The sequence below is a fragment of the Podarcis tiliguerta genome, assembly GCF_965153285.1.
Source record: "Podarcis tiliguerta genome assembly, chromosome: 3".
Lineage (NCBI taxonomy): Eukaryota > Metazoa > Chordata > Lepidosauria > Squamata > Lacertidae > Podarcis > Podarcis tiliguerta.
In genome coordinates, this window is record NC_139536.1 from 81688599 (window position 1) to 82176185 (window position 487587).

Consider the following 487587-nt stretch of genomic DNA (forward strand, 5'->3'; position numbering starts at 1 on the left):
CACCATCGTCCTGAACCAGGAGCAGCCCATGCAGTAGGTTCACTTTCCAGACTGTCATGCAGCAACATAATGGACACATAAGCACCACCATATTTCAGAAACTTAGTAACTGCTGCACGTACTAATATGTTTCCCACGCAACACACAACATAAAATCTGTTGTCTACAGCCAAGCCCTGAGATCCAACCACATCTGCTCTGAGTCATCAGACAGCAATTCACAACTTAGGGATTTACCACAGACATTTCTTAGACCACAGTACTCACTCAATGACATTGAAAAGCAGAACAACAAGGCCAGACTGCTTCCCAAAATTCATCTAATCTGCTACAGGATGGGTCTGGAAGAGTAAGTGACATAACACAACTTCTTGTCACTGACTCCCAACTAAAACCACTCAATTATCTACAATCCATCCTGGATGGTAGCACTTCCTTCTGACTGACCTTGGGTGGTAGGCCTCTGCAAGCTTACAGGCAGTCCGCCAGCCCAAAACAGATGCTCACCAACAGGTCACAGACACAGACATACAGACACAAGACCCTGAAACAGCTCTGCCAGTGTGGTGTAGTGGTTAAGAGCGGTAGACTCGTAATCTGGTGAACTGGGTTTGCGTCCCCACTCCTCCACATGCAGCTGCTGGGTGACCTTGGGCTAGTCACACTTCTCTGAAGTCTCTCAACCTCATTCACCTCACAGTGTTTGTTGGGGGGGGGAGAAGGGAAAGGAGATTATTAGTCACTTTGAGACTCCTTAGGGTAGTGATAAAGTGGGATATCAAATGCAAACTCTTCTTCTTCTTCTTCCTCTGCCAGCTCAAACTCTACTTGTTTGACACTATTACAGAGGCTTAATGCTGTCGGCTGCATCAAGGCTGCATTCACCTCTTCATTTTCCAGTGTAGTATAAAACAGGCCTCCAGTTAGCACGTTGCTGTGCTTACCAGGAGGGGAAGGGATGAGGTGGTCAGTGCAGTGCAGGGGCAGGCCAAGGAGCACTGAATTGGCACTGCAACTGCATTCAGGATATACAAGACTCTCTGCTGCTTGGGTTGCAACAAAGCAGCGCAGCTACCCTTCATACTCTTCATAAGCACCTGTTCCTAGGGGCCAAAGCACTTTCTTCCCACCCCCATGTGTTTTTTTGAGGGAGCCGGGCCCCCTCAGTGTTCAGAGGGTGTTTGGCTCCACCTCCTGGCTCCTCATGATGTCACGTGTGTGAGGTCAGAATGCCATGTGACGTCAGAACATTGCGTTCTTTGGTACCCATTCATGTGGTTGACTTCAAGCATAGTAAGTCAGAAAGTGAAGAGATTGCTCAAAGGACAGGGCTGAATAAGTCACAAATTCACTAGGTGAAAAATTATAAGAATCAGTTGGGGCAGACAAAAAAAATATATACCTGCATTAAACTTATATTTTCCCTTACTATCCATAACAACTGCTATGCAGAAAAACATTGCAATGTGTACATGCAGACAAGCACACGTGTATTAGCTGAGGTAGGTCTTGTCTCCATGGAGCAAAGAAAAATAAACAAGACATGAAGTAAATAACCAATACTTAGCAAATTTGCCATAACTGTCTTATAAACTGTGGAACTTATCCTCTTTAGGATATGGGGGGTGGGTTTAGGTTCCTGGGATTGTTTATCATAAATTGCACTTTCAAGGACATTTGGATGGCCTCAAAAAGTTTCCTTGTACAATAAAATCACAGCACAGTTGATCTTATCAGGCTGTGTTTTAAAACAGAGAAACAAACCAAATGTTTGTTCTCAGTGACACTAGTGCAAAGCAAGAGTAAGTGGGCTAACCAAGGACCTCAGCGTGATGTCACTCTTTCCTGGTAACAACTCTCTTCACAGGAAGGCAAATGTATAATCCTTAGCAGATAGGTCTGACATAATTATGTCAGCAACTCAAATGCAACACACACACACGCTTTTATATCTGGAAATAGTTTGCGGACATCACTTCAGAGCTCCAAAACCAAGTCAAAAAGTACAGTCAAACCAATGTTCAATTTAGGCTGCATACACACTATATCTTTAAAGCACGTTTGAAGCACATTTCACTCTTTCAAGCAATTCTGGGTACTGTACTTCATTAATGATTAGTGGGAATTATACCACTGTGACTGGTAAACTGCAGGACCCAGAATTGTTGGAGGGAAAGAATGTGCTTCAAATATGCTTTAAAGGTATAGCATGCCTGCAGCAAAATCAGGAGGTGCAAAGGTTCTCCACACCAGACCTATACTGTTGCCAGCCATTTTGAAACTATTATTCTTAAGTTTATTATTACTCATGATTTCAAAATAATAGAGAAAGAGAAAGAAGAGTGGGAGAGGCAAGGTTAAGAAGAGATGAACTTGAATAAAATCAGTTGCAGGTACTTAAACCAGTGTTTCCCAACCTTGGGTCTCCAGCTGTTTTTGGACTACAGTTCCCATGATCCCTGACCACTGGTCTTGCTAGCTAGGGATGATGGGAGTTGTAGCCCAAAAACAGCTCGAGACCCAAGGTTGGGAAACACTGACTTAGACTTCAATTTGGTTGGATTAAATTGGTATATGGCTAAAATCTGAGAGCATCAACACTTGGTGACATTTTAAATGACCACACCCTGGAGGTCCATCAAAAGCTCAAGTTTTCTTGACTGGAGAAAATCTTAGGTCTCAACACATCTGGATGGAGAGGCTAGCTTGAATTCACATTGTCTCGCTCAGATTGATTTGTAGAAAGATGGTTCCCGTTTCAACTATATGCAGAAAATAATTTTCTGTCAGAAAAGCTGCTAGCCCACCTGTTTTGGTCAAAGGCACTTGCCACAAAAAGCCTGCAATTTCTTTTCAACAAGTAATCAGTTGTGACTCCCTTGTTCACTCACCTTTCTAAATGCTGTGCAAATAGTCATTTGAAACCATCTAGGTTCTTTTTTTATTATTCCATTGGGAAATTTTAAAAATTAACAAAAGAGAAAATAAAGTATGGACATCAAGCCTAAGGTTGGGCTGAAACTAGAATGCTTCATTTAAAGGGAAAGGAAGAGAAATGGTCATAAATATGACAAGTGGTATTTCTGCCTTCTATGGGCTTCCCCAAAGCCATCCCTAATCTGAATAATGATTCCCATGTGGGGTTTAAACTATTTCCTCACAAATAAAGGACTTCTGGAGAGTTTAACTTATTGAACTAGAATGGGGGTGGATGACCTTTTCCTCATCGTGGACCACATTCCCTCAGAGGTCACCAGGGAATGAGTGTCAGCATTGAAGAGTGAGTTAGAGCCAGCACTGGACTGGGCTGGAGTCAAAACACACACACACACACACTTTATCTCTTAAAATAACTGCTATTCCCCTCACAGAGCTACAAATCCCAGAGTGGTTTAACAGTCAATCCTTCTTCCTAGGGAACTATAGCTCTGTGGAGAGAATAGAGGATTCCTAACCTAGCAGTTCAAAAGCACATCAAAGTGCAAGTAGATAAATAGGTACTGCTCCGGCGGGAAGGTAAACAGCGTTTCCGTGCACTGTTCTGGATCACCAGAAGCAGCTTAGTCATGCTGGCCACATGACCCGGAAGCTGTACGCCGGCTCCCTCGGCCAGTAGAGCAAGATGAGCGCTGCAACCTCAGAGTCATCCACGACTGGAGCTAACAGTCAGGGGTCCCTTTACCTTTACCTTTTTAACAGATCTAAGCACTGTTAACAAACTTCAGCCCCCATAATTATTTGGGGGAATGTCAAAGTGCTTTAAATGTATGGCATGGATGTGACTAGAGAGAAGACTGAGGGGTAGTGATGGTCTCCTTGTTTCCCCCAGCCACTCTTGCCACCAGCATGAAATTGGGGCAAGGACTGCATGCAGCTCGGAGGCCACAGGCTCTCCCCCCCCCCCCCAAACTTGTCTGGCATTCAATATACTTCCCTATTTAGTTCTCAGAGAGCTCCGTTGAGCTACTTTTATGAATGGGTTTACTGACCACAAACATCCCAAACAACTAGCCCAGCTGCTTAATGTCACTGGTGACCTCTTGGTCGTGTTGTATACATTCTGGAACCCAAAATGTTGTAGGCCATGGAATGTCCTTTTCTCAAAAGTTTAGGAAACTTCAGCTGTGTGCATGACATTCCGATCTATTTGAGCTACATGACTAAGCACATGAACAGCAGCCCATCAAGTGACTCCTAAAGTCTTCCACTATCCACTTAAAAAAAACATTTTGGTTTTATGAGGGGAACCAAAAAGAGAATAATTGCCAAGCATGCTCCAAGATCTCTCCCAGCTGTAAGGCTCCAACATACTGCCAGATAACAAATAATTTAAAATCAGAGATTATGGACTAAAGCTCACTCCTCATGATTTAATCATTGGACAGACATTCTGAATAATGCTCTTCATTAAGGGGAATTTGAGTCAAAAGAGCTACTGTTGAAAAACATGGCTTCACAACTCCTGCAAAGCTGGCATAAATTAGACTCCCCAGGCCAAATTAGACTCCCCAGAGGTCCTAATTTGGCTTGTGAAGCTATCTTTTCCCTAGCCACTCCCAAGAGCCCCATATCTGCCATCATAGGACATCAGGTATAGGGGAGATAAAGGCATAGTTGCAAAGGATCAGCTAAGAGATTTAGATATTTTTCCTTTGCAAGCAGGGTTGAATTTGGCAGCAGCTCTTAAATTTGGTACTAAATGCAAGCCCTGATGCTCCCAGTCGGCACTCCTTAGTGGAGCAAATCCCTGCCAAAAGTATTTTAATATACAGTTACTGATTTACAAGTGCATGCATGAATGGATTAACCTGAGATCAAGTTACCAGTGTGGGTGTGGCTTAGCAGGCTCTCAGCAGCCTTTTTTCTCTTTGTGCTTCCTGGAAAAAGCAAGGAGCCATGTGGCCAATGGGTCCTAGCTGCAAGTAAAAACTAAGTTAACATCTTTCCAATATTTTATAGACTACATCTTTGCTAACCCAAAGACTGTGTCATCCTTTAGTAAGGCAACAAAGTACTTTTCTTTTTAAGTAATTTTGAATTTTTTTCATCTTAATTTTACTTCCAACAGATGGAGACTTGTTTACTGTAACTTCTGAAAACTGTGAGTGAAATATCCACTTATTTGGAAAGCTATCTGTCTGTGATTTATTCTAGCCTAAGTATTTTTGTAGGGAATGTTTGTTTAACGGTGGATGAGGGCAGATGTAAATCTAACCAAGTTTTTAAGTGCTTGGAGCAGTCACCATTGTGCTTATCTCTCTTTTCCAAACCTCTCTCTCCAACAGAAAGCCCCACTGAGATCAGAGCTCCCATGTGGAGTTGATCCCTGCCAACAATTTGGCCTGCCTTTGGCACTTAAATGTAAGTTCTGCTTTCAGCAGGAATCTTTGCAGCTGAAGCCTTCATTTAAGCCAATGCTGGGGGGGGGAGGAATAATTCACAGCACACTTGTGATGACATCAAGTGACTGATAGGTAAGTGGCCCCAGACACCTATCAAAAGTGATTCATGGAGGATAGGCCAGTTCCAACATCCCACCACTGCCATAAAGGGGTGTGGGGAGTGAAGCTAACCTACTAAATTGTTGCAGCAATGTAAAGGAAAGCCTGTACTTCTATTGATGTTTATGGGTTGTATCCAATACTAGTCTTACTAGAGTAGACCCAATGAAGTTAATGGGCCTAACTTAGATTCATTCATTTGAATTCGTCCACTCTGAATAGGACTAGCATTGGATGCAACCCTAAATCCCATTTTGATCTACGTATATAACCAAGGATGCCTCTTTCCAGTCCTCTTTGATCCTGATCTAATTCCATCGGCACAACTTGCCACACACAACTGGCCCCAAATGGAGACAAACACATCTTTATTTAATCAACATATGCATCCATCTAGTTTAGTGAGTTCATGTTTTGTTTTTTGTTTTGTACTGTATAAAGTTTAAAAAAACCACACCCAAAAGCACAGACAAAAGGGGTGTTCAGTAAAATAATGAGTGCAAATATACAAGGCATATCACAACCTTCTAAACCAGGTGAAGGTAGCCAATGGATCTCAAAATCTCAATGAGTTAGGCACATGTTTATCCCCTGCAAGTGAATCCAGGCTCCAGCAGATTGAGACAAATTGTGGGTCCAGTGGTCAATAACGTGGTTTCTGCATGTGCTCTTGAGGAAATGAGGGGCAGATGGGGCTCCTTAACCTGGGAAGGTTTACCATACATCTTCAAGAGAAGAAAAGACCAAAGATTGTCGGGTTTACAGAGTCCTTTAAAGGTCATGGAAAGGATATGACAACTTTATGTAATGCTATTCAAGCGTTGCTATATTACATTAAATAAACAACAGCTGTTTAATTAGCTTTGAATTATGCGTGTTTGCTCCCCATACAGGTTACACACTAGCTTTTCAAAGATGTGAGTTTAGCTGCAAATTCCTCATTTTCCCTTCTTAACATCACCATCTGTTTGTTTCTATGTTCCCTAAAGTGTGTATACATGGCCCTGTGTGCAGTACCTGTACACAGTGGACCCGTCACTCACTGTTCAATTCCACTGAAGTTTCGCCAGGCAAACTAGGTTGGAAGGGTAGCTGAACCGAGGGTGATTTGGTTGATGAAGCCCTTGGAGATTTACATTGGAACTTGGCCTTTCCATAGTAATCAGAATATTAAAATCAGTTTTGGCCTTCAAATCATCCCCCTTGCTATCTTGTTCTGATTTTACCCATTCATAAGCCTGTTTTCAATTGCAGTAAAATATTTTGCTCCTTTGAAGCTTTCAATAAACTTTAAAAAATAAAAGCTGGTGTTTCCTTTCAAAAACAAAATCAGTGCGCAGCATCTGAGTTCCTAACTGTTTATCAAATGCAGACCCAGCGGAAAGGCAAAAATATTAGGGCTTCCTTGTGCAATATATTGATAATTTCTATGGCACGAGAGGACTTCAACAACAAATTCTATTGACTGCACAGTAATTATAACATAGCAGTATTATAAACTGTGGCAAACCTTAATTCCTGTATCATCATATGATTGTCTTAATATTTGCTTATTGTCCTGCTTACCTCCATGCTGTTTAACATATGGGATCATCTTAACAGATGGTCCTGGCTGCGGGCAGGCTCTCTACCTGGTTCCCCCCACCCGGGCGTGGGTGGAGCTATTGCACTCACGCCAGGGTGGCACCACAATTACCCAGGGCTATTGCCCAATCATGTCAAAGGGTGATAGTGGGGGAAAGTATAAAAGCAACAGCGCGATGTGTGCCAGGCTCCTGCTTCGCGCTGCTGAACATCACCTGCCCCTCCAGTTTCAAGGGTATTCCATTAAAGGAAGCCGGGGCCTAGTTCCTGTCTGAAGTCCGCTTGAAGGGTGAGGGCCATGCCAGGCCTCCGGGAACACCAGGGGAGATGCAGGCGGGTTCCCCCGAAGCAATTTCCCTTTGGGTGGTTTACCCATACAGACCTCCTGCAAAGGGGACAGGAGTCAGATATAGTCTTGCCAATACCTAAGCCAATACTGCTCTCATTCCTGTAATCAATAAAGTTGTGGCCAATTTCCCCCAAAAAAATCTTAGACAAAATATCCATGTCTGTGTGAATTTATTTATCCTAATGGAGGGTCAGCTTGAGGGTCTTGCCACGCAACTACATGAAACTGCTGATGGTGGTCATCAGGAGTTTTGGAATGCACTGTCAGCAATATGCTGATGATGTATAGCTCTATTTCTCCTTTGTATTTGCAGTAGTGGCACTGGATATACTTGACTAATGTCTGGCCTCAGTTGTGGACTGGATGAGAGCCAATGAACTGAAGCTGAATTCAGAAAAGACTGAGGTACCAATAGTGGGTAGTTCTCTAGATTGCATAAGTGGGACATGGGACTTGGCTACATTAGTAAAGAAAAAGTGTTTTCTATGTGTTATAACACTGTGACACCAGGTGGCACTGTGGAGTCCCGTCTTTCACCAACGTGATTTCCCACGGTGAGGTTTACAACGCATTTTCCTGAAACGCTTTTTTGATGTGTCTAGATCCAGCCATGGTCTGTTTTGGATGGGCTTACACTTATTCTGAAAGAGCAGGTATGTAGCCTGAGGTTTCTTCTGAAGTCACTTAAGTCACTATTACTGTCACTTAAGGTGCAAGTAAAATAATGTCAAAAAGTTAACACACGATCACAATATCAAGCTATAAAGCAACCATCTAAAACAGTATACATAAACTGATCTAATCCAGCATCTTTTAACTATATACGTTACTCAGTTTTTAGGAGATTCAACAACGCTCTTCAACACTTTCATGTTATAACACATTCATACTTCATGAATACTATTTCTCCAAAATTCCTAGTTCTTGTTACAGCATGTCAAATGAAAACCTTCTATCACTTGAACATCCCACATCTGAAGACATAGGAAGGCCAAATAGACACCCCCCCATTCTATGTTAAAAGGTAAAGGGACCTCTGACCATTAGGTCCAGTCATGACCAACTCTGGGGTTGTGGCGCTCATCTCGCTTTACTGGCTGAGGGAGCCGGCGTACAGCTTCCGGGTCATGTGGCCAGCATGACTAAGCCCCTTCTGGGGAACTAGAGCAGCGCATGGAAACGCCGTTTACCTTCCCACCGGAGTGGTACCTATTTATCTACTTTCACTATTCTCTTCCACATGATTATAGTTATGGGGGGGAGTGGGGCTGCACCCACTTACCCCACACCTGCATTTCCTCCCCCACTGCCCATTTGTTGGAAGGAGCATCTATAAAGGAAGCCTGATGTACGTACAGAGACAGGGTTGATATACAACATAATTGGACCTTTCCTCCAACTTGCTAAAGGTGATAAACATGCTTCTCTCCATCCCCATTTATCCTCACAACAACCCTGTGAAGTAAGTTAGGCTGAGAGACAGTGACTGGCCCAAGATCACTCAGTGAGCCTCAACAACTAAGTGGGGTTTTGAACCCTGGTCTCTCAGGACCTAGTCCAGGGGCAGTGGCAGAGCTTCATGCTCCGGCACCAAGGAGGCAGAGAGCAGCCGGGGGTGGGGCGCACCACCTGCAGGGGCATGGCACCCAGCGCAGTTGGGGGGGCAGCCATAATGGCACCCTGCCAGTATCACGCTGCCGGGGACGGTGCATTCCCCCCGCACTCCTCTTCCTCTGCCAGTGTCCAGGGGTTGCCAGCCTGGTATTTGCAGGTGCTGTGGTGCCCATGAAGGCCTTCTTTGACACCCCAGAATGAACCATAATTCACAGATTGAGGGCCACATTTGGCTCCTGGCATCTTCATCCCTGTTTCAGTTTCCTGATTGTCCAAGATATCCCAACAGTCTCTTGTATAGAAGAAATAGTCCTTCAAAATCTCACAACCCACCTACCAACCTTTGTGCTATTCCTACGCAAATGACAACATTCTGTTTGTTTGCCCAAACTACTCTGGTTGTAAGGATTTGAAGCCAGACTGTACACATGTGAACAATTGCTGAGAAAAGAGGGTGCTGCCTGTGTTCCTCCTGGCACTGGATATAAGTTAGGTTTGCTCCCTTTCGTTTTTGAGAGCTGACCAGGACAGTTGACATAATGCCAATTACTTAGAGGAACAGCTAAACATTCCAAAACTGCTCTGTGCTAAGACAGGGGAAATTGTTTACAAAAGGCCAGAAGAGCTACTATATTACACAGTTCAGCCTGTATCCAGTCACATAGTGCAAAGGAAACATTGGTAGGCATCATGGGGACAAATTTTGTGCTGTAATGAGCATGGGAGGAAATGTGCCTTCCTCTCGCAGTAAAGAATTGTGTTTGGCAACGCTCCAGAAACCAAACCCACTCATTGCACTTCAAGCACACCTGCCACCCCACAGTACAGAATGTGTGCATGTTTCTTGAGAGACAAGTTCTAATTATCAGCATCACACATTGCAGATGCTGCCGGACTGTACCACTCCAGATTGGGGGTGGAGGATTGTGTGTGTATGTGTGTGTGTGTGTGTTTCCTGCAGTATAACATATAATATTAAAATAGTTCTTCCAAAGAAGGGGGAAAGTCACCTAAAACAGCACAAAATATCCACTCCCTCCTCACAGGATGAATACCGACATTCACCAAAAGTCTAGCTATCAATGCTGTCCAAATGCCCAAGGGAATAAAAAAGACTTTGCATGGTGCCAGAAAAATGACAACCTCAGCACTTGCTAAGTCTCCCTGGGAGACTATCAAGAGCTGCCAGATCTCAAACTCAGAAACCTTCTGTCTGTGCAGCTACGATACATAGTGAGCCATTGAACTTCTCATTACATCATCTACCTAGGCAGCTTAGTATCCTCAGATTCTGGACTGACCTGGCCAAACTGGGATTCTCCTTGCCAGAAAAGGAACAGCCGAATGAGCTGTACATTTAAATAAACAAAAAGAGGACTTGCCTGTCCCAGTTAAGCATTGCACAAGCAAAAAAGGTTTTCTGAAATGTTAGGTTGTTTCTGTACCCTTTGGTCCTGACTCCGCTATAAGAACATGAGAAAGCCCGACTTGGGTCAGGCCAAGGGCCCATCTAGTCCAGTATCCTGTTCTCACACTGGCCAAACAGATGCCTATGGGAAGATTGCAAGCAGGACCTCAGTGCAAACAAATGCTTTCCCCATTTGTGGTTCCCAGCAACTGGCATTCAGAGGCATGCTGCCTCCAACACGGGAGGCAGAACACAGACGTTGTGTTTGGTAGCCATTGATAGCCTTATCCTCCATGGATATGTCCAATCCTCTTTTGAAGCCATCCAGGTTGGTGGCCATTGCTACATCTTGCTCTTTAGTCTTGACTTCTGCCTCCAGCTTTGTCCTTCCATTCCCATTTGCTCTTTGGTCCTCACTATTGGCTTCCATGATCACTGCAGATGGTGACAGCAGTCACGAAATTAAAAGACGCCTGCTCCTTGGGAGAAAGGCGATGGCAAATCTAGATAGCATCTTAAAAAGCAGAGACATCACCTTGCCAACAAAGGTCCATATAGTTAAAGCCATGGTTTTCCCAGTAGTGATGTATGGAAGTGAAAGCTGGACCATCAAGAAGGCTGATCGCCGAAGAATTGATGCTTTTGAGTTATGGTGCTGGAGGAGACTCTTGAGAGTCCCATGGACTGCAAGAAGATCAAACGCATCCATTCTTAAGGAAATTAGCCCTGAGTGCTCACTGGAAGGACAGATCGTGAAGCTGAGGCTCCAATACTTTGGCCACCTCTTCCACCTTTGGAAGAGAAGACTCCCTGGAAAAGACCCTGATGTTGGGAAAGATGGAGGGCACAAGGAGAAGGGGTCGACAGAGGACGAGATGGTTGGACAGTGTTCTCGAAGCTACAAACATGAGTCTGACCAAACTGCAGGAGACAGTGGAAGACAGAAGTGCCTGGCGTGCTCTGGTCCAAGGGGTCAAGAAGAGTCGGACACGACTAAACGACTAAACAACAACAATTGGCTTCTCAGGTTAACTCAAACTGCTGAACACAGCCCAGCCCCAACATAAACACACCACAGGGCTGCAAAACAGTCAGTGCTCCTTTGCATCACAGCTTTCTCTTTCAGGAGGGGGTTCAGAAATATATCAGTCTTTTCTTATGTTATTTGTTCCTTGACACTCCAGTGTCGACACTGCAATAACTATAATGTCCATTGCACATAATTTCATATCTTGATAATCTTAAAACTTTGCCTAGCTTAGAAAAGCTACCCATACCACTTTGGAAAATCATTTAACTTGCTCCAGTCAAACCACATTTTATGACATCATCCATAAACCTATTTCTAGACAGTAAGCAATTCCAAGACAAGGTAGTACAACTAATCTGTTCAGCACACGAGGCCCGCACACTTGCTTGAATCCACAGCTCCAGATAGCTTTCATGTGTCTGAAGATATGTGTGGAAATTTCTACAGTACTTGCCAGAGAGAAGAGAAGAGGAATACAGCACCAGGACAATTTTTTTAAAACCTGAATATATTTGTTGGTTTTACATCCAGCATTCTTTTTAGCCAGAAAGCAGTTTATTATTTTTCTCTTACTCACCTTCAGAATAATTGTATTGTGCATCACCAGTATTTCCAAACCTGGAAATAAGGAGACTACATTTTGCCTTGTCCAAAGCCACTCCATGATTCATGAATTCAAAGACACAACAACATCAGGTCCACACAAATACACTGTCGTCGATAGAGTCATTTTTTTCTTCTTCTGTCATATTCCCCAAACATCTCAAGTTCCACAGACATATCAATGTTCTAATGAAAACCTAATGGCAGTAGTAGGGTGACAATAGTACCATGCCGCAATGGCCATCGTATTTAGAAACTACCAGCCCTATTTGTGTGTTAATGCTTCCACATTCATCCAGATCACAGTGGGACTGTGCCATGAAGCCACATCCCTCGTCTTTGTCCAAAGAGCACAACTGCCTGGAGCCTTCCCTCTTTTAACTGTATGCACATAGGCAGGCATGCATGCAGACCAGAATTTGTGTCCTTAGTTGTGAGAAAGCCTGAGCATACAAACTGTATGCACCCCGGCTCTTTCACTTCATGTGAAGACTAGGAGGCAGGACTGCATGGCATGTCCCTGCTGCTTGCTCCTGAGTTGGTGGACATGAGAGCACTGATGCCCAAATTGAGTTCTTCATACATAGGTTTCCTGTAAGAGTCATTTTAAGGTAAAAGTAGGGATCCGAGTGACCCTGTGGTCTAAATCACTGAGCCTCTTGGGCTTGCTAAATGGAAGGTTGGTGGTTTGAAACCCCGTGAAGGGGATGAGCTCCCGTTGCTCTGTCCCAGCTCCTGCCAACCTAGCAGTTCAAAAGCATACCAGTGGAAATAGATAAATAGGTACAGCTGTGGTGGGAAGCTAAATGGCATTTCCATGCGCTCTGGCTTCCATCACAGTGTTCTGTCACACCAGAAGCATTTTAGTCATGCTGGCCACATGACCCAGAAAGCTGTCTGTGGACAAACACTGACTCCCTCAGCCTGAAAAGTGAGATGAGCGCTGCACCCCATAGTCACCTTTGACTGGACTCAACCATCCAGGGATCCTTTACCTTTATCTTAAGAGTCATCTTCAAGATCTTGAAATTGAGTAGTGCTTTTTTAAAAAAGTCATGAAACAAAAGAGGATTCTGGAATTGTAAAACAAAGCACATCTGTGCACTTAGGAATGACAGAGAATCCAGAGATAGCGATGCCACAACTCTGCTGAAGAATACTCTATTGACTATGCACATCATTTGGTTAAAGTTCACAGGTGCCAAGCTACAACTAGAGGCACTATTGTCTACTCTCTTCAGTTACAAGCACTGTCCATTTCCTCTATGTGGTATGAAGAGCACACCTTGAACTGTGCCACCTAGGTAGCTGCCTGCTCCATCAAGCTGATCAAGTCAACATTGCTTCAGCTAATAGGACAGTTAGCAAACCATAACATTATTAAAGAGTGAGAACTGAGATTGTTAATATAAAACATGTTGGGGGAACCTGTGGCGCTTCAGTTGCTGAACTAAGAGTCCCATCTTCCATGTCCATTGACCATGTTTCCTAAGGCTGATGGGAATTGTAGTTCAGCAATGTATGGAAGGCCAAAGGTTCCTCAAGCCTGATATGTATAAAACATCTAGCTGCGTGAACAGTTCAGTCTGTAAGAAATCATTTTTATTTTTAAAAAAATACCTTAAACCCATTAATCATGCTTTGCATCTCCTTTTACACAAAACTATTCTTCAAGCATATTCTTTCCTTTCAGACTGAAATAGCTCAACAAAGAATTAAATTAAAAGGCAATTCAAAAGCATTTCTGTCACGGGCTACGTTAATTCTAGACAACAATTAAATATTTGAGCAGATACCACAGGAGGCAGCTGTATTTCTTTTAATGTAAGAACAAATGATAAAAAGAAACACCACATGCAGTTTTAAAAGCCCTCCACATCTGTCAGACTCTTCAGTCCAGATGTCTCACACTATATATATCAGACTCTTTGTGGTGTATTTTGCCCAGTGAGTGAGGGGAAAGTCACTGAATCAGCAGTTTTACTCCTTTTTCCATAGCAGGAATGAGAACATATATAGAGACAGGGTATTGTACTCATTTGGCTTTTTATGGACCACAGACCTCTTATGTTTCACCACATCCCCCTTTTCCTCCGTGTGTTACATAATTTGTCACAGTCCTTACATAATATAAGGGAGAGCATGACTTGAAATGAATATACAGCTAATTACAGCTAAATGGCAAGGAACTTTAACTGCTGACGGTTCAGAAGTGTAGCACAATGAGCTTAACTGTTGCTCAGTTACCCATGGAGAAACCTATGGCCACAATTTGGGGCTAGACTAAATGTTACAGCTACCATATATGGCCCATTAAGAAAACAACTCTTGCATGACTAGTGCTAATCGTGATCACTAAACATTTTAGAGCAGGGGCGGTCCACGAGGTGCCCTCCAGATGTTGTGGACTCAGATCCCATCAGCTTCAGCCAATGTGGCCAAGGGTCCTGAGAGCTGAAATCCAACAACATATGGTATATGACAGGCATAGGCAAACTCGGCCCTCCAGATGTTTTGGGACTACAATTCCTATCATCCATGACCACTGGTCCCATTAGCTAGGGAGGATGGGAGTTGTAGTCCCAAAACATCTGGAGGGCCAAGTTTGCCTATGCCTGGTATATGATATATTCCTAATTTAGAGCAACTTTCCTCATCAATTTCTAATTTCATTTATATTCAGATTGGCATATATGATTCTCCCTCTCCTCTGCTTCAGCCTCACAATAACCTTGTGAGGTAGGATTAGGTTGAGGGCCCAAACTCACTTAGTATGTGTCAAGCTAGGTGGGGATTTCAACCTGGGGGTTTTTTGTTTGGGGTTTTTTTGGGTTTGTTTTTGGTCCCTTCAGCCACTGCATCATGCTTGCTCTTTGTGTTCGTTCCCAGGAATGGCAGTCATTCCTGGAAGTAGCTCCGAGAGATATGAAAGCTTTCTATATCATGGGGCAGTTTGTAGACATAAGTTGTTTCAGAAGAAGAAGAGAAGAGTTTGGATTTGATATCCCGCCCTTTCAGGAGTCTCAAAGCAGCTAATATTCTCCTTTCCCTTCCTCCCCCACAACAAACACTCTGTGAGGTGAGTGGGGCTGAGAGACTTCAAAGAAGTGTGACTGGCCCAAGGTCACCCAGCAGCTGCATGTGGAGGAGCGGAGACGCGAACCCGGTTCCCCAGATTACAAATCTACCGCTTTTAACCACTACACCACACTGGCTCTCAGGACTTTCAGGAGATTCAAATTTCAGTTGGAGCATATGTAGACCACACTAACAATAGTCCAATTCAGACGCAATAACAAACCATTATTTATTTAACTTGTATAGCACTTTATACCATATTTCAACAAACCATGGCTTGTAGTTGTGGGAATGAGCAGGAGAGTTTGCTTAGATTCCATTTTGGTATCATGGTTTGTGAACAAAATATGGTTTCTGAAAACCACTGCATTCCAGTTAAAGGGAATGGCAGCTTCTTGTCCCCTTCCCTCCTGCATGAAGGAGCAAGGAAGGGGATGACCATGTGAACCCAAGACTTTCACCTTCTCTTTCTTCTAATGACATACTATGGTTTGGTTTTTATGCCTGATAGATTCATACCGATTCACACAGATGATGTTAGCATTCCTGTAATGGTTACTGGCTATTTACTTAGCCATTTTTGAATGAGTGGGGACAAGGTTACATGTAAGAGGCAGGATGCTAATGGATGGCACTTGCTGAGCTGCATCTGTACAAAAGATGCTTATATACCGAAGGCCTTCCTGGAGGCATCTGGCTAGCAACTGTTGCAAACAGGAAACTGGAATGAATGGACCTTTGGTCTGATAAAGCAAAAAAAAAAATTCTGTGTCCTTCTTAAGGCATGATAAGCAAGCTTCCCAGTCAGTCTTCCTCCCTCCCCCTCCCCAATATGTCCCCAGTGCCCTAGATCCATATACATTAATTCCTGGGTGTCAAATAACCCTTTCCTCCACAACTTCATTCATCTAGTCTACTCATTCCCATTCTGCAAAGATGGTGACAATGATTTCTTACCATAAGGTCCCAGGGTGGGTTGCAGTAGGTGGCAAATGCTACAGCATAATCTTACTTACCCATCCCTCATCATGGATTGAAGACATGTGGGCAAGAGAGTATGTACTTAGTAGAAAAGAAGAGCCTACAGAGTTCCAATATTTCTGCCAGCACACTCACACTGTGACCCAATGCCCATCTTCTCCTTTACATTTGGAACAAGTCTTGGTTTTTAATCACCAGGACAGCAACCAAGTAAAAAAAGAGGAGGAAAATCATGGAGGGGATGTTGCTTGTGACTTTGATTGCTGTATTTCCAATTCTGCGTGTCCTTGTTATGCAGTGAAATAAAGCCAACTTTGTTGGGGGCAACAACCTCAGAAGGATTCCCTTAAGAATCCATACCTGCAGCCTCTTGGACCATCACCAGTTGTGGCTGGCCACCTGATACGCCACATAAATGGTCAGGGTCTTGCCTGGAAGTTCACTATATTTGACAGCAATTCTTAGGTAGCTTACAAGGTGGGTAACAAAAGGTGGAATGTTTATCACTGCAGCATTCAATTCGGGACTAAACCCAGGAATACCATATTTACAACAGTCTGTCTGTCTGTCTGTCTGTCTGTCTTGCTGTGTGTGAGTGTGTGAGTGTGTGTGTGTGTGTGTGTGTGTGGTGTGTGTTGGTTAGTTAACATCAGAAGACACTTCTCCATATGTTTTGGCACAGTAGAACTTGGAGTGCTATAGTTTTGCTATTGTTTAACTTAGTGCTCTTGGGAAAGAGCAGGCTCCGTTCATTTGACTAAAACTGGAGTAATTTTGTAAACCCAGCATTCTGCCAAACTTCATATGGAAAGACTGATAGTATGTACATATGTCTAAGTCAGACAAAAATGAACCTTGAAGGAGAAATATATTCTCTGCTGCCAGAGAACATCTGCTTTGGCTGTTGAAAATTGAGTCAACAGTGGCACCTACTGGCTGCGTAATGAAGAGTTTTGTAGAGGAGATCTGGACCATTTTTTCATTAAAAGATCCACAGTCCATGCCCTTGCTGTGATTTGCCACAAGGAACCATTTCTTTTTCAAAGGTGACCTTCCACAGTTGTTGTACCACACACACCCAAGAAACCAGAAGCGTTTCCTAGTCCATGGAAGAACTTTGCACTTGATATTATGATCTATTTTGCAAACTTCAACAAACATGTGACTTTTTTAACCTGTAAACTGTGAAACTAAAGAAAAAAGAACGCTCCATACACTGATCCAGTGATTCCTTGTGGGAGTTCCAATGTGCACACATGCAACCCTATCCATTGAGAAAATAGTTATATTTGTATCACATGGTGATGGGAACTTAAAAATCTCGGCCCAGACAATGCTTGGGGAAGGGTATTCACAGCTGGGATCCCTCTTCTCAGAGAAAAGCAGCACAGGAAAAAATGTGCTAGTGCTTTTTTACTTCTGATGTTAGGAACCTTTTTCATTTTATTTTGGTTCTTGCAATATAGCAAGTAGTGCACATACATTATTTCACACAGTGCCTTAATTCTTATGTTACGCATCCAACTTTGTAGATAGCTTTTATAAATTACACTTGATGAACAGTGCCATAAAAAGTAATGTTATGTACAGCTAAAGAAACATTACACATCATAGCTAGCATTGCAGTGCTTTCCAACAGACTGGAGAGGCCTGGGGTCCTTATTATGAGTAACAGAATGGCTAAAATTCCCTGTGATGTGTGGAAGCCAAAGCCAACAATAACATGATTGATTCCTCATGTAGTGTTCACATGTTAAATTTCCAGCACCACAGGACACACATGACTGCATGGAGAAAGTATGTGTTGCTTGTTTGTGTGAATCAGACCTAAGCCAAAGCCCCCTTGGCACAAAACAGCTTAATTGTGCAAATGACGTCCAGCAAAAAGGTAGCTCATTGACAATGCATCTACATTTTCCCCTTCTCTGCGTGTCCTTTTGCCTGCCCTAGAATTGGAATTATCTCCAGACTTCTCGAGTTGTAATCCACCAAGCTAAACAAAAGCCACCAGCCAGGTGCTTGGGTCTTTTAATGAGCTGAGTTGAATTATGGGTTTTGGTGCCTGCTTCCATCTGCAAAACCAGGAATGTACCTTACGTGGCTCATGGGCTTTATTTGGCTTACCTTCGTCTGTGAGACAGCAGGAAAAGATGGGTGACAAAAGGCAGCCAGTGGGTGCTACTGCACAAAGACTAATACTGCAGCCAAAGGTGTTTTTTGCCTGTTGCAAACAATCTGCCAGCAGCATCCATGCTAGGAAGACATCAGCAAGGGCATATTTTGCTGGGAACTGCTCAGCCTGGTCACTGTGAGACACAGGGGAGAAGGAGAATAACAGCAGGTGGCTGCTTAACTCTTTCCCTTCCATCTATTGTTCTGCTCAAAATCACACCCTCAGCTGCTCGTTCCTTCAGATCCAGACACCTGAATCTCTCCCTGCCATGTATACAAAAGCAGTATGAGGGAGATTCTGTGGGGGAAATGCTTGAGTAGTCTCTCCCCCCAGATGACCTGTTTGATGAGATGAGAGGATGTCAGCTATTTAGTGAGCATTCATCCTGATTTGTTTGTGGGGAGATTAGATGATTATCACTATCCCACACTGTCCAGTGGATTTCCCTCAACCGCTTTTGTTATTGCAAGACGGCTGAAATTTTGGGAAAGCAGGTTTGTTTCATAGCAGCAATAAATCAACTTTTGCTGCTGTGCCTGAATTCGCTGATATGTATTGAATCCCAGCTGAGCATAGTGAGAGTTTGGAAGCACCCAGCACATCTTTAAAGAAAAGGGGGGTGGAGAGATTTCAAGATATTGTTATATGTGCCTGCTGTGGAAAGTCCTGTTTCTCCCTTACGATTTTATTAACATTTCCTTTTTTGTGTGATGGGGAAAATATAGGATTCCCCCCCCCCCCAAGCTAAGCTGTGACTTCCAGCTGGAATTACAAGCTAATTGCCCACACAGCACACACATGGAGGGCCCAGAGAAATTCCCAGCTAGTGACAAGTCCACTTAAGGGAGTAACAATCTACTTTTGACATGATTGGTCACTTTGAATTGCAGTATGTGAATGGGACCTCAAGTAACAAGAGCCTTGAAAGTCCTCCTCAGTCTGCAAGCTTCAATAGTGGGAGAGTAAAAGCTTAATGAGGTTACTCTTTTAAATCATGCCTGCTAAGCAATTCTACACAGGAAATACATTCTTTCCACGCACCATTTTGACAAACATATTCAAGCACAATTGTAAAAGCTTTTTTAGACTAGGCTGTGACTCTCCCCACCCCCCACCCCATTCTCCACTGAAGAGCCAAGCCCGTTAAAAATGATTTAGATGGTAGCAATGTATTTTTGGCTGGAGGAGACAGCCCCTGCACTTATGTCAAGGAAGTCGTATCCCAGCGGACTGCGCTTTCAAGGCCTAACCTGGCTGGCTAAAAGGAAACTTGCCTTCCAGATGTCATAGAAACTTCTCGGGCCAAATTTCCTAGGCCAAAAAAAGTCTTCACTTTATTGAAGACCGATCCCCTAGGTAAAAACGGCAAAAGCATACTGTTTCTCCTTTGGGCAAGTGATCAGGCAACAGCAGATAGCTCCAAATATACCTTCGGGTTGCGTTCCCTGACCTCAGAAGAACACACTGCAAGCTTCCTGATCATTCCACTGGGGGTGCAGCAGACAGATGAACATTCCTGGGACTATTAACTAACAACACTGAATCCCTGCATGTGGCTTTCTTACAATCCATGTGTCGAGAGGCATGTGGGGAAGGGAATGAGCAGATGGGGGGGGGGAGGGATGACTGGAGATGGATATTTCTGTTTTGTGTGTTTTGGTTTAAACATTAATTGTTTTATTAGAATAAATTGAAAGAAAGCTAATTTACAGTCATGGCTCTTTCTCTCTGCTTTTCCAGCATGCAGCTTTCCTCAAACTCAGGATTTGTCCTTCTAACTATCTAAGAATTGGAAGAGGAACCCCCACCTGTTCATCATCTGGCACAGAACCCCCTTTCCTTTGTGACCTTAATGGCCCTTCACCCAGGCGATTACCTCCTCAGGAAGCTAGCCTGGCTTGATTAGCTTTTATTACTTGCTAGGATTATAGGGGTCTGGTGCCCACAAACTCAAAGCAATACCTTCCACCGGCTTCTCAAGTGTTTGGCCTCAAAGAGCAAATTTCTCTAGTTGCTTTTGTTCTCCACATACCTATGAGGCAGAAACACAAAAAAGCAAAGACGAAATGCGTCTGGAATTGGCGTTCGTGCCTACAAGACATATGCTTGGCTCAGCTTTTTCCACCAAGCCATTTCTGCAGCTTCTTTTGCGATTCTTTTTCAAAAACATCCTGAGTTTTCATTGCGAAAAAAGCTTCTTGGCAATCACTTGCAGATTTACACAGGAAAGTTCCTCTTTTAGGGACTGGCTTGGTGGCGGGGAATTGTAGGGCCTGCCTCCTTTAACATCCTTTCTCCTGTGCCAATGGAGCAGCTTAAAGACTGCACCAAGAACTCAAAGCCGTTTGTTTGTTTGTTTGTTTGTCCGTGTGGCCTTCGATAATTCTAACCCACCTATATTCCTGGATGACTGGAGAAAAACTGTTCCCTGTAGCCTGCACACTCCTTTTCCCAGAATCATTGCTACAGTGAATAGCGTCTCAATGCCTGGTGATTGAAGGACCAGACACTCGCTCCCCTTCCAGACCTGGATAGATGTTTTAAACATTAGGCCATGCCTTGGGGATTTCACAAGCCTTTGTGCTGGTTAAAACCATTCAGCCCAGTTCTCCAGTGCTGCAACGATTCCAGATAGCACTCTATTCCTTCAGATGCAACAGAGTTCCATTTATTTATTTGAAATATTTATATAACACCCTTATTTTTTTTTTAAATGGATTCCATGACTTCAGAATAATAGGGAAAAAATAAAAATCTGAAATTAACATGCAGCCACTGAAGTTCTTTTAAAAAACTAGTTTCAAATGAGCAGTACCAGTTCAAATTCTGGCACTGGTATTCTGCACTAACTGAAGATTTCAAACAGTTTACAAGGCAGCCACACATGTGACACACTTCAGTAGCCCAAGGCAGGAAGTTATTAGGATGTGGATAAATTTTGTCTATGGATAATCCCTGTCTAGGAGGGGGTCACAGGTGGCAGTGCTAGAGAACAGCAGGTTCCTTGCCTCGCCGTGACTCCCTCACGATTCCTCTTTAAGCACATCTTCTCACATACAGAAGGCCCCACACAACCAGTGCTATTTTTCTAGAAAAAGAGGTGCCGGAACTCACCATGAACGCCTCCCTCGTTCTCTGAGAATGGCAATGGTGCCCACCTGAGAGGTTCCGGAAAGTTCTGACTGGAAAAAAGCCCTGCACACAACTAGTATGGTTTAAAAGTGGGAAATATGCCTTTCCCCGCCTATTCAAAGAATGTACTGTGGTAAAGGTAAAGGGACCCTTGACCATTAGGTTCTCTCATGACCGACTCTGGGGTTGCGGCGCTCATCTTGCTCTACTGGCCGAGGGAGCCGGCGTACAGCTTCCGGGTCATGTGGCCAGTATGACTAAGCCACTTCTGGCGAACCAGAGCAGTGCACGGAAACACCGTTTACCTTCCCGCTGGAGCGGTACCTATTTATCTACTTGCACTTCGTGTTTTCAAACTGCTAGGTTGGCAGGAGCAGGGACCGAGCAACAGGAGTTCACCCCGTCGAGGGGATTCGAACCACCGACCTTCTGATCGGCAAGTCCTAGGCTCTGTGGTTTAACCCACAGCGCCACCCGTGTCCCATCAAAGAAGCCAAACGTAGGCCCAAATGAGGTTTAACATACCTTTGTGTTTTCTTTCTTAAAGTTTTGTTCCATAAATTAGAATTTGCAATCCTTCAACCCTTTTCTGTACATCAGGGCACTTTTAACTGATTTGCAAAAGAAAGAAAGAAAGAAAGAAAGAAAGAAAGAAAGAAAGACCCCAGTAGATCACTTATGCATTGTTCAATTTTTCGTGAGAATGAAGGTCAGTCTAAGGTTATGTGTAGTAGTAGAAAAATATCTGGCTGGCACATTCCATGGAATGTATTTGCAATGTCTTTGAAAATTTCTTGAAACCTAAAGCCTAAGGATTTTATAGAAATTAAGGAGCTACTGCCAGCATCTGGAACTGAAGACAGCTCAGTGGAAATATCTCCATTCTCAAAAACTTGTGAAAGTTTTGTTGTTGATTTGGATTCTGTGGCAATATACTGACATCTAGTGGACAAGGAAAAGGAAAGGAGAAAGCAATTAAGTCTTGGTGTTTTGTGCTCTCCCTTCCAAGAAATGTGAAATGTGTCCAGAACTTGTACGCATTTATTTTCCTTTTGGAAGAGTTTGAGCACTGGAAACTGTGGGTGCCTTAATGCTAACATGTATATTCACATTTATACAGAAAAGGCAGACATTCTAATGATGCAGAGTCAGCAAAAGGCAATGTCAAATTCACAACATCAGCACTCCGCAAAACCTCCCAGCTTCTCTCCAGAAATCTCTTAGCAATTCATTCCAGCTACCTGCCAAAGAGCTTCCCGCAAATTTATGCTTTGTACAGAGCGAGAGAGAGAGCAAGAGCAAATCAGCATTCTAGCTTCTCACTTCATGTAGATATGAAGAAACCAAGCAAATGGATGCAATGATTTGCCAAAATGACCAAGGGGTGGAACAACTCCCCCTGTTTAGGTACGGTTGCAACATTTGGGACCTTTTAGTTTAGAAAAACAGTAAGCGGGGACATAACAGAGGCATATAAAATTGGGCATGGCGTAGAGAAAGTGGATAAACAGAGGTGTTCCTCCCTCTATCAAAGTGCTAGAACTTGAGATCATCCAATGAAGATGAAAGTTAGAAGCAGTGCTATTTTTCTAGAAAAATAGGTGCTGGATCTCACCATGAACACCCCCCTTGTTCTCTTAGAATGGCAATGATGCCACCTGAGAGATGCGGGAACTGAGTTCTGGTGAGTTTCAGCTGGAAAAAAATAAGATAGTACTTTTATACATTGTTAAAATATGAAATTTGTTACCTTGGATGACCATTATCTTGAATGGCTCTAAAGGGGGATTAGACAAATTCATGGAGGATAAGCCTTTCAATGGCTTCTAGTCATGGTGGCTAGGTGCTGTCTCTGAATTCCCTAAGTTGGGAGAGCACTGTTGTACTCAGGTCCTGCTTCCCAGCTTCCCACAGGCATCTGGCTGGCAAGAACACGGTGCTGGACTAGATGGGCCTTTGATCTCATCCAGCAACGCTGTTCTTATGACTTTATATCAACAAACCTCATCTTCTCTGTTCTGTGCCAGAAGTAACTATTAAAGTGAAAAATGGACACCTGAATGACAAAGGACTGAAGTCTGGGGTCACACTGTCCAGAATCCAGTGCAAGCCTACCCGTTACAAAACTGGGAGGCTTCTTAATTCAACATGCCTTCTTTTTACATTCAGTGTATTGGTATTCCATCCCAGGGTACGAATGCTACAAGTGGTGCTTACAGCAGTATGGAACAGGAACAGGGTTTCTATCATCCTGTTACAACTGTACGCTTTGTCAACCAGGAACAGAAGGGTTTCAGCATCCTTATCTGGCACATCTTCTCCAAAGAAGTCTTCTTGCAGCCACTAGAGTCACGTTTTTTATAGGGGCGTTTCTCTTTCAGGAAAATGTAAGCCCGTCCAAGGTAAAGAAGCGCTCTAATGGCCCTGGAGAGCAGAAGGGAGGATTCTAGCAGCTGTGGCTTATCATGCAAGTTACACCCATGGATATCTCTTCTTCTGCACAACTATTAGAGGTGTGGGAGCTCAGTCCTCTTTTACATTAGAAGGGCATCCCTGTCTAGGACACGTCAGCTGGTGTGATGCCCCACAGAGCTACAAAGGGAAAGGTGAGTTGAGCAGGAAGAAAGCTGAACCAAAGGCTCGCCTAGAAAATGTCAGCCCATCACAAGCAACAGGACACTAACATCCTTGAGCTTGAGATGTATATTTTTAGGACCTACCTAACTTTAATATTTTGTGATACTGTGTTTTAGTACTGGTGTTGGGTACTAAGGGACCTTAGGGTGAAAGTCAGATAATAAATTGTAACAACAACAACAACAATGAGATTGTTCCTGGTGCAATAGCTTCCTTTTATAGGCATTCCCAGATGAACATTAAAAAGTCTAGCAGGGTTCCAAGCTGCAGTGTTTATTTCATTTTGCTAGTGCTAGCTTGGATTTGACTGGTTTAATGCTTCGTGCAGATCTCCTCCAAAACATTTCCTCCTGTGGCTGCTGCTATAAACTAGGCCGATAAAGGGTCCTTGCCCATCCCTACCCATAAGTGGAAAGATATTTGCAAGGATGAGCATTTCATGCATTTAGCAGAGTCTGAAAATAGACCTAGAGCTTTCAGATCTTCTCAACATTGCTTGAAACAGCTCATATAGCGGCCTTTACTCCTTAGGCCCAACCACCTATTGCTCCCTTCATGGAAACTGTTGAGATACAAATGTAGTGCTGACAACTCTCTTCATTTATTTATTTATTTCCTTCCTTCCCTCCTTCCTTCCTTCCTTCTCCAAAATGCAGCCCTTCTGTGTTGTCCTTGGCTCATCCCTTCAGAGCCAAACGAAATGTAATGGGGAAGATTCAGCATCAGTTCTCCTCACATCTTTTTTCAAGCAACCACGGAAGGAAGCAAATTGGATCAGGCAAATGGGATTGGAGAACTAGTGTGGTGTAGTGGTTAGAGTGTTGGACTACGGCCCAGGAGACCAAGGTTCAAATCTCCACTCAGCCATGAAGCTCACTGGGTGACCTTGGGCCAGTCACTCTCAGCCTAACCAACCTGTACCTCAGAGTGTTGCTGTGGAGATACCATGGGGAGGAGGGGCACATGAACTCCTTGGAAGAAAAAGTGGTATAGAAACATAATAAATAAACAATGATCCCAGAACAGAAACTCCTAGAAGTTGCTTCGACTAATGTCATTTTGGCTAATGGAGGGAACCACTGTGACGAGAGTGGTCTTTGTGGGATCTGTTCCAAAGCACGGGAATAAAGGGAAACAAGTCTGGAATGGGGATCAGAAACATACAGCAGGTGATGAGAGATGCTGTGTGAGGTATCTGTGGAGGGACAATTTGGTTGTGGCTTGTTCTTCTGACACAGAAATATAATGTCTTCCCAGTTAAAGTTCAACATAGACACAAGCAATCTATAGTACCTAGTACTATGGGGCCACAGCAGATTATCCTATGTGGCCCATGGTTTCATTATGGCTACTAGAGAGCTCTGTAGCAAAAATGAGGGACATATGGCCCTCCAGATGTTGTTGGACTACAACTCCCATCCTCCCTTGACTATTGATGATGAGGCTGGGGCTAAGGGAGGTGGAATCCCGCAATATCTGGATGGCCACAGGTTCCCCATCCCTGCTCAGCAGCAATTGTCTTTAGGACTGTTCCATTATTACCATCAGCCTGGTTGACTGCACTCTTGAACTTGCACTAGAGTCAGTACACCTCAGTGCTGGAGGAGAAAGCAAAAACACATTGGAAAACATCCGTTTAACAGGATAACTGACTAATAGTTTGATCTTTTGTACCAGAAATTCAGTTCTAGGTCAAAAAAACACTGCAATGTCTGGATGCACCCATTAGTAATTCTTTGGCTGCCTTTGGCGCTGGGCTTTTAAAATTTCAGTTGTTTACTTCTCCCGTTGTCTTCCGCACTTGCATTCTTCCATATCTTTATTGGTCAGTCAAAGGTTGTTGCAATGCTTTTAGACAAATAAAATTTCCGTTTCCGAGGTCAAATTTCTACAAAGCTGACTTTACAGTCAATATAGAAACTTGTTGGTTACAGCAAATGGAACCCTTTAACATTCCTCAGTGACTATCCATCTCAGTTTTGGGGCTCTTGCGGAATTATTTGTATTTATTCTCTTGGTGGTTCAAAGGAAAAATATCTCAGTTTCATCAGGTCATTCATTACTCAGCAGTTCAGGGAAATATTTCCCCTTGGCAGTTCATAGACGGGATTATAAACACAAAACTTTTCAATTATTTTTATTATTCCATATAATTCATGGTGCTATTTGAAATTCAGATTGCCGGTATTTCAGCTAGCTCTGCTGCTAGGAAAACAGGAAGCGGCCTTATAATGAATGAGACCATTGGTTTGCCTTGCTTAATAGTGTCTATATTGAACTGCAGCTGCTCTCCAGCGTTGCAGGCAAGCGACATTCCCAGCCCTACCTGGACTTGCCAAGGAAAGAACCTGGGAGTCCCTACATGCAGATTAGATGCTCTGCTACTGAGCTATGGCTCTTCTCTCCAGGCCAGCATTAAGAAGTGCCAGGCATAGTGGCACTGACTGATGGGGGCTCCCTTCACCACATACCCTGTCTGGGCTGCCATCACTATAACCAAGCATTCTCACCAGAACCAGCAGCAATTTTGAGATCGCAAACATGAAATACCCCTTCACCTAGATAGGGCCATTGCTAGTTGATGGGAGTCAAGTGTCACAGGCACGTTATATCTCCCAGAATGTAGTGCCCAGATCTATAGATATCAGGCATCAGACACTGTGCCATAGGAAATAGAATATGGCAGGCAACTAGTGTCAGCTGCAGTCAGGCAGTCACTGGGCTGCCACTTGGCAAGCCTGTCAAGGAGTAGGGGAATGACTGATGGCTGAAGAAGCACTAGCATCAGTGCCAGGATCAGGCAGGGTACAAATCATGATGGCAACAATGCCCAAAGAACCCAAGCTGGGTAGGCATCAACCCCGGGGAGTCTCAGCAGTTCCCCGGGTATGATGGATGTTGACCCTGGGCTTGTCTGTACTGTGAATTTGGGCCAAACTACAGGTTACATATTTCAAATTTTATTTTAAAGTGGCTGCTTCTAGTTTTTTGTTTTTTTTAAGGCAGCTGTGGGACCCCAGTCCAGACCAGAGGCCCACACCAGTTCCCTGCTGAAAAAGCCCTTCTCCCCAGGCTGCTACTTGCAGAAAATAACATATTTGAGAACAAATAATATCCAGAAGGATATCTTCAGCAGGAAACTGGTGTGGGACTTTGATCCAGTTTTAAGCATGCTTTCTTTACAAGTGTGACTAACATAACATGCAGTTTGCCCCTTTAAGAATAATTTGACAGAAGCAGGTAGCAAGTCATAGCACCTCCCTATGGTGAAAAGCTTCACCTCCTAATTTGTCCATGTGGAATTACTGTTGAAGGAATAACTGCAAATGCTGATGGAAAAACTCACAATTCAGCTTCACTGGGGATTAAATGCCGGCTTTCTTCACTTTTCTCCTCTGATCAGAAGGCCTGGCTCTCCCATATTCCCTTCCCACTCAAGATGCTGCTTTTGAAAAGGACACTCCAAACTATTCCTTTCTACTCATTGCAACATCCAATTTAAAAAGTGTTCAAGATGTCCAGTCTGGCAGCCATAAGACCTCTCATATCCATTTACTGCCCCCATGCCACTTCAGTCATTCTTTTAATCCCTCTTACAAAAAAAGTGAACCAAACATTCCCATCTCCTCTTCCTTCTTCCTACACAGCTGCACAGTTCCTTCCCAAGCATTTTCTTTCCCCTTTGAGCAATGATTTAATATATCCATTCATAATTAAAGGCATCTTTCTCTTTTTGCTCTGCCCTATGAAAGGCTACAGATTCCCATCACTGGGTGTGATTTAATACATCTGCTCAACAAAGCACTGGTCCCAGCTGCAACTTCCCTATTCAGGCAATTGGAAACAAAAACAAAATCCAGCGATTCACTCCATCGCTTTAATGCCAGACCACAACCAAACTCCCAAGAATGATGTCAGCAAGGTCTTGCTACTCCAGCTTACAGCTAATGGCCGCATGTAGGTGACTCCATATATTTGAAATTCAAGTGTCTCAGGTTCCCTAGTACAAGGGTAGGTATGGTTTAGTTCTAATGATCACAGAGCTGAGCAAAGAGGTTTGAACTTCTCCCTGGAGCTCAGTGTCACTATAGGGAGGAATCTTGCATCCTATCCAGTCTTCAGATCCATCATCTAAAGACTGGAGAGGACATAATTTGCCTCCTCATCACAGCATTGGGCTGACTGAAGAAGTTTAAACTTATTTGCCCAAGCTGGCGTCATGATGGGGAGGAAAATGCCCTCCTTCCTCTCTGCTGATCTGTATGAGTGGCATTACCACAGAGGTAATGCCACTCTTGTGCCAAAAAAGGGCTTCTCACTAGCCCAGATGATCATGAGAACTACATTACAAAGCAGACACAAGAGACACAAAAGAGCCTCTCTGTCAGGCTATTACTGTAAAAGGAGGCCCATAGGTTATTAGTGTAACTTGTAGCCTGACCCTCTGTATAGTGGAAGTCAGTCCCAAGTCAGTTCACATGGGACTGGCGTGTTATTTTAATTGAGTAATTAACTAAAAGTTTGCAATCGGACAGTGTTTGTGTGGCATGTGTTTATGCACAAGAGATTTTCCCCCCTAACATTTTTCTTCAAAAAGTCCCCCAAATACCAGTTGTTATTGCTGCTTAAAGCTGCCTGCATTTGCCAACTGACAAATCCAGTGTTGTGAAGGGGGTGGGAGAGGATGTCCTTTCCTTGCTATACCTCCCACCTTTTCTCTTGCATAAACATCTTGTGTGCCTGAAACTGATCATTCCAAACTGGAAAAGTCCTCTGGGCCTCCAGGCCACCCGCGGCCTTAGGCATTGGATTAGCACTTGAATTGTCAGCTAAGGAATGTCACTGAGGCCTACAGAGTGGGGAGACTGATGCATTGAAAGACATTTTGTCTGCAATGCTTGGCTGCAGCACCTACAAAAGCAGAACTTCCTAATTATTCCTGCAGATACTTTTTCTGCAGCCAACAGCCTGATTAGAAACCGACGCAGAAGACAGGCGGTTGCGCAGGTTGGGTTAAGATGCTCTCTTGGCTCCATTTTATTTTCTATTGCAGTGGAAGCTTGGCATTCTTTTTGTTTTGTTTCGTTTTAGGTCTGCTGTCCAAAGGCGTTTTTGCTCCAAGGGCAAACTGCGTTATAGTGTTGTCTTCAAAGATTTACAGATCAGGAGCCTAAGATGGTTGTCGCAACAGATCATGTACAACAGATTAGCTGCTTGTCAAAACAGCTTTCAATTAGCCTTTTAACACATATGATTAAAGTGGTTTGAGGTAAAATAAAAAAGAAAGAACAGGTGCTTCCTGATACTCCTCTAAAGATGCTGCAATCCCAAACATGCTTGCTAGGAAATATATCCCACTGAACTCAACCAGAATGACAATGAGCAGTAAGGATCAGTAGCAAGGAAGCATACTTAAAATAATGCAACTTTTGTTTTTTGCGACATCTTAACTTTTTTGGAATCGATTGGTGATAATCTATTGGCTGCTTCAAATGCATGCTTAGCTGCTACCATTGTCACGACAGACAACAAAGAGCTAGCCTGGATTTATATTTGCACCAGGCAAGTATCCAGGTGCCAGAATGTCAAACTTGGGTGCACACACCGATATAATGTACTTGGCATACATTGTAGATGGGCAGGATTTAAGAGCTAGTGGTTAGAATGTTAGACTAAGCTAAGGCAATGAGTCTCTAAAACCCTGCTCAACTATGAAGCTCACCAGGAAACCTTGGACCAGCAATATCACTCCCCTTAAATCTTTCCACACAGGAAACCTTTAGTTACTTGAAAGAAGAGTGGGATGAAAATGTCAGGAAACAAAACATATAAATGATGAGTAGGTATAAGATTTGTATAACAAGTTCTGATAGTACAAGCCTATGCATCCTTATTTAGAAATAAGACTCCGACTGTACCTCTTGGCTATAACTGCTAATATTCAATTTCAAAGGTACTTCAGATTACTGGAGGGTAGCAGCAGTGAGTGGCTAGATTTTGCTCCAGCTGTGACCTTCACAAGGTAGTGGGCATCTTGGAGACAGAGCATTGGATTAAACAATCCCTGGTCATGATCCAGCATAGGCTGTCTTGTGACTAAAAAAATACTTTAAAGGGACTTAGAAGCAGCAACCAGTGCATAATGTAGCAAATTGACATATGACATATGATAGGAAGAACTCATATTACACCAGTTCTGAGAGAATTGCACTTTTTGATTCTGAGCTCAGTGACTTGAGTCCCGTATACCTGAAAAATTGTACTACCACCCCACATTTGTAAACCAGCCTGGGAATTAGATTTGATTTTGTTGGTGATTCTGCTACCCTCAGAGGTCTCTGATACAGCAGCATGTGATGAGAGCGCCTTCTCAGTGGTGGCTCTGAGACTATGGAATTTCCTGCCACTGGATGTGCACCCAGCTTCAACTTTGGGTTATTCAGAAGACATGCAAAGGTGGCCCTTTTTGCCCTTTGGGAAACATTTAATTACTCTTCACCTTTTGATAATTATTTGACTTATTTTTTTAGTCATTCATTATTCATCTGTTGTGCTTTACTGTTTTATTATGATGTAATGCACCCTGGGACTTTTGTTGAAGGGTGGGTAACATATGTATCTAATAAAATAATATATATATATATACACATAAGAATAATGAAGAATAAGTTTTGGTTCATTCTTAATGTGTGCTTGAGAACATACAGCCATGTTATTTCACTCTGACTGCAATCATTTTAATATCTTTATATTCATGAACTTATTAAATAGAGAAGGCAAAGTATTTTATCCCACAGAGTCATCCCAAAGTAAATTTCATGGCTTTCGTCCACATTAGTGATGCTGAAAATATTACAGGGGGAAATCTGAAATTACCAGGAGTAATTGTCTTTCTTCTCAATACATTTCAGTCTCTGGATTTTCCAGGGGCAGGGGGAACGAATCTCGACTGCAATAATGCAGTTGGAACAGCTCACTCACTTGAGAGAAATTGTCCGTCTTCTACTTCTAGATTCTTACCAAGTCAGGGCAGCACAATCACTCAGAGAGGTCACAGAGCCATTCTCTAACTTAACGCTCTGTGATCCTGGTTCCTGGGGGGGAACGTCAACTATTGAATTATCTCGTGGGATGCCATTGTTAGGGATCCAGCCCATGACACGTAACACGTACACAACAATGTTCCTTTGGGGGAGGCTGTAGCTTCTACCTTGCATGCAGAAAATCCCAGGTAGAATCCCCAGCATCTCCAAGCAGGGCTGGAAATGTGCTTGAAACCCTGGAGAGACACCACCAATCAGTGTTGACTATACTGTGCTAAATGAACCAATAGCCTGACTTGATATAAAGCAGTTGCCTATATAACTACATAAATGAAAACATTTTAAAAACATTTTATCTACCATATCCCAATCAGGGAGTGTAAACAAAAACATTGGTGCACATTAACTGGAGCCCAGGAACTAACATTCTGGAAGAAGCAAGGCCTCAGCTTTTTAACTCAAGTCTAGGAACATCATTCACAACCATTCATGCCCTCCCAGCTGCCCCAAAGACACCAGGATCGTCACGAAAACACTTAAGCTATTGCGGCTTCTCACGTTTTCAAGGGGGCCTTCACTTCAGTACAGCATTTCAACATGGAAGTTCAGATCCATGCATCCCTCTAACACATGTCTTAGATCCATAGCTGTCAACGTTTTCCTTTTTTAAGGGAAATTCCCTTATTCCGAATAGGATTCCTCACAAGAAAAGGGAAAAGTTGACAGCTATGCTTAGATCTATGCCTCCTGCTCGCTTCCCGCCACTCAATAGGACGCCCCTTCCTGTTTTTATGAAAACAAGATCCAAGTCACTTGAATGCCCCTAGAAAAGTTTTTTGCTGTTTTGCTGCACCTCAGCTGGTTGGTCTCTCATAAAGAAAGAGGTGAATGGAGGAGCGAAGGGGGTCGGTCCTGCCTGCAAGGCCGCTGCCATGGCTGAACCTTTCCCTATTTTCATCTGAGGAATGTTGGAGGCTATGCCCGTTATTATAGGCCAGAAACAGTAAATTAATATGGTGAGGTCCATTTGCAAATGTTGCAGCTGGATCAATGTGGAACTCGAGGTACTGGATGAGTGTCAACCAAAGGAAAGGGGGAAATAAGCAGAAATTGTGCCCTGAAAATCCAAAACAAAGAATAAATGCTTTTTTTATTATTTTCCACTGAATTAAATGCAGCTGCATAGCCAAAACAGGATCATATTTGTGGATGAATTCGGAGACCCAAAAATGTCTTTTAAAAACTATTTGTTCTTTATTTTGCTCAGGGCAAATCATCACAGTGTGGTTTTTCTGTTTTATACAACTGTTGGGCATCTTTCTGTATATTATGAAATCTTGTACCGCAATATAAATTATTTTTATGATGTATTTTTAATATAATGCTATTAGTGTTCAGGGCACTTTAGAGAGCATAAGAGGACAGGTTCCTATGCAGAAGGCTTTGGAAAAACCTGCTCCTGGAGAAATTCTTCCAAATTTTCAGAACTGACGTTTTTGAACTGCTCTTTGACTTGCACAGTCTCCCCGTATTTAAAACCTGCCTGGTCAATGAAGTTCTGCAAATGAAAACTTTCTCCATCACTGCACCTATGTTAAGGCAGAGCCAAATGTTCTCCTCACATACTGAAAGTAGTCTTGTCAGAAGGCACAGGAGCCCTGACAGAAAGAAAAACATGGCAACACTATCCACAAGTGGCACCTTGAGTCCAAGTATGTTTAAAGAAGGGGGATTCAGGTTTTAATTATTGTGTGGTGCAATTTGCAATGCATAGATCAGGAAATGTTACCTACAAGAACCCCATTTTCTACAGAAATAGAGTCCTGAACACTCTGCCATGCATAATTTGTTTGGCAAAGCGTGTTCTCCAATAAATGAGAGCACGTGTTGCGGTGTGGGCCACCGGGCCAGGCCTCTTGTTGCCAGGCAGGTTAATAGTTGTTGCTTGGCATTGTGATTGGATAACCGGGTTGCTGGGGCAAATTGTATGTTGCAAATTGGGTGGGTGGGACCATAGTCTTTAAATATTGGTGCACTCTGGTTTCTCTTTCTCTTTGCAGAGTGCATCGGACCACACTGCTGGCCCTTCTCCTGACATCATGCAACCAAGCTAACCACACCACCATAAGTCCATAGGCGCCAACTCCTAAGGGCCGTGGGGTCTTTGTCGTTCCCCCCAGTAAAATATTTGAGGCGGCCAGGGGCCCTAAATGTTGGTGGGCATGGCCACTCAAATGGTGTGAGTGCACAGCATCATGCGATTGATTATGCAGGCTGGGGCTTACGTGGGCCCCCCAATATTTTATTCAAGCTGGCAGCCCCTGCCGATGTCCTCATGTTGAGTGCAAACATCCGAAGCGGAACTTGTGCAAGTGAGTTCATGGAGCAGTTGCTAATCTGCAGCTGCTCCAAAGGAACAGGAGGACACCCATGCCGTTGTGATCCAGAGGCCTTCTGGTGTATATTTGGGGGAGGCTAGCTCCTCCACATGATGTTGGAGGCGAGGCCAGTGGTGTGGTCTTGCTTGTGGTTCTACACATGGGCACACTTCACACAAGTAGCACATGCAGAGGGCTCTGTTCTCCGTTACATCTTGTCATCCTAGAAGTGAGTTTGGTGAAAATTATTGACTGCAACCTGAGCCCATTCCAGAGAACTTAAATAGAAAAACAGTGAGTTGGGTGGGCTGTAGCCACTCTCAAGAAATGTCTTATGGTCTCAATTTGTGGCTTATATTTCTTAATAATCATGTTTATGTAAAACATATTTTTAAAATACAAAGCACTGTTTTAACTGGGAAAAGAGTTCACTTGGTTTATTTTTAGCCTCACGTTGCAAAAGGGCTCTTGCGTTGACTGAGAAAACCCAATGGACTGGTGACCACAAAGAACAATGACAAATAAAGCAATTCATCTGCAGGCACCCCCAGTTGCTTGTTGTGAATTCCCATTGTTTGCAAATATTCTTGTTTTGGAAAAGAGAAAGTGCATTTATAGAGACCCCTGAGCCCAAGATACTCTAATCCATCAAGTTGTTTACACTACTCATGTTTCAAAAGGAAGCCTTGATATGTTCCCTGCATTTAGGTCAATTCAGGCAGTGGTCACAGGATGCCTCCTTTAAAGCTTTACTATGCAGCACTTGTAACGATTCTGCATAATGTTACACGCACATAGAATCATAGAACTGTACAGTTGAAAGAGACCACAAGGGTCATCAAGTCCAACCCCCTGCAATACAGGAATCTTTTGCCCAATGTGGGACTTGAACCCACAACTCTGAGATTGAGCTATAGGCACACGGGTGGCGCTGTGGTCTAAACCACTGAGCTTCTTGGGCTTGCCAATCAGAAGGTCAGCGGTTCGAATCCCCGCGACGGGGTGAGCTCCCGTTGCTCAGTCCCTGCTCCTGCCAACCTAGCAGTTCGAAAGCATGCCAAAAGTGCAAGAAGATAAATAGGTACCGCTCCTGCGGGAAGGTAAACAGCATTTCCGTGCGCTGCTCTGGTTTTGGTGTTCCGTTGTGCCAGAAGCAGCTTAGTCATGCTGGCCACATGACCCAGAAAAACTGTTTGCGGACAAACGCCTGCTCCTTCGGCCTGTAAAGTGAGATGAGTGCCACAACCCCAGAATTGTCTGCGACTGGACTTAACCATCAGGGGTCCTTTACCTTTTTATGCTCTCTATATGATCAGAGAGCAAGGGACGTGGGTGGCGCTGTGGGTAAAAGCCTCAGCGCCTAGGGCTTGCCGATCGAAAGGTCAGCGGTTCAAATCCCCGCGGCGGGGTGCGCTCCCGTTGCTCGGTTCCAGCGCCTGCCAACCTAGCAGTTCGAAAGCACCCCCGGGTGCAAGTAGATAAATAGGGACCGCTTACTAGCGGGAAGGTAAACGGCGTTTCCGTGTGCGGCTCTGGCTCGCCAGAGCAGTGATGTCACGCTGGCCACGTGACCCAGAAGTGTCTTCGGACAGCGCTGGCCCCCGGCCTCTTAAGTGAGATGGGCGCACAACCCTAGAGTCTTTCAAGACTGGCCAGTACGGGCAGGGGTACCCTTAAAGAATATGATCAGAGCTGGTACAATAAGACTGTACCAGCTTTTTGTACTGACCAGTACAGTGTAGCGGTTAGAGTGTCAGACTAGGACAGAGTTCAAATCTCTGCAAACAGACTACGATACCAATTATATCATTCCAAGAATCTACAAGATCATTGCTCAACCATAACTGTGCTCTCTATGTCTGATGTGGAGTGCTGATTCACCATTCAGCATAACAACCGTGAATGTGCAGTTCCTCGTATTCAAGCTGTGAGTATGCCTGATTGCAAAAAGTTCAAGAAGTGCATTCATCCGCATGCTACACAAGAAAGAATGGTTGATAAAAAGCTCTTCCGGAAAGTAGGGGGACCAAAAAAGCCATTGCAACTTCCATCAGATGCCTTCAAAGTGAAAACATGATTGGTTGAAAGAGTCCAGGAAATTCATTTATGCAAGCATTCCCAAGTAAGCAAGTGTGGAACATCTGAATCAAATTCCATTATGGTTTCCAAATGTCTGCCTCATAAGCGAGAAATATCAAGGTTTCAAGACCCCCCTCTTTCATGGAAATGACTATTTCCCCTAATTTAACAACATTTAGCCATATTTTCGGAATGAAATCATTCTCATTAAAAACATTCTATGGTGACCCAAACAAAGCAATGTCACATGTTCACAACGAATCATTCCAGTTCTATGTATGGAATAAACTCTGTAATACTTAATAAAATTATACATTGTATGACTGCCAAAGCAGCTAATGCGGGAAATCAGCGACCAGATCTGCAATCAGTGAAGCCCTAGTTCAGGGGTCTTGGGTTCAGTAGATCCCAAGTTGCTAGGCTCAGACTCAGTGGTGTCAGAGTCCAGATCCAGCACTTCTACAAGTCATGCTGTTGTGCTTTCCCTGTTGCCCTCCTTCAAAACAATAAAACAAGCAGGTCCACAGGAATACACAACTGGTCAAAAAGTGCAAAATTAAAACAGTTAAAAACAAGCTCACTGGTACGAAATAATCAACACCAATGTTAAACCACTGAAAAACCAATGAATTACATTAATAAATGGAAAAATGCAGTTAAAAAGTTGATTTTGATAAGGCAAATGATACTTGGTAGCATAATGGTAGCTGTGACCACCAGTTTTCAGAACCTTTTGCTCTACATATGTTCTCACAGAATAAAAAAGAGCGACTTTATCCCTGCCACATCTTCACCCAACCCACCGCTGAACATGGCCATTCAATGTTCACAAGCCTGTTTTCTCCAAAAATGTGTAGCAATAAAATATTATGAATTCATCTAATGGTCTGAACTCCTAGAACATACTTTTAAAATTTATGTGCTTGGGAAGAAGTGTAGATACAACCTCTGATGCTTTCTCCCACATGGAAAAATGTATTTAGAGGCTAAAAATTACATCAGAACTGGGCCTTTTTGGAGGTACATAACACAGCTGGCGGGAGAGCATTACTGTTGCCACACAGGTGCTAAGAAGAAGCTGCAGCAAATCCCTGAGAATTGGCCACCATCCATCTGCAAGCTGCAAAGCAAACTATCGGTCCCCAGTGGGCTTCTGTAATTCCTGTATTCCCAGGTTTGAGGGTGGAAAAATAGACGCTCTAATTAAGTCCAGCTTTGCTTCAAATGCCGCAGTGTAATTAAGCCAGGAATCCTCTCTTCTTTGCCCCAAATAGCTGTCTTCTGGCTCCTGTCTGTTTCTGAATGGCAAAGCAGGGCCAAATCTAAAAGTGAGCCCATTATATTTCTGAACAGCACACACAGCATTTGTTGAAAAACGAAAAGCAAGCCAACAATTGTGTTAGGTTGTTTTTAGTTTAGTTTAATTTGTGTCTCTTCCACTTGCTGCTCTCCCGGCAGAAGGTGGAGTAACCAGACAAGGAGCGGAGTGGAAAGAAATGGCTTTGTATTTTTTTTAAAAAAAAATCATAATATTTAAAGACACTGCAGATGCAGAGGCAACTCGTTACCAGCTGATTTGATTAAAGCTCGTTATTTTTTGTAATAAAGACCGAATAGGACAATGAAACAACCTCTGTGCCACATTCCTTTGCAAGCTTATTTCCATAATGACAGTTCAGTTACATTGACAAGCAATAAAACGGGGGAAAACTATAATTTTGAAATATTTCAGCTGCAAGACAACACCAAACACTTGCCATCCCGCAAACAGCTTAAAAACAGCTTCTAATCAAAAACAGATTAATAACTGATTAAAACATAATGTTTAAGGCAGATTCTAGCATCCTTGAAGAGTCTCAACTTGCAAGGTTCTTTTATAGGCAGAGCAGATGAAGGCTGGGTTCACACATGCCTATGCTCAGTACCCAGTGACTGCACCATCACATTAAGACTTGTGTTTTCTGAAGCACCTTTCTGGGTTTCTGTGGCATCAGATTGCACATTTGCGTGTCGAGGTCCCCAATACACCCCAAAGGAAAACGCAATTGACACTTAATTATTGTTTAAATTTTTTGGCATAATTTTGGCCACAACTTCATTCAAATACAGCAATGTTAGTGGTTGCTTAGGCATTGGTAGCACTAACTGCCCCCACACGGGGACAGCTCTGACATTCGCACCCCCCGCGAAGTCAGGAAGGCTTAGTCACCTGGGGAGAGAGACGGGACTGGGAACCATGCCTCACCTCTCCCCAGCATGCTCCCAGGGACTTGCGTGGCCCTAGCCCCTTGCCAGTGGGTTTCGGACAAAAGCATGGGGGAGCCCATGGTTCCTTTAACGGTAAAACCCTTCAGCAGCAGCAGCAGCATTTTGGAGGGGCAGGCACAGCCGAATCCATACCCCTCCAGCAACCAATTCCAGACCAATGCCTAACCGCAAACCTTACAAGTTGTGACGATTTGCTATGCGGTAGGCGAAAACCAAGTGGCACACACTAATCAGCCAAATGGCAAAATTCCTTCCGGGCCCTTGCCCCAAAGCAGACGACCCCATGACAGGCAATAGCAAGGTCAAGCAAACAGCCTAACATTAGGGAAGGGAGGGCAGGTGATCCGAAGCACGCAGCGACAGAGGACGTCCGTTGCTGTGTGCCTTGTATTTAACAAATAGGGCTGTCAATCACTAAATGGCAACATCTAAATTTCCCCAGTAACAGCCTGCCCCTGCTTACAGGATGGCCAAACCATCTGCCCAGAAACAGCAAGGTGTCTTGGAATCCCCAACCGCAACACGTGCTCTCAGTGATGGAGAACACACTTTGGCCACAAACCAATAACAGCTGAGTAATTGTGATAATGAGGCATCATGAGTGAATCAGAAGCTGTTGTCTCTTTCAGCTTCTTTTCCCTTGATGCTCCCTCTGTAGCATACTGTGAGTTTTCTGAACCTATACAGTGGTACCTCTGGTTACATACGCTTCAGGTTACATACGCGTCAGGTTAGAGACTCTGCTAACCCAGAAATAGTGCTTCAGGTTAAGAACTTTGCTTCAGGATGAGAACAGAAATTGTGCTCCGGTGGCGCGGCAGCAGCAGGAGACCCCATTAGCTAAAGTGGTGCTTCAGGTTAAGAACAGTTTCAGGTCAAGAACGGACCTCCGGAACGAATTAAGTACTTAACCCAAGGTACCTCTGTACATTTTTTCCTCATAACAGGTAGGTTTTTTTCAGGGGTTTTGGAGTTTGTTTTGTTAGCTTCTTGCAATATAGGCTAGTGTAGGCCAACTAGTACAGACATTTTTTTAAGGGCCTGATCTACTGTGCCTCAAAAACTTTCAAACTTGTATCTGTTAAGCAAACCCTTAGGATTTCCCTTGGAGCTCTTGGGAATTGCAGAAGACAGTGGGGCATGTTCAACAGTGCAGAGTCACTGCTCCCATAACTGAAAATCTTGTCTGCTGTAACCGAAGAGTCCATAATAAGCGTCCAAGGAACCCTGGAGTTTTAGGCCAGGGTAATAGATTATGTCCTCTGTACCAACTAAACATAAAATTATCCCCACTTAGCATAATGTCACAGGCAACCATTTACTGCCACATGCACCCTGTGTTAAACTACCATAATGTCAGTTGTCATATGTGCCATCCTAAAACTGCTATATGAATTACTGGCTGGAATGTTGCTGCCGGTGCTTTGAGCTGCATATTGTAAACTTTCCTGAAAGGCATGCATTTATATTTTAGCTTTTGTTTATACGAGTGTTTCTAAACTGCCAACTCATTAAAAATTTCATGATAGTGTAAAATAAAATCATTAGAACATCATAAATCTACAAAATCAGACAATAAGCTATATCATGAAATTAAGAAAAAAACATCGATAGGCTTTTTGAGATGGGAAAGATGTCAGCTATTAATATTACTATGTTTCCCCAAGTACTATTTTTCTTTCAAAATATACCGTTAAGAATTAAACATGAAATTATAACTAAGCGGCAATGGTTAGCGTTAGTTTTCCTATGGGAAGAAAGGCAGGATTGCTGCTAAGATATTATACAAACCACTTGAAAGAGACATTGCTTTCCCATGCTTTAACTGGTACTACCACACAACCAGGTTATCTCATTTAAAATCATGGTTCCATATCAGATAAAGACAGAACAGATGGAATTGACAATGGAGTTTTTAAAAATGCATTGTGGCATTGGACCAAAGGGACCTGAGAGCTATTCAAAGCAAAAGTCTTTTTTGAAGTCTGGCATAGAAGCAGACGTAAACTGAGCTCAAGTCTCTCATCAGTTCCTATAATTTGTTATAACGAAGAATTGAAAGAGAAAAGCTGGCTGGCAAATACCGTGAATATAAGAAGTTTGTGGTGTAATAGAATGTGTAAGATTAATGGGCAGTGACCTAAAAAAACCACCTATAATGAAATTATGAGTAAGATGGGCAACTAGAGTGTTGCAGTTCCTCAGCACCTGCAAGTTACAATTTACAGTTAACATTTACAGTTAGATACATCTTGTTAAAAGAATGTACCAGATTTGAAAGTTGATGTCTAAAAATCAAGTCAACCATAGTAAGATCTAAAGAATATTGGCATATCTGGAATCCTCCGATAATTTAGATCAAATGGGAAACTGATTTTAGAAAAGTAATCTCGCATAATCCATGGGCTGGATTGTGGGTGTATATCTTGCAATCAACTCTATTATAAGAATAAAGAAGACTGATCTTTTGATGGTATTTTGACTCTGCAAAGGCTGAGTCAAATAGTTCTCACCTGGTAAAGAGGTGCTGGAGGTATACCTCCATTAGAGATAACATATAACACATATTGATCATGCTCCGAAATTAAGCAATTTTGGGTCTCAGCTGCAAATAAAACAGTTTTAAGGGGGGGGGTCAAGAAAAAAATATTTTCCCCCCCCCAGCCCCAAAGAGCAGCGTACAGGCTGCACACAACCTCTCCCTGCCAGAGGGGTTGCGCGCAGCTATGGAACAAGCCAAAGCAGCGAGCGGGATGGATCCCGCTCACTGTTTTGCCTTCCCCCTTAGCCCCGTGCAGCTTCTACCTCCTGGGAGAGGCTCCATGGGGCTAAAGAAGCCATAGCCCCGTGCAGCCTCTCCTTGCCGGAGGGGTTGTGCGCAGCTATGGAAGAAGGCAAGGCAGCGAGTGGGATGGATCCCGCTCGCTGTTTTGCCTTCCCCTTTAGCCCCGTGCAGCCTCTCCTTGACGCTGCGCAGGGCTAAAGAAGCCATAGCCCCGTGCAGCCTCTCTGCCGGAGGGGTTGCGCGCGGCTATGGCACAAGCCTGCATTCGCTCCATAGGACGCACACACATTTCCCCTCAATTTTTGGAGGGGGAAAACTGCGTCCAATAGAGCGAAAAATACGGTAGGTCCTGCCTCAAAGTAAGCCATCACTGTAGGTGAAAATTGAGCCTCTGTGGATATGTGTGTATCAAGCTCATGGGAAAGCTACTGCAAGACATGGATGAGACATTTGCTTTTGTTACGTTGTCCACAAAACATTCCAGCATTCCAGCTTCATTTAGTCAGCTGTAAGCCATAGCGGAGAAACAGAGCCCATGAGCTGACTTGCCTCGTTTCTCGTCAGTGCTAATGTTTCCATATGTCCCAGCTTATGTAAGAATTTAACCCTGATATCCATGCTAGATAGAACCAGGAATACAGCTTTTACAGCTCAAAGCTAGAGCTGCTTCATCTGCTTGCTGGGCTCGAGGGAGTGTTGATAAAGACTCTGGAACTCAGAAGAATGCCAGGTTCTTAAGGTCAACTGACATTAGACAATTTAGGTTATGTCATAGGATACTAAAATTGTGATAGGCTTTCAAGGGTCATCACAACCCCCTGAGTCAGGAAAGATGTAGTAAAGCTCAAGATTAAATAACTGCTAAGTGACAGATGTTTATCCAACCTATTCTGTAAAATCCCAGAGGTGATGCACTCCACATCGATGTGTTTTTATGATTTCCTCCATCTCTTAGGACTAGTTCTCCCAGATAGCTGGTGCAACAGCCTCTCTTCTACAAGCAGTTCATGCATAAGGAAGACTAATCTCTTTTGCATGCAGGAGTCTACTTTGCATTGTTAATTGCACACATACTTTATGGAATGGTATGCACATCAAAATATAGGCATTCACAAGCAGGGTTTTTTTTTTCATCTGCCACTTGCAACTGTCCTATGCTATTGTTGTTGTTTTCCCTTTCCTAAATATCCTCAGGTTTAGCCTAGCAACAAACTTGAAAAATTATAATGGGTCATAGTATAATTTTAGCATCGGTACCTTTAGAGCAGTAGCTCAGCAGTGGAACGTCCTGGGATACTGCAATGTTCTCCCTCCTGGTTTCTCAGCATTGCCATTTCTGTGGTCAGCTTTCTATCCATTCATTATTTTCCATAGAATTCACCTGCTTCTCCTATGAAGGAAGCAGAAGGGAATCACTTGCAGGTGGTATAGTTCCCATTTGTAGATGAACAGGTGAATGAGTCTCTGAAGTTAAAGGTGGTGTTATTCTTTGCAATACCAGCTTTTTAAAAATAGGAGGGCCTATCCAGACATCTGGAAGTTTCATGTGTTTTATTTCTTTTTAGCTGCTGTTTTTTTGATGAGCTTTGGAATGTTTTTAAATACCTACTTTTATGTGTGTGTTTTAATGGAGAATTTTAATGTTTTGTTGTATGTTTTTGCAAACCACTTGGGAAGTTTTCTTACGATCAAGAGATAAATAGATTTTGTTAAATATGAGTAAACAAATCCTGCAACAGCTTTGCCTGGGTAGATGTAGCTACAGACATCTGGATTTGTTGCAGAGCCTGGTCCCTGTGTTGTGTTGTGTTATGTCTCTGTTGTACGGCCACTTGTTGCTGCTAGTGCACTGCTGTTTTACATTAGGGGCGGTCTGTAAGCGGGGACAGAACTACCACTCAAGACCAGAAAGGAAATATAATGGTTCAGGATCAGCTATGGATCATTGATAATACATTGGAATTGTATTCACTGAAAGTTATAGGTGACACAAGGGGTATCTTCTGTCACATCCATAGGAGATTATTCCTACATACCAGTCAGACCTTGTTGATTGTTGCCTTTTTACTTCGTTGAGTGGCATTGACATTTAAGGAATGCGTGATGAAAATCTTGCATGTGAGGCCCTGTCCAAGAAACTAGAATAAACAGTTGTATCTTAGGGTTTGGCCATAGGCAACGGCTCTTGTTATACTTTCTAGAATGCTAGAGGCATCTCAGTGTGTATATGGTGCTGATTCTATATTCATTGTGCATAAGGTGCTGCTTATCAGTCCAATGTGCAGATGCACATTGATGTCCAAAAAGTGAATTGTTGCATGGACTGGTCCAGGCTGAAGTTGGTGGTGAAGTGGTAGTTGTTGACGTCCTTCTGGAATTTCTCAAATATTTCCTAACCCTATGTTCCACGTTACTAAGATGTCATCTATAAATCTCAGGCAGAGGAAAGGGTTTGAGCAGCAGCAGAGGAAGCATTAGTCTAGCCTAACCTAACAAGAGGTGCACAGAACTGAAGTGTCTAGCAGCATAAATATGTGGAGTCTAGTGAATCACAGACTGACCATGAGTCAGTAAAGCTTCCCCCTACCCTATCCTCTTTTTAATGCATCACATTTGTGACTGCTGGGTTTTATTCATGGTGCTTAGACACAGTCCTCATAACTCAGTAAAAACATTCTGCCTTCCAAGCCTGTCCTCACAGCTGTTTCCATGTCCTTCCTGTTTGGTTGCACACATGTCAAAACACCCATTTCGCATTGGGGAATAATATGATTCAAACCGATACAAGTAAACTAGAGCAATGTTCCCATACTTCAACAAGAAACAGACATTTATTTTCTGTTGAATGAGTATAAATTGACCCAAGAGTGACAACAATGTTGTTTTGCAAGGACATGAGTTTTCTATAATAATGCTCCAAGTACCTGGAAGTTTGCTCTGGACGGGGCAGGAGAGATGCCGCTGGAAAGCTAAGAGGGAATGAAGGCAATTGGCTTTGTTTGAAGAATTTGCAATTTTCACTTGCAAGAAAGGCCCCCCAAATGCCTCTTCTCTGTAGGAACTGCTTAGGGCACAGACTGGGAACCTGTGGCCCTCTAGATGTTGTTGGGAGTCCAGTTCCCATCAGCTCCAGTCAGCACAGCCAATGATCAGAGATGATGGGAGGTGATGTTTGAGTACATTTTGGGTGGAGGTCATGCATTCCCCATCCCTCATACAGAAGACTATCACTGCTTTAGGGCAGCCAATTTAAACACGTTTAAGCCCCACTCATTTCAAAAGGTGAAAGCTGAGCATATGCTTACCTATCCCATTGAACTCAACATGTTTTTAAAAATAGATTTAGCTGAATCTTCTTGGTTGAAAAATCCAACAAGGGCAAAGCTCAGAACCATGTTTGAGACAGAGGGAGACGTTGAGGCATGTCTGCATCCACTGTTTGTTCTCACACACAACTGAAAACCCTTTGTATAATCACAACCTGAAAAAGCGTAGCCAAAAACTGGCATCACTGATGCACTGGTGACTTGATCAAGCAACAAGATGTTTTAAAGATGTCAGACAGATACCTGTGTTGAAGAACTCCATTATAAATGGAAGTAATGTGCTATTTCTTTTTTTTTATGCACATTCCGAAACTGTAGCTAAGAACACATTGTACAATCAAACCTATGAATTTAATTGACATCCTACAAAGCTGGCCACTTCTGCTGTATGTGAAAACTGCAGAACATTAATTCCACATGTGTACATAATACTATTTCCTTCCCACTTGGATCAGAATTTTTAAAAGCATTCTTCTAAGAGATAAATGCCCATTTTCTTGCATGGTGACTGATGGTCCCTCTCACATCTGGCAAGTCACAAGGGCCTCCTTTGAACACTAAAGTATGAAACCAGCTGTGTACGAGCCAGATTTTGGGGGTTGTTCCCCTTACATCTTGTTTCTAAGCTACCTGCTCTACACTCCTCCACACCACTTAATGGCCTGTCTTGGATATCGCTCCCATGTGCCAATATGACTGCCATTATCAATTTCTATGTGCATATTATCTTCACAAATGTCCTGCAATGGTGTGTTTGAGAAAGACAAACCATGAGCTGACATCTGACGTAACACTAAACCATACCATACGCCTCCTACTAATTTGATTATTTGCACCCTGCCTCTGTGGCAGGAGTAAGGTAGGAATGCAGCACCTGTGGTGTCAGCTCCTTGTATCACCAAGATGCTCATTCACATTTAACCATGATTTATTTTAACTATGGTTTAAAGTGATACGCAACCCAGACCTATCATAACAGACTAAAATAGGATTATGAGTTGTGGAGGTTAAGCTGAAAGCCTAGTGGCCCTTCTAATTCTTGGAATAGCCCGGCTAGCTTCTTGTTGAGATAATGGGTCATTAAGGGAACAAAGGAAGGTGCTCTGTGCAAGATACCAAATGGATGGGGACCTGTCCCTCAACTTGAGGTAGTTGGAAGGACAAATGCAGAGTTAGCACCCTGTTTATATTTTGCTCTGTGTGTCCTGAATTGCATGAATTGCTCCTTCAATCAGTGTAGTGCCACTTAAACACATGTGACTCCTTATTTATTGCAATGTTTTTATTTTATAAGTACATATTTTACTCACCAGTGATGTCTTTAGTTTCTCCACAATTAGGAACTTTGTGCATCATTTGTACAGCTACAATGTTTACTGGAAGCCTTCCTTTTTGCCCAGGTCTTCCTTGACCAAGATTTGGCTGTATTTTGTTCACACACAGTGTTTACTCAGTTATGTATTTGTGCTCTTACTTTGTAATTGAATTGCTATATGTTATTGTTTTCCAGAAACTGCTTAGATACCTACTTTGAAGTGATATACAAAGGGAGAATATTTTTTACTTCCTAAAGATCTATATAATTTTAAGTTTCATCCTCATGGAACAGTTGATTGTACTTCTAATCAGCTGTAAATCACACCATACCATTGGTGACAGAAGCATATCTAGGCTATTTGTTTACTTTATTATTTATACTTGTTGGTAAACGAAATAAATAACTGCCCAGATACACGTCTTGAACTTTGGAATAAAGGAGGTCTGAAACTTTATATGCACTTTCTCCTGCCATGAAGTTATGTAGCATCTCTACAATGGCTGTCTTAGAAACATCTGGGATAAATTTATTTAGTGCATTTAATTAGAATTATTTCTAACTTCTGGATCATCTTACACAAGCTTTAGTAACTCAGTTTGACAGGGCTTATCCCACTATGTTGCGTGAACTTAAGAGGAAATGAGAAACAATCTTAAAACTATTAGATTCTGGATTTCTGCAACTGCAGAATATTTACTCCTTGTACAGCTGCATAACACTTCTTAGGTCCAAGGAAGGAACAAACTTCACACCTGCACTTAATTGAAAATTTGGGGATTATTTACTTAAGCATTTATGCATAGCTCATTCTACTACTAAAAGTATGTGCTGGGCTCAAGCAGCCGGCCACTTGAATCATCTTTCTAGTATCATCTGGTATACTTAGGACCAACGTGCAAGTGCCTTAGCGGCTTGCTCATTCTCTGCAAAGCATTATAAGCAGAAGGCAATGTGAAGAGGGGGAAAGTGATGGGGTCAAGGGGATGATTAACCTTTCTCTGTCTGCTGCTTTCCCCCTAACACTAACCCTCTTCCCCAGCTGATCTTCCCCTACCTTCTGACCCCTTTCAACTCTTGGCTTCCATATAATATTTACACAATGTAATACTGATATAGCATTTATTTGCTCGTGGAGAGACAACCACAGGAAGAGCTAATTTCATGCTATATAACCATTTACCTCCATGAATTCTGTTGTATGTTCTGTCACACTCTATTACACATTTGGTGCCAGGAAAAACATATCTGGTACTAGGAAAAATATTTGTGGTCAATACTTCTGCAGCCCACACAGATAGATTACCCTTCTTGAAATCCGCACGTGCCGAGCCCTTAACCAATATATCCCACATCTGGCTGGGCTGGGGCTGGTGATCAGCTTGCTTGTAAGCTAGGTCTCCACATTATTTGATGTTAATACGGGATCACAGAATCCCCCGAAGGAGTTGCAATAGAGGTGATAGAAGAGAACTTTGCCAAGCTATGTCTGCGCAAGCAGGATTAAGGGGACGAGGTGCCCTCCAGCTGTGTTGGACCAGAACTCCCATCAGCCCCAGCTGGCATGTGCTGGAGAACCTCAAGTTGGGAAAAGCTTTTCCATACTAATCTTGAGGGGGTTTCAGCAATACCATTGATATGACTTTAACCAAGGTTCTGCGACTGCCAGTCCAAAGATGGCATTGCACAGGTTTCTCCTGCTCTATGACTTTCCCAAGAGTGACTGTTGGGAACTTCTAAGATCTACCACCCCAAAAAACATCTGTTGATACAGTGTTGTGAATTCCCACTTGTGGAAAATGTCACATTTTCATTAAGTTATGCAGTGCCCTGGGCTACTGCAGGAGGAAATATATTACTATATTATTAATGGTGACAGTAGAATTTCAGGATGGTGTGACCTTTTCATCACAGTACAAATACATTGATAAAAAATAGATACAACCCTTAAAACAACTTAGAATCTCAAGTTGAAATTTCTGAGTAAAGAAGAGTACGTGCCAGGCAAGTGTCTTTAGAGGTAAAGGTAAAGGGACCCCTGACTATTAGGTCCAGTTGCGGACGACTCTTGGGTTGTGGTGCTCATCTCGCCTTATTGGCCGACGGAGCCAGCATACAGCTTCCGGGTCATGTGGCCACATGACTAAGCCGCTTCTGGCGAACCAGAGCAGCGCACGGAAATGCCGTTTACCTTCCCGCCGGAGTGGTATCTAGTTATCTACTTGCACTTTGACGCGCTTTCAAACTGGTGGTTGGCAGGAGCAGGGACCGAGCAACGGGAGCTCACCCCATCACAGGGATTCGAACTGCCGACCTTCTGATCGGCAAGCCCTAGGCTCTGTGGTTTAACCCACCCACGTCTTTAGAGAGGGCATTCCAAAACCCACACTGCCACCTTTTTATTATTCAGTAACCTAGCTAAGATAGAGAACCTGGAAGGGCCTTGGCAGTGTTTCTTGAAGACAGCCTGATTTGCATTCTGGTGAACAATGTTCTTCTACTGTTCCAATTAATTTCAGTGGGGATTTCATTAAACTTTCCAGGGTACTGTTCCCAAACACTCATTTAATCAAATTAGGAGACTGGGTTAGCGTGATTTGTTCCTTGTACGCACACTGAAACATTTGAGTTAGGCAACGTGTACAAAATAAAATGGTTCATGACTTGGTTTAATTAGTTCTTTGATAGAGGAGTTAAACGGATTCGTAAATCAGGACTCCTCTTTTTTTATAAATCAATAAAGGTATTACCTCATGACTGGCCTTCTTTGAAGCACACCACTTTTGCATAAGTTGTTGGCTATAATTTCTTTGAAATATACTCAACAGACTTCATTCGGGATCCCATGCTAAATGTCTTCCAGCCCATTATTCCATCAGCCCCATTATTTACTTTACTGCTGACTGAAACATGAATTAAAAATAAATAAATCACAGGAGCACACGTGTCTTGGCAATGAACTAAACTCACACCCAACCAGTCGTACATGGCATTTCTAACTGCCTCTTAAAGCACACATCTTAGATGTGCATCTGTCAAATCCAGATTTTCCAAAAAGAGAATAAATAAAATAATTGGCAGTCCAAAATGCCTGCCTCCAACACCATTATCACATTGCATTTTCCTTTTAGTAGAGTGGAGCTGTTGTGAGTAAACCCCAGCCTACGCACACATTTGCCCATAAAAGACTTGTTTGCATTTTCAAAATGTTCAGTGAGCACAATAGCTGACATGAATCAATGTTCTGGTGTTTTATTCTTAAATCTGAATTCTGTCAGCGGATATACAATCCAGCAATCATGGTGTCTGCAAGGCCAGATAGAGGTTTAGTTGAGGGCACACTAAACCTACATACATAAAACTGGGTAAACAGTCATAACTATTCTTGGGAGACCCTGGGGTGAGTAGTTCTTTGGAGAAGGGTGTCTAACAGAAAACTTAGCATCTCACCAAGCTAGTTCTCCGAATCCCTTGGTGAAAACCATGGCAGTTAATGCTTCCAAGTTTGTAGATGTGACATATAGAAGTGAGTTGGAAGATAGCATAGCCTACTCAGGACATGAAAAAGAGCAGATCTCTTTTGAGCAGATCTCATGTGGATGCAGAATTTTGCCCATGCAGAAGCTTTCTGAATGTGTGTTCCATGAAAACAATGGGTAGTGCTCGTTTCAGAGAAGCACTTCCTCTCATAGAAGACAGAAACTTATTGCATCCATTCAACTTTGGCTAATATTCCGAAAAAAGCTGAGTCCTACTGCTATAGTGTAGTGTAGCCATTGCTCTCAATAGAAATACTCACTCTTCTTCAGTATAGTGTGTGTGAGAGAGTGTGAGTGTGTGTTTGTACAAGCACAGGTTTTTTTTTTTTAATTTAAAAAAACCTGAGCATACAAAAAATTAATGGGCTATTTTAATTTGATGTAAATTTGAAAACTTTATATAATTTTTCTTTTCAACACAGTGATAGTACTGCCTGGCTATTTGGCAGAACCAAATTCTGAATCCAAAATCCGCACACACAGTTCTGAATGCTGGCTTCACAGTAGCAAAAGATGAAACACAGAAGCTTGTTCCCATGCATACATTGCCTTTGCCAGATTGACAAATTGTCCCCAAATCTGTGACCTTGCTTCAATACAAACATTGCTTTTGCTGGATTATTGAAACCTCACCCGCTACTGTCCATTAGTAAATCGAGAACCATCTAATCCAAAACAGAAAAATGTTGCCATTTAATGAAGTAATTGCAATGACTTCTAGATTCAGTGGAAAGGACAGGTAGGCTATATAAGATGGCCCAGCCAGAAATTTAACACCATATGGTTGTTTTGCATTTTCACTTGAAAAGTCAGTAAAATATTTTAGAAATCCCAGCAAAGAAAACTGCAGCGATACCGCAAACGAAGAATCTTAAAATGTATACATCATTGCATAGTAGAAAAATATATAATCAAGACATTGCAAAGTTTGGACAAAACATACATGCGCAGGGAATAAGAATTAGTTATCTAAATGAAAGAGAAACGGCAGCATTAACAATTAGCAATCAGCCAAAGTTAAGCATCTGTTTAAAGCTCTCCCTTTCAAATGAGCAAAGACTTAAACACTTCATAAAACATGCGCTTACCTGTCTCGCTCAAATAGAAAGGTTTTTAAGGCTGCAACCCTATGCATTTACCTGGAAACATGCCCCAATGAACTCAATGACACTTGCTTCCATGTAAATATGCATAGGATTATTTGTCACAAAATATAATTTGAATGCTAGTTATTTTGTTGGCAAATGCTATCTAACAATTTTTGATAGTTGGTGTACAACATATTTGACATTTTTTAAATGACATGCAATGGTATTGAGTATTATATAGTTTACAACTTATCAGATTTCATAGTTGATGGCTGCCAAAGTCAAAACAACCAGTATATGCCAACAAGACTAGAGCACTTAAGTGTTGAGGTAAGATTTAACATTCAAAATGTAAATGTAAATTCAAATTTCAAGCTCAATTTCACTCTGGAAACTGGGCAAAAATTTAAATTTTAGCAAAATTGTAAATATTGGTGATATTCATCTAGGACTATGTACTAGTTGTGGTTTGTCCTATACCTTTTTGCAAATTGCAATGATTGCAATTTAGATAAGAGCCAGATTATGAAGAACACTGCTACTTTTAACCTCTCATCTGGCTTTTCTTGTCCACCCTGACCTTGAGTGAAAAAAAGGCCTACTCTAGGCTCCATCTTAGCCTATACCATGTTTCCTTCCTTTCTGAGGATATTCTCTTGCTTTGCAAGGCGTTTTTCTCTGACCAGCCACTGCAGAGGGGTTCTGTTACTGTTGCTTTAAAAACTATGGTAGCATTCCTACCACTGAGGTATTCAAATTCCTATGGGCCAGAAGAGCCCGCCATGCAATTCAACAGTTCCTAATGCCTCTTCCCCATGGCACTGTGTGGGTAAACTGATGCTTCATGCTGTCTTAAGTTGGGAGGCAGCCAATTCAGCTCCTGTTTTACTGCCCAGCAAGAAACAGGGCAAGTAATTTATTTTCTACTGTAAACTCAACATCACATTTCAGACCGAGGTGCATGAGAAAAACAGATGCCTTCAACTTTAAGATGCCTGCTTTTCACACACTTGCATTTAATAATAATAATAGCAATAACTTTTTTTCTGGTACAAGTTGTCTTGACTAAAATTTAGCATTTTTCATTTTGTGACTGCGTGAGTGTACACAACAGCCAGCTGTTTGGAAACCACCTCAGTTTGCTTTGTTTGTGCCATTCTTCAGTATTGTGTAGAAGAGGGGATTTCGGCAAGCCTAGCTTGTTGTGCCCCCTATCTGCTGGAAATTCTCCCTTCTACGCAACTGTTTAAAAGGTGCTAAAGAGAATAGGGCTCTTGCATCTGTAGCTAGGACTTGATCCCGTGCCATTAAAGTCAGCAATACTTGCAAATGAAATGTTAGAATAAAATGTGTAATAATCTAAACTGGTTTTTTGTCAATCCAGTGCTTTCCAGATGTTTTGGACCACAACTCCTACTAGTCCTAGCCAGCATGCCTGTGCCGTCTGGATCTGATGGGAATTGTAATCCACAACATCTGGAGGGCACCAGGTTGGCAAAAGCTGAACTAAAAGGAATGTAAGGCTTTAGATCATTATATATTTCCTAAAACTTTTTTTTTTTTAAAAAAAAACACATCTTATTTTTAATGTACAAATAAAGAACTATATACTTCTAATTTTTTTGCTCCAAATAAATCTGATCTCATTTAAATATTTATTTAGAAAATGAACATTAATTAACGTTTACATCTTTTAAGTTCTTAATGTTACTGAACCACATCCAGAAATTTAGCACTTATATTTGATCCTTCTGTCTCTGGATACAGAAGTCTGGACTGCAATACTATACAGACTTACCTAGAAGTAACCCCCATTGAACTCAATGGGAATTATTTCTAAGTTTACATTGATAGGAATGTGCAGTTAATCCCTGAACTTTAATGGGTGCAGGAGAACATTTGGCTCTGACCTGGAATAATCATTTCAGACAGACTCTCTGGGGAGAAGTCTGGCTCTTTCTGATAATCATTTGGAGATGGCAAGTTCCTGCAAGAGTTCTAGACCTATCAGTGTTTTTTAAAAAATAAAATAAACTGATAGCTGTCACAGGGCCCAATCTCAGTTCTCCAAATTAGAACTCATCCCCTTTTCCTATCAGGTCTCTGCCTCCAATGAGTGGAAGTGAGGAACGTCCCCATCCTGATTTCCCTTTTGTAGGATGGCGAGATCAATAATACTCTTAGAAGTGCAACATGGGTAAGATGCCCACATTAGAGCAACCAAGTATACAACAGGCTTACATGTACTATTAACAGTTCACAAGAGAGGTAAATTAGTGAAGAGCCATCCGCTGAACAAAGATCACATTCATCCTTTTCACAGAAGGTGCATGGTGACAAACTCTGCATCACTTCGGAGTTGTAGCTTCTCACTGCTCTTCTCCCTGTTGTGTGAGATTGGAGGAGTACCATTCACTACAAATCATACTTAAGACATTTTGATGAGATATATTTGCATAAAGTTGAAGAGAATGTCTGAAAAGCTACACAGCTTTCATGGAAATCAGACCACTGAAATCCACAATGTGAAGTGAATCCATTTGACTTTGTCTTGAGAAAGCCAAGGAGCCCCAAAGGATGTGTGCTCTCCAATGAAGTTCAAAATATTTTGCTATGGCACTAATTCAGACTACAGAACTAAGCAGAAGCAAAACACTGGCGTGCATCCTAAGATACGTTAACTTAAAGAAGTTCACAGAAGGAAGGTTTCCTACCCCATCCCAACCATCTGTGCCCCTCCAAATGTCCTAACCTCTGTGAGGTTAGGACTTTCCGAACAACAGCAGTCCTGGGTAAAGGTAAAGGTAAAGGTACCCCTGCCCGTACGGGCCAGTCTTGACAGACTCTAGGGTTGTGCGCCCATCTCACTCAAAGAGGCCAAGGGCCAGCGCTGTCCGAAGACACTTCCGGGTCACGTGGCCAGCGTGACATTGCTGCTCTGGCGAGCCAGAGCCGCACACGGAAACGCCGTTTACCTTCCCGCTAGTAAGCGGTCCCTATTTATCTACTTGCACCCAGGGGTGCTTTCGAACTGCTAGGTTGGCAGGCGCTGGGACCGAACAATGGGAGCGCACCCCGCCGCGGGGATTCGAACTGCCGACCTTTCGATCGGCAAGCCCTAGGCACTGAGGCTTTAACCCACAGCGCCACCCGCGTCCCTCCAGCAGTCCTGGGGGAATTGCCCAAAATTAGGCCTTGATCCAAATGTAAGTTAACTTAAGGGGGTTCATGGAAATGAAGTTTATCATCCTTTTCTCAGCAGCTCCCCATGCCCCACTGTTTTGGAGGGCCCTCCCAATAAGATTTTCAGCAGGTGCTGGGGGAGGAGGGGACAGGAAACTTTCTTCCCTTAAATTCCTAAATGATAATTTAACTAAGGAGCCAAGAGCAATTGTTCCTGCCCACCTCACCTCACAGTGTTTATCCTGTAAGAAATTCACCAAACTACATTCTGGAAGAATTCGTTTGTTCATTTTTTTCCCCCTGTGGTATTTGATACTAGGGTATTTTCCATTTAATATGGTTCTTTCCTAGCTTAAAGGAGTCAATTCTTCACTTTAACTAACTACAACTGCTTATTTCAGCACTGAATATGAGATATGTCAAAAACAATTGGCACTTACTGGGTTCATAATAATCCACCACAGTCACAGAGGCATCCTGGGTATTTGCCACTTTGAAGTCTCTCACAGCTGGAATGTCTACACAAACCTGTGTTTCATTTAACTAAAAAGTGAAAAGAAAGAAAACTTTCAAAGACTTTTTATATACTCCTAGGGTAAAGGCATGTAGCTGACCAGATGAATTAACGTCCTAACTTCTTGTTACTAAAACTGGTTCTGCTGGATCAGAATGAAGCCTCCTCTACTGCAGCATCCTGTTCCCTCAGTGGCTACAGATGAGGTTTGCATAGAAGCACTTCCTGCTTGCCTGTCCTAAACCTTCCAACATTCAGCTTCATTGGAAGACCCCAGGTTCTAGTATTATGAGAAGTGGGGGAGGGATTTCTCTCTATTCACTTTATCCAAAACACACATAATTGTATATACAACTATCATATCCCATCTTACATATCTGAACTCAAAAGCCTTTCCTCATAGCAGAATTGTTCCCATTTCATTATCATTTTGATTACACTTTTATGACCCACCCCCAGCCCTACAATACTCTTTTTAAGATGTGGCAACCAGAACTGAACTCAGAATTCCAAGAGTAAAAATATATAGTTTTATTTTCAGCCCCTTTCCTAATGATCGTCTAACATGAAATTCACTTTTTTTCAAAGCAGCCACACACTAGGTCAACATTTTTATCAAACTATCCACCATGACGCCTAGATCTCTTGCCTGACCAGTCACCTCCACATCAAACTACATAAATGTAAATGTGAAACTACAGGTTCTTTTGCCCTAATGTGCAATGCATTCCTCTTTGTACACAGAACACTTTGCATTAACCAACACATATAGCTGAACACATCCTGGCAGTGTGGATCTTTCATCCCCCAGTAGGAGTGGGCAGATTAGACTGCTAGAGCAGACTCATCTATGAACTCATATACAAACATTACTGCTAGTCCAGGAAAAAAATGTTCCATATTTGGGGGCAGAGACACACAACCCCATTAATTGCTGCTCCTTCAACACCTTGTGCAAAGAATGCACACTAGGAACACCGTATGAATCCATATTTCATGTGCTTAATACTGGTGTTTCACTGAACACTAAAAGGTCATATACAACAAACATGTCTTTAAAACAAAATAGTATTCCAAGTATACAGCTTTAACCAAAACCCTACTGTGGAGAACATAGTGCATGCCCTTTGAGAATATTGCCCTGTTTTATCAGATCCAGAAAGATAAATTTAATTTTTTTGTTAAGCTTCGTAAAAATGTGATATCTGAATTTAAAGGGTAGGGGGTAGCAAAAGAAAGAAAGAAAGAAAGAAAGAAAGAAAGAAAGAAAGAAAGAAAGAAAGAAAGAAATTAAACCCTCATCCAGTATTTTGACTTACGGAGTCCAAATATAAATGGACTTTGCCTTCCGCCTTCTCCACTTTCTTAACTGGATCATCTAGTGACACGAAACTGGGTGACAAAGAGAAGCCGCTCAGTAATCCAACCTCTATGAGGGCCATGCCACTCCTTGAAGATGAGCCAACACCCAAATACCTAACAGACAAAAAAGGGAACAGAATAGTTTACATAGAAATAAACTTACTCAAACATTCTATTGTAAATACTCCATGTAAAAGTATGGGTCACTTCATATGCTTAACTGAATAGGCAGTTCCATTTGCATGGATGGTGTATGAACCCATGAGGAATGTGACTTTTCATGCACCCCAACAATGTCTACAAGTATAATCTATCTACAATGGGACAGAACCTGCATGTGATTTGAAAGTCTTTCCACCCTTTTAAAGGGAAGGATTATGTTGATGACATGTACACACACATTATTCTGAATGGGGTTATACTCTCTCTGAAGAAGCAACGTGGGGATATTTCTGGAATCATTACTGTGGCTTGGGGCACAAGTGGCCTTGGGGCACTGGGATAGCCTAACCTCTGTTGACGAAGCTCTGGATCAAATTATTACAATGTGTTATATATGAGGCTGTCTTTAAACTGCAGCTAATGCAAAATTCAGCAGTAAGATTGCTGATCTGAGCCTATGAAACCAATTCTGGCACAATTGCATTAACTATCAATTAGTTTTCAGGCTTGAGTCAAAGTTTTGACTTCAGGACACCAATACCTCAAGCACCACCTCTCTCCAACCTACTCAAACACTGCTTGTCAGAAGAGGCTCTTCTGTGTGCTTCCTCCAAGGAAGATGCAGAAAGTGGCAACGAGCCTTCTCCGTGGTGGCTCCCTACTTATGGAATGCTTTCCCCAAGAAAGTCTGCCTGGTACCATCATTGTTGGCTTTTAGGCACCAAGCTAACACACTCCTGTTTATCCATGCCCGTGACTCTTAATTGGGAGGACAGTGAGTTCTACTTTTAGCCTGCCTTCTTCTTTTAAGGAGGTGGGTAGGATTTGTTCTTTTATAAACGTTCTTAAATGGATATGTATAGGTATTGTGTTTTATTGTTATTTTATATGGGGTTTTAATTTCTTTTATGCTCTAAGTGGCTTTTGGACATTATTTTGTGTTTGAATAGCAACCATTACATAGAATGAATGGATGAATACACACTCACAAAATAAATGTCACAACAGCGTATAGCAAATATTTGCACATCTCCACCATCTAAATAGAGAAATTCAGTTCACACAAGTGTGTGAACTAGCCCCCAATGATCTGGTAGGTGAACCAACAAAATTATGACCAAGAATTGGGCATTAAATCCCCAATGTAATCTAACTGGAAAGTTTGAAAAATGCATTTCACTTTTGGTTGTTCTAATTATCCTAACCCTTAATTAAAATCCAGGGGTGCCAATTAGGAAACACAGCATGGCAATTTACAAAAAAAATTGCTAAACACTTGTATGTAAAATTCATCTTTCTCAATTTGGAAAATATTATTAAGGACATGCATTCGTCAGTTAATTAATTTGATCCAGATAGCTCCCCAGCCACAACTTGGAAATAACTATTTCCTTTGCTGTCTGCTGCTTCTTGGAATCACCCTAAGAAGCGGGGATGTAAATGAGGAGAGGTGGAAATGGCAAGAAGATGGTTTTAAGAAGCGCATAGACCAGTAAAAGATATGATGTGGAGACAAGAACACCCTGGGAGTGAACAAGAAGGGAATCAGTTTTTTTCCAGCAAGAATTGAGAGTGCAGCAAAATACAACAAACTCCCACTAAAATAAAACATGGCAAAGTCAGTAAGTCCCATTCCTTTGCATTCAATGGGCCTAGTCACAACCTTTTGATGGATTGTGTCCACTTGGCAGTTAGAATCAAGCAGAAAAAGGTTATTGGAAAACTGACTGCTGCAAAACCGAACTAATCTAGCTCGTCTAAGCAAGCAGTAGCTGCAGAGTCTACTGACCGATGGACCCCTTCTGACACCTGAGTTCCACTTCATTCACCACAAATGTGATGGGAAAATAAAGAGCTTGCTGATTGCCTGGATGCTTTCCAACATTTTGTAGTATTACGTTTCTAGTTGATTAACCTGTTATTCAAGCATAGGTAAATCTGCTGAACGCTAAACTAGTTGATGGTCTGTAGCACCTAAAATAATTCATGGAATTATAAATAACAGCACAATTCACTACATGTCATAAGTAATCTGACTGAGTTCAATGGAGCTTATTCCCAGGTATGTAGATATAGGATTGCAGCCTATATAACTAATTTATGTAATGGAGCCTCTGGGATAATACCCCCCCTTTCTCTTTTTGCCTCCCAGAAGTGCTCATGAAAGTACCTTCATCCAGATAATCACACAATATAGTAGATGCCTGCAAGTCACATAATAATGCTAACTCTCAGCTAGGCTATGAAAACATGTTTGTGGCTTTTTATTTTATATGAGGTAACACTTAAGTACCTTTTCACGAGGGGAGTTCTTCAAATAGGTGGCAGGAGGATTTTGCTTGGCAGAGACAGTAAACCACCACTGTTCTCTTGGAAAAAGAGTGTGTCTCCAATCTGTGTTTTGAATGCCTGACAGTAGTTAAAAGTAATTTAATAAAACTGTATTTCTTTTTATATGGGGACAATTTGCAAGAGAGGAAGACTCACTTTTCAAAGCAATGCTCTCAGGCCTGGCAGCAGGGATGATTAAATACAGATATGGCTTTGAAAGAAATTCAGTACAACTGTTGGCTGAGGCTGGCTCGTGAGATTAAAAGGAAACAAAACCATCTGTGGGATGAGTCGCCAGGCCAAAGTAGCTGCTATTGAAAACAAATAACTGAATTGGAACTGGATGTAATTATGTCTGTGTTGTAACTGCAAATAGGAAGAGAGCTCTGGTCATTGCCATCAAGGTATAATTGTTTTATACAGAACTATTGTAGAAAAATAAAGTCCAAGAGGAATGCATCAGAATGCTAGCAGGAACCCCAAGGTTTAAATAAGTACAATAATTTTTTTTTAATTAAAAAAAAACTAAAGGGGGGCAAAGAATAAAACCACAAAGAGTTCGATGAAATCTGAATAGGATCAGTAGCCACAGGATGTTAAAGATCAGTTGAAAAAGAAAAGCAGAAAACTTGGGGGAGTGGAGGGTGGAATGGAGTATCCTGAAAAATGACTTGGCATGCTGGCTAGCAACCTAAGTAGGGAGACTCCATGAAGATCGCTGGGGATGCCCTTGTGGAACCAAAGCAAAAAGGGGGAGCAACCATTTAAAATCAGCTAGTTTCAATGCACAGACCTCAATGGAAGGAAAACAAGGTAATGAATTGCTATGTAAAAAAGGAAACAAATTTTACTGGCATTGTGAAGACTTGAGACCTGATACAAAGCATGTTTACTCAGAACTGTTCTGTAAAAATGATCATCTGTTCAAATCTGCTATTCCTGATATTTTTGCTTTATATACATGCAATCTTTGCTCCCTTGAGCTATTCATGTATGTGTAAAAGAATAATAATAATTGCCCTGTCCAAATATTATTAGAATTCTGTACATAAAAGGGGAGGAGTGATAGTTTCACATATATACTTACCTGGTGCAAACGTTCAGCGTTAAGTGATTTATATCTTTTTTGTCATCCTTTACGACAACATCCAAGTCAAAGGCTTCCTGACTTTGTGCAGATCTCCGCCGCCTACTGGTATGTGAATTTTTCACATTGTACATAATATTGAGCTACAAGAGTGGAAACATCAAACATGAAATTACTGGTGTGTATATAAGTGATATAATGCAAACATCTGAGATCAGACTGCAGGACTATGAAAGAGCTCTTGAAGAGAGGTAAGAATAGAGCAGTCTAGATTCTAGATCATGAAAACTTTATAGTTGTGATGCCGTTTCAGCATCAACATTCACCATAGAATAATTTGAGTCAATCCAGAACGTAATAGAAGCAAAGCTGCCAGGCTAATGCAAGCAAATTATGAAATCCCATGAGCATGCTGCCATTAACATTATGCTGCCATTAGGGACAGATAGGGATGTAACTTGTATGGATCCGAAGGCATTGCAAGATGCCGTTTCAACCATTGAAAGTGGATTAACAAAGAAAAGGTACTTCTGTACTTGGAAATATGCTAGTGATGCAAATATCATTTTATTTAATAATTAGACAGAATACTTTCTCATAAAAACACTTCTGCATGCAAAAACATAGGATCTTGACTCTTTATTTTAATTTTATTGCTAAATTTCCTATCAGCTCACCCAGACATTGAGCAAGGGTGACAGTTAGGGCAGGCAGAGGCTTATCTCCCATCTTACAACTGTGGTGCTTGACGCCATATCAGAGATCCTTTATTGCTAATCATAACACTTAGATCATAGATAGCAAATCTCTACACCTCATGACATACAGCTTCCGGTAACTGACAGGTATGTGTGGTTTGCCCGAAATGGCTTCATATGTCAAATTTAGAGAGTTTGTTGGGCCTAATTAGGCTCACAGGCTGGCTTTCCACCACTGTATTAAAGAAAAGTTGGAACTGATTTCCCAGGAATGAAACTCAGAAGAAATTCATTAAAATAATAAATTTATAATATAGCATAGGTCATATGACTACCCCCCCCCAAAAAACCTCCTTATCTCTCTCTTTTATTGCAAAACATGAAACCATCCAGAAATAAAGGTTGCTTCCAAAACACGAATCCTTCCACAGTAAAATCTTAAGTGTTATTTACTAATGTAAATACTAGTCACCTTAGGAATCAAGTGTTATTGAAGGCTTACTATATGTTACTATACATATACACAGTACATATGCTGCAAATAAAAGTATTCCATTCCATTAACCCTCTTCAGGGAAAATATCCATTACATCCATAGCAAGAGACTACAACAGATAAATATTTACTCTCCATTAGTTTCTTTTCCAAGATCATTTTCTCTACTCCCTGCTTTATATAAAAGCAACTCAGTCTTCCTTTGTTTCACCCAATGTAGAGAGATCATGTGGGTAGGAGGCAAGCAAGAGAAGCAACCAGAGAATGTGGGGTGCTTGACCAAGGGCTTAGCCACACTTCCTCTTGTCCCACTGCTTTCCCCCCCAGGCAAAATCACTCTTTAGCATTCAATCAGAGCAAACAGCAATTTGGGTTTTCTGCGGATTGACATTTGTTCGGATCTATTGCTAAACAGCTGGATTTCCTTTGGAAAGGAGATGGGCAAGGTGAAAACCCCTCGAACCCATGCTTTCTAAGCATGGCACAAGCCAAAGTGTGGAACAGCCCCTGATTAATCTATGTCTATCAGTGTCCTCTACTCATGAGGTTCAAAATGCAGGTTTGTAAAAGCATTTAGAAACCTACAGAGATAAAATTGGAGGGGAAGGGTGCTATGGAACAATGCATAGTTCCCTCTTCAAAAAACAAAATTGTTACTTGTGGCAATGCACACATTAGCATATAATATGTAGGTAGTCCCTTAGTTTATATCCTCTCAGAGTTAAGGAAACTAAATACAGAACTGCTGTAATATATAAAGACCCGCCCCCTCAAAAAAGCAAAGAAGGTAAAACACATCACTGTTTCTGACTGAAAACATCCACTCCTAAGGCCTCAAAAGAAGCCCATCAGGATCCCAAAATAATAAAAAATGTTGAACATGCTTTCTCCTTATTGGAGGCATGTTGTGAATTTGGTCAAATCAAGCTGGAAGCAAATCAGCAATTTGTCAACACCTAAAAGCTGTTGTTTTAGTATTTGCCAAGAGAAGCAAACGGGTAAGAATTTACCAGCAGCACAGGAACATCTGAAACAATATACTGATGACCCCTTAAGGACACATTTAATTGAAAGAAGCTTCATGTTTAATCTTCCATTCCTTCTTGGTACTGGACAAAGAAAAGCGCACAGAGAAAGAAAGGCTCACAGAGGAGTGACTGAATATGATTTACCTGACTACAGTATCCACTCAGGAATGGAAAAACTCCTTCCTTCTCCGCTGCATACGGTGCAAAGCAAGATTTCATACCACACGCAAAGAGCATTTACTGACTCATTTTGTAGGGCACATCTATATAGTGGTTTAGAAGACAGAGATGCATCCAGTGTACAGCCAGCCCTTCACAATTCACACACACAAGTACCCACAGCTGCCAACACTGGGGTTTGTGAGGACCGCAAAACTAATTAAGGTCTTGCAGACCTTTTCTACAATATGCGAACATTTGCTACACATTTTCTGGGAACAAACCACCTTCCCTTAAGATTGCACTTCTGTTCTAGGGCAAATGTATTTTACAAGCACTTAAATATACAATGTTTTGTATCCGGGAAAATGTGATAGTTTCTCCAGATTGTGCAGGCATTGTTTTTTGTAACTGGATGTAAGTGTGAGTGTCTGGGCATTTACTGGATAACGCTCACATCTCAATAACTGAATTCATGTCTGTACTATTTTGTGATCTTCCTAGTTAATGTTTTTATTTGTTTGAAATTATGGGACTGTTGAGTGTTTCCAGCTGCCTAACCTGAACACTGGCGTGCTCATCCTTACACTTTGCTTTAAGTGGCAAAACCCAAATTGGCCCTCCTCCCCCATTATGTAAACTTTAGGATTTGGGGTTTTTTTAATCTTTAAGGTGCAGCATAGTCTGAAGCAAAGTTCCTCATATTTTTATATACAGATGGGGACATTGCAAACTGTAGATGGATCAGGATGGCTGGGGACACTCTTTTGTTTAATTGTGTGGAAAGGCCAGCAGTCTTGCTTGGCAAAAGTCATGTTCTGGCTGTGGGGCAAAATACATTCTAGACTCCTGGATCATCTCTAGATCCACACTACTGGTTTAGCTAAAATAAAATAAAAATTGCCAAAATAAATAGGAAGCTGCTGTGGCAAAACAGCACACTGAAAGGGACTATCCAGGAACACTGACGGATAGCTGGAATTCAGTGTTTGTAACACTTAGTGTAACTAAGCTTACCAACTTCTGACCCCAAAGAGGCTCCTGTTCCTTCCACGAAGCACAGCAGCTCCTAGCACACTAATGAAATAGCAGGACAAACTGCACTCCAGCAACTACTGACAGCAACACAGCAATCTTCAACGCCAGTCACTGGCAGCCTTATTAAGTGTTTTTTTAAAAAAAAATCTGGCGGCAGTCCTTGCAATATTCCATCTGAAATGTGTCAAGTATTTGGAAAAATCTCCTACCAGTCCAGGAATCCTTTGCTTTCCTATGTTTATTCTTAAGCCTCTGATCATAGCAAACAGATGTCTGGATGGAGGTATATGCTAAAGGGTTATCTTCAGCAGGAGTTTCTTCTCCAAAGTATTTTATTTGGCTGTTAAATTGAGTGTTGAGGAAGGAAATGGAATGTTAACTAACAGCACAATCCAGCACGTGTCTACTCAAAAGTAAGACTAATGGGGCTAAGTCTCAGGTAACTGTGCATGCAGCCTAACTTGCATATAAAAACAACAAATGCAAGAACCTGTAAAAATGGGTCATAAACAACCTCATAAAACCAGATGGGTATTATCTCAAGGGAGCCCTGTCAATGTCCAGTGTGTTAAGAAGTCCAAAGTATATTTAATTTGGTTAAGCAGAGTTAAAACCCTAATTTCAGGGAGTTGCATCCAACAAGGCTGTTCTGTTAACACAAGGACTTCTGCTTGTGGAAGCACAAGTCAGCTGCAGAAGGTCGGGGGAATCCCCAGAACTGATTTGGGGGGCACATGGAGGAAAGGAGAGAAAAAGGAGAAGTTTTGCTGCACAAGCAGATGTTCTTGCATGAACTGGACAGCTTTGTTGGATACAACCCCAAATAAGCATGTCCATCTTGACTAAAACAACAAGGCCCATTAATTAAAACCAATTTGGTTCCTCACTTTGCTGCAGGTATATGCATGGAACAGATGTTAGTATCCAAAACAAAAGAAAGGGCTTCTGGAAGTCAGGCATGACATTGCCAGGGGTTTCAGCTAGATCAGCCCATTTCACAGTGAAGAGTTTAATTAAGGATGCTTTCTTCCAGCCAACAGGAAAGCTTGCTGCGTAAGTTTATCAACAGTAGACACAAAGAGCATAACAGCTATGCCTTTGATTTTGATATTTTTTTTAAAATCCAAGATAAATAAAGTTTCAAACCAGAAGGCAATAAAGATGCTGGGACACCTGGTAAGGAAAATAATAATAATACTCAGATGGATATAAGATACTTAGGAATAGATAGATCTCCTAAAAATCAGGCCTGTGTTATTAGAATTGCAAAGAGAGAGGCAATAATCAATCACCAGAAGGTCTCCACAGAACTGAATGGAGGGGGGAAACTTGTAATGGAGCCTCCCAGGTACCTCCCAACCCAGTCCCACTGTTTCTGCAGTTCCAAACAGGCACAAATCAGGGGGGGGGGGGAATTACTGATCCCTTTAACAAGTTGGCTACACATGGTTGGCAATCTGCATTTTGTTGGTGAGCAGCATCTTGTGAAGACCTTCCAACAGAGGACCTGCACCAGTTACCAAATGTGGCTGGCCACTATCGTGCTTCCTCATCAAACTCTTATTTGCTATCAGACGACTCCTTTGGTTAGCTGCTGCACAGCTGCTCAGCCTTAAGTACAAAAAAGAGTTTTTACAACCCAGAGCCTTTTAACAGGATAGAAATGTTTCCTGCATGTGGTGAGTAGGACGAAGATGTCCTCCTATTACTCATTTTGCTGTTATTTAAAGAAGAAAACTAGGCTGTGTCACGTTTAAGGGCTCTGGAAGTGAGGAGCAATCTGCAGGATGCCTCTGGAGGAGTATCGTCAAGCCCCACCCAACCTTCCACAAGCTCCTTGTGCAGAATAGCTGTGCCATGCAAGGGCACCGGCACAGAAGTGCCATTGGGAACAGCTGTGGTAGCCCTTGGCCTGAGCTTCAACAGGAGGGGACAAATTGTTCTGCCACACCAGGGTTGGGATGCGTATGCCAGAACATATGAGCTGCTGCTTTGCAGCAATGGCTCACAGGATAAGGGAATTAATATAGCAAAAAGAAAGAAAGATGGTAATAATCACATGCGATTTCATATCGCAGATGAAAAGCAGATCTAGCTTGTGGGCTGAAGTGGCGGGGGGAAATAACCCTTTGAAGGGTATCACAGTTCTTTTTCGTTCGGCAGGATTCCTGCCAAGTAAAAGGAAAGACAGGAGGTGGTTCCAGCAAACCCAAACTGTATTGGATGAAATTATTCCAGAAGTCTTTATTTCTTTTGCTCTGCCAAACTACAGACGAGAAAGTGCAGGGTCTTGGAACTGTATCATGGAAGACCCGTGCTTTAAATCTGTTTTTGCTATAGTCGTGGAAATAATGGCTTTCCAGCCATCTGCCTTGCTCTGCCCCCCAGCTACAGGAATCTCCTACTTCGTCAAAGAAACGTTAGTGCCAAGCTGTACCAGATTTCCTGAGTCTCTAATGACCTAGGGGTAAGGATAAGCCATGTAAGCCTGGAAGGGTCAGGCCCCACTAATATCATAAGGCTACCACTTGTGATGGTAGCCAATGCCACTTAAAAAGTAACAAGACAATCCTATCCACACTTAATTATGTGTAAACTCCATTCGTTCAAGTGGAAAAATCTTAAGGGGAAATATGCATAGGATAAATGTTACTGTTAGGAAACAAGTACATATGCACTTAGTAAAGGGTAAAATGACCCCTGACCATTAGGTCCAGTCGTGGCGGACTCTGGGGTTGCGGCGCTCATCTTGCTTTATTGGCCGAGGGAGCCAGCGTACAGCTTCCAGGTCGTGTGGCCAGCATGACTAAGCCAGTTCTGGCGAACCAGAGCAGTGCACGGAAACACTGTTTACTTTCCCGCCAGAGCGGTACCTATTTATCTACTTGCACTTTCGAACAGCTAGTGCTTTCGAACTGCTAGGTTGGCAGGAGCAGAGACCGAGCAACGGGAGCTCATCCCGTTGCGGGGATTCGAACCACCGACCTTCTGATCGGCAAGCCCTAGGCTCTGTGGTTTAACCCACAGCGCCACCCGCGTCCCTTATGTACTTAGTGCTTGAAGTCAATTTATTGTTGCAATAAATTTAAACCCATAACAGAATGCTTATGTTTGATTAATTCTAGATTTAAAATTAGTCTGATAGGTTCATTATTTAAAAAGAAGCTTGTGATATTTTGCATTTGTTGTTAACTTTTAGCAGTCTGACTGTTGTTGGAAACAATTCCTGCTAACTCCACTACCTTCAAATATGATGGATGAGCAAGCAATTGCCTTCTGTGATACCGACAGAATTCTTGGCCTCCACTGCTGGAACTGAAATTATTCTCAAACACATTTGAACTTTATGGTAATCAGAAACAGCATTTATGAAAATGCACACACCAGAATAATTCCAATTTACAATGCTCTGATCTCTTACTGAGATTTTACAGGAATAACATATAGTTTACTCTTCGACTTCCGCCAGTGTTGAATTACAGCTGATGAATGGCTGATTACTGTTTATCTGCTGCAGATTAGTTTGTTTGTTGCACAGAATTCAAGTCATCATGGAAAGTGATTCATGTAATTTATGCACTCAGTTTAATACCTTCTATGGGAATTAAAGACAAAAGTATGTGATAAAGGTATTGGATTTCTACGCTAACCTATATTCTGCACTCTTGCCACCTTCAAACTACAAACAACATTATCTCTTCTGGCAGCATCTACAAATGGTGGCAGATACCAAACATAAATGTAGCCAAACACAAATAAGAGGGAAGGGATGGAAAAATTCCATTGGGTGAAGGTCATCTGCCCACAGGAATTAAAAACCAAGCCATAGATTCTTTATGTTATGGACAGCCTTACTAGTTATCATATGATTGTTATAATTGAATGATAGAGCGCTTTAAGAGAGTCCAGTACAAGGAGCAGATAAAACACACTGGAAAAATCCAAGTTAATTAAGTCACAGGGACTCTAGTAAGTGGCCTAGTTCACATAATGTTGAGTCCACTTTTGAAAATGAAAATGTAATCCAACTTAAAAGTAGCCATGGTGGACTTAGGGCTTTCAAATTTCAGTGGCATCCTGTGCAATGCCAAAATCTGGCACCCCCACCCGCCTTCTGTTCTAAATCACTGTTGTGACGCCCCGTTAGCTCAGCGACCAGTGCGGGTGAGCCAATCGCACACCCCTAAATCCACCTCTGAACGTAGTTTCTAGTTCAAATAGCCTTCTGAAAAGAGAGTTCCACAAAAGCAACATCACATACCTGGAAGAGTCCCAAGCCACGGCCGCTTGCAAAAACTGTAACTCCCACTGGCTGTGTAGCTGCAACCTAAAAACAATGGTGAGTATTAGCATGTTCAAAAAAGCACAATGAACAGAATGCATGCACTGAAAACAGAAGGGCTGCTTTACTACAGTACCTCTTTGGTCTTGAGAAGTAAGCGGTTTTCATTATTAATTCTGAACACAACTGGATCGTTTTCGCTAGATGGACTGACTGTTACATCCATTTCTGTTTCAATGCCAGTAGTAAGCATTGCACAGGCACTCAAAGCCTGTAGGGCCACTATAGTGTCCTGTATAGAGAAGCAAGAACAAATTGTTTAATATGGATGCCTCTAAAGTAAGTAGGTTCCAGCCTGCCTTAACAGTTGGATTGTTTTGCTCTTTGAGCTGAGACACACAGGAGTCTCTGAACCGCTGCTCCAAACATGTAGTTTGGACCAATGCTATAGCCAGCCAGAGTTCTGTTCTAGCCTATTCATAGCTGAATGTAAGTACATAGGACCCATGGGCACAAGGAATGGGAGATGAGGCTGGCAGATGCAATCTTCCTTCTCCCTTCTTCACATATGCATTGGCACCCAGACTGAATACTTGAACAGGGTGGTGGACTTCCTTGTTCCTTCTGCTTGCTGCCCAAAGAAGCTAGGCAGAGCACCGGACAGTATCTGCCCTGATCTTTAAAAACTATAATCGTTGCATGACAAATGCTTGACAAGTCACCTTTATACAAAAGTTTAAAGTTCTAATAAGGAAAAGGGACAGGGAGGGCAAAGCCCAGCATGAGAAACTGCTGCATAAAAATAATTGCAGGAATTAGAATGCTAACACTGAACAATCATGGAACATGGAATGGGCTGTGCCAGTTTGTTGCTAATATTGATGGTTCAGTTGGTAGAGCATGAGACTCTTAATCTCAGGGTTGTAGGTTCAAGCCCCAGTTGAGTAAAAGAGGACTGGACTAGATGACCCTTATGGTCTCTTCCAACTCTACAATTCTATGATCCTAGATAAAGTAATTGGTCAAACATCATTATGGAGTACGCTCAGACCTAACCTCAGTTTGGAATTCAATCCAAATTCAGTTTTCTATCTACTATGCCACACTTGCTCACACTCATTTTTATGGAAGACTCCCAAGAGATCTGGAAGAGACCAATTGGAAAGCCTTCTAATTATCAAAGAGCAATCTGTTAAGTGTTTTCTTAGGTTTTAATGATTTGATAAATAGTTTTTCCAAGTAGCAAATACCCATCAGTAATGAATTCATTTCACTTCACTTCTATCCCACCTTTCTTTCGTCACAGAACTCAAGGTGGGATTCTCCATTCATGTGTTGGTCACATCAAACCCTACTTTGCTGCAACATTTGTCCACAGACAATGCTCTGGGCCTGTTAGCAATCAGGCTGTGGCTTTGGCATGCATTTTGTAGAAGGTACTGACAGGCTCCCTTGAAGAATCAAGCATTTCTTCCTTTCATCCTCAAAAACAAATGAACTCCTTGCCATTTAGAAACCAATTACCAAGCAGTTAATTTATCACAAGTTCAAAACAGTGCTTTTCGAAGTTTCCTGTCTAAGGTTTAAAAGAGAAACTCCATGGCTGGAGCCACAAAAAAAGACTAATATTAATTATGAAAAGACAACAACAGTAAATTTTGTAAAGATGACTCTCTAACCTGTGTAGAAGAATAGCCTCCCAGGTGGTTTCTTTGCTGGCTTAACCACTTCATAATAGGGATCCCCTCTAATAATCTCTGTTGTTTAGCATGAGACAAAACAGCATAGCCTGCAACCTCAATATCTACAGACTGAGGCTGCCAGGAATCAGACAGTTGAGAAGCTTGTGATATCCAGAATCTGAGTTCTTCTGGAAAAAGAAGAATAAACTTTTCACATAGCAGCAACAAAATAATAATAATAATAATAATAATAATAATAATCCTTTCACAACTAAGAAACTATAATAGTCTGAAGTCCACATACAGTCAACCATTTCAAATATCAATTATTTTGAAAAGAGCATGGCTGCCTAGCTAGAATCCTGAACAGGAACACTCCACATGGCAACATTTTGTTGCAGGTGCCACTTGAAAATGAGTATGATGCATGCATGGGCAAATTAATAAAAACTTATTGACTTATCAAATAAAAGAAAGGCAGTAATCCACTTTTTGTTTATTCAAGGAGAAGCCTACAAAGCTCAAATTAAGTTCCAGAAGCATTCCTAATATTCTCAAAATTAAAAACAGTGACCACCTTTATAACTAGGGTTTTGTTGGGGAGGGTTATAAATAATGCTGTATCTCAGGTTCTATAGATTTGATTGACACTTTCTTTATACTAACACAGCGTTTCTCAGACAGTGGGTTGGGATCCACCAGTGGACCACAAGCCACTTTCAGGTGGGCCTCAGCCTGGCCAGTGCCTCCTCACTTGCCTGCCTCACCCCACAATAAGTGCCATGGCTGGAAGATAGACATGTTTGGGGTAAGGGAAGGGAAGGGAGATCTCCCTCCTCTGATGGGAAAGAGGGAGAGAATGTGTTGAAGGAAATTTAAAAAGTGAGAGGAAAAAACCCATGCCAAATTCTGCTTCCATCTGCCACCATTTTGTGACTGGTTTGGCCCCTGCACCACCATTTTATGACTGGTGGACCTCAGTTATGTCATATGGATCCTGGGGCTAGAAAGTATGAGAACCCTGTACTACCATAGTGTTTGTACCATCTGCGATTGTAAATTCAGTTGTCTTACTCTACCTTGATGTTCTGATCTCTCATTCAGCAGGTCCAGAGCTCGCTTTGCTTCCGCACTCTTTGCCAGCGATAAAGCGTAAGTCACAAGGGCAAGCGTATGATTATCTGATATGCCTTCACTTAATTTAAATTCCAGAAAGTCCAGTGCTTTTCTTATAGCATAATCATACTGCAGAAAGAAAGATATGAAATAAGCTATGAACTCCCTTTAACCAAGCAAATGTTAAATTGCAATCTTCATACATTAATGTCAGGGTTGTGTATATGCTGTAATTCCACAAAAAACCAGAGAATGTTGGCTTGATCACATAAATCCAGTGGTCTGAGAATCTTAGCTTTCTTTTTAAAAACAAGTTTCTAGCCTTTATGGCTGAAAAAATGCTTGAAAGGGTGTGGGCAAGAGCTGCTGAAATCTCAGGTGATGCTTAGTGGAGATGGGGAGATTTCAGTGCCTTGTATAGCTCCTTGCCCACCTCCAGCACAGATCATGCAAACCACACAACAGAAAATATGCAATGAAAGGGGAAATGCAAATTGCATTTTGAAGATAAATGAAAATAAAAATGAAGATAACCCATTCCTGGTCTAACAGAAATATAATAGATCCTTCTTAACATGCAAGCCCAAGTTGGACAGAGTTTGGGCTTATTCACACTTACCTTTTGCCTCCAGGTGGAGTTTCTCAACAAAAGCCTCCTCTTTAAAGCTTAATTAGAGCAACATCAATTCAGGTTTTCCGCAGATTAACACTTACTCCAATTCAGCTTCAAAGAGCAGGTTTCTCAGGGAAAGCTCCAGAACAAAAAAAGGAGGTGCTCAATCTCAGAGCTATTGCGAACCGTTGCCTGGAAAGAGCAAAGGAAAAGTAAGTGTGGATAAGTCCTTTGTCTAGCTGTTCCTTTAATCAGGACTGACCAACCTTTTTTGGTCTGATGGACACATTCACCAACACCCGTCAACTTTGGGGAGGCCTGGCCCCTTCAAATATTTTATTAGGGGCGCCAAAGGAACCTCAGCTCCTAGGAGTTGGCTTCTATGATTATAACTACCTTATCTGTTTGGTACTCTAATAGTGCAGTCATAATATAAGCAGTAAGAGAGACAGAGCTGTTAGTTCCTCCTTGCAGTTCAGTATGCAGCACTCTCCCAGGCTCCTGGAATTCCCCATTGTGCTTCTGATGTCTAACAATCCAAGCAGCTGTTGTCTCCAGGATAGATGAATCAATATCTATGAATGGCTGAGCTTGAATAAAACTCCTTAACACAAAAGCTGACAGCCTAGGGAGAAGTGAAGAATAAATATGTAGGAATTAAACACATCCACAGATCTCATTCTTTAATTTAACTTGCACAATGTGTTTAAGAAAATATCACAAATATATGCACTGGAAGGCTTAAAACAAGCCTTGCATGTGCTAATTGCATACAATTGGTACAATTTGTTTATTACATATTTTCATGAACATGTCTGGCCTTGTAAACTGTCTGAATAGGAGACCATATGGGAACCATATGTAAGCTCCTCTGTGCTCTTCAGTGGAAATGCAAACTCTGAGTGCAGATAAATAAATAAAAGTATTTAGGGCATATTCTACAACATTATGAAAAAATTCTCAAGCGTGAAACATGCAAAGCAGCTCTTAAAAAGAAATACTTGGAAATAGCCAGCATCTTTTTCTATTGAGAGAGCACGGATATGCCAAATTACAATGCAAGAACTACAGTGTGAAGTCAGAACAAATGCTTCATCCTGCAAGAGTTCGTAGCAGATGGCAACCAAGCATTCCAACCTTTAAAGCCAGATCATTCACTTTCCACCCCTCTCCTGAAATTTAGTGACCTACGACACTCACCCAGACCCACATATTTGAGGGATAACCAGCCTCATATAACTCTAATTAATGCATGAAGGAGTTGATGCCACAGAGTAAGCTGTCCTGCCAGGCTTAGCTAGGTCACTTCCCTTCACCTCAGGAGGAAGGTAATCAAGCCTATTTTTGTCCCACTGTCTACCTTAGAAGCTCAACATGTGATGTCTGAACTGGCTGCTGCAGCTAACATTGCATGGCTCTAACAAGCCTTTCTTGTGTTCCTATCTCTATAATTTAGGAACTTTCACCACTGTAGCTAAGGCAATTACTGCTTGTGTTTTCTAACTAAGGAAAAGCACATGAATCTGACTTTTGGAGAGTTTGTAAGTAAAGTATTTCTATCTTACCAAACATGTGGTCTTTTTCTATGCTAGGGGAACAGGGGGGCTTTGGAAGGAACTCAACAGAGCATATTTTAAAGGTCTAACAGCCTATATTCCTATGCTTTACTTTGCTGCATAATTTTAAATCTCTGGTGGGGTTCTCTCACCAAAGATTACTTGACCCAAAACAAGAACTTGGCATCCAGAAATTCTCTATTTTTTTCCCTTGCCACCAACAACAATCAGATTGTCAAAGGAGCAGCGGTATTGCATGCAAACACCTGCAAATGCCCCTAGGTGAAAGATGGGAAGGCAGATGAATGATCTAGCTGCAAATACAGCAGCAGCAAACTTAGCACCAACATGGCCTGGAGTTGGGAGAAGAAAAGCTATACTAGCCTGTAGGTGCAGCCATTCCCATTTGCCTTAGTGACTTTGTATGTGCATTTTATGCCTAGTACTTGCTGTGCAGCTATTAAAACTTGTAATCTTCATCCTTGGGGAATCTGCAGACATCAACTACATTTTATACATTTTCTGGGTAATATGCAAGAACTGCATACAAGGACCTAGGATGTGAGTCACGGGTGTACACATCCAGTTCTAAGAATTATAATAACTTAAGACTAGTACATGACTCTGTTTTTGGCAGTTGGTTGCTGTACCAAAACATAATTGATGCATCTTGCTAACTTCAAGACTATTAAAGATGCACGTTGTTTACTGAACACTTACCACGTGCTGCCAGAGTTGTCTTTGTTTCCAAAAGCACTGAAAGAACCATCATCTCTTTGATACAGAAGCTCTCTTTGGTATCCTGGAGAAATGAAAGATGAGAACAGCATCGTATGACAGTTGGGCTAAGTTTATTCAATAGGTTTATCACCTCCCAGCTAGGCATCCACTACAGACTAATTGCTAAACCTTATAGGAACCAAACTGCTACTCATGCTTGGTTGAATAATGCATCTCAACTACAAAGTAGTGTCTTATAAAAAGCAAGATCTATGAAAAATTCCTTATTACAGCGGGTTTACAGTCTCAGATAATCAAAAAGCTGATGCACTAATTGATGTACGTAATGTAATGGGAGGCTGAATTGGAATATTATACAGAAAGAATTCAAATACTGATTTATGTTTTTTATTACATTTATATCCCACTCCACCTGCCATTTTATCCTCACAACACTCCTGTGAGGTAGGTCAGGCTGAGAGAAGGCAACTGGCCGAAGGTCAGCTAGCAAGCTTCAGGGGCAAAGTACTTAACTCCTTCATCACGAAGCCCAATTATTATTCCCACTGCTAACAAACTGATTCTGAGAAGCGCTTACCCAGGGACCTTATATGATAAAGTGAAATGTGAAATATACTTTTCTAGTTTAAAACTGTATTCAGGGAATCACACTCACATTTTACTCTTCAGCGTGCATGGGAGCAGATAAAGTGAATGACTTGTGTAATCTTACTAACAGAACCCATGTTATCTGAACCATGATAGTCCCATATATCTATCTCTCCTGAGTATTCTTGAAGTCTTGGATTTTGTTTTGTTTTTTAATCCCATATATATTATGCTAGCTCTGCTCCCAATCTGAAAGTGAAAAATCAGCAGAAGAAAGAAGTGGGCAGAAGCTTGCCAAGTAGAACAGAGCAGCTGCACTATCTAATTGGCGGGTGGGGATCACTGTCGTGTACCAGGAGAGAGAGGGGTGAGGGGGCAGGGAGATTGGTCTGGCGTAAAACACACCTGCTGAGCCAACCCAGTGCATTTCTGGAAGTGAGACAGAGGTGGAAATATTTAGGAATATTAAAATCAATCAACCCAGATAAAGGGTGCAATTCACTTAGCACCCCTTTAACAAACAGCAGGAAAATAATAAAATCAGAGGGCTGGGCTTGGAAGCATAATCTCTCCTAGTTTGCACTTTAAACTACATCATCCATACTACATATTACCACCATTATACTTCCCCAAACACACACACAGATTTAAAACAAACTGGCCAAAAGAGAACCATGTTTGTGCACTAAAGCTAAGATGTTTGTAATGCCTTTTGATTAGAGTCAATCCCTACAGTTTACAGACTGAAACCACCAACCCATATAAACACCACCTGGCAGGAACTCGTATCTCAAAATGTGTTAAAAAAAATACTTGTATGAAGTGATCAAATGACCAAATGAATTAGTCTTTAGGAATAACTCGGCTGTTAAAATAAAACCACAAGGTGGTATTCAACTGTGTTTTATTCAAAGCAGACCCACTGAAATTAATGGACCCAACTTAGTTGTGTTCATTAATTTTAAGTGGTGGGTCTGCTCTAGAGTAAAACTTAGTTGAATACAACGCATAATCTCAATGTGTGTAAATCAGTAATTTAGAGTCACTTCATATTTTACAATCAACTTGGCTAGAGATAATCTCCTATGTAGGAAAAACACAAGTTTACCTTAATGGGACTACTTTTGTGTCATGAGCACATGTTACATGCTATGACCCTACCAAAAGAAAAGTAAGAACCAATGGATCCACTGGACAGTCAAGAAGCAATTATTATAAACTACAGAGGACACACCAGAGACATTTCACAGTTTAGACAGAAAGAAGCAAACCTGGGTTAGTCAACGAACATACACCAAAAAAAATTATAATCTACTGCCAATCACTATTTCCTGATGAGTGTCCCTATACAATACCTGTCTCTGTTGCACTGACATTTCACCTTTTTAGAGCAGTTATTTCCATAAATAAAAAGCACACCTTACAAATGTAATGCATGAAATGGCCACTGAGTCATTTACGAGTATGGGTGAGAAACTGTAGTATGAACTGCAATCCCAAACACACTCATTAGGGTGCAAACACCTTCCAATACAGTGGGAGTTACTTCAGTTCAAAAGTGTGTAGGATTGAACTTTTAGGCGAGCTTTAGAAAGGAACATTGTATACTGTTTTCAAAGACGTTCCAACTTAGAAAAGTTTAAAAGGTGGTGTACTGGATGATTTTTATTGACAGTGTAGCATAACAAAAAGCTATCCATAATAATCAAGCAAAGTATAGAAAAACATTTGTAAAGGTTGTTTTGGAACCTGTACTTTTTAGGAATTCAGACATATGATATAAAGTTTATTTTATGCTACACTGGGTAGACTATGATCACAATGTATAAAAGACCATAAGAAGCAACTGTACAAAACAAAAGAAAACGAGATGGAGAGAAGTATTTTTCTATTTTAAAATCAAAGCTATTCCATGATAGCTTTTATTCTGGCTGCAAAAGACTGCAAAGAAACATTGTAAATCCCAAAGCCAAGCATGATTTAAGTTAAACAGTGTATCACTGAATGACAAATTTAACAATACAGTTATGACTCATTTAAAAATAGCTTTAATGAAACTAATGTTTGGAGAAGTTAAAAACATTATGATAGTATAAATCAATCTACAGGGAGTGACAGATTGCTTGCAAACTTCAAAGAAGTTGCTTAAAAAACAGATGTTCATTATTTTTGAAACTAACTGTGTAACTTTAGGGTGGCCAAAGTCCAGTTGTCAGGCCAAATACAACCCATGGAGTTCAGCAAAGCAAACAAAACCGTTTCTGTTGTCGGTGGCCTTTGTTCCTTCTTTGTGGGAGACTGATCTGGGATGCAAGTCCAAATTTAGTTGTAACATGACAGTACCAAAGTCAACAGTCCTACACTGGAGATTAAATCTGCCCAATTGTGTTCAAAAAGGATGCAACCTGTGTGGTGCAAGAGCAGTTTGGAAGTCAGGACTGTGTATGTCGCAACTCTACTTAAGTAAAGAAGAAACAGATAATATGGTTTTGGGTGAGAAAACTAGCTTCTTCAGATTTTTTATCTTTTTATGTTTCCAGTTGTATTAGGATTCCAAAGGTACAGTTAAACTGAGTTTATTGCAAAACTATGCTTAAACCATGTGTGTGGGCAATGTAGAATTTGAATTACCTTGTTACACACATTACAGGAGGTGTTACAGTCCTGGTCATTTCTTATTGTGACAGCTGCCACTGGCAAGCTTTCAGGGCTCACACAATTGTCTCTGTGTTTGCAATTTTCTGCCCATTCTGCCCCTCTATCTAACCATCACACATCTGAGGCGTGTATAAGGAAAAGGGAAAGCAATCCATGCAGGAGGAATGATTTCTCCCATCAAACCCTAATAGAAACCCACATTAAATGGCAGGCTCTTCTCCAAGAACAGATTCTTACCTTCTCTCATATATGACATGGCTTTTGATTTAAGTCTGGGCTTCAGGTCTCCTGCTTTGGCCAGATAGTCCAGAACATAAATATTGGGTGCAAAATTGATCATATTCTGTTCCCCACAGCCATAAGGCATCTTGATCAGTGACTCCAAACCGCTGATAGAGGGGCCGAGGATGTCTCCTGAAAGATACAGTTCACAAGACAACGTAATGGAAATGCCAGTAGAAAAATGTGGAAGGTGGAGTTAATCACTTTGCGAGTTTTCTTTGCATCACTTCTAAAGGATACCCTAATATACTCATGCACTTCAATGAAGCAGACACACAATAACTGAAATTATCATACATATGCAGTACACTTTATCACTTCTGCTGATAATGTGAGTCTAGGGAATGGGCCAAGAGTATTTGAGGCTGCAGCATTGCTGAAATTCACCAAGTGCAGACCTGATTAATCTCCTGGATATGAGACCACTAGGAGCTCAACATAAAACAAAATATAATAAATCAATGTCTTTTTAAAATTTGATGGTAATAACATATAAAACTGAAGACCAACAACAACAAAAAACCCAGAAATGTCCAGCAGGTATACAATACTCTACAGAGCTATGCTAGTATGTTAGCAGTGTTTGAAACTTCCATTGTTCTAGGCACATTTTGCAACAGGGAATTTCATTAGCCCAAGCAGTTTCTGAGCTGCAGTGTGGAAGGAAAGGAGGACTTTTTTCTGGCTCCCCACTTCCAAATACTCTCTGAAGACTGGACAAGAGACCCTGTTAAGAATATTAGGGTGATGGGCAATGAAAGGATTAGACCATGTGAAAAATGAAAATAATATTTTAGCTGCAGTTCATTCATTTTCAGCTTTGTATTATTGTTATAAAAAAGCGTGCCTAGACATTCCCATAACCTAGCTTTAAGGTGCCATTTAGCTCCTAGCTTTCATATCTCAGTTTTCAACACTGTATGTTAGCAATAAAAAAGGAGGATGAAATTAATGGGTTATATGAGAAATAGCCTGCACAGCATTTCCTTTTCACTGACGTGGAACGCTTCCACCTATTCTCATAGGCAAGGGATAATTTATCTGTTCAAAACCAGTCATGATACCATACCAGTAACAAAATAACTTGCATGCTGAATAATTCAGCAATCAATTAGAGTACACTCTTACTGATATTTCAGTTTCATATTTACTTTTTATTTGCCAGCAGGCATCAAAATGAAACAATGTAAGAGGAGTGAAATGCTTACCAATAACTGTGACTTGCACTCTTTCGCTGCCAGGTACTACATCAGAGGGAAAAGTGAAGTTCAGTCTTTTTGTTTCGAATCCTATTCTTTTGGACAGGTCCAAAAGAATTGTCTCTGAGTGAGACTGTTCTAATCCCTCAGCCTGTGAAAATATAAACAAAGACTAGATGCATGTCCAAAAGTTATTAGGTATGGTAGTTCTTTGTGCACTTCTCCCAGTATCAGGGACCTATACAGATCTCAGAGTGCAATCTTGTATCGACTTAGCTGGGATTAAGCACCGCTGAACTCAATGGAAATAATGTCTGAGTAGGCATTTGTATAGGATTGCATTGGCAGTGCCGATATTGGGAAATGAAGCAAAAATGTAACAATGCATATCCCCATGGATTTTTGCTTCACAAGAGCTGATGTGCAGTATTAATTTTGAATAACAAGTTATCAAAATTGCATCTTATGACAATATATAAACTCTTTTCAAGACTAATAAATTTCTGCCATGAAGTTTTCTGCAACAGAGTTGGGTCTTCCTAATAATTAATAGCTTAATGCGAAGGTTTTCAAGGAGCACAATTTAAGCCTATTTTTGTGCAGAAAACAACCATAAAGCTTCTTCACATTTTTATTTCAACAATTTGCAATTACATACTGCTGAACACTGTAGTTTGTAAGTGGTGCACAACTTCCATGTTAGTCTTGGTTCATGTGGAACCCAAATATACCTTAAGGGCCAGTTCAGATACTGTATAAACATGCCTGACTTCATAAACAATGATCTACTAAATTAATGCGCCACGTACTTTACAAAACAGTTCTAGTATTTGTGTATTATACCTTTATGTGCAGAAATAAGCGCTTCAAGTCTCATGGTCTGGAAGTGAACAGCAGACCTGAAGCTGTGGTGTGAGTGGCCTGGTTCAGACATATTGCTTAACTATGCTGAGAAGGGAACTTAATATTGGAAAAATGAGGAACAGAGAGAATCTAAAATTGACAGATTCTTCCATCTCAAGCTATGCTCAAATGCAAACACTGACTATCACCGGTTTTAGATATATCAGTACTAAGCAGTGCTCCATTAATGTAATTTCCTCAGAAACCAAGGAAACTTATTTCACAGCAAATGTGTTATGGCTGAGATTTAATTATGTAACCTTCAACATGAGATTTGTTAGAATCATTATTTTCCTGTAGTAATAAGTTTATCCTTCTCAATATTGCTAATCCTTTCATCAGATTCTGTCTTCCCACTTCAGTTTTGTCCTGTCCGCATAGAGACCATGTTTCTTCCGTGTTCTATGCAGAACCTAGACACAGCTCCAGAGTTAAGCACAAATTGGGTTCTTACAACACTCAGATCATCACTCCCTTTAGAAACTTCCCATAAATACTTAAAACTAATTATCAACTGTGTGCAACTTTTAAAAGTGGTTCATCCATCCGACAAACAGCTTGTGTAAATAATGATTTAAATTACCTTCACTAATACTTTCTGTAAAAGAGCATCAGAAGCAATGGGAGATATTGCCGTCACTCTGATGGGAATCTCTCCAATTTGCTTTGGCTTGATCGGAAAAATAACAGTCTTTGCAGCTTCACTTGGTACCCATACTGATCGCTGGTTTCCCATGGCATTTATATCATTAGAAACAATAAGGATTTCAAAGGTGTCACTTGTATCAAGGGTCACCGTAACCTATAAAAAAAGTGGTTAATTAACATATATTTTGTGCTACTAACAAAGACATTTAATGTGACATTTACCAGGAGGCACAGAAAGAATTTTGCATAGATGTGACTACTACCAATTATAACGTGGGTGGGCCCGCCAGGATACATCAACCTTAGAGTACCCAGCAACACTCAGGAAAACACAAACAAGAAAGAAGGGGGTGGGCAACTGGGAACTAGGAGAATGGAAAGTGAGACAAATATGACATCAGGAGATAGGACAGAGAAAAGAAGAAAGTGCAGAGTAAATGTCAAGAGCAAAATAACATGAGAAACTTGTGCAAATGGAGGCATTTTCTGCTAAGGCAAAGCCACACTTAGCTATAACGTTCTGTATTGTACCAAAAACAGTTCAATTGGCATCAAAATTCAATCTGTGCTTCTGTCCAAGCCCATCCATACAGCATGATTCTATGCATGTTTACTCAGCTGCAATTCTTACTGTGTTCAAGGTAGCTTACTCCTTAGAACATCTGCGTAGGATCACAGCCTAAGCCAAATAAAAAACCCCCGACAAAATCCGATTGCAAAATGACTCCCCACCCCACCCCCTAGGGTCAGTAACCAACAGACTTAAACAGTCTATCTCTGAATCCATGCTCCAGCAAGACCATGAACTACCCCAGCAAAGGTTAACTAAGAGCTGGCAACAACAAAGATAAGTCAACTACAAGACATCATGGGCAAAATCCAAAATTGTGTGCATGGACTTCCTCTCACACAACAGGACTTCCTCTTGCTCTCCTCACCTTACACTCCCTACACACACACAAATTTGCTCCAGAGGGTTGGGTGCATGCAGGCAAGGGTGCAGAGAACAAATGTGAATTGTTGTGTGAGAAGGCCATTCTGCTCACGTACAGACACCATTGGATTCCACCTAATATTAGAAAATGAACAAATGAATGAATGTTTACCTCAGTGCCTTCTTTCAAATAATTAAAGAGGTTTGCTTCCAAAACAATCTCTTCTCCTCTTGTAACACTAGGAGGAAGGTTTAAGGAAACAAAAAAGGGCTGGAAGACTTCTAACTGAAAAATATAAAAAGTTATACAACAGTGAACCCTTGTGGTGTATAGGTTAGTTGTTCAGCAGAATACAATTTAAATGCAGATGGTTTTTGATTAGAACTTTTCACAACAGACCTTGACCATTGGCCAGTTAGAATTTAATTGACTAAAAACAAACATCAGTATGCTAAGAAATGGGGGGGGGGTGCAACTTTCACATAGCAAATTTTGTAGGTCGTGCACTTTTTGAAGTACCTCAGCCAGCATGCTAGAAGCTGACATATAGCTGCACAGATTGAATATGGGGCTCCAAAACACAGCTGCCCCATCTCGCAACTCGCACACATACAAAGATGTGTCTCTTTCACAACTAAGGCACTCTTATATGCCCAGGACAGCATTTAGCCCCTGAACCTTGCATAGCTACGGTATGAGATAGTTCTTGGGGCGTGTCTCCTACACTTAAAAAGGAATTTACTGTTGCCTGTATTAGAATAACTTTAGGCACTGGTTCAAGAGCAAAATCTAATTTACTGAGCACATTCTGATTAAAGTAAGTTAAAGACTGTAGCTGTTGTGATACAAGTAGGGTTGCCAACCAGATATTATTTGATTGGCCTGACCAGAAGAGCTATGTTATATCAGGCAGTAAGTACTAGCATCCAAAAGGCACTGAGCTCCAAATCCTGCCAAAGTCCACCCCACCCAGATTATCCCAGGCTCCAAAGCTGATATACCATTTCTGCCCAACTTCAATCCATCTCTACCCCCATATCACTAATATTTTGAAAATAAAAGTTGGCCACCCTGTAATCCACTGGGGCTCTTTGCACATGTGTAAGGGATAGCATGAATAAAGAATGGCTTTCCCCCATATTTTCAGGCAGCAGTCCCACCGGTCAATATATTCCAAAATAGACTGTGATATGGTCAGTAGAGTGAGACAGAGGGTGGGTGAAACTGATGCTCAGAAAAAGAAGAAAAACTCACTGTATACAAAGTTCTCAATTCACACTTGTGAATTATGTTGTGCTTGCAAGGAGCACCCACTAGGAAATTATACCCATCACAGATTTTTAATTAATACCAGGTAAGGCTCATTCCTAAGCCCTGTAAGCTTATTAACACTGTATCTATAAAGCCTGTGCTCAGTTATATGTTTTTGTAAAAATATTATTTGCATGTGTCAATGTATAACATGTTTTCACCATATGGAACTTTAAATAGAAACCGAGCAATCCAACAATGTACAGGAGGGAAATTAAGTCATTGTGAGAAGTGAAGTGGAATCTTGGCTATGGATTTATTAAAGACTACTCAACTGTTGGCACGTTCAGCCAAGCGTGCACTTTCATAGAAATCACCAGGATTGATCAGTCTCTGCCAAACAACATTCAGGGAAAAAGGGAATATTGACCTTAATCTCAAATGAGCTTGAAATAAAAGTTAATATCCAGATCCAAATCCATGAATGAGGTATTCTCATAATCAAATGTTTTGTTTTCATATATAACTGCCAGATGGAAAGCCTGGACCCCAAACCTCAACCACTCTTCTTGTTTGATTATAATATCAGATTTGATCCTGAATATTGTTCAAGAGCTTCACTAGTAAGTACATTTTTATGTAATTTATTTTAGAAGAAAAAATAAACTTATATACAGTGGTACCTCGGTTTTCAAACGTCTCCGTTGATGAACGTTTTGGAACGCGAACACTGTAAGCTCAAACGTGCCTCTGAAGTCGAACCGGAAACGTGGCTTCCGTATTGAGTTTTCCATATTGAGATTTCTGTTTTGAGGCTTCCGTTTTGAGTTTTCAGTTTTCGAATGTTTCGGAACTTGAATGGTCTTCCAGAATGGATTACATTCAAAAACCGAGGTGCCACTGTACTACCTTATCCTAAAACGGGGCGAGGGAACCTCTGGTCCTCCAGATGTCGATGAGACTACACCTCCCATCCTCCCTGACCACTGGCCATGCTTTCTGGGGCTGAGAGGGATTAGAGTCCAACAACAGCTGGAAAACTGACAGAACTTGTTGGCAGATATGGCATTGGGTTGGATCCTTAGTCTTGGTGGGAGGCAGGGCTTGGGAGTCAGTCCCCTTCTATAAAAAAACAGGGTACCCTGTTAAAGGGATAGAAGTCCCCTTCTATAAAAAAACAGGGTACCCTGTTAAAGGGATCCAAAAAAACAGGGTACCCTGTTAAAGTTCAATGGGGCTTCTGTCCAGATGCCGAGATAGCAGTCCTGGTATGACTGCCTGCAACTGATGTATATCATAGGGCAACCCTTAACCCAGGGCCAACTGAACCATTATTCTACCTGCAGTCGAGCTGACTGATTTAGGGTGCATACCCACTGCCTACACCAAAGCCTACATACATCTGTAATCAATAAAGTTGTGGTCTGTTTGAACCCAATACTTTGTCCTGTATCTTTATTTGTCATCATTCACTGGGCCCTGCCAGGCACAGGCTTCCTGCACCTGGGCATGCAATACATTTGTGGGCCCTCTCTCTCCCAAAGCAGCACTTGCCAAGTCAGAAGCATAATCACCACTTCTGCACAGGGAAGATCTTCAAAAAGATAACAGTAGGCCTGGGATGCCTCTGCAATGCTTTCTTATTGAGTCTCTTTTTTTTGGGGGGGGGGGGTCATCAAGCTGGTAGGAAGGCCAAGAGAAACACTAGCAAGAAAAAATGGCAGCATTGTTCTCTGATTTCCCTCCAAGTTGGCTGGCATACCCCTTATCATTGAAGCTTCCTGGATTTCCCCTAATTTTGCCCTAGTGTGCCTGGTGGATTCTTTTGCCAGGGACCTGAAACCTCACTAGCTCTTTTAGAGGGGGGTGGCAGTAGTAATGTGAGGGTTTGCAAAAGGTTCAGCCTGTAGCCTGATTAAGCAAGATCAATACACCCAGGTTGAAGAAACTGGCCATTTCTGCTCATTCATCTTTATGGTGCAATCCTACAAAGCCTTACACAAAAGCAAGTTCAATGGGACTTTTTCTCAGAGTAGATATAGGAGCGCAGTCCTAATAATGCTTCCCAACTCCTTATCTAGTAAATACATTAAGCAGAACTGCTTTTGGGCCAAACTACATGCCAATGTTTGAGTGCCATTCCACTGCTCTGCTGCCCTGAGAGCACGAGCCAACAGCTATTACGGAGTTAGGGCTCTGAGATATCCGTCACTATTACGAAGTTAGGGTTCTGAGATATCCCATATTATTTAGGGAATAGGACACATCACTAAAGTAGCAAAAGGTTGTATTTATTTTAAAGTCTGTTTTTATAGGGATGCTTTCAACTCACCCTAACCCTATTATTCTTTTTCTTAGATCAGAGTGCCCTCTAGTGCCTAACTATTTCCTGCAGTCTTTTCCTTCGCCGGATCTTTCCTATTTCTTGAGAAAGCTTTTCTTGGGAGGCAAGGATAGGCTACAAACCCAACTTGCCACTGGGCTTATTCTCTCTAGAACAATAAGGCTCTTCTAGCCTTTTTCCTGGTGCTAATTCTCTTCTCTTGCTCTGTTCTCCTCCACAGCTTTCCTCATCCCTGTGGTTTAAATGGCAGCTGAGGCAATGTTAAAGTTCAAGGCACCAAATATCTGAAAAAGATGCCCTTCGCCTTTGGAATGCCCTCAGTTTCTGAGCTGCATCTTCTCGCCACCACATGGACATAGTATTGTTGGCAGATGAAATCACACCTCTATGCTCAGGGTCCTACAGAGGGGTGAAGTGTATTTGCATTTGAATTTGTTACCTCAATAGGCGTTTTCATCACACCCAGTCCAAGGTTTTCTGATATTATAAACGCACTAGCTACCCAGGTAGTAATGGTATCAGGAACAGTGACATTCAGTGTTGTTTCAGTCGATCTAAAAATGAAAAGAAAGCAGAAATATAATTTCAGAAGATAAACATCAACAATGGTCAGTAAATCTAGGCAGATTTTCCTGGTGGAGTAATGAATGATTTGCTAAATCAAGTTAATGGTTTGAGGAAAAATTTGCAAAGGTACAAATGAAGGCTATGCATTCAGTTTCTACATAAGGGCCATGGTTCTATTCATATTTATGAGACAAGGGTGCTTTCCACATAAAGTGGAAGACACTTTGAAGTAGTAAGCAAAAATAATATGCTTATAAGCACGCAGCAGAAAGGACACAGGCTAAAGGAGCTAAGATTGGCAGCATACCCCTAACATATGCCCACTACCTGCTGCAAATATGCACCTCTGCTTTACACTGTGCTTGATGTTTTAATTTGTTGGAAGCTGCCCAAAATGGTTGGGGAAACCCAGTCAGATGAGTGGCATATAAATAAATGCTTGTTGCTGTTAAACTTTATGGTGTTTGTCATTCAAGTATGAACCAGCTTCTAAGAGTATTTTGCCCTTTTCCTTATTTGTAACTCTAGAAAACATTGTTTATAACATTCTTCAAGAATGGGCTGTCCTGCATATTGGTGCTTGGCAAAGATGCCCATTTGATGGGAAACTCTTCAACAGAAGTATTAAACGCTACAGAGAAGTTCCTTCTGCTGGTAATACATTACATTAATTGTTCTCAAATAATAATGGATATGTAAAGAAAACCCTTTGTGTTTACCTTGTTGTGATTTCACGCCAAATCCATGTCTCTGGAAAATTTGTCCTTATATGGGGATTTTCAAAACCAACAGACTCTCTTGGGGGCTCCAGATGATGCTGAAAGTCTAAAGCTGAGCTATAATCCATAACTGGGGGCAAGAGAGAATACTGTAACATTCTCTTCATATAATTTCAGTGTTTAGAATCTACACTGCATCCTAAATTGTGTCACTCTTTTTCAACACACACACACATAATTTTATTTGCTTAATTGAAATAAACAAAAGAAAGGAATACTTGCTTTATGTTCTACATACATTGCATGAGCCAAAAACAAAGAATTATACTTGATGTTACTTTTACTTACAGCCTTCATAGTTTTCATCTTCTGGAAGGCTGGCATCAGTCAATACCCAGAGTTTGCAATTCTAAACACAATATATAAAAATAACTTTAAATTTAAAAAATATGCAACATATGAACCATTTTTGTCAACTTATATTTTATTTCTTTTTAGCATATTTTAAAGCATGCATAAATAAACAACATTTTTGGTTTAGAAAATAAAAGCTAGCTTTGTGTGGAAGAAAGTCAGTATCTACAGAGGACTGAGTTTTCTTCGCTCCAATTGCATCTGAAAACACAAGAATACTAATGAATGGAATTGCCTACTGAGTAACCCTTACTAAACTTTTATTTTCTTTAATACATCAAAACAATGGAAAAGTACATATGCATTCTAAAACTGTACCTGAAAGACACCATATGAACTTCTGGCTGCACCATAATCAAGTCCTCTATTATATAAACTTAGTTCATGATGAACCTAAAATAATAGTAATAGTACTTAGTTTTCATATGAGAAACCAAAATAAATTCAATTAATCATGATCATATAGATCTTGTTTTAACAAAGAATATTCTACTTAGCAAGAGCCTTGTCTGTAAGAATAACAAAGCAAAAATTGTAAGACACAATAATAATAAAAGTCAACAAAAACAGTTATCTGCCACTTAGTTGTTATGCTACTTTAAAATTGAGTATACACAGAATTGTTAACAAAATCCTTGCAAAAATACAATGGGAATCAATAAAAATGTTTTCTCACTTCCCCTGTATCTCTACCACTTACCACAGGTTTGTCAATAGTTTCTCACTTTTTCTACACCATGCATAATTTTATACATCTCTATCATATCCAGTGGCGTAGCGTGGGTTGTCAGCACCCGGGGCAAGGCAGGTAATTTGCGCCCCCCAACCCGTGGATTTGCGCCCCCTAACCCTAACCCCCAGATGTTGCGCCCGGTGCGGCCGGCCCCCCCTACACCACCCACGCTACGCCACTAATCATATCCCACTTCATTCACTATATTTCCAAACTAAAAAGCCTAAAATGTTGCAACCTTTCTTCATGGGGAAGTTGCTCTAGCCCCTTGATCATTTCAGGTGCCCCTTCCTGTACCTTTCCCACTTTTGAGGTGCAGGAACCAGAACGGTACAAACTTTTATTCTCTAATGCTTTTTGCCATCCCATACTATAAAAAGGCCACTCCTGGAACTTCCGACGGCTTCAGGAAACTTGGGAAGTACCACTCTTGTAATAATGTTACTTATATGCTCAGCTTCCCTGAAAACCCCCCCTACATACTAAAGGATAAAGTTGGCAAGTTGGCAAGAACCGTAGATAGGGTCAGGAGGAAGCAGGAAGCACCAGCATTGTTGTGTGTCTCTCATTCTACTTCCCACAAAAGGATTACAGTGGTACCTTGGGTTAAGTACTTAATTCGTTCCGGAGGTCTGTACTTAACCTGAAACTGTTCTTAACCTGAAGCACCACTTTAGCTAATGGGGCCTCCTGCTGCCGCTGTGCCACCACTGCACAATTTCTGTTCTCATCCTGAAGCAAAGTTCTTAACCTGAAGCGCTATTTCTGGGTTAACGGAGTCTGTAACCTGAAGCGTATGTAACCCGAGGTACCACTGTATATAATTCTCCCCAATTCTTGCTCTCAAGCTGTGAAAACGAATTCTTCCCATTCTTTGCTTCTTAGGCCCACTTCATGGAGGCATGGTTGAAACAAATAATATAAATGGCTTCCCCATCTGGGAGACATTTGTGTGACGGGGTTCACATTTGCTTCAGAAAAGACTTTAGGCACGCCAACAAACCATTCCTCGCACACAATATGGTGTGTGTGTTTTGCTGACTAGTTTAGAAGTCAGCCTGAACCATGTCGGAACCACTTTACATAAAATGCCTTCCCAATCAAGAAAGCAACCCATGCAGTTTGCATTCTAGGCAGTAGCCATGGGTGAAAGGGGAAAGACAGTGGTTGCAGAAAATGAAGCTTTGTTCTGTTAAATAATGTATAAAACATTGGAGAAAAACATTTTGAGAATTATCATACACTTCAAAGGAATGAAATCTACTGGTGTCAACTCAGTGTGGCTCGACTGTTTTACTTTAACAGTATAATGGCAAAGCTCACAATCAAATCTAATAGCTGCTCCTACACAGTTCTAAAATACACTTCAAACATTTCTTTTCTTTCAGAAACTTACAGCATCCTCTGTGATATCACTTCTTTTCCCCAGGAGCTTTGTGCTTTTGTCCACAACCAGAAGACCAATGGTTGTTTTTGGTTCCGTCACATTAATCTTGAGAGTGACTTCCTCAGAAGGCCCAGCTCTATTTTTATTCCAATACATATTGATCTAAGGGGTGGGGGGGAAGCATATTACTTTACATTATGCAGTAGATAAAGGAGAATGAACAATTATTTTACTTCAGGTGCTGACTATATATATATATATATATATATATATATATATATATATAAATGTACCCATGGGAGGGAAGTTCAGGTTACAGCCACAGTGCTGGAGAGAGAGTGTGAATCCCCTCATTAAAAAACAAAAAACAAAACATGGTGTTATCTCCAGTCATGGATGTCTTGATAACCTATCTATTTTGGCCCAAAGATGCAGGAGCCATCCTTAGAAGACAGAGAAAGAAGAATGAAGCAAGGTGAAAGTTGGGGAAAGGTCAGAAGAAAAAATAAGTCAAAGTAGCAGAGAGAGGAAACACAACGCAGGATTGAAGAGATGAACAGCACATGACCTAAAAGGGACTGGAGGTAGAAAGCTGGGGAGGGGGGCAGGTAAGCAAATTGGGCCAAACATCTTCCATTTTTATATCAAACAACTGTAGCAAAGTAAAAATAATCTTTATTTATTTTAATTATTTTAATGTAATTGTGATTTTTAATGCTACCATTTAACCATATATGCCACCCAGAGACTATGCTTATAGGATGGCTTTTAAATTAAATGCAGATATGTAAATAAACGTATGTAGTGTGTAGAATGCATACTTTTTTGCACAACATGGACATAAGGCCATGGACAGTGAAGCTGTTTGCACTAGCAGTCAATACATTTAATCCTAAGCATCCTTTGCTGGTAGGTACAGCAAGGTCTATAAATGGGCTCTAATGCAGGAAACCCAGTTTAAAATCTGAAAGATGTTAATGAGCAATTATACAGACCAACTAGTGAAACAGTTTGTAAACCATAACTCTATGCTAATGCCTATCAGTGTGTGGGCTTCAGTTACATACCATGTTTATTTGGCTTGTATTTATTTATGCTTCCCTTTTTGTGTATAGTTTCAAAACAAAACAGAACACCATTTGTGTGAGAGGAAGTCTATGCACACAAACTTACCTGATTTTTAAAGACGAGTTGAACAGGAATGCAGAGATCATCACTAATTACTTCACCATCATCACTCACATAGTAGGCAATTATGCATGCTGTAGGAGCCCAAGAATGCTCTGGTGTTAAAAAGAATTCTGCAACGTTTACTTTACCCGCAGCCACAATTTGTTCTTTAGATACCACCTATAAGAGGAGGGGGGAAAGTTAACTGATTTTCCTGTCAGCTGAGTTCCAGCTGAAATTGTCACACATCTCACAATTCAACATCTGTTATTTATAAAAGCACCTAAAGTATTGTTGCATGCCAGCCTAATCTCCAAGGGGTGCGAGATTCCAAGAGTTCCAGGAGCGCTTATCCAAGGTCTGTGTTTCCTTTTGGAAATGAGGCACAGTGGAGACTGTTGTTTCTTTGTGGCATATAGTTTATTTACACATATATACAACCTGAGTCTATGACAGAGGAGTTCGCAGCATAGTCACCCCAAGAGCCTTCTTCCATAGCCGCAGTCTTGGATCCAGACAGACATCAAACATGGTGCTCTCAAAACATTGCTCTGCCCCTCCTGCTTCCTGCTTTACTTCCAGGTCACAGAACTCCTAGCTCTAACCCCTCTAAGATCTGGCATTATCAGTTCAGGGAAAGGGGACCCACCCTCTTACCATCTCACACCAAGTTCCTCTGATGTTTGTTATCTTAAAGGCCCATTACCCAGCTTAATAACTTAATGCATGAAGCTTAGCTTAGTTTAACAGGCTTTCAACACTTGTTGATTCAAGGGGATTAGAAGCGTTTGGCATACAATTTAAAACACACAGGTCCGGCACCCAGTTTTAACACCTCCAAGCCTTAATTAAATTCTAACACCCACTGGATCCGGGGATAATAGAGGTCTGGCACCCACAAACTCATAACAGTATAATAACAACTATACAGGTGTCACGTAAATAGGTCTGGGCCCACAGGCATTTATGCCTGTGGATAAAAAAATCAATTTTTGTATGCCACACATTGCAACAAACACAGGTATACCAGTACATTTACATTCAGTAGGAAAGCTACAACCAGTCTCACCTCTCCAATTAGCATACCCAAATTATACATGGACGTACAATTGGTATTTTTAAACGCTTGCTCATAGTCCTATCTGGAAATTATAGTTATTTTTGAGTAGCAAAATCCTCCTTATTGCCTATGCTGTCTTTCCCGTGTTTGTGGTAAAATTCAACACAATACATATAAAATAATTTTTAAAATACCATATAACTGATCTCTTTCATCGGCTTGTTGCTTTGAAGATTCAGCTCAAATGGAGTCCCAACCTAGGGGGGGAAATAACACAACTTGAATGAACATGCTAATTCCCTATCATGATGTAGTGTATTATTAGTGAATTTTGAAGCTCATCAATTATTGGAAAGCAGAAGTTACCTTTACATCCTGACTTGCTTTTTTAATCTGGAGAAAAGTCATGGTGGTAGAGTAGAATGTACCATATATGATTATAGAAGTTTCGCTCTCCAGAAATTTGGCCTGTAAAAAAAAAAAAAAGGAACGGGTGGGGGGACATTCAGCACATTGTGAGGAAAATGATAAAGTTCAATTAATGTTTCACAAATTGTATAATTAGTGCCTCTCCTAATTGAAGAAACATACGTAAATAAATGAAGATATCAATCTGCCTTTAATGGTTAGAATGAAAAAAAAAGAAAAAGCTGCACTCCATCAGAATGCAAAAAGAAGGTAGAGATGGACAATCCAATAGTTCCTGAAGTAATTTTCTTAAATTATCATCTAAAATTAGTCTCAAGATAGCATCATAGAACTTTTGATTTTCTTTTTCCACTCAGAAGACGTTTCTGTGCCCAGAGATGAAACATAGCAAACACCCATGATGGAATAGACAAGCTCTCTCTTTCTCCAGTGCCAGCTAAATTGGACTGAACATCCTGCATCTGCTTAGTCAGTCTATCTACTGTCCTAGCCATGGATAGACTGAAGAGTGGCTCCATATTGTCAAAGGAAGAATCTTCTATCTATATCCAGTAAGGAAGCCAATCAGGCTGGCAAAGAACAGAGCATCTACTTTGTCAGCTCAATGTTTTGCAAAATGGGTCAGGCTATTTGAGGAGGAACAAAAAGATGAAGGGACATAGCTAGGAAAAGTACTAGGAGAGAATTCAGAGGCCTGACAGGCCAAATTAGGCCCCTCCCTAGGTTAGATGATTGCTAACAAGTTGTGGTTTTCACTAAACCACCGTTTCTCATCCCATATTAATTTGAGGAACTGTTGTTTATCTTAACTCTAGGTAGTTAACAACCCAGGATATCAAGCCACGGTTTCATCCTGGTTTGCTTTAACTAACTAGAGGCAGAATAATTTGCAGAATTTTGTGATGAGAAATAATAGTTTAGCAAAAAATCAAAATGAAAAATTTCACTCTCTTCCTCTTGTTCACATATGAGTGGAGAAGAAGCTTAACTATGGTTCATAATAGTTGCCTGAACCTACTATGAAGTCTAAAAGGATAAATTAATACACTTGAAATGAATGTCCTCCTGCATCCTGCAGGGTTTGGCAGTCCAACCAAAAGGTGAACCCTTTGGACCAGAAGTGACATTGTGGGGAGAGCACACTGAGGATGCAGCACTGCTCATCCCAACAGATGATAAAGGCAGGGTAAGAGATGCATCAGGGATAGGTCCTGGCATATCAAAATAAACAGCTAAAATAGAGAATAGTAATAAATATGCTCAGTTTTCACCAAAAGCCTAGCAGAATAGGTATGTTTTAACTGACTCCCTAAAAATCTCAACAGGGTAAGCCTAAGCCTGGAAGAACTCCCCTGGCATGGAGTTTCATAGTACTGGTATCACATCTATCTGTCAGACTCGCCACCTTTAATAGGAGAATAATAACATAGGCCTACTAGGCAGGGCTGTTGTAAGGGATATTGAGATGCATCTGAAGCACTTTGAATACTCAGGTAGGCATAAGAACAAGTTTCCATACTAAGATTCTTTTCATCTTCTGATTAAGTATTTACATATTTTGACAGGGGAAACACAGAAAAAGCATACCTTAACATGCAGCGTTGTTGTATTAACTTGAACCGGAAACTCAATCTCAATAATCCCATTTTCTGGCACATGGTAGATTAGGTTCTGAGATGCCTCATTTGCCTGTGATTCACCTCCATCACCATATGGGTAGTAAGCAGGATTCCCTATGGATGTGGCAGTGATCACAATGTCATTCCTTCGCTCATCAGACGACAGCAGACTGTTGTCAATTTTTGTTACTTTCAGCTGAAAATAGTAAAAGGCATGTCCATAAATCAAACCAAAACTTTCAAAACCATGATTTACAACAACTAAGATTTATACTCAAATCATAAATATGGAACGCCAACAGTGCTTTTAGTGCTGACAGATTGCAACCACCAATAACTAATACACCAAGAGACTCAAAAGAAATTGTAATTAATTTATTTAAAAAACAATATCTATATATACAGTATTTTTAAAAACCCAACTCTTGTCTCCATAATACTGCTTTTTTTTCTAGAATGATACTGATAATATAAAGAGTAGTAGAATAACTCACCGTAGCTATGAAGTTCAGACTAGGCTTGAGAACTGCTGGATACTCAGAAAATTCTAGTATGTAGTCATGATGCTTTGGAAATACAGTAGCACTTGCATTTTGGGAGATTCCTGTTAGAATATTTGGAGGGTTTAAAAAAAAAAAGTCACATGCATAATCATTCATTCCTAATAACACTTGCAGAGTCCGTATTTCTCATGATTCCAACTACCAACAGTTTATACTGCTGTGAAAGGCAGCTCCTTTCTCAGCATGTAGCAAGGATTTGCAGGGAGCTGGATATGCAGGGGAAAGTCTCCTCCTACAAGGCAAAAAAGGGGGCATGCCCTAGGGAGTGGCGACGGCTTGATTATGAGCCTCAAAGGCCAAAGGTACCCCATACCTGCCTTAAGGAAAACCCCATATAAAGCTGCATACCTGTAAGTGCTTCTGTAACCACAGCTGTAATTTCCACCGGCATCTGGTGATGCGCAGAATAACCCCAATTGTTGTAAGTTATATTTTCCACCTCTAGAATGTCAAATGTAAAGTTCACAGATCCATTAATCTGAAAACAACAACAAGAAGAAAAACTAATCAATTTGTTTTATCTTCTGAAAGGAATAAGCAGGCATGGGGGAGAGAGAACCAGACCATATTTGTATCACTGTGTTTCCCTTAAGGGTTAAGGTAGCATTAGCAGAGCACAGTTTGGAAATGGAAATGATAAATAAAACAAAATATTGTCAAAGCATGAACCTGCGGTGGATCTTGGAAACATCAGAAGTTGGGCTGATAGTGAGCCTAAGCAGCACCAACCACCTGCCAAAGGAGGGAACTGCAGGCAGATCAACCATACCAGTCACTACTGCCTTCTTACTCCAACAAGCAAGAGTAGGTCATGTGACATGTCCTCACCCCATGAATGTTTCTGGCTCAGGAGATCTGCTATTACTGCTTACAGATTAACCGGAACATTACTCTTTGTCTTTAGCTGACAATTCTAGGGGAGCTGGAACTGGGATATCTCTACGTTACACACTGCTTTCTTCAGTGGGGGGCTACTACGTAATGGCCACCACACAGATCATTAGAGATTTGCTTAATCATTTGGATGACAGACTGATAAGCATAAGCTACAGGGTAGCATAGGTAGGCAGCTGAGTAAAAAAAAGCTAAGGCACTGGATTGCAATTTAAAAGATTTATTATTTCCACAAAGAAATCCTTGAGGTGGCTGAAGAAGTGTTACCCCCCCCCCCGCCCAACATAAGCACATGTCAGGTGCTAACTGCAGCTCACCTCAAATGTCTTAGTGATATTTTTCTTCCTTCCATAGAACTGGGAACAATCAACAGTTACTTTTCCTTGCACAGGCTTTCCATATGTGTACCTGAAACAGTCAACAAAAAACCCATCATTTCAAAACAAGTTTCTGAAGACAGGTTGAATCAATCTCATAAGCCTACAAGTATCCACTTGAATCTGATCCTACATACCATGCATGTAACTTTAAATCTGGGGATCATACCCTTTCTGGATCTGGGCATTACACCGAATCAGTGAAATTATTGCCCATCACTAATAAAACGTATCTTTTACTTTATCAACAACAATAACTACAAGTATCCCTACTATACATACAGAGACAGAGTGGACATAAGCAACACCTCAGGTTATCTGGAAATTTATTGGAATTTTAACTCATATGAAATTCACCAGCCATAACGGTGCCACACAAGTGTTCCTGCAGTTAACACCTTCTTTCTTACAGCTTCTGCCCTAACAACTTTCTTCAAGTTCACTTGTGGGGTCAATGACATTCTTTAATTGTCCTGTTCTGGGTGCAGGGCTTAAATTACCAGTTTTCTCTTTATAGCCACAGTAATTTCTCATTTTAAAATTATTATTATTAGTTTTGTATTTTAAAATTGTACTCAGAAAAATATACTTTTAAAAAATAATGATCAACTGTTATGTCTGCAAAGAAGGAATCAATAATTGAGTTAAATCCCACCTTTGCAAGGTGAGGAACTAGCTAAGGACTAACACGGGTGTACAATGCATATAGACCTCAAATGATGTAAGATTCACTTTTTACCTACTTTGCTGTGACAGTACCAGTGAAATTCATGTCTTTCTGAGAATAAAACAGAGGTGTTGCTAGAAAGACTTCAAACTTTGGTAGCACTAAAAAAAGAAGAAGCTATAATTAATTTGATGGCCATAGCTATGTTTTTCAATACATGTTTCATTAATGTGGTTTTCTCAGTATAATGCAAACATTGTATTTATGTATCTCATCTACACTGAAATCACATATCAGTTCAGTTCTATACCATGTTAATTGTTATGGCTTCCCCCAAAGTACCCAGGGCTTTTAATTTGGTGAGGGTGCTGAAGATTCCCTCAAAATGTACAATCCTCTAAACCAGGGGTGGGAAATATAAGAAACATGGGAAATACTGAGCCACAAAATATGCCCACCCCCACAAAAAAGTCTGGTCTTAAATCAGCTGAAGTACATATGAGTTATCTGATAGAAGCAGATGGGAAAGGTCTTTAAAACAAGTGGACTGAACTTCTTCCTCTCCTGCATATTACTTCATCTCAATCCATTGCTCCATGCTCTTTATTCTCAGCTCACGTCTAGTAATAGAGGCGTAAGGGAGAAACTGCTTGGAGCAAAAGACTACAGGATCTTAAGGTACAGGATAGGAAAGTGTTTAGCACTTCTTTCCTGCACACTGCTTTTACTGTTAGACACACACATCCTCAGCTACATATGTGAATGGGGCAGACATGTGAAATACATCCCCATGACATCTAAAAAATATAATGCATCTTTAGAATAACAAATGAAGTTGAATACTCTGTTCTGTATGGGCAAATATAGGAGGTAAAAGGCTCTCATAATCCGAGTCTCCTGGTCTTCGGTGATTTGAAGGCTTTTCATTATTATGACTTTTTAAATGTAACATTCATGATTCTACTGTTGCAGGAGGACCTTTAACTTTTTGAACCCCTTCTGTCTTCCAAAAAGAAGAAAATCTGCATCCAAGTTTACATGCAAGCAGGAATCACTTACCATATTCCATCACCGTAAATGTCTGATAATGTGTCTGATCCTATAGAAAAACAAAATAAATTCTATGAAAGGTATGCTTAACTTGTATGGTGTATTATATCTAAGATAGGACTTTTCCCAAACTTATTCTAGCAAGAAAGCAAATGAATAAATAAGGTACATGCTGAACTGCCATTTTCCCAAAGACGACTTTACAATACTTAAGTGTACTGTGGCACCTTAAATACTGTTACACACCACCCCAATCTACACAGTAGTTTCCTATATTTTCACAGCTATTTAATCATTGTTTAAACAGCATCACACACAATAATGAACACTGCATAATCACACATTTCCACAAACACATCAGGAAGTAGGGCAGTGATCAAAAGGGTTGTTCTATATAGGTAGTTTCTCAGCTCGGCCTCCCTGAGAGTGTCTGTGGGAAAGCTGAGTTGTTTCCATAGAAACTAACAAGGCTGAACAGTAACAGGGAGCCAGGCAGGACAGTTTTAAATTCATTCTTCTAGCAAGCACGAACTCAAGAGTTGCAAATAATAATATCAAATCAACACATTTTTCTACCCTACTGCATTCCGAGGGGTGAGTGGGGATCACAGAAGAGAGTCAAGATGCTCTCAAACAACTTGATTTCTCCTTCCAACTTAAACCACCACCACCACCAAGGCCAAGTCAGGAAATGAATAATTAAATAATAAAGAAATCTTTAAATAGACTCATTGTTCTTTGGGACCAAGAGCTCAGCTGAAAAGGCAGCAACTAGCCAACACTAGCCAGCACGCCATCTCAAAGTGAAAACTTGCTCTCTCACAAACTGAACTCTCTTACACAACTCAAAAGTTACAACTTCCTCATACAACAACTCTCATAAGAGAGCCCTCATAAGAGAGCCCAATGGTCCATCTAGTCCAGAATCCTGTTCTCAAAGAGGCCAACCAGATGCCTATGGGGAGCCTGCAAGTAGGACCTGAACCATAACACTGTTTACAGCGGATAACAGAACATCCCTGTGCTTGTCAATTTGTCCCAAAGTCTACACAAATTCTTTCAAGGCCAACTTCTAATGTACAACATTTCTGTGCTTCCCTTTTCTTCTGATTTCCACTTCCTCAATCTGCATAGCCCTCCAAAGCAGTTAATATTGAATGCTTCAATCTCATTTGCTTCTTGGCTCGTTCCCAGTCACAATTAATGGTGTCCCAATTTGCTCTCTGTGACTGCATGTGATTGCACTTTCGCCTTTTATGTTGCTCAAGTATCTAAACCAACTCAAGAACTACTAAAAACTGTCTTTGAACTTCTTTTTTAGAATTTCAGCTTTTAAGAAAATATACTGTACAAATGTTTTGGTAATGAGTTATTAAAAGCTGTATCACATGATTTCTATATATCTTTTGAACTGAATGCTGAAGTAATGAATAGAATGCCTTCGCCACATCATACTTTTTGCACAGTAATCAGTATCTGAAGACTCAGATCTTTCTCAGTTGCTGATCTCATCCAATTTAGACAGTATACATTTCAATTAAACTGCACAACTGTAGACAGATTTAATCTCTAGCAACGATGAACTAACTCCAGTATGCAACCTAGCCCCATGAAAATCAATGGGAATTTAATTATTGATTTTACTCAGAGATACATTACATCCCTGTTAAAACAATTCATTATGTTAATACTCACTTTTACTTGAACTTTTATGGACCAGTCACCCAGGACAGGATATTTGGATATTTTAAACTGCTTGGCAATCTTGCCTAGTTTTCCATTCTGCGACAACCACTGTTGAATCAAATTGTGTCGAGGATCCTATTTTTAAAAAAATGTCAAAAGCATGTGTTTAGTAACACTCAGAACAGCACGCGGGGAAAGAGAGGGGAAATAGTTAATTCTGACAAGCTAAAGTACTTGTCCTGATAGTGCAGTGTTGAATTCCACCCAATAAAAATTAAAAATCATACAGCTTCTAGCACAGCACATTACAATTGCTACTACAGGCAGAAAAATCATTAACTTGTTTGCCAAGACTGTTAGCAATTTCCAGGTGGCCTATAAGGGAAAAGTTTGGGAACCACTGATTTATTCTAAATTAAATCCCTTGCTATTATGTGTAAGAATAGTCTTAGTGAAAATACACTGCAGATTGCATAACCATACTCTTAAAGAAAACCCTGCTTCACCAAATAATGTCAAGTTTATACTTACATGAATATATATATTCATAGGAGTATTGTACGGCTTGAGGTCAGGATACAGAGTAACAACCCGTATTTTCACATCTTGGCCTGGTTTATACATAGTCTTGTCAGTTTGGATGAATACCGATAAGCTCTTGTGCTCAAATTCAAGGGCAGTGTGGTTAGAAAATAGCAGACGACCTTCTGAATATCCTTTGACTAGTAAATCATAATCACCAGGAGTACTGCCCAAAGGGAGCTGGGGGTAAAAAACATGATTGCTTTATTTATTTCTAAAACAAATATTGGACACACAGAGCAGTAAAACAACAAATAATTAGAACTCACAAAACTAAAAAAAATTGAAGCTGCAATCCTATGCGCAGTTACCTAAGAGAAAACCCTACTAAAGATATCCAAGTAAATACGAGTAAGATTGTGACATAAAATCTACAAATAAGTTACAATGACACTCCCTAAAAGTGTTCTGTCACCTAAATTTTCATTTATTCTTTCATACTATGATCCCATTTATATATTCACCCACAGCTCTAAAAATCATGGTTTATGAAGCTAGGAATGAATACTGTGGAAGTTCACTCCTGCCTCATCCTCTTGTTTGCTTGTTGCATGCCAGCTTCAGTGTAAAGATTGTGACTTGCATTAAGCCGAAGTTCCCCATTACATCTTAACAGGACCAGCCCTACCATTAAGCAGATTGTGGCAGCTGCCTCAGGCAGCAGATGTTGGAGGTTGTGAGGTGTGGGAGGACAGAGCTATGCATCCTGTACCCCCTAAATTAGCCTACTGCAGCAACTAGCCCCTCACCAGTGCTGAAGAAAGATTCAGCTCCCATAGATTCGGCTGGCTTCTCTATGTGGAATGGGAAGGTACCATCTTGTTCTTTGCTTCAAGCAGTGAAATGTATCGGGCAGGCTAAATGGGACCAGGTTTACTGTCAATCAGTGTTCGAAACTCCCATTGTTCTTGGAGCATTTTGCAACAGGGAATTTCATTAGCGTACACAGTTTCTGAGCTCTGGGCGCAGTATTGCACCAAAGATTTCAGATTAAAACTGAGGAGTGGAAGGAAAGGAGGACCTTTTTCTGCCTCCCTACTTCCAGCTCCTCTCTGAAGACTGGAGAAGAGACCCTCTTAAGAATATTGGGGGGTGGGTAAGGGGGTGGACTAGACCATGTGAAAAATGAACATAATATTTTAGCTGGTCCATTCATTTTCAGCTTTGTATTCTAGTTATTAAAAAAGCGTGCCTAGACATTCAGTTGTTGCACCCATAACCTAGGTTTAAGGTGCCATTTAGATCCCAGTTTTCACATCTCAGTTTCTAACACTGCTGTCAATATGAGATCCTGGATCATTATCCTGGTTTCTGCGCCTGCACTACCAGGCAGACAACAATCTGTCCTCTGGCAGAACAGAATCAGGCTGCAGAAGAAAATGGTTCCCCTACGGCATTTGATCTAAATTCCCAACCATGATTTGTGTTCTGGAAAGTCTTATTCTCTGAGTTAGTCTGCAAGCACATTTCGGAGATACAAGCAAGCACAGACATGCTTCTAAGGCAGAAGCAGCAGCCATGCTTACAATTTACAAGAAAAGGGATTGTGCAGAAGAATCATGATTCATCTGCGCCTGTTCATTGGCTCTTAATTATTTTGAGGCAAGTGCTTCATGACAATGTGGTTTGCACCTAAAAATGCATGTTGATATAAATCTGTTTTAAACTCTTATCTAATATTTATGAATTTTAATACTTTTACACCCTTTGTTAGCAAACAAAACCTAGAAGAAATGCTAATCCCGCATTCTTGTTTCAATTACATCTAGACATGCCAGGAACACTAGTTTGAATGTCTGTTTTAACATCATTGTCAGATGTTGTGTCCTAAAACAAGATATGAAACGCCTGCATTTCAGTTTATATGATTCACTTGTCAGAAGGAAGCTCTTTGCTCACTAATAGTGCACTTACACTATATACAAGATTAAAATGAAATAAAGGTAAGTAAATGAAAGAGGCATGGAACTCTAGTACTTGGGGAAAATAATACTTACAGCTGGAAGGACAAGTGTACCAACCGAATCTGCATTTAAAAAAGAAAAGGGGGGATTAATCCACCTCTTGCTTCCTACATGCCATGTACTGTACCATGTACAGCAAATACATCCTTACAATGCCTTTGTTTGAATGCAGCATTCCAGCACTAGTCCGTTATATAATCTGAACCTTCTTCTTGTATTTCAGCAGGGGGATTCCAGTAGTACCTGCAGACACACTTCCTGAGGATGGAGGTTATTTCTGGAGACCTAGGAAGAGGTGTTAACGCCATGTTCTCCCAGGATCTCTCTAAGTCAACCCATCACAAAGCAATGAGGTGGGAGCCACATTCTATCTGCATGAGGAGCCCCACCTCCTAAAGCTTTCTTTAGGCATGATATGTGTGAATGGGGTCCATGCAATGACCAGGGAATAACTGCCCTGGCCATGCTACCCCATGCCGACTACCACACGAGTACACAATGAGTACAGATATCTGAAAAAGAACAACTGCACATGACACTGGGGGCTTGTTTTCAGATAGCTGTGCTCAATGCACAGGGTGGGACTAGCCCATCTGTGCAACACGGGAGCAAGGCAAACTTCAGGGGTCTACTTCCCGATCATCAGATGGAACCCCATCTAGAGTGTAACATGTGATGTGGGCTCTAGTGATCGTTATAGTAATTGCTACCTGGAAGCACACTTCCTGGAGTGGTTTGCTGCAAACCTCAGTATGGACAGCAACAGGAACACCAAGAAGCTGGGGAGGTGTTTTTAATTCATGCCGACCCCACAGGATCTCTCTTGTCCGTCCTCACCACCAAGAGGTGAGTAAACAGTTTGTATTGCATTCTTACAATATTTCAAGAGCTGCCTCAGGGATCATTTTATTGAAAGACATGGCATAAATATTTATACTAACCATCAGTGTATCAGAATTCAAATATGTGTTTCTCAGGGCAGAAGCACTGTTTCTTTTGTACACTTTAGTTGTCATGAAGTATGATTCAAATATAAAGTCAAAAAGTGATAGACTTCATTTCTGAGACCAGGATATACAGAAATGCTGCACCCATTTCTTATTTCTACTTATAGCTACTCTAGGCCCTGCTACTCAGAGGAGAGGTGGCAGCATGAATCAATATTCTTCTAGACTTCTAATATAAATCTAGAGGCTGGGGTGCAAGGATTTAGAAAGAATTTATTCCTAATTCCCAGTGGCCTCATTCCCATGCACTAATTGAATTCTAATTCCTACAGACCTGTAACAACAGGCTTTTAATGCTTAACTTGTATTGACTTTGAAATGCTACTCTTAAATTGCCTTCTGTGTATTGCGCAAAGTATCTTCAGCAAATCTGTCAGTGTCGGCAAGAAGAGGTAAGGTCAAAACCAGAGTGCTCTCATTAGAGATATCAATTATTTAATGGAATGGGAGGCCTGATTGGTATCATGATTTACATCATCATGATTGATATAGTTCCATTCTTTCTGCCCTCTCAATAAACCTACCCCATATTTACCGTGAGGCCATCACCCACAAACCACTCATGGACTGACATTCTTTATCTATTTATTTTAATTGTTTTCTTTATATGTTTATAAAGTGCACTTTCATTAAAAATATATGTAACAAGGTGGTGTACAATATAAACGCACATTACTTCAATAATAGCAGGGAAAACATCAATAACGTATCAGTGAAAACAAGCTGGTAAAAAAAAATCACATTCCAAAGCCCTGTCTGAAAAACACACATTTTAAAATGAATACCCTACTTACCCCTTTTCTATCCTTAGCAATACAAAAGAAAATGCAAAAGAAAAAGTCTGAAAACTGAAAAATGTTTATATGTGGATAGTGAGCCACATCAGCAGAACTGAACTTTTATAATAGCTGCACAATTTCCTCGGTTGTCAATGGCCTATCACAGTCATTTGGAGAGACCATTCTAGCCATTTCCTTCTCTGTTGACCATTCTCTTCTCTCTAGGAATAAATTCTATTACTTTAACCCTACCCTTTTCAAGTAACATTACCTTTATATCCATTTCCTCCTCCGGCTCCCGCCCTAAGTTGCAGAAGGGAGTGATAATCTTGATTGGGCAGTGAGGAAGGAAACCTTTTATTCCAACAATCCCAATGAAAATTGCTTCTTTACAACATGTGGATGGAGAAACAGGGAATGCCAACTTTCTTATTGCATGTTAGACTTCTGGAAGCAGTGTTGCATTCCATTTCCAGTTTAAAGTAGAACATCAATGATTGGATGCTGCTAAACTGCCATGCCTGGAAGCACCCACCATCACTGTATTTGTATTTGAAGCCTCCATTTGATATTTGCAATTAATATTGCAAAAAATATTGCAAACATCAAGAAGGTTTGTGGATTATCAGTGGAATGCACATAATTAAACTAATCAGTGATTAAAAGCCGGGTGGGATTTTCCTTTCCTGTGTCAGATAAGATTAGATCATATCTTTGGCAGTACCAATCTTTAATTATTACATTTGCCTGTAATTTCAAATAAATCAGAAGGGCTGAAATATTGCACAGTTAAATTATGACCCACAAACTGTTCAAATTGTCGTTTATGTTGGTTTTGTTCTACTGAATTGAGGCTTACTGTTGCCAAGGGAATCAAAATGTTTGGTTCAGCCCCTAAATTAAAACATACAGCTCCACAAAGAGTTCTTCGTATCCGGAGGCAATACTGAGGGCTCTTGCTGCTGTTTTGGGACCTGCCTGCAACAGCAGTTTGCCTTTAAGCTCCCACCAATGACAGATGGAAGGCCTTTCCCCCCAGGTACACACTCTGGGAAGTGAGTTGGGAAACCTGGGAAATCCACCTTTGTTAAAACATTTATTACAAATGAGGAAAGGTATGCCTTTTTTCCAGCACATAATACAAGGCTGTATTCTTTCTGGCAAAATGAACAAACACTACAGTCCTTTCCCTCCGTTGAGTCTCTTATGGTGCCACTGGGTTGCCTGGGTGTCCCTGCGAGTAAACACTCTCAAGCTGCTCCTTGGCTCTGTGGGCTGCTGAATCCCCTTGCACCATTCTGCTCCCCAATCGCTGTTTCATTTTGCCTCTATCCACCACAGAACGTGATCACAGTCTCCCCTCACCAGGCGAATTTTGCAAAGATTCTCTTCTTCCTTACTAGCCCACCATTCCTCCCCATCTCCTTCTTTCTCTCAACTAACTGCCCCAACTGTCACTTTCCCAATGTTCTAATTCCCTTGGCGACAGTTGCCAAGACTGCCCAGAGTTACCATTTTACTTTTAAAATATGTTAAAACCAAAACAGAAACACTAAACAAACATCTTGTTACAAAGGTACATGAATGTACACCTGTCCTCTGCAAATCTATCTATTTCTGTTCTCAAAGTTTCTCATTTTTCCAGTCTTAAACTCAGTTCTCCACATTTCCACAACCTGCCATTTTTTATTTTAAAAAATCCTAATGAAAATTCATCAGTATTTCAGTGAAAAATCTCATCATCATCATCATCTTTTTATTATTTATACCCCGCCCATCTGGCTGGGTTTCCCCAGCCACTCTGGGCAGTTTACAGCACATAAAAATTGTAAAACATTAGACATTAAAAATTTCCTGATACAGATGTCTTCTAAAAGTCAGATAGTTGTTTATTTCCTTGACATCTAATGGGATGATGTTCCACAGGGCAGATGCCACTACTGAGAAGGCCCTCTGCCTGTTTCCCTGTGACCTCATTTCTCACAGTGAGGGAACCGCCAGAAGGCCCTCAGAACTGGCCCTCCACCTGAATGGTGCAGGTAGATACGCTCCTTCAGGTATACTGAGCCGAGGCCATTTAGGGCTGTAAAGGTCAGCACCAACACTTTGAATTGTGTTCAAAAACGCACTGGGAGCCAATGTAGGTCTTTCAGGACTGGTGTCATATGGTCTCAGTGGCCACACCCAGTCACCAGTTTAGCTGCCACATTCTTGATTAGTTGTAGTTTCTGAGTCACCTTCAAAGGTAGCAAGACAGTCTGTGGGCAGGTAGGGTCTCAGCCTACGTACCAGATGGGAGTTGGCAGACAACTGCCCTGGACACAGAATTGACCTGCGACTCCATGGACAGCTGTGAGTCCAAAATGACCCCCAGGCTGCGCACCTGCTCCTTGAGGGGCACAGTTGCCCCATTCAGGACCAGGGAGTCCCCCACACCCATACACCCTCTGTCCCCCCAAAACAGTACTTCTGTCTTGTCAGGATTCAACCTCAATCTGTTAGCCGCCATCCATCCTCCAACCACCTCCAGACACTCACACGTGACCTTCATCGCCTTCACTGGTTCCAGTTTAAAAAAGAGGTAAAGCTGCGTATCATCCGCATACCCAGCCCAAACCCCAATGATCTCTCCCAGCAGCTTCATATAGATGTTAAAAAGCACGGAGGAGAGGACGGAATCCTGAGGCACCCCACAAGGGAGAGCCCAGGGGTCTGAACACTCATCCCCCAACACCTCTTTCTGGACACAGCACAGGAGGAAGCACTGTATAACAGGGGCCCCAGCTTCTAGCTCTAGACGGTCCAGATGGTCATGCTGGTCGATGATCTCCAGCAGGCTAGGGACAAAGGTGAAAGCTGTTTCCTAGTTCTGCTGGATCTCTCAATGGCCTTTGATACCATCCACCTCTCCTCATCAATGCCCCCCCTCCTCTCACTACCTGGTGATGGGGTCCTCCCTCATGTCCAAGAGAGCAAAGCATTCAAGGGCTAGTGCAGGGGTTGACAAGGTTTACCTTGCCTGGGCCAGTTCACTCCAGCAGAGATCCCTCCGCGGGCTGGATCACGCAAATGCATGCACACACGATTTTCGGAGTCTGTGCATGCACAGATGCGATTTCCGGCACTGCGGAAGCGAGTCGCCGTGCCACGCTGGTTTAGCACAGTGTGTGGGGACTTGCCGAGTGGGTGGCTCAGTTCGGGGGTGGCTCGTGAGCCAGTTAAACAACCCTCGTGGGCCACTTGTGGCCCATGGGCCTTAGGTTGCTGACCCCTGGGCTAGTGCCTGAAGTGGTTCCACCAGGAAATTCTTTCTAAGATCTGTTAAAAGTCATTTCCAATGCTAACTAAAAGCTTCCTGTTCAGTCCATTTTAGTGCTTCCCTTAAATTTCCTTATTAGTCAGCTTTTGTTCTCAGTGATGGTAGGCAATTGCTTTTTTCTTCCCCCACCATAGAGAAATAATGCAATAACAGACAGAAAAGAGAAGCAAAAATATGGGAAACTATCAGTGCACTAGCCCCTCTCTCTAAAGGAGACAAAACCTAACTAAAGAAAAGCCAATTCTGTATTAACCATGCTCACTAGGAAAGCCATAAAACATGTTGGACCTGCCAAAAACCTGTGTTCTTAAAGTTGAATGGCAACTCCCACATACACCACCAGTGCATTTTAATGTCACCTTTTTTATTTTAAAAGTGGTTTGTTAGATTTATCCTGTCCAATGTTGTGCTTATCTCTAGTTATTTTCTATCATTCAGGTTCTACAAGGGGGAAAATAAGCCTTCTCTAACTGTCTCACACATGCAAAAGGCTGCTGCATAGGAGCAAAACAGTATCTCAGACCCAAACAGGTGAGTGGCAATAAGAACAATTTGCTGTTCTACATGCAAGAGCAGGATACAGGCTCCTGCTAAACAAAAAAATGATCCCCAGATCAGTATCAATATCCATGCCAAAATGTTCTTAATCTTCACACATAGTTAAACACGAGTCTGGAATAAGAGTCTCCAGTTTTGTTTAGTCCCAGGCCTTCACATAAATCTGTCCTCGACTTGATTCTTTAAACACTATAGAACAAACTGCATCATAATCTATCAAAATTAAAATTCAAGTACAAAATCCTAACATCATCATGCAAAAAGATAAGCAGTTAGGTAGGTCTTAGATTTTTTTTAAAGCAACATCGTAAGAAGCTAAGAGCTTAAGAACTTGTCAAGCAGGCCAATTTTGAGGCTTTGTTTTTTAAGCTTTAATGGGTAATCTTGATCATCAAGTGAAAAATAATATTGTTCCCAAGTGAGTTTTCCCATGTCCTCATTTTTCTACTTAATAACAATGAAATCTTACCGAACATAATCAAAATTTCATCCAAAATCACCCGAAGACATGCTTAAGAAAATGTTTATTTTCCCCAGAAACTTTGCTAATAGTTGGCTGCTGAAATACACATACACACACTTTATTTAAACAATCTTTTTCAACTTCCATGTCTGGCCTTTGACACCAGAATTGTGTATTTCAGGACCCACCCTATTCATGTGATTGCAATTTGTTTTAACTGTTTTAAAACTGAATTTTAAATTGAAACCTGCCCTATGAACTGCTGGTGAAGGGCAGGAATAATAATAATAATAATAATAATAATAATAATAATAATAATAATGCATATGGAGACATTAGCACAACCCTTTTTTGTTATTTATTTGTTTAAAAAATATTTATATGCTGCTTTTTCAAGCAAAGCCCATCCAAAGCAGCTTGCAACAGTTAAAACTACAAGTATATAAAACAAAAAAAACCCCAGATCCACATGAATAATAACAGACTTTTAAAATGTATTTTATTCTGAGTTTTTTAAAACTAGAATTTTTTACAATCAAAGCCTTTTCACTGCTCTGGGAAAAGTGGAATAAAATTGTTCCCCCATTCCAGACTGTTAGCAAAATGGTACATTGTGCAAACAAAGTACAGAGAGTCATGACAGAGGGTCAAGGTAGGGTGTTACTGAATTCGTAAGCAGTATTTGGGCTGCCACACAAAAATATCACTCCTATATTTCTTCAGGAGAAATGGAGCTCACATTATTAGGAAACTAAGCATATTCAATAACACTATTAGATTTTATCCTATTCTATCTTAAGTGTTGGGAAGATTAACCCTCTGCTATTGTTTTGTACTATTGGTTTTTCTTTTGATCAACAAGGAAAACGGAATGCAAAGGTTTACTTTCATCCACTGCATGAAAGTATTTCTGGAGATGTGTTAGCTCAGAATTATGCTTCAACTTTTCCAGGACGAACCCTGGAAACTAGCAATATCTGATGAGTCACTTGGCAAAACAGAGCTTTAAGTGAAACTTAATGGCATGTTTATGTTATAATATGAGATTCATAGACTATCAAACCCTGTCCTTGCTGTGCTGCTATTTAACAACTTAGCATTCATCAGTGTTTTCTAGCTTGGCATATAAAATTGGCTCCTTTATATTGTTAAGCAAGCAGGACTCAGTTGCTGGCATGGACATTTTTCCAGTGTTTATATATGATCACAGCTTGTCTGAGCTTGAAAGCTATTTGCATAGTCTCTATCTGTTTAGTAACTTTTGGCTGGGATTTCTTTTTCCCCCAACTCCATTACTCTCAGAATCAAGATTTCTCCCTACGTTCAATTAAGCAGCAATTATATCACTTCTGAGTCTTTGAAGACTTATGCAAGTCAGCACCTTAACACTTTACTGTCACTTTAGAAAAACTTTTAAAATTTAGAAGAATCTCTTGCATCACTTATTTCATGCCCAATATATTTGCAACAGCAACTCTTCATGGCTGCTAAACAAAACTGCCTTGCCCTTTTTAAGATCACAAATTATAAGTTTCTCCTACCTCTGGGTACTATTGTATAATTATATTCTTGTTATTAGGCAATGAATGTACAACGTTGAGATAAGAGGCAAGAGGTGAAAATGTTCCAAAATAAAAACGAATTGAGCCATCAACAATATATATACCCAAGTGCCAGTTTCACCCCTTAGGACTGAATTAAATAAAGAGGATACATCTAGACTATTTCATACATTACACAGCAACAGCCCGAGGGTTGCCAGTGAGTGTATGCTACTCTTAAGACATAGCTGGGATTGTCTTTGGCTCCAAGCATACTTGCAGGATTTCTAAGTGCTTTGTTGCAATAGTACTTTACGTTTCTTGGTGCACACCTAAAATGCATCTTATATGAATGAGATTTTTGTTAAATCCTACTTTCTTATTCATCAGATGAAAAAGATATGAACCGTTGCAAGGTTTTCTAAACTTCTGCCAAGTATAATCTTGCCAGCCTGTAGCATCCTTGGCTTTTTCATTTTGAATCTCTATTACAAAGCAGCCACCAATAATGTAAGGCTGCCAACCTCTATCATGAGAACTGTTCTCATAAACTGCACAAGCAGGCCACACCAGCATAGGCTTGCATTCTGTTGGCCTCACTATGAGAGTAACACTACCAAAGTCTTTTTTCTGATCCTTGAGACCTAGTAATTGATTCAGTTAAATAGAAGCCCCAAACATGTTTTCCTTATCATTGATAATAAATTGCCCAGAGCCTGGAGCTTTTACAAAGCATAAACCAAACACTGTCTTGAATTTCAAAAAAATATGTCAACCTTTTTATAAAAATAAAAGAAAAACACTGAAAATAAAGAAGCAAGGTACTGTAGTACCAAATGCCCAGCAGCTGTTATTGTTACATGTCAATTTAGACTTTATATTATTAGTATAAACTGCAGTTTCTGGTAAAACAACATCTGATGCACACACAGGAAGAGCTCATCATTTCACATAGTATGTATTCTGTAAAGGTAAGATCTTTTATGTCAGCATTTCAGATGTGTAATATTATTAGAGGATTTGAAAGCATGATGAGCAATTCATGTATCTGCAAAAACGTTCATTACCAATGTAAAGTCTGAATGTTCAAAATTAAGTCTTAAGGTATTCATAACTGGTAATAGCTCTTGACTTCTGCATATATTTAAAATCAGATATACATATTAATGTGGTTTCTTATGGACGAGGCATGCACATAGCATTGTGTTTGCAATGCATTTTAAAAGATGATGGTGGTCGTTTTTCAGATTAACACACTAATGTTGTAAATATGCTACCAAGAAAAAAGAGATGTCATCAAAGAGTAAAAAATCTTAAGATACGTGCTGCTGAGAAGATTGCTAAAACAGAACCAGAGTGGTACATGCTAGCAAAAGTGTTCCATGTGAGCCAGAGACACTTGAGTCCAAATATCCACTATGTCATGAAACTCAGTAGGTAACTTTGGGCCTGTAATCATGTTGTTTATGTGGTAAAGTTTATGATAAGAATGCTATATCATTTCAAACAAGGTAAGGGTTAACTGTAAACAAAGCGACTACCAAAGACAGACTAGCAGGCAGCAGACTGTCATTGTAGTCTATTATCAACACGAAGATGGCTATGTTTGAGGAGGCTGCTGACTTTATATTCAGAATCAAATGCATCAAAAGGGTGGTCAGTTGTATAATTGGTCAGTTAATGGGCATTCTACTTCATCTTATTGGCTCATAATTATAGACCAATAAGGGGATCAAAAATCACCCAAATGATTATTAATAAAAAGCCTGGTGTAAATAAAAAGCCTGGTCAAGGAGAGAAGCTCTTGTCAGCTGGAGTAGAATGATTAAGGGCTTAGGAAGAGGCTTCATAAGTCTGAAGAGTGAAGAGTGCTAGGAATCGCAGCAGAGGTTGCATCTTAAGGGGAGCTGAAGATCTAGCCTAGGAGCTGATAGCATGGGGGCATATTACTGAAGGAGTTCTTCTAAGAAGGGAATAAGGCTCTGTGCCAATGTTGAACGACAAAGCTGACTGATAAATATCGTGCATAGTTTGGTTTGTGTATGATGAGGTTAGTTGCTTTTTAGATGAGCTAAAATCAAAAGTTTAGCTGAAGATCCAAATGCTTGTTGGAGAGATACTACAGAGTCTGATATGGAGGAAGAACACAATTCAATCTCTTTTCTAGAGAAGAAAGGCTTAGTAGCAATGGTTTCTGTCCTTGTGGTTTTCTCACCCGACACCTACAAGCCAAACCATATTCTACCAGAAGGTGATTTTAAGAGAACCAGGGAAATTGAAGCTGTTTGAGGGAGGTGACCAGGAAAACTAAAGAAAAAAATCATTGTAAGAAAACCTCTCAGAGGTTTACAAAAAAATAAAAACTTGACTTGCCATTCAGGATGAGAAGGCCTCAGTTCAAAATTATTTAAATAGTTCACTTCTAAAGAGAACATGTCATAAATTTACTTACTTATTTATTGCACTTATATCCCACCTACTTCTCCAAGGAGTTCAATGTGGTATGCATGGTTCTCTCCCTCATTTAATCCCCACAACAACCCTGTGAGGTAGGTTAGGTTGAGAGACAGTGACTGGCCCAAAGTCATCCAGTGAGAGTTATGGTCAAGCGGGGACTTGAACCCTGGTCTCCCGTGTGCTATCTACAAGTTATTTTCAGCATCTTAGGGTGTCTTTTCTTGGCAATCTGTATTTGAGCAATATTGCTTCAGCTTTCCAAACGAGGGATAACAGCAATGAAACAATATAGCTCCCTTGTTGCTGAAAACAGTCAAAGAAGCTAATAAAAACAGCTGAAATCTAGTCAGTATGTCTTTACTAGTTCTGAGATCATATTGAATATATGGGCGGATTCATAGAAGAGCAAGTGAATCAGTGCCATATTTCAACATTCACCTAAGGGAAAGTGTGAGCATGGTGCTCCACCAAGACTCAATGACATGACTCTACCAACTCAAGAAAGGGTGGGAAGAGAGAATATTGTACAATAGGATTTATACATGGATGGGCCTCTGAAACATCTGTCTCACATGTTAAATGCAGGTGTCTACCATGCAAAGAGGGTCACAAGTAAACATGTGAATTAATCCTTTTTTTTTTTTTTTTTTTTTCAGTACAGAGGAAACTGACTTATACAGAGTCAGACCACTGGTCCATCTAGGTCAGTTTTTTCTAAACTGACTGGCAGTGGCTGTCCTTGGAGATACTGGGGATTGAATGTAAGAACTTCTGCATGCAAAACAGATCACTGAGCTACAGCTCTTCCCTGCCCAATAAAGCTAGGAAATTAGCATGCACAAGATCTGCTTTATATCTACTTAAAAACACAGCTCCGCTATAAAGCCAACTTGATATCCAAATATATAGGATATTTCCCAGGAGAAAGTCCCAGATGGTATGCAGTTGCCTCCCATGGCCAAATGTGGCTGTGTAGAGAATGCTGCTACTAATACTAATAAGGGCCTTTCTACGTGGTTGTTAATGGTTTATTAGGAATGCACAAAATAGTTATTCATTTGTTGTCCACAGCCCCCATGCCTTTCCTCAAGAGTTGTTCTTTCATCACATTTAACCACACCAAGATGACAGCATTGTGTATCTGGAAAATGTGATACCTTCCCCAGCAAAACACATAATTGCAGAATGCTAAGTGACAGTATGAGTGACACAGACATTGATTTTACATTGCAACTAGCAATACATTCAGACACACACACTTTTCAGTGCTTTTGAGGCTTAGTGCTCTTCTGCTATGCCATTATCTAGTCTTAACACAAAAGTGGACATCCACTTTCCCTTTCAGAAATGCCCACAACTTTGTTAGCTTTATGCTTCTTCTTGCATTTACACTCTCCAGCATCGGCTTATGTCTCTAACCATGGGTAGTAATGCCCACTGGACATAACCTAATGTCCTTCTCAGTAAGCATGCATAGAATTGCACTGTAAGTGCAATTTTGTTCAGGATTTACTGAGAAAAAATAGCCTGTAGGACTCACCATTTCTTGCTTACAAGACATCCTTTCATGCTCTAGAACACACCAATGTGCACTTTTTAAGGGAAACAGCAGCACAGCTATCCCACTCCAGTCTATATACAGTGGTACCTTGGTTTACAAACTTAATCCATTCTGGAAGTCCGTTCTTAAACCAAGGCTTGCTTTCCCATAGCAGCGGGGGACTCAATTTAAAAATGGAACACACTCAATAGGAAGCGAAACATGTTCTTATTCCAAGGCAAAATTCACAAACCAAAACACCTATGGTACGTCTGGGTTTGCAGCATTCTTAATCCAAATTGTTCATAAACTAAGCCGTTCTTAAACCAAGGTACCATTGTATGTGTTTTTATATATTTCATGTGTTTTTATTTTGTAAACCACTGTGTGATCTTCAGATGAAAGGTGGTTTGGAAATGAAATTAAATAAATAAAAATATGTGGAAGACAGACACTGAAGTGTTGTTGACACAGCACCAGATTTTGACTTGAGAGACCTGGGGAAAAGGTTCTCCCAAAATTGGCTCCACGAGCCAATTGGGGGAGCAGAGGACACATGTGGTGGGAGAGGGGAGAATGAAAGTCTTTGCATGAGCTTCCACTGGTAATGCTCAATAACTGAATCCTGCCTATGGGTTTGAAATCCTTGCTTAGTTCACTAGTTTCCTTTGGGTAGTCACTATCCCTCAAGATTGTTATAAGGATAGTAATTTTCTTTCAGAACTGGCTTTTTTCAGGGAGAGAGCCTTTTCTACAATGGCCCAACATCTCTGGGGCACATTGCTACATTCACTCGTAACAAGTTCCATCACTTCAGATGCTCATGAAAGCCCTAAAGGTTCACTAGCTTTCAAATGAGTTTTCCAGAGCTACTTTATTCTATTAACTGATTTGGTTGTAGTCAGGTACTTTATTTTAACATTTTAGGGGCTGATACATTATTACATTATTACTTTTTATTCTTACTGATTTTATTTACATAGCTGTATCATGTTGCACTTTTTTGTAATTTGTTTTGAGAGAGGGTTTTTTTAAACCTTAAAGGTGTCCTTTAAAGATTGTGAATATAAAAATGGGATAACCTGAGCTTTCTGAAGCAATGACAAAACAAAATGTGATAAATATACATCATGCTACTGAAAGAAACTTGGAAAAGAACAATGCAATAGGCATGCTATGGCAGCATTTCAGATGTTTTGTGATGTTAACCCAGTGACCTGCAGGGCCCTTAAAAATGCTCCTGAAAAACACAGCAACCATTCCTGGGCTCCTACCTCAGAATAAACATAGAGCATGTGTGTGCAGACTGCGAACTCAGTTCAGTTCTGGTACTAAAACTATTTTTGAGGCTCAGAATATGCTCAGAGGCACCTTGTTATTCCATTATAATCATGTGTATTTTGCAGCTGGCTCTGACTGATAGTCTATATAATCCTGAGATTCTAGGGGGGCGGGGACCAAAGTAGATCCAACAAAAGTGAAGTCTTCCTACCACATCAGAAAGGTGAATTCTGAATCATTTATGACCAAGCTCCTCAACTCTATTTTCCGCTTCCTTGACAGAACTGGAAGAGCTCCTACCTGCTCTTAACAGTAAAACAGTACAAACTAAAACAAAACTCTTTTCATGAGTACATAGGTCTCTCCAAAGCAGAAACAGTGTAAAAATGATCTCACTCAGGATTACATTTTAAAAATGAGGTGGCAGAGGGGCAGATTCAGGGGAGAAATGGCAACCACGGTCAAAGGTGAAGTAAACATAGCACATGAATGGTTATACAGTACATTTAAACCACAGTTCAGCAAATAATCTCACATTTAAATCTATGTAGCTCATCATACTTATTCCCCCCCTGCGGAACTTCTGCATAAAGCAGATAATATATCTGTTCCGAATTCAGCTCACCAATGATAGTCTTAAATTCCCTTATTAAGGCTAAAATTCTAAACCCACTTGCTGGGAAGCAAACCCCATTTAACAGTGTTTACTTCTGTATAGCCACCCTCGGGGCTTTCTTGCAATCAAAAAGTACAACAGACAGAATATGCATCATTATTTTTAGGCCAATAAAGTTATCTCACCTCTTTTAAAGACAGCTTCCCCACGTAGTACAGTGTTATTTGCATAGACCACTTCGGCTTTTACTGTAACCTTTTGTGGGCTCTTTTTCAGCATAGCTACTCCAATAGTCAAATTTGATCCAGGCCTGATGCTCTTAAGAGCTGCCATCAGGTATGTGGGCCTAAAAGAAGGGACAAAACAGATTACACTCATGGCCTGATACTCCTTTCACTACTCCAACATCAAGGGCTGCAACTCAGTGGCAAAGCTTCTCCTTTGCATGTAGATGGTTGCTGATTCAATCTTTGACTTCTCCAGGTAGTGCGTCCCATCTGAAACTCTGTAGATCCTCTGCCAGTCAGTATGGGCTATACTGCACTAGGTGGGCCAATGGTCTGACTCCGTAGGTGCCAGCTTCCTAAATAATCTCTGGCCTGATTCATATGTGGATTCAGCCAAGTTGCAAGGTGGGGGGGGGGAGAGAATACAAGTCCTAACTGGTGGAAAATTACTGCTAAATAAAGCTCCGGAAGCCTCACAAAAAAATACTGTGCTCAAAAAGTATGGTAATATAAGAAAGGGAAAGTATGGTAATATAAGAAACTTTGCCCGCCCACCGATAAAATAGTGTAATAACCCCCTAATCATCATCTTTCTCAGACCTCTGACTCCACATGCATCCTTTCAGTTTTCATAGAAAGTGCATTCAGGCAAATTGATCTTCTGCTCTTGTAGTGACAGGCTAGAATCCAATACTAGCTTACCTAGGAGTAAGCCCCAGTGGACCCCATAAGAATTGCCCCCGCAATTATGAACTGAGGAGCTGCGGGCAAAGTAGGTGGTTTGACACCACCACCCCCTCCCCCCAAAAAAACTACTGAGTGTGCAACTGGGCTGTGGGTGATCTGCAGTCTGACACTCGGCATTCTTGCAAGATTTGCCTCGGCTCCCGATTATGAAATCCCCATGAGTGCAAAATCTGGCCTTCAGTGCAGGACAGGGCAGGAGGAGGCGAGCGGGCACTAACCGTTTCCCTTATTTCTGCAAGCCTTTCCCACCCACCCCGTCCATCTTCTCCCCACCCACTTCCAGCTCCTACCCAGCAGCTTCGGCCCACGAAGTTGCCCAGAGGAGGCACACAGTGAGCCCAACGGCGGCGGGCAGCCGAGCGCCCCTGCGAGTCGCGGGAGCGGCGTCCGGCAACCGCAGCATCCTGCGGCGGGAATGGGCCGCTTTGCCTGAAGATGCCGCTTCGCGCCTCTTTCGCCTTCTCCCTCGTCTTCTCCTCCTTCCCCGCGCAGCGTTTGCCTATCCTTTCAGCGGCGGCGGCGGCAGGGAGGAGGGCGCCTTGCTCGGACAGTGAAAGGCGCTCCTTGTGGAAAAGCGGAGGCGGCAGCTTCTCTCCCCCGAGCGTCTGGCTCCACCCCGCCCGCCCTTCACGCCCACAGGGCATCCCCACCCTCGGCCGCCGCGGGGCAGGAGCAAGGCCGCGTGCGGGCATCGCCGCACCGCAGCCGCCGCCACACCCGCGGCAGTTTGTGAGGCGTGGGTCGGTGGGTGGTAGGGTCTTTTTGTCCGCGAGCTCCCTCGGGCAACGTTTGTGGGGGGGCTATGAGGGCGACCGTTTCAGACAGGCCCACACCCTTGTCGAGCAGGCACTAGAGGGAAGGAGTTGGGCGAAGCTGTTGGGTGGGTTGCTCAGTGGAAAGAAATCCGAGGACGGCCTCAGCTGAGTCACAGGTTGGATAGGCGAGAGAAGGGTGTTTCCCTCGCAGAGGGTGATGTCTGTGGTACAGAATGTGCCAGGGAAGGCAGAAAGAGAGATGTGCTGTTCTAAATCTTACCTCAGGCTCTGGATTACATGCCCTGTCAACGGATCCCCTCCATTTTGCCAACCCCTCCCCTGGCCAAATTTACACAGTACCCCCCCCCCCTTTTTTTTTTGCAATGCACCATCATGGCAGCCTAGCCATCAAAACAAACAAAAGTTAGGTCCCATAGCCCATGTCGTATTGGGCACACAATGTGCACATGCATCAGTCACAGGTGGGTTGCCCAAATCATCTGCTTACTTTACGCATCATAAAAGTGCCAGCTCATCGCTTTTAAAAAGTTGTTAATGCCCTCTCCACAGGGGCTTGCCTGGCCACTGACTTTGGTGTTGTTTAACTGTCAGATGAATACCTTTACTGTATGTATATATATTCCCACATCTTTTAACTTTAGGTTGTAGCCTTCGAGGCTTGTGTTTTTTTATGCTGTATTGTACATTAATTTGTTTTCATTCTGGTTTGCTTTATTTCTAGTTACCTTTGGCAATTATGTTATAAGGTGCCCTATAAATACTGTTAATAAATAATGTGGAGGCTTACCCACTGTGACTGAAGAAAGAATATTTTCAAAATAATGTCTGGATTACTTTTCTAGTTGCATGATTTCAGTAGAACTTGTATACCAAAACTGAAACATGTTTCACCTCTCCGGGTATATTTTGTGAGTAACAAATGTTTTGGGGTTTTTAATGCGTATCAGTTAAAATTATTCTGCAGACTGGGAACAACTTCTAGCAGCTTACCTGCTACTTCCAGCTCCTACCAGATGGATAATGGATGCCACAGTTCCTTCCGCAATCTTGTATGAGGCATTTATCTAGTGTGAGCCTTGCAACAACCTCTTCTTCGGGCTTTTAAATACATAGATCAGACACTTTTTAAAGAGGGAGTAGCTGGGGCAACTGACTCAGGGCTCACACATGTAGAGGGGCCGCGTGAAAATTAGCACCGGTGTATTCTTGCCATTTTTACTTCAATTTTTCAGAATACTAGTAACATGAACTCCATAAACTTAATCTGGAGGGAAGGGTGTCACAAAACAAACTCCACAGTGGGGTGGCATACTGTCCTAGGTCTATAACAGCATGAGTAACTGATTGTTATTGCAGGCAGCATGAATAGCAGCTCAGCCTAATCACGATGCCCTCAGGCTCTCTGCTTCCCTCATGCACAGATTCTGATTGCTAGCAGACTCAGAAAAGAAGAAAGACAAACAGTTCAAATTGGGCACACTAAGATAAAGCAGAGGATGATGCATTACAAAGTTATCACAGTCTGTTCCCTTTGCTCACAGCATCCAATTGCACAACATAGCCTTTCCAAACTCCCTTCTCACGTTACTGAAACCTTGTTTTAAACTTCCAGTTTTCTCCACTCAGGTCAATCCCTACACTCTACTCAAACTTCCATCATTGTTTTAAACCAGCACTTTCCCCCTCACATTGTTATTCCATCCCTGCTTTATTCAAACCACTGCTGCTGTTTAAAATGGTCACTTCTTTCCACTCAATATCTTTCTGTCTCTGATTTACTCAAGGCCCCTGGGCACATGCAAATGTACTCATGCAGAACCTGTTATCAGCTTCTGCTAAAGACATGCAAGTTATGGGTGAAGCTAGCATGAAAACAGGGCTCTTGATGTTAATTGCATTTTGCAAATGTGTTTTCAACTTCTGTTCTTCAATGAGGGAGCAGATCGCAAAGCAGCTTCCTATATGCATTACAAAATAGTTGAAAATGTGCATCCCACACCACATGCTCAGTATGAGTAAGCACTGCATTGGAAACCTTATGTCTCGATGTGCATCTACACCCAACCCAATTTATGCATATAATTTTCAAAAGCACAAAGACATTGCATGCAAGAGTCTCCTCCGATGCTCAAGGTATGCTTTCTGAGTCAGGATGTAGGAATGTGGATATACTCCATGTGTAAACCATATACTCCACTGTATTCCCACTGACTTGCCCCACAATTCTAAATACATTTACTAGGCAATGAGTTTTATGGATTTCAGTGTAACTTTGTTCCATGTAAATCTGCGTAAGTTGAGAGCCTGGAGCTCAAATCATAAACACATTTCCTGTAAATTTCAGAAACATTTCAAAATTGAGGTATGAGGTATTATTACTATTACTGTATTTGTTAAATTTGTATAGTGCCCTCATTTGTAGATCTCAGGGTAGTTCACAACAAAATATTACCATATAAAAACCGCAAAGTACATAATAAAAACAAACACAAACCAATAATCCACCCTCGCACAACACATTTAAAAGGGCAGCTAATGTTAATCAGCCGAAGGACTGTAAGAGGAAAGTTTTTGGCTGATGCCCAGAGGTATATAATGAAGGCATCAGCTGAACCTCCCTCGGGGGAGCATTCCAGAAACGGGAAGCCACTGCAGAAAAGGCCTGTTTTTGTGTTTCCGACCTCTTGTGGAAGAGGCACACAAAGAACTACCGGTACCTCAGAGGATGATCTCAGGGTCTCTGAATTATTGCAGTTCTGAGCCATTGAAGGAATTAACCTCAGTCTTTTAAGCAAATTTGTCTGGAAGGAAAGGTTGTTGAAATTAGGACCTATATTCAGGTGATGTCTTTAGGACTTGAATGTTGGATTGCTAATAGTTCAGAAGTTTGTATTTCAAACATTTTCTCTTGGCGCAGGAGATTATTATTATTGTTTATCAAATAGTGCAGACTAAGTACTGTAATTTAATTTTAACTCCTTTACTTACTTAGCTCCTTTTGTTCTCTTCCAAGAAACTACAGCCCTCTGCTGGAAAGAATCAGACGTGCACCAGGCTCAAGTATCTAGCTGTGGCGATGCATAAATGAAACCTTGCCACTCAGAGCCACACACAGAACAGTGGAGAGAGATCTGAAATCAGGTCTTCCACAGTCCCGCACCCATGGTAAAAGTGGCTGGGAATGGGGCCTGAATTAGAATAGCACCATGGCTTTACAGGTCAACAATTTCCTCCTGGTAAATTTTCTCAGACTCAATTCTCCTATAGATACAAAACTACTTCAGGTGCTCATATGGTGGCAATTCAGATCAGGAAACCAGCACAAGAGAGAGAGATGGAGGAATCTCCCACAGAATCATAGCCTTGATTTGATCCCAGCAAGGGAATCTGTGAAAGATGTGATCACAGATTTTCCAATGTCACATCTAGTTGAGACAAGAAGCCATTATTACCCCATATTTAAATCAAAACATGCAACATGTAATAAATGAAATTTATACCACCACCAGTCAGAAATACATAAGGCAGAGTGAAGCAGCTGCCTGAGGCAGCTGGTTTGGGGTGTTATGAAAGGGCAACAAATTGAGTAACAACAACAATTGTATTTGTACTACCAGGGAAGGGTGTTTGGTGGACCATAGAGATGCCACTAAAAAAATAAAAGAAAGTGTAGATCAAATAAGACTAAAGGTAGCCCTCCCTTGATCTAGAACAGGTACTATAACTTCAAGGCATCCATTCTATGCGAAGTTTTGATTTGGCAACCTCTATCTGAATACAATGTCCTAAAGAAATGCAAAAGAGATGTGGAAATGGATGAGGTTATGTTATGTTATGTCTCCTTTTTCATTTGAGATCTAGGGGCTAGCAGAACAAAAACTGTGATGATGACAAACCCTGAGGCATCGAGCATGGATATAATAACTCCAGACAACTGGAAACAACATTGTAAGCACATTTTGACTTAGTCAGATTTATCATATGCTTCATTTATTCATTTTGTGTGCTGTTCTGGTGGATTCACTCTCAATGACTTTTATGACTTTTGTCTCTTCCTTGATTGGCTAATCAGATTACAGATGTACCTTGGTTTTTTAACAGCTTGGCTCCCAAACAAATCGACTCCTGAACATCGCAAACCTGGCAGCAAGTGTTCCGGTTTGTTAAAGTTTTTTGGAAGCTGAACATCCGACATGGCTTCTGCTTGATTGCAGGAAGTTCCTGCAGCCAATCAAAGCCGTGTCTTGGTTTTCAGTTTCAGGAGTCGAACAGACTCCCAGAAAGGATTAAGTTCGAGAACCAAGGGACCACTGTAAATCCTTCATGGCCAAACCACCAAACAAGATTGTGATTTCTGGACATTTATTTACTAACCATAGCGAGGAAATCACTATCCTCTGTGTGATCCCCTTCTTTTAAATTCCACATCCCTTAGATATTTTCCTAATCCTGTATCCTGCTGTTGTGTATAGTTGTCTGTAGCAATTTATACCAATCTTTGATGCTGTCAGCCCAGAATGCTGTACAAAACAATTTCCAGGGAAGGAGGTATGTTTGTCTCTGTAGCAAAAACAACAGAGTCTTGTGGCACCTTAAAGACTAACAAATTTATTATGGCATAAGCTTTCGTGAACTACAATCTACTTCATCAGATGTATGAAGTTGCAAGTATGTATATATGTGATTATTGTGGGCAGGGGCAGTATTGTAAAAAGTGAGTTCAGAAGGAACTGAAAAGCAGAATTGGTGATAATTACGTATTTAGCAGTGGCCACTCACAAAAGTACAGTTGGGTTGATAATAGAGTACAGATATTCTGTCACTGGTGAGTCAATCAGCACATGCAATGATTTTAGTGGGTTGTTCTGATTACCACTGTATAATACCTAAAATATGTTTTGTATTTCATGATAAGTATATTTGTGCAGGAGCAGCTTGCCTGGAGAGGTAAAGCCGTAGCAATAGGTTACTGGAAGGGGTGACATAGTGGCAAGAGTTAGGGGCTACGGAAGACCTAGGTCAGTCACCTGATATCACAGTGACATCAGGTGACCTAAAGTTAAAAAAAACCAATTTGCATTATCAGCTTAAATTCAAGTAAGTTATGTAAAAGATAACTGCATTTACAGCAAGCCTTGCTATAAGTGGGACTTGCTGGAAGTGTTTCAGCACTTACAGAAAGTTCTCTTTGGACTGGGATCATCAGTACTATGGAGTTCCTGACTTTGTCCTCATAATAAGCCAAACCTGTGAGGTTGGTTAATTTGAGAGACAGGGAGTGTCCTAAGGTCAGCTCCATCAGCTTCATGGCTGAGCAGGGCTAGTAGTAGTAGTAATACTTATTTATCACATTTATACCCCACCTTTCCTCCAAGGAGCTCAAGGTGGCATACATGGTTTTATTCCTTATTCCTTATTATTTCATATGATTCTCACACCAACACTGTGAGTTAGTCTGAGCAACAGTGACCTGCCCAAGGCCACGCAGTAAATACTAGTATTATTAAAAGATTTTTTTAAAAAAATACCGTTTTTATTTTTATACTGTCTGTCATTTAAAGAAGAAATATCAAGGTGGTTCACAAACAAATAAAAGCCAACGGCAAAATTAAAAGAATTAAACCAATTATAGAAACACAGCTATATCCAACACACCAGCTACTACACTATGCTAGCTTTTACTAACAATTTCAAATGTTGCACGCATTGTTCTTTCTGTGATGATAATAAGGCCTTTGTGCATTCCAGCAGAACGGGACATTCTAAACGAATTACCAACACAGCCATTAACTGGACTGGGCTACACTCCAGTTCTGCAGAGAACAATGGAGGAAGATATGAAGAGTCTCTCTCTCTCTTTCTTTTCCAATCCAAAGCTTCCTCTCAAGCCATGGTTGCTGGTGCTGTGGGCGTTCCTTTATAGAGGGGAAGGTAGTGAGGGTTTGCGATGCTTTCCATCCTTTGTGGGAAATACCCTATTTGATCTTCCTGAAAACTGTATTGGCTCCACCAGTGCTATTATGACAAAGAGTTTTGTGGCATCTTAAGGACTAACACATGTAAGGACTAAGCCTTCAGGGACTACAGTCCACTGCATCAGATGCATGAAGTGTAATTCTATATTGAAAGGGATCAACACACATGGTTGAAGTGGGGAATGGAGAGGTCAGATAATCAAAATGCAAAAAGGACAGGGAGAATTACATAATACAGAGCTGTAGGGGGGGCAGCCAGCTGGGTTTTTTACCCTGGTTGAAGCCTCCAGAGGGGTGCCGTTGAGGCTGTGCGTGCATGCATACCAAACTGGGTCTTTGACCGGGGTGAAATAAAGCCTAGTTTTGCCCCTGGATAATAGCAAAATGGTTGCAGTGGCAATTGACAAGGCAGTGTGGGTGACAACACAAACACCTTAAAATTGGTAAGTTAATTATCTCTGTGTGCACACTATAATATACATTTTTCCCCTCAAAGAATTCTGTAGTGGGCTAAGGGTGCTGGGAATTGTAACTCTATGTGAGGGATACACTTCAGGTTGCCATATTTCAAAATTCCTAACACCTGCAAAGTTGATGAACTTTTTTAAGGAAACCATATAAAATTGTTCAGCTTTTGGGGGGAAACCTCCCCCCAAAATAGTGATTTTAAAGGTTTTGTGCTACTTTTTCCATCATACATCCAGATTTTCCATGACATTTTGCCGATTTTTACACCCAAAAACCAGGACATGTCAGGAATTTCCTAACATATGGCAAACTGAGATGTGCCAGGAGGTGCCCATGAAGGTGCTGCCTCGGGAGCTTCTGCTGCCTGAGGTAGCTACTTCCCACCACTTCATGGGTGGGCTGGCCTTGACTGAGGCCATTATGGGCAAGCACACTGGTATCTGTTTAACTGTAAGCACACACAATTATTATTTTTTAGTAAGTTTATCAGTCTACCAGATTTGCACAAAACATCAGCTGTGTGTGTGTGTGTGTGTGTGTGTGTGTGTGTGCTGCTCCAAGCCAGGAAAGCAGAGATTCATGGGTATTTGTTTACATGTGCACATACAACTTCTGTGATCTACCACACTTAAACAAAAGAGCAGTCCAAAAATCAAAACAAGTGATGTCTCACTCCAACCTAGGCAAAGATTTAGAGTTGTTCAAATAAAAGTGCAGGCCTGGCCAGTGAGCAGGCTGAGCTGTGGGTCCTTGCCTGCCTTCCCTCAGAACTGACAGTTGTTAGTTCAGGAATCCTCAGATCTGGAAAGCTTAACAGCCTTAACGTGTAGCATAATAAAAAAATATGGAATTACGTTTTTGCGTACTTATCACATTTAGCATAAGTTGCATTTTACTTCCCTCTGACCTCAGTCCTTTCCTTTCGACAAACGAAGGTATAGCGGCAAGGAGGGGAGCAGAACTTAGGCTTGAGGGGTCTACATTGCTTTTTGGTAGGACCCGGAGATCCACCAATCAGACCCAGCTACTAACGATATACATACTGTACACTCAAATTCTTAACGCAGGCATTTGCATCTGAGCTCACCGTCCTTCCACACTCCCAGTCACCTTTACCGCCCGCCCGCTTTCTTCATTTCAGTAGGAAAAATCAGGGGAAAGGTATTTTACTGCTGCCATTATTAAATGATTGGGGAGTCATAAAACCTGGCTTATCTGCGGTAAGCTACCCAGAGATAAAGTCCTGATCTTCCGCCTGCACATCACGAGTCAACGCCGGGAGGAATCCAGCGGCGATTTGGCCGACGCCGTAGGGGCTTCCTTCCATTGGCTGCCTTAGGCAGCGGCATCCTCAGCCGCCGCCTTTTACGCCAGCAACCAATCAGCAGAAAGGCTTCTGCCCGCAGCAAAGATGGCCGAGGAGGAGGGCGGGGGAAGGAAAACAAACCCGTTCCATAGGCGCCGAGCCGCCGAATCATGGTAGCGGCGGCACTTCCGCCCGGCTCGAAGTCACGTGCCTGCTGCTTGCCTAGGCTTTTCTGGCAGCTGACTTTGGTGGGAAGCCGCCGACAGACGGGCTGGGTTCGTCTTGGGAGCCCTGGTTTCGCGTTTGCTTTTGCCCTGGAGGGGAGCATGCAGACCCCGGAACCCGAAGAGGCGGAGGAAGAAGAGGACCGTACCCCGCTCCTGCTGCGAGAAACCCAGCCCACTGGCAAGGCGGGTGAGAGCAGCGGCTGGAGGGACCGCTTGCCCCCCAGCGCACACCTCAGTCGTGATCCTCCCGTCCTCTTTTTGTCTCCAGCAGCCAGTTCCCCTCGCTTTGAGGAGCTGTGGGGTGTAGGCGGGTTGGCGGGAGAGGGACATTTCTGTGGGGGCGCCTCCACCGTCTCCAGTATCCTGTGGAGAGGTGTCTTAACAGTCCCGGTCCTGTGTAGGTTTGCCAGTAGCTAGCAAACGCAGCATTGTCCCCCTTTATTCGGAAGGAAGTTCCATTTCGGTGCTGACTTCCCAGGACAGCCGTCTGTCGCCATGCGTATCACCGAGTATCACGGCGACCAGCTTCAAGAGGGGTGGTCGGCGACAGCAAACGCGGGGAGAGGTCTTGTGGCACCGTGAAAGCTAACGGGTTTATTATACTTTCCTGGGCTACGTTGCATTTGTGTGAACAGTTGCCTTCACTTGCCAGCTACACACATGCATACGCAGATGTCGAGGGAGAAACCTCAAAGTGTGGGTTCAAAGAGTTTATGAAGTGTTAAGGCAATTTACAACCACACAGTAGTAGTAATAATGCATACATCTGACTGAGTTGCCCTAGCCACTGTGGGCAGCTTCCACAAAATATAAAAACATAATGAAACATAAAGTTGTTTAACAACTATTTTTTTTAAACTACAGATAGTAGCCCAGAGCAGCGATCTTGAAATTGCAGACTGATTGTTGTGAATGATTGGGCAGGCTTATCATGTACAGTGGTACCTCGGGTTAAGAACTTAATTCGTTCCGGAGGTCCATTCTTAACATGAAACTGTTCTTAACCTGAAGCACCACTTTAGCTAATGGGACCTCCTGCTGCTGCCACGCCGCCGGAGCACGATTTCTGTTCTCATCCTGAAGCAAAGTTCTTAACCCGAGGTACTATTTCTGGATTAGCGGAGTCTGTAACCTGAAGCGTATGTAACCCGAGGTACCACTGTAGTTGTCATGACCTTTTGAGTCCACTGTTTACAATTTGCCCCCTTATTCCTTTGTGTGCGTACCAAATAAGGATAATGCTTAATACATCTGATGCGAACATAAGAAGTTGCATTATATCATATTGCCCAGTATTGTCTCCAAGGTTGTAGGTCTTCTCTTATCTGCTACTTGAGTTTTTAAGCTGGAGATGCCAGAGATTGAACTCAAGTTCTTCTGCAAGAATAGCTATTGACCCTCCCCTAAATGGGATCTAATCTACAAAATTTATGCTCCATTAAATCTGTTACGATGCTGTAATAATTTCTCTCAGTTAAGCACATAACTGCTGCCTGGGGCATGTATGTAAAGTACACTGCCTAGGAAGTAGTGCAGTTGAAGTCAGTGGGTCTTCATTCTTAAGATACATGTTTTAAATACAAGCACTTGCATGTTATAGATTTCCCATATAGAAGACACGTGTCTGCACACGTGAGAAACTTTTCTCTAGGTGCTGATGAACAGCATGGTCACACACAAGCATGGTTGTTGCTTCCTTATGCTTAAACCGTGCAGCAAAGCTCCACTGGTGGTGAAAAAATATTTTTAATAAATAAATGGATTGAGCACCATCCACACATGTGCAATTGTTGCGTGTGATGTCTTTCAGCATTGTTGGTTTGTAAATACTGGTGTGGTCCCTGATTAGATAGTGTGCATGCTATCAATGCAGGAATTTTGTTCTGATTGACACTAGAGCAAGGCTTGCAAGACAAAAGGCAGTAAGTCTTGTTTTGTTTTACTAAGTTGTTGCTCTTATCAGAGCATCCTAGGGATCGCTAGAAATAGAATGGTTTGGCCAGAAAACAAAATGTATTGGCATATCAGTTAAGTGTTGTGTAGGGACTAGTTTGGGACATGGGTGGCGCGGTCAGGGGTCCCTTTACCTTAGAGACTAGTTGCTATGGAGGATTGTTTACCTCTTATGCTGTATGACAAAACTAAGGGGAGTTTCAACTGTCAATAGTAATAAGGAATTAAAAGAAAAAAGTTTTAAAAAATCAAGGCTAACACAAGCACCTTGCATGAGCCTAAGAGACTCATTAAACTCCAGTGAGTATGTTTATATCGCTATGTGCATCATTTCCAGGTTTAACCATAGTAAATAAGGAAAAGAGAAGGGTTTGACTATTTGCAGAGCACTTAATTTACTGCAAATTGGAAAGCCAAAATTCTGTAACCCCAAAATGCCAAAATACACAATTTACTGTGAGTAGGGGGGAAATGCGGCCATGTAAACCATGCAAATACTTGGTCTGATCTATCATATTTTATTTAATTGATGCAAGTTATTCATTATCAGCAGAAGAAACTAAAATGCTACCATACTAGGTTGAATACTGTGACCCAATTACAAGACAGTGCAATAGCTGAGGTGACAAAGTGATGTCTCAATGAATATGAGCAAATATTTGGTAAGTGAAGAGGAAGAATGCTGCAAGTTGTTTTAGACTGAGCATAGTCCTATACATATCTCCTCAGAAGTAAGCCCCAGTGAACTCAATAGAACTTACTTCTGAGTAGACGTGTATCAGATTGTGTTGTTACCCTGGGCACTAAAAGTCCATACTAAGCTCTCTTAATGAATTGGGGGGGGGGGGGACTTTTTCAATGATGTAAGCAACCCCTGAAAAGCTAGGACTGGTTTCTGATCCAAAGAAAAGGGGGAGGTAAACGCTTTGCAAAAAAGTTGTATAAACATTTTAACAGGCACTTCCAAGGGGGGGTGAGGAAGAGAGACCATAAGCTGTGCAGCTACAAAGTATTGGGCAAGTCCTTATCTACATGGTTGCATTTCACTACAGGGCCAATGTGTTATATCAGAGCAGGGGTCGGCAACTTAAGGGCCTTGGGCCACAAGCGGCCCACGGGAGTCGTTTAACCGGCCCCCTAGCCGCCCACTTGGCGAGTCCCCACACGCTGCGTTAAAGCGGCACAGCACGGCATGGGGACTTGCTTTCGCGGCACTGAAAATAACATCTGCACAGTAGTAAAGCAGCAAAATAGTTTGCAAAAATAATTAAATAATAAAACATCAGATTGTAATAAATGTTCTGTCTTCTATAATCTCTTTTGCATTTTGCTTGAAAAATATAATTAGTGGAGCTCATTCCCACCTCCTCCAGTGGTGTATTTAGCAAACTGTGTCTGCTTGGTTCCTTCCTACCAGCCCATGGTGGGTACAAAGCACAAACCTTGGTTTAGCATTGCATACAAACTGGGGACCTTGGTTTGTTTTGCTCAAACCACTAAGCCAGGAACAAACTACCAAAACATGCAAATACTGCCGTTGTGTCTCTCCTGCTGGCCCAACTGAGCTCATGACTTATCCAAACTCACCCAGTCCATTCTTTGAGGAGCCAGGATTGGCCCTGGAACCAAGCCGAAAGCTCTGTCCCATAGATTAAACTTCCTCTTGATGTTTATTCATTTCTGACCAGCAGTATTTATCCTGAAAAATCACCTGGAACCTTAGCGCAAGTGCTGTTTGTACAGATCTATTTACATTGATTTGAAGAGAAGGACATGTTCCTAACGATAAAACTTAGAAAACAGTACATGCAGGTACGTGAACTAGCATCTTGAGAGACAGTATACATCCAGTTACTAGATGCAAGAGAATGGCCATATCTGCTTTGTTTAATTTATAGCTGCTTTGTTTAATTTATTAAACATTTTAAACAGATAAATAAACTGAAAATTAATTGGGCAGCAAAATTTAAATATATATTCTTTTCAATACAAATTCATATAAAATCTTGTTAAAAGAGGTATTCTTCCTTTTCTCACACAAGGGGGCTGGATGCTTCTTACAAGTTGATGCCTGCTAGGAAACACATGTGCATTCTTTTTTTAAAAAAAAGCCAAACAAACAATGTTGCTTCAGAAATTCTGCAAAATTTAGTTGATTGATCATTTAACTAAAACTCATATGATTTATTGATCAGGTTGCAACGTAGTTCCTAACCTGGCTTCCTGCCTTACCTCTGTGCTCCCAGAGACATCTGGATGGAAACAGAATGCTGGACTTTGATCCAATCAAACAAGATAGCTCTTAATCCCTTTCAGTCAGCTGCCTTTGTCCATTTCTGCTTGCCACTAGATGTTCACATTGGAAATCTTAAAATTGGTTTCCTTTTGCAGTTGCGTGGACTTGTGGCATAAGTTTTGTACAATTACATAAAATACCCCTTTAAAAAAAAAAAACCTAAACAGGACAATCTGTTATTAGACAAGGAAACAGCACACAAGAAAAAAATGTAGCAAAGTGATAAGGAAGCTATCCGTATAAATAAATAATTAAAAACCATTATTGCAAGGATCTGTGATCCCACCATATGTAGCTCAGTCACAGTGGTGTTCCTTTATCCTTCCATAAAACATCGGTTAAAAAAGGCAATTAAAAGCAAGATTACAGTCCTGTCCTTTCTGGCAATGGCTGATCATGTTGAAATTTGGGGTTGTGTGTTGCTCCCTGCCCAGCTCAGCATTGTAAATTTTACTTCCCCATGTTTGGTCGGAAGTTGTCAGAGATCATGTTGAAGACCCAAATACCGGTACTTGTCACAGTGTACATCCAGACCTGGTTTTTTTTTTATGGTGAGAGATTAAAGCAGCACACCTATTCCCCCTCCCTCCAAAAACCAAGGTGGTTTTCTCAGCAGCAAGGGATTTCCTATTCTTCTCCCCTACTCTGCATCTTGTAGAGACTTTGTACAGCCCTGTTTTCATTTGCAAGGGGGACAGGGAACAAGTAAAAGTTGGTTGAACGTGGTGTTTCATAAGCAGTAAACTTGCACTAACAGCTGAGAAAGGTAAATAAATGAATTTGATGTTAAACATTCAATTCAAAAATACTGTGTGTATAGTTAAGTAAGAAATCGAATGGCAATGACTGAAATACAGAATTTGGCATTTAGTGTTTACATGGCAGTGGGGTTAGAGAGAGGCTATTGACGGAAAGCAGTGTGATGTGACGTGAATGACAAAAGGCGGGTTGCTGAGGGAAGCAGAGCTGCAGAACAGGATATTCCACATCTACCAGGCAGAGGTTGATCTGGAAGAAAGCCAGAAGTGGTTTGTGAAAGCAACAATAGCTCAAGGTGGTCTTGCAGAAAGGCAGAAGACTAAGGATGTTATTAACACCAGTGAAGGCTCCTTTGCTGTTTAACGTTGGGTACTAGAACAGCAAGATAATAAACTTGCCATGCCACGTCTACTGTGCCTCATTTGCAGTAATAAATATTCAGGGCAACTTCCTCAAACTAAAAATGTTGCAGGAGCTTTCCGTTCAGATCATGGGAGCATTTCGATGATCCAGCACAACAGTAACTAGGAAATTAGAGGGAAATGTCTTCGAAAACAAGGTTGGTTGTGAAAGAAGTAGCTCCCGGGGGTGTTAATGGTAAGAATTTAATATTGTGCCTTGTGGACCTGAAGTTGTGTTGTGGCGTGTTATATTTTTTTAAAAGATGTTGGGGGGGGGAGAGAGAATCACACAGTCTTTTCCATAGTATAATAATCATGCAGCGAAGCAAATATGAGTAATATTTTTTGTATATTTAAAGTGAGATTTTGGTGTACATGTTGTGGTTTATTTGCATTTCATGACTGGAAAGTATATGCTAAGACATGTGGACATAATACTGGGTTGTGAGTTTTGTTTCCCCTTTAGGGTTGGATTTGGGGGAGTGGGCACTCTTGAGTAGCTGCCAGAATGCACACTTTGCTTTACATGTTTGTATGTATGTTGTATCCATGAGTGAGCATGTATTGAGCGCACTTCTCCTCTTGTCATTTGCTTGAGCGTCTTACCCCACTATTTTTATTCCTTTGTACTAGGGATATGGAAACTGTGGCCCTTTAGATGTTGTTGGCCATGTTGGCTGGGACTAATGGGAGTTGGAATCTAACAACAGCTGAGAATGGGGCACTGGTAGTCAATCCTCCTCCATATATGGTTTGCTCACCACAATTTATAAAAAAATATGGCATAATTACTTATGACACGCCTTCAGGCCATACCTGCAAGCTTTTGGGGGTCGGTCATTTGAGATTCCTTAGCAGAGCTAAGAAACTATTGTGGGTAATGCACCACTAAGTCATACTCAGAGTAGAGCCATAACTTTAGTAATTTATGGTCATTGGTTTCAGTGGGTCTACTCTGAGTATGACTTAGAGGGATATCGTTTTCTGTTTCTCAGGCACATTTTGTCATACCAGATGTGTCCAATAGCTTAGAGTTTCTTGGTAAAGGCTTGAAGTGCCCAATAAGGCTACATAAATAAATCAACCCTGTGATCTTATGAAAGATTACATCCCTTTAGCAAACGGTTAAAGTTCATGTTTATTCTAACTGAAATAATTGAACAATACATAAACATATACTCTCCTGCATGTGAATTAATAGATAAGCAATGATTATTGTAATTCAGCCTTTAACAAATTTGTGCCCTCCAGTTTTGGGGGGTTGATGGGAGTTAAAGTCTAAAATGGGTGGAGACCCTTGTGACGTGCAGGCCAGTCTTGGTCCACAAGGCCATTTCCCTGTCAGTGGGTGACATCTCCTGATGGGTGGTGTTCAAATTTGCTGGGGGCTGCTTCATCAGCACAACCCCTGCAGAGAACACACTGGTGAAGCAGACCCCTGCATAAAGCAGATTGGCCCATCAACTCGTGAGCAGAGTGTTTGATCTTGCTTGGTGCTGCTTCACCAACACTTACCTGGGGGAAATGCGCTGACCAAGCTGCCGTCCACCCAGGCCAAAATGTTTCCCCATCCCTGGGCTACAGTTTCAGGAGAGCACATCCACACCATGGAGTCAATGGATCAAGCCTGCTTCTCCATGAACTCTTGAGAATTGTAGTTCTGTGAGAGGGGTTAGGAGTCTCGTCACAATTCCCAGCACCTTTAACAAATTAGAGTTCCCAGGATTCTTTGGGCCAAACCATAACTGTTACAGTGGCAGAAAACAACATAAATGTATAGTGTGGATGTGACCTGACAACTCAACATTTTGTGGCTACTGAATATTCTCAGTCCACGCTGGATGGTTTTGGTGGTGTGTCCCGCAATTAGTCCATTGCCTGCATTTTGGCTTATGTGAGAATGAGTCTGGGGGCAAAGCCAAGAATTCTGGCCCTTCTGCCTTTGTTTCACTTAAAGATAGTTGCTAGCCAGAGTTGTGGGGATTTTTTTTTACATTAACACTTTTTAATGTGCATCACTTTTTCTTTTAGCACCAATATGCTGCTCTGCTCGCCTCAGCTTAGCGGTCTGGGCCTTCTTGGGATTCTTTCTCTTATATGCACTTCGTGTCAATTTAAGTGTTGCCCTGGTGGACATGGTAGAATCAAATGTAAGCTTGACCAAAAATACTTCTTCAAATGTGTGCAAAGAACATTCTTCTACCCCAGTTGTTCCTCGTAACACTACGGTAAGTTTTACCAGATCTACTTTTGAGAATGCGAACTGTCTTAAAGGGTATGTGTATTAAATTATTATCTCTTCAAGAATCGGCGGAATGCCAGTATTGGTGGGGGTGAATAAAGGGTTGTATCCAACTAAGTTCTACTTAGAGTAAACCAAATGGATGGTGTCCACAATGAGCCCACTCTACTAATTTCAAAGAGTATGACTAACAGTGGGCACAACCTAAATACTCTTGCAGTGTAATCTGAGGCATTTACTCAGAAGTAAATCCAGGTGATTTTTAATAGGTTTTACTCCCAGTTAGGTAGGTATAGGATTTCAGCCTCACCTTGGACTAAGCCTGATTTAGTAAGACCCATTGAAATCATACTCCTACATTCTGAATAAACATGCAAAGGATTGTGCAGAATATTAAATCAGCACCCCCTTGTGAAATTATCCAAGGGATCTTTAAAAGCAGTTATGCTCAGAGGACTATATCTTATCTCTCAGCATTCTTTTGCATGATCTGTGCCTTCAAATAGCCTTTGAAGTTCTTCCTATCACAGAGATTCTGCTCAGATGATGCCACTATTTTATCTGCATCAATCAATCTGAACTCTGATTCTTTACATAGGGTTGCTATACATCCGGAATTTCCCGGAAATTGCTGGGGTTTGGCCACTGGAATCGGTGTCTGTCTGGGCGGAAATCGCTATAATGTCCAGGCATGTGGCAACCCTTGTCAGAAGTGTAGGTTTTGGTGAATTTTCTTGAAAATAGCTTAAAAACATCTCTCCCCCCCCCCCCCGCAAGGCTCAACTTTTGTGTCCAGAATTTCACTTTTCAAAATACGGCTACCCTACCTTACAGTAATTCTTGTAGGGGTGTGTTTGTTTAAGGCAAGTAACATTCAGTCCTCATCAAATCCCTTTATAGATTTTTGCTGCCTCCATTCTGCTTCCAGATTCACATGTACACTGCAGAATCACTCCCTTCCTGTGTGATGTGATGGATGCTACTGTTCTGAAAATAAAAAGATAACACCCTGGAACCTAGGATAATGCCCTGACAACCCTAGAGAACTGCTGTCAGTCAGTGTAGACGATAATGACCTAGATAGACCAATGGTTTGACTTGTCTTAAGGTGGCTTCCAGTGTTCCACATAGTACAGGCCAACCTGGACTGCACCACAATAATGTAAATGAGGTAAATATGTCACCGATATGTGTGCAGTGTTGCTGGATGGGGAGCATGCAGTCCTTTGTTGTATCTTCCTGTGATGCAAGTGATGGGGTGGAAACCAGACCTTCATGTCTTTTTCTCCCCCTCCCTTTCAGGGGAAAAAGTATCCATGGGATGCAAATACTCAAGGCTGGATCCTTGGTTCCTTCTTCTATGGCTACATCATTACACAGGTTCCTGGTGGATATCTTGCCCGCCAGTTTGGCGGAAAGAAGCTGTTGGGGTTTGGCATCCTGGGCACTGCCATTTTCACCTTGTTCACACCTTTGGCAGCAGATTTGGGAGTCGGGTACCTCATAGCTGTCAGAGCGTTGGAAGGCCTGGGTGAGGTAATCTCTCCTTCTTCGCCCCCTTTAATTGTTGTTGTTGTTATTGTTGTTGTTAAGAGTTTCAAAACAATTACTTTGTAAGAACATTAACAATCGCCTGTAATGTTGATAAATTACATTAGGTCAGCCTTTTCCAGCTTGGCATCTTCCAGATGCTTCATGTCTTCAACTCCAGTCAATCCTAGCTCTAGCCGGGCAATGCCCAGATGTGAATGGAGTCCAAAACACCTGGAAGGCACCAAGTTGGGATCAACAGCTCCGCAGGGATCTGGTTGGGGACTTTGCAAATAGGGTGCTGGACTAGATGGGACCTTCGTCTGATCTAGCTGGGCTCTGCTCATGTTCTTAATAGCACTTTTCTCACTTGGGTTTTCCATTGCTGCCGCTTCAGTTATAGTTCCACTGGCTTCTTGCGTGCTCTTATATTTTCCCCCAGCAAATAGACAGATGGGCATGAATCTGAGAATTGAGGGTTCCTTTTCTCCTTCCCAGTTTTCCTTACACCCACCTTACAATGAACATGTCTTCTATGACTTCATTGTGAGGACGAGCATATTGTTAAGATCATAGAGCACCACATTAATGGGAAATGGTATATTAAGGGCTACGGGAGAAGCTGATATGAAAGGTATGTCGTTCCTCTGTGGCTGTGGAACTGATCAAATGGCATCTGCAGAGCTTGAATAGAGGGGAAGGAAGTAGGAAGTTGTGCCAGGATGGGTGGACCTGGCACTTAACTGAAATTTGTTATGTAAAATGTCTGCTGCATGCTTCCTTAAACAGTTGTGTATAAGCTGGGTTAAAAAATAAAATCAATTTTTGCACCAAAAACCTGAATCCTGCAACTGTATAAATTATGCAAGTTGAGCAGTTTTCCCTAATTTCTCTGACTATACATCATTTACTCTGCAATTTTTGTTGTTTTTATTTCTGTCCCATCATTGTGAGAGGCAAAGAACTTCATAGGACAGCTTCATTTAAAAGGGAGGAAATGCGGAAAAGAATATTTTCAGGAAGCTGAATTTTCCACCCATTGCCACATTCTGTGCTCTTGCAGAATTGCAACATAAATCCAGCCCTTCCCTTAGCTCCCTGGGTTTAATGTGATGCTTTAATATGCTTGTGACCTCTTTGAAACTTAATTGTTCATGAACATTTTTATTCAAAGTTCACATAGTTTTGATTAGATTTCTGGTTTAATTTAGGGGAGTCTGGTTGTTGTTTCTTAACCTGGTCTGTCTGCAGAATGAGGTCTCTTCCCTGCCATGCTGTCCGGCCTCCTTTGCATGTTGGCATTTAATAATCCAAACTGAGGGAAAACCACCACTTCAAAATATTTGTGCTGCTGTTTCTATGCAGAAACCAAAAGTTCAGCATAATTGTTATGTCCACAAAGCATATTCAGCTGAAGAATTGAGGCAGGCAAGGAATTAGTTCTGCTTAATTGCCCAGGAGCTATGTGCATTTTGTTCAGAAAATAGCTTCGTACTAAGGCAACTGGTACTTTCTCCAGGCTACATTGGAGATGTTTTATTGAAGTGAATCTTGGCCAAATCATTTTACTCTTGAAAGATATGCTGTACTATAAACAAATGTGTTTTCCAGGGTGTCACCTTTCCTGCCATGCATGCCATGTGGTCCTGTTGGGCTCCTCCACTGGAACGCAGTAAACTTCTTAGTATTTCATATGCAGGTGAGATGCTTTAAAAATGCTCAAGTCTAGCCAATGAAGATGCAGCACTAATCTCTTTCAACTGTGGTATAATGGTTGGGAACAGGCCACAGGATTATGCATTCCATTTCTGCTCCCACCCCCATACTCCTGCAGCTACCCATTAAGCATGGTTCATTGATGTGCATGCCTTGCCACAAAACAATGTTTATCCCTAACCTAGGTGTATTTAAAGCCTAGCATTTTCAATCCTTGAGAAGTCTATGTACTTGGACAGACAGGGTGACTGGGACAACCCAGCCAGATGGGCGGGGTAAAAATAATGAAATGATTATTATTTTAAAATAAAACTTTAATTTCTAGGTGCACAGCTAGGAACTGTTGTGTCTCTTCCATTGTCTGGCTTGATCTGTTTTTATATGAATTGGATTTATGTGTTCTACATATTTGGTAAGTGTTTTCACTGTAAATGCCGTTCAGTTGAGTAAAGATTGTATTTTTTTTAATTATTCATTTTAAAATATACAAAACAAAATAGCAATGAGCAAACTTTCTCAACCTCCCCTCCTCATACAACTAATTGCCAGTCTTAAGGTGTGAATTGGGTTACTCTCTTTTCTCTCTCTCCATCTTTTTAATAATTATATATAACTTTTAAATATGGTTCAGGAGAATCCAGTGGTACTCCAATTTGGCATAGGTACAATTAGGATACCCCAAATCCTAAGGATGATGTGTGTTTTTAAAAAAAAAAAACAGCTGGAAGATTGTTTTTTAGTCCTGTGTCATTGTAAAGCTTTTTGTGTGTATTTCTAGAACACTTTGTGCCTGATCATTGTAAATAAATGCCTAAAATACTTCCCCAGCTATTTTGTCTGTCACACCCTGGGGAATGTCATAATCTGATGACATTTTTCTGTTAAGCTTATATATGCATGTGTGTCAAGAAATGTGATCTACAGACTGCCCACTAAGAATTTCTGTCTATGGGAGAGTTTGTTCGTTTTCAGCAACCCAATTCTCTCGCTTAAATAGTCCCATTGTGCGAAACATCTCTGATTAATTTTGTTTCGTATCACACCCACGGCCACCTCATCTATGCCTTCTTTAGCTACAGGAAGCTGACAAATCTAGAAGTTTTTATGCATTTGATGTATCCTTAGCGCAGGTGGTGCTGTGGGTTAAACCACAGAGCCTAGGACTTGCCGATCAGAAGGTCTGCGGTTCGAATCCCCGTTGCTCAGTCCCTGCTCCTGCCAACCTAGCAGTTCGAAAGCACATCAAAGTGCAAGTAGATAAATAGGCACCACTCCAGTGGGAAGGTAAACGGCATTTCCGTGTGCGGCTCTGGTTCGCCAGAAGCGGTGTAGTCATGCTGGCCACATGACCCGGAAGCTGTACGCCGGCTCCCTCGGACAGTAAAGCGAGATGAGTGCCGCAACCCCAGAGTCGGCCATGACTGGACCTAATGGTCAGGGGTCCCTTTACCTTTACCTAGCAGACAACGGCAATTGGTACACATGGCTTCACATTTAAGTGATCCTCTGGATATGCCCACACACATTTGCTATGTTGGAACGATCTCTTTCATTTACCTTTGAGGGTGGGGTTGGCTGGTTGCTACATACCTGTGGGATCCACAGGTAGCTCTGGCTTGAGAGACATTTCATGGTGATCTTCAGATGCTCTGCAATAGCAGCTGGCAAGGCACTGTGGGTGGGACAGCCCTGTTCTTCCAAGTTTCTCAGCACCAAACATCACTATAACTTGCCGAGAGGAGAGAGGGGGGTAAAGGAGTGTCAGATTGGCTCTGCCGCCATGTCCACAGTGTGCTGAGCTGCCCACTGTCTTGCCCCCTGCCCCTCTTTCTCCTGGTAAGGGGCAGTAATATGAGATATTGGGAAGCCAAGCGAGAGCAACACAGCACCACCCTGGTGGGTTGTAGCAGTGCTTGCAAATTTAAAGTCTCATGGCTGCCATTTCCTTGACCATAAGCGTTGTTGTTTTCACTTTAAGGTGCCCTAGGTGTGCTGTGGTTCATCTTCTGGATGTTGATAGTTAGCGACACACCAGAAACACACAAGAGAATTTCTCATGCAGAAAAGGAATACATCCTCTCCTCCCTTACAGATCAGGTGCGTACTTTTTGGTCAAGCCTTTGCTCATTTCTGTTGAAGTACTGGGGTAATATACATCCACTATCGTATTTAAAGGACAAAGAGGTCCTTGTAAAAATGCTTTTAAAGCTCAGTAACATTTTGTTGTTTTATAAGATTTTTTATCTGTCCTTTGCCGTAAGGTCCCAAGGCGGGATACATCAATAAAACATGCAATTATAATTAGAACCGTTGCAATTATAAGTGCATAAAACAGATGGAACAGAACTGTATAAAAGAGGTGGTTCCAGCAGACGAAAAAGCCAGCTAAAAAGAACATTTGGGTGAGAAAGGGAACAAGAATGCCCAGCAGCAGAATCCCTGAAAATTCACCACTCAGACAAATGTTTTGTCTTCCTAATGTTAAACAGAAGTTCACCCATGCTGTGCACCTACCGTGGTTAAGTGTGGGTATACCTGCATGCAGTAGGTAAGGGACTGAAGGAGGAACATGAATCTCATAGCTTGTTCCTGATCTCCTTAAGCGTCTGCATTAAGGGATCTACCATTAGGCTTAAGAGTGCAGACTGGCAGGAACAAGCTCTTTTGGAAAAATCCTCTTTGAGGTTTTAAGATGTGTGATTCAATTTTTTTTAAAAGAACATCTATGTGAATTTAATTCCTTCTCTTTAGCTTTCTACTCAGAAATCCATCCCTTGGGGAGCCATACTGACGTCGCTTCCACTCTGGGCTATCGTTGTAGCACACTTTTCTTATAACTGGACTTTCTACACACTCCTTACCCTATTGCCTACTTACATGAAGGAAATTCTGAGGTTTGATGTGCAGGAGGTAAGATACCCTGGGTTCTCCAGTTACAAAACTTACCCTGAAGTGACTTAGGCTAGATCATAAACTTGGCTTTCAGTAGGAATTACAAAGACAGTCAGAACCTAAGCACCCATTGGGGCGAAGCTACAGAAATAGCCTTCTGACCGTGAGGTATGGGCTGCACAGGGTCATTCAATTACAGCACAACCCTACATAGGTCTACTCGCATGCAAGTAATAATAATAATAATAATAATTTATTTATACCCCGCCCATCTAGCTGGGTTTCCCCAGCCACTCTGGGCGGCTTCTGTCAGGGAAGAGTTAGAAGTTTCCAGTTTATCAGAGGGAGAAAGCATTCCCCAAGGGGGGAGGGAGAGCAGTGAATCTAATAGAAGGGAGCAAGAGGAACAACAGGGAGAGACTGGCTGTTCACAGGAAAGGCAAGGGTTAAGTTCTAGCTCAGATTCGGAGGAGAGGAGATACAGGCCAGCTCTAGCCAGGAGGTTAGAAAAAAGAGCGGGAAAACGAAGGGAGAGGCGCCTTCGCCATTTTGAGGGTGGCTGGTCATGGAGAAGCAGAGCTCAGAAGGTATCTGAAATAAGTGACTCTGAGGAAGAATAGTTAAAGTTAAGAACCGTTTATAAGATTGTTTTGTTAATACGCAATAAAAAGTTTTATAAAGAACAGAAGCATTTGTGTGGTGATCCGAAGAGGACAACGACCAGTCCTGACAGCTTCCAACAGAATATTAAAATACAATAGTCCCATGGAGTCTAATGTGACTTACTTCTGAGTAGACATGCATAGGCTTTCTCTGTTAGCCTCTTGGCTGAGTGGGAATGCGATCCCAAATCGCTGGTTCATGGCTTATACCACACACTGGTATTCAGTATGCGGCCTTGAAGTCAGCTCTGTATGTGGAGTATCTGGCAGTGCTGAGAGATTTTAGGAAGAAGAATATCAAATGGCATCTTTGTCACCTGTCACAGGAACACAAGGCCACGTGTTCGTGTTTTTCCTGGGAAATCCATTCTAGTGAGAGAAGGGGAGGCTTTGGGTATCCAACACTTCCCCACCCCCCTGCAGTCCATAAATAATTCTGTTAATTTAACCAGCAATATTACTTCTGGAAGTGCAGCTCTTAAAACTCCAGCCACTTTTTAGTGAGCATAATGAAATTTGAACGTGCAACTTAAAAATCAATTTACTATCAGAGGAGAGAGAATTGTCCTTTTTTTCTGTCTCTCTCTCACATTACGGTGCCATCGCTGTTCCCTGTTTTGCATTTTAAGGTTAATGGCTTAATTAAAAATGTGCTGTTCATTCAAGAGCATTTGCTAAAATTAGGTTGAAGCAGCTGTGAAGAGCAGCCTATCCAACTCCTTTACCTTGTGCTTCAATTCTAAAGGTTGCTATGTAAATTCCTTCAGAGCAATTGCAATTTTTTGTTCTGCTGGCTGCACATTTAACAGGCTCTCTGAGAATGAACACCTGTGACAAACGAATGTGCACCAGAGGGTTCTTTTTCCCGGGAGGAAGGAATTGAAGCTGTTTCTCTGGCTCCTTGTTCCTTTTCCTCCTGGAACATTCTGCTGCTGTTCTTGGGAGAACCTTCGGATAAGTCGCCCAGTCTGCTGGGTGCTGCATCAAGCTGGGTTCCTTAACCTTGAGCAGAGTTGCAGAGTGCTTCACTTCAAGTCAGAGTCTGAATCCCCTTTGGTGGGTCTGCTGATTTATAAACATGTCCCCTCAGTGTGTGAGTGAGTGAGTGACACAGATGCTATGCAGAACATCAGTTCTTCTGATTGCCATGGGCTTTCCTACAGTGGATCTTCAACAGTAATCACACCCTTTGGGTAAAATTTTCCAGAAATTTCAGTTACAGAGTTGGCTGTTGACTCTTCTCTTCATGAACTGCCTAAAGCACGCTAGCTTTTGTCTGCAAGGTGCATAATTAAATGGAGAAATTCCTGAAGTGTGAACCAGCCCTTTAAGCATCTCCTTTTAAATCAGATTGATCTGATACCTCAGTGGAAATAGAATTGGTCTTGATATATATAACAAAGAGAGCCAACTTGGTTCCCCTCCAAATATTGGATGACAGCTCCCATCATCCTGGACCATTGGCCACACTAGCTGGGGCTGATGGGAGTTGGAGTCTACAAACATCTGTAGGCATAACATTGGCTCTGTCCTTTTGCTTACCTGAAGGGTTTCTCAGACTCTTTTTTCCAGAATAAGCCACCTTGCCTGAACATGGCTGTTGCAGTTCCTGCTCACTGTAAAAAGAATCTAAGCCAAGACGGGTGGACTGACAAGCAGTTCTAGCTGCACTCCAGCCTCAAACCAGGCAGATGTCTTCTCCTTTAACTTGTCTGTTAACCTCTGGTGTTTCTCTGAAAATAGGTGGAAAGCTGCTGTTGTTAAACCAGATACTCGTGTCTCATAACTCAGGATGTGTTTCCACTGTAGCTTGCAAGAATTTATCACTTTGCCATATCCTTAGAAAGGAAGTCAGTTTCCTTTATCATAAAATGTGTGACTTGTCGATTATGTTCACTGGTTATCTTACAGTACAGTATCCATTAAACACTACAACAAAACAGCTGTTTCAGACAGTACAAAACAGCCTCTAAATAGCTGTCCCCAACCCCATTTGTACTGCTGAAGACATTTATTATTTTTATTATTCTGTACTTAGGTATTCATCTTGAAAATAAATAAATATATGCACAAAAACGGTGTTCCCATCCCATCCTAAATCTGGTTTTCTTTTTCTGTACAGAATGGATTTTTATCTGCATTGCCTTATTTTGGCTGCTGGATTTGTATCATTCTATCTGGTCAATTTGCTGATTATTTGCGGGAAAAGCAAAACATGCCCACCGTATGTGTTCGCAAAACATTTACCCTGATAGGTAAGGAAAGAATGTGCTTGTTTTCAATTTGGCTTGTAGTTTAAATGGGGTTTTGTTGAGCTTGTACAATGTTTTTACCTGCTTTAATAAGCCCCCTCCCTCAGTTTTGAATTCTTTCCTGTTGTAAAGAAAGCTGCAATTCTTCTGCCGGATTCTTTCTGGCAGGTGCATTTTATATACACTTATATTCCCAGTAGTAACAAGAGCATTCCTGCGCAACTTGTGCTCCATAATACCAAATGCAGCTCCTCAACTCAGCCTTGTATGGTGGCCCACCAAGGACTTTATAAACACTTCACTTTTGCTGCTTTTGCTCTCAGTAAATGGTAAGCATCCCTGGCTGGGTATGCATAGTGGCTATGAAAGGGTCAGGCCCTTTCTGGCTGCTGCTCCCAGGATTTTGTGGCTAGCAAAGCCAAAGAATAATTTTGATGAGATGCTCTTCGTGTGCCCTTGGGCTTTTGGAGAAAACCGGTGCCTGGACACACTTGGGCAATGCTTCTAACAGCTGAGAGATGAAACCAGCATTGGACCAGATGTTAATAGCTTTGGACAGGGCCCTTGTTTCTTATCCCTTACTGGTTGGTTGTAGGTTCATAGGAAGGAGCCTTAACTGAGTGTAATGGAGAGTTAACTGTTATACTTCTGTTCCCGCTATAGGTGGCCCTGTGTCCAAATGAGGTAGTGAGTCATGCTGTTTTTCTTGTTTGCAATGAAGCTGCTAAGCATCCATTCTGGCTTGGTCTCTTCTCTGAAATAAACCGACACTGAGTCAGCCCTTTGTTACATCATCTAGCTCAGTATTGTCTACACTGATTGGCAGTGTCTTGCCATGTGCTTCTCAGCGCCGCCCCCCCCCCCCCGAGATGGCAGGGATCTGAACCTGGGAGAGTTGCTTTTGAAGTAGGCGTTCCACTACTGAGCTGTGCCATCTCAATCCATCCTCCATGTTCTCTCCATGTTCTCGCTTGCCCTTTCCATGTGCCAATAACTTCTGAATAAGCTCTCGAAGCAACCTGAAATGGCAATTATATAAACTGAAGCTGAGATAACTTCACAAAAAATGATGATTTAAAATGCAGATATTTTAATTAACTGTTCTTCTGCTCTGTTCTTTCTCCATCTCCACATGCCCTTCACTATTTCATCGTAATATAAAACAATAAGTCTTGATCAGAACGGGATATGTTTGATATTTCCCATATTCTTGTGACTTTTTTATTACCCAGGTGGGTTATTAAATAAGCAACTACAGTGGTGCCTCGCAAGACGAAAAGAATCCGTTCCGGGAGTCTTTTCGTCTTGCGTTTTTTTCGTCTTGCGAAGCAAGCCCATTGACAGAGTAGTGCTATTAGCGCTATTGGCTAAAAAAGGGCTAAAAACGGCTTTTTTGGGGGGGGGATTAGCGGTTTTGCTGCTAAAATGCTTTTAGCAGCTTAGCGATTCAGAATAAGGGGTTTTGGAGCAAAAAAAAAATTCGTTTTTTTTCGTCATTTTTCGTCTTGCGAAGCAAGCCCATAGGGAAATTCGTCCTGCGAAGCGCCTCTGCAGACGGAAAACCCTTTCGTCTTGCGGGTTTTCCGTCTTGCGAGGCATTCGTCTTGCGGGGCACCACTGTACAACAGGTTTGTTGGTTTTAATGAACATCTAAAGTACCAATAGCTTCAATTTTGTCATGGATAAAATAGCTCAGGCAAAAGCATGCATCTCCAAGTTGAATACAGTCATGCCTCAGGTTAAAGTCGCTTCAGGTTAAATGTTTTCAGGTTGCGTCCTGCGGCGACCCAGAAGTAACGGAACAGGTTACTTCCGGGTTTCGACGTTCATGCATGTTCAGACGCTCAGAATGACGTCACGTGTATGCGCAGACGCAGCAAATCACAACCCGCGCAGACGCGGGTTGCGTTCTGCTCGTGATGTGAACGGGGCTCCGGAACGGATCCCGTTCGCATCCAGAGGTACCACTGTAGTGATATAGTTTGTTCACTAGGTGGCAGCACAATGTAGAATAATTACTGGGCCTTTCCTCTCTTTATTTTCAGTTTTTATCAAAAAGTAATGATGGTCAGTCCATAAGACAGCAGCACAAAAGACACAGAGATTAAAACATTTCTTAGCTAGCTTGAAACTAGATTCTGCTTTAAAAGTTCCATGCAAAAGTAGTTGCTTATTTCTCACTTAGGCTGCTTACTTTCCACCCATCTTGTAACATTACAGTAGGCCAGACAAAATAATTTCATAATGTTACTCTGGGACATTTTTCAGTAATGTGGATCTTGGGACAGATTCTACGCTCTGAGTGCCACTGCAATGATCTCTTTCCCGGGGATTGAATGCATTCATTCAGTGTGTGCAATATGCTTGAGAGCAATGCTGCATGTCTTGAACCGATCCTGTATTAATCCCTATGAATGCATGAAGCTGCCTTGTATATTAGTCCATCGAGCCCAGCCTTGTCTGCTCCAGAAGAGTTCTGCTTCCAGAATTCCTTCTAACTGGAGATGTCAGGCTCTAAACATTCACATGCAGAGCATTTGCTCTTGTCACTGATCAGTTGCACTCCTTGTGTCAGTAGGAACTCCTATACCCTTACAAGTGTCTTCTTCCACCATTGTGTGCCTTCAACGTTGCACTCTACCAGGGCCACTACCTCTTTTTTCATCTATCCCTTACAGCTTCTGAGTTTCCAGATGCTCCTGCATCTCTAACCTGTTTGCTTTCCTGTGCCTTGGTGCAACAGGCTCTTTAGACGTGGTTAGGATACATCAATGGTTGACAAACTAAGGCCCGGGGGCTGGATCCAGCCCAATCGCCTTCTCAATCCGGCCCTTGGACAGTCCGGGCATCAGTGTGTTTTTACATGAGTAGAATGTGCTCTTTTATTTAAAATGCATCTCTGGGTTATTTGTGGGGCATAGAAATTCATTCATTTCCCCCCCCCCAAAAAAAATATAGTCTGGCCCCCCACAAGGTCTGAGGGACAGTGGACCAGCCCACTGCTGAAAAAGTTTGCTGACCCCTGCTTTAGGCAGTCTTGCCCAGGGATCAGCAAAGGACTGTTGTTTTGTTTATAGATCAAGAGCTGAGAACCACCAGTATTTTTTTTTAATAAAAAGTCACTGCAATATTGCACAAAGAATAAACAAAATTTGAGTTCCCATGAAGGTAAGGTTTCTGATTTGTTTTTATTAAGGAATGATTGGACCTGCGGTTTTCCTTGTAGCAGCTGGATTCATAGGCTGCGATTATGAACTGGCTGTTGCATTTGTAACCATATCCACAACACTAGGGGGTTTTTCAACATCTGGATACAGCATCAACCACCTCGATATTGCACCATCGTAAGTATTCATGATTGAGTGTGCGTTTTTTCAAACAAGATTCCCTGAAACAGTGAATTAAATAACCACAGTACTTGTCTGCATTTTTCTTCAGTCACTGATTTGGGTTAATTCAACTCCTTTGTGTGGCAGCCTTAAGTTGCAATCCTACCAATGCACTCTTAACTCTGAGAGTAAATCCTATAGAATCCTGATCTTCCAGGCTTCTAAAATGTGCAGGCAGCCTCCAGGTATACAGCACGTTCCCTGCTTCAGAAGATTGCCTGTCTCTTGTGGAGGGTAATTGGAACAGCAATGGGGGGATGGAAAGGGAGAGCAGAACTAAAATGCTCACCTCCCTGTACTAGTGTGTTTAATTAAAATGACTAGAGAATGCCTGAAGAAGGCTTCAGTGGGGCTGACCTCTGCGTAGAAATGCAGAGGGTTGCAACGTGTAATCTGCTGTTGATATTTTCTGCCTGCTTCCCCTCATCCACCCACCAGCGTTTCTGTAGCACATGATATTTGCTTGTTGAAGGCATAGTTAGAGGTACTTGCATAGGTTGACACTTAGGTAATGAGGAAGAGCTCCTGTGGGACACAGAGGTACTATAGACATCATTTTCAAAGTGCATATCAATGCTTAGATATATTTTTTTGGGGGGGGGGAGCTATACCACTAAGGGATTTATGGATCTTTATAAGATACTCATCTATCCTGTGAGGCTTTTCCTCTTTGGCATTCATCTTCATAAAGTCATTAATGTTTAAGCAGTTCCAAGTTAGCAAAGGTCATATAAATGCCAGCTTCTTTATTCAACGAGTATGTAATTAATATATGTGCAATGGTTCTTTGGGGTTTCAGTTGGGGGGTCTTCCCCAACACTACCTGGGGATGTCCTGAACTGAACTTGGAACTTGAAAAGTGTGTGTTCCACCAGGGAGCTTTGGCCTTGCCTCATGCATCCTTTCTCAGAGTATCATTTTGCCTTTCCCTCACATTACCAGACAGGGAAGTGCACGAGACACATTTTGTCATGGCATTTCTAACATGCCGGCTAGAATGAGCTCCGGTTTTCTGCCTTCCAGTTTTTTGAACTTCACACCTTTTCCAGCCTGGTTGGTGGTTTGTTAAAAATTGTGTTGTTTTACTTGTTTTTGTTTTTAATGCTTCCAGTTTGTGAATTGCTTTTTGAAAATTAAGATGCAAAAGCCAAAATAGATACAGTATGTGTTTAAATAAAATTAGAGGAAAGCAAGTTGCAAAGTTGCAGTTCCTCCCAGATTGCACTGCCCTTATGCAAAGTGTATCCACACAAGGGCTTAGAGAGCGGCCACTTGCCTGCCCACTGTGAATCCCTGTGCTAAAGCCAAGTATGAGGGTGACTTAGCACTTGGGTTTTGTTTCCCTCATAAATACTTCATTGAGAAGTTTGTGCATGTCTCCTAATCCACTCTGGACAAGTGGATGAATCATGTGCGAAATTCTTTCTGGGGTGTCTTGTTTCAGTATGTTAGGAGTGCCAAAACATTTGAGCTTGTGCTGAGAATATCTCCCCACCCCATACATGTCTAGTTTTATATAATATATGTGTGTGTGTGAATTGCAAGGGAATGAAAATCCTACCATCGTTCCTGAGTACCAGAAAGAAGTTCAAGGCCCTGTGGCATCAGGAACCAGCTGATTTTTTTCTTCTTATTTTCTTAGATATGCTGGCATCCTCCTTGGAATTACAAATTCATTTGGCACTATCCCAGGAATGGTGGGACCACTTGTTGCTAAAAGCCTAACTCATAGTGTAAGTCATTCTTGGTCTTTTCCCCCCATTTTCTTCTTTTAAAGGTTAAAGATTTGATTGTCTCGTGTGTCATTATTAGCGATGGGTTTTTTCTTGTTATTTTTAAACAAGACCAAAGAAGATTGTTTTATACTTTCTCTCTCATACCATGTTTATTGATATAAAACTGCAGCCATATGCCATGCGGCAGAGAAAATTAATCTCTTTTCTGAGACTCTCTGTACTAATATCAATTTTTATTTTAATAACCCATATGTTCTCGTCCGTTGCTTTGTGAGCTGTGCCATAGTAACCCTCCCATTCAGCAAAACAAGTTCTTTAGGCCTCTTCAAGCATATATAAAACAAAATGAGGACAACCTGGAAAGAAGGAAAGGGCGGGGAGCAAAGCTTCATGGGTCCACTATGTGAATTTAACTGGGACCCCTGAAGAAAAACATCCTAGCACAGAACAGCTGTCTTTTTAGCTCCATCAGTTTTATTAAGTTTTATTAAGTGGTAGGCACCCTTGAGTCTGACAAACTGGTGTTTCCTCAGGATTTTAAAATTGGGGTGTGTGTCAGAGTGCAGCTCAAATCTCCTCTGGCAATGGACCTCCTATAAGTTGAGGTTCTCAAGTTTTCATGTATTCACAAGACAGGTTGTTATACGGAAATGTTATTTAATAGCAAGAGTTGCAAACTTTGAGCAACTTCTCAAAGTTCTTTATACACTTTATTCCACTGCTGGTGGAAACTTGAGTGTAGTTTATACTAAACTCTTGAATGTAGTTTATACAGATTAAGAGTTACACCCTTAATTGAATCCCATTTAGCATAAGTCATACTGAGCTGAACAAAATATGCCATGTTTTGAATAAATAATTGTATTGGCTACATAGATCCAGTCTCTAAACAGTGCTCAGGTGGACCAGGAAAGAGCAGAGAGCTCAAGTGTTCTCTTTATTTCAAGCCTTAACAGAAGTCTTCTGGTTTCCTCAACCCATAGTTGGCCATGACATCTATACCAATAAACTGTGGCTTGAGCAGTCCTTGCAAACCCAATCCTCCAAACCAGGGATGGGGAACCTGAAGTTCTCCATATGTTGTTGGGCTACAGCTTCCATCACCGCTGACTTTTGGCCATGCTAGTTGAGGTCCAGCAATATCTGCAAGTCCATGGGTTCCACAACCGTAGGCAAACAATGGGTTTAAAGGATCAGGAATGCAACATCTGAACGCAGCCATATTTTTAATACAAATTATCTGCTCCACACATTCTCCTTTTCCTGCCATTCAGTTTATTCCTGATCATGGTTCTGTTACAGTAATGCACTGATTTATCTCCTTATTTCTGCCCCTTTGCCAGAATACTGTGGGAGAATGGCAGACTGTCTTCTATATCGCCGCTGCCATTAACTTATTTGGAGCCATCTTCTTTGCATTATTCAGCAGCGGAGAAGTTCAAGACTGGGCACTCAATGGCTACCACTTGCATAGGAACTGAAGGAACCCTGGGGTTAATCACCGCCACACATTGCAATCATGTGACATGGAATGCCTTTCACATGACGTCTGCAAAGCCTATTGTGACCCTTTCTTGTTGTAGCTGGAAAATATTTCACATTTCAATATGCTCATTCTGTAAGAAGAATGTGGGATCCAGTCTTACACAATCGATCGGTGTCAGATACCTGTGACACATTCTAATCAGTGTATCAACTTTTTTAAAACGTGCCTGAATTAAATATTAGTTGGAGGAGGTGTAACACAGAAAAATATGAGATTTTGTTGGTTATGGTAATTTTAGGTAAGGGTTGTTAGAATTATTGCCAATTTTAGCTGTATTTATTTATCTTGTATGATTAATCCAAAAAGTAATGGAAATTAAAAACAGGGAATTAATCCTTATGCCCTCTTAAAGTATGTATTTGTGAGCATGTGTCCACTGTGACAGGAATGGAGACCCTCTAGCTTTCCACATGTAGCTGGACTACAACTCCCATCTTCCTCCACCATTGTCTGATGGGAGCTGGAGTCCAGCAACATTGGACGGCCTACCTTTCTGCTCAGGCCTTGCTTTTGAACTTCCCATAGTCATCAGGTTGGCCACTATGAGAACAGGACGCTGGGCCTAGATGGGAAGTAGGCTGAATCCAGTAGGCTCTTCCTATGTTCCCTGTGCTGCGTGGTTTCACCAGACCTGTGGAGCACAAACACTGCTACATCATGGAGGAAAATAAGCCCAAAGTCTTTTACTATATGGAGAAATTCAGCAATGATGTTGATTTTAAGGAACGGTTTCCCTTTCCCCTCCTTTTTTCCTCTCACTGTCCTAGTACTCATTTTGAGCAACAAACCACAGTTATCCAGGCAGAATAAGACCAAGTGGCAGCAGGATCATACTAAAAGTTGGTTGCAAAAATATGTACCAATGCAATCCTGTGCTTATATACTTGGAAGTCCCCCTGGGGCTTCAGTGGGACTTATTCCCAGGTAAGTGAGTACAAGATTGCAGCCAAATTGACTATTAGGTTTCTGAATGAATAAACCTGAAGGTTAAACTAACAGTGTGTCTGCATAGGCTCTCTTCAGGGATTGGGTATGCCCATGTAACTGATTCAGAATCCTACAGCCCTCAGCCAGTCGTTGACGTCTGTCAGTTCACATTGCAGATAAGGCCTATGTCAGCTTATTTTGTCACAATGAGATCCAGAATACTAGTAAGGGGTTGGCCCACGTTGCATTGCACCTTCTTTTTCAGAAGATATCTCCCTAACTTCATATTTGATGCTAGCATACCAAACTGGAAATGGAGGGAATATCTATGCACAGAACCACCTAAGAGATACAAGAAAGAAAAGAGAGAAGAGAAGAGAAGAGAAAACTTTTTAGAATAGGTTTTGGGATTCTTCTCGTACCCGTGCTGATTTTTTTATTTAAAAAAAAACAAAAAATTATTGAAGAGCAGCATTTGGGTTTCTCCACTACTGCTGTGGTTTGGAAAGCCACGCCACACCCTGGTCAGAAGACAGCCTCCAGAAGTGGAGCTGAGGTTTCATGTCTACACACTAAGCATAAGTGCCATTGAGTCCACTCTGGGACATAATTCTGAAGAGCTTTGCCTTGTACGATGGAAATGTGAACTTCCGTAGCACTGAATGTGCAGTTGTGCGTGGGAATGACATGGTGGGCTAGGCAGCTGAGGCTTTGGCCTCAATATAGAGTACTAGGACACAACAGGATAAATGGTCCTCTTTTGGATCATTCCAGGTGTAAAGCAAGCCAAAGGGGGGACACACTTTGGTGTTCCTTCCACCAACCCAAAGGGAAACCTGATACACCTCCCACACACTGCTCCAGTGGAGCCCAGCTGACTTCATTTCTGAGAAATGACAGGTTACTTTTGTTAGCCAGTTTTACATACATTTTAATTTGCATTGAAATGTGATAATGACGTCTTGTCAGCTGTGTTGTATTTTGCAACTTTCAGTGTAATAAACAGTGCGGGCATTTTGGTTGGTGTGTTTTGTGTGCTACCATGCAACTACAGACCCTAACATGAAGGCTGACATTAGTAATAACGGTAGGTTTTGCTTTTTTGGAAGGGACACCCGTGTTGTAGCACACACTTGACTGGTGACTCTTCGTGTCTGTAATCGCTATATGCTCAGCCTTGTTCTGCTTCTGTATTCAAGACGACCGATGGTGATTCTTCGGGTGCTAGAATTCTAAAGTGAATGTGTGGCTGTTACAACAGACTTTGCATTGCATGCCACAATTGGCTTTATTGAGCATCTTTCACAATGAACCGAAAGACCAACACAAAGAACTTGCTGCATTCTTGTTTGTGGCAGATCAACAGCTCATTGTGCAGAATTTGAAAGATCTGGATCTTCAACTCTCTCTGTGGAGACAGAAGATGTGGGCAGTAGCACTAATGGAGAAACTTAACATGTTAAGCATTAAATGGTGTTCACAATTCATTTTTCTGTATAGAAGTGTGCTATCCACTCAGAACCTTTTATAATGACAGCAAAGATATCTGACACTTAACATTACACCACAGGTGAACCTGTGTATTGTGCTGACATTGTTGCTTGCTTCATTATGCAGGGGAATGGGTTCTTTCAAACTATATTTGAAAATTTATGTAAAATTTTCATTTATTTATTTTTTACATTTTAAAAATAAGTGGATAGGTGCCAACCTCTAGACTCGGAGTGGAAATGATGCTGGAAAGGGGGATTTTTAGCACCACCTTTTAGATAGCTGCTCAGTAGCAAAAAGATACTTGCCATGCATAGAAAAATAAGAGATTTCATATACAGCCTTTAGTCTGACATGCGTTTTTAATAATACTTTTCTATGGGGGACCATTCAAATATACAGTTTGTCATCCCCCAACCTAAATGCTATCTGCAATCTGAAGTGCTGTTATCCAGTAAACACTTCCCTACTCAATTCTGACAGCATTTACACATTGGCCCAAGGTGATTCTTGCAACCCAGTCCCAGTGATTTCAAGATCAGGTTATAATCTTAACCATGCTTGCTTGAAAGTACCTGTACTATGGAATGAATAAACCTTACCACCACCTAAAAGTGACTAGGCTTTAGAATGTAAGGATGAATCCAGATTCTAGGCTGTATCCCACTAAGTCATACTGAGAGGAGACCCTTTGAAATCAGTGTATATCATTAACTTACATTCATCCCAATGACTTGTGACTTGGCTACAACCCTAGGTTTCTATGCTTTCACGTTGCAAGCTAAGGTTAGAAATGGAGGAGGTGGGATGACCATTTTGTTTTACTTGCTAAATTTTTATAACGCCCTTCATCCAAGGATGACAGGGTGGTTTACAATATAAAAACAGAAAACTGTGTAACGTAAGTAACAAATGCATGGTATTCTCAGTTGAGCTCAGACAGGTCCCCTCCCTACTGAACTTTCAGTGGCTGCTGAAGACTTTTATTTCAGCAGACGTTTTAATGGAAGTTTGATTATATGGGTCTGGTACAAACTCTAGTCTGTGGTGCAAGGTTGGTTAGTTACGGTGCCCATCTACAGCTTGAATGATCAGGGTAAAGTCCCTGGTCATTGCTCTGTGTGTGTATGTGCAGCCCCTTTGAAACAACACATTCATGCCCAGGTTAGTTTTGCACCCCAAATATATATGAGCAGATGCTTCCCCCCCAAAGCTTTTACAGTGGTACCTCGGGTTACATACGCTTCAGGTTACAGACTCCGCTAGCCCAGAAATAGTACCTCGGGTTAAGAACTTTTTTTCAGGATGAGAACAGAAATCGTGCGGCAGTGGTGGGAGGCCCCATTAGCTAAAGTGGTGCTTCAGGTTAAGAACAGTTTCAAGTTAAGAATGGATCTCCAGAACAAAGTAAGTACGTAACCAGAGGTACCCCTGTATAGGGTTGAATGACATCTGCTAACTTGCTTTTTCCAACTTTTGAATTTTGCTATCATAACTTCTGTGATATGAATAGCAACGGTCGTAAAAGAACAGGAAATGCCTTGCTTTCCTTTCCCTGCTGGCATATTCTCCCCACCTCTACCCTTTCTTTAAACTAAAGCGTGTTACCTACTGCACCCAGCAGTTTAGGATCTTTCCATGGCACCTGCCAACCAATTTCTCTACTCCTTTTGGTCCTAAGTCCAGACCATTCTTAAACAAGCTAAGAAGCTTTGTGGTGCTTTGCACTGTGCTGGGGAATCTGTCAAATGCAAGTAAATATCTGATTCTGAGAGACAGATGGTAGCAGCTGGGTGTACTGGCATTTAAAACTTCAGATTCCCCACCCTTTCATGAATCATATTGGAGCTGTATTCCTTCAGGAGATTCAGCACAGACTTCGATGACTAAGCTACATTCCAGTACCCAGTTTCCTGGGGATAAGCCCCACTGAATTCAAATGGGACTTACTAATAAACAGTCAAGCACTGGATTGCACTGTGCGGATGAGCTTTCCATAAAGAGAGAGAGAGAGAGTTTTAATGTGCAAGCCCTCAAATGAGTGAGCGACTGACGATCTTTTTGCTGAGTCATGAAACACAGCTATGTAGCTGTCAATTGCTTTGTCTCAATATGCACCAAGCAAGAAAGTTACTCTTCTAAGCGGTTCTGTTCCTGGCAGAGAAGACAAAAGAGGGGGATTTAAAATGACTAAGCGCACTCTGCTGAGCTCTCGTTCATGCCTCTGGAACAATCGAGAGAGAGCAATATCCGGGCTGCAGACTAAAGGAAACTTTTTAGTATATCGCCACTGCCCTTCCCTCAATGCAGAATGGGTTTTCTATCTTACGGGGTTATAAATGGAATTCTAAACAATTTCAAAGCATTCAGGACATGTAAAACAACCAAGGTGAAAAATACCAACAGAACTACTGAGAATCTGACTAAAAATCAAGCATAATGTTTTCTATATAAAGTAATTATTAAAGCAATTTCTAGCAATTATTATTATCCCCCGCAGTATCCTTAACTATGATCACTGTTGATATATTTCCCTTTCCAAAGTCGTATAATCATACACACACACACACATACGGACGTTTTAATATAAAGCCACATAATAATTTTTTGCCTATACATTAAATATCCTTTTTCAGCCAAGAACAATTAGACTTTAATTATTTGTAATATTATATTTTACCCAAAAAGCATGTAGGGATTTACTGTGTCATCTGCCTTTTCATTCCAATATGCCATTAAAGGTAAAGGAAAAGGTAAAGGGACCCCTGACCATTCGGTCCAGTCGTGACCGACTCTGGGGTTGCAGCGCTCATCTCGCTTTATTGGCCGAGGGAGCCAGCATACAGCTTCGGGGTCATGTGGCCAGCATGACTAAGCCGCTTCTGGCAAACCAGAGCAGCGCACAGAGACGCCGTTTACCTTCCCACCGGAGCAGTACCTATTTATCTACTTGCACTTTGACATGCTTTTGAACTGCTAGGTTGGCAGGAGCAGGGACCAGCAATGAGGGCTCACCCCATCACGGGGATTTGAACTGCCGACCTTCCGATCGGCAAGTCCTAGGCTCTGTGGTTTAACCCACAGTGCCACCCGTGTCCCTTCCAATATGCCATAAACAGCTTCAATTTTCAATAAAACTGTTGTCCCTCTGTCTAGTCTGCCTTGCTGAGTTAAATTTCTTCAACACCTCAAATTCTAATCACCAAATTTCCAGTCTAGAGGATTCTTGCTCTTTTCATGCTCATGCCAAAAAAACCCTAATTCATCTCTATTGGTAAGCAGAGTCCATAACTTTCTTTCTAACACTGACTCAGAAAAGCTCCCAATGTAGTACACAATGTAACATAATAAAACCACCATAAAATACATATTAGTGCAGCCATGGGCAAATTAGAATTGAGTCCCTGTGCCTTTAGCAGCTGGGTAGACAGGGGAACGTTGTCGAACACATTTTGTGACGCAGGAGCGAGAAAAAGCTCTCTGTGTGCACTGACAATTCTCTCCTCTTCTTCACAATCAGAGGAAACAGATATTCTCTATATCAGGGGTCAGCAACCTTTTTCAGCCATGGGCCGGTCCACCATCTCTCAGACCATGTAGTGGGCCGGACTGTATTTGGGGGGCGGGAATGAAGGAATTCCTATGCCCCACAAATAACCCAGAGATGCATTTTAAATAAAAGCACACATTGTACTCATGTAAAAACAGCAGGCAGGCACCACAAATAACCTAGAGATGCATTTTTTTAAAAAGGACACATTCTACTCATATAAAAACACGCTGATTCCCGAACGGTCCGCGGGCCAGATTGAGAAGGCAATTGGGCTGCGTCTGGCGCACGGACCTTAGGTTGCCTACCCCTGCTCTATATCATGTTTGTTGCAAGCTAGCCCATCTGCCTAGCTCTGTTTCGGAGGAAGATGCCCAAAGAGGGGATTTTTGTTTGTTTGTTTCAGGACCTAGAGCAGTGACTTGCTAAAGGGCACAGACTGAGGCTTGTTGGTGACAAAGAGCTTTCCTTTCCTTAACTTGAACTATTTTTATGTCCCCTTCAGGGGCGGGGGCTGGTAAGGACCCCGTCCTCATACACAACATTCGCCATTACAGTGGTACCTCGGGTTAAGTACTTAATTCGTTCTGGAGGTCCGTTCTTAACCTGAAACTGTCCTTAACCTGAAGCACCACTTTAGCTAATGGGGCCTCCTGCTGCTGCTGTGCCGCCGCTGCACGATTTCTGTTCTCATCCTGAAGCAAAGTTCTTAACCTGAAGCACTATTTCTGGGTTAGCGGAGTCTGTAACCTGAAGTGTATGTAACCTGATGCGTATGTAACCTGAGGTACCACTGTACAACATTCGCCGTTACTAGGCCTACAACAGCAAGCCAAATCTCAGAAGTCACTGGCATGTTGAAAACTTTTGCTTCAGATGTTGTTCCAGAGGTTTCTCCTTGGCTTTGTTTGAGATAAGGAAACCCACCAGAGCTTGGTTCTTCCTTTTCAAAGCTCTGACTAAACCATGGAACAGGTGAGGAACCTGCGGCCTTCCACATGTTGTTGGACTCCAACTCTCATTAACCACAGCCAACAACAGGGCAAACCATCAGGTATGATAGGACCACAGGTTAGTTACCCCTGCCCTGGAACTGAGATGCAAATAATGAGGTGCAAATAAGAAAATATCTCTTCTTCACCATAGGAAGTGCACCCCCTCTCCTCACACTGTTTTCAAAAACAAATTTGGATGTCCTCATTATAATCTGAATGCCAATTTTAGATGCAGTGGTGTTTTACCTATCAAATCTGCAACTGAGCCTGTAGTTGCTATTTGAAGTCAAGCATTCACAAGTACATCCCCAAAAGCATCATAAAAAAATATTTGCAAAAATATTTGTGTATTTTTAGGACCTGTATGTAGGCTGTATCCTTTAACAACACGTGATGTATTGCTCATCTTCTGTGACTCTGAAGTGATCACTGAATATGGCTGGATCAACATGAAATTATGAAGAGAGAAATTAGGGGGAAGCCAAAGCATAAAGGGCAGTTGGATAATGGAAGTTCAGATAATGGGAATTTTACTATCTCTCTTGATGATACACACTTCAGATGTTATTTATGGTCCTTACAACAGAGGTAGACAGATTTCAAGTGTGTTGGATCTACTTTGTTTTTTTAGCCGGATCCCAAAACCTCCTACGCAGAAGCAGGTGCAAAAGAGCCAGTGTGGTGTAGTGGTTAAGAGCAGAGGACTTGTAATCTGGTGAACCGGGTTCGCGTCTCCGCTCCTCCACATGCAGCTGCTGGATGACCTTGGGCTATTCACACTTCTCTGAAGTCTCTCAGCCTCACTCACCTCACAGAGTGTTTGTTGTGGGGGCGGAAGGGAAAGGAGAATGTTAGCCGCTTTGAGACTCCTTAGGGTAGTGATAAAGCGGGATATCAAATCCAAACTCCTTCTTCTTCTTCGAAAGACATACAGGTAGTATTAAAGGACAAGGTGCCTCTGAGCACATTCTGAATTGAAGGATTTGATTTCATACCAGAACTGGATTGAGATCACCATCTTTTCACACAAAAATCCTCTCCTGTTTAGCTTTCTTTACCTCAGCAGCCTAATTAAGTAGGATAAGTCATTTTGTGTTGTGATTTTTGAACAACTGGGAGTCAGAAACCCTTGCCATTCTACTGTAAACCAGACAGAGATTGGTATATCCTGATTTGCCTTCTGTCCTCGCCTGCTTTACAAAATCAATTGAAGTAAATACTGGCAGATCGATCCAGGAGCTCTGGTTTTGCTTCCATACAGAGCTTCAGATTAAAGAGGAAAATCCGAATATCACAAAGATAGATTCCAAACTCCTTGCGGAATTCTATGTAATTAAGCCAGCTTTCTCTACCTGGGGCCCTCCAGATATCTTGGACTACTCTCATCTGCTTCAACTGGAGGGCACCAAGTTGGGGAACGCTGAATTAAGCCACCATACTAAAGTTACCAGTGCAGTCCCATGTACATTTCCATCATGGATCCACATTCTACAACTTATCTGTGCAGCATTTCCTATTTATATTACATTTTTAGCTGGCACTGCACAATGAGGAGTTAATCCTATGAGATTTCTCCAACGTAGGCTCTCTGATGAGCTGCCAACAAGTCTTGATTGTGTAAGCCTCACTGATTGCACGGGGGGGGGGGGGACTGTGGTGGAAACGTGGAAGGATATAAATTCACCAGAAGTTTATGCACAGATTGAGCAGGTAGCATTATTGCCAATATATAAACTGATAGTATAAAACAAAAGGATATATTTCTGAGCACTCACTTGAAAACAAGCAAAAGAAATCATGGCAAATTCAGATGTTCATAAGGGTTACATAAAACAAACAAAACAAGGCTTCATAAAATGTCAAACTGCTCTGGTCAACCTAAGGCAGATTCAGTCTTGGTTAACCTCAGACAGATGCAAAGCAAGAACCCTTCGTAATGTGTGCAACTCTTAACTTTTTAGTGATGGTACCAGATAAAAAGGGAAATTCTTATAACATTAACAGGGTGTGGTAGGACAGAGGTTCCACTATCCTTTGGACATGTTTTACTTAGTGTTGTGATGAAAAATTATTGCCAAATCTTACTGAACACTTCACAGAGCCCATGTGTAGGCCTAAGAGGTGGCACGTATGGTGGCAAAGAACTTTTCTCACTACCATCATTTATATAATTTTTTTTATTTAAATGATTTTTATTCCGCTTCTCAGGATCATAACTACCCAAAGTGGCTTACACTAAAAGAATCACAATAAAGCAATAACATTACCTCACAACTGAAGTCAATATATCAGTTAGTTACAAATTGGGGGGGGGGGGGGTTGCTGCACTTTCTGCTTTGTAATTTTTTTGTTTGATTAAAGGATTTTATTATAGATTGAATTTTGCCTTTTACTGTCTATTTAAACTGCGCGGGATGGGTGGCAACTGTGCAAAGCTTAGGAAAACTTCCAGGCACTGAGAGGTTTGCTTTCAATTTTCATTATGAGCAACAATGTTTTATGTCACTGCTATGTGTTGGCTTTAGCTTTTGTTTTGCTCTAAAATTTGGATCATCTACCACCTTGAGCACACAGAAACTATTTAAAGAATCAACATAGTTATTCCCTAGCATATAAGTATGTTTTACTGAAGGTTTAAATTCTTATAATATTCCTTTCTTTCCTCCTTTCTTATTATCTGGACTTTCTACTTTTTGTTCTTCCAACAGAGATTCTGTGCCTCTTTAACAGTTGAGACCCAGTGTGGTGTAGTGGTTAAGAGCGGTAGTCTCATAATCTGGTGAACCGGGTTCACTTCCCCGCTCCTCCACATGCAGCTGCTGGGTAACCTTGGGCCAGTCACACTTCTCTGAAGTCTCTCAGCCCCACTCACCTCACAGAGTGTTTGTTGTGGTGGAGGAAGGGAAAGGAGAATGTTAGCCGCTTTGAGACTCCTTAAAGGGATATCAAATCCAAATCCAGTTGCACAACAAGCATAAATTCAGCTGGTGCAGCTTTTCTCAGCATGGAGATGTGGAAAGCTACACGTTAACTTTCTGCATGTCAAGTAGCTGCTAAAGGCGCAATACCCCTACAGGCAGCAAGGGAGGGACGATTACATTATATGATATTCTGGAATGTTCACAGCTGACGTGACAACTTGGCAGAGTATGACAGTTCTGCATGCCATACTGAGTGCCAATGCCCTGAACTATGACTCACCAGAGAAAATGAGCCAACAAGGCTAAAGTCTACATAGAAACCTTTGAGAGGAAAGTTTTTAACCTTTGGCAGAGCTGACAAAATCACCTTCTACTACAATGAATGATATCGGTTCACAAAGGCACTATGGTCTTTTCAAAGCCTTTTTGCAGCACAATCCTATGCATGCCCAGCCAGAAGCAAGTCCTATTGCATTCAATGCCAGTCCAGTATGTACTGGATTGCAGCCTTCGTTCTTACAAGGAGCAGGTGAGATAATAAACCTGTGTCTAGAATGGATCATATCAAATTGCAGTGACGGGGACTGTCACAGGATTCAGCATTCATCAACACAAAACTATTCCCTTTCCACAGAAGAAAAAACTGATACAGATGAAGATATTTTCGTTCAGCTGTCTCCCTAACGTACTAATTTGCTACAGACAGGATAGGAATATGGTGGTGCTGATTTCATATAGGATGGGCCAGAAGAAAGAAATGGCAAGGCTCCTATACCTTTAACAATGGTCATGCAAACAACACCTGCTGGAATGTGCCCTCCTGCATGACTATTAAAGCCGCAGGAGCTCTGTCCTCTTTTGGGATTTGCCACCTTAATTCCACTGACTTAGGCATCATACAACCTAATCCCCTTCCCCAATTCACAACAGTACCAAGGATACCATCATAACGGTCTTCCAGCTTGTAAATACAGTTACCAACTGTTCAGATAAAGGTTCCGACCTTGCTCCTGTGGCTTTTATAGGTTCATTGCAGAAACTGTTAGGCGCAGATTAGTCACAGTGTGGAGGCAATTTATAAGCAATATCACCTGCAAATGTTTGTATTTCCGCTATGTTAAAAGCACAGAGAGGCAGAAGGAAGTTCAAAACAAAGCATGGCAACATTACAAGTACTCCATGCCAATGCTGTTGCCATCTTGAGATTCACACTTGCACAGAGTCAAAGATTGTGCCCTCCATATCCTGCTGTCCTCTATTCTTAGATATGTGTGGAGATTACTCCCACCTTTTGTCTGTGAGCGAAGCCTGAACTTTCATATTGCCCCATCTGAATCAATCTCCATAGTGACCTTTATTACATTTTCTTAATGAGATTCTTAACTGGTCACTTCAGTTTCTAGCTCTCCTCAGTGTTTGAGCTGCATATCAATTGGATAGTTAGACTGCAATTTAAATTCCTTCCCCCCACCCACCCACTGAGATAGTTCTATTCTCTGTAAGATCAAGTGATCTGCAAGATCACTTGAATAATCCATACTTTGATAAGAGGGGCATTTTACTGAACTTTGCTTGTCAAGTCTCTACCATCACCATAACAGACCAATTTTCATTTAACATGTCTTGGCAGTTGATGGTGATCTCCATCAAAAAACCCCTCTCCCCAAGCCACAGTGAGGCATATTTGAAAGGGAACTGTGGAGGTGAGTGAAGGAAGAGGCATCTTAGTGTGACCAGGTAGAGAAGGGGACAAGGCTAGGATGACAAATTACACTTGCTGAAACCCTCTCTTCTGTACCACTGTATCCAGGAGCACTGACCTCTTTTGCGTTTGGCCTTCTACTACAAAGGGGTTCCTCTGTAATTAATGAAGAGTAACCTGCAGTTGGTAACCATTTCTCCTGATCCGTCCCAAAGCAAATCTGTTTGGGATTCATATACCTCCCACAATTTGTACTTGAGAGAAACTAGTAGTTCCGACAGTCCAAACTAGTCTTTTCAGTTCTAATCAGTATTTCTGCAGTCTTTTGAGGGAACTTTATATAGGTAATTAATGCAAATTGCCTTTATAAGGAAGAGCAGATATTCCAAGCCCTGCAGTTTTCCAAATTCTCATTCATCAAGTTAGGGTGCCTTTCTGCACGACTTAGGTGTACTTCTTAAATGGGATCAAAAGTAAACCACTTGCTACTTTTAAACCATGCTGCTATTTGACAACTGGGGCAGGGGGAATGAGGATCTGGAATTATCACATTAATTTTTATGGGCATATGGAACCTACGGATTCATTTTCCCAAGGCTAAAGGAACTGGCTTGGCGAAAGCAACCAATACTAATGTCAGACATTAACACACTTCCTTATTATCACCATCCATAAAATCACCTAGCTTCCAGACCACCTTTTGAAGTTTAAACTGGTTTGACTGCACTGGTGGATCATCTACACAGGGAAGAAGACAGGGAGGTGTAATCCTGTTGACTCTCCTGGATCTCATAGTGGTTTTCAATATAATTGACAATGGTATGCTTCTGGGTCACCATCTAGAATAGAAATTGGGGGCATCACGCTCTAGTGGTTTTGCTTCCTACCTGACTGGCAGGTTCTAGAAAAGGGATTATTTGCTGGTCTGAATACCAAGTGGCATATGCAGTTTGTGTAATTTTATGTTATTTTCTTTTAACTGCCTTTGGCTAGTGAATGTACTGTGTTCACCTGAGGTGTTGCTAGGCTTGAGGGGGTACTTTGGGGGAGGGGGATTTCAAAATTGCAGGGCCAGCGCAGGCTGATTAAAAAAATGTTGAACAGAATCTACTCCCAGGTAAATGGGGTTAGGATTTCAGCCTTCACTGAGATGGTATATACGTTATGCCTGTATTTTACCTGTTAGAAAACAATGAGCTGTTATTGCCAAATACAAAAATCCTTGTGAGCAAGTTCCTTGTATTTGTTTAAGCAGCTGCCATTGCGGATCCCTCTCTAGCCTAGTTAACTTTCCTGCTGCAATCAGAAGGCCTACAAGTCCAAAAGGAATCTTCAGCACCCCCATTCCAGGTATGCAATGTGGGAAAGATTTCGTGAGAATCTGGGGAACTGTGAATTTTATCTACTGTGGGTCTGTAATTAGTGCGTGCCTCTTTTACTCAGTAATGATTAGTTGTCCTCTGAGAAACCTAAAGAAGGTCACCTCTAAAGTAAACAAAATAGTGAAGTCTCCAAGTACTTGAGCCCAATGTGACTTGCAGCCTTATTCTCAATAGGTTCACCAAGAAATAAATTCCATACATAGCATAATCCGTAATGCATGCATTGGAAACCCATTGTTTTTTTAATAGGACTGTTTTAAATGGGGCTAAAGTAGGTGTGTTTAGGTAGGATTGTAGCCTGAGATCAGTGGGAGGAAAATAAAGTTCAACACACATTCCATAGAGTGGAACTTACTTCTGAGTAAACATGCTCAGGATTGAAGGAACATTTTAATGGTTTGGAGAACGTTAAACAATTTATGGATTATGGTTTCCTTAAGGGGGAATTAGCAAACTGACTGACCACTTTGTTTATATTTACATCAGTGAAGCAGCTCACAGTGAATGAGCCCCGATACTATGATGATTCTGTCTGTGAATGCAAATCTTTTGGATTTCTCCCACCACCACCCCAGTGTGTCTGGAGCTATTTCAGATCACTATCTGAAAAGTAGTTTATCTGTGATTTATTTGTTACATGTCAAAAACAAGTGGCTAGTGAAAGGACAAAAGTTTTTTCAGGTTATACTTTTTGCCATTTAATAGGTTCTCAGAAGTATCTTTATGAAAGGAATAGCGACTACCTCTGTTGCACATGCTGCCAATGGCATAGAATTAAAAATAAGACAGCAAAAGACCCTGCTGAATTCTTCTTTGCAGTTTGCCCAAGTCCATGGTTAGCTTACTTCCAAGTTATGCTCAGTCTAGAGCAGTCCTGTGTGTATTTTACTGGGAAGTAAATACCAATGAATTCACCAGGGCTTGTTCCCAAGTAAGAGCAGATAGGATTATAACCATTGTACACTGAAGTTCAACTAAACTTAATGGGGCATATAAATCACATGTAACTTCAGCCTACAGCTACTCGTCATGAAGGTTGTGCTCTGTTTGCACCGTTGGAGGCAGTAATGCTTCTATACAGTTGTTGGAAACCATGGGAAGTGCTCTTGGGCTCGAATCCTGCTTGTGGGTTTCCTACAGGCATGTGGTTGGCCACTGTGAGAACAGGATGCTGCACTAGATGGGCCACTGGCTTGATCCCGCAGCCTCTTATTATGCTCTTAAACATTTGAGATTTAAGCGTAACTAACTTTAGCTGGATTGGTGACAATCGGTGTTTATGGCAGGGCTGTATCATTTCTTCAAATTTAGGGTTGCCATACAAAGCTCAACAACTGTCCGGATTTTCATTGTTTTGTAGCCTTTTTAATCCACGGGTAGGAATAATTGTTGCACCCGAGCAGAGACAAAAGGAGCCAAACGACACCAAGGGGTTAATCCAGAGAAAGAGCGTTTTATTCTGCCATCCGGAAGGGCAGAGGCACCTGTGTGATTCAGTTCACAAAAGACAGGCCGCACCGAAAACATTTTACAAGCAGGTTTTATCCTTTTTTTCAAACCCCTTTTCCCCTCTCCCCCTTCACACATTCTTACATAGAATGTTGCTTTTCGTTCCCTGCCTCTGTTCCCGGAAGTATGTTGCAAATCAATGTACCAGGACAAGGTTGCTTGGATCTGGGAACCCGAAAGGTTTTCTGTTCTCAGCTCTGGGTTTGTTACAGCGTTTTTGTTACAAAGAGGACTGCTTAGCTTGTGCTTTTTGTCTTAGAGGAAATTGCAGTTTTTAAAATGCGTACGCCGAGGCCTGGCTGGGGGGGGAATTCACAAACAGTTTTTAGGGCTTTCTGGGGTAACCCTAACTGTACCCCTTCATTCCATACCTCTCAATTTTGGACAGCCTTTTTCTCAAAAAGGCTCGTCCCAGGAAGGCACAGGCTGATATTCTCGGGTCAGAGCTATAATCTGGGGGCGAAGCATGCGAGAAATCATATTGTGTGTCATTGTATGCAAGCATTGCAGCAAGCAAGGTACAGAAAAGCAAAAAATTAGCAAAATGAAAAGTGGGCCAAGCAGCAGCAAAAACAGGCCTTTTACCCATCCTAGTTTTGGCAACCAGTCAAGCCATGACATGTCCCATCCCTCCCAAGTTTGGGTAGGAATATGGGCTACTGTTTCAAGTCCTGCTGCCAAATTGCGAATGGCCTCACCATGATCAGAGATGTTAAAGCAACAGGCCCCACCGGTGAGATTTAATGCTGCACAAAAGCCGCCATGTTGCGCCAGGAGAAAGTCCAACGCTAATCGGACTGAGAGAAACGCATTGCGTGTCTCATCCAATTGCGTGGCAATTAGCCTAAGGGCCGTGGCTGTTGTGTTAGCAACAATCTCTACCACTGCCTGGAGTCTGATTATGCGGTTCAAGTTATAGATTGGTCCCCTTGCCCCAGAGATTTTCTCTCCCCGATTCCAGGAGGCTGGAGCATAATGGGCCAGTATCCTTTCCGGAGGCCACTGATTCTGGCCCCAATCCTGGGAGCTGCCACCTGCAAGTGTTGCCAGGTCAGCCGAACGCCTCCTTCTAGGGGGTGCAGGGGGTATCTGGTCAGGAATCCACATGGGGGGTATTAAGTAGGCTGGAAAACAGACCCCATACCATCCTCTTGGGAGGGCATGATAGGCCTTTCTGCCACACACCCAGTAAACGTCCTGACCATGGGCAGATATGGTGCCTGTCAGCAAGCGGGCCAGGCATGCAGTCAATTTGGAACCAGAAAAAGTTCCTGTCTTGGACTCATGCATGTCAGTTGGGGCTGGGAAGGTACGATCACAGTGGGAAGTGCCCACATAGGTCTGAGCGTCACTGGCGTCATTTGATTTGTTGACACAAAGGCAACCAGTGATCCTGTGAACCTGGAAAGGGACGGAATGATTCCATAAAGAGGAATGGTTGCCCAGAGGCTGGAAGGCAACAAGTGGAGTTGTAACCAAGGATTCATTCCAAGGCACAGGGAGGAGTGGCATTCCTCCCAGAGCATCTACAGGGGCCAGAGTGCAAACGGCACAATTGGTCCGATTTGCAGAGAACACAACCATCTCAGCAACCTGAATCCACTTATTATATGTGTGGTGGGCCCCCCACGATTGCAGCAGTTGTCTGGTCACTGTGAGTGGTATTGGCATATCAAAGGTCAAAGGCAGCAGAAATACCAGCACGGGGACCCACAGTCGTATTTGAGCCATTGTATGCAAGTGGAGGGGCTTAGGTAAGTGCTAGAGAGTGGGCTGGGGTGTAATTACGCTGAAAGAAAAGACCCACTAGGCACCCTCCTCTGCAGGGGTGGCGTAAAGCAAATCAGGCCCAGGTACCTTCAATAAAGTTCAGTTATGCAAAAGGAAAGGAAAGAAAATGTCCCCTTTCAATCCACGCTGGTTTCTTGAGCCGTGCAGGGCTGTAGTCTGGGGGCGTCGGGGCGTCTGGTGGGCGTTGGACATCTTGGGTCTCTTCCAACAAGGCTGGAGCGATGTCTGGGTGTCTGGGGTGAGTCGAAGGGGCCAGTGCAGATCAGGTGTCACAGATGCTGGTGACTTTAACAGCTGTAGAGAAACAGGACAGCCTCTGGCCGGTTTACCTGTCAAGAGAAGAGAAAAAGAAACACACGGCAGAACGACTGTACATTGACAGATAGCATTTGCACCTAAGGTATAGGCCTAGCAAACATTAATTCAAAAGGGTATGCTTGGCAGGAAACTTCGCAAGGGGTTAACAGTTCTGTTCCTTGGGTTTAGTTTTTCCAGCTGAGATTTTTTTTTTTTTAAAGTCTCATTCGTGTGCTCTAAGTTTCAGAGCTCTCGTGGCCTGTAAGCCATGTTGCAAATTTCAGTTTTCATCTGCCTAGTTTGCTAGTGTCCAATGTGTTCCCTTGCTTCTGGCAAAATATCAAAGTTTCAAAATTCCTATGTTATGCTGCGGCTCCTTTTTCAGAATAAAATTGCACCTAAAAAGAAAAACTTGACAAAGTTCACAGAAAGCATTCACTTGCTTTTAAGAAAGTCACTTTCCTGAGGTTAGTGCTTGGGGCAAGAGGGTGGGTAACCCTTGGCCTTCTGGGTTTTTTTTTTTTTGTGGCTGAACCATAAATCCAGACAGTGTATTTTCCTCTTGGGATAGCAGCCAAGAGATAACGCTCTGAAGCTACCTCCAAGCGCCTGGCACAAGGGGAAAAAAAAAGCTGATGTCCTGTTACTTGCATGAATGAGAAACAGTTAGTTCACTCGCTTCTACAACAGTCTTTTAGCAAGAACAGAGATGAGAAGAAATCATTTTTGAGAAATCTTATTGTTCCCAGCCTGTGGGGGTGGGGTGTGTCGGGCGTGGGGCCTATGGGCATTCCATTTCCCAATGACCCTCTTGCCTGCAGATGGTGCACTGGTTCCTTCCCTAGGCGTCTTCTTTCCCTCCCGTGGACACCCTCTTGCATTTTTGGCTTTCTGGCTGCTTGAAGACAAACCCCTAATTATTTTGGCTGGGTCCTCTTCGAAAGAAGGGTCTGTGGTCCTGTACATCGGATGACTCCAGGGGGTCGTACAGTCAGTGGGGTGGGGCCAGCAAAGTGGAGTTTTAGCTGCCTCAATTGCAACATCAGTATTGTTTGCTGCCCTGAGGGCATGTATCTTGCGGGTTTCCTCAATGGTCAGTATTGTAATCCTAGGGCTTTTTGATCCCTTGGGTTTAATTGTCTCTTTTTTAACAGTTCTGTCCCATGCGGCTCTCAAAGCCTTCTGCTCTGTTTCTTTCTGTCTGCCAATTCACATCCTTACATTGTGCTGCTTCTAGAACCAAGAAGCCACATCCAGCTCACTCTTTTAAACGGTTCTACATACTGGAACACTCTGTCAGACTGCTTACTAGTCCATCTTATCTCTTTATCTAGAGTTTTTCTGAAGACATCATTATCACAATCATCATCACCTTCCTCTTCACCTTCCTTGCTTGCATCAAAAGGGGGTTGGGTAGGGACAGAGGGGGGAATCTTCTCATTTGGGTCCTCAGTCTGGGCATTGGGTGGAGAAGCAGCCCTATTTGGTTGCCTTGGCGCAGTTGCTGCATATGGTGGTGGTGGGGTAATTATCTCCTCTTCCAGGACTGGCAAAACTGGCGGCTTTTTAACTTGTAATTGTACTGAACACAGTTTGACTTGGGCAGTCACAATTCTATTTTTCCGAAGCCATGAGGGATTTTGATCCACATTGGCTTTCCAGATAGAAATATAGGGAATCTGATCTGTGTGGGCCTTGAAAATGTTACTCCATAAAATGTTGACCAAGTTTGGATCAAAGGATCCTCCAGGAGGCCATTCTGGTAAATACGAAGGCCAGTCAACTTCACATAAATGTTGGAGTCTGCTTTTTTTTTTTGAGTTTACATCCCCACTCTTCTGCTTTCGTGGCACTTTTCCAGTTTTCCAGAAAGCTCTGTAGTGGTGTCTCAAGAATTGTTTTACTGCTTTTATTTCCCATGACTCTGGGATCCTGGGGACACTGGGACACTCCCTCCTCCTAACGTAATTTCTCTCACTCAGTCACAGGCCAGACGTTGCTTTCAACGTCTCACACACTCAAAACATTCACTGGAGTGTCCCCACACGCACATTCAGAAAAAAACAAAAACCCATGCACCTCCCCCAATCCCCTTTCCCCCGAAAAAATAACCACAACTGGCAGCGTTTAGACTTCGACCGGGGCCCAAGAGCACTCTACTGCTTCTTTTGGACACAAAAAGAACCATAACCGGCAGCGCTTAGACTTCGACCGGGGCCCAAGAGCACTCTACTGCTTCTTTTGGACACAAAAAGAACCATAACCGGCAGCGCTTAGACTTCGACCGGGGCCCAAGAGCACTCTACTGCTTCTTTTGGACACAAAAAGAACCATAACCGGCAGCGCTTAGACTTCGACCGGGGCCCAAGAGCACTCTACTGCTTCTTTTGGACACAAAAAGAACCATAACCGGCAGCGCTTAGACTTCGACCGGGGCCCAAGAGCACTCTACTGCTTCTTCTGGACACAAAACTAACCATAACCGGCAGCGCTTAGACTTTGACCGGGGCCCAAGAGCACTCTACTGCTTCTTTTGGACACAAAAAGAACCATAACCGGCAGCGCTTAGACTTCGACCGGGGCCCAAGAGCACTCTACTGCTTCTTTTGGACACAAAAAGAACCATAACCGGCAGCGCTTAGACTTCGACCGGGGCCCAAGAGCACTCTACTGCTTCTTTTGGACACAAAAAGAACCATAACCGGCAGCGCTTAGACTTCGACCGGGGCCCAAGAGCACTCTACTGCTTCTTCTGGGCACAAAACCATAACCGGCAGCGCTTAGACTTCGACCGGGGCCCAAGAGCACTCTACTGCTTCTTCTGGGCACAAAAAGAACCATAACCGGCAGCGCTTAGACTTCGACCGGCGCCCTGCAGCACCCTTTTTGCTGCTTTTCTGGGCAATACCAAAACCAGTGGCACTTCTTCTACCCTGCTGGCGGAGTTGATCAGACTCTCTTATTGCTCCCACCTATCCCTGTGGAGCTTACCTTGTTCCTCGAGGTACCTTCTTTCTACACGGCCGTTGCTCTTTCTCTCCGTCACTTGTCGCGTGTCCACTCAGGAACGGGTGGCCAGTCCCTCCCACGAAGTTGGCAGGATGCGCGCTGGAACTGTTGACCCAGGATCCTGAGCTGCTCGCCTTGCAGTGACGCCCTGGACCTCTTTGTCCCTCGATCTCGGGGAACGTGGTTATTCCCGGCCGATGCACCAGAAATATGTAGCCTTTTTTAATCCACGGGTAGGAATAATTGTTGCACCCGAGCAGAGACAAAAGGAGCCAAACGACACCAAGGGGTTAATCCAGAGAAAGAGCGTTTTATTCTGCCATCCGGAAGGGCAGAGGCACCTGTGTGATTCAGTTCACAAAAGACAGGCCGCACCGAAAACATTTTACAAGCAGGTTTTATCCTTTTTTTCAAACCCCTTTTCCCCTCTCCCCCTTCACACATTCTTACATAGAATGTTGCTTTTCGTTCCCTGCCTCTGTTCCCGGAAGTATGTTGCAAATCAATGTACCAGGACAAGGTTGCTTCTATCTGGGAACCCGAAAGGTTTTCTGTTCTCAGCTCTGGGTTTGTTACAGCGTTTTTGTTACAAAGAGGACTGCTTAGCTTGTGCTTTTTGTCTTAGAGGAAATTGCAGTTTTTAAAATGCGTACGCCGAGGCCTGGCTGGGGGGGGAATTCACAAACAGTTTTTAGGGCTTTCTGGGGTAACCCTAACTGTACCCCTTCAGTTTGAAATATGGCAATATGTTTCTGTCGTTTATGAAATAAATGTAAAAGGCAGTTATAAACAATGAAAAGGCAGGGAATGCTCTTGTGTTTCCAAGCCTCGCTGATGCTCTTTGTATTCAAATTTTATGTGCATGAAAAACATTCCTTAAAATAAATTGAGGTTCTTAGGTGTTGTGGTTACAGTAGCTTTAAACGCAAATGAAACTTCAGAAGAAATCGAGGAGAAATATTGTTTATACCCCTCGTAAGACACTGCGGAGGGGTAGAGGCAAAATCTACTGCGTCTAGATAAGAGAGCGTGGTTTTTTTTGCGTGGCGTGGTACTGAGAGATGTATGAATGAGCATAACGTAAAGAGCGGACGAAGGAAGCATGCATGCTTCGGGTGCAAAGCTACGGAGATTTATGGTGTGAAGAGCAGGAAGGGAAGGACTGAAGGGAAACAAAGATGTGCTTTTGGGTGAAGACATGCCTCCCAAGACTGAATTAAAGGGAAGCGCCGAGGTGGGAAGGCGGGTGTGGAGTGTGGGGACAGAAACTAGGGAGGACTCGGCGGCGTGCATGTGTGAAAGGAGGATACGGCCGGGGGATGGGCGCTCCCTCCAGCCAGGCACTATGGGGGGGGGATGGGCTGGGACTGCTGAAAGCTGGACTGACCCGCTCAACCCAACTCTGGCATTGCAGGAGGGAAGAGGGCGTGTCTCCAAACTCTCAACGCCCTCCGCACACGAAACGCGACTTCGAGAGGGGAGAGGGACGATTCAACAGAAAGTTACGTTTCCGTGAAAGAGTGGGTGTTTTGCCCCTCTCCCTAGACGCAGTTCTCGAGGGGAGGCGTGCGGGGCGGGAGGGCGAAGGGCGGGGGAGCCGAGAAGCAGCGAATGGAACGCTGGGAGCCGTGACGTGTCCCTCAGGCCGCCGCCCTCCCGGCTCAAACTATATAAAGGGCGCCGCTCTCGGCTTCTGCCTTTTTCGCTACGGGTTTGCCGCTGCTTCAGAGGTAAGCTGGCTTTCGGGCGGGCCGCGTTCATAGGCCCAGGCCTGGGAGGGGGCGGGGACTGAGGGAAGCCCACGTGGTCATCGCACGACCGAGAGCCGTTCCTGGCGACGGGTAGGGGGGCCGAGGGAGAGAGGGACAGCGGCGGTTTGAAGCCGGGTGGGGAAGTGTGCATGCGCATGCCCGGTTGCCTTGTCCGCGACCCAAATGGGTTCCTCTGCCCCTGAGTCCGTTCCCTCAAAAAATAACTGCCGCGCTGTGTGCGGAATGGGGGGGGGTGGATTGTGTGTCTCGTGTGGGTGGGGGAGGGGAGTCAGAGAGGAGCATCCGTTCTCCTCAGTGTGCCAGTGAAGGAAGGAGGGAGGGTTCCGAAGACACGTGTCGTGTTCCCTTCGGGGCGAAACGCGGCATCTCCGGTGGGGCGGGATGGGGGCGCCGGCTGCGGTCGTGGCAGGTGTGCCCCCATAATTGTCTTTAAAAAACAGCCCCTCTTTCCCATAGCGGCCTGTTCGATTTGACTCTTGCTTTAGTTCTGGCCCCGTGACACACGACGGCCCATCCTCTTCTCTTGTTACCTACAAGGGGCCCCTTTTCTCGGCCTTTCCCCCCGCTTTCCGCTCAGAAGGAAGAGGGAAAAAATGGCCGCCGCCGCTGCTGCCGTCACAAAATGGAGGGCGGGCGGGGCGCGCGTGCCAGCCAACGAGTGGCTCAACTACCGCTCCTCACCGGACACCCCCCTCCCGCCGCCCCCCCAATACGCGAACCTTCGGCACGCTTCGCTCTTCTTTACTCATCCCCCCTCCCCGGCCCAACCCGGGCTCGTGCTCGCTTGGCTTACGACACAAAGGAGCGGGAGCCGCCCTTCTCTTCCCTCCCCCAAAAAAACCCCCTCCCTCTCTCCTTATATCCTGTAATGGCCACGACGCAGTAGGGTCTTGAGAACAGTTTGAGGGGAATTCTAGCCCAGGTTAGCCTCGTCGCGGTCGCCGTCCCCCTCTCACGCGCCCTCCCGCGGTGGGTGGAGCTGGCTTGGGCCTAGTTTCGGCCTCGATCCCTTCAATCAAAGGGAGCAGATAACCGGCCTTGGACGGCCAGCCCGCATGGCGTCTTCTACTCCTGTTGTTAACGCTCCTCTCCACTAGGGGGTTCTGCTTTAACTGCATTTTCTTTTTATAAAAACTGCTGGGTTTTTTTTTACATTCCTCTTTTCCCCCACACCTCCAAGGTGCTTTATCTGAAGAGCAAGAGAACCATCTACTAACATTCCAAAATGGGAAAGGAAAAGACCCACATCAACATCGTTGTCATCGGACACGTCGACTCTGGCAAGTCCACCACCACCGGTCACCTGATTTACAAATGTGGTGGAATTGATAAGAGGACCATTGAGAAGTTTGAGAAGGAAGCTGCTGAGGTGCGTTTGACTCTGGAAGCAGTTGTCAGTTTTCAATTTTAAATGGGTGCAGAAAGACAGCTTTATGAGATACATTTTTTTCCACTGTAAAGCTGACATTAACTTTTGAATTTATGTAGCATTTGCTATATTGGAAGGATCCCGTGAAGTTAATTCCTTTGAGGTGTGAGCAGCTTGTGTCTTATTCCTAGTTTGTGTTGAAACAACTGTTTCCATAGAACTGCTAAATTCTATTAAATTCTTGCAGAAGAAACTAGGTGATAAAAGTTTGAACAGTTCATATTGCATATATTAGGTAATGGCGGATTAGCATGTCAGTGGGTTAAGTAAGCAAAGTAGGTGTGGAATCTTTCACTGCTTCTGCCAAGTGCAATTTGCTAAACATAGCTTGTATATTATATTTCAGAGCATGGAAGTGTGCTATCTTTAGAAACAGATTCAGTTAATGTGTTCATTACTGCATGTTTAGTGCAAGAGACATTCATGCCATTTTTCTCCCCCTTTAAATAGATGGGTAAGGGCTCCTTCAAGTACGCCTGGGTGTTGGACAAGCTGAAGGCAGAACGTGAACGTGGTATCACCATTGATATTTCTCTTTGGAAGTTTGAAACAAGCAAATACTACGTCACTATCATTGATGCCCCTGGACACAGAGACTTCATCAAAAACATGATTACTGGTACCTCCCAGGTGAGCAAACAGTTTTACCATTTTGGCTATAATAAAAACTAAATACTGTATGATGATTAAAACAATAATTACATATTTTTCCTAAAGGCCGACTGTGCTGTCCTGATTGTTGCGGCTGGTGTTGGTGAATTTGAAGCAGGTATCTCCAAGAACGGGCAGACCCGTGAGCATGCTCTTCTGGCATATACACTGGGTGTAAAACAGCTCATCGTTGGTGTTAACAAAATGGATTCCACCGAGCCACCTTACAGCCAGAAGAGATACGAGGAAATTGTCAAAGAAGTCAGCACATACATCAAGAAAATTGGCTACAATCCTGATACAGTGGCTTTTGTGCCAATTTCTGGCTGGAATGGAGACAACATGTTGGAGCCCAGCTCTAATGTAAGTAATAATGCTCGTCAAGAATTGTGAGACTGCAATTCATATAATTTTGGAATTTGAAAAGAACAATAAATGTAAGGTTTTAATAGTTGCTCATCTGATTTCTGCAGCAATGAGGAAATGATGATGATAATAATAAATTATTATTTATACCTGGCCCATCTGGCTGGCAACACATGTCTAACAAAATCTACATGCTAAAGTTCGAAACTTGGGCAATATTCTTGTCAGAAAACTTTATATTCAGTTATCACCAGAAAGTAACTAAAAACTGCTTGTAGAGCTTTCGTAGAAAAGTAACATGTTGCATTTCCCCCCCTTTCTGCAGATGCCCTGGTTTAAGGGATGGAAAGTGACCCGTAAGGATGGCAACGCTAGCGGAACTACACTGCTGGAAGCTCTGGATTCTATCTTGCCACCAACTCGTCCAACTGACAAGCCACTGCGTCTGCCACTTCAGGATGTCTACAAAATTGGTGGTATGTACTATAAGAATTTTATATTGTGTTATCGGAGGGACTAGTGCCTACAAAGTAAAGCTTTCATATTAGGTAATAATTTAATTGAACTTGCATTTCAAAAATGTAAATGGCACTGGAAGTTTGTTTCATTTCTGTACGTAGCTGTGCCATCCCATCCATTTGACCTCCCCCACACGTGACACTGCTCCATTCCTGTTTCTTTCTCTGTAGGTCAAGTATACGTGTAATGCCATGATTGTAAACTTTATATTTCTTTCCTTAAGGGATTGGTACCGTTCCAGTTGGTCGTGTGGAAACTGGTATCCTGAAACCAGGCATGGTTGTAACATTTGCCCCAGTTAATGTTACAACTGAAGTAAAATCTGTGGAGATGCACCATGAAGCTCTGAGTGAAGCTCTGCCTGGTGACAATGTTGGCTTCAACGTAAAGAACGTGTCTGTTAAAGATGTCCGTCGTGGTAATGTTGCTGGTGACAGCAAAAATGATCCACCAATGGAAGCTGCTGGGTTCACAGCACAGGTATTTAGCAATTCTTAATTTGGTCAATTTCAGCTTACATACAGCTAGATGGGAATTAAACTTACTGTATGCAGGAATTAAACTTACTGTATGCAGCTAGATGTAGATTTCTCTTCTTTGAACTATTCCATAGGTTATCATTTTGAATCATCCTGGCCAAATTAGTGCTGGCTATGCCCCTGTGCTGGATTGCCACACTGCTCATATTGCCTGCAAGTTTGCTGAGCTGAAGGAGAAGATTGATCGTCGTTCTGGTAAGAAGCTGGAAGATGGTCCCAAATTCCTGAAATCTGGAGATGCTGCCATCGTTGACATGATTCCAGGGAAGCCCATGTGTGTGGAGAGCTTCTCTGACTATCCTCCTCTGGGTAAGTAGGCATTTTAGTCCTAACTTGTTTATCAGGGCAGGGTTAGTTTTGGAGTAGCTGTTACTAAATTTGTATACCGTTCTATACTCTTGGATCAGTTCCAGATAGCAATGTGATACAGCTACCTTTTTTTCTTTGAGAATATTAATAGAAAACTCATGTTAGCATCTGAGTAATTATTTTTTGCACTTTGCTCATCTTAAATGGAAGTGTTTTCATTTTATAATTGCCCATAGGATGTAGTGTCTTTCTTTGAAGGTTTCTTGGTTGTTAACTCTCTTCTTCACACCTAGGTCGCTTTGCTGTGCGTGATATGAGACAGACCGTTGCTGTTGGTGTCATCAAGGCGGTCGACAAGAAAGCAGCTGGTGCTGGCAAGGTCACAAAGTCTGCCCAGAAAGCTCAGAAGGCTAAATGAAAATTCTGTACATCTGCCACCCCAGTCTTAATCAGTGGTGGAAGCATGGTCTCAGAACTGTTTGTCTCAATTGGCCATTTAAGTTTAATAGTAAAAGACTGGTTAATGATTACAATGCATCGTAAAAGCTTCAGAAGGAAAGGAATGTTTGTGGACCATTTGTTTCGTGGCAGTTCTTAAGTTATTAGTTTTTAAAATCAGTAACCTTTTTTAAATGGAAACAACTTGACCAAAATCTGTCACAAATTTTGAGACCATTAAAACAAAGTTTAATGCAAAGTCTCTGTGTTCTTTGGGGCTAATAGTTACACTTTGGATACTTGGTAATAGACTTGGGCCTATTGCAAAGTTCAAAGGTAAAAAGGAATTACTTTATCCTTGATACTGGTATGTTAATATTTTAAAACATTGCAACACACAAAAGGCTAGGGTGAAAAAAGCCTTCTGAACTTCTTACCTTTGCCAATATTCACCCAGAATTGAGCAGGGATCAAGGAGTTGAGTAGCTAAATTTTCTGCAGTGTTTAGGCATGCTTAAGCCTACTAAATTTGTATTTAGAATTACAGGTTTAAAATCTGTCATTTTCTTATTTAAGCAAAGCACACATAGTTGGTAGCTGGTTTCTTCTGTTCGAAGATGTTAGTGTAGATGTGTTAAGCTTTGAAGTTTCAGTGACTACTTTTAACTGTTGCTGGTTTGATTAAAGCTTTGCGTTCTTACCTTACAGTTTACCACACAAGTTGGAAGCTTTGCTTCTGGTAGAATATTTGTAATGTAAATTGGAATGTTATGGATTAACATGACTGAAGTCACTAAGGTTTTCTCAATAGTATTTTGCTGCTAACTTAAGAATTGTAGTAGGCTATGAAATGAGAGGCTAGATTTTTACTTGATCCTCAGGCTAGTCATTTAAGATCATGAAATTGGTAAACCTTTTCCAAAAATAGATCATGAATTAATAATTCGTGTGAAAACAGCGTGCTCTCCACCCCTTTGTGATTCGTTGTGTAAAACCAGCTTCCAGTACATCATAGATCAACACCAACAACCAGGTTCTAGGTGCTGTGCCAAACGAGCATGATTGAGAGCCTTGCTACAAAGGGGCCAAAATTGGACATTAAAAAGTGTTCAACTAGCAGTTCTAGCTTCAGATAGCTTTAGTTTGAGTTGTCCTGTTTTCTGAGGAACACTGGACACAGTGCTAAATATTACACTACACTATACTATAGCTTATGTTGGTTGACGACAGCATTGAAGGTGATCGAATTCTATTAAAAGTAGTTCTTGTTATACAAATAACTTGTTCTTATTTTTCCCACCTCCAGTAAATTTGAGGCATGGGGTGTGGCATCCAAATTAAATTGCCTTGCTTTTCTGTAGTTAAACTTCATATTCTCTTAGCTTCAGCTCTGATGGATTGGAGTAATGGATATTTGGGTCCTTCTTTTGGTAGTTAGCACAAATACTCCAGATTTAAAATTCTACCAGCAATTTTAGGGTGCATTCTAGCAAAAATTAAGACAAGGTGTGGAAGTTGTGCCATGTGCTTTATGCCTATTGAAATCAACTGGACCTTTAAGTTCAACTAACTGGATCATTGCCCTTATTCATTTCATCTAGAGTCTGACCAAATGATATTTTACCAAGTGTAACTTTAAAAGATTTTAATGAGTTGTGGGTATTGAAAATAATGGCAAAATGTCATTAAGGCTTTTGGCTCTTGAAGGCACAAACTCTGGCCTTGCAGGAAAATTCCCTGGATGTTCATGCAAAGTGGTCTATTGGGTTTTTCCCTTTCCAGCCTCAAAACCCCTTTGCCCTAGCAGCTGAAAATTTAAGCTTGAAAAAGCAGGGTGGTACCTTGTTATGGGCATTGGAGTTGGCATTTTTAAGGACTGATGCACATGAATTTTGCCTTAAATAAGCAGATGAGAGTTAATGGGTGCCATCTCTCCAGTTACCTTTCTCTGCAATTTATAGTTTTGCCTAAAATGGGCCTTACATGGAATAGGAACACTTGAGAAATAAGGATCCTAAATTGCACATTGTAGTCAGGCAGCTACTATGTGTGCTAAAGCAATATGCTCCTATAGGACAAGAGGATAAAGATAGTAAAGGCATTCGGACAGAGGTTGCAAGAGACTCAAGGCTGAGAGTAAATTTGATTCTAAAGTGCTCAAACTGGCCATCATTACACTTTGATGTAGAGGGCTAGTTTTGCCATTGCAAAATGACCATGGGTGTTCTGTGTATTCTGTGTCTTAGAGCTAATAGCTGCCAATGCTAAACACTGCCTTTATTATTAAACCCAACGCATAGCAACGTGGACATTTTGATACATGTCTGACAATTCACTTCCAATAGGTTAGTTTTGCTTTCCAATGCATATGTGATAGTTTACTTATGTTGGGTTAATGAAAAAACTAAATTTTGTAAGCAAACACTTGGACTTTTAGTTTTTATCTTCAATAAATTTGAGTCTAGAATTACTCTACCTCTACGGCTCTTTTTTCTAGGTAGGATAGCTTTTTTGTGTAGTACAGACGTGTTTGTGTTTGTTGTATCAAAGTATATAGCATAGTTAACTATTAGGTCCAGTTGCAGACGACTCTGGGGTTGCGGCGCTCATCTCACTTTACTGACTGAGGGAGCCAGCGTACAGCTTCCGGGTCATGTGGCCAGCATAGCTAAGCCGCTTCTGGTGAACCAGAGCAGCGCACAGAAACGCTGTTTACCTTCCCACCGGAGCAGTACCCATTTATCTACTTGCACTTTTTTGGCGTGCTTTTGAACTGCAAGGTTGGCAGGAGCTGGTACCGAACTGCTGATCTGCAAGCCCTAGGCTCTGTAGTTTAACCCACAGCGCCACCTGTGTCCCAAATTGGTCTACTAATTGCCAGTAGCTGCCTTTCATAACTCTTGGGTGTCCTAGAGCCCTCTCACCACCTGCCCAAGGCTGGGTAAACAGCCCTCCACCTTGTCAGGGGCCTGGTTCCAGGCATCATGTGCTTTTTGAACTTGGAGACTCCCAAGCATCAAACCCCTCTACTTGTACTGTGCACTGCCTAAATCTTGAGAGTGCAAGCCTCTAGTTGGGTTGACCCAGAAATAATTCCCAGCTATATTGACTGGATTTATAAACCACAGACCTCAGTTCAGTGCTCCATCTATTCTGTGTGTAAGTGTGTTTTTCCACTCCATAAACAGCAGGTAAAGACTATATTCCCACCATAGCAACACCTAACAGAGCCTTATTGAGAACAAGGTCCTGATTCTAATCTACTGATACATTTTATGTCTGAAAACAAATTTGGATTTGAGCATAAGCTTAAATAAAAACCTACCTGCAAGTGTTTCAACTACTTTCAAGTAAAGGAAGCCTGTTAACATCTTTCCCGTGCTTAAGAGGAATATTTATGCACCAAGATGAGATTTTTTTCAGTACTATAGGTGGCAGCAAAGGCAGTGACTCGAGAAATTGCAAGCAGGAAACAGATTTCTCTAGTCTTTTGTTAAAAGTTTTCTTCAACACCTGATCTGACATTGCCACTTTTTCTGGGTAGTGGTGCCTTTGCAGTGTTCTGGAAGTTTTCCAGCTTTTTGGACTAACTCATTATTCACTGGATCATCCTTTGTGTGTAAGATAACATCACTCTGGTAGCTCTTGTCTATTTATTGGATAGCAATTACATACATGGTATGTGAATGACCGGATAACCACAGGCTGCAGGAACACCAACAGTTCAATGGGTTTTGCTCAGTAAGCACTGTTCACATATCAGTAGCTTGGAGCTTTCTCTGTCCCAGCAGGTTGACATCAGGGATGGGGGTAGCAATCCTACATCTCTCACTTGTTTGCTCTGCTCTTTTGTGATGGTTCTTCACAAACCTCAGTAGATTTAGAACAGCAGCAGGTGTGACTCCAGGAATGCGGCTGACAGCGCCAATCTAGAAACAGTAACGGGAAGGTGAGATTGCCTACTGTAAGAATTGTAACACCACAGTCTTCCCGCCTCCCCTTCATGTGTGTTTCATTGAAGTGATTAAAATACACACAAAGTAAACTCTTACCTGCATATCTTACCACTCGGGATCAACAGGACATCACTGAAGACTATTGATCATTCTATAAACAGTCATGTCAATGAGCAAACTCCAACAAAGTCCTACTGCCAATGCAATTATTTTCATATGTGCAACATAACTCCCTCTCATACCCTTCCTGTTCTGGGTGTGGGAGTTTTAAAAATGAGCGCTGCTAGTTTGTTTTTTAATGGCAGTCGATTATATTCCATTGTCATCAGCATTATAACAACATACAGTTCACAGCTATGGTTCAGCATTTATGCACATGTCTAAAAGAACATCATTTTGCATTTATTTGACTGCTTAAATTACTTAAATGATTACAAAGCCTGTCAGTATTACTATCCCCATAGTGTTGGTGCAGAAAGGTTTGTAGCTGTTCTGGCCACATTTGACTCAAGAATGTGTCTTACCCATTATGCCACACCCCCTCCTATGCATACAATGGTAGCCATTTTTCGTTGGTGTGCACAAAGGAATACATTTTATGACTTTGGGGGGGGGGGGGCGGAGACTGCCCTACATGTTCAAACTGGAAAAAGACACATAAGCTAGTCTGATAAGAACAACAAAACAGGTGAAATCAAAATGGCAGGCAAACTTTACCATATTATCAGCATGTTATATTATCAGCTAATTATACATAATATTTATAGATTATAAAATATTATACATAATCTATATATTTGCACAGAAATTGGCTTTAAAAATAAAGAATAAAAAGCCCCACCAAGTTAAGTGTTTTTTCTAACTCTCCCTTGATGCTTTTAATTTCCACATTTTTAATAAGGCCAGGAACACAGTGGTGAAATCTTGTGAAATGCTCCCCCCCCCCATTTTATTTCTCAACTTAGAACTGGAATTCTCTTGGCACTTTCCATGTGGTCTCTAATAGCAAACAAAGTTGGAAGATTCACTCTAAAGGCAGAGCTGTTAACCTAGCGAAGCCCCTGCTTACTCAACCTTTGGAAATGACTATAATGCTTTCAAGGTACATTTTAATAACTAACCCCCTACATATTAATGCTGGGTTGCTTGACTACAATTCCGGGCCACAATGGCTAGCGCTGGTAGGAGTTGGGCGTCTGGCAACATCTGGAAAGCCACAGGATCCCTACTGCATCCAGCAAACTCACTCTACTAGCACCTTACCGTCTGGGGACGGTGGGAGTCCAGCTTCTCTCGCACTTCCTGAGATAGTGATGCATCGATGGCAAAGTAATCCAGATCTTCTGGCAGCTGAAGAGCCTCATCCTGACGCACTTCCTCTATTTCCAACATCTGAACGGACACATGCCATTCATAAACAGCTTGTGAGAAGAACAAAGAGAATGAACAGAACAATATATATTTTGGTTCCTGAAATTCATTCTGATAAAATATAATGGATAGAATTGTACAGGATGTGTTCCTAGTGTGTGAAAAAAATCCAAGGGTCCCCATGCATGCACCTCCAGATGGTAGAGACATCAGTTGCTATCCTGGCACCGGGGCATATTCACTTGGTCACAAGGGGCTGATAGCCATGAGCAAAATGCACCTGGCAAATTTCGAATGCTGGTTCCACTGTGTTGAATGGGACTTACTCCCTAGTAAATATGCTTAGGTTTGCAACCTAAACAGAGCAGATTATGTCAGATTTACTCCTGCACCATTGGAGAGATGGAAAACGGCCACAAGCTATCTGTATAAGAATATAAAGCCTAATTGTGTTCTTGGACTCGGTGGAATTTATGTTCCGAGTTCCCCAAGAAGCAAGATCTACTGGGCACAAATGTGTCAAGTTAGGACAGGAATGGGGGCCCTCCAGATATTGCTGGACTACAACTCCCATCACTCTCCATGCTGGCTGGTACTGATGGGAGTTTTATTTAGGGCTTGCTAGTCTTCCATACCTTCTATTTTCAGCCTTTCTGCCAGTTGTCTCCATTCAGCAAACTTTTTCAGAGGCCCTGGGACAGCTCGGGACAAAATCTCCATATTGGCCCCCTGGTACTGAAGGATGTCCAGGGCACTAAGCAAAAAACCAAAACAAAGCAAAAACAATTCTTTAAACAATTCCTGTGAAATTATGTGCAAGATGCGTTGAGTGCTCTCGTCACAGAAAGGTGGGATCTAAAACAAATCTAAGCTAGTACCCATTCCCATGGAATTTCGAGGAAGTTTAGAAGACCTCAGGCTTGCTCAAAATATGGTATCACTATCCAGGAAGCCTTAACCACATTGTATTAGGGATCACACAAAAATGGCTGATTCAACTCAAGGAGCTTACAAGCCAACAATGAAGATCACAGATAAGAACTTGGAAAGAAACTATACACAATAACATGGGGACAGCATTAAAAAAAAATGACACTGTATAATACATTGAAATAAGTGATAAGGTAGGTTATGTAATGGAAGAAACACAGCATTTTAGCTCAAGGGCACCTAGAATTTCTTCTCAGTTTTTTTTAAGGCACAATGCTTTTGCAACTGCAACAAAATTAGGCTTAAGGAAGCTGGTTCAGGGCTTAAGACTGCAGTCATATACCTATTTACTTGTGCAATATTATTTTCTGAAACTGCTAAAACAAACTTTTCTGAGTCCACAGGTTTGCCAGTGTGTTTGTTTTATGTGGGCAACAAATCCCAGGCCATTTTAGCCAGAGCCTTGCTTCCTATCACAAATCATGCTGTGAAACCTGAACTCTGCTTATGTGAGGTACCAATTAGGATATGGTTAAGGGGGTTACTTAATTCAAAGATAAAAGCAAAAGCCTTAGATTTTCTAGGACTGCTTTCCTTCTTTCCACAGCTTAAAATTTTCAATTCCCCCTTGATTTTATGTGTTAATAGTGGTGGGGTACAAGGTTAACAGTTTTACATTAGGATTTGAAACTGTGAAAATACGCCCTAGCTCTAGGAGTTTCTACAGGCCATTATTATGTTGTTGTTGTTGTTGTTGCTGTTGTTGTTTAGTTGTGTCTGGCTCTTTGTGACCCCATGGACCGGAGCACACCAGGCACTCCTGTCTTCCACTGCCTCCCGCAGTTTGGTCAAACTCATTTTAGTAGCTTCGAGAACTCTGTCCAACCATCTCGTCCTCTGTCGTCCCCTTCTCCTTGTTCCCTTAATCTGTCCCAACTTCAGGGTCTTTTCCAGGGAGTCTTCTCTTCTCATGAGGTGGCCAAAGTATTGGAGCCTTAGCTTCAGGATCTGTCCTTCTAGTGAGCACTCAGGGCTGATTTCCTTCAGAATGGATACGTTTGATCTTCTTGCAGTCCATGGGACTCTCAAGAGTCTCCTCCAGCACCATAATTCAAAAGCATCAATTCTTTGGCGATCAGCCTTCTTTATGGTCCAGCTCTCACTTCCATACATCACTATTGGGAAAACCATAGCTTTAACTATATGGACCTTTGCCGGCAAGGTGATGTCTCTGCTTTTTAAGGTGCTGTCTGGGTTTGTCATTGCTTTTCTCCCAAGAAGTAGGCGTCTTTTAATTTCATGACTGCTGTCACCATCTGCTGTGATCATAGAGCCCAAGGAAGTAAAATCTCTCACTGCCTCCATTTCTTCCCCTTCTATTTGCCAGGAAGTGATGAGACCAGTGGCCATGATCTTAGTTTTTTTGATGTTGAGCTTCGGACTATATTTTGCGCTCTCCTCTTTCACTCTCATTAAGAAGTTCTTTAATTACTCCTCACTTTCTGCCATCAAGGTTGTGTCATCTGCATATCTGAAGTTGTTCATACAGTGGTACCTCGGGTTACATACACTTCAGGTTACATACGCTTCAGGTTACAGACTCTGCTAACCCAGTAATAGTGCTTCAGGTTAAGTACTTTGCTTCAGGATGAGAACAGAAATTGTGCTCCGGCGGCGTGGCAGCAGTGGGAGGCCCCATTAGCTAAAGTGGTGCTTCAGGTTAAGAACAGTTTCAGGTTAAGTACGGACCTCCGGAACGAATTAAGTACTTAACCCGAGGTACCACTGTATTTTTTCCGGCAATCTTAATTCTGGCTTGGGATTCATCCAGTCTAGTCTTTCACATTATGAAATCCCACAAATCTCACCGAGTCACCGGTGAGGGAAGACAAAATAAAGCAATGAAATCGCTTCACCCTTTCCACAGAAACACTCTTGACAGCTTTGTACATTCTCCCCCACACAAACAGCATCACAAGAAACACTCTATGAGTAGAGACAATTTAAAAGGATAGAGAGAGCGGGTAAATGTGAGGTATATGATGTTTCTGTATGAATCTGCGCTTCTCTAAAACAAGACCATGGGGGGGGGGATAAGAGAGAGACTCATACCTGCAAGGAGAGGTACGACCGGCACTTATTGTAATCTCTGGTATGAGCTGGGCCCATTTTGCATTGCTGAACTGAATAGATTTCAGCATTTCAAGTCCTTCTTCTAACACTGCTTTCATCTGAGATGCTTGCTCATACCGCTTTTGAGACACACAGCCAGCTTCATTATAGCCTTAAAGAGACCAAAAAGGTGCTCAGGAATTAGGAAAACTGTGTGCAATTGTGTGGTTTTTTTAAAAAAAGGCCTCTGGAGGAATTGACTACCTCGGAAGGTGAGTCTGCTGTCAGCGTTATCCGGCCGCAGAGACATCCGAAACTCCACTCGGCTGGTGAACATGCGGTACGGCTCGCTGGTGCCCAGAGTAGTGAGATCGTCAATCAGAACGCCAATGTACCCCTCTGTGCGACTGACAATAAATGGAGGTTTCCCAGCGACCCGCAGACTGGCATTGATTCCAGCAACCACACCCTGCCAGAGAGTAAAGAGATTATAGATCACAGAGGAAGCCACCATATATACTAGACACCAGAAGCTTAGTCTGTTCAGTAGCTCTGTGTCTACGATAAGGAGACTGCTTAAGCCGTAGATACCACATGTGGCTTTCCCACCATGTGTCCCAGTTATCCACTGGCATGCTAAAAGGTGTCTTTGCAGAATAAAATCGGCACAAGCCAATTATGACAAGGGCTCATTCCCTGGACATAAAAATGTAAGTTTCAGACATGTGTACACACACACGTTCTGAACAAATGCTCTTGAAATCGGCATTCCACAACCTGGTGCCTTCCAATGTTTTGGATCAGAATTCCCACCAGCTCCTTCCTGTAGGGTCATGCAGGCTGAAGCTGATGTAAGTTGTAGTCCAGAACGTCTGAGTTGGAAGAAGGCAGAGTCAAAAGAGCTGTGACTGCAAGCTGCTAGTTATATCATCACGTTTGATACTGCAGAAAAAATTTCACAGCCACGACCCACTTCCCTGCAGGTTCTCCTCACCTGAGCTGCAGCCTCTTCGTAGCCTGTGGTGCCATTTATCTGCCCTGCAAAGAAGAGCCGCTGGACGAGGCGAGACTCAAGGGAGGCGGTCAGCTGACGTGGGTCTAGAAAGTCATATTGCACTCCATAGCCTATTAGGACAGATATAGGTGATAAAAGGTTTATTGATTCCAGCAACCACACCCTACAACAGAGCAACAGGGTTACAGGTAGCAGGGGGAAAGGATGCATGCGGCATTGTTTCAAACCTTTCTGTAAGATAAAGCCTTACAAAACCACATGTCTGGTGATCAGAAGACATGCACAGCCATGTGCTGGTGGGCAATCAAGTAACATCCCACTTGAGATGGGATGCAGACAAACCTCGGCATCCACACACACTCCCGCATGATATGCTGCCTATATAGCTCCATCCAACTGGACTTCCTTCCCACCTCTCACCTGGCTGTACCATTTTTGCTTTTTCCAAGCCCTTAATATGGGTGATGAGCTCCTCCTGGATCTCAGATGGCAACGTCAGAGATATTCCCTGCGGGTAGATGACGTTGGAATCCAGACCCTCAGGCTCAAGCCAGACCTGATGTGTGCGATTTGGAAAACGCAGAGCTTTCGACTCTAGTGAGGGACAGTACCTGGAAGCAGGAGCAACAGCAGGCCATGTTAGGATGCTGACACGGAGAAGAGCCCAAACATGAATCTTCAAGAGACTGGATAGGTTTCCTTATTGCTGTACTCCTCACCCACAAAAGCAGGTGTGGGGAACCTTTGGCCTTCCAGATGTTGCTGAACTACATGTAGCTGAGCAACATCTGGAAGGCAAAATGTCTCCCACCCCTGAATTAAACAAACTCTAAGCCTAAACATGACTTTCCCCCCTTCTTTCTTTTCACGCTATGTACGCTATGTACACCGACAGCACTGTTCATAAAATAACATAAACAGGGGTTTACCGGGGTCCTCTTGTTGTCTCTCTGACGTGGTTGTTCAGGTGAAGGTTCTCATGGATGATTTTCTCCACTTTGGGGTTTGTGTGTGTCAGGTAACATGACAACTGATCTTCTGGCTGAAACAGAACCACTTGCATTCAGTGAGCAAACCAGGGTAGCTTTGAAGCATGCCGAACTGTTTCCACAGTCCTCTTGAGAGAGATCACTTCAGCCCGCACTCAGCCATTATCGTCATACCACCTGAGCATACCCAAGCACTGCAGCCTTAACCTTTGGCAGGAAACTATACCAATCATTGGGTTACACTCAACGAAGCACTAAGAAGATCGTTCCATTAGGCAGGCAGATATTCCTGTGGTGATGGAACCATTTCCTGCCCTCCATGCTGTTTTGGGGGTTCTTCTGACTCTCTGGAGCAGATTTGGTGAGGGTGTAGTGGGAAGAGGAGTGGGGAGGGGAATCTTGTTGTACTAGCAGGTATCCTTGTGCTGGCTTCTGCTAGTGCAACGAATTAGTTTAATATGGCCCCTAATTTCTCCATAATACTATTGGAGAAATGGAAGCACGAGTAGGCCCCAATCTAGAATGTATCTCCTGGGAAGAAATCAAAGCAATTTTACTTCTAAGCAAGCAAGCTTGAGATCAGAAGGCTTAATGATTTATCAAAGGCCACACAGAAAGCCTTTTGTGAAGTCCAGTGACCGAGATCTCCACACCAACCTAGAGCTATCCTATTAGATAGCGACTTATCCTTTGGACCTTTGAGCCCTCAAGGAAGCAGTACCACTGCTCTCAATTTATGAATGGACTCCTTTAAAAGGGCAGTGATGATTCTAAAATGGTTCACACTGTATTTCAGTAATACAGTGGTACCTCGGGTTACAGACGCTTCAGGTTACAGACTCTGCTAACCCAGAAATAGTACCTCAGGTTAAGAACTTTGCTTCAGGATGAGAACAGAAATTGTGCGGCGGCCCCATTAGCTAAAGTGGTACCTCAGGTTAAGAACAGTTTCAGGTTAAGAATGGACCCCCAGAATGAATTAAGTTCTTAAACCCAGGTACCACTGTAATTTCCTGAATAATTTCCTGACTGCTGTCACTTGTTCTTTTTTTGGCTGTAGCAGCTCAAACTGTAAGTCCGTGAGGATGTGCTAACTGTTTCTGATGGTTTTCTGCATATTGCAAACTGCTTTGAGATTTATAAATCTAAAAATGAAAACCAGTATATAACTAAAAAAAACTATTTTGAAACTTTTTGACCAATATAAGATGTCCACTGAAGAAGAAAATAGTGACCTGCAAAAATGACAGGACAGATATTTCAGGGACAAAGATTGCTGGTGAAGCAGTGTGTGTGATGGTTAAAAATTACCCTCAGTTCTTCTATGTATTTATGAGGGCTGGTATTTCAGGAATAAAACTTGACAATTTTGACGGTATACATCGTCACCGGACTGTGCCAGTATTTAGGGGAGGATTTCCATCAACTTGCATTACTCTCAGCAGCTTTTAACAGGAATAGACAAATATGTTGATGATTTAGGAGCGCACCCCCATCTGTGTAACTGGGGATAATTTCTGACACAGTCTGACAGCACTGCCAGAGTAATACATGTCACTTTAAGGAAGAGAAACAGAGACTCCCCCTCATAAACTTCAGCAGCTGATTACTTCCTCAGGACTCCTTCGCACCTTAATCCACACAGATTCACTAAGGAAGCTGAACGGCACAGGAGAGCTGTCCGCGGGATGCCTCTCGAGGACACTGAAGTCAATGGAGTCTTTCACCAGTCGGGGTGGGGTTCCTGTTTTTAACCTTCCTATGGTAAATCCAAGTTTCTCCAGAGTCTGAGCAAGGCCGACGGAGGGCTGGTCTCCCATCCGCCCGGCAGGATACATTTCCAGTCCAATTAGGATCATGCCCCTCAGAAATGTTCCCGTGGTTAGAACAACACTCCCAGCATGCACTCTCCTTCCGTCTTCTGAGGGGAAAACATGGAGTGAAACAGAGCGGAGTTTAGAATACCTGCTGCTGCCCTAATTAGAAGTAGCTTCTTTCCCAAAGAGGTTTTATCTTAAACAATAGTAAATTCAGTAAATAAAAGAGCTCACTTCTAATGCATCAGTAGTTCAGTGCTCATTTCTTCTCTTTCCAAAATAGATATTATCTTGAACAATTGCAAACGCAGTAATAAACAGTCCACTTGTGATATACTAGTGGTTCAGTGCTTGGACGTCGTTCTGGTAATCTGACGTTTCATCGCTAAAGAGCTTAGTCATCAAGCTTTGTAGTAAATAATATACAAGAGAAGACAGTTTGTAAACGACTTAAAGCAGGGGTATATATGTCCCCTTCTGCATATTTCCATCGGGAGGACCATAGAAAAGTTGTTAAAGCTCCTTTCGTTAAGGACGTAATCCTCTTTCTATACTCCTCCTGATGGAAACATGCATTTGTTTAAGATAAAATCTATTTTGGAAAGAGTGAGTATCTTTTTCCACCAGGACACAAGGAAGTTTGAAGTTCAGCACAGTCTTATTCAACGACAGAAAACATTTATTTATTTTTTGCAGTTTGATATTACATAAAACCCTAAGTTTATGTTGCTGCCACTTAAAGACAGCTGCTTATCCTTCAGTTTCACACATGTTATTACAGAGAATTAGAGAGATATGTGCTTATACTCTGTATAAAAGCAAGTCTCTTGTGATCATCCTACTTATTCTATCTGTTGTTTTCTGAATTGTAAACATCTAAGTGCCTCATACTAACTAAACTACATAGTCCAGAACAACATAACTTTCAGCAGTGGAATGACGGTGACCTAGAAAAGGCTAGATAACCTACTGAGTCAGAGGTTTTCGTTACAGGATTCCCAGTAGCCCAGTCTGCCTATCTGTAACCTAGGAAATCCTTCCAGTAGCACCTTAGAGACCAACTAAGTTTGTTATTGGTATGAGCTTTCATGTGCATGCACACTTCTTCAGATACATGCACACGAAAACTCATACCAATAACAAACTTAGTTGGTCTCTAAGGTGCTACTGGAAGGATTTTTTTATTTTGTTTCAACTACGGCAGACCTACACGGTTCTTTATTTACTGTAACTAGAACTAGGAAATCCTATTTTTTGTGTCAGGGTCGTTTCATACAGCTATTCTGAGATGGTGAAGCTACAATCAAACACCCTAAGTATCCAGCCAGCTTTTAACACCAAGCCCTGATGTTTTTACAAGTTCAAAAATGGCCATTCAATATGCATTGCAAGTGACAGTTGCAAATGTGGCTATTAGTTCATTAAGGACTAGATTAAGATCAGTTATAAATCAACTCTTTGGAAATAATGATGGGTTAGATTCCCTGGCTCACATTGCATGGGCTTAAAAAATGAGGTAAATAACTCAGCTAATTTCCCAACCGATCTGCTTTTCAAGGCAGCATCTAGGAAAAACTACTGGGTTCTTGTGCCCCTTGAGTTCTCTGCAGAGGTGAGGTCTCCCTCCTCCTTTTACCTGGAAGTAGTTTTTGCAAGCTGCTGTCATGGAAAGCAGACCCTACACAAATGGATGAAGACTGCTGCTTCAGGATGCAGCTTGCCAGAATACTGACCCAACACGACTCCACTGACGCAACATTTGCCTGGATGATCCGATTCTGGGTCTGTCAGTAGAAGATCTTCCACAGAAGCTTCACAAACTGTCAGAAGTGGGGTTTGGAGAATTTCTTTCTACTAGGGGAAAAAAAACCCTGTTAAAGGAATTTACACACACACATGATCTTTTAAGGACTCATAAGCAAAGGAGAGAACCTCCAGTAACATGGCTGCACTACTGAGTTCCTAGGTTCCCCCAGTTTACTGCAAGCCTCGCTTGCTAAGGAACAGCTGGGAGTGCACTTAAAGGTTTCCAATTGCTCCTTCGCAGCTCTGTCATCCCCTGCCCCACCTATGATATCAGCTGTGGGGCAGGTAGGAACTGTTTGGAGGGAAAATAGGGTTGTGGGTCAAATAAAGACCCCAGACCCACAGCTTTGACAGACCAACCCTATTCAAGAGTGAGCCCCTTTCCTGCCTGAAGTAAAAGAAGGCATAGCCAATGTCTTCCATAGTTGCAGTAAATATTTTGGTTCATTAAATTAGTTTTTAGCATTATTAAGTTCAAGTTTTTGAAAACAATAAATGCATTAAATAGCCACAGTCAGCTTGAGAATTATATCTAATAACACAAATAATGAAGACTAAAAAGGCTAAAAGCCATATATAGTCCACCATTGCCAAATCAAGGATGGAAGTCTGATCTGGGCACCTCCTTTTCCTCCCTCACGAGATTTTACCAAAAAGAGAAGAACTGAAACTGCACAATCATTTATGTTCTCATACAGCACTTTTCAAAGTTGTCCCACCCAAGTGCTTGTTATGTGAGTACAGAATGTCTTATTCAGAGAATGCTGAATTAACACGGTGTTTTACATTTTAAAAACAGACATTGGCTTGGTTGTAGAGAAAAGCTAGCAGAAAGGGGAAGGCAGAAGGAAACTTTCTCCCTTTCCTCTCCTCCCACAGTAGCCCTCTGAAAAGCCTTTCCTAAGAGTCAGGAGACCCTTATTTGGAGGTACCTGCTGGGAATCCGTACCTGCCTTTCCCACCCAAATCATTCACCCCACTTCAGGGTGGTTGGTGCAGTTTCTGGAAGAAGGTGAGGCAGGAAATTCACCTCCTGTCAATGTTTTTCTGGATCCACTCCATAATTTTACAGTCATGTTTTTTTAAATACAACTCTGGTGTAAAATGCAATTGTAGATTATGTTTTGCAGGGATTTTCTTCTAAGTTTCCCAATATTACGTTTGAGTCTCCATTGCTGTATATCCAATGACACTTGTTTGCTGGAATAAGGAGCCATTCCCCCCGCCCAGTTAAGTTTACATTCCAGGTTATTTAAGCATGACAGAAATAAGTTGCCTTTTCCAATCAGACTTTCGGATTTAAATGTTTCGTAAATCATTTTGGGAATCTGTTGAGTGAGAGGTAACTTGTGCATTTTAAAAACAAACCAAATTACTGGATAACACCCTCACCACCACCACCAAATGTCAATCAAGATTCCATGCTCTGATTAGGAAACATTTTGGTCATTTCCCCAATATTAATGGTAAATGAAATGTACATTTTATTATATCTGACACACACACCCGTTCACATGTTTACCTTCATCAAACTGACAGTGCACTCATAAACATGTATCCTTGAATAAACCCCACTGAGTTCCATAGGTAAGCATGCATAGGGTTGCCTCAGAAGCCTTCCTCTCCTCTCTTCCTATCCACATTCTCACCTGCATGTTCTCTTTATAGAGCTCTCTGTCAATCTGGGCTCGGAGACCCCAGACGGCTGGTCCCTTGCATTTATTTAGCACTTTGTAATGCACTCCCGACTGGTCGCAGATTCGTGCGCAGAGCCCGTCCAGTGCGTCCACTTCCCTGACCAGATGTCCTTTTCCAATTCCACCAAAGGAAGGGTTACATGACATTTGCCCTGGACAGCATAACAAATGAAAGACATCTAACTACAAGCAAACAACAGCTTTTAGCCCGACCCCATTTCCTATGCTCCAAATTGACATGAATGGCAAGCTACTTGTCAGGGTGCATTTTTTGGTGAAGAAAATACTGATTTGATGTGTAAAGATCTTTCCCATTCTAATTGACCCATGAGGTTTCTGGAAGCTTCTCTGTGTAATACAAGCTGATGCAAGCTGGAAGTTTCTAGCTGACATGCAAGTTTCTATTCTGCCTAGCAAGAGGCAGAAGGTTCCTCTTTCACTCAAGGTCATGCTGACTATAACAATAGGTCAGAAGGAGCCTAAGTTTCACTTTCTATCTCTCTTTCCTTCTGGTGTGGTGTTCTGTATACAGTGGTATCTCTGGATGCGAATGGGATCCATTCCGGAGCTCCGTTCGCATCCTGAAGTGAACTCAACCTGTGTCTCGGGACTTCCGCGCATGCGCATGACGTCATTTTGAGTGTCTGTGCATGCGGCGAAACCCGGAAGTAACGCGCTCCATTATTTCCGAGTCACCGTGGAGCACAACCTGAAAATGCTCAACCTGAAACTACTTCAACCTGAGGTATGACTGTATAGTATGCTTAGTGTTAAGATTTTAGTCTTATTAGAAATTATTGGCGGTTAAATTAAGTGTCACAACTGGATTTTCTATGGACAGTGCCATTTCTGAATGTATTGGATTTGTGACCATTATTCTCATTTGCCTTCAGTAGCAGTAAAGCTTTGCTAGATAAAATATTAATTGCCTCTGGTCTATTTTTGGGGAATTCTGCAATATGTTTAAGTTTTTACTCTACTAACTATACATTGGAACCTGCTCTGGATGAATATGAGTAGAATTCATGGCAGTACTGTACCCCTCTAGACCCAAAATCAGGGGTCAGCAAACCTTTTCCGCAGGGGGTCAGTCCACTGTCCCTCAGACCTTGTGGGGGGCCGGACTATATTTTTTGGGGGGGTGGAATCTACCCCCCCACGACTCTCCCCTCCCTTCTCCACAGCACTGGACGAGCCCCAGTGACTGCTTACCTGTGCCCTGCGAGCGGCAGGGGCTGGCGGTGGCGGCGGAACGATGAGCAGCACGAAAGGGCTGTCTCCACAGAGAGACTGCTTAAAATGGCGCTCAGCCAATCACGGCTCAACAAAGCCCGGCCCCCTTCCTTCTCTAGGCAGGGCGGGGAGAAGCCAGGAGGAGGAAGGGGGGAGGCGGCAGCACGGTGTGTGTGTGGAGGGGGGAAATGGCGCAGCCCGAATGATCAGGATCCCACGCCGATCCACATGGTGATTCCCAGACCATCCGTGGGCCGGATCCAGAAAGCAATTGGGCCGGATCCGGCCCCCGGGCCTTAGTTTGCCGACCCATGCCCAAAATTGTAAGAGAAAACCAAGATGCCTTACTTCTGCTTATTTCTAATTCTCTAATTCTAGCAATCCTAGATGCAATATACATCAAAATGTCAGGGTTTTGTATTTGTTTTAAAAATGCATTTGTTTTTATTAATCTGTCCTACAGATCCAATCACATATGGATGTCCAAAAACGGGAGGCAACTTCATTTTGCAAAAAATGAAATAAGTATACTGTCATTTATGATTATCTTATCAACCAACAACACTGCTGCTATTATGTTTCTCTGGTAGCTCCATTCATAAAATAAACATTTAGCAAATGGATTAAAGGTGATGTTGCCATGTCAGGTGTTGGGAAAAGTTCATGTCTCCTGATAAACAAACGCTTTGTTGTTGTTTAGTTGTTTAGTCGTGTCCAACTCTTCGTGACCCCATGGACCAGAGCACGCCAGGCACTCCTGTCTTCCACTGCCTCCCGCAGTTTGGTCAAACTCATGCTGGTAGCTTCGCGAACACTATCCAACCATCTCGTCCTCTATCGTCCCCTTCTCCTTGTGCCCTCCATCTTTCCCAACATCAGGGTCTTTTCCAGGGAGTCTTCCCTTCTCGTGAAGTGGCCAAAGTATTGGAGCCTTAGCTTCACGATCTGTCCTTCCAGTGAGCACTCAGGGCTGATTTCCTTAAGAATGGAGAGGTTTGATCTTCTTGCAGTCCATGGGACTCTCAAGAGTCTCCTCCAGCACCATAATTCAAAAGCATCAATTCTTTGGCGATCAGCCTTCTTTATGGTCCAGCTCTCACTTCCATACATAGCTACTGGGAAAACCATAGCCTTAACTATATGGACCTTTGTCAGCAAGGTGATGTCTCTGCTTTTGAAGATGCTGTCTAGATTTGTCGTTGCTCTAGCGTTTTCCTCTCCATGTAAGTCACCTATTATGGAGAGATAATGAGGACGTACTTGCTAACCCTGCCCTGCTGCTGTTGAATCTCCTGCCAGCTGCACCATCATGCTTTCCAAGTGTTAGGGGAAGGAACCCTGCTGAGGTCCACTGTGCTACCTGCCCTGGCAGAAACTTTGGCAACCTGCATCCCTCGGCGGGCGAACTGTGTGCCCACACCTGCCGGCTCCCACCGAGCAATCCAACCAGCTCCCTGCTTACCTATGGTGTCCACCTTGTGCGTGACGAGCAGGGTGCGGGCTCCCACCCTCGCCGCCGCCGCAGCCGCTTCAGTGCCGGCGTGGCCACCGCCGATCACGACGACGTCGTACTTGGAAACGCTGGAGGGGCCGGCGGCCGCCGAGGTCACCTCGCTCCTCGCGCTCCGCAGCCACGTCCCGGGGTCCCGGGGAGCGGCGAGGCGGCGCCAGACGCGCCTGACCGGCAACATCCCGAGGCCGGACAGAAAGAGCCGCCGAAGCTCCTTCAGGTCGGCGCGGCGGCGGGAAGGAGCGCGGAACGCGTACCGGCTACTCCGCGCCACGCAAGGGCGCCGCCATCTTGCCCCGTGACGTCGAGGCGGCCGGCTCCACCCGCTGCGCAAGGGTCGGGGCGCTTCCCGCATGCGCGCCTGCAACTGGACTGGAAGGATCGACCGGCAGAAGTCGCGGTGGGAGGCTCTTTCGAAGGGAGCGCGCCGTTCGCCGCCGGCCTTTTATTCAAAATAGGACGCTGAAAGTGCTCTCGTGAAGAGGTCTTCTTCGCTCACCGAGCGGCAGGCTGTTGCTGGCAGAGAGGGCGGCATGCATCTGTTCATGGTTTTGTTTTTTACAGCAGGGTTTCCCGGGGGGCAAGAACACAGCAACTTTTCTTTTCAGGATTGCAGCGCTTTCTGTTGCTCTTTGAACTGATGCAGCTGTCGGCATCTTTGGATGCTCCTTGATGGTGTGCCACAGTGGAGGCGGGTACATGCAGCTGTGTGGAGGCTGCAAGTTTTTCTCCTGTCACCGTGACACCCTGATGCAAAAGCTATTACTGGGGACTCTCAGTCCAACATGCAGCTACGAGTCATAGGAACTTTGCCAGAAGTGGAAACCGCATTTAAACGCATGCATATTCCATCCCTGTAAAATCAGACGCCAAAACATTGAATTGTAGGAAAGCTTTATCCAACGGGTGAGCTGCTGCAAGTAGCCAGCAAAAACTGTCAGCGTGGGTCACGTTCTCATCTAAAGCACATGGCTTCCTCCAAAGAATTATGGGAAGTGTAGTTTGCCTTCCACAGAGCCACAATTCTCAGCACTGTTAATTAATTCCTGGGATTTTTTTGCAGGAAGCCACGCAACTTAAATCTATGATGTGGGTGTGACCATGGTCATCTCTGCAAGGGAAACTGGAACAAACTACTTTAGATCTCATTAAGTGTTTCTGTTTCATCATAGGAAAAGTTCCTGATAGGCTAAAATCTACGTGCAGAGGAAGGGGGAAAGGGTTACTTAGCTCTTTCTCTGCCATCTGCCTATCCACTAAAAACTGCCTCTACCCACTTTCCAACTTGTAGGGATAAGATATGGGTGAAGGACCAAGTATGTATAGACATAAAAGGTAAATGTAAAGGGACCCCTGACCATTAGGTCCAGTCGTGGCCAACCACGGGGTTGCGTTGCTCATCCATGCAATAGTGATGTGCTCTTATTTCCTGTACTGTACTAGAAAACAACAACGCAATTGTCCTCTCTTTCCTGCACACATACATCAGAAACAGGAAGAAAATGTGCTGTCATCTTTTTTCCTATCCAGTACCTGTGTGATAGGCAGGAATTCCCCATGTGCAGATTTTTCTCTATGCAGCAATATAAAAATGGGAAGCTTGTTGAAGTTGTGCATTGTTCCTGTTCAAAGCAAATTGAAAAGTACAGAAATGCTTTTACGCACCTGGTTCAACATTCAGTAATCAGAGCGTTTCCCAGCAAGCGGATTCATTTATGAGAAAAGGGCCACCTGCATGCCATGACTAGACAAGTAAGAGTGGTAATACCAGTGTTGTTGCTTTTAGTACAAAAAAAAAAATTACATGAGCAGGTTTTCTGTTGAGTAAAAGGATGAGATGAATTGTGCAAACCAAATTATTTTTAACCCAGCCCCATGCTGTCACTGGAGAAGAATCCGTGTCAGGGAAAATGAACTTGATTTCTTTTCTTTTGAAATCTAAGTTTGACAGTGGGCAAATTCAAGCATGAACTATTGCTGCGAGTCTAGATTACCTCACTGTTGCTGGCACAGCAAGCTAAAGTTGATTGCTAGTTCCCAAATCCTTATTTGCACAAAAGCTAGAAACACACCTAAGTCAGAAATCTTAAAAAGAACCCCACATGCCCCTAAACCCGAAATGGCCTCATCTCATATGTCTCCATGATCTGGGTGGAGATTTTTCCTTCAAGAGCAGCAGTTTAAACAATCAAAACCTTTTGTTTTTGTGGGCCATTCATGAATGTACATTATCTCCAGAGGACAATTACAGAAAAAGGAACTGGGTGTGTGCAACCCACAGTACAGTTTGGGTCACCCCAAATGATAATACCCACACCTCTGGGAAAGTGCCCTCTATGAGATGGGCCTGAATTGCATTTGGTCCAGCTCTCTGAATGCAAGACACCATCAAGGGTATGTACCTATGTCAATAGCCAAAAATTCAGAGTGTTTCCCCCAGCCAGAACTTGTTGGAACTCAGTTCCGGCACACCTCTGGTGGATACCATTGCCAATCTAAGAGAACAAGGGAAGTGTTCATGTTGGATTCCAGCACCTTTTTCTAGAAAAGTAAGACTGGCCAAAATGCATAGAGAAAAAGAGGATCTGGTCTTAGCTTGCTTTGGACACAAGACACTTGGCTTTCTGCCCCACCAGTTCCAATGGGGAGCAGCTGCCACTGCTTCCTACATATTTTGGCTATTAGCATCTTGGTTAAATATTCTGCAACAAGCGTTAGGCCAGATCAGTTCAATTATCTCATCTCTTTTTTCTTTTTTTCAAATAATTTTTATTAAACGGCCAATTAAATCAAATTAAATCACATCACATAAATTCCGAATTACAAAGCCGAATTTTAAATTTTGTTGGGGGGACCCATATTTCAAGATCCGAAGGGGGATTCTGATCATCTTCTTGCTACTGCGTTAATGTCCAAATCAGTCCAAACAGAGTTCATAATTCTATCCAGTCTTATCTTGCTGTTTCCACATCACATCTTGTTCATATATTTTCTCTTTTTTCTTTATGATCTCTTCTGATAGTCTCCTTAAGCCGATAAACACCAATAATAATCCTGTGTGAATTTTTCCGTTCTTCCAATCCTCAAATCGAGATTGTTTCCATATATCATCGCCTTCATAGATAACATCGCTCTTTCCATCATTAATTACAGAACTGTCGCTCTTAAGTCCCTCTGAGGAGTTTCACCCACAATATAAAAACAGCTCTATTTCTCTATTTCTCCTCCCAGACTCAAGACCTCCGACAGAACTTCCCAGTATGGCGACGGCATTTTTAACTGCGTCATTCCAAAGCCCTTATACATTCCACGCTCTTCTTAAAACATGCTTTGGTTCGAAAGTTTATCTCCACACAGCCTTAAATCCACAGCTTAAGTCCTTAAAATGACATTTCTGACTTATGAGGGGAGGGGATTCTTGTTTAATCACATAAGGAAAGAAAGGAAAGTTTTTTTCCCCTCCCCCATCAGTCATTTGTCATACCGAGTCTTGGCGTATCTTCTCATAATCTATGCTTGTTCCTCCGACTCGTCTTATTTTATCAGAGATCTCTTCTGTTAGCAGTCTTTACTCCCCCTCCTTCCTTGAAATATGTGCATTCCTTCATCCAAATTGTTTCTTTTGAAGTTCTTGCAGCTAGTGGCGCAGATCAGGGACGGCGTCCAGGAGCGCCGAAATCCCACAGGAGGGCTTTGTGCCTAGTGCCCCCACCCTTACAAATTCGGGGGTTGTATAGGGCACAGAAGGCAAGGGCAGTCCCCACCACCATCCTGGGGGGGGGGTAGGGAGGCTAATTACTCCCATCATAACCTCCAAATTACCTTGTGTGGGTCGGAAAGATGTTATTGTCAGCCATCTTCTGATGCGCCCCCTAGTGGCCCCCCAGTTCAATTATCTCATCTCAAAGCTTGTTGTGGGCTGCAGGTCAAAGTTCTCTATCTGTAATTGTGCAAAACAGTTTTGATCAGAGATTATTTTGGAGCCTGAGGGGAACAGTTCCCCAGTCAGGGAGATATGGGTAGACCTAAGCTAATACTGTAAGGTAAAGGGGACCCCTGACCATTAGGTCCAGTCGTGACCGACTCTGGGGTTGCGGCGCTCATCTCGCTTTATTGGCTGAAGGAGCAGGCGTACAGTTTCCGGGTCATGTGGCCAGCATGACTAAGCCGCTTCTGGCAAACCAGAGTAGTGCATGTAAACACCTTCCCGTCGGAGCGGTACCTATTTATCTACTTGCACTTTGACATGCTTTCGAACTGCTAGGTTGGCAGCAGCAGGGACCGAGCAACGATAGCTCACACCGTTGTGGGGATTCAAACCGCTGACCTTCTGATTGGCAAGTGGTTTAACCCACAGTGCCACCCGATATATATATATATATATATATATATATATATATATAGTTCCTGTGCTCTCTCCCATCCTTTTGTTTCCAGCCTCTGGTATTCAGAAGCATCAAGTCTGATAGTGGCTAGTAGCCATCAGTAGCCTGCTATTCCATGAATTTCTGCCCAGGAGGGCAGCTATCCCCCCTAGATCAATACAAACATGAGGTTCTGCCCCCTCCAACAAAAGCCTGCCTCCCCTAACAAAAACCCTGGCTGCGCCCATCCACACTTTCCTTTGTGCCATGATTTCTGGCCACAGGATCAAGGGGCTTATTTTTTGTCCCACAGCTTTCACCAAGAAAACCTGCTGTTTACTGCAAATGAAAATGTGGATGGGCCATTTGCCTATTCCTCTTTTAAAGCTACTTGGGTTGGTGGCCTTCACTGGTTCCTGGGGGAAGGAATTCCATAGTTTAGCTGTGCCTTGCATGGAGATGTACTTTGTTTTGCCTGCTTTGAATGTCCCCACCTTCAACTTCATTGAATGCCTTCCAGCTCTAATGCTATGAGGGAGGCTGCAGCGGGGACTTTCCTCTAGCCACTGTCTCCGTGCCTCGCATACTTCTACTCGCCTTTTCTCTAACTGCCCTCGTACTTCCTCAAAGGAGACTTGCTCCATCCCTGACTTGACTGGGCAACCCAAAATAAGGAAGACGGGGAGGGAGGGATCAAGCTGGTTCAGACACGCTCCCCGCAGCAGATAAGTTTCGTTTCTCCTTCAGGATGCGGCCGTTCACGTGGCTAGCGGGTTCATATGTGGCGGGGCGGGCGCGGGGCGCCGACACAAGAGACGCTGAGCTCCGCAGCGAGGACATCTTTTTCTGGCGCCATGGGGCGCGGTGGAGCCGGGAGAGGCGCGAGGAAGGGCGAGGCGGCCCCGGCAGCGAAAGGGGACGGAGGCACTGCGGGATCCAAGGGGCGAGAGGAGGGCAGACGGGGCGACGAGGGAGACCGGGCATCGCAGCAGGCGGGAAAAGGAGTTGCTGCCTCAAGTGGGAAGAAAACGTCCCAGAAGAAAAAGGAGCCGGACCAAACTAAGAGCAAACTTGCTCCCGAGGAGCCTGGCTTGCGGCAGGCGCTGGGAAAGCTTGCGCTCTGCGCGGGGGAGCGCGCCGACGCCGAGGAACCCCTGCAGGCAGCGAACAGCGCTGCTGCCCAAAGTGGGAAGAAAGGCTCCCAGAAGGAGCCGCCGGATCAGGGGAAAGCCGTAGGGGGGGCCCGGAGGAAACTGAAGAGCACATTTGTTCCCGAGGAGCCTGGCGCGAACGGCATCCCAAGCCTGATGCAGGCGCTGGGAATGTGCACCATCTTGGCAGAGGAACGGCCCAAAGCCGAGGCACCAAACGGCGCTGCTGCCCCGAGTAGGAAGAAAGCTTCCCGGAAGGAAAAAGGCGCGCAAAAGGCGCGGGAAGCCGAGCAGGCTATGTGTGCTCTGGTAAAACTAGAGCCCGCCCCGCGAGGAAGCGCAGTAGTTGCCCCCAACAAGCGGGTCGCTTCCCAGAAGGCGAAGCCTCTCCCCAAAGAGGAGGAAGAAGTCGGCCAGCCAGGCAAAGAAAGTGCCTCCGCAGGGAGGAGAGATTCCCGAAAGAGAGAGCAGGAGAAGGCATATGAGCTGGCGGGGCAGGAGGCCGGCGCCCGAGGGAAGCTGCTTCCCGAGGGGCAACCCCAGCTTGAGGCAACCCCAAGGGGCAACCCCAGCTTGAGGCAGGTGCCCACAAGGGGCAACCCCAGCTTGAGGCAGGTGCTGGAGAAGCTCAGGCTAGCTAAAGAGGAGCGCTCCAGGGCCGCGCAGCTGGTTAACAAGGTCAGGGACATCCTGGTAAAAGCAATAAAGCGTGAAGCGTGCTTCTCCTGCGTCGAAGTGCTGGGCACCGGCAGTTACTACGAGCGCCTGAAGGTAATGGAAGATGCAATGCTGGAGACTGCTCGGGGCATCTGCTCGGGCTTCTTTCCTTGCACCGGTCTAAAAGCTGCCGGATCACAAACCTTAAAAACACTGTAGTCATGGATGCTGAGTTTTGGGGGTGATGTCAGCATTCTTGCCCTCCTGTTGAGGCTTCTGGAAAGTACGTCTATGTGGCGGTCCTCCATGCAGCTGGGGAGTTTGAAAGCACTTTATCCCATCGCTTTTCTCGGGAAAACCCGTTTACCACTGAATCAGAACAAATGTCAGTTTTCTGAAGATTGACGTTTGTTCCCATTCAGCAGTAAACAGCAGGTTTTCCCAGGGAAAGCATGGGGCAAAAGAAAGACTTCTCGCTGTAGCTATGGGGTGGGGGGGAGCATTTTTGCCCCAGTTGAAGCCTCCAGAGGGGTGCCATTTAGGCTGCCAGCCTGTGTGGGTGTAAGCAAATGCAATTTGGGTGTGCCAAATTGAGTCTTTGTCTCAGGTGAAATAAAGCATAGTTTTGCCCCTGTGGGCTAAAGCCCTAACACATGCTACCAAAGGTCAAACTTTTTGATCACTATTATGCACCTAGCAAGGGTATTTAAAATGACATGACTGCGCAGAAGCACTTTTCAGTGGTTGTCTCCAGAGGGCTGTCAGGATGACCTTTAGTCTGGAGTCATGAGAACACAAGTTATTAACACATTCTGGAGCATAGTAAATTGTGAGAAATGTTTTTGTCTGTCTTGCAGATTTCTCACCCAAATGAATTTGATATTATGCTCAAAGTACCAGATATGAGAGTTGAACTAGAATCCTGCGATGTTCCTGCTTCTGGTGCTTTCTACTATGTAAAATTGAAAAGAAACCCTGGAGAAAAGGCATATCTAGCTAAATTTTTAGATGACAAAATGCATCTTTCATCATCTGATATGCTGTCAGCACTGAGGAAAGTTATTGTAGAAGAAGTAAAAAAAAAAAATAAGGGTAAGTATTCATTACATTAATTTTTTTCCTTCCTCTTCAGAGATAAGCAACCCTCCTCAAATACTGTGTGCAAACAGATGAATGCTCTAGTCCCACTGAAATGTATAGGTCCAATTAGAAATAGTAATGTAGGATTTCTGCAATGGAATTGGAAAACTCAGCTGCTTGAAATGGAAGATAAGATTAGTTTGATAAGCAGAAAGTTAGTTAAACATCTAGTTTAATAGAAACATTAGTTTGATAAGCAGAAAGTAACTAGTCATGTTAATTTTAAATGCTGAACACCTGCCATTTTTGCCATAACAAAAAGTTAGTTGAACTGAAATATTTGGTTAGAAGAATGTCAATTTAAAATTGACTTTGTATTGTAAACATTTACTATACAAATTGGATATTATTTTTATTGGGAAACATTACTGTATATTTTAAGAGATAACCCAAAATATACTGCAAAGAATTCAACACCACCCTTTTCCAAATGTTCTAGGAGCACAAGCTTATCAGCTCGCCCAATGGAGCTATCTCCCCTCTCCTCCCTGTTCTGGAAGTTCTTCCACCCACCTCTGAGCCTATTTGAAGGGGGCTACTTGGGGAGCTGAAAGCAGACAAGACCTGTTGCACTGGCAGAAATCCTTGTGCAGGCTTCTACTAGCCAGGCCTGTTAGTTGAATCCAGCCTACAGTTTCCTTAATAATTGTGTTATATTCTTGTTCACCACATAGTGTTTAAATTGGAATTTAGTTTTTTGTCGCAGAGTAAGAATAGCAGAACTGTAGTGCCACTACCACATTTCCCCCCCCCCCCAAGGTCTGTGTTAGCTGCTGGCATTAAGTGCCATAACTGAAGTTGATGCTGCTTACTTGGCTATATTGTTTTAAGTACATATTCTTAACTTCCTGTTCAAATCATTGTGAGGTGGGGAAATCTTAATGAAACACAATGAAATTGGTTTGGATTGGATTGTTGCTGTTGCTGTCAACAGATCTGGATGTGAAAGTGCAAGTAGAGAAAAAGAAGCCTGGATGCCCAGCAGTAACCCTTCTCATTGAAAAGCATCCCTCCGTTATATCAGTAGATATCATTCTTGCTTTGGAATTTCGGCACCGGGCCTGGTGTGAAAGTACAAGGAATGGCCTGGATATTACAGGATGGCTAGGAAGAAAAGTAAAGAATGCCTTTTTAAATGAACCACTCTACCTCGTGCCCAAGATTGCCAAAGATGGAAAGTGCTTAATAGGTACTAAAGCTTATCTTTTGCTAAATACATAATGCACAAAGTCATGTCACTGTATCAGGTATTCTAGCTGTTGTGTGGTGGTAGACTATTTTCAAGAGACTACATTAATTGGTTATTCTTTCTATGTGCTGTAAATAACAACAAATGTTTTGAAGTACCAGGGTCCCTGTTCTGTTATTTCTTAAGAAAAGAGACTCCTTCTTTAAAAGAATATAAAAGCTGGGCAACAGTCAGCAGACCAATCCTAAAGGCACAATTGAACAGTGGGATAAGTTCTGCTTCATGGTAGCTAAACTTCCTATACAAGCAGAAAAGTGAAGAACTTGGTTGTATTCCTTTTTCCAAGGCTAAGATACCAGTTGACTTGGATTTTGCTCAGCATATCTATGCACAGTGGCAGGATTTAGGCCAGAGCCAGGATAAGGGCAAAAGTAGTGCCTTTCCACAGCTGAAAGTTTTTGCTTATGAGTTTCAGTGTTCACATAGTAGCTTAAAGGGTCACATAAACTGTCACTAATAAACAGTTAAAAAATAGCTCAATCAACATGTTCTTTAAAGAGAAATTTCCAATATTTTACATTGTTTCTTTTTTTAAAAAAAACCTTAGAAAACACTTGGCGACTCTCTTTTTCACATATTGAGAAGGCTATAATGACTAATCATGGCAACTCAAAGACCTGCTGTGAAAAAAATGGACAAAAATGCTGCAGGTTAGTATCTTTAACTACCGTTTTCCTATTTGTTTTGTCAGTTTTAGCCACTATATAAGTCCAGAAAATGCTTAAGAAACTGGGAAATTGTAAGGATTTACTGGCTACAATTATCAACTAAATGTACTGCCAAACTATAATTTAGAGGTATAAAATGGATGTAGTACCAAAATTCTGAATCTCCATAGGCTCAAATCAAGAATGATTGAATATGGTAAAACTCCCTGTGACAACAGTCTAATGCATGGGTTGGCAAACTACGGTCCCAGAAGGCAATTGGGCCAGATCTGGCCCGCAGACAGCCCGGGAATCGTCACTGATTGTTCAGCCTGCACCATTCCCCCCCCCACACACACTGCGGTGGTGCCTCCTCCCTCCCTCCTCCTGGCTTCTCCCTGCCCTGCTTAGAGCTGAGAGGAAGGGGGCGGAGCTTTGTTGGTGCCTGCAGCAGCTGCGTGAGTGCTCGAGTGGCCGTCATTTAAAGCAGCCCCTCTCCAGAGCCCTTTTGTGTGCCGCTCATCTTCCCTCTGCGCCACCTCAGCCCCTGCCACTCACAAGACACAGGTAAGCAGCTACCGGTGCTCGTCTGGTGCTGCGGAGAAGGGAGGGGAGAGTCGTGGAGGGTGGGTGGCTTACCCGAGTAGAATGTGTCCTTTTATTTAAAATGCATCTCTGGATTACAGTGGTATCTCATGTTACATACGCTTCAGGTTACAGACTCCGCTAACCCAGAAATAGTACCTCGGGTTAAGAACTTTGCTTCAGGATGAGAACAGAAATTGTGCAGCGGCGGCCACATTAGCTAAAGTGGTGCCTCTTATCTTCTCATCTCCTCTTAAGTTCTTGTTCAGGATATCCAGTACTAAAAGAGCAATGGGAGCAGGGGGGCATCCTTGCCTTGTCCCCTTCCTTATGTTACAGCTGTCTGTGATGTTGTTATTTATAATGAGTTTTGCTCTTTCCTCCATATAAATTGCCTCTATTCCTCTGCAGAAAGTAGAGAAATTCCATTAGGTTAATTTGTGTTTTCATAAAGCTCCACGAGATATTATCAAACGCCTTCTTTGTGTCTACTAGCATGAGAGCTGCTGGTTTGTCATTTCTGATTTCTAGGTACCCCAGTATATTAATAACATTTTTTATATTACTGTTCATTTGTTGTCCAGGGAGAAAGCCCGCCTGGTCTTCGTGGATTATTTCTCCCAGTGTCTTTTTTCATCTCTTTGCTAGGATGTATGCAAAAAGTTTATAGTCATTGTTGAGTAATGAGATTGGTCTGTAGCTTGAAATAAGTGTTAGGTCTGTCCTCTGTTTGGGAATTAATGTAATAAATGCTTCGGTCCATTTCTCTGGTGTTACTCCTTTGGCTAGTATATAGTTCATTACCTCTTGTAAAGGTCGTGATAGGGCTTCTTTCAGCTTCTTACAATAGTAGGCTGACAGTCCATCTGGACCCAGTGACTTCCCTGGTTTCACATTCTTGATTGCTTGTTGAATTTCCATGGCTGTAATTGGTGCATTGGAATTGCTGGAAGATTGTTACGGTATATTTTAAAAATTCTTCGATTTCTTCGCAATCAGGACCCACTTTTAACCCATTCCTTCATCTTCTGTCATGTATTTCCATGATGGTAGTGCTCAACCTACTATGGTAGCAACCTACTATTGGGTCCTATCCTACCTTTCAAGGGTCCAGTGCTATATAGTAATAGGAAATTATTTTCTGAATGCTGATCCTTACATAGCTAAAATAACTATCTCCTTTTCTTCTTTTTCATCTCTCACCGCTGCCATCCCCTCTAGCTCAGAGCCAGCACTGAACTAGAGGGGATGGCAGTGGTGAGAAATGAAATGTATATATTTAAAACTTGATGATGTGAGGAAGGCAATTTTTAGAAGCATTTATGGAACTGAAGAAGGAAACACATCCAAGTTACTCGTGGCAAAGGTTAAGCTATGCTATCTAAAAGTCCAACACACTCCATCCAATAGCACAACCTGCCCCAAGCAGGTCTGTGTATAGCAAATATCCCTGTTAAATCAATTGTTTCTAGTAGGATGTGTGTTTCAGAATAACATATTTCACAGTGTTTTTTATTATTTCCCAACAGGAAAGATTGTCTTAAGCTTCTGAAGTATTTACTGGAGCAGCTTAAAACAAAACATGAAAACAGAAATCAGTTTGAAAAATTCCATTCTTACATTGCCAAAACTGCCTTTCTTCATGCATGTAGCAAGTGGTCCCGTGATGATGAATGGCTTGCAGCAAATCTTCACGAATGTTTCAACAGACTACTGGATTATTTCGTGGGTTGTCTCAGAGCGGCCGAGTTAAAACACTTTTTTATACCCGAGTTCAACTTGCTTCAGACAGTTGAAAAGACAAAATGTAATGCACTTGCAAAAGTAATTGAAAGTGAGCAAAAGAATATGTTTCCTATATTTTTCCTGTAACTTTAAAATAAAGAGCTACGGTACTTGAATTCATGCAAAGAATTATGAATGAAATTGAAAGACACTATGGGTACTCACCTGAAAGGATTACAAGGACATCACAAAGTGGGATATCATTATGCTTCTACTTGCTTGAAAGGCAGAAAACACTTGATAATTGTGAGTTGCCCCTCCAGCAAAGTGACCGCCTTCTTGCCAAAGCATAAATCAGACTTAGTAACTCAAATACACCAAAACCAAATCAGATTAATACATCAACAGTTTGATCACCCTTCCAGTAATTATTTGTTGAAGATGTGAGTTTTACACTTGTGCCTTAGTACTATAGCAGGGGTGGCCAACTCCCAAAAGACTGTGATCTACTCACAGAGTTAAAAACTGGCAGTGATCTACCCCCTTACCTTTTGGGGGGTTCAGGTCAGTTGTTGAGCTTTCTTTAGGGAGGAGGAAAGCCCATTTTTGGGGGGTGCAGGGCAAAAATGTGATCTACCAGTGATCTACCTGTTGGACGTGCCTGCACTATAGGTATCTACCTGATAAACATTGGAAGTACAATCCAGAGAACCATTGCTGCCACACCAAAACTCCTGGTTTTAGTGGACGTAAGACCAAGTGACCGGCAACAAGTATGCAAGGTAAAGAATTTCTCCAAGAATTGACCAGACAGGGCAAAGACCTTTGCAAGGTTATCATGATCCTGGGTTGTTCAAGGCCTTGTATACTAATAGCAAAACCTTAAACCTGTCTTGGTAGTATTTAAGCAGCCAGTGCAATTCAGCACAGGTGTTTCACACTGTCAGTTGGGCACCACCTGCGGCAGCCTTGCTAAAGTATTCTGCACTAATTGCAGCAGATACAGCGTACTGGGTTACCGCAATCTGGAAGTTGACATTGCCTGAAATATTGTAGCTTTCACACCATCCTTAATTGACAGGTGTCCTAGCTAGTGAAGTCACTTTGGCCTCTGGTGACAAAGTTAGATGTACTCCGAAGCAATGTACCTGCTCTTTTAGACGGAGTGCAATCATGTTCAGAAGAGGGCAACTGACCTATTTCCCTGATCTGGAAAACCACTCACCCACAGCCTCAGTCCTACCAGGATTCAAGTTGGCCTTCTTCCAGCCCACCATTGTGCACACACACCAGTCCAGCTACTGCAGGGCCACATCTGACTGATATGGAGAAAGAGGGTTGGGTGTCAGCATACTGATGACATAATGCTCCAATTCCCCTTATGGCTGCTCCCCCAATGGCTTAATATAACTGTTGAATGGTATGGGGGATAAAACTGCCCTGAGGAATTCTCAGCATAACTACAATGGGGCTGAAGCCCATTCTCTCAGTGTTACTTTCTGGAGCCAAGTGGAGATAGGCATGGGACAACTTACTGCACCCCATGCATAGCTTAGGCTATCGCTGGTAGCTGGCAGGCAAGAAAAAGGTTGGACAGTGTTTGCTGTCCTCTCACAAGCAAGCTCACATGCACATACCCTTTTGAGAAGGCCCAGTAGGTGCTGTGAACATAACCCCATGGAGAGTAGGAAACTTGAGACTTATGTGGGTTTTAAAGTTAGTGGCCAGCAGCTATGACGTTACCTCATGGGGGTACAATAGCCACTGGTAGTGAGATATTGTCATATGCCATAAATTCCTGGCTCCAGTGGTGAACTTGGTTTCTAAGAAAACTGCTATGCTCTCACTGCTTTTAAGGGCCAGAGTCTCATGATAAAGTCAATTGCTGGTAGCAGCAATACATAGGCTCTTGCATAGTTAGGAAGTGGGCTGAGGAAAAAGAAAGTTCTGTGATCTAGTACCTCACTTTCAACTTTCTTTGAGTAAGTAGAGATAGTGTGTATAGTTTATAACACCACAATATAAAGACTGCTTTTCATTATGTGTTTTGCACTCAGTACTTTGATGCAAGTACAAATCAACAATTTACAATGCCAGTTATGGCTTGCTCTTTCAAAACATTTCCAGGCAGGCGTCAAATCACTTCCCTGCCACTGTTAAACATTTGGAAAGGAAAGCTTCGTATTTTATTTGCATGTTTCCTTTATATTGTAGGAACATTTGAGAAAGTGCACATGCATAGAGAACTGATTTGGCAAGGACAATGGGACATTTCCCCAGTTGGGTGCATATCTTCCTGTGGGAGCAAGTTACATGCAATTATGGGGGAGAAAGAGAATGTTTAATTAGGGGCACTTTTGGAGTGTGTGTGTTTGCCCTCCTGCAAATGACCAGCTTTTTTGTGTGCATTGGTATACAACAGTATTGCTAAATGTAGACCATATTTTGTTGCACAGAATTCCCCAGGATCCATTTGTAATATAAATTAAGGTAAAGGTAAAGGTACCCCTGCCCGTACGGGCCAGTCTTGCCAGACTCTAGGGTTGTGCGCTCATCTCACTCTATAGGCCGGGAGCCAGCGCTGTCCGCAGACACTTCCAGGTCACGTGGCCAGCGTGACAAGCTGCATCTGGCGAGCCAGCGCAGCACACGGAACACCGTTTTACCTTCCCGCTGGTAAGAGGTCCCTATTTATCTACTTGCACCCGGAGGTGCTTTCGAACTGCAAGGTTGGCAGGTGCTGGGACCGAACGACGGGAGCACACCCCGCCGCGGGGATTCGAACCGCCGACCATGCAATCGGCAAATCCTAGGCGCTAAGGTTTTACCCACAGCACCACCCGCATCCCTACTGTTATATAAATAGGAAATGGCTAATCCCAATCTCTGCTTCTATTTCTTGTTCATACTAGAAAATTATATTCAAGTGCAACCAAACTAGAAACTAGAAACTGAATAATCCTTCTCACACATGAAGGTGAAGTGCTTTAGTCATTGAAACAAATTATGATACAATGTTTGACTCACAATCTTATAGCAAGGCAGATTAATACCGTTTGGCAAGTTCTGGAACATGCTATATGAAAATGATACATGTTTAAAAAGCTTTTATTTAGCAAGAATAAACATAACAACTATAGATCCATGAAAACACTAATCCTTTATTCTCTTAAAACTAGTCTTTTGTGCAAGTAAAGAGAAGATTCTGGAAGCCAAATGTTAATGCATAAAGTTCTCATAAAATTACAGTATTCTACCATTGCCATTTATAGACCCACTATTAATCTACAGGTGGGACTCGCTAGGCATGCAAATATGTCAATACACTACATCTTACCAATAATAAAGATGCAGTACACAAACCCACAGAATAGGGCTAATTTTAAATTTAAGATGGAGAGGGATAGATCTGTTTGCCTCATTGTTACTTTTCCTTGTAAATAAGAACTTTTATCAACATTATTCTATGAAGTGCAGTTCTTCCATCTAACAAAACTACTATAAGCTACAAAACAAGAATGAACTTAAGTATTAAGTTATTACTCTCAACCAAAATGTATCAAAACTGAAACTTAACAAAATAATCCACCTGCTTTACTACAGCACTGCATTAGAATACATTACAGTGAATAGATAGAATTTGAAAATAATTACAAGTCAGCATAATTTCCAGTATTTCTGAACTCCATTGATCAAGATGTTGGTACTCATAAGCAGACAAAAACTTCAGTGTTGACAATTACTGCTTTATGTGCAAGGTTTCCTCCCTGAAGATGAGAAGATGTAATCAATGTACCATAAGCCAATAAAACCCCATTACATGTTAGATTAAGGCCATTATTCTCAAACTACTTCAAAGAAGTCCTATTATTATTAGTATCCACAGAGCTCCATGATTTAAAATCCCTAGGCACTAGCCAGACCCAGACTAGACCAACCAACTTCAGTATGATTACTGTTATGTATATTTAGAGCAGGTTTTGCTCAGAAGACTGCTATATATCTCATGACAGCTATATAAAAAAGTATTGTTTCAATTTTCTAATAAGCATATTTTTCAAACCTGGAAATGCACATTCCTGTAAATGGTGCAATTTCAAGACAACCAGATTTTAAAAAGTTATGTTTTAAGTGTGCATAAAGCTTGAGCAATACTACATTCTACTTAAAATTATTGCTAACATTTCAGTAGGCACTCACTGTGTTCAAGTATGGATTAAAAACCTCTTCGAGATCTCCCACGAGACCTCCCCGTATCTTTCTCTATTTCTTTTTTCAACTGAAACTGCTTGTATCTTTCAGCCATTGAAATAAGTTCTTCGGGAATTACCTGATAATTAGAAAATCATGGTAACAATATTTTCATATAGCGGACAATATTTATTGTTCCATGAATTAAATATTTTATCTAAGTACACTGAAAAAGGCTAATATTAATTCTTTGTATCATATCAAATTAGATTTCCCCCTTCCATACGTTTTATGATAACTGCTAAATACACAGTACAGTGGTACCTTGGTTTAAGAACAGTCACAAACAACTCTGGGGTTGCGACGCTCATCTAGCTTTACTGGCCGAGGGAGCCAGCATTTGTTCACAGGCAGTTTTTCCGGGTCATGCGGCCAGCATGACTAAGCCGCTTCTGGCGAAACCAGATCAGCACATGGAAATGTCGTTTACCTTCCCACCGGAGTGGTACCTATTTATCTACTTGCACTTTTTTGGCGTGCTTTCGAACTGCTAGGTTGGCAGGAACTGGGACCGAACAACAGGAGCTCACCCCTTTGCGGGGATTCGAACCGCCTACCTTCCAATCGGCAAGCCCTAGGCTCAGTGGTTTAGACCACAGCGCCACCCGACCGACTTTACCTCGGTCTAAAAACGGAATCCAAATGGTGAAAGGGCACTGGTGGCGGGAGGCCTCATTAGGGAAAGCGCGCCTCGGTTTAAGAACCGAGTTTAAGAATGGACTTCCGGAACAGATTAGGTTCGTAAACCAAGGTACCACTGTACTGGGATATTATTACAGCAAGATAGTTATAAGGGTAATGCTTAATAGGTCTTTTAGAGTAACTTCCCATTTAGTCTGCATTTCATTAAACTCTGGTATGTTGGCAGGTGATGTCTGTTTTGCATAAAGTCTACCCATCACTGCAAATTGCTTGGAATGCACCACATTTCCCCCATTCAAGCTCTTACTGATGAGAAAGGTACAAAGCACAAACTTTTGCTATGCAAAGTGCTTTAGAAAGTTAGTTTAAATTACCAGAGACCAAAGTGGTGGGTGTCATCTTATAAGAGCCATTCCTTTCACATTCACAATACAAAGACATGCACCCAGACATTAAGTATGCATGCAATTTTTTTTTACAAGATACTACCATTACATCCAGAAATAAATATATTCAAATACACAATCTGTATTATTAAAACTTAAACTACCATTATTTATTATCTCTTGATTCCATCTGGTCAGTTGTTTTTCCATACCTGTAGTTGTGATTTTTATTTCCTTTTGCTGTTTTTTATGTTTGAATGGTTTCCATAAACCAACTTGTTAACAGTGACTTTTCTGGTGCTTTTTTTGTTGTTGCATTGTAAGCCACTTGAGGCTATATGCATGAAGACATGGTACAAATCTTAAACAGCAAGTAAATATTAAGAACAAAGTTTCAATACCTTAAAAACATGTTCTTATTAAAGAGCTTTTGAGACACACCTCAAATCTGGGGGGAAAGTCAAGGAGAGGGCTAATTGCTAGTGTGGGTATGATAAACACTACCTGGTTTCCTCTTTCCAAAATGTCAATCAATTCAGAAGCATTCCGCCAGTCATTCCTAGTCACAAGGGTTACAGCTTCCCCTGTGCGGCTAAAAAAAAAGCAAGCACAAAACTGTCAAGTTAGCCAACTCAAATAAAATCAGTTTGGTGTTTTGTTTTATTGAGTTGTGCTGAGGAATAATAGTCAAAATACCCTGTTGCAACTCCTAGGCTGAAGTACTAGTGAGCAGCTTAAACCTCATTTCTTCTTCTTTGAAGCAACTTGCATCTCAACTTGCATCTCAGCAAGATAGCTGGTTTCTAATTGTTTTTGGATGTCCCCAAATGAGGAACAACAACAACAACAATCTATTATTTATACCCCACCCATCTGGTTGGGTTTCCCCAGCCACTCTGGGAGGCTTCCAACAAAATATTAAAATACAAGAGTTTGTTAAACATTAAAAGCTTCCCTAAACAGGGCTGCCTGCCTATGTAAAATGTGCTGGAGAAAACACTGGTGTTCCTCTAAGAAGTAACAATGGCGCATTCCAGAGTTCCAATTCACTATATATAGCATATTCCACTTACCCTGCACGTCCAGTACGGCCTACTCTATGAACATACTCTTCAATGTTGCGAGGGAAGTCAAAATTAAAGACATGAGTGATATCATGCACATCAAGTCCACGGGAGGCCAAGTCAGTTGCTATCAGTATGCGAACTCTGCCTAGAACAAGCACAGTGAGACATATATTGATACCTCACAAAAGGCATAAATTGGGATCTGACAAGAGTTTTTAACTAGGTAGAGAAATCAACATTTTTTTATTTTATATTTGAACTCACACTGCACATACATAAGGCTGGACATTTATTTTGGAAATGCCATCTTTTCCTCTTTGTATCAGTTTACAATATTATACAAAACAAAAACACAATATGTAAACATCCCAAATTTCCCAAAGTTTAGTGCAATATTCACAACCTTATAGTAAATGCACCTTAATAATAAAGATAGCCTTGTTTTTCAAAAAAATATGTTAAGATGGTCAGAAAGTCAGAAAACAGTTCACTGGCTGTTTCTCTGCTATCCCTATAGAAGGATGGTTGGATTGCAGCAATGGTAAACCTTTTCAATGGCCACATTTGCATGTAGCAGTAAGTCACACAATAACTTGCCATAGTTTTATGCTGCTTTAGTGATGTATTTGTTGTAACCTGCCCTGAGACTTAACGTGCAAACACAGCCAGCAAGGCTTTAGGTTTTTTAAAAATAATAATTGCTGAGTGGTATTGCATCTTCTTCCGCATATATGTTATGACTGGTTGCTTAGTGTTATACTACAACTGATTCTAATCAATTATAAGTTTACCTTTCTTGAAGTCGTCTAAAGCCTGTTCACGATCACATTGTTCTCTATTGCCATGTAAGGACTGGACAGGAATTCCCTGAAGACCAAAATCACTTGATAGGTCATCGGCACTAAACAGAAAAGTTAAAAACTAAAAAAACACATAGGATTGCTTGGTTCATACATTTGGAGATACAGTTGCATGTACCTAAAATAAGTAGTCTACACCCTATGTCAGGTACTCTGTTCCTTCCAGGTGTTCAAGGAAACTCATTTAATATCCTATTGCTAAAGGATTCATGATCAGCGAGTAAACATTGTATGCATTTACCAGACTTCCTTAAAGAAAAAAAAGAGAAAGAAATCACCAGCATAGAGATGTGGTTTCTCAAAAATCCACTTATGAAGTAGATGCAAATATTCTCACTTCACAAACAGGGAACTAATGCAGAGATGAAGGGTTGAAAAGTCACTTAAGAACTCTATGGCTGAAATGGAGTAGAATTCTGATTTCAGCAGCTAAAGAAAATGTGTCTAGATTAAATCCACTGTAATAGAATATATGCAAAAATTATGGAATTCTTTCTGTTGCAAATGTTAAATTTCAGTAATAGCATATGAAATATAACAGAATACCTAACACACCCTTTACATCTTATATCACTAGTTATCAAGTTGTAAACAGTTTTCTTTGACTGGTAGCACCATCCTATGTGTGCTTATTCCCAAGAATTGTACTGCTAGCCCCATTATGAAACATGAGTCAATCAAAAAGAGTTTGAAGAAAAAGTGTCCTGTTGAGATTATATGCTGAAACTATTCTTTTTTATATTTGAAAACAGATGAGAACCAGCATTTCCTGATATTTCTTTGCTATCAGGATAATTTGAATTCTCAGAAGTCAAGCTGCTCTATTTAGACTAGGTAAGGAATTACAGTACAGTACAAAGAAAAGTCATGGGTTGGATCCACACTAACCCATGTTAAGAGTAGAACCCTTGAAATTAATGGAACTTTCGAAAGCATGTCAAAGTGCAAGTAGATAAATAGGTACCGCTCCGGCAGGAAGGTAAGCAGCGTTTCCGTGCGCTGCTCTGGTTCGGCAGAAGCGGCTTAGCCATGCTGGCCACATGACCCGGAAGCTGTCTGTGGACAAACGCTGGGTCCCTTGGCCAGTAAAGCGAGATGAGTGCCACAACCCCAGAGTCATTCGCGACTGGACTTAACGGTCAGGAGTACCTTTACCTAAGGTTAGTCATAACTTAGTCATACTTGAAATCTGGATCCAACCAAGAAGCGTGAAGCAATATAAGAGAAGTAAATTATTGAAGAGGTGGGGCAACTTGTATATTAGGGAAGACTAAATTTGGAGCTTTTTGGTTTGGAATAAAGGCGATTAAAGGAGGACATGATTGAGGTGTATAAAATGATGTATGGTGTAGAAGAAATGGCTATAGTTTCTTCTCCCTTTTCATATATTATAAGACCCCAGGCCATCCAATGAAACTGAACAGTGGGAGATCTGGGGGACAAAAAGTAGTACTTCTTCTCACATTGCTTCTGAAATTTGCTACCAGAAGTGACTGGACAAATTCATGTCACCTCAAGCACATCTTTGGGGCCAAGACCTTTTGCAAGAAACCCATACTTTTAAGCTGTTTGGACATGCTGCACTTAGCTTTGAAAGCATCTGGCTCTACTTCTGGTTTTCTGGTCTGGGAGAGGAGACTACTTGTTTACCCAACCACTTTTTTTGACATAGAGCGCACTGTTAAGTGGCATATAGCAGAGTCATATAAACAATATGACATTTTACATAACTTCTCTTATGGGTAACTCTTACACATCCTGGTAAACAAAAGTAACATACAATTTGGTTAAATGCTGCTATGTGCAGCACCGTATCTTGATCATATAAGTATAAGGGGGGGGGGAGCGAGGAGCTTGGGATAACCCTGCCTATTGATTCAAGATTTAATTGATTCATATTTAATGATTAATAGTGAATGACAAATGTAGGCAGTAAGCCAAATATTCATGTTAGATTTCTTCTACATACGTAAGCTTCTTTCCCACAAAAATGATGACTTTATCTTCAGACTTCATAGTGTCAATGAAGTAACGTGTAAAAGCTCTTTTTTCTTCTTCTGGAATAATAACAATTTTCTGTTCCACTGTATTTACTGCCTAGAAAACCAAATTTAATCAAAGGAAACCTGAATGTAATTTGAACCTTGTCAAAGTATCAATTAAGAATTGTACATACTTTGTTATAGCTAGGGATACTGAAAGAGTTTGAGATGGAAATGTACAAGTTGGAAGGGACCCTGTAGGTCATGTAGTCCAACCCCTTGCAATGCAGGAATCTCAACATAAAATCAAAGAATTTTCATGTTGGAAGACTATTCAGGTACTATGCATGTAGACTTTGAACATGAGCTTTGACTAGAACTGGCTGTTGTGGCATGTTTATTTGAAAATAAATCCCACCTAAATCATTGGGTCCTGCTATACAGTTCTTAACACCCACAACTAAGAATCAAGTAACTCACTTTTAAAAAATCAGAGCACTACTTTAGATTGCAAACTACAAACCAGAGAATCCAGATCCAATGCCTTATGTGGGTCTCATTAGTCTCCGATTCAAATACTCTCCCTTTAAATGACTGGGCGAGAGTTAGGCACACAACCCTCTTGCTAAGGCTGTTTTCCCCTAGGAAGAATCCTGAATTCCATGGTGAAGCCTTGGAGAGATGTTGGACTTCCCAAGGTAAAGTAGCATCTCTACAAAGCTGCATGAGTCACACAGAGCAGGGAACCCTGAAGCATTTTGTGTAACCTCAGTGATCCAGATATAAAAAAAACACCACGAGGGTGGAGGAAGCACTTCACTGTGACTAACAGGTATGGTTTGTAATCAGGGGCAATGATTCTACCAGAGCTTTCCAATTCCAGTGTTTTGCGGAAGGCAGATCAGTTAATTTTGCAGGGGTCATGGTAAATTAGCCATCTTATCTGGGATTATGCACATTGCATTTGGGGTATAAATGGATATGCCTAAAACCCAACATGCATGATGCCAAATAACATGGATGATTTTACCATGACTCCTGCCTCAAAACTGAAAAATTGACCAGTTTTCGCTCACAAGCATTGGATTTTAGACATACACACTTTGTTGAAATGTTGTATCCATACATAGATGTCTGGAGGTCTCAAAGTCTTACCCAGGTCTACCCAGTGGACAGGAATGGACAATACTGCTCTTATTCTGTGCACGAGAAAGAGGAAGCTTAAATAATCTCTCTTCAGGGGGCACAGAGCCTTTCAGCTCACTGGAACTTTTGGCTCCTCCTCTCCTTGAAATCTTTCCATTCCAGCTGCTTATTAAAAGAATTATGAACTAAAATAGTGTTTTTCCTCTTTCCTCCCATCCCCTTTTCCATCATGTTTTTAGACTGCAAAGAATAAGGGCTGGGACATTTGCAAGCCATTCTGGCAGTCTTTTAGGCTGAAAAATGTGATAAAATTGTTTCAAAGAAAAAAATGTTGCAATCTGTAACTTCTTGCATTATTAAGATTTCCATTTTATAATTTTCATTTTAGCCTGGGATATTATTAGATTTTGAGTTGCTATATCTTTTATAAATACAGCCTAGTTCACACACAAATCAAGACTAGACATTGTCCAGTTTATACAGTCTCATTAAAAACAACACAGGAGTAATAAGCCTAAAACAGAAAACAACTCACCGCTAGATCAAGAGTACCAACATACACAATCATAGGATCTTTCAAATATGATTTAGCAAGACGGCGGACACCATCTGGCCATGTAGCACTGGTAGGAATGAAAAGGAAAGTCATTTTGTATTTCAACCCTATTACTGTCCTGCATTCTCATGTTTCCATCCTAAATACGAACAAGGCAGTTGCAAATAGTTTGCTACAATGAACAACAAAATAAATAAAGAATTCAGTTGCCCAAGAATAAAGTTTCTCTAAAGAAAGGTGTTGATTTAATTCCAGAATGGGGAACCTTTTTGCTTCCATGGGCCAGATCCTTATCAGGACTGGCCTTGTGGGGCAAATTTGACAGGTGGATTGGGCCACTCAACTGTCAATCACATTATACCTTTATGATTCCACTCAACTGACAGGTGAATTATCCTGTCCACCTGTCAAAATCCCTTGTACGCGAGACTGATGGGTGCTTGACAACTGCTATACAGTACAAGTGGGGTTGCTAGCCCTACACTTGGCACTTTGGAAAGTGCTGAGCACAGACAGGGTTGGCAAAGTGCTTCTTTCCTCCTAGGGCAGAGGAGAGTGGCCAGATGGAGAAAGAACCCTGTGTTTTATAGTTGTGGGTGCCTGAATTCTACCAGTCCGCTGGATTGATGAAAGTTTCCATGTGGTGTAATGGTTAGAGTGCTGGAAGATGACATGGGTTTGAATCCCCACTCAAGTCATGAAGCTTACTGGGTGACCTTGCAAGTCACACACTCTCCACTTATCCTACCTCACAGGCTTGCTGCGAGGATTAAATGTGGAGGAGAAACACGTACACCACCTTGAGCTACATGGAGGAAAAGATGGTATGCAAATGTAATAAAACAATATTTCACACTTACCTTTTTCCCCAAGGTCATTATAATAAATTGCATAAAACAACTTTGGGATGTAGCATCCAGATATCAAATTTTCCATTAAAACACATCTTCAGATGAAGCCATGAACCACTAAAAAGGCACACATACCTGGTCATAACAGTTTGCCTATCAGGGCGTATGTCTAATAAAATCTTCATTATTTGAGGCTCAAAACCCATATCTAGCATTCTATCAGCTTCATCCAACACCTGTGAAACACAATAGTTATAAACGGTTGGCTTTCTGAAACTCCATGCCAAAATCACTAAATTTCTAAACTATTAACTGCAGAGCATGTACAAGTTCATTTTACACGTATACCCTCATCGCTATGTCCTTTGGCTTTCCCAACATAATACCTCTATTTTGACTCAAAATCTACATAACTCCTTTCTGGGGCTGTTGTAGATAACATAGATAAAATATGTATCCCTAAGGAAGTTTCCAGAGCACTGTTAATAATGCAGAATTAGACATAGTAACGCTATATATGAACTAAAAGAAGTGCTTGGGAGACGTACTTATTTTAGAAGATAATGTTGCATGCTTACCATGTGACAAAGGCTGTGAGCCAAAACTGTGCCCTTGGGCACCCATTTACACAACCGTTTTCCAACTTCCCCTCCCCTCTCCCCTCCCCATATATGCAATAACTTTCTGCTCATGCACCAATGGATGGTTGTGGTAGATCCTGTTGAAGGACACCTAAAGTAACAATTATGTGATTACTTAACAAAACTTGATGTTCAAAGACATCTTCCAATTGAAAATCACCTGATCTGAAAAACATTCATTTGTATTAAATAAAAGGACCTTTATACCATCTCTTCATATTGTGACTAAAATATTACCAGACATTCTGAATTCTTCTTTAGCATTACTACTAGCCCTGTCCTTCTATTTTTTTAACACCCCTCTTCATTATATCCATAGTAAAAGGTAAAGGGGAAAGGACCCCTGGACAGTTAAGTCCAGTCAAAGGCGACTATGGGGTTGTGGCGCTCATCTTGCTTTTCACGCTGATGGAGCTGGCATTTCTTCCGGGTCAAGTGGCCAACATGACTAAACTACTAAACGGAACACCATGATGAGTGCCAGAGTGCATGGAAACACTGCTTACCTTCCTGCTGCAGCTGTACCTATTTATCTACTTGCACTGCTATGCTTTCAAACTGCTAGGTTGGCAGAAGCTGAGATAGAGCAACGGGAGCTCACCCTGTCACGTGGATTTGCATCACCGACCTTCCGATTGGGAAGCCCAAGAGGCTCAGTGGTTTAGACCACAGCACTACCCGCGTCCCTAGTGGAATGGTCTCCCTCATGAGATTGTGAACTCACAGTCCTTGGTTTTTAAGCAAAAGTTGGATGGCCATCTCCCATGGGTGCTTTAGTTGAAATTCCTGCATTGCAGGGGATTGGACTAGATGACCCTTGGAGTCCCTCTTTCAACTCTACAATTCTATGATCTTGGCCACTTGCCATGCAATGTTAACTGTTGGAGGTATGATGACAGTGATTAGCAGGAACAGAATGGAGTATTCTGGAAGAAAACATGAAAGTTCCCTATTGCAATATTTTCTTGCAGGTTATACTTGCACATTACTCCCAATTTAATACAACATTTTGACTACTTGCCAGGTATGTAATGCTCCTCAGATTTATGAAGTTGTTCATTTGGAGGTCATTCAATCTACCTGGCGTAGCTATAACAATGTCCACACCTTTGGTAACCACGCTGATCTGCCCTTTCCGGTCTCCGCCACCATATATGCAAATGCTAGAGAGAGTTTATCCAATATTTAGCTGTTTTAAATTAAAACTATATGGTCATGCTACTGTGCATTTTAAATTTTTACACTGAACACAGGTTACATGAAATACCCTGCATGATTTATTTTTTTCATGTAAATTTGGCTGCAGTCCAAATCCTCTTTGTGCTGGACTGCAGAGTTGGCTTAGGCAGAGGAACACCCTGTGCAGTCTGATGCCATCATTCCGCTGGTGCAGAGTTCCCTGATGTGCCTGCTGAATGCGAGGCTGAACGAAGTACTGCCAAGGGGATTCTCATTTGCCAAGTTTGTACAACAAAAGAAGAGTGTTCTGGGGGAGGGGTGGTCTTCTGGATCCCAACCTATTCCCCTGTGCTCTCATTTCACAACACGGAACCTCACTACTGCACCAGGTCCAGGCTGGCACAGTGATTTGCCTGCCCTCCCACTTTCCACCCCAACCACGGAGAGGAACAGGACTGGAGATGCAGCAGTGGCTCCACTGCAGCATTATTTCTTGCCATGGCCTAGCAAGGGTTTTTACTGTCTCACCAGCAGGTTGTGGGGTAGGGCGGGTAGGGCAGAGTTGCCTGTCTGTCTTTCTGATGCTGAGCGTCACTTCTGCTTACTGCGAGGGAAAGGTGCAAGGAACCCAGTGCAGATGGGTGAAGCAGCAGGAGTACTGGATTGGCTCCACTGCTGCACATGCACCAGGCCTTTTGACCCTCTTGGTAAGTGGCAGCTGTCCTCTTGATTACTGTGGGATTGTCCTGTTTTAGTAGCAGGAATAGAATTTGAACAACTCTTTAGAAATGCTGAGAAAGTTGTTTAAATATATGTCGTTATTGAACTAGAATGTTGATGTTTCTCCTAAACATCTGGAGGGACTTAGGAATGCTTATTTTAGTCAGATGTAGGAATGAAAAATTTTAAACATGATCATAAGAAAGCTAGAAGGTGGCAGTTGAAGACTGTAAAGTTTCTAGATAGAAATTATAATCTCTACTGCAGTCCATACAGTATTTGGCATACAATCGGGAATTTGTAGATGTTAAATACTAATAAATCCATCAAAAGAATATAAACATAAAAATACTACTTGAAGTGTTTCACAGTGGCGTCTTTCAGAAATATTGTGACACATTGCAGTACCACTGCCAAAGTAATAAAGATGATGTAGATATTACCTTTTAATTCCTTTATAGGAATATTTTGAGCACTCTGCCTCAACTTGAAGAGCCAGTTCTCGAGTGGGAGTGAGAACCAACATACCTGGTCCACCACGTTTTTCTCTAGGTCTGTAAGAAAATCCAACCTTGTTTAGATAGCAATTATACATAAAAAATACAAAAGGCAATATTTTAAGAAGGAAACAGAGGAAAACCTAGCAGACAGGCTAACTATGCTGTTTGGCTTGCATACAAGTATCATTTAACTTTGGTTAGAATGAATTAAGGCCACATTTCAAAGCATAATTACCTGGAAGTAAGTTCAAAAGCACACATCACTTACAAAAACACTTTATGACATTAGCTGCCTACATACTATGGCAACGCAAACCAAGTAACTTGGTTTCACGGGAGTAGGAAGAATGGATGTTTGTGCATCATGATGACCAGATGCTTGGGAAAGAATAAAGAGAAAAGGCAGGGCTGCTGGGTTAAACTGTAACTTAGAAGGTAAAGGGACCCCTGACCATTAGGTCCAGTCGTGACCAACTCTGGGGTTGTGGCACTCATCTTGCTTTATTGGCCGAGGGAGCCGGCGTACAGCTTCCGGGTCATGTGGCCAGCATGACTAAGCTGCTTCTGGCGAACCAGAGCAGCACACGGAAACGCCATTTACCTTCCCGCCGGAGCGGTACCTATTTATCTACTTGCACTTTGACGTGCTTTCGAACTGCTAGGTTGGCAGGAGCAGGGACCAAGCAACAGGAGCTCACCCCATCGCAGGGATTCGAACCGCCGACCTTCTGATCAGCAAGTCCTAGGCTCTGTGGTTTAACCCACAGCGCCACCCGCGTCCCTTAAGCTGTAACTTAGGGAGGTGTAAAATAACCTAGACTGGTTAGCACCTGCTAACTAGGCATCCCTGAGCAAGAGAAATGTACACATCACTGGGACTCCATAGGAATAGCATCATGGTGGCTATGTAAATATAGATAGTAATTCATAGCTGGGATTATGAGGTTGGAGAGTTTGCTTTTTAAATCCCATCTGAAATGTTCCATCTCTTAAGGAAATCACAGAGCTGCAGTCTGCCTCCCAATGTTGACAGAAACCTGCTTTGAGAATTAAGAGGCAAAGCAGGGGTGGGACGTCTTCCTGTGTAGAGCACAACAATGTTTATATTGACTTGTTTATGATAGCATTGATTTAAAAAAATAACAACAACCTTAACTGTTGCAAACTCCATAACCATTTAAAAGAATACATTGCTGAATCTCTTTCCAGTTTATGGACTACTGTGTGTATGCAAGAGAAAAGAATGGCAACTGACAGTGCAACATGGCTGGATGACAAAAAGCATGAAAGTAGTTTCACACACAGCTCTTGTGACCAAGATTGTGTTAAATCTTATTAACTTGATTAACAAAAACAACCCACCAGGCACAGAATAAATCAAATCTTATTCCAGTTACTTCTTACATTGGCTGCAAATCCAAGTGAATGAACCCAGGCATAAGATAAGCCAACGTCTTTCCAGTACCAGTCTGTGCTATTCCAATGAGATCAAATCCCTGAAGTATTATTGGCCAAGCCTGTGACTAAAATAAACAGTATATTATTACATAGGGCCTACTATTTAAACAGCAGTTTCTACACTATTCAGAAATAAAGAAAACTAAAATACCTGAATTGGGGTAGGCTTCTGAAAGCCAACTTTCTTTATATTTGCCATAATGTCAGGATAATGCATAAAAGCATCTTCAAATATACAAATAGGATTGGGAATGTGACGCTTTTCATTATCTTTCAGGTCATCACATGTGATATTATTATTTTCTTTTCTTTAAAAGACAACATAAAGAGATAATATTATACTGAGAACAGACAAAATGGTTTATTTATCAATTCCAGACAAAGTACTAAATATCTAGAGCAAAAAATCATGTAGTTTCCACTTTGTTATCATTTCCATAATTAGCTTATGCCAACAACTAGATAAAAGTTGCTTAACATTATTATGCACTAAACATAATCAAAGCCAGTGGCAGAGGCTGCTATTAAAAACAAAACGTGACCTTTGCCAACAGAAGCTATGATGACAACTAAGTCCCACTGCATGCAAGGAGTTTTATGATTTAGTGCAAATCATAAGCATGATTAAAGAATAATTAAGGTTCTTTCAAACTATTACATAATAGAAAGCCAAGGTTTGTAGTGAATGTACACTTGTCCAAGAGCTGCAATCAAACCAGGCTCTCTGATTATAGATGCATTTTCAAATGTATATGTTTCATTCATGTAAGACATTTTAAAGTGCATACCTCTGGAAATGTTCCATGGCTGACCTTACAAGCTATACAATGAGCTTATGTGCTTCAATCCTACCCCCAAATAAAAATGGCACGTAAGACCTATCCTGTGTGAAATATGCACACAGCCTAGTCTTATGGTGTGCATCTAAACTCAGTATTACCTACTACTTTGCAGACATTGCCTTCACCTTCTTAAAACTATAATCCATTTAAAAATCAACCCAACTTTCCAATAGGCCATACAACTTTCCAATTTAAATTCTTACCTCCACCTATCAGCTTCTTCTTGTGACATTGAAGCAACCTTTAGAGATTCTTTGTAAAAACATTTTTCAATTGGAGGCAAATCTAATAAAATTAAAGGGGAAATGGGTTATTTTAAAAAGTAACTTCTCAAACTACTAAGAATAGAAAAGAACACCATCTTCATTAAAAACAACAACCCTGAACTCTATTCCCATGCCAGCCTATTCCTCATTTTTACAGATAGTTCTATTGAGCAGACACATAATTCAACATGGCTTGCAAAGAAATGCCGATAAGAAACTACACCAAATATATTTATCACCCAAAGAAGGGCTATCAATAAGCCCTTGAACACTTTTCGTTTACTAGAAACCATACCATAAGTATGGAAATTCATTTTTCCATATTCACAAAGTTTCACTAAATTAAAAAAGAAAAGAAAAACACCCAACAACAAAAACAATTTTTGAGCTTTCTTTTTAAAAAGTTTGTACCACAGTCAGTACTGATCTGTAAACTGAGATGTGGATGATGGGCAGTCTTGTATATCAAGATACTACTTCTTCCCAGCTTTGTATTCAAGGATTAATTTTTAAATCTCTACAGGCACAGCAAAACATTTTGAATTCAGTACCCTGGTTTCACTGTTACTTCTGACTCATAGATTCCTCTGCAGTGATTCTTATAACATGAGAACAGTACATCCGTCCAGGGTCTGCCTGAGTGACCAATCACATTAGTGTGAACGACTGGTATGCCCTATAGTGCTGTAGACTTGTCCATGTATTATATGCCTAACTCTGTGGGTAAGTATGCCTATGGACCTTGGCACCCATGTTTTGTAGTGCCATTAAATTAGTTCATGAAGTGTGGTCAATATAGTATATTGCGTTAGCACAACCTTTTATATCTAATTGAAAGCCTTTTTTTATACCAAGGTGCTACCTCAGTGTGATATGACACTTAAAATACTGCACTGACACTATGGCCTTTACACCAGATCTAATCTGATTTTTGCGTTTAACCGTGATCACATACCAGGCAGTTTTTAATAAATATAACAAAATCAATAGATGATCAAATGTTCTCAGAATTTCTTACAATTTTTTACATATCAAAGTAGATGATTTTCACAGCTAATAAAGCATTTATATTGAAGGATGACCACCTACAATTCCTTTAAAAAATATGTTACACTAACCAGCCCACTTCATAGCTTCATATTTAGCTTTATTTTCTCGAAGGGAGGCCCAGTTAATGGATTGCTTTGGATTACTGTATCCCGACTTCAAAGCACCGGAACGACTTTCTTCATAACGAGTGGTTCCAAAATCTTGGTGTTTAAAGCCATCTGTTAGAACAAAATTAGGTTCTGATTTGGTTAAACATTTTATATCAGATAATGCAGCTTAAATTAGTTCTTGGGAATTCAGAGAAAATTTTTAATTATGAACCACAGAATTATTTCATTTCACTGCAATCTAAAGACAAACTATGTGAACCAATACCATGTTTTATTTCTGGATGCATCACAAGGGCAGCTTTATGAACTCCTCTGGATATTTCTACACTCGCTACTAGCTTTCAGTTTATAAATGTCTCTTCAACAGAGTGGATAACTCTAATCTGGGTTTTATACAAGCAGATCAGTCTGAAGAGAAAGCTTAAATATAAAACACATATCAAGTTTAAATTTCTTACCTTTAACATACCTTTCTCCTGCGCTGCTTTGGCTGCACCTCTCAATAAGATCATCAATCATCATTTTGGCTTTTGTTTGCTTATCATTACCACCAAATATCTTTATTTCAGCTTCATAATTGCCCTTTACAACCTAAATGTAAGGTTTTTTTTTACTTAGTAGAAGAATCAGATATTAGATTGGTGTAATATACCACTGGCGTGCTCTGGTCCATGGGGTCACGAAAAGTCGGACACGACTGAACGACTAAACAACAACAACAAAAAATATACCACTCTAAAATTGTCTTTCTGAGCACTAAAAAGTTATTTGATAAGTACAAGTAAGGTTTCCGAAACCACTTGGATATCTTGCAGTCAGAAGCAATATATCAGGTTGAAAGTTTTCCATTTCTAAATATGCCTTGCTTCATTACAATGAGAAAAAGTAACATAACAGATAGGAGTCTAGTACCTTAGGCAGTTTCAAAGTTACATTAACTTTTATCAGAAAATTAAAGCAGTCTTCTCATACTTCGTCCATACATTCTATCAAGGTGTGGGGACAGCAGGATTGTCATTACTGCCCCCACCCTTTGTGCACCAGATGGCACTAACCTCTGTGCAGTCAGCAAAAAGTGAGAACACTCTGCGGCCAGTTTACATATAGTACTAAATTATAGTGTCATATGAATGAATACACACACCCTACCACATGACTGGGATGACTTTGGTGGCATTACATTTCAGTTTCTTCTCAGATCATCTTTGCTTGTGAACCAGAGATTGTAGTTTATAGCCAAGTCTGGTTTAGTTTAACAACCAACCTACAGAAACTATCACTTCTTCTGAAGCTGCAATAACAATCCAAGATTAGGAGAAAGCAAAACTAAATGATGCCAAAGTTCAGTTCCGGCCACACAGGAAAGGAAGCAAGTTGGGGCTCACTCCAGCTTGTGCATATAGCACTAAACCACAGCTTAGTGTTATGTGTGACCAATCGATATGTGGATAGGTAGTATGTGATTAGGAACCCTGGCACAACCAGAATTTGTAATTACAAACATGTGCACACACCCACACACACCTGGATCCATGAAGAATCCACTTACTTCTTCCACAGAAGACAGGGCCAGAAGATATGGCCATGCTCTCATTGGAGTGTGCATAAGATATGAAAAAGGGCATATACCCAGAAAATATTTTATAACTCATATTCAGCCCTTTCTTTAAAATCCAAACAATATAAGGTGAGAGTGTGCTAACAATTTGTCATCTCCTAAAATGTTTTCAAATACTCTAGTAAAAAAAGCTGTGAGCTGCATCTAAGTTCTACTGAAACTAGACCCATTGAAATGTATCTAAGTTAGCTATGCCCATTAATTTCAGTGGGTCTACTTCAAACATGACTAATATAATTTTTGAACTGATATGAATAATGTATCCATCTACATTATGTTTGCTTTATTAATTTTTTCCTTAATAAATAATTTCAGTTGAAAAATCTTTAGCTGTAGGAAAAATTTCTAAGCTATTTATAGAGTATGTTAAATTAACAATTTTAATAATGTTTATTAATATATGTCTAACAAGCTGCCTGTGTAATTTGATTCAGAAGCAAGTCTCATTAAGTTTAGTGGGGCTTGCTCTCAGGGAAGCTGGTATAGAACTGTGGCCTAAATAAAAACAAAATAGATTTAGGACTCTGGTAAATTTTCCAGAAAATCTGCATCATTGGCCAATAGTCCCAGTGGTTTTCAACAGGACCTTTGTTCTTCATTGGAAGTCACTCCTTACCCATCTGCTGGCACAATCCATGTGTTTTTGATGATGCTTACCAAATGTTACACTAACATAATGTACAATCATAAATAGTACTGAGGTTTTACTTGTTTGGGGGAAATGCTTGGGGTTTAAAAGCAGTATAGCAACACCCCCCCCCCCCAATTTAAGTTCAGTTAAGCACCACTAAACTCACTCAAGTACATACAGTACTACACACTAGGCATTTTCTCCCCAATTCTTTTGCTAATTGCTTTGTGATCACAAATATACACATGACCCCACTCTTCGCAAAGAAAAGCAGTTATTTTGCAATGCAACAACCAGTCTTTTGAGTAAAGACTTTTTTTTTTAACCCTTTTTTTAAAAAAAAATTAGTGCCTCACCTGTATTTTACAACCTGATGATTCCTGGAGCTCTTTTATTTTACTTCCACTTCGACCTGTTGCAAAATTAAAATACATATGCAAAATTTGGCCACATTCTAATTTTAGCTAAATGTTTTCAAAAATAGAATGCATATTGCTACTGGCAAAATGCAAACATTATTTCTATCACAAGTAAAGGAACCAATAGCAAGAGTCTGGAGGCATCTAAAGAGGGTGCAAATTTTTAAATAAAAACACTCAGAAGTGAAGCTGAGCAATTCTTAGGTTTTCCCCAGATGAACAATTCCTATCCCTATGTTAACTAATATTTTGTTGCAAAATGACACAATGAACTTATGACATAAGAACACTAGTATAATAGTGATAACTTTCACATATTTCAGTGAACACGCTTTCCCCTATGTACAAAGCTAAACTAAGCCATTTAAAGAACACCAAAGTTTTTAAACATGATCATATAGTATTAGAGATTTGGGTGCAACTCAATTACAGAAAGGGATTTTTGCATGGGGCTAAAACAGATAGTCTTAAAAATCTGAAGGTCCCTTAAACTCTCTCTGTACCTTTGACCGCCTCCCTCTGTCAATCGTCTTTTGGGCTTTGATGCATATGCATTTCCTAGGCTTACTGTTCCATGCCCACAATGAACAGAATTCTGCTGCTGTTTTTTCTTTTTATTGGCCACCCAATTCACGAAAAGGAAAATATTAGGGCTACACCATTTTGCACAGGGAATTGCAGGCTTGAGTTTCCTTTCCATTTCTCTATCTCCAGTGACAGTTCATTCAGATTTGACATCACTTATGTTGCAAAAGTGCTAATGACTATAAAGTCAGGTCTCTTTCTCTTTTAAAGAGAAACTAAGTACACCATAGTAAAGGTAAAAGACCCCTGACAGTTCTTTTCAACACTATAAAGTTGTTATTTCTGGGCATCCTTAACAGTGCAATCCTGTTCATGTCTACTCAGACTCAAGATCCACTGAGTTCAATTACTTATTCCCAGGTATGTATGTATACATTTGCAGCCTTACAGTGCAAATCCAACAGTGGGTCTACTCAGAACCAAGTCCTACTGAATTTATGGGGCCTTTCTCCCAGGTAAGTGGGGTTAGGACTGTGGTCTTAATCACTTTTTAGCTAATAAATCCATCTTCCCTCCCTGGCCCTTTCCCCTGTCATAGTGCACAAACAACATATACCTCCACCTCTGCACTAGCAGAAAAACACTGTACAAATGTAGCAAGCAAAAGGCATACACTCATGAATCCCCAGGGTGCTCTATTGAGATGACCTTAAAAACAGCCCTGCAAGGTTAGAGGGTGCTATTTATTTTATGGGAGAGGAGCCTATTTGCTTACCCAGCCACTTTTTCTACATACAGTGTGCACTGTTAAGTGGCATATAACCGAGTCTCATAAACAATGTGGTATTATACAATTTACTATCCAGGAGACCGTCCAAATTCAACACAGTCTACTGCAATCAGCAAGGGAGTCAAGTCCAACACTGAACGACACGGGAGTCAGAAGCCACGCTTTGGGTTGTTCACAGCAATAACCTGCTTTGCCAGGGAGGCAAGGGCGCCCCCTCCCCGTTTGCGCTTTCGTGTGTGTGTGTATAGATAAATAGATAGAAAGTTTGGGGGAAGTGGGGACTTCTCTCCACCCGCCCCCCAAATACAGAGAACTCCAAGTTCCCCCTCACAGACAGCCACCGCTACCTATGAGGGTGCCCACGAGGGAGTTATCCAGGTGGAAGCACAGCGGCGGCGACCCGGCACGCTCCCTGCCCGCCCCTCGGAAGGGGCCTCGGGCCCGGTACTCCAAGGGCCCCGACTGCCACGGCTCGCGGGAAGGCGCCGGTCGCGAACCCCATTTCCTCCCGCCACCGCCTCTTTCCTCCTCGTCGTCTTTGCCCGCGGAGCCACGTTTCCCACTAGCCCTCGCCATCACCGGGCGCCACTCGGCTAGAGAGGGTTTGGCGGGTGCTTGGCAGGCCTCGTCCTCCTCACTTTCCGCCTCCCAGTCGGACATGGCGGGAGAGGGGAGCCAACAGGGACGGTACTGCCGTGAAAGGAAGGGATGGAGCCACCCGAGCAGCGGTTGTCAACGCCGCCCTCGCGCCACCAAACCGTCGCCTCGCCCCGCCTCTCCGCGTGCCCCAATAAACCGCCGGATTCAGGCGGCCGCTGGGATTGGCTGGAGCGCTTCTAAGTTCCTCGCGTGTGATTGGCGGCGCGGGCAGGCGCCCTCGTGGCTCGTGTGCGAAAGGGAGGGGCGTCGCTTAAGGCGGAGGCTTGTTAATGGGTTGCAGAGCCCGGTTCCCTCCAAAATGTCGCTGGGAGGACAGTTCCCCTCAGCTTGCCAAATGGTCCAGGAGGAGGGGAATTGTTGGAGAAACCTCTTCTTAAGTGCCTCGAAGAGAGAGTGGTCCGGCTTTTTCGTCGCGCGCGAGTTTTGCGCACACTCTTTGTAAGCAATGCTGAGGTAATTTATTTCTCCTCAGGGTAAATACTGTGGTGCTGCGTGGGTGCTGGTCAGAAATCCCGCCAACGGGATCATGTTTGAGTGGAAAGTAAATCTCGAGTAGGTGTGCTTCATAAGTCTTAAGTATTATCTAATCCTGGTGTCAGGCTATTTTGCTCTCCAGGGAAGGCTAGCTACTTGCCCCACCCCACTCCAGCCCATTGCTAATTCCAAGTTTCAAAAAGAGATGTCTTGAGGGGGGGAGAGGGGGGGAATGAAAAACGTGAAACTGCTAAATTTATTTTAAATTTGCAAGGATAAGTAATGCAACAATCTTTATTTTTTCAAATGCAAAAGAAAATGCTTTAGCACACAAATCATTGTGAACTGTGATGTTAAAAGTTAAGTCTGGTAAAAGTTTCAATTTCAGGCACATCAACACCTCACATTTCCTTTGCAACATCTGCCACCAATTCCTTTAGCTCAAGTGCTTGAAGATGTTCAGTTGGTGTAGTTGCCAAGCCCCCTTTGCAACGCTGTTCAGCACATGCAAGTTTTTATAAGGTTGATCTTTAAGAAACCACATTCACCATTTGCTACTGACACTGGCAGTGTGAGAAGATGAGTTTTTGTTGTACTATGAAGAGAAGTAATCCTTATGGCAGCATAGACTTTTGAAGTCTTCAAGTTATTCCTGTAAATTCACAGCACAGATCTTCAACATTAATATCTTTGTGTCCATTTGTGCGTCAATGGTTTTTCTAAATTATTGTAGGCCTTAAGTACATCTTCAGACTGTATATATATCATATGGGAAGCCAACTAGAGAATTAAATTGTCTCAGCTGTTGGGGCCTCTTCTTCAACAGATTGTATGGCCATGTTTAAGACAGCATAGTAGAAACCTACTTTGAATTTCTGCTTTTGATCTTGTGCTGTCTCTGGGCCTCATACTCCAGTTGGTCTTTCTTTATTCTTTTTCTAACTTGTTTTGTCTCAAAGTCTGGCAGTATTCCTAGCTCTTTTGCAATCTCACTGGCATTACACCTGCAGCCCACAAGGTAATTATTGGTCATTTGCAATTGGCTTGTAGATGAATTTAAATTGGCTTACTTATTGTGTAGTAGTTTGCCTGTAATATTGACTTCAAAAAGGGTGTTGTATCATGTAACTTTCAAATTGAAACAGCAATGGCCTTAGCTGCAATTCTAGAAGTATTGCCAGATAAACCTTTTAGGTTTGTGTCATCAAGGATCTCTCTCAAAGCGTTATACAGTGGTACCTTGGGTTACAAACGCTTCAGGTTACAGACTCCGCTAACCCAGAAATAGTACCTCGGGTTAAGAATTTTGCTTCAGGATGAGAACAGAAATTGTGCGGCGGTGGCAGCGGGAGGCCCTATTAGCTAAAGTGGTACCTCAGGTTAAGAACAGACCTCCAGAACAAATTAAGTTCCTAACCCGAGGTACCACTGTATATATTACCATGATGATATTTCATTTGTTTCAAAGCATCAGCCCGACTCTCCCACCTTGTTTCCCTCAATGGCTTAGCAGTCATGCTCGAGTCTGATACACGGCCAGCTAGAATTTGCCGGCTCTGAGTTGCTGCAGTGAAATAATTATAGATCTGTTGAACCAAACTGAAGAAAATAGTTGCTTCCAGCCGCTCTGAGCCTGGCCTTGGCTGGGGAGGGCGGGGTATAAATAAAAATTATTAGTATTATTATTATTAACAGTGAGCAGTAATTTTAATCTTAACTTTTGTATGTTTTAAGGTATGATTGTGATTTTTTTCTTTATTGTCTTTTGTTTTTGTTTACTGCTTTGAGGTTTTTTTAAAAAAATACAATCAAGCTGTGTATAAATTTTATGAAATCAATCAATCAGTCATTGACTACCAAGTTTAAACAGTGCCTTGCAGGGAACAAAAAAGACATATGAGTTTGCCTAGGACTCTATTTTGTATGTTATTTTCTTTGCCTTTCATGTTACTCCCATTGTCACAACCTTGGCCATGCAGATTCTCAAATGGTAATCCCACTTGCTAAGCTGTCCAAGAAGAGTTTCTGTCATAAAGGGGCCTGCAGCCTCTTTAGTGGAAGAAATCCTATGAAATGCTCTCTTATAACCTCAGGCTCAGACATGTTATCTGATGGTTTCATTACATCAACATAATGCACTATATTGCAATTTCTTCAGTATGACTAACATCAGTTGTGCAGTCCAGAATTATTGAGTAGTATTTGGCTCTGTTTGCATGTGCTAAAATTCTCTACTTTATAGCACCTACTAGAAGCGGTATAAGTTCATTCTGGATATCTTTTTCTAGGTAGTGAACCATTGTTTCTTAATCTTTGACGCTACACAAATGTTCATTCTCGATAGGATCAAAATGGGCTAGATATTCTACAAATTTCAAAATTAATCCATTGCTAGCACTGTACAACTTTTCAGTTGTACCAGTTTTGCATGCTAGGAACTCTGATCAAAGCAATCAAGTGTTTTAAGATTTGTTGCCAGTATTCTACTTGTTAATGTCGTCAATTGTTTTTTCTTTAGATTGGCACAATTCAAATTTTCTCCTGGTCTGATAGTTTTCTAAATGGTCAGTATTCCTCTCATGCAAAGACAAAAATTTTTCCAGTGTTCTGCCAGTCTTTTGAACCTGTTTCTTGTAGAATTGAAGCACCATTTTTTGCTGAACAATTTACAGCAAAAACAAAAGACCACATCATTAGAGGATGAATATATCAACCATTGAGGGCAGATTCCTTCACCATTTGCTAGTCTCCTCTTGCAGTGTACAGGAAAAAAATCATCTGGGTTTTTTGAGTCTTTGTGAAAAACATGTGATATAACTTGCCGTGGTCCATGTTGTATTACAAATGATCACTGCAACAGTATTCTGCAGTACTCTCTCTTTTCTTGACATCCTCTTTTTCCTCTGTGTGTTATCCAGAAAGATCTCATTTGTGAAACTTCTGTTTTGGATATGATATCATTTGTAATAATAGTAGTAGTAGTAGTAGTAATAATAATAATAATAATAATAATAATAATAATAATAATAATTTATTTATAGTAGTTGGAGTACCACATTCAACTCCATCACTGCTAGTTTCAACAAGAGTACAGTTATATTATTCTTCAATTGCTTTCTGTGTACAAAGGTATTTCAGGAAGAACCACTCTTGCTTTGCTTGCTCCTTAGCTTTTTGTCTTTCAGTTGTGGTACTGACCTCCATATGGTTGCTTTTAATCAGCCATAGCTCACTAGAAAAATGAATACATTTCTAAATAAGATTAAGGTGTAACTGTAAGGTTGAAAATTCAGTGCATTTTAAGTCTCTCTCTCTGTGTGTACACACATACACAACATAACCTTGGTCACCCTAATGGATGACATTTGCAGAGAGCGGGACAGGGGAGGGCAGCCTAACTTCTTCTTTTTGATCTGTCATTGGCATTTGATACCATCAACAATGGTATCCTCCTGGACTAGCTCTGGGGAATGGGAATTGGGAACACTGTATTACAGTGATTCCAATCCTACCTTCAGGACCAAGTGCAGAAAGTAGCATTGGGAGAGTGCCTTTTGGCACCCTAGCAACTACATTTTGGGGTGCAGCAGGGGACATATCCAGTGCTATACATGGAGCTGTTGGGAATGATCATTAGGAGTTTTGGGGTGAGCTGCCATCATTATGCTGATTACACTCAGTTCTATTTCTATATAACATCTGAATCAGAGATGTGCAGCCCCTGGGACACTACCAGGACACCATGGATAAAGAAAAACAAGCTGAGTTTGATTCCTGGCAAGACAGAGGCACTGTGGGTTAGTGGTTCCTGTGTCTGAGAAATTGGTCTGTTGCCAACCTTGAATGGGACACGGGTTGCGCTGTGGTGTAAACCATTGAGCCTTGAGCTTGCCGATCGGAAGGTCTGTGGTTTGAATCCTTGCGATGGGGTGAACTCCCATTGTTGTTCAGTCCCAGCTCCTGCCAAACTAGCAGTTTGAAAACAAGGTACTGCTCCGGCAGGAAGGTAAATGGCGTTTTTGTGCGCTGCTCTAGTTTCGCCAGAAGCGGCTTAGTCATGCTGGCCACGTGACCCGGAAAATCTGTCTGCGGACAAACGTCTCCCTCGGCCAGTAAAGCGAGATGAGCGCCGTAACCCCAGAGTCGTTCGCGACTGGACTTAACTGTCAGGGGTCCTTTACCTTTACCTTTTACAACCTTGAATGGGGTTGCACTCTCCCTGAAGGAGCAGATTTGCAGTTTGGGGTTGCTTCTGGATCCAGCTCTGTTACTGGATGCTCCGGTAGCCTCAGTGACAAGAAGTGCCTTTTACCAACTGTGGCTGGTTTGACAGCTGTGGCTATTTTGGACTGGGAAAAGCTTGCCACAGTAGTTCATATATTGGCTACTTCAAGACTGCATTACTGCAATGCACTGTATGTGGGGCTTCCCTTGCAGAAGCTGCAGTTAATGCAGAATGCTGCAGCATGATTGCTGACAGGATTGAGTCCTAGTCAGCATATAACACCTGTGCTCAGAGATCTGCACTGGTTGCCGGTTTGCTGCTGGGCCAAATTCAAGGTGTTATTGTTAGCATATTAAGCCCTTAACAATTTTGGACCAGTTTACCTGTGATCAAGCAGGTGGCTCTGCTGTACTTTTCAGCACCTGCTAAAAACATTCCTGTTTAGATAACTCGAAGGTCAATACTGTGCCCCTCTGAGTTCTGTGCTCTTGATACCTGCCTAATTGGCCTCATGATGGCACCAGCCCCAATATTACCTTATTAAGTAAGTCTTAACTACTAATTAAGTTTTTTAACTGAAATATCTAGTAAAGCATAGTTACATGCAGTACAGTGGTACCTCTGATTACAAATTGAATCCATTCCGGAGGTCCGTTCATAACCGGAAACCGCTTGTAACCTGAGGAGCCATTAGTGAAAGTGCACCTCTCGCTGCACATGCACCTCTGGGTGCATGATTTCCACTCACATCCCAGGGCAAAGTTCACAACCGGGAGCGGCTACTTCCGGGTTACTGGAGCTCATAACCCACAGCATGTGCAACCAGAGGTACCATTGTACATGTAAACTTGCTTTTCTTCTCTGCTGCCTCAGTTTCTAGAAAAGCTCTCCTCTTGGGGAGTTTATGATTGTATCACTATTTAGCTGGGAATTGTGCTGTATACACAGGGCAGTTTATTTCATGCATTCCATGTGTGCGTGCTTTTGCTTTGTCCATAGGGCATCCTCATCCAAGGCTCCATCTGTCCTATACATTAAAAGTTGTATCATACCACTTGAAACACGGCTTCCCCCAAAGAATCTTGGGACCTATAGTTTAAGGGTGCTGAGAGTTGTTTGGAGGCCCCTAGTCTCTTCACTGATGGGACCCAAGTGGCAGTCCATAATTCTCCCCATTTAATTTATTATGAGGAATTATAAGGTGAGGAAGTCATATAACTGTGGACATAAGTGCCTTAGTGCACTTACTGGTGGCCTTTTTAAAAAAATGTGTGACAATATTTTGCTGGGTGCACTATCACCCTCTACTGTTGTTAGTGAGGCACTTCTCAGTGCTGAGGCTGAGAATGGCAAAAATCATTTTTGTTTTTAAATTAGCCTGTTTTGTGCAAGTCTGGTATGTTGGAAAACTTGTATCTCAAAAATAATTTTTAATAATTGGTCAGGCACAAATGTAAACCAGTATCTGCATGCATGCCCATAATAGACCTCAGGTTTCCAGAACTTGGAGAGGGTGGGCTACGGCAGGTGGGACTGGGCACGTGTGCGCGTACGCACACACATTTTATCCCAGTTTTGTTTAAGTTTGGCAGATTGTAAAACTTGTAACTCAGAAATGGAAAAAAGGCCATAGGCAGGTAAACAAATGCTTGCACTCGTGCCTGCAATGGACCTTGGGTTCAGAAAGTACTAATTGTGGGGTGGGAAAAACAACACATATCCCATCAAGCACCGCCTGCTACTGTGGGTGACAAACACTAGGACAGAGTTTAGTTGAAAGTGCATTTGTAAGAAATATTGTTTAGTTGAAACAGGTGCATAAAGACAGTAATGTTAGCATTTCTAATATGGGTAGGTAATCTGTTACTGTGTGGGAGTATACATCTGGTGGTTTAACCGTAGCACCTGTGTCGATCTTTAGACTCATCTGATGACTAAAATATTCACATTCAATGTGCATAGTGCAATGAGGTTGCTGAGCAGCACAGAATGACTTGGGAGTCTTGAGTTCACAGGACCTCAGGGAATTAGGAGGCAATACTGAGATGATGTCAGGAGAGAGGGTATAGAACATGGAATAGGAGGAATATAAAAAGGAAGCAATGTAATAGGAAGCTTCTAAGGCCAAGGAGAACACCCCAGTACTGATTAACGGAGAATCAAATGGCATATAATACCTGCTATGCTGATTCCTTAGCTTTGACTGCATCATGGCTAACCAGAGGTTGAAGACTTAGACATAACGAACTTATGTGATGTGTTCCACTAGCATTTATTTAAGTTAAAGAAAAAAGCATATACATGATAGTTATTTTAACCTGTTTTATTAACAACAATATGGATTCAGTTTATCATGAAATTACAATTAACATTGTATTCTAATATAATGGCTTAAGCCATTTTAGCATCAGTGGAAATGTCCTTTATATTTTTCCATTACTGTCATACAACCAACCTTAAAGCACTTTCCCCTCGTATTGTAGCCAGTTTTAGTTTCTCATAACACACCCAATGGCCAAAGGTTTTGTTTGTGGAAGTATTCCATATCTGTTTGAATTACTGGAAATTTTATGAAAACCTAGGAAACAATTTAAATATTCATAGCAATTTTTGATGTTGCAGTCAATTTGAACAATATTAAAACAATTTTGTGGTAAAGAAGGGAGCTGAAGCTCAGAAAGGCAAATCTAATTATTCTGCAAATAAAGCCAATGAAGTTAACAGATTCACACCAGGTCAAAATTGGTCTTCTTATGGTTATTTATTAAGGCCCCAATTCTAAAAACAAAAACGAAACATTCTTGTGTGTGAATCTATTGATCACTGAAATGTTCATATATTTAGGATGGACTAAGGCTGTGATTCTAAGCACATTCACAACAAAATCTTATGCATTGCAACCTTATGCATTCAGAAGCAAGTAAGTCCCCACTGGCCCAGTTCGAACATAAAACTAAGCCAAACCATGGCCAAGCATGAAAGAGTGAGTGTGTAGGTATTCACAGTAAAAATCAGTTATTTCACTCCTCGGTCCTTTTGCTGCTGCTCAGGAACTAAGCCATAGTTTGGCTAAGCAATAAAGCATGTCCAAATGTGGGCTGTTGGTTTGACTCACAAACCTCAGAAGAGAAGCCAAGAACAAACCTTAGCTACAGCTCATGGTCTGCACGGGGTGAGACAAACCATGCGCCTAGGTTTTGGCATAATGCCAAGTCAACATGGCTTTGCTCTGGGTCGCACAACAGCAGGGCAATTGTGGGATGGGGGAAGCGAAATTGTTACGGTCTTTACTGTATCAGGATGCCCACACATTCATGTTTAGGCATGCTTTGGCGAATGAGTTCAACAGGGCTTATTCCAATGTAAGTGTATAAAAGATTGTAACTTTAGGGCCAAACTACACATTACATATACATTAGCCCAGTATCTCTTTTTTCGTTTCCCTCTTTAATAAGCCACCTCATGAGGGAATTATTGAGAATGTCGAAATACCAGGCAGAAAGAGTTAAGCACTGCCTCCCCGCATCACATTCATTTTTCTGCTCAATTATACATTCCAGTACATCTTGTAGAGAACAAGGGCAGCAGGCTATCATATACACCTTTGTGTGATGTAATTTGGCCCTTAATAGAAATAAGTCCTATTGAATACAGCACTTATACACCATGCTTCAGCTTGCTTTTGCTTATATATTTCATTTTTCTTTTTGCTAAATTTTACTGTGCTTTAGCATAACGCTTTTCTTTATCTGCTTTCTGTTACTATTTGTGCATTAATTTTTAGAGTCAACATGACATCTGGATTAATTTAGGGAAGTATTATTTTCCTCAGGAAATATTTGGAACAATGTCATTCACACTTTAAACGGATGCTTAGGAAAACTTGGAGCTCAAACCTGCATTTTCTTAACCTTGACAACACTTGTTGAGGTAAGCTAACAGAATTTTTGAATAGTTCAGTACATATATAAACTCATGGGCAATACAATTTTATAAAGTGTTTTGGATTGATTTGTCTGGTCAGATGGACAGAAGCAACTGCCATTGTGTTTAATGACAGCAGTCTGTTTAGGTATGAATATCTCATACACATTTACTGTGGTTAGTGTGATATACTGAATTCTAAGTTTGAACACTGTTATCTTTATTTAAATAAAACTATATCATATGAGCAAGAAGAAAATATATATTTTAGATACTATCATCAGAATTATTATTATGTTCAGTTCTTTCTTCAACTTGGAACATGTGACATACCTATCAGAATAAAATTAATCGTTTACATTGTAATCCTCAAATCGTTCGGAAGGATCAAATTATTCCCTCCTGTTTTGTTTTTACAGCTTTCATATGCTCTAATACACAGGGATATTGACAGCTCTCAGTGAATAACAATGGAGAAGTTCATTCTGTCCCTGCTCCTACACTTCATTATCATTGTGGTGAGTTCAGTAGTATTCAACATGAAAATTTGGTAATTATTTCAGCAGGAGGAAAGATGACCCACATGCTATGTTGTGCATGTAGGAACTCCCATTGATGATATATGAAATCCACACTTGAACATTCATATTAAAAATAAAAACCTTCACATAATTGTTTTTTAAAATGTACCAGTGTAATCAGTGTAACAGTAGAAAAAAGACCATGTACATTTAGAATAGCATTTGTAAATCCTGCCAGTGCAAAGGGGTGTATGTGTGTGCTGGGGATGGAGTGAGAATACGAATTGTTAGCTGTAACTTTGCAAAGGTATTCCTGATTTGTATGTATTTTGAAAGTAGCCAACTTTCAAATTATGTGCATAATTAAAACAAGGAGGACTCAAGCATGTCCTCTGATTAAGGCAAAAATAGCAATTTCTGGTAGGTGAATTATCTAAGCCAAGACAACCATAGTTGCCTTGTAGCAGCAACCCTCTCTAACCCATAGCTGAAATGGAGCTCCATTTAGATTCTGTTGTGATGGAATGATATTGCATGTTCATCTATTTAAAATGGGAAGCAGGTCTAATTATTTGTACACATGTTGCTTGCCTTGTGCCTTTGCTCTAGCTCCTTTGTTAAGCTAGATTTCACATAAAGCACAAAAAGGCACTATTAAACATTCAATACATAAAATAAAGGTCTATTGTCTGTATTCTATTTTTTTTAATAGGGAAAAATAGCTTTGGCTGGATAAACTGCAGATATCTAAATAAGGAAGTATTTAAACTCTTGTCTCGGAACTTGTTTTGACAGAAGTATATTTTATATAACAGAGGAAGGAGTGACAGGCATAAACTATATGCTCCTCTCCCTTCCCCCCATAGTTTGCAACAGATGCAACTCATCAACACACCTCTTTTTGCTCTGCTTTTGACAAGTAGATGGGCAGAAATGATCTGTTGGGAGGACAAATTTTGTTTAGGCACCTCCAGTTGCCTCCTTGTAAATATATTTTGCTTAGGTGCCTCCTTGTAAATATTCTGGAAAATCTGTTTTTGTTCACATAAACATTTTACAGCCATCAACTTTCAGCAAAAATTATACAGCAAATTGTAATGGTAAACTAGAAAATTATGTGGGAAGTGAAAGACAGCCATGTGCTTCTGTGTGCCTTCTCTTTGTATTTACCATGAGCTTTGACCAAGCAAAAGCTGCAGAACAGCATTAATCATCTGCAGGTATCATATGAATGACACAGTATAAACAATTTACAATTTGTTTGAACTTTCACATAAGATTAAGAGGAAACATCAAGAAATTTATTTTGTATAAAAGAACAATGGAGGCAGAAACTACAACAGATGTAGAGTAAACAGTTCAAATTGTTTGCAGTACAATCTGCAGCATTTAACCATGATTAAGACTCTTGTGACATTTTTATGTATAACATCATTCTCAGCAGGGCTGGCTTGTAAACGATCACATGCTCTGAGCGAGCTAGTAGTGGCATCCTTCAGTTTGTGGAATGCCTTTGGAATCACTAGAGAAGGTTGAGCACAGGACATCCTGCTCATGAGCATACACAGAATGTATATTTCAGGGGGAGGGGATATAATAAATAGAAACATTTGTTACCAATGGGAAGTGAGATTGGAATGTGCTTATAGGCTTTTAAAAGATTTCTGTGGCAAAGCTTAGGTATGACATTGTAAATATTTACTAGTATTGTTGCTTTATATTAGTCTTAATAAAATTTGGGAAGTAAAATACATTTTTTTTTGGGGGGGGGGATAAACTTCGATTTCCTGGAAGCTGTGAATCACAAACCTCTGTGGATAGAGTTTGGGGACAAAGACTGTTCTGAAACATCTATTTGAAAGTCACACCCGTTTCTAGGTTCCCTTAAAACCTCTACAGGCAGTTCTGCAAACCTTTCTTTCTTCCCAGCACACCTTCCAAGAACAAATACTTGGAGGATCTGACAGGTAGTCTTCACTGTCAGATGAGTTGTATTTCCTTAGTCTTTGTGGGGAGGACAAATGATTAACCCTTCATTCCTTCTTTCTATCTACATATTTTTTTTACCTGTGCTTGTGCATACTCTTTTCTTTTTATTTTTTTTCTTAACTCCTGAAAAATAATTATTCTATTTTCTCCCTGTTCTACTTTCCACTGTTTTTTTTTATCTCTCCAACCTCATATAGTACTTTTTCTATTCTCCCCAATCTTTGCTTGTGCTATCATTCAGCCTCAGAACTTGAGGACTGACTACATCATAAAAGGAGAAGATATTACATCTGAAGCAAGCTTCTGTTTCTCCCTTGTAGAGATTTCTGCCAAAATTCTTCAGATTCACAAGAGGACCATCAATATGTTCAGAAAGTTTGAGACAAGAGAAAAATTCACATTGAAGGTCATCCCTGATAACTTGGAATTGTGTACATTTCATAGCAAAAGGGAAAAAAGGTCAGTCCTAACCTAAAAAAAGTGCTGTGCAAAATACTTTGTCTCAGTATTATATCTCCAAAGAGATACAGACACTAAGGAAGCTTGCAACTAGCAGCCATTTCTAATCTTTTATTATGGGTGTTCCTTCATTAGCAGCTGCATATAGTAGTTTTTGTTGCAAACATAACTGGTCTAATTCAGGGCAAATATTTATTTTAACCAAAAGCAAAGTGCTTTATTATCTTGAGAATTTTACTTGCGTACTTTAGAAACATGGTTTCTACATGTTCAGATCTGTTGTTGTTTAATAAACCTCTAGCATTAGTTTTGTAGATTACTCATTTATACCTACTGTACTAAATGAAAGAACCAATGTACTGCAGATATAAATTGAATTTTTCCATCTCCTAAACATGCATTTTCATGCAGCTAAAAGATATGGACTCATACAACTGCCTTTCTTTCTGATTAATTTAATTTTTTAAAAAATCATTAAAAGGGCTTTCAAAATAGTCCATGCTCTGATATGTATGACTGAAAGGATTACTCAGCATGTGAACAAAATCCACAAAATGCTATTTAAGTTTGACATGAGGCAGGCTGAGAGCATCTGCACCATCCCCTGGCTTGCAAATGCCTTGAGATGATCTTGACATTCCAGTCCTTAGTGAATCTGTAGAGAGAGTTGTTTCCACTAATGGGTGGGAAATGCCTTCGAAAGTCTCATTTTCTCTCTCTGCTTCCAATTCTTCATCAGTTATAAATAATTTTGATTCCCTCCATCTGCTGTATAATTCTTGACTACCTCTTGAGCTACTGGTGTCACTACCAGAAATCTGTACATTCAGTTCTTCGGCTGTTGACTGTATAAGGTTTTGAACAGATAGTGATTTCCCTATATCCATTTGTACTATTGGTTTCACTGAGACCAAGGGTTCCCCTTCTGTATCAAGGCTTTTTCTCCATGAGAGATCCTTTGTCACACTGGACTGTGCAATTTGTCCATTATCATTTGAAGCAACAAGGCAAGCGGTGACATCAGAAGTATTTTCCTGTGTGCTCACGGGAATAACATGTATAGGCTCCAGCCTATTGTTATGCTTTACTGATGAAAAAGGTGGTATCTGTAACGTTGTAGGTGTTGTTGGCTTAGATGTCTGGTGTATTTGGTTTAGTGCATTATTAGCTGATAGAGTTGCAGGTCCATCATTTGGCACCTGTGTGGCTTGACTATGCATAGTTGGACTAAACGCATAGTAAGCTTGAGGGTTAAATTCATTTGGTGTCAGTATAAGCTGTAGGCCACATGGCATGTTGACACTGGCTGATCTGGATACACATCCACTGGTCTGGGCAGAGCTAGACAAATCTTTACTATCTACAGGGCTTTGATAATCAGAAGTTTGATCACATTCAAAAGTTGGCATTTGAAATGAAGCCAAAGTCAGTGCAGATACAGATCCTTTCTTCAAGACCTGTTGGTAGATATCTAGTAGTGAGTCTAATTTTGACTCTATGGATTGAACCTGGCGGTGGAAGAAGAAAATTGTCTATGAGTACCAAATATTATAAACCAAGCATACATATATAAGTAATCATAGAATATTAGAGTTGCAAGGGACCCAAGGGTCATCTACTCCAACCCCCTGCAATACAGGAAGCTCAGCTAAAAACATCCATGACAGATGGCCAACCACAATATCTGCAAAGAAAGGCTAGTTAAATTTTGGTGAAAAATGAATCCAATCAAGTAGCTCCAGTGAAATTTTACCCAAATGTATGGAACTTGTGGAGATATTTCTGTACAGCACTTATGCTATGACTACAGTTTTCTAGGCCAGTTCTATTCACTTAAAACTGGCTCAGTCCCACTGACACAACAAAGAAGAATAAAAGTACAAAATGCCACTGACACCTTAGAAGAATAATTTTGCATACAAAATGACTTTGGTGTAGATACCAGAGGAAATTATTTTACCTTCCATATATTAAAAACATGTTTTAAATTACTGAAATAGTGATCAATAAAATAAAATGGGACTCGTGATGTTTGAGAGTCATGTTACCTGTTTTTCCACCTTGACTACGCGCCCTAGCATGCTAAGGTCATCAGCTGCCTCATTCTCTGCAGTATTTTTCTCTCGACTTCTTTTATCAGACGCAATTTGTCCCCTTCCAAGAATCTGGTCAACCCTGCAAGGTAATTAAATATACAAGTGTGCAAGATCACTTCAACAGGTAAGAGTACTTTCATTTGGATCCTACAAACAGAATTTTCATGTTGGAATGCAGGTGCATTCTAAAAAAATGGGTATAGATTCTGGCCATGATGAAGGGCTTTTTTTTGTTTCTACTGCACACAGTGATTTCTCCTTTCAAACAAATGACTGTCAATTTTATCTTTTGAGTTGGCCAATTAACTGTGGGGAAAAAGGAAAGTACAGTGGTACCTCGGGTTACAGACCCTTCAGGTTACAGACTCTGCTAACCCAGAAATAGTACCTCGGGTTAAGAACTTTGCTTCAGGATGAGAACAGAAATCGTGCTCTGGCGGCAGCAGGAGGCCTCATTAGCTAAAGTGGTGCTTCAGGTTAAGAACAGTTTCAGGTTAAGAACAGTTCTCCAGAACGAATTAAGTACTTAACCTGAGGTACCACTGTAGTTGCCTAGAATCAGTTTGCTACCCGTCAGAACACTGATCAGAGTTGTCAAGAGTGACAACTATCTGTTTAGTGGTTAATGCACAAATATCTGTAGACAGTTGTCCACTGTTGTTTTTAAATCTGATTTTTTATTTCAGACACAAATGAACTTGTGGGCACAATCTGCAAAAGCTCAAGGAAAATTAGTATCAAGGAGACACAGTAGTGTTAAAACACAAAGCTTGGTTTTTGCCAAGCTAAAGATAAAAGGCAGTTTATATGAAGGAACTTATTTGTAAAAGGATTTCCATCCCTTACCTTGATTGAAGACTTTTAATTCTGCACAACATATCCAGGTGGCCTGCTGAATACTGTTCTATGACATCTTTAACATCATAGGGACGCAAAGTTTCTTTAAATTTCCTTTTGGCAACATGAAATTTCATGATTCTATACAAGAAATACGATCTAGATTAATTATCCATATGCACTTTATACATCAAAACAAGGCCATGAAAGTGGCCAATCAATAAGCTCACACAAAATAATCAGCAATTCTAGATAGGCTAAGGATGATAATATTTTTACTGAGAACTGTTTAGGAAATTAAATGTGCTTAAGAGACTCCATTCCATGGGGTAGTATTCAACTAAATATTTGTGCTAGCACAAGGATTAATGCTAGTGCAATGGAACTCACCCCCCCCCCTTTGCTTTGTACATGACCTGCACTATTTCTAAATGTATTCTGAAGTGTTGGGGAAAACCTCAGAACACATTTAGGGGACACAAGGAGGAAGGAGATGGAGAAAAATTCTTGTGCTGATGTAACACTTCCCTTAGCACTACAACCCATTATTTCTACTGTACCATGATAAATGAAAATATAAACAAGAAGTGGGGAACCTCCAGGCAGTGGGTCAAACATGGCCTTCTATCTGGCTCTCGTAACCCCCCCCCCCTTCCCAATGCCATAACCCCTTTCTTGCTACACTCCTCACTGGCCTACTTCACACCTTTAACTGCCTTTGCCTGGAACTGGGATAATGCCTCTTGCTTGCCAATATAGAGGATGCTGCATGGTATGTGGGTGTGTGCAGAAACCCCTGGCTTCTGCACGACTATAATGTGGTCAACTATTGCAAACTACTGTAAGAGTTATAGCCACTGTCTCACCCTGTTTTGACCTTGAGCCCACAAACTACAGGCATGCAGTTGCTGGAAGGTTGGCCCCAAGAAAATGTGGTTCTTGGGTTGGAGAAGATGTTGCACTCTTGATACCAACTGTCCCAATATCATGCCTATACTGAAGGATAAGCACTTTCCATAGACTGAGAGAAACTTGTGCAGCTTTAAGTGAATGTAAAAGAGAGATTGTTTTCACTAATGCCAAGAAATAACTCCATCCCAAATAACTTCATTAGATTCTGCAAATGAAGTTTTATCCTTAACACCCAAGCTATGTGACAGCAACAGACCTGTGTTTTCAGTGTACCTCTGTCACAGTTATGGCCCCAGCTGTACTGTACATTTACTATATTACACTATCATATGGAAATTGTTCCAAACATTTTCTTGTGTGTTATAAAAGGCGCTTAAATTTTCATTTTGCAAAAGGAAACTTTATTTGTGTATTCATTTTGCTTCTCGTTAATTATTAAATTGTTACTGTTTATTTGAGTTAGACCAGCAGCTTATTCATTTAATTGCTTTGGTTGTTGCTGTTTTGAAACCCAATCCTAGAACACATTTGCTGAGGGTCTACCTCCTCCACTAGAACCTTTCTTTCATAACTCCAATTCATCATTCCAATAAAAGTTGTCAAGCTTCAGCAACTTTGGGAGGCTAGATAGTTTTGATTATGATGAAATGAGGCAAGAAATAGAAATCAATTATAAAATATATGTTTTTCTCTTAGTAATCAGGGAAGAAGTACTTTGCTGCTGGTTTATTTCTAATGCTATTTTATTCTGACATATTTTCCAATACAATTTATGAAAACGCTACATAATTTGTCATCAGTGAGATGTTCAAAAGATTAAAAAGCACTTTTCTGACATAAGTATTGGTCAACTGAACTATTCCTTACAGATGGCAATTTGCAACATTTTCAATACAACATGTTGATGGGTATGTTCAGCAGAGCTTATACTTCCAAGTAATGTTAGATTTAGATAAACCGAAATTTCCTCTGTATACTTCATAACATACTATTTGGATCATAGAACTGAGAGTGGAAAAAAATCTGCTGTGGATGCCTGTGACAAAGCAGACTCTAGTCCACATAATCTTATGACACAATAAATAAATTAGTAATTAAAGATTCTTAGTTGAATTAGAATGGTACATCAGCTAGAGAGCACTAACATACTGTTGCCAGAACTATTTTATTTGCAAGAGGCAAAGCAAGCAAACCACTCAGTTTTTCAAAGCACTATTCTAGTAACCTACTTGTCTTGGACTACATGTGTTCTAATATTCAGCATTTAATCTGAGTATGGTGCAAGTTCTTTTTCATATATACTGTACATTAAGTATAGTTATGTTACAGGCACCTGCTGCTGTGAAAACCCAATAGGCAAGGTAGAAAGAAGTGGCCTAAACTTCCCTCTTCCATCTCAGTTAACAGATGACTGCGTAATCTGAAGTGCAGCTGGACTTCGATTCAATCCAAGTACAGTGTCCCTACAATTTGTTGTGATAGTATTTCTTCTAGGTACATCTGTGAAGTTTGATGTGTTTTCTCTTGTTAATGTATTTGCCACCTACCTGATAGCTCTGATTACTGTTTTAAGTGCAGGGGTGAGATCTTCTACTGAGACATCACACTGGCATCCTCTTTCATCATATACATCATCTGTAGCGATACTGGCTTCAGCTGCAAGAGAAATTCCACATAAATGATATGCATACCTATAGAGAAAATTATTCCTGATGTTTAGTTGGAATCTCCTTTTTTGTAATTTGAATCCATTGGTTTGGGTCCTAGCTTCCAGAGCAGGAGAAAACAGCAGAGCCCATCAAATGGCAAAGGATGGGGTAGCTGGACAGGGCTGGGCAAAGGGACAACTCCACTCCATCTGACCTCTCACCAGGGCTGATTAGGGCTTTGGATAGTTCTGTAAGATAGTGTAAGTTTCAGCAATATTTTTTTGTGGTTTACCTTGGCAAGAGTGGAACTATAAATGCAGCTTTCATTTTTCCCTTAGAGTGCTGTTCTTAGAGTGAGCAACAGCCAAGGTATATCTGCCTACTCAACAAAATAGAAACACTTTTATCATCCTATTTGCTTGTTTTGTGAGAACTGTCAAATGCTGGCAGTAATCAAGCATTGATCAAGGTCTAAAGTCCTCTCTTCTAAGTTCTGCTGATGTACTGAAAGAATGACCCAAGTCAAGTCCCATTTCAGCAGCTTAACTCTTTGAGGCCAAAAACAGAAGTATATTCTAAAATAGGTTTTTTGGGAGTCCTGTTTTCAGAGGTAATTTTATTAATTAGGGGGCTCAGAATTATTACAGGCAGATACATTTGCCTATTGACAGATTATTGGGTACTGGCACTTCCACTCCATCACACTGTTAGCCTTATCCTTCATGAATTTGTCTTTTAAAGCTGTCTATCAATGACCGCTAGTCATGATGGCTAAATACTACCTCTTAGGTCAGAGGCACTATGTTTCTGAATATAACTCAACTGCAGCAGGGTAAACTAGGGCTGCCAAATTTTGGCCCCATACTCAGTACCCCATATTGGATTTCTTACTAATATTTATCTGAGAATTAAATACTAATTTCTGATAGCCTTTGGCACATAAAGCTTTTTTATTTAATTAAAACAAAATCCTTCTGTTTTGAATAATTATGCAGAATTGCAAGATGTCTTAAAAGCCGTAAGAGCAATAGTTCTATGGTTAAAATGATAATCACATTTTAACTGTGACTTAATGATTCCATCATGAAACAGTAGACTATAGTCACTATACTGTGATTTTCTTTGCTTTTTCTTCCTTAACTCTGGGTAGTTTCTCATACAATGCTTTGAACTCAGGCACTATGGTTGGTTCGCCGGAGGGTACCAATCATACTTATTCCAATGTCCTGTGTACTTCACAGATCTGACTATGATGGGGAAGGGATGGTGATTGCGATGGCCACAGGATTGTTACCCCTTTTTTGCTTTTTAACTCAGAAAACACTATGTGTTATGGAGATGCAATGATGCATCAGCTGCAAAAAAGCTGGCAAGCCTAGGTAGGCAACACTCATTAAACAAACACCTGTCATTCTTAATATATGTCTTGTAAACCATGCAGATCTATCAGGAAAGTGTATTACATATGAAAATTATTCATTGTAAACCACTAAGGAACTGAATAGAGACTGACCAGAGAGCAAGACAAGTCTCATATAACAGGCTGGAAAGATTAAATGGTTTGGATACAGTTTAAATAGATTCCTTTAGGAAAAAAGCCACAAATTCAAACTGAAAAGTTTTAGAGCATGGCCTACTACCAGCATGTAACAAAAGTAGCTTTAAATGTAGGTACTGTTCACAGTAATAAAAAAGAACTAAAAGTAGGCAAAACTTTGGGGGGGGGGGGCGGTGACACCTTTCGATTTCCAGATGAGTTTGTCAAGCAGACCAAGGAGGTTTGTTTATTTTGAATTCATCCAAAAGGCCTAGAAAGTTCTATTTGGCTCAGTTTGTCAGATCTCCCTCCTAAAATATTAGGAATCTTCTGTAGTGCAAAAAGCCACACAGAATTCATCCAGCTTTTCTGCAATCTCTTTTAAGAAATACCATAACCAGCTCTGTAGTTGGCTTCCTGGTTCTGATTATTATTATTATTATTATTATTAATAATAATAATTAGGCAGAAAGGGTCTTTTTTAAAGCAATATGCTCTTTACATTTTTTTCACATTCCTTATTGTCTACTTTCATTTCTTTTGTCAAAGTTCTCTCTTCGTGTGTATGGGTAAGACTTCCATTTTCTGAAAGAAACTTCCTTGACTCTGCTTGTAAACTACTTTGGTGTCCTCTTGGACTTAGTGGCACCCTTTCCAGTTTGTAAAAGGTAAAGGACTCCTGGACAGTTAAGTCCAACCAAAGGTGACTATGGAGTGTGGCGCTCATCTCGCTTTTCAGGCCAAGGGAGCTGATGTTTGTCCACAAACAGCTTTTTTTGAGTCATGTGGCCAGCATGACTAAACCGCCTCTGTCGCAATGAGACACTATGATGAGTGCCAGAGTGTACTGTATCCCATGTAGTATGAGAAACTATCACCAGAAGGATTTCATCCCTCTGTTGTACACAGGTACGATAGGGTTTGTAGGCTGCCTGTTAATGACCAGATACAGCCCATATAATCTCTGGACTGCCCTGTATATGTACAGACACATAAAGTACCTTTAAATTAAGCAGCAGTAGGAGAAGCATGGCTTCAGCAAGATTAGGATCAAAGCACAGAACCTCCTAAATGTCTGTGTGGCTTTACTATGATGAAAGTCAAATTTGTGGTTGTAAGCTGGATGATAACTACAATGAGTAAAACACTTGATATTTAAAAAAAACAAATAAACCTTACTATCTGGCACTGGCTTGGGCTGTGAACTCTTCAAACGTAGGGAAGGTCGGAAGCGTGTTCGGTCATTGAAGCTCCAGCTCTTTTGGACTTTTGTTGGGCTGCCCTCTGCCGTAATATCAGTACTTGGTGATCTCCTGTCACCAACTGAAGCTTGCCTGCTCTTGATACTCTGTCCACGTGGGCTAGCCATCCGTACCCGTTCCTTAAAGCTCAGTTTTTGACTGTGAAAGCAGAAAATTTATTTTACTTCATACTTCATTCCAACTCACTGTAATTGTTGTACAGTGCTGAATAGATGTACATATATGTCCCAATCTACTGAACAGGGTGCACTCAGATGGTTATATGAATCTATTATATGTGTGGAGGGGGAGTCACCTTTCATTTCAAAGGAATGGCTGTGTAAAACAGCTCCCTTCACTGAAATGAATGGGAAAGCTGTTCTGGAAAGAGAGATAATTTCATGCCAGTGCATGAACCCTCCCACCTGGATCATATTGCTGGATTGGGGTAATAAGGCAAAGATCCTCAGGTGCATACTCCAGTCTTGTGGAGGGATCTCAGGAGGAGGAAGAATTGTGGCCTTCCTCCCCTTTGCAGTGGCTCTCATACGTTTTGGCGTGGCTAGCCCTTCACTCTAAAATGTTTCTGCTAGGGAACTGTATATATATATATTCTCCTCACATAAGGGACAATGGGTGCATGTACAATTCCTATTTTCTGTATTTTATTTTTAGATAAATTTTGAGATAGCTGCATTCATTTTCAGTATCCTAGGGATTATAATCATTTTGTGTTATCTACTGAATAAAAAATATATTGTTTACGTCCTATATTCTAAAAAATGAAATAAAGTAAAATAAATATAAAAGCTTATCAAATGTCATAGCAAAACTTCAGTTTTAAACCTTTAGACAGTTGTAACTATGTCTTAAAGTAGCATAGCATAAGTCAGTGCATTTCTAATAATCTAGGAATAATATTGTCAAGTGCTTTTTTGCATGCCATTTGTTAAGAGTTACAGCAAGCAAGATTATTTTTGTTATACATGCATTTCCCCCCAAAACAAGACTTTAATACTCAACAAACATTATTAGCAAACATTACATTTCAAATTCCGTATTACAACACTCATTTGGACAAGACAAAAACAAACATTAAGAAAATTAACAAAATATCTAATAAGTATTATCAATGAAATGAGTATTTCACAAGAGTGTGACATACACTGGTGAATTTCTTGCAGCTGATAGCCCCAAAGCACACTAATGAACTGGGGTTGGAAAATCAGTCAACTGTTAGCGGATCAAAGATGCTCTATAGCTTCAGATTTCACATCTAAACAAAAACATCAAAGATGCAGGCTGCTTATTTTTGAATAATTCTCTTGTTTACTTGCAAAAAAAGGGCATTTAGAAATTAAAAGTTGCAGAGTAATCTTCGTTCACATTTTCATGTGAAATATATACATTACTCTCAGCTGAACACTAGTAATGTTTGCATGGTGCAATCCTAAAAAAAAATTACTCAGAGGTATGTCTAAATTAAATAGGACACTCTAGTACGTGTGTCTAGGGTTGTAGCCAGTCACTATACATCAGTAAGACACAAATGGAGGTTCCATGTTGGAAGAGATGTGGAATGGTGCTGGGGTTCATAGATTTAGCTCTGCCATTGCTCTTTGCTTCTTGAACGGGCAGGGAGTTAGACAGAAATATTATGTTTGTATTGCAAGTGGAAAAATCTCTAGAACTGGACCAGATTTTACTGGTTTCTGCAGTAAGAACATAAAGTTCTTGTAGAAGCAAATCCTTAGGGGCCATCAAGATACATGTGGCAAAGATTATCTGCCTGTTGCTATAGCTGCTAATCAAGTTGAGGTCCTGTCTGTTCCACTTGTCATGGTCCTTGCATCTTACTGCAGCATGACAATACACAAAACATTGTAAATGGAAGTGTGTTCTAGAATTACTGAGAAACTTTACAACGTACTGTTCCCTATGCCTAGCTCCAATCTAAAAAGGAAATGTTCTGTATGAGAATATAAAATGAAATTATGAGGCACCATTGTTATGATGTTTATAGAAAATAATAAAAATTGCACATGCAATTTAGTACATCTTATCCGCAGTGCAAGCAGAGATCAGGCAGATCATATGCAACAAATCAAGCACATGCTGGACAAATGGAGGGAGTACTAAAATCATATTACCACAATTTAATATTAGAAACATTGTATTAAAAAGTTCTTAGTTGCTGAGAGAGTACCTGTTTCCAGAACTGTCTTAATCTAATCTCCCTGCTTAACCATAAAAGTGTGCATTTTTAAATCCCTTTGCTTCTTATAGCATGTCATTCCCCTTAACTATTGGGCAAGATTCAACTAAAGAATCCCATCAGCAGAAACTCTACACAAGGATATCCATTTGTTCAATGAAGCTTTCCTCCTCTCCCCCCCCCCCCCCCATATTGGCTCTGAGGCTGCCAGGAGAACCCCCAGAATTGGAAATGGGGGGAGGAATGCTCAGTGAGGGAAACCAAAATGTTTGTCTTGATGGAACAATAATAGAATTGTACAGTTGGAAGGGATCCTGCGGGTCATTAGCCTATTGTATTTTTTGTATTTATACTCTGTTTCTTCTTTTTTCCAACACTGCTGCCTACATATAGCTCAGGTTATATACTTTGTTTTATTCTCTCCCCCCCCCCCCACTGCCCCAAGGATATACTTGATAGGTATAATTATAATAAATATTGCTTGAAAGCTGGAGACTGAACTATGACTGTGGTAGAGAGTTATGCAAACAGAAATGGCAATCAGAAACACATAAATATAAGTGTTCATATGATTTAGCGTATGGAATTGTGGAGATGTGCTATGAAGGCCCACCTCCAAATCCCCCTGCCCCATTGCAATGAATGCAAGGCCAGAGCACAACTTATACTCACTATAGGAATGCCAATAGAAACAGGCAGGATAAAGCAATATTTTCACCCTCGAAATGAGAGGTGGTAAAACTACATACAGCTCCAGATGTGGAACAACCGTCTAGGCTATCTGCAAGCTATCTTCCAGGAAATTCAGATGATAAACATAAAAAAGAGCAGTGTGCAAGAAAGAAAAGTTCCATCACGTAAGCAATTGTCTCTCATACAGAAGTATTACTTAGGACCTAGTATGGTCCTCTACCTAATAGAGATAAAGATGAGGAAACTTCTGTAGATAATTTAATACTGGCCTTCATTTGGATTACATTCCTAAATGGCTGCTAAAAGTAAAAGTTACCCTTGTATTTTTTAAGGTTGAAGAGTAAACTGAAGAATTATTCTGTTTTGTTCTTACTGAGTAAAATAATAATCTAGGGAATCTGCTTATAGCTAGCTTGCAAATGACATTATTTGAAGTTCATTAAGGTTCGTAGCTGGTTTTATGAGCTCAAGTCTAAGCTATAACTACAAACCAACATAACTGGATATTTCCTACAAAAGAAGTAGGACAGTTGATAGGTCTGGCTATTACTCTGAATATTGTTTCAAGTCACTAGATGTAGCTCTTTTTCCCTTCCAAATGCCTTGATTGCTTTTTCCTTTTGTTATATTTCACTCCTGTATCTACACACTGCCATGTTTTTGTGAGTTCTGTATTTTTCTGCTTTTTCCTTTATCTGTTGGCAACACTAGAGGTCACTGTGGTATCATAGCAGAGCTACACAGGAAAACTGCCGAGATTAATTTTTTTTGTATGTGATTGTAAGCTGTTTTTAACTGTTTTAGACATATTTTAGTTGCTGTAATCCACCCTGGGACCCTAGGGTGAAGGGTGGGTAATAAATTAAAATACAACTAGTACTACTAATAATAACAATAATTTTGCTGAATTATCATCAACATTTGTGGGATAGAAGATGTAAGTAGGCTCAGACCTGATTCACACACTGAAAATGCAGCTATGTAGAAGTTGCTGTGTTGTTCCACCAACTTTTAAACACATAATCGGAAACCACAAAAACGAGGGGCTGCAATGGTGTGATGAAAACCTCCTAGAACTACATAGGGTTTTATTTACATAAACGGTTCGCTGTGCATGTGGAGCAGTATCCACAATGATGTTTTAAAGCACCTGCTCTGCCACTCATTCAGTGTATGAATTAGGCCTTAGGACCAAATCCATAAAGCAGTTATCATGCACAAAGTGCATTTCCAAGTTCTACAGAAGAATGACATTGATCAAATTTTGTTCCCAGTCATTGCCTTCTCATAGATTTATAACTGCTATAAGCAATTTGCATGTGCAAAACCAGGTGCCTTCTTTTGCCCCACTGGCAATAAAACATGTCAATTCTCAACAGCCACAGCAGGCGCTAGAACTCTCCAACAGTTTGACTTTACCCCCGAAGGCACTCTTCCATTATCTCCCAAGACAGACACATGCCAACAATCAATTCTTACTTTATTGATTTTTTTAAAAATCAAGAATCTTTTTGATTTGATATTACTTCTTGGAAACTTGATGTACTCCCCCCCCCCCTTTGGCAGGGAACAGGGGATTTCCCCCTTGAGATCCAAAAATAGTAATTACTATTTTTGGTTAAATGGCAAAGAGGTCAAGAGATTCCAGTTGGAGTAAACAACTGTTTGAACATGCAGTTCTGTACACTGTACACTGCACCTCACCTAGCACAGTCCCCACAAGCTAGGCCACAATGACTCTTCAGAAGTGCAAAACATCTACTACTGTAATTGCTTTGCAAGTGGTCTGTAGCTTATAGCTGTAGATTATAGCTGCCTAACTTTACAACCAAACAATGTGGAAACACCAAACACCACTATTGCAAAAATCATATTGGACTCAGGAAAACTTAGTTATTAGAATCATTCATAGCTGTTTCTTAGCTCAAGCATATCAGACGGAAGAGCACAAATAGTCTTAAACTAAGGCACTGCAACATCGCACTTGTCCCATTGTGTGGAGTATTTAGATTATTGCTACACAAATCATAAGAGGCAATTTCTTTGTGCGTGGCTATTTTGGTATATAATTGCAGGCAGCAAGCAACAAGGAAAATTACAAGCAATTGTAGTGGGCGACCCAGCCAAATAATGAAGAACCCTTTGAAGAGTAAAAACTGTAAAGCATTAAGAAGGGGAAATAAACTCTTCATGCACCTGATGTTAGTTGGCATTCCCAAATATCATGTGAATAGACAGGATGCTGGATACCTATGTTTCCGAGAGGTGTACATCCTGAAGAGCTTCTGTTTATTACTATAAAGCTTACTAGGAGTGAGGGGAAATAGAGGATCATATTACTAAGCATTCCATGTGAGGAAAGGGGTTAGGTTTTCCGTGTAAGGCAAGTCAGACCGCTACCGTTTTGTTTCTTAAAATTTACAAGCCAATTGTAAAATGTAATTGTGATGATAACGAAATGTATCCAGAAATGACAGTCAAAAGTCCTGAACATTCATCTAAGACAAAACTCCTGCAATGTATATCCAAAGACAGGTTCAGGATCAGAATATATTACTACAATATAACAGAATAGTAAAAGCCCATCTTCCTAATGGAGTAAAATTCATTTCTCTGTTGACAGCCCTCAGTAATTGATAACCTATTTAAGCTTTCAGCAATCTTATGTAGGTTATATGTCAAGCTATCTTTTAAGCAAAGCTTCTTGTGAACAACAAATTTTAACTGGAATGTGTAGAAATTGTGGTTTACTCATGGTCAGTACAAAATATATTGTCCTTCACCTCAATTTCCAAAAAAAGTAAACTGAAGTAAAACTGACAATGTATGTTATGCTCAATAGTTTGTGCAGTTTTTCCATTAAAAGGGAAACCTGTTTGATAGTCACAGTCATAAATATGCAACACCTAGCAAAACAGAGAAAATCTAAAATATTGTTTATTTAAAAATAGAATTTAAAACACATCAGTTAAGGGTTAACATTACTAAGGTTGTATCCATTGGTGTTGCTTGATGATAAAGCTTTTGTCAGCAGAACAGGAAGGAAGCCATTTTCAGCTGTTTCCCCTCCCCGCTGCACCACTCCCAAATCTGCTCTGGAGAGGCCCTCAATTCCCTAAAGCAGATTTAGGGGGCTGCATGGGAATCCATTGGATACAGCTCATAATATCAATATTACTGCCTTGTTACTTATTTAATATTATTATTATTATTTTGCCTGTGAAAGTTAATGCTGATTTGTTTATTAAAAGACTAAACTCTGTACATCATAGGTAAGGAACCAGAGGCATAGAAGCTGAATGTGGCCCTGCAGGTCCCCCTGTCTGGCTCTCAGGACTCTTCTCAGGGCACATCCCATTGCTAGACCATACCTGCTCTCCCCAAGCCACACCTCATCTGCCCTGCTTCATGTCTCCCTTTGAGTGTTTTTGCCTGCCTGGAATGTGTCCTTGAACTGAGGTAATGCCTCTGAATTTTGTGTGGCTGGAATGTATCCTACAAAGGTAAGAAGAGACACATACATTACTCCACTTACTTTTTTCTTGTCCCAAACACCACTGGCAGAAGGTTGTCCATGAGCAAACATGGTACCTTGGTAAAAATGGTACCTTGTCCTTGGGCATAGATATTCCTGCACACTGGCTGAGAACAGCATCTCAAGACATGGCTACTCAAGTGACACTGGCACCATTAAGTACCACAGAGCAAGTCACTTATGCTTACCATAAGAATATCCCCACTACATGATCTGCTTCCACACTCTAAATCAGGAATATTCAGCAGCTGCTCAACCCATATAAGAATTGTTAAACAGAGCAGCTGCCATGAAGAAAATTTGAACTGGGAATTTAACTTTCAGTAGGTGAAAATGCACCACAGTATGTTGCAATTATACTATCAGTTAATGCAAAGTATCAGATTATAAGTGATGTAGGCTGATGCATGTAGGCTACACTTTAAGAACAACTAGAAACTATGGGCTACTGATTAACCACAAGAAGGCATAGCTAGCCCCCACCCTCTGTGGATCACTGGTTTGGGAGCTTAAGTCCCATTATGCTTACTTTGTGGCTTTGGATGACCAACAATTCCTGAGCCTTTAACATGGGTATGTTGTCAGTTAAATGAGACAATATTGTATATTGAAATATACAGTACAGAAAATAAATCATACTCAGCCTAGGATGCCAACTGAAGAGTGTGTTTTTAAAATGCTGAAGTCATATTTACAATAGATATATAGTTGTTACATTGGTCTTAAAGCAGACGTTGGCCACCTCTGTGTCTCTTGGCCTAATTTCATGCAGGTGGCAAGAAGGGAGGAAATGGGGGTAAAATGGGTGACAGGAAAGGAAAGGAAAGGGTGGGAGCCTCACCTAACCAACTCTGGCCTCACCCATGGCGTGTGGTATGCAGTTCCTTACCCCTGAGGGACTGCAGTCTTCAACAGCAAAAAGGTTATCTACCCCTGTACCTAAAGTATGATAGCTAATACAAACTAAGAACAGTGATGCCTTTTATTAGTTAAACCTTATTTTCTTATGAACATCTCTTATCTCTGCGGTAGTCTTGTATTTCTTATTTTTCAAGTGTATATGTTTATATGAATGTGAATGAAGAAAATTAAGTTTATATGATTTGTTGAGCTGGGTCTAGTCATAGCAAAGATCAGGCTTCCTCAACCCCAGCCCTCCAGATGTTTTCAGACTACAATTCCCATCCTCCATGACCACTGGTCCTCCTAGCTAGGGATCATGGGAGTTGTAGGCCAAAAATGTCTGGAGGGCCGAGGTTGAGGAAGACTGGCAAAGATGCTTCAAGATCTTGAAATATCTTAAATATTAACTTCATGAAAGTTAGTGGGAGGTTTGTGAGTAAATTCCACAGGCCTAATATCTTAAAACACTGTTTTAGTTTTTAATAGTTATGGTAGTAACTTGAGTGTGGCAACAGTGCTGACCAAGTTTTGTTTATATATCAGTTTTACTTACTTCTAGACAATGGATTAAATGTGCATTAGCAGTCAGGCTAATTATATACATAGAATCATGTAACTGTACAGTTGGAAGTGACCCCAAGGATCAACTAAATCCATCTGCTTGCAATGCAAGAATCTCAACAAGTGTTCCCTTGTCCAACTTGAAACCATACTGAACCCTGCTAAACTTTGCAAATGTGCTAGCAGTTTTATTGCTGCGCCACTAGGAGGAGAACAATATGAAATTGGTTCTGGCAGCTGTTAGGAGAAGTGGCTCTCACCCAATCTTGAAATTTCAGACTGGGATCCAGAGTATAACAGGATTCCTGTTGCTGGTGATGGAACAACCAACTCCTACACAAAAGGAGAACATTTGCTTTCTCTAATCAGCAGTGGGAGAGCTCTGACTGCATATGCAGTTTCCCTTTGATGGTCCATAGCCTTCTTTTTAAGTAATGCATTTCACATTTGGAGTAATGTATCCAAGGCAACTTTGATCTTGTATTTGCAGTATACCTTACCAGTACATTAAGAGCCGTAGATGACTAAAATTGCTTTAAGAAATAGAGGAGGGGTGGAGACCCTATAGCCCTCAAGATGTTGTGACTACAATTCCCAATATCCCAATCATTGGCCATGTTGAAAAAAAGAGAAAAAGTGCAAGCCCAAAAGTAAAACAAAGAGGTTCTAACTTGTCTCTTATGTCTTGGAATAGAGATCTTGGGATCTCAAGGTGGATGAGGTCCATGTGAGAAGGGCCATTCACCTTCCTTATGTATTTCTGACATACAAACGTTACTAGACCAGTGTGGAATTGAATCACAGTGAAAGAGATTCCATTGTGCTTTATGAATTGCCTTATATGCTTTAAAAAAATCATACAAATTTATGTATAAAAATAGGTACATCTCTGGCTATTAAGCATGATAGTTAAATGGAACCATGTTCAGAGGCAACATACTTTTGATTACCACATGTAAGGAGCAAAAGGAATACCTTCATGCTGTGATTGTGATCTTCCAGAGATACTTGTCCAGTCACTGTTGAAAATAGGATACTGGACTAGATGGACCTTGGCCTTCGACTTTTATTATGTGGACCCTACTTACATCAGAAATCCTGCCAGTGCATAAATGCCTGCCAGTGTTTATCCTGCTTCATGTAATGGGATCCTTCAAAATTCCCTTCCCATCCTCAAAACCAGATGACTATTCTCTTATAATATAGAATAGTGGCATGTTCACCTGCAGGGAAATTTGAAATGACAGCAGCCTACCCAGCATGGTCCCACTCTCTCTAGGCAGTCAGATTGTGTGGTTGTTAGGATTGTCAAATGATGTTTGCTTCTGTGAGTTTAGACAGCAATAGGAGTGAATATGCAGAAGGTATGGATCTGGGGGTTATGACAATGACATAACTCAAAGTGTGTGAAAATATTCATCCACCATTCAGGTTTTAGTCATATACGTAGTATTTTCACTCGATCACAACTACACTATTTAGTTAAAAGTTATGTCAGTTGGTGATTTAAATTATTAAGTAATTAAATTAGTTTTGATTTTATATATAGAAGTGTCAATTTAAAAAGTTGTACTGGGGAAAACCATCATATACAAGACATCACCCTCCTTCCTCAGACTGTTTGCTTGTTTGTTTAGGTATTTCAGTTATTTATAAACCACTTAATTACTGACATTTCTAAGAGGTGTTTTCATGTGTCACAAGGGATGATTCATCTAGCCCTAATTCATTATCCTGGATAGTAAGAGACAAATGTCTTTCAAGTCTTGATCAATCATTCTGTTATCCATTGAAGTATAGTGCTAGGTTCATACTCCTGCAGAATCCATTATTAAATATGCAAATGTTGCTAGGCATCTGTGGATGATACAGAGCAGTATTCTGTTCTCACAATATTATTTTGTCTAGAAAAATTAGAATTCTGTACTTAAATCCTTCCCATTACTGGATCTGAGCATGAGTTTTTTAGTCAATACTGTGCCAATATATTTGGAGCCTGCATTCACAGAGATCTGTACCCATTCTCAAACTTTTTTTATTTTTAAAACTATATGCATAGAAACACCACAAACCTGCTAGATGCTTCCCCTTGTTCTTTCCTTCAGGTGTCAAAGAACGGAAGAGAGAAAGTTTGGGGAAGAAAGAAATTTGTTATGCTGGCAGTACCGATTATGATGTGGTTACAAACATTATAAGATAAATGCTATATCACAGCTGGCTGTGTTAATCAAATCAATACATTTAATAATAACATTTTATAAAGCAAACACAAAACATTCAAGCAGGGACTAATATAACTACCGTGACATCAGAAAAAATATTTGAACAGCACCTCAAGGCATGCTAAATGCGCTTAATACATACCATTATTGAATGAGTTGGCAAAGCACTTATTTAGGCAAAATGCAGGTGCTGATATACAGATAACAGAAAGGTGTAGGCTTATTATTAGATGCAGATATCTGTTTTAATGGAGCACATTTGACTTAATAGTTGGGACCTGAGATTTCACACAGACGACTGATGTCACATAATATTTTTCCTTGGCCAGAAGTGTACTGTAATATATTTAGTCAGACTATGACTTAACTGTTTACATAACTTAGATAACTCTTAAGTCTAAACAGTGATTGTCTAAAACACAATTAAAACCAACATTTCTGGCCTCTGAGAACAAAATATTTTTATTTTGAAGCTTTTAGGAGTTCCTGTGGAGCAATCATGAGCTTTGTGCCTGTGAATTAGATGAAATTTACAAATCAGCTTTCTGTGCCCATCCAAATGGGGAAAATGGAAGAGAAGACAAACTAGACTGAAACATAATCTCTCTCTGCCACCCTTTGTCTTTTTAAACAGTTGTATGTCTGCCCCATATTTTATTGTTGTTAGGCAAAATAGCAGTAACAATTATAGTTTAGCCACAACTAATGGGTCTTGAGAACTCCACACTACTTTCAGTTCCCTTCTAGAAGACAGGTAAAGATAAAGGGACCCCTGACCATTAGGTCCAGTTGTGACCGACTCTGGGGTTGCGGCGCTCATCTCTTTTTATTGGCCGAGGGAGCCGGCGTACAGCTTCTGGGTCATGTGGCCAGCATGACGAAGCTGCTTCTGGTGAACCAGAGCAGTGCACGGAAACGCCGTTTACCTTCCCGCCGGAGCGGTACCTATTTATCTACTTGCACTTAGACGTGCTTTCGAACTGCTAGGTTGGCAGGAGCAGGGACCGAGCAACAGGAGCTCACCCCGTCGCGGGGATTCGAACCGCCGACCTTCTGATCGGCAAGCCCTAGGCTCTGTGGTTTAACCCACAGTGCCACCCACACCAAAGTCTCAGCTCTAGAGGAGAGAGTAAGGAGTTTAGGAGTGTATAGGATTCTTGTTCAGAATCTATTTGTTTTCCATCTTCACTTATTCTTACATCTCAAAATGGTTAGGTGACAGATTTTAAAGCAAAAGAAATAACAAGAATTGCTGTGTCATATGAAAACATGCTAGAATCCATCCTAAACTTCTAGAACTTTATTCTGGAAAACACTTTCTAAGGTAGATAATACAATCATTATTTTGTTGTCATAATTCCTAGAAGGATGCCCAATTTATATTGTTGTGCGTGTGTTTGTAATTAAAAAGCATTATTTTGATTAACCTTTTAATATAGAATTTCTGCTTCAATAGGCATGTTTCTCCCAACCAAATTCTGCCCTCAAATGAATAGGGGCTGTCTCTGTGTCAACTATGATTATCTAACAAGGAATATATATGACGAAATGATATTGTTATCTGCATTTCCATTACACATAGAAGTAGGAAGCTACGCATTTCTCTCCCACTGAAAATAGATGTTTCCCAGGATTCATATCAGTATGACCCATCTAATGGGAATGAAGAACAGCCGTATCAGTTTTATTACTAACACCCTCCTACACAGGTTTCTCACAGGAAGAGGAAACATGTGGAATGTAATTGACAATAAGGATAACATGGTGACATTTAAGCTTCTGTTTATTACAAAGAAAAAGAAAAACACAGCAGCTTTATACAAAAAGCACAGTACTGCAAACTGAAAGAAGCAGCAAATTGTTTGTGGTGAATTAACCAGTTGGTTGGGTTTCATTCAGTCTTTTCCTAATCTGAATAGTACAAGACAAAACCTCTGCTGGTATAAATTAGTGTGGCCCTTTGACCTACATGCTGTTTTTACGCCTGCTTTTTCTTCTAACTCTAAGCACAATTAGATTGAGAGAAACCAATGGAAGCCAGCAGGTCTAAGCTGCTAGAAATCGACAATAAATAATGCAGGGGTAGCCAGTGTGGTGCCCTAGAGATTGGAATAATATATCACCAACCATGTGAAGTAGGATGAATTAGCATTAACTGAGTCCAATACAGGTAATATTTTGCCTAGATGCTATTAGAAGATTAACTTCCAGCAGGGTTTTGAGGACCTGGTGGCGGAAAAAAATCTTCTATGGCTTTGTTGTAATAATGGCTCAGGAGCAAGAGAAAATGGGAATCCGATTTGTCATTATGTTTGGAGGATGTGTAATTGTCCCAGTTTGCTACCTAAGTTCCTTAATGAATGGTATTAAAAGGGTGGGGGGGGGGGAGAAAAAAACAACAAGACAAAATCACACACTGATTTGTATAAGCTCAAAACAGACATCAAGTACAGCGCCAACTGCCAAATTTTTACCTACTTTGTTGGGCTGCAGGTATGCAAGGCCTTCAAATGAGGCTTCCAAGTAGCAATGGAAACGGATTTCTCATCAGCCGCATAACTACGCCATACACACTACATGCAGGATATATGATGAAGATAGGGAAATAAAGGCAAGAGGGAGCAGGGGATGGAACAAAAAAAGAAAAGAAAAGCATATTAGTATACCAATACAAGTCATGGCTTTTTTGTGTCATTCATAGCACTGATACATGCCTAAGGGATGGAAGAATACTTTCATAATATCGCCAAGTGGCTGTCAGGTTTGTTCGTCTGCAATCAGTAGCATAAAACCGCCAAGCAGCCTTGTGAAAAGGAAACAATAGAAAGCACAAAGGAGCCAACGATATATGAAACGAAAGCATCGTTATCGCTATGGAAAATCTGCATTCTGTTCAAGCTGGAACCAATACCTGTTACTTTGGCTTAAATAATTCGTTCAGTATGGTTATGCTTGCAGAGTGCAATGAAGATTTGGTTAAGTATTAAAATTCACAAGAAAACTGTACACAAGAAAGTCACAATTTCAATGGAAGGGCTCCCTTCATTTGTGGAGAAACTGGAATCCAGCAAAGGTTTCCTGCTGAAGGAAGCGAAGGGGTGGGGGCAGTTTTCACTTGATTTCCCTCCATTCCCTTGCAGCCCCCAGCCCACCTCCCATGATGTTACAGAGGGTCTCCCAACCTTTTGGAAGGTCGTGCTAGGGGCTGCCAAGCAGAGTTCTGTATCCAATCCTACAGTAGCTTGGGTTGCTCAGTAAAATAGAAGGAGTTATCTACCACAACTTTAAGAAACTATTTTGCTGCACTGTGTGTGTGTGCATTTGACATTTATCTCAAATGATTTTAATAGTGCATTATAGTCAATATCAAGTTGCATTCTCATAAACATGGAGGTATTTAGCAACAACTGTTAGTTGTTTATCCTGGTAATCAGCATTTGAAAATATTACAATAAATAAGATTAATACAATTATCTTGGAGAACATACCTTTTAGTGTGATGATAAACTTTATATGGTATTTTGCATACATTATTCTCAGTAGTACTGAGGCCATGTTGTAAATTCATGGCTGAGGTAAGATTTTGAACTAGGAAGCTCCCTGCTCAAACTTTTAACCAAGACACTATGTCTGTACACTACTAAGCATATCACAAAGCTAATAATAAATCATATGAACAGGCTATATTTCTAGGATAGTGGTTTCTAGTCCCAATTTTTCAAATTTCACATTCTTACTCCTTTTCATTTTAGTACAAATCAGGAGATTTAGATCCTGTGCAAAAAATAACGGCCTTCATCATTGGATGCCTTATGCAATTCTAAGACAAAGTTGAGCCGCAATCAATATGGCCAGGTCTTCCAGTACCATGAGGCAGAGTGAGGCTGTGTCTGGCAGTCCCTCTTCACCCCTCTGCTGCTCCTATCCTTAGGACCTGGTGCATTGGCAATCCTTGCTTTTTGGTTGGCCTGGCTCTTTCATTTAGTTGCCCTCTCCCAATATACGAGCCGGCAGCCCAGGCTACGCACTCCAGCCGGCATCAGATATATGCCATGTGTTGCTCTGCTCATGGGATGCAAGATAGTGCTACTGCATTGCAGCATTTGTTTGACTGGGTGGCACCAAGGTCTCAGGCAAGAGTAGTGAGTGATATGGTGGTGAAGTGTTGAAAGGCAGAACTCTATATGCCTTGCTCCCCCTATGTTGCCTGTTCCCCTCAGGTGTGGTGGAGTTAGTGTTGGTTTAAGATTCAGCTGCCAATCTGGTAAGTTTCAGTATGTGGGATGGGGTGGTGGTGTCTTCTTATCTTTAGGCCGTGTCTGATACCATTAAAAGCGCTTTGTGGTATTTCTGCACTGGTCCTTGGGGAGTAGAGACTTCAGGCAGAGGAGGCTGTCTGTAACTACTCTGTCTTGAGTTCATCAGGTGTGAATTCTGGGCTAAATTGACACTACTAGTTAACCCTGGCATAAAGTGAGATGGCGGCTCACAGTCACTGCTTGGGCTGCCATTCTCAAGTGTGGGGATGAATCTGCAGTTGGTAAAGTTCATATTCATGCAGGCTCTTAATTGACAGTTGCTGGCTCATAACAGTATACAGCTGCAATTCAGCAAATATAGAAAGTGAATTCCTATCTCTTCCCTCCTTCCAATATGAAAACACACACACATTTTTAAATTAACCCTGTTGAGGTTTTGACAGCAATATGCATCCCTCCCATGTTGTTACAAACCATGTGTAAAGGAGGCGCCCATGTTTGCCAGGAACTGTGCACAGCCTGGAATTTGTCCAGTGGTCATGTCAGCATAACAGTTTTGATAGGTTCCCTTTCCTCCCAGCTATCATTCTGTTTTGGGAGCGGGAATGCTCTGTGATTGCTCAGACCTCAACTTCCAAGGCAAGCATAAATGACAGGCTGAGGAAATGACTGACTGATCCCCAAAGAGACATTTGGCAGTTGTACTCTGTGGGCATGATCCAGCATAATTCAGAAATCAGTTCTGCCAAAGTCTTTCAGAGGAGATTATATTTGGTTTTCAAAGGAATAATGTCTGTGTGCGTGCGCACACACAAAGAATGGAGAATTGATTCTGGGCTCTTAAATAATAGCTCAGGCAGCATACTAGACAATCACTTTGGATATAAACTTCGATTTAACTGGGTGTGAAAAAAGCCAAGCAACACAACGTGCAGTATTCAAAACAGCAACGAAGTGAAATCTATTGCACTAAAAGAAAATGTAATTAAATGAAGCAGCTGTTTAAAACATCAAATATGCTAACATTTCAATTTACTTTGTTTGATTCCTTCTACACATCAATGCCACCACTGGGAAGGTGCCCATAATTTTAGGCCAACAGCTATTGTGATCAATCATTCAAACTCTTGTAGTGAATTGTTTGGACAGAGGTCTCTTCCTTCAAACTGAATGCATTTACCCCCTGGCACAGTGTCAGAGACCCACTACTAATAATTAATTGAATGTGGGCAATGGTGCTGTGCCATAATTTAATCTGACATTTATTTATCAGTTCTGGGTTTTTTATAGAAAACTATATTGTAAACTGTGTCATGCAAAATATAACACGGTTTGTATCTTTCTAGGTCTTCTGGAGTGATTACTTCTTGAAAACACTACATACAGTGTGTTATCCAAGCACTGAACATGAGACATGTCAAGCACAAACAGCATCTATTGACATCAACAGGAATTGTTGTTATGAATTCAGCAGTAAGTGGTGGATTATAGCCAAGAATTCAGTTTAACAGAGAACATATTAGTTGTGTGCATGTAGCCCTCTTTAAAAAAAATCTGAAATAGTGCCAATCAGCCATATAGTAGGAAGGCACATGAGGGACAGAATCTAGCCCCTACCCCTGAGCAGCAGATTGGCTTGATTTCAGGTTTTAAAAAGAAATACATGTGAAGCATCCCAGCAACTTGATGAATCAGTTTTTGTGCATGATTTCCCATCCAGATTGCATTGTGTGTGCAGAAGTCCAGTTCCATATGTGCATGGTCCCTAGCTAGATGGGAGGAAGATATTTACTGCAACATGCTGCACCATGGCAAATAATCTGGATAATGTTTGCATTTCTTTTACAACTTTGCATGGTATGGATTGTAATATCTGTGAACTTTTCAAAAAAATCTGATTCATTTGGCACTTACTTGAATTAAACTGGCAGCGGGATTCCTTCTTTTTTCAAAATGTTTCTGACGATGCTGTTCCTGTACTTTTAATGCAAATCCTGACCCAAGAATGCCCTGCAGTGCAGTACAGTATGACAAATATTCATGGTCAGGATAGTCGTTTTGGTAAGGGGTTAAGAGCATACAATCTTTAAAATCATCTAGAAGTGTTACACATACAAGTAGCACCTGCCATAGTAAGCATGGCTCCTCCACCCTTTGGATACTTGAAATAACACATTGGACACAATCTGGAGCAAATCAAGTGTGTTTAGTGGCCAGACAATACCGGGTTGTGCCCATTCTCTACAATATAGGAAACAGAGCAATTTAAAGCACAGTAGTGGTTGGTGGAAGGAAAGCTGTTGAAGCTTTCCCTTGCTCATACATTTCCCCTGAGCAACATTTCTTCAGGTTTTTCTATCTCAAAAGGGACTTCAGTCAAATGTCTTGGTGCCCAGCCAGGAGCAAAATGAGGACAGGCAGGTTTTTGGGGAAAGTGCAGGCAGAAGAGGTGTTCACTAACCCTCTCCTATCTGCAGCCTGTGTTTTGAATTGTCCCAGTCCAGTTTTAAAGCAATTCAGAAAGAATCTACCATCACCATGTTTACCATTTACACTTCACTGTTCAGTTTGGCTCTATGCCCAGAAGTGCATGCTATGTTGCCAACTTGTGTTTTCACAAGTTTTCCATTGTAAAGAAGGGATGATTTGCCAGGAAAAAATGACAGGTGAGAGGAGAGTGATTAACCCTTTTTTGCCTACTCCTTTTCTCCTACATCCCCCGCCCTAGTATGTACACCCCCCACCCCTACACGTGTTCCAGACATTTTCCAACATGTGTATGGAACAATGTAGAAAGGGTAATGGCAAATGGAAATTGCACGGTGCAAATGACGGGGAAGGGTTAAGCACCCTCCTCTCATCTGTGAGCTCTTACCTGCAAATCACTCAGCTCCAGTGCCCCTTTGTAGAAAACCAGGGGTTAGTTTAAAAATGTGAAATAGCTGAGTAAACATGTAGTCTACCCCCCCTGTGCACTTAATAGCAGCTTGAGTGGGCAATCTGTACTGGAGTCATAGTGCAGGAGGAAGGTAGGAGAAAAACTCTGCTCCATGCTGCAGCCCCAATACAAGTGCATGAAATGCTGTGACTGTTTTTACTACTACTACTACTACTAATAGTAATTTATTATTTATTATTCATATCCCACCCATCTGGCTGGGTTTCCCCAGCCACTCTGGGCAGCTTCCAACAAAACTCTAAAATACAATAATCTATTAAACATTAAAAGCTTCCCTAAACATGAAATGAAAACCATATTGGGAGCTTCAACACAACGTTTGGTTTAGCCCTAAATATCAGTGAAATAACTGAAAGAGCTCAACTGGGGTTCCTTTAAACGGGACTTAAGTATGAAGACAGGAAACCTGCAAATTCAGCAGCACTTTTGTTTACTTCCACCAAACATATGTCTTAAAGAAGCTTCACAATTATGCCACATAATGTAGTAGTATTTTTCTCACATTCCATTTGAAAGGTTGAGACTGAAAAATAGCGGCTTGCCTAAAGTTAACCTAAATCAGCATAGGGTGATTTAATAGTTAAACCAGGGACCTCTAGGTCATAGCACATGTATTTAACCACTGTGCTATATCACCTTACTCAGTGCATATCACTCTATACTTCTGAATAAAAGACTTGTATTGTGGCCCCAGGGGTGTTCGGGTTATTTATTTATAGAAGCAAACTTTTTAGAAGTGCTGTATACAATGATCATTTAAAGGGAACATGGAAAATATTCCAATACATGTTACTAAAACTCACAGCTAGGTGTCAGTGTCAGCAGGCAGGCAAGTTTATCTAGGTTCACAAGGATTTCAGCACAGATTATACAGTTTCCTTCCTTCAAGACCAGTAGTTAGCAGTTGGATCAGAAATAATATTTCTGACTTATAAACTCTAAGGTAAATGCTTCACTTTAATTATTAATATAACACAGCATGCCTGCAAGGCATGGAAACAATTTGGTTAATTATATCACCATTATTATTTTTTTGCATCTCAGCTGAAATAGGTTGAGAATATTCATAATTATACTAAGAAGCTCAAGAGGATAGAACAGTGTGTTCCCTAACCTCCTGCAAGATGAGTAAAATTTCTTCTGGATGCTTTCTGACAATCCAAAAAACATTACAATGATAATCTCATTATATTTGCAAAAAAAAAAAAAAAAAAAAAAAAAGCCCTGACTGGATCTGCATGAAAATCACAGTGATATATTAGTTATTAGATCTTCACTGCAGATCCCATAACCACACAATGACGTGTGTTTTTGGACAAGGCGGATATATTTTCCACTGGGGATATCTGTATTGATGGCAGGAAGCAGGTTCTTTAGCCACTTCAGATCCTGCCCACATCAACCATGTGGATAGATGGGGAACTAGGGTGGACTGAATCTTGTCATTTATAGATAGTGGGGGCTAAATGTCCCATTCCCAATAAGCCTCACTAACATGCCTCACATAAAAAGCTACCTACTGCTTATGGAATGATATATGGGTACAATATTACCAAAATAAATTCTGGGACTTATCAGATAGATTTTACAGTTATCACGGGACAATAAATGAGCTTTTAAAGCAGCTTCAATATTCTGCATTGTAGATTGCAGAAGTTGCAGTGCCATCCAAATAACTGTCCCAGTGTTGTTTCCCATGTATGCCAGCTTAAAGAGTTTGAAGTTTTGCAAACAGTTGTAAAGATACTCACAGCAGGCAATGCAAAGAAAGAAATGCCAAGCAGTGCAAACCCTGCAGAAAGCAGCCTTCCTAGCCAGGTGAGAGGGGTTTTATCTCCATAGCCAATTGTTGTCAATGTGATCTGAAAAGAAACAAATATAATTCACTGTGAGAAAAAAAGTGGATAGTACAGATGTCGATAACATTAAGTGGGCAATATTCACAATGGCAAAATGATAAAGAGTAACCAAAATATGAAACTTTCTTGGTCCATAAGTAGTGATTTGAATGGGGCTCGCTCACTAAAAAACCCCGCCTCATTCCTCAAATTAGTGGTGCCTGGTGTCCACTGGGACTGGTAGGATTGGGAAGGCAGGGAGACTAATGGCAAGGGAGGCCAGAGCCAACCAATTCCTATTTTGTCTTCCTTCTCATCCCTGTTGAGTTCTACAAGGGCAACACTGATCCTAAGGAGGAAGTTGACAGGCACTACCATCCCATGGACTGCTTGTAAATAAGAAGGCAGGCAGATGGGGGGCAGGCTAAGGGCAGAATGAGACTGCTGGAGCTGCCTCCATTGCTTTAATCATAGACCAGCCTCAAATGCTTCAAGCTGTTTTTGATATTTCCCCCCCTTCTCAGAAACTGGATGTAAGCCTGCCTGAAGTGGTGTAAGCCTGCCTGATGTAAGCCTGCCTGAAGTGGTGGGAAGTGGCCTGGGGGTATTGTTGGGGTGAATGAGTGGGCATAGAAAGGGTTAACTTCCCTCCTGGTGGCTGATTTTTGCTTGCAAACGCCTCCCACACTTCAGCAACTAGATCTAAGAATCCACACTTGCACATGTAGCATGCCAATTTGTTAAATAGCCGAATCGGACTCCCTTGAAGCAACTGCATATGAACCCTGAGATAACAGAGAGATTTAGTTTAGAATTAATCTGGATGTCTAAATAAGTAGATTAGTTGAAATATATTCTCAATTGAGAGACACCAGAGAAGTTAAAAAGACCAGGAAAACCCTCAATTAGGTTTTAAGAAAACACCATAAATTGTGTATACAAGACCATTCAGTGAAGTTCATTTGGAAGTTATTTTAACCATTAAACCATGCCCATCACTGTAGTTTTTAAGAATGACAACAAATTCAGAAATACATGCTAATGGAGACCCTATTATAGAGGCAGTCTAGCATAATGATTTTTTAAGAATCTTCTTTTAGAGGAGAAACAATGACTTTTTCATTGAGGGGAACTTACGTCATCAACCCTTTTATTTGCAGAACCCCTTGGGGAGGGAACTCCTCTCTCAAGCTGCAATTTGTTTTTACTCTTTAAATAACAGTAGAGCTTTCCCTGCTGTCAATACTGCTGTGTGAAACTCAACTGTATAACTATCATGGACACATATTGTGCAGATCTGTGCCACCATCACTGATGATAAGACAGAACGGTATCTTACACACCCCTTCCTCTATGCATCTGATATGGATACAGTGCCCTGATTTCATTTACCATTAACTACATCTGCTTGAATGGCCACACCTAGGCAACAAGATTGCATGCTGTTCCACATGCAAATTTGCAAAACAATGCTGCTTTGTTTGGTAAAAAAGGTCCAAGCCAGAGGGTGGACTCTATCTTGTTTCATCAGTGCGAGGACTTATGCTTGTGCAATAGAACTTTCCCCCTCCTCTGCCATTGTGCATCCAGTGCCCGTCCCCAATTTATTTCACAGGATAAAATCTGGTCTGGAGGGTTGGGGAACCCCTTGAACAGACTTAGCGGGTGAAAAGGGCAGGAAGAGGGGACTTCTATTTTGAAAGCACAAATCCTTGCACTTGCAGAAGAACTTAGTTGGATATCACCCATAGCTGTGTCCCTGAGAAAGGGCTGTCATTTTACTGTTTTGTAAACTATAATTACTATTAATAAAGTTTTATCTTTCAGTCCTGTCTGAAACCTCTTCTTTTGCTTCCGCATGCAGAATCTTTCATTGACTGCTGCTTTGCATAGGTAAAAAGGGGTCAATCCATAGCTTTGAAGTAACCCACCCCCCAAAAAATTACAACCAAGTCCCATGAATTTATCTCTTGATTGGCTTAATAAAAATAAATTATATTTCCAAAATAAATGTAGTGATAGCAAAGACCTGAAATGTTAACAGAGGACTAACAAATATCTTTCCATTCCTTGATGGCTTTGCCAGTTCCACAAAGTTCTTTCCTCAGCAAATCAGCATCAACCTGTTTTATCAGGAATGGACCTGAATAATCTGGCCTTCATCCAGGTTGCTATCACTGCCAGACACTGGAGAATAGAGAGATGTTTCCAAGCTACATTTGAAGAAAAGAAGAGGAGCTTATGAAAAGGATAGAGCCAGCTGTCATCTATCTTTAATGACACTGCTGGCTCACAGTCTCCGCAGCAGAGAGATATACCATGGGTCCTGTAGATCTTTATATAATTGCAAGCCCTTAGAAAGAAAGAACAGCAGCACTTCTCTCTCTCTCTCTCTCTCTCCCTCTCTCTCTGAAAAGCATCCAGTCTATTCTTTCACACGCTCAACAGGTTCTGAAGCCCCCTGACAAGTACATTACACCTTTTAAGTGTATCAGAGACTCCTTGCCTCCTTTGAGCCCTGCTGCAGGGTGGTTCTTGAGCGATAAAGAGATGTCACATCTTCACAAGTCTGCTTCTCAACAGCAGACTTGTTTTTGCCTCAACACTGTAATAGTGTAATTCAGAAGACATTCAGATTGTGAACTAATGTAGGTTCTAACATCCTTAGGGCAGAGGCTTTGCTTATATTTCTCTGTGAAGCACAAAGTACGCCGATGGTGCAATATAAATACAAAAAAATAGTAATGATGAAAAAATATATATTTTCCTCAACTTTGAAACAGTCTAACTAACTGGTTTTCCACAACAGCAATCTTAACTTTATATTTTAAACAGGTGTGTTTGTTGGCAGTGCATATAAACCTGGGACCAATGACAAATTGGGAGGGGGGAAATGGGCAAGAGTGATAAAGCAATTGTATCCTTAGGAGCTATGGAGAAGGGTGCAGCAGGACAGAAGGCCTGGCCCCAGGGCCTCATCTACACTGAGCAGCAGCACCAACTTGCCCTGGCTAATTGGGAAGGAGTGAATTTGCAGGCCCATGCACAGCAGGCTGGAGGCTGCCATAGGAAGAGATAAAACAGCAAAGAATGACACGACACTGACTTGAGATTGAAATGGCCACGGCATCATTGATTACAGGTGTAAGTAGGCTTTGACATAGGCACAGGTATGTATCCTGACCTAGTCAACCTGGCTGATGGCTGATATTCCATCAGGATTGATCCTGGGGTTAAGGATCCCACCATCATGCAGATCTATGGGGAGATCCCGCCAGGATGCCACCTGGGGTGTTCTACAGCCCATTGGCCTCCCATCTGGGCTTTCAGGCAGAACCCAACCCCTGGACCCTTTTACCAGGCTAGCCTGAATTTGATCCTGGAGCAGTGGAAGGGGCACCCATCCCTTGCACAAGCTAAGGATCCATACCCAATGCCTTTTCCCTGTCAAAAGTTGTGCCAGTTGCTATGAGGAAGGCAAACCCTCAGACAGGCGCAATTTGTTTGCAGGCAAAGTTCTCCCTGGCCCCGAATACAGTGACGGATTAATTCCACAGCAAGGCCATATGCATGCACTGCCTGCGTACCTCCAGGCAGGGCCAATGAATGGGTGGGACATCTGGTTTTGACTGCACTGCCCATTTGCAGCGCATTCAGCTGCAGACCTGACAGAAGCCTGGCTCTGACAGGTCTGCTGCCCGAGTGAGAGTCCTGATTGGCTGCAATCACCACTGCCGGCTGAGAATGGTAGGTGGTCTTTATAAAAGTCAATTGAGCAGAGCTGGGCAGATGGTATCACTTGCTTCAAAGAGGATGCCACTGGAGCTCTTGCTGTGAAAGCAGACACTTGTGCTGGAACTGCTGCAGCAACTGCAGGAGGGATCAGATCTGGCTGCCCATGTTTCACACCTTCATTTCTTTTCACATGTTTATCAATCAAATGCCTAAAGACTGAATGAATGATTTCTCATGCATAGCCTGTATTACTCCTGGTTGCAAATGTATAGGCATCCGTGAATGAAATGGTTATAAATAATGAATTATTATTATTATGGTTCCCAGGAAAACATTGCAGTATATGTCACAGACAATTTGAGTAACATGGCTAGAATCTAAGTAACTGTGATTAAGGCTGCATACATGCAACATTGCCAGGACACTTATGTTTGTGATTGTAAGCTGTTTTAAGCTGTTTTAAACATTTTGTTTTAGTTGCTGGAACCTGCCCTGGGACCTTAGGGTGAAGGGTGGGTAACAAATTAAAATACTACTACTACTACTACTACTACTACTACTACATTTTATCCTAGCATCTGTGTAGATTGAGTTATTCCCCCCCCCCCCCTGTGTAGCCCACATTCTATACCTATTGCATATTCTTTGCCCATGAAAAACACTTCTTGAAGAACTGGTTTCATTCTGGAAAAAAAATTCATTACAGATTGATTGCGTATAACCTCTCAGTGTATCTATTTGAAAACCGATGTGTGCAGTCATAGCAAGGAGGTGTGAGTGGGGGGTGTATCCACACCTGCTCAATGATCTTGTAAGCTGGCATATATCAAGATCAGGCCTTCCTTCTGCATTCACCTGGGGCATGCACAGAGAGGAGGCTAGGATAATCTAATCAAAGGGAGGATTTTCAAATGCACATAGTCACCCTACCCCTGTGGATGACAGAAACTAGAATCAATCAAGACTGAAAGCAACATTTGAAGTGAAGTATGTACGATTCCAGGTTGATTTGTGTGTGGGTTAGTGTGTACACAGCCTTACGTTATTGAGAACTTTGTCATTTACCTTGCTGTGCGAACAAGAGCTCATGCTTATCTTCATTTATTTCATTAAATTTATATACTGCTTGATTGTAAAAAAACCCAACCAACCTGCAAAGCAGTAAACAAAATGTACCTTAATTTTGCATAAATGCTTTCGGCAGCTATGACAAAACAATTAAAGGAATAAGCAAAACATCTCTCTCTCTCTAGCCCTAAGTTTCTATTCTAGAGAATTTAAAATTCCTTTTGTTATGATCTTCAGTAACAGACACATCTTTGAAAAGGTCTGGAACTGGTATATCCAAATTACGATAATATCAAAAGGCTCTTAATTCCCTAGGTATGTTATTTTATGCAGCAAAATTTATTTCAGTACACTACGGTTAACTGTTAATTAAGCAAACAATCCAAAAATTAATCAAATGTGGTTAAGTGATGAGTGTCTTTTTATTATAATACAGCTACTCTAATTAGTGAAATCTGAAATCTTAATTAACCATACCAAAGGGACACATCATTTTTATCCACAGATCATTCTGTCATGTGGGACTAATATGCTTCAAAGCTTCAAATACCAACACAATTCAGCTGCTGCCAATATGACTTAAGGCCTTCTTCTCTGATTATGAACTGGTTTGCATATCACGCTAAGCCAAACCATGGCTTAGGCTGCAGGTATAGGCAAACTCCAGCCCTCCAGATATTTGGGACTACAATTCCCATCCTCCCTAGCTAACAGGACCAGTGGTCAGGGATGATGGGAATTGTAGTCCCAAACATCTGGAGGGCCGGACTTTGCCTATGCTTAGCTTAGAGAGAAATCATAGGCTCCAGGAAAGGAGCTCCCTGCCCCGTTGCTCCTTCCTGGTCATTCTGCTTCTGTGCTGCACTGAGCTAAGTCACAGCTGGCCAAAGCATGATATCTGAACCTGACTTACAAAGTAATAATGAGCGGTAATCAAGATTTGTCCTATGGTTTACAACTCATGTTTGTTTGGGGGAGTTAAACCACAAGCCCTGGACTGGATGATACACCAAGCCAAACCATGACTCTGCATAGCCGCAGAATGACTGAGCAAGAGCACAATGGCCACAATCTCCTTTCCATGAGCCTGCACGGGAGCACTTTCATGCTAGGCCATGGTTTTTAAATACTGCATAGTGTAAATCATGTAGTTCAGTTGATTCTGTACTTACTGTGCCCCACCACAGAGCATCTGCATATGTAGAAAATTGAGCATTTGAATCTTTTTCAACCAGGTAGACGAGGAAAGATGAAAAAATCAATACTAAAAATCCTATGTACCAGGCGGTGATTAATTCCTATAGGATAAAAACAGAGTATTACAAACAAGTATTTTGACAACCTATCTGTACCAATACAGTGGTGCCTCGCAAGACGAAAAGAATCCGTTCCGCGAGTCTCTTTGTCTAGCGTTTTTTTCGTCTTACGAAGCAACCCTATTAGCGGATTAGCGCTATTAGCGGTTTAGCGGCTATTAAAGGCTTAAGGGATTAGTGGATTAGCTGCTAAAAGGCTATTAGCAGCTTAGTGCCTTAGAAAAAGGGGGTGGGGAGCGAAAAAAAATCGCAGGAACTCGCAAGACATTTTCGTCTTGCGAAGCAAGCCCATAGGAAATTCGTTTTGCGAAGCACCTCCAAAACGGAAAACCCTTTCGTCTAGCGGGTTTTCCGTCTTGCGAGGCATTCGTCTTGCGGGGCACCACTGTACCATTTATTGGAATATTTGTACTTGCATATTCTGTAGTTGGGACGCTGGTGGCACTGTGGGTAAAAGCCCCAGAGCCTAGGGCTTGCCGATCGAAAGGTCGGCGGTTCGAATCCCCGCGGTGGGGTGCGCTCCCGTTGTTCGGTCCCAGCGCCTGCCAACCTAGCAGTTCGAAAGCACTCCCGGGTGCAAGTAGATAAATAGGGACCGCTTACTAGCGGGAAGGTAAACAGTGTTTCCGTGTGCGGCTCTGGCTCGCCAGAGCAGCGATGTCACGCTGGCCACGTGACCCGGAAGTGTCTCCGGACAGCGCTGGCCCCTGGCCTCTTTGAGTGAGATGGGCGCACAACCCTAGAGTCTGTCAAGACTGGCCTGTACGGGCAGGGGTACCTTTACCTTTATTCTGTAGTTACTTTATTAGTTACATACAAAAAAATTCCTTGTACGCAAATTCTCCTTATACATTACAATGTATAATACTGTTTCAGGGCCAAGATGCATTTTGCTTCTTGAGATAAGCCTAAGAGGTTGGATGTGCTTGGCAGACCTCCATGTCATCACAAACTTTTTAAAAGTTCTCCTCCATCTCAAGATGCTTGCTATGCAACTTGGCTTTGCTGTTCAAGAAACAAGGGACCAAAGCCCCTTTGGAGAAGCAGAATGGGTTGCATGGTTCTTTGGATTATGACTATGTTAAAGTGATTAACAGAGCAGAGATACTGAAGTCTTAAAAGTAAAATGTTTCAGCTTCCTCTGCTCCAGTGTCAAAGGGGGCTGTAGCCAAGATGGCAACATTCAGAGGTGCGGCATCTGCTGTAGGTAAGTGATGTGAAGTATTATCTTCTAGGACGAGGGCATGGGGTGTTGTTTATATATCCATATGTTTTCTCTAATGTTTTTGGATCAGAGGGTATCTCTAATTGCAACAGCGGACAAGTCAATGCTGCCATGATTTTTTTCAGTACCGTATTTTTCGCTCTATTGGACGCACCGGACCACAGGACGCACCTAGTTTTTAGAGGGGGAAATCAAGGGAAAAAAATATTATCCCCCCCCCAGCCCCAAACAGCAATGGACAGGCTGCGTGCAGCCTGTCTGCTTCTCCCAGAGCTTCTTGGGGCTGCGGGGGAAGCCCGGGTTCCCCCACCAGCCCCAAAGAGCAAAGAAGCCAAGACAGCGCGTGGGATCCATAGCTACGCAACCTCTCCAGCCAGGAGCTAAACCTCTCCAGCGTGGCTAAAGAAGAAGACAAGGCAGTGAGCGCGATCCATCCCACTCGCTGCCCTGGCTTCCTCTTTAGCCTTGTGCAGCATCTTTAGTCTTGCGCAACAGGATGGATTGCGCCCGCTGTCCACCGGGGCTGGACTAGATGACTCCTAGGGTTCCCTTCCAACCCTGCAATTCTATGACCTCGGAAGGTGTTTGGGGTCTCCACCACTGGAGGCTTTTAAGCAGCAGTTGGGGGACCATCTGCCTGGCGTTCTTTAGCTGTGATTCCTACATTGTGAGGGGGCTGGGCTAGATGACCCTCGGGTGGCCCTCCCAACTCTATACTACAGTTCTGCAGCAGGAGATCCACAGCCACTTCACACAATGCCCACTCCCAATTTTCATCTGAGAGACATGTAGCTTCAGTGTCTAGGTAGGTACCCCCCTACCTGCCCCACTTCCCCCACCCCACTTAAGCTGAGGGAATTCCTGCCCAGAGAAGCTCCCAGGTGAGGCAAGGGTTAAGATCTACCTCTGGTAGATCTCTTGCGGCTGGAGAGGCACGCAAGTCTAAAGAGGAAGCCAGGGCAGGGAGAGCGATCCATCCCGTTCACTGCCCTGGCTCCCTCTTTAGACTTGCAAAGCCTCCCCCACCCCCCCACCTCACCTCCGCTGGAGAGGCGCGCAAGTCTAAAGAGGGAGCCAGGGCAGCGAACAGGATGGATCACGCTCCCTGCCCTGGCTTCCTCTTTAGACTTGAGAAGCCTCCCCCCCCTCCCAGAGGCGCGCAAGTCTAAAGAGGGAGCCAGGGCAGCGAACGGGATGGATCGCGCTCCCTGCCCTGGCTTCCTCTTTAGCCTTGCGAAGCCTCCCCCACCCCCCACCCCCCCTCCGCTGGAGAGGCGCGCAAGTCTAAAGAGGGAGCCAGGGCAGCGAACGGGATGGATCGCGCTCCCTGCCCTGGCTTCCTCTTTAGACTTGCGAAGCCTCCCCCACCCCCCAGAGGCGCGCAAGTCTAAAGAGGGAGCCAGGGCAGCGAATGGGATGGATTGCGCTCCCTGTCCTGGCTTCCTCTTTAGACTTGCGAAGCCTCCCCCACCCCCCAGAGGCGCGCAAGTCTAAAGAGGGAGCCAGGGCAGCAAACGGGATGGATCGCGCTCCCTGCCCTGGCTTCCTCTTTAGACTTGCGAAGCCTCCCCCACCCCCCCACCCCCCCTCCGCTGGAGAGGCGCGCAAGTCTAAAGAGGGAGCCAGGGCAGCGAACGGGATGGATCGCGCTCCCTGCCCTGGCTTCCTCTTTAGACTTGCGAAGCCTCCCCCACCCCCCAGAGGCGCGCAAGTCTAAAGAGGGAGCCAGGGCAGCGAACGGGATGGATCGCGCTCCCTGCCCTGGCTTCCTCTTTAGCCTTGCGAAGTCTCCCGCGGCTGGAGAGGTTGTGCAAGGCTTTTCTAGAGGAGGGAGAAGGGACTGACTGGCGGTGTCAGTCCCTTCTCCCTCTTGGGGAAAAGCCCGCAAGAGCCGCGCGAAGCTTGTGTGGGGCTCTTGGGGGCTTTTCCTGCCTGCCTCCCCCCTGCATTCGCTCCATAGGACGCACAGACTTTCCCCCTTAGTTTTTAAGACGGGAAAAGTGCGTCCTATGGTGCGAAAAGTACGGTAGTTTTTAATTACCTGGAGACTCGTGGAAGGTGATTCATAAATTAAGAAAATGATAATAATAAATGAGAAAAGCTTATGTCATAAGTTTGTTAGGTGCCATAAAACTCTATGTAGTTTTTGCTGCAACATACTGACACCACGATTACTGTGGAAATTGATAAATCAGAGAGGCAGTGATAAGCTGAACTGTTCGTTTTTTCTCACTGATTGGGAACACTTTGCATAGGTCAGCTATTCACACATACCAGGGTGGTGAATGTTTTCTGGTCGGGAAGTCAGATAAATATCTCTCCAACCCTTATTGCTTACTTATATTTGACTTGTATCTTTGAGTGTTAGTTGTGCAGCTATCTTGTTAGCCATACTGATGTATCACAGTTTTATATTTGCAATCACAATCAAAATGTTGCCAGGCCAAATTTGAAAGGTAGGCAGGTCCTCTCACCTGTCAGTTATCTGTTGTCAATATGGATATTGGGACTTCAAAGTGTAACATGGACTGTTAGAAAGCCCTTTTGCAAGCAGACCTATGTTGATCTTTAACCTGTCAAAAACTGAAAGTCAAAGAGCACTCCAGGGTTGCTTGCAAAACCTGACTGCTCTGATTTTCAGCTGGGCTGTCTGAAAGACCTCTTGCAAGTATTCCTGTGCTGTTCTTTAAACCCCACCCCCCAGTATAGTTTAAAGAGCCATGGATTGCTTAGTTAGCCACAGGCCTCGGGGAAGAGGATTGTTTTTGCCTGGTGCCTAAAGATATGTAATGAAGGCACCAGGTGTGCATCCTTGGGGATAGCATTCCACAAGAGGGTGGCTACCACAGAAAAGGCTTGCTCTCATGTTGTTACCCTCCGGACCTCTTGTGGAGGAGGCACATAAAGAAGGGCCTCAGATTATGATTGCAGGGTCTGGGTCAGTTTATATGGGGAGAGGAGGTCAGAACCAGCACTTTGTATTGAGCCCAGAAATTAGCTGGCAGCCAGTGCAGTCGGGCCAGGATTGGTGTAATATGCTCAGTCCTCCTTGCCCTGGTGAGCAACATGTTCCAGCATGGGAATGGAAGCACACAGCCAAACTGAGCAGGGCTACTTTGGCTGTGTGGGCCAATTCCCAGCAGGGCAACTTGGTGCAGCCATTGTATAATGGAACCCCCACCCATCAGCTGACATCATCCTCCATCAGAGTGGCACCAGTTCATTAGCAGGTGGTTTTTGAGAAATGGCCTCACAGGTTATATCTGACCCCATACGGAGGTGAAGGATCCCTACCCGAAATATACACACAAATGTGAATGGTCAATGTAGAACAAAAACCACTGCTACAGGATTATGTATTTCCTTTTTCTTTTTTTAGCATGAAATACATGCATGAATGACTGACGAAATTCAGAGAAGTGAAGGATATGAACAGGCCCTTACCTTGCTATGTGCATAAACCACTGAACCTAACAATTTCCAGGTTCCTCCTCTTCGGTCCATGCGCACCATGCGAAGGATCTGTAGGAAACGAAGACTTCTCAGTGCTGATGTTGCAAAAATGTTACCCTGAGTTTTTGCAGAAACAACTGCTATTGAAGCGATGAGAACAATGATGTCTGAAAGAAATACATTACAAAATACATTAATGTACGCATATGGACCAGTAATAGCTTGATAGCATATTGTCATATGCTGGGTGAATTGGATGGCTTTGTATGTTAAGAATATTCTTTAACAGTCTTTATGCTGAAAGAAAGTGAATTGTAACAACAACATCCTTATAAATGCAAAAAATACAATACTATAAAATGTTGCATTGACCAGTGCTAAGTTCTATCAAAAGAAATGCCTCTTTACTCAATTTACAAGAATACACAATTTACAAGAATACATAATACACAGTCATCTTACCCAAGCTCTTAGACAGCCTCCAGTTATTTCAGTCCTCATCTAATTTGTGTATGCCAATTTCATGGGACCAAACTTTTAACTGAAAAGGATCTAATATAAGTCTCTCTCACTAAAAGTTCTAGCTCACATACCAAGTATTGGGACCATTAAGGGAGTTTTCAACAATGCTTAATTTTTTGTTCTGATCTATGGGTTGGTTGGTTTTTAACTTGCAAACGTGTATGTACATATTGTTTATTTATTTATAAGTTGCCCTTTACCCAAAGGTGCCAGGACAGATGATTCATTTACCTTAAAACCATAATTAGCAATATTTGAAATTAGAGTAAATAATAGATTGCCCAGTAAACACCCCCATCATCAGGAATAAAGTAAAGCACACTCTCCATCCACAATGTACTTTACCCCACTCCAATCAGCAAAATAATGTTGAAGCTGGGCACACCTTGAGGGGGACATAATTCCATAAGTGTGGTGCCAGAGAAGAGAAGGCCCTCCCATGTACCCCCATGCTTTGAACCTCACTCAGCAATGGGATCACAAACGGGGCCTCCCCTGCAGATCTCAATACACAGGCAGGTTGGTATTGGTGAAACCATCCTTGAATTGCAAAATAATTGGCAACCAGTCAAATTGCAATAATTTGAAGAGTAGCTTTTTAATTGGAAGAGCGAACTCTTTTCTGCTCCTGTTAATAGATGGAATTGTTAGTAACACATTTGCCTCCTTTGGCTACCCCTTCACGGAGAATAATCGGGAGCAGTGATAATAACTGAAAATGCGCCACAGGGATGGAATCATCATGCTGATGCAATAAATTTATAGCAGCAATTCGTGTATTAGATTAGCATTCTGCTGACATACTAGCTTTTCATTGGCAAAGCTTTTATGTAGGAAGGTACAATTCCTTCATCTGAAATTTGAAAGTCCAGGAAAGGGTGTATAGCACGCTTTGCTTATATATTTGAATCATTTTACTTTCCATTAGATTAGCATCTATTCCAGTCTCAATCTAAACCCGCTGACGTGGGAGTGACAGCTTAATCTTATGTTTATCTACTCAGAAATAAGTCCCACAATGCACAATAGGGTTTACTTCCTAGTAAGTGTTTTAAAATTTGCCAGTGTCATATTGGGAAGCAAAATACTGTATTTATTGGGACAAACTAATGTTTACAATGCAGCATGTGAGCTTTTGAGTTCACAGTATTCTATTTCAGACTAGATGAACTGCCACATGACTATTTGTTGATACTAACAAATTTAATATTTTACTGACGTTATGGATTTGTTATAATGGACCAGTGGAGCTATCTGATTTAATATATGTCCATGGAGCTTACTTCCCTGTATGTACACCAGTTCTAGCCACATTTCCCCAAGCAAAGTGTTGATAATGAAAAAGCTACCTGTTTTGTTATCTTATAGGCAGGGCAATAGACCTGTTATTGCTATGTCCTGAGTTTCAGATGCCTTATTGTAGCTGCTTCCCTACCCCCCCCCCCAAATATATGGGACTATTTAATCTTGTTCTTAATGAAGCTCTGAAATGGGAATGTTTTCTGTGGTAAGCTACCTTTCCCTGTGCCGATTTTGGAATTTCCCACAAGATCCACTTATCCCAAGTGATTCCATAATTCAGAGGTTAACAAAACAGCAGAGTCACATTGCTCTAATAACCTTCTCACTGTCATGGGAGATGACAGCCAACTCTTGAAATGCAACTCTCAGTACACCAAAGGTCTGAGATGGATGAGTGTTAAAAGCATTTTGCACCTTTCAGAAACTGGCGTTTAGATAAATTTAGAGCTTTCGCATGTCCTGAAAAACTAAAAGTGGCTGGGTTTTTTTTGGGGGGGGGGGGGCAAAATTCTATGCTATTTCTAGATAAAGATCAAATTCAATGGGAGCAGAGGTGGTAAAATTTGTTCCAAATAACCTTTCAATGCAGATAGTCATACACTGATGTGCTTTTAGATTAGGTTATCGTGCTCACGGAACAAATTCCACATGTGGAATAGAACCTCCTCTCCCTCTCCTCCCCCAGCAACCTCCCCCCCAAAAGCTCTGAATGCCTGGGGAAACCACTAGAGCAGATACGGAAAGGGAAGGCGCAGGAGACAAAATTCCATTGTGCAGTTGGAAGTCATTCCATGAGTCCAATGACTTTGTTATACACAACCCTTGATTTGTGTATGTAAAAAATTGACAAGCAAAATACAGATAGACTTTGAATTGTTTACGTTTCAGTTCCTTTGTCAATTGCACAGTTGTATTTACGATTTTTTTAAAAATATATAAAAAAATTAAACAAGATTTTAAACCAGCATTAAACAGGCTTTTCATCCTTCTGGACTCTGAATTTACCCCATAATTTTAACTATTATTTTTCACACATACTACTGGAAAAGTCACAGCTAGTTTGAATGTTGTGTGTTGGCCTTTTCATAGCTTGAATTGTAGAGCTATCTCATTGTGTAGTGAGCTTGGCTACTCTGAGCAGACTTAGGGATTGTAATTCAAAACCATTAGACTTTTAAGCCTTGTTCTGAGGGCAACTTGTGTGCAGGGTGGGGCGGTAATGCTACATCTCTTCACAACTCTTGTGAGATCTCGCAGGATGCTGGGCATCCTGCACGATTTTGGGAGATGCAAGAGGAGCCAAGGCCTTCAAAGGCCTCACCCATGAGGATTCGTGGCCATTTTGCCCTACAAGCTTCTCACCCAGCTGCTCTTGGTGCTAGAGCCTCACTGAACTAACTACCCGGGTTACTGCTTTACAAGGCCAGAAAGAAGTTTTTTCCTTCCCAACTTGAGTTGGCCCTCAGTTGGAGTTTTTTCTGCCTTTTCCTCAGTGACATAAAGCTTTGCTTACATTAGGTGCTGAGATAATTCTGTACTTTTGTGGGACAAAAATGGCACAGGGCAAGATCAGCATAGTATAGGGGCTCCCATAATGGGCCTGAGGAAAGGGTTGACCAAGGCATGCTACCTGGCTGGAATTTTTCACCCTGGCCACCTAGTGAGAACCTGGATGCCTGGCTTGCACCACACCAGGGTTCAACACTGGGTGATCACCTCAGATGGACTGACTGGAATGAGGCAATAATCCTTGCCTTACTGCCATGTCAACCCTGCTTACCTGTATAGTCATTAAAGTTTCAACCTGATTTCACCCATCACTGCTGCCCTGTTTCAGTTATTACACCGCTCTCATGGGTCACAGAATGCATCGTCTCTATGTACATATGTGTAAGAGAAGAAGGTTCATCATTTTACAAAACTGTTGTCAGTAGTCCTTCCAAAAGGATTCCATATGCCACCTTCATGTTATTCTTAAGGTATTTATGGATTGCACGTTACTAATTTCCACACTAGTTATTTATTTTGTGCACAGATGGTTATGTTATTCCGGGCTTTTGTAGATTTCTGCTTTCATACTGATTTTATTTATTGTCTACTGATATTTGCTTGCCTGATAATAGACATGTGTTGAAATGTGTTGGGAATTTCAGCCATAAGTTCTTTGCGGTTTCTGACTTAGAAGTGGCTATTTTTATTGCAGCTGCCCGCTCCTTATTTGCTTTTGACATGATTTCTCAAATGTGTACTAAGGCCTGTAGTTGCTTTCCTAACATACTTCATGTGGCATCCAGGGAATTTGCATTCTACAAACACTACTCCTGGCTTTGCAGGTGATATTCTGTTTAATGTACTGAGGCTGGTTAGTCATTCAATTTCTTAAGGAGATGGTTGCCCTAGTATTACTTCAGTTCTTAGTTTGTGTAGGTCTGGAGCCACCATCCCCAACCTGGTGTTGTCCAGGTGTTTTGAACCACAACTCCCATCTGCCCAAGCCAGTATGGGAGTTGTAGTCCAACAACACCTACAAGCCTCTGTGTCTTAACTGATTTTCTCAGGAAGGGAGTCTGAGGAACTGAGGCAAATAGTAGCAAAGAGAGACAAAATTCTAGGCTCTCCAAAAAGATAAGCCCTGCCTAACCTTTTGGAGTTCTTTGAGAGTGTCAACAAGGATATGGACAGGAGTATATGTTGTGTTCTTAAATTTTCAAAAAGCTTTCAAAAGCTAAAAGCAGTCGTGAGATGAAGGAGCAGGTCTTCTTATTGATTGGTAACAGGTTAAAAACAAAAAAGCACATTTATCACAATGGAAGGTTTGCCCCAAGAGCGCAGTATTGGGATCTCTGCTTCCTTAATTGCAGTTAAATGACCTGGATTGGGAGGGGGGAGCAGTAATGAGGTGGTAATGAGTTTGCTTATTGTTCAGGATGGTGGAAACAAAAGAAGATTGTGAGGGGCTCCAAAAGGAGCTTTCCAAAATAGGTGAATGGCAAATGTGATTCAATGTAAGCAAGTGTAATGTCATGCACACTGGAGTGAGACACCCTAATTTCATATATATGCTTATGGGGTCTGAACTGGGTGTTCCTTCAATTGCTTAAACCACCCACTTCAGACCTGAGGTTGTTTTCATTGAAGTTGCAAAAACATTTCAATCTGCAGATGATGTTTTTGTGTGTGTCCTGGAGGAATTCCATTTTAAATGAATGTGAGCATCAGTGGGTTGATTGTAAAGATCTGTGACAATCTTGTTTTTTATGTGACAAGGAGAACATCCCATATGATTTGTAATGACTCTATTAAGTGCACATTTGATGGTGGGATGGATGGTTGGTATCATTCTTAAATTGTTCCAAACTATTGTTGCTCGTGGTCCAGATGACAAAGGATGTCATAAATGCATCGCCAACAAATGAGCAGCTTGTTGGTGGGCTCCTTAACTATGACTTGTTCAGGCTTCTCAAAAACAAATTGGCATAAAACGGAGCCATGCAGATCCCCAGGAGCAAACTTAAATAAGTCATCCTTAAAGAGCCCGCCAACAAGCTGCTAATATGGTGGTGATACATTGGTGACATCTTTGTATTGGTGAACAGAATCAGTGGCAAACGAATGCTAGAACTTAAGGAGTTATATTCAACTAAGTTACACTCAGAGTAGGCCCAATGAAAACAATGGACTTGTTAGTCATGTCCATGAATTTGAATGGGCCTCCTCTAAATCTACTGCACAGAACCAAAGAAAAATATTAACTCTGTCCCGCCATCAGAGTTACATGCAACAACACCACTGAAAATTAATCTAGCCCTTTCCTGGATGATAGTCTTGTCATGAAGCAAAACAAAGTAACCACAAACAATTCATGCAAACTACTGTCCTTCCATTTGCACAAACAAAGTTTGTCAAAACAGTATTCAGATTCCTATATCCTGCCCAACGTTTACTTTTAGATGTTTTACATGTAGAATTTTTCTGTTTTTTAAAAAACTTTTTTTTTAATTAAAGATTTCTTGGGTTACAAAAGCATGTGCAATGTCTCTTCTTTCTACAGATCAGTTTCATTTGTTGAAACATTAGTGTTACATTAGGAAGAATAGGGGGGAAGAGGGAGCCATGGTGAGTGGGGTGGAGTCGAATGGCGATGTTTCTGTTTTACTTAATGTATGTGTGGGGTTTTGCGTCAGCATTGTTTGTGCAGGTTCTCTTTGCTGTTTGCTTGTTTTCCTTTGGTAGTGAGGCAGGTTGGGGTTGGCCTAGGGTGTGGTTGTTCGTTTGTGATTGGCTGTGGTGAACTTTGTTTTCATGTGTGAGTGGGGTGGGTGGGTGTTTTTGGATCAGGTTAGCCATATTGATTTGTATGCTGTTGGTGGATTCTTGTTGCTGTCTTGTTGGGCTGTGTATGTAATAAAGGGGAGCCATTTTTCTCTGTTAAAGAAACTGGATTTATCTGCTTAAAGCCAGACAAGTTATGATTAATCATCACCTACTAGTAAAAAGTAATTGGCAAGATATCTTCAGGAAATTCTCTGAATAAATGGCTCTGTCTTGATTTTTGCGGATGTTGTCATTTTAGCCAAAAAGTCTCTTGAGTTCTCAAGAACATACACAATACTCTCTTGATGGAAATCCTGTTAATTATCAACATGGGAAATATTAATTACCCAGCCTCTCCAGTTTTACAATTTTGTTTCAAGTTGCAAGACAACTTAGTGTTTTATGATATAAGAAACTAAAGTGGCTTAGATTTCATAATAATCCTGAGTAACAACTTGGACTGGGATGTGAAAATTGATTTGAGCTATTGCTGTGCAATACGATAATAGTGTTCTCTGGTAGCAAAAATTCGGGGGGGGGGGAGGGTGCTATATTTGAATTACCTACTCAATGGGAATTTTTGGAATGCATCTCTTAGCAGTCAATGCACTTCAATCTACCTTTAATAATGTGGAAGAAAGCAATTTCAAGAGGCCATTACCCCAAATATTATTGCTTTTTGGTCCGTTCCCCCCAAATGGGGACAGCTATTCACCTTGGTTTGTAAGTCATCATAGTTCTACTCCGAGTAAATCCATGCTCATTAATTCCAGTACCTCTACCCCTGAGTATGATTCAGAACCCTTTGTGTTAAGAGGAAAACACAGACCACTTGTTAAACTGAATTGGCTAAAAGAAATAATCCAGGATAAAAAGAAGCCTATAGGAGTCCACAAAATTGCCATGTGTGCTAGTAAGCGGATGGTCTTTTCCCTCCCAACAGCAGCCTCACACAACTCATGGGATCCTATTACAGACCCCTCAATATTTTGTAACCAATCTTGCTTTAAAGTAGGGGTGGAGAACATTTTTCACCCAAGGGCCTCATTTCCCTCTGGGCAACGTTCTTGAGACCACGTGCCAGTGGTGGGCAGGGCCAGAGGCAAAAGTATAATATAGTTTTGTGTAGTAAAATTCCACACACACGCACTGCCCTACCCACTATCTAGACAAGCAAGAGGCATGCTCATAGTTTAAGGACACATTCCAGCCGGACAAAAACACTTGAGGTGTGAAGCAAGGCTAATTAGGGATGTGGCCTAGGGCCAGATAGAGAGGTCTGGGGGCCACATTCAGCACCCAGGCCTGAGGTTCCCCACCTCTGCTTTAAAATATAGCAAGTCCCCATCCTTCCAGATGGAATTCAAAGGCTTGCAAGGAGACATATTTATGGGAAGGCAAACTGGAGTAGCTCAGCAAATCTGAGGCAGTGGCAGTGAGCATGCCCAGACACTGAGGACTGGGAACGTTTTGGAAGCTGAGTTCCAGCCAGGTCCCTCTTTCAATTGCTGAGTTCAACTGCTACCCCTTTGGCTCATGCACACAGGCAAATCCAGCCTGTGGTACTTACTGACAACAAGCTTAGACACTTCTGCTCAGAAGTAAATCCCACTGAGTGCAAAACAACAACAACAACAGAACAAAAAAACTTTCCCCCAGGTAGATGGATCTTCTGGGTGTTCAGGAGAAGATGGGTGAGTTCTTGGGGCTGCCCTACTACTTTAAAAAATCCCTTAAAGCAAGTTCCCCTAAAATCAACCTCAAGGAAGCAGCCTGAAAAAGTAAGGCAAATCTTCCTCGCCCCACTCGCTCAGGTGTTTCCCTCACCTGTGCTGACAGAAAGAAAAAAGGACAGGAGATAATATTCTCCCCAAGTTAAGCACTGTCATAAACACCTCTGAGTGTGGATATGCGGATGTTAGTGACTCAGAGGATTGCATACTCCTATGCTGTAGCGAGCTGGCCCAACAAAATACTTAACTGCCTCAGTTGTATCTCTTATTCTGATATTAAAATAGTGAAATAAATGCTTATACCAACCAAACACCATATGCATTTTCAGGTACATATTTACAAAAATACACACAGGATGATATCCAACAAAGCCATACTCAGATTCATGAGTATCAATGGTCCTACTCTAAGGTATTTTAAGTTATGTGGAATATGAAACATCCACGAATAGGTCATTTCCCACCTGCATTGCTGCAGCATGTTACATAGAACTGGGTGGGAAACCATTTTCTGCCTGAGGGATGCATGCCTTTGTGGCCACATCCCAATGCAGGGCACAGCCAGAAGCAAACACAGGCGTGGCAGGAGACAAAGAGTAGTTAGAATAATGGATGTTATTTTAACCTGTGTATAATAGACTAAATCCCAGATTTGTCTGCCAGGCCCCACCCTTGCTCTTAAATTCTTGAAAGCTCTAGCTAGCAAAGGAATTCTGTAGCCCATCTATCAACGTTGACTCTTCTATTTTCCAAACGCCTTCCAAGCCCAATTCACTTTGCTGCACGTGGCAGGACAGAATTTCAAACAAATACCTGCTCTCCCAAGCCCACATGTTCACACTCCTGTCTCAGCTACGTCTATGCTGGCTTGGTCATGCCCACAGAATGGAAGATGGCCGGATTCCCAAGAACATGCTCTACAGTGAGCTGGCTTCAGGTACCAGGCCTGTTGGCAGACCAACTCTGTGCTATAAAGAGGTCTGCAAATGTGACATGAAGGCTGGCAACACCAACCTTGCCACGCGGGAATCCCTTGCGGACAACTGCGGTTGCGTATCCATAGCAGGGACCAGAGGCAAAAGGACTGCTGGGAGGAGCACAGAGAGAAGAAACGCCATGGTGCATCTGCAGAAGCACAATTGTACGCCTTCATCTGCCCCAGCTGCAACAAAACTTGTCTCTTCCGCATCGGTCTCTGCAGCCACAGCAGACGCTGCAACCTTCCAACAGCTTGACCTCACTCCCAAAGGTGCACTCTTCCATTGCCCCCCCCCCCCCGATGCCAAATGTTATTTTCTTCAAAACTGTAAATGGCTCTGCTTATTTTGCATTTGAAGGAATGCATTTTACTGTATGTACATTCCAATCCTCCAGAACTGAAAGTGAGAACCACTCCTTTATGAGGGTAAGATCACCTAAGGCCCACTGGACTACTTCTCTTCTTTTTGGGGTGTGGAGGTGGGTAGAGAGGGGCTAGGTAAAGGTAAAGGGACCCCTGACCATTAGGTCCAGTCGTGACCGACTCTGGGGTTGCTTTACTGGCCGAGGGAGCTGACGTACGCCTTCCGGGTCATGTGGCCAACATGCCTAAGCCGCTTCTGGTGAACCAGAGCAGCGCACAGAAACGCTGTTTACCTTCCCGCCAGAGCGGTACCTATTTATCTACTTGCACTTTGACATGCTTTCCAACTGCTAGGTTGGCAGGAGCAGGGACCGAGCAATGGGAGCTCACGAGGGGTTACACAACCACAAATAATTGTACAAAGCAGCAGCAGCAGCCCAGGGGTCAGGGAAAAGAGTGAAAACATTTTTTCCACCTGAAATAGCCAGGAAGTTCTGAAAACCTTTCCAAGTTATTGTAGTTGTTATTTTCCAAGTTATTGTAGTTGTTTTTAATGGTATGCTATTATATCGAATTTGAATCTCTAAAAACTTTGCTATAATTTGTTTTGTATAGGTCTTCATAATGAAAGCTGAAGGTTATTTGCTATGTTTGTGATCGTAAGTTGTTTTGTATGCTTTCTTTAGTGGAAAGGCAACTACTTTATAGGTATCCTGTTCAGGGTCATCAATCAAGGGCCCAATTAAGATAAAGTGCATTTACGTTCTGTTGAAATAAAAAGGATGTAAGCAAAGTAAAAGTTTCCTTTCTTTGGACTGCTCATCTTAAGTGATGTAAGAAACAGCTATATTTACATGTACCTGTTCAGTTGATGCAATTTATTTTTCTGCTACGTGTGTGCTGTGCAAGATGCTGAAGATCAGCCATGACATCATAATAAAGCACAAAAGTAAAATTCTTCACTAGAATACTATGCTGTGTTTCCTGTGACTCATCATACATGCCTGCTGTAACATCATTCTTCCTCAGGTCCTCGCAATGAAATAATCCTCCTAAAAGCACAATGCAACCATCCCTGAAAGAGAATACCTTCAGTCTGGGAAAGGAAGGCTGAAAGTTCAGAAAAATGCTCTCAACATAGTTACCGGATCTGAATGCATTTGTTTCAGAGGAGAAAGAGAGGAAGATGCGGGCCCGTATTATACAACAGCTAGCCGCAATGGCCCGCTTCTATGCACCATTGTTTGGAGGGCGGAACCTTATCATTACCAATACAGTGAGTAGCGGTTTATTGCTGGGAATTGCAGATCTAGTCCAGCAGTCTTTGGAACGAAGGCAAAATCCCAAACACAAGTGGGATGTTGAACGTGCATCTCACATGTTTATAACGGGATGCACCATGGGACCGCCCCTACATTACTGGTACACCTTGGTAGACAAACTAACCCCGAGAAAAGGACTTGGACACATCAAAGTTGTCATCATCAAGGTAACAATAGATCAGCTTTTTGCTCCATTTTTCGGGTGCTGGTATTTCATGACAATGGGACTACTTCAAGGTCACACTGTGGCAGCCAGCTGGAAGGAATTTAAGGAGAAATTCCCGGAGTATTTCTTAGCAGAACTAACTGTGTGGCCAGCAGCTCAGATGGTCAATTTCCTATTTCTTGCCCCTCGCTATCGAGTGCTATTTGTGAATGTAGTGACCTTGGGGTGGAACATATATCTTTCATATCTCAAACACAGAAGTTGAGGACTGCAAGGAACTGGAAGCAGAAAAGTGAAGCACAAGTATACTTCTCTGGACTGAATGTGTTGGCTCAAAATACAAACAGATTTGATGCTGCCCCCCCTTGGAATTTTTTTGTTACAGTCTGTGCTTTTTTCTTTTTTTAGATAAAAAGGTGTCGGTACTCACCATGAAATTGTTACAGTAAATGCCACACTTTTAACATGTGGGGGGAAAGGCACTGCGTTCCCTGGAGTACCCCCAGAAAAAAAAGCACTGGTTGCAGTCCTTTTCACAAAAAGCAAAGTAGAATAATGTTTCCCTATCCTAGTTTCCCCATGTATATTTTTTAAAAATTAAACATAATTCATTTATTTCATAAAAATTATATACTGATTGATTGTAAAAAGAAAACCCTTAAAGATGGTTTACAAACAGAATAAAACGATAAAATCATCAGTAAAACCCATTAGAAACAACTATTCAAAAAACTGTACACAAGACTAGGTTAAGAATCCATTCCTAAACTAAACAAGGGGCTCCCTTGTATTCATTCATCTCAAAAAATTATATGCCTTTTTCCAGCTATTAGCAACTGCTCAAAGACATTTACCTTAATTGATCATTTTTAAAATGTACAAGCACAGGAGAGGTTAAAAACCGAGAATGCAAGTGGTTGTATTGAAAGTAGCCCTCAGGAGAATGTTCCGTCAGCCCAAGGATTTCTCCTTGTGAGGGAATGTTCTTCCCCTCTCCTCTCCCATCACCCCCTAAATCTCTTCTGGAGGTTCTCCCAACCTTCCAGAGCAGATTTGGAGATTGCTTGTGGTGCATGCGAGAGAGCGAAGTCCCCTTGAGCTGGCACTAATCCTTGCGCTTGCGCAACAATTTAGTTGGAACACTACCCAGTTATTATTTCTGAGTAAACATACAGTGTAAAGGACTTAAATAATTGGGGGGGGGGGTTGCCCCAGGAAATGTATACAATTCAGAATTTTTCAGCTTAGACTGAGTCATAGGGCAAACATTTCAGATGCAAATGTCTCAGGAAACTGAAGCAAAGTGCAATAGAGCTTTGTTCGAGGAAACAGAGGGCTTATCCACCCACACTTTCCAGGCATAGGTCCTGCTTTAAAACTCTGTGTTTGAGCTTTTTGTCGCCTCCCCCCAGTTTCCTCCACAAAAACTCATGCTTTATTGCTCAATTGCAGCAATCGTCAATTTGGGTTTCCCATGGATTGACAATTGCTCTGCTCTGATTGGGTGCCAAAGAGCAGGTTTTTGCAGGGAAAGTTCCAGAGCCAAAAAGAAAAAGGCGCCAGGACATATAGCTTTAAAGTGCAGACCTTGCGTGGAAAGAGCGGAGGAAAAGTAAATGTGGATAAGCTCTAATTCAGGGGTCAGCAAGGTTTATCTTGCCTGGGCCGGATCGGTCCCATGGAGATCCTTCCATGGGCTTGGACCACACGCGTGCGTGAGCGCGCCTGCTCGCGATTTTCAGCATCTGTGCAGACCTGGTTTTCTGCGCCGCAGAAGCAAGTCTCCGTGCCACACAGCACGTGAGTGGGCAGCTTGGTTTGGGGGCGACTTATGGGCCGGTCAAACGACCTCCGCGGGCCGCATCACCAACCATCGGCCTTAGGTTGCTGACCCCTGCCCTAATTCATGTTTGCTCAGTTTATGCAGCTCAGTCTCCTCCTCTGGCTTGGGGACATACTACAAATTATTCTTTCCAGATTTGAACAACTAACACTGTAGTCCAAACGCCCTTTTTGCTGGACTGCACAGGGTTGGGTTGGGCAGAAATGGCCCTCTGATCACTCATGCTGACCCAGAGAGAGATGCCAGGATAACTCAGCTAGTGTGGAGCTTCCCATTTTGCCTGCCGCATGTTCGGGTGAGAGTACCATTGGCAGGGTCCCCACTATCAACAGCCTATGGAAATCACTGAAATGGGTCAGAGAGGGGCTGAGCCAGGCCAGTATCCACTGAATGCTAAGCTGGCCCTGCCGCCATCACATGACGGCATTGAGCTCAATTGCCAAAGCAAATCCACAGCAATTTGGCTGCCCACTACATTCTGCCCTGGTGGGAGCAGCATGGCAGTCCCATTATGCCTGGCCAGAGCCTGGATTGCCCCTTACTCTTGATTTAGGAATTCTTGGCTGGAAAAATAATAACTGCATCTGAAACATTTGCACCCCTTTCACCCATAAGCACAGGGGCAGGGCTGGTCCGTACCCCTAGGCAGTGTGAGGAAGCAGATTTTGGGGTATAAATGGGTAATTAAAATGGCCAATGATGTCATTTATTGTTCTGTGCTTGCCACTGGGGAACAGAATTTTGAGTTTCTGACTCAAGCACCAAAACATCTTGGATCATCTCTGCCTCCAGCTGCTTATTTCTTCGTGAACAGCCCTGTGTTGGTGAGAGCATCAGAGCTGCTTACATTCTTCTCTTGCCCACTTCCAATCTGTTTCAATTGTGCAATTGCACAGGAGATAGTCCTGGTGGATTGTTCTCACAAGCTGAAGTTGCTGTTGTTGCTTTAATTAAATTTGGGAAGCATTAAAGGAATGGAATAAAGAATAATCGCTTGTCACAATTCGGGAAAGATAACGCATTTCTTTCAAAAACAAGAAACCCACAACATGACTCAACAATCAGTAAGAAGGAAGGAACAGAAGGCAGGGAATGAACAGCCTCAAGAACCTCACAGCTGGATCCTCCTACAGCAGGATGATTTCCCCAGCTTCATACTGACATGATTGGTACGCTAGCTGGTTCTCAAATGCCCTCTTGTCCTGAAGGTATGGCCCAGAACTGAATTAGTTCTGGTGAGGGCTTGCAGGTCTCTACAGATCAGAGGTAAAACACACACCTGAAGGATTAAAGAATAGCTTGCTAATAGCTTACAAAACAGATTAATGTGCAGTGATGCATGCCTTTAGCATAGGAGCAAGCAGAACTGCCATGCAGACTAATTTGCTAAACAGAAGTACTGGCTTGGGTTGTAATTACTATACTCTGGTGGACTCATAAGGAATGCAGAAGAGAGAGTGTGGAAAAAAGACCCTCTGAATGTACCCTCTGCAAGATATCTGCAGACAACAACAGCTTCTGTAGTAGTTTGCTGGTGGGCTGCTTGAGTCCACTATAAGGCACTGGTACATAGGGCTGGGGGGACCTGGAACCTGAGACTCTTACTAAAGAGCTTCACTACATAGCAGACTAAAGGTATGGTGTGTGTGTGTTGATGTGCACTAGCTGCAAAGATAGCATCACTCAGTGTGGGGCACTAGCATCATGGCTGGTGCTGCTACCACTTAACAGTTGTAAACTCAGCCCCAGGAACAAACCCGCTGTGCCTCAACCTCCCAAGGGCATCCAGTGTGTCCCCCCCCCCCCCCCGCCGCTTCAGTGGTGCTTTGTTGTCGCACTATCATATAAGCCATCCATGTCCACATTGACCTCCCCACCTGTTTACTATAGCAGCTGACCTAGGAAATTTGCGCTTGAACACAAATGCAACCAATTGAAAGGCATAATAATATTAGCAGCCGACGTGCCAGCTGTTTTAATATCAGGTGGTGCAAGTAGGGGATGATAGCAAGAAGTTGGGAAAGTGGTTAAAACGCCCGTTAAAATAAAGCACCCAGCATCATAATCATAAGCTTTTAAGAAGACTCTCGTGCCATTCTGCTATTATAAATGCATGAATGCTGCTGCTCAAACTTATAAGTTCATCTATTGTGATCTGAAAAGGTAGAATCATAGAATCATAGAATCATAGAGTTGGAAGAGACCACAAGGGCCATCGAGTCCAACCCCCTGCCAAGCAGGAAACACCATCAGAGCACTCCTGACATATGGTAACAATTATCTAGTGAGGTATAAAGAAGAAAGGGCGGGGGGCAGGGAGCGGAGAACCACCTTTCCCATATACACATAACCTCTAAAGGAATTTTCTAATTAGCTACAACAGTTCTGTCAGTAGAGAGGAATTTAAATTCACACAATTATTTAAAAGGGGGGGGGGGATGCTACACTTGCTTAAACAAAGCCTGACACTCAAAACTGAATGTATCATGCTTTTAATTAGAAATTAATATTTCAATTAATTTAGCATCGGCATGCGCAAGGTAAGAGAGAGGCTCATTTGTAGCCTTGTCTGTGTCAGGCATGTTCATATTTAATCTATTTTGTTTATCACATCTGCATTCCCGCAGCTGCCTCCAAGAACAGCTAGGAATGGTTGTCCCTCATTTTGTTGAGGAAGGTTAGGCTGAGAGATACTGACCCCAAGAGCTTGCCAGGCAATATCAGTAGCAACTCAGCCAGCCAGCCCTTCTTGTCCTGCACCTCTTTTTCCACAGCAGGCACCCAGGAAGTAGAAAGATCGAATAGCAGTACCCCTTGCAAGTTCTTAGGCACCTCCATTTTCTTGTCCTCTTCGCCATCCTCCACAGCTGGTTTCCAAGGGTTAATCAGGAGTAGCTTCTTGGGGCGCTTTCTTCTTCCACCACTTGCACCCCAAGAGTGCAAGAGCAGCCCCTCCTCAGCTTCAGTCAGCTTGGTATCTTTTTCTTCCGCCGCTGGCTCTTGGCATGGAGTCACGCTTTGTTCTCCCTGGAGACTTCTCCCCCACACTTTCAGCTGCTGCTGCATCTGCTGCTCATGGTCATCTCTCTTCTGCTCCCATTGTTGCCTTTGGTGCTCATGCATCAGCTTCAACTGCAAAGACTGCTGTTATTCCTTCCTCCATTTTTGACTTCTAGGCCTTCTCTCCAGGAAACACAGATCCCACTTCTAACACCAGTGTTACAAAAGCCCGGCGCTTGTCCCTCTCTCTGCCAAGCCGTGGCAAAGGTGCATGGGATCTCAGGCACGCAGTCTTGTGTCCCTTTTGAGAGTAGAAGACACGGTGGAGACTGTTGTGCTTTAAGAAATAGGGTTTATTCACCTACTTACACCCTCTGTCTGCTTGGAGGGGATTCAGATCTTACAGCATGGCCCAAAGCTTTGCAGGCAGTCTTTCCTTCACCCTCACCAAGATGGATCTTCCCTTTCTTCTTCTCAGAAGCCAGAGCCCTCCCCCAGATAAGTTACCCTGGCAACCTTCCAAATATCCAGTCTCTGGTCACACCTGGGGCAAGGAGTTGTTGAAGACCCTCAATGGCTATTGTAATGCTAACAGCTCTGCTCTTCCCTCAGCCTGCCCAGGAATTCCCTTGCAGCTTATATTCTCCCTGCGTATCACAAAGAACCCCATTTATTCATTTCTAGGGTTTACCCCAAATCTCTAGCAATATGAATCAAGCCCATGACTCCCAATCTTAGCATTCCACTTTGGATCAGCCCTTGCACAGATATAAGAAGTCCTTCTGTTCATGGAAGGCAGCCTTATGAAAGGGGCTATCTGTGATCTAGTGGATAATTCTGCTCAGGAATTTCTGGACTGAACCATCTAAACGATTGCACACCAGCTACTAAGAGAGAGAGATATAACGTGGAAAACTATAAATCGCCAAGGAAGGTACTTAGGCAGCAATTCAGAACGAGTGAAATTGATGCACTTATGCATATGTTGCTCTTAGCTGGATTGTGGCCTAAGTGTGCAAATCAACAAAACATTTACTTCAGAATAATTTTGCTAAATTTAGTGGGACTACCCAGAAATGGAATAGTTATGGCTCTGCCTTCTTACAGTAACTAATAACAGTTCAGAACACTAGCCAAAAAATTCAGACTTGAGCAAAACGTGGAATAAAAAAAGGCTCACAAGTACACATGGTCTTTCAAAATCATGGTTCCTTACCTATAAATTATAATCTGGGGTACAATCAAAGGTGCAGTCTTAACTATCTCTTTCATCAGAACGACCAATCTCTCTCCCTGTTCTCAAATCCAGAAAACACGTTGATAGCAGCATTTTGCATCAGAAAATATGGCAAAGGAAAGAAACACTCTGAGGTTGATTGTAAGGGCAGATTATCGTTGTATTTTCCAAAGTAATATAGTGGAGGCATCATTGCCCATAGTGTGCCTACTCACCCCACTGTTCTCTCTGTTCACAGGTTTTACAGAGACTTTTACAGGAAATGTTTCAAAAACCTGTTCGATCAGAGATGATAACACACCCCATTTCTCACTCCCCCCCCCAACAACTGACCATCCTCGATCCCCCCATTTTTGCGCGCACATCCCACAAAGCATTTCCACCATGAGTACACTAATGAGATATAGTATACACACCCTCCACCATACTGAGAAAACCTCTTAATCCCTATTTTATTTTATTTTGTTCTTTGGTAGATTTCCTGTGGGAGGGGATCATGGAAAATTGCTTCCCTTCCCATTCCACTAACAGAGCGATTCATGGGGCAAGGTCCTTGGCTCAACTATAAAACACATGCTTCAGATGCAAAAGATGCCAGGTTCAACACCTGAAGTCTCTAGGCAGGGCTGGGAGGACCTCCTGTCTGAAACCCTGGAGAGCTGCTGCCAATCATTGCCAACAGTACTGAGCTAGATAGATAATGAAGACTGAGGCATATAGATAATGAATACCACACTGGGTAGTTTGAATCGGTATAAGGCAGTTCCCTATGTTCTATGAAGATTAAAGCCAAGTGATAACCAATGCAACTAAGAGTGCTGATGGAGAGAGAGAGATTCCATTGTCCTGGTAGAATCTGGAATTTAAAGCCAATGAACTTCGAAGTCACAAATACTTGGGCTATTCACAGGCTGCTTGTGGAAATGGAATTATGTACAATCTTATGTGCTATCTATTACATCAGTAATGACAACTATTTTATTTGTTTGTTTGATAAAAAATAACATTCCTCCCAATGAAGCCCTGGGCAGCAAACAATGAAACAATACGAGAAAAAAGCCCAGTTAAAGGCAAACTAAGTATCCTCACAACTTATAACCTAAAAATAGCCAGAAACAATATCCTTCAATCACCAAATGCCTGGGTGAACATGATTTTTTTTAAAAAATAATAATAATGTTTTGTTTCAAAAATGTAGAAACAACAACAAAATAGAGTTACATCTTGTAATTACTAGCAGAAGCTAATACCTTTCTTCTTTATGTGTAGGTAAGCATTTATGGAAGATCCACTGCAACTTGGGGATTTTCTGTATAGTTCATCATAATATTACAGTACTTAGTCTCTTTTCCATAATCTGAGGAAAGGCTTTAATAAATGTTGATGCATATGTCCCTAATGTGTACATGATAAAAAAATCGTATCATACTATATAAAAAATCAAACGTTTTTGCTTCAGCTTTTTATTTTGCCAAAAGTTCTGAAATTGTCCAACTGTTGGTTACTACCCTGAGAGCAGGCATCAACAGAGATACTATTAATTTCTTAGATGCCACTTTCTCATTTTGTTCCTCCCATACCTAATGCTGGTGTGACATGTATAACGGGAATATTTTGCCCCTGAAAAGTCCCCAAGCCAGAGGAGGAAACTGATCTGCATAAACTGAACAAACATGAATTAATCTCCTTTAATGAATCTCTCTTGCATGACATTCATGTTTTCTGGGACATTTGATTCTGAAATATTTGCTCTATGGCTAGGCAAGGCTAAAATAAAAATAAAAATGTGTGCATTGCTTTGGTGCACTGCTTCAAGGGACAAAGGGACTATTTGCAAGGGACAAAGGGCTTTGTAAAGAGCTCCACCTGGCTCCTTGCAAGCTCCTTCAAGGGTCAGCTGGCTTCAGAGTTGCCTATGGGAAACTTCATAGCTCGGCCAATCCCAGAGTGTTGAAGTCCGTGCCAACAGCTAAAAGGTGCTGACTTCAAGCTCCACTTTCTGCTGGAATTGGCTGCACAATGAAGATCCCCACGGAAACACTGATCCCAGGTGGTTTGTTCTTAGTGCCAGTTCAGCAAGCCTCTCTCGCCAATGCACAACCAGGAACACACTTTAAAGAAGGACCTACTTTTACATTTGGGAGCCCATTTCTTTTATCATATATTGGTATGGTGGTACTGTTCCTGCTGTGACCCACCTTGGATCAGGCTGTGGGTCCCAACCCATAAGCTGAAGACCAACGTGATGTCAGATGCAGCGCAGGTGGGTGTGGTTTGGGGGGGAACGACCTCATAGGCCAAATATTTCTTGTAAACAGCTTAGATGCTCTATTCCAATCAAGTGGTATATAAATTTTGTTGAATAAAACAAATGCTGGGTTAAGTTAGGCCTGCAGGATGAAGGTTCCCCATACCATCATTAAGAGATCATGGAGAACCAACAGAGTTGCATTCCCCGTCTCTGATCAAAGTCATTGATCGGGTGACCAAGACTGTTTTGGTGCTAATATAGTGCCAGAAACCAGGCTGAAATGTGACCAGGTAACCTGCTTCTTCCAGGTATACCTGCAGGGGTGCCTGCATGCCACCATAATCTATCTGACCAGATGCATATATTAATTCCAGAGCAATATTTTTTTCTTTTCTATTGGTGATTATCGACAATCCATGTACCCATCAAAGGCATAGTCAAATGTAATCTAGGATCTGAATTAAAATAATAGCCAGTGGAGTCCTATCCTTCTGTGACAATGCTGTAATTCATAACAAGGTTAGCCATGGTTAAAAAACTTACCTATTACACAGAACGGTTTCCTTGCGAATCTCAGCCTTCCCTGCCATCCACGGTACCGACAACAGCAGCCAGCAGACCAGATGCGCATGATAAACTCCAAACCAAAGACAACAATCATGACAGACTCCTAAAAGGGGGGGGGGGGGAGATAAGAAATACAGCCAGTGAAGTCAGCAGCACAGAAAACTGAAGCAAATACTTGTCAGTATTGGCTTAATTCAATTTCAAGCAGCTGAAATATAATTGGGTTTTTGTAAAATCTAAAGGATTGCATTGCATGCGACATCAAAAGCTTTAAAAAAGATTGAATTTTCTTATAACACAAGGCTGTAGGGAGAAGATTGCAAAAAAAAAAAAAAAAAAAAACCCAACTCCCTACACGTAGAAAAGTAGCTCCTTTTGGAGATGGCAAACCTTGAACATTTCTCTCTTACGTGCTTTTTTCTACTGACAGGTAGCACTTGCATGGGATTGTGCAGATTGTACTGTGTTGAACCATCTTTTTCACCTCTACAACTAACAGCAGCTTGGGGAGGAGCAATTTAAGGTGGGGAAATGACATGGGGAGCATGTATTAGGATGAACCTTTTTACCAACCACCATATGGCCCATTTTAAAATTCTGCCTTCCCCTTACTTCTGCTTTTCATCAAATAAAAAGATGCCAGATTATCCAAACATAAATCTCCAATGTCAAGTTGAAGCCAATTTTTCTTTCTTTCTCTCCAGAGAATTAAATGTGGGATGCTGCTGCAAAAGTCACTGCTTGCATGAACATCGCCCACCTCTGATTGTACAGTGGTTGTGCAGGCTTTTGCGGTGTTTCAAAACCCTGCAGAATTTGTTTGACAAGAGATGGTAGTGAAATGAAAGAAATTGATGCCTGGCCGGTCCTATAATTAGGCAAGACAAAGGAAGCAGCCTTAGGCAGCAAATTTGGGGGTATGGTTCAAGGAAAACACATATATTATTCATGTTATGTTTTTATCACCACAGATGGCACCATTTTGATGTTCTGCATTGGGAACCAGAGCTTCTGGGGCTATCTCAGAGCTAGCGGCTACATTCAGATGACAGATTTTCCCATCTTCCAAACCATGGTTTGGAGGACTGGGAAAGTGGTGCCTGCACTTCCCCTCCCCCTTGCATGCACTTATTGGTTTGTGAAACCACAATTTGCTGTTTGCGCTTGAATCTCGCTGTCTTGGTTGGGAGGGCTTGCTCACTAGTTTGCCTTTTCAGATGTCACGACAAACTGTAATACAAGCTTCCTCAAACTCGGCCCTCCATATGTTTTGAGACAACAATTCCCATCATCCCTGACCACTGGTCCTGCTAGCTAGGGATCATGGGAGTTGTAGGCCAAAAACATCTGGAGGGCCGAGTTTGAGGAAGCCTGCTGTAGTGCGTGTGAAGGGAGGAGGGAGTGCACATGCTATATTCCTAGTCCTCCCCTCCATGGGAAACAGTTACGCTATTGTGCCACCTTTAAATCACTTTAAAATTGTTGACTCCGGACTCAGCACCTATGCAACTGCCATTTGATGGAGACTGACTCCAATCATGCATGTTTCTGAAGCATTCTAAAACCATTTTTATTTGACCATGCTTTTGATGATCTGTGCAGGTAGGATTTTAATACACGTGTGTGTGTGTGTGTGCGCGCGCACACACACACACACGCGCACATACACACACACACACAGTTACTTGCCCCAAGGCCTCACAATAGTCAGGGTCAGAACAAGTATGTTCAAAACAGATGTACAGTGACACAACTTCCAACAGAAATCAGCTTCCAGGTTATCAGCATCACACTTGTGTTGGTTTGAAATGATTGAGGGTTCGTGAGCTAGCTTCAGCGGACAAGAGTACTTGAAAAAGCTTATTAAGCAGTTTGTCAAAGAAACAGAGGATAAGATTTATGTTTTATTTGGCAGATGAAAAAATTTCCATGTCCAGGATAAAGCTGTTCTGTATCAGATGGCTAATTTGTTATCCTTACAGGATGGGGACTGCTGTAGGGCCACATTAGTAAACAAGCATGAAAAATATATTAAGCACAGGAATTATCGGCAAAGAAAGTGGTGACCCACCTTTTAACCCCCCCCCCCCAATACATCACTCATGTTTTTACTCTGTAAGAAACCACACTTCCTTAATCAGTCAACTGAAGGGAGCCATCTACTGCTAAACAGGCTACCTTTTGCAAGCACCGCTTATTTGTTGATTAGAGGATAATGACGGCCAGCTAATTTATTTAAAAATACCTATTAACTGCATAGCATTTTCCCATCAAAGTGCTTTAAAGCCTACTTTGTGAATGTGCTTGTAGCTTCTGAAGCTTCTGACCAGGCATAGGCAAACTTCGGCCCTCCAGATGTTTGGAACTACATCCCATCATCCCTGACCACTGGTTCTGTTAGCTAGGGATGATGGGAATTGTAGTCCCAAACTTCTGGAGGGTCGGAGTTTGCCTATGCCTGCTTCTGACGTTGGTTGGCTAAGCTCAGGGAGGGAGAGCATCCCTTTCTGTAAACTATGTTGAGGTTTTTCTGTACAATCAAGCAGTACATAAATTTTATGAAATAAAATAAAAATCAAGCTGGGGACTGAATGCTGCCGAATAGGCCTCTCTATCTGACTCTCATAAATCTCCCCAGGCCACATCTCCTCTCCCCAAACCACACTTCTTTCTGGCTCTTCCAGTACTTATGCCTGGTTGGAAAGCCTCCTTGAGCAGTGACAATGGCTCTTGTCTGCATAGATGGAGAGATGTGTGGGGCTGTAGAAATGTCTCACATTTGTCTGGCTGGAATGTAGCCTACTCTACAGAGAAGACTCACATATGCTGCCCCAACCTTTTCGTTTGTCTGGTCCCACCAACATTCAGCACCCCCACAAGGGAATGCAGTCCACAGGTTGAAAAAGGTTCCCCCCTTGCTGGCTAAGCTGGAGTCCAACTCACCTTAAAAACTGCCCAGAATTGACGACATTACACTGCTTTTGAAATCTCTGCATTGGAGACAGGAAACCAGAGCAAGGACAGGTGTAAAGAAATCTCCTAACAATGCACATGAGGGACTGGATGTTAATGGAAAGGGAGAAAAAAGATTGCTGGAAGAAATTGGGCAAGGCAGGCAATTGGCTAAAAATAGGTGCCTAAGGAAACTATGGCTCATGGTGAGATAGAACTGAAGAACGGAGATGTCAAGGAGAAAGCAGAACCAAAGCAGAACCTCTCATGCGGCCCAGGAACAGACTGGGATGTGCACTATTGGCAGGGAAGGAAGTGGGCAAGCAAGGGAGGATTGGGGAATGGGGATTAGGGAGTCCACGAGCTTCAGAGGGACTCAGAAATCACTGAGGCTTTCTGTTGCCTTTAAGCAACTCTGAACCTCAGTGTGTTCTCAGAGACTAGGTACTGCTTTGCCTGTTCAGTTAGAAGAGAAGTTTTGTCTTTGATGTTGTGCTCTGGGGGCCACAATTGAGGCAGGCTACCAAGTTCATTGGACTTTACTACAGTGGTACCTCGGGTTAAGAACTTAATTTGTTCCAGAGGTCCGTATTTAACCTGAAACGGTTCTTAACCTGAGGAGTCCTTTCAATAATGGGGCCTCCCGCTGCCACTGCACTGCTGGTATGCGATTTCCGTTCTTATCCTGGGGCAAAGTTCTTAACCTGGAGCAACCACTTCCTGGTTAGCGTAGTTTGTAACCCGAAGCATCTGTAACCCGAGGTACCACTGTACCTGGCAGTTGCTGTCATTTTAGTGATGAGGTTCATATACTTTACTAAACTGTTTTTAGAAACTCTATAGGTTCCCACTCACGATAGATACAAAATAAGGAAAAGTCATGATCAAGTTCCCAGAAATGCTTTTTAAGAAGTCAAAGTGAACAATGCACATGATCGTTGAGAAGTTTCTTTTTAAAACTTGCACCCATTAGGCCAGCCTAAGCTATTTATATGGCAGCAGTAACATCACATCTAGATGATTTATTAGATTAAGCAAATATATGGAAAAGCACTAGAAATGGAATCTATCTAGCAGTAAATATTCTCAACAATATCTGACATGTCAAATGATCTTGTCATCTTCAATTGTAGAATCGGAATGAAACAAATATGACTTAAATGGGTAAGTGACACATTCACAGTGCCTACATTGAAGCAAATGGAATATATTCCAGCACACTGGAATCCCAGTAAAATACCCTTTGCTGAAAGAATCACTTCACAGAAGCACAGAATCCTAGAATTAATCCTATAAAGCAAGTTTACATGCTCAATGTGTACTCTCTGATTTGGAGTTTCATAGGTTCTCTGAGATTTTATATATGTGTGTGTGTGTGTGTATGTGTATGAATGAAGATCTCATGTGAGCAAATTTCACCATTCATATAAGTGGAAAAGGCACCTTTTGAAAAGGTAGAATTTTTGCTCTGTCAAAATGAACACGGACCCCCTTGCAGAAAAGGAAAATGCTTTGGAGCTCCTGTGCTTGCAAGAAAGCGGTAGATTAAGGAGACCATGCAAACAGCCACATGGGGGAGAATCCTCTTCCATAGAAAAGTATGAGTCAGTTTTAAATTCTAGTAATAACACAGCATATATTTTAGAATCCACATCATAAACTACTAGGACATCTCAACCAGGAAAGCTAAAAGTGAAATTAATCCCTAAATGCTTCCTACTGTTTGTTTTTTCTTAGACTAATACCCAATATATTTGTAAAGAGTAAGAAACAGTGTACTCATATTTCTTTAGTATACTATTATCACCCAGCCTTTCAGTTTAATCTGTACTAGTATTAGGACATATCATTTGCAGAGCTTGCCACTAAGCAAATGTGTACTGAGCAAATGTATTGAGGAAATTCTCACTCAAGTCTGATATTTGTTTGTTTTAAGGCAGCCTGGAACTAGAGTTCCTATTTCAGCTTCTCTACTACATTACTGGAGGCAAGATTCTTATTTTGCATAAACATACATGTTATTTTTTAAAAGTGAAACCCACACACCTTTAGCTTCAGAACAACCTAGAAAAATAGCAAACACCAAACCCCCTTACTTAATTGTATCAAGGTAAATCCAACTTAAAAGAAAGATTTTATCATATAACTAAAAGAAATGAAGGCAGAAAGTTGGCAGGTGCATGGGAGTTATCTTATGTTTTGCACAGTGTTACATGGCCAGAAATTGTGGTTGGGTTTTTTTAAGCACAGTGAATTCCTGGGTCTTAGAGACAATTCCATTCCCATGTGGCTAAGGTGTCTGGCCGAAAAAAGCTAGAGGAAACAGAAATGTATGTAGACATTGTGGGATAACCCACCTCATTTAACAAACATGCTTAGGTCTAATTAATACATAAAGAGGTTAATACCACAGAGTAAGCTGTCCTGCCAGGCTTAGCTATATACGGTTCTTCCCTCAATTTGGGAGGAACTAGTTGATCAACCTTTGTTCTCTTCCAGTCTACCTAATAAGCTCAGCATATGAAGAGGTTTGAGCTGGTTGCTCCAGCTCAACTGCATGGCTCTCATCAGCAACTCTTGAGACCTACAGCAAACCTTTTTGGAACTAAAATATCCACCTGATGAAGTTAAACAATGGATCAACAAAGCCAGACTGATACCCAGAGAGAACTTGATGCAAGACAGACCCAAAAAAGAAAACATCAGAACACCACTAGTAATTATATACAGCCCTCAAGTTAAAAAAGTTCAACGCATCATCAGAGATTTACAACCTCTCCTAGACAATGACAGTTCTCTTTCTCAAGCTCTGGGAGGAGGACCTTTCATCGCCTACAGACAGCCACCCAATCTTAAACAACTCCTCACCCACAATAATACAACAACCAAACTTAACATGGAAACTGGTACCAGAGCCTGCAATAAACCCAGATGCCAACTTTGCTGCCACATACACCCAGACAACACCATCACTGGACCCAACAACATCAAACATACCATCTCAGGCCTATTTAATTGCTCATTTTCTAACATTGTGTATGCTATCAAATGCCAGCAGTGCCCTTCAGCTGTCTATATTGAACAAACAGACCAAACCCTATGCCAAAGGATAAATGGACATAAATCTGACATCAGGAATCACCAGACAGAGAAACCAGTAGGAGAACACTTCAGTCTCCCAGGACATTCAATACAAGAACAGCGATACTGGGTTCTTATCCCATTACACAGGCTAAAACTATTCTTGGTCATCTGCATACTGTCCCTTTAAAAATCCATTGCTTTTTCTTTTTGTGGGACCAACTGTCATTAAGGGTCACTAATAGACTTACCATACCCATTAGCCAATCACTCATTCCCTCCCCCCTCCCCCTCATTTTATATATAAGGGTCTGATGACTTCTGTTTCAGTGTTTCTGAAGAAGTGTGCATGCACACGGAAGCTTATACCTAAAACTACTCAGTTGGTCTCTAAGGTGCTACATTATAATTTTCAAATTCTTTTGGAAGGATTCTTTTAAAGACTTTCTTAGATCATATAACTTTTTTTGAAGACTTGATTCTTTTAAGGGAGTTTTTAGGTTTTTAAGAAGAGTCTTTTTAACTACCTTTTTAAAGAATAGTTTTAATTTATTTTGACTAAGGCAGACCAACACGGCTACCTACTTGAATCTTGAGTTCCTATACAAGTAATCCAGGAACTTTTACCACTTTGCAACTAAGCTAAATTTTACTGCCTGTGCAAGTTTCTGAAGCACATGCACAGTATCTGACTTTTGGAGAGTTTGTATGTAAACAATTTTTTAATTTACCAAATGCCTGGTCTTTTTAATTTACAAATGTCCGGTCTTTTCCTATGCTGGGGGAACGGGGGAACACTGGAAAGAAATCTTTTAAGGGGGCATTTTGGAACTCACTTGGAGGGGCATATTTTAAAGGTTGAACAGCCTATATTTTCACACTTTACTGCATATTTTGTGACTTCAAATCTCAGCAAAAAGTCCTTGCTCCAAATTTGGATCTTATGACCATTCTGCATAAGGCTTGGTTTCCAGGTCCTTGATAATCTTGGTTGCCCTTCTCTGCACATGTTCCAGCTTGTCAATATTGTTATTAAATTGTGGCACTCAGAACTGGACACAGTACTCCAGGTGTGGTCTGACCAAGACAAAAAACAGCGGGACTATTACTTCCCTTGGATGCTATATTTCTGTTGATGCAGCCTACAATAGCATTAGCTTTTCTACAGCTGAATCACACTGTTGATTCATGTTAAATTTTCAGTCAACTAACCTCTCTTGCAAGCCTGAACTCATTGTGAGGTATAGCTTGCCTGATCTTCTCCCTGAAATGGTTAGCAACTCATGTATACTCTTCCTTTGCGATCTCTGCAATCTCCCCTTTCTTTCATTTGTTATATACACCAAAATTTTTTTAGATGCCTTTCATTTTTTATTTCTTTTTGGAATTGTCTGTGTTGTGTAGTATTTGTGCCTTCAATATTTCACCTTTAAGAATCTCCCATCCATCTTGGACTTACTTCTCTTTGAGTATTTCTGACCATGGGATCTCAACCAGTAGTCCCTTAAGCTTTTTGAAATCAAGTGCAAAGTGCATGTATGACCACATTCAGCTTTCTCTTGCATCTGAATAACTTCTTCCCAAGGTTCCCGATTACTTCCACCTTGTCGATCAGTTCCTCCCTCTTGGTGAGGACGAGATCCAAAATAGATGATCCATTTGTTGTTTCTTCTGCCTTCTGGGAAATGAAGTTTGTCAGCAAGGAAATTGAAGAATTTGTTGGACCTTACATTCCTGACAGAGTGTGAGTTCCAACAGATATTGGAACTAGGTTTTGAACTAAGCTAATTTGAATAAGATAATTTGTATCGGGAAAAGTTCTGTGTCTACTGGAATATTTTCTGATGCCCTTGAGAGTGATCTAATTTAGCAAGTTTATTTCCTCTTGTATTCAGTAAACAAAGCAAAAAACTTTGAAATCACCAAGCTTGCCATTATTATAGTTGTGTTTGGCACCCACTCATTGTTACTAATGAACATACGAAACTGATATTTTTCCCACCAAAAGTAAAGCACTGCAAAATCTCCCATTTTGGATTTTTTCCCCCCTGTGGAAAATTTTCAACCACACATCACTGAAACAGGGATCCCTTCATAGAAATGGATGGGACTCCCATGTAAGCATCAAGCAGAAATGGAACCTTGGCTCTAAGTGATTGTGTTATCTTAAACTTGTGGGGCAAATCTAGCACTATTGTTTCTAATCAGACCATCCTAATTAAAGTAATCATGGAACTGTAGAACTGACATTAACTTATTTTAAACAGTGCTTGAGTAAGAATAAGAAATGTCAGACCAGCTAGTTCTCGATTATTATATAATTAGGTGTTTTATTTGCTAATTGAGCTTATTCTCATTTTATTATACTTATGCATTTCAGTAACTGCAGCTAGGTAATATGAGGGCTGCAAACTCTAATTGCTTTAATTGGAGGATTTGCACACAGGAGGTTTAAAACTGTGAATGGTAATTTTAATCAGTATGGGGAAAATTTAATTGGTAGGGTTAAGTGCAGTCCAGGTACCATATTATGTCTGGAATACTAGAACCATGGTTCCCAACTTTTTTGGTATGGTAACCAACACTTGGTAGAGTGAGTCATTGATTTTTTGTCACATGAATTTTTAGATCTTCAGTAGCCATCAGCTTGTGGAAGACAGAAGTGCCTGACGTGCTCTGGTCCATGGGGTCATGAAGAGTCGGACACGACTAAACAACAACAACAGCCATCAGCTTGACTCATTGTAACTGTCTTGCTGGGGTTTTTTTGTTTTTGTTTTGCCTATTTCATAACCATTATGTGAGACATCCAAGCTAAAACCTATTTAACAGATTACTGTTAAGTAGTTAACATATTAATTAATTGTTGAAATATTTATAGTACTCACCAAGTTATTCACAGGTTTCTTTTTATGGGAATGCAAGAACACTAATAACCTTATTGCAGGGTATTGCTTCATAAACTATAAAAATTATTCTTAAAACTTAAAGCAGTGTTAAATACAAAAATTATGAATAATGTCAATAGTTTATTCATCATAAAGTCTATGTTGGAAAGCATCAGTGGGATGACTAAGCTTGCCTTTTGTCAATGTAGGTCAGTGTGTGGTTTGATGGCTGTTAGGCACAGATCCTTAGTAATAGTGTGCCACTTAATTTTGTTCTCATGCCTGTCATTGCTGAAAAACCTGTCTCTCGTAGACATGTACTACTAAACAGCAGCAGCATGGGTATTGCTTCATCAGCAAGCTCTGAAGGTCCTAACACATTGCAGTTCAATGCATTGTTGTTCTTTTTGCACAAATGCAGCTTTGTGACATCAGTTTTGTAAATGGGTTTCACACCCAAACCTCTCCGTTTCTTCAGCACAAAAGTAGTAGACAAACCACGGCTAAGCAAACTTCACATCAGCCTTGGCTAAACTATTAACTAACCCTGGCAGCACATCTGGTGACAGTTCGCCACAAGATAAGATACTCCCTGTATGAGTACCTTGTGGTGAAGTGTCATTGGACCTGCCGTGATCCACCAGAGAGTGTCCCCCAAGTTTTAAAATGTAAGACTTTGTTTGGCAAGTGTCAGCACAGCATTCTAATACGCCAACCAAACAAAAGGTTGGAAGAGGTATTATTATAACAGTTAAGGATTAGAAGCAATATGGTAATTGTTTTGGATTTGCTTATAAAACCCATGACTCACATGCCCAGGCTTCACAACCTACTTGCAGGTCACGACCAACAGGTCAGGCAGGCAGCACTGTACTAGGTGTGTTTCAAGCTAAGGTCAAATGCGAATGTAACATCACCCTCCAATTAATTAATGGAATTACCATCTTGTATGAGTAACATTTACTCAGATAATAACCTCTCAATTAATTTAGAGGGTGTTCCTGATTAACTTGACAACAGATTTGATTTGTTTTTAATGTTCAATATTTTAATTTTTCAAAGTAGCCCATATGGCAGGCTCCATCTTGGAAGATGTAATATGCTTATGTGGGTCCCTTGTGCATCTACCCAAAGGGTTGCATAGCTTTCTGTTCACTGTGCACAACAACAGATGCCAAAGGAACAACTGAACAGTGGCTTCATTAAACAGAGAATGAACAGGACCAGCTCTGAGGCCAGTTTACCCAGAACTGAAATGCTGGGGGGCTGAAACACAAACACAACACAAATCCTACCCACCGAGCCACAGGAGAAGCAATGGTCACAGTTTCTTTTAACCCTATACCACAGAAGGACGTCTTCCTCCTTTTCTCACAAAGTGAGACGGTGCTAGCTTTGAAACCTGTGTGCACCATGTAAAACGAGGGTTTTTTCGTTTTGTTAGAACTGTGGCTCATTTGCAAATATATTACTTTATCTTTTAAGCTTCATACACTTGAGAGATTTATTTGGGTGACAGCCCTAAAACACTTTCCACACTCCTATATCTCTTTATATTGTTTTGAGTTGGCTCTGGATATCTACGCACAACAATCTAGTGCAGAGCTTTCCAAATTGTGTGTCGCGAAATGTTAGTGTGTTCGCTGCAGTGTGTGTTGCGCAAACACTCCCCGCGCTCCTCCTGGGGATGGAAATTGGTTCAACCTCCGATTTGCTAGTAAAACTGAATTACTGTGTAGCAAAATGTCTAAAAAGTCACTAACATGAAAAGTTTGGAAAGCCCTGATCTAGTGTCTAGGCAGCTGTTGCCAGGTCTATGCTCTATGGAGCAGTTGCAACAACCGGGGACCATTCCCCTTCCACTAGTTTTTGTGCCATCGCTCAATGGAGACTGCGCCTACATGGCAACTTCCTTTGCTAATCCCATTTCAATCCCCTCCTGGTTCTAGAAGAATGATGCAAGAATGGTTGGGGAATCATCTGGCCCTTCACTTGCCTGATCTACCTCTTCTTCCTCCCCATCCTCTGCTCCACCGTTCAGCACTGAAGTTTCCCCTGCTTTCGACTCTTGTCTCCTGGCCTGAACAGTTCCCTACAAATCACTGACCCCCCCTCTCCTGAATCAGACTCCAGCCCCCCTTCCAGTCCCTGACACTGAAGAATATCTGGAAAAGTTGATGGACATAAAAGTGGCTGCCACACACACGTCTCTTGAAAAGGGACTTTCATGGGTGGGAAGTGGTAGTTGAGTCCAATTTCCTAATGTGTGCGACAAAATGTACAGATTATATTCTCCTTTGTTATGGGCAATGGATGATACAGTACCTGTATATTTATTTGTGCCATCATGCCTGGCATGAGTTGATGAGCTGCATACAGCTAAGCTCTACTTAGGGAAGAACTAAAGTTAGACTAATTTCAGTGGGACTGCATGATGGCTTCAGAGATCAATTAAACATATTCTCCTGACACCCACCTACCACAGATTCTGGAAAGGAAATTTATGAACTTGACTGTATGATCATATTCATCAACTCATTTGTGTCTTTCTATTCAGCACTTCTGTTGATCTGAGCCGAAATAGTGCTTACAGACGTTAATAATCAAACTGTATGCATAAGAAAGAATTGACACCTACTGATTTCAGGAAACAATAAGGCCATTTCTAAAGCTCCCAGAGCATTTTACATATGAATATGTCATTGCTGCTTTGCTAAAGAAAGCTGTGGGATTTCACAAAGTAACATCATGGGAGGGGAAGTTCTCTTTAATTGTGGTGCTAAGTAATGTGCTAATAGAAATCAAAGAGGTGGTCCAAGATCAGATGCATTTAAGAATGTACTCAACTCTGCCCCTGAAATCAATGGGACTTCTAAAGTACTAACTCTGGCTAGATTGTGTCCTTTGTGATTACTGTTATATTTCACATAGGCTATTGAAATGGCTTAAATTCCCTTGCTTCTCTGTTGGCTGAAACAATAAGTGCTTTCCTTTGGAAAGACATTAAAACTGCTAAAACTGTTGTTATTGTAGTTTCCTCATTAATTAACACCACTAATCATTAAAACTCTAAATAACCTTTGGTTAATTTGCAGAGTACATGCTGTGACCATCAAATTCCCATAGTTCCAGTCTGCTAGAGAATCAGAAGGCATATGGATAAAAAGTAGGGGGAGGGGGGAACCCATTGACATAAATTCCCTAATCTCAGAAGAATCATGGTTGATTAGCTATGCAAAAATAAACCTAGCAGTGGAATGTAAAAAAAGATTAAAACAATCCATTTTCTGTTATGTTATCCACACTCTCACTTTTAATATGCACAGTTTTTGAGGCTGCCAACCAGTTTAAAGATTTTTAGCTGACTAACCATTTAGGTTTAACTGTATTAATCATTATAATAGAATTTGCATTTTACTTAGATGCAGAACCTAATTATAAAATTATTGAAACCAAAGGGACTGTTAGTCACAAAGTTTAGTTCTATTACATTTATCTGGGATTCTGAGTATTTCTTAGAGTGGCAGAAGGTGAAATTCAAAGTGTTGAAATGGGTGGTGCCCACATGATTCCAGGGCAGGATGGATGCGCAATGCAGATAGTTGGTGGTAACTATTTTGACACCACTGATACATCCTTGGAAGGAACAGGGACTTGCGCTCACCAACCACCATCTCTTGCTGCTCTTGGATTGAGCCTCTGTTGTTGACCATCTGTTAGCTTCCTAAATGAGGTGCAAGTGCGTAGATAGCCCACTTCTGCACTGCCATCTCTTATTCTGCTGATCATCTATGATGGAAGGGATGGAAGTGCCTGGATTAGTTTCTCCTGCCCTAAGCAGGTATTCAGTTCTGTCAGTGATGGCAGCATCAATAAATATGTTCAGTGTTTTACAATGGCTGAAGAATCACTGTATCTAGATGCTGGGCGCATTTGATCCATAAGTACAGTGATGACTATCTTCAGTATGGATTTACCGAAGGATCTGGCTTATAACCAAAGTCCCTGTGTGTTTCATGTTGTGAAATTCTAGCTAATGAATCTATGAAGCCTGCTAATCTTCAACGTCATTTGGAGACAAAACACGTACGCTCCAAAAATAAATCAATGTTTTTTTGTGGAGTTGAAGAAGGGGCAAAAAAACCATAGAAAAAAACTTCTCAGGAGTTCTCAGGAGAATGCAACCTTAGCTTCTTATGTGGCAAAATCATTGTCAAAGCAGGAAAGGATCATATTCTAGGCGAGGAAGTGATTCTCCCTGCTTGTGTAGCTATATGCAAATGAGTACTTGGTGAGTCGGGAGGCTAGGGAAATCAACACATCACCTCCTTCGAGCAACATTGTGAAATGAAGAATATGTCTAATGATGTCTAATGTCTAATGATATAAAACAGACTCTCACTTTAAGGGTCTAGACTTGCAACTTCTTTCCATTGCAAACTGATGAAACCGCTGGTATTACAAACAAAGCTATCATGCCTTTGTACACTATGTATGGGAAGAAAAATATATGGAGGATTTTTTTTTACTTTCATGTGAACTTGCACACACTACAGCAGAGTGCATGTTTAAATCCCTAAGTGGGTTTTGCTGCTGTTATTGTTTTTTGCTGTTGCAAAGAACCACATTTCATGGGAGAAATGTGTGTGTCTGACAACAGATGGTGCTTGTGCTATGTCAGAGAAAATCAGTGGACTTGTTCATCCGTGGTGAAGTATGACTTTCCTGACAGATTCAAACTTTTCATGTGGTCAGTTGAACAACTTTGAGTGGTTGTGTTTGGTAGCCTACTTAGCAATCTTTTCACCTACTTGAACACTCTCAACACAAGCCTTCAAGGTAGTGATGTGTATATTTTTTACATTGAAGGTAAGATTGAGGCAGTGATTTAAAAATTATGGCTAAGGGAAAGCTGAGTAGAAGGTGGTAGCCTCAATAACATCCAAACATTGGAGACATTTCTGGAGTCCACTGAGAAAGAATTGATACCAGAAGTAAAAAATAACATCAATGAGCACCTGCGTGATTTAGTATGACTAGCTTCAGATATTACTTTCCTGCACCAAATCCTGAAAACTCATGGATAAGGAATCCTTTTTAATGTGGTGACATACAACTAACAACTCTATCTGCGGAAGATACACTTGTTGATGTGACTTGTGACAGTTCATCGAAATCAGGGGTCTGCAACCTGCGGCTCCGGAGCCGCATGTGGCTCTTTTACACCTTTGCCGCGGCTCCAGGGCGGATACTAGCGAGGGGAGGAGGCGCATTGTGCGCCCCGACACTCCCTACTGTGGCGGGTGCTGTACTGGCTGTGACGTCGCATGGGGGCAGTGCGTGCGTTAGTCACACACTGTCCCGACGTCACCTTCCCGCCCGCTGTCAGATCGCGGCTCCGGAGATATATTTGTTTTAAATGTCGCAATGGTTTTGCGGCTCCCAGTGTTTTTTTTCCTTCGGAAACGGGTCCAAGTGGCTCTTTTTGTCTTAAAGGTTGCAGACCCCTGATCGAAATAATTTTTCTAAGAATGTAGACTAGCTCATCCTGGGTGAAGGTTTTTCCTGATTATAAGTAGGTGAAAAAGCTTTGAAACATCTAGTTTCATTCTGTTCCACATATCTTTGTGAACAAACATTTTGGACACTTTGTTATATAAAGAATAAGCATAGAAATTGGCTCAATGTTAATCTAGATTTGAGATTAAAAGTAGGAAATACTGAACTGGAAGTGGAAGGGATTGTTTGGGACAAAAAAGGCATGATTTCTCCCAACACATTTAGGTTTAGTAGCTGCTAGATATGTCCTAATTTGTTAACTCGTAATACATATTAGTAAAATTAAATTCATCTCCCCCCCCACTAAATCATTGTCATTTTTGTGAATAATATACTAAAAAACACTGCCCATAAAATTTGTGATAACTAAAATCCATTGCTTTTTAGGGACTACCCCACACTTGCTCCAAAAATTTGCTTCGCACAAAGATATCAACATTTTCAAAAGTAGAGCGTCCATGGCTTTTGAAAAACAGGGGGTCTGCAGTACTTAGCTAACTGGGAAACATGGAGCTTGATAACTCTTACCTACTCAATAGCGTGGAAAAGCTCGAATCTGTTTTATGAATTATCTTTAGGAAAAATATCAAAAATTGGAAAGTGTTTCACTCTCCTCATACCACATATTAACCCCTACATCAGTAATTTCTCTTTACCTTCTCACTGATTTTACATGGCATGCTGTTTACTGAAGGCTGCTCTGACAGACATTGTCCTCCCCCTGAAAAAAGCTTGTCACTTGATTTTTAAAGGTTTAAAATGATAAAATTTAACTGCTAAGTTTTACCTGCTTCTAATTCATATTAAGTAGGTGATTAATATTATATATACTTCAAGAGAACAATGCCTTGGATAAATAAGGATGACTCACATTTCAACTAAGAGGAAAGAACTCAGAGACAATGATTTTAAAACAGAGGGAACACAGAGTTAATGTTGAATACTATCCAGCTGGATTTCTAACAGTAGGAAAAGTGGGGTCATAAATTTTAAAAACACAAAAATTTGGAAGAGATTTATAAATGGAACATAAATCACTACCAATAAATTCCCAAGAGTTCCTAGTAGAATATCTCATAAACATCCAAGCAATCCATTCCTATGTTTACTCAGAAGTAAGACTATCCGAGGCTTTCAGGGCTACTTAATTCCAGATAAACATGCTTAGATTCCAGTCTTGGAAAGTGAGGGTGTAAATCCCCTGCACTAGAGCTATCCTCCCATCAAGGCCGTCAGAAGAGGCATATGAGGCAAACCAGACCAGGGAAGAAGGGGTGATTGAAGATCTACATCAAGAACAAGGGGTGGGAGAGAGAGAGAGAGATAAAGATCTACATTAGGAACAAAGCTGAGAAGAGACCAGCAGTGCTTCCTATTTGCCAAGAGGACTTCTGTAGTGGTGGCATGGTGAGGACTGCCAAGTAGATCTGGCCTCCAAGGAGCATGCTGCAACTGTTGCTGCCACCAGATCTACTGCCCCTATGGATTCTGCCACCTGAAGATGGCCACCTCACCTTACCCCATGGGTGGGCCAGCCCTACCTCCCATTCTCAATAGCAGCATAGGCAGCCAAACTTCCACAAACACCAGGGGTACCTGGTATCTGGGATTATTGCATGGTAGCCATGCAGCCACCTCCAAAGGGTCTGCAACTGGTCGGTGTAGTCACAAGTGTTTTCAGACTGGAGCTATAAACCTCTGTATCCTGTTGCCTCTAAATGCAACTGCAAGCCTGGTAAGGAGCTGCTATAACTGTTCCAACAAGATGCAGCCTCCAGATCCTGTATAGATATTACTGCACAGCTGCTCTGCTGGGCCATATAGGTGGGGGAGTTGCATCAAGGTGTATCACTGTCAAGTTAGTTAATTGTGCCTTAAGGATTTTCTAGTATCTATCAGCCACACAATCAACCTTCACAACAATTTGATGATGAGCATTTTACATCTTAGTGTTAATAAATAGTCTTAATACATGGATTAGATATAAATGATTTTGTACCATTGCACTAGAAAACAGGTCTTACCACAAGAGTGCTAGTTATTCCATATCAAAATTAAGTACAAATAATTTTGCTAAAGATAAAATAGCATTTATCTGCCAATAGTTTTTTAAAAATAATTTTATTTTTTATACATATCTGGGTGTATCAAAGGTGATATCCAAAGTCAGCCTACTCAAAATGGACCCACTGAAATCAATGGGCAAGGAACTTAAATCCATTGATTTCAATGGTCTACTCTGAGTGTAACTTAGTTGCATATTACTCGTTTGTCATGAGCACGATATCTGCTCAAAGGTTCAGTCAGTCAGTGATGGGAAAGGAGCTCCTCAAGAGCTCACCTTTCGCCAATTTTGAAGTTCTTATGCCTAGCAGCTGTTGGAAGATCCAGCAGTGACACTGGGTATAAGATGAAATACTCAAAGGGGTGGTTGCTCGTGCCAATCTTATTCATTTTTAATCAGCCTGCTGATTTACAGCATGCTGGCTCTGTTTCTTCAATTATGTAGTTTGTTGCAACCAAGGAGACATGTTTTCCCCTAAACCATTTTACCTTTGCCTCACAAAATCAGTAAGCGATTCATGACTGCAGGCTTACCCACAAGCAGTGGGGATGAGGATTCATATACTTTTATCAATGCTTGAGGTTTGCGACCAACGTGGGTGGAGGGGGGAAGCTCATGCTGTAAGCCTAGCATCATAAGTTCAAAAAGAGCATTGGAGCTAACCTGTAAATCAGAGTGATGAACCCCCTAGCCTAGCCCACAGGCCAATCTTGTCCTTCCAGGGGGGTCCAATCAGACCTACAATGCTGTTTCTTCATAACCATGCCCACCGGTCAATCATCTGATACCATTCTGATGGGCAGATCAGATGATGATGCCAGCTGATTGGTGGGGTTATGTAGCTCAATTCTGCACTGGTGGGAAACCCACTAGTTTCCCACCGAGAACTAGCACGCACAGCCAAAGCATCAGTATTCAATCCCCTGCTTATCAGTTTAATCCTGCTCAGTCCCTTGTCTCCGCTCATCAGCTGATAATGACGAGCAGCCTTGTCCACAGTCTGAGATGGAGATATAAATATCTGGCCTATTGGAGAAAGACGTTTCTCCATCCCGCTGTGGATCACATTTGAGGATTATTCCCTGGGATATTCAGATTTGGTGAAATTTGCTGGAACCAGTCAAAAGTTAATGCAGAGGAGAAGAAACAACATTGCTCCTCACCCAGGCCCTGCTCTAGAACACTGCAAGCATGAGTGAGAGACTGCTTGTACATGAAGCTGTAGGAGTTGAAGCTACAGAGGGAGGTTGTGTACCACTTGCTACAAAGGAAGGACCTAAACAGTGAGATGCATGTACTTGTTAAGTATAATGGTTTAATTGACACTGAAATGAGAATGCCTGAATGTGTGTTGTGAAAAGGTTTAATATGGGGATTTTCCATGAGGCTATATTGAAAGCAAGAAGAGCTCTCTCTGAGCTGTAACTTGTTAATGACCTGTTGACTGTTTTTCTACTCTGTGCTGAGAGTGAACCTTTGATCATGTGATGAAGGTATTGAGTAGCAAATTCGCCATCTTGAGAGGTTGGTGGCTGTTAGTATTAACTTTACAGGGAGAACAATGCATGTAAATGGCTCTGCAAGACATGCATAGCGTAAGGCCAATGAAGGCTGGAATGCAGACTGGAATGGGGGAGAGACACAGTTTGGATTTTTGGAATCTCTTATTTCTAAGAAGATGTTGAGCCTGTGCTGGACAGCACAAGACATTGCATAGATATTTTGGTTGTATCTTTGATGCTTATGATGTTTTTGAACAGTTCTGCCAGTAAAACTTCGAATAATATTTTCATGGGCCTGGGCAATGTTTTCTTCCAAAGGAGTCAATTCCTATGCTTTCAGTCACTTCAAACTGCACAGTATTAATATCAGCAACAGTGTTGGCAACCTCTCTATGTGGGGTGTCTTTGAAGGCAGCCAGGGAAGTGGAGCTATTTCACTGAGCAGCAGTTTGTTTAGCCACCGACATTAGCTCCAATTCAAGGTGTTGGTGTTTACTTTTAAAGCCCTTTACAGTCTGGGCCCACTACACCTGAAGCACACTGGGGAGATTATAATTCTACCAGCCAGGAGGTTTTTCCTTCTTGCCTTAGCTTCCAAATATACCCCTTCCTCATGCTGGAGAAAAGGAGGTTTGGAGAACTTCTGGGAGCTGTTTCTTCCAAGTGTGTAACTGAAAGACAGCACGAAGAAACCAACTGCAATATATTTAAAGAACGAACCTCTCATCTGCCAAAATCCTGCTGATGCATATGGTCTGAGGAAAGATTTTTCACTCCTGCCATCTCGGCTAACATCTCTCATCTCAGAGATGAGTGGAAGTGTATACTTTTAATATTTTTTGCTCGGTTCCTTGGGGGTCAGTGGAAAATGTGATTCTCTCCCTTTCCTTTCTACCACAACTTGAGAGTATACCCAATCTGTTGACACTTCTGTTCTGCGAATGATGCCATCTGCCGCAATGCTTTGCAGTTATCCCTCTGGTATCTTCTTCCAAGTTTTAAGCCTTTGCAGAAAACACTTTCTTCCAAAGTTAATTGACACAGTGCTGTCCCATGAAAATTATCTGCATGCAGAGTATTCCACTTACTGATTCACTCTTGATGTTTAAAATTGATTCAACCTCGTTACAACAGTGTACTTTACTCAAGACTTTGAGACGGTTCACGTAACAAATTACTGCTTATTAAACTTATTAAGCATGCTCTTGGAGAGTAGCTTGCAAATGCTTTGCTCGTCCCTAGTCTTTTTTGGGGGGTGTTACCGGAAAAATCCGAGGGCTCCCTTGGACAAAAACAAAGACACCAACCAGGATAACTTGGAGCAAAACAGCAGCCTGTAGGCTTGGCCTTTATTGAATTGTTGCAACAGGGTGTTCCCCTCACTTGCAGGAGAGAGGAAAGACACAGAAAAATGGTGTGCAAGACTTTATAAAAACTTTTGAAATTCCCATCCTGTAGGTCAAGCCCACCCCCAGAAACATCATGCATACATTACAGAAAGGAGGGGTTGAGGGAGGAGTTGTGGTGGTAACCTGAGTGTCTTGTCACCTGGCTGGTTCCCTTCTCCCCCTCCCCATGAGTCATTTTCAGAAGACAAAAGGTAGTCGCAGTTTCCTGCCCTCTGAGGGAAGATCTGATCATTGTCCTTTGTTCCAGTCCATGCTGAATCCACTCCCATATGGAAGTTCTTTGCGATCTTGATTGTCTTCTGTCTAGGACCATCAGGGTTGGCATAGCAACTGGGCAGGGCTCCTGTGGATGTGCTGGGCTGGCCTGTATCAAACCTTCCCCATTTTGTAGTCCTTCCTTCATGGAGTAAAATAAAAGTGGAACAGTGCAAATCCGATGTATGGTTGATTTTCTATGAATTTATAACAGAAGTGTAGCGTATGTAGTGTGTGAGTGTGAGTGTGTGTGAAGTTTGTACAAACTGAATGATGGGGAGGGGGTTTCCTGCTACAGGGGGGTCCTGCTAAACTGGGGTTCGGTTTAGCATGTCATCTGAACTGGGACTCCCTACAGCTCATGCTTAAGTAGGAACAAGTGAGGCCCGGTTCGGATGACATGCTGTGCTAGCCTTTGTTTTCCTTGGTTTAGTAAGATACAATAGTAAAAGGAACGAAGTGACTGTGAGCTCCTTTCAAAGAGCTTCCATATTTGTGTGGTCTTGCTAAGCCATAATGTGCCTTAATGGGTCTTGTGAACCAGGACTGTGTGTGTGTGTGTGTGTGTGTGTGTGTGTGTGTGTGTAAAGACCTGCTTGCTTTGCAGAGTGTATTAGCAGCAGTTTTATTATTTGCTGTACTGCGTTTCCACTTGAAAATTATCTGTAACTTCCCATTACTGGATTTTATTTTTGACCACAGGGCTTTAAATTACCTACCATATTTTTGAACATTATAATTTATTTCAACTATGCTTCTGCAGCTGCTTTTGTTCCTATCTACTTGACTTGCCAAGTATCTGACTAGCCATCTAGATAGAATGCCAAATGTTTTTATAATCTTTTGAATTTGTCAGAGGTTTATCCGCACATGCACTTACAAACACGGTGCTACAATTGTACAAGTGTCTCTTGGATTTATTTATTTATAAAATCAAAATGTGAGAAACAGTTTGTTTAGGAACATTTAAAATTTATTTACAGTTTAATACAAAATAAACCTTGCCTTATAAACAATCTGTAGTAAATAAATAGTAGGTAGCAAGTCTGGCATATTGCAAGCATGTGCTCCTGCTTGTGATGTCAAGAAAAAAAGCTACAAAAACTGGACTGGAGCCCAAGGTAAATTCATGGAAGAAAAGCTTCTCCCTCTACTGTCTGCCTCCTGAGAAACCCATTATGGAGGTTGGTGGGGCATCCTGAACAATGTAGGACAGGAGGCACTTGGGAATTTGGTGAGTCCCAAAAGTGGTTTGTAAAATGACAGTTTTACAGGTTGTTAAAGACACCATTGATTTCTGAAGTTTTTCCAGGATTCTGTCATCTGGACGATGAAAAGGGGTGACCTTTGGTATGCCCACAGTTCTTGGGCGAACTCATGCTCCATGATTAGAAAGGCAAAGTATTCAGAGGGCTCAATTGCTACAGAATTATCAGACATTTGGTAGCTAGATTTTACTCAGTCCACTGGGAACCAAAGTAGGGAAACTTGCTGGAATCCGGACGTCTCATTTATTACAATAGTCTTGCATAGCAGAGTCTAGGCACTACAGTTGTCTAATGCTGGGACGTGGTGCCCCACAAAAGTTGTGGACTTCAACTCCCACCAACCCAGGGCTGATGGGAGCTGTAGTCCACAAAATCTCATAGGCTACTTCTAGTTTAACAAAATCACCTGTGCCTGCTGCTCTCAGAGACCCATAAGCCGCTACCTCCTTGTTGTTTACAGGGTTGTCAAGCTGGCTTCTGCCATGTGAACATGAGCATCTGATGCTACCAAAGTGTTAAGAAGAAAAGCACATTCAAGAGTGCCTCCCATGCTATTATAATAATATCAGAAGCAGGGGCTTACTTTAGTCCCCTAAAAGCCATGGGATTAAGAATACCCTTTGCACTGGATTGTTGATTTAACTGTTAGTGGTCTAGACAGTGTAGAATGCTCTGGAAATGACTGTGTTTTCAGAATGAGTATGTGTGTGTTTGTATGTTATGAAAGTGACTGAAGGGCTTATAGATGTATATCAATAAGTACTCAAGAGGTATAACATGAGAAGCAAAGTAAGAGAGCTTTTAGTACCAACTCTATTTTAAAAATGCAGTTTAGTGCTGTATGTTTTCCAAAATACTTCGTTTTCTCTATATCTTTCTATTCCTACACACATCCACTGTGTAATCATTTCCAGGAAACGGTTTTATTCTGTGTCTGAACTTTTCCAGTCCCCTTTTCTTTCCCCTAGTAAACATGACCCTTTGTTCAGTTGTCTAAATATAAATAAAGGAAACATCACTGCAGTTTGTACATTTGAAAAGATGAGTTTTATCAACTTCTTTCTATGGTGACATATCAAAAATCCAAGTTTATGTGGGAGGGGAAGGAAAGGATTTTATTTCATTTGAAACATCCCAAGCAACATTATTTTTTATATATAGCTGGAGTCTTGTATTACTTTATATCTTTATGTTGGGGGGGGGGGGGAGCAGTGGCCAGCTCTATTTTGTTATCTGCCTCTGTGATATCAGCATGAAAGACGTTGTTTCATTTATTTATGCACATAATAAGACTAAAGGCTAATGGCATAAGGGAAAGTCAGATGCTTTCCTTCTGCTTAAGCTCGCTGCTTTAAAATTACCCAAAGAAGGATTTTTTTTTGGATATTTGAAGATTTCAAAATAGAGACCTCAAAAATATTTTAAAATAAAAAAATGAGGGATTCAGGTCTAAACTGATTACCCAGAAGTATCAACTTCACCATATATTGGCAGATCAGTCACTTAAAGCCCAAGCTACTAGGGGCAAATCTACACTGGTTAGTTATAATGTTAAAAATGTGTTTAAAAAAGGTGACACCAGAGGGTCACTGAAGAGCAGCAACCTGTTGTCAATGCGAAATTGCACTGAGAGCTATATTACTTTTTTAAACAGCGTTTTTACAATCAGTGTAGATCCAGTCCTGATCTCTGACTAATTATGAAACCATTATTATTATTCATTAAATTTCTCTACTGCCCTTCATCCAAGGATGACAGAGTGGTTTACAATATAAAAATACATACCACAATAAGAAACAAAAACAACAGCCCATTTAAAAGGCCATAGAATGTTTAATTAGCCAAAGGCCTGGGAAAAAAGGAATGTTTTCCCTAGCACTTTAAGATATGTAATGAAGGCTCCAGGGACACAGAGGCAAAGTACTGGTCTCTATTATTTGTTGTTGTTGTTTAGTTGTTTAATCTATTATTTTGTTTAATCTATTATTTACACAGAGCTTTTAGAGCTTACTGCTGGTCCCTTGGTGGGCCTTATATTTTCTCAGGAAAAGTATCTAAACATTGAAATAGAGGAATCTGAATGAAAATCATGGTGGTCAGCTAGGCCTCATAAGTCAGTTTCATCATATGTGAGAGAATGTTCCCTCAAAGTTGTGCACAGATGGCATTGGCTACCTGTGCAGATGTCTCCTATCACGTCACAGTCAACACAGGATTGCTGGTGAAGCTGTGAGCTTCAAAGGACATTCTTCCATCTTTGGTGGGAATACCCTCAGGTCTCATTATTCTTGTCTCAAATAGATCATGAAATACCTAAAACAATTAAATCACCTGTTCAGGTCTCCCCACAACTGTCATTACTGAACGTGTTGACTGATAACATGAAGGCTAGTCGCTCAAAAAGAACTGTTGACATGGATGCTAGCTCTAACTAGGATTTCAAGATCTCAGCAATGGAAAACCTTGAAAAATCAACATTTGTCTTTGTGGTATAAGAACTTATGGACTTTGGCCATTTTGGGGGGAAAAACACACAAACTGCATGTCACCAGAGGGCAGAGGACCCAGAACACTTTTGCGTCATCTGGTAGGATCTTATTTCTTATGCTTCAGACTTAGATGCCTGACATTCACTATCCATGCCAGCTCAGGAAATTGATTTATATTGGTGTTACCACTTCTTCCTCTTATTATTATTATTATTATTATTTGCTTGCTTTGCATATGGTATGATGTAATACTCTGCTACTGCTAGTTAACGGTCATTATATTACAAATTTCAAAATATGCTAAGATTTTGTACAAAGCACAGATTGTGATAAATTGCCAATGGGTAAGGCAAAAGGCTAAGAAATAACATCAGCATTTTTAAAGCTCTTCATACAAAACTCTGGACAAATTTCAGTGCTCTTGACAATAGAACTTAAAACATGATATTATGGTGATCCAAGCAAAGCTAAGAGAAATTAAAATATTTATGCCCCAATCCAGCAAGAGTGATCATCATACAAAAGCAGGCTTAGAATAAAATAATCATATAGAGTTGGAAGAGACCATGGGAGTCATCTAGTCCAACCACCTGAAATGCAGGAAACTCAACTAAAGCATACATGAGAGGTGACCAGCCCACCTTTGCTTAAAAACCTCCAGAGTCCATAAACTCTTGAGGGAGTCAAATCAAATTTTCTTTAAAAACAACAACAACACAGTTATGAGGTAAAGCATAGATAGGAGGTAAATTATAAAGCTCATGGACGCTTTATATAAATGTTGAAATATTTTTTTAAAAATCAACAGAAAAGGGCAGGATCCAAATGTGTGTGTGTGTGTGTGTGTGTGTGTGTATGTATGTGTGTGCGCTTGCTTGCTTGCTCTAATTTAATAATTAGGACCTGTTATTTTGACCACTACCCCCTTCCAGTAATTAGCAATGTTACTTTTTGAATGGCAGAACTTAGTCCAAGTTACAAAAGGATGGAAGAATACAGAACAACACAGTCATTAGGCACTCCACTTAAGTGGGGGAAGCATAAAGGTTTAATATTTTGAATTGCATAAAATCTAGAATTACTCATTCTTTACACAGTCACTTTCCTCTCTCATTTAGTTGTTTGTTCCATTTGTTGATACCGTCACTGACTGCAATGTTTCTTTCCCCGCCCCGCCCCCCCCCCAGTACACAAGCATTTGCTGCAGAGGTGGTCCTCCTCTGCCTGTACAAGTAAACGTAGATGTTTATGCCAAAATAAATCTGTTAATCTGTAAAGTGTTTGTTGTTTTGCTCCGAAAGACTAAAGAGGCTACCCTTCTGGGATTTTGTCACTATTGCCAACATCATCCATTTGATCTCCAAATGAAATCTTCTTTGCCACTTGCCCCATGTATCACAATCTTCTTTATATTTTTGTACACTAATTCCAAATAAAGCAGCTCTGCTGTATGGAGACAGCACCATTGGGCTTCCCATAAGGGGAGAACCTTTTGAGAGAAACTTAAAACTCCCCCAAATGCGAAGAACAAAAGTGGAGCTAACAATAGTAAATATGGCCAGACCTTCATAATTTGTAGCTAATAACCGCTGCAAGATTAATAACAATAATACAGATTTGCGTATTTCTCATATTTTCTTCCTCTGTACTTCAGTAAGCAGTGATCCAGCAGGACAGCAAGAATTGCACAAAAGAATCACAACCCGCATTGCCTCTTCTAGGGAGTCAATTATCTCATGTCCAATTGGGTTTTCTGGATACTTTTAAATTTCATTAGAATAAACATCTTTCCATGGAGGTAGAAAGAAAAGGGCAGCATATCATGAAAGTCCCACCCCCCAAAAAGAGAGAATATATTGTTTGTAATACTGTGCCATTTTGTAGTAATTGTACAAACCTCTGTAAATAAGAATTTTGCTTGCTGGCAGAGACCTGCTATGCTAGCTTACTGGCAGGAGGGTCATTGTTGCTTATCAGGAGGAGAAAGGGGCAGCAAGGAGGTTGGCATCCTGCAAATGCTCTGGAAGGAGCACCAGAGTAGCTCTGGCTGGTGTGCTTGCACCATGCTGACCTCCCTGCCGCCTTGCCCCTCTCAGTATGCAACAACAACCTGCCTATTGAGAGGCTAGCATAGCAGCTTCACCCTATCTTGGTGAGCCACCTCTGCCTAAATAGTATATTTAATAGTACCTCAGAAGTCGAACAGAATCTGTTCCAGAAGTCCGTTCAACTTCTGAAACATTCAAAAACCAAAGTGTGGCTTCTGATTGGATGCAGGAAGTTCCTGCAGCCAATCAGAAGCCGTGGAAGCCCCATCAGACATTCGGTTTCCAAAAGAACGTTCAAAATCCAGAACACTCACTTCCAGTTTCTGATTGTTTGAGAGCCGGAACATTCGACTCCCAAGGAGTTTGGGAGCAAAGGTACAATTACATTTCTCTAGAAATACTGAGAATTCCTCCCTCCAGCCACCCCGGTCCATCTCCAGTATACATCCAGATACTAACTTTTTATTAGCAGGATGATATCAGAGGCTTATAATCTGTCATTAATATATCTTCTGTATGCTATGGAGACCATGTTTTAATAGGATTAAAGCTTCTATCCACAACAGTTTCTACAGATTTACCGTATTTTTCGTACTATAGGGCGCACCGGCCCATAGGACGCACCTCGGGTTTTTTTTTGGGGGGGGGGAATGAATAAAAAAAAATTATTCCCTCCCCCAGCTGCGGCTGCCGCCCCAAAGCTTTGCGGACACTCGCCCGAAGCACGGGGAGTCCTCCGGAGGGCTCCCCGTGCTTTGGGCGCTGGCTGCCGCCCCAAGCCTCGCGCGCTCGGTGGGACCTCCCGTCGGGTGCGCAAGGCTTGCGGACACTCGCCCGAAGCACGGGGAGTCCTCCGGAGGGCTCCCCGTGCTTTGGGCGGCAGGCTGCTGCCCGGAAGCCTTGTGAGCCCGTGGGAACTCCCGGGCTTGCAAGGCTTGCAGATAGCTTCCTGAAGCCTGGAGAGCAAGAGGGGTCGGTGCGCACCGATGCCTCTCGCTCTCCAGGCTTCAGCGAAAGCCTGCATTCGCCCCATAGGACACACACACATTTCCCCTTCATTTTTGGAGGGGGAAAAGTGTGTCCTATGGGGCGAAAAATACGGTACTTTCCCCCAGCAGTTTGTTGTAGTTATGGGAAAGTCTACAGTTGGGGAATGCAGCCCTTCTTCGTAACTTCTAAACGGGCAGAATCCTAATCTTGGAACACGGTCACCTCCAAAGAGACCCCAATAATAATGTGCCTGTTTCTGGAGGGTAGGGGCAGAGATGGCCTCATAGATAAGTTCCTTTCCTAGCACAAAGACTTCAGAGTTTCAAAAACTATATATACCTGTATCTGGCCCACGTTATATCTTAAAAGTATTGGATATCCTTTTTTCACGCAAGGACCATGCTCACCCTTGGTCAACCTTCCAGGGCCCACATACCAAAGATGGGTTTGACCACTTCATGTGCATGTAGCCACACAGACACATAGCCTTCTCCCACTGATCTGTGAATCGGAAGAGGTGATGTGCATCCTCATCAGGGCTGAATAGAGAGGTTTAAACCTCTCTGTCCACCAGAACACTGTATCTATTATTTTATTTTATTTTCCTGCCACCAAAATTGGTAGAGTCTTGGGGGGACAAGGTAAATTTACTTGTGGGGAGGCACACCAGCCAACCGGGTTGTAGGTTTTAAACCTCTCTGTCCACCAGAACACTATGTCTATTATTTTATTTTATTTTCCTGCCACCAAAATTGGTAGAGTCTTGGGAGGACAAGGTAAATTTGCTTGTGGGGAGGCACACCAGCCAACCGGGTTGTAGGTTTGCCACCTCTGAATAAATCTCAAATGAAATATGACTCACCAAACACCCTCCTAGGAAGTAAGAGTTCCACTTAACAGGATGGGCCTTACTTCAGAGAAAACTTGCATAATAGTGTGCTGCTATCATTTTTTAATTCCTTTTTCTGCTGCTATCATTTTTTAAATTTCCCAACGTACTGATAAAATACACCCTAATTTACTAAGGATATGTATAAAATATATATATAATGCACTTTCCAATCTCTGAATTATTATTATTATTTGGTTCATAAAAGTTTACTTACCAGAATGAAGAGGCAACTAGTGGCAAGCCAGGTATGTTCAGGGATAGTAGAAAACACTGATAAAATCAAGCAACCGAAGACAAGGAGAAAACTGAAAAACAAAATAATGTAAAAATTAGCAAGGACCATTGGAGTGAAAATAAACTATTAAAAATTTTTTCCCCTAAATTTTTGAAGTTTAAAATAAGGGGCTGTCTTATACATGGATAGTGCATAGCGCATTTTCTTAATTTTGAGTCCCAAAAAATAGTGGGTGTCTTATACACAGGGAAAATATACATACATATACATGGAAAAATACGGTAATTACGTCTCCATTAGAGCAGGGTGCTGGCGCCAGCATGGGCAGCTTTAAATCCCCCAGGAGCGGACCTGTTCCCAGCCCTCCACATCAGACTGTCATTGGCCAATCTGGCAGGCTGGCGCAGAGGTGAATTTCATGCTGGAAACATGAGCAGAAGCTCACACTCTGGCCCGGGGATAGCCCCGGCACCCAGCTCTCGAGCGTCAGTAAGGACCATTTGCCAGACCTGTTCTCTCTGCTGTCCCCTGAGTCCAAGAAAGGAAAAACAGACACTTGGAAAACTGACAATACAAAAAGGGGCAAAAAGACACAGATTGAATGCCCCCTTTCAACCTGACGGGCCGTTTCCTCTATCTATGCAGGCATAGTTGCCACAAAATACCCAGATAGGGGCTGGTACCTCTTCAATTATTTGAGGGTCATTCCGAGAATGCAAATCATGGCTGCGGATACAGCTGCCATGGAATATGGTGTTAGGTTTTCTAATAACCCTCACACTAGGTGGGATCCAGAGAACAAGGGTATGTGGCTGGAATTGGTGGGGCCCAACATCAGAAACAGGTCTGAGCCAGCAAAACCAGGAAAACCCATCCCTGGAAGCAATTATTTCCATAGGGTGTGCTGGGAATTCAATCAGGGTGCATGCCACAGGTGAGGTCTCACTTGAGTGTAAGCGGTGCCTAGGGTTCTACCCCTACACATCGTACAACAGGAACCACACACCCTTTCATGGCTCCAGGGACTTTGGCCCTGGAGCCCCACAAAAAGATGTGGTTCCTACAGCCCCATAGCTAGTCTTTTCTATGAATATAACAACATGACCTTAGGAGCTGAGACCTCATGAAAGCAAGGAGCATTCACGTAAATAAGGGTCAGTAAGATGGGTGTTTCTAAACATCTGAAGAACAGATTAAATGTATTTTTTTATAATAACACACAACAACAACACAATGGAACACAATGTGTCTTTTCCCTTTAACTGAGCTTTACGGGAAGGGCTGAACTGCTGAGAACATTAAACTGTTTGCAAATCAGGTACTTTGCTACTGCTACAATTCAACATTTATGAGTATTTTGCTTTCACCTTGTTAGCCTTTATTGTATGATTTCATGTGCTTTGTATTTTCCAGCTCATTAATATTGTCCTTGATCCAAAAAACTGTACTACTAGTTTGGTACACCCAAGGGAGCTTTCGATTTATATTTTCAAACAGCAGAGTCAACTCCCAGACATATTTCTATGTGGCAACTGCAGTTTGAACAGCGGGGTCTGCTGTTAAAGGGGGAAAGTATAAAACCCTACTTTGTATGTCTAAATCCTGTTTGGCTTTCAGCCATGAAGGGTAAGTATCAGAATTGAAATGGGAAATAGCATAAACAGCTACTCAATACTACCAACAGAGATATAGGCACAAGGACCCAAACTCTACAACAAACATCTGTCTTTATTATCTACTCAGGTAACAATATTACAGGGCCAATTAACATCAATAAAAACATCAAGGGGTCATTCACCGGCTTATCTTCTGCTGTGAGGCATGCCACCATCTTCCAGCAATGGCACACTGCATTTTACATAGGGCAAATAGAGGCATAAATGGGGTTTGCAGTTCCTAGGATGCCACTGTTTAACCTTCCAAGGAAGCCATTTCTCAAGGTTTGTGGATCCTTAGGGAATAAGGGCCCTCACAGAGATGAAAGGCCCTCATAGTCAGGATGGAGGTGAGGCAGGCATTATGATGGGAGGGGCAGAACCGAGTTATCTGCGATGCAATGGGTCAGTTAGTCAAGTATTTCTATTTATTTACTTGATTTAGGGGTGGGTAGCTGCCCCTCCCCTGCACCCCCTGGCTACGCCCATGAACGCCCTCAGAAGAGTTTCAACAGAATCTTGAGACTTAACACCACTGTCCAGTCTAAAGAAGTTTGGATTATCATCCATGCTGCTATTTTAGGCATCTACTTTCTGGACAATGTGCTAAAGTTATGAGATACTTTGAACTAATGAAGGCCTTGATTGGGTTTAAAACTGGAGTTAAAATATTTCTTTGAATAACTAGATATTTTCACTAAAGGGTAAAAAAGAAAAAGCGAAAGAACAAACAAAAGATTGGAGGACAATAGCCTATTAAGGCAACATAAACCGTGTGTGTGTATGTGTGTGTGTGTGCTGGTGTGTTTTAAATAGCTGACTCTAGACCCAAATCCTGGCCAAATTTCCATGATGCTACATGAGCCAAGAGTCTTTTCATATCTGGATACTGAAAACAAAACCAGTTCTTTTTCATGAATTGAACACAAATCCTATGTTAACAGGATCCAGATTATTATTATTATTATTTTTAAAAAGTTGACTGCTAATAAGAATGAATAAAAAGAATCAAAACCCATACTGCACTGACCGGGCTCATGTGAGAGGAATGGGATAAAATAATAATAATAATAATAATAATAATAATAATAATAATAATAATAATAATAATAATTTACTATTTGTCCCCCACCCATGTTAATTTGCAGACATGTCCAGCACTTTCAAGCTCCTTTTCTGAAACAGTTTTATTTCACTAGTACAGCCAGCAGCCACCAAACCTTCTTAATTTTGGTATTTCCTTTTGGCAGACAGTTTAAAGCAGTAATTTGTAATAATGTCACATTTTATCATGCCAGGTATAATTTTGGACTGGAACCATAAAAAAAACAAAACTCTCAGTAATCCATTACAGCCAAATGCAATCACAATAACAGTTGGTTGGAAAATCAAGTGTAATTTTAAAATAAATGACTGGATATGAAGAAAAAGGGATGAACATCCGTAAATCATGAAAGCTCTTGTCATATTACTGAAAGGAGCATGGTGACATCTCATGTGCTGCTAACAATAATATGAATTCTTTTTATTTCACTAAAATCGCTGTGTGACGTTAGCTTTGGCTGCTGTTTCCTGTTCAGCAGAACCTTGTTGAGAGCATGCACTGTGAAAGAGAAAATCTGAAAAGGACACAGGAAACAGGGTGGGGGAAAAGCACTTTCCACTGTTAATAAAATGGTGTTCTCAGAAGTTACAAATTATTGCTGCCCATAGTTAAAGCTATTTTCCAGTCAATCATTTTTAAGTCTTGTGCAGAACAAAAGGGGATGTGTTTCTTCTAATATCCCAGGGATGGATTCTACAAGATGCTTTTATTGCACATGAAATTTGGAGAGTCCTTCCTAACCCAAACTCTTCTCTAGGGCCCAATTATCCCGCAACATTCCTTTATAAACAGATTCTGAACTATGCCTTAATTTAAGAACTTTCATTTCTGAAATATAATGTAATGTATTAAATTATTGCATTGTAGGGACTGGTTTAGCTGTGATCTCTGCATGCCAGGGGCAAGCCTAGACTACACTTCCAACTCTTTGGTTCTATGAGGATATGGTTTGGGTCAAACCATACTTTCCGGCATTTCAGTTAATTCATCATAATATGGAATTGAACATTGATGCTGTGAGTGCTTTGTCCAGACCCTGGACATACAGTGGTACCTCGGGTTAAGAACTTAATTCATTCTGGAGGTCCGTTCTTAACCTGAAACTCTTCTTAATCTGAGGTACCACTTTAGCTAATGGGGCCTCCCGCTGCCGCTGCACGGTTTCTGTTCTCATCCTAAAGCAAAGTTCTTAACCCGAGGTACTATTTCTGGGTTAGCGGAGTCTGTAACCTGAAGTGTCTGTAACCTGAGGTACCACTGCAATGGGCTTTTATGACCCCTCCTTTAGATAGCCATGTGTCAAGCGCACCACCTTTCCCCTGCCACTGAAGGAACTAGAGCTGTGCAACATCAGCATGCACACACACACACACACACACACACACACACCCTGCAGTGTGTGCACAGCTCACACTGTGTGCGCACAGTCCATTCACCCCCAAAATCTGCTTCAGAAGGGTCCCTCCAGATCACATTTGGGGAGCACATGGAAGGCTGCAGGAGGGAGAAAAAGTCAGGCACCATTGGATATCACCCATCATACTGTTACATTATGTCCCAAATATATTTTTGGTGTTTTGTTACCTATTATGTATTCCAGTGATTTATGTTGAGATATAATAAATACTGGATTAACTTATTAAATAATATTAATATATTTTTAAAAATAGATATTGCAATTATCCCTGCCAAATGCATTTCTTTTATAATGCAGTATGCTTATGAAGAGAAGCAGTATCAGTGTTTTCTTTTTTAATGATAAAGATTCTAAAGAAAAAGCGAATTACAATATGAAAGTAGAGTTACAGGGTCTATTAAAAGTATGTACAATGGTACAGCACAGAGCAGGTCAACACAGACAACTGTTTTGAAAGTATCCGGCACGTAAGCCAGTGTTTTGTAAGTATAGCTTTTTAGGAATGAATACTGGAAAAAATAAGTATATTACAAGCTGAAGCATTAATATTCATGTTTTGACACTGTGTTTGACAATTATAGTGGAGATTAATGTTTGGATTTAGAAACAGGGTGGAGATGTTTGCCCTTGTCCTATTCTTCCTCATTTTAAAGTTCTAGGAAAACAATAGATAAGCAGGTTTAAACTCTATAAAAGGAAAGAAATGCAACTACCAAAGCAAGCTGCCCAGACAAGGAAGGGTTTTCGAAGACCATTCAGAACATCAAAAACCCAAGACATAAAGCATTGGGTGAATTAATGGCGTTTGCAGTACTGAACCTTAGCTATACACAAGGCTGTCCATGTTTGTGGTCCCTTGTGGTAGAAACTTGAACTTGCTCTTTTATTTATTTAGTTTAGTGAGCCATCCAGCCCACAAATTCACTTTTTGTTTCTAAATGTTTTGCTGTTTTTACCTTATGTATACTTGTTTTTTTAAAAAGTCTGGTGGATTTTAGCAGTGTTTTATTATGCATACGAAAGTCTTCTGATTAAGTAGTCCGTAAATCTTTCTAAACAATAAACAAACAACACCCGTCTCAATAGGAGGATTAAAATATACTCAATTTTCTCTGGAATGTGTCCATTATGGAAAAATGGGTGGAATCCAGACTGAATGTGAAGCATTGTGGTTCTGCTTATTTTACAAAAATGTACCTGCTGCCTATGAGGCATGCTGTATGGAATACAATACTGTATCTCTTCATTTATAATGCTATTCCATGTTAAATGTCGCTGAGAGGCAAACTAAAAGCGGTAGGATCTTAAGTCACATTGGAAGTGGCTGTTGATTGCAAGATAATGCTAAGCAGGATGTGGGGCTCCTCTGAGTTGAAGCAAGGTCTCTTCTACCGTATTTTTCGCCCTATAGGACGCACTTTTTCCCCTCCAAAAATGAAGGGGAAATCTGGGTGCGTCCTATGGGGCGAATGCAGGCTTCGCGGACCTCTCCGCTAGCAGCGGGAACGCTCCCGCTGCTGGCGGAGAGGTGCCTGCATGCGGAAGCCTGCGCGCGCTGAGCTCAGCGCGCCCAGGCTTCGCGGACCTCTCCGCTAGCAGCGGGAACGCTCCCGCTGCTGGCGGAGAGGTGCCTGCATGCGGAAGCCTGCGCGCGCTGAGCTCAGCGCGCCCAGGCTTCGCGGACCTCTCCGCTAGCAGCGGGAACGCTCCCGCTGCTGGCGGAGAGGTGCCTGCATGCGGAAGCCTGCGCGCGCTGAGCTCAGCGCGCCCAGGCTTCGCGGACCTCTCCGCTAGCAGCGGGAACGCTCCCGCTGCTGGCGGAGAGGTGCCTGCATGCGGAAGCCTGCGCGCGCTGAGCTCAGCGCGCCCAGGCTTCGCGGACCTCTCCGCTAGCAGCGGGAACGCTCCCGCTGCTGGCGGAGAGGTGCCTGCATGCGGAAGCCTGCGCGCGCTGAGCTCAGCGCGCCCAGGCTTCGCGGACCTCTCCGCTAGCAGCGGGAACGCTCCCGCTGCTGGCGGAGAGGTGCCTGCATGCGGAAGCCTGCACGCGCTGAGCTCAGCGCGCCCAGGCTTCGCGGACCTCTCCGCTAGCAGCGGGAACGCTCCCGCTGCTGGCGGAGAGGTGCCTGCATGCGGAAGCCTGCGCGCGCTGAGCTCAGCGCGCCCAGGCTTCGCGGACCTCTCCGCTAGCAGCGGGAACGCTCCCGCTGCTGGCGGAGAGGTGCCTGCATGCGGAAGCCTGCGCGCGCTGAGCTCAGCGCGCCCAGGCTTCGCGGACCTCTCCGCTAGCAGCGGGAACGCTCCCGCTGCTGGCGGAGAGGTGCCTGCATGCGGAAGCCTGCGCGCGCTGAGCTCAGCGCGCCCAGGCTTCGCGGACCTCTCCGCTAGCAGCGGGAACGCTCCCGCTGCTGGCGGAGAGGTGCCTGCATGCGGAAGCCTGCGCGCCGAGCTCAGCGCGCCCAGGCTTCGCGGACCTCTCCGCTAGCAGCGGGAACGCTCCCGCTGCTGGCGGAGAGGTGCCTGCATGCGGAAGCCTGCGCGCGCTGAGCTCAGCGCGCCCAGGCTTCGCGGACCTCTCCGCTAGCAGTGGGAACGCTCCCGCTGCTGGCGGAGAGGTGCCTGCATGCCGAAGCCTGCGCGCGCTGAGCTCAGCGCGCCCAGGCTTCGCGGACCTCTCCGCTAGCAGCGGGAGCACTCCCGCTGCTGGCGGAGACGTGCCTGCATGCCGAAGCCTGCGCGCGCTGAGCTCAGCGCGCCCAGGCTTCGCGGACCTCTCCGCTAGCAGCGGGAGCCAGCACTGGGCTCCCACAGCTTGCAGAGAGCTGCCTGTTTGGGGGCTGGGGTCGGGGGAAGCTCGGGCTTCCCCAACCCCGCGCCTGGGGGGGAAATAATTTTTTTCCTTTATTTCCCCCCCAAAAAACTAGGTGCGCCTTATGGGACGGTGCGTCCTATAGGGCGAAAAATACGGTAAGTATCCTGAACTGGGGACATCTAACTCTCTTCTCTTTAAAAAATGCTGGAAGCAGAATGTCTGCAAAACTTAAAACACTTCTTCCCAAGCTTGCCACATAAAGGAAATACAGTGGTACCTCGGGTTACATACGCTTCAGGTTACAGACTCCACTAACCCAGAAATAGTACCTCGGGTTAAGAACTTTGCTTCAGGATGAGAACAGAAATCATGTTCCGGCGGTGTGGCAGTAGCGGGAGGCCCCATTAGCTAAAGTGGTGCTTCAGGTTAAGAACAGACCTCCGGAACAAATTAAGTACGTAACCAGAGGTATCACTGTACCATATAGGGTGGGAGAGAGAGACCAATATTTTGATAGATCCTCCTTCTAATCATAGGCAAACATTTTACCAGGGCTTTCCAATCCCAGTGCTTTGAGGAAAGAATACTGTGGTTGCTAATAGTTGAAAAAAGGCATACAGTGGTACCTCGGGTTAAGAACTTAATTCGTTCTGGAGGTCCGTTCTTAACCTGAAGCACCACTTTAGCTAATGGAGCCTCCAGCTGCTGCCACACCGCCGGAGCACGATTTCTGTTCTCTTCCTGAAGCAAAGTTCTTAACCTGAAGCACTATTTCTGGGTTAGCGGAGTCTGTAACCTGAAGTGTATGTAACCTGAAGCGTATGTAACCTGAGGTACCACTCTATTGCTTTGTTGCTAGTTCTGCTAGTAATGGTTGCTTGGGAAATGCTTGACATTCATATCCTTTTAACCTTTCTGCCACATGCCCACACATACACTCCTGTCAAATTAGCTTTGCAATTTGTTTCACAAGTCTGAATCTGTTTTTTCATTCATCATATCTCCTTGGTACCGGGATCTGCCTTTCTGAAATTTTACAGGCTACTTTCCTAGGAGCACCACAGGGAGGGGAAAAATCCACATCAGGACCTTTAGCCATAAACACACAGTTATCAAATGTCTTAATTGTTATGGATTCCTTTTGCTTTCTTTAACCAACCCAGACTAAATTTGGTCCATAATTTGGCAGGTTTTCTCCACTCAGGAAAATCTCATCCAATTCTGCTGAATTGGGGGGGGGGGAGTTATAAACATGTTTTGATTTCCCATAGTAGTGAATGAGTGAAGTATGAAGATTTGTTTTTCCTAATCAGGATTCCTATTCAGTTCCCAAACGGAAACACACAGCCTCTGAAGCAATTTGGACTAAATCTTGCTCTTATCCAAAGCAAGATCTGAAGGAAATCTTGGAGTTGATGGTTCTCATAACTGCTGCACATGCAATAAAACTGCAGCATTATCAATTTTATTTACAGCATTCATATAATATACATAATAATATATTCTTCCTTTGTCACTTCCTTACAAAGTAATGTTTACAAGCTTGACACAAAGCTTACTTTACAGTCCCCAAAAGCTATTAATTATTACAACTTCACTCATTACTTTTTGTACTTAGTCTCCAGCCTTTCTCTGGAAAAATAAGAAAACTTAGAATAGCCTTCTTTGTACCTTCTGTATTACTCACTCTACAGTACAGTGGTACATCGGGTTACATATGCTTCAGGTTACATACACTTCAGGTTACAGACTCCGCTAACCCAGAAATAGTGCTTCCGGTTAAGAACTTTGCTTCAGGATGAGAACAGAAATCATGCTCTGTCAGTGCGGCAGCGGCAGGAGGCCCCATTAGCTAAAGTGGTGCTTCAGGTTAAGAACAGTTTCAGGTTAAGAACGGACCGAACGAATTAAGTACGTAACCAGAGGTATCACTGTATTAATCTGGGAACTGTAAGTTTTCTTTTTTTCTATTTTGGTAAATGTGCTGTTCTTTTTTCTCCCAACACAGATATGCTTTTATGTTGCTCCTGGTATGTCTTTGAACCCCTCCATCGTAGGCTCAGGTTGCATATGCGTGTAAATAAACCATATATCATAAACCCCCACATTCTCCACTGTGCCTCATTCCAAAAGCAAACACAAACCCTGGCTAAAGTGCTTGGAACCCCTGGAATCTTGCAACAATATTTTAAATGCCAATTTCCCACAATATCCCCCACACTCCAACTTAAAACACAACCCAGACTTATAGTAACTGAACCACAGATTCTAAACCTATTGACTGTCAATTGCACAACTGTGTATTGTACTACATTTATGAATTAAGACAATGCAAACAAATTTTGAATGGCTTGTTTCTGCATATTTAGCACTTTAGCATATTTAGCACATTTCTGGATACAAACTGTTAAGTTGTGGGTTGACATAGCAGACGACACAACGATTTCTCCAAAGCAGCTCTTTATTTTGTAAGCTGGAACAGAACTAAGCTGAGGAGCTCAGTCAGCCTGCTTATATAGAGCTACAGAACTGTTGTAACTGTTGCAACGTTCTAAAACTATCCAATCACTGAACGTCACTTTTCGATCCTTCATTTGCATACAAAACTATCCAATCACTGAACGTCACTTTTCGATCCTTCATTTGCATAACTATCTACAGTATCCCCCTGCTGGCCCAGGGTGAGAACTTCAGTACATAACATAAACAGTAAAGGAATAAACGTTGAAAAGTCTAATGAAGGCTTTCCATTGAGGCCTACTACAGTGGTGCCTCGCAAGACGAAAAGAATCCGTTCCGCGAGTCTCTTCGTCTTGCGGTTTTTTCCGTCTTGCGAAGCAAGCCCATTAGCGGATTAGCGCTATTAGCGGTTTAGCGGCTATTAGCGGCTATTAAAGGCTTAAGGGATTAGCGGATTAGCTGCTAAAAGGCTATTAGCGGCTTAGATCAGCTGATAAGAGGCTTAGATCAGCTGTTAAGCGGCTTAGCGATCAGCTGTTAAGCGGCTTAGCGAACAGCTGTTAAGCGGCTTAGGGGCTTGGGAAAAAGGGGGGGAGGGGGGAAAAACCCCAGGAATCGCAAGACATTTTCGTCTTGCGAAGCAAGCCCATAGCAAATTCGTTTTGCGAAGTACCTCCAAAACGGAAAACCCTTTCGTCTAGCGGGTTTTCAGTCTTTCGAGGCATTCGTCTTGCGGGGCACCACTGTATTGTGCATCTCATTTCACCATGACGGAACTACTTTTGCTGTGTGGATTTATGTAGCCAACAGCACCACAGTCCTTGAGTTAAAAAATTCTGTGAATGCTTACAAGATTCTGCCTGCTGCTTTTTTTGGTCAGGGTGGTGACTTAGCCATTTTCATCTAAAAAAAAACAAAACCCAACAACTACTACTGCAATTTGCCATATAAACAACAGATTTAGGGGAAGCAAGCAAGAAATGTAATAAGCATATATCTCTGTCGAGAAAATGTATCACGAAGGAGACATGAAATGACTGCTGTCTTTGATGAAGAATTGCAGCATTTTTTCGTTTAAAATATTTATACCCCATCTTCCCTTATAAAATTCAAGGTGGCTCACATGAAGAATAAAATAAAATGCAGCAAACTCATATCATTATCTAAGACTGCAACCAAGACTCCGTTCAATGCAGTGGGACACAGGAAGCTGCCTTATACTGAACTGATCCATCTAACGCAATATTGTTTATACTGGGCATGGGATACCTTTGGCTTGCAGGTCGAATTAGGCCCGAAAGGGACAGTGCTTTCCTATACCAACATTGCGGAATCCAATGTACCCAAGGATATCCTATGCCCTTTCAAAATATGGGGTGGTGGGTTTTTTTTGGGGGGGGGGGTTAGGGTTGTTGTTTTTGATTTTGATTTTATTCTGTGAAAAATCCTGAGGTCAACGGGTATAGGATGGTATATAAATTCAACAAACAAACAAACACAATTTTAAGGCAATTTCCCATTGTTTAGGGCAGTGGTTGCCAAACTACCCCCCGCAATGAACTGCTTGAAAATTGCTGAGGGAATTGGGAATTATGCATAATAGCTGGGAAACAAGTCACTGTTCGTGGAAGGAAAATGTGCACATACACATCCTAGTGAATGCAAACAATGGCTGGTTATTATGCGCATTAACTGCTCCACTTACCCTATCTTCCCTCCGTTCCCATTGAACGGAGCTTGCAACCAAGCCTTTAACATACATACTGTGTTCTGTTCTCCTTTAAACAGTGGAATGCAATTAATATTTCTTTTTTAATGAAAAGCCAAAATCTTACTCAGTCTCTTACCACTTTCCCAATACCTCTGGTACACACACGTCAATGAAAATTCAGCTCTAGCAGAAAGTACATTATTCAGTTCATACTTAGCATGCTGACAAGCTTTGATGCAGATCTTGAGAAGGGGATCCTGCAATCTGACTTAAAAGAGGCTTCACTGTTTTCTCTAAATTGTCTTCTTGCAAAATTCTAGTTAATTTCTTGGGGGAAGCCTATACTACAATCCTACCTTGAATATGGGCTTCTCATGCTTCCTATTCAATAGCGTATGGAGAAGTTGTACCCTATTTTGAAAATATTCCTGAATTTCAGCCCCCATTTGTCTCTAAAGATTTCAACATTAAAAACTGAAACATTTAAACGTCAAAATCCAGATGTTTTTGTCACATTAGTTAACTGGAGCATAATCTCAAATAGAAATTGTATTGAAATAGCATAAAAAAGGTAAAGGTACCCCTGCCCGTACGGGCCAGTCTTGACAGACTCTAGGGTTGTGTGCTCATCTCACTCTAGAGGCCGGGAGCCGGCGCTGTCCGCAGACACTTCCGGGCCACGTGGCCAGTGTGACATCGCTGTTCTGGCGAGCCTGCACCAGCGCAGCACACGGAACGCTGTTTACCTTCCCGCTATAAAGCAGTACCTATTTATCTACTTGCACATAAGGGTGCTTTCAAACTGCTAGGTGGGCAGGAGCTGGGACCGAAAGATGGGAGCTCACCCCGCCGCGGGGATTCGAACCGCCGACCATACGATCGGCAAGTCCTAGGCATTGTGGTTTTACCCACAGTGCCACCCGCGTCCCTTCATTGAAATAGCATACCACATAGCAAAGTACGGGGGGGGGGGGGAGAGACAAAAAAAAATGTGTTAAATTTGATCACCAAACGTTTTAGAATGTCATGTCAAGAAGTAAGATCCACTAGCATATGAAATTGCTTAAGCTAGTGGCCTCTATCATGTTCACTGCATTGAATACAGAGGCAGTTCTGTTTGTTTATTGAATCCTGCATGTAATTCATCCTCCTATAAATTTTTAAAAGGAAAAGGAAATATTTATGTCAAGGTTATCTTGGCTAATTTCTCTCTAGAGATAAGCTGTTTTTGTTTCAGTGCCCCTTGAATGTACTCTGGCTATCTTTAATGCAAAAGATATGGACTTTTAGATAAATGGACAACTGTAAATGTGTATGATAAACCAAGATAAATGCTCTCATCGGTGGTTTAAAAGCATTTATCAAGAGCAAAACTACTATGTCACTTTGAATGTGATTATATGGCTGTGCAGTGTTAATTTTAAAAAGTAAAGGTAAAGGTACCCCTGCCCGTACGGGCCAGTCTTGCCAGACTCTAGGGTTGTGCACTCATCTCACTCTAAAGGCCGGGAGCCAGCACTGTCCGCAGACACTTCCGGGTCACGTGGCCAGCGTGACAAGCTGCATCTGGCGAGCCAGCGCAGCACACGGAGCGCCGTTTACCTTCCCACTGGTAAGTGGTCCCTATTTATCTACTTGCACCCGGGGGTGCTTTCGAACTGCTAGGTTGGCAGGCGCTGGGACCGAACGACGGGAGCGCACCCTGCCGCGGGGATTCAAACCGCTGACCATGCGATCGGCAAGTCCTAGGCGCTGAGGTTTTACCCACAGCGCCACCCGCGTCCCACTAGTGTTAATTTTAGTTGCTTCTGTATTTTAAAATTAAAACTGCTGAAGACTGTAGAAGAAAGCAGCCAAGTAAACACTTTTATTTGAAAAATATATTTATGGGTATGTGACTGCAGTTTAATAGATTATCCCCAGCAACATCTTTGAGGTTCTGATTTCAATAAGAATATAATGCACAGTGGGAATACCTGTGTTACATTGATGTTTAATACCCACAGGAGCCACATGATGTGCAAGGATCACACACGAGTGTAACATACAACTTTAATGCCAGTGTAGATGTCTGGGAAAACAGATTCTGATACATCCATGCATCATGCATTTTACCTATTTTACCAATGTTTTTAATAGGAATTACCCAGGGACGCGGGTGGCGCTGTGGGTAAAACCACAGTGCCTAGGACTTGCCGATCGTATGGTCGGCGGTTCGAATCCCTGCGGCGGGGTGAGCTCCCGTCTTTCGGTCCCAGCTCCTGCCCACCTAGCAGTTCGAAAGCACCCTTAAAGTGCAAGTAGATAAATAGGTACCGCTTTATAGCGGGAAGGTAAACGGCAACATGTAAATAAAAATATTGGCAGATTTAAAACAATTGATTCCAAATAAACAAACAACAATAGCTTACTTAAAACCAGCAGCTTAACATTGAATTCGGAAATATTTCATAGAATTGTAGAGTTGGAAGGAAACCCAAGGGTCATTTACTCTGAAACAAGGGTGGACAAACAACAAGGGTGCCTGTTTCAGAGTTCAGCTATAGCCAAAGTTATGTGAATGAGCCATTTGCTACAAACTTTCCCAAACTCATTTGTCAAAGAAAGAAAAAAAAGCATGAAAATCTCAGTGGGATTCCAGCCAGATATTTCTGAAACATTACAGCAGCAAGGAACTTTTATTCTAAAGTTGTTGAGCATTTTCCCAAAGTAGAGACTAGGAGCTCTGCTGCATACTGAGGCATCTGTAAAACTCTCTCCCACAAGGCTAGTGTCCCAGGGCGCAGCAGCAGCAGCAGCTTCCAGAGTTTTCAATTTCTATGCTAGTGACTTTTTCTTTTTTAAAAAAAAACCACCATAAACTCTACATCCTTTGAAACAAAAACATTTTATCAGTGGAAAAATGTGAATAAATCTCCTCCCCAATGATAAATCAGTAAAGTAGATATGGAAACTTCTAGACTGGAAAGTGCTCACATAGCTTATCTAACTGCCAAACATTTTCTCCACAGAGCCTTTCAAAAATATTCGAATATGCGAAAGGGTTTCAACGTCATATATTTACACATTCTCTCACCATTGGAGAAAGCACTTCCCCGTAGTATCTGAGGTTATCAACATTAATCAACTTGCTTGACACATGATTGACCCATTTTAATGTAATTTTAAATATGCTAGCTTTATAGTGTCACTCCCATAAAAAGATTTCCCCAAGATTTAATGCAAAAAGAGAGAGCACAAGGCATTAGCTTAGCATGCACACAGGGTGCGAGCAATGCTTTCTCAGAAACATTTTAAAACATACATTGCATGTCTGGTGCTGTTCAGATTTTCATAAACTGATTTTCTCCTCTCTTGGTGTAATAAAATAAACTCTTACACTCCAAAATAGTGGAATTATGTACCCAAAGGAAAATAAGATCTTATCTCCTCTTACGAATAGTACAATGGAATCTGAGGGTCATAAAAACATAATTTAAATACTTTGCCTGGTGCAGTGGTTCAGCCCTACTTGTGTAACTGCAGCAGCCACTACTGGGTTTGTGGAAGTGGGAACTGTAAACAGTGGTTATATAGACCTGCAACTCAGAGTAACAGTTCACAGCTACCCTACAGCCTATGACAGCTTATGCTATAATAAACTTTTTCGTCTTTAAGGTGCTACATGGCTCTTTGTAGTTGTTTTCCGCATCAGATTAGCATAGCTATGGCTCTGAATCTTTTCAGAAACCCTTTGGCTCATGAGGAGAAACTCTGTTTTGCTCCTGTCCCCTGCCAAAACATTTTCCTTACCTAAGCATTTGGGAATTTTACTCTTCCACCACCTCACAGGTTCTACAGGGAATTTCTTGACGTTATGATTGTAGGGTTGCTTCCAGATGACATATTCACTGATTCGTTTGCTTGGAGGTTAGATGACGCTGGTTGTTTATTGAACATGCACTGCAATATGTCCGTGGGGAGGTTATACGAGTTTTAATTGCATAATCTGAATTTGCCATTATGTGGCTGAATCCCGCCTGAAAGCAGCTACAGTCTGGAAGCACTCTAGAAGCAAAACACAAGACACTATAAAGTTACCTTCTTAAGAAAAAGGGCCTTCCTAAACCTCTGAATTTCCATTAAAAATTACAAGAGAGTAGCTGAATATTTGAAATGTCACCATGTATAAAGAGAAGGAAAATGGGCTCTAAAATGTTGGGTGATATGCCTTGATGCCTTGAACTAAACTTACCCAAGACATAGTCTCTTTATTTTATAAAAAGCCATATGCAATACTGATTTATGGTTCTGCAGCTAGTAGATTCTTCCATTTTGAGTCTACTTATTTTTGAACCAATTCAGGCAATAATCTAATTAAAATGTTGGGCACTACACTCACTTTCTAATAATAAAAGCTATTGGAGATAATTTAAATGCTTCTATAAATGTCAGCCTTGTTATATCATTAATTTTATATAACTTACCATATCTTTGGGTTTCCCCCCCAATTAGGTGATTAGAGTGCTTACATATTTTGTTTGCTGCAATGAAGAATAAAAGTAAAATTGACTAGGTACAGCCAAAAAAAAATCTGTAGGAAAAATTGCTTCAGCAATTAAAACACAGAAGCCAGCAGTAAAACTGCCAGAGAAGTAATGTAATCTTAATGCTGAAAGAGTAAAAAACCATCAAGGAAAACAAGCAGAAATTAAAAGCTGAAAGAAATTAAAATGCAACTGGTAGTTGATCCTCCTCTTCTTTTTACTTTGTTTTACTGGGGTATCCCAGCCAGATGGGTGGTGTACAAATTATTATTATTATTATTATTATTACATGGCAGGTTGTCATGTATCTAAGTATCCAACCTCTTCTGAAAAAACTCCAAGGAAGGAGAGCTTGTGGAAGTCTGTTCCACTGCTGAACAGCTTACTGTCAAAACGTTCTTCCTGATGTTTAGTTAGAATCTCTTTTCTTGTATCTTGAATCCATTGGTTTAGGCCCTAGCCTCCAGAGCAGGAGAAAACAAGCTTTCTCCACCCTCAAGGCAGCGGTGTGCATCAAGTACCACCTCTAATGACCTGTCGGCCTCAGACGTCTCTTCAGATCTTTGTGTAATTAGTGGGAAGGTCTGAAAACAGTTTTCAAGCACATTCAACTGAAAGTTTGTAGAAACACTTCCCACGATTTGAATCCTGAGAAGCCAGGGTTCCAGCTAAAACCCTCTTTAGACCTTCACACCAATTGCATGAAGGTGTGAAGAGCAGCCTAGGGACATTGACAGCAGAGATTGTATGTGTGTCAGTTCCACCCCATTTAACCTTCTGCATGTTCAGGAAACACAGTTATTATATCAACAGTAGCAGCAGTGCTCTTAATTCTTTGGTGTTCACAATTCCCCAAAAGGTTGAACTGTGTAGAACAACTGACAGGGATTATTATTATTATTAAAAGAAACTTTGATCGGGCAAGTAATACTGATATGCACCACCCAATCAGAAGATAATGAAGAGAGGGCAGTTGAGCTGTGATCAAAGAAGTGATCAAAGAAACAGCATGACAATACTGCAAAATATCACATACTAGGACTTTTCTTTTGGGATCATTTGACTTCAGTTTATCTGAGAGACAGAGCTATTTGTACAGTGTAAGATGAAGGGATAAACTTAACCACATCAAACAGGGATTACATAACTATGAGCTCTGTATCAATCTAATGTACTAAAGCTTTGTGGCTAGATATACATGATATATATAGTATTCTCACATTCCATTCCTTTGAACAGATGCTCTTTGGGGAATTATAGTGGGGTAGGCAGATGTTTCCCAACCCCCCTCCCCAAATACATGACCCCCTCCACAAACCTTCTGACTTTTCCTTTCAGAAAATTCAGTTCACTTTGCTGCTTCCTTTGTTTACCACATGCACAAAACTAGGCATTGGGTAGTATTCAACCAAGTCTTATTCAGTGTAGATCCACTAAAATGACTATGACTAAGTTAGGTACGTTAATTTCAATGAGTCTACTCTGAGTAAAACAAGTTACACTACAGGTACATTTAGCAGCCTCACAGGAGGTTGAGGAGAAGCTGAATGGAGAACCAGGTTCTATCCCTGTCATCTCCAGTTAAATTAAAAGGATCTGGTAACAAGTGATGTGAAAGACCATTGCCCCAGATGCAGAAGATCTACTGCCAGTCAGAGTAGATAATATTAAACTAGACAGACAAATAGTCTGATCTACTCTATGGCAGCTCCCTACACTCCTGTGCAAGCAAAGTAGGCCACATGAAGTTCCCAAAACCAACCGTCAGCTGCTTTACCCAAAACCTACATGTAACTTGCACACAGTTGAATTAGGAATGTGATTTGGAGTGAAGCCACTAATTAAACCCTTTTCACAATTGGTAGGGAAAATAAGATGACTAATTAAGGGACAATTCATCACTATTATCCCAGTCAGTCTGAACAGAAAGCAAACAAAGTTTCTAATTAAAGGTACAATAGACCTGAACAGCCTCAAAAACATTTTGCTGGTCCACAATGCATTTTTAAGTGAAAAGTTTCACTGCAACCAGGTTGGAAAATAGATAGTAGGACAACTTAAAAACCAAACATTAGAATGCATTGAGTTGGCAACAAGCCTTCTAAAATCTCTGTCCCAATTGGTATCTGTCCTGGATTTGAATTGATTTTACATATGTGCTCTAGCTTTAAGCTGTTCCCATATTTAAAACTGTTTTATATACAAATGTTTTAAACTGTTTTTTATATTTGCAACTGTTTATATGTCACTAAATTGTAAATTGCTTGAGATGCCTCATGGGAAGTGATTCATAAGTGAAATAAATAATAGTCTGGATTCCCTGTAAAAAGTGAGTAAATGAGGAATAGAAACTGCGAGCTAAATGGTTTGTGTGAGACCAAGCTTTTTTCTGTGTTATAGTCTGAATTTGAGGGTTTTCCAGTACTACCTTTCAGTGACAATATAATAGGAACTACAGTGATAATCTAACTATGTGTATGACAATGCCATTCCAGCCTCCACATACTTCCTGTGATGCCAAATCCTGGATTTCTGCCATGCTGCAGTTTGAAAAATGTGCCGCTTGGTATATATCTCTCCATATAAACTGCAATTCCATCCCTGAGAGTGAACCAAAGTTGGCAGAAGATCATGTTCTGCACTTAAGCAAAATATATTCTTTACTATCCATTTTCCATTGTTCCAGCCAAGAATGTTAGGAAGCCCTCTTTCCCCCTCCAGTTCCCTTGCTCCTTACGTACAACTTTAATTCTTTCCTTCCTTTCTGTTTTACTCGAGAAGATCATATCTCATCTTACTCCTGTGATGGCTGCTCCCCAAATGCTGTTTTCCCTTATCCCCCTATCAATTTTCCTCCAATAGTTACTCTTAAGCCCCATAATCTTTTAATTTATGTCTTCTCTACTGGTTAGGCTGATTTACAGTTAAATGCTCTTTACTGTCTTTGCTGTTTGCAGTCACTGCAATCCTTGAGTTTCATAGTCAACTTGTATTATAACTTACATCAAAAACAGCGATAAAAGACACAAATTGCTTCCTTATATCTAGTTTGTTTTGATCAGATTCCCCAGCACCAACACACACACACACACACACACACACACACACACACACACAAGCTGTGACACATGAAGTATATTCTTGGGTTAGGTTTTCGTCAAGCTTTTTTCCACTGGGCTGTAGGACATGTGGCTCCAATGAACACCAACAGATTTAATTTAAAGTACATGGTAGATACATGAACAGGAGAGAATTTTAACCATGCCTGTCCTTAACATATATCATAGACTCTTGTCTATGAAAGCTCATGCCACAGTAAGGTCTTTGGGTGCCGTAAGATTCTTTGTTTTGTTGCTGCTGCAACAACAACAGACTAACTTTGCCACCCTTCTGGAAAGTCTAACTTATCTAAATAAAAGGTAAGAATGTTTTGTCCTGTCAGCTGGAGGATTAGTATGAACAAAAATGACAAAATGTCTTTTCCCACCCACAATCAGGGCTTTGGTTTGGATCCTAAGTTAATTTAATAAATTTCTGCTTTCCCCCTCTGTAGTCATCTTTCCAACACCCTAGTGTTGCTTGTAAGCCGCCCTGAGCCCTTCCTTGGCTGGGGAGGGCAGGGTATAAATAAAATATTATTATTATTATTATTATTATTATTATTATTATTATTATTAAAACATCTGGAGGGCTGAGTTTGCCTATGCCTGCACTAGGTAAATAACTTTAATAATGATTAAGCAAATTTTAAATGAATGGTCATTTAAGGTTAATCTGGCTGCGAAATCTAGCAGATAATTGACAAACATGGGCTGTTATCATTCTTTTGCTTTCAGTAACTTTATACAACCCTGTGAGCTTCTTCTGAGGATCTGAGATTTATATCATTTCTATGAAGAAGTTGGCTCTGTGTTCCTGACTGGTCAACTTAATTTTTAATACAGATAAAGGCTCACATCAGTGTCCAAACTGATGACAGTCTGAAAACTGTAAGGCAATGCTGCAAGTAAAATCGTGGCATAAAATTGCTGAGTCAGTGCCAGCGTTCCACCGGCTTCAAAATTGCTATAAAAATGAAACTCTTGAGGCCAAAAACTGTCATGATGTGTTGCTTTAAATAGATCAAAATGGAAGCTGTTAAGAATACCAATCCAAAAATAATACTATAGCAGGCTCATGGAGACCTTGGTACTAAGAACCACTATTTATTTATCTATGCATAATACCCACCCTGTAAACGGCTTGAAAAGAAACAAAGGCAGTATCCAATTTAACAAGCACACAAACGAAAAAAAGGACAGATTTGTAACAGTTGGGCATTAATGTTGTCAAGAATAAAATAAAATTTGGGATCAGTCATTGATTATTTATCCCAGTATCCTAGGTGCAGCCTGATACCTTAAACAGCTAGCAGAGACCAATTCAGTCTGCAGTTTCCATATTCAATTCATTGATTAGGGATCAATGAATCTGTCACTTTCAGTTTCTCTATTTTCCCATCTTAAGTTCAGATCTCCACATTTCATATCAGTTTTCTACTTGTTTTTTTTAATAACAAACCACCAGCATTTTATTGTATTTCTCATAATAAATACATGCTTGTCTGTAATATTGCCTATTATCTACATATTTGCAAAGCAATCTTCCCTAATATAATGCATATTTGTATGATGTTTTACCCTAGTATACACATTTTTGTCCCCTGGAGAGTTGAATTGCAAAATTCAAAGAAGTGTGAATTTCAAAGAATGGTTGTGTTTTGGTTTGTGTATTATTTTGGAAACTGCAAATTAGGTAGAATTGCCTTTAAATGTGAACGTAATTTATCCTGCATCCTTATTGGCATTGCTTCCAAACAACCTCTTTATTGAGCATTCATCCTCAATGATATAGAGTGATAGACGGTTTCAGAAGAGTTGTGCTTAAGGAAGCAGAGAGGCTTCAGCAAGCAGCGAGCTGGAACTCTAAAGCCAGCATAGTGGTCCTGATACAAATGAAAGTGTCTTTTCAGAAAGAAGACATTATTGTGGCTGAGCATTCGTCACTAAGTGCTGAACCTGAGAAAAGACTTCACTAGAGAAACCAACCCTGCTCTGTGAGTGCCGGCTTGCATAGATAGAAGAGGAATTAATGCCGTTCTTTTAAACAGAGGGTTAACTAGATGATGATGACTTACATATTCCTTAGTAGCTATGCAAAGTTTAAATAAGGCATAATTTGCAACTGATGTTGGAAACGATTTCTTCCATACACCGTGGAGCTGTGAAAAGGTAAAGTAATACTGTGCAAAGCTTATTAAAAAAACTGAAACTGTGATTGGTTATTCATTGCCTTTGAAATCTATAGTAATACTTCTGGGTAGTATGAAATATTAGAACAATGCATTTTAGTAGGGAATTTATTAATAGCTGCAAGAATGTTACTAGCTGCAAAATGACATATACCCACTATTCCTACAATAAAACATTGTATATTACAATGAAGTCTAAATTAACATAAATGATAGGATTGAGGGAAGGGAGACAGAACAAAGAACACTTTGAAATATCTTGTTCCCCTTTTACAACATTTATGAAATAAAATATTAAAGTGACACCCGCTCTGGCTTCCCCTCTGGCTTCCTCCCTCTCCCCAGGAAGGAAGAGGGGAAGTGGGAGTCCTGCTTCCCCATCTGGAGCAGCCATATCATGAGAAAGGGGGGTATCTGTTTCCTCCAGCCCCTGTTTCCCAGTCTAACTTCCCAGTGTCATCATCCTGTTCCCCCACATCTGACTCAGCCTGCCATGCCATCCCTGAGACTGTTGGCACCTTGGGACTCATGGCAATAAGGTACTTTGTTTATTTGATACATTTAATCAATTTAAAAGTAAGTAAGATATAACAAGGGATGGCGGGTGGCACTGTGGGTTAAACCACAGAGCCTAGGACTTGCCGATCAGAATAATAATAATAATAATAATAATAATAATAGTAATAATTTTTTATTTATACCCCGCCCTCCCCAGCCAAGGCCGGGCTCAGAGCGGCTTACAAGCAATAATAAAAACAAGATGAATGGTTTGCCAGAAGCAGCTTAGTCACGCTGGCCACATGACCCATAACTGTACGCCAGCTCCCTCGGCCAATAAAGCGAGATGAGCGCCGCAACCCCAGAGTCGGCCACGACTGGACCTAATGGTCACGGGTCCCTTTACCTTTAAGATATAACATCTGAAGTTTTAAAATTTAAGTCTGTAGCAACATCTAACAATGATATATTTTCATGTGATCTTTAAAGTAATCACATATTTATTAATCTTTATTGTTTTGATATTTTGTTTAAGCTCTGACTAGATCTAGACACATGAAAGAAGCGATTCAGTTAAACGCGCTGTAAAGTTCATACAGGGAAATCCCATTGACGAAAAACGGGACTACACAGCGCCATCTGGTATCACAGCATTATAGCGCACATAAAGCGCTTTATCTTAACGAATGTAGCTGAGTCTTAGGTCTCAGTTATGGGTCTCTCACACCGACACTATAGTAACCACGCTACTACAGAAAGAGGAGTAATTAAAGAATTGTTTATTTTTAAGGTATATGGTGGCAGCAGGAGTTTACTGGGAGGGTTAACTTAAAGATACATAAACTCCCTCCCCACCCAGCAGTTCATCCGCACTGTGCAGTCAAGGCACAATTTTAAAGAGGTTCATAGAATCACAGAAGCTACTTTTAAGAGTGATGGCAGATATATGAATGGCTACTGGATTGTGGGTAAATGTTTTCCATAATTACTAAAGCACAGCATCTATTCCTGTATTTTTCACCAGCAGAGTTAGGAGGTGAGATTTAGATTAGGGAAAGGAGTCCCTTGCCCAGTACCAATGAGGTGATCAAAACTGTTCCAACCTGTGCCTGTTTTAAAGTAAATAAAATAAAATGGATTTCCTGCATCATGTCTGGTTTTAGTACTCTAAAGGAGGAGGAATCACTATTATAGTTTAAGTCTCAGGATGTACGCTCGTTAGGCCATTCACTTACATGCTCAGTGGTACAAAAATAGCTTTAATTAGTAGAGGTATAATTGTTCAAGCCAATCCCCTCTGTTGGAACGGTTAAGTCTTATCATTACTAAGGAGGATGACCTGAATTTTTCAGGTTCATTTAAAATGTAATATGTTAACAATGCTACTCCTATTATGGACATTGGAAAGGTAATTAAACACTAAAATGGCTACTAACGTGATTAAGCAGAAAATGCAGTTAGGCTATTACTAAACCCATTAGAGTTGCTGCACACACAGCCGTGCTCAGTAATAAATCACATCTGATTTTGGGAGGGAGAAGTACTGTGTAAGCAGCTGGCTTCTCACCGAAAAGAAATATATATATATATATATATATGCTTTCGTAGATTTTCACGGGTACAGGAATGCAGGTTTTGGTGTCCTCGGGTGTCTTCCCGTGTAAAAGTTGGGGTGTCTAGGCGACGTTTCGACGAGGTCTCACTCGTCATCTTCAGGCTGGTGCTTTCGGCTTCTTGTTACTGGAACAGAGCAGGATCTCAGTGTTTGAGTTCCTATAAATACTGTTGAGGAGGTGTGGTGTATAGCCTCCAATGTTCTGGGCAGAGAGGAGGTTCCCAGGCTAGTGTGCCTTTTCTTCTTTTGTTCCTTAATTACTTGAGGGATATCTTGAGTGATTTCTTGAGTGATTTCCTGAATCCCACTTAGGTGGGTCATTAGGTGTGGATTAGTTGCTAAAGCCTTCGTGTCTTGAACTCTTGAACTTTGTGAAGAGTTTTTCTGAGAAGATGGCTGTACTGCACTTGGTTGTGCTCTGGCTTGGCTTCGTGTATAGGGGCGAGCTGTGGTTTTGTGGCCTGTGCCAGCCAGATCTGTGTAGGGATTGCAGGGGGGTGCAGCATCCGGAGGTGCCACCCTGGTTTGGCTACTGGATGGTGTCTGTAATTTATCTGTGGAGAGGGTCTGGGTTTGGGTCTGGTGTGGTTGATTGGTGATGGCGTTCTCCGTAGCCAAGACTCTCATCTCCAGAACCAAACGCCTGGCTGACGAAGACCACTTGACAACTGAGTTACAGAATCTCTCAAATGTGTTAATTGCCAATGGATACCAGCAAAACAGGGTTACGAAGCTAATCCAAAAAGAAACACCCCCCAAAAACCAAGACACAGAAGAAAACAATGGCATAGCCCTCCTTCCTTATATCAAGGGCACTACAGATAAAATTAGCAAAATCCTCCATAAACACAATATCAAAACAGCCTTTTGCACCAACCAAAAAATAGCCAATATCCTCAGAAACCCCAAGGATAAAATTCAGTTGGAAAACCAAGGGGTCTATGAAATACCCTGCAAAGTCTGCCCAGCCACGTACATTGGACAAACAAACAGACGAATAAATGCACGGATCGCAGAACACAAGAATGCCGTCAAAAAAGAAGAAAAAACTTCCTCTCTTTTCCAACACATGAAAGAAACAGGACACGAAATTAATTTTGCAGATTCCAAATTGCTCTTTAACATGGAACATCACCACAAGAGAATAATCATGGAAGCCATCGAGATAGAGAAACACCCTCACAATATGAACAAGCGTGACGACACATCCCGCTTGCCAGACATCTGGAAATTAGCCCTCCCCACAAAATCTGACACCAGATCCAGAGGCACACAGAACGCCATCACCAATCAACCACACCAGACCCAAACCCAGACCCTCTCCACAGATAAATTACAGACACCATCCAGTAGCCAAACCAGGGTGGCACCTCCGGATGCTGCACCCCCCTGCAATCCCTACACAGATCTGGCTGGCACAGGCCACAAAACCACAGCTCGCCCCTATACACGAAGCCAAGCCAGAGCACAAACCAAGTGCAGTACAGCCATCTTCTCAGAAAAACTCTTCACAAAGTTCAAGAGTTCAAGACACGAAGGCTTTAGCAACTAATCCACACCTAATGACCCACCTAAGTGGGATTCAGGAAATCACTCAAGAAATCACTCAAGATATCCCTCAAGTAATTAAGGAACAAAAGAAGAAAAGGCACACTAGCCTGGGAACCTCCTCTCTGCCCAGAACATTGGAGGCTATACACCACACCTCCTCAACAGTATTTATAGGAACTCAAACACTGAGATCCTGCTCTGTTCCAGTAACAAGAAGCCGAAAGCACCAGCCTGAAGATGACGAGTGAGACCTCGTCGAAACGTCGCCTAGACACCCCAACTTTTACACGGGAAGACACCCGAGGACACCAAAACCTGCATATATATATATATATATATATATATATATAGTTATGGAGACCATCTCAGTAATGACTGCTGCAAAGGACCAAGTGAATGGATGAAAGTCCCAGTTCGCCAAGATTGTGGTGACCAATTATAAGCACACTGTTATACATAAAAGCACAGCATTAGAAATAAAGCAGTAAAAAGCAGCAGATAAAAAAACAACACAATAGAAGCCAAAAAGAGAGAACAATCAGTGGGACACAGTCATTTTCATTGCCCATGAAGAAGGCCAAGCACACCTTTCTAGGCAAACACTTCAAAAATCTGAGCACCAGAATTGTGAGCACCGACTGTACCCCAGGTGATATGGAAGAGGGCCTCTGGAACAGAGCTGAGTTATTGGACAAATCCATAGATCACAGAATTGCAGAGTTGGAAGCAACCTTGAGGATCATCTAGTCCAACTTCCATATGGAGCCATCAGGGATTGAACCTGCAACCTTGGTGTTCTTAGCACTACACTCTAACCAACTGAACCACATGGGACAAGGTGATTCCAATGGTACTCTGGCCCCAGGCTGTTCAGGGCCTTACAATTCTAAGCGAGCAGCTTGAAGTGAGCCCAGAATAATTTTTTTGCAGTGGAGTTGGTAAAATACTGGAGTATTATGTCCCATTCTCCCACTTCCCTGCCGGAACATTATGGACCTATTAAAGTTTCCAGACTGTCTTCAAGAGCAAACCCACAAAGCTGGACATCTCTAGTAAGAAAAACAGTATATTAAGTTTGATGTTGCAAAGTAATGGGAAGGAATTCAACATCACAGAAAGGCATTTGTTCAATCAAAGCAAGTATTTTGGCTTGCCAGATGGAAGAGTCTCCCTGCTGTGTGTTCCAGGGGGTCTTCCCTGCACAGCCAATTGTGGGGGGCATGGGGAAAGAAAGGGGGGAAAGCCCAGTTGCACAAGCAGAAGTCCTTGCACAGCGCTTCAGCTGATGGGACTCATAGGTTGAATCCCACCCATGGTGCGCTTTTTAAAAATGGCAATGAGAATGACAAAGGATACATTTCTTGTCAAAAGCAGCAGCTACTATAGTTTAAAAACATAATTTCAGAGATTCAAAACAATGTGCTTATTTAGTTTTTAAAACTGCATTTTTTAAAAACAACAACCCAATGATCTTTTTGTTACATTTCCCCTGTTGAAACTTCACACACACACACAATTTCCACTATAATTTTGTGTCTTAATTAAGCTATATTTCTTACTGAAATGCCCCAATCAAAACTTAAATCCATAATCAACCTTTATTTTATGTGTGAAGACCTGATGTACAATTTTCAAACTGCTTCTTATAAAATTATCCTTACATCTTCAGAAGGGTAACTCTTGAGCAAATGTCTTGAGATTCTATTGCAGGTAATAGGAGAACTGCACTCTTTGCCCACTGAACCTAACAGGTGCAATTTATTTTTGAGTACAGTGGTGCCCCGCAAGACGAATGCCTCGCAAGACGGAAAACCCGCAAGATGAAAGGGTTTTCCGTCTGCAGAGGCGCTTCGCAAGACAAATTTCCCTATGGGCTTGCTTCGCAAGACGAAAAATGATGAAAAAATTTGAATTTTTTCCCCGCTCCAAAACCTCTTATTTTGAATCGCTAAGCTGCTAAAAGCATTTTAGCAGCAAAACCGCTAATCTCCCAAGCGTTAAAAAGCCGTTTTTAGCCCTTAAAATGTCAATAGCGCTAATAGTGCTACTCCGTCAATGGGCTTGCTTCGCAAGATGAAAAAACCGCAAGATGAAAAGACCCGCGGAACGGATTCTTTTCATCTTGCGAGGCACCACTGTATAGTGGAAATGACCCCAAATCGTTTTCAATACCTAGTGGAATTACAAACCACAGTATCTCCCTTAGCTTTTCATATACCATATATGCTGGGAAAGCGTGTTCTCCCTAATAGAGAACACGTGTTGCGGTGGGGTCTAGCAGGCCCCCCCACTGTTGCTGGGCAGATCCATTTGGATGGCTACATTGAGTTTATGGGGAGAATTTGATCTTGCCAATTTGGGGGTGGGGCCCAAGGTTTTAAATACCACACACGCAGCTTTGGGCGTCCTCTTTTGCTGTGTGCACCAGATCACTCGCTCACCCTCCCTGAGCTGGGGATTCTTGCTTTGACCTCGCTATGCCTGTCATGGGGTTGTCTGCTTTTGGGGCAGGGGTCTGGTAGGAATTTTGTCCATTTGGCTTTTGCCTACTGCGTAGCAAATCATCACAACTTGTAAGGTTTGCAGTTAGGCATTGGTTAAAAAATTGGTTGGTGGAGGGGTAAGTGCCTACCCCTCCAATGCTGCTGCTGCAAGGGAATTCCGTCAAAGGAATCAAGGGGCTTGTCATGCTTTCGGCCCAATCCCTGGCATGGAGCCTCTGGGAACATGTGGGAAGTGGTGAGGGTCTGGTGCCCAGCTTCATTTCTCCCCAATGTTGTTTTCCCTGGCTGGCTTCCGCCGGAATCCAGAAGTCAGTTCTGTCCCTGGGGCAAGGACAGATAGTCGTAACCAATGCCTAAGCAACCACTCACATTTGTGTATTTAAATAAAGTTGTGGCCAAAATTATGCCAAAAACCTTAAACAAAAATTCCATGTGAGGGGTGGCTTGGGGACCTCGACACACAACTTGTTGCAGCAAACCTCACTCTTTGAGAACGTGTGCAGCTGGATTTACATAATACATAATTTGGGCTCCATATTCCGACACCAACATGTGCAAGCCTCAGGAATATGAGTTTCCCATACTGTATGCTTAAATTAAAACTATGTTCACATTTGCACCTTGAAACGCAGTGAGGTCATTTCCCCCCACTGCATTTCCAAGCCACTTTCTTCTCCCACTGTTCACAAAAGAGGGGGATGCGGGCTGGTGACTTCTTTCCGCACACCAAGTGAAGGTTTCATCGGCACATGCGACATCACACAAAAGCCACAATTGTATCACACCACAATGGAACCGTGGCTTCCATTTCTGAATCAGATGGAAGCTGGTTTGAGGAAAGGCACCTCTAAGAGGAGTATTTCTCTAAAAGCTACAGGTACACATATGGATTGTGGCTAATGTCATGTGAACCTGGCTTTAAAAAAGCCACTGGTGGGAGCACACTGGCACTGTAGTAAACAGCAATGTGAACGCTAGCACCAGAGGCCTCAGGTGGGAAGGGCCATAGCTTAGTCATAGTTGTAAAACATCATTTCAGCCTATAAGAGCTCAGGCTCAGTGATTGGCATTTCCAGTTAAAGGATCTCAGACAGAAGGGTGTGTGAAAGCCTTCTTCCTGGCACTTCTAGCATTGCTAGTCAAGGTAGATAGTGCTAGGGCTAGATGCTCCAAACAGTATGAGCTGGCACAAGGCAGCTACAAGTGTGCTCATTCGGATAGTATTCTGCACTTGTGGTATGGCGGAAGTTATCATATCACCTGAAAGAGCCACATAGCTGCAGCTTGTATTGTATGACTGCCGTAAAATGGGGCCTTGGTTTTTGGCAGCATCCATAGCCTGAATCTTTCCAAATAACTGAAACAGTTAAGGAGTCAAGGCCAGCCCACATTTGACAGTGCTGTGTCTCTTGGTCACTCCCCAGTATAATCAAGAGATGGGGTGAAAGAGATGTTTGTGCAAAGTTATTAAAACATTTTGAATTAGGAGAAAATACTATTTGGTAGGTTCTGTAAACAAAATGAATCTCAGAGTTATGCAAAAGCAGTTTCACAGTAAGCAGCATTATAGGTTCTAAAATTAAATACAAATACAACATATTCGGGCTGGGGAGAGAATGCAAAGTTAGAGGAGTTATTCTTCTTTTTTTAAAAAAATAAATGGGGCAGAACATGTTTAGAGCCTGCTTTAATGATCTCCTGATTTTTCTAAGACAGCTAAGTCTTGGCCTCTGTGGTGTGCCAGCTAATTTCATTACTGGAAATGGTAATTACTACATGCTGTTAGTATGAGTGCAGGAACATTAAATGTCTTTTCTTCAGTTATTTATAAATATAAGGTGTTTATTTCCCCCTATAAATCATTATCATTATTCCTTCTCCGCTAGTCCGATAATGCCTATTGTTGAAATATCTAAATCTGCTTTGAGAGCCCTTTTGGCTAAAGGTATGAATGCCTTATTTAAGGAATAAATGTCTTAAATAAATGAAAATAGTTTATTTGAAACTGAAATCTGACACACAAGGCAGACTCGATAAACACTATTTGTTTTGTGTTTTGTTTGTTTAGAGAGTGGGAACAAAGCCAGCAGAATTATACTTACAACACTGAATGGTGTTTTACTCTACAGACATATCATTTATTATCTGATGTATTTAGAAATTCCTCCTATATGTTCTTTCCCCTACAGTCCTTTAGACCCACTGAAGATTACCAGTTAAATCCTCAGTTGTAAGATGATCTTATCTTGCACATCCTGACAGAGGACTACAAAGACTGATTCTATCAGCCCCCTCTCTTTAAAAATACCAGACCGTGAAGAGCTTGGATGGTTTCCCTACCCCCACCCCAATATAAGGTAAAATAATTATTTTGAAGGTTGCATTGGAATCAGCAGCAGAAAAACATTTTGCATTTAAGTTGTATAGAGCATAATTTATGTGCAGTACAATTCATGCCCAAATCAAATTACCAACAGAAAAGGGCTAATAATCCTATATGCAACCTATATCCATTCATGGATAGTTTGCCACTGATTTCAATATATTTGGCAACTTATAATTCATTCTATTACATAACCGTAATATTCCGTATTTGTTTGCTTCCTCCTTAAATCTGACAACTAACTGTGACTAAAGGGCTGGTGATTATTACTAGAATATGAACTAAATGAAGGACAGCGTACAAATGTTTTAAATAAAATACACATGTACCAACTGACACAGAAGGTATATCCAATCCCTCCTTCCTGTGCAACTGACAGAATGCTGCCTAAGGACTCAGCTACACAGCTAAAAATAAAACGTTTTAAATGTGTTGTAAAGTGGCACCTCTGGTTATGAACTTAATTTGTTCTGGAGGTCCATTCTTAAGCTGAAACCATTCTTATCCTGAGGCACACTTTCACTAATGGGGCCTCCTGTTCGCATCCTGGGGCAAAGTTCACAACCAGGAGCAGCTACTTCCAGGTTAGCGTAGCTCGTAACCAGAAGCGTTCGTAACCAGAGGTACCACTGTACAAATATGACACTAGATGGCTATACAAAATTCAATGTATTTTTCAAAACATTTTTTTTTAAAAAAAGCATTTTCACAGTGTTTTTTTATATGTGTGTAGATTCCACCTAACTACATCAGGGATGGAAAAACATTGGCCCTCCAGATATTGTTGTACTACTACTATTTCTTTATTAAATTTGTATACCACCCTATACCCATAGATCTCAGGGCGGACTACAACTCCCATCATCCCAACTATTGCCTATTGCTGGCAGGGACTGATGGGGACTGGAGTAAACAACATGTGGAGAGAGTCACAGGTTCAAACTAGGCATGGTGCGAGGGATCTATGATTAGGATATCTTGTTAAATTTCATTTCATTTTAGTAAGTACTGCTTTGAAGATTGAGGAAATGGTGTCAGGGGAGGTGTTTGCACCTCTGCGGTGGGGGTGGGAGTAAACGCAGGTATAGTATCTGCAAGTTTTCCACATGAAGATAAAAGCAGCACAGGGATGATTTACGCTGGGGAAGCAGTACAGGGGAAATGGTAAGGGTTAAATTGCCACAGAGGGTCTTCTAATTATCTATAGAAAGGAAAATGCATGAGATTTTCACTAGCAGTTGGTGCCTATGACGGCACCGCTTCTCCACCAGAAGTGGAGGTGGCGGGGCACCCATTGGGGTGGCACCTCAGGGGCTTCTGCCTGAGGCAACTGCTTTACTTTGCTTCACGGGTGGGCCAGTGCTGACAGTAGCCATGACCAAAGAAGCAGAAATGAAACCTATAAAATCAAGAAACCATATGCAAGCAAATGTAAACATGAGCTGTCTAAGTGCAATTGAGCTAACACAATATGTAATTAATAATCCTGAAAACTGAGTATTAGCAGTGGGATACTGAGAAATTGAAAATAGCCCTTCCGTGAAGGGAGAGAATAGCTCTTCTATTAAGTTTTCCTCCCCCACCCCCAGCATCTTTCTGAGCCCCTACAAAATCTTTTTCATTTCATTGTCTAAATGAAGGCCATGCCTTTTACGATTAGTAGTTTAATACAGGAAGAGATGTTAATCTTCGGCTGATTCTATTAATGTAATTTATGTAGCGGTTTTCTAATAATGTGATGTTAAGCAGAGCACATCAAACGTATTTATGTCTTTTCTAAGGATTTCCTTTGTGGTGAAAATGCAGAAGTATCTTGCATCCACAATCCATATTCATTCTCTCTCTCTCTGTGTACATATGTATGTGACACACTGTTCTTTTTGTCTTCTATTATAAGTAATTTAAAATTTGCCAGATTGCCTACAGTTGGATGTCCAAAACTCCCACTAATTTCAGTGGGAGTTGAAATAACATTTCTTAGGGCTAGAATTTGACCTCATTATGGACAGAGATTTGGACGATTACAGCACAATTCAAGCCAAGTCCATCACTTAAATTTCTATCAACTCAACTTTTTGAAAATACAGATAAGAAGTGTGGTTGCAAACTTTAATGCATTAATCAGTGTAATTAATCAACTACAAGCTTTAATTTTAGTTCAAAATTGCTACTCCCACATCATGTTTGAGCTCCGTTCCCTGTACATCAAACTCGGTCAAACAGAAGACATATTTTTTTTTCTTTTAGTTTTATCCAAAGCTAGGAGACATTTTCCCCTACCTAATGTGAAAACTACAGTGGGTCAACAAATCAATAGGAAGCACTGTAAATAGTATGTATATGATAATACAAAAACATTTTGAATATTCAGTCTCCAATCATATAAACACTTTTAAGTTCCACTGAACCATGAGGCATGTCTGAATTCAGTTCTTCAGATGTCCAGTTGAAAAAGAATCTTAGGTACGACAGTTAGGAAAGGCTCCTATAATACCCTTGACAGCTACGGTCATCAGTCACAGTAGACTGGGCTACTTGAGCCAATGATCCAACTCAGTATAAGACAGTTACATATATAATCAGCACTCATTTAAGAACTAACATCATGAGACAACAAGCTCTGAATCTTGATTATACAATCAACTCCATTGTTTACATACATGAACTAAGGACTGATTTCACACGGTATTATAATTGCACATGGTAATATGTTTGCATATTAGGTGATAGAGGGCCCGATCGGTTCATTTTTGGACAATTCATTAAATTACTCATGCAAATCTGCCCAAATTAAACTTAGAAAAATCCCCTCCTTCACTGGCTCTTAGCAAAGGAATAATTCGCAAAGCAAGCAAGCAGAGCATTTCATTCACAGCGAGAATAAAAATGCCTCTTGAATCAGTATTAATCTTGTCTCTAAAGCGCTTCCCTACAGGGTGATTTTAAATAATGTCAACAGAAGCCTCTTACCTAATGCCATCTGAGTTCATAAGGGAATTGTTAGAGACAAGAAGTGAATACTGTAGATGAAAAGTTTTTCTTCCTCACTCTAATATTTCTCCATTCCACAGTTGCCATGACAATCACAAGAGAAAGGGAATTCTGTGTTTACATTCCATTGTAACGAAACTTTTTCCAGAGTAGGAGCAGCTTTCAGTCCTTCATAATAATAAACTTTGCCTTTTATTTTCAAAATTGTACTCCTGCCCTATTATTAGGTTCTTTCTTGCTTGAACTGCAAATAAATTCCACATCTACTATATAGGAATATTGCCCTGGGGAACTTGTCTCACCTGTTTTAAATTGGAAAACTATATTTCAGCATTCCAAATACATGTATTTACTTCCTTGACTTTTGGGGTGCATTTCCCAAATTTTGCAAAGTAGTAGGTATGGTACAGAATCCAACTTGTTTCAAAACATCGAGACGAGGCAAGTACAAATGATTCTTGATGCTGACAACCCTGGAGTGTCATTATGAGAGTGTCACCAAAAGCAATTACATTGTTGCTAGGTTGAAAAGATAATTGATAGCATGACTAATAGAGAAACAGGTGATCCAATGCTAAAAACCAAAAAAGGCAAAACCAAAATTATCTCTTCCTCTAGATCTAGCAGAAACAATCTGTAATAATGTCCCAAATTACTGTCATGTATTATTCACACATACACTTTCATTCTGGTCTTTTCTCTTTAACTATTAAACAAAGAAACCAATTTCTCAGTATCCCGATTGAATCTATTTTCAGCAATGAACCATCACCATAAAAATTAGAAAATGAAACTCTACTAAAGCATATAAAATGGGAAGTAGTCTGTCCCTTCTAGTTTTTTAAAATGCTGATTTGATGACCATCTTCAGGTTCAACTCAAAGCCACAACGAAGAGTCTTAAAGGCAAACAAATTTATGATGGCATAATTTTTTTTGTAGATCAGACTACACTTTATCAGATATATCTAACAAAGTGGATTCTGTCCATGCAACTTATCCCATAATAAATTTGTTCATCGTTCTCAATATGAACAGGAGTCTAGTGGCCCCTTAATGACCAACATGGTTACCTCTCTTGAAACTCAAAGCCAGTGCACATATTTGCTGAGGCTGCTATTGGGGAGTGTGGAAGCTGTAGCCCTGTTCGTATATTGCATAAGATCTTTCCAAACTGCTCAAAAGGCTTCTGGCTTAGTCCTACCATACAAGAGTTTTACATGCCATGCAAGCTTTTCCCGTATAGCTATACTCCAGATGTTATGCCACCATTTTCCAGTGCCAGTTTCCTCTAATGTTTTCCACTTCTGAACCATGGTACTACGTGCTGCCACTAATAAAAGAATTAATGATGTCTTCAATTTCATTTCCTCATTTCTACTATCAAATATTGATAATAGCACCAGTTGAGGTGTAGCTTGAACAGCTTCTCCAAGAATATTCCTCATTTCAATAAAAAAAATGGGACCATAATGCCTGTGCCTAAGGGTACTCCCACCACATATGAAAATACCATCCTCTATTTTCATATCCTCTTTCACAACTGGAAGATTGATTGGAGGTGATGCAGGGAAGTTGAACCAGTGTATAATGCCATCTGTAATTTATTTTTCATGCAAGCTCCCTTGTTTTGGCTGATATTGATATGTTTAACTATTTTCCCTCCAGACCCTTTCCCATTTATCCTCCACAATTTTCTCCTGCAAGTCTGTTTCCCATATACGCTTCAAGCTATTTAGATTTCCAAATTCCATGTTTACTAAGCTCCTGACACAAATCTTTTGCTGTTGGGCCCAGGTTAAAAAACAACAACAACGTTTTCCATTTGTGTAAATTCACATGTTGCTTGGGTGTTAATCACAGGATCATGCAAAACTTTCCAAATACAGTATGGTATACCTGAAACCACTCTATATTCAGATCTTGGATTGCCAATTGTAACTGTTAACACATGATTGGCCTGTCATTAGGATAGAAGTCCAGTATGCGATAATAACCCTTGGGACGTAACTTAAGGAGGGCTCTCTGTATTGATGAGTCAATAGCAGAGTAATTGGAGCGTAGACAGGGATATATTTTTCTGCCATTTTCCCCAAATTGCCAACAAACATATGGTGAAGGGGTTATCATTTTTTTTTTTTTGTAATGTCGCCACTGACACTAGACCATAAATAAGTGGGACCTCAGTGTGGTTAGAATAAGTTTCCATCACACATACCGAATGCATATGAAACACCTCCTAATAAGATAATAAGTTCGGAAGCCCTCATTCCCACACATTACCCATGTTCTGAAATAAGCTGTATCTATACAATAAAATATCTATTTTATTTTTTTCTGAAGTAGTAAAAAATAGCCTATCTATACACACACACAGACACACACACAGACACCTAAGATACAGTAAGCCTGCATGGGGTTTTTGTTCCCAGCCACTATTCATGTCACTGGAATGCATGCAAGTCGGTTCCATCTCTGCCTGCTTTCGGCGCAGAAAACAGTGTGCATGTCAGCAGTTGTGCGCATGCTGGTTGTGTGTGAGTGGGGAGGTGTCTGTATAGTCAAAATGCATTGGGTGCAATGATGGGTGGGATTACCAAAGTCTTTTCCCCAGACGCCCTCCCCCTTTCTTATTTTTTAATTCTTATTTTTTGCCGAGTGCACAAAGCAGAATGTGCACAAGTTAAAAGTGCACAAATTTTAGGCTTACTGTACTTTTAAATCTTATCTTCCTATCTCTCCTCAAAGTGCTCTGAAGATTCGTTCCCTTCTATTTCAGTTCTGTCAACTAAAAGATGCTTAAAACAATTAGCAAAATAATTCAAAGTTTATTCACAACCAGCTGTACCGCTAGTAAGCGTGGCTTGTTCACAAAACCTTACTTTAATCTGAAGATGCACTTTAATTTAAAAGCATCCATATCACACAAAATCTGAATCACATGGCTTATTTCTTTCTGTCCAGAAAGTTGTATGCCATAGCACTAAAGTGAACTCCAAACATAGGCAGACAAAATTGTCCAGCTAACTTAATGACTAACATTAAGGCTGGGCTTTAAAGCAATTCTGTATGGTATATGCTATAAAAATTCAGGTTAGTTGTATGTACAAGTGATGATTTTGTGCTAAAACAGAATTGTAAATGCAAATGTTCTAGCAAAGTGTATTATTTTATGTGTCGTTTTTCTTGGGCTACTACTGTATCTTTAGTTATTCACTTAATATTGTTGAGAAAATGAGGAATAAATCTGAATCATACCACTTTACATATTAAATGAACTCTTTTGGAGAAGTGCCCATGCTTAATCTGAATGCTTAGAATAGTAGTGTAAGACCTAAATAAGAAAAATAGTTGGGCCACTTACCGTTCTGCCATCTTTTATTCTCTGACAACCACAAAGGGCAATTGCCTCCAAGTCCTTGTGGGAAATCTTCAGGTCTGCCTAATTAAGTCTAATGCCACAATTACCAATGATCACAACCTTTGTGCTCAAGCATTCATCACAGCTAAACTGCATTGTCACAAATGGCTCTCCCCAGGTTCTCTGTATTAAGTTTGCATTCAGGGGCATACACAACTGCTTATCAAAGCATGTTGGAAATGAGAGAAATAAAAGATGAAGTCCCATAAGTAATGAGCGTGTGTTGTTTCACTGGATCAGAATGAAGTTTCAACTAGACTGGCATTATGTTTCCAACACTGCAGAGAGGATTGGTCAAACATAATAGCTAAGAATGTTTTGGATAAGCTGTAACAGCCTGGCTTTATCCCAGTCTGCCACTGCTGGAGACTGAACACTGCCATCTTTGAACATTTCTCTTAAGATTAATTGACTCCCTTTAAAAAAAATAAGCTACATGGTGACTTTGCACTATTGGACAACATTTCTGATCACACAAGGCAGGGCACTCAATTTTTCCTTATCCCCCCCCCCCCACACCTATTACGGTTCCCCACGCCCCTGAAAAGTTGCTCCTGAGGGTTAGGGGGCTCCAGAATAGAATGAGCAATGGCACAGATGGCTGCAGCAGGCAGGAGCAAAAGTTTAGTGTCCCGCCTTATGAGAGCAGAAGCACTTTCCGCTAGTGCAGTTGGCTCCCAAACCCCGCTTGCCATGAAGCACTTGAAAATTTCTCAAGGTCTTTGCAAACCATTTAATATTTTTTCTGTTTGTTGTAGCAAGTGTTGTGGGCTGTGCTAGATACAGTGTAATTTTTAACCGCATTTTTACAGACATACTGCAGATCACAGGGTGAGAAAGCCTGAGCTAGGTCATTGCCACCACTGGATACATGCCAATGAGCATCATCTTTAAAGGTCATTATGCTAGTTGACTATAATAATACCCTGCACTGATGAAGCATGTGGTGTGGGAAGAACTTTTCTCTCTCTCTTGGATCAACTGACACTCCAGAATCTAGCCACCTTGGATTAACCTAGCACCTCAGACTATTTCTACAACACAATGTAAAAACATCCAAAAATATAATTTCATTCACATCTCAAATTTAATTTAGAAGATGCAAGAGAAAAGCATATCAAATAAGATAATAATGTGCATAGTCAGTAAAATTTTGACTTAACACAACTCCTTAAATTCCTTCAAAGGTGAACTTCACAACTGGTTTTGTGATATATATGGAAAATTTCTCTGTTGTTCATATTCTTGATCATATTACTTGTCCTTTTCTGTATCTTTCAACTCTATAGCATCCTTTTCCCTTTTTTTAAAAAAAGGAGTTAGTTGGAACTTCACACAATATTCCAAATGTGAACATACTACAAATTTATATCATGGGTTGAATCCCAAGGTGCATTCTGTGTATGGAAGTCTTCTTTTATTCACAGTAGATTTCATGTTAGAGTGCTGTGTGAGAAAAGTAAAATCCAAAGATGTTATTGAGCTTGTGTAAGAGCTTGTGTTTGTAGAAGAATGCTAATGGATCCCCCCCCCCCCATCTGTGTGTTGTTTTTTTGGATCCAATTACTGGATTTATCTGGTATAGCTGACATGCAGAGCAAAAGATGGGTAACCTGGTTGTCACATGATAATTGCAATATTCAGCTCAATGATCATGAACCAGCTAGAAAGGGCTAGAAAGGCAGATTAAACTCCATGATCAAAGGCAGAGTATTGTACACATCAGTCCACTTAAGGCATACTAGTCTAGCCTGAATCTCTTGACATTTTCTGTAAAATCATTTCAGTGGTTACAGTTAGAAAAGGTCTCCCACATTTTGTGTATGCAAGTGAACAAATGGTAAAAAAACAACTGAGAGTCTTGTCACATCTTAAAAGCTAAGTAATTTATTATCGGATAAGTTTTTGTGGACTTCATCAGATGCATGAAAGCTAATGCCATAATAAAGCTGTTAGCCTTTAAGGTGCCACAATACTCTGTTATTTTTGGTACAGCAGACTAAGACAGCTACACTACTGAAATATGTTTAAAAAGCCATTGTTTGCTTAAAGGATACCTTCATATTGAACCATCTTTTAAAATCAGGATCCCTATTATTCTTATTCTTTGCAAAATGTCAAAAGCTAATTCCTTACTTCAGTTTTGTACCATTCTGTGACATTTCACTCTCGTTGGATAAACTATAGTGTCAAAATTTAACAACGTTGTGTCAAAATAAATCTTGCATGTCAAGCAACAATCAGAAAACAGGGTATAAGGAAGCTGATAAAAATACTCAGATGCAACTTCTACTGGTAGAATTTATTCAAATAATAACAGTGAAAAAGAATTATAGGGCAGTATATCTGCAGCACATTATCAAATAATTACTGTGTTTGTTTAAAATTCATTCACACATGCAAACTCATACTTTGATTGCCAAAATAAAGAAATAAATATAATCACTTGATCCAGAATCTAAATAACTTCGACCCTGGGTTTTTTAAATAAATGAAACTGTTATTTCCATGTATGCATTAGATCAATTGATGAAAAGCCCTTGGGGAAAATTTCAGTGTCCGAATGGACATCTGAGCTGATTACCATACTCAAACTGTTTTCTAGATGTGTATTTTACACTCAGTCTGGAATTCCCACCAGCGGTGATAACACCAGTAAAAGTGGCAGATTATTGTGTACACATCATTAAGAGAGCTGCTAATGAGCTGTTGTATCCTGGCATTTGGATAATTCATGCAACAGTTTTGATACTGGTGAAAATTAACAGCTTTGTGCTGCTTGAAGTTGCTAATTGGTGTAATACTGTACAGTAGAGTCACATGGCTGATTCAGATGCACCACTTGCTAAATCACAGCATAGCATTATGTGAATGAGCCTGGCCTTGCTCCCCTTGCCAGCTAGTGCACTTCCACCTTGTCCAGTGTAGCTCCCATTTCTCGGTCCCAGCTCCTGCCAACCTAGCAGTTTGAAAGCACCTCAAAGTGCAAGTAGATAAATAGGTACCGTTCTGGTGGGAAGGTAAACGGCATTTCCATGTGCTGCTTTGGTTCGCCGGAAGCGGCTTAGTCATGCTGGCCACATGACCCGGAAGCTGAACGCCGGCTCCCTCGGCCAATAAAGCGAGATGAGCTCCGCAACCCCAGAGTTGGTCACGACTGGACCTAATGGTCAGGGGTCCCTTTACCTTTACCTTACTCCCACTATTTATTTTTTTAAAAAACCCTTCCCCTCTTAATAATAAACAATTAAGAAAATGTCTGTGGGGGTAGGATGTGGGAGGTCAGAATGACATGAGCCCCATTCAAACACACATGCAAGGAGAAGCGGGGACACATTGCCGAGCTCCACCTATCATAGCATGTCATTTCTATCAAGTTTGAGGGCGAAGGCCGAGGCAGGGCCCTCCTCTGCTCAATGAGGCTCCCCCATTATGCAGAGTCTTAAATCACACACAGAGCCTCCAAGGGTGGAGGAGACTTCCCCCCTCAAAACCATTCAGTGGGGCTTATCTTAAGGAAAGCATGTATAGGATTGCAGCCTAAGGCTCTATTCTCCTCCCATTACCCAATCTTTTCTTTACACAATGGTTATGAGTTAAACAAGAAAAATTTGGAAAGAGGAATGATAACAATATATAGTTTAGTATTCTCTTTATCACCAGTCTCTGCCCTAACTACAGAATGTGCACAAGTGTGTGTTATGTCTGTGGAACATGAATTTACCAAGGGATCAAAAAAACAGTTATCTAAATTCTGAAATGTTGTGGGCAACATAAATGCTCAGACGTCAGTGCTGACAGCCGGCTAATGCCTTATTTTAATTACACACCCTGCAGAAGCTCAGGTGCCTCACGCTTCTTTCTGATTCCCACAATTAATGTTTGAAGAGCGACTCATGGATCTCACCAATCAGAAGGTCACCTGGAGTCTCACTTCAAATATTACTTTAATTGCAGGCAATTAAATTGTGAGGAGTGCAAATTGAGTTGCGAGGCACTCAAAGCTTCTGAAAGTCATGCTGTTAAAGTAATGTATGAATTGGCTTGCATAGCTCACTCGTGCTGCCATTTGCTGCTGTGTATTCTTTCATTTTTGGTCAACCGATGCCTTCTGATGTTGTCCATTATCTGCTGGTTTTCTTGGCACACAACTGCAGCTTTTTAGAAAAATTGCCACTGAGTGCAGAAAGCCAATCCAACTTCAGATTAGGGGTTTATTTATTTATTTTAAACATTTCTCTATAGTGCCTTACTGATCAAGTATTCAAGGCAGCTATTGAAATAAATTAAATGAATTTTAAATAAGACACTTCTTTGGGTGGAAAATAGCCCTTTTCAGGCACTCAGGAGACTCACATGGTTAGAATTATGTAAGGGGAGAAGAAGGACATGCTAGCTAATGCCATCCCTGCCATCGTGGTAGCCACTGAATACACTCATGAGTAAACCCTACTGGAAATGTTGGTCGTTACTTCTGAGCTAAATCTATATCTATATCTATATCTATAATCTATATCTATATCTATATCTCCAGTCTTCTTCTAGACTGGGCTGCAGATCTTATAACTGGTTCAATCAAGAACTTTTGAGAGGAGGCACTAGAAGGATTACAGGAATATAATAAATTATTAGGGGGTATGATAAGGACAGTAAGAGGCCAAACAGAAAAAAGAGGAAGCAAAATAAACGATGGGGCTATGAGTGTTGCAAAGGTGCAGGAGAGGTCATAAAGCAGAAGATACAAATGGAAAGCAGATTATGCTCTGGAAGCACAGAGACAGTGGTAAACGTCTATCTGAGCAAAGTGAAGGATACATTGGGCGTAACTCAAGGAGGTGGTGGAGATTTGTGATCAGAACTCTCATCTCTTTCCATTTTATCAAATAGCAGCAACTGAAACTCTGTCTGTCTGTCTGTCTGTCTGTCTGTGTGTTTTAAGCTTTCCCTCTAGGCCGTCTTCCGAATGAAAATCACCCCCTCTAAAGCTGCTATTTGTCCTGTGTAGATTTGTAGGTGTGTGTGTGTGTGTGTGTGTGTGTGTGTAAAGTATACAAATAAAGTTTCCCCTAATGGTGCATACAACCATTCTGGTATGCGTGAGAAAGTGAGGGAGAGAAAGATTATTAAAAAAAACCACCACTGAGGAAAGAACCCCCCCTCCAGAGCAAAACAGTCCCAATCTGCCCCCCTCCAACAGCTATTTACTAAAATTTAATGATATTGCAGATGTAATCACAGCTCTTTGTTTACTTGTCTAATTAGGCCTGTATATAATTTTACTTACACCGAGTGATAATGAACTAAGTCACACTCGGAGCTAATCCGTTGAAATAAACGGTTACTTAATTCCATTGATTTCAGCGGCTCTACTCTGAGCGTGACTAGCACTGAATATCACCCATTGTATTTAATAATGCATTTATAGAACAAGAGTTACAATACTGCTCATGACCTGTGGTGTTTTCAAATAACACCTAAACTGTGGAACAAACTTCCAACTCTCGAGGTTTTGAAGTGGTATTTTGTAAATAAATGTGTTATACAGTCAAATCATTGCCGTTTTTATTTGGTTTATATATTAGATATATCTTATACAAAACGTTCTACCTCAGGGCACCAGGAGTGGTTTTCCTGGTAGAGTGGAGCCACAGCAATAGCCTCCTGGCAGCAGCGATGCTGCCACTTAAGAGGAGGGAGAAGGGTGAGGTAGAAGTGAAACTGGGACCATACAGGTACACTGGTTTGAGGGCTGGATTGGCTTTGCTAGTGTCCCTGTGCAGCCATTACCTTGCTTTTCCCACTCCCGGTAAGGGGCAGTGATGCTTACTGCTGCTACAGCTGCAGCTCAACTCCAATGGACAAGCTGCTCCTACTGCACAGGACTACAGCTGATAAAAACAAATGTCCTAAGTCAGGTAGGAAAATGCATTGCACCTGATTTTCCACTGTGCAAACCGCAGGGTCACATGCTCCTCCTCTTTTGAACTTCTACTTTCAGTTTTAAATAAACCACAGCTCCATGTAATATCTGAACTCGGGAGACGGTGATTTGTTTTAAATTTGAAAATCAGACAAGATCTAAAACCCTGGTATATCCTGATCTGTTGTAGCTATTTTGGGACACTAAGATTGCTGTCATAATGATAGCTCCTAATTTCCCCCCTCTCCTGTGAATACTGCATCAGTTATGTTATGTTGTGTGTGTGTAATCCTTCAAAGAACTATAGTGTAGGTGTCATGGTAGTATCGTCTTTTGCAGAAAAACAAATCAAATCAAATATGTTTTCTGGAAAAATAGGACGTATTGTTTCTGAAGCATTTGTGAAAAGAACAACCTTTTGCAATCTGTTTTGGCAAACAGCTGAGCTTTCCTTTCAAGCCCTCTTATAAGTGAGCAAAGAATAAATGTTGCTGAATGTCACTCTTGTCATCTGTTAAAAACCATCAAGAGGGAACTTACTTACATTGCTTAACGAGTCTAGTGTAGTAAACAGCTATTAGACTGGGACTAAGTTTGGTTGCTGCATTGAACTATGGTTTAGTGCTATGTGAAGAAGCCTTGGATTTAGTATGTCCCCCCCTCGCCTTTCCTCCAGTGCAGCCATCAGGAGAACTTTGGAAGCATTTCCTTCCATTTTCAATGAATGCAGCTTGTCAATAACGTTTGAATTGGGAGGAACTGCTACTAGGTTTAATTATGCTTTGTCCAAACAAACTTCATAACGTAGTTTACAATCCTTGCTTGTTCAGATTAACTATTGTTCATGGTTTGCACATAAAGTCAAACCAAGTGAAAATGGAAACAAACACTTCCAAAGTTTTCCTCACAGCTGGTGCTGTACGGTGGCACCAAGATTTAAGATTCAAGCCCCACATTCATACAACGATATCAGGATTTTAAAGCATCATCATTACAATCCCATATTCTCCTCATAAATGCCACATGTGTGGGGTAGCAGTCATATGTGTATCGTAGAACTTAAATTTCACTATGGAACCTAAATTACTGGCACCAAACTTTGTGTGATACTCCCCCCCCAAAAAAAACCCCACCCCATTCCCCCCCCACCACTATTCATGGACATATCTCAAAGGGATCCTTTTAGATGGCCTATCCATGTTCCAGAAATGGATGCTAAATCAATTTCCAACTTCCAACATATAAACAGCCACTGAGACCGAGTCACCTCTGAATGGGCATATTTAACACTATCCTCAAAGTGACTGTGTGATATACTTCCACTTTCCAGCTTTTATTTCCATATTAAGTTTATATAGTTGGCAGGGAAATGAGTAGATGTAAAATATCAGAGTGTTGCTGTTTCTTAATTCTCATTGAAGTCAGACTAAGCCAGAAGCTATAGTACAAAACTGCAACATAATAATGGCTGTCAAAATATTTTTAAAATATATCTGTATCAGACTGATCTTCTACCTGGAGGGGCTTCATAGATATCACTCACAAAACTTGTAGCAATTATGCTATGCAACAATATCTTTCCATTTTTATTTTAGGAAGCTCAGAAGATATGCGATCCTTTAAACTGGTTGAATTGTGCTCCCTTGATTTATTTATGAGCTGATTCACATATTGGTGAATCAAACAGTTTCCTGGATATGGAAGTAAAGTGGAATTGGGCAGTGTAGGTGTACGTTGATTATGCAACGTCCCCAGTTCCTGGAATTATTCCATCCAGTTTTGAGGAATATCACTTGAATATACATGCATCCAGTGTGACTCAGAGAAGACAGCACGTTCTGTGTGACATTTGTCTGCTTGCTCCTCTACTTCAGATAAAGAATTCACCAATATGCAAGCCATCTTTTAGAATAGGTTTACTGTCTCCTTTATAACAACATATACTCTCACATGAATGAAAAACTGCAGATATTTAGCACAGTTTCTCCTTTGGGACTCTTTATTTCTCTTCAGTTTGTTCATTCTGTATATGACTTATAATAACTTCATCACTTTCAGCGTCTCCCTCTCCCCAGGGAGATATCACTTCAATGGTATTAACCTTCCCACAGCATCTTTTATACATAATCTGTATACAGAGAGGATGAACAACTCAGTGTATTTTTCAAAGTTCCTTCTTAAGGCAGTATTATTGAACCATAAACTAATTTGTCTGCATTACAGAAGAACATAGGGCGATGGAGATTTCAAATGATGTTTTTCAGATGTTTCCCCTCTCTATTGTTCTTATCCAAAAAATGCTATAAAGAAAGAATTTGCTCGAAATTCCAAGTTTGAATGATACCAAAATAGCTCATTGATGCAGACCATTGAAAACCCTGTTTGGATTGGGTTGTCATGTATTTCTCAGGCATAACTGGCTCACTATGTAAACTAGATATCCCTGCAGTTTCATGGAGTTATGCAAAGATTTATGGGGAGATTTAAGTCCCCACCCATATAAGTAGCTGTTTTACATTAAGAGGAAGAGTTGTCACATATAGCAATTTAAAGCAGCTTCCAGAGGATGCTTCCATACATACTAGCCATAAGAACAAATGACCAAGGAAATTCACTAATAAGGATTTGAAGCCCTTCAAACATCTGCACCAGGTGTATCCAATCTGGTGTCCCCTCCAGATACTGTTGGACCCATCCCTGATCATCAGCCATGTTGACAGGGGCTGATGGGAGAGCACCACATTTGTCAATCCCGCTGAAGATATTGTTGGACACTATCTCTCATCGGTCACAGACAGCTTGGCCGATACCAGGTATGATGGGAACTGTAGTCCAACTTTCTCACCATTGTCTAGGACTGGTGAGGAAGCACTCTGTACCATGAACCAAACCCTACAACTCGAGTGACTAAAAGAAGCAGGAAGAAGGGTATTAGGCAGGATACAAGCCAGCTGATTCAGGAAGGGCAATGGGCAGTGAGCATTGATATTAGTTCAGGTGGACTTTTAAAAACCATGAACGGTTCTTAAGAATGGGGAATGCAATCCATATCATTCAGTTAAAGCTGTGGGTGCTACATAAGGATTGGATTATGAAATCATTAATATTAGTAAAGGGGAAAAATACCTACTGGAAATGATAATAACATGTTACTATTATCTTTCATATACATGTCCAGTGTAACTGAAAAAGAAGCTGCTACCGCTATAGAATCCGCTGGTCCCCTGGCCTCATCAAAAGCATTTGTTCTCACTAATGAGACTTGCTCACATTAGATGTAGCATGGAATTTCTACATCTGCTGTAAAAGGTAATGCATTTCGTACTGGTTGAAATACAGACAATTTAAAGAATGGTTTAAATTAATGTCAATATATCTTTATGTTTTTCTAGCATACACATTTGTATGAATGATGCTAGATAATATAACAAATTTAGTTGATCTCTAAGGTGCTACTGGAAGGATTTTTTGTTGTTGTTGTTGTTTCGGCTAGATAATATGACATCCTTGCAAATGAGGGGTGGGTAGGACTTGGGATGCTGAGGTTATATGATAGACTGTTTTTTGGAATAGTAATAACATCCCCCTTATGTAGATTCACAGTATTAATGCCAAAGACCTTTTTTAACTGTACTTCCAGTCAGTCCAAAAGAAATAACCACTTTTCTTCACCCACCCTTCCTTTTCCTAACTTATTTGAAAGAATCGCTCTAATCAAGCATAAGTGTCTACTATTTGTTAGTTCCAGAAGAAACACGCCATCTATGTAATTCCATAGGGTCAGCACTATGCTAATATTACCAACAACACATCCATTGAATACCTATTCATAGCTGTCAACTTTTCCCTTTTCTTGCGAGGAATCCTATTCGGAATAAGGGAATTTCCCTTTAAAAAATGGAAACGTTGACAGCTATGTACCTATTCTTGTGAAGCAGACGAACCCATCAAATGTATGGCCACCACATGAAAGGCAGCCCAGGTTCAGCATTATGTCCAAACTGGGCCACTGAATAGTGGCATGGAAAAGTCAATCAGGCAGGGCCCTGATTGACTCCAACTGCAGAAGCTGAGACTGCTGAAGAGGCCAGAGACCATCTTGATTGTTTTTTTAGTGCCATCCCAGGTCATCAAACTTGAGCTTCCGCAGCCGTTGTCCACTATGAAACACCATTGGCAGGATTGGCAGCTACAGCAGCAGATCTGTCCTGTGCTTAAAATAATATTTTATTCTCTTGCTAATTATGCTGTTTTAAATGTGAATTTTGCCTTCTTTTAGTAATGTTTACTTTTGAAATGTTTAAGATAATATTTTAATTGCCTATTAATTATGTTGCTTTGAACGTGTACTATATATTTGACTTTCTGGATTCTGGATATCTTTATTCTAGATTGTTTTATTTGATGTTTCAATGTGTTTATAAACTGCTATGACATTTTTTTCTTAAAAACATAAAGTGGTATAGAAATGAAATAATAATAATATCAATAGATAAATAAATAAATGCAAAACCATGTTGGTTTTCAATAGAGAGAGAAGGATGGGAGAAAGGGAGGGAGCATGCATTCTCAAGGCTGGTTCCTAAATGGCAAGGCATGGTCTGTACTGGGTCTATGTTGGGTGGGTGTCAAACTGCTATTACCCCGCTTCTTAAGCCTAACAAGCAAAATAATATCACCACAGACTGACTGCAAAATTCTCCATAGTTGAGGAGGATGGTTTCATGGCAACTCAAGAGGGGTTTAATTCCTTTTTGAATTAAGTGTTTGGTGTTTTTTTTAACCCAACAACAACATGATTTCTTTGGATTTCTCCTCCTAGGCCCTTTGAGGAACAAATGCATTTTCCCCAGCACACTGGGAAACCCTTATGTCCCTATGGGACTGCAGCATAGGTGGTCAATACCTCCAGTGGTACTGAAGAGCAAATGGCCAGATAATTTATTCCATCAGTTTCTAGCCTATCAGGAGAAAAAGACGAAACACCAGCCACTTCTAATTTGGTTAAAAAACAAAACAAAAAAGCACTGGTAGCTAAATTTAGAATTCCCTAATTACAAGCATACCCCCCCCCCCTGCCACTCCAATGGTGTTTTAAAAGGCTAGTAATCTCAGGAGGTCTAATAACTATGCTGGAAACAGGGTTTTTTTTAATCAATAAGCTGCCCGCAGCAATAAAACAAGGACTAAACTGAATAGGATACTCTGGTTTCCCTTTTCAAGTCTTTCATTTAGGTGCAATAAGTGGAGAGTCAACACACTTTAAGAGTTAAACAAGATACGCCAAAAGCTTTCTCCAATGTTTTAAGCATTATAAATTGAAGAAATTCCCCCCCCCCCTTTATATACCCCTCCTAACTTTCTGTACCAGCAAGAGGGCTGGTTCCTAAGCGACCACTAGCTGTTGAATGAAAAGGTCACATTCTATTGCACATTCCACCCTCAGCAGCCAGAAAGCCTGCAATCAAACGTTATGATTCATAATCTGCTCAGAGAGATAATTAATTAGGGTGCACATACCACAAAAAAATCAGGGAAATGGGTGTTAAGTGAGCAACAGCATTCTAAATTCCATCTTACGGATAATAGCAATCTTGTAAATTGGAGGACATGTAAAAAGCCAGTCCTTCTACGGGCCAATTAGCCACGCACAGAACTCCATGGAGTTCAACAGAGCCTTGCCCCTCTTCCCCCACTCCATCACCACCATTAGTGTGCATGCAGGCATTGTGCCAGGCCATTATGGGAAATGTGTGGCCTGTGGTTGCCTCCCATATTCCACTTCAACATTTCTTCTGTGCACAATGAATACAGCTGGTTAGATTGCGTATTGTTATCACTTCCTGTAATATCATTCTGATGGTAAGTCCAGGTGGCAGAAGTCACACAGTAGCCACTCTAAAGTCTGCCGCATAGCACATGTTACTGCTGTGGAGTCCATCTCGAGTCTGAGTTCACTCTGAAGCTGCTACTTGAATTACACATATCTGTTTCTTCTAATGCTTATGTGCTCTCTGGTTTGCCACACTGTCTAGAACAGACTTTCTCAACCTGGTGCCCTTCAGGTGTTTTAGACTACAGTTCCCACCCGTCCCCATCAACACATGTGGTGTGCACAAGGTTGCAGAAGGTCAGTCTAGAATGCCAGCTGTTCTAAAATGGGTACGCAATTGTTTGGTTGTTTGAACTATTTTCTTCCCCTTTCTGAAGCAGAGGAAGAGCAGACTTTTCTAACAGCTAGTATACTAATGGATTAATTAATATTATGTATTTTTTATTATAAATACAATGACAATAATAAACACAGCTTTCATTCTGCAGGACTAGACATATATTTTCATCTACCACTGCACATATCCTTTACCTTAATTTCAACCTGGCTTAACTGTGTGAAGCTGTTTTGTATGCTAGTTCATGATTTCAGAGGTACTTTGGTTCCTACAGAATTTTTTCAAATTATTTAATAGTTTGATAACAGAATTCTCCATTGATTTAGAAAGATGGGCATTACTCAGGTTTTGTATTGGGGGTAAAGTTAATACACCTAAGATGAAAATCTTGCCATCGATAATGTATGTGCTGCATGGTATTTCTTTATATACTCCCCAAGCATATTTTGCAAACATCAATGTGCTGTCTTGTTTGGGGGGGGCGCAATTATCCATTTCAACAATCCATTAAAAGAATGCAGTTATCTATACTGGAATAAAGATTTCATTTTCCAGACATTCGTCTACAACACATATCTTTTAGCACATGCAAATGATTGGCAAGTCTCTTTTCCTATGAATACGTCCACGGGGCAGTTTTAGAAATGGCTTACTTAACACCCCTTTTTGGATGGAAGGTGTTGTGGCCTAGGTATGTAAAATGGAAATGCCCTGCACCACCTTCCACTGCCATCAACAGAGAGGTGGTATGGATTGTCTCCTCAGTTACAATTTGACCCATATGCTAGGAGCCAGGACTGGTTTTACCCAAAGCACGTGGATGGACACAGTTGGGTCAGATCAGCTCCCTCCAGCTCACCTACTCAGGTCTCAGTAATACATACATATATTATCATATGTATACTTATTTTTAAAAAAACAGTTTTGCTGATTTTTATTTGTGTTCAATTGATAGTTTTATCATGCATACCACTTGGGAGAGCTTTCTAATTAAGCAGTCTATACATTTTTCTAAATGAAAACAAATATAAGCAAGAATTGCCAGAGCCTGCAGCTGATGGATGAAACAGGACCACTTCCTTGGGGTAGGCAGGGAGGAGAAGAGCTATAAAACCTTGACCTGACTACAGCCCTTTAAAACCTCCATTTGGCTCCAGATCTTTCATGGAGTATAGTTTTATGTTCCTGAAATGTCTGTATTCAGCTATTATTCTTTCCAGCTCCCTGGGAGCTGTCTGTGGTACCACTCCCCTGCCTGAGTTCTTTCTCAAGCCCTCTCCTCCCTGCACTAGGAGCAAGATAGGCACCTAGAAGCTCTAATGAACTGGCTTGGAGGCCTAAACTAGATGTGAATATAGATGGAAGCAGCGAGGGGGTGGGGGAAAGGAGGGAGTTAAAACCTTTCCTCAATGCTGAAGCCCTAATCCAGCTGCTGCTAGGAAAACAGGGTGCCTTAATGTCTCCCCCTTCATAGCTGGATCTGCTTGAAGCAACAGCAGCAGCAACAAAAGAAAATTAAGAAAACAGTGATGCACATCTAGTTTGGCAATGGATCAGAAACCCAGTATTTGGCAGTTTCTGAACTCTGCCATACTTCTTCCACTCTGTTGTCACCTAGCTATTCAGCACCCACTGATGCACATCTGCCCTGGTTAAAGGTTCAACCTGAACAACCACTAATGTTAGCTTTGATACAAGACCAGCCATTGGCATACATATGAGAGTCTCAATAAGAAAGAAAAGGTGTTGCATGAGAAGAAAGGATAGGGCAGATCAAGACACTCACATTTCCAATTGTCTGTTTCTTTTGATGCTGGTTTTTGGCTCACAACAATTCCTGACTGTTATTTTTGGAAATCTCTACTGGTATAGAGAGAAACAACACAATATGCATCCTTCCTAACAGAGTGGCACTTCACAGTTTCACGTGAAGGCAGCAATCATGATCACACTCTGCACGGCAGAACATGTTATATTCTCCTGAAATTCTGTTCGTTGCTGTATGCAATTACACCTCATTGCATGCTATGTTGTTGTGTAACTAGCAGCTGCAGTGTTGGGATTCCCTAGGCATGGAGATGAATGTTGGTTCTCTCTCAACAAACTGGGAAAGATAATTATATGACTCAACCTGGAGGCCACTAGTTCACTGCAAGTTTGTGAATTTTATGCTTGGCAGCTTGGGATAGCACCAAGTACACTCCATGAAATACCTCTGCCAAAATCAGAAAACTAAAAAGCTTCTTAATCAAATTGTTAGTCTGGCTCCATGCACCTAAGTGGGAAAGCTGCCATTCATTTGAAATAAAAGGTGGCATCCAAAAGGGCATGTACACACATTATTATTTTTCTAGAGTTACCTCTGCAGTCTTTCTCTCTCTCTCTCTCCCCCCCCCCCAACTGCTCTTTGAACTGAGATCAAAAATTAGTTTGGTGATTAGGTGCAATAACTTTTCAAAGAAAAGTCAGTACAAACACACCAATTCCCTTCTTTGAAAGACTCTCACACCTAATTGGTGGAGTTCAAAGTGCACCTTGGATACTCTGGGAGGGCATCTTCTGCACACATAGTTCCCCACAACACAGCAGTTGTAGGCATTGATCATGCATTCATCGCTCCAGATTGGAAAAAAATAAAGCCTATACTTTTGCACCTACAAATTATTTTTGAAAATGCAAGACTACAGCATATAAAACCAGAGTACCTAACACATGTGCAAAAACATAGCTTTGAGCCATAAGAACAAACCTCATCATAAAAGCAATGGTTTTGTGCAGTCTACTTTAGTTTCCTAAAGGTTATGAGCCATTTGGTGTCTCCTCTGGAGTTCAATCTGTCTCCCTCTAAGGTTATTGTACACAGGACATATCCATAAGTATTGTTCGGATCTTCTGCTGAGAACTAGGCGCTAATGAATGTTTTGCCCACTTGGCCATTAGTACAGCTGTTCCTATTTGCATAAAACATACACTTGAGGGTACTCTCCTATGGCTGGACAGCTGCACATTAGCTGCTGTTCAAATCCAAATCTATATTTAAATTTTTTTTACAGGCAGGAACCATACTATTAGGGGTGGTTGAGTTCCCCCTGGCTCACTTGGCAAATTGATTTGGTTTTTCTGAGCTTCCTCAGAAAATGATTATTTAAAATCTCAGTTCTTTCTGTGGTTTCCCATTGAAATCTCAGGGAAACCAAGTGTAGGGTTCAACTTCAGCTTTCCATGTTAGCCATCCTCAGTAAACTTACCTTTGCAAATAGAGTGGTGGTGGGAGGGATTTGCTGGAGATAGGAGGGGACTTACAGGACTCATCCTTAATGTCCAGATGCTCCTGAATGTCAATTTCCAATGCCTGGGTGTGGCACCTGACGCTCTCCAGATGTTGATGCATTGCAACTCCCATCAGCCATGGCAAGCATGGCCAATGTCCAGGGGTGATGGGAGCTGTAGTTCAGCAACATCTGAAAGACCACCTGTCCCCCACATGTTCCCTATGCCATTCAGCTGAATGTATTGAAATAAGTGCCATAGAAAATGACAAGTTCCAGAGACTCTGGCTGGAAATCTCTAGGACAATCCTTTAGAATGAAGGGCACAATGCTTTATCTGTCTACAACAAGCGCTTTCCATCGCTAGCTCCCTCCCCAAATATAGGCAACCCTATACTTTAAAAAAGTATAGGGATGCGGGTGGCGCTGTGGGTAAAAGCCTCAGTACCTAGGGCTTGCTGATCGAAAGGTCGGCGGTTCGAATCCCCGCGGCGGGGTGCGCTCCCGTTGTTCGGTCCCAGCGCCTGCCAACCTAGCAGTTCGAAGGCACTCCCGGGTGCAAGTAGATAAATAGGGACCGCTTACTAGCGGGAAGGTAAACGGCGTTTCCGTGTGCGGCTCTGGCTCGCCAGAGCAGCGATGTCATGCTGGCCACGTGACCCGGAAGTGTCTCCGGACAGCGCTGGCCCCCGGCCTCTTGAGTGAGATGGGCGCACAACCCTAGAGTCTGTCAAGACTGGCCCGTACGGGCAGGGGTACCTTTACCTTTACCTATACTTTAAAAAAATGGGCTGCTATCAAAACCCTATTATTTGCTTACAGGTGAGAGAACAGGTAGTTTAGGTCTATTCCCCTTGTTTTCATCCTTCCTCTTCCTCCTCTTTCCTAACTCTACAGCAGCAGCCTTGAAATTGGATGTGGCAAAAGTAGGGAGCAGGAATCACAGCTGCAAAATCATTCACCACTTAAGAGTCACCTCACTTGTCTCTTGCCATATGTGTAGTGCTCTACATGCAGATCTGGCAGGCTCAAGTGTAAGACTGGAAAGGGAGCAGCATACAAGTGCCTTAGTGGTACTCCTCCTCAGTGTCTCAATGCTCAAGTTTCAGCGCAGGCAGAGTGTACACGCTCCAGCTCAAGGCCACCTCCATCTTACATTTATCTCATAGCCAAACTAAACGGGATGCAAAAATTGCATGTATACATTTCATTATGTCTTCTTTTTTTCAAAGCAGTTGCAGAGTTGGTGATTCAGTTCAGGGGCATAGTACTAGACCACAAGATTTCAGACTGTCATGGGTTTCCATTCTCTATACAGTCAAACCTCGGTTGTTGAATGTAATCCATTCCGGAAGCCCGTTTGGCTTCCAAAATGATCAACAACCAAGGAGCGGCTTCTGATTGGTTGCAGGATTTTCCTGCACTCAAGCGGAAGCCACGTCAGATGTTCAACTTCCGAAAAACGTTCAAAAACCGGAGTATTTACTTCCAGGTTTTTGGCATTCGGGAGCCAAAACGTTCCAAAACAGAGGCGTTCGGGATCTGAGCTTTGATTGTATTAAGACATCAAGTAGACCATGAGGTTTCAGATTGCAACAGTAAGTCACCCCAGGTAAAACAGAACAAAACAAAACACCCTGAAAGCTGAGGGTATGGCTTGCAAAAATAACTCAAAGACAAGGGCACAGCTTCCAATATACACTCTTTACTTGGAACAAAAGAAAAGGAAGGGAACAGTATTAAGAACTCAAAATGCCCTATATGGTTGTTGAGATAGTTTTAATTTTTAAACAGTAAGTGTAAGGACTACCATCTTGTTATCTTAAAATCTTACCATGTAGTCCCAACTCTATGGGTGTGACTGAAGTTACTTTGGGGGGGGGGACAGGACCAAAGCCCAGTGATAGAACCAATGATGTGTTTTTTTTCTGGCAAGTGCTGAATTGCATAAGAAATTAAGGTGATTTTTGCATGAGAAAAAGTTCTGATTCCCTAGAAAGTGACCTAATTTAGCATGTTTATTTTACTTGGACTGAGTAAACAAAGCTACAAACTTTGAAGCTGCGTAATGTTTAGTTGCAGTTGGCTTCCATCCATCCGTTCATTGATAGTAATAAACTTATGAAATGGGGGGGGGGGGGAATCCACAGCAAAATAAAAGCACTGTGAAATCTTCTGCCCCATGTTGCTGGATAGAACACATTCCTTACAAGCATCTAGTGTAGTGGGGCTAAGACCTATATTTGTCTGGGTTTCTGCAGAGTAAATGCCTGGAGCTAGACAGATTAATGGTCTGACTCAGTATAAGACTGCTTTATGTGTGCTTTGTGGTGAGAACATTTAAAGACAGTTTTTAACATTTCACATGGCACAAGCTGAACTCTACCACTGAATATCATTTTTTTGGGAGGGAGGAACCTTGACGAGGCCTTGTTTAATTGAAGCCCCGTGGCTGACCCTCATTTATCCTGGAACTGAAATGTTGACAGAAAGGGCTGAAAACTGGTCTAATTAACCTGGACGAACCTTCACAAGGGGGCTGGTTTGCCAGCTCTTCCTGCCAACAGCTCCTTTTCAAGAGGCCCACCTTCTATGAAAAGCACTGCAGCAGATGCATTTCAAGTAATCAGTTTGGTCTACAGATGAGCATCATCCCTAAAGTGGCTGGCATTACCCTATATGCCACCACTGGTCTCTAACAGGAGCTCCAGCAATTAAAATGCAATGCATGCACAGCTGTAGAGTTTGTTCTAATATCACTTACTTCTAAAATAAGCTCAAAATTACATTAGATTGGACAGGTTTCCTAGGTACACAAGACAATCAGTGTAACCTAGATAAAGCTACACAGTTCACATAACAATTCTTCCGATCCATTTCCACAGAAGGGGCTTTGCTTCAAAAAGCTTCCCACTGTTTTATTAGTAAAAGAAAAACAGCTTGCTGTTTCTACTCTACAAATTCCATGAGAATTATAAACCCAATTGATGTAAACAAAACACGCCAATGCATATTTTTAAATGAAATATGCATATTGGGATGGTGTTCAGTGCAGGTAGCGCTTATTAAAAACCACCTCTCTCAGCAAGGACAACAACAGGTATCTAAAGAGAAAAGCAAACCTTTTGTTCTGGTGGGGCCACGCACAACAGGCACATCCGTTACACGTTTTACAAGATGCTAATAAAAAGAAGTGGTTCTTCATTCCTACTCAACATGTATTATTTACTTTCCTAGGTACAGATTAATTTTTTACACCGCACATTAATAATAAGTTTTCAGGGCATTGTACAGACAACTATAACATATAAAAATGTCACAGGAACACATTTTGAAAAAAAGTTAAAACAGCATCAGAATAAAAGCCGAACAAAACCAGGTACAGAGAGAACAATAATGGCCAAGTTCTAAAAAGCACTAAAACATTTTTCTAAGCCTATTAAAATGAAAGGTTCTTCAGCTGGTACCAGGCAAGCCTCTTTGAAATTTCAAGCCCATGGTCTGGGGTTCTCCTATTCACTGTTTACTGAATGGAATGAATGGAATGGTGAATGGAAGAGCTGGATGGAAGAGATATTAACACAGAGAAAACATTTGTTCCGATTTAGCAGTAACCTGGAGGTTTTCCCAGGGAAAGTGGTAGGCAAAAGAAAAACCTCTTGGACATGTGACTGGAAGTGTGGGTGAGCCCTGAGTTTTCCATCATATCTCTCACTGGCACAGATTTCAACAGGCCGCAAACCACTTGGGAAACAACACAGAGAAATAATTTTCTTTGCCACTATCATCACCACAGGATACTGTAGACCTGGAGATTAATTCCAACCTGTTCAGACTCAGCACGAGTCTTCCTCTGTGTTCTAGCCATCACCCCTCCTGTTTCTTCGCCACCAACTCAGGTGTATACCAAGGAGCTGCCTAGGCTCTGCTCAGAGGGGAAATGCGGTTGGGAACAATAATGTCAACTGCCCAAGTCATCTCCACATTATACAGAGCGGCCAGCCACACCAGCGGGAAAATTCTCTAGAGTTCTCCAGAATACATCAGAATCCATTAGCCTCCAGGGGTCTGACCATTTTAATAGGTCCCCTGTTATGAAATTCAAATGCAGAAAGGAATCTCACTTGGCTTCCCATGGTTTTCGACTTTTTGCCCTTTTTGTTCTTTTCTTCTCCAATATCTACATCCCCTTACAAAAGTGATTTGCAAGCCAATTTAGGAAAACTAGCTCTCCTTCTCTCTCCTCTTCTTTCCCTGCATGAAGCAAACAGGGCTACCAATGCTTCTCACTCACTCACAAAGGCAGGCCTCACACAGGTCCAATTACAAAACAAGATTTATATGTTCTTTTCTCTTCAGCATACTCTGCTGGATGTGAAATTAGGGAGGTGTTTCACAGAAGCAGCAGGATATTCTAAGGCTTGGCCTGTGAAACCATGCAATGTGTACATACACACACACACACTCGGGCAATATTCAGAAAGTATGTTTGCTCATTTTCTGAGAACAGTTCTGTGTTTGTTAAAAGGGTTAGGATTAAACGAAACTATTGAGATCTCCACCCCAGAAAGAAATTAACACATTCCAAAGCTCTTTCATAGTAGGCAGGATGCAATTGTTTTACTTTGCAAAGCCCAACATTTGTGCTCATCATTTTTATCCCAATGTCTCAGGGAAGTTAACGATGATACTGTGGTGGCTACTTTGAATGCATGTTAATGTGCAGCTCTTGCTCATGGCCTTGGTGCACCGAAAGAATGGTGTTCTCATTAGATTAGAAATTGCAGGTCAAGACAACTTTGCATAAGTAGGGCTAAAGCACTTTATGTATTTGTTGGCCCAAATCAATGTGTCCAACTGAGTTTGTAAGGATATCTGGATCCAGGCTAGAACATGAAATAATGTGATAGGAAAAGGGTGTGTGTTTTAAAGCTACACACTATGCAGGAGACCCACAGCTGGGTGCCTTAATATATTTATTTTCATTTAAAAGTAGTCACTGGCGGAAGGGAGGGTTTGGGCTGGAGCAGCAGCACTGGAGTGTTTATCCTGTACCATTTTCCCAGTCTCTCTCTCTCTCTCTCTCTCTCTCTCTCTCTCTCTCACTGTCTCTCTCTCTCACACACTTCCTGTGGCCTCACTAGTATCATTCCATCGTAAGCCTTGCAATGATACATCTGGGAATAGGGAAAAACGAAAAAGTTTTACCTCTCATCCGCTCCCAAGCCACACCCCCCAGCTCACCTGAGATTGGCCAGATCCGCAGGCAAGCCCCAGAAGCCTGTGCAGTTATTAGAGGAGGAAATGGCACCCTCTCCCAATCATGCAGGAGCTGGCAGACTGCCTCCAGCACCGCCATGGGCCACAACCGCTGCTTCCCACTCAGAAGGTAAGCGGTCCTTATTCCTCCCCCTCCCCTTATTTACCCAGATGAATGGTTTTTTCTTTCATGCTGCCATCAATATTTCTGGTGCTTCTCATTATGGTGTGGTACAGTGTCAGTTTTCATCTATCAATAAATCATGGTTAATGTCTTTTTAAGGTGAAGGTGCATATTAGTACAAGCTGCCTGACCATTCCCCCTGATCTTTTATCCTTTGGTGCCAGCAGGAGCAGCAAGCCATGAAGGCCAAACTGAGCCTGTGGTTTGTTTCTCACTAAAAAAAACCCCAACTATGATCAACATGCCAACAGCAAATCATGGCTTCACAATGGGTAGCAATGGTGGTCTGTCAGAGAGAGAAAAAACCACAGTCCTGGATTGGACATAACAAGTCAAGGCTTCATGGCTTGTGCCAAAGAAGGACTAAGGTAGGAGTTAGAATGCTGTTCAATCCTGATTAACCATAAGACATGGCTTAGTTGAAACTTAAACATACAGGGTAGTTTTTCTTATTTTCTGAGCATGTGTGAAACCAGAACCAAGAAACTGTAAGTGGTTAGTAACAACCAAGTTTCATCAGTCAAACAGATATTTCACCTGGCACCCAATATTAAAGAAGGGGCAAATAGTAAGCTACCTATCTAGGCTAAGATAAGCATATGCAGGCTAGTTATAGGGTATCATTCCAAATATAGTTCTAATAAACATTTATAGCCTGCAGTATTATACATAATGAAGTTGCACTTGAAGACTTGTCTTTGAATACAGTTTCTCCAGCCACTCAAAATTCCATTAATAGCTGCAATTAAAGCCAGCAGCATCTGCAATGCATGTCTCTAAAAAGCACTTTTGAGCAGGTGTTCATGTGAAGCAATTACTACGTGAAATGTTTTAATTGCCTGGAACATGCAAGTTGTTAAACTTTGTTTGGTTCTTGTTTCTCATGTGCACATGAGGGCATAAAGGAGTTCCTATTGTTCTAAAACACAGAACGATAGGAACTCCTTTCTCAAAAGTCTGCACTGTGAGACTCCCAGAACTTCAGAAGCATAACTGTTATTTCACAGGCACAGATTAGGCATTAGGATAACAAAGAGTCCTCTCACACCTTAAAGACTAACAAATTTATTATGCCATTAAATATCTGTGGACTAGAGTAGATTTCATCTGCTATATTACACATAATTAAAGACATAGCATATGTGTGACTAATGCACCTATAATAAGTGTCAGAATGTTGAATGAGCATGCTTCTTTTATGAACTTACATAAACATGCATTATATATATATGTTAAGGAATTATTACCCAATACTAAGTAAATCTCAAATCCTGCAAGATACACCTTTGGGTCTCTTCTCACAATGTCTTTGTGTGCACAAAGGTCAAATGGGAAGCTCTGGCCAGTGCTCCCACACCAATATCAGGCTTAAGTGGGGCCATAGAGGCCTGGGTAGGAGCTGTCACATAGTTTCCTCTTGTCTCTCCTGGTAATTCTGGTAATAGCTTTGTGTGCATTGCAGTGGTATACATGTTATAAAGATAGTGTATGAAGGGAGCCCACTCAAAGTATCGCCTTAATATAGCAGATAACCACAACATTACATTATTTAGGTTCTCTACCACACCCACACTCTAATAGCACAGGTACTGCAATGATAATACTATATATGATGGGGCTCTGACAGATAATGGGCATCTAAGGTATCATTGTCATGAGATACGACTAAAGAGTAGTGCTGTGATTGTCCTTTTCTGAAGTGGAAATATCAGCAATATAACTCACTTTTCCTGCTTCTATGCTCTGCCATTGTGCAAATATTTCATTTATGTGACACACACACACACACACACCCCAGGTAGGAGGGAGAAATCCAGTTCAGTTTTCATATAAAGACAAACTTACTGAATTTGCACCTTCTGAAACAATACGTCAACAAAACACAGTCATCCTTCAAAACTCTCACTTCTCTGAATTTCTCCAGCCAAGAGATGTGTACAAAAAAGGCATATGCAAGGGTAAAGTGCAATATAGATGCATATATTAGTGAAAATAACTTACAAGAATGCATCATATTAGGGGAAATTGATTTGCAAAAATGCACATATCAGGAGAAATTTGTAAGAATGTTGATGAATTTTCATGAATGCTTTAAAAAAAATCACACATAAACATAGTTCTTTGAAAGTTGTGGCTTCTCTTTCAACAGTGCTAGAGCAAAAAATAAAATTAAAAAAATGCTCTACTGCTTTTCGAAGCCGCCAAAAAGAATATGGCTATCCTCTTCAGCAATATTAATCTCCATTCATTACGTTGTGCTAGGATGTCTTGCAAGTTGTGTTAGATTACAGTTAATGCACCCAGTCACAACAAGGGGGGAAAGGAATCTGTTTTTGTAATCTTCTGGAAACGACACTGTCCTGTTTAATTTATAATCATGGGTGGCAACACCTAGCTTTTACTCACTGTTCTTTAAGATCTTCCCTGAAGGTGTAGTTATTTCCTCCCTTAGGTTTCTTGTTACTGTTCAGGTCCAAAGGGGGAGGGGAATCATAGTAAATTATATATACAAAAAATGTTTCTCAATCATAAATGCCTAATGGGTTCCATTTAATTAGGTTGGACCCTAACAATTATTTGTCACTGGTTATTATTAACTTGTCCCACAAGTTAAGATTTTGGAATAATCTTTTAAAAGGACTTTTAAAAGCTATATAAAGTGAGTTAATTCAAGTATAGTAACAATAAATGTCCTGCAATTCCATTTCCATGGGATTAAGTCCCTTTGAACAATGTTTGGCTTACTTCTGAGTAGAGAGGCGTGCGCTGAAACCCCGCCACCCAAAAGCTGCCTACCTATTATGTGACTTACAGTGCAATTTGATACATATATTTAAGTCCCATAGAATTGAGTGGGGATTGCTTCCAGGGAATTGTATATAGATCACAGCCTGAAGCTGCATCCCTTATTGAAAAAGTAAACAGTTACAGGATTCCTCTGTTAGTATAACGATGCCATACAGCTGAGATAAGCAAAAAGCTTCCTGCTTAATAATAATTAAACTGGCTTCAGGATCACTGTGAAATTGAATCACCAGTTACTTCTATCAGCAGCAAAAGTGACAAGAGCATTAATCAGACCTTTTTATGGAAAAACCTCAGCTCTAAAAAACCAGCATTTTTCTTTTTATTACTGGGGCGGGCAGACAACGATTTCCTCCAGCTGGGGAATCAAAGTACTGCGCTCAGACAACTGGAGTTCGTAAGGAAAGCATGTTCATTCATCATTATTCTGACCTTAGGGCACTAAGCATATGCATGACTAATGACTAACTTGTAATTACTGTAGTAGAAGGCCCAAAATGATCAGAAGGCTGCAGCGAAAAAGGGAGTTGGGGTGTGTGTGTGTGAAGTTAGATGTTTATATGATTTGCTGCTGCCTTGTTTGAGTTCTTTTGCACAACTACTTGCACGGGTTTTAGTTAAGAAAAGAGAATTAGTTAAGTAGTTGTTTATAAGAGCAAGTATTTTAGAATACTTGTGATACAACCCTGGAGATACAAACTCCATAGACTCCTGCTATTTTTAATGGACCATACTTCCCTGTAAGCATGCATAGGTTTGCACAGCAAGTAACCCAATAACCACATGGGGCTTGCCATTAAAATTCACATTTTCATGTAGTGATCAGAGACTGTGATATGAGTTGGTTAATCTGATAAAGCACATCTACATTAGCTCCTAGCTGTGTTAGGATATAAACCTATTGCTTCAGGCAGGCGATCCCAAACCAAACACCATTTCCCTGCAAACAACCTCCATCTCTGCGTACCATTTTTTTAAAAAGCGCTTGGAGGTGTCATTTGACATGCTTCCAGGGCAAATATGTCTGTAAGGCTTGTGCAGTACTTTAAGACATTATGAGTCAATAAATCAATGCAAGCGAGGACTGTGTTATTTAGTATTAACCAGGGAATGACGAGGATAATATTCTGGTGAAAAAGATACTGATAAATCCTCCCCAAAACCACTCAAGCTGTGATTAATTTTTCTATGAGAATATTGTTTTAACAATGTGTGTCATCTTGTGATAGCTGTAAGACCAGGTGAGGTGAAGCTGAAAAAAGAGTAGTTTAACACTGCCCATTGAAATAAAAGGCTGAGATTGAATGGGTTTTTTCAATTGCCCGGATCATGTTCTTAATCACTAGCTGTGCACTAAGGATGAGGCTTCTCTGCGCGCACACACACACACACACACACACACACACAATGTTGCTTGATTACATCAGCCTCAACCATTTGCCATGTTGACTAGGACTAATGGGAATTGTTGGGCCACGGGTGCCCCATCCCTATACTACACCTTATAAATTCTTTCTCTGCCAGCTGTTGAAATTCCACCTTATACCTTGTTAATTCTGTTCTTGCCCTGCTTTTTAGTCTCATTGGGCTCTTATCTTCATGGGTTGTATCAACCCATGTATATATAAGAAGACTTGGGGCCAAATATATTCCCAGAGTATGAAAGGTCTGGATATAGAAGCTTAAGTAAAATTGTACAAAATCAGTGACATGCTCTAGATGAACAAAAAGGTCTTCACCTGATGCTGTGAATACCACAGTGGAGGCCCAGATAATAATAACTGACTTGGCTTGTGGTTCAAGAAGAATGCTCTCATATACCGTATTTTTCGCCCTATAAGACGCACCAGACCACAAGACGCACCTAGTTTTTGGAGGAGGAAAACAAGAAAAAAAATATTCTGACTCTCAGAAGCCAGAACAGCAAGAGGGATCGCTGTGCAGTGAAAGCAGCAATCCCTCTTGCTGTTCTGGCTTCTGGGATAGCTGTGCAGCCTGCATTCGCTCCATAAGACGCACACACATTTCCCCTTACTTTTTAGGAGGGAAAAAGTGAGTCTTATAGAGCAAAAAATACGGTATATTTCTAGAACAACCTCCATCTTCAGGTTAAAGCTGTTCCAAGTCCCACTGATTTCAGTATTTTTTAATTCGAAATCAATGGGACTCTAACATGCTCAGGTTTGGTTAGATGCATTTATATAGTTTATGCATTTATTATGTTTCCTTCAAGGAACTCAGGTGGCATACATGGGTTTCCTTCTCTGCATTGTATCCCCACAACAACCCTACCAGTGGGTTAGACTGGGACTTTTTAAGGTTTAAAGTTTTATCATGTTTTTATATATGTTGGAAGCCACCCAGAGTGGCTGCAGCAACCCAGTCAGATGGGTGGGATACAAATAATTTATTATTATTATTATTATTATTATTATTATTATTATTATTATTATTATATTTTATTTTTTACTGGAATAAGTGGACTTGATGACTGAATGGCAATTTGTCTCTCTCGCCAGTCCTAATCCAACACTTTAACACAGGCTCTCCAACAATCCAATCTGAAGATCATTAAGCGGCAGTAAGAACTGTATTTTAAGAAATTTTCATTATTATACTATAAATTGGTGCAGCCATTCTTCCTCTTATGATAGATCTACGAAAATGCAGATTTCAAAGAAAATTGGGTTGAATGCTTCCAATCTCTGGTGTGGTTTTCAAATTGTCTGACCCGTTCTCATTTTCTCATTACAGATGTCCTATTCAGAGCACCATTTCTCCTATTCCCTTGTGTATCTAGGTTTTCCTGTAATGTCACTATCTAGGTGTAAGGAGGAGTTCAACAGGTGAGATAACACAGATACTTCAGTTTTGGATTCCTTTCATCTACTTAGTACTGAAAGACATGTTAACCAAATAACGCTGTAGAATCCTTCTGGCATTGTTTTACCACCTCAAATTGCAGGCAGAGCACCTCATGCAAAGTACTAATTAACAAAAATACCCCTGGCACTAGGAAAATTAACATATTTGAGAGAGAGCTAACCAAGAACCATTCTTCTCTCTGATGGGTTTTTACATAAGGAAGCATGAAAAATATGATTCCTCATCTGCAATCTGAAGTGGCAGAATAGCGCAAGGGTTATACCATGATGAATGAGCAGGCTAATGCTGAGATCAGGGCTGTTGAGGGATGTAGCCTGGGGACTAGGGGGCATGGCTTGGGAAAGGATGGAGTCAGAAGAATATAAGGCCAAATAGGGAAACCTGTTTTCCCCATCCCTGCCTTAGATGAATGGGACACAGAGACACGTGTACATTAATGGAACCTGGCCAACTGTTTTCAGCGTCCAGCCTCATAACCCAAGAGTGAGCAAACACTGAAGAGTGCATACATCAAAAAGCTCCAGCTGAATCTCAAATCTTTCTGAAATGCTGATTTGTCATTCTCTGCCATACCTCTGCTCCCTCTTGGGTGGTTTCTACACCTAATATGTGGTTGTTTCTTTAAGGACAGTGTAATGTATTCCTATCACATGGAGACTACATACCATTGGAAGATGTATTATTTCAGAAAATATTTTGAATACTTTCCAATAAAGATAAACAACTTGTGACTGGTCCCCATATTGCTGAAGTGAAACATATTTTCATTTTAAAAACACAGGAATCTACGATTGCCAGGAACATGCAGCTTTTCTGAATATTAAAAATACAGGACTTTTGAGCTAACAAGCTCGGACTTAGGAATTTGTCTTGAACAGAGCAGAGCCAGTAGAAATGTTAGATTTTTTCCCCCAGGAAAAGAATGTTTGACCTATGAGATACAGCTAAAACAAGTACCATACTGTCATTTCAGTAACCTTTAGCTTACTCAGGCACATATCAATGATCTCTTTATGCCAGACTTTCTTAGACAGCATTCATCTGAAGAGATTTTTATACTGGGCACAATCATGTCATGCTCCTCTCTTTTTCCTCTCTTATTATTATTAATTTACAAAAACCTCAGATTACCAATAATCACAACATAGGATGGCACCGGAGAAGTTGCATCTAGACATGTTTGATCACAATCTAGTTGAGTTGAGCAAAATTTAATTTCTAGATCCAGGCTGCTGCTCAAGAATAACTAAGTATTTGTATAATACTTTTTTTTAAAGAGCTCACTCTTATATATGGTCTAGAAGTGCCTCTGATTGTAGGTTGGACAGCTTTATAGTTATTGATTGATGCTCAATACATGGTTTGATTTACACAAATAAGAGAATCTGCAAAGAATTGGAAAGGAGATTACATACCCACAAAAGAGGATCGACTACACAAATTATCTGAATTTATAGATTTCACGAAATTAACAACAGCAATAAGATATCAAACAAACCAGAAATTAAGGGCACAATGGAAATGGTTTGATGATTACATTAGTAAACACTGTTCTAAAGATAACATGCTGATATGTTTAGATTAAGTTTGTAAAGTTGATTCATAATATAAAGTTCTGGTAAAATAACAATATTAGGGATGTGAGATATAAGCTGCAATGTAAACAAGAATATAAAGGAATCAAGAAATGACGTTCACTGGCAGAGGGAAGTCACATAGGTATAGTAATTATTATGGTTAATGTTTGCATCTCTGTGATTTTTTTTTGCTTTGAATTTTTTTCTAATGTGGGTGAGGGTGAGAATATGTCTGTTTGAATGTGAAAACTAAATAAAAATATTAAATAAAGCAACAACAAATAAGAGATTCTGTTTATGTACAGTTATTCCCCTTATGAATGTCTTTATGAATAAATGAATCTTGGGTAACACAGAGATCATTAGACAGTGATGCCGATACTGTTTACATGAAAATGAAATGTAGTATAGAAATGCTTGCAGAATACATTATCTACAAAATCTGATGCAAACAGACCTGAGCTGCATCTCCCTGACAAATGTTGGTTTTGAAACACATTCGTTTCAGAATGTGTCTTTTGTGAGAAAATTCGTTCAAAATACATATTTAGGTGTGTATTTAAATATGGCTTTTCATACATTTTTTATTTTTTTAAACTGAAATTTAATGTGGAAATGGAACGGAACAGGTTTATGAATGAATGCTTGTGAAGCTCACACAGGCTATAGATAGCCATCTCTGATATGGAGTGAAAGAGGTATAAGTTATCCCCTGCTGACTCATTGCTCACTTCAACTTCAAAATTACCCCTTGAAAGCCTTTTTAGAAAATAATAATAATAATAATAATAATAATAATTCTCTTTCTCTGTGTTGTTGTCAGTTCAGGGGCTGTTATTCTGGATGACAAATAGCTTAAAAAACCTTTTAAAGAACTATGATTTTCTCCATTTAAAAAGTTATGTTTTAATAAAGCTATTTTAATTGAACTGTGGAAGTCTTCTACAAGTGTTCAATATTCCATACACTAATATGAATTAGTAATGTTTAGAAACTCTTTCGTCATACATACATACATATATCTCCATTATCCACACTGCTATGCTACAAAGAATGTACTTTTAGAAAGCTACTTAATTGACAAGACAAGAGATATAGTCCAAATCATGGTTTATTACACTAAGGCAAGGTGTGAAATTCTACCCTGCCCTACCCTGATGTGAAAACGTCTGCGGTTTCTGCTGTGTTGGGGATTCAAATGCTCCATACAAGACCGGATCCATGTATATATTACTCAATGGCCACAATCACAATTTGCAAATTCTATGAGCACAGGCGTTCTGTTTGTGAAAAAGAGCTCTCTCCATAGTTTTCCCAAACAGCAGTCTTTAGAGAACAGCTGAAAGGGATCTACATTAGTATTGTTAATTATTATTGTATTTATTATTAATGTATTAATCACCCATCCTCAGAAAGACCCCAGAGCAATGTACAAACTTATGACCAAAATATAACAAATAGCACTAAAAACATATACAAACAATGAAGCTTTAGTTTGAGTTGACTCATTGAAACTAATGGACCTAACTTAGTCAAAGTCATTAATTTCATAAATCTGTAGTAGATAAATTACAACAGAAATACATATGTTCCTGATAAGAACTTTACTTTTTTATTTACCAAATTGCAAAAGCCCCTAGCTTAGGGAGACACACACACACACACACCTGAAAACTAGCAAAGTGGAAGACAGACATATTTCTAACGAAATATTATTCCAAAGTTGGGGCTCTACCACAGAGAAGGTCCTTTTGAACATTCCCTCACTCCAAATCCTTGTGGGGATCACAAACAGAGTCCTCCCCTGCCCATCTGATCTGAAGGATCAGATTGGCTGCTACCAGAGGAGATGCTCCTGCAGATAAATGGTCTCCAAGTCATTTAGGGTTTTGTAAGCCACCACTGACAAATCTACTCCCAAATCTACCCCAGCAGCATATGGACAGCCATCGCAGAGCTCATAGGGAAGGTGATCCCTTCTTGTTGTCCTAGTTAATCACCTGACAGATGCATTCTGCACTTAAGTGTAGCTTCCAGATTGTTTTCAAGGGCAGCCCTTTGTAAATAACCCAAACACAAGGTCATTAGAAAATGATGAGCTTCTGCCAGTAAATCCTCGGAGAAAATACACATCTCCCAGGATTTCAGGCATTGCCTCCAGTATGTATGCCACTATGAACACGATTCATGTAAAAATAGCCCCTGCAAGGAAGATAAAATACATTATGTAGTGCTTTCTGTGTAAATTGTTCCGTTATTATTTAGAGGATATAATCTTTTATAAGAGAAATAAAATTGTTCTTAAACTGATTGCCTCCAAGCCCTATTAGCAATTTTCATAGACACATTTGTGTTTCGCAATAGATTCAGTTGCATTGCAAATGTGTTAATTTATTTTTTCATTTTGTTTCTGTAACACAGCCTGCTATTTCTCTGGCTAATGGTTTGGACGACACTCCTCATATTCTTTAAAACACACTTGCAGACAGAAAAACAAAGCCATTTTTTCCTCTTGAGATACCAATGATACCATTTTTCACGTTGCTGCCCTCTAAAGTACCAGCATTCAGCATGATCACATGAGCTCTGTGAATCCACAACATCAAGGCTGTGTAGTCAATATTATAAACAACAGGTGCTGAAAGTCCAAAATAAAATGAACATATTACTGGGAGGTAGAAAGGACTGTTTTCTTTGTGTGTAAAGTGTAAGTAATGCATTCCTCATAAGGCTTCTTTTGAAGATTAATGTTTGCAATACTATCAGTACAGAAAGTGAGAGGCACAATCCATCCAATTTGCAGCAGTGTTGTGCATCTTCTATCCATTTCTGCAGGACTTGCACAATTATTCTTTGCAAAGGCAATTGAAATGAATGGAGGATGCAGATCAGCAATGTTTAGCGGGTTTTGAACCAGAACACCATACTTTAGTAGCAATTTCGATCATTTGAAAACTAGATGGCAAATGAACCAGATTACTATTATTCTTTTTCCATGTGACAGCTAGATAACGTATTTCAATTTGGAATAGTATTAACTCCCTCTTTCCACAGACATTCACTGACAGAAACAAGTGAGATGATGGAGCAGTGAAGTGTAAGATATTGGGTTAACTCATTGGGATTTAACTTTCTTAACATCACCTAGACTAGAATCAGTCAGCGGATACTGGTCCATTGGGTCAAATGGAGCACTATCTGGCCAAACTCAGTCTGCCCTCAGTCAGCCCCCACCTGTTTACTTAAAACCAGTCCAGGAGGTGGCACTCACTGTCGCCCTTGTCAAATCCACACCGTATATTTAAAGCATGTTGCTTTCCCAATAAAATGCCAGGAGCCTTTGTTTCTGCTGTGAGGAGTAAAATACAACTCCTAGGATTCTTTGAGGGAAGCCATGTGTTTTACCTGTTGGGTGTGGATGTGAGGCTCAGTGTTGTTTTTTTAGAATTCAGCAATGAGACAAAACCAGAATTATTTGTTTCCAACTATTACTATCTCTAGGGACGCGGGTGGCGCTGTGGGTTAAACCACAGAGCCTAGGACTTGCTGATCAGAAGGTCGGCGGTTCGAATCCCTGCGATGGGGTGAGCTCCTGTTGCTTGGTCCCTGCTCCTGCCAACCTAGCAGTTCGAAAGCACATCAAAGTGCAAGTAGATAAATAGGTACCGCTCTGGTGGGAAGGTAAATGGCGTTTCCGTGCGCTGCTCTGGTTCGCCAGAAGCAGCTTAGTCATGCTGGCCACATGACCCGGAAACTGTACGCTGGCTCCCTTGGCCAATAAAGCGAGATGAGCGCCGCAACCCCAGAGTTGGTCACGACTGGACCTTTATTACTATCTCTGGTGCCAACTCCTGTCAGCCTCCCTTACTTCTGCTCTACCAATCCCAATGGGCAGCAGCCTCTCCTGCAGCCTGCAATGTATAGACAGAGATTTGTACCACTTTGAATAAGGTAATAAGATAATTAAGCTAGTATAGAGTATCCTAAAACACAACCCAATATAAAACTAATAGTCAACACATATTAAAAATATAGACAGATTTTGAAATGCCATCAACTTAGCATATGATGCCATCCATTCTGAACAACAGCAATACTTTGCGCACTCGTCTTAGACCACTGAACACAGTGGCGCTTTACTTCTGAGCAAACAGACATTGGATTGTGCTGTAAGAGACCTAATCCTCTAAAAACAAAGACTTGAGATATATTTACTGTAACTAACAAAACAACAGGGAATGGGAAAACAACACACATTTATTAGATACATAGTAACTGCATACATAGATTTGGAAAAGTAAATGGTATATAATAATCTTCCAGTTATGTTAATACCAAAAGTGTCCTCAATTATGCTTGAGAACAGACACAAAACAGAGAAAATTGCTTTCTGTAATTCATGCAGAAATGTCATGAAATCAATCTCATTTTTTTTCTGTTTTAACAAGTTCTTAAATAACACTTCCTATTTTACTTCAAAGCTTTGCTTCATGAAAAACAGAATGTTAAGTGCCCCAAAATCTGCTGTAGAGCTAATTATACTGTATCAATTCAATCAGAGGTGCTCTGTGACACTATATGGAGGACACAAGGAAACCGTAAGTATTTTATTGTGATTTTCAAGTACATCAACAAACTGCCTTCAGCAAGTAGGTATCATGAGCTAATGATTCACTGAGAGCTCCATGGGCTCACAAGAGCTTCCCCATTCACTTTAATGGAGGGGAAGCTTTTTTGCATTTAGGTCTGTTCTAAAATGCCAGCAGTCAATCAGAGGGTAGTAGGCAAAACAAGGAGGGAAGATGCAAAAGCTCTAAGACAGTGTATGGGTGCCTCTGTTAATGTCACCCTGACACCTGCAAGGCAAGTGACCAAGTGATTTAAACGCCTGCCATTGCTATCAGTTGATCCCATTGTGGGGGAAAATAAAAAGAAAAAAGTAGGCTATCTTAATACCATGGAATAGCTGACACTATTTGACGATGGTCAAATAACAGATGCTCAACTGACAATCAGTTTGGTCAACTGATCAGTTTCAGAATCCCATTTTTATACACAAAAATGTAAGCAGAAAGAAATTTTAGTGTCCCCAGATCGTAAGGGCACATAAAATATGGTACTACCATTTTTGCAGGGATAGATTTGACTTTTATTCTGGTTACAAACTGCAAATCTTCTCTGAATATATAAAATGCACCTTTTAAAGATGCCATGCAAATGCGTAGATTTTTGCAGCAGATGAAAAAGAATGCCAAACCTACTCAAATGTTAACTGGCAGAAATATTTGGCATCAGTTCTAGTCTTTTAATCAGTGCAATCATGACTTCCTCTACTCTTTTACTCATTTAGGATATTAATATCTGTAGCAATACTTTTCTGTATAAAGATATTATTACCCAGAAATTGATGTTTTTGCATTTAAATTAGACTATATTTGGTTGGGCCCACATCAAAGACTAAATTTAGTTCTTGAGACAATTGATGTTATAAGACATGATAGCTTTTTAACCTGTGTTTATTAAAACACACTTTCCAGAATATTTTAGTTCAGCTTATGCACATTAAAAAAAAAAAATAATAGTTGCTCAGAACTGGATCAGTGCCAGGGTTGCCTGATTAAGAATGCTGAAATATGCAAATATTATCTAAATGTATTTGCATATCAGCACTATAGGTTTTGGAACTGACATACTGGACCTTCTTTCATCATGTTCTTTATTCACAGTAAGCTGACATGTAAAAATAGCTGTGAAGTAAAAACTTGTATCTTCTTGTGCATGGATATGCTATCGCAAGAGCAAGTGATGCTATTCTACTTGAGGCAGTATGCTACAGCATATAGAAACATAGGAAGCTGCCTTATACTGAGTCAGACTATTGGTAGTACATCCAGCTCAGCATTGTTTACACTGGCAGCAGCTCTCCAGGATTTCAGACAGTGTTCTCTTCAAGCCCACACTGTAGATGCCAAGAGTTGAGCCTAAGACCTTCTGCTCGCAGAGCAGATGATCAACCACAGAGCTATGGCCCTTTCCCCTTTAAAGTAGTTAGTTAAGACTGCGGAGACCTGTATTCCAATCTGCACAGGCATGAGATTTGCTGGGTTATCTTGGAAAACTTGCCGTTTCTCAGCCTAACATGACCACATGAGAAGGACAAAGTTGGTGGGGGGAATAATGTATACTGTCGTAATCTCATTGGGCAAAGGGTTGGTGTTATGCACTGAAGTTCTCACCCTGGACCAGCAGGGGGATACTGTAGATAGTTTTCACTCAGGTCCACATATGCAAATAAGGGATTGAAAGTGACATTCAGTGATTGGATAGTTACAGAAAGTGGTTACTGTTACGTTCTAGTGGAGCTCTATATAAGCAGGCTGGCTGAACCCTTCAGTTCAGTTCTGTTCTGGCCTGTGAATAAACAAGAGCTGTTTGAAGAATCGCTGTATCGTCTGATATGTTCACCCACAACTTAACAGTTGGCAACCTAAACCCCTGGCCAGCAGTGGCTGGGCTAAAAGGAATGGCATAGTTGCCACCATGCCGAGAGCTCTGCTACTTGCACATGCCAAAGAGGAAGCTGAGAGGGGAGATAATGTCTTCACTAAACCAGCTCCCAGGCTGGCAAAGCAAAGAGGCCTGGTTTGGGCCCATAACCTTCACATGATGGCCGAAGAGGGAGGTTAGGATCCAGTTGGATCTTGTGCTGGTCCCTCCCTGCCCTGTTTGGGGGTCTACACTAGCTACCATTGGTGGAGACACTACCGGTGGTAGCTTCCATCCTCCCATCATTGAGCATTAGAAGCAAGTGGATCAGGCAAGGCTAGGTGGAGGGGCACTACAAGCTCATCCAGCATGGCAGGTCAGAGGTATGGGCTGCTTTGCCCATGTAATAAACCAAAAAAAGCTAAGCACGCCTCACTCGCCAAATGAACCCCTTTTCCACTAAAGTCAAATTGACTTTTCAAAACAGTTTTTTTTTTAAACTTTGGTTGAATCATGAGATGTAGGTTCTTTGGCTGTGAAAAAGATGAAACGGGGTAAAAATAATTCACAGGCTACATGCAATTGGAGCCTCCATTCAACCCCCAAGGAACTTGCCTATAGTGTCTTCCTCAACTGTATTGTTTCACACACACACACACACTTACTCCATAGCAGAGGGAAATGGTTAACACATTGCACCATCATTTGAGGGACTGGCAATAACAGACCTTTCATTTAAAACTAATTAAAGTAGAAATAATAATAATTAAAATCTACAATAAGCGGGGTGGAGTGAGGAACAGATGAAAACACATGTCAACATTCTACATTTCAGGATGGGCTTGCCTAAACAAAAATGTTTTTAGCAGGCATCAAAAATCTACAGTGAATGCACCTGACGTGTGGGTGCTTCGTTCCTTACTTTCCTTTCAAATGTTGCAAACCATTAGAAATTCTAATGATTAAGCAGCGTATAAATGTCTTAAATAAATAAATTGCAATAAAGAATAACTGCACAGATCAGTTACACATCTTTTATTCCCTCTGTGTTGCAAGACAGAAAAGCAGCAGACTTTCGGTTTTAACAGAACTTGCTATGTTAGGAGTCCCAATCTCTTTTGCCAATGACCTCCCTTCCTGTAAGGGAGATCAGGCCCATCTGTCTCTTGAGGACTTATGCTTATTATGTTCACACAAAACTTGTATGGGGCTTAAAGAATGTTACATCTTTGTTGAGTATTCGTCCTTATATGCTTGCACTGAAGTTATCGCCAGCAAGTAGTAGTTATAGAACACTTTTTAGTGCATTTCCCTCCCTATTTTCTTATCACGTTTTTGCAGTTACAAAAAGGACAGGGCAATTGTACTAGGAAGTATGGGAGAACAACCAAATTTTATGCAAATCAACAGTCTATCTGGACGTACCCTAAGTCTTGTTCTATTCATGATGAAGACCTATGTGTGCATGTTTGCTTGTATGTAATGCCCACATGGTCCCAGCATTGGTGGGGTTAGTGATGTTAAATTCTTGAGAATAATCTTTTCTCGAGAATATTCTTGATTAATGAGAATATTGTATCATTGAATGGCACTGCAAAAACCAGTTACTGGCACTAAATAAAAATATAGAAACGTCAACTGTTTAAATCAAGGCCACCTCACATGCTGTTACACATAATTGTATTGGCCTAGGTACTTTAAGTGTATAAAGCATTAAAGCTACTTTCTGTAAAAAAAAAAATCACACTGTATGGCCAAGGGTATAGAATTGCTAAGAATAAGGTCACACCAAAATAGAAAAAAGGCTATTTCATATAGTTGAAATACATATGAATTCAAACGCTCATCAAATTAAATGAATAGCATTTTTAAAACTTAAAAAAAAAAATGTTTTCTGTAGCTCACATTTCAGAACTGCCAATGGTGAATGACACAATGCCCAGTGTCATTACTGGATCAAAAAAAATATATCATTTTTCATTACCTACAGTGGCAATATCACAGCTTGACTTTATTATTTACTAGATTTTTAAAATGTGGGTTGTAAAACTGGTTCTTACATTAGAATTTACAGTTTGTGGAGAATATTCTCTGGAGAATTTTCTAGCAGAGAATATTCTCAAGAATATTCTCACCTCACATCACTAGGGTGGGATAGATAAGATTGCCACTACCTTTGTGTGAACTATTCAGAAGATGCAGGTACAGATTAACATTTTAAAAATGTGAAATTTCCCAAGCAATCCCAACAGCTTCAGCGTTTAGAGAAAGATGGGGAAGCAGCTAACAGTATAAATAAGTTGATTTTTCCTCTTCATATGTAGACAGAGTCAGCAACACACATAAGAGGGTATACTGAGAAACACTATCAGGAAAGAATATGACAGGGCTTGTGTGGGAGAAGGAAGAAAATCGGTTCTTGAACCTGTAATTGTGACTCCCACACTGTTTCTTTCAACTGCCTAAGAGCAACAGTGTTTACATTACCTCGTCCCTTTGAGGACAACACATTTTAACAATATTTAGCAACCTAACTTTTTTCATTGTCTGTATACTAAAGGATGCCTTATAGTCCTCAAAATACTCACAATCTCTTTCTTTCTTTCCATCTATCTACACATAATTATATGAAAGCAAGTTACAATGGTATCAAACACTGAACACTTTAGCTGCAGTTCTCATTTTCAGGAGAAAGATGCAGGAAACGTAACTGACCCGCTGTGTTGGTCCATCAGCTAAGCTTGATGTGTAGTCTGAGCAATACTGTCTCTAGCCTTAAAAATGTTCAGTGAGAAGACACTTAAAATAAACAGGAGGTGATGATAGGAGGAACCCAGATGGTATTTTGTTCCTACATAATTGCAAAGCATTTATTTTATGAAAATGTTATTAAGCCTTAATCAATCTGCTATAGAAAGTAATTACCATAACATTCATGAATTTGTTATGTCAATTAAAACATACTCAAAAGAAACTCTCTCTGTCTTTAATTTAAAAGGGAAAGAAAGGACTATCTTTGGGAACATGATGTGAGACAAACTGGGAATATTTTCAAAGTTGCTGGTATACAGAAAGAGCAACTTTGTGAAACCTTATTACCCTGCTGAATCAAAATAGCTGGGAGTGATTTTGCACCCAACAGGAAAGCACAGAGGGATAACTTAAGCAAAACAATTTATGCTGGCAACTTTCTATAGCATTTCACCTGCATCAACAGTGCTTTGACTTTATTTGATTTTGTTATAAGGGAATTTATATCCCACCTTTCCAATTATAAAAGTGGCCAAACAGTCCTTCTTAGGACTGTTGCTTCCCCCCAAAAAACACCTACCCATTTGAATTGTGGGAGGAATGTTTTGTTTTTATGTGCTCGCCACCACCATAAAATATTACAAATTAAAGTCTATGGCAATCAACATCCATTAATCAACCAACCAACCAACCAACCAAGGCTATGCCCAGGTAAATTGTAGTCAGCTGCTGTTTCTCCACTGCCTAAATAATAGACACGGAAGTTCACTGGCCACGGACCAATTCTTATTCCAAACCAGCTCTTCTACAGATGCCGCCATCTAATTGACAGAGGAAATTCATAGCTCTTGTATCCACTTGGCTGGAATACAACACATCTGTTTAATAGACTGATATATCTGGTATAAAATCAACAGAAGTGCCCTTTCATGACTGCATTTCAAAGAGAGGCTCAGATCAGGCCTCCTAATCTGACAGAAAGAGAATACACAATGTTAATCCAAAATCATTTAAAAATCTGTTAGAAACAGGCTCCTAGTCAAGAACCTTTTAAGTGTTAGATGTCTGATATTCATATTACGTGGTGATTTTTCGCTCCCAAGAACATATTTTCATGTAGAGCCTTGCTTGGCAGATCGTGAGTCACATCTTATCCCTTATGCTGTTTTGCTGTGATTAAGGCTGACTCAGTCACACTTCCCCAAGGGCCAACACAACATGAAGCCGGTCTTTTGTTATTACTATGCTATTATAACTAACTTGTTTCTATTTTTATGTCAGGCAAGCAAGTTTTACTCTACAAGGTTTGGAATATCCATGGGGGGAAAGGGGTGTTAATTTGAAGTAGGAGGTTCTTCAAGCTACAATTAGGGCAACTATGTTAGTACATAATGCATGTTTCTCACATTTTCCACCTAGCACAATGCTTTTGTCTCAGGGTTAATTCACACAACCAAAATAGTCACTGTTGAAATCACAACAGTAGTTGATATATGCTGAAGACCTGCGTGAATACATAAGGCTCAACTTGCAACATTTTGGAGCCTTTGCTGAACTGTTTCAGAGTGGATAACATTTGCCAAAATGGCTTTCATCACAGGACTTGGCCCTCATTGGACAAAGATCTTCTGATTTGCCAAGTGTACTTTATACATTGCTGTCATTTAAAAACGGTAAATTAGATACTCCACACTACCAAAGTCCAGTAATGATGCCTTCTTTCAGCTTCCATATTTAATTTTAAAGAAAAATTTACAACTTTGTAAAGTAAGGTTTTTACAAAAAAAAAGGATATATGGAAATATAAATGTGGTTGTGCTTTATAATGTTACTAATTTTATTACCATATTTGCTGTAAAAAATTATACTGAAAGGGGTTATACTGAAAACAGTATTCACCTTCCTTTGCCTTTCTTTTGAACTAAAATACGAACCTTCCTTCGTTTGCATAATGACTAACTGTGCTAATAGGACTTTTAAAGTGCAGTTCCCTTTTACAAGTCAGTCACTGCAATTAAGCCTTTGATAGATGCCCATTGTTAGTAAAACTTTCTTTAAAGTGACAGGTTTATGGGTTTTTTTTCCTGTTTTTTTGTTTTTTACAAAACTCACTAGAGGTTATAACTTCTTTCCACATTAAAATTGTTAGCACTTTGAGATAGGGAAGCTTTTGCTTGGGTTATGCCATATAAAAGGTTGGTGCTACATAACTTATAAAATCCAGATGATTTATTCCACTGATACAAAAATAGGTTTAGCCAACCATAAATGCGCAGGTATACCTGGTGTGGCTTTTTTTTTTTTTTTGCATTCACTTTCTGCTGACAGCCTCTTCCCAGACTTGTGTTTGTTCTCTTCATATGGAAAGAGGTAGGAAATTGGTAGATTCTTTATAACTCTTTACTGTTTGTCCATGGAATGCTATTTTGTTTTTTCCTTGACGTGATTGAATTGATTTTGTTTCTTGAATATACCTTACTTTTTATCATTAAAAAACACTTCTTTATTTGACCCAACATAGTTCAAAATTCTAAGACAACCAAGCAAAGTGTGTTAAAGCAAGATAAAAAGGAGATTAAGGTAGTTAATTGGAAGATCACCTGTAAGTAACAATGAAGGTTTGCACAGATGAGGTGTGGGGAACCATCAATCTCAACAAGCATGCCCTGTGACCAGTGATGGTGGGAGATGAGGTTAGGTAACATGGAGGGGGGGGAGCAAAGGCAGGCCTGGCCCATGGCAGACCTTGAGGAGTGGTGAAGCAGCTGTCTCAGATGCCCTGCCTGCTCCACCACTGGTGGAGAATCAGTGCTGGAATCAGCAAAGATTTCCAACAAGATTTCACAAGATTTCAGCGTCATGTCATGAGATCTCACTGGAAATCTGCAGCTGCAGGGTGGCGTGACACTTCTCATTGTGCTTCAAGTGATGAAACAGCACATCCCGCCCCTGGCCAAAGGTTCCCCACACCCTCAGGTATGTATTTTGCTTCTGAATTTCTAGAATCACATACCTGAATGGGTGCAAAGAAAGGGATAGTGCTATGAAAAATACCGGAGCTAGGCTGTATCCTACTATCACTAATCAGTATCAAAAGTCACAGAATAACAAGTTTCTGGATTCTCAAGATGTGTGATGGGATGTTAATGGAAATGTGAGCCCTCCTTCTCCTTGGCTTGAAAATCAGTCTGTTAAGCCCTATCAGGATCCTTCACAGGAGAGGCACAAGCTGTGGATGTAAAACATGTAAGTTCTGAAGGAAAGTACATGATGTGATAAAATAATTAAATTGTTCAATTTAGAACAATTAAAATAATTAAAATTGATCAATTGCTAGGACTTGCAGAGAGATAGGGAGACAAGTAGCATTTGGAAAATATATTGCTCTTTAAAACAGAAATAAGAGCTGTCTCACATACTTGATTCCTTGCAGGTAGTTTCTTAAATTTATTTTACCTTTACCTTATATGTTGGAGAGGTCTATACTATGAGCAGAAAAACAACAACAACCCATACTTAACTTGAATTCTGCACCTTGTAGATTTTCCTAATTTGCATCCACTCTCCCTTGTTTTCATGTTTTGTTCAACAATGTTAATTGTTTTAAGAAATTTACTCTGAGTTCTATATCCTTCCATATTGCATCAGTATCCTTCCTATGAGCTCTCTTTATGCCTTGTGCACATCTCTGGCTCTGCTCCAAGTACCGCACACCTTCTCAGTGACCACTCTTTGATGCCTATGTATTGAGGGTGAATGTCTGCACCACATATCTGCATAGATCTCCATGCATATAGACTTTCACACACTCTAGAACCCTGACCATGCAGAGGTCCAGGTCCTTTCCTGATTTCATTTTCTCTGAAGATAATGGATTATGTGCATACCGAATTCAGCTGCAGATAAAGAACAATGAATGCCCAATAGTATCAAATCTGTATTTATATTCTGGTCATTACAAATGTTGTATTGATGGCCTGAGATCTAATGATATACAGAGACAGAAAGAAAATCCAAGAGCTGTTATATTCAGTATAAATTCAAAAGCTATTCACCTTTCCAAGCCTTGGGAAGGGCTTTGCAAGTGATTTAAAAGTGCAGCCTTTTAAAGTGATTTTTCAGTGGTAATGGTAAAAAAATCCCCACTCTCTGTCTGCTGGAAATCTATATTTAGCGGGGTTGCCAACATGCTTTCAAGCATATCTTTGCATAAGCACTAGAACGCCGTGGTTTGAATGTTCCATAGAAAGAGAACCCCGAATGACTCTTTTATTCTTTGTGATGCTTTCACAGTGTGCATTAGCATCCTTAAGCCAGATTCTGGCCACTGTAACTTGACACATGGTATGTTTGATTTAGCTCATCTGGTCTTTTGAATTGACGCAGTTCATAAGTAAAAACAGAGTGAGGTGGAGTTTGGGTTATGGATGCTGTCTTACAAGACATAAACTTTTTAAGTGATTTCTCAGTTGATTTTTCTATCTTCTGTCTTCTAAATTTCTGTATATTGTGGCACAGCAATAAAGGAAAGACTTCAAGATCAGCCTATACTGGATGCAAATTTAGCAGATTATCACAAAGTGCAAGGAATATATTTAAACTCTTAAAAAAGGAGCATTCAGTATTCAATGCAGTACAAGAAATGGCCAAACATGCAAAGGAGTTCAGATGGGGAAAAAATACCCTTGGAACCACAAGCATGGCTGTGTGCCATTTTACTCTCAGATAATGTGCACCTGTTTTTATAAATGCTCTCAGAAAGAAGATTGACACGGAGCTAGATTAAGCATGCTGTATCCTGAGATCAACACCTGTGCCCTATTTATAAGAACATTTTGCTCCATCAATTCACAGAGATCAAGCACATCAACAAAAATGACAAACAGATGGAGCTTTCCTTTATTTGGACACATACTTGGCTGAAAGATTGAAATAGATGCAAAGCTTGCTTGATACAGAAGTTCTGTGGGGAAAGTTAAGAGAATTCAAGGTAGGCATACAATTGAATCCTAAAAATGTTTACTCAGAAACAGGACCCACCAAGATCAGTTTAACTTACTTTCCATTAAAATATGTTTAGTACTGCAGCCTGAATTTTGTCTTTTAATTGAGTGACATAAATCTGGAAGCAATGGAATGCTAGAATTAAAATGATCCATAGCCCTATTCAATCTCTAGTGAATGATGGATGAGGGAGATAAGAATGGGGACTAGACGGGGTGGGTGGGTAACTGCGTGTGGGTGGGAACTGAGACTTCTGAAGAATGCAAGACTACTCAGAACTTAATGCACTGTATTTTTTAAATACTTCAGATCCAGAAACTCGGAAATGTATGAATAACCAGAAAGGATGTAGTTGCAATTGTCCTTCTTTCATTAGCTTTCTTTCTAATGAATTGCTTCATAGTTTTTTAATTAAAGTGTGCTCTGAGTTTCTCATTAGGTTAAAAAAAAAGCACAGATAGCAGCACAGTGTCTTCCTTTGACATATAAATGCGTTTGATGAGATCTTTGAAGGACTACCTGAAACAATGGGAGTTAATGATTCATTTTTAAGCACTTCTACCCTTAATTAGGACTTAATCTGAAGACAGTGGGTTTGGTGCAGACTGAATCCAGCTGAAAATAAACAACCATGTCCAACAATCAACATCCATCTTTATTACTGTTTTGGCAACTAGGAATTCTTCATCTGGTTTGAGGAGCAATAATAAACATGAAAAATGCCATTTGGGATCCAATCCCATGGTTTTTGGGATGGTATTCCAAGGGCCATATGGTATTGTAGGTCTTCCTGTCACCAGGCAGAGGAGGCCCCCTCCAGAAGGTCTCTTCAATACAATTGCAGTAATCACAACAGCCATCTGCAAGGTCCAAAGACCTCCCATTCTCCCAACACCCACTTGGCAAGGCAGGGGAAATATATAAACCATGGACCTGGTGTAATTATGTCCTCTCGAGCTGCCCCCTCCTATTCTGTCCCGGCCAGTGAACCTGACAGGCTCTGGATTTGGTAACTCTATCACTACAGAGTGTCTCTACCTGAATGAGATTTAACTATTCAACTTTTGTGCAGTTAAAACCTTGAATTCTCCAACTGAATGGGAAGACTGATCTTCAACACAGAGATGGAGGAACTCAGGCCTGGGAGTTAAATGCAGCCTTCTAGGCCTCTCTGTGTGGGCCTAGAACTCTCCCTAGGCCACCCCCCCCCACAGAACCTGAGTGTTTTGCCTCAACTGGATTTGTCCTTGGACTCTGCCAATGCCTCCTGCTTTTTTGGATGGAAAAGAGGTGTGTGTGTGTGTGTGTGCATGTGTGTGTGTAAGCTAGCCTACTGTACAAAAGCATGTTTTACATGTATGTTCCCACCCATTTTTGCCTCTGGCCCCACCCACCACTGGCATGTGGCCCTCTGAAGGCTGCCCTCCTGATAAAAATGGTTGCCCACCCTGCAATATGTACTGCAATTTTTTTCCTCAGCCAAGTAGGAGGACAGCATAGCAACTCACAGTAAATCCTAACCTGCAGGACCACTGGTTGGAAGGTGTTTGGTCAGGGTGAACATGTGCCTCTGCCAGGGAGAAATCTGTGGCACAAATCTATCACTGTCTGTGTTTCCTGAAAGGTGGCATATTCTGCAGGTGAAACACAAGCAACCTTGCATCTTTATCTTCTGAGTGGCCCCAGGTTGGGCCTATCAGGACAGAGCTGGCCTAGTTAAGTTTTCCTTGAAAGGTTTCAAAAAGCAAATATTTGCTAGACCTGTTTTGGGTTTTTTTGGGGGGTGGGCAGGCATGGACTGCTTGCCCTAACTGCCCCAAGTAAGCGGAGATGTGGAAGCAGTGGATCACTCACCACTTCACTTCCCCCTCCCCACTTACAAATGCTCTGCCCATCAATTAACTCCATTTACAATGCAACCTATCTCTTGTTCCCAGGTAAATGTGCATAGAATTTCAGCCTCACTCTTCTGTTCCCCCTAGTTTACCATAGTGAGAACTGCTATTGCTACATTCGTAGAATAGCATTTGGTATCAATAATAAGTTTGAAAAGATTAAAAACAATGCCATAACAATTTAAAACAAAAACTGAAGTTATCATGTTGACATACAATAGTCTGAAAACGGAGCAATGTTTTCCCAGATTACTTTCATTTTATGCAACATTACCTGACACTTTCTCAAAACATTCACGATGAGCAAAATGAGGCACAACTAATATGTCACTAGAAATACCATTATGTGTGATATTAAGTGTAAAAAGTACAACACACACATATACACAATGTATGAATGTCCCGTCCCACCCCCTGCTGGGCATTTAGTTCAGAGAGTAGACAAATGAGAGTCAGATTCTGCTCATGAGTTTATATCAATGGGACATAAAATAAGGCCCGAGAAAGCATAAGGCGACTTGGTTCAGAAATTTTTTTTTTCTGCTACAGTTCTCTAAATCAAATCAAATTAAGTTTAAGTAATTAAACTTCTAAACTATGCTTCATGCAAGAGTCCTTTAATCTATCCTTGCACATAATTCTTTGCCATAAACCTTCTGTGAATGTTTTCCCATGTTGTCTTAAGTCTCCCATTTGCCATCTAGTCTGTTTGCCTTACTACTTGTTGTCTCTGCTTTAGACCTTGCTTCACACTGCCTTTGCAATACACCCGTCTCCACCCTCAAAGAGAGGCCATAGTTTGGTGGCAGAGCAAAGACACTGCATGTGGAAGGAGCTAGGTTCAATTCTTGGCACCACCACTTAAAAGGATCCCAACACTAGAAAAGTTAGGGAAGAGCTTGGCTGGAGACTGCGCTCCATCAGTTTAGATAGCATACCAAATGAGCCAAACCAGACGAGTCAATGGTCCAACTCAGCATAAGACATCTTCCCATGTTCTGCTATTGCTCATCTATAATTATGAAGATACTAGCCAGATCCAACCTTGCACCAGACCCTAGATTCAATTGGTGCCCAAACATATCACATCTGAAATCCGACTCCCTGCCTGGCAGGTGGAAACTCTGCCTCCATCCATTGTGAAAAATTGTGCTAGCTCTTGTACCAACCTCCCCAGCTGATATAAACCAGAAAAGCCCATGAAATACTAAACACATTTGCCGTCTCACCCCTTCAGAGGTTCATGACTTCCCTTATGCGGTAGAGTTTTGCTAAGTCAAGGATAGGCACGAAACACTGATAAAAGGGTGTGTATGTGATAAAGCAGGGATCAAGCCAGTATTGTGCAAGAATGCCAGTTGTGCCCTTCAGTTGTTACTGAGACCACAGCACCCAACTTACTAAGCTGCAGTAAGTTGGGAGAATTTGCATCTGACTGCAACTGATTGGTTCAAAATTGGGAAAGGAGTACGGCAAGGCTGTATATTGTCCCCCTGCTTATTTAACTTATATGCAGAATTCATCATGCGAAAGGCTGGGCTGGATGAATCCCAAGCCGGAATTAAGATTGCCGGAAGAAATATCAACAACCTCAGATATGCAGATGACACAACATTGATGGCAGAAAGTGAGGAGGAATTAAAGAACCTTTTAATAGGGTGAAAGAGGAGAGTGCAAAATATGGTTTGAAGCTCAACATCAAAAAAACGAAGATCATGGCCACTGGTTCCATCACCTCCTGGCAAATAAAAGGGGAAGAAATGGAGGCAGTGAGAGATTTTACTTTCTTGGGCTCCATGATCACTGCAGATGGTGACAGCAGGCACGAAATTAAAAGATGCCTGCTCCTTGGGAGAAAGGCGATGGCAAACCTAGACAGCATCTTAAAAAGTAGAGATATCACCTTACCAACAAAAGTCCGTATAGTTAAAGCCATGGTTTTCCCTGTAGTGATGTATGGAAGTGAGAGCTGGACCATCAAGAAGGCTGATCGCCAAAGAACTGATGCTTTTGAACTATGGTGCTGGAGGAGACTCTTGAGAGTCCCATGGACTGCAAGAAGATCAAACATATCCATTCTTAAGGAAATCAGCCCTGAGTGCTCACTGGAAGGACAGATCGTGAAGCTGAGGCTCCAATACTTTGGCCACCTCATGAGAAGAGAAGACTCCCTGGAAAAGACCCTGATGCTGGGAAAGATGGAGGGCACAAGGAGAAGGGGACGACAGAGGACGAGATGGTTGGACAGTGTTCTCGAAGCTACAAACATGAGTCTGACCAAACTGCGGGAGGCAGTGGAAGACAGGAGTGCCTGGCGTGCTCTGGTCCATTGGGTCAAGAAGAGTCGGACACGACTAAACGACTAAGCAACAACAGCAACATATATAATACATGTATCAGTCACCTGTCAGCATAGGGGTCTGTGAGATTTGCCATTCTCTTTGTTTTCAGTAGCAAATGTTTTCATGTTTTGGGCCTCACTCATTTGAAGAAGGAATGTTTTTTCTTAAGGTTATCCTTCAATAGTTGGCATAGTAACTCTAAGCTCTGACATCACATTAAAATTGACCCCAGACATTTGCAAAACCATCACAGTGAAAAATACAAAGGCAAAACTAATTAAGGGTAAGTCAACTAAACTATAATCCATACAATCAAAGATTTCAGAATGTTATCTTATTTGATCTTCCTGGGAGCTTTAAATGTGATTTCAAAGTAATTAACAGTTTGGTGTGTTTGGCTGTTTTACTGCTTTAGCTTGCCATGAAGACTATTGTGCTGAGGTTAGGAATTATCAAATTGTGTACTGCCTATTCTTTTGGTGTTAAAATCCTTCTACCTTAATCCTACATTATACGGAGACTTTTACCACTCCAACTGCAGAATTTTTGAAGTGTCTCATTAATAATTGAGCAGCACCCTATCCTCAAATGTTTCCAGATACCTTTTGTCTCCAGGAAAAGAAAGCTCTGGAAGAAACTGTTGTTTGATGCTCACACAACTTCCCACAGGACTACGAAACAGCCTTTTTCTGTACCAGTACATTCAGTACTGTTTCATAACCATGTTGTTCGTATGCCTACCTATAGAAAATAATATTGCAAACTTTAATGTCTCATTCTAGGCATGCATCTTGCACTAAATTATGCAGCCTCATGGAGCCTTCAATGTAGCACTCCTCAGAGTTCCATTTTATCCCCCATACTGTTGAATATCTACATGAAGGTAAGCCTTAAGGATGTGGACAAGGTGCTTGAACCGGTCAGGGCGACCACTTGCACTCTGGACCCCTGTTCCCTTAGCTGATAAAAACTAGTAGGAAGGGGACAGCTGGCTGGGCCAGGGAGGTGATTAATGCCTCCTTGCAAGAGGGGGTGGTTCCTGCCTGCTTGAAGGAGGCAGTGGTAAAACCACTCCTCAAGAAAATCTAAGTCACTTGCCAATCTCCCCTTCTTGGGCAAAGTTCTTGAGCAGGTGGTCGCAGACCAGATCTAGGCAGTCACTAGGGGTTTAGGCTCAGATTTGGCACTGATACTGCTTTGGTTGCCTTGTATGATGATCTGTGTTGGGAGAGGGACAGGGGAAATGTGTCCCTGTTAATTCTCAACCTCAGCAGCTTTCAATACCATCAACCATGGTATCCCTCCAGAGCAGCTGTCTGAGTTAGATGGTGGGTAGCACTGCTTTGCGGTCCTACCTGAATGGATGTTTGCAGAGGGTGTTGCATGGGGAGTATTCTTCAGCCCTGTGGAGCCTTCAGTGTAGGTTCCTCAGTTTGATTTTGTCCCCTATTCTGTTTAACATCTACATGAAACTACTGAGTGGGGATGTCCAGAAATTTGGAGTATGTTGTCAGCAATATGTTGATGACACACAACACTACTTTCCCATACATCTACAGGTGAGACAGTGGACGTGCTGGACCGTTATCTTTCCTCAGTAGTAGACTGCATAAGAGCCAAGGAAAACTGAAGATGTCATGGACTGGCTGGATGCAGAAGAGAGGTGGGAGGCACCAGCTGGGGAAGCCCCAAAGGAACTTCCAGGGTAAGAAGGCTTAGAGCCAAGGGATTGGTGGTGTGATAAGTGGTAAAAGGGAGAAGAGGGAGAAGGCTGAGAGGATGAGGTGTCAGGAGCTGAAGAGGCAACAGGGTTGACTGAGGAGGAAGAAGCTGGGGCAGAGGGCATTCCAGAATCAGAGGCAAAATAGGAGCGGGGCCACGAGGCAGAGAAGAGGCAGGGTGCTGAGGAATCCAGGGAGTCTCTCCCTCCTGCTGCAACCAGCTCCCCTCCTCCCTGGTTTCACAGAACTTGCATAGAAATGAAGAGGGTGGAGCAGAGAGGCAAGACAGAACCAAGGGAGGAGCCTTAAAAAGTGGTGGGAAGGCAAGGACCTTCAGTCCTCACAACTGCTTCACTGGGGCAAGCTCTACTGGGAAAAGGTGCTGTGATCACTAAGTGTGCACTGTTTTGGTTTCTTTGAATGAAGAGTTAATTTCACTGACACTGGTGGGGTTTTTTTATTGCTGACCTACTCCCGACTCTGTTTCCTGAGAGAAACTCAATCCAGATAAGACTGAGTCACTGTTAGTGGGCGATTCCCTAGACCATATGGAAGCATTGCTTATTATTTATCCATTATATTTAATAGCACTTGTTTTGTAATGGTAAAACATTTGCATGCATTGGGAACTAGGAAAAGAAGTATTGTTTCAAAAGGGAGCTCAAAAGATTGCCAGAGTTTATAGAGTGATTTAGGGAGGAAAACTGTGTTGCTTGTGGCTTTTGAGTCTCAAATGGCACCATGTTCCTAAATCCATGAAGATTTATTGTTCTGGGTCTTGATATCCTTTGCCCTTTACTAAATTTTCACTGCTTCTGTTTCAGGCCTATTAATTTGAACAATGTCCTGTGGGATATGAGCCTTGCTATGTAGCTCAATATGTGAATGGTGATCAGAGTTTATGAACAGATTTATATGTATACCAAGGATCTGTGTTGACCTTTTTCCATTACAGCATTGTGGCAGACTTGTCTTCCATATCTAGACATTTAAATCACTTTCCCTTGACTATGTGATATCAGGTTACCCGTGATAACACAGCAGGTTAAGCTGACCTGTGTTTTTCCATTTGAAAAGAATTTAGCTTCACTGAATAAAGTGGGATGCTTACTTAAAAGATGCATTGTCCATTGATTTAATCGCTGTCAGAACTATATCTTGTTAATAAACTTACAGATATAGTTTATTTTGCAGTTTTTCTCCTGTGACTATACTTTCAGAAAACAGTCAAATTGGTGCAAAAAAAGAAGCAGGAAAGATATGTAACCACCTTATACCACTTCAGTTTTTTATGTGACTGAACAAAATTTCTGAGGGCTGATTCATATCTTATAGCTCCCAAGTGTAGGCACCTGACTCCAGTTTGAAGACTTAGCCTAAATATGTATTAGTGGCTTAAAATGCAGTGCCGTCATCCCCCCCTTTTCTCATCACATTTTAATGTTGCTATACACACCAGAGAGGGGGTAGAGATATCTTCACCAGAGGAACATTTCTGCATATGTTTCCCTGTGTCTGCAGCGCCCCAAACCCCTATGCTATGTAGTTGCTATCCACATATGAAAAGGGGTGTCTCAGACGTACACACCTCAGCTTAACCGTGGCTTACATTTTCAAATTGGATGGAAGCTGCTTTGAGGGGAAACACATAAACAGAAATATTTCTCCAGGATCTACAAGATAGATATGGATTGTTGCTAACACCATTAAACACTAGCAGTGGAACCACACTGGTAAATGGTAATTTGTCCACAGCCTTAGTATATGCATATAGTATATATGCATATATACTATATGCATATAGGATTTCACATAAATGTTCCAATTCTAGGTATATATACTAAGTCAGCAACACTGATTTCAGTAAGATTTACATCCATGCAAGCATATTTATGATTGCAGCTTTAATTGAAACTTGGGAATTGGCTTGCTTTTTAAAAAAGATTTTACTGAAAAAGTTTCTCTAGTTTTTACTAATCTTTTTTTCTTAATAAAGAGAGTAGCATTGGGAAGCCTTCCCATTCTGACTTATAGAGTAGGTCTGGTGAAAATGGAAATGCTTGTCTGTAACAAGAGCATGATAGAAATTCATCAGGACACCAATTCCTTACCGTAATGATAAAGGGTTTGAAAACTTCACCTGTTGAACTCTTCTGCCCTGTTGGCACACCTGCAGACACAGATCAGATCAACTAATCCTACTGGGGGTGGGGGAGAAGAGGGGCCTTGCTAGAGGTGCTCAGAAGCCTGGAACTGGCCCCAGCTTCCATCAACACATATTCTGCATTTAAAAATAAACATTTGCCAGTTGTGTGTAGCTTAAATTTCAGTGTGAAAGTGCTGATGAATGTTTTGTCCATCTGATAATCTGGCTGGCCTTTTTTTAAAAAAGCACCTTTATTATTACATACCTCTCATGGAAGGCTTAGAAGCTGTAGCAGTTAGGAAGAGGAATATGAATTTTATTGTCTCTCTTAAACAAGAAGCAACAGGAAACACACAACTCTAACCAGATACGATACAGCCCAATTCTACCTAGTGCCATTATCAAATGACACTATACATAACAACCAAGTCCTTTCCTAGTCTGCATTGGATTAAAACTTATTTCACCATCAATTTGTTTTGTTTTGTGCTTTGCCTCTAAATAATTAGGAAATGCTTTACAAGAATTCTGATTAAATATAGCCAGGATAGCAAGGCCCCAGTGACCACCAGTTGCTAAGAAACAACTGGTAGTCCCCCAGAGCCAGAGCTTGAATGGATGCTCTGTGGAAACTTAAACACAAATGGAAAAGAATGCCTTCACAATGAATTGGGAAATTAAATTGTTACTTGATTTGTAAGTTGCCTCCTTGCTACATGCATCCATCAGATACTGGCCTATGTACCTAGCAGTATGCATGAGCAGAATTTAAAACGAACAGTTCCATTTCTGTATTTGGAAAAGCAGACAAAACAAATGTACTGTATCTCACAAGTATTTTGTTTTCTTCCTTTCATTCGGACACAAAATATACTGGGATAAACAGGATTACTCAGAGGAAGGGTAACCAAAAAGTGAAGTGCACTTCAAAATCACATCCAAATATATGAGATCTGTTTGTGTGTGTGTGTGTCTACTTGTGCAAAACATCATGATGAACACAAATGTGCCAAGTATCCGTGTTGAAATGTAGACCATTGAAAAGTGAAACTGATGGCCTATATTATATAATTGAGATTATTGGATTGTTTCAAGTCTAGTCAGCCTGAAAGCTATGAACTTAAATACCTACAAGTGTTTTAGATTAATTATACTCCCACTTACATTGGTATCAAAGCAATAATCACAGTTCCATTAACTGATTTAGTAATATTAAAAATGACTGAAAAAGTTGCACTTTCATTTTGGTTTCCTGCAATACATGCCAGAAGGGGCAGTCCAAGGGGGGGGGGGCGACATTGTCTTGTTTCCTTTTTAATTTTCTCTGTACTAATACTATTAAACAACAGTACATTTTTATTATAGAAATCAATCTTTCCATAAACTTTTGCAATAAATTAATACAGTGCATGCCATTTAAAGCAAATTGATAATAAAAGCAACCTCTTCAAAAACAGAACAGGGAAGAAAAATAAAACCACACAATGATTGTAGTGCCAAACATAGAAGAGATGGAAGGAAAACATTTTATGGTGAGTCTCAGTACCAATTCTTGTCAACACATTTAGCAATGTCTCTCTTTAAGGTTCCACCTCTGGTTTTTCTGAAGAGAAGGTAAGTACTTTATTACAGTGGGTACTCACTTTCCCTGAAATATTCCTTGTGATGTCTGAACAGAAGTTGTATTGGAGCCACAAAGGTGTGTGGGAAATGTGGATGGTGGAAGCTAATCACCTGCTTCTTCCTCCTGTTGGAAATCTCCATTCTGAAGCCTCTCCTGAGAACTGGAGTAACCTGCTAAATAGGGGAGACAGTGGCATAGGGGCTGGGGGGGGGAGGGAATCTTTTAAGTATTCCCCAGGCCCTATCCCCATTTAACAGAGCCCCCCCAACCCCCAGGAGAGGCTTTTCGGGGGGGGGGACTGGAAAAGGGGTAGGTAACGATCGAACCCATTTCAAAGAACATCGCCCCTCTCTTTCTCAGCAAATCTACCACAGCAGGGGTGCATATACCGTATAAAGATTTTATTTTCACACAGCACATTGTAGTCCTTTCCTGGAAAGCAGATCCTGGAAAGCAGATCTATCCAACATGAGTGGATGGATAGCAAGTTGCACTTTAACTTCACAACTAAATTCACCTAAGGAAGGGCTACAGCCTGACCATTGTAGTCCATGAGGTGGTAACCTGGCTGGATTACCGCAACATGCTTTATGTGGGGTGCCATTGGCAGAACCTCCAAAGGGTGTATTGGGGGGGCACATAGTTGCCGACATGTGACACCTTTGTTAAAACATCTGCACTGGTTGTCCATTCACTACCTAGCAGGTTCAAGATATTTGCATTAAAAATCCCCAGCAATTTAGGTCTAGGCTACTTTAGCGACTGCCTGAACTCTAATATCCCAGGGCAATAGCTGAAGCAATCTGAAGGAGCACCCCTGAGTTGGTGAGGCTCATTTGACAGAAACAAGAAACTGAGCCTTTAGCGTCATCAACTAAGTCCTGTGAATTGCTCAGCCAATAGATACTTAGCAGGCACTCTCCGATTTAATATTTAAATACCTGCTGAGAACTTTTTAATGCTGCCAGGCTTCTGCGGGTAATTAGGAAAACCTATTTCTGTAAGAATGATCAGAGTTTTATGATTTTTATTGTATATATTGTTGCTGTAAACCAAATTTTTAAAAATGATACAGTAGTAAATATATATATATTTAATAACTAAATTGAAGCAGAAAGTTTTAGCCCTCCTCTTTGCAAGTAGGTCTGCAGGGAGGGCAAGATGTGGCCCTCCCTATCAGCTGATGCCTTTGGAAAATTAGGCGTGGAGGTTGTCATGTGAGACAGCAGACTGGAGCCTTTCCTTGGCTCTCAGTGTAAGTTAAGTGTCCCAGTAGGTGCTTACTTGAAAGTAATTCCCATTCTTTGATATTGAGACATACAGGACTTGATGGACTTACTGAAAGAAAGACTTTGTCCCTGTACTTAAGAGTGGGTGCCAGGCCAAGACCAGCCAGCTCCTGCAGAAGAAAGAAGCCTCTGCCAAAGAAGATATAGAAGATTGTCAAAATAAACTATTGAACTATGCAGGACAAATCAGTTAACTTGAAACCCAAGAAAGAAAGAAAGAAAGAAAGAAAGAAAGAAAGAAAGAAAGAGGACTTTGAATTTTTTTTAAAGGGGCAAGTGTTTAAGGCATGTCTTTTAAGCTTCGTGTATAGATTTTTACATTAGTATACCTTTTAAAAGTCACTTGTAATTAGATGAAGAAGGTTTAAAAATGGGATTATTAAGAATATAAGGCTTTAAGGACGTGCATGAACGAGGATTAAACAATGGAACCAAGAGGGGGAGTGGAGGAAAGTCAAGCAAAAATCATGGTTTAAAAATTTGTTTATGATGTTTTCTTTTTCTTTAAATATTGTTGTCGTAATTTTTATTTCTTTTGTTGTCATTTTTGGAAAATTAATAAAATGTTATATAAAAAAAGAAAGTAATTCCTATTCTGCAGTTTGTGTAGATTGCAAATCCACAAAAAGCAGCAAAGGAATTTACCAAGACACAGAGGCAGAAACTCAGCAAATCCTGATGTTTCTTCTTCCGTAAAGAAATCTTTCAAAATCTATTTTTTTGTTAGGACTACTGTTTCCTTGGGATCCAGGGATTGTTGGTTTGACCTACACATTTTAAGGTACAGTATATAAAAACAGCAAGATTTTTATTATAGACTGGCTAGCATTCAACAATAACATTAATTCATACTATACCATAGTGGACCTTGCACTCCCTTGCTTAACTTTATGCAGTACAGTCACAATTAAAACTTTCAAAAGCATATCTCTTGCAATCATAATTTAGTAATTCCAGAAGAGATGTCTGCAATAGCATCTTTGTAATATGGCAGTTTTCATTGGCGGGTGCACAATGTCAATTCATTTCTCAAACCATTTCCTTGTAACACTGAATATTCAAACTCTTCACCGAGAGAGCCTGGAAAGCAATTATCAGTGAAAAGATGAAAGAAAGCAGCAATATGGGTGAGGGAATTGAAACACCTTTGTATGACAAACTCTAACATTCTATGCCCATTATATTTTTATGATAATGGGGGAGGGGAAGGGGGCTGTGTGAAGAGTCAGAAGGGGCAGTGATTTTCCAATACTAAAAGCCACAGCCCAGAAGGAAGGAGTCTAAGAGCTAAACTGTTTATGCTATCCATGTTGTTAGCCCTTGTATTAATAAATAGTAAATTTAGGGCAGCTAAAGGGAGATCATGACCATTAGGGGGAGACTTTAAACCTTTCCTCTGCCATTGTCCTAATCTGGTTCATGAAGGGCATGCCTGTTATTTGTTTTTTTTAAAAATACCATGCAAAGTGAATAGCATGAGGTCTTGTCTGGCCCTAAGAGTGGATATACACATTACTGGTAACACAGGAATTCTGTATCTCCACTCATTAGATATAGCAGGAATAGCCGCTCACTGCTTTCCTAGGGGGTGGGCAGTGGTTGCAGCCGCTGTCCCTGGCTTTCTGAAAATTTCCCCTGCTGGCAGGGTCACAAAGCGGGACTCCCCACCAAAAAGTTAAGTTCAAACGGGCCCATCAGAACTCCCCCACCCCACAACCTGGCTGACTGGACACTGGCTGCAGCAAACCCTTCCTCCCTCCTTCATTTTTTATTACATTCTAGGTTAATACTTTATCATGCATTTGAAACCTATTTTGTTTTTCAGGCTGCTGCTTTAACCTTGCTTTATTCCCTAGGTTTTATTCTGTTTAGTCATGTTTTGGTTTGTTAGGTTTCCTGGCCTTGCTATGGTTGCTAATGGTTGTCGTATTCGGAGCTGGGAAGGAATTTGCCTGTAGACAAACAGAAATATATATGCTACTCTCTAGTGGCTCCTAATTCCGTTGTCTTAGCTATCTGTGTCTTAAAACAGGGGTAGCTATGTGGATCTCCCGAAATTGTAGGACTACATTTCCTATCCCTTACTATTGGTCATTGCTGATGGGATTTGGAATTCAATGACTTCTGGAAAGCAGGGGTTGGGAGGTTATTGGGATTTTTTTTTGCTCTTACGTTATGTATCTTGTGTTTTTTATCTTGTGTTTTTATGTTGCAAACCGCCCTGTGATGGTTGAATGAATGGCAGTATAAAAATTTAATAAATGAAAAATAAACAAACTACTCCTGGTTAAAGAATTAAGGTGCAGGCAAATGTTTATGCTTATTTGCAAGATGACACTAAAACCTTTGAGAATGGAATCGCAGGCTTCCCTACCAGAACCATCTCTTGTTATCAATGTTAAGAGATGTATTGCAGGTTCTGAATGCTTATGTCTTTATTGTCAGCAGAATCCCTGTAAACTGTGAAGCAGTGAGGCACTGGTGATGAAATATCGCTCCACTCCTATTTTAAAGTGTTACCGTTCATTCCCACTGTCAATTCTAAGGGTGTTTCACCTTGAGGGGGGGGGGGGGAACTATTTCTCACAGGAAGCAGAAGCTCTAGAAGTGTTACCAACCAACATATGAAACAAAAATCCTAAAAATAGATCCCACAAATTTGTCACCGTAGAACATATGTTATTGTTTATGTTCGAGAAGGCATTGCCCTCACAAGGTGATGTACACAGTAAAACAGATTAAGATATGCATTGGAGACATGAAATTGCAATGCAGCTCAAATGAAAAAAAATAGCAACAAACACAGAAACAATGTTTGGAGAAACAGAAGCTTGTAACAGTTAGGTTTTAAAAGTGCATCTGAATACCTGCAGTGCTGAGATAATGCGTAATGGTGTTGAGAGTTACATGAGTTTGAGACCACTACTGAGAAGACCCTGTCTCTCATGCCTGCCAGTATGGGGGGACATATGTGTTGGACTTTCCAAGCTTAACAGATGTCCTTCACATACCTGGCTACAAAACCTTTTAGGCTTTAAATGCTAATATCAGCACATTAGACTGAGCTGCAAACAAACTGGTTTTAGATTACAGGTGTCCCCAGCAGTCTTTAACTAAGATTCATAGACCACTTCTATGTAAAACCATTGCATAATCACATGTCATTGTCCTCAAATACATCTTATTGAGATTATACTGTTTTTTGCTAGGATCATAAAATATGACTCCACCTTTGTAAAAATTTCATTTTAACAAATAAACCAATTCTCTGAATTTGGGTAATATATACCTGGAATGCCACCTGCATCTGCTTTCAAAGATGAGACCAGACAATATGAAGATTTATTTCCTACGAAATAACTAGCCAAAAGGTTGAGAGTAAATTAAATCTGTGGATATGTAATCAGATTTGCAGATTTCTTTCATTAGCTATTTTCTCAAGAGGACCCATTTTGTCAATTAGTTTTCTCAAGTGACAGGAGAAGATAAACAACATGTGACATTCTTTGATATGCTTTGTTGACAATCATCTATGGGAACCAGAAAAAAACAGTGAATTTGGGATGGGGGAAAGAATGGACAGGTAAAAAGGAAAATATTCTGTATGGTCCTTTTTCAGGGCATGTTAGTCACAATTATAGGAATTTCATATATCCATAGTATGCTTCCTTAGACTAATAGGAAGCATTATTCACTTTTTTCAAGTGAATATACCCTATATACTAGGGTCAAATGTATATGACACACGTTTCAAGGGTCATAGGTGAATTAAACAAGAAAATAAACCCTGACATTCTGTAAGAAAAAAGGGGAAAGTTCTCTTGAAATGTTTGAGCAACTTTTGTTGTTAGTGCTGGTATATCTTGGGTCTAAATGTGAGAACAAGAGAAGCTGATGTTGTGACTGAAATTAAGGAGAAATACTTTTTATATGCTTGAATGATTGGTACATTGGGGGTCTAAAGCTATAAGGAAATTATGCAGAACAGTCTCTTTCTGAAGTTCAGGTGAATCTGATGATATAAAACAGTCATAGGCAAACTCGACCCTCCAGATGTTTTTGGTTTACAACTCCCCTCATCCCTAGCTAACAGGACCAGTGGTCAGGGATGATGGGAATTGTAGTCCCAAAACATTTGGAGGGGCGAGTTTGCCTATGCCTGATATAAAACATCAAGGGATGGAAAAGGCATTTGGGGGTTTCCATGGAACACAGGGCACAGATCAATATGGCTTAACTATGACTAGCTTTTTCTGAATTATGGCCCATGTCCTTGTCATGTTCCTATACCTAGACTGATATAAGTCTGTTTGATTTAAATAGAAGTTACTATGATACAGATTTGCTTAGGACCAATATTGAACATGAGTTTCAGTAGGCAAATAACTTGCACACACTATTTTTAAACCCTTTCTCCTGGTGGCTCCCCTAGAAAAAGCTCAACAACGTTGGTCCGCCTTAGGAGCTGGCGGGGGTTGCTGTGCAGCTGCCGTTCTCCCTTCCCCCTCTACCCCCAAAGCTGAAAAGTACAGTTGCAGCTAGCCTGTGGTTTCAATAGTTTCACAGGGGAGGCTTGGTTTTTTAACCTAGGTATGTTGCTCTCTGGCTCCAATGAATAAAATATACGACAAGATCATATCTGAAGCACAAATACCAAGAGAATAAAGTGGAGCACTCAACTGTATCCTGTGTGAGATTTCAACTAGATGCTATAAACAATCCTATTTTATGAATCATACCTAAACAACAACTTGCTTGGTTAAGTTATAAAAGGCTTGCATATGCCTTTACAGTTGCAATTCTAGTACTGATATTAAAGCTCTTTGTGTAGCTCTGGGGTTCTGATCTGTAATTATTAAACTACTTATGAGTACACTCTGGGTTCTGAAGGAGTAGCAGGATGTCACCTGGGAACCTACAGGTCCCCAGGTAAACCCTGTGGGAAGCCTAAATTCCTAAACTGAAAGCTACACTATAGAAGTCTAATGGAAATCTCAGTTGCTTCATGATCATCTTCTTAGGAGATACTTAAGGTTTTTTTTCACTTGAGAGCTAGGAGAGGAGAAACACTGGTGGAACATAATAATAATTCAAATGTATAGTCTCTCAAAATAGTTACCATGGCTAGAAGCCACAGGTAGACTAACTATCCACAGACTAATTAATCTCCTAATTTAATCAGAGGAGTGAATAAAGAAGTTGCTATTTTACTTAGGCAATATTCCTTATTATTTTATTTTAAATGATCTATTGCAGAACTTCACTCAGGAAACCTAGCTTAATATTGAGAGAACTGATTAACAGCCCAGTCTCTATACAGTGGGACCTCGGGTTAAGTACTTAATTTGCTCCGGAGGTCCGTTCTTAACCTGAAACTGTTCTTAACCTGAAGCACCACTTTAGCTAATGGGGCCTCCTGCTGCTGCCGCTGCGCTGCCGGAGCACGATTTCTGTTCTCATCCTGAAGCAAAGTTCTTAACCCGAGGTACTATTTCTGGGTTAGTGGAGTCTGTAACCTGAAGCGTATGTAACCTGAAGCATATGTAACCTGAGGTACCACTGTACAAGGAGAATATGGTGATGGCTTGTAGGGATGGGCAAATTTGGTCCACTGCAATTTTGCATTTGTCTGATTTCTCATTCCATTCCATTTCCATGTGTGAATTTTTTTTATCTACAACTTTTAAAGGTTTTTCTGAGGTGTTCCAGTGGGTGCCACCTCCTACCCTTCTCTTTTGTCTTTTTCAAGTAGGTCTAGACATCTGGAATGGTTAGAAAGCATGTAGCTGCTGTACATGTTACAAACGGGGCATCAAAAGTTCAGGATATGATGCCATGCCATCTCTTCAGACAGAAATAAAGATGGCTGCTCCTTATACCCATGGTAGCAGTCCCCCCCCCCCATACAAAATGTAAGAAGATATATGCCATTCCATCATGTCCCATCCTCTCAGAGGTTGTTGTGGCCCCGTTTCTAACTGTTCCAGGTGGCTAAAACCTGGAGAAAGTGAGGAAGTGAAGCCTTTGGGCCATATCACAGAATTCAACTGGAATGCAGATACCAGACTAGATCACATCCAATCAGGAGCTGTGTACAGTGGCACCTCTGGTTACGAACTTAATTTGTTCCAGAGGTCCGTTCTTAAAATGAAACTGTTCTTAACCTGAGGTACCACTTTAGCTAATGGGGCCTCCAGCTGCTGCTGCATCGCTGCTGCGTGATTTCTGTTCTCTCATCCTGAGGTAAAGTTCTTAACCTGAGGTACTACTTCCGGGTTAGCAGAGTCTGTAACCCGAAGTGTTTGTAACTCGAGGTGTTTGTAACCCGAGGTACCACTGTATAAAGTGAATTCACTCTTGACTGCAGATCTCCCTCACCAATGCACCCAAAAATCCTCAAGCATCTCTAGTGCTCTTCTAATGAAAGGGCAATTTGTATGGTGTTCTAATTCTCTGAGCAAGATTAAGATTTGGCTTTCACGTAAAATATTTACTTTGAACATGAAAACATATGATGATGTCACTGGATGTTATTTAGGGACATCCAGCAGTTCACTATAATAAACCCTAAATCAAATTAAAAGTTAAACTTGCTGAGCATGTTTGGAATTCTTTCAGAGCAAGAAACTGCTGTTCTGTTATTCAAAGTTGCCCTAAGTCTTTGTGAAGTGTATACGCCAAAAAAGAAGAGTGGTTTTTTATACTGAAACTGAAAATAGGTGCTAATGGTTATGATAGGAGTTTAATGCTAAAACACAGAGAAAATTTACTCAGTCTCTGACCTTTTAAAAAATACCAGCAAAAATAACTTTTATTTTGACAGGCAATAAACACATTTTCCCTACAGGTGCTCAAGTCTGTCATTCTAATACCTGGAATCTGATCACCTTTGACAGTGAAAACTCATGAGAGTCATTAAAAGATGCAAACAGAATGTAAGTATCAAAGAAGGGTCTCAGCACCCCTAGCAGGGAGAGCACAAAGCTATTATCACAGAGGAGCAATTTTGGGGTATATCCAGAAAGTAGCAGCTTCCTAGGTCATAAAAATAGCATAGTTTTCTCTGCATTTTAGGGATATCTCTTGCATTTCTGTGATAGCTTTAAATGGGTTTCAACGTTTTCATTAAATTAGAAAGTAAACCTGCAAAATGTTGGTCAAATCAAATTCCAGAAAATATTTTCATACTCTTTTATACAGATTTACATTTGTAATCAAAGGCAAAACATTTTGAAACATTAGTTTTCATTTTTATGAATAAGCACTCTAGGGTAATTAAATATTTTTTAAAAAAACAAAACAAAACAAAAAAACAACCAGCCAAATATTCTGAATCCCATCCACACTGGAAATATCATGCCTGCTAGTGCACTGGAACACAGCAAGATGCATACATTTTTAAAATGCAATGCTCCCAGGAGTTTGGAAATTCAGTTGCAATTCAACTTGTAGGTTAGAGTTAAAGAGCAATTATTAGGTAGTTCCTGGCAGGGGTGCCAACTTGAATAAAATATTGGGAGGGGGCAGGTAAGCCCTGCCCTGCATAACTGGTGACATGGGAATGCTCTTCAACTTGGGGAGCAGCTCCCTCAAATGTTTTATTGGGGGGGGGGGAATGAAAGGACTTCAGCCCCTAGGTGTTGGCTCCCATGGTGCTAGGAATGACCCATTTGACAGTATGTTTTTAATTCATCCCAGAGACTTATATTTGCAGCTTTCTATTAATTTTTAGTACTCTTTTTAGTACAGTGGTACCTCTGGATGCGAACGGGATCCATTCCGGAGCCCCGTTCGCATCTTGAGTAAAACGTAAGACGCGACAGCGAGTCTGTGCATGCATGGATTGTGTTTTGCTGCTTTAGTGCATGCGCGTGACATCATTTTGAGCGTCTGCGCATGTGGCGAAACCCGGAAGTAATGTGCTCCATTACTTCCGGGTCACCGCGGAGCGTAACTTGAAAATGCTCAACCCGAAGCACATCTAACCCGAGGTATGACTGTACTTTTATTAGTTTTAAGAGTAGCTCAGAGGGTTTACAGCCAACACTATTCTCCTAGCAACTGTGGGATGATTGTTACTTTCGTTACTTTTGGTATGCAGGATTTTCTTTTATTTATAGTTCTGTATAATAGAGGAGTTGCTTGTTTGATGTTGTTTTATGAGATGTAATTATGTATTTTAAACTTTGTTATCCATGATTTTGTATGTTGTAATTCACCTAGAGTCTCTGCTGTAGGCAACACACAAACCTAATAAACAACAGAGGCGGCAGCTCAAATAAAGGCCAGTTTTTAAGTTGCAACGCCAAGTGTATCTGTCAGCAAGCAACTCCCATTGAAAGCCATGAATCTTATTTCAGAATTAATGGATTTAGGATCGGGTTGTTAGTCAATTATTTGAGATATCCAAAAAGCTGGAGACAGCTCACAAGACAACAAGCGAGAAGGGGGGAGGATTACTGCGTGAATTAGGGCAGCAACAATCAGCTGTATGTGAAATGCACCACAGTGAGCCCTGGATTCTCAGACAACTTCTCCACCCACCTCTAGCACAGCCACAAGGAGGAGATTGAAAGCTTTTGCTGTCATTTTAGATTAACTGCAGTTCGAATCTAGACTGCTCTTATTTCAAATAATCAATAATTCAAATCTCATGATCTGGCTTGTTCCAATTAACCAACCACTGTTAAGAATAAACCACAGTTTAGGGCCAATATGCTAAACTATGTTTTTTCTAAAACAGAAGCGGAATGCAGCCAAATTCGGTTAACTTTCCAGCCATATTTCCAGAGCTGTCACCCCACTAAGTTGCATCAGCGGACAGGAAAACAGAAGACAGACTTGTGGAAAATGAACCTCTTGCAACCCAACAGAAAATACCAGGTGAAAGTGTTGATCGGTCTCCACCCACAAGATCTCATGATCTGCTGTCCCACAGCTAATAGAATCTTTGGCCTCCCTTTCTGCCTTGCAACTTTTATTTTTCTTGTAAGTATGCAGTACAAATTATCAGATTCACAACTATAATTTTGAATTTGCTGAAGAGTTCTCCATAGAGCAATGTATCTGCATATGGCTTTATTCTGCTGTTTATTTTCTTCAGTAGGAGTACTGGTCTTGGGCACCTTTTTCCTTTCACCTCAGTCAACATAACACACTGAGCCAGCGCTGCCGGTTTATCCATTTGGAATCTTTCTACTTAAGCCTTTTTATAGCCAGTCAATGTAATCCCTTTTTGTTCAATTAGCAATAGATTTGATTATGTGTAGCAGACACAAATCCAATAGCGAGTGACTAATACACTATTTAATCCAGGCCTCGAAGCCAAATACAGATTTCATTTCATTTTACTTTTACACTGTACAGTGAAAGGAGGTTGCATTTCTCCAGCACCCAAACCAGTATTCCCATTTGAGAACATGGAACCAGTAAGAAAGAAAAATGAAAATTCCATTCTACAAACCAGGGGCAAAATAAAAATAAAAAATCATAGCAGCTTTAAATAATTTGTTTGGATTTTTTATTTATTTTAAAGATTCCCTTATCTTTAGATACTGGCCTTGTGGTGACTCTTGAAAATGGTTTCTCTTTACCAATGGGGCCTCACATGGAAAAGCTCTTCCTTAAGTGGTCAGCTGATTAGCAAATCGCCAGGTGATAATAGGAAGCAAACAAAACAAAGATTTCATTTCTGATGTGGCTCCCTGTCTAAGCTCTTAACTGCATGTCAGTCTCCAATGACTGTAAAGAATCATTGGCGTACTTCAGGATGAAGAAGTATTTCATCTCTACCTCTGCCTGCAACCCGAAATTGTACAAAGGTTAAATATGACTCACGACAATAATTCTACCAGAAAGCCTGAAGCGCAACATTAAAAAGTGATCTGATGATGATGTTTGAAAAGACTTTCTGGGAAAGCACATAGCTGGGCAAAAATGTCTGAGTCTTTTATTAAAACTATAGTATTTCCTTTTTCAGTATTTGTAAATACAGTAGTCTTTTAGACATTAAACACAAAAAATGCCCCATAATAGCTAGATGCAGTGGAAATGTTCCAGAAACCGTAACTTTCTCAATTTTTAAGAAAGTTAGAAATTAAAATTCCATAGCCTGAGTGTAAAATTGAGAGTATTCAGCATGTGTGTATGTTTCAGACATAGCTAGGAACTCGGAATTCTAAAGGCATTGCCATTTCTCCTTAGGGCAGGGGAAGTCAGAGAGAGAGGAGGCATAATGCTGAATAAATGTTTACGTACAATGTGAATACTTACTGGTAAAAGTCTTTAAGAGACTAGGAGAAATACTCAGAAATCTATACAATGAGCATGCATTTTTGGTGATGTACTCATTGCACTGAATAATCTGTGATGTCAGTCTTTCTGCTTTGTCAACTGATTTCACAGATACCTTAAGGATATTCTATAAACTAGGGAAAATCACAGTTAACAGGCAGGCATCTCTATAAATGTTGGCATTTTCAATCATTGTCAGCTTCATATTCTTAAAAAGTAATGACCTAAGAATAGACGCTAGAGTAATTCTAGTGGGACAGAACTATTCACATTTTCATTATGATGAAGAGACACTGAAAAGGCTACTGTACAGCGGAAAGAGCTTCCTTTCACTTTACTAAGCTTAATCTGAATTGCTAAGACTACTTAATGACTATTCAAGGACTGTTCTTTCTTAATTATGGCAATTCTATGGATGACTGGTAGTCTCTTTAATATTTGAATATAATTTTTCTCTGACTATAATTGCAAGAGATTGGAGCAAGAGTGCATGTTTCCCAGTAATCTCCAAGAGGAACATCACTATGAATCAGTTCTTAATAGACTTCTGTATATTAAATAGTTAATTTTGGCTGTATTATGATTCGCAGTTCCAAGTGGATACTACTGTGCAGCGATTGCTGTTGGTTTTGCAAAAGCACCATGTTGCAGAGGAAATGTTCGTCCATACCTCTTAATCTAAGTATGAATATTAAATGGGATGCTTCAATTAGGAGCCTATTTTTAAGAATATTAAGATTTCAGTGGTTTTAATATCATATTTATGACTGTTTATGATATTTTCGAATGATGCAACACACACAGTAAATGTGATATATACGTTTTCTAAACTGACAGATGATTGGGGGGGATAAGAACCCTTGCCAAGGATTTCCGAAAATCTGCAACGTCGTTTCTCCCATCTGCGTGAAATTCTGCTGTATAATACGAAACCTGCCTTATGTGCAGTAGCAGAACCTACATTAATAAGCATTCAAGTCTTATTCAATTACCTGACAAGATGTAATTTGTCTGTCATTTAACATACACAGTCTGTCACTGACATAATGCTAGTAATATGTTAACAAATGGAATAAAGTCGATCGACTTTTCCCAGCAGCGTACTTTTCCTCTTACAGAGCTTTAGTTAGTTAGTTAGCATCTCACTTTTCAAGTCATCTGACTTCGTAGTTAGCCCTTGAGGGCAAGCATCCCACAGCCCTGGTTGCTGGGGGTTTTCTCAATATAGTGTACCCAAACTCTACACTGGTATGGGGGGGGGCTTTAACTCCCCCCTGCTCCCTGTGCAATTTACTTAGGAAAATAGCTTCAATTTCCTTCAGTGGTAGCTATGGAAATTGCAGAAATGGGGTCCTGGATCAGACCTTAGAGGGGGCAAATGGTTAGTTCTTCTGAGAAGCTAGGCTGCTCCCTCCCAATTTCACTGGCAGAATCCATTACGTCAGGCTATAGCAGAGGGGAAGTGAAAAGAAGCAGGGGCACATCTTAGGAGACAAGCAATTGCTGGTTTCTCCTCTCCTCGAGTTTCCCGCACCCCTATTAGACATCAGAAGAACTTGTATCTGATGTGCTTGTTTTCTCCTCCCTCCCAATCTGTTTTCCTTTTGCGTTGTGTCTTTTTAGATTGCAAGCTTAAGGTCAAGGACCGCATCGTCTGTATTTATCTGTAGAATATGCAATGTCTACCCAGAGGTACCAGTGAGTTTGCAGCCATAAAGTGTTGCCTTCCCTCCCATCTACAGACTGAACATGGATGTCTGAATAGTAGTTCTTATGTATTGTCATTTCTTCAGACGTCCAGACATTGTAGGGTTGATCTAGCATGACTGTGCATGTCAGAGGTGGGGCCAACAATGCAGCCCCATTCCATGTTCTACCTATGTACCCGCATAATGCAGGTAATGTGAAAGCTGCTCAGGTGTTTGGGATGTTCTGAGATTTTATTATGCCTTTTGTTTTTGAGAGGGCAGATGTTAAGACCAGCAAATTTCTTAGAAAGAAATGATAAGACAGGCAAACTTCCCTACCCAATTTATATTAAAGCTACAGGAAATTCATCTACAAATAGCTCTCAACTCTGGCTTCCTCGTAACAGAAATGTAATTTAGTTCCTCAAACACAGAATCTCTCACTTCCACTCCTAAATACATGGAACCACCATTGAAGGCTTTGACCTAAATCTACTGAGTGAATAGAAAGTTTCTTAATGCCACTGTCCTTGGATAGGTTCAATGCAGTGTTAGTAACTTTAACAAAGGGCTCAATTTCAAGCTGTGATTAAACTTTGTGCTCCAATTCTGCTGGGATTTCATAGAAGACGATGGAAGTTTTACCTGTTCATTTTGACACTTCATGAGGGTAGTATCAATTGACAAAGCAATTGTGAGTTATGTTTACTAAAATTATGCACAAATATTTTGGGGGTTAAGAAGACAGGGAAAACAACCCTAACTGTTCTCTTATTGTTTCATACCTTAAGTACGCTGCAAACACCACCGGGTTCAGTCTCATAGCAATTCTTCTACTGCAATGAAAAAGTGCCCTGGAACCTTTTTATATCCTGACTAAGCATGACAAGATACATTTTTAGGGCTTGCAATGATACTATTCCTATTTGGTGCAAAGGAAAACCTGAAATTTCACAATAATTTTCTTCCATTAGCTCTGAGTGCATTTGTCATCGTTAATTGTACTGCTAATAATGCAAACTGTTCTATACAAATTAAAATGCATCTTTAAAAAATGAATAATCTAGAGTTATAATGAATGCCAATTTGTGTTGAAAATAATCTTATGATATATAAACAGAACGCTCAATGAGCGTGATTTAAAAAAAAAAATGATAAAAAGGCAAATAAACCTAATGGTAGATCTTCTAAAAAAACACACCACAAAAAGCCCTGATTGCCTAGAGGTTACCTAAACATATATTACCGTATTTTTTGCTCTATAACACGCTCCCAACCATAACACGCACATAGTTTTTAGAGGAGGAAAACAAGAAAAAAAATATTCTAAACGAAACAGTGGATGTATGATTTTTGTGGTTCATGCTGTGGCCACAGACATGTGATCTGACGGCGAGTTTGGGGTAGCCCAATGCAAAAATCCTGAGGATCCATGTGGATCCGTGCTTTGTAACCACGTTTTTGCACCACTGCGGCCCCAGGCAACAGTGGGTGTGTGATTTTTTTGGTGCAAGCTGTAGCCATGGACATGCTATGTGATCTGATGGTGAATTTGGGACGACCCAGTGCAAAAATCCTGAGGATCCGTGTGGATCCGTGCTTTGTAACCATGTTTTAAGTGGGGAGGGAAGGTAAAGCACTCAAGGGACAGGGAACACGTGTGGGGTGGGTGGAGAAGGATGCTGTTAATAATGCAGAAGAGGGGTATAAGAGGAGAAGGCTCTTATAAGAGGAGTGGGGAGGAAAGAGAGACAGAGAGCCTGCTTGAAAAATCTTTGCTGCTATTTAGCGAGTGGGTAGGAGAGAGAGACAGAGAGCCTGCTTGAAAAAACGTTGCTGCTATTTAGCGAGTGGGGAGGAGAGAGAGAGACAGAGAGCCTGCTTGAAAAAACGTCGATGCTATTTAGCGAGTGGGGAGGAGAGAGGGACAGAGAGCCTGCTTGCTTTAAAGGAGCCAACCGGATAGGAGCCGCTTACACTCGTGTAAGCGGCTCCTCTCCTCTCCTCTCCTCTCCTCTCCTCTCCTCTCCTCTCCCGCTTTGCTCCTTTAAAGCAAGCAGGCTCTCTGTCTCTCTCTCCTCCTCACTCAGCGGCTCTTCTCCCGCTTTGCTGTTTCAAAGTGAGCCACGGAGGAGGGAAGGAAGGGGAACCATGGATCCTCTGCTCACGACTGCAGCAGATCCTCCCGCCATCCGTAGGCATTCGCTCCATAACACGCACAGACATTTCCCCTTACTTTCTAGGAGGAAAAAAGTGAGTGTTATGGTGCGAAAAATACGGTATTTTTTTTAAACTTTGGAGATCAGTAGTTAAAATACCCTTGACCTTTTGTAAGTAGTGAAACATATAAGGAATTTCTGCAGATTAGATACAACTTGTTAAAAACTGTATACCTTTTTCTGGAGAAATAGTGATACACAGTATGATACAGTGGTACCTCGGGTTAAGTACTTAATTCGTTCTGGAGGTCCGTTCTTAACCTGAAACTGTTCTTAACCTGAAGCACCACTTTAGCTAATGGGGCCTCCGGCTGCTGCCGGGTCACCGGAGCACAATTTCTGTTCTCATCCTGAACCAAAGTTCTTAATCTGAAGCACTATTTCTGGGTTAGCGGAGTCTGTAACCTGAAGCATATGTAACCTGAAGCGTATGTAACCCAAAGTACCACTGTATATAGATATGTAGCTGTAATGACCCTGAATGTTAGTAGTATCTTCATTTATGAATGATTATTAAGAGAGAGTAAGTACAGGCAACAATCAATTGACGCATGACTGCAGCCATGAGCATTCTGGAAGCCAGTGGCGTAGTGTGGGTTGTCAGCACCCGGGGCAAGGCAAGTAATTTGCGCCCCCTAACCCGTGGATTTTAGTAGGGGCAGAGAGCTGCGAGCGCCCCCCCCCCCGATGTTGCGCCCAGTGCGGCCGGCCCCCCCTGCACCCCCCACGCTACACCACTGCTGGAAGCGGCCAGAAAAGGGAGCAGAATGGGCTTACGAACACATTGCCAACGTGCACCCGGGAGGGGGGGGTGGCCAGGAACGCAACCCCAGTGCAAAACGGCCATTGCCTGTACTGTAAGAAATACAGAAAAAGCATTTCTGATGCTGCAGCATGATTCTCCCCTCCAAATTAAGCAACTCTGGTGGAAAATCAAAACACCGATGGATTCCTCCCCTCCCTCCAAGCAGAGTATTCTGCAAGGAAGGTGATTTCCTACTTATAAATTAGGTGTTAATAGGTTGCTGGGCAAGCTCATCAGTAAAGGTAACACAAACATTTTCATGGGAGACTGTAACACACACTTCTGAGTGTAACCTCGCAGACACACATTTGCTTTTGGTCTCATGTCCGGTCTCATGTTTGCTTCTTATGCCGGTGAATGTGCACTGACACGTCATCATCTTCATCATCATCATTTATAAAATGTCAATACTGCCCTTCATCCAAAGATCACAGTTCAGTTCAGTTTACAATACAAATATGATGTATCCCCAATATATACTAGATGTGTTTCACGATGGAGCTGGAATATGAGCATTTCTATGTACAGCAGTAGGTGTGCAGAAGGGAGAATCACCGCTCCCCCAGAAGTCTGCAGTTGCTGGCGGCAACCATCCAGATCTTTAGCCAGTCTTTGGCATCTCTGCTGATTACTGGTTTGTGCGCAGGGTACTGGCAGCTAGATCAAAGAGGGTAAGTAACAGAAGAGGCAGAAGATTTCGCAGCTCTGAAAGAAACATAGTCCCGTCTCCATCTCTCCATCCCCCCCTTGCAACTTCAGGCATGCAAGTATTTAGGCAGTTTATACCTGAGAAGTATCAAGACCACTGGGTTCAGTCGTGTGTGTGTGTATGTACACAAACATACCATAGATAAGGTAGTGAATAGGATATTTCCAATCTCTCTATGTGTAAGTCAAAACTACACAACATTAATGAAGAAGTACTAATTTCAACTCTATGGATAAGTATCTTAAGGCAACCAATATGCCATAACCTGCAAGAAATCTAGCAACTTTAACAAGTTTATAGCTTGTTGAATGGTCCATACAGGCTTCCGTTTTTGTTTTAAGTGAAATTTGCTCATGAAAAGAGGAAGAGTGAAAGCAAACCAGACACCTAATAGCATGTGTTAAAACTATCTATTTGATTAATTACAAAGACCTATTGTCTTCAGTCCTAAGATTAGAATAAATTGTGGCCTCTACTCTTCCTCTAGAAAGTGTAGAAAAGTGTATTGTTTGGCAACACTTAACATCCAAAGTTATTCTCTGGTTTATTTTTAAAAATACTGTATGCATTTAAATAGAAAGCCTGTGTTGTCTTTGATATATGGTCTGTTTAGATTAGAACAAGAATAGTCTAAATCACATTTCATGGACAAGGAAGAACTTGCAACATAGTTATTAGTGACTATTTTCAAACAATCATATTAGCTTAATAAGCAAAAATATGAACAAGACTTTTGCCAACACATACAATCCCTTCTGCAGTGTGTGCAATCTAACGAGGAAGCCTCTAATTAACAAAAAATTCCTAATTTGTCCAAACTGGGAAACTATGGTTGCCTGCTTTGGAAGAAGCCAGTGCATTAAATTAAACTGGCTTAATATCCTAACTTGTTTGGATGAAATAGGAAACAATGGATAATTATAAATGGCATAGACTTTTTCTCTCTAAAAAAGCTAAGTGGAATTAATACAATACAATACAATACAATACAATACAATACAATACAATACAATATAAATTTCTTGGTTTGATTGCTTGTACTGCCAAGAGTTGTGGCAGGGCAGTCTACACAGACAAAATTATGTATTCATATATCAGCTTACTAAGTCAAGATACAATTTTCCAGACCAGGCTAATATGTGACTGTATCTGCAGAATTGTTTCGGGTGTGGAAAATGGTATTCTTAGATTTATAAGCCACAGATGTTGCAACTAGGGACTGCATTTTAACTTGCCGTTTATGATGAGTGCATGCACCATAGTAATTGCATCTCAGAAATGTTACTTACGCCATACTGGTGATTTCACAACAACTATGGAAGTCCACTGGAGCATGCAGTCAAGCCTATGCAGAGTCAGGAGAATTCAAGAAATGTTGGATTGGGAGTAAAGGAAGGGTTGTTTACTTTCAGAACTTTTTAGTATATTGTGTCGTTTTGCAAAGTTCTATATTTATTTGGGTTAAAAGTCATGTTGACCACTTTGTGAAACAGCACAATATACTAAAAACAGTACTCACCTGGACCTTTGTCCTCTGGCTCCAGGTTTCAGTGGATTTCCAGAGTTGATGTGATATTACCAGCATAGATCATGATGTTTAGGCCGTTTACTTCAGACCACATATGTGGATGTTCATAGTAGGACTGAAGAGGGCTGGACCTATGGGAAAAAATTGAAAACGTATATTTCAAATCAGTAATAAATTAACTGATTCTCAGTCGCCCTTTGGAACAGGCATTTGATATGCATCCTTGCAGCTAATTAATTTCTGTAAGCATCTACATAGGGCCCAATGTCATGACACAGCTAACTGGAAAGGACAGGAAGTTGTGATGCAGACAGGAAGCAAGTCCAGTTATAGGGCTCACGCTAGACTCTTAACACTGCAGGTCTGTCTTCCTTTGAACAAACTTATTCCCAGACATCTCTCCCTTTAAAACCTGCCCAGCCTGCTCAGAGGGCTTTGAAGGAACACAGAGTTGTATTCAGTGCTGCATGAGCAGAGTTATAAATGTGCAACACGATTGCCCTTCTTCTCCTCCCTCTGGCAGCCCTCCCCATGTTCCCTATAATGTGCTCCAAATTGTCCCTCAACCCTCTAGGATGGATTTTGATTGTGTGCAGGGGGGTTGACAAGGAGAGAAAGTCCTACTGCACAAGCAGAAGTCTGTGCCACTTGAGCAACCGAAGTATTGGATACAGCCCACAGATGGGAGATTCCTTTAGAACCCAAAACATGTCCAGCAATAGGTTTTATTTTTTTATAGAAATCTTTTCCAATTAACAGGGATCAGTATGAGCCTCTTCCACCCATACCCATCAAAACTGTCTGCATGCCCTTTTGTGTATTCTAACACTATGGTTCCATATTACTCTATAGATGGGAGTCTGCACAGTAGCAAATGCTAGCCTCCTTGTTATCCTCTGACTGCCACTTGTTATTTCATTGGCTTATAGACAAATAGCAGATGGCTCCCTGAAAAAATTGTCACCTTGTTAATGGCAATGACAGACATGCTAGCTGCTGCATTTTGATATTTTTATGTTTGTGTTTCTAGAGGCTTATATGATTACACCCGTTCTCTTCCTCTATTACAAACCATCAGTAAATGATCTGGAACGCTGTTTCAACAACGTTATTTTATATAACAGGAACAAGCCTCATACTGCAAACATGCCCAACACTCAACAGAGAGAAAATATGTACAACTATTATACCAGCTTACTCACCAGGATTTACAAAAATGGACCTCCCTATTAAATGGGGATGGGGAGAGAGAATATTTATGGCAAGTATCCCACAAGTCCATCAATGTAGTTTGCAGAATTAGCTCAAATGACATCCTCACAGGTAAGCACCTTATTACTGCGAAATCCAAAAGCTTAATAAATCTTAAAGAAAAACCAAACCCCGCAAGAGTAGCTGTAATAAGCCAATTGCTGTAAATGTTCCTGCAGCAGGCTCCCTGCTTTGACAGCGCAGAGTGGGGCTTACATTCTGCCTTTCTATTTCAACTGAGGGTTACATCTTCTCAGCTGTAGATCTGGAACTAAGCCTATTATACGGTTAGTGGAAAGCTCCAATTGATTTTGGCTCAAGTCTTTCTGTATCCCAGCTTAGTTGTTTCATCTTCAGAAGCGGCACTGCAGTCATGGAGATTTCTTTTAAAACCACCACTAAACAAAAATACAATACCTAAATAGTCAACGGATTTAATAACTGACGTGCCATCTTTAGATCCAACTACTGATTGAACCATACCCATTTCTATGCGTACTTCATAGTGACCATTAAAGTACAGTGGTACCTCTGGTTCCGTACTTAATTCATTCCGGAGGTCCGTTCTTAACCTGAAACTGTTATTAAACTGAAGCACCACTTTAGCTAATGGGGCCTGCTGCTGCGCCGCCGCCACGCGATTTCTGTTCTCATCCTGAAGCAAAGTTCTTAACCTGAGGTACTATTTCTGGGTTAGCAGAGTCTGTAACCTGAAGTGTATGTTACCTGAAGCGTATGTAACCCGAGGTACCACTGTATGGGATGGATCGAGCTTAATTAGCCTAGAAATCACATCCTACAATCTAAAAGCATTTTCCTCAGGATGTGTGTGACTTGGTCAGGATTACTAACCAAGAGAAAGGCAATCTGTGCATCTTATTCTAGAACTGACAAAGGGTTTGAGCAAGGCTCTGATTAATTCTGGCGGATGCCTATCCTAAATAGACTAGAGATCTGCGCTAGATAAGTCACATGTTTCTCTTCAACAGCCTACTGATCTATTTACCTGCAAGGTTTGTATGCCATTTTTCCATATTCATTTATAAAATGGTTTACAATCTAAAAGCATGATCCAATGCAAAAAACATAATCACTTAAAAACACATGAAAAGCAGAACAACCGAACAGTAAATAGCAGGACTACCGTCAACCCAAGGCAACATTTTTTAGTCCAAGAGAGCAATTTTACCATACAGTGGATTCAAGGCCTGGCGCAAGATTTTGTCCACTTCCGAAAGTAAAGAAATAACGAGGTCAAACACATCTTCTGTGGAAGGGAAGTCTACATTATCCAAGCAACCTCAGAGGAGGCCCTGCTCCTAGCAGACCCTAACCTTCCAACCACAAACGATGACATCCCTAGCAAGGTGTCACTAGGAAATCTCAAAGAACTGTGAAGGGTGCTCATTTGGAATAAGACATTCCCTGAGATAGTCTGGACCCAGACCATTTCCAGGCCTACACCTGTCTCCTCTGCTCCAATCAGTGGGTTGCCATGTTGATTTGCCAGCCCTGAGGAAAACAACTCTATTTACAGCGGTTGGTTTGCTTTACAATTAATCTTTACCCAGTGACCCAAACACAACTGAGTAACAGGTACCATTTCCCCTCTTCTTGGGGATCTAACATCCTCTTGCTATTTCATTCTCAAGCAACAAACAATGGAGCAGTGTGGCATTGAGGGCAGAGGAAACACAGGGTTGGTAGTGGCAGGCACAAGTACATGTGTATCTATGCCTGCCACAACCAACCCGGCACTCCCATGCCCTCACAGCCATGATGTTCTACCCAACTGCTGTCCCACTGAGTAGTTCAGTGGTTGTGCCCCACCTTACATGCTGTTACTAAAAAATCTCATACAATGGCTTGAAAGAGACAAACAATTTCTTACCATGGTTTATTCTGCTTTTGTTTGCTATCTGCCGAACCCCCATGTTATGTATGCAGGCATTGTAGGCCAAAGCCAGACTCTATGCATGCAATGCAGGCCTAGGCCTTCAGGCCTCCTGGAGGTCAGGAGCTTCATCTGCATAACAAAAGACAGAGAGGATTCTAAAACCCTCCAATGACATTGCTGGTAGCTAGCAGGTAGCCAATCCCTGCTGAGATAGGGCCAGCGTTGCGATTCACTAACTGCAGCATTAAGGCGACCTATCATGGGCAGTATGTGTATTTTGCCTGGGCTGACTTAAGGTATATATACAGTGGTACCTCTGGATGCGAACGGGATCCGTTTCAGAGCCCTGTTCACATCCTGAAGAGAACGCAACCTGCGTCTGCACATGCGGGGGTCACGATTTGCCACTTCTGCGCATGTGTGTGACGTCATTTTGAGTGTCTGCGCATGCGGTGTGTTACTTCCGGGTCGCCATGGAGTGCAACCCAAAAACGCTCAACCTGAAGCAACTTTAACCCGAGGTATGACTGTACAAGGCCAAGTGCCCCTGTTTGTCATTCTTGTTCTCCTTGTTCCTGATGTTCTAATAAATCTTTCTTGAGCTGAATCTCAGTCTTGGGTCATGCCTGAATCCACCTACACTTCACCCTAGTTGAAGTAATCACTCAAAGATTAGTTCATCAATTCAGAATAACAACAAGCAGCAGCATAACATTGGGTTTGCAAACCAGCTTCCAACCATGGGTTGATACTCTGGTTTGTAAGCTGCTGTAAGTTTCAACATAGTGTCAATCCACTGTTTGGCCTTATGTCTGAATGTAGCCGAAAGGCAGCACAAGAGTGCTTTTCCATTCAGGAACATAACCAGGAAACCACTCACAACAGTCTCAGACACAGACTATATAAAATTAGGAAAAAAGAACATGAAACAGCTGTGACTGCCTGGAATGCTTCGAACATGTATTTGCAACCAACTGCCTCTTTAATTCATCACAAAGTAAGCACAAAACATGTGTTGTTTCCCTACATTTCCTGACAGAAATAATTAATCCTGGTTTTCTTTCTTATCTGCAGTGAACATTGGAAAACGATTCCCTTGCTAAAGCAGGAGATCTTAGATGTAAAATATATATTCCAGAAACTGAACAATGAATTCCTGTTCTGTGTGACTGTGCTGATCCCTATGGTGTGGTCATCTGACTCTGCCCTGGCTTCAGTTAGGAGAACTAATTCAAGGGCCACCATATAGATCTGGGTCATCTTGTAATACTTTAACATTATTTTAGGAACAATTAGAGTGCTTTAGAGAAATACACCCAGTGACAATTTGCAATTGCAATCAAATTTAGTGCCAATAGGGACCTGACAGTTCTCTAATCCTACCCATTATAATGAGGGATGGACCTTGAATAGCATGGCTAAAACAATTTCAGCCAGTTACAATCACTGCACCACAATCACTGCATTACAAGCCCTTTCTGAGTTCTGTGCCCTTAATGATTTTAGGTTTTTGCTCCCTTGATATTTCACATTTAAGCAACCTCCTTCTCTGTAATTTAGCTCTTTATTTAGCTCACAAAGTAAGCATTATGCTCTAAGTAGGTAGAGTATTTATCTTTTGGAGTCAGTTCCAGTTGCCCTTAGCAACCAACGCTTGAAGGAAAACCTTATTTTCATTTGGCAGTTCTGAGCAGATCCAAAGGGTCAATTTCATGGCTATTGCAGGAGGTGGGTCTTCAGCTTGAAAAGGTACAAGACAAGTCCTGCTTTCATTTGAATTAAAAACCACTGCTTCTTTTTAAAAATACTTTCCATGTCTTGTGACATTGCTGGCCAAAGGTTACAGATCATTTCCCAAACACATTATATGCATCTCAGCCTAAAAAAACATGGAGGTGAATTCCAGCTTGGTGTATAGCCAAGTCACAGCTCTGTCAAGTGTTGTGCAGAGCATTCTGATTCTGTTCTGACTCTTACAGCCCTTCAAGCAGCATGAATGAGTTGTTTTGTTTTTCAAAATCTATTACACAAACTGCAATGTGTACAAGTTTGTCAAAACAAGAGAAAGAAAATGGCTTGACCCAAGGAATCAATCTTCTCGGATGAGAAGCACTGTAATTATCGCTTGTCATGTGTAGCTCTGAATGCACCAATAAAATAATTAAACAGCTATTTCATAAAATTAATTGAACATCAAGGGCATGCAGTAATCCATTTTGCAAAGACAGGACTTTCATAGCCTTCTTCTCCATATAAACTTCCAAAGTTTTCATATGGAACACTGTATGCCTAAAGTCCAGAGCTGTATTATTTATTTATTTTAAAGAAATTTCACAGTCTTGGAAACTGGGATAACTTTCTTCCAGTATTTTTAGCTGCTTGTTTTTTGAGGTGAGGGAAGAGAAATGGACATTTTTTGGAGGAAACGAAATATATGCAAACTTAATACTGCTTTGCAATTTTGTCAGCATGAAATGAAATGCATTATGTATAATTTAGCACATAAAATTGTACTGTTCACTGTATTTATGAAATGTAAACACATAAATGCCTTAGTTTTATTGAAGCAATCATTACTAATAGATACATAGATGCAAGCTGTTGCACTCTAAGATAGTTTTTGCCAGTTGGAAAAACAAGTAACAAAAAGAAAAGTTGACAAACTAAAACATTATCAATATAAATTGTCACAAAAAATGAAGGTTTTATTATCTGAGTTTAGAAACAGTATACAGGCCTCAAGATTGCCATGCATAAAACAGAAGTAATTCATATTTTAGAGAAAATGCTTATAAAATAAACATTCCCATAATGTAAAGAAGTGGTAATAAATCTGAATGTTTGGTTAAGTTTTATAATAATACCAAAGCCTTCAATGGTATATCATCATGAGAAACACAAAGTGTCACAGTTACTGTATGCAAACTTAGCTATTCCAAGACTCTATCTATTTGATTGATTTATATCCTGCTCTGTTCCAATAAAGGGTAAATCCTTGAAAATAGCTGCATAATTCTCGTTAGAGAAACACTATCTTAAATATCAGAATCTTGTATCCGATGGTGTCCCAGTGCTGATGGAAAATTGTCTGATACAGTGGTACCTCTGGATACGTACTTAATTCGTTCCGGAGATCCATTCTTAACCTTGAAACTGTTCTTAACCTGAAGCACCACTTTAGCTAATGGGGCCTCCTGCCGCCACCGCGCCACCGGAGCACAATTTCTGTTATCATCCTGAAGCAAAGTTCTTAACCCGAGGTACTATTTCTGGGTTAGTGGAGTTTGTAACCTGAAGCGTATGTAACCAGAGGTACCATTGTACTTCCACCAGCAGGTAGGGAAGGAAAATGCTTTTTGCTAATCCCCTCTCCCTCCTATACTGTTCCAAGCCCCCATTCCCACAAAATCTTCTGGAGCAGATTGCAGGGATGCCCGGGGGGGGGGGCGGGGGGGAAGAGGCTACAGCAGGAGGGGCGGTGAGCAAAAATTGCCTTCCAGTCTGCAGATAGAAACCTCTATGGAGGAACACTACAGGAAACAACAGACTCTGAACAGACAGACTCTGAATTTTAAACCTTGAGCTTTATAGACTTAAGAAAATAAAGGCTTGCATGAATTGCAGCTTCTCAGGTCTCCCATGTACTAGTTTGTTCCTTGATTATGTTCGTGTCTTTTCAAACATTCATCAGTTTGTTTCACTTGATAGTGAAGGTGAAAGCAACAGAAATAAGTGGATGGAGTACCTAGGCCTTGTTGCTTTTGGAGAGAAATGGCAGACTCCCAAATAGCACCTGAAGATGTTTAGTATTTTGCAACAAAGCAAATAAAAAACAATCTAAAGGTAAAGGGACCCCTGACCATTTATAATAATAATAATAATAATATCTTTATTGTCATTGCCCCCTTCGGGGACAACGAAATTACTTGGCTGCTCCATAAAAACACTAAGTAAAAAATATAGTAAAATACAGCAAAGGAGATTTGATGACTTTCAAAGTCCGGGCTTCCCATTCAGGGCCGAGATCGCTCTGGAGAAGAAGCTGTTCTTAAGACGGCTCGTTCTTGTCTTCATCGTCCTGTATCTCCGTCCCGACGGCAAGAGCTCGAAGAGACAGTGACCAGGATGCAATGGATCTTTTACTATGTCCAGTGCCTTCCTATGGCACCTTGTGGCATAAATCTGCTCTAAGGTGGAGAGTGGGCAGCCAACAATGCTCTCTGCTGCCTTAACAACCCTGCGCAACCCCATCCTGTCCTGGGTAGTACAGCTTCCGTACCACACACATAAGCCATAAGTAAACACGCTCTCAATGGCACAGTGATAGAAGGCAAGCAGCAGTTTCTGCGGAAGATGGTTTTTCCTTAGTATTCTCAAAAAATACAGTCTCTGCTGCGCCTTCTTCATAAGCCCCCTTGTGTTGACACTCCAGGACAGATCCTCTTGTAATTCAATGCCCAAAAATCTTAACGTTGTTACCCTCTCCACACAGACCCCATCAATCAAAAGTGGCTGGACATTGCTCTTCTGTCTCCTAAAGTCCACCACAAGTTCCTTTGTCTTCCTTGTATTTATGAGCAAGTTGTTAGCTCTGCACCACTCTGGTCCAGTCGTGGCCGACTCTGAGGTTGCGTCGCTCATCTCGCTTTATTGGCCGAGGGAGCCGGCATACAGCTTCCGGGTCATGTGGCCAGCATGACGAAGCCGCTTCTGGCGAACCAGAGCAGCGCACAGAAACGCCATTTACCTTCCCGCCGGAGCGGTACCTATTTATCTACTTGCACTTTGACATGCTTTCAAACTGCTAGGTTGGCAGGAGCAGGGACCGAGCAACGGGAGCTCACCCCGGCGCGGGGATTCAAACCACTGACCTTCTGATCGGCAAGTCCTAGGCTCTGTGGTTTAGCCCACAGCGCCACCTGCGTCCCCCCCAAAAAAGCAATCTACTGTTCAGTAATTACCAGCCTTGACACATTTCGGACACTTCAGCTCTTTTCAGACATCCTGAGCATGCACAATGGTTGTATATAGGATGTTTCAGAATAAGCCCCTCCAATGGTTCTGCATAAGTCAGGGGCCAAAGCTAACATACCAGTTCTGCCCCCCACATATTTAATTCTATGCACGTTGAGTGTCTGAAGGGGATATTATTCCTTGAATAAATTATTTAATATATTTATCACACATATACATACGGCCAAACAGATATCCTTAATTTCAGAATTGTTCCTCTAACCAAATGTTAATTCTGTTGCACAAAAGGCATAGGTACCACATGACTAGAGATTCTGCATTATGAGGATGGATCCCTGTGGATAAAATAAAAGTTTTATTCAGTTTGAAGTATAGGTTACAATTGCTATAGCAACCAATTTGTACACGTACCTATTTATAAAATATATGAGTTAGAAAGCTGGAAACTTAATCCAAATCAATGATTCAAATCAGCCTTTTCCTTGGCTATTTAGATCAATTATTTTAATTGCCTTGATTTAAACGAATCTACACTGGCAGCACTTTAAAGTACTTCTCCAGTGTGTTTAGTAATCCAATCAAATGCTGTAGCAATGCTATCATCACTAACATCGCTACCTTAGAATCTTTAATCCAGAAGATTTATAGAAGCAAGAATGGACTATAAATATTATTTTAAAATACTGCTTTAAAAACTATTTCTCTCATCGTTCCAAAAGAGAAAGCATTTCTCCCAACATTTCCATTTCTTCTATTTCTGGGTTTGGGAGGAAACAATCTCCTGTCCTCTTTTCCAGTCCCTACCCCAGGCTTTCACATTCATTAATGTCAACAGGTATTTTATCTTGGGTTAAGAACAGGAGCATATCTGAAAAGCTATTTTTTTATATATACAAAGACGTAACCAAGGACACATGAAGCTTTATTTTAAGTGCCTGCTCTCTCCCCTTTTCATCTCTTTAAGAAGCCAATTAGTGAGCTGTATTTCTAGAAACTTGTGATTTGCAATAAGTAATTGTGGTCTAAGACTATTTTTTGACTGTTGCTATTTGCTGAACACCCACTTAGGGGGAAAAACCCGCACACCCCAGCAATTCAATACATTATGGCTTTTGCATGAAAGGAGCTGAAGAAAAGTTGACTATAGTCTAAGGAAGCAAAGAAACATAGCATTTACCTAGTTTTGCAAAATGTACTGTTAAGGATACTACTGTGCAATCCTAGTCTAAATTTACATAGGCTAGGGTCCTTAATGATTTGGATAAAGCATGTGATAGGCAGCAGAGATGTAGCCTAAATTTGAATTCAACATACCCCTGACTTCATGCCTACAACCTATAAGCAGACGAGATGGTGCAAATTAAACATTCCTTTTGATTTCAGCAGAAAGTCAAAACATATTGTCCCACACTGCCCACACCACTGCAACAGTCCTATTCTCCAACTGTGCAGTCACCATACCCAGAAAGCAGCATATAAACATCTGTCACAGACCATACTTCAGACAATAGGGTGCACAGCATGGGCTATACTGCTCTGGACTTTTGCAAGCACAATATATTAACTTGATTAGGCTGCTGCACTCTGCTGTGCATAAGGCTCCCACCAGCCAAATGGCTCTTGCAGAAGCGAGCTGCCACAGTTCACCCAATCTCTCCCATGCGGGACACACTGTGTAAGTACACATACAGTGGTACCTCGGGTTAAGTACTTAATTCGTTCCGGAGGTCCGTTCTTAACTTGAAACTGTTCTTAACCTGAAGCACCACTTCAGCTAATGGGGCCTGCTGCTGCTGCCGCGCCGCTAGAGCACGATTTCTGTTCTCATCCTGAAGCAAAGTTCTTAACCCGAGGTACTATTTCTGGGTTAGCGGAATCTGTAACCTGAAGCGTATGTAACCTGAAGCGTATGTAACCTGAAGCATATGTAACCTGAAGCATATGTAACCCGCGGTACCACTGCATACCGATAAGAGTTTACTCTCTATCTAGTAAGTGAAGTTAGGATTATAGCCTTTGAAGTGTTTGCAAATGTAGCCCATAGGTATGCAAAAAGCTATGATTCAGCAGGCTTGCATGTCCTATCCACATTTCTATGGGAATCTTATTGAGTGTTTCATACTCAGCACACTTTGTTTCTCCTTCAACCCCCCAAAATGAAAGCAACTTTTCCTGGACCAATACAGTTTTGTTTTGTTTTTAGAAATGGTTATACTGAACCGTTCCGGTTACAGTAATCACAAAGGTTTATATCCAACACTGCTGTTCAGCTTGTGCAACATACTTCCTCTTGCACAAAAGAACTTCCCCCGAGTCTCTGACGCTCCCTATGCTCCCTAAAAACCTGCTCCAAAGGTTTGGGAAACACACATCAAATAGGGCAATCATCCCAGGATGCCATTTGGGGAGTTCTATAGCCTGCTAGCCCCTTGGACCCATTTACTGGGGTATCCTGATAATTAGATAATTAGATCAGGAAGCACAGACTCCTGCTTAAACTAAGGATCCAACCCAATGCCTTATTCCACCACTCAAGTCAGTCCCACCCTGCTAGCTCGCCACCAAACCACTCACATCTGCAACCAATTACGTAGGCCCCAGTAGTTGTCAAGCAGCCAAACCTCATTGCCCCTTGATGAAAGATGCACACCATTAGGCTTGTAAACAGTCACACTGCTGAACACGATTGCGAATCACCCAACCCACCAGACGCGACAGTGAAGCTAGTTTAAGTAAGTTGGAGGTGACTGGCCCATTTGAATTTGAGTTGCTGAAGCGTCTCAACAGCTCCCACAACCGGCTGTGGCTGTGGTCCAGCCCCGGCTCTCCCCACAGGGGGCTGGCCTTGCTCCTGGGTGCAGGGCACGTGCGCCACCCCAGGCGTCTGATCAGCTTGCTCCTCCTCCTCCTCTGCTGCTGCAAAAACAGTGAACGGTCTAAATAGGTCTGTTTAAAAACAGTTTTGGAACCATTCATTTTATTATTATAGTAAACTGCTGAGTGTTAGTAGTAGTAAGATTCAAAGAAAAGTTAAAAACACTGCCACTTTCTCTTCCAGTATAAACAAATGTGATATGGTTAGGGGCCAGGCACTAATCCACAGTACGTAATTCTGATCAGTCTGTGAAGTTTAAGAGCTAGAGCAGGGGTCGGCAACATTTTTTGAGGCCAGGCCGGTCCACTCCCTGGCAGACCTCTCGGTGGGCCAGGTGAGCGCCTGTGCACACAGGCTATTTCCGGCGCTCTTCCAACCCAGAAGTCGGTCCCTGCGGTGAGGAAAAAAATGTTGCTGTGAAAAAAACACAGAATCCCCATGTCGATCCACGGAACGGCTGTGGGCCGGTTCCAGGAAGCTCATGGGCTGGAAATGGCCCATGGGCCTTAGACTGCCAACCTCTGAGCTAGAGAGACTCTTAAGGAAGTTCATGTTTCCAATTCACAAATTATTATTATTCTGCATTTTATACCTAGAATCTTAATAGGATAATCCTCCTCCCCCCTTTCTGAGAGGGAAGCAGAGATGATTGAGTAGAATTACTGCATTTAGATTCTAAAGAGCTCCTAGTATTTGTCCATATTATTTTATTCAAGGGATAAATTAGTTTACCTTGTTTGGTAAATCAGATTATCAGTTCATCATTCATATTGCTTAGATCTTAATACTCAGATTGATAGTAATGGAAAAACTTTACATTGCAGTAAAAAAAAAATTAAAAATACTTTTTTAACAATTGAAAGGCACTGTTTTGATAACCTGCCTGCTAACATAAAGCTATTCCAAAACATTATCTCGCTGTTGGGTTGTTACAGCGTATTTTAAAAGAGCAGCACTGTTAATGCTTCCTCTGTGTAGCATCATGACAGCTTCCTGGCATTTATCTGCTAGGATGCTAACATATTGTTGTTTGTACTTTACACCCACAGTGGTCTTGATGGGCTCTCACGACTCACAGTTTCCATTCAGAAAAAAACCCATTCACTAATGAGTTCAACGATACAATAAAACAAATTATGAAAAAACTCATTTTTAAGTGCATGACTTTTTTTTTAATTAGAAGGATTTTTGGGCTGAACTCTAGAAAGTTCATGTGAAGTAATGAGATTTGCAAAATAAGTCCGTGTGTTTAGCTAATGTTGTTGACGGTGTGCCTTGTTCTGAACATGTTGGCTGCACCTGATTTAATATTTAGTAAAATAACCAGAATTTTCTTAATGAAGTACTCTAGATTGGTCCATTATATCACTAACTTGTGCAGTAGAAAGGCAAGAAAAAGGAGACTTGTCATATCTTAAAGGCTAGCAATTTTTTTACGGCACAAGAAAGTAGAGAGACTCTTGCAATTATGTAATTAACAGTTTCATTTACAAAATATTTGTTGATAGTACAGACATCCTGGCATTGGTAAGCTAACTCTTCCGGAAACAGAGTAATGGAAACAATTCTACCAACATAATTCAAAATATAAAGAACTTAGTGAAATTATGTTTCACCACGATAAATGTACAGCTTTCGAAATATGCAATAATTGAGTATATTTTTATTCAAACTGAAACCAAATCCTCTTTATTTACTTTCCATTTGTCACTATAATTAAATGTGTCAGCAGTTCTTTTAAATTTTTAAACCTATTTTTTGTCTTGTTTTGTCAAAATACAACAAACAACCTAAAAAGTTGTTATTCTCTATGTGCATCTCCGAGAAAAAGAGGAGAGAGAGAGAACGGGAGAGAGAAAAGCAGGATCAGGTCACAGCTCTCTTTTTAACTAATTAAGTAATGCAATACTGTATAGAAAAGTTCCTGTTTCTCAATATAGTAAATGTTCTCAAGGTATTTCTTGATAAAGATGGTGATTAGGTGTAGTTAGGCTGCTTAGACTGCTGAAGGAGCACTTATGGGGAATATGGTCCATAAAACCTGCTTCCGACTGAATATGTAGTGAATTACACTTCATGAACAATTGCAGTCAATAACACTTTTGTTTCTCTGAAAGCACAGAAATTGTGTATTGCTTGGAGCAGGGTGGCCAAACTTTTCACTAAGTGAGCTGCAAAAGTACTTTGACATGGAACCCACAGGCAGCACACTGCCTTGTCACACAAGAGGGGAGAAGCAAGGCCCAAATTTCATGCCTCCCCCCCCCACCAGCTGCCTTCTCAAAGCCGGTTAAGAGAGGCTCTGGCAGGGTCCTAGGGCATTCCATCTCCTTCCCAAAGCTGGGCAAGCACTAATTAGGCTTTGGGAAGGAGGGAGGACTCTAGGACTCTTGTCTGAGCTCTCATGCCTCCTTCCCAAAGTCCAGCACAAGGTCTGATGGGTGTGTGTCAAATGATGCTAAGGGCCACCAAAAAAAGCCTCGAGGGCCGCATGTGCCCTTGGGCTGCATGTTGGACCACTGTAGTTTAGAGGGAGGAGAGATGTCAATATGATCACTTTAGAGTGGTTAAAAGGTAAAGGGACCCCTGACCATTAGGTCCAGTCGTGACTGACTCTGGGGTTGCGGAACTCATCTCGCTTTACTGGCCGAGGGAGCCCGCGTACAGCTTCTGGGCCATGTGGCCAGCATGACTAAGCCGCTTCTGGCGAACCAGAGCAGCACACGGAAACGCTGTTTACCTTTCTGCTGGAGCGGTACCTATTTATCTACTTGCACTTTGACGTGCTTTTGAACTGCTAGGTTGGCAGGAGAAGGGACCGAACAACGGGAGCTCACCCCGTCACGGAGATTCGAACTGCTGACCTTCTGATCGGCAAGTCCTAGGCTCTATGGTTTAACCCACAGCGCCACCTGCATTCCTTAGAGTGGTTACTCAGTCACTAACAGAAAAGTGGAAATGCATTGTCAAACAAAAAGTGATTTGCAAGAAGCTTATTTATACGTACATGGTTGCATCCAATTTTGCGTCAGCAGAGTTCCACTCACACAACAAAACTTCCATTTCCTCTCCCCCACAATGCTAAATCTGCTCTGCAAGGTCCCTGAACCCTCTGCATCCTACAGTATGCCAGGTCAAAGTGCTAGCAACTGAAAACACATTTGGTTACTAGGGCTCCACACCTCCAGATATTTTTGCCTCCGTAAAGAATGCACATCCCACGCATATAACCTGTTTCTGGGCATGTATTATCCTTCTGGATTCCTCTCTGTGCATGCAGAACAGTAGCTCTGACATCTAGCACCAGAGAGGATGCACATTTCTGTCCCTGTGCTATGCACAGTGCACTGCCATGAAGTTAAGTCCTTTGAAGATTTTTTTTTTTTTGGGGGGGGGGGAGAAAACTGATGAACTCCTGGCCCTCCAAGTCAATGCCTGCCAGAGCAGGGAGGGCCAATAATTTTATTATTACTCTATTTAGTAAATTTATGCTCCGCTTTTCTTCCATCATGAAACTTACAGCGGTATAACATGAGATTCCCAGGTAGTCCCTCACCCTGGCTCTAACCACACCCAGCTGAGCTTCAAAAGAGGCTCCAAGAATGTGCCCTGCTCAGAGCTTGCCCACATTACGTTTTGAGGAGCAAGGGAGATAGTTACACCCAATTCTTGTGCAGGTAGCACCTCTTATATACAGAGATCTCTGGATCATCAACATCTCCATCAATTAAATCACCTTCCATAGAGTTGTCTCAATGTGATATACAATAAAAAACCAAAACAAAACAACAACAGTTAAAGCACAAAACAGCAGTTGCATTAAAACAAAACAAATATCATATAAAATAAACACTCGTGGAAAAAAGCCATTTATTTATCTGGAAAAGCCTGTTGGGGGAGAACAAGATCTTCAGTTCTTTCTGGAAAGTGCAGATCATGGGCAACTGTCGGATTTGAACAGCAGTGCTATTGCAGACAACAGCAGCAATCACACTAAAAGCCCTCCTCTGAAATACAGTGGAGTGGGCTTCTGAGATGTTTGGGACTTGCAGGAGAAGCCCCCGCCCCCACAACAACATATACTGGGTATAAAGGATAAGGTGGTCTCTTAAGTAAGCAGGTATAGGACCTTATATGTTGGCACCAACACAATGAACCTGGCACCATGGTGGATTGACAGTCAGTGCAAATCCCACAGGTCGTGTATTATACACTGGTGGTAGTTTGCCTCTACCGCAGAATTATTAAATGTACAAACGCATTACCAGCCTCCAAATGGTTAAACAGGACTACATTCTTTTAAAAGATATATTTAAAACCAAACTAAATTTTACCCAAAACTCTTATGACATGTTTCAAGTCTGTGTTAAAATGTCACTGCCAAGGGATAAAGTCCCCAAAATAGGCCTTTTAAAATAAAACTGCTGACAAGTCTCCAGCTCTAAGAGTGAAATAAAGTACCTTGGAGAACCAAATAAATGATGGAAACTGGCTTCAGCGCTGCAGCAAAATGAAATGTGCTGGGAAGCTACCAACATGCCCCAAGTTAGTTTGGTTTATCAAACCATCAAACTCTGTCTTTATTTTGTGCTTGCAGATATGCATTTTATGCCAGCCTACATTTAGTGAATTGGTTAGAAATCTCATCAGAATGAACTCAAGATTTTGCAGCCATTTATGTGAGTTAGACTGTGCTCGTAAAGCACAGCTCTGAGTTAAGAGTAGAGACACCGAATAACAGAATCCCTTGAAGGAATTATCAATGCCTTAGCTAAATTCCACGATAGTGTGGGCTGCAGCAAAGTTTGTGCCATTATTTTGCTGAGTGTCAACAAACCTTCTTTTGATGTCTGGACAGGTGAGTGGCAGACCTACTTTCACACGTACCTCCCTGAAATACTTCTGAACTTTCCTAGAAAGTAGGAGTATATGGAACATATCCTCTTATTTCCAGAGACTTTTCCACTCTGTTTCACCATAGTCACAAATATTTATGGAAAATATGCAGAGTCTCTCACGTATCCCTGCTTTTTGAACAACTGCATACAGGATTCTCACCCCACACTCACAAACAGGTGATCATTACATGCATTAGGCCAGTGTTTGCAAGTTGACGTTTTATTTCACATGCTCGTGAAAGCTGTACTAGTTTTCATTTCATTTTGCTGCCTTGCCTTAACACATGAGCACATGCACAGTTGGAGAAAGAGAGAAGAACAAAGACAGATCTGCAAGCGCATGTTTATAGACTGCTTGTGAAAGTGCCAACTACAAACAAAAAAATATTGCTTTGCTTATTTATGCTGCCCATTAGGCCTTTCCCACAGAATCTCTGCACTGCAGATTTAATCATATCATATGTTGTGTGCAGTGTTAGAAACCAAGATATGAAAGCTAGGAGCTAAATGGCACCTTAAACCTAGGTTATGGGCGCAACAACAGACTGTCTAGACACACTTTTTTATAACAAGCATACAAAGCTGAAAATGAGTGAACTGCAGCTAAAGTCTTATGCTCATTTTTTGAGGCCGCTGAGAGAAAAACGCTGCCTTTCTGTAAGGCCAGTTGAGAGGTGGAACCTATCAGCTTTTCCTGACACTCTTGGAAGTTGAGCGGGGAGGAATTTCTCCTGCCACACTGTCAGCTCCAGCAGCGGCAATTTTAATCTGAAATCTTACAAACCAACTTGATCCACTTTTTAAAACGAGTAGCACAGATTGAGTTGGATTGTAGGCTTTTAACTAGCCTAGGTGTGCTCTAAGGACCGAAACCTCTCACAACAGCCTTCACCAACCCTCCAGATGTTTTGGAGATGAACCAGTGCCTGCTGGTGGCTCAAATTCTTGCCAAGAATGCAAGGTGGGCTTCAGCCTGAACCTGCAGAAAACACATTTTTAGTATCCTTAGACGAGAGTGTCTCTGTTAAGAATTAATTAACACAGTACTCTTAAACTTAAAACAGTACTGTGGTTCTATTTTGAAAAAAAAGTCAGCACCCATTGCTGCAATGCAATAAACAAGGATAAAAATCTGAAGGATAAAAAAGGACATTTCTGTCAAATATAAACGGTTTCTCCTGCTGCTGCTCTCCATGGTAGTGAAAAGACAATGAGTTTGGCACATGTGCCTAGAGTGGAAAGATGTCAGCTGAGGAGAGGAGGCAGGAACAGATGTCTTTCTTGTTAGACAGTGGTGGAAAGATCCACTCTGAGAATACACTTTTTTTCAAAAAAAATGTAGGACAGCAGAGAGGCCACAATGAAGAAACATTGTTTCTTATTTCCCACGGCTACAAACAAAATTCACTCTAAATTATTCACCCATATGTTGTTATACCAAATTCAGTTGTGCACAATTTATTTTAAGAAAGCAGTTTTAATAATATTATTTTAAGAAACGAAAGGCTTTGCTGTGGTCAAATACAAAAACTAAGTGCAGTATAACTATAAATAAATACTGTGATTGTTCATTTGTCATTTCAAAAATCCTTGAGGAGCAGATAGTGTGGTACGGCTGGCATAAAAAATTAAACATTTTAATTTTGAAGTATCAGAAATGCCATACACAAAAAAACCCACCCCTACCCATGCAACAACAACAAAAAACCCTATCCATTTTCACCTACTTTCAGTATTATTAAGGTAATTCATATCATGGCACTTCTTAAATGTCAAGGTGTGCATTATCTGATATAAAATGGCATTGCAGTCTCATTTGTTCCTCAGTTACTAAGCTACGACTCAGTAAGTCCTTGGTTCAAATTTTGCATCTGCCACAAGGTAAAAACACAAAATCACTACATCGCCTTAGGCACACCACTCTGTCGTAGCCTCAGTACCATCGTCTGCAATATGGATAATTACGACGACTTGCTGAAGTAATTTGCAGTTCTAGATTCTGCCTTGTTATGCAAAGCTTACCTACTCTTATTACAAAAACCCTGATAATCCCAGGCACTTTTTAACAAGTTAATTTCTACTGCAGATAAAATGCAAATATACCTTTGAATATGCCGTGGCACACATTACTAACTGGTAAAGAAGTTACTGTACTTGCAGCTGACCACTGCCAACTCCTGAGATCCAGCATGACCTAGGCTGTCATTGTAATGTCCTGGATCAAGTAAACAGGAGGTTGTTTTGTTCTATGCATGCTACTTCCTCAAAGAGCAGATTGTAGCAACAGGATGGCCAAAAGTGCTGTGACGCTTCAGAGAAAACCTATGGTATGTCTTATCTTTTTCACCAGAGAGGTAAAGCCAATTTGGTGGAAGGAAAAAGGAGGGAAGGTTTTCATGCTCTGGCTTTGATAGGTACAGTGCTTCAGCAATTGATATTCCTATGGCCTGCTCTTACTTTACTAACTTGTTTTATTATCATCCAGTGTACTTCATGGGTTGCAAAGTGGTATAGTGCAGCAGAGGTATACTAAGGAATCCTCTATTCAAGCCTCATCCACGAGGTAGCCTTTCCCCCCCCTCATCTACAACATGACAATAGTACTTGCTTACCTTTTGCACAATGACTGAAAGGACTGCTGTAATAATGGACATGAAACACTTTGAACATTCAAAATCATTATGAGCAGTATTTGCTACATGGCAAGAGAAATGTCTGTGGTGTTTTTTCTTCACTGAGGGAACTGCATGTTGAAAAGTCTGAGGGCAGCAGGGAGCTCACACATACACAAAGTTTCAAACACCCAACGTAGCTGAAATTCATAGGTAAACAACATAGCTGCATGAATTTCCCATTAGTAGTGGGTCTTGTAACAGGTGCCTTTCGTTTTGGTTTGGGGCATCTGTTTCTGCCAGTGATAGGCCTCATCCGGATATTCTAGCTTAATCCAGCAGCCAGGCTGGTTGCTGGTTGCTAAGGCAACCTACCTGATTCCCCAGGTGTCCTCATACAGTGTCTCCTCAGGAAAGCTACCTGTCATAACAATATCTATTTTGTTTATATCTGGAAGTAATGATTCATTAGATTAATTTTTTGCCCTTTGTTCACTTCTGTACAGAACATGAGGTACTTTACATGATACTAACGGTAGGATACTCTTCAGGGAGCAAACTACAAAACAGCGGTTTCATAAAGATTAATGGATCCACTGCTAAAAATGGATCTCAGATAGATGCCAGCAAATAAAACCTGTTCAATATGAAGGAGCCACAATGACCTGAGAAATGTACTGTTGAATTTGCATAGCCTGAAATAGGTTACTTCAAACCGTACATAGCTATCAATCTTGGGATCATGATCGATTGGATACAGGCAGAATACATGTGTCAACTCTGTGGGCTTATACACAGTTCAGAACTTGCATATCTGCTGTGTTATGAAGAGCTACACAATTTCTTTATAAAATACAGAAAGCAGAAAGAAACGGACAGAACTGTGAGAAGGAAAAATACTGTAAGAAACTGTATATCATTTCAACAACAATGACCAAAATGCAGGGTACATATTGGGTGGTCAAAGTCTGTGCACATACAGTTTGTACCCATGCACACCCTTTCCCTGAGAATGAATCAAAGCGCAGAATTTAGGAGTGGGGTCAGCAAATGTGAGTCTCCATGCACGCTGATTGTACACATTTTTGTATGTGTGGACTGTCCTAAAGTGAAAAAAGCAGATATTGCTAACCTTTGACCTTCCATATGTTGTTAGTCTTCAACTCCCATAATCCCCGATTACTGGCTAGGGCTGACAAATTCCACCACCATCTAGAATGCGACAGGTTAGTCACCCCTGGCATACAGAACAGTTTTAAAGGTGAATGCCCTGATCCTATCCCACCATGTGGGTGTTGCAGGAAAAACAGTGTTGTAGAATTCTGTGGAATTCACAGGGAAGAATTAGATAGACAGGGTAGCAGAGGACTCCCCTGTTCAGCGCCTGAGGGCCCCAGTCCTTTCCCTCAACACCTGGCCTTGGACGGTGACTGATGGGCTCTATAAAGGACTGCTGCTGCTGCTCCTCCTCACAGAGGGCTTCATTTTGTTTTGTTTTTGTTTAAATTGCTGTTATTTCTTACCTATGTGATTTTAAACTGTGATATTAATGCTGTATTCTTAGTTTTGGATTTTGATTTATGTGGAAATTGTTTCCCATTTGGTTGTGCTTTTTTTTTTGATGTGGTTTATTTATTGTTTATGACTTTTGTAATTATGTCAATCTTGTTATGGTGTAAGCCGCCTTGAGCATACAAATAAAGCATACAAATAAGGCGGCATACAAATAAAAGATGATGATGGTCACCACAGGAATCTTGCACCCTATCCTAAACCTCATACTGCAAACTTCTACGGTTTTATTTTCTTTGGATTCTGCAGTAAGAAGATTTCCCCTTGCAACTTGGGTGAAACCCCCCCCCCTTCATGGCTTGTTTCGCGCAGGAAGTCATTTGCTATAAATCCTTTCTGGAGCAAAATTTCCTTGGCTTTTACTTGTGACAGAAATGCCACTATAAACTATCTTTTAATAATACCCTCAGCAATGTGAGAACAAGTTTCCAAGTTCTGCTTAATAAGCGTTTACCAAGTTTGCTCCCACTGCATCTGCTTCTCATATGCAAAGCATACTGACAAAGTGAAAACACCATATCACACCAAGAGCACAACTTCTTTTTCATTAATTTGTTACCTAATGCATATGTTTCTGCTTTTTCTGCAGCAGCTACACTACCTCTCCAGATGTAGACATGGCATTGGTGGACTCCAACTTTCATCCACTCCAGTCAGCATGGCAAAAGGTCATGAATGATGTGCATTGTAATTCAATATCACTTGCAAGGCTACAGCTTTCAGTCCCTGAGCCACATGATGGGATAGGATCAACAACGTCCTTCACTATTATAATATTGCTCATTTTGCAGATCTTAATTTTCCCAGGCTCAGCAGCAGCAGTGTCTCACGAATCTGCTAAATGACCCTTCACATGCCATTTTCCAATATAGATTCCTAGGTTATAATGCTAGTTTGCAATAACAACAATTTAAACAGTTGAATTTTCTTATTTACCCCATAATCACCATGAAAGTTTTAAAATTCTATGTTCTTGCAACCTCAGAGGGATAGAATACTAGACTTTTGTGTAAACATACAATTTAGCACAATATGAGCTGAAATGTATTTTATAGTCTCTTCTTTATTGTTCCTCTGTATTTATAAAATTCTGTTTTAAAATTGCAATGCAATCTTGTATATTATAAAGCTCTTCATAAGATGATGGGGCTAGAGACACAACTGGAAGTGTGGGAATATCCCTAACTTTTCTTTTGGATCATCTCCATGTACAGTTCAGACCACACGGGTGGTCACAGTCAGGCATGTCAGTTATATGGGCCGATAAGTCTAATCGTCCCACCCAACTAGATAGTGAAAATTCAAAGACAAACTCAGTATGTAAATTTAGTTTTATGAACTGGCCTTTACTTGAGAACCTCATGATAACACATGTAGATTCACTACCATATGCCAAAAATGAAGGCAATCAATCCCACTTTTAATAAGACAATTAAGTTTATCCATGATCACTCATGGGAAATCTGAATATAGTTTTAAAATGAGTTTGTGAGAACATCAAGATGACCTCAGTGACAGTTTACCTCAGGGGTAGGGAACTTTAGGCCCATGGGTCAAATGTGGCTCCACAGGACTCTGTTTGGCCCTTGGGACTTTCCCCAGGTTATATGCCTCGAAAGTGCTGTTCCACACCATGCCTGAGTGCTTTTACCTGGCTGGAATGTGTCTTTGTGATGTATGAGGTCTAATCTTGGATCAAAACCAGACATATGGTGATGAGAAGAACTGAGGCTTCCAGGCTCAGCAAATTATGTCATTCTAACGCCAAAGTTCAGAGGCCTCAAAAGGTCCAACCTACTGTATTTACTCGATTCTAATGCTCACATTTTTTGCCAAATTACGTTGCGAAAATTAAGGTGCACATTAGATTCGATGACACATTTACACTCGCCAGCAAATACTCTTTTTTTGTTTTGTTTTTTTTGTTTCAAGGTTCTGTAAATTGAGGTGCACATTAGACTCAAGTAAATACGGTAGATGTCAGACTGCATTTGGACACAGACCAGACCTGATCTGAAATTGATTGTCTTATGGTAGACTCCTTAAATCCAGATAAAAATGGTAGATGGTAGATTTCCCCATCTAGTCCACAGAACAATTTCCTGTCTGATAACTTTAATTTAGCAACTGATTTTGATATGCAGCAGCATGCTCTTTGGCAGTGATCCTGCCCCTATTAATCACTGCTGATCATTAGGCATGCCATTTTAGTGGAAACTTGTTTTATTCAATCCGAAGCACATGTAAATCTACTCTACTGAAATGAAAGGACTTTGAAGTAAACTATTATGAAAATGAACTAAACCAAATAACAATGCAAAACATTAACACCTAACTATGTCATGATCCACAGTGTAAAACACCACTGATAGGTCAAGGAGAGGCAACAGAGAGAGAGGCATACCCTTGCTCATCTCCAAATGAGCTACTAAACCCATCTCCAACATTCAGAGAAAGCTCTGAATGAGATTCAGCTGATAAAAATGTGGCCAAAAAGAAAGACGTCATTGCTTTCATCACCACAACCTCATAGGTCTGCAAATAGCGACATCTGACTCAACATGCTTTCTGGCATTTGTGTTCAGCTATTTTATGGTCCTTATGACATTCTACCAGTAATTCCTAATAGAAGATCTTAGGCTGCGGTTCAGAAGAACATAAAAGCCCTTCTGGATCAGACTGCAATCCAATATCTGTAAGTCTTATTGAACTGAGCAGCACTGACTTCAAAGTATACACACATACATCCCTAGCTAACAGGACCAGTGGTCAGGGATGATGGGAGCTGTAGTCCCAAAACATCTGGAGGGCCAAGTTTGCCTATGCCTGGATTAGAATAAGGGTCAAAGCCATTAATTGCCTCAGAGAGTTGCTTCTTTCCCTCTCTCTCTCTCATTCATTTGCAGTGCCTACATAATGAAATACAAATATAAATACTGGGTAATCCAGTATATGTATAACAATACCCAGGTTTTTAAAGAGCAACATTACTTTTTATTTGATGATTAAAACAAAATGGGACTGTGTACCTCTTTTATGATTGGCAAAATTCATCCAAACTGGATAGCTAAGAAAGTTTCAGATTTATATTTCTTGGCTGAATTGAACCTTTTGGCTAACAATGTTAAAGAAGTTATTTTGGAAACATCCACAGAATCCTAGATACTGGAATGGATTTAAAGCCTTAAGTCAATAATCTCTAAAAACAGCAAGTGATTTCAACTTAAGATCACAGGTCTGACTCTAAGCATGATTCCCATGTGCCAAATGAAGGAAATGCCAGTCCAAAGGCTGTTAAAAATCTTCCCTAGTTATGAGAGTTGCTGCCCAAGATGTCAACTGGGAAAAGTAAATACCGGTACTTTTGGAATTCGTTTTCTCGTGTCTCGAAAGAGAGAGACAGCTTTTTAATTTAAAAACTTGATAAATGAAAGTGGTAAGAATAATTTCATCATACTGTGGTTCAACCTCTTTATCGCTGAACTTCTTTTGCTCTTGTGGGCCTCTTCCTGTAATTTCAACCAAGTATGCATATATAGTTGTATCCAGATAGCAGTAAAGTCAGTTGCTGCTGCTAAACTAGTAACAAGTTTATATATATATATATATATATATATATATATATATATATATATGAATGAACCTTTCTTTTAAACACGCAATCTTGTTAAAGTCAAATTCCAAAAATCAAGGGAACTTACAAGCACGTCACTTGCTATGCACAAGGACATTCCTCTGCTAGCCCTGCAAGTAGCTGAGCCTTTGCAAGCTTTTCACATGGAAGTCTGGCAAAATCTTGGAGCTTTTTGTGACTGAGTGGGTTTGATAGGGAAGCACCCTTCACTACCACCTGCTTAAGGGCCTTCTCCCTGGCAGAAATGGCATGCATGGTAACAGACACTAGCTCCCGTTCCATCCATGTCAAGAAAAGACTCTCTGCTGTAGCCGTGAGAGCACTGATTGCTCCCCTCCTCGCTGCTCTTCAAGGCAAGCTATTGAGCTTTGGGGACAGGAGACTGGTGGCAGTGACACTCAGAGGATTAAGGAAAGCAAAGATTCTACTCACCTTGATTCTGCTCATGAGCCCTAAAGCAGGTTGGCTTCGTTTTCCACATGCCCTACTTAAATGGCCATGATACACAAGAGCCGTAGCACCAGTGCTTTTTAAAAAGGTGGTACGCGTCGGTACGCCGTACCCCCCTCCCCCCCCGCCACCATCCTGTCGCCACCACTTGCCCAACCCTTTCCCTCCCGCCTCACACCTTTTCCCCCTGTTTCAGATTCCTCTGCTGCTTCCTGCTTTGGTGCGACCTATCAAAACCCTACAGTGGTGCCTGGGGTTAAGAACTTAATTCGTTCTTGAGGTCCATTCTTAACCTGAAACTGTTCTTAACCTGAGGTACCACTTTAGCTAATGGGGGCTCCCACTGCCACCATGCCACCAGAGCACAATTTCTGTTCTCATTCTGAAGCAAAGTTCGTAACCCGAGGTACTATTTCTGGGTTAGTGGAGTCTGTAACCTGAAGCGTCTGTAACCCGAAGTACCACTGTATTTTCTTTTTTTTGCGGGCAACCAGCAGTGGTGAAAATAGTTTGTGTGTGTGTGTGTGTGTGTGTGTGTGTGTGTGTGTTTTAAGAGAATGAAAGGTGTTTTGGTAGAGACTGATGTACCTACACCAGTGGTTTTCAACCAGTGTGCTGTGGCACTCTGGGGTGCCTTGAATGATGGTCAGGAGTGAGGGCCACTGGCCTCTGTCCCTCTTTCTCTGCCACCCTCCTCTGATGCCCTCTCACATCTTTGCCTCCCAAAGGCCTGCACAGTTTTTTATTGCGGCAGCTCCGCAGGTGAATGGTGCCTCTGGGAGGCTCCTCTCTTTGGGGTGACGGGGGAAGCTCAGAGACCAGGGACGGCAGCAGCAGCAGCTGCCCATAGGACTCCCAAGGAAAGGGGGGAGGAGAGGATGTTGACGGAACACTCCACAAGGGAGGATGTTCAAAAAGCTGCCAGTTCTGCAGGCAAGGGGGTTCCCTAAAGGGGTTCCACAGAAAGAATGTCGTTGGTTAAGGGAGCCATGGACTCAAAAAGGTTAAAAACCTCAGACCTACACTCTCAAATCAATCTCCCTACAGGGGAGAACAGTCATAGTTCCTGTTGAATAGTGGGTAGACATGGCAGGCGACACAGTGATTTCTCCAAAGCAGCTCTTTATTTTGTAAGCTGGAACAGAACTGAACAGCAAACAGCTCAGCCGGCCTGCTTTTATAGGCAGCCGGCTGTCAACATTGTAGCAACAACAACAAAGACTCTCCTCCCTGGAAGGGAGGGGAGTGGTTGTGGGCGGGAGCCCAAGCTCCGCCCCTTGCAGGGGGCAGCCGCCCCCTGCTCTCCCTGTTGCCTGGCTGGCGCCCCGCCCACTGACCGGCTCCCAATCGGGAGCCGGCGGGGGGCGTGCCCAGGTAACTTTAAGTTACCGCGCCAGCCCTCGCCCCGGCCTCATTTTCTCGTCGCCCGCCGAGAGTCACCCTTAAAGAACAATAGTTCCCAGGATCCTTTGGTGGAGGGAATTGTCCAATGTGGATGTATCCTCACGAACATGTGTAACAGACCCACGTAGGAGATGGATGGGAAGAGTTGCAGCTGCTTTCTATCCCATAGCACTGGAAAATTTAAGAGCACTATTATGACCATGCAGTGAAACGTTTCGGTACAATGTTCACACTCAGCTGCTTCCTTTGGAATAGGTCACTGGAGGCTTTCTGAACTTGGTTATTTTAGAATTTTTCGAACAAAGATGACAAGGAAATCATGATTTCCTACATATTGATCATATCGACCAGATGTTAAATGTTTACTTTCACTATGGAGTCTACAGTGAAGTAAGACATTTAACATCTGGTCAATTTGTTTATGTACACATCAAAAAGATGGTAAGTAATATAATCATACCCTGCAAGTATGGTAACAGTTTATTTAAGGATTCACTGCCTGAACTTTAAAATAGTGCATTAATAGTCCTTTTGAAGAAAATAGTTCTCCTGTGGCTCTGAAAACCAGGTTGTAAATTCATAAATACAGAGGATTTCAACAGCATAAATATCAAAGGAAGCCCAACTTCTGTCACTGGTACAACTTAAACCTATAGGGAAAATCTGCATGTATATTTACTTAATTGCCTTCCTTTATTATGCAATTTAGGCACTTTCATTTTCAGCAGTCAGTGAGAGTTGGATCCCCCCCCCCCCCGCCACAAAGTACCTCCTTGGATGTACAGAAAAACTAGGTATGGAAGTACCAGGAGACAGAGTCAGCCATGGAGAGAATCCGGATTGCCTGTATTAGTTGTTAACTGCAATCCTAATTCAGCTGTTCATTCTGAAAGCAGGAAAATGTCAGATTTTTTCCCATGACTATGTGCTACTCTCTTAAACCACAAGCAAGACTCTTAAAAATACTCAATTATGAGGCACGTTTCATGCTGCAAAACAACTACAACTCCACACATTCAATGACTACTCCGCTTATAGATGCTCCTTAAAATATCTCATTTGCAAAGCAGTTTTTCATAAACAATGAGCATCCCAACCTCCTGAAATGTGTGCTACAAAATGAATGGGATTAGAACAATATGCATTTGTGTTTTTAATTGACTGTTAATTTCTAGTCAGTATTTCATTTGTTTTTTCAAGAACAAGGAAAAGTGAAATTTATGAGTCAAGAATTGTGGCTTCAGGAAGAATTTTGCAACTATTTGGACTCCTCCTGGTACACAGTTTAAGTTTTTGGAACCTGGTGATTTGTGCTAAATTTAATATGCCTTTTAAAATGATTATTGCTTGGACTTTTGTTTGCACCTAGACTGCTCCATAACATGTAGAGAAATTGTTCCATTTCCACTTTGAATTTCAGGTGAAATTAACATCCAACCGAATGCTAGCCAAAGCAGAAATTACAGGACAGAAAGGTTTAATAGGAACTCTACAGCAATTTCGTTAATATTATATGTACTTGCATGCTGTGGCAGGGCTATGTTGACAACTTCAAAAATAATTTTGGAAATGAAAATGCCTGCAGTGGTAAACTGCTTTTCCCAATTACAGTTGATACAAATTAGGTATTTGTTTGGTTTTTCAGATTTGTTTCCATCCTTCAAGCAACCATAAATATTTAATTGACTTCTACTTAATTAAAAATTGATGTTTTCCCCATTATTTCATATTTCAAACCCCCAAAGCATTGCGAAAAAATACTCCTGTTGCCCTGTTTTGTTTTGTTTGAAAGGTGTAGCCCCTGAAAGCATAAGATGTATATTGTTTTTGTTTCTGTTGTAGTTGTTGTTCTTTTCTCATTCCACTTGGGATATTCTCCTTATACTCAGATTTGTCCCTGCACCATAATGAACGCCTCAAAGGTAAAAGGAAGCATCTTTTTGGAACTACCAGTCTCCTTTGCTTAATAAATTTCCAGATACTGTGTGGCATCAGAGAATGAAAAAAGGAGGAATAGTGTGGTATAGTGCACAAACATCACTTCTATTCTGTGTTTACCATACCAACTGTACCACCAAGCACAATCTCTTTCTTACCCATTCTGTCATATAAGTCACTTGAAGAAAGCCATAGACAAAAAGCCTCAACTTTATCTGTTAATGTAAGGAACCCACAAATTATATACAGGGCTCAACAAAGCACACTGCTAGAGCCACATGAACATCAGGTATTTGTTTAAGGATGTGCCTATATACATATGCATGCTCAAATGCAATGCTTAGTGTCCACAAATACGTATTTTAAAACACACACGAGATACATCTACAAAAAATGGGGCAAACATAAGAAGAGCCCTGTTGGATGATACCAAAGGCCTATCTAGTCCAGCATCGTATTCTCACAGTAGAGTAGCCAACCAAATGTCTATGGGAAGTGTGCAAGCAGGATCTAAATGGACCTAAATGCATCAGCATTATTCCCACTTTAATGCACAAATCTTCCTGCCTCTGATAGTAGAGGCAGAAGAACACAGCCATCAAGGCTAGTAGTCACTGACAGCCCATGAATTTGCCTGATTCTCTTTCAAAGCCACCCAGTATGGTGGCCATCACTACATTTTTGTGGGAGCAGATTCCATTCTTGTGCTGAATAAGTGCTTTCTGTTGTCTATCCTGAATCTTCCAATAATGGGTTCTTATTATTCACTAGCGAAAAGCCCAGAAAAGTTTGTGTTGAAGGAGAGGTTGCATCTGGGTAATTCTGTAAGGCTACAGAATTCTCCCCCAACCATTTAACCATTTAACCATTTCCATTCCATCCTTCCATTCTCCCCCTCACCAGTTTTCTCTTCCTATCCTGGAAATATTCCATGGTGTTCTCTCTCTCTCTCTCCCCCCCCCCCCCACTCACACAAACACAAACTTTGGCACTCTCTTCCCAAACCACACAACACTTGTCTCTACGTCTGGCCCCACTCCAACACAACCCCCTTGCTCCTTCTTGAACCAACTTCAATGCTAAACTTTAACCATAGCTAAGTGGAAGAGTCATAGCTCAGCCCTTTGCATGATAAAGTTATGAGTTTCTATCCCAATCACATCACCATGTAGGCATGGGAAAGACTCCTGCCTGATATTTGGAAAACTGCTGCCCATTGGTTTATAAAACACTGAGCTAGCTGGACCAAGAGGACCTATATATCAGTAATAGATTAGGATGTAACGGTTCAGTGCTATACAATGTGAACAGGACTCTTGCACAGTCTTCTATGACAGCTAAAACCACCTTGCCTTTTCCAAATTCCTTTTGTTATATTCAGTATATTTCCTTCCTTCCATTCTATTTTATAACCAAGGTAAAACATGCGCAGACCTATTTTCTGGTAATCATAAGCAGCAGTCCTAAAATCACCTTCCACTGTTTAAAGTGCAAAGGCATTTCCGGGGGGTGGGGGGGTACAAAATGGATTTGAACTGACAAGAGTAGCTATGATTGAGTGATAGACCCATCTTAATGGTAGCATTCTGGAAATACCAGGCATTACAATGGCAGACCTGTGTGTAAGACTTGGCTTTACCAAACTAATTTGAAGCAGTGCATGGTATGAGGCCACTCACAACAACAGTATAGTCAGGTGGGAGGGCAGCCAAATCCATATCTGCCTGTGCTTTTCTCCCTGAAACCACTTCACTCTGCGATTTTTCAGGGAGAAAATAACATAATATCAATGCAATTTTAAAATATTCCCATAATTTTTTCTAGTCAGTCCCTCATTTGAGGAATGTTCCGTTACCTCTAAAAACTGGCATATACTACTGCTTCCATAGAAGATAGCAATTTAATTTTGGAATTTTTTCATCTGCATAATTAAGAAGAAACAACAATAGATCCAAGTAAATGGTAAGGATATCTTAATATTTTCTTCATTTTTGTCCATGAGTTAGATTGGGGTGGGGGGAATGCAGAGAGAAAATTAGGATGGCTGTCATTACAACAAAGCCATATAGCTAGGACTCGTTCCTGAGAATAAAATCATTTGTAGGCAGTTCATGAAGTCAGAATAATTTCCAGAAATGCAGAGTCATGGGGCCTGGAACATTGCCATAGAGGATCATCATAATATCAGTTACACAGTTGTGAGAAACAGATCCTCATTTCTAATTTTCTGGTGCGAAAATGACTTTATTTAGCGCTGTCTGCTTTTGTTGTTCTTAACAGTTACGTCAGCTGGTGGCATCCACAATCCCATTAAATAATTCACCTTTAAAGCCAAGGATACTCCCTCCCCCCTCCAACATTTAGTAACAATAAAATGGTATGACGGCAAACAAAAACATACTTTTAGATTCAGCAAGTCTCCAGAATGTTATACACTGAACACAGTGACGCAGAGTCTGAATGTACACTGAACCATTCTCACGATAGAAGTGTCCATAGGTGCTCTCAGGATGGTACCATTAGTTGTGTGAAACCATGCAAACAAGATCCAAAATGGAGTGGCATTTCCCACCTGACAATTAAGGGAATCATGACTAATACTTGACTCATCACCGGACTTTGGATTGTCCTGAATACCACCATTTGTTAACCAAGCCCAAAACCAAAAGTCTTGTTGGGATGCATTTTGGTTCGCCTGCTGGTGAAAGTGACCATGAGGTGATTGATGATATCATCACTTATCTATTTTAGACCCCTAAGTAGTAGCAGTTGCCAGGACATCGTCCTGTTAACCTCTATGTAGTTCCTTTCTTATTTCAGATATCGTCATATATCGATAAATCAATATATTTAGCTGGTGATATATCATGATATTGAAAACCAGTTATCACCCAGACCTAGTGTGCATATGTAAGGCTGCATCCTTATATGGTAATTTGATTCTAATTATACTATAAATGAGAGGGTTTAACACTGATGGGAGGTGGTATAATCAAAACTATACATAATTTATGAATTATTACAATTATTTGGGAGTCCAAATTTCACTCAACATGTAGCATATCCAGAGGGCATCACCCAGCTGCACAATTTGCATACAAAAATTAATATTTCATTTTCCAAAGAAACGGATTCCATTTCATTTCAAAAGAAAATGATTTTAAGCATTCTAAATAGAGGCTTACGCATAACATCAATTTTGCCACCAAAAATGCACCTGACACCTGTTAATTTCCAGGTAGGAGTATGCAAACAATTAATGTGCAAGGAATAAAAGCCTCATGTTTAGCATAACCAACTCCCCCCCCCCACCCCTTGGGCCTATTCCAAAAGTATCTTTAATAAGGAAACGACAAGTTGGTGCAGCATGAATTAGAAGTTAGTTGCACCAAGAACATAAAAGGTTTGTAAAATCCATGCTGTTCTACTTCTTGATTTTACATTTCCAAACAAATGAGATAGGAATGAAGCCCTTAGTAACACAAAGCTTCCCTTAGTAACAACAACAACAAAAACAAGCCTTTTCTGATTTGTACGCATTATAAAGGCTTCAGATTCAAAGCATGGGTGACTGCTTAGCTGAAAATGTTACTGGAAGGCCATACACAATAACATTGGCCACAATCCAGACAGCTGTACAATTAGTTTTGTGCACTCAGCTGATCTTTGGACTTAATTCTTCTTAGGTATCAGTCCCTTCTGCCACAGATCCAACCACTTTTGAAAACTGGTGGAGAGCTAAAAGTACTTTGAGATATGGCAGGTTGTGTGTGTGTGTGTGTGTGTGTGTGTGTGTAAAAAACAGAAAGAGGAAGGGTGCATGTCTTGCTTCTCCAAGGGAAAAAGTCAAAGGACCACCCTATTTGGGAAGCAGAACCCCTTGGGCATACATAAACTATTTTAAAGGACCGTCTTCATTTTATCACGGAATTACACAATGGCATTTCAAAGGTCCAACACAAAAAGCAAGACAGCAAGATCTATTCAACAGACACTATTTACATGACAATCACTGTGTATTATCAGCCATTAGTAGGATTCATGTGCAATTGCTGTCACTGTTACAACTATTGAGTTTACTGCTGAGAACTCCAATTACCTTTTGGGTGGTATACTGTACATTGCAGGAGCTGGATGGTGTTATATGTAATAACTATAGGTCACAACTCAAATAACTTTGCATAAGAACATTGTCGTTTGACTTTGGTTGTTCTCCTTGAGATGCAAGAGAAACAACTCTGAAAACAAGAAGAGATCGCAGGATTTGCCTATTCAAAGAAAAACAGTTCATGTTCCCATTGCTCAAAGGAACTTTTCTATTGCTAGATAGTGGTCAACATTTAAGATAATTCTGTGTATGGGTAATTGTTACCATCTGAAATCAACTGTGGTGCATAATATGTATATTCAGTTAACAAAAATGCTTTTGACTTAACACGTTGCTTTAAAGGTTTCCATATTCACACAAGCTCCAAATGGCAGGGAAATTACACGTATTAAGTCACGCCCTTAATATATGGGTTATTTTTGGGTGCAACATGGATATGGTATGGTATCCTAAGTTGCGGTCAGTACAACCTTCACCACTACCTCAGAGCTGAATGACTGATTGACAACAGGGGTGGATGTAGCTCCCTGATTTGACTGCAATAGACACATGGACTCTATGCAACGGAAGCTATCATGGAATTGAAGCTACCATTCCACTGCAAAAGTCACCCAGCTTGCAACCAATACCATCCACACAGAATGTACCCAGCTGAGAAGTTGCTTCCTGAAGAGACAGTGCAGAACTGAGCCTCCCAGCAGTGTAGCTGCATGATACGATACTGCGCTGCCCCCCACTAAGTTCTTGGTATTATGGTGGGATTCACGAAGTCACTCACCCAACGTTTAACTTGTTCAAAATAAGCCGTTTCTTATCCTTTTGACCCTAAATTCTGCATGGACTACCCTCCTATTGCTCTCTACAGTACCAAACTTCAAATCAGTCCACTTAACCATTTTCTAACTATACGCTATAAAACCTACTGCCCATGATTTCTTATTACGATAATGAATTGTGATTCAACTGACTCACTCACCCAAACATAATTTAGGTGTATTCAGAAGAACTGCTAAGAAGCTATCCAAACACCTCTATCGCTCTCCTAGTGTCAGGGTCCAAGACAATAATAGGAAATTTGTACACACACACACATTATTATTATTGTTGCAAATATTATTGCACATGTTAATTTATTTTAACCAGTCCCATTCCAAATCTGAAAGGTCTGTCCATCCTGAAAGATAGCAGAGCCAGCTGGGAAAGAAAGCTGGAATTGGCATTCGTCAACCCACTAAATTACAACCTATTTTTATACCCATGTTTGCACTATTTCTTGGGCATCTCACTAGAAATTCCAGTAATTCCAAATGACTAGTGAGATGCCAAACAAATAGCAAAAATATGGCCATGATGAAAGGGAGGCCTGACTATCAAACGAAGCACACATTTTCCCCAAATGTTAAGAAATTAGCACTGTTTTTGTTGACAGCTTTTAAAAATATCATTTCATCACAGAACTTAAAATAGTATATGTTTTATGATAATTGCTTTTGTTTCAGATATTTTGGATTTATGGTTCTCTATCTTGAAAATCTAGATTAATAAAATTATGTTTAAAAATTAAGAAAGAAGGTTGGGAGCAAAGCAGCTAGGAGAACAGGGACACTGGTAGCAGTGGGACAAATGCTCCATTTGTGCAATGAGTGAGCCGGGTCTAAATATGCCAACACAATTTCATGTAACCAAGTTTCCACTTAATCACAATGCATTTTGTGCTTTTTTACGGAGGTGGTTTTGTTGTTGGCTTTGGGTTGCACAGAAATATTTTGTAAATTGAATAAAGCAGGCCTATCATTACAAAAAAAAAAAAACGGAACATGAATTTGGTAGTTTAAAGGTTTTTTTTATATTATTCTAAAGTTGTTTTATACAAGGGCTGCAATCCTCAGTATACACACTTTACTGGGGGCAAGTCCCATTGAACACTGTTGGGCTTACAATGTGAGTAGATATGTATTGAGTTGTGCTGTGAAACATATTAGTGTTTCTCTTATTCCCACTCCTAACCATGTTCCTTGGACTTTAAAACACTCTTTAGAGTGTAATGCTACAAGGCTGTGCCTAATTATACTGGGTATCCATAAATAGGTATACATGACTCAGAATTTCTGTGTCCTCAGCCAGCCTATCAGACCACAAGAAATACACCAGCTCCGGTTAAATTAAGCAGTAAGATACAACAGGCTGCAGCTTCTGACATATATCAGCACACCTCGAGGTACAAAAGAGCTGCAGTATAGAGAGAAATCCTAGACTCACAATAGCAGCTCGATGCTGAATGTGATCTGAATGAGTATCAATACAAGTCGGACAACTTAGAACAAAACTCAAAACAAAGATACACGCTTTCATTCTTTGTTTCACCTTATAGTCACCATAACCAAGGGAACATCTACTGCCTATATTTTCTGGCTATAAGAAGGGTGGCTATAATGCTAGATGGCTTCAAAGGCACATGTTAAGTCCAGCATCTTATCACAGGGTGTGTATGCAATGTGTGATAATGTGCATTCAGTGCTAGATGCAGGCGCCTTTGGCTAGAAGCAAGTGCCTTTGTGCACATGGCGTCACCCCTGTCCCACACTATTTGTCAACCCAAAGTGCACTCTGTGGGAATGGTTATAACCATAACTTCCTGAATACATGTGTACACAAGAGGTACTTTCTCAAGTCACCACCTATTGGGGAAAACCTACCGACACTGCAAGGTTGTGCTGCTCTCCCTTCATTATGTTCAACAATAACCTGGTCCTGGTTTTTAACTCCCTAAAGCCTTACTTCATTCCAATTTAAAAGGTAAAGGGACCCCTGACCATTAGGTCCAGTCGTGACTGACTCTGGGGTTGCGTCGCTCATCTCGCTTTATTGGCCGAGGGAGCCGGCGTACAGCTTCCGGGTCATGTGGCCAGCATGACTAAGCCACTTCTGACGAACCAGAGCAGCACACGGAAACGCCGTTTACCTTCCCACCGGAGCGGTACCTATTTATCTACTTGCACTTTGACGTGCTTTTGAACTGCTAGGTTGGCAGGAGCAGGGACCGAGCAACGGGAGCTTACCCCATCATGGGTATTTGAACCACCGACCTTCTGATCGGCAAGTCCCAGGCTCTGTGGTTTAACCCACAGCGCCACCCGCATCCCTCTACAATTTAGAATGTATATAAATAAGGCAGTAGCATTCTCAATCCATGACACAGGCTGTCACTTGCTCCCTTTCGTCAATAAACTAGTTGCTGTGTTTCCCGTGTTAGTGTGGTAATAAACACAATACACTGTCAGGTTTCAAACTGGAAAACATTAAAACATGTTCTTAAAAGCTCTGGTTTTGGAACAGGAACATATCCAGGTTTCCACTCCTTAGCAGGAATAATTGGTTCCATTTATAGATCAAAAAAAGGATTGCAAATCACTAGGAAGACTTCTCATGCAACAGTAATTTAGAAGCATTTAACTATACTTTTAAAGACAAATTTCCTTTAGTATAATTTGACCCTGAGGACCAATTAAATTCATTAATATCCCAAACGAAATACAGGGTAATAAAAGGGAAGCACCTAAAGTAATTATACAAGGAGAATTCATTTTTTCCCCAGAAGCACCAGGCATATGGAGCCAAGGGTGGGTGGGTGAGTGAGGGTAGACTAATTTTTAGTTATTAAGAGCTCCTTTTGTAGACACATACAACACCTAGTGTGTCCAAGCAAAAGGAATCTTACACTTAGTTTGATATCTGTCCCACCATACATGACCTTGAAACATTTTATTTAATTTTCAACATCTTTATCCATCCTTTCCCGCTGGGCAACATACAAGGGCTACCCTCATTTTATTCTCATAAGTCAGGTTTGGCTGAGAAAGTAACCCACCATGAAGTGAGCTTCATGGCCATGCAGGGCTTTTAATTTGGACTTCCCTGGTCCCAACCCAATATTCTGTCTATTACACAGTACCACTCTGGTTCTGACTATACCGCTGCCTTAATGCTAACGTTAATCAACCAATGATTAATTTCACAACGGATTTAAAGTATTCCACAGCTTCTGTGCATGACCGGTACACAACAGATTTTGATTTCAACAGTAATGAAGTTTGCCTCCCTAACTATGTACTACACTGTGTCTACAATGTTTATTATCATTAAGTAATCATGTACTAGAAAAAATCAATGGTTTCTTAAGTGTGTTCTTATTCATTGTATGTGTGTGTTTATCATTTTCGAATCTTACGTTCTACATTTTCTTCAATATTTGTTTCCTAGTCATATGCCCTAGATTATATGTATTTCCGGTCCTCAAGATTCTAGTAACAAGGTACTGTACAAGATAAAAATCATAAGAACTGCCAATGCTATTCCTTTCCAGCCACTCTAATCATTATACCTTTAGAGCAGCCTCATGTTTAATTTCTGTCCTCTTCAAAACAAATAGGGTTCAAAATAGTATGTCTGTATTTCTTATGTAACACATTTTTTCCTATTTCTAAGTACTGGAAAGGGTAGTGTTGGCTATAAGCAAAGAATCCTTTGCAATCTAGGCCAAAATGAAGCAATTAGCTAATATTCTGCAGTATAACTAAGATTTCTGGCAAGTATAACTATACACAGAATACACAGAATATCCAACAAATCAGTTCCGTTCCGTTCACTGTGGAGGTGTCACCCTGTGGTGTGGTAATTGGAAGCATCTGCAATTAGAAGTTGTTGTACACTTCCATTTGGCAGTAAAGTTCAAATGGACAAACTATTGTTAGCATTTTTGTTCCAAACCAAAGTTCACAAACCCACATCAAAGTATTGTTACCAATAACATTTATAATTAAGGCACATTGAGGCCACAAAGGGAGCAACCTGCACTAGGCATAAGCACTGGGCATAACTAGACACTCAGCAGGATGCAAGATAAGCAGAATCCTCAGCAGGATCAGGTCAAAGGCTCATTTGAACCATCATCCTGTTTCACAGTGGCCAACCAGATGCCTATGAGAAGCCCAAAATCAGGAAATGGGTGCAACAGCACTCTCCACTTCTCAAAGTGAACTTTACCTGTAGTCACAAAGCAAGCAGCTGTACCCAACAACAATCATATGGACAGGAGATGGAAAAAGTGGGTGCTTTGGTGGCCAACATCAAAGTCCTGACTGGCCACATGTACTCATCATGGCAGCACTTAAGGGCAAAATCACATGCATCTGCTCATCACTCAAAGACACCACCATCAAGAGATTATTTACATGTATGAAACAGCTATCAGTATCAAACACCACAGACAGAGCTTTCAAATAATCTGGTACCACTTCAAACATAACAGCTTCCATTGGAGTCTCTTTGAGATTAAGCCACAAAACATTTAGTGTCAAGACATCAAGTGGAACACATGCATGTCTGAGTCAGTCCTAAGAAACCTTGCACTACCCGAGATCATATTTAAAAATTGGTTTGATATTATACAGGACATCAGAGGTACAGCAGGATACTAGATTCAAGTGAATCTGCAAGCATGTTTTTGGGAGCAATAAAGGAAGTCAAGAAGGAACATCCAGTGCCAACTTCTGGTCAACAGAAAAATAATATTTGGAATATTGTGCTAGTGAATAAGATAACTGCTTGTAAATGAGAAGCAATAAATAATTCAGAGATTCTTCAGAAGAACTTGACTATCCTCTCGCTATTTTGGAATAGATATAGACCAAGTGATATAGCACCTATGGACATTGTGACAATCTGGTGTAAGGAGCTGAGCATATTTAATGTAACATTTAGTTTTCTAATCATTATGTTTTCATAATGAAAACATTATGTTTTCTAATCTTTTCTGAATATACTTTTAAGTCATTGTTCTTATACATTGGCTCAGTAAGCCATGGTCTAAAGCAAATAAGCAGTATTGCTAGTGCAGGCTGCTAAATGCACCAGCTGTTTTCTTCCCTATGGAAACTTCCCAAGCGGAAACTTGCAAACCAGTGCTTGTGGTTTGATTCTACCCAACAAAGCAGAAAGCCAAGGACAAACCTTGAGTACTGTTTGTGGTTTGTCTGGGGAGAGAGAAACCATTGAGTGCTAGTTCACACATTACACTAAGGTTTGTCAGAGCTACAAAAGCTCTTCTGGAGACATAACTGAACAATGCTATAACAGGAGTCCTCTCTTCCTAATATGACTTCCAAATAAACCTCTACCTATCTATATGTATATAAAATGGCAAGGCTTGATATATTCCATCCCGATTGGTTAAACCAGGAAAGTCTTAGCAGCACCGTACAGTCAGATCTTGCACAGCACAGATGTAACTCTTTTAAATTTTCCTTTCCTTTTAAAGAGTGTTCTGGGAAATAATCAACAGACTTAATTGTTAGTGAAATTTCCCTGAGATAATTCAGAAAACTGCCTACATCTAATATTGGTTATACTTTTTGCTGTCAGCAGTTCACTGTTTAATCATATCATTTCTATCTCACAAGGAAAACGTTGCTGTGGTTGGAAGATATAGTCACAATATCCTGTTTTGAGCTTTAAGTTTCTTGGAAAAAACACACAAAATCAAATGAAAATATTACACTTTAAGTACTTTTCTTGACTTTCCTAGCATAACTGATCAAGTATTTATTGAAACAGGTTTCTTCCAAACAATTTCACATTTGTAACTGCACAGAACCTGTTGTCAAATGCCCCTAGAATAGATGCAGATAAATAGTGATATGGAAATAAACTACCTGACATATTCATAGGGCCATCCATATATTCTATATAATTGTGTATTTATCTTTATTGTAAAACCACATGTGGAAAAGGTTGCAGTTTTCCAGATTGTACATATATGTGGAGAGAGAGAGAATTTTTAAATTGATTTTTCAACAAATTATAAACATAGCACACAAGTTTCCTTGTTTCATTAGTCTTTATTTCTGAATCTGTTGCAAAGGTACTTTTCTCTACCCTTTTCAAAGCACTGAGTTTCCTTTCTGGAAATATCACATAGTAACATTGTTTTAATTATGTTAACAAGTTTACTAATATGTAACCATCCTTTCTTGGAGCCATATGTAAACATGCCCATTGTCCACAGGGATTTCAAAAGATTCAGGAGATAGTTTCCAACACAAGGGAACTCTGCCTACAAATCATTCTCCACTTTATAACAGAACAGGCTTGTCTAACCCTTGTGTTCATTCAGCTCCATGGATACACCCAGATCAGGACAAGCTCAAATGATGAGGCTTTTGGTACTGCAAACCACTTTAGGAAACCATTTCTTTGCAGCTCAAAACTATGGAATCCTGTTCTTTGCCAACGACACGGTTTTTGGAAGAGGGGATCTATGTTTGAAATTACATTATCTTTTCCTAAATAAATGTTTGTTTCATTGACTAGTTCTTTATCTGGGTCATTTAAAGCTCTTGGCAAAACCGCAAGCCTTGTCGGATTGCTGAGAGCCAAAGTTTAACATAAAATAGGGGATATATCATGGATTAGAAAACCATCTAGAAGCTCCAAGGGAAGTTTGCAAAGAATCACATCAACTTCCACCTTACCGTCAAGGGATGATGAGGAACCCCTACTCACCTGGGTGCAAGGTGGAGAGGTAGCAATCTGACTCAGGCTGCAGTGCTAAACACACACCCAGCCCTATCCTAGACATATTAATTGAGAGCTAAGTCACAGAGTCCAAGAGAAGTACGACTAGGATTGCAGCCCATGCTGAAATCCAGTTGAACCACACATGTCTTGGTTTGTGCAGCTAACTTCACTCTGGGTGTCAAAAACAGTTCTAAAAGTGACAAGCAGTAGAATCTGCAGCAATATTTGGTAAGGTCATGTGCTTTTATTGTAAAACTGCAAGAAACAGATCTTGTTGCAAAATGACAAGTTCTTTCAGAAAAAAAAGACTCAGGGAGGAAATCTAGCTAATCTTGAGCTCAATCTGCATTTGGCAAATTCCCGCTGTCTTAAGTGATTGATTGAATGATTGACAAGAAACGCTTAGACATGTTTCATAATGTTTGCCAAGAAGGGATGCACAATCTAAAAATAATAACAGTAGGAATGCTATCAGCTAAGACAATAATTCAGCAGAATTTTTTAAAATACAGTTTTTAAAAATTAGTTGGAAACAGGAAACCAAGTAAGACTCTTTTTTTTTTTTTGTAAAGTCAAAATAACAATTAAATATAATGAATGTACAGTTAGTTTCTCAAGTAACCTAACAGAACAGTCAGTTTGGTGATATGCTCCCAATTAAAACCTGAATGCTACATACAAGACAGCTGTAGAAGTTCAGACTCATATCTTTTTTTATTAAAAGTTACTGCACTATCAAAATTAATCAAGCACACTGGACACCCAATTACTTTTTATTTTATTTCAATTAGAGATATCTGTCAGATCCTTCTAATGCCTATGCTTGAGAACTCTGAAAATCCTATTTCTTTAGTTTTGCTATATTTTTCTCTGCGGAAAAAATACATATGGAATCCTTTAATGGTTGGACAGATATTTGCTTCCATGAACAGTTCTGTCCATGCCAGTGAACTATTTGCTGATTACATTCAGCAGCAAATAATTCACGAATAATGTTACATATAAAATAAATCCCACCACCACCATGGATTTCACATAGAAGCAAACAGTTTCTCCTAATACCACAAATTTACTGTGTTTCTGAAATCTCTGTGTCTTGCAAACTGTTTGATACACACACTCTGTTCCATGGATTACACTTGTTTGAATGAGCACTCATTTACACTTTTTAATAGATAGAGCAAAGAACAGATTCACAAAAGGTGAGCTTGCTCCAATTAAACAAATACAATCACTAAATGGAGAGGCAATAATGTGCCTTGGCAATCTGCACATGGAATTCAGGCTTGCTATAATTTTACACACTGTATACAGAAAGATGGGACGCAGGTGGTGCTGTGGTCTAAACCACAGAGACTAGGGCTTGCTGATCAGAAGGTTGGCGGTTTGAATCCCCGCAACGGGGTGAGCTCCCATTGTTCGGTCCCAGCTCCTGCCCATCTAGCAGTTCGAAAGCACATCAAAGTGCAAGTAGATAAATAGGTACCACTCCAGCAGGAAGGTAAGTGGCGTTTCCGTGTGCTGCTCTGCTTCACCAGAAGCAGCTTAGTCATGCTGGCTACATGACCCGGAAAAACTGTCTGCAGACAAACGCCAGCTCCCTCGGCCTATAGAGTGAGATGCGCACCCAACCCCAGAGTCATCTGCGACTGGACCTAACGGTCAGGGTTACCTTTACCTTTTTATACAGAAAGATACCTGTGTCAAAGACGGAATTTATTTTCATCTGGTATGATTTTAAAAAAATAAAATAAATGAAATCCGTTCACTGTGTTGAAGGGTCCCCAACCTTTTTTTGGGCCCAGGGCATATTTAGAAATCTAATGAATTGTTGTGGACACCACAAAACATCAATTGAGGACCCAATAATGGTAACCCACCCCCAGGGAACAAAGGCCTAGTCTTTTATGGGTGTAAAAACTGTGCAGGGCAACATTCTGAGATTGTAAAATTGGTCACAACTGTATTGATTCCAGGTGTAGGTAGGCTTTGGCTCAGGCATTGGGTGTATATCCATTCTCAGGCCCCTGTTGGGGTGGGGGGAACGCCTGAGCAGGGTCAAACCTGGAGTAGAAGGACCACCTCAAGACAAGGGTCTACTTACGTGGCCCTCTGAGGCTGCCAGTGGAAGTTCTGTGGCCCATCTGCCCCATTCTTGGCTTCTGGACAGAGACATCACTCTAGACCCCTCCAATGGTGCACCCTGTAGCCAACTGTAATCCTGTAGCCAACTGCAGCCAACTGTAATCCTGTACCCAATGACCGCCTGCTTAAATAAGGAGGCTTAGCAACCTCCCAAATGGTTAACAATGACTTTGGTGGGCTATCTTGTCCTCCTTTGCAACCAGCCATGGGAAATCCCCAGAAGCTGGTCACAAATGGAAAGGCCCTTCTTCTACATGGGCTGCAACCACTGCCCACTCCAGTATCAGGTAAGCTGCCATTTCACAGAAGAAAAATGGGCAATGCTCAGAACTTCACCCTTAAACAGGCAAAACATCCACAACCCTCCCAAAACAAATACAATACAATACCACTGAGCAATGGCCGTTTTCTGGTCACCGACTCCAACAGGCCTCCTTGCATACATTATATTCTTCAAAGGACTACACACTATATGTGCCAGCGAAGTGTCCCTGGGTGATGTGTATAATGTTTGATGTTTTATAATGTGCCTAGGGGCAGCGCTGCCCCCCAAAAGTCACCCACCTTGCCAAGCATCTCCAAGGATACTTTCCCTGTGTCTGCTCACCAAAAGCTGTTCCTCCCTGCTCTAGGGCAGCTTTATCCATGTAAGACCATTTTATCAGTCCAGTGGCTGCATAAGATGCACTATACCTCTGAATACTAGGCAGACGATTACCCTGATACATTTGGCTAATGACACCACATCTGCTTTTGCCAGAACAATTTTACAGGAAGTAAACAAGTCTGTCTGAGAGAGAGAAGTGACTTGCCTGTAGCAGTAAGAACTGGGTAAGAGTTGATGTGTGTTCGAACAACAAACCCTCGAAATCAAATCCCCATCAATTAAATTCTACTGAAATCAATTTCCATCTCAGATCCCTCTGGAAATTTTACACCTAGATTATCTCCGCTATTCATTCCCCCTTAAACGAATATCCCCACGTCATTCAGTTGTTTCACAGTTCCTCTCCAAACCATTTCCCCTTCCAAAAATTGATACCCAACAAAAGTATGTTATTTACATGCACCACAATTTCATAAAGAAATATCATCACTGCATACAATATATACATTCACAATATTTGCACACAATAAAAAAAACCCCACATAATAACCAAAAGGACAAATCACTGGCTAACTGCAATATTACTGCTTTTCCTTTAAATGTCTGCGTAAGCCTGGCAGCATAGAAATGTTTTCAACAAAGGTTAAAAAATTAATACTGAAGACACCTGCCAAATCCCTATTGGAAGACTGCATTCCACAAGACTGGAGCAATAAAACTGAGAGCCTGGTGTCGTGTTGACGTCAAACGAGCCTTATCAACTGGCTATGCTGCTACAGATGATATCATTCATGATATCATTCATCGAGCTGTGATGGTAGGGATCAGGTACACCTTAAGTACTCTGGAGCTAAGTTTGTAACCATGGCTTTGTAAGGTTCTTTGTAAACAAGAACCTTAAACCTGGCTCAGTTGTATTAATTTCATGCTTCCTTCCCAAAAAACACATTTGCATTTTCCCCTCTCTGACCCCTCTTAAAGAGACAAGGTTCCCAGTTTTCTCACAGAGGCAAAAACCCTGTCTTTGCAGTGTGATCCAAAATGTCTCTATTTCCTTGCCTTCTTCAGTTTCTAGAAGAAAGAAAGCAATACCATTTAAGGTAAAGGGGAGGCCCAAGTAGCTGCTGTGCAATTAGCAGACAAAGCCATACCTCATTGCCCAGATAAGCCAGGCTGCCTGTATCATTGAACCCTGTTCCATACTGCATAGGCATCCGTTTGTAGCTCAACAACCATCTTTAGGATTGGGGAAACTGGGCACCCATTTAGTGCACTGACAAAGCTGCTTAAAAAAACAGTTAAGATATTTCATAATTGATCCAGTCGTGTACATGTGCATTGATTCGTAATTATTGTTCAACCCTCTTTCATCATGGCAGATTTGGTACACTGTTTGCATTAAGAATATACAGTTGCCTATTAATCAAAGTAGCATTTGAACTCTGGCAATTGCTCTGGCTGCTCTCAGTCACAGTTAATATAAATGATGTCCATTCAAGAATGGAGTCATGCAGACATCCAGAGAGTTCGAAATGGGTGTAGCGCATATATTTGGACTCTACGGATAGGAGCTTCAGGTCAAGAATGTGAAATGTACATTCCCCAACCTTCTTTTTTCCAACTAGGAGACAATCAGCCCATTCTCTATTCCCAAATTCATTGGGTTTATTTATATTTTAAACAACTCAGAAATGAAAGACATGCTGTATCAAGCAAAGGATGGAAGCCAAAGTGAAAAGGTGCCCTGCATGAATTTTTTAAAAAAGGGAAAAAAGACAGGTATAGGCTGGTCTTTTTATTCCTAATGGAATTAATACATGAATCATGACTTTAATAAGTGCCATCTGTTTGTTAATTGTACTTTGCAAAGCACCAGGATTTTGCTTTCTTGTTTAATAACAAAACAAGTTAGCGGCTACAAAGGAAAGTGCAGATGTCATGAAACACCAGGATCCTACAACTTGAGTGTTAGGAAAATCATGGTTAATGCTATGCACATATTAATTGTTTCTGTTTCCAGGATCTAGTACTTAACTCGTGGCATCAAAACTGTACTAAAAGATAGCTAATATTAATTTTTTGATAGCAGTTGCACGATCCTTACATTAGAAAAATGTTCATTTGCAAATGATCCATGTGGGCTGACACAGAGCATGGTCAAGGTGCCAAACAATGGTGCTGGCTTGCTGAAGCTCAGCATATTATCTGGCTCTGGTCAGTATATGGATGGGAGATTCAATGGGACTCAATGCACATCTAAGTATGCTGTATTTGTATGCAAACCTAAATATGGTGCCTTTGACAAACTATGTTGAGTATTTTGAGACATCATATTTTATCTATAGCATCCCACATGAACCTATAAGCCCATTTGCACAATTCAGCCAGCCAGCATTAAACATTTTAAATTCTGATTGGTATCAATGGGAGATTTCCGTGCAATCAATCCTATGCATGCTTACGATGCCTACTCAGGAACACGGTGGGACGTACTTCTCAGTAAACACAGGAACACACTGTTAAACACATGCATAGCTACAGACCTTTACTGCATGCTGGATTGTGTCTACTCTTTATGCGTATTTCATTGTTTTTCTGACACTTCAAGAAGGTGATAATATTCCAGTAGTGTTTCGCCCGAGGCATAAATTCATACTAATATCTCAAGGTTGCCATGTATCTAAGGCTATGAAAAGTTGCAGGATATGACAAAAAATATAGCAAAATCTATCATTTCTCCACAATTGCTCACAGGCCTAATAAATGGTCAACATTTTCAAATCACTCCCTTATTTTGAAACAGGGTTTCATGGGTGCACTGGGAACCCAAACCAAGCAAGAAGAGGGCAAGCAGTAGTATTTCTTGTAATATGTTTAAAAACACACACAACAGCCCATCACGCATCCAACAAGCTCCTTCCAAACCACTAGAGACAGTTAGTTTACTGGCCTAACAGGCATCTATGCGTAGGTAACAGAACTTCCTCTTCTTCTTCTGTTCCTTTCCGCTCCCTGCATCCCCTCAAAATTGGTGGGGTGGGGGAATGCTCTGGAGCATATTTGGAGAGTGCAGAGGAAGGAGAGGAGATAGAAGTCCCATTGTGCCACTAGATCTATGCATTCAGAGCACTGGATAAGACCCCCAAAGTCTGCACACATCATATGCATTGTCCTTAACTGCCACTGAGCCATGGTAAAACTGAGCACCATGTGAAGATACAAACTCTTGGTTGCCAGAGCTTGCTGTTATGCTAAGAGGAAGCTAGCAATCCATCACTCTTCCATTCTCCCTGAGTCTTACCATGGAGAACTGACTTTGCAAGGGCAGTAGTGGTGGAACTTTCACACACAAATTTCCTTGCTCCGTTGGAAGTTTTAAGGGAGGATGTCCAGTGGAAGGTGAAACAGAGGGAGGACATGTGGACCTGATTCTCCAGTAAAACTTCCTCCCCTGAAAAGACACAGGTGAGTTCCTGCCTTCGCCAGCTGCTTTGGGAGTGAGGAGTGGAAACAAAATGGGTGAGAGAGGGTTGAGTGAGAGGGAAGAGAAGAGAAGAGAAGAGAAGAGGGGATAAAGGAAGAAGATAAGCAGTGGCAGTGCTGAGCAAATAAAGAAAGAACCCAATTTTTCCCACCCATAGGTGACTTGCCTGAGCCCCTCTGTGAGACTTAGGCACTTCCCAGACAACAGTGACTTTCTTCTGAGCTGGCTCAAAGGGAAGGTAAAGCAAAGGGGGAGGGATTCTTTCTTTCTTTTTTACAAACCACATCTTATTTTAATAGCTCTACATTTAAATGCCACTGTTTAAAACTTAGATTTAGCAATGCATTTCCCCTCACTCAACCATTTCCTCTGCAGTTTAGCTGTTTCAGATGGACAGAACAGGAAGGGTCCTGTTGCTATTACACAAAATGGCAAAACTCTCATTAACTGAGGTGGAAAGAGATAATTAGCCCCAAAGGATAATGTGGTAGGGAAAAATAAACTACTGTAATACGCAGTTGAAAAACAATCAAGTAAGAAGTGTTCATTTCTGTCTCACACGACTTGCATATTATAAAAACACATGAAGATAGCAATTTTTGTCTTAAAACGATAAAAAATTCCTCTTACCTTTTTATGTGCTAATGTTTATTAAGGTGAATTCTGGAGAAAATTCATACTAAATTACACTGAGAAAAACGTGAGTCATTGTTCCAGCTCATGATGGTCCTTAATTTAGCTTCAAAACAAGAGCAATGAAGTACTAAAGCAATGCATTTGTGAGAAAAAGATCTCTTGTGATGATGTTAAACTTGGGGCTTATGTTTTAATGATTTGCAGGGCTTTTTTTCAGTCAGAACTCACTGGAACCTCTCAGGTGGGCCCCATTGCTATTCTAAGAGAATGAAGAAGGTGTTCATGGTGAGTTCCAGCACCGTTTTTTCTAGAAAAATAGCACTGATGATTCGTTAGGCTGTAATTAGCTGTTGTTTCCCAGATCTCTCTTATAATGTGAAGAGACAAAGTGTGCAGTACACATGGAAAAAACACTTAAAATATTTTTTGGCAACTATACTTTAATTTCTCATGTAAAATATTGATTCCCTCTGCCTACCACCATATAGCCAACTGTTTTATACTTTGATACCCAAACTATTCAGCAGTATCCCAATCATGATGAACTACAAGTAGCTAGCATATTCATTATGACTAGTATCCAACCAAATCATATAAGTTGTTCTGAAAGGTATGGATGAGGCATCCAATACCACCTGGTCTGATTTTGTGGACTCTTTTTGAGGGCTAAAGAAGAGACATAAATTGTCTCCTTTCATCTTGTTGCTTCCTCTATACTCAACCCTTTTGATTCTAGAGAAATCAAACTATCTGAGTCTATGTCAGTAACATCATGAAGGAGAACACAGCCTGCAAAATTTTCATGGAACAAAGCTTCAAATTAAAGTTAACCAGTTAGAAAAGACAACAACATTGAATAGCAACTATTTTCAAAGACTGAGAGAAGCTGATATGCATTGGAACAATTGGTGCATCTGTATTACAATCATTTTTCAAGAATTTCCATATAAGTTTGCTCCAGGGGGAAAAGCCATAGAATATTTTCAGTTGCCAAAACTGCCATTTGCAATTAAAAATTAAAGCTGCAGCACTCATCCCATGCAGCCAATTATCTAAAGGTAGCTGGCAGTCGTCATTGTTTACGGTGCTGCTGCTGTGTCATGACTTCATTAATCTGGGAATTTATATTTTAATAGATTTAACATTGTCAGATTTATTTTCAGCTAGGCTCATATTTGAATCACACTCACAAATAACAGTAGCAAAAACCCTGCTTTCTTGGCATTCCTCCAAGCTACCTCACCATCTCATTTTTGGAGCGTTATAGTCCAACAGAACAAAATCATTAAAGGTGACAAAAAAAAAATTGCATAAATTTTTCTTGAAACTGTTAGAAACACTAATTAACATATAGATACCAACTTCCATAAGTCGCATCTTATTCTACATTCCCAGTAAATACAGCATCCCTAGAAGATGTTACTGGTCACTACAGTATAGCATGTACATCCCTGAAACTTGATATAAATCCATCCTTCGCATGTATTCACTAAAAAGGCTATTTTTAAAACAACCATCCAAAGCAGTTGTATCTTTGCAGTAGCAACCCAATATAACACAAATGGAATACACATACATCTGCAAAATTCAATCACAACTACTCACAGAACAAATTGAACTTCAGGGGTAGTATCTTGGGCTTCACTGTAAGGTTAGGAACTGAAGCATAAACTCCAATCCTGAAGGACCCTCCTCTTCAAGTCTTGTCCTACTTCAGCATAACTTTCATTTTATTGAAAGGTGCACCTCTTTGTCAAGCGATGGAGTGCAGTGTTGATTTTAAGACTGTTTTACTTTTGTTCCTGCCACCATCTCAATTTTGTTGACAATTCCGATATTCAGTTGGTTGATGTTTCATTGTTTCAGATTTAAACACACTATTCATTACAACTTTTAGTGAATATATAATCCACTCTGGTACCCTTGGGTGCTCTAGAAACCTGCAATGGGTAGGTAAGTTCCTACTTAAGCGTCTATTAAATTGTGCTCTGAGGCTGCTCAGTGGAACCTACTCCTGAATAAACATCCACAGGCTTGCAACTGAGTGTACAGAATAATGCAAATCTCCTTAGGTATCTTAAGACTGATTTGTTGAGTAATAAAAGTTTGATTAGTATATTACAGTAAAACTGTGTTTAGTAATTACTACCATTATTGAGGGACTCATATGTTGAATTACAACTGTGTAATCCAGGCGGGTGCTATTCAAGCTCTTAATGATCAAAAACGATTTGTCACAACAGGGGAATAAAGTATTTTGTTGAAAGTCCAGTGAAGGAAACATATGAGGAACAGACAGCAAAAGCTAATTCTTCAGTTTGCAAATATCCAAAATTTGGATATTTGCCAAGACTTTTCCTTATCTTTTAAAGACATTTAAACAGTCCTCTCAATCTTTAATGAGAGTTTTGGAGCCTAGCATGTCTATACATTTATTTTTCCCTAAGTTCCTTTCAATCAATTCAAAAACTTAAAAAGCTACTTTCCAAGCAAAATCTAAGCAAGTAAGATTTATACAATAAACAAAAGCTACTAAAGTTGAGAATTCGGGGGGGGGGGGCGCACCTTGAAAACCCATGCAATCTGCTGACTGCCCCAACAAATGTTTATACTGTTTTTAATGTGCATTCATTCAGAAACCATGAATAAAGTATCTAAAAATAACCAAGGAGACAAAACTGTTACAGGAGACTGTAACAAACAAACATGAATCTAAGTGAATGAATGGATGCGCCAGAGATGCAATATACTCATTCAGAGATATTCAAAGCCCAAGGGAGAGGAAAACATTTGCTTCCGATCATTCTCTCAATTAGATCTTTTCTTCTCTTCCTGTTTTTTCCTTTTTGCCCTACAGATGATACCAAGCCAGACTCCATAAAATTGATCCCTAAATGAAGCTGTGAATTAGCTTTCAAAATACCTTGCAAAATTCCTCTTTCACGTGTTCCTGAGCTTTGTTCCGAAGGGCTAACAACTATATTGATACCCTATACATAATCAAGTTCCTAACTTCAGAATACTGTACTTCAGATTGTCAGTGCTCTGTCTGACAGTTGAGCCAAATATATATAGACGGATCACACATTTGCAGTCGACATTAAGCACAAAAAAGACAGAACTACCATTTTTTAAATTTCAGGCTACCAGTCACTAGCACATGTAAAAGCTGTACTTGACTCTTAAAACATTCAGTAAGTGTTGGGTGGGGTAGGGGGAAAGCACAACTTAATTTCTCTTAATTTAATTTCAAGTGTTATATGGTGGTTAAGCATAGTTAAAGGGTTTAGAAGCGGTTTTGCATATGCACCCCAAGGTAACTTATACTTTCCCTGTGCCAGCTATCATTCCTTTTGGTAGGAATTGCATAGAACATGTTATACCATTCCAGGCAGAAGGGACCTAGAAGAATAACGACCCACGCATCCAACCCAGAAGCCAAACACTAATACTAGGATAATGGAATAACTATAACCTATGGCTAATGTTGGCACGTGGGTGGCGCTGTGGGTTAAACCACAGAGCCTAGGACTTGCCGATCAGAAGGTTGGCGGTTCAAATCCCCGTGACGGGGTGAGCTCCTGTTGCTCGGTCCCTGCTCCTGCCCACCTAGCAGTTTCAAAGCACGTCAAAGTTCAAGTAGATAAATAGGTACCGCTCCGGCAGGAAGGTAAACGGCGTTTCCGTGTGCTGCTCTGGTTCGCCAGATGCGGCTTAGTCATGCTGGTCACATGACCCGGAAGCTGTACGCCGGCTCCCTCAGCCAGTAAAGCAAGATGAGCACCACCACCCCAGAGTCAGCCACGACTGGACCTAATGGTCAGGGGTCCCTTTACCTTTACCTATGGCTAATGTTAGAAATTGTCAGATAGAATAATCACAATGAACCTTCAACAGAATTGAAGGAAGAAAATCTCCAACACTCCCAACCTACGGCTATCTCACATAAAAAGTTCCTTTGGAGAAAGTGTTATAAATTGAGGTTTGCATATAATTCAAGAATATCACAAATCCTGAGGTAATGCAGGATGCCTCTGAGGTGTTTGGGGGTTGTAAGAGGCAAAGCCTTTCCCCTTCTCCTTCCTTTTTCCTTATGTATTGTGTCTGTTCAGATTGTAAGCCTGAGGGCAGGGAGCACGCTATTAATGATTTTTCCAAGTACATCTGAGATACTTTTTAGCTAAAGCTAAACGCCTTAAGTAAACAAAGCAGGATCCTACAAGCCAGGTACGAGTGAAATAGGGACTCAATGATCCAGGCAACAACAAAAAATGTATCTGCTGAAATCTAAAGCAATTCTCCAAACTTACCATTATGCTATACAGTGGTACCTCGGGTTAAGTACTTAACTCATTCCAGAGGTCTGTTCTTAACCTGAAACTGTTCTTAACCTGAAGCACCACTTTAGCTAATGGGCCCTCCTGCTGCTGCCACGCCGCCGGAGCACAATTTCTGTTCTCATCCTGAAGCAAAGTTCTTAACCTGAAGCACTATTTCTGGGTTAGCGGAGTCTGTAACCTGAAGCGTATGTAACCTGAGGTACCACTGTAGTGAGATGATAGGGGAAGGGTGAGCAAAACCTAGAGTGAAGAGAGGGTGTGGCGGAAGAGCTCCACTGTGATTGACAGGTCTAGCTTGTAAAAGGAAGGAATTGTTTTACTGGTGCTCTCCAATTCCAGTACTTGTGGAGGGATATCAGCTTCCCAAGGTATATCTCTAAGCAATAGAGGAAGGAGCAGGGAGGGAACCACTGCTCTCCCAGCCTCCCAACACAGTGGGTCATTGCCGCTTACCGAGAGGGGAGGCGTGAGAGGCTTGCAATGGTGAGTAGCAATAGAGCCAATACAACACTGCTAGGTGCCACACCAAGCTCCCCTCTTGGAAAGTGTCAGCCACCGATTGTACCTGGAAGACAGGAGAGCAATAGTGCAGCAGCCCACCAGGCACTTCTGCCTCTAAGCTAAAGGAAGATGCCAGGACAGAGAGAGAGGAAGAGGGATCTCTCTTTGGTAACTGAAAGACCTACCATGCAACCAGAGGGAGCGATTTTACATGGAAAGTGAACCCTTTTTAATTCTTTCCACTCCAAAATTAAAGGTTCCTGGCACAAATCTCCCTGGACCTATTTCTCTGCATTGTGGCAAATTCTTACCCAGAAGCTAATTCCTCATGTCTGCAGTTTTCAGGCCACTTGGCCACAAAATACAAAGGTAGACTGATTCCTTGTGTACACACCTTGAAAAACAGTGATCCTTCTGAAATTTAGCAGGTATCATTATCTCAGGGGGGCAACTCTGTCTGCAAATTTCATCCAATTCTGGCCGAAAATAATAATAAACAACTTATGGGGGGGATGATGTTCCTGAGTTCTGCAAAAAGAAACCCAGCTGCCCCCCCCCGCCCCACCTTTAATCCTATGGTGCTGTTATTGGAAGACACAAGATCTACCCACCCGGGAAGAATGGCAGATGAAGTTGATGGACTACATGGAACTGGCGGAAATGACTGGCAGAATCCGAGACCAGGGAGAGGAGTCGGTGGAAGAAGACTGGAAAAAGTTTAAAGATTATCTACAGAAATACTGCAAAATTAATGAATGTTAAAAGATTGCTGGAATGAAGTTATATGGCTTTAGTAGAAATGTTATAAGGATTTAAGTATAAATAGATTAATGGAATTTTAAAGGTAAAATAAGGTTAGAATGTGTTAAGATAATTATAGGACAGATAACAGAGGAAGATGGAAAGGAATTGCTGAAACATTTGACAGAAGTGGAATACAAAAAGGGAGGTGTGAGGAGGTCGGTGAAATAAGTGAATGAAACATAAGATATTGAAATTGTTTGAGTGTTTTAAATTGTTTTTGTTTGGTTTTGTTAGTTTAATGTGTTTAGTGTTATGTAGTGTCTTTATATTGTATTGTATTGTTGTTGTTGTTTGGTTTTTGTTTGGTTTTGTAGTGTTTAAATTGTTCAAAAAGCAATAAACATTATTTAAAAATAAATAAATAATCCTATGGTGCTGTGTCACAAATGCTCACAACTTTTGTGGCTCACAGCAATTTGAATACCTGCCTCCCCAAAGGACAAAGACAAAATCTGTGTCCCTTCATCGCTTGCAACATTTTGCTTTAAGCCACAAACATTTCTTTTCTGGAGAGTGGTAGTGCTGGGTGCAACCAATGCCATCTTGTACAGAGAGGGAGGGGTGTGTGGCAAAAGGCATGTGGGGAGGGGAGGGTGCTGCTTGTGCGCACTGTCATCTGGTCAGCATCTCAAATGTACACACCTGGACTTTACTATGAATTCAACTAGGCTACAGTCAGATCAATGATGGCTTGGAGGAAGACACACCAAATAGCAGTATTTCGTAAGAAACTACAGGATTGTGGCTATAGCCATGTGCACATGGATTCAAAAACCAGCAATGGACAACGGTGGCAAGAGTCTTAATACCACAAGGATGGAAGAATGAGGAAATCCCAACGAAAGAACTGTGGCAAGAAAAACTGATGGACTATGCGGAATTGGCAAAACTGACACATAAACTACGTGACAAGGATAACTGTGATTTTAAAGATGAATGGGAACCTTTTACGAAATACTTGAAGAAGCAACAAAATGAACTGGACTCTTTGGCAGGTTTTGAATAAACATTCGCAAACTTTATTGTAATATATAGATAGATAATTTGAGGATCTTTACCATTTTACTACATGCAGACAGAAAGATGTGTTGAGAAACCAGAGAAAGGAGCTGAGGGAAGTCCGGGGGTGCGGTGGGAGGTTGGGTTTTCTGTTTAGGGGGGGAGGGAAATGGAGGGGGGGAAACAATGTGGATGATGTATTTTTGTTAACGTTATTGTGTTGAAATATCTAATAAAAATTTTTAAAAAACAAAAACCAGCAATGGAAGTGTACTAGAGCCAAAAAGCAGGCATAGCCAGCCATTGGTGTAGACAGGAAAAACTGCACTTAGTCTCCCATATACAGTTACAACTGACTGCAGGTGCAGATGCTCTGCTCCAAATTCACTTTTTAAAAACACACACAGATCAAACAGCAACTACACTACTATGAAAAGTAAGTGTGGAAAGGCCCTCACTTCTATCAAAAGGAAAAATGGAGCAGATTCCAAAACTGCAACAACTACCCTTCTGAATTTTGGAAGGATTCATGCCCTCAGAAGGGGCAACTGTTCCTGTAAACTTCACCTAATTCTGACAACAAATAAATTAAGTTATATACAGCCTCCAATTGGGTCAGAGCTAGATCAGGCTGTTTTTATAACCACCAAATTGGGGTCCAAACTGAGTCTTGTAATCAGTGCATGCATCTAGTTCTAAGGTGGTTACTTTGCTGCACTGGGCTAGGGGATGCCTTTCTTCATGCACACAGATGCAAATTGAGATTAAAAAGACCTAGTCCTGTTATCAGGGGGTATAGAACTAAGTCTGTTCTTCCAAAGGGTTGTATGCTACCTAGCATACTCTTAGCTGTTCATCCTGGCAAGAGTTTAAGAAAGAGCTGGAGATGAAAATACTTTAGGTGAATTCAAAGATCAGAAATAATGTTTATAACACCTGCTGATTGTTGGCTGGTGCAATTCTTTGGTTTCTCAGTTGCTGTACAAAAGCCTTCAAGTTCACGGTCCAGGCCCAACACATTTCAAAAGCAAAAAGCAGCTATTCCGCCTAACTGCTTTCTGCCTCTTTCTGAGGCAACCGTAAAACAATTGGCTTTCAGAGCAATACTGTCTCAGACAGTGGAAGCAGAACATAAACATCATAGCTAGCAGTCATTGATAGCCATACCCTCCATTAATTTGCCTAATCCTCTTTTGAAGCCACCCAAGTTGGTGGCCATCGCTACTTCTTGCAGGAGCAAATTCCATTGCTGAACTATGTGTTGTGTGACAGCGTGAAGAAGTATTTAATTTTGATTGTCCTGAATCTTCCAACTTTCAGCTCAACTGGATGTCCCCGAGTTATAATGTCATGAGCAAGGGAGAAAAGCTTTTCTCTATTCACTTTATCCACACCACACATAATTGCATACACCTCGATCGTGTTCCCTCTTTACTTGCCCTTTCTCTAAACGAAAAAGTCCTTAATGTTGTAACTCGCCTCCTTGCCTTTTTCTGACTCCTTCCCAGTTCCACAATATCCTTTTCGAAATGAGGTGACCAGAACTATAGCGCAGTATTGCATGTGCAACCACACAACAGATTTGTATAAAGACATTATAATACTGGAAGTTTTATTTCCAATTCCTTTCATAATGATCTGTAGCACACAATTTGCCTTTCTCCATGGCTGCCACATACTGGGTCAATATCTTTATCGAGCTATCCGCTACAATCCCAAGGTTTCATTCCTGGCCAATTACCCCCAGTTCAGTTCCCCATGAGTGTATATGTGTATGGAGGGGGGCATGTTTTGCCTTGACACAAATCACTTTACACTTGTTTCTACTGAATCACATTTGCCATTTCACTGCTCAGTTTTATCCTGTAGATATCATATGCAAATCCAGCTATCTCACTGCTCACCCCTAACCCTGTTGCACGGAATGGAAAACTGACTTCAATGGAGATGCAGAAATCATGTAATGCAATGTATAAGATAGTGAACTGTTACGACCTGGGAAATCCATAATTCAAATCACATCTTGGCCATTAACCAGCTAGGTAGCTTTATGCAAGCACTGTTATGAGAACTGATGGGGCATAGTGGCTAGGAGACAGCACTCCTAATCTGCAACCGTGTGGTCCATGAACCTGCAAGACGGCCTCAGGCAAACCTCAGTCACACCACCCTCACCTGCAATACAATAATATTCACCTCACTGTGTAAGGATTACAACCAGATAATGCATGTGAAGTGCTTTGAACACTTGAAAGTTCAAGTGCAATATAGAAGCATTCAGCACTATTCTTTCAGCCTCAGACCCCTGTCTGCAAAATGGGGAAAGTAATAGTGGCCTACTTTGCAGGGCTACTGAAACCTTGAAGTACTTCGAACACTTGGATGTTCTATGTAAGTGCTATTATTGTAAATGAAAAGAAGTTTGCGCAATTTGAGTGCTGCATAATGACAGCAAGAACATAGTTTTTAAACACAGTCTTTCTTTTTCCTCAGAACCTCCCTCAATAGCTTATATGGTTGCTTTTGTCATAGTTATGGATTTTACAGCCATTCTATAACTCCGCAATTTCCAATGGAAAACTGCTTTCCAAGAGCCATTCCACAAACCCATTATGGATCATTCTTAAATCGCTTCAGATTTCTCTCCTTTGGACTCATTTGCAGCATGCGTGCATTATTACTGGTTCCTCCCTCTGCATTATAGAGAACCAGTATGTCCTACCTTTCCACCCCAACATTCTGAAAAAGTTCTGTTTGTTCCACCCTTGGGGAAAACCTAAGGCATTACACGCCATATTTAGGATCTTGTCGCCTATTGCACCTTTCAGCACTTCTCAAAAGGGAAGAGCCTGTGCCCCTCAGAACATATCAATTCAGACCCTCATTTGCCCCCTGCCAGTGAACCTGGCAGTGCCAGGAAATATTGCCATATGTCCCATATTTTCAACTACGCAACATCTGGTATCATCACATATCAATTAACATGAAAGAACTGGTCCCCACCTTAACTTTCACCTTCAGGTTTTCACAAGTACAGTCATTTAAGTGAGGCTGTCCATCCTTCTACTATAAGCACAATTAGAAGGGATTAAAGCAGGCTCTCTAAGGACACTTTCACACATGACGCATACAGCCTGGTCACATGTATGTCTTCCTTGGAAGTAAGCCACTCTGCATTCAAGAGACTGGCTTCCAGGTAAGTGCATAAAGTCTTACATCGTTTTGGGATTTATTGGTTATTTATTGCAGTTTTTGTGCCGTAATTTGGAAGCCGGCTAGGGTGTGCATTTGGCTTTCATGTTTCTCTGTTCAGCTTCCTGCCTCAAATGAAAGGCATCCACAAGTGTGGACAGGGAGCTTTTAAGGGCATGATGTGTGAGAAGAACCCAAAGAGTGACAAAATGTATATGGAGAATGTTTTAGGTGCAACCAGCTTTTGTTTTTCTTGCAGTAAAGAGTGGGCTAAGAAAACAAAACAAAACACTTTAAATAGACATTTAAAAACCCAAGTGAAGTCATCCGGAGTAGATGATGCCTCACTTTGAGACAGCACCACATCTGGGTAGCACGCAAAGGCTGCTCATTGCAGAGAACCATCGCCAAGGTAGTCCGGCAACATCCCACCGCGTTAGAACCCACCGCACTCCTCAACCCCCCCCCCCGCCACGGGCGCGCGCACCGGCCAGGTGGGCGCCCCTCCCTCCCAGGTGGCCCTATCAACAGCCCCCTGAGCGCGCGTCCCGCGGCGCTACTACTCACACGAAGGCGTGGTAGATGAACGCCCAGCCGCGGGGTCTCTCGAGCACGTTGTAGAGATAGTTTTGCAGCCTCCTGTACTTGGCGTTCCGCCGGTAGGTCGGGTTGCTGCTGTAGGAGAGCGGCTTCCCCAGCAGGCTCATCCGGGCTCCTCGTTTCTTGCCTCGCCGGCTCTCCCGCAAGCCGCCGAGCCCGCCGCCGGTGCCCAAGAGGAGCAAGCCGTCCCCTCGCGAGGGCGCCGAGTTCAGGAGCACCCTGCTCCGGCCAGACTCCACATCCTTCATGCCGCTGCCCCCGCCGCCGCGACACCCCGCCGGGCTGCTCTTCAGCCAGAGCCCGCCGGCGGAGCCGCCCTCGTCGTCTCCTCGGCTGTGGCTGCGGGGCATGGCATCACGGCGGGGGCAAAAGCGGCGGGTCCCCGCTTGGCTGGAGGGCGGAGGCGAGCAGCTTCCTCCGGGCGCTGAGGAGGCGACGAGGAGAAGGCGGGAGAAAAGAGACTGGGGCGGCTGCAGGAGCCTCGCGCTTTCCCCACAGCTCCCGCCGAGCAGGAAGGGGGCAGGCAGAGCCGTGGGGGCCACCTTGCCACACGCAGCAGGCAGCAGGCAGCGCCGAGGCTTCTGAGGCGGGAGAAGAGAAAAAGCGACGGCTCCTCTCAGGCGCGTCCGCTCTCTTCAAGCTCCGGCTCGCTCGCCTCGTTTCCCCCCGCGAACCGCTTCGCCTCCTCAGATGCCGCCTTTAAAACAAAAACAAAAAAACACCGTATGAAACTTTGGAGTTAAAAGCGAGCGCCTGCGAAGCAACAGAGCGCCGCTCGGCTTTCCGAGCGAGAGGGGCGCATCCACAAATAACACGAGGATAGTGAGTTGCTGCTTTGGAGGAGGAGGGAAGGAGGGAGGGAGAGGAACGACGGCGCGGGGGGTGGCGAGCCCAGAGAAAGAGAGAAGTCTGCTGCTGTCTTGATTTATAGAAATTGGAAAAGGACGGCCAGGAGGGGGGGAAGCCGGGCTGCCTCGGAGAGAGGCAAACTCACGCCCAAGGCTCCTGCTGCCACCTTGGCTTGTCAGCGCACTTTGCAGGGCGAGCGCTTCTCCGGCGGGCGGGCGGGCAAGCAAGCTGTTGCTCTCCGTCCAAGAGAAAGTGGCAGCCACATAAAACGGACGAGAGCAGAAAGTCGGAGGAGGCACCCAGACGCGCCCTCGGCTTCCTGGGCCAAATGAGCAGCAGTGTCTGTGTGAGAGAAGGCGCAGCTCACGGCAATTACGCCATAAGGAAATCTCCGCCGGAAAGTCATAAAGCGGCCTCAAGAGTCAAGCCCAGTAGCAGCAGCTCCTGGCGGCGGCGGCGGCTCCGTCGAAAGGCACCATACTCTGTACATGCATCAGTTTTAACGCCTCACTCTCTGACGGGTTTTCATTGCTGCTCGCCCTTGTTAAGAGCACCGCGCAATAAGCGCCCCTTCAGCTTGGCATGCTTCGCTTAGCTCCCCCGAGACGACGAAGCAGCGCCGTCTTGGGAAGAGAGCGGAGCCGGCGTCGACCTGAAGGCAAAATAAATCCACCAGGGCGGGGAAGGCGGGAAAGGGACGCCCTCCTTCGGCGCTTGCGAACTCGCGCCAAGTTGCAGGAAGTTTGCCCGGCCTGACATGCAAAGCGAAGAGGGCCCGCGGGACCGCCCGACGTGAGCAGGGGGGAGGCAGGGGGGCGGGAAAGCTCCCGCTGCTAAGAAGGCAGCGGCTGCCTTTCTTTGGCTCCCTTCGCGGAGCAGCGCCCGCCAGAAGCGCCGCCGCTTCTTCCCTCGCTCATTGTGGCGCTCATTTAAGGAGCAGGTGGCGACTCCTCGGGGCTGGAGGAGGCATCCCGCCCCTTCCCTGAGATCCCCTCCAATGCCAGAAGAAACACCACGTCCCCAGGGCCGCCTTCGCTCTCTCGCTCTCAGGCGACGCGACGCGCGGTTGGCGGGAGACGCGCTCCCACGTGACGCCCAGGAACTTAGGCGCGAGGCGGCTGTGGCCAAGTTGGGTCGCTCCCTCGCCTCAGTTCATCAGAGCCGTGAGGAAGGGAAGGTGGCCTGGGAGGAAACTGCGTGGGTCGTTTAAATCCAGAGAAGTACAGGTGTGGCACAAGTAAAATATCATGAAACCCCAGTTGCAATTCAAGGTTCTCGACGTTTACATCGCGTTTCTGCCCCTTCTTTTCCAGCACTTGCCATTCTCTAGCAAAAATGGGAATTCTTCCTGTAGCTTAGAGCTTTTTCTTTTTTTTCTGTTCTTTTTTGCATACTGCTGCTGAAGCTCAGCGTGACATTCATTTCCAATGTCAACTGCACCCAGCCTTGCCATCTACACGCAGGCAAGCTTGCTTTGAAAAGAAAACAGGTCAGGAAATGATGCTGTGACAACAAGTGTAGCATGGAGGAAGAATGATGAGCCTCTCTGAACGTCTAACCTCCGTCATCGCTGCCACTCTTTCAGAGTAAGATCCTTCGCTCTTCAGTGTTCACCTTTGAGCGCTGTTTGCTTTATTGTCAAGATCATAAAAAGTAAACTGGAAAAGGGCTAGGACCCACTGAGAAAGCTCTTGATGTCCATTTTTAAATTTAACTTGTTGGAGTGCTTTGTTTTGTTTTGTTGGCTTTTGCAAAGAAGGCATTAAGCCATATTAGCTGCCTCATCTGTATCTGTAAAGCATTGGTTTGTACTGTTCCGTTCCATTCCTGTGTGGAAGGAAAAGTGTCATATTTTTAATGCACTTAGGGTATGTTCACATTACTGCTTACTCTGCATCCAGTGTTCTCCAGCTGCTTGTTTTGAAGTCTATTGATAAATACTGCTGTTTGATGTGTTTTTCCTCAAACTGACTAGAAAACTTAAGCTACATTCATTTTTCACTTCAGAATGGTGATGGACATTTGAGACAGCTGTGCATGTGTGAATGGCAGCTTCATTAATAGGAGTTGTGCGGAGGGGGATCCAAAATTTCCTCAGATTGCCATTTGTTCATATCTATTGCTAAAAGCAGGTTTTCCTTTGGAAATGAGTGGAGCAAGGGGGAAACCGCTCGGACCCATGATTTCTAGGCATGGCACAAGCTGATGTGTGGATGAATCGTTAGGTGAGAGGCTGGCTGAGGTCAGACTGAGGTTGGTGGGGCAGTTGACAAGCAATGCCACCCACTGGACTGTTTGGGAGTAAGAAAGCAGGCAGGTGATGTCTGGCGAAAAGTAGACTGAGATCAGTGTGGAGTGTCCCATTCACCCTAACAGACCAGCCAGCCTCCATTGGATGCTGATGGAGGGGCAGGTGAAAGCTCTTGCCAAGTAATCGTTCATTCTTTACATGAACACCTACACGCTGCATGCACACGAGTGCATAATATGACCTCATAATATCCACTGAACCAGATCTGAGTTTGCAGGGTGGAGAGGTCAAGGGAGACAAAGGGCACAGGAAGTTTAGAAGGGGTCCCAACCTTCAAAAGTTTGAGAAACATTTGTTTGTGCTAGGTCACTTCCTAGAGCTCTGGTTCAGATTTGG

The 487587-nt window shown here is 41.4% G+C and overlaps 8 protein-coding genes and 4 long non-coding RNA genes across 28 annotated transcripts; 8 read left to right on the forward strand and 4 right to left on the reverse strand.

Moving 5' to 3' along the window:
• Window positions 1-49208: 49208 nt before the first annotated feature.
• On the reverse strand, window positions 49209-114298 carry CD109 (CD109 molecule). 4 transcript variants are annotated; one of them, XM_083431127.1, is made up of 33 exons: window positions 114218-114298; window positions 112394-112554; window positions 98681-98709; window positions 96633-96863; window positions 96111-96236; window positions 94425-94464; window positions 93442-93526; window positions 92639-92729; window positions 91776-91905; window positions 91359-91468; window positions 90833-91060; window positions 89183-89284; window positions 89011-89073; window positions 87760-87936; window positions 86596-86748; window positions 84785-84859; window positions 84401-84461; window positions 84053-84182; window positions 83206-83320; window positions 79343-79456; window positions 78172-78390; window positions 76695-76836; window positions 75442-75618; window positions 71938-72019; window positions 70058-70286; window positions 69012-69177; window positions 67930-68120; window positions 66387-66542; window positions 66230-66295; window positions 58551-58693; window positions 54928-55084; window positions 53535-53637; window positions 49209-52295 (listed from the first exon to the last, which is right to left on the reverse strand). In XM_083431127.1, exons 2-33 carry the CDS (start codon window positions 112539-112541, stop codon window positions 52123-52125), a joined length of 4212 nt encoding a protein of 1403 aa, XP_083287253.1. In that variant the 5' UTR covers window positions 112542-112554; window positions 114218-114298; the 3' UTR covers window positions 49209-52122. The 4 variants fall into 4 exon arrangements, with proteins under 4 accessions (XP_083287253.1, XP_083287251.1, XP_083287252.1 ...); XM_083431125.1 differs by lacking the exon at window positions 114218-114298 and adding an exon at window positions 113473-114028; XM_083431126.1 differs by lacking the exon at window positions 114218-114298 and adding an exon at window positions 113473-113796 and having other exon boundaries at window positions 67930-68117.
• On the forward strand, window positions 101901-110761 carry LOC310673205. Its single transcript, XR_014508907.1, has 3 exons — window positions 101901-102009; window positions 104191-104283; window positions 109428-110761. It is a non-coding gene; the product is annotated as an uncharacterized lncRNA (long non-coding RNA).
• Window positions 114299-116976: 2678 nt separating the features above from the next.
• Window positions 116977-147254, forward strand: SLC17A5 (solute carrier family 17 member 5). 6 transcript variants are annotated; one of them, XM_083431188.1, is made up of 11 exons: window positions 116977-117906; window positions 129375-129571; window positions 130888-131121; window positions 132727-132814; window positions 133157-133243; window positions 134810-134928; window positions 135583-135741; window positions 138508-138640; window positions 141834-141981; window positions 143669-143759; window positions 145106-147254. In XM_083431188.1, exons 1-11 carry the CDS (start codon window positions 117843-117845, stop codon window positions 145241-145243), a joined length of 1458 nt encoding a protein of 485 aa, XP_083287314.1. In that variant the 5' UTR covers window positions 116977-117842; the 3' UTR covers window positions 145244-147254. The 6 variants fall into 6 exon arrangements, with proteins under 6 accessions (XP_083287314.1, XP_083287310.1, XP_083287311.1 ...); XM_083431184.1 differs by lacking the exon at window positions 116977-117906 and adding an exon at window positions 121863-122172; XM_083431185.1 differs by lacking the exon at window positions 116977-117906 and adding an exon at window positions 121863-122121.
• An 18981-nt stretch (window positions 147255-166235) lies between these two features.
• Window positions 166236-171164, forward strand: EEF1A1 (eukaryotic translation elongation factor 1 alpha 1). 2 transcript variants are annotated; one of them, XM_083433797.1, is made up of 8 exons: window positions 166236-166612; window positions 167835-168023; window positions 168534-168713; window positions 168801-169097; window positions 169426-169576; window positions 169843-170099; window positions 170233-170467; window positions 170761-171164. In XM_083433797.1, exons 2-8 carry the CDS (start codon window positions 167880-167882, stop codon window positions 170883-170885), a joined length of 1389 nt encoding a protein of 462 aa, XP_083289923.1. In that variant the 5' UTR covers window positions 166236-166612; window positions 167835-167879; the 3' UTR covers window positions 170886-171164. The 2 variants fall into 2 exon arrangements, with proteins under 2 accessions (XP_083289923.1, XP_083289924.1); XM_083433798.1 differs by lacking the exon at window positions 166236-166612 and adding an exon at window positions 167327-167576.
• Window positions 171165-174544: 3380 nt separating this feature from the next.
• Window positions 174545-189651, reverse strand: MTO1 (mitochondrial tRNA translation optimization 1). The gene is made up of 12 exons (XM_083433796.1): window positions 189294-189651; window positions 186551-186750; window positions 184829-184946; window positions 182910-183199; window positions 181219-181331; window positions 180710-180900; window positions 180269-180399; window positions 179539-179743; window positions 179275-179446; window positions 176868-176986; window positions 176125-176282; window positions 174545-174834 (listed from the first exon to the last, which is right to left on the reverse strand). Exons 1-12 carry the CDS (start codon window positions 189520-189522, stop codon window positions 174658-174660), a joined length of 2103 nt encoding a protein of 700 aa, XP_083289922.1. The 5' UTR covers window positions 189523-189651; the 3' UTR covers window positions 174545-174657.
• A 4814-nt stretch (window positions 189652-194465) lies between these two features.
• On the forward strand, window positions 194466-201035 carry CGAS (cyclic GMP-AMP synthase). Its single transcript, XM_083432340.1, has 5 exons — window positions 194466-195627; window positions 196371-196605; window positions 197588-197842; window positions 198450-198552; window positions 200664-201035. Exons 1-5 carry the CDS (start codon window positions 194485-194487, stop codon window positions 201004-201006), a joined length of 2079 nt encoding a protein of 692 aa, XP_083288466.1. The 5' UTR covers window positions 194466-194484; the 3' UTR covers window positions 201007-201035.
• Window positions 201036-203831: 2796 nt separating this feature from the next.
• On the reverse strand, window positions 203832-224139 carry DDX43 (DEAD-box helicase 43). Its single transcript, XM_083431174.1, has 17 exons — window positions 223697-224139; window positions 221972-222027; window positions 219825-219957; window positions 219325-219474; window positions 218144-218225; window positions 217250-217406; window positions 217045-217163; window positions 215584-215694; window positions 214263-214404; window positions 212736-212836; window positions 211729-211816; window positions 210035-210162; window positions 207997-208106; window positions 207212-207350; window positions 206643-206730; window positions 205060-205189; window positions 203832-204626 (listed from the first exon to the last, which is right to left on the reverse strand). Exons 1-16 carry the CDS (start codon window positions 224007-224009, stop codon window positions 205076-205078), a joined length of 2031 nt encoding a protein of 676 aa, XP_083287300.1. The 5' UTR covers window positions 224010-224139; the 3' UTR covers window positions 203832-204626; window positions 205060-205075.
• A 128-nt stretch (window positions 224140-224267) lies between these two features.
• Window positions 224268-260176, forward strand: LOC310673196. Of its 5 annotated transcripts, none has more exons than XR_014508894.1 (4): window positions 237743-237821; window positions 240776-240940; window positions 250054-250284; window positions 259608-260176. It is a non-coding gene; the product is annotated as an uncharacterized lncRNA (long non-coding RNA). The 5 variants fall into 5 exon arrangements; XR_014508895.1 differs by having other exon boundaries at window positions 240776-240898; XR_014508891.1 differs by lacking the exons at window positions 237743-237821; window positions 240776-240940 and adding an exon at window positions 224268-224429.
• LOC310673195 lies at window positions 230429-235900 on the forward strand. Its single transcript, XR_014508890.1, has 3 exons — window positions 230429-232638; window positions 233052-233150; window positions 235463-235900. It is a non-coding gene; the product is annotated as an uncharacterized lncRNA (long non-coding RNA).
• KCNQ5 (potassium voltage-gated channel subfamily Q member 5) lies at window positions 236041-485975 on the reverse strand. 4 transcript variants are annotated; one of them, XM_083431161.1, is made up of 15 exons: window positions 484059-485969; window positions 321067-321157; window positions 293431-293557; window positions 273847-274022; window positions 269034-269159; window positions 262972-263082; window positions 260176-260271; window positions 256481-256575; window positions 253853-253879; window positions 249032-249088; window positions 243812-244032; window positions 240994-241102; window positions 238544-238675; window positions 237650-237776; window positions 236041-237109 (listed from the first exon to the last, which is right to left on the reverse strand). In XM_083431161.1, exons 1-15 carry the CDS (start codon window positions 484439-484441, stop codon window positions 236159-236161), a joined length of 2829 nt encoding a protein of 942 aa, XP_083287287.1. In that variant the 5' UTR covers window positions 484442-485969; the 3' UTR covers window positions 236041-236158. The 4 variants fall into 4 exon arrangements, with proteins under 4 accessions (XP_083287287.1, XP_083287286.1, XP_083287284.1 ...); XM_083431160.1 differs by lacking the exons at window positions 249032-249088; window positions 484059-485969 and adding exons at window positions 336714-336770; window positions 353585-353665; XM_083431158.1 differs by lacking the exon at window positions 249032-249088 and having other exon boundaries at window positions 484059-485975.
• LOC310673188 (mpv17-like protein 2) lies at window positions 284036-284914 on the forward strand. The gene has a single exon (XM_083431219.1). The coding sequence runs from the start codon at window positions 284255-284257 to the stop codon at window positions 284819-284821; it is 567 nt and encodes a 188-aa protein (XP_083287345.1). The 5' UTR covers window positions 284036-284254; the 3' UTR covers window positions 284822-284914.
• A 95-nt stretch (window positions 485976-486070) lies between the features above and the next one.
• On the forward strand, window positions 486071-486654 carry LOC310673204. The gene is made up of 2 exons (XR_014508906.1): window positions 486071-486166; window positions 486254-486654. It is a non-coding gene; the product is annotated as an uncharacterized lncRNA (long non-coding RNA).
• Window positions 486655-487587: the final 933 nt, after the last annotated feature.

Coding starts and splice junctions, on each gene's coding strand:
- CGAS (XM_083432340.1), top strand. CDS start 194,485: ATGTGGCGGGGCGGGCGCGGGGCGCCGACACAAGAGACGCTGAGCTCC. Junction 195,628..196,370: donor GTTACTACGAGCGCCTGAAG/GTAATGGAAGAT, acceptor TCTGTCTTGCAG/ATTTCTCACCCAAATGAATT. Junction 196,606..197,587: donor AGTAAAAAAAAAAAATAAGG/GTAAGTATTCAT, acceptor TGCTGTCAACAG/ATCTGGATGTGAAAGTGCAA.
- EEF1A1 (XM_083433797.1), top strand. CDS start 167,880: ATGGGAAAGGAAAAGACCCACATCAACATCGTTGTCATCGGACACGTC. Junction 169,098..169,425: donor TGTTGGAGCCCAGCTCTAAT/GTAAGTAATAAT, acceptor CCCTTTCTGCAG/ATGCCCTGGTTTAAGGGATG. Junction 169,577..169,842: donor GGATGTCTACAAAATTGGTG/GTATGTACTATA, acceptor TCTTTCCTTAAG/GGATTGGTACCGTTCCAGTT.
- LOC310673188 (XM_083431219.1), top strand. CDS start 284,255: ATGCGGGCCCGTATTATACAACAGCTAGCCGCAATGGCCCGCTTCTAT.
- MTO1 (XM_083433796.1), bottom strand. CDS start 189,522: ATGTTGCCGGTCAGGCGCGTCTGGCGCCGCCTCGCCGCTCCCCGGGAC. Junction 186,751..189,293: donor GCACAAGGTGGACACCATAG/GTAAGCAGGGAG, acceptor TATGCTGTCCAG/GGCAAATGTCATGTAACCCT. Junction 176,987..179,274: donor GGTCGTACCTCTCCTTGCAG/GTATGAGTCTCT, acceptor TTTTTTGCTTAG/TGCCCTGGACATCCTTCAGT.
- CD109 (XM_083431125.1), bottom strand. CDS start 113,585: ATGCTGCGGTTGCCGGACGCCGCTCCCGCGACTCGCAGGGGCGCTCGG. Junction 94,465..96,110: donor CCATAAAAGTTCAAGTAAAA/GTGAGTATTAAC, acceptor GTTTTTCTATAG/GATCAGACACATTATCAGAC. Junction 69,178..70,057: donor TAGAGTACCAAACAGATAAG/GTAGTTATAATC, acceptor TTCTTTCTGCAG/TATGATTATGCTATAAGAAA.
- SLC17A5 (XM_083431184.1), top strand. CDS start 121,878: ATGGTAGCGGCGGCACTTCCGCCCGGCTCGAAGTCACGTGCCTGCTGC. Junction 131,122..132,726: donor CGTTGGAAGGCCTGGGTGAG/GTAATCTCTCCT, acceptor TGTGTTTTCCAG/GGTGTCACCTTTCCTGCCAT. Junction 135,742..138,507: donor TGAGGTTTGATGTGCAGGAG/GTAAGATACCCT, acceptor TTTTCTGTACAG/AATGGATTTTTATCTGCATT.
- DDX43 (XM_083431174.1), bottom strand. CDS start 224,009: ATGTCCGACTGGGAGGCGGAAAGTGAGGAGGACGAGGCCTGCCAAGCA. Junction 222,028..223,696: donor CCTCGTGGGCACCCTCATAG/GTAGCGGTGGCT, acceptor ATTTTGCAACAG/GTCGAAGTGGAAGTAAAATA. Junction 211,817..212,735: donor AGGCAAACTGTTATGACCAG/GTATGTGTGCCT, acceptor CATTCCTACCAG/TGCTACATGGCCAGATGGTG.
- KCNQ5 (XM_083431161.1), bottom strand. CDS start 484,441: ATGCCCCGCAGCCACAGCCGAGGAGACGACGAGGGCGGCTCCGCCGGC. Junction 321,158..484,058: donor TTCATCTACCACGCCTTCGT/GTGAGTAGTAGC, acceptor TTTGTTTTTCAG/TTTTCTCCTTGTCTTCGGTT. Junction 241,103..243,811: donor GCCCAAGCCAGTGCCAGATA/GTAAGGTTTATT, acceptor TTTCTCTTGCAG/CTGAAGCCAGTATCGCTACA.